Source organism: Tenrec ecaudatus, chromosome 10, assembly GCF_050624435.1.
Source record: "Tenrec ecaudatus isolate mTenEca1 chromosome 10, mTenEca1.hap1, whole genome shotgun sequence".
NCBI classification, from domain to species: domain Eukaryota; kingdom Metazoa; phylum Chordata; class Mammalia; order Afrosoricida; family Tenrecidae; genus Tenrec; species Tenrec ecaudatus.
This window is the reverse complement of record NC_134539.1, coordinates 17,261,118-17,837,833: the sequence shown is the minus strand read 5'-3', so window position 1 is coordinate 17,837,833 and position 576,716 is coordinate 17,261,118. Positions and strand designations below refer to the sequence as shown.

Below are 576,716 nucleotides of genomic sequence, written 5' to 3'. Positions count from 1 at the left end.
ATGTATTTGTATTGTGGTGCTGGACAAGACTATGGAAAGTACCATGAACTGCTTGCTAAAAGACCAAACCAATCTGTCTTCAAAGAAGTATAGCTAGCCTGCTCCTTAGAGGCCAGAATGGCAAACATACTTTGGACGTGTGGTCAGGAGGGACCAGTGTGTGGAGAAGGACATCACGTTTGGTAAAGGAGAAGGACAGTAAAAAGAGGAAGGTCCACAGGGAGATGGATGGACAGAGTGGTTGCCACAATGGGCTCAGGTCTAGGAACAATTGTGCAGATGGCGCAGGACTGGGAGGTGTTCCATTCTGTTGTGCATGAAGGTCGAGATGGTCGGAAGGGACTTGCTGAGACATAAAAACAACAACCACAACAAAGATTAGGAGTTATTTTAGTAGCAACAAGGGTCCCTGTTTCTAGCCCAGTGGTTATGCATTCTGTTGCTAACAGAAAGGTCGGCAGTTCAAACCCACCAACCACTCCATGGGAGAAAGATATGCCCCATTTACTCCCATGATGATGACAGTCTGGGAAACAGTCACACAAGATCTGTACCTGGCTAATCATGGTGACCCATGCCTCCTGGAGTTGAAAGCACACCTCGATCTGATTCTGTTCTCACATGTGTATGAATTTTATGTGGCCCCCGAGTGCTATAGAAAGGCACTTTCAAAGTTTCCATTTTGAGACCAAATGGGTCATGAAAAGAATCTTTTCCAGTTCATGTCCTATGCTACAGAATAGCAATATTTCTGAATCAGCCCTAAATTGCTCACTGGTTATATGTGCTACATAGGAATGAGAATACATATATTTACAGATATATAACCTTGGTAGTGAGTCACCCAACCTCCAGAACGCAGTGCCTAATCAAATCCATGTGTGCCCCTTCAATATCTGGGTGGGGATCGTCTCCCCAGAGTTCAAGTCTGAGGTCGCAGGGATTAAGGGGTGGGTGGTGGACAGGGTGCGCCACGGGCGTTTAGAGAGTTGGGACTGCCTCCCAGTGCCTGAGAATTTCATGTTGCAGCGGATACTACAGGGAGCGTTTTAAACAATGCACAACTCGAATTCCCAGAGATGTAGTTGTTGCTGAGCACTCGCCGCCATCCTGCATTGGAAAAGAAAGCAGGACCCCACCAGTGCATACAACTCGGAGTTTTGCCAGGGGCCCGGCAGCAGGCACGGTGCACCGGGGAACCAGCAGGGCCTACGCTGGGACGCATTAAGCAGGAGGTTACAGGACATAGAACTGGGCCGGTGAGGCTTTATGCTCTTCGTGGAGAAAGGACTGTGACATCATTCTCTCTAGGGAGCAATCACCCATTTGGGCAAGAAGTAACATACCACATCCTTCATTGAGCTAGCGAAGAGGGAGGAATGCTACTATTCCATAAAAGTGTGCAAGGAGACATCATCTTGGGGATGGCCGTTTCTCCTCTGAAATGCACACCCCCTCAATAGGGCAGAGCCCTCACTTTGTGAAAGGAACATTACCGAACGCACACCGGAGTCCCGAGGAGATATGGGGCACTGACTTTGAAATAAAGCACATGAAGGCCAGTCCCTTGCGGGCCGTGGGCAGGAGAGCGTGGCCTGGGAATGGCTTGGGAACTGCTCTGCAGGCAGGTGTGAGCCAGCTTCCCAGTAGGGAATTTCAACATCAGAGATCCCCGGCATTACACCTGGAACTAATTGGCCTCCTTTTGGGCGAATTTAATAACGAGGCCAAAGATTAAACAGGCCGTAGAGATTTTGCAACCACTTCCGTTTCTAAGTGCCTCCACCCCAGGGCAGGAAGAGGGGCTGCTGGGAGGAAGCCCAGAGAAAGGGCTGCCCCACCAGCCCGCACCTGCGGCTGCCCCGGGAACTCACAAAATATACTTCGGTTTCCAAAGCCCCCAAATAGACGTGCCTGCAGATTGTGCTGAGCGCTGCTTCCCAGCTGCAGAGTCACACTCCCTTCGGTCTGTGCTGGGAGCCCAAATGCAAAGTGATGCATCTTCAACAACGCTGCGTGCCCTGGAGAAGGCCCTTTCCTTAAAACAAGAGTTTCAATGCAACAGTTTCCACTTAGTCGGAAAATGGGCTGCTCCTAAAGATCTTAGGCCACTCGTCGTCAAAGGTTCTACTATTTCCCTTTCGATTTATGAGAATGAGAGCAATGCGTTCGTTAAAATGACCCTTCAGCGTCCTGTCAACCAACAGTTCCTCTGTGCCTGTCAAATGCTGGTCTCCCTTCGGGATTCTGAAAACATCTGAGAAGTCCTGGCCCTCAGGAGCTCGCAGGCTGAGGGCTGAGAGAGAAGAAGGAGCAATGACAGAGACGTGTGATCATGACATAGGTGTGAAGAGAAACACGGGACTCTTAGTGAATACAGATGGGAACAGGGGAGCTGGGGTAGGAAGAAGGAGAAGGAGAAGGAGGAGGAGGAGAAGGAGGAAGGAGAGAGGAGGAGGAGGAGGAGGAGGAGGAGGAGGAGGAGGAGGAGGAGGAGGAGGAGGAGGAGGAGGAGGAGAGGAGGAGGAAGGAGGAGGAGGAGAGGAGGAGAAGGAGAAGAAGGAGGAGGAGGAGGAGAGGAGGAGAAGGAGGAGGAGGAGGAGGAGGAGGAGAAGGAGGAGAAGAAGGAGGAGGAGGAGGAGGAGGAGAAGAAGAAAAGAAAGAAAGAAAGAAAGAAAGAAAGAAAGAAAGAAAGAAAGAAAGAAAGAAAGAAAGAAAGAAAGAAAGAAAGAAAGAAAGAAGAGGAGAAGGAAGAGGAGTATGTATCTGGATTCCAATCAAACTAAGATGCCCCCATCTGCTTGCGTCTTCCCCCAGCACCGTCACTACCCTTCCATGATCCGTATTCCCTCTGTCTGGAATGTTCTGATTGATGAAGTGGATGAAGGAGCTGGGCAGGTAGAGAAAGCATGGAAGGAAAGGAGGAGACTGAGCGAGAAGGGTGAAGGCTTCACTGGAGACGAACTCCGCAGGAGCTGGCCATGCCCTAGGAAGAGGCTTCAAAAGACTGATAGAAAATGGAATTGAAAATTCATGACATGTTCCCCACAAATTATTTGAAGCCCCAACAGGCAATCCACTGTGCCACCAGGGTTCCTTCAGATTGGCCTAGGAAGCCAGGATTGGAGGAGGACTTGCTTCTGAAGGGAGTCCCTGGGCCACTCAAACGGAGTTAGGCTGCTAACTGAGACACAGAAGGTTTGTATTCACCCAGAGATGCCTTGGGAAAGAGGCTTAGCAATTAACTTTCTGAAAAAACAAACAAAACAAAAACAGCCACTGAAAAGCCTACAAGCACAGTTGCCACACGGGTCACCATGAGTGGGAAGAGTTCAACGACAGCTGGCGGAGTCCAGCGCAACAAACAGGGGTGGCAGCGCTCAGTCTGGGTCTCCTGTGCATTTGCAGTCAGATGATGGGTTAGGGCTACAGCCGTCCAAAGGATGGATGACCAGGAAAGACTGGCTGGACCAACTGGGGACCAAGTGAGCATCTCTCCGACCAGACATCTCCAGCCTCTGAGAAAATGGTAAGGCTTGTTTGTAATGATTGAGGATTTCTTTCCTGCAGGTGGCACCCACCAGGTGAGGAGCCCTTGTAGCCCAATGGCTAAGCACTTGAAGGCAGGCTAACTCAAAGATCAAAGGTTCAACACCCCCAGCAGCTCCATGGAAGAAAACCGCTAGGATTTCATTTCATGGTGCCATCTATTTGTTCCCATAAAATGGTCACCTAGAACTTCCTGTGGAGAACTTCTACTAGCTTCCATCATGGGGAATCCGCCTAAGGGCACGCAATCACTGCCGCATTCAGTGACTTGGGATAATCAGCGTGATGAACATGAGTCACCTTCGAGTGGGGCGTGGGTGGGGCGCAGCCTGAGATGGCAAATGGAAGCAGTAGAGAGCAATGAGGCTTCAGAGGTAGAGACTTGGGATTCCACTGACTGCTTGGCTGCTTCCTGAGCTCATCCATGATGCGGCATTGGGGGATGTACCGTATATACTCGAGTATAAGCCGCCCCGAATATCTACCGATGCACTTAATTTTACCACAAAAATTGCATTAAAAATGTGCTGAAAAACTCGACTTATCCTCAAGTATATACGGTAGTTTCTGGAAATGCAAGGAGGTTTCACAAGATTCATGGGTGATTTCAATATTTTCTCATTCCATTTTTCCCAAGCCCCTCTGAATGCCCATGCTGCAGAATGTGAAGCCCATCAAACCAAAGCTCATTGCCATGAAGTCAATGCTGATGCCTTGGGACCCCGTGCATTTCTGAGATGACTGTTGCCATACCCCCTGTGGGTTCCAAAGCCCAATCTTACTCCGGCAGAGTCGCTGGTGGTTTCAAGGTGCTGACCATGTGGGTCACAGGCCAATGCATAACCATGACACTCCTTGTGCAGACCAAGGAAGGTAAGAAATGCTTTGGGCAATGGCTGATGTGTTTAGTGGGGGAAGGGGTGGGCAGTGAAGGGTCTGATGCCTTTGTTGTGGGGGGAAGTTTTCAAGAATCACACCCAAGGAGGAATCCTTCAACTCACTACCATCCAGGAGTCGATGCCAACTTCTAGCCAGCAACCTTATAGGACGGGATAGAATTGACCCTCGGGGTTTCTGGCACTCTAACTTTTCAAGAGAGCAGAAAACCTCATCGTTCTCCCAAGGAGTGACTGCTGCTTTTGAACCACTGACCTTGTGGTTAGCAGCCCAACGCACAACCCCTCTGCCACCAGGACTCCAAAGAACTCCTGGTGCTGAGCAAGTCGGTCACTCACAGGAGCATGGGCAGTGGCTAGAACCAAATCTTCCTTCTCTTGATTCAGTCCAATGGGGGAAAACCCACTGGGGGTAGGAAACTCACTTTGGGATATAGCTTTCTGTCTGCCTCAATTCTCTTGTGGACTGTCCCCAACAGAAGCCCAGGGCTGTGGCTTATTGTGGGGCCTTGTATGTGGGCTTTCTGTGACTGTGGTGGAAGTCCCTTTCCACTCTCTGGGGAGGGGATGCTCAGAGCAAAGCTCACTCTAAGTTGGTGTGTACTGAGCATGCCCACTGCCAGGCTTTAGTATGTCGCAGCTCTCCCATGAACCGTGAGATCTTTCAGTGACAGCTAAATACATGCTTTGTACATTTATTAAGGATCAGGCGCACCAGGCACGGCTCAGATTTCATCTCAGGGAACCACCTTCTGCATTGGTCTTTAGGGCCACCAACTCAAACACAGATTAAGTTGCTTTGACTGGAAGGACAGGACAGAGGGCCTGACTGGGGAAATGGGTTTAGGATTGAAGGGAATTGTAAAAGACCAACTGCTTGATCCACAAAGCACAGATATTAGAAATAGTTGGCTAATTTTGTTTTTTTTTTAAATCTTGGTGGAACTTTAAGACTCCAGCTGGGTAGGCAGCACCAATTTATATCTCCATCAATCGCTTCTCGGCCTTTTGGCTAAGATCAAGTGCAATTTATATCTCCATCAATATTAATACTGGACACAAGCCCTCTGCCCAAGCGACAGGAAAGCATCCAGAACTAATCTGAGTCCTGGGGCATATTAGAAAAGGATGTTGCTCAACGGGGGAGGGGGAGAAGCTCGCTGCATCGGGCCGCATCAGGACACGGTCTCTGCCCCCCACAAACAAACAGATGGTGGAGAACAGGGGTCGGGAGTGGAGGGGGCTGCTGAGGTAACTTTAGTCATGGCCACGGAGGCATTGGTCCTACTCAAGAAAGGAAGGGCTAAGCCTGGGATGGACAGAGGTCCTGAGCATCTTCGCTACTCAAGTATGCAGTTTGGTGACCACATCAGCAGGGCATGAACACAGGGGCTTCGTCCCCTGCAACCAGGCCACAGGGCTCTGGCCACTGCCAGATGCAAAGGTCACCAAGCATCTCAGAAAAACCATGGAGCAGTTCTTCTCTGTCACACGGAGTCCCTATGGTCCCATACTGACACAACCCCGTGAGAGGCAGGCAGGTTGGTACCCTACTTCTCTCAGGCTCCGTCGTTGAGTAGTCAACAGTCAGCAAGGTGGATGAGGGAAGGGAAATGACACCCACATGCTCACAGCAACGTTCAAAGTACAGCAGGATCCCGGACCTCGGCGCTCATACGCTCTAGAGGGAGCTTTGAGATGCGATGCAGTCGAATTCCGAATCCATTTTTCCCATGAGAAATAACTGGAAACGGATTCATCCGTCTCGACCACCAAGTTTTTACCGTAACCTTGCCTTTTTATACAAAACGCTACACAGAAACTTCAAAGTAAGTAGGTTCAGAGTTAAATAATACAACTTAAATAAGAAACGCATTTAGCAAGTTGTTAACAATTACAGCATGGCCCATACCTTGAGATGGATGAGGATCTGGATGTGTAGACACGATGTGGAGAGGAGGCATGGACGAGAGTCAGTGTTTGGAAGGAGAATCCACTTTCATAAAATCAACTGGCCGCTGCTTTTCAGGACTTTTCCCCTCCTTTGCCTTTTTTCACCAGGACCGGGCTGACTTTCTCTTTAGAAATATCAGGCAAGTGTGGTCTGCTCTTGGCGTTTCCGTAACTGTTTTCTAAAAGGATTTACTAAGTTATCATCAACAACATCGATAACGCCGTTAACCAGTTCTTATCATGATTCTTTTCAAAAAAAACTCTTTCTAGGACCCATGGCTTTTACCTCAAAACAGTACCAAAAGCCACAAACACTAAGAAAATGATAGCAAAACACTTGGAACACAGCTGCAAAAGGTTTAAACAATGCGTACTCACGACGCCAGCTAACGCCGCCCGGACCAAATCACGAACTGCTTTCGCTGACAGGAATCACGTGCGTCGGGTCAGATGCTGATGTTTCGTTCGGGCTCCGATGCAACATTTTCCGGCCTTTCGAGTTGAGGTCCGATTGCGTCCAGTATTGACGCGGACCGGGGTTGTGCGGCAGGGTGGGACCGGTGACATCCGGCCGTGGGTACGCGGGTGTGGCAGCTCGCATTTCGCCTGTCGTTGAATTCTTTCACTGTCTGTGTGGGCTTTGTGGGAAGAAGATACTTGGGTACGCAAGGATCTTCCTGCGAGCTGCTGCTTGTGCTGACTTGACTCCATGAGAGCGAGACAAGTGTGAAAAGACAGCTAGGAAGGAAAGCTTGTGCTCACAGTCCCGCCACAAGGTCCTGGGGGGCTGCCATAGGCAAGGCCGTTCCTCAATCCCAGGCTTGGGGCTGCGTGCGCAAAGAGAGAAGCCACCAAAGAGGCAGGGCTTGCCTACTGCTCCTCCTGCCCTCCCAGCGACCGCCCCCACCATTGGCGATGAGTCCATTAATATTCATAACAGCCCCAGAGGACCCAGGAGCCCTCTGCCCCACTGTGGGCGTCCACAGTGAGGTTGTAAGGCTGTAGAAAGCCTCATCTTTCTCCTCCTAAGGGGCTGGTGGTTGAAACTTGCCAACCTTGTCATTAGCAGATCACTCATTTCCCACCATGCCAACAAGGCTCCCTTAAACCTTAGTAAAATGAAAAGTAACTTTCCTCAGGGAGAGGCCATTGATCTGCTGAGTGGAAATTAGTCCCAGCTGGGCTACGAAGAGGCCGTGAGATAACTCAGTCCCACTGATCCTGCCAGGACACCTCCCACCCTCATTTCCATGCTCCCCTCCTGATCCCAGGCCCTGCCCCTCTCCCAATCCCTGTCTTTGTACCAGGCCCAGTCCAGTCCCCAGTCCAGGGTCTATTTTAACTGCTCTTCTTCGTCCAGTGGCCCCAAAAGCCATAGCTGAAGGAGACCTTGCACATCGTCTTTCTCCCTTGTCAGTTTATAGATGAGGACATCGAGATTCCAAGGAAAAATGCATTTTGACAAATAGTGATCCAGTCCTGATGAAGGTCCAGATCCTCAGACAACATGTGCACACACACACACACACACACATCACACCACAGTACAATATTTTTCAGAGTATGATTGATGCCCCATAAGATGTCCACTGGGGCAAAATTCCCCCTGGTGGGGATCCCTGGGTCTGGATAAGATTATTCATTCTGCTGATCTTTGTTAGTAGCCTCTACTCTTTCCTCCCACGGCTTTTTCTCGATCGTTTTTGTGTGTGTGTGTGTCTTAATTAATAGGCTTTCCACCACCACCACCCCCCTTTTTAAATAACTTTTTATTGTGAATCGGGTGAGGGCCGGCAGAGGAGCTCATCAGTGGCAACTTCACCAAGTCAGACACATTTGGCTTCAATGGCTCCGTGGCGATCCCTTCCATGGGTTTCATACTCCGACCTTCGTTGTTTCTTCTGTTTGCTTTCCATCTAGTTCATTCTCCCCCTCCTTCTACCCTAGTTCTTTAAGGTGGAAACCTTGGTTGTTAATTTTTGATCCACACAGTGATTTTTAAGACCAATCATAGTTTAGATAACTTAGAATTTAGAAAAGCACGCCTCTTTGCCAGAACTTTTAAAACATAGTAATGATACTCTTTTATATTGTAACATCATAAAATGATTTAAAATTTCTTCCACGTCTTCCATCTTCTCTTCCCTAAGCAAAATATTACTTACTAGGACCTTAGCTTGGTAACTTTCTAGAAAACTATGTTGACTAATAACCCTGCCTCCCCTCACTGACATGAGTCTCGGCCTTTTGGGGTACTGCTTTCCTTTCTCTTGCCCACACCCTGCTTTGTGGCACCTCCGTCCGTTCTCCCACTTGACCTGACTAGCCATTCCGACTGAAGATTGGTGATCCTTAAGTAAGGGAGCCCCGCCTCTTCTGGGTGCTATTAATGATGACTGGCCTGTGAAAGTGCTCAAGAAAGAGCGGCGGCTAATTCAACCCCTGCTTCATCTGATCCCGACTCCGAGTGGTCCGTGTCCAACAAAGGAAACACTGCCCGGGGCCTGCGGCAGCCCCACAGCCACTCTCACGTCCGTTGGTGCAGCCACTGGGCCAATCCATCCTGTAGAGGCCTGTCTGCTCTGTGCCGCCCATCTTCTTAGACGACGAAAGGAGTGTCGCTTGGAAAACTTAGACTTTGAGGCCCAAACTCTCCCAAATGAGGGGATGCCAACTGAGCCCAGGCTGGTGGTGGATCCCCGGGAAAGAGGGGGTGCTAAAGCTAGAATGTGGTTACCAGCAGCAGCACACAGAGATGCCTTCACACCTTCTTGGCGAGCACTAGAGCCAAACCAGGGACTCCAAATTCCATCAGTAAGCACCACGGTCAGAAGCAGAGCCCGTGACAAGAGGCTGGACAATGATGAAGGCCCAGACAGAAAGACGCGTGTCTGGGGACCAAGTCAAAGGAGCCTGCCGTCCCTGGGCAATGCAGGTGATTGCCGCACCTGGCTGCCGACGGAAAGGTTGGTGCTTTGAGGCCACACACAGGCGCCACAGAAGAGAGAGCTGAGGATGACTTCAGGGAAAATCAGCCACTGAAGCCCCTGCCACGTGCAGTTCTACTCTGACGCACGTGGAGCGGCCACGATCCTGGGTCAACTCTAGGGCATGTGGCTTGAGGTGAATGACACTTCCTGGGGTCTCCAGGCATGAAAGGTGTCAATGGTCAGCTGGCCGGAAGGGTTACAGGACAGCTGGCCATCAGCTGCTGCCGGGGATCAAGAGCTGGGCTCGGTCTCCGGGTGAGACACAAGCCTGAACGAAGGAGTTGTCAAGAGGAAGGCAACTCCACTGCACAATCCCAGCCCCGCTCCGTCTCTCCGTCTCCACCCCAGACCCAACGCCATCTTCTACATCAGCTCCTCTCCATGCCCAAGCCCGACTCCTCTCTCCATGCCCAAGCCCAGGGTCTTTCTCACATAGCACCTCGCAAGGCTCCATCTCCAGCGAAGTCCAGAGCTGTGAGCAGCATTCTTTCTCCGTCTCACATAGCCATGCATCCTTCCCATGGCAGGCCAGCCTGCTGTGTGACGCGCTGCTCTCTTTGCAGGCCCAGGACATACTCTAGCCTTGCAAAGTCACACGAGTGGGACAATCCGGAAGGTGAACGGCCAGGCTGGGGCTGAGGTGCTGTGCATACCTTCTTGGATAAGAGACATGTCCAACAGTGGGAGACAGAGGCATGAAACTGGGAGACCGTTCACGGTGGCTTTAAAGAGGGGAAGAGGGGACCTTCAAAGTGCTCCCTGTGTGTGGCAGGAAGTTTACATGTATTGTCTGGTTTATTTTTTGCAGAAATATGAAAAAGCTCTGATTTTCCTTCAACAACCCATACTAGCCGAAGTGACTGGCCACAGCAAGGATGTGGCATCTTAAGTGACTGCCCACAGCAAGGATGTGGCAGAGGCAGGATTCCAACCCATCGCTGGTTGACTCAACAATCTCTCCCTTACACCACAATGCTTCAGAAACCATGCAGTGGAGAACGTGATGGTTACCCTGGTGGCATGGTCCTTAGAGTCCATTTTCTTTTGCTCAAACCACTGTCTCTAGAGCAGAGAATTCTGGGAGGAGGGCAGTGTCCTGAATCCCTTTCCCCTTTCTCCAGTTTGGCCCGCTCCTGAGCAAACTTCCAGAGCTGTCACTGGCAACTGGGAAAGTGGAGATCGGCCATGATGTGTGCAGGACTCGGGGACACTAAGGCCAAAGATCAGTGTCCATGGATAAGTTCTCAAAGTATAGTCGGCTTGCCACCGCGGGGCACAAGACCCTTTCATCTTCTCAGCCATCAGCCTGCCTTTTCACGGCGCCCTCTCCTGACTGTCCAGTAGGGGTCTTGTTGGCATCATCGCTCTGAAGGCTAATATGATGGGTAATAGTGTTCTCTTGGGTTTCAATGTTTGCAGTTTTAATTCCTCTTCTGTCAAATACTGGTAGAACTCCTGACTATAAACTCTTGGGGTTCCTCAATAAAATGAAGCACACAAATGGCTCAGAGGGCCATGAGTTGGAAAATTACACGGTTCAATCACTGAACCATATAAACCACCAGCAGCCCCTGGTGGTGCTGGTACTTAAGCACTGAGCTGCGGTCTGAGCTCCGCAGTCACTCCAAGGGAGAATGAGGAGGTTAACTGCCCCCTTAAAGGGTAACCACCTCAGAAATGCCATTTGGGTCCCTACAACTCAGATCTGATTCAAGGAGGTAAGAACAAGTAACACAATCGGAGTGAACAATAAGCCCAAAAACTACATTGTCAAATAGACAGCATCTATGAGGGGGCTCACAAAGTTTGTACGGGAGTGGAATTATAAGATCATGGAACTTATTCCTTGAATTTTTTGAAGTCCCTCGTGTATGTTGGGACACAAAACCAATTTAAATATATTTCAAAGGCTAAAATCACATGGAGAATTTTGTTTGGTGACAATGATATTAACTCAGAGATTAATAACAAAAGGATATCTGAAAACTCTCCATATGGCTAAAGACTATTTGAAATACCTTTAAATCAAGAAGAAATAAGAAAAGAGAGTAGGACATGAAATGAAAGCATCACATATCAACAAGTGTAGAAAGCTGATGACGTTGTTTAGAGAGTCATGTATCACTCTAAATGCTTGGGTTAGAAAAGAAGACATAGTTTTAATCAACAATTGATGCTTCCCCCTTTAGAAATTAGAGAAAGAGTGGAAAATTAAATGATAAACTACAAAAACATGGGAGAGTATCAATAATGACGGGCCAGGAAACCCAGGCCATTGAGAATAAACGGACTAAATGAGAGCAGAAGAGGAAAACCTAAAGTTGGTTCTTGAAGGGAATCAATAACATTGCTAAACAGCAACTGAAAAATCACAAACAAAAGTTAACCATCTTAGGGATAACAGAAGGAACATCCCAGCAGAGTGGTTAGAGATTACACGTAAAATACATGTCAAGAACGAGTTCAATAAATTTGACACCTTAAATGAACTGGAAATAAGTTCCTTGAATGAAATTAATTACCAAAATTGCTGAAAGAAGAAACATAAAATCTGAATCGCCTTCTATATGTTAAAGAAATTTCACTCATAAACTCTGTTGTCAGATGACTTCACTGGTGAATCCTACCAAATATTTAAGAAATTAATAATACCAGAAGTATAGACATATTTTCAGAAAATGCATCCCAGTGATTTTTTCCTGAGGCCGGCATAAGTGTAACCCCCAAAGCAGACAAGAGCGACACGAGCTCGGCAATGACGCCTCAGGGCCCTCCAGTGTGTAAGCACAAAGTATTGGCAAATCAAACCAGCACGCATTGGCAAACTCACTGTGGCCGGTTGATTCTACTCCACCTCATGGTGACCTGTTAGAACAGGGTCGAACCTTCCGTGGGTTTCTGAGACGGTAATGTTTCAGAAACTCCCGGGGCGAGTTCAGCCCTGTCCTGCAGGGTTCCTGTGAGTTGGAATTGCTTGATGACTGTACATCCAATCAGGAATAGGAACTAAAAGAAAATTCAGCATAGCCCCTTTTACTTCTTTTTTTAAAAAGATTATAAAAGAAAAGGCTCCTCTGACTTTAGACCTGCTGCTTGCCCAGGAGAACAAACTTTTGCCTCTGAAGTACCGAGGCCTGGCATTCAATTCTGAAGGTTGACCTTGGTGTGAGTTCATAGCATTGACCCTGCTCCACCCAGGGGAAGGAGTAGAGCTGGGAGGCAGCATTCCTATCCCCAAGCCTCCTTTTAAAACAAGCTTTGCCAGGTTGGCTAAATTTAGCATAAACTATTTCTAGATCTACAACAGTGAAAAATTAAAACGGGGAAATTAATGAACGTGCTATAATCAGTCCAATTGCCCTGACTCTTCTGGATTCTGATCACCCACACCCTTACTCTCTGAGGTGTATTTATTGTGACTGATGCACCAGCATTCACGAGACTTGGCCTCGTGCAGCCACGTGCTTAGGTATCCATTCCCTGCAGGCCTGGCTCAGGTCTGGCAGCTCCAAGTTTTTAAGGAAATTGAGGGAATGGTATGATGGGGACGTCTGACCTCTGCCTGCACAAGGGGGAGAGAAAGTCGTCTTCAACATCAGTCCAAGGCTGATTCCTTTGAGGGGGAAGGCGGGAGGGAGGGAGGGGACCAAACATAACCTTACGCTCCATCCTTTTCACCAGTCCTGACACCACTCCACCCCATCACCTCACCCCCTTGGCACTCTGCTCTGCTGGGCTTGATTTCAGTAGCCACTCAGAATTCACAGGCCAGTCACAATGATGGGATAAACTTGGAATAATCAGGTTACAATTCATGATTAGGACTTAGGATACAGTTCTTCAGTCAGGACAGCTTTGTGCCAGGCTCACAGGGAGGCCTCTCCTTGGGGCCCTGGGGCCCTGGACCTGGTCTCTGCCCTCCAATAAGTGCCCAGAGGGACTCCACACTGCCATAAAGTCTTTTCCTCTGATAGCTCTTAGCAACCTAGCTCGCCAGCCAGCTCACTGTAGCCATCTTGCTCCAGAGGTCAGGAAGCCCCTTGTGCATCTCACACCAGCCTCCTGGGCCTGCGACTGATATTTCTTTGCCACTGCTTCTTGCTATCTTACTTGATCTCTGGTGTTACAGCTCTCTCTCTCTCTCTCTCTCTCTCTCTCTCTCTCTCTCTCTCTCTCTCTCTCTCTCTGTGTGTGTGTGTGTGTGTGTGTGTGTGTGTGTGTCTCCTGGGTCTAGGTTGTTCTTAGTCCAGGGACCCAAGACCCAAATTGCATGCCACACCTGGATCTTCTTTCTTAATGGTAGTAAGGTCCCCCTTTTGCTATAGAATTGGATTTCTTTCCAAGCCTCTCGTGTTGGCAAAACTAAGCCATCCCCTTGCTAGGGCTCCTTGCTAGGTTTCCATACGCCTATTCCCTTTGGCCCACTCCTACAGAGAGTCATTATTAGTAAGTTGTCCAGATCCCCTGGGTGGGTCACAAACACTTTATCTGCTTGGTCCCAGAGGAGCCTCGTGGGAGTTACAAGACCACATACAGCTAGAGCAGTGGTTCTCAACCTTCCTAATGCTGCGACCCTTTAATGCAGTTCCTCATGTTGTGACTGCCCCAACCATAACATTATTTTCATTGATACTTCATCACTGTCACTTTGCTACTGTTATGAATCATAATGTAAAATATTCACATGCTTACCTGAAAGCATGACCCAGGATTTCCTTGTGCTATTATTAACCCCAACCATCCCCTGTAGATTCTGACTTAACCGAGCAGAGGTGTCCCATAGAGTTTCCCCGGAAGCACACAGACACGTCGTTGTCCAGCAGAGAGGCTGCCAGGGAGTGACGCATTAACAAAGTCAATTCCGGCTCACAGCAACACTATAGGACGGAAAAGAACTAGGCCTGCAGTTTCCTAAGACTGAAAATCTTGATGGGATTAGAAAGCCGCATGCCTCTCCTGCAGAGGGGCTGGTGACGTAGAAATGCTTTCTGTGAGATAACTACTACATCACTAGGGCCACTGCAAGAAAAGATAGGCACCCATTCAACACAGTCGGAAGGTTTTACAAACGTGAAATGTCTAAGAAACACATTAAAAGATGATCTAAAACACGTTGCCATTCAACTTATAGTGACCCTATACCACAGAGTCGATCAACGCCATAGGGTTCCCAAGCTACACTCTTTAGAGAAGAAGCCTGTCACTCCTTGCTCCTGCGGAACAGCTGGTGGATTTGAACCACTGACCTTCCAGTTAGCAGCCGAGCCTTTAACCATTGTGTCATAAACACTAGCAAAAAGATGGCGCTTTATCGTGGAGAAAGACAGGAAGCCTGTCTGTGGAAATGGGCAAGCGAGCATTTGCAGCTTGTGAGTTATTCTGACCTTTAGCGGAGGGTTACCTGGAACCAGAAGGAAAGCATGAGCCTCAGATGTGGCCAGGTGAGGCTCATGGCACACAGGTGCTGAGAGGCGGCTACGGAAGTTTCGCCCTCTCTGTAGTCCTTTCCTGCTCGGTTCCACTGGGTGCACCTGTCTGCAAACGCCTCGTGTTTCTTGTGCACAAAACCACACAAAAGAAAACATGACATTTCATCCCACTCCCGTTGTTCCCTAGTGAGCATGGCAAAGGCGTCAGGGAGGAGCATGTCTTCAAAACAAGCGTTAGGTCTGCGGCGGGCAACTGAGATCTTCGATCCTTACTCTTGGCCACTCTAGCTTGACATTTCTAATTCTGTTAATCTTTTCAAATAACAAGCTATTGCCTTCATTACTCAACATCTCAATTTTTTATCTTCTTGAGTTCATTTACTGAGCTTTGTAAGGAAATCGTTATAATTCCCTTCTTCATACTGACATTGGGCTTCATTTGTTCTGATTTGTCCTAGTTCTCTAAGGTTGAGCTTTTAATCACCCATTATAAATCATGTTACTTTTCTAGTATGCATTTTAGGAGTTATAGTTTCCTAAGGGAAATCCAGCCTTACCCGAGCCCCACAGATTCTGATGGGTTGTTTGCTCAGTATCATTGAGTGCAAACTAATGTCCGTGATGTAGACACTTGTGAGGATGGACCCAGCATGCATCCCTGTCTTGTTCCCATTGCTGTTGTGTGCCCTTGAGCTGATTTCGACTCACAGTGACCCCCATCTCACATAGGGTTTCCTAGGCTACAATCTTTATGAGAGCAGATTGCCAGATCATTTGTCTCTCGTGCAACTCCTGGATGCGTTCCTACCATCAGCCTTTCCATCAGTAATGGAGGCTGGACCAGTGTTCCCTCGTAGTCCCTCTTCTTCCCATGAGCCACAGTCTAAACTCTATGACCCACAAGACAAATACAAGATGACGCTAGAAGGTGGAGAGCCGAAAATAAGTAGGCTAGGCACCCTGAACCACAGGAATGGTATGGCAAAACTAGGCCCGCGGAAGGTACGAGCAGAAGGGCCTGACTCAGGAGGCAGCATGGCCTAGTTCAATGTGGTCCTCGCACTTGGCTGGACATCAGAAAGACCTGAAAGCTTTTCCAAATACAGATTTCGTCAACCAGAAAGCATCCGGTTGTTCCCAACTATCAGCCAGGTGTGGATCGACATGGCACGATACACATACATGCTCACTGACTGCTTCAACCAGGGAGTCCGATTCCAAACATTTCTTCGACGCCTACAAAGCAGATTTAACCTAAAGTTTGCAAAGTCCATTATGAATACAGTACTCATGGACAGAATTGATTGGGAGATACATTTTGTCTGATTATCAGAGAAGCAAGCCCAGGGACAGAACTACATGTATAAAACCACTTATCTGAAAGCACAGATACTTTACGGCAGAGGGTGTTGTGGGGGTGGTGGCAGCGTTTGCTCTCTTGTTATTCTGCCCCCATTCGCTCCCACTTCCCTGTCAGTCTGGGAACTTCTAAAGTTGTGGATGGACTCACTGGCTTCTTCGTCTTTGAGTCAAGGAGGCTTTCCTGCTCACAAAGCTTTCTGCAGTACCCTGTGCCTTCTCCTTCTTGAAATACGAAGGGGTACCCCCAAAAATGGAATTAGGTTTTTCAGTTACGTATGTAAACTTTTTTTTTTTTTTTTTACAAAACAACCTTATCACCTTCCAAGTCCTCTCCTTTACACGGGATGCAGTTGTCAAAGTCGTGATTCCATTCTAGGAAACATTTTTCAAACTCCTCTGTCTGGATGGTTGGCAACACCTCCCTCATTTTTTCCGTCACCTCTTCTGTGTCATCCAATCGCTGTCCTCTCATGTCCCTCTTCGTTCAGAAACAAAAAGAAGTCGCACAGAGCAAGCTCAGGTGAGTAAGGTGTGTGGGCAAGAGAGGCATGCTGGTTTTTGCCAAAACTGGTGCACTGAGAGGGCTGCCTATGCAGGTACATTGTCATGGTGCCAAAACCAATCCCCTCTTTGCCTCAAATCAGGCCTTTTTTGTCAAACACTGTAACACAATCTTTTCAGAATCTCTAAGTATAAAGTTTGGTTCACAGTCCGACCTGGTGGAATGAACAACTCCAAATGCACCATGCCACTCACTGATGTAGGGGTGCTAAAAACAAATGCACATCATCTTGATCTTTGATTTCACTTCATGAGGTTTTTTTGGGGGCTGAGATGACAATCATGTCTGCCACTGGCTTGACTGATGTGTGCTTTGGGGCTTATAAGAACAGCACCATGTCTCATCACCAGTAATGACCGTGGAGGGGAAAGTCTGAGTCGCTTGGGAGCTGTTCTTTGAAAGCACAGCACGTTTCCACTCAACGCTTTGTCCCGGTCAGTCAGAACCCGAGGCACAAATTTCTCAGTGACCCTTCTCACTCCCAAATCTTCTGTTAAAATTCACTGAACCGAGCTCCAAGACAGTCCAGATAACTTCCTCTTCTCTTCAATAATCTGTTGTCGGTCTTCAAGCACAAGTGTCTGAATTTTGTCTACATTTTCATCTGTTTGGGAAGTTGATGGGTGTCCAGAATGAGGTTTGTCATCAATCGACATTTCACCTTTTTTGAAACAAGAAAATTACTCATTCACTTGAGTTTTTCCCGTAGTGCTGTCCTTGAAAGCTGTGTTTAACATCACAAGTTTCTGCACCATTTTTCCTGAGCAGAAAACCAGATTTCAAAACCACGTGCTGTCTCTTAAATCGGCCATCACAAAAAATGAGGTTCGAGCAAAACTGCTTTTACGAAAAAATTCATTGTGACCACAGAGAACCTTCCAAGGTAATACCACTAGGTGCACTAACTCGGAGCAAGTTGCTGGATGCACGTCTAGCTAGCAGGAAGAATGCATACTCTGAAAGCTCCCCCTAGCAGAGCTTCTTTCCCTTTTTGAGGGGGTGCCCCTTCACATGTACTCTTGCACACGCCTTCACTCTTTCTGAACACATTAAAGACCGGATATTTTTTTAACCAACTCACCCAAGTGGCCATGTATTTTTTTGGCTGTTAGGGGTTTTTTTTGCATTAAACCATAAATGGGTTTACATCTCATCAACTTTTTATCATATTTATTTATAACTTTTAGGTTTTTTAATATAAAACATTGTCTCACATTATGAAACAATATTTTGCAATGTATGCAGAACATTATTACTTTTATGAACTACAATCTTCATGAAATTATAAACTTGTAAAAATAATCAACATAATCACATTACTTTGAAAAATCAGAAGAATTAGGGCTAAGGATTTCTTCATGTCTTTTTGTGTAACGGGAGACCACTTGACCGATTTAGATGTTTTATATTTCACTGAGGTTTGATCATGATCAGTGCACAACTCCTTGCAAAACAATTCAAACACATCGTAACTATTTGATTTAACCAAACTGCATTAAAATGCTAAATAAACAAAAAGAACACGAAGACAATCGAGTTTGATACATTCACTGAGGTAAACACCTAAATAGACGAAGTAGTTAAAATATATCCAAGCAGATGGCATCTGAAGACAGTGTGTAGAAATCACGAATTATCTCGTGATCGTGATCCGTCCCTAACAGATGGCGCGCGAAACACTAGTAAACTCGGGATCCGTCCGCAATGTGTTCAGGGTGTGCTTCTGAGTTCTGAGGTTTAAAAGTGGCTAGCAAGAAGCCTCCTGATGGAGCCAGACCTTAAACAAGCGCACTCCAAGCAAGAGAGAGGCCCATGAGAGCTGGATGAACCAGGCACCAGGCCAAGTCCCAGGCAGCTCTTCGCCTGTCGGTATCTTTGCCCTCCTCGGCGCTTCATGGGACTCTTTCTGGGTCAGCTAAGCCCCTAGGACTCTTTCCACCAGATGAAAGCCCTCGCTTTATTGTAGGAGTTTAAATGTTAGAAACTTGCAAACTGAACTTCAATCACTATAATTAAGTAATCTAAATCTAATTACTTTAAAAGTAATTTATAATCATGGGGTAATTGGAAATCGCTGAAAAGCAGCTGTAGACCAAAATAATTTCCTTCCCTCTCGCACATGCTCAAATGAGTGCACCACGCTGAGATGATCTCATCCATTTGGAACCGGAAAAACTTGTCAATGAATTGACAAAGATCCTGGAACTATGGGTTTGTGGCTTGTTTGTTTGTTTGGTGGGGGGGCTATTGGGTTTTTTTGGGGGGGTGCTTTTTCTTTATGTCAACAGAGGTCCCATTCCGGGATTCTCCAGAGTTCACCCACCAAGGAGGCTCACGCCAAGACTAAGCATTTATCCAGAACTCCCTCCATTTGGTTTCCATCCACACATCCCTTGAGGCAGAGTGTGAGCCATCACACCAACATTCTAGTTTTGGGTACACTACTGCACTTGCCTGCACAAGGACAGGTGAAAGTATGTGTTGCTACGCACATCCGAGTCCATGCACGCATGGGTATGGCTGCAGACCAGGTCTCTGGGTATTCCACTTGTCTTAGTCTCATCAAACCAAATGCCCTACCATCAAATCGATTCTGACTCATAGTGACCCTACAGGACATGGTAGAACTGATGCTGAGTTTCCAAGACTGTAATTGTTTAGAAAGCCATAGCTTTCTCCTATTTCACAGCAGCTGGTAGATTCAAACTGCTGACCTTGTGGTTAGCAGCCCAACACATAGCCATGACCCCAGCAGGGCTCCTCTTTAGTCTCATTAGGACATCCTTTAGAAAACAAAAAAACATGCAATCAAAGCAGTGGCTTCTGGGGGAGCTGCTTGGTCAGTGCCCTTCAAGCAGAGAGGTCAGCTCAGAAGGTTACAGTGACTGGGGGATTCCAAAAATGTAAATTTAATACATTTTCTTAAAGGATGCAGAACAATCACAGGGCCTTATTAGGAAGAAGGAGCCCTGGTGCCATAGAGGATTACACATTGGGCCACTAACCACAAGGTCAGTAGTTCAAAACCAGTAGACACTCTGCAGAAGAAAGATGAGGCTTTCTACCCCTATCAAGATAAACAGTCCCAGAACCCCCAGGGGCAGTTCTACCCCGTTCTAGAAAGTTGCTTTGAATTGAAACTTATTTATGGCAATGAAGATTATAAACAAGCTCTAAGAAAATGGCAAACTGTGACAAGCAGCCAAGAAAGTTACACCAGAGAATTTGCTTCCCCCGCAACACTGCACCTGCTCATTCCTGGAGGGCAGGAGGGCTTTCCTGCAAGAATGTCACCGGAGCCCTTCCTTCCCATCCGCCCTGCAGCCCTGACCTGCCCTTCAGGCTACTTCCCTTCACCCAAACACAAGGGACATTTAAAAGGCACATGATCTGGGTCACCCAAGACTGTCAACACTCCCTTTGGACAAAAGCACAGATTTCTTCAACAAAGGGATGGAGAAAGGACAGCATTATCTTCAGATATTTTTAGACCCTGATGGAGACTGTGTGGATGAACAATAGCTTCACATTTCGATAATTTTCATTAATAAAGATGTCTGTGACTTTTGGTGACATTGTTTTCTGGCTGGTGCTTGGATTTCTCCTGTTTGGATCCTCATTTTCTTTCACGGGCATTTTCCTGAGGATGGTGACGATCACAGCTCAGAGCGAAACACAGCCAAACACACCATGTTCGGATCTCTTCCTTCAGTGAATCTGGAATGAATTCCTTCAGTGAATGTCATGTTCAACAGACCTGACCCCAAAGCTCTTCTCGGGCCCGTGCGCACAGTCCTTCCATCACAGGCTCCTCATGGCCTGCTTGTTCCCTCTGTGGAGGAAAGACTGAACTGGAGAGGATGATGCTCTGGTCCTGTGCGAGGCCACACGGTCTGCAGGGCCATCTGGAGGTTCAAGTCTAAGGGCGGTCTTGTGCCCTCTGAAGGCGGTTGTCAACCCTGAATCCATAGGGCTCTGGGTCAACTTTCCCAGAGATCACCGGGGCTTTTCAGAAAGGGGCATGGAGAGTCAGGTTTCAGTAGCAAAGGGTCAAGTCTTGATCCATCCATCCATTGGGTCCGTGGCTTTGTTGTTGTTGATGTGGTTGGTGGGTTTCAACGATTTCCTTACTTCCTGGTATAATAGGGCATCCATACCCTCCCAGCTTCCGACCTACATGACACTTCCTCGTCCCCCAGAGTTATGGTTCCTTATACCAGGAAGTGCTCTCAGAAAGTAGGATCCAGGTGCTTGCTCTGCGTTAGATTGCGAAGGTACAAAAATGAATAATGCATTGGTATTTCTCCTAGGTGGTTGACCATTTGGTAAGAAAAAGTGGATCGCAAACAGCAACTCCTAGTACAGCCTGGTAAGAGACCTCTGAAGGCACCAGCTGACCTTCCCCTTGGCATTCTGAGCAATGCCGCCGGGCTGCGTGCCTCGTGGGCAGGCTGCGCAGGGTTCTGTGCATTTCTGCCGTTGCTGAGCATGCTTTCCTGCGTCGGAAATGAAGAGCCTAGATCCACTTCTTTCCCAACCCCAATGCACTTCCAGCAAGTAGATTCTGAATCCCAGCTGCCCTGAAGGGACCTGCCCCATGGGGGTGTCCCAGACACTAACTCTTTATGAGCGTAGAAAGGCTCTTCTTTCTCTTGGGGAGTGGCTGGTGGTTTTGAGTGGTTTGTGATGAGCATCCCAATGTATAACAGCTACCCTACCAGCAGGGCTCACCCAGCGTTCCTCAGACCCCAAATGAGAGGGACGCAAATCCCTCTGACCCTCCTCTCTTCCCAGCGGTGGCACATCCTCCTTAGTTGCCAGAGAGGCTCTTCTGCCACATGAATGCTACTGGCCACTCGGAGGCTGCCTGTTAATTCTCTCTTAGCCTTTTATCCTTCATTTGTTTGTTTGTGTGTTTGTTTTGAAGGAGGAGTTAGGCAAGGGCCATGAGTTAGAGCTGTGGTTTAGACACTGAGCCAGGACCTGCAGGATGGGTGGTTGAGTCCAACCCACCAGCTGCTTCTCAGGAAAAAACTGAGGCTGTCTGTCTGCTCCTGTAAAGTCTGACGATCTCAAATACCCTGTCCCCCTGGATGGCAGTCCCCCTCTGAGCATGTGTGTGTGTGTGTGTCTGTTTCTTGGGGGTGTGGGGGTATTATCTAGTTTTAATAAGAAAGGCCTGCTGATCTACCTTTGAAAACTAGCCAATGACAACCCAGTAGATTACAAAGATCCAGTCCCCCACGACTCAGGGGGATGGCATAGAACCGGCAGCATTTTGATTCCTGTAAAGAGGCTCACCATGAGTTGGGGGCCTACTCACTGGCAGCTAGCCACCACTACCACCACCACCAAAACCACAATCATCATTGCCACCACCTACTCTGATACTGCGCATGCTCCCCCTACCCCTGTCTTTGCTTCTCAGCAGGCACCGAACAATAGCGACACCGTTCAAGAGTCTTAACCTAGGCAAGGGAAAGCCTGCTTGCTCATCTGTCCATCTGTCTCTCTTGGTCCTCGCCTTTTGACCTTTTCTCCCAGGAAAGCAGAACTCGTCCTTGGGCTCATGGCAGGCATCCAGGCTAGTAGCTTTCACCTGCAGATACAGGAATGAGCGGCTGATGCCAGACAAGTCCACGGCTCTGGACCAAAGTGGCATGAGAAGAAAGATGAATCCACACAGTTTTCCAAAATGTGGACAATCTTAACTCCAACCTCGTGTCACATAGACACGTCTGCTAACCCTCGAAACCTTTTAGGGGAAAGGGAAAACTTTTTCACATGCTCTCTGTTTTTTGACTCCGGAAGTCCTACTACAATATTGTAAGTTGCACGATGGCAAAGGGAAAGGGAGACATAACTGAGTGCCTTGCTCAGCATGTGTGTGAACAGGGAGGCAGAGCTCCGGCGGAGGAGTATGCAGGCCTTGGGCCACCAGGGATGCTCAGGAGAAAGGCCCGTAGAGAATCCTTGGCACACAGGCAGTCCTTGATGGACCAGAGCATCCATGATTGGCCTCTGAGTTACGTAATAGAGGCACATGAGATTTTAAACATTCCTATGTGGGAAGCTTACAAAGAGAACGGTGGGACACGGTGACACTTTTCAGCATCTTTGAGCGCAGCCCAGAAACTTCCAGGTAAAATCAGAAAGAACCCCAAAAGGAGGCAAAAGGGACCCACACAAGAACAGCAAGGGCCATTGTTACTGGGGCACCTATGTGCCTCCGGCACCCACAGAATACAGGGTGGGAGAGGGTACAAATGCAAAGGCACATTGGGGCTAGGTGGTGGAGGGCTTCCAAGATCACACTTGCTTCTGGATGGTGAGGAGTAACATTTGTGCGTGACAGACTGGTGTGACCAAATCCGTGATGGAGAAAGGTCACGGCAGGGTAAGCAACAGGGAGATTCGTTGGGAGACGTCAGAGGCAGGGACTGCCTTTAAGTGGCTCTTGTAGTTAGGTGCCCTCAGGTCGGTTCTGACCCACAATGAGCCTCTGCACCACAGAATGGAAAACAGTCCAGTCCTACACCATCCTCACAATGGTTATGTGTGAGCCCGCTGTTGAGCCGCTGCATCCATCCATCTCCCCGAGGGCCTTCCTCCTGTTGCTGCTCCTCTGCTTTACCCAGCAAGGCACCGGCCCCCGGAAACTGGTCTCTCCTGACAACATGCCCCAGGTAGGGAAGATGAAGTCTCACCATCCTTGCCTCTAAGGAGCCATACTTCTTCCAAGACAGATTTGTCTGTCCTTTTGGCAGTCCGTGGTACTGGAATATTCTTCCCCAGCACCACAATTCAAATGCATCGATTCCTCTTCCGTCTTCCGTATTCGATGTCCAACTTTCACAGGCATATAAAATGACTGGGTGGCTGGCAAATGGTTAACATATTAGCTGCTAACTGAAACTTAGTGGTTCAAATCCACCCAGAGGCCCCACTGAAAACCCTGATACCCAGTTCTGCTCTGGAAAACATGGCGCAGACATGAGACTGGGCAAGAAATGATGAGGGTAAGTCCCCAGCAGGCAGAGAAATAGAGACCGAGAAAACAGACAAGCTTTATTGTTATTATCAATTACTTTATGAATGTTATTTCCACATTGTTTGGCAGAACTTTTAGTGAAGCTTATAGATTTCAAGTCCATTAAGAAAAAGAAAGTCTAGAGTTTGTACGGGCCTTATCCTTGCCCCCAAGGGGCTAGCCCAGAATCCTAGCCTTTTGGACTTGGCTTTCGCCATCTGGTGGCAGCGCTCTGAATTACAAGACACAGGATGTTCAGCTAAGGAGATGAAATGAGGCCAAATCCAAGAAAAGAGAAACAGAGGCTACTGGGGGCCAGGGCAGGCCCCTGGTGCCTTTGTCCCAAACCAAACCAAACCAAACCAAACTGCCTGCTGTCAGTCACAGACAACAAAGGAAGCCCCCCTTCTGAGAGGCTCTGCTATTTAGCATCAAAGACCCTCACTGTGGACCACAGGTTACACAACATTGTATGTGCACCTGGATGGCAGGGCTGCAAATGAGCTTGAGAGGGATGATTCACTTGGCACCTGCTAAAACAGAATCCCCAGGAGAGAAAGGGGAATCAGGGGGCCTTGTATATGCGTGCCTCCTTTCTCTCACGCCCACTATGCAATCAACCCAACAGCAAACTTTGGCAGCTCCATCTTTCAAATAGAGCCGGATTTGACTGAGAGGTGCCCCCTTGGCTATGGCCGCATGGTCCAGTCTCCCTGCCTGGACTCCCTGCTTCCACGATTGCCCACCCATCCCACAGCAGCCACGAGGAAAGCAGATCAAGTCCCACCTCGGCTCAAAGTCCTTTCCTCCCAGCTAGCGTCCCTACTGGACGACCAGCGTGCCTCCGATCCCGATCCTCGCCCTGCCTCTTGTCTGTCCTTCCTCCTTGGCCTCTTTGAAGTGCCTCCAACATGCCGGGAATTCTCCTGCATGGCACCCATTGCACTGAGTGCCCCTTCTGTCTAAAGGGTTCTTGTCTTCATTGCCCTCACCTGCAACTGCACCCTGCTCTGCGCTAACTCTTGGGTCAGCCACCCAGGAGTCTCCACTGACAGGCAGGTGGAGGCTGGGCAGGAAGGGCCTTGACCGAAATCCCACCGAGGTCTCCTGCCCATGTGGTAGGCAAGGAGCTGCCACGGAGCCTCCACGGCCTATGTCTCATCCCATCCCCACCCCGTGCTGGGTTTTATTTTACCTGATATTTTACTGTTCATTTTCTTCCCTCGTTTGTCTCCCTGGAAGACCAGCTCCTGGAGGTCAAGGGTTTCCTTTGTTTCCTACACCGCCGGGTTCCCATGCCAAGAATGGTAGACGTGTGGCAGGTTTACAAAAGCGCCCGAAAGTCCTGATGCATGAGCAATACAGTATCCTCAGGCTCCACGAGTTGAAATTGACCCGATGGCTGAGAGTTCGGCTCGGGGTGCCCCAACCAAGAGTTAGTCTCTCTCCAGTCTAGAACAAACCCTCGTCGTTACCCTCACAACTTACTAAAGGCATCCTAAGCCAACCTGACCAAGCCGATTTCCCACAATGGGGGGCGGGGGTTAGACTGTGGTCCTGAAGCAGGTGAAAAGTCCCAGCCGTCAAGGCACCAGCTTAGGCCCCTCCAATCACTCCAGCCACCGTCAAGAACTCAACAGCTGCAGCCACTCTGCCCAAGGAGGAGAGGCTAAGGTGACCATCATGTGAGCAAGGAGCTCTGGTGCAGAGTATTTACACATTGGGCTGTTAACCTCAAGGTCAGCAGTTCAAAACCACCAGATGTTCTACATGGGGAAAATGGGCCTTTCTACTCCCATAAAGAGTTACAGTATCACAAACCCATAGGGGCAGTTCTACCCCGTCCTACAGGGTCACTGTGAGTTGGAATTAATTCAGTGGATCATGTTATCAATCCGCTTATTCAGGGGAGATATACCACCATGTGGCCTCAGAGCAGTCCAAGAAAGTGTTAGACAAAGAGAACTCACTTGGAAAGCTAAATCATGTTTTCAGTCATTGGAGCAGGAAGCCCAAAATCAGTACTTCTTTGGGGGAAAGTAAAAATACTAGCCAGCTTAATGCTGCAAGTCAAGACTACCTCTGAGGAGGCACTATCAAAGTCAGAGTGCCCTCTGCCGGCCACTAAGCCAATAAAACCATAGGAAAAATCCAGAGCAGCAGCCTTTTGAAAGTATCCCTTCAGGACCAGTGGTGCCACCGGGAGGGTGGGGTGGACAGGGGGAACTGATTACAGGGATCTACATATAACCTCCTCCCTGGGGGACGGACAACAGAAAAGTGGAAGAAGGGAGACGTCGGACAGTGTAAGACGTGACAAAATAATAATAATTTCTAAATTATCAAGGGTTCATGAAGAAGGGGGGAGAGGGGAGGGAGAGGGGAAAACAAGGAGCTGATGCCAGGGGCTTAAGTGGAGAGAAAAAAATATTTTTTTATGAAGGCAATGAATGTACAAATGTGCTTTAAACTATGGATGAATGGATTGTGATAAGAGTTGTATGAACACCCAATAAAATGATAAAAAATAAATAAAAGCATTACTGACATGTTTTAAACTATTTCAGTCTCCTCAAAGACATTAGCTGTGGGAATAAAAGGGAAATAGATTCCATGACCTTTCTCAGGGAGCTTGCACTTGAACCCTCACACGATACACAAAGATGACCTTAAAGCGACCAGAGGCCTAAATGCAACCATGAACAAGACTTAGATCGTGGTAGATGCTGCAGCCTGGGGGAACCTTAGAAGCCCTAAGAAAAAGAGGACAGAATTTTAAAACCACATATGAATGATTGCATTTAAAGTAAAAATTCAGCAGAGGTAAATCCTGGGGCCTTGGGGAGAGAGAAGGGAGGGTGGGGTGTGGCTGCTTACTGGGCAGGGCCTTCCATTCAGGCCGATGAAATGTTCTAGAACTAGAGGGTGGGGATGATTACACCACACTTCCGATCTAAAGTCACTGAACTGCAGGGTTGAACATGACCCCAGTGGTAAGTTCTACTTTATGTGTCTCCGGAAACTGAGAAGGGACTACAAACAAAACAAAGCGGTGTTCTCACAGGACAAGCGGGAGCCTCTGGTCTAGTGCGTTGTTTTTCTTGTGGGAAACACAAGCGCTATGCAGGACCTTCCACCCTTAGCTGGGTTGGCCTGAGGCACTTCTGCCAGGCCTCAGAGAACCCTGAGCAGCCAGGTCAGCTTACCCTGGCTTATTGCAGGGACCTCTTACAATAACCAGAGCGCGTGGATCCTCTGACCACCCTAGTTTTTTCAACGACCACCCTAGTTTTTTCAACGAGGTTGAAAAAGCCAACTGAAGTCCAGAGAGGTGATGTCACATTCTCAAGATGCAGAGCTGGGAGCGGGTGGGGCTCTGTGGAATAACAGATCTAGGACCTGTTGAGTCACCATCTTTGGTTGTGGAAATGGATGCAAATGGTAGAGGATGCAGGTTTCAGGTAGAGGGAATGACCCAGAACTAAGTCTCCTGATGGAAGGTCAGAATTGTACCACTGCCCGGCAGCAATGGAGGCGCTCCCCCCAGCTATGTCCAGAAAAGGGACAGCTGGACTAGGGGAAAGGTGCATCTTAGATCTCCTGGGAGGAATGTCCTCATGGGGAAAATAATTACATTAGGCTCTCAGAATGTGGGAGGAAGGGGCTGGTGGCACAGTGGGTTATGACTTAGGCTGCTGACCCCAAGTTCAGCAGTTTGAAACCACCAGCTGCTCCATGAGAAAGAGATGAGGCTTTCTACTCCTGCCCCAAGTCCCAGTCTTGGGAACTCATAAGGGCAATTCTACCTTGTCCTACAGGGCAGCTGTGAGTAGGGATCAATCCAGTAGCAGTGAGCTTGTGTTTTTGTTTTTCTTCTCCTTTTGGGGGGTGGATGTCAAAATAAGGAGCTATGGACAGGTAGTGGGGTGCAAGTGGCATTGCTAACTGCACCCACCAGCTGCTATGCAGGAGAGAGATGCATCTGCATGCTCCTGTAACGATGTAGTCACAGAAGTCCTAAGGGGAAGTTCTACTCCATCCTATAAGGTCTCTCGGACTTGAAATCAACTACAAGGCGATGAGTTTGATCAGAATATGGCGAAGCTAAACACGAAGGCCAATAGACTGACCTCTGAGGAAACACAATGAGATTAAAGCAAGCTTTCTACGGAGCTCACCTTCACAAAGAAAGCACACCGATTGGATGGTAAGACCTTCTATCCTACACCAGTTATTTCTTCCATCAACTGACATCCTAGGGCAGATATTTAACCATCAATAAACAAATCCTTGCTACAAGTCCTCCTGAAGCCTATTACATAGGGGTGTCCATGTGAGGAACAAGTTGCCTCCACAAACCAATGTTTACAACATGCAGTACCTGGTCCAGGGTGTCAGCTCAATTTCTCAGTTGGTTTAGCACAACTTCCCAATCAGGAGGGTGAAAGGCCTCCGCTTCAGCTGCGGTGAAGGATAGGGTCCTGAGAGCTTTTCAGACATACTTTCAGCCTATCTGCAAACTAGCTAGACATAACCAGAGTATCAAGCATAACCTCCAAAATTCCTGAAAACTAAGAGAACAGCTTTCTCATGGAATTAATAATAAAGTACATATGAGGGAGTATCCCACCCCCAAAATGGAATAAAGCTCCTCTGGGCAGCCCATTCGTAGTTCACATTGTTCCAACCTACGGGCATTGAGCACCTCACTCTGAGCTAATGTACCCAGTGGCATCACTAGGAAGGTTCTCTATGGTCACAGTAAATTTTTTTCGTGAGAGCAGTTTCTCAGGAGCCTCGTTTTTATGAGGGCCGATTTAAGAGGGCAGCGTGAGGCTGTGAGATTTTGTTTCCAGCTCAGGAAAAATGTTGCAGACTGTTGTGATGCTGAACACAGCTTACAAGGACAGCGCTATGGGAAAAACTCAAGTGTACAGTGGTTTTCTTTTCTTTTAATCATTTTATCGGGGGTTCGTACAACTCTTATCACAATCCATACATCCATCCATTGTGTCAAGCATATTTGTATACTTGTTGACATCATCATTTTCCAAACAGTTTCTTTCTATTTGAGCCCTTGGTATCAGCTAATGATTTTCCCCTCCCTCCTCCATCTTCCCTCTCCCATGAACCCTTGATAATTTATAAATTATTATATTTTCATGACTTACACTGACTGATGTATACCCTCACCCACTTTTCTGTTTTCCATCCCCCTGGGTGTGGGGTTATAGGTAGATCATTGCGATCTGTTCCCCCTTTATCTTTTCAAAACAGGTGAAATGTTAAATGATGACAAACCTTGTCCTGGACATCTGTCAACTTTCTGAATAGACAAAAATGTTGACAAAATCCATGCAGTTGTGCTTGAAGACTGAAGACGGACCATCTGTGGGAGTTATGCTGACTATATTGGAGCTTGGTTCAGCTAATTTTAATGGAAGAATTGGGAATGAGAAGGGTCACTGTGAAATTTGTGCCTCGGGTTCTGATGGACCAGGAAAATGGGTGTCAAATGGAAACATGCTGTGCTTTGAAAGAACAGATCCAAAGTGACCCAGACTTCTTTTTACCAACGTCATTACTGGTGATGAGGCATGGTGCTATTCATACGACCCTGAAAGCAAACATCCATCAAGCTGCTGGAAGACACCATTGTCATCTTCCCTTCAAAGTTTGTCAAGTGAAATCAAAGATCAAGATGATGCTCATTTGTATTTTTGATATGAAGGAGACAGTGCATTCGGAGTTCAATCCACCAGGTTAGACTATTAATCAAGCTTTCTATTTAGACATTCTCAAAAGATTATGTAACCATGTGTGACAAAAAAGACCTGATTTGTGGCAGATGGGGGACTGGTTTTGCAACCACGACAATGCACCTGATCATGCAGCCATCTCAGTGTGCCAGTTTCGGGCAGAAAAAAACAGCATGTCTCTCTTGCTCCACGCACCTGACCTCACTCTGTGCAACTTCTTTTTGCATCCACAAATGCAGAGGACATGCAAGGACATCAATTTGATGACTTAGAAGAAGTGAAATAAAACAAACACCAAAGAAGGTGCTGTCAGCCATCCAAACAGATGACTTTGAAAAATGTTTTTAAGAACAGCATCACAGATTTGACAAATGTATTAAATGGAATGGAGAGTACTTAAAGGTGATAAGGTTGTTTTGTAAAAATAATAATAACAACAATAATAAATACATAGCCGTGGGGAAAATCCAGTTTTGTTTTGATGCCCGCTTGCATATTATAATTTAATAACTCACTATTGTTTATTCGGGAGCCATTGTGGTGCAGTGATTGTTGGGGTGCTCATCAGAAGGACAATAGTTTGAAACCACCAGCTTGCTCCACTGGAGAAAGGTGAGGCTTTCTACTTCCATAAGGAGTCACAGTCGTGGAAACCCACAGGGGCAGTTCTACCCTCCACTTGATAGCAATGAGGTTTTTGTTTTGTTTTACGTTGTTTATTGTATTCAGAAAATAAAGTAACCACCCGACACCTAGACTGTTCTCTTTAGAGTCTCCCTGCCAAACTAGCTGGCACTCTTGGAAGAAGTGGTTGGTTAAAGTTCTAGGGCAAGAGACATCAGAAGAATCAAGTACATCTCATCTTACCAGAAACAGGGGTCTCTTGAGAAATAAGCAACGCAGTTCCAGTGATATTGCTTGAGCCCCTAGAGCCTAGTCTTGTCCAACGTGCATGATGCCTTTGAACTTCCTTCCCTACATGTACCAAGGTCATCCCTTTCCTGTTGTTTGAGTAGCATGAGGTTACTGTCGCTTGCAGCCAAGTGTTACACGGCAATCATGTTAGGGGTATGTATGGCTGACATATGTTAGGCTGGCAATCATGTTAGGGGTACGTATGGCTGACATATGTTAGGCTGACAATCATGTTAGGGGTACGTATGGCTGACGGCCTGTGGAACCCGCATTTGACTGCTGCTGCTGTTGGTGCCTTCAAGTCAGCGCTGCGCACCAAGCAACACAGCACTGCCTGAGCGGCACCTTCCTCCAAGTGGCTGTGCTCAGCCCACTATTGCAGCCACCATGTCAATCCATGTCCTCGAGGGCCTGCCTCTTCCTCACTGACCCTACTAAGCATGATGTTTTTCCCAGGGACCAGTCTCTCCAGATAGCATGCCCACAGTATGTGAGACAAAATCTTGCCATCCTCACTTCTAAGGGAAATTCTGGCTGTACTACTTCCAAGACTAATTTGTTTGTTCTTCCAGCAGTCCGTGGTACTCTGAACAGTCGTTGTCAACACCATAAATCAAATGAGTCAATTCTTCATCAGTCTGCCTTATTCATTCTCTGATTTTCATATTACTCATTATCCAATTTTCATATACACCCGAGTCCATTGAAAGTACCTTGGTGTGAGTCATGCACACTGTGGCCCTCAAAGTGGCATCCTTGCTTTTTATCACTTTAAAGTCATTGGTCTCTGAGCCGAGCACTGAACTCTGCACCTCCCAGCTCAGCCCCCTGCCCCAGGACAGGGTAACCTGGGTGAGGGGTAGGGACCCCAGCCCCACGCAGACAAAAGTCAGAAACAGGCAGGACCCAGGAATGCCAGCCGCCCCCTGGCAGGATGAGCTGACCCCCTTCTTGGGTGTGGTGGGCTTTTTGTTCTGCCACAGGTGTCCCTGGATGGCTGTAGCATCCATGCTCATGGACATGGCCGGGTCTTTGAAGACCCATTGGTTCCATATTTTCATGGTCTTACTTACTCTCTCCTGGCTTGATCGAGAAATGGACTTTCACAGAATGAATCTAAATTATTCTTTACCAGATATGATCTCCAAATAACCAAAGCCACAGCTGGCTGCTGTTTCATGTTCTAAACATTTGCTGAAAAGACATGTATAAGACATTCTGGAAAACACCACCCTTTTCCCTATCAACCGAAACACCCATTCCTAAAGTGATTCCTAGAAGGAGACTCTGGGGCAGGCATCAGATGAACTGGCTCTAGACCCACCATCTAACAACCTTTGCATTACTTTATCAAACCAGGCGCCGTGCGGATTCTGTGTCAGGCACTGTTTTACGCATTTCATGTCTATTGACTCATTAAATCCTCGACAACTGCCCACAACAATAGGGAGGCAGTCTACATTTAGTATTTAAGTCATTTACCCACATGACAGAGCTGGTAGATGGGTAAAGTCCATGTGTTTTGATTTCAGGGGCTTCTGGTCCTCAGCCACAAAATACAAGTCGCTTGAAACGTTGTTTGGTATGGGGCAAGGAGAACAAGGACTGTGAAATTGGGAAAAAATCGGATTCAAAGTGTCAGTCTTGGTTCCTTCAGGTACAAAATTAACTGCACATATTTTTCTCTGGGGGTCGTGTGGCACAGTGTGATGCTGTATTCCCAACAGCCATTGAGCTCTTTGGGAGGCAATCCCTCCATCCACGAAGCAAATGGGGTGAGCCTGCATAGAGATTTTTTAAAGTTCTTGGAATTTTGAGTCCATTTCTGCAGAAACAGGCGCTCATGCAGCAGGGACAGAGAACATGTAAGCCGTCACTCATTGGTGGAAAAGCACGCTTACTTGACTTTTATGTTTCTATAAAAGCTCAGGGAGAAACCAGCCACCAATGAGGTAGGAACGTTGCCATTAGGTGTCACTCGCCATGGGCCTCTGATTTCTTCCCGGAGGAAAAGTAATAAAATGTTTCAGAGCATATACTCCCTCCCCAGGGAATATGCACCTGCTGGCCACCTCAGAGGCCTGGTCTTGTGAGCAGACAAAACCCTTCTGTGTCCATGGTCATGACCGTGGGAGCCAGGTGGGGTGCTGGGTCAGGGGCTGCCAAGACCATTGGAAACCCTGCCTTCAGCGGGGCCTCCACTCAACAAAGACGATACCTGACTGGATAGCTTGCATGGGTGGAAGTCGGAAGGTGAGTAGAGCCCTCTGACTGGTCTCTCCTTTGGGGACCTGATCCTTCCATCTCTTTGCCACACCAATGGAGTAGGAACAGCAGCATACGCGTGGTGGCAGGAGGCGACACGTTCCCACTTCGCCTGGGCAGCAGAGAAAATCAAGATGAATGGAAACAAAGTGGGGATCCTATTCGTTTCAGTGAAACGCAGAGAGAGATGATCCTCTGGCTCCAAAACAAACCAGTCCAGAGGTTGTCCAGCTTCGCAGGTGCAGGAGCCACACAGGACAGCATGCGGCAGGTGCGCAGGGACGTTTAGTGAAGCTAGCTCCGGAGCTCAGAAGGTCCCCCCAAGAGAATAGTTCCTCTAGGCAAAGGGCTTATTACCGCGAAGAAGTAAATACTCCTTAAACATAGCATGAGCCGGAAAATCTGGGGATGGAAAGGCAGAAATAGATCGAGCAGAAGGTGCACAAGCTGGCAACATTCTCTTGGCTTCACTTCTTTTTGCAGCCAAGTGAGAATCCAAGAGCTGCCTCCCTGCTGCGTTCTGGGAACTCCCGTGAGTAGTTAGCCAAATGAAACACAGACCCGTAGGGGCCAGGGGTCAGTAGATACATGCTTTCTCCAAGAACATATTCCTCCTTGGTAGGTCATGATAGGAGCAAGCACTAATCACCAAAGCAGGTAGAAAAACCTCAATACTCTTTGGATGGGTCTATTTCTCCTTCCTTGTCCCTACTTCCTGGGGCTTAGATGACAGGTCTCAGCTATATCCAGGCTACAGCAGCGGGAAAGGAGACCCTCGGGTGGGATTCTGAAGCTGATCGCCCATTAGTCAGATGACACTGGTGAGGACGTACAGTGCTCACTGAAGGACATCATGTCACAACTACTCGCTCTACTGGTGGGGACTGAGATTAGGTGAAAACTGAACGTGAGGCGTGCCAAGCACTTGAATGATTTAGGGTGAGGCAGGCGGATGGTGTCATTGCCTGGACTTGGTCACGGTCGGGAAGAGAAGATGTAAGCCACACATCAGGCAACCATCAACCGGGAAACCCAGTGAGTCTCGTGAAGGGCTTCAGGAGACCCTGGCCTCCTGCGGCCACAGGCAGGCTGTCCTAGAACTGAGCTCAGCAGCTGTCAGGGAGGCAAGCTGGCAAGAACAAACAGATAGTCTTGACAGTTCTCAGTCAAGAAGAGGGGGGCGCAGAACACTGGTACAGTTCATCTGAACACAAGGCTGAGACTCACAACGCCCCCGGTTCCCTTGAGTCCTGCCACCTAGCTTCCTCTTCCTTGCAGACCCTTCTAAGACTCCACCTGGGGTTGGGGTTTTGCAAGACCTGCCCTGCTGCCCCTAAGGGTCTGTAGGCTGGTGACCGGGGCCATGTCTTAGTACACTGAAAGCCCAGATGCATGGTCCCTGCTCTGGGCGAAGTCATTTCTACAGCTGGAAGAGCAGAAGAGATCAAGAGGGCAGAGTGGCTCTCAGAGGAGGTGACCGGGGATAGGCAGGTGCTCTGTAAGGCAGAATGGGGAGGATTGACTGGCTTGGGTATACCCGCCTATGAGAGCCTCCTATACTCCTGGAGCTGGTGCTAAGATGCGATTGGAGTAGCTCCTTGAAGCTTGGCTCCCACGACGGCCTACAGCAAAGGAGGTGGGCACCCTGGCTCTGCCCTGCACCGAGCACTGGAAGAAGTGAGGAGAGCAAGTCCAAGTGGAATTGTTTTTTTCAGACAGGCACCCCAAGAGGCCAGTGCCAATTACAATGTAAACATTTTCTTCTCCACAGAGGCGCTGCCTCCCTTTCTGTGGTTTACCACAAAGGGTCAACAGGTGGCAGGAGTGGGCTGGGGGTGGGAAAGGAAGCTGATTGCAAATGGGCACAGGGGATCTCTGGGAGGGATGGAAATGACCTGAAAGTGGATTTCAGCGAAGGCCAGGCACTTTATACTTTAACTAAACTGAATTTAAAAGTACGTTTTCGATGGGTGCCTGCTGCAGTATGTAAGTTGTACCTCAATAAAGTAGCATTTGAAATCACTTCCCTTAAGCATATTGCTCATACTTCTTAGCTTTTATTTTTGTTTCTGGAGATGCGATTCCTTGCAGGAACAAAGTCAGGCTTCTGGCCATGGGGGGTTTCTGACCTGGAGCGTCCTCCCTCCATTCGCTTCAGGAAGCAGAGGTGCACTGGCCTTCCACTGGGAAGCCCTCACGGTAACTCCTGAGGTACAAACAGGCAGCCGTGGTGCCTGCCCATCACTTGCACCTGGGGGGCGTGTGTTTTGGAGAGCAGGAGCGCCCCATTCTTCTGCTCACACCAGGTCACTGGGTATCCGCCTGACCCTGGAGAGGCTGAATATAAGCAGGGGCATTCATTAGGGGAGTGTGGTCCTGGGGGCTGCACCAGGTGACAAAGTCAGAGGGCATGACACCATGACCACTGTTTATAAAACTATTTGGTGCCGTCTCATCAGTAACGGATGTCTTCATGTAAGTAGCCCTTTGGTTACATATAGCAACACAAACATTCTCTGTAAGCTGGGCTTACAAGTATCAATATACTTACAAGCCTACCACACCATGCCACTTACTATGTGGATCGTCTAACTCATGTGCCACACAAGCCCTGCTACGGCTGTCCCTGCTGCCTGCGTGTCTCACCCGCTGGGTGTTATGAAGTCAATTCCCCCGAATGTCCCTGCCTAAGGTTTCCAGGACTGTATGCCTTTCTAGGAGCTGACTGCATCGTCTTTCCTCCGGTGAGTTTGAACCTGGGATCCTGAGGTTAGCAGCCTGACACCTCGCCTACAGCTCCCTGAGGGCTTGGGCCGTTGCAGCTCTTGTCAGTGGGCTGCACCAGAACGTGGGGATGATTAGTATCTGAGGGTCCACATCAATACTTTAATGAGAAGGAAGTAGCGATTCACAGAAAAGGAGAAGCAGGGAAAAAAAGATTTCTGCTCACGGACTAATGATATAGTGCACTTCCATGCAGAAAGGCTTTTGTAAACACCTTTGATGTTAGCATTCATCTGATGTAAGCAAGAGTACATTTAAGCAACTGATACATAATTACAGGAGAGGAAGATGTGGCTTGGAACACAGTCAAATCCAAACAACTAGGGATCTTAGTGAGAAATTCTTTAACAATTAGAAATCGTTTTTCCTTCGGCCAGCAGAGGGCAGACTAGATCCTATAAGCTGTGGCGGGAAGGGAAGGGTAATACATTAGTCCAAATGTTGGTGATGGGGTAACTGATGGAAGTGCCGGTGCTCCCTTGCTTCCAGCACTCGAGGCAGGGCCAGCTGTCAGGAGGCTGCTGGCTCTCCCTCACGTGTATCTAGCATCAGTCGCCATGCAGCCCAGGCTCAACTTGTTAGCCAGGCAGCTGAGCTGGCCTAGATCTACTGCGCGGGCACCTCTGTTGTCCAAGACTCTCTGCAGAGGTTCCCCCACAGGCTCCAGCCTTGCAACCCCTGGAGGCGGGCCATATACTAAGATGCTGATGGCAAATACGGCTTCCTTGGCAATTGTGGTTCTGAGCAGCTGGAATGACGACCTGATCTCCGCAGGGTTCCCAGGGAGCTTTCAACCTGAAGCAAGTTCTGGAAACTCCCATTCAAACCCTGTCTGAAGCCTTCATCTGCCTGAATGTGGACCCAGAAAGGTTCTCAGAGGATGTACTCTGACCCTTCCCAAAGCCTAGTCACCGCTGCATTTGGGGAGGTGGCAGAATGATTTGTCTCATTCTCCTGTGATGGGTTACTTCAGGGAAAGAAGGGGTGACATTCGATGGATGTGGTGTTTGCCTAGGGAGCTTGAAGCAGGGTGGGGTGTAAGGGGTTGGGGGATGGGACGCATTACTGCCCTGGGTACTCTGCGAAGACCCAAGGGCTTTCAAGTGGACCACAAAGGCCTGAGTCACGCCCAACAAACTGGGACCATCATTCTTTTTTTTTTCTTTTTAACAATTTACTGGGGGTCATACAATTCTTATCACAGTTCATACATATACACACATCAATTGTATAAAGCACATCTGTACAGTCTTTGCCCTAATCATTTTTTTCTCCCCTCTTTTCTTTTTTTTACATTTTATTAGGGGGGACCATCATTCTTACAGCTTTGGCTGGGTTTCTGAATCAGCTCACCAGACCTCTTTCCAGGCTTCGTCTGGGAAGTGCTGAATTCTGCTCAGCATCCCAACAGCACACCGTGCCCCACTGAAAGAGGTGCACTGGTGGAGAACAACCCACTGACAGAGGTACACTGCTGGAGACAACCCACTGACAGAGGTGTACTGGTGGAGAACAGAATCACTGACAGAGGTGCACTGGTGGAGAACAACCCACTGACAGAGGTGCACTGGTGGAGAACAGAATCACTGATGTCCCACATAGAAGGTGAGAAGATGCTGATGGGATTGTACAATTCAGCTTCAAGTGCCATTTAACAGGCTTCGTTGTGATTGTAAAAAACATGGAACTGAAAGGTAGACAATTTCTAAGTGCACAATTTTACCATCCTACTGGGCATAAAAGGAGGGGTGATCTTACCATCATTATGAAAGCTAAGCCGGGAATTGAATGCATTCTTTAGATCCGAGGATCCTAGTGTACTGAGCCTCCTCAACATAGGGACAGAAAGCCGGGTCGTCAGAGGAGTGGGCTTCTGTCTATGGAGCAATTAAAGCTGAATACCTTCCAGCATGAGGCTCTTTTGTGGAGAGGTGCACCTCCAAGCACTTCATAGGGGAGCTTGATCTCAGTGCCTCAGGCAGAGTGGAGTCCCCCATGGGCATTTATCGGCAGCGCTGAAAGAGCTTTGTAATACTGCCCTTGCAGAGGTTATACCAAGGGGCTGAAGACAAGAGAGGTCTATAGACATGGCTAGGAATAGGCTTTCCTGAGCATTTATTTGAACCTAGATTATAAGCTGTCAGTGTCTTTAATGATCTCCATCATTGAGTTGTGTGGCCCCTGCAATGAGTTGTCAAACCCACCCAAGAAGTAGAGGGCATGGTGAGAGGGTGGTTGGTGTCAACATGTGTAAGGTTACTATGACTGACCTCCGCCTCGTAGCCACGGGCCTTAAGCAGCTGAGGCTGAAAATGATTCTCCTCCCCCATGTGAGGCTGGAGGAGGTCAGACGTGAGCTTCTACAGTTTTACACCAAGTTACCTGTTGCTTTATCTCCTATGTCTCAAATTCTTTAAAAAGTCCTTTTATGTAACCTCCAGAGAAAGATGAGGCTGTCAGTTCTCATAAAGATTTAGCCTGACAAACCCAGTCTGGAGCCACTGTGAGCCAGAATGGGAGAACAATGAGGATCTCTACCCCTATAAAAATCACCGTCTGGGAAACCCAGGGGACCCATTCTTTCCTGTTCTTCTGGGTCCCTGTGAGTCAGAGTCCGCACAATGGCAGCAGGTTTGAGTATTAATGAAAGGAGATTTCCCGTGACCAAGGAGCAGGAAGCCGCATCCAATCAGTGGATATGCTTAGGAGCAAAACCTGAGGTTTTGCAGAGGCAGAGATTTTGCCTCAAGACTCCAAAAACCAAACTCACTGCCATCAAGTCGATGCCGACTCATAGGGATCTGCTAGGACATGATAGGTGAGTTTCCAAGACTGTAACACTTTATGGGAGTAGAAAACCCTTTCTCCTAAGGAGTGGCTGGTGGTTTTGAACTGCTGACCTTGCAGTTAGCAGTCCAATGTATATCTACTATGCCACAGGGCAGGACTATAGGCAGAAATCCTGGCCGAGATTGCTGCCTGCTATCTGGTTCTTTGGGATTCAAACTCCGGACTGTAACACCAACTCTTTTGTGTGATTCCAGGCTAAATCAAGAGCTATATCTAAACAGTTGATTCACCAGGCTTCTTTCAGGCAGAAGAAATGTAGTCTTGTTCATCTGACAGTTTATCCTATTCTAGACTCTGGATAGTGTTTTACAAAACTGAAACAGTTGTATTGACAGCCGTGATTAAATGTTTCATACATGAGACATATGACACAGAAATCGTCGATAACACCTTGCCTTCCAAACAATTTCCCACGGGGCAGAGGACCTCAGGTGAGAGAGAGGCCTCCATGGATCATCTAATTCCCCTGAGAGTCAGACTGTATTCTTTATCCTCTGTGGTAGACACTTCCTTCCTCTTCTCAGGCCGGCTTCCCAGTCTTAGCCTTGGTACCTGTGGGTGGAGTCCTAACCGCAGGCTGACTACGGGCAGGCTTTCCTTGAAGAAAATGGTACTGAGATGCTGCTCGTCATTCTTGGGCTTCCAGAGCTGTCCTTTCAGGCTATCCCAGCATGGCAGCTATGCCTGCCCCAAATGGAAGGCTGCCATCTCTTTGGTCACATGTCAGTTCTGAGTGACATTCAGCAGCCCAGTCCCCCCATGGTTAGCATTTACTGGGTACCCCCAATATAGCTTTGTTCTTTCCCGCTATAGATCCTTGGACCCAGTGACTCATAACTGCCAACTGCTGGGTCTGGAAATTGTTCACCTGACCAACCCTGCACACGGCTCTAGAATCATCGACTTAATCCTCTTACAGCCAGAACACACCCCCATCAAAGACAGTTTACATCCCGACGAGCTCCTATTCTGATTGGTGAGAAGCTCTTGGAACCTGAGCCTTAGAAGTGCCCACCTGATTATGCCTAGAACACGCATTGTTGCCTTGAACAGCACTTTGGGATACTTCTGGCTTCCCACGCAGTGTATGAAGATCACATTTGGATATAGGTTCTACATCAAGTGTGTTGGGAATGTGAGGTGCTGTCAGGATATGCTGATGACGGCAACTCCATGTACAATGGATCCAACGACCTACTTCTGTGCCTTTTCACAACGGTTAGGATCGAGCCCAGTGGTGCCGTCCCTGTTATCAATTCATCTGACTGACAGGCTTCCTCTTTTCGCCACTCTTGCACTTTACCAAGCAGGCTGTCCTTCCCCCAGGACTGGTCTCTCCTGATGACAGGTCTGAAATACACGACAGACTGACCGTTCTTGCCTCTAAGGAGCCTTCTCGCTGTCCTGGCATTCCAGGGTACGTTCAATATCCCTCACCAGCACAGTTCAGGTGCAGTAATTAGCAGTGAGCTTCCTCGTTTACTGTCCTGCTTTGAAGTGAGTGCATATGAGGCGACAGAAAATACCACGGTCAGGTGCCCGTGGGCTTCTTCACGTGATATCCTTGTACTTCAATACTTAGAGAGGTCTTATGCAGACTTCCCCGATGCTACACCTAAACTCGGTACCATCGAGTGGATTCTGATTGTGACCCAGGGAGACAGGACAAATGGCTCCTGTGGGTTTCCAAGGCTGTTAACCCTTTATGGGAGTAGAAAGTCTCATTTTTCTCCTTGTGCTACACACAGTCCCTAAGAAATTTGATGTGGTGGTCCTAGACCATTCTGAATATTTGCTGGTTTACTTAGGCAAAGAGAAATTAAGGAAAATAATTTATTGGTTTTCCTTTTAAGACATATTAGAAAATTAACATGAGATAACTCCCATCACCCCAGCTTATTATTCATTTTAGCTTCGTTTAGTTCAGCTCAGTTTCTATTTCCAGTTCAATTATTTTTCTATAATTAAACTCAGATGCTAAGTATTTGTTTGGAAGTGAAACTTTCCCAGCAGTGGGCCACAGAGTTGACTGTTCTTTTCTACATTTACAACTTTGTAAAATTTTACTAAAATAGAAAATAAGGAACTCTGGCTGCCAAATCTGATTTTATTCTTTTGCTGTGAATGCTTTTCTTAAAATGGTCTCCAAAATATGAAGAGACTTCAAAGAGTGTGTGCACAATGCCCTATCCTGTATTCCTATTTCCCCCGCAGACTTTGGAAGGCCCTTCACGCTCTTAAATTCTTCCTGTTAATCCATGAGCACAGCCCTTTTTCTTCTGATGTTGACCATCGAGGCCGTCTGTGTGGTGGAGGGTGTGCAAGAAACTCCCCACCGGGGGAGCTAATGCTACACAGTCAGTCACATGTGACTGTCTAGCAGGAAGAGACATGGGACTGCTTAGGAATGATAGTGGAAGTAGTGATACCATGAAGGTAGCGGGGGAGGGTTGGGGGAATTGATCACAATGATTGATATATAAATGCTCTCCCCCACCCCCGGTTACAAACAACAGAAAAATGGGTGAAGGGAAAGAGCAGATGGTGTAAGATATGAAAATAATATAATTTATCAAGGGTTCATGAGGGTGGGGGAGGCAGGAAAAAAATGAGGAGCATACCAAGGACTCAAGTAGAAAGAAAATGTGCTTGACACAATGGATGTATGGTTTTCTATAAGAGCTCCAAGAGCCCCCAATAAGATGATTTTTTTAAATGTGGAATGCTTTATTGGTCTAAGTAAAGCTGAATACATTTATGTCTGCTTCTGGACTCTATTCTGTACAATTTATTGGTTTTTCTTGTGCATCAATATCATATTACCTTAATTATTTAATGTTTTCTACCTAGAAAGAGTAAGCTTTCTGTTTTACATGAAAAACATCTTTGCATTTTCATGTCAAATTCATAATAGGCCTGCCAATTTTCTGTTTTTCTTTCTCACACACACTTCCTGAGATTTTGGGTGAAAATACATTAAACCTTGATTGACCATGGAAGTGACATTTTTACAATACTGAGTTTTCCATTCCATGAACACAACTGATTTTCTCACAGAAGTATTTCATAAATTTCCTGGCGGCAATCTTGTATGATTACTGTTACATCTATTACTAAGTGCTAATTTTGGTGTTCCTCTTAAGTGGTACTTTTAAAATTGAAATTTTTAAATGATTGTTAAATCACATTATTATAAAATATAATTGTTGACCATTTATCTTATATTCATTAAACCCATTAAATTCATTTACTGATTCTAATCGTTTACCTCTAGCTTCTTTTGTATTTTCTATATGTGCAGTACTGTGCGTATTTTCTATATGCACAATGCCATTGGTAATATCTATTCTAAAATTGGTTTTAAGAATTGATTCACAGTATTCTAACCTCCTACAGCCAGAAAAAAAGAATAACTTTTCTTGTTAGATATAACCAAGCCAAAAGTGATTCCAACCAAACCAAGTGCCACACAGTAGACTCTAAATCATTGCGATCCCATGAGAGAGAGAGAGCAGATCTGTCTGCCCACCGTGGGGTTCTCCAAGGCCATCGATCTGCACGGAAGCACAGGCTTTCCTCCGAGAGGAGGCTGGTCAGTTCTCTCTGCAGACCTCTCAGTTAGCAGTCAAGCACTCTAACCTCAGTTATGCCTTTAACCGCTGGGATGCCTTAAGTTAGATAGAACACTTAGTGTACTAGGTAGCAATGGTTTCCATGATGTTAGAACCGCTGGACAATTTAGCTCTGGTGTCAAAGAAAACACCCCAATCCATCAAAAATGAGCTCAGGAAACACTCCTTTTCTGCCACTGTCTCTCCATCCCCCAATCCACCCCTCCCCCTCCCCAGAGCAAAGGATGCTGGCTTTTGGCAGGACTGTGCTCCCTTGTCCATTTCTCTTTTCAAATGTGAATGAACACACAAATACTTGTGGAAGTGATACATTTTATTTAGCTCTCCGAATATTACATTTTTCTGATGATAGCACCACGGACACCTCTCATTCGGCTTCTCCTAGAAGACTTCTTCCCACATTCTTATTCTCTCTCTCAAATTCTGCCGCCTGCAATTTCCAAGAAGTCGCCAGTGTCTAGGCTAACTCGCTCCTTGGCGACACAATGTCCACTGCTTTCAGGGACATCCCTGCAGGGGAGCCCAGGACTGGCTCTATCGTGTCAGAAGTCGAGGAGATGGGCACCAGCCCCGATCCACCCGTGGTCGGACCCCAAGGCTGGGTGCGAAATAAAGGAGCGGAGCCTGTGGTTCTGTCCTCAGCAATATTTATTGGACACAGCAACACTGCCCATGGTAAGAGTGTATACATTAAGCAGGGAGGTTTGCCTTTCACGCCACATGATCCACTACCGCAGGAGGCACGTCTCCAAAGCAGCACATGAAACCTCTGAGAGTCTGTACAGCTAGATAAATAAAACTCTGGGCTACCAACAGGACGCCAGGGGCTGGTACCAACGAAAACACGGAGACGGGTACGCACAGCACAGTACGCGCACTAAACTGAAGGAAGGCGGGGTGGGCGGGGGAGAGGTAAAAGTCAAGGACTGAACTGGGGGGAGAGGTTTTGCATCGGCAGCCACATGTCTTCAACTGCTAAGCACGAAAAGTCTTTTTATTTGGTCCTCATTGAGGGCAGAATATGCACAAATGATGCTCAAAGAACACAAGGTCAAAGGGGACAGGAGAAAGGGTACCGGTTCTTGGTCTGTGAACTGGGGGGGCGGCGGGGGGAGGATGGTTCCTATTATTTTTATTTTCTTCTTTCTGTGTCTCTGTTCCAAACGGATCATGACACACACAATAAATAAACGTGAGGTGAAGAGAATCGTTCCCTTTTCCTTGTACCCTTCAGATTTTCTTTCTGTAGAGAAAGAACTTTAAGCTTCGAAACCAGATCTCTTCCCAAGTCCTCCTCAGGAAGTTTTTTCTTTCCCGCGTGTTCCTCCCATAATACGCTGATACTTAGAAATGAGAAGGGGACTCCCTAAGCCCATTGACTGCAGACACAGGAAAAAGACTGGTGGCACCTCAGAAACAGGCGGACGCGAGGAGGGCACAGGGGACTGCTTTCAGAGGCGGCTTTGAGCCCGAGCTCAACACGGCCACTGGCACAGCAAGAGGCCACCAGAAGACAGTTTGCTGGTGAGGGAGACTTCCTTTGACAATGCTGTGACTCACAAGTCTGGGAGGGGACATGAGAAAGCAGGGACCTCCTCCTCTTTACATGGAGGACCTGAGACCTCAAGATGGGCCCCAGGTGATAGACAGTATCTTCAGGGGAATGGTTTCTATGATGTGGCTCACAGTTGTTTTCTAAGAAGCCACTGCCTCCTGAGAGCTGGGTGCACAGTAGTTCTGTGACTACTGGCTGGTCTCGGATGGTATTTATAAAGCACATGCCAACCCCCTCGGGCTAAGAAGATACCATCCATCACCATGACCCTTGCGGGATTGCACAAGTCAACCAGAGATACTCGGTGGGGTTTGATGACTTGGACCACTGCGACCTGCACTTGGGATGTGTTGTAAGCAGCATTACCAAAGCAGTGGTTAACTTAACTATCTGGGCCAAGGAGGAAGTGAGCCGGCCAACATGACATCCTAATGGGGCAGGGCAACCAAAATCTCCACGTAATTGATGGGGAAGAAGCCCGACTGGCCGTGCAGCATCCCCTCATACCAGTTCTCATCAATCTGGTTGGTGAGCGTGATGATATCACCCTCTTTGAAACCCAACTCCCCTTCATTTTCAGGTTCAAAGTCATACAGAGCTCGGCAGCAGGGCTGATCCATCTGGACACCTGGGAGTCAGGGGACGAGAAGAACACAGAAGGGCAGGGCTGTTTAGTGCCACAGTCAACTTCCCGCCACACCTGCCTACCCAACTGGGCCTCCTTTTTGCCCCTCCTCTTCCTGCGGCAGCTTCCCCTTGTGAGGAGAGCCCCACACCAGACACAGGACCAGAAGTCTTCAGACGCCTGCTAAGATGGCTGGAAGTTGCTCTTTCCAATTCCAGCATTAAAAATAACCACATTCACCCTCTGGCATAGAACAAGAGGAGGTTAGCAGGCTTACCACCCAGCTGACACCCAGAGCTGGGAGACCCAATCGCTACAGGAGTTTAGTGAGATCAAGGTTAAGGATTCTGAATGGCTTGAAGGCTTTCACGTCAGCACTTTAAAAGATCTCTGTGTTGACAATACCACCACTAATTACACGGATGGTGCTTCGCCACCTGATGGCTCAGTGGCCACTTTGAAAGAGATGATTATTCCAAGTTCCTGGGGCAGCTGGAACATGGTGAATGTCAGACACTGGGTTCAAGTCCTTAGTCTGAGTGACCCTGGGACAAGGCGCACCAGTCTCAGTTGCAGCTTCTTTGTCTAAAATAGGCAGTGGCAGTAGAACTTCATGCACAAGACTGCTGGGACGATGAAACAGTGCTGTGTGACAAATCAGACAACTTCCACATGGCCGGTCGGGCTGTCCGGTAAGCTCACCACAAGGCGGGTGGTTCAAAACCACCAGCCGCTCTGCAGGAGACCACTGTGGCTATCTGTTCCCATATAGACTGTCCCCATGAGTCAGATTCGACTTGACGGCAGTGGCTTTGAGTTTTGTGAAAATGCTGATCAATAAATATGAGGAGCATGCTGGATTTATGGGATAAAAGTCACCGACTCTACCTTAAGTGAACCAATGAAGGATTAACCTGTATCTTCAAAGGGATCTGCTTATCATGAGTCACCCTTGGTAACCTGATTGGCTGTTAGCCACAAGGTTGGGGGGACCAATCCATCCAGGGCACCTCAGAAGAAAGGCCTGGTGATCCATGTCAGAAAGATCAGGCCTGAAGACCCTCTGAAGCTGCTGTTTACTGACTCATGCAGGGTTACCATGAGTCTGACTTAACTGGAGGACAACAGGTCAGTTTCTTTAAATGACCACTCGTTTAACATAGCGCGCATGTGTGTCTGCATGCATGTGTGCCTGCATGCAAGGGCCTAAAGCTCTCGGGCCAGTTAAGGGTTTGAAAAGCAACAGGGTCACAGATACTCTTTAGACTTAGGGAATGTAGAAAATCAACATGTCTCCAAACGAGACATCAATATGAGCCTGGTTTCTGGGCAGGGAAAGCCCCGTTGCGGACTACATGAGTGACTCCCTTTTGAAGCCAGCACGGTCCTAAGAGCCTGCTGCTCGCATTAGCAAGGTGGGGGCTCTGGGCGGCGGGCCTCACCCCACTGTCTGAGCTGGGGTCTCTCCTGCTGGGGCTCCAAGAACAGCGCTCCAAGTGTGCCTCGGGTGAAGAGCAGCACTGGGGATGCAAGGAACCGGAGGACAACGGCCCATCTTTGAAGGTCAGAACCAAGATGAAATAGCTGCATCAAGCACATGCTAAGGTCTAGAAAGGTCTAAACACCAGCTTTGGTCTGGGTGCAGGCCTACCACAAGAATGCACTGCAGTGTATGTGTCAGTATTCCTGACAGAAACACATGTCTGTGGCAGTTACAGAATCTCCTGTCAACTTGCGCGAGGGGGCGGAGTCTAGCCTGTCAATCAGGTCATAGCCACTGAGGACTCTATATGGGCATGGCCTTCTCCTGAGAATTCCGGAAACTCCTGCCTTCTTCCCTGGAGATGGGACACCCACTCTCTGCTTCAACTTCAAGTTAACCAGCCCCATGCAGCCACGCTGATGGCAGCCAGAGCCCTGGAGAGGTGTCCACCACCATTAGACCTACAGGACTTTCCACCCAACAGCTGGTAACCTTCCTGCATTTGGCTTCATTCTATATACTGCATGAGTCTGAAGAGGAATTCATGGGCTATTATCAAACTTATGGGTTAATATCAGACTTATGGGCGCAATCTGGACTGGGCTGGGATGTTTTCTTAATATACAATTACACTTTAAAATATATATGTATGTGCGTGAGTGTATATATAATATATATAATTATTCTTTGACATAAAGCTCTCTTTACACACACGCGAGTGACCCTGGGTTTGTTTCTCTCATCTACACGGACTAACACACGTTCTTTTCTCCACCTCAGCCTCTAGCAGAGCGAGGGGTGGAGAGGAAACCTAGCAGGTGCTGAACTCTCACATCACTGTCTTGCAAACACACTCAGAAACTAGGAAGTGTGTATTCCTGGAGCTGGTGTACGGGGGCTGCACCAGAGGCCCCAGAAAGCGCACGGCCAGATCTCATTATCTTTGCAAGATTTTTCTATGAACCTGTGAAGTCCCCTTGCATGTGAGCTTACATGTGCACACGAGTGCCCAGGGCATTCCCTGTCCTGCATGCAGAGTTCATGCGAGAGAAAGGGAAGGAAAATGCACGCAAGCTCGCGGCTCCAATCTGATGGGTGAAGGTGATTTACACCCCAACAGAGAGTCCCCAAGCAAACATCAGCGTGGGCTGAGGATGACCTGCCAAAAGTTCATAATGACAAGAGGGAAAAGGGCAGAGCCCCTTAAAAGCGTGTCTAGCTGACTGTCGGTCCTGTAAGGAGTATGTTGTTGTGAAGTGCGGTCCAGCCAGTTCCCACTCACTGTGACCTTAAGCCCGACCGAACAGAATGAAACACTGCCCCATCCTCACTTGATCCTAGAGCCCCGGGGAAGTTTGCATGAGACGTGCTGCAGGTCCAGCCATGGGCTTCTTAGGCTGGAGCCACTCACCTGAGGGTCTGGGGGTGCCTGTGTTGGAGAGGCCCCCGTTGGGCTGCGCACTATCCATGGGGGGCAACTCCAGGCTCATTCGAGGCTTGGGCTGGTATTCCCTTCGAGGCTGGGAGGACGCTTGCCTTATCCTGCACGGGGAAACAGGGAGGAAAAGGGAGTCCATCAAACATTAAGGAAAAAGACAAACACTCCCGGCTCGGAAACCCTCCCAACACCCACCAATTTCCCACAAGAGACTGTGGGCAAAGCAACGGAAAAGGACCCTTCATTTCCTCGTGGGCGGCTGTGCTGGCCTCCGGTGATATCCTTTGTGATCACGCCCTCACTGTCTGCATTGTTCTCTTACTGTCTCCCTCATTCATTCACTGCTCCCTATGAGAAGATGTCACTAGGATAGGTGCCAGGTAGGCAAAAACACCTTCATGCCTACTTATGGCCTGTAGGTGAGACAGCCCATATACTGGAGCGAGCACTGTTACACAGCCATGGGCACTGTGCTGCAGGAACACAGGGTGGGGGCTCAGGGGTGGACCCCTCCCCATGGAGGAAGTTAAAGGAGGGAAAGCTGGAGGGAGTGGGTCCTGATGGACATGTGGGAGACGGCCATTCCCTGGAGAGCATAAGAAGGTATGGATTGAGGGGTGAGGGCGCCCACCATGTGCCCTGGCACAGTGAGCAGGCTGAGACACTGGGAGGGACAGGGGACAAGACAGAAGGAAGGTGGAAAGTGATGACCAGAAGTGGTTATACTACGTATGCATGTCAGTTTCTGGTATCCATCAAGCCCACTAGATGACGGGTGTGCAAGGGTAGGGAGAGTGAGTGATGGAGAAAACAGAATGATACTGACTTTGAACGTATTACAGAAGATGAAAAATAAGCTAGCTCCTGAATGCGCAACAGTCTTATCATTACATCTCTTTTGTTCTTTGAAGTGGATGGTGTTCATCCTTTCTGGGGGCTTCAGAGGGCAGCTCACACTTCCCCGACAACGACAACGTCAGGGTAGCTGGGAGAAGGGGGAAAGGCTGGTGAAGAGGCTCCCAGCGGCCCAGTATGACTGGCCTGGAGCCTTCCGTGGGCACGGGGCCATCTCAGCATGGTGAGAACAAAGCCTGCCCCAGGGGTCATGCAGTGGACAGGTGCTGATGAGAAACCCTTGGCTTAATCTAACGGGTCAATGAAGAAACGTGAGTTGTATGGCAGGGCATAATGGAACCCTGTCCCCCAAGGAAGAAACCAGAGTCTGGGCCGCATCTGTGGAGGTGGGATGTGCATCTGGGAAGCACAGGTATGAAAATGCTCAAGGCTGACTGTGAATCCCAGTGTGGTCCTGAGCTGTGTATGCAGCGACTCCGAGCCAATGTAGGTGAGGCTAAGAATACTTTGCTCACGGGGCTGCCAGAAGGCTCATGGTGGCACACAATCAGCATCAATGCAGAATATCTGCTCAGCAAATCATGTTTGTTGTCATTAGCATCCGAGTAAAGCCAAGATTCCACAGAACAAAGCATGTACAACATGACACCAAGATTCTCCACCCACCAAGTCCCTGTCTAGGATCAGCAGACGTTCCGGGCACAAGTTTGTCTCCGAGGGGAGTCTCCTGTTCCATGTCTTTGCACACTGTCGCACTGCAGCAAAATGCAAATATTAAAATAACGGCAGGGAATTGCACAATACCTTTCTTCCAGCCGAACAGTGACCTGCTGCAGAACCTGCACTGCCTGCTTGTGGTACTCCAGCTGGGCTTGCACTAGCGCAGAGAGCTGGCTGACCTGTTCAATCTGCAGATCAAGAGGGGACACACCTGAGTGACCATCCTGACACGACCACTGCTGCCCAGTATGTGCGACCGAGCAGCCTGACGCAGTCCACGGCTCGGCGGTGCCGTGGCTCGCAGTGTGGTGAGGGAGGCAGGCTGGGCCAGAGTCCTGCAGTTTCCACGCGGAGGAAGGTTAAGAGCGCTCGGAGACACCAGCAGCACGAGGAGGAGCAGCAGCTTTAGTAAGAGTCCTCGTGAAGACTGACCAACTCTCACCGACCACCTCGGGCTTGGGCTTCTAGCCCTGAGTGCTGTCTGCGCCTGCATGCAGACCTCGTACGGTCGGTGAGCGTCACTGAGCTCTCCCTGACTCCTGCCAGCCTCGTGCACAAGGGAATCCAATGGGCCAGCGGGGCCTGGGCCTGCTGCATTCGCGTGCTGGTTGTGATCCCTTGGTTTAATTTCTAGAGGGAAATCCCGGTTTCCATTACATTGCACTGTTCCTAAGAGTTGCAGATCCAAATAGACGGGGGAGGGTAATTAGTCGGATTAGGGGTAGGGGTGGGTGAGCCATAAGGTTAAACTGATTTACATCCAGATGGCCAGGCCTTTCTTCCTAATCTTAGTCTAGAAGCTCAGTTGATACGCTTTCAGCATCGGAGCAGTACTCAAACCACTGACGACAGAAGGAGGGCGGCTAAGCTATCTTCGTCCTCTAAAATAATATTGGTGCCGTCAAGAAAAACTGAATATTGATTTTACCACACAGGAGGCAGGCTGATGTGGTGGAAAGCCTGCCCCTCTCTGAGTCTAGTCTGTAACGTCAGGGGATTGGACAGCGACATTCATGGCTTCTCCCCAGCTCCGACACTCTAAGCGCCACTGCTTAGTCTTCATTCTGTGATGGTGTGGTGGTCTAGCTGAGTAGCGGCCTCAAAGTCAGCAGAAGCAATGCTGTTCAAGGAGTACTCGGTGGAGGGGCCTGGGGAGGGAAGGAGCATGGCGATGCGGGTTGCGCCCCATGCCTACAGTATTCCTGTCCAGAAGTGACAGCAGGTTGCTTCATAAATACGTACCTACACTCAAACACCTCCCTCCTAGCCGCGTCCCCAGGTAATGCAGAAACAACGCGCTTCCCCAGGGATGACCACATGGGACAGGGGAGAACTGCCCCTGCGGGTTCCCGAGACTGTAACTCCAGGAGTGGAAAACCTCCCCTTTCTCCAGCGGAGCAGTTTCAACTGCCGAACTATTCAACACGCCTCCCCTGCTACCTGTCAGGGTCAAGGCAGTGAACCAATAAATGCGCTGTGGCTGCTCTTAGGTGCCACTGAGTCCTTGCTGGCTCATAGCAACCTTATGTACCTGCGAGAAGACACTGCCCCATCCCAGACCATCCTCACAACAGTTGTTACAGCTGATCCCACTGATGAAGACGCTGTGTCTTCAATTCACCTGTGTCAGGGCCCTCGTCTTTTTCATGAACCCTCTACTTGACCGAGCACGACACTTCCTCTGGGGACCGGCCCCTCCCGATAGCATGCTCAAAGTCAGTGAACTCGAGTCTTATCCTTGTGCTTAAGGAGCATGCTGGCCGTTCACCTTCTGAGACAGACTGGTTCCCTCCTTCAGCAGTCATGGTAGACTCCGTATCCTTTGCCAGCCTCATGGCTCCAGGGCATCCATCCTCCTTCGGTCTATATGAGCACAGTGGCAGAAGCTGACAGCGACTGAGAGGGGTGGGGAGGTGGGGATGAGCAAGGGCAAGACTGCTGGTGAATGGGTCTTACTGCCTCAGTGATAAAACTAAAACAATAACTGTGGACCTGACTCAAACACCGGAGGGCTTATCATCAGAATTAATCACCAGGCCTTTCTTCCAAGTCACCTTTGGATGGACCCAAAACGTCCAACCCTTTGGCTAGAAGTCAATCACATTAGTGGTGTGTGGCTCCCATGCACTACGTGAGTGGGAGAGAAATCATCTTCATGACTTTGAAGCTTAAAGATGTCAAAGAATGTAACTTCTAAAAGTCATAATCATTTAGCACTCTGGAAATCCGACAGCAGCTTTTGAATGCTCTTAAATGATGTACAAAACATAGCTTCTGTGCTCTATCTCAATAAACCAAAGCTTTAAACTCATTGCCATACAGTCAATGTCAACTCATAGGCACCCCACAGGACAGGGTAGAACTGCCCCTGTGCATTGTCAAGGTTGTAACTCTATGGGAATTGAAAGCCTCATCTTTCTCCCTAGGAGTGGCTGGTGGTTTTGAACTGCTGACTTTGAAGTGAGCACCTGTGGTAGTTACATAATTTAATGTCAACTTGCATATATATAAAAGTATAGTGGTGGTATTCAAGCTGTCAATCAGGTCACAGCTTGACGGTGTCTTCTTGTGGGTGTGGCCTTCTCATAAGGAGGGCCCTGGAGCCTCCTCTCTCTCTGCCTTCACTTTTCTACGGGCTGACTCTGGTGGCTCCCAGAGCCCTGTCATATTACCCTCACCACTGGATCCACACAACTTTGCACACACTGGCCTGTGGTCCTCCTGCCTGCTGCTTCATTGCTTGTGACTGTGTGAGTCTGAAGAGGGAATCATGGACAAGAATCGGATTGATGGACTTGAGGTGGACTGGGCTGGGCTGTTTCCTTGTTATACAATCATACTCCTGACACAAAGCTCTTCCTTACACATGAGTGTGCCACCGGATTTGTTCCTCTAGTCACCCACGCCTGACACAGCACCCTAACAAGTCACTAGTCTACCACCAGGGTGCTCTTACATCTTGTCAGAGGTTACCTATTGAAAGATAAGGTCAACCTGACTTCAAAATACAGAACATCTTATTCCACGCTGGGTGCTCAATTCTGGATGCATTTCAGCTGATATTTGTGGACAAGCTGAAGCCATCTGTCCTGCGTTTCCCGAGTCTTTACATAGGGGACCAGGCTTTGACCCGGATCATCAGAAACCTCCTGACCTTCTCACCACTGGTAATTCTCTAAAACCCATCAGTGGGCAAACGCTCCACTCCATCCAATTACAAGCCTGCAGAAAAGGCTTGGCCATTTCTCAACCCACCTACTTTATTATCTTCATCTTAATCCTACTTCAGCCGCCTGGTTCTCACCACTTCATGCAACTGGATGAGAGGATTTTAATTACCCCGCCCTTGAACACATTCATCTGGTGTCTCAGGCGGCAGGAGTAAATGAAACACCGCAGGAGAGGCACTCACGTCCATTTCCAGGAGGTTGAACATGCTGGACTCTGCAATCTCTTTCGACTCGTCAAACTTCTCCAGGGCCTGGCGCAGCTCCTCATCCGGAATCTTGCCTTGCCGCTTCTTCTTGTAATCGAAGTCCAGGCGGCGTCCCTCTAGCTTCTTCAGGTGATGCTGAAAGAGTCAAGGACAGGAACGTGCTCTGGAAGGCCTGATGGAGAGAAGGCCCCTGCAGTGTGGCTTCCCCATGGTGCCCGCTCATTTCCAACATAACCTGGGCTCTGTTTAAGACAGGCTGTCACCGGAGAAATAAGGGCAAGCACAAAAATGGGACGCTTGCTTGCAAAGGCTGAAAGCCTTTGAAGAACGAGAATGCACCCATGTGCAAGAGCAACCCCCTGCCCTTCCTGCTCTTGCCGGGCACAAAGCAAGCTGCACTCTAACTCCCACGCCACAGCAGAAGCTGGGAAGCGTGCACGCTGCGTGCCACATGCAGAAAGGACATGTGCTGTGGGCCTGGGAGTCTCCATCTCAGGAGATGGCACCTCTGAAGAAGGCAGGGAGCCAACCCTTCTCATGAGACAAATGGAGAAAGAATGGCATTTTTGCTTTTAGAATCCTAGAATGTGGAATCTGGGAGAGCTCTCTGTGTGAGGGACACCAGTCTGCCAGAATCACCTAACTAAACCTGTTTATTCTTAATCTGGATTATTCATGATCACCTGAATCAGATCACCTAGACTGGGGGCTCAGGCATCTGTACTGGAACCCAGGGCCCGGACAGCTGATGGGGAAGCTTTGGGGAACTGTGCATTAAAGTTTCAGCCTATTCACCCCTCAGCCTAACAGCCATTTTGAAAGGAGAAAAATGAGTATGGCTTTAGAACAATAAGATGACTACTTACTTCAGCTAAAAATGGGTCCACTTCGCAGTTTAGAGAATGAATCATCCCAAAAACTAAAGGGTGATTCCAAAAACTGCATATTCTCCGGGAAAGGGTTATTACTGTCCTGAAGGGAAAATGTTTGAAAGATCTGGTGTGTGGAGAACACTGACCTAGGGGTAGTGAAAGACTGAATATGGGGCCAGAGGAGCTGCATTTGTGGCCTCTCTCAGGCTGCCTCGCTGGGCTGCTGGTGATTCATGTGCCTAGAGCTGACAACAAGGTGAGTCAAAACGGCTTCCTTGCCCTGGCCTCTCTCTGAGGCAAACCACTCAGCAATCTGAAGATTCAGTGCGGATACCTGGATTTCCCTCAGGTCTTTGTCATGCAGGTTCTGAAGGGGGTCAATGAAGTTCTGCTTCACTTCCATGTCCAATGAGTCTTTGACCTCCGAGAGCTCCCGCATGGCCTCCCCCACTTCACCCAGCGCTGGGCCTGGAGGAAGAGGAGGGCACTCGTTTAGAGTAGAAGACAAAGATGAAATGCACGCACAATGAGGGCCCTCGGCAATGAAAACCAGAGAGTCCTGGTGTCTTCTGAAGGCAACCGAGACACGAGAGTGTGCAAACAGCCTTCAGAGAACGGGGCCTCTTCTGTGTGCAGCTGTTCACAGTGGGCAACAGACCCCACCTCTCCTAAGAAGGTCCATTCCTTGCAGAAAAGAAAGGAATATCTTATTTTTTTCCCAAAAAGCAATGTGGAAGGTGACAGTTTCCCCAGGAGGGGAGTTGCTACCAGGCAGGGAGATGCGTTCAGCAGAGGCACATCCCTGGGACAGAAAGTAGAGTACCACCAGGAAGGACGGCCATGTGCTGAGACACCAAAGGACTGACTAGGGGGCTGGGATTCAGAGGTGATTCACGTGGCAGTTGAGTGCTGACTGACCAAGAGGTGAAGAATTAACCACGTCTCGCTGAGAACATTGGAAAGTGGAGCCAAGGCATTTAAAGCACCACAGTCTAGATCAGGGGTCCTCAAACTACAGCCTGCGGGCCACATGCAGCCTGCTGAAGACATTTATCCAGCCCGCCGGGTGGTTTTGCCCCGTTTAGTTTTTTACTTCAAAATAAAATGTGCAGTGTGCATAGGAATTTGTTCATAGTTTGTTTTTATAACTATAGTCCGGCCCTCCAATGATCTGAGGGACAGTGAACTGGCCCCCTGTCTAAAAAGTTTGAGGCCCCCTGAGCTAGATGAAAAGTCCTTGGGGCAGAGGTTCAGTCAGCCCATGGACTGTGCCTCCTTACGTTGTCCCAGTGTTCAGTCACTGCCAGACACACCCACCCAAGGTGAATGTGTCCCCAAGGCCCCTGTGAAAATGAGGGTCTCCTCAGGGAAAAAGCAAATGAATCCGTAAAGAATCAAATATAGAATGGTTTGCCAAACCACTCACAGAATTTCTTCAGGGTCCCAACCCCTCCACCAAGCCCACACATCGGGAGCAGAGTAAGAAAATCCTCCTCACCGAAGTTGCAGTCATCTCCAAGCTCTCTGCCAAACTTGAGCATGGCCTCTGCAAGCAGGGCTTCTGCCTGAGGGTAGCCTGGCCCCTTCTCCTGGCCCCGGATCTTGGACATGGTATTGATCATGCTGAGTTTGGCTCTGGAAGCTGGAGGCAGAGAGACAGTGTGACACAGAGAACAGAAGCAGGACTGGCTGTGGAATCAGGCCGTGAGCCAGTTCAGAGTCCCGGCACGGTGCACGTCAGCAGCCTACCCAAAGGGTAGTGAAACTCAGAGAAGCAGTTCTATTTTATCCCATAGGGTCACTATGAAGCAGAATCGACTCTATGGTTGTTATATTAGTTTGTTTGTTTGTTTTTTTTTGGAGAGCTTTCAGGATCCCAGTTTTATATTTCACGTCTTATGAGTCTACGAATTACGTTAAGAAATTAGCAGTGAATGTGTACAATGTGGGTCTTCTGCCGTGTTTCAGTGACAGCACGTCTAAAGCAGAATGTTTTCCAAAGCATTTCTTAGGTCAAAGTTCTGAAGCAAACCGTTGCACGAAGTACAGAAACAAGACGGAATCACTGCTCGGGCACACAGCAGCCTCGGAAAACGAGGGCTGTGCAAAGGGAGACTTATTTCTACTTCCTGTTTGTGTTTACCTTTATAGACGCTACCTACAAAGCATTTCCCTATTTACAGTGGAAGAAACCACTTTATCAACAAACAGTGGAAGCCCATGATTTGCTGCTAAGATACTTTTAGCAGCTCCCCAGGTTCGTTCTAGGAGTCTGGATTGTACATTAACTTAGGACCATGCCCAAGTTCCTATCGGTATGGAAATGATGACAAAATCACAGCCCAGCACCTTAAACATACTGTGGATAATATTTAATCATGAACTTTTGTTCCAAATAGGTTTTTCTTTAAACTTTGGCCCGCAAAGGTTGAGACTATAGACAAGCAGAGGTATCAGGCGGGGCAGGCTTTCCCCACTTCCCCGCCCTGGGAAATTACAGAGAGCAAGAGAGCGAAAGACCCACTGTCACAAAGTGCACAGCAAACTAAGATCACCCTGTTGCTACTTGTCCCTGAGTCCAGCCTAATTCATGGTAGGCATAGTATCATATAGACTTGTGTATGAGCCCAGTTTTTCAGCACATTTTTTTAAATGCAGTTTTTGTCGTGAAATTAGATGCCTCGGCTGACACTCGGGTCGGCTTATACTCGAGTATATACGGTATGTTGTCGTTAGGTGTCATGAAGCTGATTCCGACCCATCCTATGGTTCCTATGCTGGCCGGAGCCCCCTGCTGCAGCCACTGTCAGTCCACCTTGGGGAGGGCCTCCGGCTTTTGCGCTGCACTTCTGCTTTGCCGACCATGATGTCCTTCTGCAGGAACTGGTCTCTCCCCATCCTTGCCTCTGAGGGGCACTCTGGCCGTACGGACAGCACAGGGCACACAGAGAACAGAGGAAATGCTGGGCGGTCCAGCAGCGGCTTCCGATAGTTGGGCTGTCCGAGTCCACTGCTGTGGCTTCCAGCTCCCTCCATGTCATGGGGAATTTCTCTCATTTGCATTGGCCTCGACCTTCCCAAGCAGGATGCCCTTGTCCAATGATTGTTTTTTTTTCCTGCTGATATGCCCAAATAAAGCAAGTCTTTCTCCTAAGACTGATGATACTGCTGGTGTGGGTTCCCACTAAATAGATTTCAACTCACAGCAGCCCACGTGCCTAGAGGGGAGTTGCCCTGTGTGGTTTTCTGGGATGTATGTTTTCCAGAAGCCAATGGCCAGGTCTTTCTCCCGTGGAACTCCCAAGCAGGTTTGAACTGCCAACCTTCTGGCTAACAGCTGAACACTGGCCTTTTCGTACCAGCAAGGCCCCTTAGGTGGAGGGGACAGTCTCTTTGTAAGTCAGTGAGAGTGAAGTGTGTCTAGTCGATTCCATTACAGCATTAGCGAGAGGCACTGAACTTCAGAGCCACCCTCCCTCTGGGCTGGGGACCTCCGGAGGGAGGGCTCTTGAGGCCGAGAACCAAGCACTGGGGGGTGTCAGGCCAACAACATATGCAAAGCCTGCTGGCCACTGGACAAAACCTAGAATTTACATTTCCCTTACTTTCTCTCTCACAGAGAAGTGTAGTATAGATTTCAAAATCAAGACGTGTCCCTATCACCCATTTTTGAAAGGACGACATCATCAGAATGTACTTTCAAAACCTTCTTTATAAAAACTCATACAGAAGAACCAGGAAATACACTGCCCTGCCCTCAAGGAGCTCCCCGTGTGATGAAACGCCGTGCGAACAGAAAGAGCGGCAACCAAGCCCGTCCCCACTGCAACGGCCAACACGTGCAGGGCCCCCAGGCCCCCAGGAGGGGCGATGAAGTCCCCTGAGACAGATGCCCGGCCTGGAGAGCAGGTATGAAGATAAATGGAGATCAAAGAAAACCATGTGGGAGCTAATCCCTTCAAATCCCGCTTGGACCTCTGAAGATTACCCTTTTCATGAAAGCTGGCTATTGATTTGTGCTGATAGCTCTGTTCTTGAAGCTCTGTCTCCTGGTGAGTCATTTTAAACTGTTAGATATCCTGCGGCGGATTGTCAATTCCATCATGGGGACGCTGTACACGAGAAAGATCTTCATTCTTTCACAAGTTACCTAAGAACATCTTGGATGTGTTCCACATTTTCATGAGAAAGGAAGAGAAACCAGCCTCCCTTTATTTATCTGTTGTTTGTTGTTTCAAGTCATCTAGTCCCAGTCCCAGTTGCCTAAACTGGTTATAGACTCCCGACCAGCTGCGTGTGCCGGAGGAGACCTGTGATCCAGTTTCCAATGGCTCCTTCTTCGGAAGGGGTCCTCAAGCTAGCTTCTCAGATGCCTTTCCGGGAGGGGGTGATGGTGATCATGTGCCCCACCCAGTGCTCCCTAATAAATTAACAAGGGCATCGATGTACCAGTAAGTCAAGGATTCTGATACAGGGGTATGTGTGTGTACACAGACCAATGCTGCATTTTCAGCTGTGCTACACACACACACACACACACACACACACACGCCCCATACAGGGGCTCTAGAGGCACCGTGGGCTAACTGGTCGTCAAGAGAAAGATGAGGTTTGCGGTGCATGATTTACAACACTGGAAAACTACAGGGGCAGTTCTACTCTGTCCTACAGGGTTGCTATGATGGCAGCAGGGCGTGTGTGTGTGTGTGTGTGTGTGTGTGTGTGTGTGTGTAAGGGGTTGCTTTGTTTTTGTCTATCCTATATATAGAAGCTCTCATGTTGGGGGAAAATGAGAGAATTGGGGGAGAGTGGAAAGACCGAACATACGTAAATATTCCCACCTTCCAAAGTGGAACTCAAACAGAAACATTTAGAACTGAAAATGAAGTAGGAGCAACATGAGCCATGCTACTTCAAAACGCAGAAGGAACCCAAGAAATTGCCAAGGGAAGTGTTGTGTCTGAGGAGTGGGAATGGGGGAAGGGGATGAAGAGCAGGCTGTGGTTGTATATATTTTTTAAGTGTAAACTGATTTTGTTTTATATAATATATATACAATACTTCCAATATATAAAAACAGAATTAAAATCATTTCCCATTCTTTCACCCTCGGGAGAAAAGGGGATCTTTAGAGGAGACCCCTAGTCTCATGGCAATAAGCCAGAGAAGCAATACCCATATGCCCTGGCGATCTGGGTCCCGTTCTAGGTTCACGGGCCTCTCAGTGGGTAAGCTCTGCTGACAACGAAACCAACAAGGTTCATCAGAGGAGCACACACTCCTGGGAAGACAAAAACACAACCGCCAGTAGGTTGCCCCAAAGGGAGGGCTTCAGGAGTCCACACCGAGGTGATTTCTGGAAAGAAATCTGCCACGTGATGCCAAGCAGCAGGAAGTGACATTAGGAAGGCCAATAACGGCCGGCTTGCTCAGAAATGCCCCCCATTGCTCCGTCCTTGCTGAAAAGGGCAGTTTCTTTTCTTGGCATCCAAATGCATGTGGTGTTTTAAGGAAGACACATAGAGGCTGCAGGATCAGCTCCCGAAGATGACGCATAGTCCGCAGCAAGCGGAGGGGCTTGCTCACGCTGGAGCCAGCTGAAGGGAGGCTCACCTCAAAGCCCACGGGGCTTTCCTGACTGCCCAGTGGTGTCCCTGTCCCTGTGCCTCTCTGCCATGTCCCTCCCAAGGCTACTAATCCTGGGTGCCAACTAGCTGGGGGGTTGACGTCTTCTGTATTTCTGCTAATTCTTGGTGTTTGCCTTTATTTCTTAATCCACAAGAGTTGACAGAGAAACAAACCAGTAAATGTGTGTTTCATGGAAAGCAGCATGCTGCTGTGCTGAGGGGCCACCCCGCTGGTTGTGTCTCACAGGGACCCTGTGTACAAAGCAGGGAAGCAGGCGTCAGACCCACATCACCTCCCCTCACCGCCATGTTTGAGCCTATCAACGCAGCCAGCCTCCGTGTTACCCCAGCTCCTTAAACTAACCAATTCAGAGCCACAGAGTCAAGTCTTACTTAAAGTGACCCTACAGAACAGTATGGAACTGACCCTGTGGGTGTCCAAGGCTGTCACTCTTTACAGGTATAGAAAGCTTTGGGTTTCTCCCTCGGACTGGCTGATGATTTAGAACTACTGACCTTGCAGGTAGCAACCCCAAGCATAACCCACTATGCGACCAGGGCTCCTGTCAGTCTTTGCTCCAGCTGACCATCTACCAAGCACGATACCACTCTCCAGGGACTAGCCATAACTGTCTTGCTGAAAGTGAAGAGGAACTGAAGCATTTAATGAATAAGATCAGCAACGACAATCTTCAGTAAGGATTACACGTCAACATAAAGAAAACAACAAGCCTCACAACTGGACCAATGAGCAACATCATGATCAACGACATTGAAACACACTCTAGCTTTGACACTCAAAGGGACAGTTCTCTGTAGGACAAAAAAGCAAACCCCAGAATGACATCAGTATAAAAATGTGGGCTTCAGAGAGACTGAGGGAAAATCCTGACTCCATTTGTTGCTGAGTCACTGTGTAGCTAAATGACATCCTCTGTAAACTGGTACCTCCACCTCACTGGGCTGGGTTGATGTAAATATAAAATGAGATCATGCATCTCCCAATATAGGCACGTGATCAACAACCGCAAAAATGACGACTAATAGACATCGAGTTAACATCAACCCGCAGTGACCCTACAGGCCAGGACAGAATTGACCCTGAGTTTCTGTAATTGTTTATGGGAACAGAAAGTCCCATCTTTGTCCCAAGGCACAGCTGGCGGTTTTGAACTGCCGACCTTGAAGTCTGCAACCCAATGAGGAACCACTGTGCCACCACGGTCTTACAGGATAAACAATCACTCGATAACAGCCTATTTCAACCAGGGCCAGATTAGTGATCATTCACTGTATGATTTCATACAACTCTGAGGCTCATCCAGAAAAGGAGAAAAATGGATAATTCCTTAATCCCTTCTGTTTCCCTAAGGTCATTCTGCTTGTAAGACAGTTCTGGGGGACTTGGGATAGGGAGAGGTGGGGGTAAGGAAGTGGTGTTAACAAACCCAGGGACAATTGGTGGTGAGGGGAGAGTGGCAGCCCTGGTAGGGAATGATCAAGGGTAAGGTAACATAAGGAAGAGGTGTAACTGGAACTCAGGTGGGGACAGAGCATGCTAATGGGGCAGGAGGAAGGTCATGGGAAATAGAGGAAAGAGCTAGGAGGCAAAGGGCATTTATAGAGGTCTAGACAAAGACATGTACATGCAAATATATATATGAGGATGGGGAAATAGATCTATGTGCCTATATTTATAGGTTTAGTATTAAGGTGGCGGAGGGACCTTGGGCCTCTACTCAAACACTCCCTCAATGCATGAATACTTTCTTCTATTAAATTGGCATTCTATGATGCTCACCCTCCCGACACAACCACTGAAGCCAAAGTGGGTGAACAAGAAAATGTGGTGAAGAAAGCTGATGGTGCCCGGCTATCAAAAGATATAGCATCTGGGATCTTAAAAGCTTGAAGGTAAACAAGCGGCCATCTAACTCAGAAGCAACAAAGCCCACATAGAAGACGCACACCAGCCTGTGTAATCACGTGGTTCCAAAGGGATCAGTTATCAGGCATCAAAGAACAAAAAATCATATCATTGAGTGCACACCTCCATGATACGATTGCTGAGGACAAACGGGTGCATAAGCAAATGTGGTGAAGAAAGCTGATGGTGCCTGGCTATCAAAAGAGATAGTGCCTGGGGTCTTAAAGGCTTGAAGGTGAATAAGCAGCCATCTAGCACGGAAGCAACAAAGCCCACATGGAAGAAGCACACCAGCCTGTGCGATCACGAGGTGTCGAAGTGATCAGGTATAAGGCATCATCATCAACAACAAAAAAATCTTACCATAGTGAATGAAGGGGGAAGTGCAGAGTGAGACCCAAAGCCCATTTGTCAGCCAATGGAGATCCCCTCACAGAGGGGTCTAGAGGACGAGATGAGTCAGTCAGGGTGCGACGTAGCACCGATGAAGAATACAGCTTTCCTCCAGTTCCTAAATGCTTCCTCGCGCCCCCCGCCCCCTCACTACCATGATCCGAATTCTACCTTGCAAGTCTGGATAGAGCAGAGGTTGTACACTGGTGCAGATAGGAGCTGGAGGCACAGGGAGTCCAGGGTGGATGATACCTTCAGGACCAGGGGTGTGAGGGGCGATACTGGGAGAATGGAGGGTGAATAGGGTGGAAAGGGGGACGGACAAGAGAAAAGGGGGTGAAAGGAGATGCTGGATAGGGAAAGATATGACAAAATAATAATTTATAAATTATCAAGGGCTCATGAGGGAGGGGGGAGAGGGGAGGGAGGGGAAAAGAGGACTTGATGCAAAGGGCTTAAGTGGAGAGCAAATGCTTTGAAAATGATTAGGGCAAAGAATGTACAGATGTGCTTTATACAAGTGATGTATGTATATGTATGGATTGTGATAAGAGTTATATGAGCCCCTAATAAAAATTTTTTTTTAAAAAGAAAGAAAGAAATGTGCCCTGAGTTCTCTCAGCTTCTGGTGGCTGCCTGAAGTTGACAGGATTGTCCTTATTCCTGGAATGGCCTGCCTTCTCTCAATCTACAAACCCAGTTTCTTCCAGGAAAGACCTTTTCCAGAACACTTTTCCCAGTCCACCTCTTCCTTCTCTGACTCCCATACATACAATGAACATAGCTCAGAGAGCTTTCTTTCCTGCACGCCTGTTTGCTGCTGCCAATGGCCTCGTGCTCTACTGATGCTAGCAAAGGCCTGGAATATAATAGGTGCTGACTTTTTAATGTATGCTAAAAGACAATAAAAATGCTAATATTTTCAGTAAGACTCTCTGTCTATATCCATTTTTTTTTTAATTAATAGAAAAGACTTCTGCGTGTTCTGCTGATGGGGTGATCTGGAAGAGCTGGTCTGGGCAGGTCCGGAGGGGCTCTGCCCATGGCCTTTAGCCAGTGGTCTCAGTTCCTGCATAGGAGGAGGGCCTTCCCAGCTCAGGTGATTACCCCCTGCCCTCTCTCCAACCTGCTGTGCTCGCATTCTCTAAGATCCTGAGCTATCTGCTTTGGAGGAATTAACTCCTGTCCTCCACTGAATATAAGCTGTCCCTGCCCAGCTGGCATGCTGCACTGACTGCTTGATGTCCCTCTAAAAATAAACGCACAGCAAGGTGAGCCCTGGCCCAGCCCCAAGGAGCACGGCCTGGGGAAGCCCATGAAGACCCTGAAATGACTGTTAGGGGTGGGGGTGGGGGTCAGGAGGGATTCCGAGTAAATCTGTATTCTGCTGCTATCCTTTTGTATCTTAGGTGAACAAACTTTCCATGCAATCAACTTTAAATAAATGAATTTAAGAGCACAGCATTCATTAAAGAGCAAATCATCCATTAAATCATTTTCATTTCACATGGATTTCTGGGACTGTCTATCTTTATAAATGGAGTTCACAGGGTGTATGGTGGGCGGTGGGGAGGCAGGCCTATCTGCACCCTCTGGCTTCTCTGTTCCTGGGAGGCAGGGGGCAGACATGCCTCCAACCTCCACCCTCTTTACCTTCTCTGACACCTACTGATCCTCCCCAGGACTCCACTGATGCTGGGTTCAATCACTGATTGTCATGGCCACACAGAGCTCACAGACAATACTCATAATTAAGGGGTTTTGTGGTAGAATTAACAGATGGACACAAGTCAGGACCAGTAAGCAGAAAGGACACAATCACTGGAGCATAACAACACATCTCCTCGTCCAGCAAACAAATCTCTTTCTGGTCCCTGGCCTCTCGGGCCAGGCAATTCCCTTTCTAGAAAGGCTGACAAGTCTCTGGGAACCAGGTGCGATCGATATTTTCCAAGGGGATTTGATCTCAAGACAAAATTGGCAGAAGATGGAGCATTCCTTTTTCTAAAAGGAAGAAAGAATACTCTGTTTTTTTTTTTCCATTTCATTTAAAGTAATTCAAAATCCAAGTTTTTGGCTTATAGAAAGTTCAAGTTCCAGCAGTCTTTGGGGAAGAGCAGCCAGCACAAGCCTGTGCCAGGGGGAAATATTGGGAGGTAACATTGAGTTTTCATGGTGGGAGGGGGGCAAGGAGCAGCAAGACTGCCCTCTCCACCACAGCTCTTGCCCACCTGAAGGGAGGGGCTTGTGGCAAGAATGAAAACCCAAATAAACAGGCAAATAAACTCGGCTGAAACTGTTGTGTTGTGCCCACAGAGTGGCTTCCTTCCCTCCCAACTGTGATATTTCAAACAAGAAAACATCTAGACCGGGCATCTGTCTATCACCAGGGAGTAGTAAACCCCACGCCTGCCTTGAACTTGTGCTGATGAGCACAGCTGACACACTCAGGCAGACAGGTGGCCACATCATTCTGAGCCACGTGGGTGACTGTTCCATGGAAAGTGAGCGGAGGCCTGGCTCTGTCAGGTAGTGTTGGGCTGCTAACCCCACCAGCCCCTCAGGGGAACCAAGACAAGGCTGTCGGCTCCCACCAATACTCACAGCCACAGCTGCAGAAACCCCATACGGGGTCTCTAGGGGTCGGAACTGAATTGGCAGAGTAGGGGGTTATTTCCTTTCTTCTTTAATGAACTAGCTTCCTTGTACAAACAAGGCAGGCTTAAGACAGGGAGCCTGGTTTTCAAAGGATGCTCCTGATTCTTAAAAGTTTCAATCCATCCTCACCTCTACCTGCCTCACAAAAACAAAAGAGCCAAGAACATGAGGGGGCAAATGCTCAGTGATTTCTCTGTCCTGGTGCCCATAATCACTCCTCTCAGGTGGGGAAGGGACCTGACACTGTCCTTGAAGCACTGAGGAGCAGAACGATGATCACCTACCAGCTGTGAGTTCAGAAATCTCTACTCTGCAACTCACAGACCACCTCTTCAACCCTCCCGCTGACACCAAGGACTGGTTTCGTTCCTGGATCTTACAGATAAGGAAATGGAAGCATCGAGAAGCAGGGTCACTCTCCCAAGGACACACAACAAGAAAAGGCTGAGCCAGGACTAGAACTCGAGATGGGCCTCAAAAGTCCATCCTTTCCCAGGATTCTGTACTGGCTCTCAGTATTTTATTACCTCTCGGCTAAAATGGGTCAAATTGGGACTTGTCAGCAGCAAAAATTAGAGTTTCGGCTATATATACTCTCGTGAGGTGTTTAATAATGCAGAGACAAGGCAGTGTGATAGAGCTTGTGAGTCCGGAAGCAGAAGCAGCAGTGCACACGAGCGAGGAGAGGGACCGGGTGCTTTTAGCTGTGTGACCAGGGGCCACCTGTCCAGACTCTCTGGACCTCATCCTCTTCAGAAGACTGGCTGACCTGGTTTCTGTAATGACCTTAAACTTAAACATCTCTGATACAAATACTAGAATCCATGGAGATAAATGCACTGGGTCACCAGCGAACAAGGAGACAGTGTGTAGCCTAATGTACACGGGAACTTTGTGTCAATTTTCAAAACCAAGGGAAGTTAAACTCTTTTTGCAAAATTGCTACTGAGATTTAAAAAGAGCTGGACTAACTAATAACAAGGAAGAAGCTTCACATTATTATTTTTTAAATTTCTCTTTTTTTGGTTCTGTAGAAAGATCTACTACAGTCAGACCATACCTTACTGATCTGGTTTCTATTGGAGACAGTGAAGGAGTTGTGCCCAGTCTGAACCACTCCCCCTACCCCACCCTCCACCCCACACACAGAGTGGAGGCGAAACACAAACGAAGCACAACAGAGCAGTGAAATCAGTCAGCCATAGAAGAGTAAATATTGTATGAGACAAATATTATAACAAACTCAAAAGCCAAACTTACTGCCAATGAGTCAATTCTGATTCAGAGCAAACCTGCAGGACAGAGCAGACCTGCCCCTTTGAGTTTCTGAGACTAAGTTTTGTAGGAGCAGAAAGCCTCTCCTTTCTCCTGTGGAGCAACTGGTGGTTTTGAACTGATAACCTTGTGGTTAGTAGCCCACTGCACAACCCAATACGCCACCAAGACTCCTGAAATCCTAGACCATCACTATTACACAAAATCAGGAAAAGGTTTTCACATAAAAAGAAGTATTCTTTGACAGTTAGCAGAGGTGGAAGGAAAAGTTAAGGTAACTCATTTAACAAAAACAAAACAAAAAAAAAGAATACTATTTCACAGTAAAGTGCTTCATGTTGACGACCTGTGATGACTGCACAGGCTGGTCTTAGTTTCCTGGGTGCAACCCCAGTTTGCTGGCACGCCTGAGAGGGGCCTTCCGACAGACACTCTGCACCATCAGCAGGGTGCCCCTTGCTTTTCACCACAGCAGTTACTGACCGACTCCAATGGCTTATGTGGAAATGAGGACTTAGGTACTGGTCCCCACAGCACTGCCGCTTCCTCTGAAGCTAAATAGAGGGGATGGAGAACAGGTGAGAGGGGGACTTATCTGCTGACTTAATCAAATGTGGAACTCTAGCACCGGATCATGCTACTCTCAACCCAAATCATGCTATTTATACAACAGCTCTCCAAGGCGACAGGGCACTCTTCTGCCTCTGGGTAGAAGTAGGAGGTATTTTTGGACTCTGTGCCGTTCACATAGTCAGCAGCCTTAAGAAGCTGTGAGGGGGGCAGCAAGCACTTGCCACCTCAGGATGGAAGTGCCAGATGCCCACCCCAGTTTCCCAGCAGGCCCTGGGGAGGCAGGCAGCCACACCCCAGGGACATTAAGCTGGCCATACAACCTTCCCTAACCAGAAGACAGCGACATGGCATCACCTTTGACGACTGGATGGGTTAGAAGCAAGTCATGGGTACCACGCACGTTGTGAAGCAGGAGACAGTGAAGACATAGTAGACCTGGAAGACTGTCCTACCTGAATATGAACTCTGGCCCTTCTGCAGCAGGGCCGTGGGCAAATTATCTAGCCTCTCTCAACACGTTCCATTTTCTCACCTAAAAAGAGTAATAATTTTTGTCTAGATCTGAATAAATATGCGTGGCCTGTCAATAGCTCCAGCCCAATCCTAGTAAGATGAGACGGGCTCATGTACACTTTCAAAGAAGCAACTGTGAAATGGATGAATGGTAAATGAAACTAAGTAGCTGCTATGGAAAGAGAAACCTCTCTGGGCCTGTCCCCTATAAGGGTTCAAACCATGACTTGGAACTGAAAGGTTAGCTGCTCATGCTTAACGTGATGGGATTCATCCATTTGGAAAATTAAATATCCACTAAGCAATACACAATGTGCTACGCCCTGGATGTACATTCACAGAACAGACACGGCCTTTGTCCTGACGAGCTTGTGGTACGCAGTGGGCGAGATAAGCAACATCATCCAATAAGGTTTGCTGAGGGGCTGCAGTGCGTGAGATGCACTGGGCACTGATTGAGACATTAGGGACAGTAAGTAAAAAGCAGCATCTTTCCTATGACGGAGCCTACATTACCTGGGCAGAGGAGCGATGAGCAGACGCTGAACAAAGCGAGAGAGTAGAATGTAAGTTCAAATGGTGATGGGAAGTCATAGGATGGGGAAGCAGAGGTGTGGGGAAGAACTGACTTTGAACTCAGTGGCCAGGAGATGCCTGCCCAAGCACATGACATCTGATCGGAGGTGAGTGATGAAAAGCAGCAGCCAGTAGAGAAATGTTCCAGTCACAGGACGTCCCTGTGCGCACCCTGGGGCACGAACTTGCTGAAGGTCCAAAAGAGTCGGGGAGACTAGACAGGCAACAAGCTGGGCTCACAAAAGAGCCAGGGCCCAAATAAAATGAAAATACAAAAAACGTTATGAATCAAATAGCACTTAGGGGAGATGGAGGCAATTCTGTACACACAAATGGCGGGCCACAAAACATTACCCCAGGGGCCGCATGCGGTCCACGGGCCACCAGTTTGACACCCCTGCTTTAAACCAAAGGTGAGAATGTAAGGGAATTGGAAAACTAGACTCAAAACCACCAGAACCGGACCATTAGTGTTCACAGATTGTGAAGATGAGCTGTGCCCCTGGGTAACATGTAGAAATTACTGCGTGAGAACCTAAACCGCTGTGTAAACATTCACACACACACGACATATTATCGGTATTTAATAAATAAATCTCAAGTGCTATAAAGAAAAAAAAGGAACAGGGGAAAGCTGAGAGAGGGGTGGGGAGTGAGGTGAACATGAGGGACAGGAGGGCCAATGAGATCTGAGCGGAGACCCCAGTGCAGGCCTGAGGAGCTCTGGAGACAGCTGTCCATCCGGAGGGCTCATGGGGGCAGTGTGAGCACTGCGGAGCACAGACAGTGTGGGATGGAGGGTCGGGCTGGGAGGAAGGTAGAATGAGACAGGAGAGGGGGCTGGAGGTCAGAGCATGCAGGATCTAGGGACACAAGGAGGATTTTCAATCTGACACTAGATGGGGACACGTGGGGGAGACTTGCAGAGGGGACTCGTCCGTGGATTGGAGTGTCATGAGAATGCATGGAGAACACAGGAGTGGGCCTGACTCCGACAGGGTGCTTGGGGAATGGTTCTGAGTGGTGCTAAGGAGATGACAGTAAGGATGAGGAAGGAAGGTGCTGAAAACAGGCCAGGGAGAGGGGCCAGGACGGAGACCTGGTGCTGGAAGGAGCTTGACAGCCCGGAGAAAGAAAAGGCCAATGCAGATGGGGGGCAATGAGGGGCAAGAGTGAGAAGGAAGATAAATAGAGGGGAGAGGCAGGAGAGTGAAAAAGAGAGGGGGCATGGAGGGGATCATTAGAGGAGAGAGATGGAGAGGGAAGGCAAGAATTCCCCAGGCACCAAAAGGCCATTCTCAGGATTTAAACGCTGCATTATCTTCAGGGGGTTCAGTTCTATTAGAAACTTATGAGTCTTCAATATTCCTCGCCTGAAGAACAGCCCCCTCCAGCCTTTCAGATACACCCTCACACAGTCTACGCACTGCCACCACGGCCAGTTTCCCCTTTGTAAAGTGTGTCCTTTTACCATCTGTCTTTCCATGGTCTTGTATGGGTTTCAGAGTCAGACATCAGAAAAATCAAACCCTAGTTCCCAGGCTCGGTACCTGTCCTGAATTCTGTCCCTGCAGGGCGGCTGTGCTCAGTCATGCGTCTGTCCGGCAGACACATTGAGGGCAGCAGTGCTCAGAACCCTGAAGGACACACGGCTCCATCTGAGCCAGCTCCTGGCCTCCTGGAAAGAGAGTCAGTGCATGGTGCTTTGGGGAGAAGGATTTAAGCACGTGAATGTCAAGTCATAGCTCATTAATTTCCAGCTGCACCACCACCAAGCACCTGATCGTCCCTGTACTGACTCATCTTTGGAAAGAGATGACGAAGAAGGCAGCTTGTGGCAGAATAATTTTGATGTAAGATCTTCTTCGCAGGAACGAATGGGCTATTTTTAGATCAGTGCAGCTAACGCTTAATTTCCATGGGCAACATTCCACAAAGGAGATTTGAAATTATTATAATAAAATTTTAAATAGAGATCTAATGACTCCAATTCAATACCCTAAGTGCACAAGCTGAAGAGAGTTACACCATAGATGTTTAAGAGGAAAAAATATTTCTCTGGAAAGCCAACCCCCTGCTGTGTGCAGGACTTTTTCATACTAGCACTGCCTTTGTGCTAAGCAGCTTGGGGATTTGTACTGCAGCGTGGCATCAAGGTCAGGATAATGTATTAATGGCTCTATGCAAACTGGGAAAGTTTGCAGCTCTCATTGGTAACTAGGTTGCTGAGGCTAGAAGAGAGATGGGGCTCAACCCAGCCACCTCTATGATGCTATTCAAAGCAGGATGGGCCACTACTGTGTCAGCAGACAGATTTCAGGAATGTTTACAAAGAAAACAAAATTTGAAAGATATTCAGATCCTACATAAAATATCCACCTCTCTGTTGAAAAGCAATCACTAACAAACATGAACTAAGGTGCTGGCTATTTAACAGGGTCTAACAACTAGGTGGTAGTCTAGAGCTGTGCTGTCCCTGGTTAAGCGGGGCTAGTCAGTATATGAAAGAGGGCTAGTCTCTCCTGAGATGTGCTGTAGATGTAAAATACATACCACATGTCGAAGACAGCGGGAGACAAAAAGAACCTAAAATACCCATGTATGTTGTCAGTCTGTCTGTACTGCGCATGTAGACAGGCTTTGCCTCCAACCTCCAGGAAACCACAGAACTGCTACCAAGGAGACAGTCACATCCCCACTACATCCGCCATTCCTCTGTGATCAAGCCACGCACACAAGACACTCACACAACGCTGGCAAAGTGAAAGCCACTATTTATAGAAAGCAGATGACAAAATATGTGAGAGTAACAATGGAATCACACTCCCATAAATTACCATAGCCCATTCTTATATCTGAGGGTTTAAGAATTCTGAATATACCATCGACTACCAGAAAACTGCACCAATCTATCTTAGCAGAAGTATAGTCAGAATGTTCCTTAGAAGTGAGGATGGTGAGGACCCATCCCATGTGCTTTGAACATGTTGTTGGGATGAGCCAGCCCTTCTGATGAGAAAAGCATCATGCCTGGCCCAGTAGAGGGTAAGTGAAAAAGAGGAGCTGGTTCGGCACATTGGCGCAACAATGGACTTGAACAGAGTGAGGATAAGGATGGTGCAGGACCAGGCAGTGTTTGGTCTGTGGTCTAACGAGGTCGCTACGAGTTGGCACAGATTCAGCAGCACCTGACAACAACATCTCTATGTTGCTGGACAGACATAACGTAGTTCAGGTCAGATGCTGCGTTAAGGCCCCCTCTGCCTCCAGAAACCACCCGCAATATCAAGGGCGGGTCTGCATAGGTCCTGAGGCTTCGGCTCTGCTGCTGACTCCAGGCATGCTGTCCAAGTCCGTGAGGTTCTCCTGCTGCCACACCATATGGGTCAAGCTGCCAGAGAAGGCGGTTGTGCTGCCCCTGCACAGGGCACACAGGCTCCTGCCCTCCACAAGGAACTGTGACAGCTCTTTCAGCTCTGCTGGAAAGCCCCCTGCCCAAAGGTGATCAGCACTGTCTCCATCTTGCTGGGAGGGTCACTCACTCTTCCTCACCCTCTCACACAGTCTTCAGTGTTACAACTAGAGTCCCTGCGTCCAAAGGACCCGCCCCAATCCACACTCTTCTTGATGGAAGCGAGATCCCTGTGAACTTCTGCTGGAAGAGCCCTTATATAAGCAAACACCCTGTCAACTCCAAGGCATATCCCTGCCACCAGGAACCTCAGCTGACCACTCCCATCCTTGGTTCACAAGTCACTCAATTTGCATAACAAACTGACCAATGCCTTACAAGACTGTGGCCCATCTGATCATTTTGAGAGTTAGATAGTTGCAAGCTAGAATAGCCATAAAAACAATTTATCATACACATCTCATAAGAATCCATAAGATGAAGGGCTATTTTGGTTATATTCAGTTAAGATATGTTAATAGAATCCATTTTCAAAAATATCAGGAGAAAAAAGTGAATTTTCCTTTTTCACTTAATGAGGAACTGAGGCATTTTAATTATGGTGCTGGCAAAGAGTACTGGCTATTCCATGAACTGCCAGAAGGAACAAATGCACTACATGAAGTACAGCCAGCATGGGCCTTGCGAGGAAGGATGGCGAGACTGCCTTACTTGTTGGGCATGTTCTCAGGAGGAGCTACCCTAGAGAAGGACGCCATGCTTGGACAAATACAGGGTCAGTGAACAAGAGAGAGCCTCCAAGGGACGACTGACACACTGGCTCTAACAATGGCTCTCACTCCCTCACAAGAGGGCCAGGCCGGACAGAGGGTCCCTATGAACGGGAAACGACCCCCTGGCTCCCAACAGTAAGAATATTGTTATTGTTAGGAGCACAGAAACCAGCTCCGACTCATAGTGACCACCACAGAACAGAACAAAAGCACTGCCCAGTCTTGTGTCAGCCACACCGTCATCGTCACGTGTGAACCTCTGGGGAGAGCCTCTCTGCCTCTTCATATCACAGAGTGCGTTCCTCTCTTTTGCTGACCCCTGATGCTACCTCGTGGGATGTCCTTTTCCAGAGACTGGACGGGGAGTCGCACCACCCTTGCCTCTGAAGGGCATTCTGCTGTCCTCCCTCCAAGATTGGTGTCTCCCTCTGGCAGTCTGTGGTACTTTCAATACCGTTGGCCACCATGATGCATGTGCATCCAGGTTTCTGAAGTCTCATCTGCCACAGGGATGAAAACATTCAAAACCACACACGCGACTTCTTGTAGTGTGCTTCTATTGGACAACCTGACGCAGGATCCGCCTCTTCCCCACAAGGCAGGAGAACACTCAAAAGAGGAACCCGGTACTTTCCCCAGTCACCTTCACCATCAGGTTCCATGGGAATGGGGACTCAGGGCCCGGAGCATGTCGTTTGTGAAGAGCATGTTTCATATTTGAGTTATGATTTTTTAAATCTAAGCACTGGGTAAATTTGGGCTGGCGGATTCTGTTCCTATAAAAATAATCTTAGTCCAAACTGAAAGACTGTACCACTCTCTGATCTATCTTCTCTAAATCCCTGCCTTCCCGGAGAAGACCTTCAGGGCTGTAACCTGATTCCCCCTCCCCCACCTCATCAGTCAGAGGGAGACTTCCAGAAGGAATTGGCTATGGGTGACTCTCAAGGGTGGGTAAAATGTGGCTTGGGTTGTGAGGTCCCAACAGGTAAGAGTCCAATCTTGGTCCCTTTTTGACCCGACATCACCCTAGATTGGTGTTTGCAAGAGTAGCCATTTTTAATAATGATCAGTTGTACTGATGGATCTGGTGGTTTAGGGGAAGAAAAGGCTCCTCCTCTTCTCTTTGTGTCGTGGAAGGTGGTCATTTTATCACTGTCAACTGTGCTTCGTCATTCAGTTAGTCACGTCACCAAGTGCCACCAGCTCTGACACTGAGCTGGGTGCCAGGGGTGTGTCACGAAAGGAGACTGGCGCAGTCTTACCTCACAGGGTGGGAATGAAAGCCCAGACAATGAAGGGGAAAATGTGCAGATGGAAAAGTACCTGGAACCACAAGAGGGAAGTTTACAGGGAAGCCAGGCTTCTGAGTGATATTCACTGCTGGGCCTGGGGGAGATGTAACCAATAGTCTAGGACGGTAGATGGGAAACGGTGGGCTACAACCATGCAGGGTGGCCCTTTTAGGTCATTTTGGAGACGTGTGACTTAATCTAGAAAGCCCCCAAAATCCCTGCGGTTGCTGTATGGACAAAAATAGTCTGTTCAGATTTTTCTTCTTCAAATACCACTAGGGAGATAGGCAAGAGAAGTTATGGGGCTATTTCCCACAGTCCACATACATCAGCAATTCATCAGGGCTGCGACCTGAGTCAAAGTGTTATATTCTAACTTACTCTTATCCCAGTGAGGAGGCTTACAACCGACTGGCTCTGACTGCCGTGTGTTATGTGAGGTCCTGGAAGTTACTAGGCATTAACTGCCAAGCCACTGTGAATTCTGGCCCAGCCAAGTTGACCCAGGTACCTGGGGACTTATGATCTTTCTCTTAAAGATCAGCACTCAGCACAATAGGGCAAAGTCTAACACACATGGGGTTACCATGATTAGAACCCAATCGAACTGAACCCACTCTTCTCAGGGGTGGCACTGTCCAATGAAAAGCACATGGACTTGGGGTTCAACTCCAGCTCTCGCCTCTCCAAGGTATGTAACATGAAAACGTGGACTGCTTGCTACAAGTTGCAGGTCCCCCAGAGCTGCTGTAACAAATCCGGACCGTAATTCAAAGGCATCCATCCTACTGTGGTCTTCCTTACTCACTGCCCAGCTTTCAAAGTCTGCGAGGGGACTCAAACTACCCTGACTTGGGTCAGGCATAGCTTCACCCTCAGAGTGACAGCTTTGCCCTTTAACATTTTGAGCAGGTTTACTGTAGCAGTTTTACCACATGCAAGGTCATTTGATATCTTGGACTGCTACTTGCTTCCATGAGTGTGGATTGTTATGGCAAGAAAAATGAAATCCTTGACAACTTTAATCATTTCTCCCGTTATCAAGATGCTATCTATTGATAGAGTTGTTGAGGGTTTTGTTTTCTTCCTGTTGAGTTGAAATCCACACTGACGTCTGTACTCTCTGATCTTCATTCGTAATGGCTTCAAGTACTAGCAGCAAGCAAGGGTGTGTCACCCGCATATTGCATGTTGAGTGAGCCTCCTCTGATCCTGATGCCTCAGTGCTCAATAATGACTGTATTTCCCTGTCCCTTCCCTACATTTATCATAGTTAAACAGCAGTGAGTTACTTATACGGGTTCAATTGTAAACCCCAAGGAATCACACAGTACTTCAAGGTCAGATGCAGAGATCAAGACAAAAATGTCTCCCACTCATAGAGCCATCTGTTTGAGAAAGGAGGGTGCCCTCTTCCCAGATATGCTCGATACAAGAGCACCTTATACGTCTGTAGAGCACAAGGGCCACAAAGCAGCTCTAGGTGAACATGATAATAAGACTTGTGCCATCCTTTGTCTAATTAGCTAATGAGTTGATCATTTATGTGGTACACAAGAGATACATCCCTAGTTCTGCAGCTTACCGTAAAACTCCAGTCTTTCCGTGTCAGGATGTGGAAGTGTGCATGTAGCTATGACACTGGAAGCTATGCTACCAGTATTTCAAACAGCAGTGGGGTTAACTCCTGTGTGCGGATTTCCTGAGCATTTCCAGACTAGGCATACTATGTAACCTACTTCCAAAAACCACCAGTGAAAACCTCTGGATCACAACACAACATTGTCCCATCACTTGCTTTGGACATTTTGTCAAGAACCATAACACTGAGTATGCCGTGAACCTCAAACTAGAGGAATGCTGAAGGAAGAGGCATGGTCAGTCTTAAATGTCTGCCCAGGAGCACCTCAGAGTTCCCTTGGAGGGACACCCCACATGCACAGGAGGACCCCTTACCTGGATTAGGCTGAAGGTATTCAATTGTTTTCGTCATGATTTCCATCACAGCCCTACTGGTGACATCCACTTTCTGAAATGAGAAAATAAATATGTTTGACAAATGTGAGCTGACTAGCTTTCAACAAAACCCACTGCCATCAAGTGATTCAGACTCAGAGACACACCAAAGGACAGACAAGAAATGTTTCCAACGCTGTACATCTTCATAAGAACAGAGGGTCTCACTTCTCCCTCAGAGCAGCTGGGGATTTGAACTTCCAATCTTTCTTATTTAGCAAGCTAACGTCTACCCCACTGCACCACAAGGGCTCCTTAAGATGGGTTTTAGAACCTTAATTTTTGCTTGGGCATATCCACAAATGTTGGTGGTGTGACAGAAGAGTGGGAGTGGGGGAGGAGAAGCAGTCAAGGGGCTGTCGGGACTAGTACCAGCTTGAAAAAGATGACGACAACATATGTACAGATGTGTTGGACACAATGGATATATGTATGGATTTTGATAAGAGCTGTTCAGAGGCCCCAATAAAAGTTATATTAAAAAAAAAAGGTGGGTAAGGCATCAAGGATGGTTTCTCTGCCTAAATGTGAGGCAGGGGAAGCAGCTTCCAACTACCAACCTTCTGCTAATAGTCAAGTACTTGCCAGTCGGCCTACCACGCCTTCTTTCTTGTAAATAACCCAAGCCAATTCTGTGTCTTCATGTCGGAGGGGGAAACATTTTATTTAACTTCTGAAAACAAGCTAAATAAACCCAACTAAATTATAGTGATTCCAAGACTATAACTTTTTATGAGAGTGAAGAGTCTCATCATTTTCCAGAGGAATATCTGGGGGGTGGGCAGGAGATTGAACTGTCAACCTTGTGATTATCAGCCAATGTGGTAGTTACATAATCATTTGTCAATTTGAGGATTAAGGCTGTAGGGGTGGAGTCTAGTCTGCCAATCAGACCACAGCCAATGAGGCCTCTGTGTTGGGATGGCCTTCTTCTGAGAATTCTGGGAAGTCCTGTTTTTCTTCCTTGGAGGTGGGAGACTCTTCTCTCTCTCTGCTCACTCCTGGGAGACATTGCAGCTGACAAAACACATGGGCCTACCCTAGTGCCCTGAGCTGGAGAAGTCACTTGGACCTACCCTGATGCAAACGGAACTTCGAAGCCAGAGATGCCATGTAGAGACCCCCTGCTAGTGCTGAGATGCTTACAATGCCACTGGATCCAAAGACTTTCTACCCACTGGACTGTGGTTCTCCTGCATTCAGCGTCATTGCATGTGTTTCAGGAGTCTAAAGAGGACTTTATAGATTTGTTTCAGACTTATGGGCTAGCATTGGACTTATGGGCTGGGACTGGACTGGGTTGGGATGCTTTCTTAATGTATAATGACCCTTTATATAAAACTCTCTCTTATACACATGAGTTTCTACAGATTTGTTTCTCTAGTCTACCCGGACTCACACACCCACTGTGCTACCAGGCCTCCATGAGAACTAGGTAAGAAAATAGAAATCGCATGCAAACAGGTCTTGCCAGCCCTGGAACCTACGGCTAATCTACACAAAGTCTTGGGCTAAGAGTCCAGTGCCAGGACCAGCTGCTGCTGAATCACCACCATCTCATGGGAAGCCCACATGTGTCAAGCAGAATTGTGCTTCAGAGGCGTTTTTAATGACTGCTATTTTAGAGGCAGACGGCCACACCTTTCTTCCCAGTTACTGGAGGAGGCTCAACCCTCCCGCCTTTTGATTAGCAAGAGAGCATGTTAACAGTCTGTCTGTACCACCCAGGAGTCCACACCCTTTTCACCTACTCAATGCAGCTGGTCCTCTCTACCTTCCCCACATGAAATCATTTTCTTATCAACCTGTGTGGTTTACTCATTCATTTTACAGGGTCATGACTAATGAGCATAAACATCTAAGGCTTTTGTGCAGGGACATGCCTTTTGCTGTTCTCTAATTAACTAACCATTTGAAAATGTATCTGATAAATGCAGGTAAGTTCCTGGTTCCTGTAACTCACCATCATCCCGCGCTACCCCCACCAGTAGTCTTGTGTTTGAACCCCTGTGGCAGCCACAGCATCAATCCCTCTTATCAAGAGCCTGCTTCCTTTGTGATGCCCTGCCACTTTACCAAGCATGAGGTCTTGCTCCAGGGACTGGTCTCTCCTGAGAACATGTCCAAAGTACAAGAGGCAGTCTCACCATCCTTGCCTCTGAGGAGCATTCTGAGTTTTTTCCGAAGACAAATCTGTTTGCTATTTTGGCAGCTCACAATATCATCAATATTCTTCACCAACTTCATAGTTCAAACAAGTTGATTGTTCCTCGGTGATCCATATTCAAAGGTCCAACATCCCCATGCACATGAGGTAATGGAAGGCATCATGACTTGGTCAGGCATAGCTTGGTCCTTAAAACAGCATCCTTCCTTTTCAACCCTTAGAAAATGTCGTTTGCAGCAGATTTACCTAATGTATTGTGTCGCTGGATCTCTGGACTGCGCTTCCATGAGCATGTGGGGTTCACAGCAAACTAATAATAAAATTGCAGAGAATAGGAATTCCAAACCACTTCATTGCACTATGTACACACACAGAACCTTTACATAGACAGAGAGTCAGGATTCTAACAGAAAACTGGGATTTCTGTGTCAGGGTTCTACTCTTTCACTGTATTTGCTCACTATCTGTGCTAAAAAAGTATTTCAAGAAGCTGACCTATAAAAAAATGTGGCACCAGAATTGGAGGAAGGCTTATTAACAACACTTTGACATGCAAATGAAACAGTCCTATCTGGAGGAGGCCTTAAAAACAAACAGGAGTTGAAGCACTTGATGAAGATCAGAGCTACAGTCTTCCACATAGATTACAAATCAATGTGGAGAAAGTCAAAGTCCTCACGACTGGACCAAAAGACGAACATCACGATAAAGGGATAAAGTTTGGAACTGTCAAGGATTTCATTTTACGTGTGTCCATAATCAGGGCTCCCAAGGGCAGCAATCAAGAACTCACATGCACATTGCATTCAGCCAATCTGTTGCCAAAGATTTCTTAAAGAGGTTAGAAGGAAAGGTGTCACTCTAAGAACTAAGGTGTGCCTTACGCTCAAGTCATGGCATTTTTGATCTCCCCACATGCATGAGAGTGCTGAACAATGAATAAGAAAGGTCACTGATGTGTTTGAATTACAGTGTTGGCAGGAGTATCATGGATTGCAAGAAGAATAAATACATTTGTCTTGGAGGAAGTACCGCCTAGATGAGAAGATGGGAAGATTTTGCCTCACAGACTTTGGGCATATTATGGAGAAGGACCAGTCCCTGGAAAACGACATCCCACTTGACCAAATAGAGGGTCAGCGAAAAAACAGAGGATCCTCAATGAGATGGCTTTAAACAGTGGCTGCAACGGTGGGTGCCCATGTAGGACCAGGTAGTGGTTAGTTCTACTGGACATAGGGTCCTTATGTGAGTCAGACAATAACCAACAATGAACAGCAATAATACCCATTCTTGTGTACTTCTTAGACTGCCACTGATTTATTATAACTAATCTATCCTGGGATGGGGGTGGAGAGCCCTTTGGGAAGCTGGTTATAAGAGTTGAGATGGTAAAATAATGAGCTGGCATACCCAAACGTGGATATGTTTTTAGGAAATAAAAGTGCCCCTGTAGGGAACAGGGTTTTTGAAAAGACTAAAATGATAGCATTACAATCTTCTCGTCTTTCCCCTCTAATTTTACCAACAACACACAACACTTGGGAGTCAAGATGTTCCTTGCTCCCCATCAAATTTGTCATTTACAACCTGGGGTAGAGAGAAAAACCATTACTCGCCTCCCTTGCGCATTGTAACGTTTCTCCACCTCACGGGGAGGCCACACAACGGTTGCGTAGATTCCAACCCCAGGTGCCTTTGGGCGTGTCGAAGGAGAAATGTGCTCCACAGGGCCAAGTTGTCAAAAGGTGGTCATCAGGCCTTTCTTGCAAGGTCCCTCTGCATGGACTCTAACCTCCAACTGAAGCATATTAACTGCTAACTCAGGAAAGGCCATCACTGGCCTATTGCCCATATTCAGGTTTTTAAGTGGTGGGGAAAAATTCAAAAGAAGAATCTTATGGCACACAATAATCACATAAAATTCAAGTTCCCATGTCCTTGTATCACGTGACAGGGACATAGCGATGCTCTTAGAGTGAACTGTCAGTTGCTGCTTTCACATCTCAGTCACAGAGTTAACTGGTGTCTGCAGAACCCCGGGTGTCTGGGCCACAAAGCCTCAAACACTCAGAGGTCAAAAGCTGCCAACCCCTGTGCTACGGGGTAGTTTCACCAAGGCTTGCCATCTGACTCAGTGATGATGCTCATTGTTTCACTACCTAGTTCAGTCCTTAGAAAACGCCAAACGATCAATGAAAGGCACTCAAACGCGTAGGACGAGGCTACTGCTCCCACAAATACACACGGCCTCTCTGCCCTGGAGTAACTACAGCTTAGTCTTCTTTACTTCCATGGAGGCGTAAAGCGCTTGACCTTCCTTGTAGCGCAAGGGGAACACTGAGGGTAAGAATGTGTCCTAGGAGATAGCACACTACGGTAAGCAACCTGGAGTTACAAACAAAGTCGGACTCACACACAACTAGCACTTGACCTTTTAACACTACAGGAATTTGCCCTGAGTCTGAAAAGATTGAACACCAACTGCTATTGGCAACAGATTCTTCATCAAAACCACCTTCACTTGCTACATGTGCAGTTTTTAATCACTGAAAATCTCAAACTCACTGCCACTGAGTCAACTTCTACTCTGTGACCATACAGGACAGAGGAGTTGTCCTGTGGGTGTCTGAGACTACAAATCTCTGCAGGAGTCGAAAGCCTTTTCTTCTTACAAAGTGGCTGGTGGTTTCAAAGTGCTGATCTTGTGACTAACAGCCCAATGTGCGACCCACCATGGCTCCTTTTGCACCACAGTAAGGCTAACTAAACACGACGCAACTGTTCCACTTACCTACAAACACAACTTCATGACTCTTAGCAACTGACCCCATTTATAAAGTGGAGGCTTTCTGTGTATTGGATATTGTAATTGAGAAGCAGTAGCAGTGTTTAAGAAAATGTGTTGATGTCCAGTCAACTACAATGCATGTCAAAGCAATGTCCAATCAACTCCAGAGCACGTTAATGCAATGTATAACAGAACAAAATGTTGCCAGGTCCTGTGCCATCTATCTTCCTGATATGCTGGAAACCACTGCTGAGGTCAGTGTGTCCATCTAGCTCATTAAGGCTAGCCCTTGCTTTCACTGACCCTCTGTTATCCACCATGCTTTTTTATACTGGTTGCTCTTTCCTGATGAAGTAAGAGAGCTAAACGTTTTGCCATCCGACTTCCAATGAGGATGATGATCGTATTCCTTCTAAGCTTGATTTGTTGGTGCGTGTGGCAGTCTAGTTCAGGGCAGTGGTCACCAAAAACACATAGATTATCTAAGCATTCACTTGGATACAATGTAACTTACATGGTTATGTAAAATAATGCTAAAAATATCATAAACAACACCAAGATATTTTCAAATTCTGGATTTTTCCACCACCGAGGTCAAGAAAACATAATTATTAAGAATAATTATTAGACACCCCCTTACGGTGCAGAGAATTCCAAGCTGGAACAGCTAAGTTAACAAGGCACAGAGACACGAGCAAAGCAGCACCCAGGGAGAGTTTGCCTGGCAGTGAGATGCAGGCTAGGCTGTCGCAACCGTGTGTTGTAATAGCTCCCTGCAATCTCGGAAGAGTTGCATGCGTCGGTCTCAATCTTCCTTTCTGTAAAGCTGTTACTTTTTATACTCAGAAAGCCCGATTAATGAGCAGTGTGCTTAAAAGCAAACGCTAATAAGGCCCATAATAAGGCCCTAAGCCGAAAATGTCCCCGTGCAACTCTTTTGTTGACTCTTCTTTAATGAATAATAAGTAAGAAAACTTTTGTAAGCAAGTTTTTAAAGGAAATTTGTTTTCACAGTACTTTAGAGAAAGCAGAATTCTCATCTTATTTGGGCGCTCACACTTGTCATGATTCTACACTGTCTTGTGGCAATAATTCCCATGTTCTCTTTAACTAACCTATCCATGAAGATATTCAAGGGCATGGCAGACACTCAAAGGTGCACTTGAGGATAAGTAGCTCTGCCCTTGAGCTGCTTAACCAGGACCTCTTTGTACGGAGGACAAGTTCCTGTCCAGAGAACTCCAGGTGGAGTAGACTTACCCTTTCCATTTCTTTGAAGTCATCGTCTAACTTGGTTCCTTCAGCTCCCCCAACCTTCTCACTCACTTTCTGTTGAGAAAAATGCCAAACATAGGAGAATTATTATAAATATTCTTTGAAAAGGGTACATTAAATGTTTCGAGCATTTTCACAAGCATCCTAGAAGAGCAACCCCTGACCACTAGACAAGGACTGAAGTACACAGCCCCACATTCACAGCAGGGAGCCCTGACTCATGGTATAAACAACTCACCAAAGGTGACATAGCCGATATGTGATGAGGCGAGGAGGCAAACCTCTATCTTGCGACTTGTTCTACCCCGGGGCCCTTTCTATTATACACATCACCATATAATGTCCTAATATCATTTCCTTTTCAAAAGTTCAGCGCATCATACAATACTAATTTCACATTGATAATGGATATAAAAATGCTACCTAGGTAGAAAATTGCTACTTCTTCAACCTATTCCTCAATGGGCTATTCAACAGATAATCACTGCCATCTATCAAACTGGTTTTAAAAACCCCCAAAAAACCCAGCCAGCTACATTGTTATATAAAATGACTCAAATAATAAGTCTCATAAAGTTTCCTATAGCTATACAAACATATCCTTATACACATGAGATGAATTATAAGGAAAATCACCCAGGTGATTTCTATGAGACCAACTCATTTTCAATGATCATACATTATATATAATCATGATCTACAATAAGCAAATGGTCATTTTTCTAGATATAAAATTAATGTTCACAGAAAACTAGATATATTAGTTTTCTAATCCTAAAACAAAAAATCCAACTTTTATTTTAATAAATGTGTATGATGGGATCAGAAAACAAACACTTCTGTTTCATTAAACAGAGGAATAGAGCAAGAAAGCCAAACTCACTGTCATTGGTCCTGATCCTATAGGATAGAACAGAACAGTTCCTGTGAGTTTCCAAGACCAATTCTTTCCCGGAGTAGAAAGCTTTTATTTCTCCAGAGCAGCTGGTGGTTTCAAATTGCTGACTTTGTGGTCGGCAGCTCAACCCATATCCAACCACTACTGACAGGAATAGGAACTACCAATGGACACGGAACTTCATTCTTCCACCTAAATGTACAGATATTTAGATACTTTTCACTGTATTGAAATATGATATGCCATGTCCTTCCCTTGCTGTCTGGTTAAGGGTCCTTGCATGGGAGCCTCACCATGGCCAAAGCTGGAACTCGGTAACAGATTGATACAGCTATTGTATGAGGCTCCCCTCCTTCTGAAGCAGTGCTTGGCACCTCCCTCTGTCTCCTGACCATGGCTGAGATGTCTGTGTCTGTCTCTGTCTCTCTCTCTCCTCCCTGTTGATAGCTGCAGAAGTAATAGGATGTGCTGAAAGGACAGCAGGTGACGGCTGCCTTTACTTTTGGCTTGGCAATCAAGCACACTGAGTTGTTAAAAATGAATGAATAAATGACACAATAAATATACAGACCTGTATCTGAACCTAAAAGGCGTGCCAAAAAATCCTAGTTTTCTCTCTCCAGTAAAGTGTGTATCTGCTTACAGTATCCTAGCTTCCCCCATCTGTTAACTGCTGTTTCATACTTGGGACAAGTCCTCTTGGTGTAGTGGTCACTTGCTGGGCAGCTAACTTTAAGGTAAGCAGTTTGAAACCACCAGCCACCCCACAGAAGAAAGACGGTGCTTTTTCCTGCTATAATGAAACCCACAGGGCCAGTTCTACCCTGTCCTATAGGGCCACTGTGCGCTGGAATTGACTTGCTAGCAGGGAGTTTGGTTTTTCATATTGAGAGAGGAATCAAGTGATTTCCATTAACATAATACAAACAAAGGACAACAACTGTAAGTGAATAGGTAATAAAAACAATATGACTACTTCTAATTTAAATAGGCACATACTTTCACTTTCGATGCATCATGTGCTCTTGGTAGTCCACAGAACTACAAAGAGAAGGAGTGGAGATGGCAATACTGCAGAAGGGAAAGCATGGCACTTCTTACATTATCTGTCCACGGTAGTGGGCTGAATGTAATTTTCAGAGACTAAGCACTAAGCTTCTTGGTATTTGCACCAAGGCTTTGGAGAGCTGTCCATGGTGCTGGCCCTTTCTGCGTGGAACTCCATGAGATTCCCATGGCCAGGTTGGATGTGCAGCCTGGACTCTTGTTCCCTGACATCACTGTTTTCCCTAAACCAGGGCCCCGAGTGGTGCGAATGTCACCTTCATCAGCATCATGTGCAGGCCCAGGCTCTGTCCGACAGCAATTCCACCTTAAACAATGTCTCTCCAACTGTGAGCTGCCCCAGCAATTGAATTCCCTGACTGCATTCTTAAGGAGAGAAGGGAAAAAATAAATTGACATGCCAGAAAGAGCAGGAGGTAGAATTCTGATGAGAACTTAATGGATTTCTAAGTACCAGGGACTTGTCTGGTTGAAGTTGCAGAAAATCAGAGACGAGGGAGTCCTAAAGCTTCTTCTGGTCATGAGGCAGATCACCGAGGAGGTAAAATCCAATGCCGCACTGATGCCCTCCCACGCTGCTCAGACACCACAGGTTTAAGCTGCACGTTAGCCCTACCTATCACTGTCGGCTGACTTGACTGCATCCAATGTGAGGACTCACTACCACCCCCAAGGCCCATGGCTTTCATAAAGGATCACTACAGCTAAAGCCCTCTGATTGCTAAGTTACAGCCTTGGAAACCCAGAATAGGGTTGTTCTGAATGGGCATCAACTTGATGCCTGTGGGTGCGGTTTTTAGGGGTGCATGGGAATGAGACCCATGGCAACATTAAAGAAAACTGGTAACATTGGGTTACTCACATTTTTGGCCACATTCAGAGACTAAAACATGAATTTCTTCAAAAGCACAAGGGCTGGCCTCACATTTTCCATCCTGTGTCACTCAACTGACAGGGATTTCCATTTCCCTCCCTTCACACCCACTAACAACTCGGCACTACAGCAGCTGGCTCGCTGCACCCAACGGGCTCACTCTAGATATTAATATTAATAATTTGGAACTAGTTCAAGTAGTCCACATTAAGTCTATTGGCTCCAACTACTCATATTTGGTATACCAGCACTTGAGTGTCTGTGCATGTCTGTGCATGCGTGTGTATGTGTGTGTGTTTGAGAGAGAGAGAGATTGAGATTAATTTCTGTTTTCTATGAAAACTGATATTGGAGCTGCTGAGGAAAACATTCCATAAACATAACACATGATGCTAGCAGATGCTAGCAATGGTCTATTCAGTTGGATGATAGAAAATTCTCTTATCTAATTAGATTCCTAGAGATAAATAATATTCAAAGTGACATCTACATTGTTCTCTGGGCTATTTTTGCCAAGCCACAAAGGATCTGAATATATCAAGGCACTGCATGAACCAGAGGGACAAATAACAACTGACTCATCCCTCCGGAATTTTTCAAGTTATTTTTTCCTCCCCATCTGTAAATCATGTCCCTACTACTTTCCACAGTGCGCCACACAGAAATGAAGGGGAGGAATACAGATTCCTCAAGCCCCTCTCGCCAAGAAGGAGTTGTGGTTTCATTCTTTAAGCCCATTTATTTAAGAGTAGTTTGCCCTACAATTTTCCAGTAAGATGATTCCTTAAACTAAGGTTTCATGGAATTGAATAATTTCTTATGCAGTTTAGACTCACAAATGTGCTTGTAATTTGAAGAACTGAAGCTCTATTTAAGTAAAGACCAGCAAAGGGTATTGGAATTAAAAGCACCAGACATGTGAGTCAAAATACCCCACTATGCCCCACAGTACCACCTGAAAACTTAACCTATTTTCGGCCCAAGAGCTTCGAGGACACCCACGTAGCACAATACTGAGAGTCTGTCTCCTAACCTCATCTGCCATCACATTCTCCGAACTCATGGGACCCTGTACATGGCTGAAGAGAACTGTGCTTCGAAGGGTTTTCAATGACTGATTTCAAAAATTGGGACACTGTTCTTCTCAGGAGCCCGAGAAGACTAGCACCCCAACCTCCTGAGTAGCAGTCAAGTACAAGAACCACCCACACCCGCCAGACACCCCTCCCTGCACTCTCTGTCCTGGGTCAAACTGAAAGATTCGCTTTACCTATCTCGTTATTCTTCTCTGTTCGTCTCACAGAAAGTGCTCAGTATAGATTTCTTGAACAATACACTGTTCTGAATATCAAGGTGACGGTGATTAGTCATTGTGAAGATGGAATATACCACGGCAACGAAGGCTAATTACCCCACCTGGGGCTGATCTTTAAAGAGGGACACATTTCCAAATAAGAAAATAAAAAGATATGACCAACTCCTACTTTAAATAAAATGTTTTAATCTCTAGTCTATGGTGGTATTGCCTCAGGCTTACTATTTTTCTCTAAAGGCCAAATAATAAACACATCACAAGGAATCAGTAACAAGCAACGGCTGTAAGAAATGACCAGTGCCCACCAGAAGGCATGAGGCACTAACTTTCCACAGGGACTCATCCTGCCCCTGTGTTCGCCGTCCACTCTCGCTGCCGGACAGAGATGCTCCGTCTCTAGCTGAAAGTCCAGTTCTTCCTAGCCATCACATTTCATCTGCTAACCACTTTAACAGCCAACTACCAATCCTCCAAATACTCTTTATAAAGGTCTCCTTGAAAGTCGCCTCATCAGGGAAATTCAATCGACCTAAAATCAAAGCCACTCACTTCTTTCACCCCCAAAGCTCTTGTGCCTCCCAGCTTGTTTTTGCTTAGATTTATCACCCAAAATTCATCAGCAGCAGGCGCCCCTGTGGTGCTCTTGGCTAAGCGTTAGCCTGCTAACCCTCAGGTCCATGGCTCAGACTCTGGTCCATGGCTCACTCCTCTGGAGAGAGGCTAGGCTGTCTGTGCCTGCAAAGCTTTCAGTCACAGAAACTCTTTGTAACGCCGCCATGAGTTGAAACCAACTGGTTTGGGGATTTTACTTACCATCAAAGGAGTGTTTGCTGTGCACAGTCAAATGGATTCAAAGTAATAATGAGCCCAGGTGATAGAGCAGAACGGCCCAGCAGAGCTTTCCCAGACAAATGGCCAAGGCTTTCCTCCCATGACCATGCTGGTACATTCAAAACAATCAACCTATCTCACGTGCCACTCAGACTCCTCAGGTTTCCTAACCATCCACAAAATGTGTTGTGCACATTCTCCCTGCTTAACCTAGACCAGTGGTTCTCAACCTGTGGGTCATGACCCCTTTGGGGGTTGAGCCACCTTTTCACAGGGGTTGCCTGATTCAAAGCAGTAGCAAGATGAGAGTTATGAAGTAGCAATGAAAATAATTTTATGATTGGGGTCACGATGACATGAGGAACTCAATGGAAGGGTCGCAGCATTGTTTAGAGACACACAGTATCTCCTGGACAAGCCGTGTGTTGAGTGGGACTGCTAGAGCTCTTTCTTTACTTGCCTGAATGGTAAGATGCTAAAAGGAAGTGTCAATTGTGTTCTTCTTCCCAAACATCTGAGACTGCAATAGCTAAGATTGCCTACAGAGCAGGTATTTAAACATCAGCAAAGACATTTTACCTCAACGGTCATTCTTACGGTTCCCTCAACTCCCCAAAAATGCATGGAATGAAAACCCTGAGATGTGAGTTAGGACTGGTTCTAAATCCCCTCTGAGGCGTCTCCCTGAAAATAAAATACCTTCTTCTCGAGCAGCAGCACACAAACAGTTTTTGAAAATTCAACAAAATATATGATATTTTATATAAGATAGAAAGTTAAAGAACAGTTTATTTAACTGTAACCATTCGACTGTCATCCACCTTACTACTTTTGGTATACTTTCAATAAGCATGAATGCTATATGAGGAGGTACCAAAAAAAACCCCAAAATGATGCTGTTTTTTTGATGTGAGAGGGATGGTGCACTTGGAGTTCATTCCACCACGTCAGACTGTTAATCAATCTTTCTATTTAGAGGTTCTGAAAAGATTGCACAACAGTGCGAGACACAAAAAGGGCTAATCTGTGGCAGACAGGGGACTGGTTTTGCCACTACAACAATTCACCTACACATGCAGCCGTCTCAGTGTATCAGTTTTAGGCAAAAAACTGCATGCACCTTACTCACCTGACCTCACGGCATGCAACTTCTTTTTGTTTATGCAAATGAAGAGGGACATGAAAGGACAGGGATTGGATGATGTAGAAGAGGTAAGATAAATAAATAAATAAATGAGGGTGGTGCTGTCAGCCATCCAAACAGATGAGTTTGAATAATGTTTCCAAAAATGGAATCAGAGATTTGACAACTATATTAAGTATAATTGATAAGGTTGTTTTGTTAAAAAAAATTTTAATTAATTGCCTTGAAAAAATTTTTTGGGGGTGCGTACCCTCTCATATGTCCTTCCTTTAATCCTAGCTATATTATATATGTACATATGTATCAATTTATATGTATACATGCATGTGTGTGTGTATTAACACACACCAAAAAGAAAACAAGTCAACAAACCTATTGCCTTCAAGTTGGAACCACCCCAGGGAGTTTATAACTATCAGCACCGCATTGCATCAGTCCAAATCAGCCAACAAATACACCACTAATAAACTTCAGTCGCTAAATTTGCCTATTGCTATTTCATGTAAGTGGAATCATTTCAATATTTGTCCCTGTGTGGTTGACTTTAATGCATTATTAAACACAACATTACTTGGTGGCCGTGTTCATTAGAAAGCAGCCAGAATCACTACTCCCCGGGGGCACTCCACGCTTTTAGGAAGTCATCAACCATTGATAATAGATAAAAGAAGCCCACACTCTAACTCACCATGCCACTTCTTTAATCATTATTAATTAGCAAGGCATTAAAATGGAAAATTATAAGGGCAGATCTTGAAGACATTGAATAATACCAAGAAAGTGGGAGATTCAAAGTTAGCACAGTATTTCTCGGTATTTGGCTGAATGGAATGAAGCTTACATTTCCAGATGGTGGAGCTCCATGTTCTGAAGGCAGTGTAGACTCACTTTATGGACTATGCGTCTCACACTAGTTCTTCTCAGCTGTCATAAAGTTGGAATGCTTAAATGCCATGATATTTTGAAATGAATTTCAAAGAAAATGCATTCTCCCTATCCAGAAGTTTAAGATTTTCTTAAGAATAAAAGTAAAGGCATTTTCTTAAATCTCAACTGAGCTAGTTCTGTTTGTTACTATCGAGTTGAATTCATATACGGAAGAACAGTGGAGTAGTTCCTCTTACATAATGTAACACTTGTGATTTCCCTCCCAAGAATTCAACAGAATGCAAACCAATTTTTCTTCACTCACTAATGCTAAAAACTTTTAAATGAGTTTGAGTGAGCTAAGAACTTGGCCATTTTCCCAGTCTGCAGCCTATCTCAATTCTTGGCAGTAAGAATACTGAGTCTGCCATGGGCTGCCAGAAGAAAGGACAAGTCTGTCTTGGACGTACCACCAGGACGGCTCTTTAGAAGCACACGGCAACATCCTATTGGAGATGCAGACATTTCTCTGCAGGATGTTCTAATGGTTTCTGACGCATCTGAGGGGGTAAAAGCAATAACTTCCTGACGTTTACTTTTCCCAAAGTGGGAATCTCCTACAGAATATGGCTAATTACTTACATGCAACCCTCAAAGGGAGTTTGGGGAATCTGGGAAGCATCACACTGCACCTCCTGTGTTCATAAACCCTATTACCGAGGGCGTCAGAATTCAGGATTGATGTGTTGCCACCTAACAGCAATAGAAGTTCATTGGCAAGGGATCCTGTTTTCCTCATCTAGAACATAAAATATGTAAGACGCCCAGCTTAACAAATAGCCACGTTTATTCCTCTATTTCTCAGTTCTACCAAATAATCTAATTCTTCATCAGATACAGAGTAAGCAAGGCAGAACACATGCATGGGGGAGGAACACCATCCCATAGGTTCCCCCATCCAGGGCAATGAAACCATTTTACACATGTTCATGGTCCACGGCAATTCGTCACTGAAGGTGAACAAACTCTAAAGAAATGCTTGCTAAAAGCAGAGTCTCAGACTTGGGACCAGAATACTTTAAAATTCTACTTAAAGCCCAGTCATATATTTCCTTGAAGGCAGTGGGAGCAGGAGGGGAAAACCAGAGCTCACAAAGAGTGGCTTCTTCCCCTGGAGGGGCTGGTGGGTTTGAACTGCTGACCTTGTAGTGAACAGCCCGATGTACAGCCCATACTGCCACCAGGCTCCTTACAAACAGGAGTAGATGGCAGTAATTAATGAGCATAGTCACACCTGGCTAATCAATAGTGATGAAGAACCTAATACCAGATGACTCAGCTGATAAAGCAGGCAGCAGTCACCCTGTGCTACCCGGGTTGAAGACTGACTTTCCTGAGGTGCTCTGCTCCCCTTTCTTGCCAACTAGCCTGTGACCATCAATCCACTGCAGTTATCTCTGGGCCTCAGGGGAAATCCTATAGGGGCAGGGTGGGGCTGGATCACAGGCACTCCTGAAATCCCCGACAACCCAAAATTTGATGTGCATTTCCAAGTGCTTCAGTGCTATTTCTAGTACCCGAGGAATGGGGGGAAATGTGAAACTGTGCTGTCCTTTTCCGCCCATTGACTTTCTAGGTTAAGAGTTATTTCAATACAAATCCTCTTAAGAAAAAGACAACAGATCATCTTAAGGGTTACAAACACTAAATAGAATAAACACCAGAGAGCCTACGTTGTGCCAAGGACGGGTAGAGAATCAAATGGCTTCAGGCCAATGAGGCAAATACATGTGAGTAAACACTGAACAGAGGAGCACCACCAGAGCCCAGAATGGAGAATCAAGTCCTGAGAACAAGGGCTTGCGGCACCTGGGGCTCACTGCCTGTGAGCTTATGTAAGCCAAGAGGATAGCCGTGGCTCAGAGAGCACCTCTGCAGGAGCCGCTCAATGATGAAAAACCACCAAGCAACCAACCTCACGTGTGCAGGAAAGCATGCGATTTCAGTGTGCGGCAGCTCACAATGTGGGTAGTCAATGATAAGAAAGGACGGTGCCCAGGCAGGGAGGGACCAAATGGGAGCAGCCTTATAGGGCATGCTAAAGGTCTTTGATTTCTTTACGCCGAATGTTAGCGGTCTCATACACTGAAGCAACATCACCGCAACCCAATTTTAGAATATCCCCATCACTCCAAACGTTTCCTTTTCCTGTCCCACATCAAACCCCACTGATGCTGCTAAGCAGCCACTCTCTACCTTCTGTTTGTATATTATTACATTTTCTCGAAATGCCAAAGACATGAAATCATACTGTATATCTAGTTTTCCATATCTGGCTTCGCTCACTTAGCATAATGCATTTGAGATTCTGTCGTGTGCATCAGTAGTTCTGTTCATTTTTATAGCGGATTAGGTTTTCACTGAATGGTTATATCACATTTTATTTATCCATTTGCCAGTTGATGGGCATTTGGAATGCTTCCAGGTCTGGACAATTATGCATGCCGCTGCTGTGGAGAGTTGTGCACAAATGCATGTACGGCTATGTGGACATGTGCTTTCATTCCTTTGGGTAGCAGCCTCGCAGTGGAACTGCCGGACCGTATGAGGAGCCCTGGTGACATTGTAGGTTACAGGTTGGGCTGCTAACTACAGAGTCAGCAGTGTGAGTGAGTTGATCACCTGCTCGGGAGAGCAAGATGAGGTTTTTCTCCTCCCCCCCCCCCCCTGCAGAGATTTACAGTCTCACGGAACCCCAAGGACAGTTGTCTTCTGTCCTATAAGGTTTTTGTGAGTTGGAATCAACTCAGCTACTAAGCAAAGGGTTGGGGACTGGAGTATCCCCAGAGCGCAGTGTAAGGAAGGCCTGGTGATCTACTGAAACTCAGCCACTGAGAGAACCCTTTGAAGCATCTTCTGGGCTGACATTCATGGATTCCTATGAGTCAGAGTAGACTTGGCAGCAGCTGATTTATGATCCGAGCACACGCCCTTAGATTTTACCCTCCAGTTAATATGGGTCCATTAATCAGTTTAGGCTGATTAGAAGGGTTGGGTTTAACTCGTGAAAGATAAGGCTAGCTTGACCTTTGAACTCTGTGAGTAAGGACAGACTCAGTCAATGCCTAGCACATAAAACAACAGGGATCTGTGACTGATTTGAGATGCGAGTAAAGCAGAGCATTTTAGAATAACTCCTAGGTTTGGGGCTTTGGCAAATGTATGAATAAACACAAATGTAAAGAGCTACTGGATTTGAAGACCAAGGAAGTATGTCGCAGGGGAAACGGAATGTGTGAGCCTGAATCTCATAGAATATTCATGGCAGGAGCCCGGTAAGTGACGTCTGATGTGTGAAACCATAGACAGTGATGGAGTTGCTCAGAGACAATGTGCATTGGGAAAGCAGGAGCAGATCGAGGGGAAAAACTCAGAGGATCACCAACAGCTAAGGACTCCAAAGGGAACGAACAAGCCAAAGAGGCCAAGGAAAAGCAGTCGGAAAGTAGATGCAGCAGCTAGGAGGAGAGTGTTCACAAAGGAAAGGGAGCAGTTTCTCAAACGTGTGTTAATATGCTCGTGGGATGGACAAGGCGGTGGGGGGAAGCATTGGAAGCATCAGGATCTGATAGCCAATCTCTGTGTACATGGGGTAGGTTCTTCAATGGGCTCACAGGCAAATAAGCGTGATCTAAAGAGTGTCGGGAATCACAGCAGGGACTACATCCTCTAGATGGTGTTTCTCTCTTTCATCTCACGCTCTGTCTCTGGAAACATCAGCACTGGAATAAATGCTCATGCAAGATTGAGCAGCTGGCTGTTTCCAGGCTCCAGCTGCAGGGAAGAAGCTTAAAGGATGCCCCGTCCACACTGAAGCATGACCAGCCTTTGTCCCTACACGCATGGAGGGTCCTTTAGCTGTGCGGAAAGCAAACATCAGAGACCACGACAAGCCCACAGGTATTTGATGACTTCTGACAAACGTCCTATAAATATTTCTGAGGCCACATATTTAGCTCTCTCTACAGCATTTTATGTCACCAAATGTGCCAGCCAGGCTCTATTCTGAGGCCAATGTTCTTTTTTCCCTAAAATAAGCTAAACCACGCTCATAGGTGCAACAATACATCACAAGATTTACATTAGGTGGTAATCAGAAACGGTGACAAGGGGATTTAGAGACAGTCATGACCGTGAATGGACAACAAGCTGGCCTGCAAGGGAGCGACTCCTACCCAACTAAGTCACACCGAAAACCAGCCTCCTTCTTGTAGAGAACTTCAGATCCTCACTTCCTGATAAAGCAAGGAAATTAGGTCCACACTCATAATGACTCAAAACCCAGGAAGTTAAATCTCTGTCTGAGAAACCAAATATGACTATCAGAGCTGTAGAAGTTTTATCATCCAGACCAAAAAAAAAAAATCTTAAAGCATATCAGTGACAGAGCACACACACACACAGACACACAGGTGAGCATAAATCCATGTCATTTTCAACATCGACTCTGGGCAGAATTCGCGATCTAAGCAGCCGCTATGGCTGAGAAGGCAGCCCTGACAGATGCACGGTTCTGCTTCCCCAGAGCTACGGGGATGGCACCTGCACCGCGGCTCTCTCTCTGGGGGCCCACTACTCAAGCCAGAGGAAGGGCGGGGGGAGGCTCCCCCATCATACAAATTCGTGGTTTGATTTTTTTAGCCTCATCTCTGCAATAGAATGCGTGGGAGTCTTCTGCCTCACAGGAGATGTGTGAAACAGGGCAGCCTGCTGCAGCAGATGGAAGGTATGCTCAGAGGGCATCGCTGTATCCCCTGCCCTCTACGGTCTCATGTGAGTCTTCTTTCCCAAGACCCTTTGCAGTATGTGGAAAGAGGCTACTGTCTTTGCTATGCATCGCCCACCACAATTCACCCATACACTGAGTGACCCTTCATTCTTAAGTAATTACACACAGCCCTGTACGAGGGGGGTACCCCCTCAAAGGGAATTTTTTCCAAAGCTATTTACTTATTTACTTTTTACAAAACAACCTGATCACTTTCAAAATACTCTGCATTACACGGAATCTGTCGAATCTGTGATTCCATTCTTGGATACCTTTTTCAAACTCAACTGTATGGATGGCTGACGGCACCTCTGTTTTTTTCTTCAACTCTTCTAAGTCATCAAATCACTGCCTTTGCATTCGAGGAAACAAAAATAAGTCACAGAGCGAGGTCCAGTGAGGAAGTCGCGTGGGACAAGAGAAGCATGGTGTTTTTGACAAAAACGGGCGCACTGAGAGGGCTATGAGCAAGTGCAGTGTCATGAGGGCAAAGCCAAGTCTGCCACCAACCAGGCCTTTCTTGTCACACACTGTTATACAATCTTTTCAGAACCTCTAAATAGAAAGCTTGATTAATAGTCTGACCTGGTGGAACAAACTCCAAATGCACTACAGGTCGACATTTTTGTCTGCTCGGGAAGTTGAACAAGGTTTGTCATCAATCGACATGCCACCTTTTTGGAAAGGAGAAAACCATTCGTACACTTGAATTTTTCCCACAGAGCTGTCCTTGTAAGCTATGTTCAACTTTACCACAGTTTCTGTGCCATTTTTACCGAGCAGGAAACAAAATTTCACAGGAGCATGCTGTTCTCCTTTACTGACCATCACAAAAAAATGAGGTTTGAGTGAAACTGCTTTTATGAAAAAATTCACTGTGACTAAAGAGAACCTTCCTAGGTGATGCCACAGGGTGTGCTCACTCAGAGCGAGGTGCTTGTTGCTCCTCAAGGTGGAAAAGTGTGTACAAGAAAGCTCTGCTCTGCCCAGTGCAATTCTGGTTTTGGGGGGACACCCCTTCATATATGTAACAGGGAATTTAGGTTTTTCCACAACAAAAATGCTGCTTGGGATCATGCATAAAATCAGGGCTAGGGCCTAAATCATATTCCAGAATTCCCAGGCTGCCCTAACTTGGTTTCAAGCACTAGTTAGAGCACTAGGGAGTTAGTGTACTAACTTGGACTAGCTTGAGTTTCAAACACCCTGTGCTGCTCAAGCTACAGGGAAACTTGCTCTTGAACATGTTGAGTCATTGCAGCTCTCTGAGGAAAAAATGCAAAAACTGGAGAACTAAAAGGATTATATGTTGTGCAGTTTCAAGGAAAGCATATTTTATTATTACTGAGAAGAGAGACAGTAGAAACTTATAAAAAGCAAAAAGATCATCTCAGATCAAGATAAGCCCACAGAGGAAATAAATATGTACACAAAACCATGTTTTGCTTAATGTCAGTGAAATTCTACTAAAGCACTATCATTAAATTCAGCCTCTTCGTACACTGAGTAAGTCACACATGACCACCTGGGACATATGAAGAGAATTTAATTTCCCACTTAAAGAGTTTAAAGAAACTAACTAGGAACATATAAGAAGATACTTCAAAAATTCCTTCCACAAGTTACCCCAAATCTCCCTCCCTTTTCATATTTGAAAGATATGTGTATGTGGGTGTATACATAGAGAGATACAGATATATATGAACATTTATTCTGTAAGACACCTTGCCCCAGAGAGGTATTAATTCAAACACCCAAACTGACTGCCATCTAGCCCATTCTGCCTCACAGGGACTATATAGGACAGGGCACGACTTCCCCTGTGGGTTTCCAAGACTGTAGATCTTTATGGGATTAGAAAGTCTCATCTTTCGCCTATGGAGTGGCTGATGACACTATCTCAGTCAGGTCAACGAGGGGTTAGGACACAGCTGTAGCAGAAGCCTGATGTGCCTTGCCCACATGCACCCCCAACTGTCAGTCACAGGTGAGGTGCCCAGCACTAAGCAAGTCCTGACCGCCCAAGGGACGACAAAGCCCAAGTCAAACTCCCAAAGCAAGGGAGGTAAACACTACTAACCTCAGGCACAGAGACACTGCCCATTAAACTGGCTTCCTCTCACTGAATGGGATTTTATAAACCAAAATCCTAGGAGTCTTGTCTAGATTGATGAAGAAAGTGGAGAAGAAAGCATGGCCAATCAAAGCAGCAAGATAAAAGGCTCTGTAAGTGCATGCAAGTAAGTACACTCAGGAAAGACTTGCTCATCAACCCCGTTTTAAAAATAACAATAATAATAACTGGTTATCGTGAAAACCTGGTGAGGCGTATTTGTTATGTTGGCTTTGTGGAATTCATTAAAGATGGATATTTTACAAGTTTTGCTCTACCATGGTGGAGATATCTCCGTGTAGACGCTGGCCACAGTCTCAGGCAATGGAAGCCAAAAAGCCCCTGGTCCATCCCAGATGCACTGGATCAGAGACTGGGCCTGGGCCTCCACTTGGCCAATTCTCAAACAGGGAATCTCCTGCTCTTTACAAGGTTAACTTCTCCTTCCTGCAGATCTCAGCTTCAATGCCACCCTCCCGGAGGAATACTCTTCTTCCTCCCCTGCGTTCTCATTTTCAGCCTCCGTTTTTCCTCACAACACTAGTAACATTCCCAAATGTTCCCTTTGCTCAAACCTTCTTGTGGAGAGAGCGCGTCTGCTGCTTCAGATTGTACCCCAACACCTGCAATGTAGAAGCAGCTACGGAAACACCTGTGGAGCACTGCGACATTGAACGGGGGTCAGGAGGTGGGGTGCAGGTGGGCGCCACGGAATGAGAGTGCTGGGGAAGTACAGCTCCTAGATTAAACTCAAATAATTTTAAATATGCCTACTTAAACTACATCTGATTTCCTACAGCCAGAGGTCAGAGAGTAATATCTCTTGCTATTTTGTAAGAGCCATAGAAAAATTAAACTCTGGTTTATCACAGTATTATTACCATCAGACACACCCAAAACATCTATGAAATCATCTTACAAATTTCCATTTATGGTATAACAAGCTTGGTGGTGGTGGCCATGGCAGCAGTAAATAGTGTTAGCAGTTGTTATAGCAACAGTGCTGTGATAATATTATGGTCACATATGATCCACGTTATGGTCATCTATAATCTACTGAACCCATTTTCCATCACTAGCCATTCTTTGATCTTGAATGTTAACTTGACAAAAGAAGGGGTGCTGAACTACAACTCAACTATGTATTTTGACCTAATCAGCATGGCTCCTCTCTTCCCTGAGAGCATCCCAATTTTGGTTCTGGATGGGCCCCTCTCCCCTGTGGACAGGTGCACTCAGAGAAAGCTGACCCAGTTCTCTGCATCTAAGACTGAGTCCTGATTGACAAATATCAACAGCCAATACTGCACATTCAAGTATTTTTGGCCAACTGATTGCTTCCAGGTCAGGCAAATAACATGAAACTAGTTTAATTAGAGTGAATCCCAGACCTCTTGTTTAGAAGCTGAGTCAGGGCAACTTTCTCCCCACTTCTGAATTTTGAAGAGAAAACAACACAGGCTGAGAGCCTTGGGGCCAACATTTTGCTCCCTTGGGGAAACCAGCCCGAGGACACAGCTGCATGCAAAAGGGAAAACGAGGGCACAACATACCGTGACTCATGAAGAAACAGAGCTGGAACTCTAATCCCACTGAAACGGAAGCTGCCGCACATGCCCCACCTTGGGCTTCCAGCTCCATGAGCCAATAAACTCCCTTTATCATTCTACCCAGCTTACTTGTTTTCCTGTTATTTTCCACCAAAAGGTACCCTCACTGATAGAGCAATCTCTCTACTAAATTTTCATCTTTTTCATTCATCTGTATGTTGTCATTCTGGATGGGGAAATTTAGAAGCAAAATGGTACATCTCTGGGTACTTACGACTAATTAAAGATCAATTAGAGATTGATAATTCAGAACATAATGCTATATTGAAAGCACATTTTTCCAAAGTGATCTCTTAAGACGTTTTAAAATTAAAATCAACTCATGTTACCAGAGTTCAGTGGTAAATTGGTTCCTTGGCTTAGCAAGTAAAGGTTAAGCAGGGGGAAAAAAACAACAGATGAAAGAGTACAACTATGATCTTAGGCCGTGGAGATTTCATTTTGCGGAGAGCAAAATAAGAGATTGCTATCCTGATATGGGGTGGGAGTGGAGGTGAGAGGAAGCCAGCCACCCACCAGGAAGGACAGAATCATGCATTGGTATGTGTCTGCTTTGGGTGGATATCTGTGGGTACTGGGGTGTGGGAAAAAGAGCAGAGGTTGGAACCACTGAGGAAGTAGGAGGTGAGATGAACAGATGTGACAATGGTCAGATCTGTCCCTGGGAAGTCCCCTGGACAGGACTGCAACCTAGATCCCCTTTGCTACAGCTTTCCAGAACAGGCCTGTTCAGTATTGACTGTAATGAATATCTAGACCAGAATTTGAATATATTAATGTGCCAATGTTTTTAAAAGTATTATTAACTTGCTTCTTAGATTACTAAAAATTGCTAGTAAACACTTTCTTACAAGAACTGATTAAAAACCAGTTAGGGTTTATTATTCTTCAATAACAAATCTAGAACTTAACTTCCTTAGCCAACATGCCTCCAGAATCCCATTGCAACTCTTTCGCGAAGACCCCCAACTCTCCCCTCTGGGCTCCCCCAGCTCTTGAGCCCCCTCTTATTCAGCCAGGTCAGACTGCCATCATTCATTTGAAAGCCTCCCTAACTCCTTGGAGCTCCTCAAAAGCAATGCTTTTGATCTTGTCCATTTCCATTTCCATTCCATAAGCAGGGATCCTGGCACATGGTTGGCCAGTGATGTGTGGAACAGTCAAGAATGCAGCAGGATTGGGCAGAGAGGAAGAGAGAAATCAGCAAGATTAAGCTGGAGATGCGGGCGGGCAGGAGCTCATCTGCTGAGGTGATGCCTTTGGAATACATGTACACTTTCCTCGTAAGGGAAAAAAAATCACACTAGATATTCCTAGCACAAAGTCCTTCAGCCAAGCAAAAGCTTAGACTCACACAAGGATGCTTCTTGCTGCAAAAGGACATCTATGTTTCGCGCATGTGAGAAAAGTAGACACAGAGCAATCAAAGACTGCGAGCAGTGACTGGGGTGGAAAGAATGCGAGAAGGTCTCTAAGCTAACTCTAATGGTGGCTAGGTGATTTGGGGGAAAGGTAGCAAGGATAGCATGCCATCAAGGTCGTTGAATAGTACACATAAATGAGGGGTTTTAATATCCAAAATGACTTTGAAAAGTTCCTGGGAAAACCCCATGCATCTTTCAAATCAATTTTTATACAAACTTTTTTTTTTTCACTTCGCCGCAAGCACACATGCATGTCTTCACCACAACAAACGATGTGAGGTGAATCACAGCCCTAACTGTGAAGGGCAGCACGCTCCCGGGCAGGGGCGTCAGAGTCTGCTTCAGGCAGAGGGTTCACTCTTATCCCGGAGGTACTCAGTTTGCTTTCATTTGCAGGACCCAGGATTCCTCGCCATCATGAGGCTGGCACGCACGAGGGGACAGATGGCTCCTCTCTGAAAGCCCCCTGCATGTGGCACGACCCAGATCTGCTGATGAAAACACACTGCTCTCAGCTTAGTGAACACAGCTGCTTGTTGTTGTTGTTGTTGTCCTTTTGTAGGTTCGTTTATCCCTTTAGTGTTTTGGATTCCCTTCCTAGGCAGTACGTTCCCTGAAAATGACATTTCTCTTCAGCAGATTACCATCTACTCTTACATAATATTTCCCAGCTGAGAGCACGGGTGGCTTGTCACCGAAGGCCCAGGAGGGTGTCTTGGTAAAGCCGGAGGCTTTTTCCGACAGCACGCTGCTGCTGGAGGGAAGTTCCACTCTGCGGTGCTGAGAAATGCAGCGCTCTTCCGCCGAAGGCTCCGGCGCAGCTTGCCCTGTGCTACTTACATCCACATAGGTGCCCATCCTTTCTTCTCAAAAATGAACGCACCTCCCTCACGGAGGTACGTTGAACACAGGTTAGGGAATAAGGACACTCACGCTAATAATGTTGATTATTCTAAGCATCACAAAAAGTAGGTTCCATAAGGAAAGGTTCCACCTGAGTCATGGTAGAAGACTCGTGCCATCTGGAAATCCAACAGCAATTCCAACTCGAACGTGTCGATGCCCACTGAGCTTTGAAGAAGCTGGCATTGTGTCACAAGGGACAGCTCTTCCATAAAGTAAATGCTACAGATAGAGTGACAGCCTCCCCCCCCACCGCGCCCCTGAGACCACCTTCCTGCCTGGCCCCTCCCCCAGGGGCAAGCCTACCCTCTTACTGCCCCTGTCTTCCCAGTTTAGAGTTCCCAAAGCTGAGATGAAGGGGTGGGAAATGTGTCTGGGCAACAATCCCAGGAGCAGAGTGAAGGAGAATGGAACAGGGAAGCCAACGCCAGTCAGAACCAGTATTTACAGCTAGCTCCTGCACGAGGCAGCTTGCCGCCCACGAGGAACCTTCTGGAGTCCATGGAAGCAATCTTCCGTGGAAGAGCAGGGAGCTGCCATGATTATCAACAGATTGAGGTCCCCACTGGGAGAGGCTGACCCAGGGGCTGCTTTCACCCCTGACAATGCAGGCTGCGCCTGGGAGGGGTGGGGTGCCAAGGCTTGTGAAAGGCTCAAGACAGAAAGGCTGCAGGGGGGTGGGGGGGTTGCAGCTTTCCAAGCTCGCTCAGCTAGGGCAAGTGGCCTGAGACACATAGATGCCCTGCCGCCACAAAGGTCATCAGACTAGCTAGCAAGCCATCATGATTTTATCAGGGCTCTTACTTTTTATATGAAGGAGCAAACTTTATTGGGAATTTGGGGGTGTGATGCCATTGTGTCACAAATACTGCGTGTTTACACACTTTGGAAATGTAAATAGTATGCTCAGCTAGTGAGCTGTTCAGAACTACCTATGGGGTCGTGCTTTTGTCCACTGAGGGTTATGGAATTATAAATCATTGTTTTTAAAATGTTCATGTCATTGATTTCTAGCAAGATTAAGCCTCTTTTCCTGCTCATTAACCCTCTGTGATTCCACTGAGACAGCTGCACATCACTCTCTTGCTATCATGTTACTCCCCCACCCGTCCCCCTGTAGTATGGCTTTGCTGACTTTGGAAAAGACCATCGCTTAGGGTCACCATGAGTCAGAAGCAGCACCATGGTCTTGAAATTGGCTTGTCTTCTGTTTAGTCATGTGGAGTATTCCATAGTCCTTTTGATTTTTAAAACCCTGGCTTGGTAGAGAGTAAACATTGTCAGGCAAATAGAGTAAAATCAGGCAGAATCAGCAAATAATGAAATGATGAAAAATCTGCACTTTACAAAAGATTTTACCTAAAATGTGCCTTCTTATTACAAGTGAAATCGCGAAGTCTCCTCATGCACGTTATTTGGAAGTGTATGGGAAGTTAACAGCTCTTTCTTCTCCAAAGATTACTGAGCTGGAATTTATCAACCGGACCCCATCAGTAAATAAGTCTGTATTTCAGTTGGCATAAGAAAGCTCTCTAGGACAGCAGTTCTCAACCTGTGGATCGTGACCCCTTTGGGGATCAAACGACCCTTTCACAGGGGTCTCCTAAGACCATCGGAAAGCATACAAATATTTCACAATATATAATTACATACTGTTTTGAGATAAATCACTATGCTTTAATTTTGTTTAATTGTGTTCAATTGGTAACAATGAAAATACATCCTCCATATCCGATATTTAAATTATGATTCATCACAGTAGCAGAACTACAGTGATGAAGTAGCAGTAAAATCATGTTATGGCTGGGGCGTCACCACCACACGAGGAGCTGTATGAAAGGGTCGTGGCATTAGGAGGTTGGGAACCACTGCTCTAGGAGGACTGATTGCTCCTCAGGAAGCTGTGACAACATTATTACTGACACACAGACCACCTGGGCTATACTGGGGTCAAAATAACGTAAGCCTGCCAGAGCCTTTATTCAAAGCTTTAAAAACGCTTCACTGTGAACTGGGTAAGGGCTTGCAGAGCAGACCGCCAGATTCACATGCCACAATTCAGACGCCGTGCTTCTGAGCCCGTGAACCACAGCCTCTGTACCCCGATAGAAAGAGAAGCTTAACAGTGCCCAGCTTACCACTATCAACCATTATGAATGAGAGCAAAAAAGGTCTGGACAGACCGGGAGAAAACGATGCATCAAAATTCAAAATCGTAAGACCAGAGTTACAGGTCTGATGGAGAGCGGTCAGACTCCTGAGGCTGTGGCCCTTCTAATGTAGAACGGAAGCCAGCCGGCCCTGGGGAAGGTCTTTCAGTCCAATGTTAGCAATTCCAAGACGTAACACATGAACCAGACATCAATGGTACTGAAAGAAGTGGAAGCCTCACTGAAGGCATGAGTAAAAGCAAGGCCCTGGGAATTAGCGAAATATCAGCTGAGATGTCTCAACAAGCAAGCGCTCACTCACCAATGCCAAGAAATTTGGAGGACAGCTTCCTGGCCAACGAATTGACCATCAGATATTCTTTCTAGACTCATGCCAAAAGAAGGGGACCAAGCAGTAGGTAAAACTATCAGACAATATAATTATTACAAGTAAATACAATTTTTCTGAGTAATTCAAAAATCGTTGCAGCAGTATTTTAACAGAGAGCTGCTAGAAATGCAAGCAGACTCAGAAGACTGCATGGAAAGAGGAATATCATTACTGATGGCACATGGATCTTAGCTGCAAGCAGAGAATAACAGGAAGAGGTTTACTTGTGTTTTACTGGCTATGTGGATACCATTGAGAAGAATAAGAATTCCTGAATGTGTCACTGTGTTCTTGCAGAGCCTGTACATAGACCGAATATAAGAAGTCTTTCCAACAGAGGGTGGGGGAAATGGAGCAGTTTAAAATAAATAAAGGTGTTGTGTTCTTTCACTATACTTATACAATCTGTATGCTAAGCAAATAATCCCAAAGCTGGGCTATAGGAAGCGGAATGTGGCATCGGGATTAATTAACAGCCTACAGTAAGGAGGTGGCACAACCTTGCTTCCTGAAAATGAGGACTAAAAGCAGTTGCTGATGAAAATCAAAGATGGCAGCCCAGTATGGCTTGAAGCTCATGTTTAGAAAACCAGAATCCTCACGGTGAGACCAATAAATAACAGCACGATACATGGAGGAAAGAGCGCAGTTGTCAAGGGTTTCATTTTGCCTGGATCCACAGTCAAGGGCCATGGAAACACCTGTCAAGAAGTCAAGCACCACATTGTACTGTCTGATGCCAACGACATCTCTAAGACACTGATGCACAAGCGTGCCACTTTGAGGACTAACGTGTGTCTGATCCCAAGCCATGGTCTTTTCAATGGGACCTATGTATGAGGAAGCTGACAGTGAATCAACCATGGTGTTGATGAAGAATACTGAAATACCTTGGGTTGCCAGAGGAACAAATCTGTCTTGGAAGAAATAAAGGACGAATGCTCTTTGGAAACAAGGAGGGCAAAACTTCATCTCACTGTCTGGATATGTTATCAGAAGAGATCAGTTCTGGGGAAACAACATCATGCTTGGAAATGTAGAAATTCAACGGGAAAAAGAGGAAGGGCCTTAGTGAGAAGGGTGGCCCCAGTGGCTGCAACAATGTGCTCCAACCTAACAACTGAGGATGGCACAGGACTGGGAGGTGTCTATTCTCCTGTTCATGGACCACTCGGTCAGAACGAACTCAAATGCACCAACCACAGTCATCAATAGTAGACACTCAATAAACAAGAACAGACTCTAAGTCCAAGTGCATAAGAAAACTAGAGGGCAGGAATACAAAATTATTTTTATGACGCTATATTTTCACTAACCCAGAGCTAAGAGTGCCATTGACTATGAACCTGATCCAGATCATCACTTTGTGTGTGTGTGTGTGTGTGTGTGTGTGTGTGTGTGTGAGAGAGAGAGAGAGAGAGAGAGAGAGAGAGAGAGAGAGAGAGAGAGAGCGAGCGAGCGAGAGAGAGAGAGAGAGAGAGAGAGAGAGAGAGAGAGAGAGAGAGAGAGAGAGAGAGAGAAAGTCAGTCAGGGAATCTGGCTTTAAGCTGTCATTTAAAAATTACCATAATGACACATTAACACACCTTTAGCGCTCTCTCTGGCTGCTGCCTCTACTGTTCTGTTCTGTTGTTGGGCTCACTCCAGTCACCATTAAGGCATCAAAGACTCATTGGTGTAGAAATGTCTGTAATCTTTGGAGTACTACTCTCTGTCCCTATTTAACTGACCTTCAGTCTACATAATACAGACGTGTAAGCAGTTAACACTTGCCTTTGTCTTCTTCCCTTCCAGTTATATTCGAATATTGGCTTTGTAATTTGAAATCATCTTACATTGCTATGTTTGCGAGTCCTGCCCTCCACAGGATGGTTTTTGAGATGAAATGAGCTAATGAGAGTGAAAGTGTTTTGAACAGTGCCTGGCACTGTTATTAGTTAAACTTGTAATAATGTTATTAGTTTATTATTAACGCAAAAAGGCATAGTGATGATTCTCTGAGTCTTTTTCAGCCTACAAGGTTGACATCTCCCTTCTCTACATGTCCTATCTGGAAACACACAAGGAAGAGGCTCCATCCAGCATCACTGACAAGACATGAGTTCACTCTAGAGTGGCCTTCACCTCTCTCAGTCACCTGTGCTAGTCCCAGTAGTGGTCAAAGCCACTAAAGCAGACTGAGAAACACGTGTGTGGGTGCCTACACCCTGCATTCACTTTTGGCTAGGATGGCATTGAGAAATTTATGAGAAACTTTCCTCAGATATTAAGAACAAACTGATTGGTTAAGTAAAATATTCTACATCTGTTTAATAGAATGCATTACAGCTATTTATATAGATGGAAAAGGCCTCTATTATATATTGCAAAGTAAATAGAAATCAGCTTTAAAACCGCATGAGCCTACTATTTAAAATATAAGTGGGCTTCTAACAGTCTGTAGAAAAATGTAATTAAAAAACAATAGAATTTTTACCACAAATTTTTGACTCCCCAAGTATATATTCATAAAGAGGTTAGAAATGACTTAAGCTTTCAAAACAGCAAATCTATCCATGATGATTAAAAATTTTCTTTTTTGTTTACATTTTTCATAATGGATCTATATTATTTTTGTAACCCTGGAAATCAATGGACCATAGCCATTTCAATACTAATTTTATAAGCTGCTGAGAGATAGTAGATAAGCATGAGACATTTATAACCTTTCCTTACCAGTTTGACCACCTGGTAAGATTTCCAAGATGTATCTTACTCCATACATGACGTTCCATTTGATAAGAATGTTTCTTCTGGAAGCACTATAACAACGATGGCATGTAGGGGCCAACTAGAACTTAACACACAGGATGGTCATAGAAAGCACACGAGAGTTCTGTCATCTGTAGAAAGAGCTCTCACTTATCCAAAGAGATGTGCAATTTATAGTCAATTCTATGCAGGGGAAACATGAAATCAACTGTGAAAAGGATTCTTCACACAGGCCTTCGTGTTGATAAGCACAAAAGCACTAACACTTACAAATGTACTAATAGCATTCCTCAAAGTAGGACCCACCACTACCAGGAAACTTCTAGAGTCCAGCCCCAACCCCCCAACTACTGAATCAGAATAGATTGGGGGACACTCTGGGAACTTGCACTTTTGACCCACTCCCCAAGTCTAAGAAAACAGCCACACTACATGGCCTTCCAACATCCAACTACAGCAGTGTGGCACAACTCTATATAGCTCTTCCTCTGAATTTCATTCTTACGTTGTCGACCACAGAATGACATGCTGGACAAATCACCTCACCAGGAGAAGATCTCGGGTCACGGAAGGAGGCGCAGGCTGGCCTGGCACTACAGAGACCACAGCATCGGCTGCTGCTTTCTGCTGAATGCTGTTTTCCGTTCCTCCGAAGGGCACCTGCTGAAGCCTTGCCACGCCAACTGGCGTTGAAGAGTGCTACACGAGGGCACTACTGCAGCTCTGCACTGCCCAGGGTTGGCAGGATTTGAATTCACTAGAAAACGTGCCCTGTGCAAGTTGCCTTTTACAGGATCTGGCCCCCCGTGACTTGCCCTTGTTGCTGTGTACGGTGGAGCTGGTCTTGACTGACGCTGCCCTCTCAGCAGGGTTTCTTTACCATTGCAGCACGCCATGTCCTTCTCCCCCAGAGCTGCAGGGTGGGTTCTGCCTGCCACCCTTTCTGTTTGCAGCTGAGCGCTAAACCAGGCCTTCTGGTATCAGCAGAGGAAGAATTAATTACCCCATACAGCAAAACTAATCACTTACATGGAAACCAGAGGTTTAAACTAGAACTTTAAAATGGAAAAGGTTAGAGCCACAACAAGCATCCTGAAAACAACTGGGGTGGGTCACACTCTGGACACATCTTTGTTGACAACTGCTAATGCAAAACGCACTATAGTTTTGCAGAGTGCACAGAGTACACGTCACACGCCTTAATTAAGTTGATCCTTTCAAAATCCTGTGACGGGTTCAGGGCACTGTGAATGCCTCAAGGAGGGTCTCTATCTCTGTGCTGTGTCGTGTAGCTTCCCTTCCCTCCATTCGCCTGTGGGCTTCTGGAAGGCAGAAGCAGCCTATTCTCTATTGCAGCCTCAGCATCTGGCATGGCATCTGACTCATTAAAGAAAGTGCTCACAAATTCAGGAGGTCCTTTCTTAAGAAACGCTACATAGTAAAGTCTCAGGAACCGAGAGTCACAGCGATTAAGCTATGTTTACCATGGAGACATGGCTTGAGAGGGAAGGATGCCATTGCCTTCCACGATAAGTTGTGCTGTGTTGAGGAAAGGGCCTAGATCCATTGCACATGATTTCACTAGATAAATATAGATGGAGGCCAGGGAGAGAGACATTTGCACTTTTACAAGCGGTCTATAACCATGAGAACTGCCTGAAATAGGAAACACATCCTTCAAAAGGGAGAGATGGCCAGCATTTCAGAGCACACTAGATACTGGACGCAGAGAAAGGAACTGCGCATCAGAGGAGGCACAGGATCCACAAGGTTCCTTCCAACTAGGGGATCCTGGAGTCTGTCCACACCGCACGTCACACAGTTGGGCAGCTGTCAGAAATAGTGAGGCCTGTGGCTTCAGTGCATGCTTCCCCTCAAACCACACGGGATGCGCCGTTGAAGCATATCTATCTGACAGATTCTGATCATTCAAAAATCATCCCAACAGAATTCAGTTCCAAGGCACGGTATTATAAGAAGGACTGGATGTAGTCACTGCCAAAACAAGCACATAAACAATGTGTGTGAACGGGAAAGCCATCTGCATTGAAAGAAGCCAACAGGAGATGGTGGGGCTTGCTCTCTGGCTGTCAGGAAACCAGCAACGCCAAGTCCTAGCACTGTCTCCACTCCCTCCCAGGCCACACTGCAGGCAGGAAGATGCAATGGAGACTCCAAGATCAGGCTAGAATCTGTAGGATAGAGTACCGGGAGGAGACTGCTTCCCCAAGGCGAGAAGAGGATCTCTCTGGAGACCCCTGGGCTCTGATTTGGCACATATGGTCAGCACATGTGGGTCAGAAGATAAACCACGACCTCAGAAGGAGCCATCCATCGGCCAAGAGGAAAGATCATGGCTATTCCTACCAGACACCACAGAAAACCTCCACTGCGCCATACTAGGGAAAGTCTTGCCTCATTTGGGTGTGGGGTTCTTCTAGCCCCACCTAACACATACGGAAAGCAAGACACAGAAGGATAAACCTGTTTCCACGTAATTTAGCTGTGTCCCAGGACCAAAGTGCATCGATTTTTATTAGAATTGAAAAATACCCAAATGCAATACATTTAATTCAGAATGGCTGGCACACTGGTCGCACGGCAGTGGGCAGTTAAACAAAAGTTCGGAGGTTTGAAGCCACTCGCCTTTCTGCTGGGAACGCAGATGAGGCAGTCCGTGTCCACAAAGATCTACAGCCTCGGGAACTCTAAGAAACGGAGATACTCTGTCCCAAAGGGTTGCTATGAGTCAGAACAGACCCGATGGCAGTACAGTGCTCTTTGGCTGGTTTTCTGTTTTTATTTTCTATTTACTTAGTTTGGGTATTCCATCGGACATTACAAGATATGCAAAGAAGCCATAAATATGATCCCCGATGAGAAAAACGAACCAATTTAAACAGACCCAGAACTCACACACTAATGATACAACCAATGGACACATAGTAAAGCAGCATTCATATGTTCAAAAGGACACAGTCACGGAAGATATAAAAGAGGCAAATAAGGCAGATCCTGGAGATGGACACGGTCATGTCTGAGGTAAGAAGTACACTGGATGGCATCGCGAGAGAAGAGGCCCGTAGACTTTAAAATGTGGTAATGGGAACTGTCTAAACTGAAACCCGGACACAAACACAGCTAGGAAACTGTCAGTGAGCCGGGGTTGAGGGTGAGGGGGGTGTCAGTCCGAGGGCCCTAGAGTCTGGTAACCGGCGTCCATGAGGGGAGAAAAGTCCCAAGGGCAGAACATTTCCCAACTTGGTGGAAACCAGAAACCCACGAATCTAAGCTCAGTGAACCCCAAAGACAAGAAACATGTGGGAAATTCCAGCATGGATCATTCAAGATCAGCAATTAAAAAAAAAAATCCTTAAAGGGGTTGAGGGAAAAGGGTTTATTACACAGAAAGGAATAAATGAACATTCAGGTGCGAAGCATAAACAATACACAAGCAAAGGGGATGGGGAAACAGTGTCTGTTAATGTTAAAGGCAAAAAAAAACTTTTATCTAAGAATTCTATACCCAATAGAGTTAAAAAAAAAAAAAAACCCACAGGCCAAACCAAAAGGTTTTCTGGCATTCCAGAGCTAGCAACGCAGCAGCAGCAGCAGCAGCAGCAGCACCATTCCGAGGACACGGAGGGAGGAAGCTCCAGCTGGGCATCCACACGGAGAGAGGAACAGCACGGAAAAGGCTACACAGCGAAAGCAGAGGTGGTTCGCGACTTCCAACATCAGTGTAAAAGGCAACGTTTCCACAAAGATCGTAACTAGAAGTATGGGGTTTATCCTGTGTAAATGGCAATAAGAGCACAGACACCCAGGGCCGACAGGTACTCTTCCATTTTCAGGAGGTATTGATGGACTTGATTTTGGGACCCCCCACGTCCCTTCTACACAAAGGTTCCAAAGCGTCTTTGTGACTCTTCTGCAAACCCAAGGCTTAACCTGTATCAGAAACCTAGTCCTGCGGGCAGAATCAAAGCAGTCTGCTGTTCTCCTCGTGGAGCACTTCCACTGTGTTGCTGAATCCCCGGTCCACATTTCACAGGCGCACACCCACACTCCTACTGGCGCATGCACACACGAACACACAGCGGACTCGCTAAAACCTAACGCACCAGGCTGACTTCTACCCTCGTTAGTATCTGCCAGGGCTCCAGGGATTTTACGATGTGAAATGCAATGAGAACCCAATCCGCCAGGTTTGAAGGGAAATGTGGAGAAATACACAACTTCCCAGAACAAAACATTCGTGCAACTCGCCGTGACTCAAAAGAAAAGGCTGCATAATGCAACGCAGCATTAGCTAAGGTCAGCGTTGCTGGAGTGGCTACCAATACGACATTCCCTGGCATTCCCTCGTACAGTAAGCAAATGCGGGCCAAGCCATTAGTTACCATCCACCAGGCCGTCTCTCCCCAAATGAATCACCACGTCAGCAAATGTGGGGAAGGAACACACACACAGAGGCTATCCCATGAGGTTGGACAGGGCAACACTGACTGGTCACATTCGTGTGCCCAGTCATCCCCCAACCCTGGAATGCACTTGCCTCCTCTGCCTCTTGGTCCGTCACACCCAACTACTGAAAGTGCCTAAGCATTTCTCAACATCTGTTTTCCTCACAACTGACTGCTCTGTTGCACACTCATTCCCAACTCCTAGAATTACTTGTAAATGTCTCTTCCATGTCTCCCATGACTCCAGTATTAATCCCTCTTAACACTAGGTTTACAGACATTTCTTATATGTACCTGTCTCTACAGACACGAGTCAAATTGATATAGGAACAAATCCACACATTTTCTTTTAGTGAAACAACCACCTATTTTAAAGCAGTGCAATTGTACACTATTAACTTATAAATGAAACTGTGTGATACTACATATTTATATAAAAATTTTAATAGTTAACATTACACAACACTTGACATAACTGATTCAATGTTTTGCAAAGGTCACTTGGATTGGTGACCTTTGTCATTGTCCACTATGACAATCTCTGGGCATTGTTTGTCTTTACATTTGATGTTTACTTTCTAATAATTTTTGTACTACACTGACATTTATTACTGAAGTAATGCTTTCATGAATAAAACTGATTTACTGGGATTAATACACAATTTATGTTTGCGTCAAATTGACTAGAGATAGGTATGCCACACGGAGGGTAGAATCTCAAGATGAGAGGGCTTAGAAGGAAAAAATGAATATTTATTTGTCTCAATTAATGGACAAAACTCAGCATAAATGGTAGGAGGTAAATGTAAATAGTTTCTGTAATTTTGCTGAGGAAATAGAAATATATCAAAATGACTTTTCTCACAAACCTAGGGTTAAACTACATCCCACAGAGGGAATTTTCTAGAAGGTAAAGCTGACAAGCTTACATTTCCTTAATGGACCCCTAACTGACTTAAAACAAAATTCAGATGCCCTGACACAGCATTTAGGGGCCTCCCCAGATCAGCCCACCCATCCTCTACAGTGCTCCCTCTCGCCTTTCTCATAAAGCACCCTGTACATACTGTTCTGGCCCCATACTTTTCTCTCTTTTTAATGGTTGCTATTTTTCTTTACCTCCCTATACTCGAAGCTACTTTAGAATATAGTTCACACTTTATTCATATTTTCAATCCCAGGATTACTTCACAGTGCTAGAGCATAGTAGTAAATCAATATACATTTGATAAACAAATGCATGCTCAGCCAACTGAGACAATTACTGCCAGAATGAGAAATAAGCAAATGAATGGAGGAATCAGAATACAGGCTAGATTACACGAGGCAACTTCTCTTCTTCACATTTATAGAATTAAGATGTGACCATTCCCATTTCTAGTCCAAACCTCCTATGGTGCCTTGGGAGGGGGTGTGGAGGGGTGGGTGGGGGACCCGCTAAGCATAGTGGAAGAAATGAGGCCAATGAGAGCCAGCCAACTGGAAACAAAGCAACAGGAGGAGACTCTCTGTTGAGCAGTGGCTTCAGTGGGTGGCTCAGGGCACAGGCTTTAGGGAGATGCCACACAAGAAGCAGGTCTTCACATTCGGGACGGGAACTCTGGTGTGACGGCTTGATTAGAAGTTTGAATGAGCTTCATTTCACACGCATACGTAGACCACGGATGGCTTTGCTGCCTCCTAATAAGGCACTAGGAGAGAATCTTAACAGGCAGCCAACCTGATGAAAGGCCTTCCTATAGCAACTATTCAAACCAAAGTAAATGACAGTGTCTAACTGTGCACACCAGACTGCCATTTTTTGGTTTTTAATTCCATCAATCTTCCTGGTAAAGAAAGATGTCAAAATTTCCAAAAACAATTCTGATTTTTAAACTGCAGTACTGCAGGAATAAAAATGTCACATGGCTAAATTTACCAAAGGCAGGGGAAGGGGCAAATCTATGAGATCTACAGCCTCAACTCCCTCCATGGCCAGTAACTGTGGAGGAGTGACCTTTCCATGAAGGAAAAACAGTAACTCTTTCATGAAGGAGAAAGGCATTGTGTGGGCCCATTGAATTACCAATGGCCCCTGGGCAGGCTGTCAACCTGGACCACCAGGTGGACTGAGAGCATAGAATAGGTATGCTAAACACTCTACTTGCATTAACCCAGAAAACCAAACCCCTCACCATCAGGCCCATTCCACCTGGGCAACTCTGTATAGGGCAGAGCTGAGAGCAGCTCCACGGGGTTTCTGAGGATGTAACTCTATACAAGCAGATTACCTATTAGCTTTCTCCTGGAGAAGCTGGTGGGTTTCAGCCACTAACCTTTCAGGTAGCAGTCCATTGCTTAACCCACTGCTCCACCATGGTCCTTTCCACTTACATTACCCACTAACATGAGGCACCATTGAGTCGATTCTGATTCGAAATGACCTGATGCAGGGGTTCTGACACATGGAAACTTCACAAGAGCAGAGAGGTTCATTGTTCTCCTGCATCAAGGCTGGTGGGTGTGAACTGCCAACCTTGAAGGTGTCTCACCTAGCCAGCAAAGGCTCCCTATTCTTTAGGGGGTAAAAAATAAAACTGATAGAAAAATCAAAGCAAGAGAAAAAACAAGAGCAACCGATAACACAAAATCCATTCTAATGGAGAAATTATAATAGCCTGCTGTTTAAATAATGAAGGGTGACACACCAGTGTTGGGACTGAAAGGATTCTTTCCTGAAACCAAGAAGGTAAAATATAAAGTTGCTTTAGTTCTAGTAAACTTTAAGATTTATGGTAACAGAGAACCTCAGATGAACTTCAAATTTTCTGCAACCTGACTTTTGTCATCAGGTTGCATTTGTGCAACCTACTTTCTTAAATCAGGCCATGCCAACAGCCTTTAGAGCGACCCATTTTAAACTGGTCTCTGAGCTCGACCTCTGTCTCACAGCAGATACAGAAGCACAACAAGGCCATTATCTTACCCAGGCGAGGGTGAATGACATGGCCTACTAAGGCCTCCAGCAAGACGCCTCTGTGTCCTCACGGTGGAATAATAAGAGCAACAACAGCTTGTGAGCAGAATGAAATACAATCATATGTAATGTGCTAACTACACACACTGGAAATCCATCCTCAGATTTCACAAGTATCAAAATCTCTAGTTAGAATACTTTAGAGCCAGAATTGTTCTATTCCAGAGCTTAAATTTACTCCAAGAAAGGCTTTCTTAAGAGGGGCAAAAAATAAAACACTCATACGCCATAAAACCCAAGAATGCATAAAATGTTACTAGACAAATTCAAGGAAAACTGTCAAAAGGCAAGAAAAACCAAGACAGGCTGACAGGAGTGGCGGTGGTGCTCAGGACGATCAAGACCAACGGGGGGAGCAAAGCAGCCCGCGAAGGGAAGAGAGAAGCCAAGTAGATGCGAACAGCCTGTCATCTGAGGACAGCCCACCCCTGCTCAGCGCAGAGACATGCAGGGCGGCACTCAATTTAATATTCATAAAGGAGGTCCCCAAAGACACAGTGTCCCTGAACTACCTACGTTTGCTTTGCCTACCTCCAAGAGGACATCGTGTGTAACCTCAATGTGCTTCTAAGTAGGACAAGTGTGGACATTTTTTCCCGGTCTCTCCTGGGTTTGGGTAGAAAGGAAAGAGTAAGCACCCGTGGGTGCATGCATGTTGAGGTAGAAAATGCATCGTGATCACTTCCTTTACTACTGCTGGATGGCTCAGGGTCGCGTCTCCCAACAGTCTAAGGTCCACCAGCCTTTTGGTTCTGCCAGGTATGGCATTCCTGAAGAATACATACAGTTCCTAAAAAAATACATAATTTCTTTAATTTTCCCTTTATCTTTTTTCACCCTGATGGATTTTTATCATCACAGATCTGTCATAAAAACTGAATGAATTCCTCCCCCCCAACTACCATGATCCAAATTCTACCTTGCAGGGCTGGATAGGGCAGAGGTTGTACACTGGTGCATATGGGAGCTGGAGCTCATGAGGGAGGGGGGAGCGGGGAGGAAGGGGAAAAAAAGAGGATCTGATGCAAAGGGGTTAAGTGGAGAGCGAATGCTTTGAGAATGATTAGAGCAAGAATGTATAGATGTGCTTTATACAATTGATGTAAGTATATGTGTGGATTTTGATAAGAGTTGTATGAGCCCCTAATAAAATGTTTAAAAAAATAAATAATAAAGGGAAAGACAAAAAAGAAAGAATTGTATGAGCCCCCAATAAAATGATAACGTTTTTTAAAAATTAAAAAACTGAATGAATGCAGTACTTTTACTTTCTTATCCATTAAGATCATGTGGGATGTGTTTATGTCTAGTTTCTTTCAGGTAATACCAAGTTTCGTTTACAAAGACGTAGCAACAGGCGAGCCTCTACTGACAGATCCTTGGGGAGGCATAGAAGAATGGTTTGGCTGACAATCAAACCGGAGTCTCCCGCGTGGAAAGTGAGAATTCTACCACAATCAACCAGGCTCTCATAGACTTGAGAGATGGCCTGTGCTCTCTGTCTCTGGGATAGGACATTAAAGTTAAACTCTAATAGGGATGGAGCCAGTTCTTGGTGTCAATGACAAGTCCCATTTCCCTTCCCTGAAAAAGGTGTTTATTTTCATCAAATATTTAAATGTAACATTTAAATGAAGCATCTTCATTTTGTTTGAGCTTCTTGTCAGTAATACACATACACCAAGTTCAGAAATGTGACTGTGTTGTATGGACCCAGTATAACTCAGTAAAATATAGATAGACCGCAGCCAATGCTTTCAGGGTGTCTCCAGCTAATGAATGTTTTGTCTGCACTACTCCCTCAATTACACAGCTTTCAAATACACAAAGGGAAACCTATGGCCCTAGAGAAAGAGTTGAGATCTGAAATTAAACACCCCTAGAGAATATAATAGCTAGTGAGATTACAAACATGTTCAAAGCAAGGGATTAAAAGATTTATGTGTAAAAGACATACAAGGAGAGGAGGGCTCAAAAAGTTTTGGGGAAAAATCCATTATCTCTTCATTCCATTTTCCCATGACTTTTTGGAAGACCCTCATATTTCAGCTCAGAGCACTAAATTATCTGATGGGTTGGCTAAGAATAGTAGCTACTGCTAGCTCATTTAATTCTTGCAATAGCCAAAGGAGATTACAGTAAGAAAATCAAGAACTGAGAGTCTTGCGAAAGGTCATAGAGCACACTTAATGCAGATTAAGCTAGACTCAAAAGAAGAAAGTCTCGTAGCCTCCACTATTTTAAGACACCATTAATGAAGAATCAGATGGTGCTTGACTACCACTGCCAATTACATCACTATTGGATCCCAAATCAGGTGCTGAATAGAGTGAGAGAAAATGAACACAATTCAAAATCATAAACGAGGTCAGGCAGACTTACTGGTCTGATAGAGACTCGCAGAACCCCAGTGATCATGACACTCAGGCACCCTTTCAGATCTGGACCTCAACCGAGAGATCACCTTTCAGCCAGACCATGGACCAGCCTCAAACAAGCACCCGCACACACAAAAAAGGGCAGCATGTACATGAAAAGATGGGAAAGGTGGGCAAATGGAAACCTGCAATCCAGGTGGAAGCCTGGAAGCCTGCTGTTACATTCAGGGGGCTGCAACTAATGTTACAAAACAAAACACAAGGTGTATAAATTATCAAATGGAAAACTAATTTACCTTAGACTTTCACCCAAACCACACTAAAACAATGATGAAGGGGACAAAATGTACGAGTTCTTCCCATTTTTCTCTTCTGCTCTCACAAGTTGCTGGACTTCTAGGTTGGTGGATCCCTGGTTAGCAATGTAGGTCTTGGTATGTCAAGTAGTTATGCAAATATGTTGCTTAAAAAATGAATAAAACACTTTTTTACCCCGAGGTGCTATGAGTCTATAATCAAAGGGCACTGATGGAACGTTCCTCCGTACAGCACCTACGACTTTCCCGAGGCAACACCCTATGACAGCTTTCTCTTGGCTCTCTTCTGTGAGAAGCAGCATTTTACCCTTTAAATGTTTTTATTCATTTTAATGGCGTGGTTCCGCCACAGACATCAGAAAGAGAAGGGAAATTGAGGAAGATACTGAGCTTCCTATCACCAATGAGATGGCTAAAGTTGGGGACCAAAAACAAAAAAGGGCATACCATCTTTCATAAACAAAAATTCCCATTTATCCAAAAAATATTGGATGACATAGGTAGGACTCAAGGTGGTATAGCTAGAGACTACCCATAAAAATTAGAATGGAGGCATAAATAATATATCCCTTATGATCTAATACAAAAGAGATTAATTCTACTGCATTCATTTTATGTGGTCAGTGACCAGAAATGTTTACCAATATTAAGAAATGATAAGAGAAAAATAAGAGATACACATTTCTCAGAAGCAGCAATCACTCCTTTGTATGTGGCAGATCCAAAAGTCTGGTGCAACTAAGAAGGTGGGAAGTCCCAGACGGGGAGCTAGCATCACAGACACTATGAAGAAATGGAGCCTCAATTAAACGAAACATTAGATTACAGGCACCACACCACGGAGGCGTACTGAAAACGTGAACGTATCCGCAAAGGACAGGAAGACATAAGAAAGGATGGAATGTGTTTAATGACAGAGGCACCATCCAGGGTACGGGGAAAACTGGGATCCAAGCCCTATTCCATGCCCTTGGTGGATTCCCTTAACCACTCCACCCAAAACTCTCAGTTATTACGCTTTTAATTTTTACTTAAAACCTGATCATGAATTATTTTGATGTCATTAGTGCTAGGACTCAAAAAAGCTTTAATGAAATTATTATTGATAAAACAATTAGGGTAAAACTGCCCGGCTTCTCTGAATAAAGAGTCACGCTGATTTTAAATGTCAGACATGTGACAGTTATATCAACTCCAACCTTCATCAAACTCATGATTATTTGGAGTTAACAGCAAGCACAAAACAATCATGCCAGCTAGCTTTTGAAAAGAAAGCAAGGTGAAACGTTTACTGCCTTCCCCCCGAGCCTTAAAAATCCTTAAAATATTTCCAAACCAACAAAATATTCCTTTTCATTTGGTCTCATAGCATTACTTGCGGGATACCCTGGAGGCACCCAGCCTCCCTCCACATTTCAGGAGCTGGAGGTTCCTGCCAAAGTCGTGCACACACACCTTGGGGACTGATTAGGCCCTGGAGCCCTGCAGGATGTCTGAGGGCAGGATAAAGCAGAGGCTTCATGTGGGTCAATGAAAGACCCCGGATTAGCTTCAGGATAACCAAGTAACAGAAGCAGCTGAGAGCCAGGCGTCAACAGATTTGGAGCAGAGATCTGGAAGTAGGGTCTAAATGTCGTTTCAAAAGAATTTCTGTGACATATTTCCACTTTAAAAAAATTTATTTCATCTAATATTTCTAAAGCCATAGACTGGTCTATATAGAAAGGGCTTCAGAAAGGTCGTGGGAGAAATGAAATCACGAAATTTTTCCACAAAGTCTTCGAAACCCCTCATTCATATATGCGTGAGTGTTTTATTTATTTAGTCATTTAATGTGGCTATTATCCACCAGAAGTTATTTCACTTTTATATGCCTCTAAAGTAAGCATGGATATTATGGACTAAGTTCTCGTGCTTTACTGTGATAATGGCACTTTAATGCATAAATAAAGGAGGTATATATATGAGTATGGACATAAGCACACAACTGGTCTGTATGATAAAATTATTTAATAGCAAGAATGATATTTAAAATAAAAAATTAGCGATGAGTGTTTGATGCCTCAAATGGGGAACCTAGGAGGGTGTACTTTTTTTCTACTTTTCTCTCTGCTTAAATTTCTTTTCTATGATAAAAATGTGTTTCGTTGTTGCACATGAGTAAACACAGAGCCTCCTATTTCAGAGCTGTCAGGGCTGCCAAGATGGAGTAAACAAACCATTACACATTCTCCCCATTTCTCAACCTTTCATATTTTTCCATCACTGTCCCTCTTATACCCGTACCCTTCGTGGAATAGTGGTTTCTTAATGGACTGCAATCTCAAAGGTCAGCAGTTCTAAGCCACCAGTAGCTCTGTGGGAGAAAGATGGGTCTCTCTCTAGTCCCATAAAGAGTTATAGCCTGGGAGACTCTCAGGGCCAGTTCTACCCTGTCTTAAGGGTCACTCTGAGTTAGCATTGACTCAGTGGCAGTGAGTTGTTTTACAGGTGTGTATGTTTATATTTCTTATATAGAGTATAGCTCTGCATAATCTATGCAGACCTGTTTTCTCAATCACTAACGTCTCATAGCTGTGTCTAAACTGTTAATAAAACTGCCTGATGCCTATGTTTTTCATGCTTTAGTTAATTATTTTGTGCTTGTTAAATTTTAGTTTTCTTCCATAGGATATATAATCCCATTTTTTCTTAAGCAGCACGTTCAAATACTTAGTAAAAAGCTATATATATATATATATACTTATTACTCATTTTCACCAGGCAATCATGTCTTTCCTGAGACAAGTTGTTTCTTGTAGTCCTGTAGAGATAAGCTCTCTCTCTCTCTCAATTTACATAAATGATAATGAACACATACTCCATTCCTTGATTTTCACTCAAAAGCATATTTTAGGGGCAACCTTTCATTAATATGTAATAGGTTTTCTTTACGATATTCTTTATCATCTGCACCATTTTCCATTATATGAGTGTACTATTATTGTTTAACCTTTTACCTACTTAAAGACATTTGGGCTGTTTCCAAACTTTGACCATTATAAATACTATGAAAAATAACTCAGTGCACCATTTGTCCATCTGTCTGCCTGTGTTTGCCTATCAACCTATCTGTACATATGAGGAAGCATCACAAAGGTCCTGGGAAAAGTCCAATATCTTGTAATTCTATGTATCCATAAACTGTTCCATAAGCTTTCAGAAGCCACTTCTCACTCACACACACAGAGGATGGCCCTAGGATCAATTTCTGCAGGTGGAATGGCCAGGTCACAAGATGTGTGCAATTATAACGTCCTTAGCTCTGGCCAAACTGCCCGTTTCGGTTGTCATCCTTGTTGTTAGATGCTGTCAACTTGACCCAGTACTGTAATGGATCAATGTGCCACAGAAAGAAATACTACCTGGTGCTGCATGTCACCCCCACAATAGTTGCTAAATTTGAGCGCATCGTTGTGACCACTGTGCTGATGCATTAAGGGTCTTCGTGTTTCTTAACTCTATTTAATGAAGCATAAGGTCCCTTTTCCAGGGACTGGTCTCCTGACACGTGTCCAAAATGTGAGATGAAGTTCATCACCCTTGGCTCTGAGGAGCACTCTGACGGTCTTCCCTCCATGATCGATGACTTTGTTCTTAAAGAAGCCCATGGCACTTTTAATACTCTTCAACAACACCATGACAAAACGTATCAACTCTTCTCTTGTCTACTTATCCCTTGTCCGACTTTCACATCCATATGAGGCGAATGAAAATACCATGACCTCCCTACATCTCCTGCATCTCCCAGGATAACTGACGTCTTTAGTTCCCTCTTCATTTGTGGTTTCTGTCATACACATTAAAGCATATGGCTGGTGCAGAATTTCCGTTGTGTAACTTAAGTTTTCCAAGTTTTCAGCCTGTCTTATTCCTCCAGGAATATTCTGTGTGTTCATTCAGACACTAGAAAAATGACACTGGCTGAATTAGTGACTTCAAGTTCACTGTCTCCTTCTATGCTTCTGTGGGCCCACAGCGAGCTAAGAGGTTATAGAATGGCCAAAGGTTTCAGCTAGGTTAATCCCCAAGGCCAGAGAGAAGGGCTTTCCTTTTGCATATGAGATGCAACATTTGCATATGAGATGCAACTGAAAGTTTGGTCCAAGGTTTTAAGGCAGGCCTTTTAGATGTAACCATCTGCTACTCTGTTTGACAGGGTTCTAATATTTTTTTAAAAATTATTTGTCTAGCTTCTTTACACCATATGTTTTAAGTCCTCAGAGTTTGAGTTGAAATATCAGAACACATATTTTCTTTACTCTGCAGAACATCTAGGAAACCAGATGGCCTCACTGCTGTCAGGATTTCAACACAGGCCTTTGTAACTTCCAGAAGATCCTCAACTCAACCACAGGCATCGAGGATAGGAACACTTTTAAAGAAGAGAAAGATACAAGAAAAGAGATGTGAAAATTAGAATAGCAAGCGGGTCTGGCTGAAGAACAACAAAGATAGAGAGTAAGTGGTCATCCACTGAATAACAATACAGTTTCAAAAACTAGTGGAGAACAGGGGGAGGAGCCCTGAGGGTGCCTGGTCTACATGCTTGGACACTGACCAAAAGATTCAAACCCAACAGTTGTTCCACGGGAAAGAGATATGAGAGAGCCACCGTGCAGAGAGCTCATTCTCAGCACCCATAATTATATATAATTATACGTCGATGCCGACTCATAGCGAAGCATGGGATGTGGTAGGAAGCTCTACTCTGCCCTGAGTTGGAAGCGACTTTCAGTCCAGAAAGCAAAGGGTTAAGGGAGAGCTCTCTGCCCCACCCCCCTTTCAGTTCTGCTGGGTTTTAGAATCACTTTGAGAGATCTTGAATTTAAATTTATACTACAGGCTAAATCATACATTCGGGGAGGGGGGGTGTTTGCAAATAAAAAAGGTTAGAAACCCTCAGAAGTGAGAGAAGTTTGGCCACTCCTTCAAATATGAGCATGTTACATGAGATAACTAGCCCAGCCTCTAAATTCACATGGATTCAACGTGACCAATTGAAAGCAAATGCCAGAAGAAACCAAGAAGAACGATAATGCCTGACAGATGGATCCAATACACTGAAGAACTCTAGCTCCCAAGAGATAATTTTCCTGTTTGTGGGTGGCCATATGTTCCTCTTCTGAAGTCATGGGTAGCCAAAAAGATTTTCCTCTTTCACAGAGATTATGAGCAAGTGCCACAACAAAACAGCTCCCACATATGCACTCCAGTTAGGAATGTTAACTTAGCGGAGAGATCCTGAAATGTGAATTTGCAATAGGGGTCAAAATCTAAGTGGTACCACCATTTAATCCAGCTGCATGACTCTTGGGTATTAATTCTAAAGCAGCAATTGAAAAACCACTCAAAGTACACGTGTGCTCACATGACATTGTTAACAACAAAGACTGAAATAGTCTCCATTAGTTGAATGGTTAAATACATGGTGACACGCCCCATCAATATAGACCGAAGTAGCACATAAAATGAACAGGTCATTGATCTGGTGAAGACTTCCTTGTGCCCGGAGCCACGAGGTCTCTGCTGGACTTTAAGCTCAACCATGCACTACTGAATCAGCCAGAGACTAGCGCTCAGTAGGACAGCAGAGACGTGTGCACCAGTTCCTCCCTGCTTGAGAGCAGATCTCAGTGAAATCCTGCTTCTGGACTGTGGGAACTTAGCAGGGGTGAGAAAGAAGGCAAGTAGGGAAGAGGATACTTCCTAGGGTTTGGGGTGATAGTGAACTTCCCATAAATCTGGCATGTGAGGATTTCAGCGGGTTTCAATTTCATTTGCAGAAATATGGGATGTACCTAGTTTCCTTCGCTTTAAATGCTGTCATACAGCCATGCTGGTCTGCTGCCCAGGAGTCTCACAGCATCTTCTCCAGTGACTGATGGCTCCACGGAGAGCCATGTTTCAGGGACAGTCTGTTGGGTTCTTTTCTGTATGTCTTTCCTTATTGCTTGGCTTTCCTACAATCTGCATAAACTACAAATTTACGGGGAGAAATGAACATTAATGGAGAAGAAACAAGACTGAAAATCTAACTCCCCTGAAGGTCAGAAATATCTTCCACTGAGCTTGTGAGCCACACAGAACAGGAGCTGAAAGTACACTCTAGTCCAATGTCTTTACACACCCTGTTTCCCTGAAAAAAAGACAGAGTCTTATATTAATTTTTGCTCCCAAGATGTGCTAGGTCTTATTTTCAGGGATGTCCTATTTTTCCATGAAGATGAATACGGTACACATTTATTGTTTATTGTTTTAATAAAAGAGGCCTGGCACTTCCTGTCTGCTCCGAGTTACAGTAGCTTCAGGGGGCCTTTTTTTTCAGGGAGGACTTATTTTAGGTGGGATGCCTTATATTTCAGTGGGAGACAAAGCTGTAAGTGGTCTTATTTTCGGGGGATGTCTTATTTCTAGGGAAACACGGTATGCAGAAACCCTACGCAGGTGAAATATCTTCCCAGTGCCATTTCCGTTCTTCTCCCTTGATCTTTTATTCCATTTTCTTCTATATCACCTTAATTTTTACTCCTCAACTTGGATGATAAATTTTGTCTTACATCTATGGTTTTAACCATCCTGATCTAAGCATATTCACACATAAAATAATTAAAAATAAACAAAAGCAGTCAACTTCCCAAAGATCAACAAGTCTTCCCAAATATCCATTTCTCTCCTTCCTCCTCTTCCATGATCTGCCTCTCTTGTTCTTTCTGAATTTCCAGATTCTGAATTTCAAATTGCCCCTAATGAGAACAGGGTTTTAGACTGGGGGCGGGGGTGGACAGACATGGGCACCACAGAAGTCCTTCGCTAAGGGGATTAGGAAGCGGTGATCCGAGGAAGTCATGTGATTCGCATCTGCTTGGGGAACCAGCCCATCACTAACACAGCTGGAACCTGCCTCCTCCTGGTCTAGTGTCTTCTCCCCAGTATGTGGAAGCCCTTTGCGAAATAAGCATCAGTGCACAGGGCCTCATTTACTTACTGAGATCAGATCTGACACATCCCCCGGGAGTCCCTACAAACTGTCTCACATAAAATACCAGTTTCAGAACTGTGGTGGGTTTCTATAGCTTGTCTTTTAAATCAGCGGTTCTCAACCTGTGGGTCGTGACCCCTTTGGGAGTCAAACGACCCTTTCACAGGGGTCACCTGAGTCATAGTAGTAGCAAAATTATAGTTATGAAGTAGAAAAGAAAATAACTTTATGGTTGGGGGCTGGGGTCAACACAACATGAGGAACTGTATTAAAGGGTCACAGCATTAGGAAGGTTAAGAACCACTGTTTTCTTTTTGTGGGGGTGTTATTAAATACTTGTATTGGGGGCTCTTACATCTCATCACAATCCATACATTCCTCCAGTGTGTCAAGTACATATACTGCCATCATTATTTTCAAAACATTTTCTTCCCACTTGAGCCCCTGATATCAGCTCCCCATTTTATCCCCCTCCCTCCCCAACCCACCCCCCTCACGAACTCTTGAGATGTTATAGATCATTATTTTCATATCTTACATCATCCTCTGTCATCCCTCACTCACTTTCCCATTGTTTTTCTTCCTGAGAGGGGGTTATAGGTTGATCCTTGTGATTGATTCCCCCATTCTCCTCCATCCTCCCCTAATCCTCCTGGTATCTCTACTCTCATTGTTGGCCCTGGAGAGTTTATCTATCCTGGATTCCCTGTGTTGTGGGCTCTTATCTGTAGAAGTGTGCATGTTCTGGTTAATCTGATTTGTAAGGTAGAACTGAGGCCATGATAGTGCGGGGAAGGAAGCACCAAAGAACTAAAGGAAAGTTCTGTGTTTCATCGGTGTTATACTGCAATCTGATTGGCTTATTCATTCCCTGTAACCACCCTGTGAGGGATGTCCAATTGTCTACAGATTGGCATTGGGTCTCCACTCCATACCCCACCCCCCCCATTCACCATGGGTAAGATTTTGTTCTGGGTTTTAGATGCCTGGTACCTTATCATATCGACATGTCACGATCACAAAGACTGGTGTGCTTCTTCCATGTGGGCTTTGTTGCTCCTCAGCTAAATGGCTGCTTGTTTTTCTCCAAGCCTTTAAGACCCCAGATGTTACATCTTTCGACAGCCAGGCACCATCAGCTTTCTTCACCATATTTGTTTATGCACCCACTTTGTCTTCAGCCATCGTGTTGGATAGGTGAGCATCACAGAATGCCAGATTGTTAGAACAACGTGGAGAACTACTGTTTTAAATGGTGTTTCCACTAAAAAGAAAAGAGTCAGAGAGATTTTTCTCTGCTCCTTCCTACCATGAAGAACTCCATTCCGATCATCTCTTTGCTGATTCACCTGCCCAGCTAATGGGACTATGGTTATGTAACTGCCATTCGACCCACCACCACTGCAGAGAACAACAATACAGAAAGGGCTTTTTATAGAGAAGGTCAAGAGGCTCTGAGCAAACAGGCAGGGAGTACAGATACCTCCTGGCTGCAGAAAGTTTCCATCCACAGGAGGGCACAGGGGCCCAGCCATCATATTTGTTCCACTGCGGTTAAATGACACCCCAAACCTTGTTGACTCAGAAAACCATCTCGGTTCTCCTGTGTGCAGCATCAAGGAAGCAGGTACAGTTTCTTGCCTCTCAGAAATAAAAACCTCCAGTATTTGCTGAAGAATGTATCAAGTGGAGGAAGTGCTCCTGGGCTCCCTGAACGCCCTTTCTTCCTTCTTTTCTTCCTTTCTTCACCTTGAGCTTGTCCTCCTCAGAGGGCAGTGACTGCATCTCATTTTGAGAAAGTGAAAGCAGTCTGGTACAACTGCTCTGAGAAAGTCCTAGTTTGGGGGCGGGGCTAGGAGTCATCTAAGTGGAACCAGACTCATTACTGTGAAAGAGCCAGGCTTGTTGGTTGGACAGAGATGGGACTCTCAAGATTATGGCCCTCAGTCACCAGCCTGGAATTGAACTCCCTGCCCTTTCCCCCCACCTCCATGTCAGGACCATGTAAGAGCAAAAGGACAGCATTTACCAGAGGGCAGAGGGTCAGGAAAGAAAGGTAGAAACAGCAAACACTGGGAGGAAGTGGGAAAAGGTGATGCATTCAGGGGATGGGAATGGATGAGTTGAAATAGAATGTGTAGGAAATGTTGAAACACCGATGATCTTCTCTGGGAACCTTCACCCCCAATCACAATACAGGGTAAAAAACAAAGCAAAGCATGGTAAGATGTTGAGCAAAGTCCAGACTGCTTACCACGGAATAAAGTCATAGGAAACACCCAGGCTAAAGAATGGGGTCACACCTGTAGCCAACTCTGTTCCCGACGCACTTTCTTCTTCCTCGCTCCCTCCAGCAGTGCTCGATAATGCCTTTGTCCCCAACAGCAGGCTCTCAAAACCAACTCACTGGGGCCCAGCCAATTCTTACTGTAACTTTATGAGAAGAGAAAGTCCCGTCTCCCCTGCAAGTAGCTGGTGGGTTCCGGCTGCTCACTGGCAGCACTCTCTACACTCGTTGTTCTGTATTTACTCACATCCTTTTACAGATTTTCACTTGCTCCGAATTGCATTTTGTAGTGATTGTGTAAAATAGGAGGAGAGTTTTTGTCATCTCCACCACCATCGCTGCAAATCCATCCCCTAATCAAAACACATGAGGAGAGAGCAGTCCACACTCCTGCTCCCATACTTGAGAGAGCAGTGTGTCACTCCGCCCTTCCAAAGACATCAGCCGGCTCTTCCCAGGCTCCATGAAGCCGAAGGAGGCCTGGTGGTGCTGTCAGGGAACCCCCCTGCGGGCACAGTGGAGAAAGTGAAGGCTATCTGTTCTTGTAAAGATTCACAGCCCCCCAAAACCTGTGGCAGTTACATCATCTGTTGCCAATTTGAGACTATTACAAGTGCATGGGGTGAAGTTTAGCCTGTCAACCACATTGCAGCTTGATGACCTCATTTGGAGGTGCTAAGGAGATAAATAGCTCACTGGAGGCGGGACACCCGCTCACTCCCTGGGAGACACTCCTGTTGGCAAGACACATGGAGCTACACTAACGTCCTAGAGCTGGAGGAGCCACAGAAAGACCCACGCCAGCGCTGAGATGCTTACACCACCACTGGATCCACAACTTTCCATCCTGTGATCTTCCAGCACGCGGCATCATTGCATGTGTTTCGTGAGTCTGCAGAGGACTTTACAGATTAGTATTGGACATAAGTGCTAATACTGGACTTATGGACTTGATCTGGACTGGGCTGGGATGTTTTCTCACTATTCAGTTGCTGTTGTAGATAAAGCTCTTTCTTATACACATTAGAGTGTCTATGAATTTGTTTCTCTAGTCTCCCCGGACTCACACAAAACCCTATTGAGAGCCACCATGAGAATCGACTGGCTGGCAATGTTTAGGGTTTGGGTATGAAACTGAAGGCTGATTTTTTTAACCCAACTGTCTTAAGACCCTCAAAGCAACACTCTGCATTTTCGTGACACACAGAAACTGCGACCGCATAAAAGTTTCTCCCACTTAATCTCAAGGTAGAGATTTTCGTTCGCACCTGTCATACTCTTAACAACATCCGCACCCTCAAATGTCTGCTTTCTTCTCAAACAGCTCCGCTCTGCAATCTCAGTTGACAGAGAAAAATGACACTGTGTAAATTGAATTCTAGGGGCGAACTGGTAGTTGATACTGTCAATTTCTAGACCCATACAGAACACGCCCAGTGGTTACAATATAAAAAAAAGCAACCATTGATTTTAGGATAGAGGAGCTGAGAAATCTCCTAGGAGGGAAAGGAAAAATAACACAATTTTTAGTGTCGGTATAAAAAAAAGAAAAGAAAACCAACATCAGACTATTAGTATATTTCAAGCTCTGCTTCTGTTTACAATTTCTTTACCTGTATTTTTCCTATGAACAATATGAAAGTTTCCACCAGGCAAAACCAGAGACCCTTCACCAGTGAAACTCTTGAGACATATTAGTACATATGGAAGAAAGTAGAAAAATTAAATCTTTGAGACCTCAGATGGAAGGACCAATCAAGAACTGTGCCCAAAAGCTATACAGCCACAACTGGAACAGGGACGGGAGATGAGGAGAACAACATTCTGATGTGATTCCCCCGGCACAGGGCGGAAGAGTCCACCGCACCACTCCATCTCCAGGGAGCAGCCAAGCAATGCACAGATCCAGCCCCAAACTGCCAGACAAGCAAGGAAAGCCGCACACACCGCAGGGACGGCAAGAGTTCGTTTCACAGACTTTGGACACGCTGTCGGGAGAGATGAGTCCCAGGAGAAGGGCACCAGCTTGGTAAAGGAGAGGGGCAGTGACAAAGGCCCTTGACGAGATGACTGACACCGTGTCTCCAGCCACGTGACTCATAGGAACACCTGTGGAGAAGGCAGCGCTGGACAGGGCAGTGTTTCCTTCGGTTGTGCATCAGGTCACGGTGGATAGGAGCTGAGTGGAAGGCATCTAACAACAACAAGGAGCTCCCTGAGGTTGGCATCCACAACCGTCCCTGCCATACCGCAGTCGTTCCAGGTCGACTCCCAGAGTGAGTACCTGAATTTCTCCTGAGAACCTCAGGCTGCCCATCTCCGCGTTCTAGTCCGTCTGTCTCGATGAGGAGAGCTCTGGTGGCATAGGAGTTAAACTGTAGGCTGCTAACTAACCACAAGGTCAGCAGCTCGAAACCAACAGCCACTCCTTGGGAGAAAGCAGCTTTCTACTCCATTGAGGAGTTACAGGCTTGGAAACACACACAGGTGCAGTTCTGCACTGCCCTAGAGTGTCTCTAGAGAGTTGGAATCAACTTGCTGGCAGTGAATTTGGTTTGGTGTGGCTTCTATCAGCATTATGCCACAAGCCGCAATTACATTTCTTTATTCCGTATCAAAACTTCGGCCGTACCAGAGTCCAGTCAATGCAGACAATAAACCTGATCTGCTCATGCTAGCTGCGGTGGTAACGCGTTGGGCTGTGAACCATATGGTCAGCAGTTCGAAACCACCAGCAGCTCATGAAGAGAGAAACACTGGGCTTTCTACTCCCAGAAGCAGTTGCTGTCTTGGAAACTCACCAAGGGTTGCTATGAGTCAGCACTGACTGCATGGCATCCCGTTTGACTTGCTTTTACCAACAGTTTAAAGGCTTGTCCTTTCTACTCAAACAAGAGTTCTCTTTGTTTTTGCTTTGTTTGGGGTCTTGTTTAAAAGTTGTTCAGAGTAGATTCTAACTCCTGGTACCCCCACTGGGCCCCCAGCATGTCCCTGTGATCTTTGCAGCGAAGATCAGCAGACTTTCCTTCTAAGGCAGGGGTCCTCAACTACAGCCCACGGGCCACAGGCGGCCCACCGAAGACATTTATCTGGCCCACCGGGTGGTTTTGCCCCATTTGTTTTTTTACTTCAAAATAAGATATGTGCAGTGTGCATAGGACTTTGTTCATCGTTGTGAACTGGCCCCATTTAAAAAAATTGAGGATCCCTGCTCTAAGTAAATTTTGAATCATTAGCGTTCTGCACATTAACTACGCACTTAACAATTTGTGCCTCCCAGGGACTCCAGTTTTTCATAAACCCAAGAAAATAAAATATAAGCGCTGATTTTAAGGTGCCTAGAAAGAAATGCTGTGAGAACGGGGGCAGAAAACGCCACTCTTGACTTCCCTAGCCAAACAGCCTTCAATTTTGCTGTAAAGAAATCTATAAATAGATCTTCAGACATATTTTACCATAGGCTGCCAGAGAAGAAAATAGTCATTAACTAAATGAGAACAGAAGAAATAAGAGATGAGGCACAAGGAAATGGAGTTTTGTTTCTTTGATAAAAGACAGGAGCAGAGGGAAAAATGCCTTCTCTTAAAGGTCAAATATACCACCTCTGTGCTTTATCTAAAGGACCTGGCCAGTGAGACCTGAGAGCTGAGACTAACCTGGGAGGATGTAATCCCACAATGAAGCAATCATCTAGGAAAGAACTTAGTGGCGTCCAGAATCATCACAAGGAAAATTCAATTTTTAAAAATGCAGGGGTTTTCAACTGAAGCTGCTTTTCACAATCACGAAAAAATATTTTAAAATAACCTTGATGCCAAACAGGCATAAAGATGTTCTCATAAAACTGGAAGGACATAAATTACAATGGTCAAATAATTACTTAAGGAACTGTTGTCTGAAACTCAACCTCTGTGTCCTAAGCTTGTGGAGAACTAGTCAAGGTCACTATGGTTCTGGAAGGAAACTCCCTAGGGAAATTGCAAGGGAGAGGGGACAAGTGCAGCTCCTTGGCTTGGTCGCTCTTCCCTGAGAAAGCTCCATGAGTGCACTATCGCTTAGCTAACCTCAAGACTGGCAGCTCAAACCCACCAGCCACTCCACAAGAGAACTATGAGGCTGTCTGCTCTCATTAAATCCCATATAAGGTCCCACGAGCAGAAATTGACTCAATGGGGGAGGGGGGTCTCTAAGGTTTTTTTTTGTTTTTTATTAATCTTTTAACAGAGTTTAAGCCAAAAAAATACAAAGTTTGGATAGCAGAAAATTGTGTGTGTATCTGCTGGACAGAGCATTATTAACGTTAACTCCATCCAAATCCACAGAGTATGTGGAAAGGTCAAACGCAGAAGCCAACGATGAGATTTTGTGGTGAATGTTGGAACGCAGAGGCTCACAGACAAAGCAATGGGTAGATTCCAGGGATCACACAGCAGGTGCAGCTGTTTCTTTTCCCCAAAAAATTAAAGGGGAGGGATAAAAACCTCTTCAAAGACCAAAGACTATAAATGTGGGTTCTTTTAGGACATAAGATCTTGCTCTGTAGAAATCCCTACATACAGAGGAAGGAGGGAGGTGTGGAATGAAGGCAGGTAACCTCTTTGAATCATGTCCTTTGGGCCTGGCCTGTGGTCTCCACTGAGAAGCCCGTAGCTGCAGCCAACAGAAATTAAGAGCAGGCAGAAACAGCTTACAAGGACAGATGCCAGCAGAGAACCTATCAAAAGGCTGACCAGTAGTATGAAAAAGAGACAGAAAGATCAGAAAGCAGAATGGGGACATATCTATTTTATCTCTGATCTGCTCAGCCACAATTCTGTTAATCAATGAAAATGATCTCCTTATCTTCATGCTAGGAGGGCAAAGCCAGGTTGTAAAAATCGCATCAGACCATGTGAGAGAGTGTCTCTTTCAGAGATATGTGATTATGTGTTAAAGAAGAAAATGCAATGGTGTGTATGATTTTTACTTTTAAAATCAGTGGCTAAAAAAGTAATCTCCCCATTCTAAATGCTTCATTTTATAGTGTGGTTGGGGAGGGGGAGGAAAGAGGAGAAAGGGAGAATAAGAGAAGAAATGGTAACAGTTGGGATTTAAGTTTTTTAAAGATAACACTGAGCAAAATGAACTGAACAAAATGGTACGCTGTCCCTAAACTGGAATGTCTTTCCCTCTCTCCTTCTCCCTCTCCCAGCCCGCTTGAGCGCACACAGTTTCTTAGAGGTCATCCAGGAAGTGACTCCTATATGCAAGTCAAAGCTTTACTTTTACCAGAATTTTACTGGTAATAAATAACAGAACCCCACAAGGTATAACTACATACTTGTATTATTGGGTGCTGTCGCGCCAATCCCCACTTATAAGCCACCTATGGACAACAAATCAAAACTCTATCCAGTCCTGCGCCATCCTCACCATCGTGCCTCTGATGAATCCCATTGTTGCAGCCACGGTGTCAATCCAATGAAGGTTGAGGATCTTGCTCTTTTGCACAGAATTTCTCCTTTACACAGCATGACATCTTTCTCCGAGCTTGGTCCCTCCTGATACCATGGCCAAAGTACACGAGAGGAAATCTCACCATGCTAGCTTCTCAGGAGCAGTTTTGGATGTACTTCCATCAACACAGGTCTGTTTGCTTGTTCTTGCAGTGAATAAGATGTTCAATATTCTTCACCAACATCATAACTCAAAGGTATCCATTCTTCTTCTGTCTTCCTTATTCATCGTCCAGCGTTCACATGCAGATGATGTGATCTGAAATGTCATGGTTTGGGTCAGGAGCACCTGAGTCTTCAACATGACTTCTGTGCTTTTTAAAACATTCAAGAGATCACTAGCAGCAGATTTTCCCCTTCATCTCTGTCTCAGCTTCCATTCTCTGTGTACCAAAATGTCAAATTCTAGTGGGGGAAAGGTCCTTTGGACAGTCCATAATTTTGCAATTAATTCTTTATTTAGATCAATGCTGATATTACCCAGATGTGCTCCTACTATGCACAAGCAGGAGTGCATGCTTAAAGGCCGTTGGCAAATTCTGTCTCAACTAAATTTGCAAGGGAGGGTACTAGCTATTTCTAGATCATTCTCCCACTGAACCAAGGGGGTACATGGCTAGAAGACGCCCAAGTCAGCCAGTCCACAACAGCCGCTGAGATCTCACAAGGTAACAGAACAGGTGATGTTACTTAGAATATCCTAACAGCACCATTTCTATCTCAAGAATGTTGTTTAGCATAGTAGGTAGTTGATTATCTTCATTCTTTTCTGTATACTAAAAATATCCTTTAATTTTTATAAATCCACTCCCAAAGTATTAGTTGAAAATCTGTCACATTGAAAAATCTGGTATGTGCTCTGGGAAATGTAAATGTGAATTTTACTAGCTTTAAAAAGAAAACACTGCTGTTGAGTCCATTTCAATGTGTAGTCACTCTGCCGCACAGAGGAGAACAGCCCTGTCAGGGTTTCAGGGCTGTAATCTTTATGGGAGCATGAGGCCACATCTCCCACAGAGCAGTTGGAAGATTCAAACCACCAACCTTTCAGTTAGCAGCCAGGTGCTTATCCAGTGCACTGCCAGGGTTCCTGACTGTGGCAGTGTCCATTGTAATGCTGCTGTAGCAACAACAAAGTAGCCATCCAGTGGATTCTGACTCCTGGTGACCCAGGGCTCCTTGGGGTATTGAATGGCTGATTTTCCAGAAGTTGTTCCCCAGGTCTTTCTTCCAGGGTGATTCTGGGTTGACTAAACCTCTAAATGCTTAGTTAGCAGCTGACTGCGCTAACTGTATCATCCAGGAACTTCAATGTCATTCCAATCATTGCCATTAGGTAGATTCAGACTCAGAGCGACCCTCCCAGGGCAGAATGAAGCTGCTTTCCAGGACTTCTGAGACTGGATCCTTATGGAACAGACAGCCTTATTTTCTCCCACAGTGCATCTGGTCGATTTGAGTCACTGATCCTGGAGTAAGCAGCCTGGTGCTTGTCCCAGCAGCAGTCCTTAAGGTTAATGGTGTTCCAGAATGACATACTAAGAAGGAGAAGCTTAGGAAAAATGGAAGATATGCACACACAAAAACGCACCCATTTTTTAATAAAATATTTTTATTGCTTAGGTGTGATTTTTGTATATATTTTATTGATAATTTTATTGGGAGCTCTTACAGATATTATAATAATACATGAATCAATTACATTATAAATTGTACAGATGCTGCCATCATGATTTTCAAAACATTTTCTTTCTACTTGAGCCCCTTGTATTAGTTCTTTATTCCCTCCCTTCCCCACCTTACCTAACCTTTGTGAACCCTTAATTTTATAAATATATATGCGTATATATCTTCTCATATCTTACACCATCCAATATATCCCTTCACCCACAGTTCTGTTATTCATCCCCCTCAAAGGGGGTTATGCATCCATCATTGCGTTGCTACCAGTTCCTCCATCTTCCCCCTCCCTTCCCATACCCTCAGAATTGCTACTTCCATTACCGCTTCTGAAGGGTTTATCTCTCCTGGGGAAGATCCTGTCAAACACTTTTATCTATGACAATGTACACTGGGGGCATTATAGTGTGGGGGTAGGAAGCATTAAAGAACTAGAGGAGTGTTGTGTGTTTTGTCGGTGCTATACTGCACCCTGGATGGGTAGTCCCTTCTGTGTGTCCCCACTGGGAGGGAGTTTCAGATTATCAACAGATGGCTTTGGGTCACCACTCTGACCCCTCTCCTTCACATTGATATCATTGTTTGTTTTGATCTTCTGATACCTGATCCCATCGACACCTCATGATCACACAGGCTGGTGTGCTTCTTCCATGTGGACTTTGTTGCTTCCCAGCTAGTTGGCTGCTTGTTTAACTGCAAGTCTTTAAAACCCAAGATGCTACAGCTTTTGATAGCTGGGCACCATCATCCTTCTTCACATTTGCTTATGTACCCATTTTGTCTTTAGCGATTGTGTCGGGAAAGTGAGAGACATACAAAATTTAAAGCATGTAATATGACTAAAGATTCTCCCATACCTCTCTAGATAGGTAGGTAGGTAGGTAGGTAGGTAGGTAGGTAGGTAGGTAGGTAGGTAGATAGATAGATAGATAGATAGATAGATAGATGATAGATAGATAGATAGATAGATAGATAGATAGATAGATAGATACCTATAGATATAGATATATATATTTCCTAAAATTTGATTTTGTTGCCTCTCCCATTGCAAGGGGAGGCTAGTTGTTCAATCCCTTGGATTTGGCTGATCTGTGACATGCTCTGACAAACATTATGAGAGAGGTACCATGGTGGGGCAATGATTTATCACCTGAGACTACCATGCAGACAAGCCTGGGCCAGCTCTGTGAAGGACTGGGGGGCAGGAGGAGCAGACTAGTGTGTGAGGTCATTCTAAACCCTCCAGCCCCCATTGAACCTCCATGTGACTGAAGACACTAGTGACCCAGAGGAGACCCAAAGGAAAGCACACGGCTGAGCACAGCCCAGTCATGCGTTCATCCCTGCAGTGTGGAGAGGACATGCTGTCAGGAGGGGGCTGAGAAGCCGAGGCTCTACTGCAGCTTATCCACCTCCTGACCAGGTACGAGGCAAGGGCCCTGCATTCACTACAGCAGAGTTGGAAATCAAAATGCTTATTTAAGTGCAACTGATGTTGAAGGTCCCTGTGCATGGAGAGTTTGTACCTGAGCTCCTTTCCAGGACTATCAGTCATCTCTTCACTACCCATAAGGCCCTTGGATAATGGAGCTTAGGTTCACCTGAATATAATGGCTGGTTTGGCCTCCATTCAATCAATTAGCTATACTTTGGACATCTTAACTTTAAGCAAGTAGTGCATACTTCTGATATTATGCTTCCAGTTGCTTAGAAACCAAAATTTTTCCTTCCCTGTGCCCAAATTTAACTATTACCGCACCAGAAACTTTAATATGTACTAGTACCACCTACAAAATAAGTATATGCAACATGCACATTTTCAGGAGCATGAAGTACCTATTCACATACCAAAGTAGATTCCCTTCCAAATGAAACGTCTAGTTCCTGAGGTCAGTTTGCAGTTCTTTCCCTTCTGACATACTCAACTCTGGGGTTAATCATGGGTACAGAGGGCCGATTCTGATGAGTAATTGACCAGAATGGTTTCGCTTCCCTCAAGACATGGGCCCAATCTGTGATGAGGTAACAACTTTGAGGAGCTGTTTGAGGCAAGATAAATACCTAAAGAAATATCATTTCAACCAAAGGCCTACTAAACTCATGGCGACCAAAATGTTATTATCCATTTTAAAGGTCATTATTACATCTGTGGAATTAGATTTCAGCTCTAATTCTCAGCTCCACTACAGGAGAAGTCAATTATGTGCACAGCAGAGGCTGAGTACTGCCAGGGTCCTGAAATCAATTACATTTGTTTTTGAAATGTATAGGATCTTGGAAAATAGAAGGAACACATCTTAAATAAAATCACTCAATGTTAAATTTTTAAAAATCTGATGAATACATGAATGAGACAGTAATTGGATGACTGAGACTTGAGGCTGAACCTCTCTGTCCTTTTCAGAATTGGGATTTGAAGGTTTGTATTTTATGCCAGTATCAACTGATCTCTTCATCAGTGCAGCCACTTGTCCTGTACAGTCTCTTCAGTATTTACTACCAATAACTTCTGTTGTTGATGTTAGATGCTCTAAGATGAGCTTTGACCCATACAACCCTGTGCATGACAGAACAACACACTGTCCAGTCCTACACCATCCTCAAAAGTATTCTTATACGTGAACCCGCTGCTGCAGCCAGTGTGTCAATCCATCTTGCCAAACATCCTCTGTTTTCTACTGTCCCTCCACCTTACTGAGTATGATGTCCCCCTTCTCCAGAGACTGGTGTTTCCTGATGACATGTTCAAAGTACGTGAGAAAAAGTGTTGCCATCATTGCCTATAAGGAGAATTCTTATTTTTTCCAAGACAGATTTCTTTGCTCTTGTGGCAGTGCTTTGAATATTATTCACCAGCACCATAATTCATATGCTTCAATTCTTGTTTTATCTTCCTTATTCAATGTCCAACTTTCACATGCATACGAAGCGATTGAAAATGCCATGGCTGGGTCCGATTCACCTTAATCCTCAAAGTAACACCCTCACTTTTCAGCACTTTTTCTTGTGCAGATTTATCCAGTGCAATGAGTCCTGTAATATTTGACTGCTGCTTTCAAGAGCACAGACTGTGGCCTGAAGCTGGATGAAATTTTTGATAACTGCTCTTTCCTCAGCTTATCACGATGTTACCTGTTGATCCAGCTGTGAAGACTTTGGTTTTCTTTACATTGCGCTGAAATCCTTCATCTTCATCAGTAAGTGCTTCAAATCTTCATGTTCAAAGCTATGAAGGTTGTGTTATCTGCAAAAGGCAGTTATTCATAACCCTTCCTCCGATCCTTATGCTGCATTCTTCTTCATATAATCCAGCTTCTGATTAGGTGCTCAGCGTACAGTTTGAATAAGTATTTTAGGAGTCTACACCCCTACATACACTTTTCTGGGTTTTAAGCCTTGCATTGTTCCCTTGTTCTTTAGCAAATTAAACAAACTGATGAGAACCAAAATTGGACCTTGAGTATACACCCCTCCCCCCAAATTTTGAGAATATCTCAAGAACAGATATGATGCATCGAACACTAATGACAGAAGACATGATGATCAGTGGGAGGACATCAAGAACATCTTACATAAAAAAGAAAAGGGTCATTAAAAAGACAAGCAAGAGAGAAAATACCAAAGTCGTTGTCAAGAGACTATGAATCTTGGTCTTAATCATGGAGTAGTTAGGGCAAGTGGACTAAATGATGAAGCCAAACAGTTGAAGAGACACCTTCGAAGGGTAGCTTTAAACGTAAACAATCATAATGAACTATGCAAAGAAGAAAACAAAAGAAGAAGAGGAATTACATGCTCAGGATAGCTTACACTGAAAGAGTCAGTCATAGACCCAGAATCTTCCCTAAGATGCTCCATCAACTGTGCCCCTAATATCAACCGGAGTTTCTCAAAACGCCCACTGCCGTTAGCAGCCCAACACATAGCCCACTCCGCCACGAGGCTCCTATCATATGGCACTATAAGGTTGCAGGATGCTACATTAGAGGAAGTTGGTAGAAGAGATTTACCTAGATTGTTTCTAACAACAACACAAGGTTCTAATTTTTTTCCAAATAAAATATTTCATGAAAACACGGTTTGGGTGCACTGAGCACTGAAATAGTCTAGGAAGGCCAGAAACAGAGCTATATACATATAGAGAAATTTAGTATACGGTAAAGTTAGCATCTTAAATCACTGTGTAAAATAGACAAATTGGAGCTGGGTCCATTGGAACAGGCATTTTGCAAATATAGTAGACATAGCACAATAAAGGCAATATGAGTTTAATCACAAGGAGTTACAAAGGAATCCTGGTAAACCAGTGGGTTATATGTTGAAGAGGAGTAAGAAAAGGAGGAGGCCATCTGTTCCTGTAAGACTTAAGAGTCTTGGAAACTCTTACAGAGCAGTTCTGCTTGGCCCTTCCACTAGGGCTTATGATGGCAGTGGGCACGGTGTTTGATTCTGGAGTTACAGATACGAGAAAGGGGGAATGGCACTAGACTGAAATGAAGGTACCCACTTAAAGTCATGATTTTTAGATGCATATATTGAAAGATATATTTATGTATATGTGAGTAAGTGTTGACCTGGAACATGCATGGCCTGAAAATTACAATACCCTGAGGTAGCAATGAGTACACACAGCACTGAATTCTAAACACAATTTCCCCAGGGAATCAAGCGTCTTTGGAGAAAGTGCTGCTTCAATAGCTAGGGTAGACAAAGAGCAAGATGACCCTGGATCGTTGTGCTGTTGTTTATCTGGAAGTAAGGAAATACTTAATGTATAATAGAGATTTGTCAGAAGGTAAAGAGTCAGCTGGTGAGAGCTCTCACTGGTCAATTTGCAAACAAGTTATGCATCACAAGAAATACTTCTAACAACCCCACTGTTCCTGTCCAGTAATTGTTGGAAGGCTATGCTAAAGGTCGGCCATTCAAACCCACCGGGGTCATTCAGCAGGAGAAAGGTAAGGCTACCTGCTCCTATGAAGATCTACAGTCCCCTGAAGCCTATCTAGGCTCTCTATGAGTTGGCGTCAACTCAATGGCAGTATGTTTGGGGGACTGAGAAGGAACCCATATGCCCATAATAAAAATAAATAAGTAAATAAAGAATCCTGATGGAATTATGAAGAAACATCACACAAATCTAAGGTACAATCTACAAAACAATATGTCTATGTTAGTCCAAAAGGTCAAAGTCATAATAAAAAAGATGAGAATTGGTTCCAGATTAAGGGAAATTTTAAGGATTCAACAATATTAAATTAAGCATGCAAATGGACCATGGACTCAGTAAAGGGATTCAACACTTGAAAAACCATTAAGGGGACAAAAAAAGGAAATTTAACCTGTAGGCTGGATGCAAACTCTATGGATCTTGTCACTGTATTGAGAAAAGAAAATGTCCTGTTCTCATGAGATGTACAGTGAAATATGTAATGGTTTTTCTACAAGTGACTATCAGATGATTCAGAGGCAACAATAATATGTATAGGCAAAGTGCGCATGTAAAGACCCATGGAGCAAACAGTTAAATTTTGGCAAATCTGGTAAAGCAAATGGATGTTTGTTAATCCACTGTTCGGAACTTCTCATAAATTAGAAATACCTTCCCCTGTGTTCTTAAAGAATATGCCCAGAAAATGTCCCCATTCTTCAGCACAGTAGAGAACATAAACAAGAAAGGAGAAGAGTTGAGAGAAATTACATCATGGAAGTGGCTGGAAAGTATTTCCTGATTCCCTCTAAAGAGTCCTTCTGAACTTTCTGCACAATTACGCATGTTGCTCCTCTCCTAGGGTCCATGCCCCCCTCTTTCCTTGGTCATATAAAGGAAGCGCTCCAAAACTGGATCCTGTATTGGGGCTACTACCCACAAGGTGTGTGTTAAAACACCAGCAGCTGCTCACTCCTCAGGGGAGAGAGGAGGCTCTCCACATCTGGGAAGAGGTGCGGTCTCCGCAATACACAGAACAGTTCTACCCTGTCCTGTAGGGTTTGCCAAGAATCTGAATCAACCGGATGGCAGTGAATTGGAGTTTGCATGTTAGTGCAAAACATCCTTTTCAAATCTCTTCATGATCTTTCAGCCTTCTTAATTCAAGGTCATTTATATATTTTTTAGTTATAGAGGGAAATAAGCTAAGATAAAGAGATGAAGGTAGATGTACCCGCATGTGAGAGGACAGTGCAAATCATGACAAGAAATGAACATTCCAGATGCCTAGTCCAATCTCTACATTATGATTGCTTTGATTTGATTTTTTTTGCATGAACATATTTATGAATATTACAAATGGCAAGAGAATATTAATAGGAAGTCCACTTTGCTAGCATAGTCACGGGAATTCGTTTTTACCCAAAGGAGATTAGAGTAAAAATGAAATGCTTTAATCAGAAATGTAAATCTAATGGCCTTCCCAACAGCTGTTCTCTCAGCTGGTAGTGACTACATTTATCACACTTAATGAAAATTTGAGAGTGAGTGCAATACAGCTAGAAATAAAGATCAGTTCCAAAGCATGAGCTTTCTTAAAGGTTTTTTTTTTGTTGTTTTCTATTCTGTATTTTCCCCCTTTCATTTCAGTTGCCACTGGTGGCCAGGATGTGGTGGCTTGAAGATTGTTTCTATGCACAAAAGCAAAATCAACAAGTCTTTCATTCATATTACTCTGATATTCTTCAGTTTCATGAAAGCGGTGTGTTTTCACTTTTAACTTTGCTGATGTGCTGTTGATTATTCCAATTTCTAACTCCAGCTCTGCTAGAGATGGACTGACAGAAATTTTGCTTTAATTGCAGACCCATTAATAGGTTGGCAGTGCTGAGACATGGATTAAATCATCCCAAACCAGATTTATACTAGCCTTGCTATCCCTGTGAAAGGTAATTTCCCAGAACAACTAATAAGAATCTAACTAAAAAGCAACTATGAAATCTGAGAGTAGAGACACAACACAACAACAAATCCATTATTTCAGACCCCCAATAACTTGTGTTCTTACAATTCATAACTCATTGTTTTACTCACAGAATATATCATATATTTTTATGACTTTAGATAAGGACAAACTTCATTGAATCTCAATTTCATTAAGTATAAAATGTATTATACATTTTTTATCTAACTCCAAAGTCTATAATCCCCACTAAACCATGCTAACTAAAAAAAAACAACTTGGCCAATTTTTGGCTTTATTGATGCTTTAGCATCCTATAACTTAATTAACATGCAAGAAGAGACTCTGGTAGAATGATTACATAAACAAATAGAGATTTGAATACTTTATATAAACACAGCAAAGGCCATGTTTAACACTCAATGTCAACCTTCCATCTAAATGTTCTTTTTCTCCTGCTCTTGAAATAGTTCCTTTCTCATCTTTTCCTTATGCAGCTAGTTTATCAAACCAAGATTACAGCCCTGTACAGACCTCCCTTTGCTCAGTCAGAGACAGTCCACTGTGCCCTTCTATCAAGAGATCTCTCTGGACCGAGCCTATCACCCATCATATTCATGGTCACGCCCAGCTTAGCAGCACCTCTCAACAGCTTGTTCTAAACAAACTCTCTGGGACTAAAAGGCTTAATTCTTCAGCTAACCCGACTGGTATTTAGTAACAATTTGGAACATTTCTTGTTCAGCTATAATAACTTGTGTTCTTACAATTCATAACTCATTGTTTTACTCACAGAATATATCATAAAAGACCTTGTCAGACACAGGGCCTGATTATTTCAGCCAAGTTCACTACTTACAGTAGTAAAGTGGCTACCCCATTCACCCTAGGAAACCTCTGAGGCTCAGAGGGTTCAGTGGTTGTCTTGGGTCAACGTGAGCAACATCCCCTAACTTAATTCCTGGCTCTCTTCATGACATCATCTCTAGACAAATAGCAGAAAGAAAAGAAAGAAGGAAGGGAAAGAGGAAAGAAGGAAGGAAGGAAGGAAGGAAGGAAGGAAGGAAGGAAGGAAGGAAGGAAGGAAGGAAGGAAGGGTTGAAGGGTAGGTGGGACCTGAGCATTTTTTGTGTGAGAAAGGCAAGACTTCATATCATTTACTTTCAACACGTTAGCGGATGGGCCCAGCCTCTGGAGAAGGACACCGTGCTTGGGAAAGCAGAGGGTCCCTGAAGAAGAGAACACCCTCAATGAAACGGATGGGCAGTGAAGGCAACCGTGGGTTAAAGCATGAACGACGTGGAGGCCAACATGGAAGCTCCAGGAGTCAGAGAAGACTCCATGGCTCCTAAGAACAAGAAGCCCACACCGAGTGCACGATGTTTGAACGCAGTCCTCCACTTACATTGAGAAGATAACAGATGTTTAAAGGATCCCTTGCACAGTGACAGAGGGTGAAAAGCCGAGGTGTATGGCAGGAGGGAGCAAGGAGCAGCGAGAACTAGGGAAGTGGTCCCATCCGAAGAGGTCCCAGACTTAAAGTCTGAGGAGGGCAGCTTCCCAGAAACGCTGTTAGATCTTCTGATCTCTGGAATCCAGGCCATTCACGTGAAATCTTCCCATGTTCACAATCTGCACTGTTTCCTAACTTAACCCAACCACGGCAAAATAAACCAAGCATGAATAACAGGCCCACTTAATTCATTTAAGCTCCCAGAGTTACATTTGCTTCTTCCATTAAAATGCTATTTGTGGTTAGAATGTAATGAACGATTATGCAAAGTGCTCACGTAGCTAGTGAGTGGCAGTGTCATAATTCAAGCCTGTTGTTTTAATCGCGTTGCTGTCCTGTCCCATTTAATCTGGACAGCAGGTACCATGATCTGTAGGCACAGACGAGGAAAAGGAATCTCAGAGACTCTTACTTCTGAGTAGGTTCTGAACTGAAGTCACTACTAAGAGCCCGATTTTATAAAAATTAGAATGTGTTTTGTTTCCCAGTTATAATTGGGGATGAATCCATCCAACAGTAAGTCTTTGAGCAGAAGCACGTTCTCTCCACTCTTCCCAACGGCTTCTTGCTGAGCTGGAACGTCGGCACCAGGATTCTCATCCCTAAAAATGCTTCTTAAAATCCTTGAGTCAACTTCAGCGTTTTTCAAACGAAGCCAACAACAATGATTTTGAGCCACACCATGGTAGCATCATCATTTCTGGGTTTTACCACCAGTTTTTAACCCAGTCCCCACCACTACCACCACCAACCCCTCCACACACACCACTCACTTCAGGGGCTGCCACTCCAGGGAGAGCTTCTGGGTCACACTGTCTCCCACATGGACAGGGCTATCTGCTCCCCTTGTGCCACAGCTGCAGGACCTGCTGCAGACCGAGTGGGGATTTTCCTGGGACCCTCTAAGGCAAGCGGTGGTGATCTCAAGCTATAGGTCGGAGGACTTCAGCCACCCTTCTCCATAGTTTCTAACAGCCCTTCCACCACCAGCAAGTATCCTGGAGTGTTGACGACACAAATGCAGCATCAAGTCACGTTTGAATGAGCATCCAGTTTAAGAAAAACACTGCTAAGGGAGTAATACCTCACAGGATTCTTAAACAATTGAAATGAGGTTACATAACACAGTAATGTATTTCATATAATCTTCTATGTCAAATCAAGCAAAGCCCTCAACATGATGGAGACTGACACCCTGTGAGGATGGATGATGCAAATCATCCTGCTGTACATTCACTCCAAATCCAGACTCCATGGTACCCATCAGGGGTGGGTTATAAGGCCTAGCACTATGCCTGGCCTACATGTGCCCGGCAAAAGTGGGTTCCTCAAGTCAATTCTGACTCCTGGTGACCCCTTGTGATAAAGTAAAGTGAAGCTGCCCCCTGGGGCTTCCTAGAATGTAATTTTTATGTGAGGGAAGCACCAGGTCCCACCTCCTGCAGAGCCCCTGATGGTTTCGAACTGCCAATCTTTTCATTCAGCAGCCCACTGTTCAGCCAAGGTCCCACCTGAGCTTGTTATCTTGTTTACCACATACAGTTAAGATGAGTGGGTAATATGACTTATTGCTGATCTTATGAATCACATTATTAATCTATTTTCTTCCACACACTCAACGAAATGATCCTCAGACAGCCCAGAGGAGAAGGGGATTAAAATGTATCTTAGAGAAACCCGAGGCAGAGTCCACATGGCCTTGAAAGAGAAAGGGCATCAGAAATGGCTCATGGCTTGCTTTCATCATCCGGACAAAACAGATCTGGGTTTTACATTTTTCTGGGAAATGTATGTTCCCGGAGGAAACTGGGACCACAGGCAAGGGCCGTGCTGCCTCGATTGGGCACAGGTGCATTGGAGGGGCAGTGGCAGGCTACCCAGGTCTGAAATGAAGCATCTAGTGATGGTCCCCAAAGGGGCAGCATTTCATCGCTTTCATTAAACCAGCTTCTGCAGACACTGAAGAGTACATCCATGACCTGAATACCAGAGAGGGATGTTCCTGAAAACCCCGCCTCAAGTGGAGCTAATACAGAACAGCATCTCCCTTACATGTCCCTATCTGCGGTCAACCAGTAAGACGGTTCTGGACATGCATCGACAGGCAGTGGTCTGACATGTAGGATTTTTATAAATTCATTGCCACTACACAAGACCTCCATGTTCAGAGCGCTCACAGGTGAGTGAGTTGGAAATCTTCCACTACGGTAAAAGGCAGGTGGGGACGATGTCTTCTGCTGTAAAAAATTAATTTTTAAAACAGCCAACACTTACAGTGTGCCAGGCACTGCAAATCACGTACAGAACTTTACGCATTTTAATTTGTTTGATCCTAAGGGTAACTCCGTGACAGACATACTAGTATTATTAATCCTTCATCAGCGAGCCATATGCAGGGCCTAGAGAAGTTAAGAGCATAGCCCAAAGTCACATAGCTAGTGATGCCAAGAATGTTGTCAATTAGTTGCTTGCTGTCTATAAAGTTCATTCAGGCACATTATCCTATCTGGTCTCAAGGAACTGTCCTGAAGTTATAGATGAGGAAAACAGCTTTAGAGTGTTAAGTGGATTACATGAAGGCACAAGTAGTTTCACGGGCTAAAATCAGAAATCAAGTCAACCAGAGCAATCGACCCAAGTTTGTGGTACTATTCCACAATGCCCACTGAGACTGCAGATCCTACCTCTACAGATGTGCCACAAAGAAGACCCAGAGCATCACCTGCCCCCAAACTCCCTTTCTCTGCCTCTACCTACCAAGACCTAAATCTGACAGCTGGTCATGGGTACTGCCTTCCATCAAGCATTTCCTGCAGCATATTACAATTGCCTATTTATGTAATTCTTCCTACTACTAGACGTGTTGCTCCCCAAAGACAGGATGTTCTTCATCGCTGTATATGAAATATAAAGTGCTCAGCTATTAGTAGACATGAAAAAGGTTGAGCTGAAAGCCCAACTCAGTGTGCACCACACTCCTCCATGAAGTGTGTAACTAGACAATGTTTCATGGTCATTCCTGGTGACATCTGGTTAACCAAGTAAGAATGTGCTTAAACTTACAGCGCCAGAAATTACGTCTGTTACAAGTAGGTACATATCACCCAATGATTTTTCTCAAAGTCCCTAAATAGAATCTGTTTTTCAATCATCAAAATAAGAAACTGAAAATAAAAGGTCTCCTAACTAAAAGCCATTTATGCCTTTACCCTATTTCTCATTATCAATTGTGCACTATTTAAATTGGCAAGTAACCATATTTCAGGCAAGCAGGAGAATATCCACAGAGTCTTTTTTTAAATAAAAATAAGAGATGTTCAAACATGTTCCACAAGAGATTTGCGTGAAGGTTAAAGAGCTACCACTAGCAGACATTCCTTTCTTCTTTGCATGTATGAAAACATGCACAACTAACTCACTTCCATCGAGTCAATGCTGACTCACAGGGGTCCTTTGTGGGCTTCTGAGACCATAACTGTTTATGGGAGTAGAAAGCCCAGCTATAAAACATACTAATCATAGCCACATACTTGAACAACCTGTTATTTATTTTTGAGTCTTGCCAAGTGTGAAAAATGCAAAGGTATGGAATTAATTTCATTTTAATAATGGAATTCTCTATGCTTGCATGCAGTTAAAAAAACAAGCAAACTCAACTTTCAAGCACCTGGGAATGTATTTTACAATGTCAGTCACCCTACTGAATCCATGATATATGGATCAGTTAATCAATCTTCTGACACGGATTACATATTAAAGCATATTAAAAATCCCTCTAAATTTCTCAGACGTGAGTCCCTTTCTTAATGCAAGCCACAGATCATGAAGTCATTAAAAATTTAAAATACACCAATAGAAATTATTAATGAGATAATATCAAATACAGATTCACCAGTATAAATAACATAGAAAATACATTAGAGCATTAATTGACAAATAATTTTAGGAAGTCAAGAGGCTGAACTCTCAACGCAGCTAACAGTTCTATTCCTATAGAATCTTGCTCCTAGATAACGTAGCCATCTAATCCCTTTGGATCTTATCCATGTCCTCATCCCACGTTTCCATGTGGCTTTCTCACCTTTCAGCATCATCAGGAGCTTTAAACATATGTTCCACATTTAAACAAAGAAAGCCCAGACAGACTGAAGTCATCCGGCACTAGACTGCCAGCCCAAGTCCAACCAAACTCCTGCCACTGAGGCAATTCCGACACATAGCCGCCGCTGCAAGATGTCTGAGGCTGTAACCTTTTTACACCAGCGAAAAGTCTCGTCTCCTGTGGAACAGCTGGTGTGTTCAAACCCCTGCTCACTGCTTATGGCACAGGGCCCGGGTACCAATACTTCCGAAAATCAAACTAGGATGATGACCATGAAGTCCATGTGTGTGATGGTCAGACTGGGAGTGAGGGGTGGGCACAAGAGTTCTTTATCCGAAAAACGTGAGTCGTAAACTTCCCTTCGATGGATTTTAGAGGTTACTGGCCACTGAAACTTGGTCCTAAGTATTCTCCTATCTACAATCAGCCCATCCGCGTCATTAGCACTATTGAGGCCTTTTTGTGTTTTGTGTACTGAGCCGTTATACTTTCTCCATGAAATTAAAGTTACTTCAGAGTCAAAACAGAGTTTAAATTGTGGGTACAATATTTTTGCTGTTTCTGATATGAAGCTGAGCTTCTAACTCAATGAATATCTATACACGGTCCAAACCAAGGGGACCTTGTGTTAAGTGCACGCACTTTCTGTCATGGTCACAGAAATCAGGATATAGAGATGGGCGAGGAAAAAGCTTTCAGATACATAGCCAAACCTCATTCCAGAGAGGAATCTAGTGCCCCAAAATAGAGAATTTAAGAGATGAGTCACCTCCAGTGTAATTCTGAATTAAATGTACAGATTGGGTTTAATAATCCTTGTGTTTGGGGTAAAAAAATGCAGGCCCCTACTGAGAGCCATCTGGACTCACCCCCACCTTCCGGACATGCAGCAGGCTTGGCCGGACTTGGGGAGGAGCTTCTGGCTGAAGGTGAGTGTATGTGGTTGACCATGGCAACCCGCAGGGGTCCTCAGGTCCAAGCCACACAGGTCCAGTATGTACAACGTGGCCACAGCATGGACCGAGAGGCCATGTGAGCCTCCAACTGTGATGGCCGGTGTGGAAAATAAAGAACAAGTGCCCCAGTCTCCATTCTAAACATTCCGTTTTTAAATGACGACCCTATTTTGTGGCTTTCTTTATTTTTATTGTGTTGGTGAACAGTGTCTTTCTCGACCACTGGGACACTGGCCAGCTGTAGCGGGAGTTTGCTTCTGCCCTGGGGTACAAGCCCAGATCCAGGGTCACGGACTCGACAGCCATTCTTGCACAGCTCTCTGGGGAAGGAGGGCTGAGAGAACTCAAAAAGCCAAGGCAAAAATGCCAGGTTGTGACTTTTCTCCTCTCCTGCAGACGCTTTCCACTCTCAGACTCCGGCTTCACAGAGCCTCTTAGGTGTGTGCACAAGGAGGTGCCAGGGGCCTCCCTCCCTCAGATGCTGGGGGTTCAAAGTCCAGCCAGGAACGGTCTGGTTTGTGAGCATGGCGGAACCCGGCACCATTACTGTCTCCTGAGACCCAGCCAGCACCCCACGGAGCCCCTCCCACATCCTCAGGGAGAAGCCAGTCCGGCCACCGAAACAAGGGCTGGAGGGAAATGCTCCCCCAAGTCAGTTTCCTTTTTCCCTGTCGCCTCACTTTCTGCGTTCATGATCTTTTTAAAGAACCCTGACATCACGTTTTTGTCACACAACAAAATCCTCTCACCCTCTCCAGCTCACTCTTCCCTTGCTCAACGTAGCTTGACTCACTTTCACCTTGAACGTTATTATCATGCGTCTTTCTCTGTGCTATTTTCTCTCATCAGACTCCCAGACATGATACATGTTACCTTAAAAACAGCTCCAAATTTTTTTTGTCCTTCTGAGCTAGAAATCTATGCATGAGGATTAACCTCACTGAGCGGCTTGAGACCCACAGACAGCATACTTTTATAAAACCTCACTTGGCTAGCCAAAAGGCTAGATTCAGAGGCGGTTACGTTTTCCATCATTTGGCTCCCAGCGCTTCAGTGAACAGAGAGCAGAGGACACCCCCGCCCCTCCCCAGTGCCATCGTCGCGGGAAACTGTGGGCAGCACGGCAAAGAGATGATATGAATGATATATGAAGAGACACAGAGAAAGGGCAATTAATTTTTAAGCAGGGCAGCAGGGGTTGGAGGGTGGCAGGCGGAAGCAGCTAGAGAAGTATTAATTTTTGCATCCTAGTTTTCTGTTTCTGGCTGAGAAGAAAATTCTCATTTGACTCTGTGTGCCTTGTCCTCCCACAGCCTGCCTCCTCTCTCCCTGCCTCGGCTTGACATTGTCTAGCAACTAGCTACTAATTAGAGTTGGAATGGGGATGGGAGGCAAGACTTAAAATGCAGAATGAATAATGACAGAAACCTCTTTGCTATGCAAACATATTACACAACTACTCTGGGTTTTCTAAAAAAGAAATCTTTCTAGTTATTTCTTTTGTTATTTATTGGATATTTTCTACCTGCTTCTAAAACCCAAAGGTGTGTTGACCAGTTCATTCCAACTCCTCGGAACCGCCCGGGCCTGCACCGGACTTGCCTGTGAGGTGTTCAAGGCTACAAATGTGAAGAGCGGCAGCTTGCCAGGCCGATCTCCCATAGAGGGGCAGATGGACTCCGCCCACCAACCTGCGGCTGGTATCCAAGCACTGACCGACTGCTACCTTCTATCCACTTAAAGCTAGCTTACCTCATACCCACTGTGGTAGTTGGTTGACTAGAGAAACAAATTCATAGAAAATACTCAAATGTGTGTAACAAAGAGTTTTACATAAAGGAGCATTTGCAGATTGATAAAACATCCCCTGCCCAGTCTAGATCGAGTCCATACATCCGATATTAACCCATATGTCTGATACTGGTCCATAAATTCCTCTTTAGATTCACACAGCACATGCAACGATGCCAAATGCAGGAAGATAATAGGCCAGTGGGTAGGTCCTGTGGATCCAGTGGCAGTGGAAGCATCTCAATGCTGGCACAGGTCTCCACATGTCTCCTCCAGCTCTCTGAGTGTCTCATCATCAGGAAAGGGAAGGCAGGGAGACTGGGTCTGGCCTCCAGTGAACTATTTATCTCAGTGCCTCCACATGAGGTCCTTAAACTGCAACCTGATTGACAGGCTAGACCCCACCCTTCACTCAAGTTGACAGTTTATTAACTGCCACACCCACATATTGGCCTTTTGTGAATGTTACAATTAACATTCAACACCCCCCAAAATCACCAAGAAAATATCTGCCCTGTTTTTTATTATTGTTGTAAAGTAAAAGATAATACAGGAATTTGCAAATTCAACATTTTTGGCATGTGCAATTCCATGACACCAATTATATCAATCATATTGTCCAGCCATCACCACTATACATTGCCAAATTTTCCACTACTCTCAACAGAATCTCACTGCTGAATAACAATGATACCCACTTTTCCATTGTCCTTCCACCCTGGTCACCACTATTAATCTCCAATCGCTATATCTTTGCCTGCTTTGGGTAGTTCATATTAGTGAGATCATATACTCTTTGTCCTTTCATGACTCAGCATCATACTATGAAGGTTCATTCACGGCATGGCAAGTATCAGGACTTCATTTCTCTTTATTAAAAAAAAAAACTCCCTGCCATTGAGTCTACGCCAATTTACAAGCAGTCATAGCAGCGTATGTTTACACCCCATTTTGCTAATCCATTCACTGCTGAGGGACATATGGGGCTTTTCTCTTTTTTCCTCAGTGAAGATTGGTCTGTATGTTTCTACTTTCAAGCCTCTTGGGTATGTACCTACATGTGGAATTGTTGGGTCACAGGGTAGCTTTGAAGACCAAAGAGTGAGTGATGCATTTGAATGTGGTACTAGGGAAGAATACTGAAAATACCACGGCCTGTCAAAAGAACAAACAAATCTGTCTTGGAAAAAGTACAGCCACATAATGGGACTTCATCTCATGTCCTTTGGCCATGTTGTCGTGAGAGACCAGTAGCTGGAGGACACCCTGCTTGGTAAAGTCGAGGGACTGCAAAAAAAGAGACAGGCGTTCAAACAAGATGGGCTGACCTGACGGATGTACTAAGGGCCTCAACCCGCAGAACAATTGCGAGGAAGGAGCAGGGCCAGGCAGGGTTGCGTTCTGCTGCATGTAAGGTCGCTTTGAGCCTGAGCCAATCAAGGGACCCTAACTACAGCAACAAAGGTGTGCTTACCTGGGAGAGGACTCGTACAATTTGGCTTCCCCTAAACTGGTGTTCTTTTCACCGTCAGGCTTCGCTTTAAAAGACAGTGCTTCCGAGCAATGCAACTGCTTTCTCGGTGTCATTTCAACTCAGAGATCTTTCCTTGATGCCCCACTGGACACATCATGACACGGTGAGGACATACATGCATCACAGCTATCGGGGATTTTTCATGTTCTCTCCTTTCTGCACGATGTCATCCCAGGGAAACTAAACAAGGGACTCCTGTTCAGATTGGGATCCCCTGGTCGAAGTATTTCTCTCTAGGCTGATTTGTCGCCGACATTATCTTTGCACAAATCAGCCTCCCCCGCTGAACAAGTGCAGCATCAGAAAGATTCTCCATCGGGTCACGCGGCTCATCCTTCAGAGAGGTCTGAATTACTCACTCAGAGAAAATTAAGGGGTTCGCGATCTCAGTCACGAGTGAGAATATTCACAGAGATAGCATGGCCAGTAGAACGTCATTTTGAGCATTTTAAACAAAATTGGGGCACTGCCAAGTTTTCAGATACAATACGTGTGTATGTGGGTCCATATATATGTGTTTTGTGTGTAAGTGTATATAACAAGAAATTTCCTCTATTCTATAAAATTCAATACGAAAACAAGCAAAAGGCATTCATTTTATTTTACAAACAACATATACTAAAAATGTCAATTAACCTAACGACAATTACACAAGCTCCTGAATCAGGAAACACTAGAGCTTTAAAGGATATTGAAAAATCTGTGAGTAAACAGAGAAGGTGTTCGTGGATAAAACAAGTTAAGCATGTAAATATGCCAATTTCCCTAAAATTAATTTATAGTTCACTGTATTTTCTAGAAATCCCCATGAGGAATTTGAAAGAGCTTGATAAACTAAGTCTAAAATAGAAATGGAAAGATAAAACAAAGTTAACCATAATGACAATTTTGTTAGAAAATAAAGTAAAGGGAGAAAGGGCTTATTCTGTCAGATTTTATGAGAATGTCACAAGGTCGTAAACAGTAAAGCTTAATTTTTACCAAATCAAGAAACAATATACCGGTGTGTTCTCTCTCATGTATCATATACGATGAAGCATATGTGCACAGGCATACACGTACGCACTCACACACACAAAAAGGACAATGAGGACGTCCAAGAAAAGTCTACCTCCAAGTGACTGCACCACAAACAGAAAAGGTCTGCTGTCAGCAATACGTCAAAATGCAGGCTTAAGAGCATTCTGACGGTTCCATAACCAGCACACCAGATAACCAGTGAGAGGGTGAAAGAGAGAGAAAAACCATGTTTTCATCAGTAAAATCAAACACTTCTAATGTGATAGAGGGCAGGCTCCAGATGCCCAAAACAGAACATTATCCCAAGCATGTTCATATATTAATATATCCCAAATTGAACCAGAGTTTATAACATATGCAGACCTGCTTCCGTTATGGCATCATTTAGCTATGTTTTATTATTTTTTTTAAGAAAGGCAGACTGCCACATGCAGGGCCTCATTTGGATGTGTCTGGAGTCTTGGAAGCTTGACTACCCTACGTTCTTCTACAAATGGACCTGGAGACTTGTTTGGAGGTTCTAGCAGGGGACCGCAGCTACTCGTATACCCTTGACTGAAGGATGGTCCTCCTTCTATGGGGAAGGTCTTCTTCTTCAACTGGGCGCACAGCTTCGGGAGGGACGCTCATGGAGCGGTGAGGGAGGAAGGGGACACCAGCCTAGCCAACCAGACCAGCCGAATCAACCCTGGCGATCAATGGGGTGACAGATGTCGCTTAGCTATGTTTTAAAAACAACAACAAAAAATGTAATCATAAGAACAGCAAGAAGCTATCACTTCTAATACTCTTCCACCAAGATAGAAGACCAAGTTTATTGGTGTGTAGAACACGCAAACCATAGTTCACGTTCATCTGTGCAGTTCAAAGTGTTCTGAAGCTGTCATTTATTTCTAGCATGTCAAATGTAGGCAATAATTGATTTTAGTTATTTTTATCAAAACGCAACATGTGTAAAATGCTATCACATGACTGAGTTGGAAATCTAAATGCAAAGTTTGAAAATTTCAACAGTTGTTTTTAGTTAGCATTCGAATCAGTGTCGGTATGACATCAACTCCACTTTCCCCAGGGAAGGCACAGTTACTGGTCCATTAGAAATGCGTGGGGGAACTAAATTAAAAAGGACAGATATTACGGTTTTCTTTTAGATTCAACTGTGAGTCATGCACATTTTTGCTGGATAAAATACCACTGGGGTACAAACCTGTCAAAATCATTGGGTCTGATTTTTCTTCAGTTTCCTCTGTTACAACAGATGTACAACAAATTGGTTTGATATGTTTATCTGCCTGAAATTCAGCCACAGGAGAAGAAAGTTCCTAGATATCCCTGAGAGATTATGCATTTTTATTCAAAATAGCTAAAAGAATTCATGGTGTTCCTCAGACCTAAAGTGATGCCTTCCAAACATTTCTATTAAAAGGAGAAGAGGTTAAGTCTGTTGGAGTAACTGTACTTGTGAAAGTTAAACAGGCACGAAGAAAAATGTTATTTGAAGTAGAAAAATATTTCGGGCAGTGTCTCATTGCCCTTTTAAGTATACAGTCATCTGTATCATCCAATTATTACTTGCTTTTTCTGCTTTTTCATTTATGTCACACCAAAATCCTGAAACTGATCTAAGGTAAGTTATAGTTGAATTTTGAAATTGCACCTTTAACCATTTTAAGACTGAATTAATTGTTGCTTTTAATTTTTAAAATTGAAATCATGTTTTTGATAATGAAGGTATTTTGGATTAAGAAATTATTTTTGAGGTAATATGAATTTTGATACCATTAGTTGGACACATACAAGGTGGCATCAAAAATCATGGAACAGTTCTGTTATCTTTTCATTCCATGTCAATAACTTTCAAGCCCCCACCTATGTCTCAAGGGGTCTGGGTTTCTGGCATTGAGGCCCATTTCTTCAGAATCATGTAGTTATGAAAGTCTCCACCAGATGGCAGCACACATTAGAGGTGGGATTGAGTCTTCCCACTAAACCCTAGAGGTAAACACTGCATTGCCCATGGGTTACAAAACGACTAAGAACTTAGACTGTAGAATCCTATACATTTTTGAATCTAGACACAATGCACTGAATCCCATACTTTTCCTTTTACACCCTCACTTACCTATAGGACCACACAGAAAACACAAATGCGCTCTTATTAAAATAACCTTCTGATGGAGCCCTGCTCTTTGCAGCTATACTTCATCACTGTACTAATGATGTCATGAGTCGCCTGCAGTCCTGGGCTTCTGAATTGCCATATGTAACCCGCCCACACTGTCAGTTGTTCCCAGTGATTTCCATCATTTTCAAACTGAATGAACCAAACATTATCATGAGAAATTCATTTGAATATTTCATAATACCAAAAGACAGACTTGAGATTATATCTGAGATCTGTCAACACACTAATTTGAATCCTATGAAACTAGTTGAAGGGAGTCAATGACTCATTTTCTGGAAAGCTTTGTTTTTATCAAGTGATTAAATGTGCTTTGGAAAACAAATGTATTAAAAAGAAATAACAAGAATGCGTTCCCAGGGAACTCTTCACTAAAATATTTGAAAATTAATCCACCAATTCTAAGACCGAAAACACTCTATTTGTGACCAAGTGGCATGCTAATGTTCCAAAAGAATGATCACCAGCCCCCTTTGCCTGGCATTCGCGGTCTCGGATAATTCCTTTCCCACCCAGCTTCCTACTGTCCGACTCTGCAGACGAGGAAGTGGAGACTTCTGGTGTTGCCTGTAGAAGTTCACGCCAGATCTGTGGTTTGGACTTTAATCCCAGCTCCCCCTAACCAGATTTTCCAATGATAAAGTGTGTGTGCGTGTGCGTGTGTGTGTGTGTGTGTTGTAATGTTTTTATTTGTGAATTATATACATCCTACTACATCAGCTCAAAATGCAAAAACAACTTTAAAATAAGATTTAAAAATATAATTACATAGAAGTAATGTCCTAATTTTTACCCTAGGATGAATTTTCATACCCAACATATCTAGATTACCAACTTTTAGAAAATTAGAATTTAAGAGTTTTACTATACTCAACTATTTATTGTACTAAAATATTTAAAATAATTTACAATCAATATCATTATTCTCAAATATTTAAAAATTTTATTATACTCAAAACTTATTATAATTGTCTTTGAGAACTTAGATTAATTTAGAGCACATTTTAATCCGATTAATTTAGAGCTGAAGCACTAGAGGTCAGATTTATAAAGGAATATCCAGTCAATTCTCATCTACAGCATGAGATTGTTTAGTTTATTGTTTACCCATTAAAATCTTCTGATTGATTGCACTGATTAACACTGATAAAGGAAGACCAGGACACATCAGTAACCTCCCCACAGGCATAAAGGCATTGACAACTGAGCCAGGACTCCGCTCTCGTAAAGGTTCCCAGAAGCCGCGGATGCACACTGCCCACTTGTTCTCTCCATCTGGTTATATCTATGTGCTGAGTCACTAAGAAGGGAGACTAAGTAGTCTATGGTTATTATGAGAAGCCACGACTGGAGAAGAAATTACCCATCACCCTCCCATGCCCATGAAGCATCCCAGCCTACCAACCCCATATTCTGCCAGTAGTGAGACTGGAAGCCCTCAGTCGTCCTGGGTCCCCCAAGAGAGGCTGACAGTTATCACCTTTGGCTGGTCACCAATTGTTGGGAGGGTGGAGTCTACTCAGAAGTACCTTGGAAGACAGGCCTGAATTCCGGAAAACCAGCCACTGAAATGCTATGGAACACGGTTCTACTCTGACATGCACCAGGAGTCAGATCAAGGCAGCAACATCATTACTACTTAAGGAGACATCTGAATTCCAGATTAATTGTTGGTTAGCAGCCATTTCAGTAGGCAGTGAATCTTTAGCCTGGGGATGTTATGAAACCACCCAAACTCTTAAAACAACGAGAGCCTGTGTTGTTTTCCCTCCCACGGCATTCTGCCCTTCCCTCTCTGTCCACCTGACCCCTCTCCGAAGCCTGGAACATGTGCAAATGCAAGCTTCTAACCAAGGGAGGGGAGCAGCTGTGAATACAAGATCAACGATAGCTGTACACACTCCGGGGGGCTTTCAGAAACCTTCAGTACATATTCACCACTACTGTAATACATATTCTGGTTTTATAAGGCTATGAATTGAAAGACAGTGCAAGGAAGCTTCCAAATGTAAGTGGGAAAATTCCATCCTCTTTTCCTTTTCCATGAACTTTTTGAAGCCGTCTGCGTTTAGAATGTATGAATTCGTTTGTGAATGGAAAATAACCTCTATTACCTGGTTAGTGCCACCATTCATACATTCATTCAATACCTATTTCAGAGTTCTCCATGATAAATGGGTTGGTAAAAGTATGTCATACCTTTCTGATTCGCTACCACTAATCAAGCCATCCATGCACTGATTAATTTGCTCAAAAACATTCATTAAACTGAAATTATGTGTTAGATCCCAGGAACACGAGCAAAGGCATAAACACAACTCTTCCAGAGAGCAATTCTTAGGCAGATTTAAATGTGAAAGGCACTTGGGAAGCTTGCTAAAAATGAGAATTACTATACCTTAGCCCAACAGACCTGGATCCGATCCAAAGAGGTGTAACCCATGCATTGGCACTTTGATCGAGCGCTTCCATGTCATTCTGCCCAGGAACCACTCTCTAAATCGTGGCGTCAACCAAACCAAACACACTGCCGTCGAGTGTAGGCCAACTCATGGTGACGCTGGAGACAGGGCAAAACTGCCCCTGTGAGTTTCTGAGACTGTACCTCTCTACAGAAGTAGACAACCCAGCCTTCCTCCCACAGAGCAGATGCCGGTTTTGAACATACCTTGCAGTTAGCAACCCAAGAAGCAACCACTACACCTCTAGAAGAAGTTATAAAACAAATGGTCTTCAAAAAAAATCACGGGAAAATGGAATTAAAAGATAATGGAATTTTTCCATGAACTTTTTGAAGCTCCTTTATATAGACAGAAATATTCAAGGAAATTACCTGAAAGTCCAAATCAGGGCACAAACTGGACTACAGGACATCACTGGACTGAGACACTTGGGTTGCAGATATATATATGCAGAAGGTGGGCCTTGCAGGTGTCCATCAATAAAAAGTAATGCTTTGGTAAACGGGAGAGTAAACACTCTTTAGATACATCACACGGGGATCTCTTGAGCATGACAAGGACTTCGCTGCAGACTGCTAGAAAGCAGCGTTGTGGGCCTTACCTCTCCTGCATCCCCCTCTGTCCGTCAGGCCCACCCACACCTGCAGGCTGTAGCAGACATTAATAATAGCATCATCTAAGAGAATCTTATAAGCACTGTATTCCATTTCTATCACAAACCTGTCATAAAACCTTATTGTACTAAAACCATTGGGATTGTAAAAAAAACAAACAACCTCTTTATTTAATAAACTACAATCTAAGAGCCAGAGGGCCTCAGGACTAAATCCAGATCATTCATTTCATGAAAGGCAGAAGAGAGGCTAGAAACCAGGTCTCCTGGCTCCCGGCCATCCAAACGCCAGGCATTCCTCCGATGATTCTAAAGGTCAACGTCCCATCTCGTACCTAAGGCCTCTGCAAAGGCCACACGCTGAACTTTGATGTGATTCACACAGTGTGAGAGGCAGAAGGCATCAAGGAACAAAGGCGATTTAATTTTCAAGAAATTAATTAAAACATGGATTTTTTTTAAACATGGATTTTTATAAACAGTTCGTATTACATATCACTGTATGCGGTGCTGACGTAAGCATGGCTTCTAAAAATACCAAAGCTTCCCTGATGGAATCTTATCCCTGATCGATCCTTAGCTGGCAACCTATGCTAAAGCTTTGTTTCGCATTGAAGATCTCTAACAGGGAAGCTGGCAGGATTCATCCACTAATAGTCAGTCTTCAATATTCAAGTCTCCATTTAGCTGGACGAAATCCGCACAGAACTTTTTGTTTGAAATTAAAGTTGCCCATTAAAAAAATCAAAACAGTTGCTGATGCTTTCTGTTCCAAGTGTGTTGTTACTCTACACTCATCTTGAGCTCTTTTAATTAGACTCAAAAGTTTGAAGTCACCAAAGGAAGGTACATTTTAATGTTTCTACTCTATGTCCAGCCATTCAGCATGTTCTGATGGGTTGGAACATTCAGGGAGGTGAGGGAAGCAGGAAAGGAGAAGAGTTTCATACTTCTTGACTGAGTCCCAGTAACAATACGAGTTGCTTGATTTGTTTTGGCTCTCTTAAAATACAATCGAGTGTTCGTAATGATATAACATTGGGTGGTTGGACAGTTGAATGCACTCAACTGCTAACCAAAAGGTTGGTTGTTCCAGTCCAACCAGGGGGAGAAAGGTGTACAGTCTGCTTCTCAAAAATCAGTCCCTATAGACTCTAGAAAGTGCAGTTTTACCCTGACACACACAGGCTTTCCACAGGTTTGAAATGGCTTGGCGGCAACTGATCAATCATGTTCAAAAGCAGCAGCAGATTCAGGAGAGGCTAGGTACCTCCTTCCCTGGTCTGTGTCTCAGATTTTCAAAGATCAACCTTTTCACTCAAAGTAATACCTAGAACTTACAGCCCTTAAATCCTTGTGCATGCATCTTCAAAACCAATTGGCTAGATTGTCACAAGTCACATGGGTATTCAAAGATTATTAAAATACTGCAGAGAAACAAGCTTACAGAAAGCACTGTCCTGTCTATACTAAGACCAGAAGAACTAGATGTTACCCAACTACAACTGTTCTGATCAGGGTCACAATTGATGGAATAGAAAGAGAGGAAAATATGGAACAAAAGATAAATTCTTATAAGTGCAGCTGTGACTGGAAGACTTCCTGATACCAGTGACCTGGAATTCTCTTTGACCTATGATTCTTTGATCCAGGATCATTTTTTTAATTAAAAGATCATTTTATTGGAGACTCTTAGAACTCTTATTACAATCCATACATTGATTGCATCAGGCATATTTGTACATATGTTGCCTTCATTCATCTCTAGGCATTAACTTTCTATTGATTCCTTGGTATCAGCTCCCCCCCCTTCCTCCACTCCCTACTACCCCCTTGGCAGATTATAAATTATTATTTTCATATCTTACACCAACTGCTGTCTCCCTTCTCCTTGGAGATGGGTGTATGGCTATGTGTTGATCGTTGCGAGTGGTTCCCCCTCCTGGGTTAATTTTTAACAAGATAATAGATTAGCCACAAAATAGTAGATTTGAGTACAGGGATCCATTATAAAAAATCTATATGAGATCAAAAAGTCAACAGTTGCTCTAGAGCGGCGGTTCTCAACTTGTGGGTTATGACCCCTTTGGGAGGTTGAACAACCCTTTCACAGGGGTTGCCGAATTCATAACAGTAGCAAAATTACAGTTATGTATTAGCAACAAAAATCATTTCATGGTTGAGGGGTCTGTACAACATGAGGAACTGTATGAAAGGGCCGCAGCGTGAGGAAGGTTGAGAACCACTGCTATAGGACAAAGATGCGAAGAAAAGGGGGCAGTAAACTGCTTTGTAAACAATCGCCAGGAAAATTTTCTTTTCCACACCAGGTATGCCGAATCTGAATCTGCATTTTAACAAGATTCCCCAATGATTCCACAGATCCCCAGGTGATTCACATGTAAACTGAAAACACAGTTTCTACATGATAATATGGTGGGAGTGGAGGGGTGGGGGCTCAGCTGAAGCTTCCCAGGCCACCCTGGGACTACTGAGTCACTGCTGCATAAAAATAAACAATCCCCTTGGCTCGTGTACAGAATCGCAAGGCCACTTGGGATGACAGGTGTCTTTTCCAGGGAAAGCCATCTGGAGCCTCCATATCATTTGGTTTACCTGGGCTTATCCTTTATTTACACAGTTATCACAGAGGGACGGAGGGTCCTCGAAGGATAATAAATACCTTCTCAAGATGCCATGAGAGCACAGCTTTAGCAATTACCCCCGTTAATCTATGATAGTCAAAGCATTGCACCCAAAGTATACTTTCAGAATTAAAGCCTCAAGCTCAGAGTTTCTGTTTCATGACAATGTGACTACATTATATGTACCTTGTAATTATGAATACTTTAATTATTATTTCTAATGTTAAGAGTCAGCTAAGCGCGCACATGGGCTCTGCTAGCTGGCATTTCACTCCTGTGGTTTTTCTTTCTCAGCGTGAGTCCCTGTAGGAAGGAGGCCCACAGTTTCTGGCCTTCACTTCTAGAGGCCTCTGGTTGGTCAGTGATACCTCCAAGCTACTAGCTCAAGTTTGCTGTCCACCTCTCAGGGAAGATGAACTGGAGTCAGCCCTTTAGGACAACTGACAGCTCTGGAGGGTGAACAGCAGGGAGCAGGACTGAAGGAGGTCCTGTTGGAGGCTGCTGAGAACAATTGGCGTTTTGGTTCCTTGGGTTGGCGTTTTGGTTCCTTGAGTTGGCATTTTGGTTCCTTGGGTGCCGCGAAAGCACTGGTTGGTCTTGGAATCTGGCAGTGGGAGCTCCAGCTCCTCGGTGTGATAACTTATTTCATCTTCACCAAGCATCTAAGGCACAGAGCCACTGTCAGCAGCCTCTGAGTGAGGTTTAAACAAGGTGAGGTGCCCCAAAGGGTCTGCCACCAAGTGTATGTTGAATACAAGTCTATCCTGTCTCAGATCCCTGCTCAGAGGGATGGCTGGTCCCCAGCCATCAGAGGCTACCTCTAAAGGAAGACAGGGAAGATACTGGACAGAGAGGATGTGTTGGGAGAGCCTGCCAAAGATCTAGGAGAATCGGCTAAAGGCCATGCAGAATCTCCTTAGGAAAACACATCTAACCCCATATATAACATTTTGAATATTTTTAATTTCAAGGAATCCAGGAAATTGGTTTTATGGCTGTCAGTTTCCTGGTAAAGGCTAGATGGTGTGCCTTAAAGTAACCGCACAGGAGTGCCAATGTTTACTCTTAAAAAAAATACTACAGCCTTTAAAAAAATATCCATGAGTATGAAACCTTTAACCAAGTCAAAAAGCAAAACTGAATCAGGATGAAGACAGAGCCAACTGAGGCCTTTCTGAAGCTACACCTTAGTTCCCAAGAGCTTCTAGAAGGGGAATCCTGGGGGCTACTCAAACCTCTGAGCACCCGCTTAACATCACTTCTTCCTGCCTGCCTGCCACTTCTTGGCCTGCGGCCAATGCAGACTGAGGGTACTCACAGGGCTTGGGCGCCCCAGACACGTGAGGCAATGAAAGGGGCACGTGCCACAGAGGTTAGGGGGACTGTGAACCAGTTCATTCTGGTTCAACTCCCTTTCTACTCCAGTATACTGACTCAGAGGAGCCTTGAGGGCAGAGTGGTTACTAGTTAGGCTGCTAATTACAAAGTCAGCAGTTCAAAACCACCAGTTACACCATAGGAGAAAGTCAAGGCTTTGTACTCACGTTAAGAGGTGCAGTCTTGGAAAACCACTGGAGTAGTTCTACCCTGTCCTATAGGCTCAGGATGAGTCAGCCTCAGCTTGATGGAAGTGAGTTAGTATAATGAGTCAGAAACTCCAAATCAACCCTTCCAGGAGCCAAGGAGATTATAGTACTCAGGAACATTTCAGCCTCACAGGTTTCTTGGGTTATCCCAGTTGTAAGAAGTCCTAAAGGCATAGGGTTGTTACCTAATGGGCAGCTAATTTCAAGGTCAGCAGTTCAAAACCATGAGACAGAGAAGAGGCTCTGCTCAAAGATTTATAGCCCTGAAAACTCCAAGGGGCTGGTCTGTTCTGTCTCTTGGGGGTACTATAAATCAGAATCTACCAGATGGGAGTTGAGTTTGGAGTTCTTGATTATCCCGGTCATAGTATATGCTGTCACCTAGTGGGTGCCTTATGAATCTGAAGAACTGGGCCTTATCCCACCAATCCTACCACCAGAATCCACTTGGGACATATGTGTCCCACATAATGTTATCAAACTCCACAGTGTCTCAAAAAAATGTTTCTCTTTATTTCATCCATTACTGATGGATGCCTGGTGGTACAGTGCATTAAACATTAGACTGCTAACCACAAGGTTCACGAGCCACTCTATAAGATAAAGATGAAACAGTCTGATTCCTCAGAAATCTACAGCCTCAGAAACCTCAGCGAGCAATTCTACTTTATCCTGTAGGGTCACAATGGATCAGAGTGAACTCTACAACAGAAGGTGTTTGTTCCACTAACGAGAATACATAGTATTAACAAAAAATTCAACACAGCAATTAATTTGGTCATGGCAGAACTACCAAGATCCCCAGGGGATCTTACAGCATGTGATGTTTTGTGCTATAAGATGTACAAGAACGACGTATGGATCTCATCAAACTAGGTTCAGATTATTCAGTATCCCAACATACTGAACTCACTGCCATCAAGTCAATACTGACTCACCGCAACTCCCTGTGGACTTCAAGACTGTGACTGGTCACAGAGTAGAAAGCCCAGACTTGCTCCCTCAGAGCTGCTGCTAGTTTTGAACTGCCAACCATGCGGATTGCAGCCCAATATGTAACCACAACGCCACCAGGGATCCTACATATTCACTATTCTGAGAGTAAAAAGCAAGTTCTCATCAGGATCTTGAACCAGAATGAACCGGTTGGAAGCCCTGGTCAGAACCCATCCTAGCCTCACAACTTTCTAGGCACACACCAATATGAGCTTCCTGTGCTGTGTCCTGTGGCCACAGCCTCCCTCTGCGAACTACAGTAGAATCCAGAAGACTTCACATAAGCCCCCTTTCCTAAGAAGCAGCCCATCCCCTCATCACAGGGGGGAAAGTTAACTTACAGGACAAGGAGAGCTGCCTTACCTTTGTGTCATTGTCTCTAATTGCCTTGGGCTAGCTGGGATGGGGGAGTTAGGGCACATCCTGGGACTGGTTCTCCGTGAGGGCACAGAATGCCCTCAGATGCCCTCACACTGAAAAGCTGACCCCTTGATATTTGAAGCCCCAGAGAGGAGGTTGACTAAGAAGGAAGAAACCTATTCTGCCGCTCTCCTCCCTCCCGGACTTCCCCACCTAAACCATTTCTGCAGGGCTCACTCACGCTGGTCTTTCTCACACACACACACACACACACACACACACACACACACACACACACACACACACACACACACACACACAGCCCAAGGTGAAAGGCACATGCCCAGAGACAGAAAGGCTGGTGAAGTCCTGGGACTTGCTAGCTCGTTCCACTGGGAAAGCTCTCTCCGCCCTCTCTCTCCAATGGCCACATAGAGAGACTCTGGTGAGAAATATTTATAAAAATAACCCAAAATTGGAAAGAGAATGTCAGAAACCACTGAGGGAACATGAATGGAGCCCTGCAAGAAAGACTCTGCTCCCTGTGGATGGGAACACCCCCTTACAGGACAGTCGCAGGGAGGGAACAAGCCAGTCAAGGTGCAGCACAGCACAGTTGAAACATACACCTTTCCTATAGTTCCTTAATGCTTTCTACCCCACCCCCACCACTATCATGGTCCCAATTCTACCTTACAAATCTGGCTAAACCAGAGAATGTACACTGGTCCAGATAGGAACTGGAAACACAGGGGATCCAGGACAGATGATCCCCTCAGGACCAATAATGAGAGTAGCAATACCAGGAGGGGAAAGGAAAGGTGGGGTAGAAAGGGGGAACTGGTCACAATGATCTACAACAGAAAAGTAGGTGAAGGGAGACATCAGACGGTGTAAGACATGAGAAAATACTAATTATTTATAAATTATCAAGGGTTTGTGGAGGAGGGAGGGTGGGAGGGGGAGGGGGAAATGAGGAGCTGATTCCAAGGGCTCAAGTAGAAAGAAAATGCTTTGATGATGGCAACGATTGTACAAATGTGCTTGACACAATGGGTGTGTGTATGGAGTGTGATAAGAGCTGTATGAGCCCCCAATAAAGTGATTTTAAAAAGAAAGATAAGGACAGACTCTGTTCCCTCTGTGCAGGAGCCCCAGGTGGGCGTCCTGGAACATGATCCACTCTCCAAGAGAAGAGACTGCAGGGATGCACAGGCTTCTTCCAGCAGGAGAATGCCAGGGCAGTGTGGGTGGCTCTGTCTGTGTCTGCGCCTCGCTCTCTCTTTCAATCTCCCCACCCTGCTCCCCCTCCCACTCATGAAAACCCACTGTTAAAGGAGAGCAGCCTACAGAACTTGTGACACAAAAAGACAACTAAAACGCAAGCATGATTACACAGAGACAGGTGTAACCGAGAGTGAGACTACAGACCTTACTCATCCTTTAGAGCCCAGAACTCAGCCACCCCCTTGACTCAGCTATCAGCCAATGTCAGGCGGGGCTATAAGATGACCAGTAACACCAGAAGGGGCCAGTCTAAGAACCACCAACCCTTTGAGATCAAACGGGCAGCATTTAGCCTGGGACACAGACACAGTGCAGAGGTCAGGAAGGACTAAAGAGATACACAGACTACGGGAGTCAGGTAACAGGAGGAGGAAGTGGGGTGAGGGCTATTGCATTATGGGCAGTGCAGTCAAAGGCATCAAACAAAATTTGTATCAAATGTTGAGCTCCGTAAAACTTCACTGAAATCACAATAAACATTTGTGTCTGTGTGTATGTGTTTTACCAGAATATCCATCCATGTTCATTAACATTCAGGCCAGCCCCTTGCCCCAGTCAAAGTATGACAAGAAGAAAGGGGCACTACCGGGCATGCCAACTCTGCTGAGGCTCATCAATAAACACCAGAGCGAGCTTCAACACAAATATACACTTCATTTCACAATTTCAAATAAAATGTGCCCTTCCTCCCTAAGAAATTTACTTATTCCACAACTCAACAACCAAGAAATGAGCACAGCCCCAAAGTCTGAGTCCACCCCTTTACACAAAAGAAAGTAAAGATAAAGCTTGCTCACCACCTACAGGAGCATGGGCTCTCCAAAGAAATGGTTGGCTCTTGAACGGGGAGAGCAAGAGCCTGGAACACCTTGTTATGGCAGGATGTTAGAAAGTTCTCCAAAAAAGAAACAAGGCAGAGAGGGAGAGAGAGAAAGAGAGGGAGAGAGAGAGTGTGTTACTACAAGGACACAGAAATCAGAGAGTAGTGGATACTGTTGGCCAACTCTAGAATACTCTGAGCACCAAAATAATTGAGTATACTCTGATTCATAACCCATTGGGAAGGAGAAATTCCTGAGATGATAATAATAGTAGATGGGCCTGAAAGGAGTGCTCTTCCGTCCACACAGTAGAATGGGCTATGTCCAAGGGCTAAATAAGGAAGGGGGATATGTTCGGGTAGTGTGCATCCATCATAGATAAGGCAAGATGTGTTAATAATTGGCAATGAGTGCTAATCCAGTCCTGATTTTTATGACATGCAAGATGTCTGTGTGGGTAAAGCTTCTCCCCCAAACCAGATAGAAGAACGGGGCAACAGAAACTGTGCAGTCAAGACAGTGCACAGACCTTGAAGACCTGACTGCAATTAACATCACAGATGCCTCCAAATATGGAACACGAGACATGCACGAGAGCCCATGTGCAGGACCCCAAGCAGAATAGCCTGACCTGAGTCTGTAAGGTAGAAACATCGCAAAACTCCAACTGAAGATTTTCTCTCTTTTTAAAATCATTTTATTGGAGGCTCATACAACTCTTATCATAATCCATGCATACATCAATTGTATAAAGCACATTTGTACATTCGTTACCCTCATCATTCTCAAACACCCACTCTCCACGTAAGCCCCTGGCATCAGCTTCTCATTTTTCCCCCTCCCTCCCTGCTCCCCTCTCCCTCATGAACCCTTGATAATTTAAAAATTATTATTTTGTCATATCTTACACTGTCTGATGTCTCCCTTTACCCACGTTTCTGTTATCTGTCCCCCAGAATGGCGGTTATATGTAAATCCCTGTAATCGGTTCCCCCTCTCTACCCCACCCTCCCGGTATCGCCACTCTCACCACTGGTCCTGAAGAGATCATCTGTCCTGGGAAAGGCAGTGTATTCTTAAGTGTATTCTTAAAAACTACCAACAATATCAATGTTGTGAAAGACAAAACACAGCTGGAAGTATTACAGATCAATGAGAGCTTCCTAGATGGAAGGAGAGAATGTTATAAAAGACATCAGAACTTACTTAGCTGGGAAATTCTAAATGTTCATATTACAATTTGTATGAGCGCATCAAGGAGCCCTGGTGGTGTAGTGGTTACCACCTCTGCTGTTAGCTGAAAGACCCAAGGTGGGAAGCCACTGGCATGTCTGTGGGAGAAAGAGGTGGAAGTCTGCTTCTTCTACAAATATGAGCAGTTCGGAAACCCCATCGGGCAGTGCTACTCTGCCCTGTATCGTTGCTATGAGTCAGAATTGACTAAGTGACAATGGGTTATGACAGCACTTTATTATGGGACATCTTAGGAGACCCTCCTGCTCTTAAGGATGTCATTGAAATTACTACCCAGCAGATCTCTGACTAAGAAATGGAAGCAGTACCCCCGTTTTTCCATTGCAGATGGTTCATTTGCATATTACAATTATCCTGGTTAATGACTGTTGTGGAGGGGACAAGGGAAGAAGCAGATGGGTGAATAAACTTATTTTTTAATGTGTCACGCTGGTAAGCTACCACACTAATAAAATAATCCATAAATAAGACATTTTTTATAACAACTCAATGCAAATTCATTTAAAGGTCACATGAAAAGGTCAGTTTAATGAATGTGGGAGTTTTTTAAATTATAAATCAAGAAATAGCCTGGTTCTAGTTTTCCTGCATATATCTGGGATCAAAAGAATCCAGATCTCAAGGCTCTAGAGGTAGACTAACTAGTGGCTCCCAGAAAATGGCACAATATAGAGACATGAGCTACGGAAAAATGAAATGGAAAAACTGTAGATATTAATGGTTGTAGAAAGAAAAAAAATACTGGGCAGAGTAGAAAACTGGTACATTTATCAGCATAATCCCCTTCAAAAAGTCATCCTACTTTGGCCTCCAATAGCCACATACGTAATTTAAAGTCACATTTGTTCCTGAATTAGCCACATTATGGCTGAGTTCTCCCCACTAAGCAGCAGAGAGAGGCTAAGCGTGCACTGAGGAAAGGACCCCTTGAATTTCTGTGTCTCCACCGCCATCAGCCAATCTCCACAGAATGCACCTCAAACAGCTAACCATCTCATCGGGTGGTGCATTTCTGGATAAAATTAAGGAGCAATGGCCATGATGATCTCTTCTTTCTTCTTAAATCTGTTAAAACTCCCTGGCAATATTCTGTGTGGACAGAGCAGAGTGAAACAAGGAAAAGGTGGCAATGCTCTATCCATCTACGGATTATTCATTAAGCTAACAATCTCACCACCGCACTGTAAAGTTATCTGTGGGCATGCTTCCAGAAGGACCAAAATTCCTTTTTACATATTCTACATAGGAGCACCATGAATGGACCCCAGCTCAGGGTGACCTCAAGCACAGCAGAACCCGGCACTGCCCTCCCCCGCGTCATCTCGTGATCATCTATATGATGAGTCATCTATATGATGAGTGATTGGCAATCTCCATTGTTACGGCCATTGTGCATTTCCTGTGCCTTCTAACCTAAGGGCTCACCATCCAGCACTATTATCTAATCATTTTTCTGAGCTATCAGTTACCACAATGAATTGGTGAGCTTTAAAGCCAATGAATCCCCAAAATTTGGAAGATTAATGGCTTTATAGGTATTACCAAATGCAAATAAGAGGGTGACTTACTAATGTAACAAATCTAAACCTAAAATAATCTCCTCCGCCACAAGCAAAAAATAATTGTTCCACTAGTATTTCCTAGCCCACTACTAGGCACCACCAGGGAATAAGCTGTTGAAGCCAAAAGGCCTCGCTGTTATCCCTTGACTCTTCTTATGTCCCTCCACAAGCAGTCACCAACACTGATGAATCCCACCTAGAACGATGCTTCTGTTCATTTCTCTCCAACTGCACTGCTGGATTGTCAGTTAAAGCTACATGATCTCATGACTGTACTTGGGCACCAACCTTCTAAATGCATCTCCCTACACAGAGTAGCCTTTAAAACCAAGACTCAGGACTTTCAAGGGTTGGTATCCTGACTCTGCCACTTAGCAGAGTTACATCTACAAGGCTGCTACTTCTAGTCTGTGCTTCAGTCGCCTCAGTTAAAGGCAGACTGAAAGAGATGAAAGCAGTTATGTGTGGCCAACACATAAGAACAATACAAGTGTCTCCTATTATAGTAAAACTGTTCCTCACTAGGTACCCAAAGGTGTTTACTTGCATTTCATTGACTATGCCAAGGCAATAAACTTTGGGTATCTTAGCAAACGATGTAGAACCTTAAGGATAATGGAATTCCAGATCACTTCATTGTGACCGTGCAGAACTTAAACATGGATCAAGGGACAGCTATGTGAATGGAACAAGAGAATATTGCATGCTTTAAAATTAGGAGAGGTATGCAAAAGGGTTGTATCTTGTCGCCATACTTGTTCAATCTGTATGGTGAGGAAATCATCAAAGAAGCTGCTGGGTTTATATGAAGAAAATGGGGGTGGGGCACTAATTTTACAAGCCTTCTCATAGTAGAAAAATTCTTAAGTTATGGTGAAATAGTCTACTAAAACAAGTTACATAGTAAAGAGAAGAGGCACGAATTTTATATTGCGGTGACATGATTCTTAAAGGTGCTATCTTCTTAATTGTATTATGGAGAAAAGACTTTTTCTGAAAAACAGTGGCAGTATTGTCTTTCCTCTGGGGGTTTTGTAAAGATGGGAAACTGCCCAGCACTTCTCTTGCTTCTTCTCTGCAGACCGTCAGCCTCCTCCTTCCTCTACCAACTCCCCACCCCCCTCAGAAAAACACCTCCCCACTAAACACACAACAGCTTCTTTTATTAGTTTAGTGCATGAGGAATTGGTTTGGGCATATTCTTCCCTTTACCTATTCCTTTTCTTTTTTTTAAGTATCATTACAACCAATTAGCTACAGTTGAAATGCTACACAGCTATGATGCTGCCCACTCCCCACCCTTCCTGGAGCAAAATGCAGCTGCCACCTTCCTGAAAACTGGGTCACTGATTCATTGTGCATGTCTCACAGAGCCAGCATAGCATGCTTCACATTCTTTAAAACACACACACACACACACACACACACACACACACACACACACTTAAAGCTGCCTAGTTTATCTTTTCCCCCAGGAACCTCAGTGCTTCCCCCCAATGTGTAATATAGCAAAATAGCTTGGTGATTAAAATTTCCCAAATTCTTATGGCTGATATAACACAGCCTCTGCTACAGCACAGGGTCCAGGAGGACTCAGGGGGGTCCAGGACTCAGGGGAGTCCTGGGGAGAGCCAAGGGCTCACAGTCTCAGGAAGATTCCACAGGCACCTCCCTGGGGCCCAACCACTGAGAACCACTGCTCTTGCTCATAGATCCTCCACCTGATATGGTATAGGGAAGGTGCAGAGAGAAAATGCATGGCTTAAGACCAATTCTCTAAACATTTAGGGCAAGTATCAACTGATTTAAAAGGTATTTTGTTTTTGGTTTTAATTCCATGAGAATTTGATTGTACAACTCACAGCCGCCCAGTCGATTCTGATTCATGGCAACCGTACAAGGCAGGAAGAAATCACCTGGGTGGATTTCTAAGAGTAACATTTTCTGGATATAATGTCTCATCTTTTTCCCACAGAGCAGCTGGTGGTTTTGAACTGTTCACCTGGTGGTTTGTGGCAAAATGTATAACCCACTATGCCAACAGAGGTTCTTTGACTATACAAAGTTAATATCACATTTTTCCTACATAAAAATAATTATAGATTTCTTTAAGTGATCTCTTTGTGATGAGGTAATAATTTCCTTTCTCGTTTATCATTTAAGTCTTCATAATAAACTAGTATTAATGAGGGGTAAGGTGTTATGAGGGGTCTGATAGGTGGAAAGCTTATTATGCTTCTTGTTAAAGGCCCAGGTTGCTAATAGAACATATAGATTGTCGGGAAAATGGCTTTATTGGACAGTTACTCAAAAATCGCAAAAGGACTCCTGGTGGCACAACAGCTTAAGCACCTGACTGCTAACCAGAAGGTCAGGGGACTGAACCTACCAGAGACCCCAATGGGAGAGAGATGAGGCTGTCAAGGTTCATTATTCTGAAGCCCTTTGGGCATGTCTATCTACTCCACCACACAGGGGCCTATACATTGGAACCCACTCTACAGCAGTGGGTTTACTTGGGGTTTAAATTTTTTTAAAGTTCACTCTCACTGAGTCAATTCCAACTCATAACCACACTATGGGGCAGAGTAGAACTGCCTATGTGGGTTTCATGGACTATCATTCTTTACCTAAGTATAAAGCCGCATCTTTCTCTGGTAGAGTAGCTGTTGGTTTCAAACTGCTGACCTTGTGGTTAGCAACCAAACAGGTAACCCACTACCACATTAGGGCTCCTTAGGGGCACTCTTCAGGGTACCAGTCAAACACCCAATAAGCTTTCAACAATGCATGGCTTCCGGCCTGTGGGAACTTTTGAGCTGGTAGTACACAGCCAAAGTCTCCAGAGCAGTTGGGAGGGGTTGGAGGGGGCGAAGCGTCTTCAAGCAGGGAATATGGCCATCTTAGAAAGGCTTATCATTAGCAGCTGGGCACTGCTGTGAGTCCCTGTGGACATGCTCCTACCCTCAGAACCACCGCTGTATATCCTGGGTACCAAGAAAGGGTCAGGTAGTAGGGGCTTGCATTCTCGTCCTGTATCTGTTGGTTTCTCCATCAGTCACATCACACTTGGAACAACTGTGCCTTCAGAGTGTGAGCAGAGACAGAGAGCAAAGAAAAGTTCACTTGACAAAAGGAAATCTTGGGGACATTAGTCTCTACAGCCCACTTTGCAACTGTAGAAGATTAAGAAACTGCCTTAACATCTCTGGGCCCAGATTTCTATTGATAAAAAGTAATGGTGCTAGTAACGAAAACAATAGCACATAGCTTGCATGGTTGCTGTATTATACAGGATGTACACAGTGTTGATGGGACACTGATACATTCAGTGAGTGTCCTCATTGAAGGTGGACTGCCTGACCTATTCCCCAGAGCTTTCCCCAGGATTGAAAATAGCTGTCCTGTCCCAATTTCAGAGCCGCTTGAAGGTACTGACACAGATCCTTAGTGGGCCAGTCCATTCAGCTCCCGAAATCCAGCCAAATCAATTTCCTTGACATAAGGGCTCAATCCAGTCATTCCCATTGCCTCCAACAGAGGGATCTGGCTATCCTAGTCATGTTTACTTCCAAGTTCAAAGGGGGCAGAGCTCTTATTATTTGTTTTTGTGTTTATTTTATGTTATGGAAGCCATGAATTTCAGTATTACACAAAGGGGCTTCAAAGAGTTAATGGAAACACTTCCATGTTCAATTCATTGCATTTTCTTCCATGAACCTGTGCAGCCCACTTGTACACACACACACACACACACACACACACACACACACACTAACAACTCCGTCAGGAGCTGAGGACAAACAGAAGGCTTTCAGTTGGCTAAGAATCATCAGTACACTGCAGTACCTACAAAACAGAAATTGGGTTAAAGAAAGGGCCTTATGCCTCCAAGAAAGTGGTCACGAAAGCATGTCCCTAAATTTGGAGATGTGTGGCACTATGCCCAGTGTGTTTTCAAACCAAGTCAAATAACCGACTCTACCCACCAAAGAGGGTGAGAAGACAGGAGTGCAAAGGAAAACCTCTTAGACAGGGGCCGCACATGAGCTCCAGAATGGCCGGTGTGTATCTGACTTCCCAGGCAGTCTGCCAACAAGCCCCTGGTAAGTTAGTAGCATTAAGATGAGCTGTGGTCAGGAAAGAGGAGATCCAGAGCTTTTCACACTGCTGCAACCAAAATCAAAGACACACATGTGTCTTGGAAGAAGTACGGCCAGAATGCTCCTTAGAGGCAAGGGTGGCGAGACTTCATCTCACATACTTTGGGCATGTTGTCAGGAGAGACCAGGCCCTGGTAGAGAAAGGCTCTCTACAAGATGGATTGGCACAGTGGCTGCAACAAGGGGCTCAAAAGCAGAACGGTGAGGATGGTGCATGTTTCCCTTTGCTGTACACAGTGCATGAACTCCAGGGCACCTACAAACACCATCACCCAGATCAGAACTTCCTGGGGACCGTGGGACATCATCGGGGCAGTAAAATGCTACCATGACTCCTCTGTGGGTCTCCACGGACTTCCCTGGCCCCCTTCCCCAATCAGCACTCAGTCTCTGCATTAGGGAATGGTCACTGGGAGTCTCAAGAACCCCGTGAAGATCTGCCCTAATAGAGAAGACATTCTGCACGGTGGTTTTTCTAAGAGCTCTTTAAATATCTAGAGAAAAACAAAGAGTGTCCTTAATTTGACAAATGAAAATGCCAGCACTTAGAACAGACAGCAGCAAGACAGTCGTCTGTCTCCCTCTGGGGCACTAGGAGTTACCAAACATCCAGGATTGCAGAAACAGACTGCAGGGGGAGGAGGGACAAGCGTCAGGTTTCTTGCCAAAAATCTAGCCATTGTTATTGTTGATCTGAACACAATATTTTGTCATTTTAATTTTCAGCAACATCAGCTCGGCTGGGCAGATATTTTGTCCAGGCGAGCATAGTTCTTAGCAGAGGATGTGTAACCTATCACTGCTTTTCTGGAAATGAAGATTGAAAATTAAGTCATCCAACCTTGAAAAGCAAATGGGAAAGCATCAATGCTTTACTTTTTCAATGAATCCATTTAGCAATGCTCCAACTATCTCCCTGTCACACAGTTCTAAGACCCCAGAGCCCCGGGCAGTAGGACAACAATGGCTGCAGCAAGAAATGACTCTTGTCCACTGAGAGTCCCCCGAGCTGCCTCAATCTCCACAAAGTTAAAAATTAGCAGGCGGGGAGTCAGAGTTCCCTTGTTTCCTGCCCCAAATAAACTTGGACGGAAAGGAGTAGCTAGATGGTAAGCAATGCTGCAGATGGATCCATGCGCCAGCATGGACAACCGTCCCAGAGTGTGGAGGAAAAGTCAGCGGCAAAGACCTGCGACCACAGTTTTCCTTCACAGGAGTGTGTGAAATGCCAGAAGAGACAAACCCCACCTGTCCCACCTGTCACAGGGATGTAAGTCAGGGATTTGGGGAAGAGACTCACTCACTGTCAGTGGAGTCTATTCTGCTTCATGGGGACCCTACCCTATAGGCCAGAGCAGAGCCACCCCTATGGGTTTCTGGGACTCTATGGCTTTGTGGGAGTACGAAGCCTTGTCATTCTCCTGCTAAGGAGTGTGTGGGCTCAAACTGCTGACCTTCTGATTAACAGCCCACTACACCACCAGTGTTCTGGGTAAATGGCAAGTGATTGCTAATGGGTATAGATCTTAGGGTGGGGTGCTGATGAAAGTGTTCTAAAACTGATTGTGATGATGGCTGCACAAACGTGGGAATAGACCAAAAACCACTGACTTGCACGCTTGCACAGTTTTAATGGCTGAATTACATAGTGTGGAAATGATCTCTCAAAAAAAGCTTTTGTTAAGTAAGATGAGAATACACCCTCACACTAACAAATATGCAAGTGAAATGTATCTTTTCATCGCCTTCTCTTCGCCCACTGCTGTAGTCTCAACTTTAAAACCCCTTGTAACCTGCGTTCCAATACTGGACCAATCACACTTACTGCACATGAGAGTCACTTCTGCCTCCTTCCGTCTCAGGGGTGACAGTCCCACACCAAGAGACTGTACCACAAATATGGCTTCCTTAATACATCCCAAAGCACTGGACATTGAGGAGAGCTACTGCCACAAGTCCAGTCACATGCTACACCCAGGATTGTGCCCAGGAAGGGCTCTTCTTCCCTGCTCTCCCTGTGGGTGCCCTGGAGAAGGACTGAGGATACACCACCACCTTCAAATCCTGGACTGCCTTCTTCATAGCTAGCTGGCTCACACACTGCCAGCTCTGCTCCTTTCTTCACGATCATCTCCATCTGAGACAACTTCCTCATCTGCACACCTGGAACCAATACTCTGAGATGCTGACTTCGCAGGGCTGTTTCCATGGCGCAATAAGATGATGCATGTATTAGTGATATGTATTAATTTTCCTATCACTTCGTGGTAGGAGTGGGGGTACAAGTGTTAAGAGGTAGGTAGGAAGTGGGTATCATGATTTCCCTGATGGACAGAGTAGTTGGACAGACTGGTACCTCACGATTCCTGATGCCTCCTCCTGCTGACGCTGAAGCCAGCTGCCAAGGCGATGACCACCAGCAGGTGGTCCTCCTGCCAACAGGTGTACTAGCCAGCCCCTAAGCAAGACTTGGACAACCAAAGTGAACAGACTTGTTCTGGGAGGTAATCAAGGCTTTATCTTGTGCTTAGAGATCCACTGGCTTCCGATGGGAATGTCAATGGCAGTGTGAGAGCATGAGCTTAATAATGTCATCAGAGTGACATGGTGACTCAAGGTCTCTGATGACAGATACTGTGGCTGGATGGAACCAATGCCAATACAGTTCAAAAAGAGCTTTCCTTTCTATTGAATTTCAACCAAAAGCAAAAATGAAAAGAAAAACCAAAATATGCTTCAAGTCTATCATGAACCCAGGAAAATGAGTTACTTTTATAATCACAAAAATATTCAAGAAATCTAAAATTTAGGATGAATTTCTCTAAAGCTTAGAAGAGCTGTAAAAATCTATGCAACTAAATAATAGCAGGCTTCCAAAAGCTTGTCCATTTAAGAGAAACGGAACTTTTCCATGAACTTTTTTAAGCCCCCTAGTATTACAAAACAGTCTTTCTAGCAGATGGGAGTTATTCTATCGGTGATTTTTCTAATAGAAAAATAACTTAAATTTTATAAAAGTGAGTACTGTCCAATCTGCAAGGCTGCATTTATTGCATAATGTCTCCTTGAAGAACACTGAAACTAACAAGCTCCTTACATCTTTTATAAAGTGAAATATGTCATCTATAACTGCAGCGCCAGAGAAAATCCCATTCATTGTCAATTTAAAAAAACAGAGAACAGGGGGGAAAAGCCTTATCTAACACCCGGGGATGCTAACACCCTTTCTTTATTCTAGAACTTTCTTCACCTTATTAGCTTTAGTCTCAAGAGAGTTTAATATAAAGAAAAAGAGAACATGTATTAGCAGGGGTAGTGAATAATTTAATGTGGCTCTTCTACCCAAAGTAGCTATCTCCTGACGAGTGATCTTTTCCTGCATGAACCTGGAAAGGAGGTGAGAGGAGATGCTGATGGGATTCATGTGAATATTTATAAGCAGGGTTCCCAGGGATGAGCCCTCTGGGAAGCATGAGGGGAGGGGCCTCACCATCAGCAATACCCAGGAGTAGAGCATATTCTCTGGACCCGAGATCCCTGCAGTGAACCTCCAGGATCCAGAAGACAGCTGGGACATCAGAAGAGCAGCAGCAGCAGAACCAGAAGCCAGAGCAGAAAGCATCCCAGCCCCGGGCAAAAGGAAAGCTGAGCACTTTGGGACAGGCGGCTGACTTATTGGGGGCGTTCTCCTTGCCGACACACGAAAATGGAACTGAGTGCCTTTGGGCTGAGGCTTACTTGAGCAGGTTGTCTTTCTGAAGTCCACAAGCGGAGTTTGCTGACCCACGGCACTTGAGGTGAATGTCTTGCCTTCTGATTGAGGCTTACAGTGGATGGGTGTACCCTTTCGGCATTTATTATCAGTCCTGAAAGTACTTTGTAACATGTCCCATGAACAACTCTATTCTGAGCATTTCTCACTTACGTGACAGCCTGTTAAGTTCCTTAATAAACCCTTTAATCGGGAATGCTGTCTGTGGGTTCTGTGCAGCCACTACAATGTATCCTAGCGGTTAGATGTGAACGCAGAGAATACTGGTCAGGACGCCACAGTTACAATTTCTAAAAGTCACCCTAGAACATAAAGGACTTTATCTTGAGAGGGGCCCTGTCCTATTTTTATTGCTATTAGATCTGTGATTCAGTAAATCCGTTTATCTGAAAGAAAGGATGTAAGCTTTCACAAAATGTTTATTTCAGCTTTGGTGAGGGAGCCTGCTGCCCCTCTAGGTCAGGTGCATTTGGGTCTTGATTCTTGCAGTGCCCTGGAAGTTGAGGGAAGGTGCATCTTTGACAGGTGCTTATGCAGTTAGAATAGGGGGGACCTCAATTCACACCTGGCTGCTAAACAGAGTTCAAATGGTGGGATGCCTTGACTCCTAACTGGTGGTGTTCACAACCCCAGCCCCACCCCCTGCTCAACAAGAGAAAGCGCCATACAGATCACAGCCTAGAGAACCCTCCGGGGCAATTCAGCACTGTCATCAGGGGCCAAGAGGAAAATTTGACTCCATGACAACTAACAATAACAACAGTGCTACATGCCACCGTGCAACAGCAATGTACTATACACTTTAAAATAAATAAAAAGTCCTGCCATCCATTCCATTCTGACTCACAAGCCCATAGACAGAGCAGACCTGCCCCATTGGGTGTGTGAGGCTGTCCACCTTGAGAGGCACAGCAAGCCTCAGCTCCCTCCCTCGTGGAAGAGTTAGACCCGAGTGGGTTTAGACTTCTAACTTTGGGGTTAGCAGACCAACACATAATCCATGAAGCGCCCAGGGCTCCTTCTGTGTACTGCCCCACATATACACTCCACTGGGTAAATCTTGGGGACAAAATAAATAAAGCTCTCTAGAGTGGCAAAGAGCCAAGATGTCATTTTGAGGACTAAGATACACCTGGCCCAAGACATGGTCTTTTCATTTACCTCATATGCATGTGAAACCCCAGACCCAAGAGCCAGTGCTGTGAACTATGGGGTGGGTGAAGCACAGTAAACATCCCAGAGCATGCTAGAGAAACAAGCAAATCTGGGAGGGAAGCACAGCTGAGCTGGTCCCCTTCACTCTTTCTTCAACTTCAGCCCCAGTCCTGCTCTGCCAACCCCCAACCCCACTCCCCACCAAACTCTGCCTAAGTTAGTTGTTTAGGGCTTAGTCTGCACAACCCACACTGCCAGGGCTCCACCGGCCCCTTAGAAGCTGCATGGTTTGAGCAAGCTATTACATCTCTGCAGTTTCCATTTTCTTATCTATGAAGTGGAGAGAATGTAAGTGACTATTTCCCTGGACAAATTGTCATCCACTCTGTGCTCACTAACGGTGGCAATGACAGCCAGGCCCGATGTCCCAGCTTGACTGAGCCCACTCAGGGGCAGGATCATGCCTTCTCCCTCTGCCTCACTCATCGTCTCCATGTGTGACACCCAGCAGCAGACAGTGGGAGGAGCGAGTCGCTGTGGAGGAGGGCAGGGAAGGAAAGATCACACAATGTGTGAGGGGCCTCTAGGATAAAGGTACGCTATTTTTAAAGCCATCATGAATTGAAGAGCAACACACTGGAATCCATGCTATCTTAAGTGTCTTACATTCGATTAAAGTGAACTTCCATTGGTGTGGTATTAAAAATGATTGTCGTTCCCTCTCTCATTTCTACCTCAAATCCAGTTGACAATTTTGCCTCAGCCTTGAGAAATCATTTTCTCAGGGAAGGACCCTGGAAGTGCTTGCACCCCATACTTCAGGGCTCTGTTCCCAACCATGCTTTGAGAATGTCAAGGCAGCACAACATGTCACTGTGCTTCGGCTGTCAGCAAATTGTCACCCCACGTGTGAAGGGAGGCAACATGAAAGGACTGGTTGCTCACAGTCAGGCTGGTTGAGGAAGAACTAAACCTGCTAATGTTGCTTATCAACGTTGCCTTTGACAGGTGTCTACAATAAGACTCGAACATAAAGGGCTGTGCCTTACGTATTCCAAATCCAAACATACATATTCCTAAATAGCTAACTTCCTCATCTGTTCAAATACATGTGAATCTCTTCTAAAACACAAGAATCCCATTTTAATTTCAACAGATATGCTCAACAGAAAGAGAAAGCTTAACTTTTTTTTTCCTTCAGGGTAATAAACAAATACTGTCATGCTTCCAAAGAGTTCTGATAGCAGCATGGGTTACATTTGGGACTGCTAATCTAAAGATCTGGGGTTCAAACCCACTTACAGCTCCATAGGAGAAAGATGAGGCTGACTGCTCCCATAAAAGATCCGGCATCTTGAGAACTCTAGGGAACAGTTCTGTGTACTGTAGGGTTGCTTTGAGTTGCAATCAAGTCAACAGCAGTGGATACGGTTTTGCTCACCAAAATAAAACATGAGTATCTGAGGCAGAAAACAGTTCAATAAATGAAAAAATGAACTGAGTTTGCAAAGAAATCAAAATCCACGTATGCTCAAAATAATGTAACAAATCTGGAGATTGCTCATGAGCCAATCAAAGCCCGATGCCCTGTGTGAATCCTAATGCTACTTGGGTCAAGAGCGGGGCTGCTGATTTTAAGGATGATGGTTCAAGCCCATGCCTCGCTCCTCCAGAGAAAGATGAGAGTGTCCACTCCCACAGAGTCATAAACAGTGTCATTAACCCCGTACAGGGTTGTCATGAGTCAACATCAACCTCATGGCAGTGGGTTTCCTACACCCAGATCTGGAGGCCCTAGACATCCCACAGGAATCATGGGCGCACAGAGCACTGCTCAGCACCAGCCCCGAGCTCTCCTCACAAATGTGCTCTTTGATGGACTTATTTAACAAAAGCACTACCTAAAGAAAATACACCCCCACTCCACCCCCCAAAACAGTACAACAATGTAGGAGATACTAAAGTACTTTACACGACATTTAATCTAATTCACAATTAAAAGTAAAAAGCAAAGAAATAAAATATATTTTGTGAGCCCCATATTTGGCCCTTTTTCATTCATAACTGATGGACTTGGACTTACTTTTAGCTATGTCACAGAATCAAACCTGCCTCCAAGTGGTTACATCCCAAATGCTCAAGGCAGGCTTCAACAAGTTACCAAGTAAACGATAGTAACTGAAAGCAACCTAAAACACCACTGCTGGCTACACTTCGTCATTCCAAAGGATATGGAAATTACTGTCAACAAACTTCTCACTGGTGTCCCCTCTCTATCTTAAAAGTAGAAATATTACATTATTTTGGTGCTTTATTTTAATATATAGCTAAATATTTTCTTTAGTTCATACGGTTTATGGATTGGGGTGTGTCCATTACCCCAAGCAAATTGAAGTCCTAACCCTTGTATCAGTGAGTGAGATCGATGTCTTTGGAAGTAGGTTCTTTCCTGAAAGATGTAATCGGTTATGTTAAAGAGGGCTTATTGGAGGCGGGTAGGTTGTACTCCCTTCTGAGTGGGTTTTATAACAAGAAAATAACAAACACAAGGATAATTCTGACAGGGAAGGTACATCCACAAGCCCAAAGCACACTGGCACTCCCAGAGCTACCAGAAGCTGGAAGAGCCAAAGCCAAACCTTCCTTGGAACCCATGGAGAAAAAACAGCTTTGGAAATGCCTTGAATTCAGACCCCGATTTCTGTAGGACTGTGGGATTCTGTCATGGCAGCCCTAGGAAGCCAAGACACGTCGGAAGAAAGGTCTGACTGCTGTAATGGTGAAAAGAGACTATGGAAGGGGTAAAGAAAACTACTATTCATATAGCCATTCGCTAAAATAAATCCACTCTTGTGATTCTGAAGAACACACACACACCTACATGGAGCTGTTAAAACCAGCATCTCATACTTTAGAAAAAAAACAACCAAAAAAGGAACAAGGGGACATTAATTATACCCAACTCTTCCATGGAAAGTAGCAAGCTGCTTCCATCTCTAAAAATAAAGCTTCTGAAATTCAGCTTATGACATGTTTGTTTTCCACCTTATGCCTGCTTTGATAGATGTCCTTTGCTACCCACATCAGTTCAAGTTCAAGAATAAGGTATCACTCAAGACAATAGGAGTTTCAATCACTCAAAGAAACAAGCAGCAGCAGGAGGGGCATACCCACCCCCAGAGGGCCTCATGCAGCAACAGGGGTACACCCACCCATAGAGGGTCTGAGCTGGGCTGATGATGCCCAGCCCGGCTGTGATGCTGCAGAACCCGCAGCCAGCCTGGTGCAGCAGCCAGCCAAGGATGAGCTCTGGAGGGGCAGGTGCCCAGTGCTTGAGAACACTGTGGCACACATTCAAAGAGGAAAAGCAGTCACCAAGGCGGCCGCACACAGTGCTTAAGGAAAAACAAAATTTTACAAATAAACCTAAATTATTCAAACGCCTACTGTAGCTCTAACAGTCACTGCCATCTCTCTGCCTTAAGCTTTGAATGCCCACGGCATTTCCCACATACATAAATGATGTATCCCTTCCTGCCATTGGCTCTGCCTTCCAACAATCCCTCATTTACATCAAGTGGTAATTTCTTAAAAATCATGAGCATGTCCCCACACTGCAGACTATTAAGAACCCAATCTTTAGTCTTGTCTCCAAAATAGCAGTGCATATTCACTGAGCCAGACGGAGTGCTAAATCCTGAATGCTATCTGTAGCCCTGAAGCTAACTTAGTCCTTGTAACTGAATCACAAACACATACCTGACAATAGCTAGAAGTAGACTCTACAGATATATCATTACCAAAATGATGCAGCCAGATTACCCCTATCTGCAGAGTGTGTGGGGCTGCTACATTATTAATGCTCTATTAAACTGTTCTCTGAAGATACGACTGAGAAAAGATCAGGATCTGAACCAGCTGTGCTATTTAATACTCTCCCTCAGGGAGGAGGGATGTGTGTAGGTGGGATATTAGAAATTCTCCCTGCAGCAATAGATGCCAACCTTGACCAGATTAATTTTTGTTTGTTTTTCCCTTTGTCTGTCTTTTAAGACTGGGGAACAACACAGGCCATTTTAATTAAAAACAAGAGTGATTAAGAACCTCGATGCTTATGAGTCGGTGTTTCTATTAAACACTGGCCGGTTCATCCAGGAAGACTTTGTGCTGCAGAATAAATGTTGGCACTCATGCAATTTTAATGGAAGTGCTTCTGAGTCCACTGGCTTCTCTATGTTTGATCTGCTGTCCAGTACCCCGTCTCCACCCCCTAATGTGCAGGCTCCCAACACTGCCAAGCAGGGCAGAACCCAGCAGGAAGGCTGAACGATGGAAGAGCATTTCTATGAGCAAAATCAGTGTTACCAGAATTAAAAAGACAATCAAAGTGACTGTCAGATTAAAAATAAACCTCGGAAGGTGTACAGCCATGAATGTGCAAGCCCATTTTCTGAGTCGTTTAATTCACCTCCATCGAGGCAATTCTGACACATAGCAACCCTGTAGGACAGAGTAGAAATAGCCCCTTAAAAACAAAAAAATTAAGAAACCTTTCAAAAGCATCCATTTAGGGGTAACCCATTACCACCAAGGATGTTATCCAAGTGACCAGTCACATGCACGCACATACACAATTTTGCACCCAGGTCCATGCTAAGCATCCTTTTCTAAACACTGACCCCTGACCCAACCCAACCTGATGAAGAAAAGATTGCTAGGCAAATGCATAAAATTATATCTTCTTAAAATTTTTATTTTGGGGTTGAGAATTTACACAACAAAACACACAACCCCAGAGGCCACATGTGCCGTTTTGTGACAATGGCTGCATTCTGCAGTCCTTCTACCCTGCTCACACTCCTTTCTGAGTGCCTCCCTCGCCCATTCGTGTAGATTCACTGTCCCTAACGGTTCCCATCTCATCTTCTGATTTGTTATCAATCTGACACCATAGGGATAGTTCTTAAAAGAGTGTAGGACTCAGGCAGATTTTTCTTTACAAGTTGAACTACATTCATTTTAAGAAGACTTTAGGGGGCATTTTTGATCGAAGGTTTAAAGATTATCTCAGGACAATAGTTTGAGGAGCTCATCTAATATTCAGAGAGCTTCAGGTAGTGTGGCATCCATGTGAATTTAAATTTCTGTCATACATTTCCCCCTTTTGGTCAACATCCTTCTACGCACATTTGATTAAAAGATGTTCAGTACATTATATCACGTCTACTGGTTACATAGAACTTCATTGTGTCATTGTACCAAGAGTTCACTACCATAAACACAGTGATGGATTTTGAACACACATCTTTGCACACTTCTCCAGTGATTTTCCTTGGGCTAGATTAATCCAAGGGAAAACCCAGTTTTGACACATGTTGCCCGCATGCATCCTAGACATGAAGTACTGCAATATGTCAGGGCACCCACTGTCCCCCACACCCTTGTCAAGGCTGGGTTTTAGCCAATGTATTTTTCAGTTGTATTCTGTGAACTGTTATTTACACTAGTCATTTCAACCACATTTAGCTTTTTCTATTTACTCATTCTTCATGTTTATGTAGGAAAAATTATATTCCATAATTTCTCTACCATTTAAAGTCATTTTCAAAAAATATTTTTCCAGCTAAAGACAACACATTTTCCTCTTACTACTTTACATCTGTTTACATTTTCTAACCACCTAACACTTATTCTAGTATAAGACATGATAAAAAGAATACAGTTTTCTTTTCTTTTCTAAGGGAATAACTAACCAGTCCAAACTTCATTTCTTGAATAATCCATTTTTTTCTCCATGGATTAAGAATACTACCTTTGCCAAACAGCCAACAACCACAATAAACTTGTACTAATTACCACGCTTTCTACTCTGTTTCACTAACTCAGTAAATGAATTATTATCCGCTTCAAGCAGCAGTTCTCAACCTGTGGGTCTCAACCCCTTTGGGGGTTGAAAGAACCTTTCACTGGGGTCGCCCGATTCATAGCAGTAGCAAAATGACAGTGATGAAGTAGCAACAAAAATAATTGTATGGTTGGGCTCACCACCACATGAGGAACTGTATGAAAGGGTCGTGGCATGAAAAAGGTTGAGACCCACTGACTTAAAGTCTATTCTAGTGTCCACAAGATGAACTCGCAGTAAAATGGGTTTAACAGTACCTACTCCACAGGGTTATTGTGCATTTGAGATAAATGTATATGCACTGAGCTAAATGTACATGAACTGTATATGCATAACTGCTACTTATCATTATCATCATCCCCAAAAGTGAACAAACAGAAACACAGTCATTGCCTTCAGGAACTCAGAGATCAGGAGAGGAAATAGGCTCGTAAATCAAAGGGCCATATAAAATAATGCACCATCAAACCATGGTGAGTGCATTACGGTGAACCCAGAGGTGTCTTAAGAGGAAGGTCTATAGATCTACTTCCTAAGGTGAAGTTACTGAAAATCCCGTAAGGTAGGGTGGCCACTGGGGAGTCTATTCTAAGGAGTCAGAGAAGGTTCTCCGGAGAAGGAACATTTCCATTAAAGGCTAAAGGATGACTAGGCGTGAATAAATCTCAGGGTGAATAGATGTGGGCAGGCAAGGGGATTGAGGGCAGAGCCTTGCCACCATGGCTCAATTACAAAGCAGCACAGCTGGTTATTTCTGGGGACCTGTGCACCTTGTCCCTTCAGTCAACAAGCCTATAACAACAAGCCTATTCTCCATTTCAACTTCAAAATGCAAGTCAACTCATTAGAGAGACACTGAGTGACTGCCTGCACCTGAGAGCTAACGCCTTCACTTCTTAGAGCTTCTGTAACAGAAACATGATGAGCGGGTAGTCCTCTTGACAAATACATTGTCTCTAGCTAAGACCTTCAGGTCTGAAAGTAGGGCAGTTGCTCTAAGGAAAGGCTTTCCCTCTCCATCAACTTTGGGAAAAGATCTGTCTCTTTTCCTCCAGGGTCTTCAGAAGGCCTACCATCGATCCCCCACCCCCACCCCCATATTTGTGCTTGCTTGCTCTTGTGCCTAATTCTGCTCTTTGTAAGTCTCAAACGTGATTGGTTAGAGATGCAGCCCATGTGGATATGGCCTCATTAACATAATAGAGACTATTACCATCTCATAAATATAGGGGCTATTATTCCAACACATATGTAGAGGGGACACAATTAAATCCATGAAAGTGAGAAATAGGATCCTTGGTTAAAACCAAATAAGATACAAAACACACATACAACTGTATTTCTTCGACAGAAATAATTCCAGTTGGAAATGTTCTAAGACCCAGCTTTCAATAAACACAAGAACCTCAAGGCTACCTTTTCCAAATCCAAATGTGCACGGGCCCGTGGAACCATCCTCTGCCTTTTTCATGTACATTGCAAAGCACCTTGCTTGGACATGCACATCTGGAAGGAGCTCTGCTGGTGTTTCTCCACCACACCTGATAAAAACTCACTCTGCATGCTGAAAAGAATGCAGACGCTCCTGAAGGGGCAATGTCAGGAATACCTCATACTTATTTGTTGCACACCCTATTGTTTTGTTTTGCCATTGGTGCACTATGACTATTTCTAATTACATGTTTGCATGCGTATTTGTCCGTCTCCCACACTACACCACTGCCAGCTACAGGAAGGATCAAGGGCTTTGTTATTCACCCTCTATGCTCAGAACACAGAACAGAGCCCGACAGGTAATTGATTAAATACCTGCTCTCTGTAAGGCAGATGGAGGAGAGGAGCATGAAGGAAAACGTACTTAGTCAGGGAGGAGGGAGGCCAGGGTCACATGGGGCCTGACACATGATTCACTGTTCCAGATTCTGGTCTTTTCAAGAAGCCATGGGCAGCCTAGAGCACGGAGGTGACAGCACAGCAGAATAAGGGTTGAAAGCATCCCTCCGGCTACAATGTGAACCAACTGGGTCAGGCAGAGGGAATGCCGGGAGACCAGTCAGGAGACTCTGGAAGAAGCACACCTGAGAGACGATGACGGGTAGGATCAAAATGGGAATGGGGAGGGGTGAGAAAGGGACTCTCTGAGGCCCCTACACTGAAGTTCGAATCAAGATTAACAGTGCATGTCAGTATTTCACAAAGATCGAGTTGGAATCAGAAAAGATAAGCCCACTTTATTAGCAATCTCTGTAAAACGTTGAGATGACACAGATGTAAATAAATCTGTTTTATCTGTGAAGCAGTGAAGTGATGGTGAGTCCCCCTTAGTTGCCTTCATTCCCTGGGGCTCCCCAACAGAGAACCATAAAGGAGGTGGCTTGAAAGACCAGAGATTCATTGTCTCACCATCTGGAGCTGGAAGTTCAGAGAGCAGCACGGCCAGGCCCAGCCCTCCTTTGGGCCTCGCCCCTAGGTGCAGGTGATGACTGGCCATCCTGGGGATTCTTTGGGCTTTTACAAAGGCACCTACCTCAGTTGTCATTGCTGCCTCCCTTCCCTCTGTGACCATGTCTATACATTCAAAACTGTAAACTCACTACCATCCAGTTGATTCTGACTCATGGAGAGTACAACAGTCCCTGTGGGGTCTCATAGACTGTAAACCTTTACACAAGAAGGCCTCAAGTTTCTCCCAGTCAGTAGGTGGTGGTTTCGAACTACTGACCTTGTGGTTAGGCAGGTCCAACCTATAACCTACTGTGCCGCCAGACCTCTCCATGTCCATGCTCCCCATTATAAATCACCCCACCACACAAGGATGAGGATCAGACGCACCCTGTTCCGTTATGGCCTCCTTAGCATCACACCACTGTGGCTTACTCCTTTTAAAAGCATGTTACAGAAGCGGTGAGTTATTTCATGTGGGCCTCGTGACCAAATCTCTAACTCCTGATACACAACCTTTGCCTGCCTGGGTCTGATGAGAGAGTGAGAGAAAACACGGAAAGGATGCCCATATGACCAACGGTGCAAGATTCCCAGGAGTGGCATCCTGCTGGATGTGAAAATGAGCACTCTGAGAAGCAGGAGGGGGATCTCGCTACCAGCAAGAGCCAAGGGTAGAATGCGTCCTCTGGGCTGAGGCCCCTGCACAGTGAGCCTCCTGGATTCAGAAGACAGTTGGGACTTCAGAGAAGCCGCAGCAGCAAACCAGGAGCAAGGGCATGCGACAGGGTCACCACTTCCCAACCCACAGAGCAAGGGAAGCCAAGTGCTTCTGGACAGGAAGCTGGCTTATAAAGTGGGGGTGCCTCTGGGCTTGCAGACCCACTGAGTGTCTTCAGGTCGAGGCTTACAGCATAGCAGTCTGCCCTCTGAGCATCAGGAGCCTGAAAGAACTTTGTAACATGATGCACAACTCCATCCTGAGCACTTTCATTTGCATTGCCACCTGTTACCTTCCTAATAAACCCTTTAATCATGAATGTTGTCCATAAGTTCTGCGTAGCCATTTCAATTGATATCAGAACCTAGATGTTTAACGTGCAGAATACTGGTTAAGACAACACAAATGTTATGCAGTAAACATTTTATTACAGCTTTTATGTTTATTATATAAGATTTTCTGAAGTGATAATTATAAAAGCTTCTTTCCCACAATAGTTTTTTTTAAATCAATCTTCCAATGATTACTTCTTTAATGCCCATTCCTGGAAAAGCTGCTCTCGTATATCCCTAAAGTGCTTTCTAATCCTGGGAGGGAGTGGTGATTGTGTCTGAAAATGGCTTTTCTAGGCAGTGCTGGGCCACAGAGACCTGGACATGAGACTTAGAAGGCTTGAGGGTTAGCACTACCATCCATCCACGGAGCCCTGGCCACCTGTGCACTGTGGAAACTGCCCATCACAGACTTGGCCAAGGTCTTGCCTTGCTTCTCTCCAAGTCCATCCTGACCATGCCACCCAAGAGGACTGGTGCTCATTTTGGCCCACAGCCAACTGGTTATACACAAAGAATAACACGCAAAGTGTGGGTCAGCCTCACAGTTGCAGCTAACAGTAACTGGATTCAGCCCATTTTCCTAGATGTTAAAAGGCTTAGTATCACTCTCCTCCATCCCAGCCAGCAATGCCACCATGGTGACTAAGCACACGGACCTGGACACAAGATTTAAAAGGTCAGGGGCTGGCTCCCCATCATCAAGAAATAGAGGAGACTCATGGGGAGCTTGGTGTGAGCACTGTTATTATCTGTAGGTGCCTTTGAAGTGCATGGACTCAAGGGGACTCCAGACAGAAGCACCATACAGCCTTGGACCATCCTCACACCTGTTGGGTTGGAGCCCATTGTGCAGCCATTGGGTAAATCCATCCCACGGAGAGCCTTCCACTTAATCACTGGCGCTTAGAGAAGCAAATACCTAACCCTAACCCACTAAAAAGTCAGATCATGATCATCTACATATCGGACAATATTGAATTTTATTTGCAAGGAGGGGGAGGGAGTAATGTCTTAGTGCTCCGTTCAAATAGAAGTGAGCTCCTCACAAAGAAGTGCATATAAAAGCTCCGTTCTAAGAATGTTCTAAGCAAAACTGTCCCTTGTGTGATGATGTATAGATAGGTCTCACTCACTGCCATCAGTCAATGATGATTCATAGCAAGCCCACACAACAGCCATAGAACCGTGTCTGTGAGTTCCCAAGACCGCAAACGTTTATGCCAGTAGAAAGCCTATCTTCCTCCCGCGGAGCGGCTGGCAGTTTCAAACCACTCACCTTTCAGAGATAAGCTCCATGGGTAACCACTCTGCCATCAGGGCTCCCTGATGTATGGGTAGTCTACAATACTCCATATTTGTTAGAAAGTAAAGGATAAGGGTGAATAAAAGAGGAAAGAAAATGGAGAAAAAGAGGGAGGAGCAGGCAAGCAAGATGGTTTGGAAATCAATTAAGTCTGGAGACTGCACGGCATACCTTGCTGCAAGAATTCTTACCATAATAGGATGCTTATGCTTTGGAAAGTCCTATAGTTCAGAGAGTTGCTTATCTCTGCTTCATCCAATAGTCCCCAGACTCATGTGACTGATGTTCCCAACCCCCGTGCTACATCAAATAATAGATGACACTTTAGATAGTTGTCCCTAAAACTGCATTTTAAAAAATGGTAATGTCTGAGTCCCATTTCAGACCTCATGCAGTTTCCTGAGTGATGGAGACCCAGTCTGACACAACCCAACTCTGAGCCTTGGCTCCCACACTAAGTTCCAAGGACCTTAAAATTACACAGCACAAGATATGTAGGTAGCAAACCTCCATGATGTGACATACACATGCATCTGTTTTAAATCAATAGCATAAAATATTTTCAAATGTTACAATACAAACCATTTTAAAGGGCCAAAAGTTAAGGTCCTGGCAGAGAACAAAAGCACTGATTCGGTGTGAGAGGGCTTCAAAGTGTTCATGGAAGACTTCCATTCTCCTTCAAGGCTATTTCCCCAAGAAGTGTGTGAAGCCTTCTCACCCCTGCTTCGATGAGACTGCTATGCAGGGATCCAAATGTCTTGAGGCGGCTTCTGTAGCTCTGTTTCTAGGACTATAGAGTAAGATCGCATCCAGAAATGCAGAGACTCTGCAGAGCCTGGCACCGCAAGCTTTGCTCCAGAAATGACTTCACAGCCTGTTTGTCTCAGAGCTTGAAGCACTTTTCACTGAAGTCATTAAAGAGTGCCAGGACCCTGGGAAAGCCAGAGCGGCCATAAAGGCACACTTGTGCCCAGTAGGCAGCCTCCCCTGGTGCTCCGGTTTATCTTGCCAGACGTGTCCTCTCGGAGAGGAAGCGGAGAAGGGCCCACCCCTGTCATCACGGAGCCTGCCTCTCATGGGAATGGTTTTCTGTTTTGTTCTATTTGTATAGGCTGGAGAAAGGTTGTTTTTCTGTCCACGACCTCCTAGCTTTGCATTTTCTGTCCTCCAAAGCCCACTAGAGGACACTCGTCCCTGGATGATGCAAGTGATTAACCCAGCTCACTCCAACAAGGAAGGATGGAGGGACTGTGGGAGTGGCCTGGCAGTCTGCTTTCAAAAGTCTGCCCCTGGAAAGTCTCAGGAGCAGTCCTACCCTGACACATGTGGGGTTGCCATGAGCCAGCTACTGGTTTGGGGGAGCCTTTTCTTTTGTCAAATGTTTTGCATTAGAATTAATTTGTTATGGGGTCTCTACTCTATCCATGCCCCTTCACATCGACTTGGCTGCTTATTTTTGAACTTCTGATACTGCTTCCTGTCGACACTTCATGCCACACATGTGCATCTTCCATGTGGGCTTTGTTGCTGCCCTGCTAGACGGTTGCTTCTTCAACTATAAGCCTGTAAGACCCCAGACACTTTATCATTTTTTTTGACACTTTATCTTTTAATAGCTGGACTCCATCGGCTTTCTTCAGCACATTTGCTTATGCACCCATTTTGACTTCAGCAATCATGTTGGGCAGATGAGTACCATACAGTGCCATATTTTTAGAACAAACTATTCTTGTACATAGGTAAGATTTTAGTAAAGGCCCCAAATTCATCTGCCTCCTTATTGTCCTTTCATATATGTACATGTAAAGACAAATACACCTATGTTTACATAATCATATACCCATATAGTTTTCACTTTCTTCTTTCCTCTTGTTATTTTTTCTTTCCTCCTACCACTATCATGCTAACCCATCATTCACCTCTCAATAATCCCTCTGACACCTTTCGATTGGTCAAACATGACCAGGAATGCTACATGCTCCTCACCATCAATTTTATAACCCTTGCTGTGCCTCTTTCCCTGTCATTGATGGCTCACCTCCCCGCAATCGGATAGCCCCTCTCAGAAGTGCCAAACAGAAGAGATGAGAAATGCAGGGTTCAGTAGAGCACTGATGAAATGCATAACTATCCTCTGGTTCTTTAATATTTCCTCCCCTCACTATTAAGGTTTATGTTTTACCTCATTAATATTGTTAGACCTACATATGTACATTTGTATAATTAAGATCATTTGAGGCAGGAATGCCAGGGTGGATGGCCCTTCAGAAACTGCAAAGGGAGTAATGATTCCATGAGAGTAAGGGAAGAGAGGAGGGCTTAAGGGGGGGGGGAAGGGGAGCTGATAGCAATGATGACTGTATGACCCCACTGGAGGGGAGTGAATAACAGAATTGAAGGTGATTGGCTTCCCGCTTCTAGGAGAAATCAAACAGGCAACCAGACATCCAGAAAAACACCCCAGCAGCACGATAAAGTCAGGGCTGCTGTACCAGCCATCCTAAATTAAACCCCTGCGAGCAAACCTGCATCTAGGTTTATTTCCAGGTTTGGCCTAGAACTATGTTTTTCCCCCATCCATTCACCCATCCTTCCTGCCCCTTCCTGCCTCTCAACTTTGTTTCTGGCCATTTTGGTCTCAAATGGACAGCTGTTCTGAGGCGTACAATCCCCGTGGACATTACTGTTCAGTTTAGGCGTCTGCTGACTATCTGCTGAAAGGTGACCCCTAGGGGTGGGCTCAGTTCCAAGTTTGAAAGGCTTCTAAGGGCCACAGTCCCAGGGGCCTTTTTAATTTGGGATTTTGTTCTACTTTTTCTCCCACTCTGTCCAGGTCCTTTGATTGTGATCCTGACCCAATAATGGTAGCGGGGCACCATCTAGTTCTGATGCCCCGCTTTTATAGAGTTAGCTGCAATCATGATGGTTACCTTACAAGGGAGTACCCCCGCCCCCCGAAAAAAAAAGCTCCACTGGGAGAAGCTTTCATTGTGCGCACAGTTCTCAGAAACTGTCGTGATGTTGAACACAGCTTACAAGGACAGCACTATGGGAAAAACTCAAGTGTACGAGTGGCTTTCTCATGTCAAAATATAGATTAAATGTCAATTGATGACAAACCTCATTCTGGACGTCCATCAATTGCCTGAATGGGCAAAAAAATTCAACTCACAGTGCATTTGGAGTACACTGTACCAGGTCAGACTGTTCATCAATCTCTCTATTCAGAGGTTCTGAAAGACTGCGTAACAGTGTGCTACATACAAGGCCTGATTTGTGGCAGACAGACTGGTTTTGCACTTACTCACTCAGCCATCTCAGTGTGCCAAGTTTGGGGTAGAAAAACTACAGTCAGCATGCCTCTCCAGCCGCATGCACCTTACTCACCTGGCCTTGGTCTGTGGGACTTCCTTTTGCTTCTGTGAATGAAGAGAAGCATTAAAGGACAGCAATTGGATGACGTAGAAGAGGTGAAGGGAAAAGTGAGGGTGGGGCTGTCAGACACCCCACACAGATGAGTTTGAAAAATGTTTCCAAGAATGGAACTGCAGATTTGACAAATATATTAAATGTAATGGAGAGTACTTTGAAGGTGATATGGTTATTCTGTTTAAAAATAATTATATATGTAGCTTTGAAGCATTTTTTCATTTTGTTTGTTTTGTTTTTTCAGTACTCCACACACCGATAAATATTTGCTATAGATTAAACAGCAATATATGTTCTAGGAATTAGGCCTACTATGACCTGTTTTCCCATTTCCTGTTGAATTGTGTGCAATCCATTGGCTGCTAAGTGCAGGGTCAACCGTCAGCACCCACCGGACACTGCCAGAGAAAGATGAGGCTCCCTGTTTGTGCAAAGATTTACAGCCCTGGGAATCCAAAGAGGCAGGTCCATGCTGTCCCAAAGGATCTAACTCAGAGTAGACTCACTGGCAGTGAAGCTGGCAGCAGGAGTCCTGCTGGTATAGCCAGGGTTATGCATTAGGCTGCTGATGACACGGCTCTGCTGCCGTCAACTTGATGGGGAGACTCTGGTTTGGCGTTGTGGATTGTCTTCAATTTTTCACCCTAATAACTGATGCTGAAATATAGAGCCTGGTACACAGATTCTGCACGCTCATCCATTTATTTCTGTGACTAGATTCCTAAAGACAGAATTCCTGGGGAAGAAAACTGCTCATCCCCAGCAGTGTTACACACTGTGCACGCCCACCACCAAATAAGAAGCCACCTGTCTCCGCCCTTGAAGCTCTCAAGGGCATCCGCCTTTGAATCTCTGCTGAGCCAAAGCATGAGAAAATTCCCCACACTGATTCCATTTTCATGTTTTAAAATTACATCCTGGTCACCTTTAACTCTTTCATACATATTCTCTCTTTATGTTCCTTTAAGTCCTTTTTCCGTCCAACAGTCACCCTTTCTTACTGACTGCTGTGAATGCTGAGAGATCATTTAGTTTGGCTTTAAGGCTAAAATAGGAATTTGGGGGTTGGAAATCATTGCAGGCACCAGCAGTCAGCGCACTGAATCTCTGCGCTTCAGTTTCCGCATCTGTAACATGGGGACAATGCTACAGCCTCCCAGGGAGGCGACGGGCACGGTAGCCATCTTTAGAATCGGTGAACCTTACGTAATATTTAAAAACTTACAACTGTTATGCTCATTTTACTTATAAATAAGCTACAAAATGATGTATTACAAGCAGAAATGAACACATTAAAATGCATGCATACAATATATATAAATATGAATAAACATGAAAAGGAAGATGATACATTCATGCAGTAAATATCACTGTAGGCCAGGCACAGAAAGCAGCACTGAGCAGCCAGGCTCCCCCCCCACATATCAACCCTGAGGGATATCCACAAAGAAAGACGTGGGGCCAGGTCCTACATTGAGACGATCACAGTGGGTAATTCACTTTAAAATTTTTCACTCTCCCCAAAACGCTTTACCCCCACTAACCTTTAGCCAAAGGCTTAATGCTCCACCCTTGGTAACCATCAACGAATGTTTCTCTTAGTGTAAAATTTTTCTTAATGCTTTTTACAGAAGTGATCTTGCACAAAAGTGGGGAAAGGTACCTTGGTGGTGCTGTGGGGTATGTATTTGACTGCTAACCACAAGGTTAGTGGTTCAAACCCACCAGCAGCTCCTTGATGAAGCTGTGTGCTCTTGTAAAGATGCTGAGTCTCTGAAACCCTCTATGGGTCATTATGAGTCTGAGTCAGCCTGAGGGCAGAGGGTGGATCTCATACAATATCTGTTCTTTTTTGACTGATGAATTTGACTCAGCACGGGGTCCTCCTGGGCCCACAACAAGGCATCGAGCCCACATCAAATGAGAGAGGGTTGCCTCATCCCGAGGAAATATCAAACTAACACCTTGAAGAATAGGAATGGTGGGTCGAGTCTATGGTGGGAGGGCTCAGGGGTGTGGGTGTTTCCATGAAGAGGGAGAACATGGTGCCAAGGTGCAGAGACAGGAGAGTTTTCTGATGTGCTGCGAAAGGGAGAAAAATCATCTGTTCAGTTTTCACACCAGAAAGTGACTCGGTGTAAAGACTGTGAGACATGATACGGCACTGATTAACAGAAGCCGGTCTCAAAAGCGCCTTGGACTGCCAGAAAAACAATCAATCTGTCCTGAAAGAAGTACAGACAGAAGGGAGGTCTCTAAATTTTTTCTTTAAACGTTTAGAGCCTGTTACCAGGAAAGACCATGGAGATGGACCACCATATTGGTAAAGTAGAAGGTTAATGAAAAAGAAGACCACCCTTCATGAGAGGGACAGACTCCGGGCTGCAACCGTGAACTCAGACACCATAACCAGAAGGGTGGTGCACGGTGGGAAGTTGCAGTCTGTTGTGCATGGAGACCTATGCATTGGAAGGAACAACGGAACCTTATAACAGGCAAGATAGCAGGGGCCAGGTCACCCTCCAAACGCCTTAGCAGGTCTTCTAAGGACTTCACGCTGGGAACCACAGAGTCACAGAAACGTTTAAACAGCAAAGCAATGCAGGTGTACCTTCAGCAGGAGCCCTATGGCTACACTGGGATCATCACTCAGAGAGCAACAAGGCTGAAAACCCAGCATCCGCGCTGAGGGCATGTGGCCTGGACCATGATTTCAGGCTCTGGGGGTGGAAGGATGTGTGCCCTGTGGGGACCACGCAGGTGCTCAGACTGAGGCCATGGAGAAGTGACCCTAAAGTCTTTAGGCTTCTAATCCTGGCCTCCCAGTGACCGAGTTCCACACAGCCCAACAACGGTCTTTGCCCAGTTTCTAAACCATTTCAAGAACTCCTCTGGAAGGCCGCCTCTGCCTGCCTTCTGAACATTAAGCACAGAACAGATGAGTCAGTGTTGCCCTAAATACACGACCTTCCCATGTGCAATGCATAATCAAAGCCCCTAGCTCTTAGAGGAAGAAGAGCTCTTGGTGATCATAAAAGAGTCTACATTTATACGGTCCAGCTGGGGGGGGGGGGCTGGTGCGGGCTCAAAGAAAATAGCAACCAAATCCTTCCATGAGGGTCTCATACCCTTTGATCCTGGTTCTGATTTGGTGAAGGAGGTGGCCTCAGTGCACTGCTGGGATGTCTACCAGTTGGCCAACATTTCTTCATTCTCAGTTTCAGCAAACGCAGAATAAGCTTCACGCTCACAGATTTACTCCAGCAAGAGGACCTAGGGCTTAACCTGTTGTCCAGGGGTGATGGTTCCCTGCACCTTTGTCTGGTCAGTGCGAGCATGTTTTCCACTTATGAAAGTGAGTCAATGACTCATTTTGAAATTTAAGTTAAAAAATTGATTTAAAGATGAACTAAATGGCCCAAGTGGGAAACAGTCAAATTAGTGCACCACAAACCTCTGGACACTAAGAATTTAGATGTTATAAAAAGCAAGTTCATACATATTGCACAAACTCTGCATAAGCCACTGACTAAAGAGTGGCTTTCTCAGTAAGAGGAGTTGATAACATTCACCAAAATTAGAGATAACGTTCATGGAGAGAAAACATTCATCTAGGATAAACTTTATACCATAGGCACACCCTTTATACACACAAGGTGGTTTATGGTGGAAATTAATTCACAGGCTTTCGGTTTGTACAGCTTAAAACGCAAAGTACATGAAAGAGTTCCCTGCGCATTTCTGGTCATGATTGTAGCTGTGAGTGACCACTTGGTGAGACTTGCTACGAGTTGTGTGTGGTCATCGCAGTGGGTGAGTGAACCCAGAGGAGAAGCAGGAAGTGCTGCAGGAAGGATGACTGATATCAAATTTTAAAAAGGAGGAAAGAGAGTGGAGGCATGTTTGATGGCCATAATCATGGGAAATGACCTTGGGCTGATGATGTGTAGGATTCTGTGCCCGTCATGAGTCAGAGGAGGCCAGACACCACACGGCCACGCCACTGTCACACAACATATTATGATGAAAATCATAATGGCTGATGAACCTTCATGATAACGAATGTCATCAGAAACCATTTCCTTCATTCAATGTCAAAAGACAGAGGGAGGGTGGTCATTGCTTACGGATCCCTCTTGCCCAGAAGTCACCACTTGAGCAGTTTAATAATGAATGTTATAAACATCACCATAAAGTCACTGTATAACATATTAACTCATCATAAAAAGACACATTTGGGTCAGCTCAATGATCATTATTTGCCACCAAAAAAAAAAAAGAAATGACAAAGGAATCTGTATCCACCTTGCACTCGGTACAAGGCTCACTGTAAAGATAATTTCAAGTATCTTTACTGCACTTCACTTTAAAGATACTTCACTGCTCACTGACTTGCCAACTAGTGTCTCCCTAGAACACATGCTTCCCACTCACACGTCCCAAAACCAAGTTTCTCCAGGACATGTCAGGATTTCGGACTCATCATTCCTGTAGATGCCTGGTCTTTTCCACCAGCTGCACCCAGGCAACCATCCAGGATGAGGGCTCCCCAAGGGCAGAGACCATGGCTAACCCCTCACAGGCAATGGCCTGCATGATCCAGGGCCCATGCGAGAGCCACTCCTGACACTCACACACGGCAAAGGACAGGTGCGCATGCGGCTCAACCACTGAATGCACAGCTCTGAAGGCTGCACCGCGGTCTCCTGCGCTCCTGTCGATGTACGCTGTGTTAATGCATCTGTGGAGGGACTCTGTGTCTCCCCCACCCCCCGCCTCTCTGCATTACAAACCCTGATGTCCTTCTCCAGGGGCTGATCTCTCCCGACCAGTTTGACCAGCACTTTTGCAGGTAGTCCGACAAGAAAACTTGAGAGGGTCTCACAGTCGTCATATTTAAATGGCCACAGCTAAAGCTCCTCTCTTCATTGTTATTATTAATATATGCAACCATCCCAGAGCCCTGGTGGTGCTGGCATTAAGGCAGTAGTTCTAAACCTTCCTAATGCCACAACCCTTTAATACAGTTCCTCATGTTGTGGTGACCCCGTATGTGGGCGTATCTGCATGTGGCAGACCTACCTGGATACAGATAGAGAAGTGGTGTCTCCGTTCCTAAGACTGTCAGAAATATGGTCCTAGGCAACCCCTGTTGAAAGGTCGTTCTACCCCCGAAGGGGTCATGACCCACAGATTGAAAACCACTGAGTTAAGGCACTGGCCTGCTCACTACAAGATCAGTGGTTCAAACCCACCAGCTGATCCTCAGGAGAAAAATGAGTCTCTCTGCCTCCATGAAGACACTTGGTCTTTACAGCTATAAACTTTATAGGGTTTCTTATAGGATTACTATAAGTTGGAGTTGTCACCATAGCAATGACTTTCATTTTGAGGTAACAGACTATGTACAAGTGAATCAACACTATACATTTTGGTTCTTGATGTGATTAAGGAAGCAGAGTGGGAAGCAAAACAAACAAAGTAAAGCAAACCTGAGATGGCACAAAGGATTAAAAGGGGAACAAGGGGAGGGAAATAGGAAAGAAAGAGGAACCCACGGAAATCCTTCAACTTTCCCCCACCCAGCTCTGGCCTTTCTGACTTTACATATCAGAGGATTTCTCAGCTTTAGAGAGCGCCAAAAGACAGCATGTAAACCGGGGCCCAGGCTTAGATTCCACCCTGTTGCCCAGTTCTAAACATCCACTCATCTCCAGGTCATCCCTCCTCTCACTACCTCGTCAATCGACCCACTCAGAAGAAAGTCTGAGCTTGCCTGATGCTGGGCCCAGGTGTCCGCTCCAAGGGGCTCAGCAGAATGGAATGACTTCTGCACCTTAAAGGAGGGACATGCAACTCCTTCCAATCAATGACATTTGGCCTCAAAACAGCCAGCATTTTCCCCAACCAAGTGGCCACTTTCAAGGTCACCTCTAATTAACATTGGAGGTGCTTTTCCATATCCATTCAATTTACAACTACAAGCACTGAGGGGAGAAAGGTTTAAGAATTATCAACATCAGCTTTGATCAAAAGAATGCCCAGTCTGAAGGGAAATGATGTTCAGTTGCTACTTTCACAGGCTCTCCAGAGCCAGCAGCCAAGTGTATCAGTAGGTTCCAACTCATTAACAACTATTTGGGTTTCTTAAAACATGGTTCCCTTCCCCTTATTAAACAAGCATGGACCGGTCACCAGCATGGCCTCATTCAACCATGGCACCTCAGGAAGGGTTTTCTCATAACATTTGTTTGCTTCTAAAATTGGTTCAGAGAAGCTTACATTTTTTAATCAGATTTTCTAAAACCCAGTAACAGAAGGATTGGAGAGAGAGTTATGAAGCTAACCAATGAGCAATTTCTTGCCATGTTTGTTGACTTTCAGAGTGAGGGGGTCAAGCATCAGGAATGTATGATAATTCAAGGACCAAAAAAGGCAGCATCTAATTTGAAGGAGTCATGATTTCTCCTCAGTCAGAGAAAATCATAGCTAATTTTATATCTATATTAACCCAAATACCTTAGTAAACTTTTAAAGCTTACCAAATCAACGCGGGCATGGATTGGTTCAGGTAATTTATAAAATACTGTATTTTTAATATTATAGAAGCACAAAGAAGTTCATTACAACAGGAAAGGTATAAAAAAACCAAGGTAATTAACTTTCCTAGTTGAAGAATGTAACTGTGGCAATAATTACACACCAGACTGTATCATAATACACAGCCCTGGCAAACGTGAGTTTGGTCATTTAAAAAAAGCATAGCAGGTATATATACTAAACTCACTAAGAAGAAAGCATACCTCACTCAACACAATACCATTATATATGACCTAGAAACTGAATTGTCCCCTGAGATGATGATTCAAATATCACATTTAAAGGAAAAGTATTATAAATTATTTTATGCAGATAATGATCTAGTAAATTTTACTCTATAACAGACTTCTCATCTTAGTATAAAGTAATACAATCAAACAAAAAAATCAACCTTGCTCATTGTAATATGAAATCTCAAAGTAATTGAAATTCAATGAAGGTATAGTACTATGTTTATTTTATTCAACAGTAAAACATTGTTTTGTAATTCTAATTGCATGCAAATCATTTCCATATGAGTAGTTGTATCACGTATAATAAAATGAGATGGGCATTTTGTATTTTTAATACAGTCTCGAGTTTCAAGGATTTTCTCCTATAACAAGTTTTACTTAAAGCACTGCTTCACCACCAAGATAGAAGTGACACTGAAAATTATCAGTTAAAGCACATTCAAATTTAATAAAAGAGAATAACTTTCAATGCTGGAAATCATTAGTCTTCAGAGAGATGCCCATCAAAACAGCAAGGGATTATCTCACCAGAGCAATAACAGCAAAGTTTAAAAGCAACAAAATGCTAGAGAGGTTAGGAATAAGTTAGAACTCTCTTCTTATACTGCTGGTGGGATTGCAAAATGGTACTTGTGAAAACAGCATGTTTTTTTCCTTTAAAAGTTATAAATAAAAAGACGATATGATCCAGCAATCCTACCAATAGATACATGCATATATCCTAGAAAAATAAGAACCTGGTAGTGAGAAGCACACATATGCTCATCACAGGATATTCACAAGCAAGAAGATGGAGACAACCTGCTTGCGCGTCAGCAGGCATACGGATAAACCACCCGTGGTATGAAACGGAATGAGACCAACAGTTTCAAAATCATGAAGCATCTGCACACGCTTCATAGCATGGATGACACCTGGGAGAAATGATGCTCAGTGAAATAAATCAATCACAGAAAGGCAAATATTGTATGAGACCACTGTTGTCAAGAGTGAAGAATAGGCTTGCATGCAGAAATATTCGTTGATAGTTACTGGGCAGGGGAGAAGTAGAGAAGGGAAATCAGCACTGAGTGGACACCGAGTGCCATGGAGGGCGGGAGAAGCAGCATGCAAGATGAGTGAGGGCCACACCCCAGGATGAGGGCACGAAAAGGCAGCAGACAGTGCAAGACTAAAATCAACAAAGGCAATTTCTGTTACATACATGATCCTGCAATCATAATAAATAAATCTAAGAGTAGACGCATCGGTAGACATGCCAACTGAACAAATGTGAGCCCGTGAATGGGAGCACGTCTGCAGAGACACAGAGGGCTGGCAGTACAGGCAGGTTTACAGAGATAGACACAGATTTGTATTGCTGAAAACATATCCAAGGATGTTGTCGAGCACACAGAGGGCAAAGCTCAGGGAACTCAGTCACAACCAAACACCTTGAGAAAATGAGTCATTGGACTTGGGCACTTAGGACCACAATCACAAGAAATATTGAGGCCGAGTGGCATAACATAGTCCACAAGCATAATGTTCTACATTTTGCTTTGGTGAGGCTAGATGTATTCTATCTATCTGGAGAACACAGCATCAGGATCGAGGAAAGGCTCAGCAACAAGACATCCTGCTAACACAACCTTGCTTAGTGAAAGAGAATTGATTTGGATCAGAGACTTCAATGTGGATACAGCTTTCAGCATAGATTACACAGCAACATAGAGAAAACCAAAAATGCTCAGAACTGGACAAATAAACAGCAAGATAAACAAATAAAACATCGAAGCTGTCAAAGAGTTCACTGCACTAGCATCCACAATGAACACTAAGGACGCGGTAGTCAAGAAATCAAAGATGCGTTGCACATGACAAATTGACTGCAAAAGATCTCTTCAAAAGCAAAAATGTCAGTTTAAAGACTAAGGTACACCCGGCCCAAGCCAGGGTATTTTCAATCACCTCCTAAGTATGCAAATGCTGGACAATGAGTAAGGGATACCAGAGAGGAGTTGGTATCTTCAAGGTATGGGACTGGTGAAGACTCTTGAATATACCATGAACTACCAGAAGAATGAAAAACTCTGCCTTGGAACCAGTCGGGCCAGAAGGTGCTGAGAAAATTGAGGAATGGCGTCATCAAAGTGACTGGGATATTAATAGCTCACAAGCAGCCATTTATATGCAAATACTTGTTTCTCCATGTGCAGAGCAAAGAAGGGTGAAGAAAAGCAAAGACTGGGGAAATAATTAGTCCAAAGGCCAAGGGACCACAGAAAAACAGCCTTGATTTCCCTGAAACCAGAAGAACTAGATAGTGCCCAGCTACCACTTTGACCAGGACCAAGAGAGAAGGTCCTGGAAATTGAGGAAGGGGGGCAGGGGAGTACAGCAAAATTTCTCAAACATAAAAAGGACCAGTCTTACTGGTCTAATAGAGACTGGTGGAACTTCCAAATCTGTGACCCTCCAAGCCTGGAACTGAAACCACCCCAGCTACCAACTTTCAGCAAAACAATTTGCAGATCTAAAAAGTACATACCACCAATGGAGAAATGTACTACACTGTACCATCAACCTTTACAAACAACCAAAAGGACAGCACTTCCCCCACAAAAAACAAAGTTCAGGAGTCAGGAGGGCCCGGGAAGGAGCAGGAATAAAACAAGGCTGCGGAAGCAGTGAAAACAGCGCCGCACACTGAGGGGGCTGCAGCCGCGACACAGACGGAACCGCATGTGAGCAAGTGGTTGAATGGGAACCGATTTGTTCACTACACTCTCACACAAGTTACAATGAAAACTTAACAAAACTCAATTTTAAAAAGGAAATCCTTGTGATGTGTCTTAATCAAAGATACCAAATCAGCTTTCTCGATACCTATGATCTCCTTTTAACATAAATAAAAACTCAATTCAGTAGGAACTTGAGAGACTTGCCTAAAGAGGGCTTTCAATTTGTATGAGTCTGTCCACTTTTATCTTTAAAGATAAAAAATACTGTTCAAGACCATTTCCAGTCCTAATACTTTATTTATAGGTAAGACCCGGTTCATAGAGATATATGTAAAAAATGGCTATAAAAGTAGCAGATGCAGGGGTAGTGAATTTAATGTGGTTTTTCTAACCAAAGTCTCCTAACTCCCACCAGGTGACCTTTAAGCAGGTGGAGAAGATGCTGATAGGATTCACCTGTGAGTACTCTGAATCGCATATCCTGGAGTACTATCCTGCTGTGTATAAAATGAGCCCTGGGTCATGACCAGCAAGAGCCAGGAGTGGAGTGAGTACTCTGGACATGAGATCCCTGTGCTCCCTAAATTCAGATGGCAGCTATACAATCAGAGAAGCAGCAGCAGATCCAGGAGCCAGAGCATGGAACAGAATGGTGGACTTCCCAACCCACAGAGCAAGTGAGGATGAAAGCATTGTGCAGAAGCTGACTTGCAGAGTGGGGCACCTCTGGGCACTTAATTGGGAGTTAGACTTGTTGACCCACAGAAGTAAAGCAGACTGTCTATAGACTGAGGCTTTGTGGAGCGGAGTGTCTAGGGACATTTGATTCAGGGAGCTGGTTTGCTGACCCACGGAGCTTGAGCTGAAATGTCTTCCAGTTGAGACTTCCAGTTGAGACTTCGTTGAGCCTGAGAGTGGTTTGTCCCTTTGGAGATCTGAAACTTTGTAACATGTCCTGGTAAACAACCACCCTGAGCATTTCTCGCTGGCATGACAACTTGTTAGAATCCCTTAATAAATCCTTCTTTTAACCATGAATTGTGTCTGTGAGTTTCTGGGTAGCCATTGCAATGGATGTTAATAAGAACTCAACAGAGTAAAATAAAGGACATTAAGACAATTCACATTATCGTGTCATGTAATGTCTTGTAACACACAACCATTACACATACATGCACAGGACATAGTCACAACCCAGCACCTTGAGGAAGAGTGGTCTTCCCTGGGGTTTTCTGAGACTGTGCTGCACCAACTGAAGGCTCGAGGTCTTTGCAGTGAGCATGCACGGAGCCAGCATGGTAATGCAGAGCTGCAGCCTGCAGCTCTCTCCCATAGGCACACGCCTTCTGCCATCTAAGAAGTTCTTCTGTATAACAATTCCTTTTTGTAACTTAGAACTACATATAACCTCAGATTTACCCACAATGCCACTATCTGTTGTTTTTTCCTGTGAGGTTCGCAAAGCTAAATATCCTAGCTTCTGTAATGCCATGTCTCAAAATTGCTACTATACAATAGTATTTATATTGGTAGCTTTGCCATTAAGATTAATAGCTATCATTTAGTAACACCTTTTATGTATGCACCACCAACTCATATACCCTCACATCAGTTCTAAGAACTCTATATCCTCATTTTAGTGATAACAGATTCAGAAGTTATTAGATAACGTGCTCAAGGTCAAAGCAGCAGAGGTGGAGTTCAAACTCTGGTCTTTTTCCACTCCAAAGCTAAGACTCTTGGTTGCCTTCTAAGGGCACCAAGCTACACAGAGGAAGTCTTCAGAAGGTTTGTTTGGAAAGGCCTGGTGTGGGCAAATGCCATGGTGAGGCGTGTTTTAGGGTTGTGACAAGTGCCAAGACTAGAAAGGGTTGTGATATCAATGACATTCTGCCTGCTGGCTTATGGGCCACATGTACCCTGGATCCGTACATAAACTTGAACGAACTTGAAGCATAAAGTTGTAAGAACCCTTCCCTCCCCAGACTACAACAATGCACTGAATTAAGTAGGTTCCATTTCTGAAAAGTTACAGTAAACTCGTTTTAAAGGCAAAAGTAATTATGTGAATGTGTTTTCTCCAGTTCCCACACTGACCAATAAATCTAATTCTACACAGCACCTTCTGTATTGTCACAGCCAGCACACACTTTCACACGCGCAACACCTCCCTTGCACCCATCGCCCGAATTCAAGGAATCCTGAAGGAGCCTTTAAGAGCCCTGGTGATGCAGTGGTCAGCAGTTCGAAACCACTAGCCCCTCTGCTAGACAAAGATAAGGCTTTCTACGCTGGTAAAGAGTCACAGCCTCAGAAACCAACAAGGGCAGTTGTAGCCTGCCTACAGGGTGTTCACGGTGGCGCTGAATAAACTCGATGACAATTGGTCTGGGCTGAAGCAGCCCTAGGAGAGCAGTGAGTTACGGGTTGGACTACAAACCACAAACAGCAACTTCGGTGGACACGCCTGCCAGCAGCTCCTAAGGAGAAAGGGGAGGCTTTCTGCTCCCCTAAAGCTGGACAGCCTTGGACACCCTATGGGGCAGTTCAACCCTGTCCCTAGGAGGTCACTGTAAGTCGGAAGGGGCTCAATGGCAGTGCCTTTGGGATCAGGGTTTTCCATGGCACAGTGTGTTGAGTGTAGGGTTGCATTTCAGGCCCACGGGCGTTTTGTGGAAGAAAGAGGTCGGCGTCTCCTCCTGTACTGCTCACAGCCTTGGACACCCTCTGGGGTAGTGCAGTCTATCTGACAAACACACTAGGAGCTCCAATGGACTCTATGGCCACAGGCTTGGGTTGTCTTTTTTTTGGGGGGGGGGATTATTTTAATTTAACCCATTTGACCAGTTATTCTAGATTATTCTATTTGAACCAAAATTCTGCAAAACCTGTCTCTTCCTGGATGTGGTAATGTCACAGTGATTTTATTATGATAGCCTGGGAAAAATCTCACTCCGTTTGAAAATTTATGGAAAAGGTCAGTACTAAAATTAAGGCTAGCCCATAAAAAAAGATTTAGGGCTAAACTCTGGAAACTGTTTAAAGGTAAGTCAATAGAGTTCTTAGCTAAAGAGCCCTTAGATTAAAACCTGTTTCCGAATGATTGAAAAAAAGAAAAAGAAAGGTATACACATTATATAATAGGTCACATTGTACGTATTCACTTACTGCCCCCTATGTAAAATTCTTCAATTTGGTCTAATGAAGTTTGCAATATTGGAATCTGGATCAAACACATTCCAGATAAATTCTCTCCAGGAGAGAAAAAGGCTTACTAAAAATACCACTTTGAAATCCGTGTCATTTCCAGTCTCCAACTATTTGGTTATCTTAAGATAGCAAGACCCAGGGGGACTGGGCAAAGGCATGCGGACTGCTTGTGGGTCAAGCCTGATCTCCCAGGAGTTTGGGGACCGGTTCTCCAGGAAGAAGTTCCTGCAGGAGCTTCCCTAGCAGGACCCCGCTTGTCCCCTCCCAGTCCTCAGGGTGGGGTGAGGGACGACGTCGTGGGGGCAGGGAGTCGGCGGCCCACGGGAAAGCGCGGGGGGCGGCACCTCCTCGGCCACCCCCAGTGCGGGCCACCACGGCTGCAAGCACATCCCCGGACAGACAGCGCACCGACGCCGCAAGGTCACCAGAGAAGAGGCGACTTTACATAATCCCCTGCGCGCCGCCCCGCTCCTGCGCGCCGCAGCGCCGGTGCAGCCGCGGCCGCCCTCCTGCCTCGCCGGAGCCGGCTGTGCGGGGGCGGCGCGCGGGGCCGCCGGGCGGACGTCGCCGGGGACCGGAGGGCGCCCGCAGAGCCAGCGCGAGCCCGAGGTGGGATGCCCGGCGGCGCGGCCACGTCGGGCCGGGGTCTCCACGCTCCCGCTGGGGCCGAACTCGCCCCGCGCGGCTCCGTCCGGGACCGCCCCGGGGCACACCTGTCACGCGCCACACCTGTCACGCGCCTCACCTGAGTGGCTTTGTGGAACTGCTTCTTGAGCCCGGCCACCGACATGGTGCAGGCGGGCGCGGGCACGCGGGCTGCGGCGCGGGCAGGAGGGCCGAGGCGGGCGGCGCGTTCGCCGGGGCGCCGCTGCTGGTGCCGCCACCGGGGCTGTGGGCGCGGGGGCGCGGAACGGGCGCGGGACGCGGGCTCCTGCGGAGAGACACCCTGACGTCAGGGCGGGTGATGCGGCCTCTTAAAGGGGACGCGGGAAGCCCCGCCCCGGCGCCGGCCGGCCCGCAGGTGCTGCGCCTCGCCTCTGCGGCCCTGACGGGGCAGCCAGCTGGCTGGGCACCGGCCAAGAGCGCAGCTTCCCAAGCCCGCCGGGCGGCGCGGTCGGTGGCCCTGCGACTGCGGGCCGGTCACAGCTCCTGGGCAGCCCAGGCACTGGCACCACTCAGGTGACTGCTCGGCTTCCAGGTAGCCGCAGCGCCCGCAGCCTGGCCGCTTACCCTTTGACCCTACTCAGCTTGGCCAGCAAAGGAGGTGTGGCGTTCCCTAGGGGCCCTGAATAAGTCACTGCTCCTCCTCTGCTGGGCCTGCCCTGGGCTGGTCACAGATGACGCTGGCTCCTGGTTTCCCCTTTGGAAAGCCACCAACGCCCCTGGCTGACCCTATGCAATGCAAGGACTCAAAAAGAATAAGAAAAACCCAAAATCCGGTCAGATCGATGGGACTGAAGGAGCACCAGCAGGACAGTAACCACATTTAATCCTCTGTGCACAGAAATGAAATATGAACTAGGCGCTCCACAATAGAGGTGGTGGAGTTAAGGCTTTCGGTCTCAGATAAGCGTTATGTAATATGCAAATGCACACTTTTGCTCGTGTGTGTGTGTGTGTGTGTGTGTGTGTGTGTGTGTGTAACAGTCTGTATGGCTGGGCGGAAGCAAAGCTCAGATGGAGTCCATGAACATGAACTAGGAGCAGAGTCACACTGGGTACTCCCTGCAATGTGGTGATCAGCCACTCCCGGTGCTTGCTCCTGGACTGAGTAGCTCCTGGGGAAATCCTGAACAATGGTGTCTTCTCTTAGAATTCAAAGGCATACCAAGGAAAAGCCAGAGGGATCTCTGATAAAATTTTCCAAGGATGAATAAAGATCCAGTACAGGAGGGCACACGGGAGAAAGACACGGCTTTCTCCTCCCACACAGATTCACAGGCTTGGAAAATCACAGGGACAGATCTACCCTGCCCGATTAATTAGGAATCCACATGGACTCTGTAGCAGTGAATTTCGTGGGATTATATTTATTTATTTACACCACATAACAAACTCTAGTAGTTCCACTTTACTGTGTACCAAAGGGCTTCTTGAATATTTGAACTAACGCACCTAAAAGCAGAGTCAAGCAGACAGTGCATGCTAGCACAGTAAGGCACACGGACTTGCGTCCCAGTCTGCAGAGAGGAGCCGCGCAGTGTTACCCACCTCCGTGTGAGTCCCCGTGTAGGTACATCGTAAAATTGCATGTTGCAACCTCCTTGTCGTTAGGTGGAGTATTGAGATCAGTTTTAATTACTGGGTTAGGACCAAAAATGATTATTTTTTCGGCAAAGAATTTTAAGTGTTGGTGTGAGACGCTTCCAAGTTTTTTCCAAGGAAAAACCGTGTAGGACCCCATTTGTGTGAAATATCTAGAATAGACTGGGTGTACAGCAAAGTTTATCAGTGGATACCAGGGGCAGAGGGCAGTGGAGAGAGGGAGTGCGCATTTAGGAACAGTGACTAATGTTTTGTTGTTGGCTGCCGTCAGGTCCATTCCAGCTCAAAGCGGCCTTGTGTAGAATAGAATGAAACACTGCTTGGTGGTGTGCTGGCCGCAAAGTTGTTACGTTTAAGCCTGTCCTTGCAGACACTGTGTTGACACCTCTTGTTGAAGGTCTTCCTCTTTTCCATTAAGCCGCTACTTTAACAATATGATGCCCTTCTCTAGGGACTGGTCTCTTGATAATGTGCCCAACGTATGTGAGACAAAGTCTTGGTTTCAGCTTCCACGTAGCCTTCTGGCCGTACTGCCTTCAAGACAGATTTGTTTGTTCTTCTAGAATTCCACGGTACTTTCAATATTCCTTACAAACACCATAATTCAATACATCAGTCTGTTAATGGTGATGGAAATTTTGCCAATGTATAGAGGTGATTTTAGGAGTTTGGTAGTGTGGTGGTTACACATTGGGCTGCCAGCCACAAGATCAACAGTTCAAGACCACCAGCCAGTCCTCTGAACTAAGACAGGGCTTTCTGCTTGCATAAAGAGTTACCGTGTCTCCGGAAAACCCACAGGGGAAGTTCTACACCACCCTCTAGGTTAGCTATGAGCGGGCATTGACTTTATGGCAGTGAGTCTTCATTTATATATGACAGCTCCATACCAGGATGAATTGAGTGTCATTGAATCATACACATAAAAGACAGCGAATTGTCAAATGCCGTCTTTTATTTATTTACCACCCAAAAATGCCAAACTGACTAACAAAAACATTATTTTCCTTCTACAACAAAAAATTAGGTAGTGTGTGATGTGTCCGCTGGGATCCAGAGTGAGGATAAAATGATATCAGACATTTGTTACAGTTCAAAGTTCATCGACCCTCACGGGGACACCTGGAGCGAAGGCATGCCGAGGAAGATGGCGATGTGGCACTTCCTCCGTGGCCCAGGTATGTTCTGTTCTGCTGGTGTGCTGGTTACATACTCAGCTGCTACGTGGGCAAAGGTGGTTGCTGTGAAGAGACTCTGAAACTTGCTCTTGAACGTGGAGTAGCTAAAGCAAATGTAAGAAATCATGAAAGAGCAGGGATGAACACGACATTTCCAAAGGCAGCTGGGAAAAAAGCATTAAAATGAAACCTGCAAATATCTAGTTAAACACCCTAAGGGAAGAACAGGCTCTGTTCAACATGTCTCCAACGAAAAGAAATTGAAAGCAAATTCAAGCCTCCGCTTTCAATACGGAAGGAGAAAGAACTCCGGGGGTGGAGAGGGTTACCAGTCAGGCTGCTAACTTCAAGGTCAGCAATGTGAACCCACTAGCAGCTCTTCAGGCTGCTAACTTCAAGGTCAGCAATGTGAACCCACTAGCAGCTCTGCAAGAGATATAACTTTTCGGGTCGGGGGAGAACCCTGTACAACGATGGGTCTCAACCTGTGGGTCGTGACCCTTTCACAGGGGTTACCTGATTCATAAGAGTACCAAAATGACAGTGATGAAGTAGCAATGAAAATAATTTTATGGTTGGGGGCGGGCACCACCACATGAGGAACTGTATGAGAGGGTGGCGGCATTAGGAAGGTCGGGAGTCACTGCTCTACACGTTCACTAAGAGTCAGAATGGGCTCAGTGGCGGTGGGGTTGGTGTTCTACTTTGGGAAACATATGTTCTAAAAGAAGACCCTCCCACAGATGGATTGATCCTCAAACATCACAACGGTAAAGACTCGGGCAGAGGGCCTCATTCCTTCTGTTTTTCATAGGATTCCCTAGGAGTCCGAGCTACCTTGATGATACCCCACTACACCTGCAGACTCTGATGAAGAGACCTGGGATCTGTTCCAGGCAGGAAAATAGCCAAGAAAATCCCTTGAGGCTGTGCTATCCCCCCGGGGGGGTGGGGGGGGGGCTCTAAGTGAAAATTCAGAGAATGGAATCAATGTCATTGAATCATAGCGGTAAAAGACATTGACTTGTCAAGTGCGGTAATACATGTTATTAAATAATACATAATATGTAAATAAATATATGCTGATACATATATATATATATATATATATATATATATATATATATACCTTTTCTTTTTCACACACAAACCCCACAAAAACATTCTTTTCCTTCGACAGCAGAAACCTAGGTGGGTGGTGACCTGTCAGCCTGGATCAGAGAGAGGCTACGGCTGAGTGAACCAAACGTCTGTTAGGGGGCCACCGTACAAGTACAACTACCCCTGTCAGCCGTCTCTGAGAGACCAGATTCCTTCTAACAGAAACCTTCACTGAAATTGGGGGAGGGGGTGCGACCTTCCTTATACCAGCAACACCCTCACTGAAGCAGCGCAAGACCCACCCCAACGTCTGTGTGTCGTGCACAGTTTACTGTGGGGACATGGATTCACCACACCCCGATCCCGACCCCACATTGCCCTTAGCAGTCGCAGAAGCAGATGGTAAACTCTTGCCATCCATGCTGAATTATAAAGAAATGGCAGGACGAGGGACCATCTGTGTGCCCAGGAATCACCAGACCAAGAAACCTGAAGGTCCTGGCCGTAGATGGATGGGGCTTCTGATCCACAGGCTTGAGGACAAACCTTTTTTAAAAAACTTTTTATTGTGGGTTAAATACAGGTTTATGGCGTGTATCTGTTTTCTATTCAACAATCCATGCACTTAGTCTTGTATGTCATGGATTGCAATACCCACAATGGAACATCACCTGTCATTCCTGTGTTTTCCGTTTCCATTCCCCCTTGTTTCTTAACTCTTCTGAATCCTGACATGTTTATGAAAACAATCATAATTTATCATTTATCAAGGGGTTACAAGGAGGGGAGAGGAGGAGGAAGAGAAAAAAGAGGAGCTGATACCAAGGGCTCAAATAGAAAGTAAATGTTTCATAAATTATAATGGCAACCTATGTACAAATAGGCTTGACACAATTGATCCGTGGAATGTTGTAAGAGCTGTAAGAGCACCCAATAAAAATTATTTCAAAATAAAAAATAAAAGCTGCATGTTTGCTGCATGTCAAGCCAGTGAAGCTAATGGTGATGAACTTTTTGTTGCAAGTAGGAATTGGTCCAGTGAACTCATAGTGAGCAGACCTCTGTCTGACACTAATGGGCAAGCTTGAGATTAGGAGAAACGTGGTTGTGAGGACCGGCAGTGTGTTGTCCCCTTGTCCACAGGGCCACTCTACCTTGGAGCTGGCTCAGTGGCACCTCACACCCCCAGCAACCAGAGATAAAATGGTCTTTTTCTAGAGACTGTTGGCAGTGCTCAAACTCCAGGACCTATGAACAGAACCACCTGGAAGGATTGTGAAAGCACTCATTTCCGAGCCCCATTCTTAAATATTTTGATTAATTCAATAGGCCTGGGGAGAATCTCAATCATTAACTTTTCCAGCACGTGTGAGGATGGCACCACAGAACCATACAGTGTTGTGCAGAGGGTCACTGTGGGTCAGAGCCCACTCCATTGCCTACTCCTCACCACCACCACCACCACCACCACCGAGTGCCCAGCTCATATGAAGGCTCAGTTCTGGAAACCACACTTGGAGAACCACTTGGCTGAAGTTGATATTTTAGACTTTCTCTACTGTCCAAATGTTCTCCCATACTTGTATAATAGAAAAAGTGTTTTGTCTTTTTTTAACAGGTAATTTTTTTTCCCTGCCTGAGCCTCGCTCTAAGCAATAGAATTTTGTCATAACATTGGTTAAGAGTCCAAACAAGGAAACTGCAAATTGGGGGAGTTGGGTGGGTGAGACTTTGTCTCTAAGCCTGAACTGTGTGAGGAGAGAACTTGAAGAGTCTCTTTGAGACTGCACGATGTGCTGAAATCTAAATTCTGCAAAAGCGGGTCTCTGTCTTTTCCTCTTTCTTCCTCTACAAACTTACAAGGCTTTCCCAGTTAGATGTTAATGGCTCTACCCTGGGAGAAAGAATTAAGGACTTAAAATCCTTTCCAAGCCATTGCATCCAAACCCAGTATTGTTAGAACAACTACAATTGAAATATATCCAGACCTTTGGAATATTGTCTGTGAAAGAGGTTTACTGAGCTCGTCCCATTGACAGGTGTGGGGACATTATAGTGGGTGAGACACCAAGATGTGTCTGGAGGGGACCTTGCTCTGCAAGGGGCTTCCAGGTCAATAATTCGGAAACCCCTTCTTAGGGACATGCACACAGAATGCACCAGACACTAAAAAGTTCCAAACAAGGGTTTCCTTGGTTGCAACTGACATGAAACAAAATGTGAATGGAAAACTAATGGGCGCTGTAAACTTTGACCCAGATAATTTAAGGGAGCCAGGAAAGGCTCTTTGGTTCCTTGGTTTCAAAGAATCTATAACAGGATCTGCTGTGAAATTCAGAAGCACAAGGCAGGGAAAGGGAAAGCAAAGGTCGCGAGGAAGAGCTTGGTTTGATAAAGGTTGTTGTAATCAGCATTCTGAGACAAGGAACGTGAGGTTAAGAGCAGCTTTATTAGGGAAGAGAAAGAGCTCCTGGGAGGGAAAGGAGAGCAGAGAAAGGACAGAAGCATTGTGAACTCCTGGGAAGATTCTGACACCCCACAAGTTAGGTAATGGAAATTGCACCTGGCAGTAAGGTAGTGGGACTTATATAGGGTCTGAGCAAAGGACATACATACTGATAAGGGGAAAGAGGCTTTTAATGCTGCAGCTGCAAGGCCTTGAACCTGAGCGAGGGGGCTGTGTGGACCCTGCCTGGAATGATAAGCTCCTTGAAATGCTGGAGACAGGACTGCAAAGTCCAGTAGATCATCTGCCCTTCCGAGAGGCTGGGGGAAGGGGCTGCGTGGTCTGGGCCTGGCCCAAACACTTACCTTCCCTATCGCTGAAGACAAAATGGGTGCATAAGCAAATGTGGTGAAGATAACTGATGGTGCCCGGCTATCAAAAGATACAGCATCTGGGGTCTTAAAGTCTTGAAGATAAACAAGCAGCCATCTAGCTGAGAAGCATCAAAGTTCACAAGGAAGAAACACACAAGCCTGTGTGATCATGAGGTGTTGGTGTTGATAGGATCAGGTATCAGGCATCAAAACCCCAGAACAACAACCAAAAAAAAAATCATATCATTGTGATTCTTATATATAAAAGAATCTTGTTAAGACATAAGTTCTCATTCAATATACCTGAGATAGAAATGCAAATTCTCTGAGTGGGGTCAACCCAGAATGTACCAACTTGACAAGTCTATCTATGGTGGGTCACTACATTGATAATTTTTCCTTTCTGCCTAATTAAAGAATGACCCATACCAGTCCTTTTCGGCTCACTAATTCCTAGGATACCAATCTTCATGCATTCCATTTCACTTTTTAACCACTTCTAATTTTCCCAAATTAATAGTTCACGCATTCCAAGTTCCATTCATTAGAAGATCTTTGCAACGGTTTCTCTTTACCTTGAGTCGTGTCCCATCAGCAAATGAAGATCCCAAAGGCTCCACTCTCCCTAACTCTCCCTGACTCATGTCACTCTCCAAGAAATAATTTCCTCTTCAGTCACATTTCACCCATCCTCTGGCAGTATCTCCGACAATGCTCTGCTTCCTTTGTTTAGGCTTTTCAGTATTTGACACTGTTTCAAAGCTGTGCATATGGTTTTCTGGAGATTCTTCCTCCAAAGTGGGAAGCCAAGTCCCTTTCATTATCTGTTCCTAGTCTGGAAGCTCTTCTGAGACCTGTTTACTTTGGGTGACCCGGTTGGCATTTGAAATACCACTGACATGGCTTCCAGCATCACAGCAACACACAAGCCAATTCAGCAGAAATGGACAAACAGACAGAGAAGTTGGCAGTTATTAGTGATTGGAAGGCAAAAGTTGGAAACAAAGAGGAAGGAAGAGTTGTTGGAAAATGTGGGCTTGGTAACAGAAATGAAGTTGGAGAGCTCATGCTAGATCTTTGTAGAACCATCGACGTGTTCATTCCAAATGCTTTTTTTCAACAACATAAAAGGTGTCCATACACATGAACTTCTCCAAGTGGAATACACAGAAATCAAATGACTACATCTGTGAGAAGACATGATGGAGAATCTCAATATCAGCAGCTAAAACCAGATTGGAGTCAACTGTGGAACAGACCATCAGTTGCACATATGTAATTTAAGGACAAAGCTGATAAAAATTAAAACAAGTCCCCAAGGGCCAAAATGTGACTTTGATGCTATCCCATCTGATTTTCAAGAACATATTTGGCACATTGAACACTAATGACACAAGACCTGATGAGCTGAGGGAGGACACCAAGACCATCATTCACGAAGAAAGATTAACAAGACAGGAAAGAAAGAAAAGATCCAAGTGGATGACAGCAGAGACTCTAAAATTGGTCTTAATCATAGAGTAGCTAAAGCAAATAGAAGAAAGGATGAAGTCGAGGAGCTGAACAAAAAACCTCAAAAGTCAGCTGGAGAAGGCAAAGCCAAATATTATAATGAAATGTGCAAGGACTTGAAATGAGAACACCAAAAGGGAAGAACACACGCAGTACACCTGGAACTGAAAGAACCCACGAAAAATTCCAGCCTCGAGTTGTTATCCTGAAAAGTTTGATTGGCAAAATATCGGATAATACAGGAAGCATCAAGAGATGATGGAAAAAATACACAGTCACTGTGTGTTAGACAGGGTTCTCTAGAGAAACAAAACCAGAATGATAATAATTATATATATATATATAGATATATATACATAAGAAATAAACCGTTAATTAAATTATAAAGCAGTACAAATGGCTCAGGGCAACTCACTCCTATGAGACAGTTGTGAGACACTGGCAGTCCTTCAAGTCTTGAGGGCCACCAGGAAGTCCTCTGTAGAGCAATTCAGGCTATCTGGGCACAGGCAGCAAACAGCAAGGCAATGTCACCAACAGTCAGGCAGATGACAGGATCCAATAGTCCCCAGCTCAAGCGATGTAAATTCCAATAGTGTGGCTCGAAGGAACCTCAAATTATAGTGACACAGTCCACAGGTTAGGTGTCCCACAGGTAGTGTAGCTTGCAAATTGAGGCACAGAACAAGCAAGGCAGCCGCACACTGGTCTGATGATCAAAGAGCAAGAGACAAGAGAGGTGAGGCTCACCGAGCCATTTATCTCTCTGCCCTTCAATTAATCCCACATGTGTTCATTGGCCATGTTGGCACAATAAACGTTAACTATCTCACACTGTATCAGAGAGAACTAGTCAACAGTCCACCATTTCAGGAGGTAGCATATGAGCAAGAGCCAATGGTGCTGAAGGAGGAAGTTCCAACAGCACTGAATGCATTAGCCAAAAATAAGGCTCCGGGAATCAATGGACTATCTATTGAAAGGTTTCAGAAAGTTGAAGAAGCCCTGAAAGTACTCATCGGTCTGTGCCAACAAATTTGGAAGACAGCTTTTGGTCAACAGATTGGAAGAGATACTGTGTCCATTCCAATGAAAGGGATCCAACAGAATGCACAAACTATGGGATGATACCAATATCACCCACGAGTAAAATTTTGCTTAAGATCATCCATCAACAGTTACAGCAGCATGTTGACAGGGACCTGCCAGAAGTTCAGGCCAGATTCAGAGAGGAGGTGGAACAAGGGATATCATTGCTGATGTCAGATGAATCTTGTCTCAAAGCAGAGAATACCTGAAAGATGCAAAGGCATTTGACTGTGTGGACCATAATAAACTCTGGATAACCTTGAGAAAAAAAAAAAAAAACAGAATTCCAGAACACTTAATTGTGTTCATGGGAAACTTGTACATGGATCAATTTTGCAAACAAAACAAGGGAATATTGCATGCTGTATAATCAGGAGTGGTGTGTGTTGAGGTTGTATCCTCTCACCATACTTATTCGATCCGTATGCTACACAAGTAAATCATCAGAGAAGCTCGGCTATGTGAAGGAGGTGCAAATAGCGCAACCTTGCTCGCTGAAAGTGAGGAAGAATGGAAGCACTTGCTGATGACGCTCAAGGATTGCAGCCTTCAGTCTGTATTACAATTTACAGGTAAAGAAGACCAAAATCCTCCCAACTGGACCAGTAGATACAGCAAGATAAACGAGGAAAAGTTGAAGCTGTCAAGGATTTTGTCTAAGATTCATAGTCAATGCTCAAGGGAAGCAGCAGTGAAGAGATCATTAGGAAATTGCATTAGGACAATCTGCTGCATGAGATCTCGTTAGAGTACTGAAGGGCAAGGATGCTAGCTTGAGGATTCAGGTGCGACGGACTCAAGGCATGGTACTCTCCGTTGGATCATCTGCACGTGAAAGCTGCCCACTGTATAAGGAAAACCGTAGACGAATCGGTGCATTTGAATTGTGGTGCTGGAGAAGAATATTGGGCTGCTAAAAGAACAAACAGATCTGTACTGGAAGGAACAAGACCAGAGTGCTCTTTAGAGACAAGGATGGTGTGTTAGTGTGGGTACTTTAGAGGAACAAATCCACAGAAACTCGTGTATAAGAGAGAGCTTTATATAAAGGGTAAGTGCACATTAAGAAAACATCCCAACCCAGTGCTGCCCAAGCCCACAAGGCCAACATTACCCCATATGTCCAACACCAATCCACAAAGACCTCCCCCATCTCACAAAACAGACACAATGACACTGACTGCAGGAGGAAAGTTGAGTCAGTGAATGTGTAAGCATCTCAGCGCTGGCAGGGGTCTACACACGGCTGCTCCAGCACCCAGCTCTGCATTGGGTAGGTCCATGTGGCTTCACCTTAGGGATGTCTTGCAGGAAGTGAGCCTTGCCAGCTGAAGCAGGGAACTGATTGAGGCAGCTGCACCCTGGTCCGGCCATGAGAAAGCAAGAGACCCAAGAATTCGAAAGACGAGGTTCACTGAGTCATTTATCCCTCCGCCCTTCAATTAACTCCACATGTGTTTATTGGCCAGGTTGGCACAATAAACTAACTACCTCAGATGGCAATACTTCATCCTACAAACTTCAGGCATGTTGTCAGGAGAGACCAGTTCCTGAAGCAGGACGTTAAGTGGAAGGGCAGCGACAAAGAGGCAGGCCCTCAAGAGAAGGATGGACACCGTGGCTGCATCAATGGGCTCCAGCCAAGGGACAATCGTGAGGATGGTGCAGGACTGTGCAGTGTTTCGTTCTGTTGTGCACAGGATCGAAATGGGTCAGAACAAACTTGATGATCCCCAACAACAACAACAACAACAGTGCTTACTAAGTAGGACTTAGCAAAGCAAAGAGGACCTTTCTTCAAGGAGAGTCCCTTATGTTTTGGAGGCAGGACAGCTCTGTAAGGACAGGTAGAGAGGAAGCGCCCTGGGAAAGACCCGCACATCCACCTGCAGCAGTCCAACAGCTGTGCTTGTGTTTGGGCCATCGCAGGAGATTGAGTGGCTGGTGACAAATATGGAAGAAAGAAAACGAAGGTGGTCTTTGCCTTGATTTTTGCCTCTTTAGGCAAGGGCGCTTTGACCCTGCCCGTCTCGTTGGTGGCCAAATGCTACTGGCAGCATTCACAGGCAGGCAGATCTTCCTCGCCTAGAACAATCTATGTATTATACACTCCATTTATACAGGGCTATTTGGAAAACATTGTTGAACATCAAACCTAATGTAGCAGCAACGTGGCATCAATGACAGTGAAATGTGCTTCATGCATTAATGCATTAATTTCGATCTGTGACGATGAATGGTACCTGGAAGCTCTGTGCTGGAGGCTGGAGTAGAAAAGGAGCCATGATTGAGTCACTTCCTCTTATAGACCCTGTTTTCTCATATGGAAAAGAGGAGGCTGGGATTGACGCCCCTTGCTTTGCTATCTTCTTGCCCCTGACCCAAAGTCAGGAGCCATTTGCCTTGTGGGTCAAAGCTGCAGTTAAAGGGACTGAAGGACAGATGATCGAGACTGCTTTCCTCTGTCCCCATAGAACTCTGCCCCCAACTCCTCCCAGAAGGCACGACCCTGTGCAAACAAGAGGCCTACCATTTTCCTGAAGCTTTGACATAATGCAAGGAAAAGCAGTGGCTGAAAGAGATGATGGAATGAGTGCCGACAATGAACTCACTGCCCCATCACTGAGGTGCTGCTGGCACATGTGTCACTGACTTGGAACTTGACTGTAGGGATCAAGCCTTTTTCACCATTTCCCTTTGATTTTTATCTCAGCATCGGTATCTCAGTTTTTACCTCTCAGTGAGCAGATCATTGTGAATGAGGGGGAGTGCGGAGAGGAGACCCAAAGCCCATCTGTAGACAATTGGATATCCCCTTACAGAAGGGTTGTGAGGAGGAGAAGAGCCCGTCAGGATGCATCATAGCACTGATGAAGCATACAACTTTCCTCCAGGTCTTTTATGCTTCCTCCCCGCCACTATCATGATCCCAGTTCTAACTTACAAATCCAGCTAGACCAGAGCATGTACAAGGGTACAGATCAGAGCTGGAAACAAGGAATCCAGGACAGATAAACTCCTCAGGACCAATATTGAGAGTAGTAAGTTCTCCACAGGGGGACAAAGAGGAGTGAACTGGCTTGAAGGCCTGCCATAGATTTTTTTATCTGGGCCCCTATGCAGTAGTTTCTGCCTGGCTTCAAATGTTCCCACTTCCCTAGGAAAAACCCTATTATTGCTAGTGTCCATATTCTCCCAACCCAGTGTTCTCTCTCTCTCTCTCCTTGGAAATCCAGCTCCGGCTGCTCTCTCCTGCTGTGACACTGTGTAACATATCATTGAGACATTCTTTTACGGTCTTACATTCCTACCTCCTTGAATTCCATGTCTTATCTCTGTATTTTTCTTTTTGTCACTTTGTAGCTTGTAGTTTCACAACTCTTAGCAGATAACAAACATACCCACTTGGTTTTCTGGGCCCTCATCTTGACCCTGCCTCAAAGTGACGCTCTGTACAATCAAATGGCACGCTGCCTAGCTGGGCACTGTCCTCATCATTGCTATGTGTGACCCCATGGTGACAGCCACAGGGTCAAATCCGTTTCACTGAGCGTCTTCCTCTGGTCCTGACTCTCCACCAAGCATGATGTCCCTTTCCAGGAACTGGTCTCTCCTGACAAAGAGCCTGAAGTACACGAAGCAAAATCTCACCACCCTGCCTTCTCAGGAGGGTTCTGACCATACTTCTTCTAAAACAGAGTTGTTTGTTCTTCTGGCAGACTGGTGCTTTGAATATTCTTCCCCAGCAGCATCATTCAAACACACACTAGATATTGACTAATGGAAATTTCAGAGGCCAAGGTGCTACTTCCCACTAAGGCCTTAGGAATTTTGCCTTTGAGTCAGTCAGTGAGTGAGGTGATCAAGGCAGAGCGTCAGGTGTGGACTCAGTGGGCCTGTGGGAAACAGAATAATGTGCCCACCCCCAAACACTGACATTTTGGTATTCACATAACAGTTGTATTTTTATGATCTAGGGTCATGCTTTTTCTGGCCTAAATTGCAGCATTTAATCTATAATATAATTCTGTGATTTCGCAACTCTATGTTTAATGTATTCTGTTTACTGTTCCAGGTTCATGCTCCTGTACCCTGATTTCTGATGTTTCAGATTGACTCAATGTTTATAATTCCCCATTTCTTACTGTGAGCTTTAAAGCTACGCATTGTTTAATCTTCATTTAATGGTTATCCTTCAGGTGACAGCATTGACTGTGGACTTGTTAGAAAACAAAGTTGATTAGCCCTCTGACCCTTCTCTTAGACAATGCAGGCTCCAGAACATTTCAACTCCATTCCCCTGCCTCTGGGCTCATGCCTGTGAGATACTTTTACTATTGTTTTATGAAGCCGCAATATCCATTTAGATTTAATGACTATTTTTTCCTACTGCTCTTCTTCCTGCTTCTCCCAACCTCCAGCTGGGAATAATTTTATTTTTCCTTAAAACAAACAAGCAAACAATTTTATTCTTCCTTAAAAAAAAACTCTTTGGTATTTCCGTAAGAAAAGATGCACTTGCAAGGAATCATTTTATTTTATTTTCTAACCAATCTGCAAACTTCATTTCACTCTAATTCTTCATGGATGAAAATAAAATTTTACTTGGACAGTTGTTTGCTTTCAGTGTTTTACAGGTATGTTTCCATTTCCAGCTTCTATTATTTATCACCCCAAATCAGAAGTGGTGTTGTTTGTTACTCATTGGGCTGTAAACCACAAGGGCAGCAGTTCAACACCACCAGCCACTCAGAGGGAGAAATATTAGTCGGTCGGCTCCTGTAAACACTTACAGCCTCGGAAATCCACAGGGCTGGTTCTAATCTGTTCTCGAGGGTCACTCAGAGTCAGAATTGACTTGATATTTGTGAATTTGGCTTGGGGTTTTGGAAGGTCCATCCTCCTTACCTCCAGAGCCACTGGTTGCTTTTAAGGATTCTCGGTCATTTGTTTTCAGCAGTTTAACATTGGTGTGCATAAGCTATTCTTTCCTGATGCTTGTCTCTTTGTAGGACTTCATCTGTGTTCTGCAGTTTTTAACCAGATTTAGTAATTTTTAAGATAGTCTCTCTTTGGGCACGTTCTCTGAGACTCCGATTATTCATATATTAGATCTGTTCATGATATATCTGGATTCTTTTTCTTATTATATTTTGCTCTCCCTGCTAAAATCTGTTTAGGAATCATGTTTATGTTCATTGGTCACATTCTAAGGCATTTTTAACTATTTAAAAATATTATAGTTCATATAGATTTTTGTTTTCTGAGCTTGAATTAAATGGCCTTATTAAATCCACTTATTGGTTTACCTAAAGACACTTTCTGAGTTTTTTGGAAGTCAAACAAATGGCATACATACCTGTAATATGTAATTACTGCCTCTTTAAGGTTTTTCTTTTCCTTGATCACTGCACTGGTAAGAGGGTTGGGTGAGATGATGACTACTTATGGTCCTAGGAGACATCCTTTGTTTTTTGTATTCAGGGGGGTGTTTGAAACATTTCGTCATATATTACCATAGTTGCTGCAGGTATTGTAGGTGCTTTTCATTTAAGAAATTCCCACTAGTTATTTGAGTTTATTATGAACATGGTTGCATTTCATACTGCTTTTTCTGTATTGAGATAATCATATTAGCAGATTTCAAAAAGTTTATGGAAAAATTGAATAAAAGATCATTCAATTTGATGAATGATGGCATTTCCCACAAGCTTTAAAATCCCCTTCTGTATTGTTTAATCTTCTGTTAATGTAATGGATTACATATATTCCTGCCTCTCTCCCCACCCCACCCCAGCATCTAAATAGCCTTCCCCTTCTGGGATAAGTTATGCTATTAACCATATTGTGTACTTTAAATTCGTGGTTCTCAACCTTTGGGTCATGACCTGTTTGGGATCTAATGACCCTTTCACAGGGATTGCCCGATTTATAACAGTAGCAAAATTACAGTTATGAAGTAGCAATCAAAATAATTTTATGGTTTACCACAACATGAGGAACTGTATTAAAGCATCATGACATTAGGAAGGTTGAGAACCCTGTTTTAGATATTAGACTTGCTGATAACTGCTCTGGACATCATACCCATGGTTATAATAATTAGCCTGTTCCTTTCACTTCTTGAAACACTTTTTCAGAATTTAATGTGATTCTTTCATATCTGAGGGCACAAGCATTCTACAATCCCTTTAATGATTTTAGGAATTGAGATGATTCCAAGTGGGGGTTGTTAAGGGGCCAGTCTAGTTCTTATTTGCTCTTGTGTGTAAAGGGAGCCTCCTTTCTGCCATTGGTGATATGTTATCGTTAAATAAAATGCTAAGATTCTGCCCTCCCCCCGGAAGTCCCTGAATAAAACCTAGCTCAAAGGCCAATTTATTCATAGCTGAAGAGAAATCAAGATGCATATTTATCATACCTAGTTATAGTCTTGAATCTCTGGTCTTCAAAAAAAGAGACACTTATGTTGCATATATATACATATATGAGTGATTGGAAACTGTGAGCAATTTAATTAGTACCATTAATATCATTAAAATAATCAAGCACTTATTCCACGGTCAAACCCCACAAATGTCCACACTGGACTGTGGGTAATGGTTCTCAACCCATTATTTTATAAATAGTAGCTCAATAAACAGCTCTATTATTTCTCCAGGAAAAATCAGAAAGTGGAAACAGAAAATGACCATTTTCAACAAAATAACCTTTTATTTATATTTAGTTTGATTTATATGGAGTTGGAGTGGATTCATATGGTCCTTACAGCTGTAATTCCTTAGGAGCTATGAGTCTAAGTCTAGACTCTATGCCTGTAGCTGTAATCACATTTTGGAGTGTGTTCTCTACTCTATGAATGGACAGGAAAAAAATATATATATAATATAAAACAGAACTCACTGCCATCAAGTTGATGCCAACTAGTCAGCAACCATTTAGGACAGGGTAGAATTTCCCTTGTGGATTTCCTAAACTAACTCTCTAGACTCTAGAGAATAGAAAGCTTCATCTTCTTCCACAGAGCAGCTGATGGTTTCAAGATGCTGACTGTGTGGTTGGCAACCCAAAGTATAATCATGATGCCACACGGACTCCTGGCTTCTTGGGACTAGTCTGACAGTAGTTCTCCTAAAATAAATTATTGCCATGGACATTATCAATCAGCTGGTTCCTTTTAACAGACCTTATCTAAAAAGAGAAGACAAGCAATCTAGGCCACGTTAAACTAAGCTTTAAGTAAATCACTTGGGAAGACTCCCTGCCAGAAGATCTGTGCCGCCTGCCTGCTACATTGCCTTCCTTCCCCCGGAGGAGCAGATGTGAGGCTTGCTGAGTCATAAACAAAACCACAGAGAGCACTACCAAATCCTTAGCATTCATGAAAAGTAGAAAATGAGGCTTTAAAACAGCCTTTTGAACAACACAAAAGATACCCAAGGAAGGTAAATTGTATCTTCGAAGAAGAAAATTGTATCTTAGAAGAAGAAAATGAATTTCCATTATGACAGCATGTTGTTAAAAGAAAAATATTTTTATCACCCCAGAGCTCTAATACTACGGGATACAAGGCTCTGTTCCAAACCGTGACTATAGACGTTGTACAATTTCATATCAATTTGAAGTGTAGGGGTGGAGTCTAGCCTGCCCATTAGGCCACAGCCTGTTGGGGCATCCTTGTGGGCATGACCTCCTCATAAAGAGAGTCAGGGAACTCCCCTCGCTTGCTGCTTCACCTGTCTGCTGGCAGAGCCACTCGGAGCCCTGGGGGAGCCCTGGAGATGCTTCTACCCCCGCCATTGAATCCCCAAAACTTTCCACCCACCTGTCTGTGATCTTCCTGCATTTAGCAGCACCTCTGGTGCTTGTGTGAGTCTGCAGAGAGGTTTATGGACTAGCGTCAGACCTATGGACTAGTAGTGGACTTGCGGACTTGATTTGGACTGGGCTGGGATGTTTTTACTGTAATTTTAGATCACGGAGTAATTACAGCCTTCATGAGGAGGTAGACAACTTACTTTCTGAGTGCTCCTGTAACAGGAATGCCACAAGTGGGAGGATTTAAAGAACAGATGTTCGTTGTTTTTTTTTTTTCAGTGCTGGATTCTAGAGGCTAATAGTGCAAATCAGGGCCTGAGCAGCTGTGCTGATTGCTTTGGGACCTTCTCCCCCTTGTTCTAGTGCCTGCCGGCAGTCCTTGGCATTCCTTTGCTTGTAGATGATTTTCTAATGTGTTCTGTCTACTCTGTGTGTGTGTGGCTCTGTCGGTTGGCCTTTTGATAACTTGGAAGTGATTAGGTTTAGGACCCACCCTAATCTCATTAACATAAAAGAAGAAAAGCCCTATTTCCACACAGGATTACATCCTTGTGTGCGTGCATGTATGTATACATGTATAGATAATATATATAGTATCTATATTGTATATGTTATCATTTCATCTTTCATTGTATAGACCTGAGTTCAGACAAAGAGTTCTCTATCTAGATGCACACACACACACACACACATATAACAGAAATACACATTTAACTGTTACATTTACAGCACCTTTAGCCAGTTTGCTATTTTTCACATTCAAAATGTTTGGTTTTTTTTTTTTTAGCAAAGATCGTATGGCTGAAACGGAGTTTTCTGATGGCACGGGTAGAAGCACCAGGTTGGACAGTAGAGTTAAGGAAATCTTGTCTCTAGGTGCCCCGAGCTGATCTTACTGGTGGCCATCCCATGTGTTACCGAGTAGAAATACTCCACGGAGCTTCTTAGGTGTCATCCTGATGGATGCAGATCACTAGGCCATTTGTTCCTGAGGACGTCTGTCTGGTGGACTCAAACTTCCAACCTTAGGTCTATGGTCAGTGTAAGCCACCTGTACCCCACAGACATGGAGTGGAAGTTTGCTGCAGTATCTTGTGGGGTTCACTCAGACTCAGAACACCCCCTAGGACAGAAGTCCTAGTAAGCTGGATCATTTTGGTGGGTAAAACTGGAAGCCAATGGAGCACCATCTCTTTGGTTGGTGCAGGTGGTTATACTGGGGTCGAGGTGGGGTTTCAAAAAGGCTTCTGGAATCACACATTGTTTGTGGGGTACAACTTTATCCATACTGGTGGGGAAATATTCCAATTATAAGGGATCATCCACTGTAGCACAGAAGAAACTGCAAAATGGCCTGCATTGGTTTACTGATGAGCCTGGCCGCCTTCGTGTCTCCTGTCGCCCAGACCTGTGAGGTCAAAGAAACCATTCTCTGTTTGAAGACTGTCTGTGGCCAACCTCAAGAATGACCGCCAACACTTGACCTCAATGTTAGGGGCTTATTGGGGAGCCAAGTGGCACGGCCAAATCCAGATGCTGTGGGGCCTAAACTTAGACACATTTGCAGGCTTCTTTAAGAAGACAAAGTAGAATGACAAGCATAAAACTGGAAGAGGGCCCTGAGACTTTTACACGTTGAGCTGCTCTCCACAGGGTCCGCAGTTGGAGAACACCCACCACTCCCTGGGAGAAAGACCAGGCTTTCTTCTCCTGTCGAGAGTTCGACTCAGAAGCTAGCAGTGGGCAGTTCTAAGCCGCCCCATGAGGTCGCTATGAGGCTGCCTGGACTCGAGGCAGTGAGTTTGTTTGGTTGGTTTTGCACCCTGGCTACGAGGGCAAGACCCTTCATGGGTACTGCTTTCATTTTACATATGGGTAAGCGATTCAATGTCAACAGGAGAGGAGTGGCCATGTGAGAACCAGCCGTCAGACACCACACTGTGCTCTCTGGCAAGATAAGCCATGCCAAGCAGTGAGGTCCAAGGGCAAATCGTGCACCCTGTAGTTGGATTCGCTGGAAGCGGATTTCATTGACGCGCAGCCCAGGCCCTGGTGGGAGATGCCTGGAGCCTAGACAATGATTCTGGGCGAGGAGCTAGAGGGAAAGGGTACAAACACAAAGGAAATGTCAGAGTCCTGCAGCAGAAGGCGAGGACAGATTGAGTGTGGGAGGAGAAGACTCCTTCCAGACCCCTTCCTCGGAAATAGATTCCATCACGGCCCCTCCCACGGTGATCAGGGAGCTGGGCCCCAGCAGACTCTGCAGGCAGCAGTTCTGCAAACATGGTCCACGTGCCACCAGGGCACTGGAAGACCTGCTGGGGGGGGGGCGGGGGTGCAAAACATGCGGGTACCCGGGCCCAACCCAAACCTAGAACGATGCCTCTGTGAATGAGACCCAGAGTCAGCATTTCAGGATGACGGTTGAAATCAAATCGAGAGCCACCCTCGCGATCCGGGGACTGAGTGTGTTTGAGTGTGTTTGCATGCTGCCAGCTAGCTGAATTGCTGGTGGTAGAAGGCATTCCTCTTTGGGGTTCCCAATCATATCTTGCCTTCTTTCTGTCCCGCATGTGTATAGTTCTGGGCCTGACGGGCTCTTGCCATTGCCAAAGAAATTGAGCCCGTTTGACCCCTTTCAGTAGTCCACCTGAGCAACACAGGCCAAGCCCCAGCAGCCTTGACCCTCCGAGTTCCTCCTGAACATCCTCGCTGGCACGCCTGCTACTTCAGCTGTAGTTTGCTGACACTTGGTGGAGAACGTGTCCTGAAAACCCAAGGTTTGCTTTTTATAAACACAAGAGACTTCCCAGGACAATACTCACACCTGAGCAGTCTTCTGAACGGAGTGTTGTCTAGGCTGACTTTGCTCAAAGTCTTGTGTAAAAGACTACATCGTCACTTGCATAAAGTAAAAATCTTAGATTTGATAGCCCAAGTCTTAAACCTTTTACTGGAAGTTACTAGCCAATTAAGAAGGCAATATGAAGAAGCAAAAGGGGAAAGAATTAGAGGGCAGGGAGATGGGGAACTGAGGGGGGGCGATGAACAAGTTATACATAATATCATTGTTCTGAATTGAATTATGTGCCACCCTTCCCACTAATATGTGGACTTGGCTGAACCATGAGTCTCAGTGCCTTGGCATGATGTTATTTGGCAGTTCTGTTATGATGTGATCCAATGTGATCAGTCAAGTATAAGAAGATTCAGGTGGGAATGCCACCGCCCTGATTAGATGGAAGGAGTTTCCTTAGCATGTGGCATTTGTCCGAGGAGATAAGGAGGAGAGAAGCCCTCAGAGATGGAGGGGCAGCCACATGAACAAAGCAGCTCGGGGAGAGTGGAGCATCTGCTTCGTGTCTATAGTCCTTGTCCGGATCACCGCTTACACCCAGCGGGGAGACGGGTGTGAGATACATACAAATTTCAGAGGAACCCGGGAGATCGCCAAGCAATCTGAAGCTGTTGAAAAGAGACAAGGACGTCTTTCCCCCGTCCCCCCACCCAAGCCAACAGAGAACGTTCTCTTAAAGCTGGATTTGGACCTCTAGCCATCAAACTGAGGATAAATGTGTTACTCATTCACTCCAGTATTCGTTACAGCAGCACTAGCTAGCTACAACACTTCTCTACTTAGAAAATAAAAAAAGTTTTAAACTTTAAATAGTTGAACTAAGTACATGGATACACATGGATAGTAGCAAGTTAATATAAACATTCTTTTAATATACCAGGTGTTGTAGACCAGAATTAAAATTCTAAGAAGAGCCACATGACTCCATAACATCAAAAACCATCAAACATGCCAGAAGAAGCGCAAAGACTGGTCCAGAAAGCCTCCCCAGGAAAGCTCTGAGGATTGTTGAGAGAAGCAGAAGTCTTTCATAGATACAGAGATCTAACGTGCTGAGTAAGAGAAACCATTAGCAGAAAAAGTAGCTACAAAACGCTATCATCCTGCCAGTTCACATGCACAAAGAAGATCAGCAGAAAGCACATGACTTCTAAACAAAAGGACACTAAGGTATTTCTTTTCGTGGGTGAAATACTTAAATGAACGCATCAACTATGAAGATGTACAAATGATTGTAAGCTTTGAAGAAATCATTTTGTCAAATACTTAAGTGTCCTTGACCCTTTCTGAGAAACCAGTCGTGAGATTAGTTGCATTCACCATGCTGTATAACCATGCCACCACTTCCAAAAGCTTTCCCACACTCCATCTAGAAGCTAAGTTTCTCCTGAGCACTTACCCTTTCCACCTGTTCGTGATCACCTCTAATAAATTTGTATCTCTATGCATTTGCCTATTCCAGAGAGTTCTTACACGTCGGATCCTATACTGTTTATGCTTCTACATCAGAATGATTTCACTCCATGGGCCGTCTGCCAGGGTTCAAGCCTGTATCTGAATTCCCCTTGTTATGACGGCATAATCTTCCCCTGTAGACACTGCTGGCTGCATCTTATCCGTCTGTCGGAGGGCACTTGGCTAATGGGGCTGCTGTGGACAGCCCTGCAGTGGACAGTGGTGCACGTGTCCGTGACCTGCTTTCAAGTTTCTGGGGCTACGCTCGGGAGTATGGAGCTGCAGGGCCATACTTTAAGTCTGTGTTGAACTTTCTAAGGAACTGCCAAACTCTCCCACCATGGTTTCACCACTCTACATTTCCACCAACAACGGAGGAGGGTTTCCACGTCGCCACATCCTAGCGACCACGTGTTTCTCTCAGTCGGCCTGCTGCTAATCCTTCTAGTGGGTACGAAGCAGCATCTCGCTGTGGCTTTGATCGCCGCTTTCCTGACAAATTGTGACTTTGAGGGGAGACAACAGACCTTGTAAGACACGAAATAACAATAATATATAATTGATCAAGGATTCATGAGGGCGGGAGGGTGGCAGAGGGAGTGGAAAAAGGCGGAGTCGATACCAAGGGCTTAAGTAGAAAATGGTTTGTCAATGTTGATGGCATCCAAATGAATTACCTGGTAAAGCTCATAGAATTATCTCGATAGCAACCAATCAACCACCCACTTACTGTCAAGTGGATTCCGCCTCATGGCGTCCCTCCTGGGTGTCAGAACTGTGTCCACTGACTGTTGGAGGGAGATCACCAGTTACCAGGTGATTCTCCTGATGCTACATTTCTGGGTAAACTTGAACCTTTCAGTCAGTAGCCTAGTCTACTAACCATTTATACCAGCCAGCGCCTGTATAATTCAATGTAGTTAACGTGTGTGTGTGTGTGTGTGTGTGTGTGTGTGTGAGAGAGAGCAATCTCCCCAGCCAATCTGATGGCACAGGTGTTCAGTGCTTGATATGAACAGGTACTTTGAGTCTGCTGCTGGCGATGCTTGATTGTAGGACATAAAAGCCACACAAATGGACACGAAGCACAATGGACCCGTGCAAGGTCTTTAGCTCAATCTCTGCCTCCTGGGAATGAAAACGAGGTCACTCAGCCCCACCTACGGGACTTCCTGAAAGACGGTGCATTGTCATCAAAGCGAGCAGCTCATTCGCAAACGCACGTGGTGACTGAGATTTATCTCCCAGAAGTGGAATTCAGAAATTTCGAATGATGAGAGACAACCAAGACCAAGCATCTGGGATTGCACACCGTGGCCAGAGAGGAGGGCTGCTTTTGGCAGAAGGGGGAAAGGGCCCACATTTCTGGGGATGGGGTGGGGATGAGAGCTCCAGAGCTTAGGGGAGACTGACCTTGGGACGCTGGCAAGAGTGACGGAAAAGCACACCGAAGCAGAGATCCCTCCTCCGAGTGCCCTCCTGCATTCCTGCTGCTGTTCACAAGGTGGCTTGTCTTGGGTCCAGAGAGGACAATTGTGAGGATGGAGCAGGACTGGGCCGTGTTGTGGGTTTTTTGCTTTGTTTTGTTTTGTTGGCTGCTATCAGTCAGAAAATTCCTTCACCTTTCCATCAATCAATCGACCCTCACTGAGCTTCTCCTGGGAGTGCCCCTTACTGGGCTAGTTCTGGGGGAAGAGAAATCAGGGAAGGACACAGCTCTGACCGTTGGAGAGTCACAGCTTCCTGTTCCCGCAGGCCCTGGCTCTGGATAGATGAAGAGAAGCCAACTGCATCTAGTCAACACGGCACCTGCTGGGAGACCGCAGTGCTTCCTGGGGCATTCTACAAGGCTGACTCAGAGCCAGGAAATGGCCACTGACCCGCGTGGTTGGGTATCAGCGAGTCGGTTCCAACCCACGGTGACCTTAGGTGCAACAGAAGGAAACGCCGCCCGGCCTGCGCCAGTCTCCCATCGTCCCTGCACTTGACTCCCTTGTTGCAGCCATGCTGCCACTCCGCCTTCTAGAGGGGCTTCCTCTTGTTCTCTGCCCTCTGCTGGACTGACTGTCATGGCCGTCTCCACCCTGTGCAGATTGGCAAGGGGGGGAGGGGGCAGGGGGATCAACCATGATACAAAAATGCCTACAACCTCCCGCTACAGAATACTCATTGTGAACCACTTAAAAGCGGTAGCATTGGGCAGCTGGAACCTGGGAGAGGCTGTCAGTGGGGTTCACTGGCAACCAGGTGGACAGATACACTTGACAATTCAGCGTATCTGACCCAATAGGCACCCTGGAGGTACCTGACCTGCTGCTCTGCAGAGACAGCTAGCTGGCTGGGAGTCTGCCCCTGAATAAGAAATGGTTGGGCAGACACCAGTCCTGGATTGGTCCACTCTCTTCATGCCTCCTCCCTCGCTTTGTTCTGGCCACTGGTATGTACATGGGCATCTGTTACGGGTTCTTAAGAGCGATTTTGGATGCCAGAGGCAAGTGCTGCCTCTTCCTCCCCTGAGTCTTACAACCAGGCGTTACAGAAGCATTGTTCCCCCCCCCCCACCACATCACAGAACCACTGCTGCCTCCACACTTCCGTTTCCCGAAGGAAATACACTATTGTCTTCAGATACCACAGACCAATACTGTAACCGTAAAAAAAAAAACCTTCCTTGATGGATGCAACGAGTAATGGAATTGCATGAGTTCTGGAGATGGTGAGAGTATTGAGGTGGCAGTTTTACGTACTTTCTGGTCTAACTTCACAAGGAGGGATGGAAACCCTTATCAGCATCAGTAACTCCAGGCTCTGAAGAAGCGGCCAGGCATCTCTTCAACTTAAAAAATGTGTTAACCACTTATGACACCAGCCATCCCCCACCAACACTCTTCTGGTCTGCTGGGCTCAAGAATTTGTTGTGATGGTTGCATGGAACTCAGACAAGGCTCTCCACCAGCGGGGTTCTTACAGAACTCACGGTTACAGTGCAGGGTCAGAAATGACTGACTCGGGATACGGTTCTCTGTAGCCGGGACAGCTATACCCATATGCCAGGGTCTTTACTGCCCTCAGCCCCGTCAGCCTCTTGTCTGTGGCTACCTCTGATGTGAAAAATCTTTATTTCAAAAGCTTCACAGAGAGACCAGAGCCTTTCAAATGATCTCTGGTAAAGTTGTGGCAGTTGGAGTGTGCAAATCAGCATAGACAAATGTGGCGAAGGTCTTTAGCTCTGCCAGTAAGTGCCTGGTGACATCCCACTCCACCAGCAAACCATCTGCCTGATGGCCCAACTGCGCCATCTGCTGTTTGGACTGCGCTCCTTCTGCCATCGTCCTCCTACTGCTTCCCTTTCTTGCCCTCTCTGACATTACAGCTCTTTGTCCTGCGTCCAGAAATTCCTTGTGCAGCGATTCCGCGCCCAAAAGACGTGCTCCAAAAGGCCCCAAAGAGCTCTTCCTTCTGCTCCCCACTACCATTCTCTTTAACTCGCTGCTCTTGGGCCTTCTGACTCAGCCTTCCAAATTGCCGTTATCAACTTGATCTCAAATAAAAATTTTAAAGAGCACACTGCTCAAAACAAATTTTGAAAAGGGCTTACACACTTTACTCATTAAGATGATATGGGTGGGGGTCAAAGATGGCAGGGTGTAATTTTGGCCTAAAGTTTCTCTCAGTGCCAGTCGTTTCAGCAGTTAATCCAGTCTCCGTGACTCCAGATGTCAGGAGTCCAGAGAGAAGTTGAAAGTTGGTTTCTTAAGATGTCAATGATTTTTGTAAAATATGTGAATGATTAAGATACAGCTTGGCTTATAAATGCTTCCATCCTTTTTAGAAATTCAATATATATACATATTTTTCTATTCATATGTTTCATAACAGATTATGTCTCATAGATATATCTTTCATTCCTAATATTTGTTGAGGCAGGATTGTGTTTAAGCAGCTAACAAGGAATTCTTTTTTTACCCCCTCCAGTTCTTAATAACATTCCATACATCAATTGTATCAAGCATATTTTTACATATGTTGCCATCATCATTTTCTAAACATTTACTTTCTACTTGAGCCCTTGGTATCAGCTCCTCTTTTTCCCTCCCTCCCCCCACCCCAACTCCCATCCTCATGACCCCTTGATAAGTTGTATATTATTATTGTTCATATCTTACACTGATCACTGTCTCCCTTTACCCACGTTTCTGTTGCTCATCCTCGGGGGGTAGGTTGTGGGGGGTTATGTGTCTCATGTGTTGATCATTGCAATAGGTTTCTATTTCCTCCCCTCCTCCCCCCACCTTCCCCTAGCCTCCTGGTATCACTACTCCCATTTCTGCTCCTGAGATGTTTATCTGGCCTGGGTTCCGTGTGGCATGAGCTCTTATCTGTACCAGTGTACACACTCTGTGCACACTGTGAGTTCCCTGTTAATCACGATACTAGCCAGGACAGGGCTCATGATAGTGGGGGGTGGGGAGGTGGGGTAGTAAGGAAGTCTAAGAACCAGAGGAATAGTGTGTGTTTCATCGGTTTATACTGCGCCCTGGTTGACTCATTGTGACCCTTCTGTGAGGCGATGTCCTATGTAACAAGGATTTTTTGAACAGGTATGAGTAGTATTCTGAATGTTAAGAAAAATGAAGAAAAAGTGTGATTCTTTCCCCAAGTAGCATATTTGTCATCAAGGGGAATTTAAAAAAGGGGGGGAAAGTAATAGGAAAATTATATTGTACCTTTCAAGTAAGAATTACGTCATTTAGTATTAAAACAGAATTTTCCCATTCAGATTGTGTATAATGGATACAGTCCAGTCACCTAACTCTCCCCAGTTACTGAAATGCAACATGAAAGCTTGCCCTTTTAGTTGCAGAAGAAAACTTTGCATCAGACATTTCAAGGCTGTTCCAGAATGACGACGAAGTGGACCAGACTTCTTGTGAATGACACTCTCATCCACTCCTGGCCACGTGCTACGTACGTTACGTAGGACAGGCGGGAACACTGCCCAGTTCTGCCCAGTGTCCATGATCCTTGGCATGTTTCAGTCCATTGCTGTGGCCATTGCATTAACATGTCTCACGGAGGGCTCCCTTTGTTTGGGCTGACCCTCTTGTAATAAACATAGATAGCGCTGATACTCATGTATCTTGAACAAGGAGGCATTTAATATCCCTGCCTCCTCCGGGCTCTTTAGCATGGGAATACGAAACAGCCTCCCTCGAGGTCGCCAAAAGGCTTAAATGGGTTATTTGGACATTGCCTGGCCTATAACCAGTACTTTCTAAGTACTAGCTACGATCATTTCAGTATTTTTCAAGAGAAAATCCTAGTGGATACTTAGCTCCAAATCAACAGTACCTGATTGATTTTATTCTGTGCTCTGGGAACGTTTGGCCCATAGCTGCTGAAAGGGTGCAGCCTTCATGATCCTGTTTGTGGCTGTCTTTGGGGATCTTCCCTGCTTCCAGTCCATCCAGGGATGAAGCTGCCCAGGGTACCTGAGAAAATAACAATGTTGCACGTGTGGTCTTTGACTGACCTCTGGTGTCCACTTCCATTCTTGACTCGTGTGTTTTGGAAAACATGGACACTCTCGTTCTTGCTTTGCTTCTACTGGGTGCTGACTGTGCCAGATTCTGTGCTGTGCTCAGTGACGTCTCAAGGTCTTCCCTAAACTGCACATGTGATGTTCAGAAGAACGAGCCTACAAAGCAGGACAAACCAGGGAACGAGGACTGGGTACCTCTTGCTTGTTTTTCGTTTTCTTCAAAAGAGGTTTGTGAGTTCCCTGTCAATCACGATACTTGATGACAGTCTTTAAATTAATTGTGTTAAGGCACTCAAATTAATACTCTCTTAAGAGATGAGGAAACTCCCCTAATTTCCAGTGAAAACCTTCTCTGGTAACTTTCTGTAACAAAGAACTGACTGATGTTCTCCTTCTGACTTGACTCAGAGATTTCCATTTCTGGGGGCTTCTGCCCTGGAAAACTAGAGACATTGGACCACCTGCCTCCTCATTGGCCACTGGTAGGGGCATTGAATCCTCCAAGATTTCAAGTGAGTGTAAGGGGGAGAGAATAACCACTGCTGTAAGAGGTCATGTTCACACATGCACGGGCGTCTTCCAGACAAAATTGTTACCGTGCATCTCAATGGTCAGTGGACAGCTGCAGACCGTGCCCAGGAATATCCGTGCCTTGGTCTAAATAGGGAACCTTCAAAATATGTAAGGATACTTTGGGTACTGTGAATAAGAACAATGTTGACATCAGGGACTAGCGTCAATTTTTTTTAACAAAACTGAAATGGACATCTTCCCAAATCACTGAAGCTTTCTGCAACCATTTTGCAGGAATGCTGCCCAATGTAAGGGAAGTCATTAGATGGACCAGGCATTCTAGGGAAGAGGACGACCAGCAAGACCTTAAGGATGAGATAAGAGGGAAGACTCTCAAACCCCCCAAAGGGCGAAAGTGTGGTCCCATCCAGAAATGGGGGAAGAAGACCACAGACTAGCCACGGACGGGTTATGAGGCCTGGTTTTCCATTATCAATGTTAAGAGAACACCATGGTCTTAGGAAGCTTTGAGTCTCATGGGCGCCGAAAACATTGAACAAAGATTAATTAGCTCAAAGAACAGCCTTGTAAGCAAGACTGAAGCTAATGAAGATGATTTGATGGGATGAAGTAGTAACTGACTATGACCCTTAGAATTATCAATATGATCTACCAAGAAGTCCATCCAAACAGTGGTTACTGAAGGGATCTACTGGGCAGTCAAGTTTAGGTGGTGAGGTCGAATCTCAGAGGCAATGGTGACTCTCTCTTGTGACTCCAAAGGGGTAATCTTGACTGATGCTTGGTCAAGGGCACAGGATAGCCTGAGGGGCTTATTATGAAGAATACAATAAAACTGAAAATTGCATGGGTGAGAAAAAGGACACCGATTTTTTTCCCACCGGAACACCTGAGCTGCATTCTTCAGGGTAGCACGGGCTGTGCTCCGTGAGTGGGGCTTTCAGTGGGAACCCTTACCCCATCCACTCTCCATCCCTGATCTTGCCCCCAGGACTTGTTTTGTTTCCCAAACACCAAGAATAAAGAAAAGGAATACAGTTAAAGTCCCTGGAGGATGCCAACACTGTCGTTTTGACATGGTGTGAATCAAAGAGCACAGAATACCTCAGGGAAGGGATAGAGAGAAACCATGATAGACACACACAGAGACTAGACGGAGACACAACAGCTTCACCCATTTGTGTTTTTGTTACATTACAGCTGTCTATGATTTTTTGTAGCCATACTTTCCCCCGTAAGCCTCTTATAGCACATTTGTCTCAAAGGGATTTGGGTGTACCATTAGATTCCTGTGACACTTAGGAAGACTTTGTGTTCCCAGGTGTGGCCCTGGGGTCTGGTTCCAGGTCAAGAGTACATCACTGTTCTGTGCATGTCCCATTGGCTAGGTGGAATCAGCAGGTACGCTGAGAAAGCCATCTCTTTCCTAAGCTCGTCAACCCAAGGCTGTTGAATGTTATAAAAATCCATCAGTAAGCACATAGGAGTATGAATTTTACATTATGTATGATGGGGTACCCCCTCCCCGAAAAAACGAATTTTTTTCAAAGCTATGTATTTAAATTATTTTAACAAAACAACTTTATCACCTTCAAAATGCACTCTCCATTACACTTAATACATTTTTCAAATCTGCGATTCCATTCTTGGAAACATTTTTCAAACTCATCCGTTTAGATGGCTGATAGCACCTCCCTTGTTTTTGTTTTCCTCCCCTCTTCTGCTTCTTCAAATCACTGTCCTTTCACGTCCCTCTGCATTTTCAGAAACAAAAAGAACTTGCACAAAACTAGGTCAGGTGAGTGAGCCATGGGCCAAGAGAAGCATGCTGGGTTGTTTTTGTTGTTGTTGTTGTTGTTGTTGTTTTTTGACAAAAACTGGCACACTGAGATGGCTGCCTAAACAGGTGCAGTGTCTTGGTGGCAAAACCAGTCCCCTGTCTGCCACAAATCAGGTCATCAATAAAATTTGCTGAACCAAGCCCCAAGATAATCCAGGTAACTTCCCCATCTCTTCAATGGTACACAAATTTTGTCAACATTTTTCTCTGTTCAGGAAGTTGACAGACATCCAGCACGTGGTTGGTCATCAATCGACATTTCGTCTTTTTGAAATGAGAAAAAAACATTTGTAACCCTGAGTTTTTCCCACAGTGCCGTCCTTATAAGCTGTGTTCAACATCAACAGTTTCTGAGCATTTTTCCTGAGCAAGAGACTAAACTTCACAGCCGCACGTTGTTCTCTTAAATTGAGCATCACCAAAAACGAGGTTCGAGTGAAACTGCTTCTATGAAAAAAGTCACTGTGACCAGAGAGAACCTTCCCAGGCAATGCCACTGGGTGCACTAAGTTAGAGAGAATTGCTAGATGTTCGCCTAGTGGGAAAAATGTGTACTGCAAGGCTCTCCCCCCAGGGAGCTTTTTTCCTGTTTTTCGATTTTGCTTTTAGGTACCCCCTTGTATAAATACAATGAATTCTCCATTATGTGTCAATTCTATATCCTAATGTTTTCTATTATCTAAGCTACATGGGCACTCTCCCCCTCATTTAAAGAAGCCCTGGCCACATAATGTTGGCTGCTAACCACAAGGTCAGCAGTTGAAAACCACCAACCTCTCCACAGAATCATGTGGCTTTCTGTTTCTATAGAGAGTTGGTCTCAGAAACCTACAAGGGATTGCGTTCCTGCCATTTACAGACAAGCTGCTGCACAGAATGGGAACATTCCCAGCTCAGAGTCCGCAAAATGGGCTCAAGGCTTTTGCAGACGTGATAAGATAAAACTACTGTAAATAATGTGAGGCTTCCATTTTACAGTACACCTAACTGTGTGAGCCCCGAGTGGGGAACTAAACAAGGATTTCCACTGGGGTTTCAACAGCCTGGTCCCCACTCTGGCCCCAGAATTGTCTGAGCATCTGAGCAGCTCCTGTAGAACAGCACTTTCATGACGTGCCTCCTGGTGTCGGATCCACACGCATGCTCAGGGATGGACAGGAAACTGAGTCATTGGATAATTTCCCTCCATTTCACAGAAAATCATTAGGGAGAGGCATTTTTTAAACCCGGGGTGTTACCTGCTCTCCATCAAGGTTCACATATCAGTATTTTTTTTTCATTCCTCTTTTGAGAACTGAAACTCTACATTCACACTGTGTTTCCTGACAACGCCACACTCCCCCCCCCCCCGTCCCCCCAAATAGTCATTCATCACCGGGCGGGTCTAAATGCTTTCCATGCACCATCTGGCTGCATCCTCACTTCAGCACTGTGCCTCATGACATTCTTCCCGTTTGACAGGTGAGGTGGATAGAGGTTAAGCAGGGTGCCCAAGGTCACACAATTAGGATGGAGGATGCAGATCTGAACTCGAGCTGATCTACCTTGCAGAGCTGTCTGTGTACACATACCTGCCGTGCTATGTTGCCTTTTTCATAACATTACAAAGTGGTCAATAACATATGATCTACTTTTAAAAAAAATTCAAACAGGCTGTTATCAAGTTGAGGCTGACTTACAGCGACCCAGTAGGACAAGGCAGAACTGCCGCTGTGGGGTCCCGTGACCGGAACTCTTTCTGGGAGCAGAAAGCCTCCTCTTTCTCCTGTGGAGCAGCGGGTGGTTTCCTCGTGCTGACCCGGCGGACTGTTGGCAGCCCAGCGTAGAACCTGCTATGCCACCCTGGCGAGCTCCTTTCAGGAGCCTAAACAAAACATTCTTTTGCATACTTTGGATGAAGATTTTTTTTAAAGGAGGTAAAGCTATACAAGGGGCCTTAAAAATGAATGCAAAATAAGGAATGAAAAGATAATGAATTTTCCCACAAACATCTTGACTCCTTGCCCCTGCCCCATGTCCACCCCCACGTAACTAAGGGGTTGCCATGCAGACAGTCTTCGCATAGACAGTAAGGTTAGCGCTCCTCTGTTGTCCGACCAGCCCCACATCTGTTCCCTGTGAGGGTCTTTGAGACCCGATGCTGTAACAGCGATGGTGGCGCTCCCACATTAGGGTTGCCTATTATTTACTGGCATAGAGTAGTAGATAAATTCATCCTCCCCAAAAATCAAATATAAAATTATTGTAAATGCATGATAGTAGCTTCAAACTAATAGGGTAAGGCTTCATGCAAGTAAGGTTTTGCTGTACTTGTGATTCCTGCGGCACGGTGTGGAGATGCCCATCATTGCTCCCACGTGGGCGTAGCATCTGCTGTCAGGGGTACCTCAGCACCACAGGTCTCCAGCATCTCAGGACTGACTGTGGGATCCTAGAAAAATAAGAGCAAAACCTGATGGCCATACAGGAACAGGAAATAAGAAGGCAAGCTGATGTAGAATGTTTATAGGAGCCTTACAGACCCCTTGCGTCCATTCTGACACAGAGCTGCCTACAGGACAGGGTAGACTTGCCATGAGGTTTCTGGGGCACTAAATCTGTACAGGCACAGCCTGCCCAGTTTTTCTCCTGTGGAAAGGCTGGCAGGTTCAAATGTGCAACCCACTGCTCCACCAGGGCCCCATTAGAAGGAACGTGTAAAAAGCCTTCTGAAATTGGCACTTCCAAAAGGACTTGGGGAGAGTTCAGAATTTAAAAATGAAAATGTCTTTTGCTACAACCCTGCCCTCGTGAGGTCAATTAGAGAACTACTTCATTTTCTCGGGGAATTGCAGGCACGCAAGAACAAATGGGATGATTTGGACTGACAACAACCCCCAACCACAACCCCCGCAATTATAAGTGAAAAATGCGACTTCTCCCCAGGAAAAAAAAATGTTAAGATTGTCATGATCGACACGGGAAAGGCCATTGCTGATCGATTGAATCTTGGTTTGGTCAATGGTCTGGGACTGTCGACTCAGCCTTGGTGCTGTGTGCCACTGGTTTGTCACCTGGAGCCTTGTCTTTGCCATCCCCATCAAACAATTTCACAGAGTAGCAGCCTCAGGCCACTCTGAGACCACTGGGATCAAGACACAAGACAAAACATCGAACCACGCTCACCACACCTAAAGATGTGCAAAACACAGCTCAGACTCTAAAAATAAGCAGGCACTTCCCATGCAGACGAACATGAGTGGCCAAGTGGTTCTCAACCTGTGGGTCACGACCCCTTTGGGGGTCGAATGACCCTTTCACAGGGGTCGCCGGATTCATAACAGTAGCAAAATGACAGTTATGAAGTAGCAACAAAAATAACTTTTGGTTGGGGGGATCACCACAACACAAGGACCTGGACTAAAGGGTCGTGGCGTTAGGAAAGTTGAGAACCTCTGGGCTACAGCTTCTGACCGGAGAGTGACACTCAGTGACAGGTGTTTCCTGGTGAGCTCTGGCTGGAGTAACGTTGACCAAACCAAGATTCAATTGATCAGCAATGGCCTTTCCAGTGTCCGGGGAAGCGCTTGCCTTTCTCAAGCCCCATGTAACCATGGGCAACAGGCTTTCAACATGGTGAGCGTTTGCTGGAGTGGGGTGGTGAAATGATTTACGGCACTCTATCCATGGCTTCATAACTCCCACCCAATGACTGAGTTGTTGTTCTTATCGGGTGGCATTCAGTCGGTTCAGATCACAGTGAGCCTCTGGCACAACAGCCCCATACTGCTCGGCCCTGTGCCATCTTCAGAATTGTTCCTAAGCTTGAGCACACTGTCACAGCCACGATCTCAATCCATCTAATCAAGGGCCTTCCTCTTTTTCTGCTGCCCCTCCCCCCTTTACCAAGCCTGACGTCCTTCTCCAGGGACTGGTCTCTCCTGACAACAGTCCAAAGTATGCAAGACAAAGTCTCGCCATCCTCACCTCTAAGGAGCCGTCTGTTGTACTGCTTCCGAGACAGATCGGGCTGTCCTTTGATGAGCAGTCCATGGGATGTCTCCATATTCTCCCTCACGATCATTCAAATGCGTTGATTCCTTTCTGGTCTTCCTTATTCTGTGTCCGACTCTCATATGCATAGGAGGCGATGGAAAATGCCATGACTTGGGTTCTCTGGTTCTCAAAGTCATGGAAGTTGCCACTCCCACCAAACAACCTTTGTTTTCCAGATGGGGCTGGGTAAGAAGATGGGGGGAAATGCTTATTGAATTACATCACTCACCTGTGAGGGATCCTTAACAGGGATCATGGTGATTGCCGATTGAGCCATTTCAGAAGCAGGCCAGGGATGGTGGCTGTGGAACTCTGCATCAGAAAGGGAGACAAGCCAGGAGTGGAGCACATCCTTTGGAACCCAAGATCCCTGAGACTGCTTGATCCAGGAGATAACTAGGACCCAGGAAAAGGGCAGGAGAGCAGTCATAGCAGAATTGGGAGCCAGAGTATGAGAAAGCATGGTAGACTTCTCAACCCACAGAACAAATACAGCTGAGTGCTTTGGGGAAGGAAGTTGGCTTGTGAAGTGGAGCACCTCGTGGCACTTAATTGGGGGAGGGGGGCTAGGTTTTGGTGAAGAAAGGAACTGTAGTTTTGAATGCCTTCCAGTGAAGTGGCATGCTCATTGGGTGTTTACTGGAATGTGACTGAACAGGGCAGAGACCTGGCCAAGAAACTGAGGGCCAGAGAGAGGCCTGCCTGGGGGGCGCAGCAGAGAAGAAACTTCCCAGACTGAACAACTGTATCCTGAGCATTTCTCAACTGAATTGTAACCCCTTGACTCCCCAAATAAACCCCGGAGTCACAAGCATTGTCTGTAAGTTCTGTTTGGCCATTGCAATATATCATTGACCACAGCTGAGATGCAGAGGACTGTGGAATGAATGAATTCTAACAAAACTCTCTGTTGGCATCATTTATACATGGTAAAGTAATTTTGTAAAACTTTTTTTGTAAAAAATTTATAAAAATTATGGACGGGATTCCTTTTTTTAATCATGAAAAGTAAACTCTTCAGAGATATATCTATGAAAACAAAACTTACTGTGCAAATATACTTTCCAGTTCTCACAAGAAAAGAAACACCCTTTGACCTGGACTGAATATTCCAGATGTGCATGAGAAATTAATTGCTCGGTGAGTTTTTTGATCAGTTAATCCTGACACTGTTAGGAGAGGAACAAAAGAAATAAAATCGAGCAAAATAAGAGGCGAAGTGATCACTGTCAGAGGCAAATTGCATGCTTGCTGCAAGGAGCGGGAAGAACGCTTAGGTGTCGGGGGAAAAACAGTTTGATAGACATACAAGAAATGGAGTGGCAGGCCACTGATGTAGGTGCAACTTGAGTTATGTCAGAGCTGTGAGGGAGTTTTTACTAGTCCGATATTAATCCCTGAAGTATATAAATAAGAGGAACTCTCCCGTGTGAAATGCTGTCTGAGACAAACACGGCAGTTTCTCCATGAGTTCTGTTTTGGTTTTTTTTATTTGAAGTCACTCTTGAAGAGTCTAGCTAGATTCAAGAGTCTAGCTAGATTACAATTGACCAATGTAATCTCAGGTTGTCCCAGTTCACGGTGTGCCAGCTGGCGTCCAGGTGAGAAACCAGAGGCAGGAAGTGTGTGCGAGTCTGGAAGAAGTGCTGCTGTACCTGAGAAAGTGCCATGAGGAGGTGGTGTGACTGGGTCGCCATGAGCCCATGAAGCACTTCTCAGGAACACTGGGGACAGAACAGAGTCCTTATAAGGTTTGGCATTGATGACAATTTTCCTTTGTCTTAGGAAATCGTCTCGGTACCCAGGGATGGAGTGAGGATATGTCCATCCTCTTCTTGGGGACTTTTCCTCTTGGCACAACTCAAGACATTGGGCGAGTAGATAAACCATGAGCTGTGATGTTCTAAGATGAGAAAACAATCCCACCAAGGAGTGAGACGAACTCAAAAAAGTGGCCCAATGTTCCCAAGTTACCTTATTCTTGGGAATAAAATAGAAACACATCCTTGAAAGGCATCTGTGAAATAATCGGCGCTCCATTCAGCACGAATGTATTATTCAACCAAGGGCAGGTAGCACCTCAAACAAGAAGGAAGGGAGGGCCGGGGGAGGTCTCCCAGGGTGCTGGTCCAAAGCTATGAGGACTCTGGCTGAACTTCACTGACCCCCCATTTTCAACCGTGTCCTTCAGTCAAGGAACAATCTGGATGTGGTATCGGATGTATGGGTTAATATCAGATTTATGGGCTTGATCTGGACCAGGATACGTTCTTCATATACAATTACTTACTCTTTATATAAAGCTCTCTCTTATACACATCTGAGTGTCTAGGAATTTGATTCTCTAATCCACCCAGACCGACACACTGCATTATCAGTCACTGTGGTGAGAAAGCAAGCACACCACTGGGAACTGCGGGCATCTGGGTCGGAGGAGACAGGAAGGACTTCTGATAGAATCGAAGAAAGTCGAGTTTTGTTCTGGGTTGAGTGCTCAGAAAATGGATTGCCCAAGATTCTCCTACTCCCTCTTTTCTAGAAAGAGGGAAGGCCAGAGCCAAGCTAAAGGGAAATTGGTGGGTTTGTATGAGCCAGGATGGGGGCGCTTGGTCATTTTATTTGGCTTGGGGCTATGTTTGCTTTTTTTGTCTTGTTCAGATAAGATTGCAGACAGGACAGGTTGTGGTCTTTAAGCATCACAGTTACCAAGGGGCTTTGTCTGTGAAGTTATTTAATAGGAAAATACCAAAGCCAGGCATCATTGTAGAACTACTGGGCACCTGAATGCCGGGGCCTGCTGGTCTCTTTGTAGAGGTCTAGAACCAAACCTGGAAGCAGGAAGATATACTTCCAAGGGTTGGTCTTGAAGAAGGTGCCCAAAGCATGCTCTGAGGACGTCTGGAGAAAGCTCCTCCTTCCTGATCAGCAACAGAGTTCTCAGATTTGTAACAAAGAGTTGTGTTTTCATGAGCCTTAGTAGAAATGGAAACCCAGATTTAATAATCAGGAAACGTTCTCAGGGATGGGGTATCAAGTTGTTAGCTGGCCTGAGTCACATTCATAAAAAGGTCATGTTCAAATAAGCAAGTACATTCTGAATGTGTCCTATGTAAAGAAACCGGGCATTCAGTTGAAATCAGAGTAAATGAATCTTTCCTGGAGGAAAAGTCAAGACCTTATTAGGAAAGCATTCCTCATGCTCTCGGATCACAGAGATGTCTTACCTCCACAGGGGTCAGCCGGTAATGGTGGGAGAGGTACGGCATGTTCAATTGATGAGTGGGCCTTAATGGAAGCTTTAATGGATGCCTCTGTTACACGTCCAAGGCTACTTATGAGATCCCTCTTAAAAGAGAAAAACAAAACAAATTCACCACCGTCGAATCGATGAGGCACCAGATAATTGAATCCCTGAGATGTAAGTGTAAATGACCAGAAAGTCTCAGGGACATTGGAGGGAAGCCCCCAACAGGAGGGGGCTTGTAGTGGTTGTTGTTGTTAAGGGCCGTCAAGTTGGTTCCAACCCAGAGCGACCCTATCTATACACAAGGGAATCAACCACCACCCCGTCCTGCACCATCCTTGCAATTATTCCTTTCCGTGGGCCTCAGGTGACAGCAACTGTGTCTGCCCATCTTGTCCAGGACCTGTCTCTTTTTTTGCCGCCCCTCTACTTGGCCAAGCATGATGTCCCTCTCCAGGGACTGGTCTCTCCTGACAACATGTCCGGAGTCGATAAGACGAAGTAGCACTACCCCGGCCCCTAAGAAGCAAGCTGGCTGCACAACTTCCAAGACAGACCAGCGAGGCCCTTTCATGGTCTATGGTACTTTCCACATCCTTCCCCAGCACCGCAATTCAAATGGATCTTCTTCGGGCTTCTCGATTCGGTGCCCAACTTTCACATGCCCATGAGGCTAGGTGCCTAAGGCTCTTGATGGCTTAGGAAAAAATGGCGTAGTGGGCTAGACACTGAGTTGCTAGCTGCCAGATTGGCAGTTCAAACCCAGTGACCCTGTAAGAGAAAGAAGAGGCCATGTGCTCCTGTAAAAAGCTGTAGAAACCCAAGGGGGCAGCTTCACTCTATCCTCATGGGACACTGAGAGTCAGAGCGGATGAGATGGCCATGAGTTTAGTTTGGGGTTTTTCAGGGAAAAGCAAACCTATGCCAGTTTCCTGGCAGCCAAAGCTGCTCCTCAGAGTGTGTCTTAACCACCAGGGCCCAATCATGTTCTCAGTGTCAAAAAAGAAAATGTGTCAGAGCCACACGAGTCTTTTCCCATAGGAATTTAGTCCCATACATGGCTTAAAGGCTGCGTGAATTTCCTAGTTGGGTGGAAGGGTCAAATTCAACATGGTATCCGAGTAAAGGACTCAAAGTCCAGGTTTGGGTTGAGTCTCTAACTTAGACTACATGCTGACTGGGAATATCATAAGCATGTTAGTAGCTCAGCCTCAGTTTCTTTATTGGGCTATTTTAGGGATAAAATCCCCCAAACAATCCTACTACAGTGCCTGGTATGTACAATTCCTAACCACCTTGATTACTAGAAACCAAAGGCAGCTGCCATCCGTCAGCTCTGCTTCATGAGATCCCACGTGTGTCAGAGAAGAGTGCCGCTCCCTGTGCTTCCAGTGAAGCAGATCTCCAAGCCCCTCCTTCGTTCTCGGCACCTGTGTCGACCAACACCTGTGTTGGACCAACAATCATGGTTAGCACTGAGCATGTGCAACGATCTTACCAGCCGGGGTCTCTTGTCCGTTTCCACCACTGACATCTACATACTGCAGACGGAGGGAAGGGAGCTGACATGTACAAGGCATCTGTTACATGACAGCTGCTCCAATAGCCATGTAGTTGGGTCAAGCCTTTAACCCTAACAGTTTTTGTGAGAGAATCTTTCCCTTTCACCCATACGGAGATGGGCACTGAGATTGCAAGGCTGCAAAATGTCATAGGAAGTGTGCTGCCCTGGCCGGGATTGGGGGTTGGGGGCGTGTCTCACTGGAACCTGACAGTTGGTAATTCCTCTTTCAGCCAACCGGTCATGATCCTGTGGCCCAACATGCTACAGACACTTAAAAAGGAGAGTGTTCTAGTCACCTTTCTCAATATTTCCAGGGGCTCTAAGGGGAGAAGTAAAACCCTTATTTAAAAAAAAACCACAAGGGGGCTTCCAAAAGCCTGTGGGGCACTAAAATGAAAAAAAGGAAATTTTTGTACACATTTTCCAAAACTCCCTCGTACAATGATAAGGAAATCCACACTAGCACTTTTTCTAGAGCCACCTTTGGAAGCTGGAAACTGCATTTTCTAGTCGTCTATCTTTCTGGGCTTCCCAGCTCACACTCTGAACTCCACGTTGCTCTGGAAGCAGCAGCTGATGGCACCCAGGACTGTCATGTGGCCGGGCTGTCGGGCGCTCTGGCTTGCCTCGTTGTGCTGTGAATTGCCACTGGGCGATAGCGGCGTCCCAGGTCCTCCTGGAGGAGAAAGACACCCATGCTGATTGATTGCTGTCCAAGGAGTAGATTTCTCTAGTAAAATGTGGGGAAAGCAAGGTTAGTGAACCAGTTTTCTCTACCACAGACACAGTCAGCAATGAGTTACGGGAGGGAGGGAAAAAAAAAAGATTTGGGAAATGGAGCAGGTCTTTAGCTAGTAATCTTCTGTCTCTGTAGAACTGCCCCCACGGGGCTTCCAAGACTCTGGCATTGATGCTAGATCCCTGCTGGTCCTGTGGGTTAAACATTGGACTGTTAATGCTAGGTCAGAGGTTCAAACTCACCAGCCAGTCTGAAGGAGAAAGCTGAGGCTGTACATCTTCCATAAAGATGTATAGGCTCACGAACCCCAAGGAGTATCTCTACTCTGTCCAGGGTCACTATGAGTCAGAACTGGCTCAGTGGCAGTTGGGTGGGTGGGGTGATTTTTCTGTTAGCAGATCACCACATTGTGCTTCTGCAGAACAGCTGGGGCTTTGAACTTCTGACCTTTGCTTAGCAGCTGAGCACTGCACTCACCAGAGCTCTTTTTTTTCCTTCCTAACCAACGAAACACCCACAGCCACGGAGTCCATCCTGACTCTACAGGAGTTCCCAAGACGGAGTTTTTATGGGGATTGACAGCCTCCTCATCTATGTCCTCAAGTGGCTAGTGTGTTTGAACTGACAGCCTTGTGCTTAGCAGCCCAGCTTGTCACCTACCACACCGCCAGGACGCCTTCCCTTCACGCCTCTCACTCACTGCCACTGCGCCCAAGCAGCTGAGTCGCCTTTCTGTCCTCCTCGGTTACAGAACCTGGCTGTAAGGTTGCGCTCACAGCTCACTTAGGGCTTCCGTGACTCCATTTGCCTTTGCAGGTCTCCCAACCACAAGAGCTGGACGCCAGCATTCTTCGCATTTCCCCCCGCTCCCCCAAGCCCCCTTCCTTTTACCTGATCTCTAAGTCTTTGCTAAACCACTAAACAAAACAAAAAACTACCCACTGTCATGGGAGTTGATTCTGCTTCACCCAGACCCGTGGTCAGATTCCTGCAGCTGTAAATCTTTATCTATCAGAGCTGATAGCCTCTTCTTTCTCACAAGGAACAGGTGATGGATTTGAACTGTGGACCTTGTAGTTAGTTGGTTGCCCGACTGGGTAACCCATTGTGCCACAAGGGCTCTACTTCTCTGTCTTTAAGGAATGACAACTGTGAAGTCTTTCATTAACACTGGTAATAGTTTGCTTCTGTTGAACAATTTTCTTTTCCTGTTGGCATTTCCTTATCTAGTTTGCTCCTTTTGTGTCACAAAAGGAAGTGAGCTTCAGACACACACCCCTTGTGGATAGGGCCTCTCTGATATAGTGAAACCCATATTCTGCTTGGGATGGCGGCCAGGGGTGAGGGATAGGAGTCCAGCACATATTTGCAGGCGACACAATGCCATCCTCAATGCCACGTTGCCCCTAGTGGCCCTCCTTGTATGTCTCAGAGTGTGGATTTTGCCAGTGAGAGGAATGTGGGTGGGATTTGGAAAGCAAAGCGCAGTCATTCCAGGACAGGATGATGGCCTCTGGACTCAAACCAGCGCCCCTACCTGCTTCCCAGGCTCCTCAGGCGGCCCTGTCCTGGGCTGTGTCTGAGCCCTCTGGTTGCAGACTTCCTGCCCTCTCCTACTCCTCTCTGCCCCTCCCTCATTCTGCTGGGAAGCCTATCCACTCCCTGCGGCGGGCAGGGGCAGTGGCTCTGCTTCTGGAAAGAACCCACTTCCAGTCCTGCAAACCGTGTTGTTTGTGGCAGGGTGGGGGTGGGGGTGGGAGTGGGGGTGTGTGACTCCACGTGACAGAGTTGGGCTATGGATGGCCAGGACTTTCTCCCGCAGAGCCGCTCCAATTAGCCTTCCAGCGAGCAACTGATGAACCAGTGGGCCCCAAGTGGTGAACCTTTTAGCAGATGGGACCAGGTAAACCTTTCACGCTGTTGTACTGAAGTTCATTCCCTGAAAGCCGGCAGATGCTAGTCGTTAGTGGAGCGAGGGGGTGAATTTTCTACCTTTGCTCATATGGGGGCTGAATTCATGGCGACGGGAATCCTTCTGGGACGTGGGTGGAGCTCCAAGCGGAGCAAAAGCCGGGTCCTTCCTGGTGAAGACTGGGTCCTCAGCTGCTTCCTCTCTAGCACGTTGAGATGCCTGGGTGCCCCCTCCCAGCTCCCCAAGGCTACGTAGCCAGCTCAGCCAGGGCAGCAGCGTCCTGCCTGGTTGTGGACAGGCGAGACCCCACTCACCCATGACACAGCCCGCTGACACTGCTAGCCAGCGCCTGCTCTCTGCATGTTAAATCATGGCGGGAATGGCTGGTGGAAAGTTTGGGGCCTTGACACGGTGGGAGGAAGAGGTCATGCACATCCGCTCAGCACGCAGAGCCCCTTCATTGGCGAGGAGGAAGGAGCCAGCGCCCGGCTGTCTTCCAGGGCGGGGAGGCTGAGGGCAAGCCCTCCCCAAGCCCCCGCAGCCCGGCCCACGCAGTTTGCATGAAAGCCCTAGCTCACGAGCCAGCAGCCAACCTTTCTGTGTTTTAAGTTTTCATAAATAATGACAATTTTTTTAAAGTTGAGTTTGAAAATTTTAAACGTGGTTGGTTTTTCTTTCTCCTGAGGACTCTGTGAAGTTAAAATGGGAAGATGAGATCATTGTGTACAATTTCCCATGGCCCCCCGGCAGCCAGGTGGCACTCTGTCTGTAAGGATGGGCTAGGTTTGTCTGTGGTAACAAACACCCCTCACGCCTAGGCAACCTTTCTGCGCCAACATCTGCCTCTCACTCACAGGCAGGGTCGCTGGGGGCCAGCAGGGAAGCTCTGCTCCTCGCTGTCACTCAAGGGCCCTGGCTTCTGGCTGTTCCTTCATCCCATATTGGGCTTCCAGGGAATGAGACTGAGGAGGCAGGGGCAAGCGCTGAGCACTGGCTCCTAAAAGTTCCCATCACCTGGCCCTCCCGCCACAGGCCACTGCCTAAGCAGGCCACCCTGGCCTTGCTGTACTTCAAAGTGGGTGAAGTGACATCCTGTCAGGAGCCAGGGGTGAACGCAGAGTGCACTTGGGTGAGAAACAAACGTGCTGCTCAGATGACAGAGATCAGGGTTCCGGTGAGTTCCATGGTCAGACTCATCACAATCTGGAGCATCCTTTCCCAGTGGGGGCAATATTGCCCCAGGCAACAAGACTGTTCTCGGCCCCAGAATTGTTGGCTATTGCAAAGAGCTCCGTGCCAGACCAGACAGACCGTGCACTGGTGATATGAAAAATGTCGTGTGTGTGTGGAGGATGACGGGGGCAAGCAGCCTGAAACTCTGAGAGATGAAGGCAGGATTCAAGTACAGTTGGGAAACACCGGTCTAAGGTGAGGAAGCGGGAGACAAGCAGTTCCAATTCTGGCACTGAATTGGGCAAGTCGATATAGCACCCACCAGAGTTCAGTTCTTCTCACCCTTTGATTCCACAGCCCTAGGAATGTGTGATTTTTGTGGTGCCCACGGCCTTTAGGCTGTGTGTTTGAAATCTAAAAAGTCCTTTCTTCCATTCATGCTTATTTCGCCCAGTCTAAGTGCTCATCGGGGAGCCCTGGTGGCACAGTGGTTAAGCACTCAGCTGTGCCCCGACAGGCAGGTGGCTTGCACCCACCAGTGCTCATCTGCTGCCACCAAGGGAAACACCCTGGGCACCCGTGGGCCACTGCAACTCTCTCCTGGTAGGTCACAATGAGTTAGAATCAAGTCAATGCCAACAGAAACCTGCCAGGCCCATTCTAGGCATCGGGCCTTATTTTCATAAGGCTTACGATCACTGCAAGAGTAGGATAAGCAGGTCAATTCAATATGAGGGGGTCCCCCCACCCCAAAACCGGCATTGCACTGGGTGGCATGGAGCTTTTGCAGTACATATTTTTCCCATTGGATGAGCATCGAGCAACCTCTCTCTGAGGTAGTCGTGTCTCCTGGGAAGGTTCTCTCCAGTCACAGTGAATTTTTTTCATGAAAGCGGTTTCACTTGAACGTCGTTTTTTTGTGATGACTGATTTAAGAGAACAGTGTGCAGTTGAGACATTTTGTTTCCTGCTCAGAAGGGAAAGTGCCACAGAAACTGTTGTGATGTTGAATACAGCTAACAAGGACAGTGCTATGGGAGAAACCACAAGGGTACGAGCGGTTCTCTCATTTCTAAAAAGGTGAAATGTTGATTGAGGACACACCTCATTCTGGATGTCCATCAACTTCCCATATGGTCAAAAATGTTTACTTGTAGTGAATTTGGAGTTCATTCCACCAGGTCAGACTGTTAATCAAGCTTCCTATTTAAAGGTTCTGAAATGATTGCGTAACAATGTGTGACACAAAGGCATGGTTTATGGTAAATGGGGGACTGTTTTTGGCCACCTGCACACACAGCCTTCTCAGTGACCCCATCTTCTTATTCCACACACCTTACTCACCTGACCTTGCTCCATGCAATTTCTTTTTGTTTCTGCGAATGAACAGCGATTTGACAACTGAGAAGAGGTGAAGAAAAAAATAAGGGAGAAAAAAAATTTTTTAAATAAGAGAGGTGCTGTCAGCCTTCTAAACAGAAGAGTTTGAAAAATGGTTTCCAAGAATGGAATCGCAGATTAGACACATGTATTAAATATAATGACGAGTGTTCTGTAGGTGATATTTTTTTTTAATAAAAAAAAAATTAAAAGCATAGCTTGGGGGGGACCTCATTTTTTGGTGGGGGGGGGTACCCCCTTATATATATTAACACTATGGAGAAGGGAAGGCAGGCGAAGATGGCAGTGGCAACAGTGGTGTGCCACGAAGGAGGGAGAAGGCTCTTTAAGGAGGTGGATGGAATCAAGGCTTGACAGAAGAGAAGGCAAGGTGACTGCCGAGAGGGCAGACAGAACTGCAGTGCCAAGGGCCTGAGCGGCCCCAGGGTTGGGAGGGCAGAAGGAGCATTCTTACACAGCCCGCGGGACTGTGCCATTGGACAGTCACCCTGGGCCGTGTCTTAAAATGGAATGAGCACATAATCCATCGATCCTCACCCTTGATCCTTTTTCCCAGCAGAATGAAATTTACATTTACACAAGGGCCGAGACACATGCTTACAGAAACTCTATTTGTTGTTGTCAAAACTTGTCAGCCACGATTTTTTCATCTGACGAGCCATTTCACATGTGCAGTACACACATGCCATCATGGAATCTTAACTTGGCAACGGAAAAGAGCCAGTGCCGCACCAGTGGGAAAACAGCGGATTAGAAAGCTTATGTTCTGGTTCCATTTATGTTTCTGAAAGGGCACCTTTTAGAAAGGATTAGTGCTTGCCAGGAATTAGAGGTGGAGTTTGGCAGGTAGGCGAGCATGACCATAAAATGTCAGCGCGAGGGACCCCTGTGATGATGGATTTGCTGCGTACTCTGAGTCCGGTGGTGGATCTTGGACCTGCAATGTGATGGCATTGCTTAGAACTAACTACAGTTTAGTTAGCACCCCCCCCCCACACACACAAGCACAGGGAAAACTGGGGAAATATTAATAAAATCAATGAATTGTATTAATAGCAATATCCTAGATTTTGATATTAGGATTTTATAAAATTTGGCAAAGTGTATTGAAATAGGTTTACAACTAGATGCAAATTTATAATCATCTCAAATTTTTTTAATTAAAAATGGTTCTGGAAGGCTCTGGAGGCCAGTGAAAGCCCCCGGTCCATTTGCAGAGTCCCCTGGGGAAGAAGCCTGCAGTGACTGCCTGGGCCCATTGACAGAGATGCGAACAGTCTTGTCCTGAGAGAGTGAAACAATGCGGATATCTCAAACACGAGAAACAAAACCGAAAAACTTACTCAAGAGATCAAAGAATCATCATCTTTATGCATTTCTGAGAGTGTAACTCTTGATGGGAGCAGAAAGCCTTCTCTTTCTCCTGCGGGGCGGCTGGTTTCAAACTTCTGATGTTGCAATTAGCCGTCCAATGGGTCCCCACCAACCACCACAGTCCGTCCAGGCAAATACAGTTAGGGGAAAGCTTGTCATCATTTGTTTTCCCTTTTGACCCATTTTTCATTCTAGTTTTTTCATTTCCTACTTTCTCTGAGATTTAGGCTTCTCGGTGTTTTCATTCTTGTCTTGGGCTGTGGGGCTTGGGGGCACGGTTCTGTATGAATGGAAGTGCCCCCACAGGATTTCCAAGGTTGTAGACCTTTAGAGAAACGAACGGACACATCCTCCTCCCACTTGCTGGAGAAAATACCCACAATGACAAACAAAACAGCTACAAAAGAATAGCACTGAGGATATATTTTATTAGAAATAAAGACTAACACAGTCATAATAATTAAGCAATGTGCTAGTAACACAGGAAGTCAATGGTATATAGTAGAGAACCCATAAGTATATTTATAGTTGAACAAATGTATCTCAAGAGGGCAATATTTCATACCATTGGATAAAGAAAAGCCAAGGCATGGAAAAATCAACTAACTGGGAAAAATAATGGATCCTACATCACACTACACATTAAAAAATTCAAGATGGATGAAAATCAGCATATGAAGGAGAAAGTAGAACATCTATACAGTACCAGATGGAAGGCAGATTTTTTTTTTAATTTAAAGAGGTTTCCGAGAAACACAAAGATAACAGGAAATGAAAAACAATTGTTTTCAGGGATTTGTTTACATACATTTAATACCTAAAACAATTTCTGTTTGCCAAAGTGAACATCAGAGGATCCTATTTATGAAACCCCATTGGCAGTTACTTTGTGCTTTTGTGATGCACAGAAAGCTCAAACGTGCTCAGATAGATGGATTGATGTGCCTTCATAAACAGACAGTCATGTGAGAGCGCATGCCACCGCCAGGTAACTTGGTGGGACTGACAACACCCTGCCAGCGGCAGGCTCTGTGGTGGTCCCATGGTCGGGCCCTCTAGGATTTGAATGGGGGACTGTGTTCTGCAGACTGGAAGTCTGCACCGTCGTGCTCTTTGGAGGGCTTATCTGAGCTTCGCACACCTCTCTGTTTGCTATGGGCAGTGAGAAGGACGACAGAAAATTGATGGCGTCCAAATGGCTGGCAAGGAATACTGACTGTGTAGACAGAAGAACAGACAAATCAGATGCAGGAGAAAGACGAGAAGCATTTGGCTCACATGGTTTGACCACATCGTTAGGCAAAACCAGAGGGTACAAATGGAGAAAGCGGCCGGTAGAGGGTCAGCAAGGACCAGGGAAACCGTAACAAGCAGGATTGACACACAGTAGCAAAAACAGTGGACACGAGACATCAGTGATCACAGAGGTGGCACGTGCTGTTAAACATAAATGTCACCATGAGTTGGAGCCAGACGTGACGCTATCTAGTAACCTCTCGCACCATGGGAAACATGGGATTCTGGATTCAGCTGATGGGACACCTGCTTCAACCACGGGCTGAACCAGCTGCAGAGCCCCGTGTGGTTCTGAGTCTTCGCATCACTGAGTGAAGGGACAGAAGTATTCCCCAGGAGAGAGAGACTGTGTCTGAAACCTACAGCTAGCTACTATGGAAGGTCTACATGCTAAGAGGGGGGTAGAACAAGGGTCAAAGAAAGTCCAGTGATCTCAAACCGCATCTCTGGCTTCCTTGTGCCAGGGTCTAATCAAAGGCAAGCTTATTTATTTTTCCTCCCATAAATCTTAAACACAGAAGACAGAGGCATCTTCTTGCTCAGTCTCAAAGATACCCTAGAACAGTGGTCCTCAACCTTTCCTACAGTTCCTCATGTGGTGGTGACCCCCAGCCATACACTTATTTTCATTGCTACTTCATCACTGTCATTTTGCTACTGTTATGAATCGGGCCACCCCTAAAGGGGTCTCGGCCCCCAGGTTGAGAACCGGTGTCCTAGAAGCAAAGGAAACAGATGTGGCAGAGTGTCTGACAAGTGCTGGTGATGAGGCTGTGGCTTTGTGGACCATGTTTAAGCGGCCGGGGGGGGGGGGGGCACTTAAGGGCTGGACTGAGGAGGGCGGAGCTGGGCAGGACCTGCCGTTTCCTGCTGAGTAGAAAAAAATCAACATTTAAAAACAAAACATGTGTTTGTATCCCGTTAAAGGAAAAGCTAACCCAGTTCTTTGTGTTAAAAAGGAAACCATGGATTTGATGAAAGCTTTTATGTCACAGGCAAGAAAATTATTACTCTTCATTCGATTGTGTTCTGGGAAATTTTTCACATACATTGTGTGCTCGTACCAAAGGCAGTTTTAATTCTGTGCAGGGATTTAAAATAGCAACTTTGTCTGCTCATCTCACAAGCCCTCCTGAACGTGGGCTCTCAACCAGGTGAAGGGCTTCCTTGATGTTCTCGGGTACTTGTCTCATCTGTCGGGCTTTGCAGCTACTGGCGGAGCCCAGAGGCTTTCCTTCGGAGGCTACAAAGACCCGCAGAGTAATAGTCAAGGACCATTTGGTGTATCGTGCCAAGGACTATTTGGTCTATCGTGACCGAGCTGAAAGTGCGGCCACGCCTGTCAGTTTGTGGGGCTGCGACGGCTCCTTGCTGTGGTGATTAAGCACGAAGCCACCAGATTTCAAATCGTGAGCCCAGCAGGGCCTCCTGTGGCGGTCAGGTTTTAGTAGAAGCCCTAGATTCAGACAGACTTGGAAGAGAGGCCTACTGGTCTACTTCTGGAAATTCCTCAACATGAAGATCATAGGGAGCACAGAAGGTCCACCTTGCTTGCTTTGGACTGGTCACCAGTGTGGGTGGGCCTGCAGGAGAACATGGTATGGTGTCACATCTGTGTGCATGTCTGCTGCTTGGTGCCACATGCCTTCTGTGTACCCCCTCCAGTCCTCCTCTCACATGCGTCCATTGGCTGACGGGAGTCCCACGGGAGGGGTCAGTACCATCGCCCCTAACTACAGTCTTTGGTTTCATCCTATTCCCAGAGTTCCCTTTGACATGCAACGTGTTGATGGGTCCCACGCACCAGGGCTTGGATAGCTTGGTGTGGGAGGGGACATTATTTGGTCTACCGTGCATTCTTTTTTGTACTATCCTTGGTTTGGGTATCAGTATGATATTGTGCAGTTCCATTACAGTTACATGTCATTCCTCCCCTGTCACTTGAGAACGTGATGAGTTCTCAGTCAGGCAATGATGGTGCTCCCTTATTCTTTTGTGCGCGGCTGTGGGGCCACTGCACACGCTCAACCCAATGCCAGTCAATCCAGGAGCCAAGTGATCCCAACAGCCCTGGCCTCAAGGATGTGGGATGGCCTTCTTCTTCTTGGTTGGTTGAGGTGGGATGAGAATGCACAGCAAGGCTTTTGAGGCCGAATGGAGACACGGTGGCAGCACCCAGCATGTTTGCAACTGTGCCACCGTCGCTGGCACAGCGGTGGTGAGGGCACCTCCAAGGGCCGGGTGTCTCCGTCGCACCAACAGACTGCCCCATAGCAACACGCAATAAACAAGCCTGGCTTGTTCCATAACGGAGTTTATTTATGGACACTGAAATCCGAATTTCATAAAAACCTCACAAGCCACAAGGTCATACTTTTCTGAACGGTTTCAACCACTTAATACTGTAAACCACCTAATACTGTAAAAACATGCTTATCTTGTGGTCTGTGTTGGTCCTGTGGGTTTCTCTGAGTCAAATTGATTTGATGGCAGCAGGTATTTTATGTCTGGCTTGTCTTCATCTTAGAGCCTTCTATAAGTTGGGCAGGGAGAGAAAATACACACATAAGCAAGTAAGTGAACAGCACAGTCATCTAGAAAGCTGTATTTCACAAAGGAAAGTCAGGTGGTCAGGGAGTGCATCGCTGAAGGGAACGTGTGAGCTGACCCTGAGTGAGGTGGAATCATCATCTCTGGGGGAAGTTGACGGCAGAGCATTCTAGACAGAGGGTTCTGGAAAGGACAAAGACTGGAGGCGGGAATAAGCTTGATGAATTGGACTGAAAAGGCGGCAGATGGGGCAGGAACATCGTGAAGGGGACAAGGGAGGCGTGAAGGTGGAAGAGCATGTCCCAGGTGTGTGACCCTACTTGGTCTACGTGAGCTCCAGCTGACCAGGTAGGAGTGCATTTAGTTCAAACTGACCCTTCCACTCTGGGCTAATAGCCCCTCACTAATTCACATGGCCGCACAAAGTATTGAGAATCAAAGAGAGAAAATGCTTTTATTTTTATTGAATAGTTGTAGGAAAATAATCCAGTATACCAATGGGAACAGATAAATTGGACCACAGTTTTATTCAGTGCTCTGCCTTAAATTACGATGCTTCATTTTACGTTTTTTGTTTTTTCATGTGAATATGCCTTTTGAGGGTCATTCCAGGTGACTGCATGTAAAACGTGTAGTGTCTTGGTAAAAGGTACAACATTGAACCCTAAGTTTTGCTGGGTTTCCTTCTCCCTTAGTCAGACTCCGACCAGTCTGGGCACCAAGCTTGTCCGAGCATCGTCTAATGGCCCGGAAGGAAAATAATTTTTAAGTTTGCATTGATTTGTGGCGGTATTTGTATTTGACAATCAAATGCTACACTCTTTCCTTTTAAGTGGCTCTACACTTAATTAGTTTCACTTGTTCAGCAATTAATTAGTTTCAGAGCCTCCTTATTTTGGTATTGAACCTGCCTATTGATGGCCGGAGCAAACACTGTATTGGAATTACAATGCTTGCTTCTCCGGTCACGTGATGTTAAAAAGTCTGCACATTTTTAAAAGTTCTCGCATTTGGGAAAAATTAAAAAGTCCTGTTGTAATATCATCTAGATTCTTTCATAATTGTGAAATACTCTTCAATCAGCTCCCTCTTCCTGTTTATTTTCTCCAGCACGGCTTCTAGTAAATATGAGGCAAAGGGCAGCTGTAAGAAAACATAGAAAGAAAACAATCATCAAAACTCGCTCCTCTTCATTCAAAAGCAGCATCATTAAACATCAGAATGCGGCGGTCTGCAGCCGTGCGCCTGTGATGGCCGCCCACTTGATCTCTTTTCAGACTGATCTTGCTGGTTAGTGTGGGCAATTTTGTCCTTTATAATAAAAATGATAAAAGAGCAGAAGTCAAATGAAAAAGATAAACGCCTTATTGAACAATTCATGGTTTACTGACCATGTTAATGATGTAATCTGCAATACAAGCGGCTCAGCCATTTATCTTCAATCAGCTGATCAATAGCAGGTTACAGTCCTCTCTGGGGTGCACCGGCCCCCAGAAGTAGAACCGAATGTTCATCGCTCACAAAAGAATGAGAACTATCAATATACTTGTCTGTTTTGGGGCTGAATATCTCAAGAGCTGCATGGTAAAATTTCAGAGGAAAAAAATGGTCAAAGTATGCCTATTGATTAAGTGGTTAGAGAAAGTTTGTTTGGCATATCAAAGTATAATACACATGTTGCAAACTGCTGAGTATATGAAATGCAGAGTACATTTTAAAATTTCATAATTTATATAAGTCTGCCGGTCAACTTTGTTTGTTCCCTCTGCCTCAATGGATGCCTGCGGCGCCCCTGCCCATCAGGTATCACGAGGAGCTGCAGGGAGAGGAGAACTGGACATGTTTCTGAGTCGCCCCAGCACCATCCCAGCTTCCCTTCCGTTCTATTTCCCAACTCGCTGGTCTCTCATTCAAGAGGTAGCTCATAATTTCTAGGAATCATGTGATTTCTTGCCCCCTTGATTGATTCAGAAACAGTGACTCTTGATGTCTGACTCTTAAGCGTGCCTGTCACGCTGCTCCGACAGGGAAGGGGCACCAGGCCCTTCTTGTGTGAACATGGACACAACAAGTATCACTGGCCAGCTCCTGGTTCACACCACAGCCCGGGCCCTGGCTGTGACTTGCTGACTATTATCAGCCAGCCTCCAAGAATGGTTCTGTTCTCAGTTACACTGGGCAAGACGGAGAAGCCCTGGCGGTGGTGAATGGTCAGGGCAGAGAACACAGCTCATTTGGACCAGGAGATGGAGAGAGAGAGAGAGAGAGAGAGAGAGAGAGAGAGAGAGAGAGAGAGAGAGAGAGAGAGAGAGAGAGAGAGAGAGAGAGAGAGAGAGAGACCTAAGCTGGTCCACAGGAAGTGCCTCAGATCTTTAAAGAGCTTCCTGTATTCAGTTACTTCTTCCCCTTCAGGCAGTCTGAGGTCATGTCTACTCCCCCAAAGCACAGAGCTTCACTTAATTTGTCTTCCCACCAAAGAAAGCATATCCCCACCAACATACTAATTTCTTCAACCCTAAGAGGCCTGATCCTGCTGTTGAGTGAGCGTTGAACTGTTAACGACAAGGTCAGCGGTTTGAACCCAGCAGCAGCTCCTTGGGACAAAGATGAGGCTTCCGCTCCCAGAAAGATTTACATACAGCCTCAGAACCCAATTCAGGGAGGGGCCGGGCTCTATGAGTCCAACTCAACTCCATGGGAGCGACACAGTTGAATATAAGACACACACATTAACTAAAAAATAGCTTTCGGGCGGTAGACAGGGACCCTGACCAGATTGAGTAAACACATCAACTGCAAATACATTCCAATTTCGAAAATATGGAAGAAACACACCTGAGACTCAAAGGAAAAGGATGTCAGTCTCTGTGCTTGGAAACAATGACCCTGAGTGAACCCTTACCTGATGGTCAGACCAGTGTGCGGACGCACCAAGTTCAGAGCTCCTTCATTTTAGAGTCTCCGAGAGACTTCAGGGCGCCAACAGGCTCTCTGCGGACAATGTAAGATCCCATGTTTCTCATCTCACTTGTCCACCCTGTTCTTCTGCATTTAACTAGGAGCCCATGGGGCTGCTGGCATATATGTCATATAGTTAATAATTAATACAAGAAATGTACAACTTAATATATAATAGGTGACCAGGCCACAATGAACTGACAATGATTTCTTTTTTTTTTTTTTGCAAATCATCTTTTCAAGTTAAAATTGGAAGCTGCCCTGACTATCTTCTCATCTGAATGATTTCGGCATGTTCCCTCTAGATCAGTGGTTCTCAACCTGTGAGTCGAGACCCCTTGGGGGGGGAGGTCAAACGACCCTTTCACAGGGGCTGCCTGATTCATAGCAGTAGCAAAATGACAGTTGTGAAGTAGCCACAAAAATAATTTTATGATTGGGGGGAAGTCACCACCACACGAGGCGTTAGGAAGGTTGAGAACAGCTGTGGTGGAGGATGCTGCCTCAAGGATGTGGAAAAAGTGGCCCATCCTTTCACCACACCACAGCAGCGCCCTCTTTTGTTCTTCCATGAGCAGTTGAAGACGATCCCATGACCCCTTTCATTTTAAACCAGCATTCCCATATCCTGCAGGTTAGTCTGATTCCTTAATTTTAATTCAACTTTTCTATGTGTTTCTTTCTTATAAATGTTTAGGTTTTTCTATAAATCTGGCACTTCACAAAACTACTTGTTAACATTTAAGGATTAATTATATTTAAGGAATTTTGTAACAGAAAACTGATATAATTTTATAACAAAATAATGACATGAATGGAGAGGAAGACCAAGCAAAAACCAGAATGTACAAACTCTTGAATAAAGATATTGTTCTATGCTTTCAGACAAATACAATAACATAAACTAATTGCTCACTAAAATATTTTAGATAAATAAAATATTTTATAAATTTTTCCTGCTTTAGGATAAATGCAATACACATTCAAGTAATGAATGCACTAATAGCCGTAGTTTAGAAAATGGCCTCATTTACCAAGTTCATACTACTCAGTTAGTAAGCACTGTTCACCGATTGTATGCATGTAATTTTGTGCACATTCTAGGGTGAATTAAACAAAAATTTATCTTTCTGCTAAGGGTGGAGGATACGATTTTCAAGCTAAGCATTTTGGCGTTAAGAGTTATTACTGAGATCACTTACAGATGACTCCTGAGTCTTATGAACTGTAGCTAACTTGAAGGCTTAAGGGCACATAGCGTAATCTTTGAAGAGTGGCGGGAGAGCTTCAAAATCACATACCACCACGTGACAGCAACTCTGCATACTGCTGTGGGCTGGATGGAGTAAGGATGGCAATGACTTCAAATGGGATGTACTTTCATCCCTTAAAAAATTCACACGATCTCATTATTCACTGCATTTTTTTTTTACTGAAAGATAGTAGAAAGACCAGATGCTGTGAACTTGTTGCGACTTTGCAGTCTACAATGGGCTCATGTTTAGGTAACAGGGCCGTTTAGAGACCACTGCATTCTCAGTAGGTGCATTCACGGAATGAACTTTAAACACGTGCGGTGGAAAATCAAAAGGATGGCTGTGAGTCCACCCAGAGGCCCATGAATGAAAGATCTGATGACGTGCTTGTGAAATCACAGTTCTAGTCTGATACACATTGATTGGCTCACCATGACTTGGAATCCAATGGCAGGTGACTACAGACATCCTAGGAGCTAGCGCTGAACTCTTCTCCAGAAGACCCTGATAGAAAGCATACAGCTGCCTATTTCTGAAGCTGAACTGAATGACAACCTGCTAGGCAAAGCAGAGGTGCATTCTTTTTTTAAAAATTTTATTGGGGGCTCGTACAATTCTTATCACAATCTATACATCCATCCACTATGTCAAGCACATTTGTACATTTGTTGCCATCATCATTCTCAAAATATTTGCTTTCTACTTGAACCCTTAATATCAACTCCTCACTTTTCCCCCTCCCTCATGAACCCTTCATAATTAATAAATTATTATTTTGTCATGTCTTACACTGTCTGATGCCCACTTTTCTGTTGTCCATCCCCCAGGGAGGAGGTTATATGTCGATCCTTGTCATTGGTTCCCCCTCTCTACCCCACCTTCCCTCCACCTTCCAGGTCTCACCATTCTCACCACTGGTCCTGAAGGGGTCATCCACCCTGGATTCCCTGTGTTTCCAGTTGCTATCTGTACCAACATACATCCTCTGGTCTAGCCAGATTTGTAAGGTAGAATTGGTATTATGATAGTGGGGGAGGAAGCATTTAAGAACTAGAGGAAAGTTGTATGTTTCATTGTTGCTAACCTGCACCCTGACTGGCTCTTCTCCTCCTCGCAACCTTTCAATAAGGGGGTGTCCAGTTGCCTACAGATGGGCTTTGGGTCTCCACTCTGTACTCACCCTCATTTACAATGATATAATTTTTTTGTTCTTTGATGCCTGATACCAGATCCCTTCGACACCTCAGGTCACACAGGCTGGTGTGCTTCTTCCATGTGGGCTTTGTTGCTTCTGAGCTAGATGGTTGCTTGTTTACCTGCAAGCCTTTAAGACCCTTTTGATAGCTGGGAACCATCAGCTTTCTTTACCACATTTGCTTACACACACATTTGTCTTCAGTGAGCATATTGGGAAGGTGGGCACCCACTAATATGATTATTTGTTATTTGATGTCTGATACCTGGTCCCTTCTAAACCACGTGGTCACAAAGACTGGTATGTTTCTCCCATGTGGGCTTTGATGCTTCTGAGCTAGATGGCTGCTTGTTTACCTGCAAACCTTTAAGACCCCAGATGCTATATCTTTTGATGGCCGGTCACCATCAGCTTTCTTCACTATATTTTCTTATGCACCCATTTTTCTTCAGCAATCATGTTGGGAAGATATACATCATGGGATGCCAGTTCAATAGAACAAAGTGTTCTTGTATTGAGTAAGTACTTGAGTGGAGGCCCAATGTCCAAAAGATACATTCTTACTTGATCCCTGAAGAGGTTCCATTCTACTGACTTTTAACTGAAACACTGATCTGGTTAAAATAATCTGGAATGCTTTCAGAAGAGTTAATTTATTAATACTTTGAAATTCAAACTAGATTTTAAGTAGTTAAACCATGCTGTACACCTGAACCCACAAGCCCAGCAATTCTGCAGCCTCAGGGCCGAATTGATTCCATGTTGTCATTAGGTGCCATCCAGCCCGCTCCAACCCAGAGCGCACTGAGGCACACCGAGTGGAGCCTGCCCGGCCGGCACCATCCGCACCATCATTGCTCGGCTGGAGCCCATGGTGGCAGCCACTGCGCCCAGCCATCTTCTCTCTTTCACTGCTCCTCTCTTGTACCAGATAGACTGTCCTCTAGGCCTCCCCTGATAACTTGTCCAACGTCTGTAAGACAAACTCTCACCATCCTTGCCTCTAAGGAGCACTCTGGTCAACCTTTTTCCGAGACAGATTGGTTGGTCCTTTTCTGAGCCCATGGTCCTTTCAATAGTCTTCTCTAGCACCGCAATTCAAATGCATTGATTCTTCTTCGCTCTTCTATATCCAATGCCCAACCTTCACATGCCTTGGAGGCAATGGGGCATGCCATAGCTTGAGTCAGACCCACCTTTGTCCTCAAAGTAACATCCTTGCTCTGCAACCCTTGTGCTGAGACTGTGCAGAGGTCTTGTGCAGCAGACTGACCCGGAGCAGTGCATCTTTTGTTCTCTTGACTCCGACTTCCATGAGCATCGATTGGGGATCCAAGCAAGATGAAATCCACGCCAACGCCAACCCTTTCTCCACTGACTGTGATGTTATCCGTGGGTCCAGTTGTGGGAATTACTTTCTACTCCCGAGAAGAGTTCCCGTCTTGGAAACCCACAAGGACAGTTCCACCCTGTCACTGTGAGTCGGCACTGATGCGATGCCGATGGGTTTTCTAGATGTTCTAGCCTGTTGATAAAGCTCTCCAGGTGGAAGGGGTCTTGAGATGTGCACAGACATGGTTAGCCCTTTCTCTGAACCTGACCGGGGCTCCAGGCTGGTGCAGCGCTTCTCGCTGGCTTTTCCATCAGCACTCACATTCTTTGCCCTGGTGACTTGCGAAATAGGCCAAACCAGTGTCACTGGCTGCTCAGCAGCCCTCTACCCTCTTCATTCCCCATCCTGGCAACTTAAGAACTAACCTAAGGGTCTGTGCTTTGACCCCCACCCACAGCTCCATGGGAGGAAGCTGTGGCAACCTGCCCTTTGTTTGTTTGTTTGTTTGTTTGTAGAGCTCATTGCTCATCGAGTGGATTCTGACTCATAGTGACCCTATAGAACTGCCTCTGAGGTTGGCGCTCTTTACTGGAGCAGAGAGCTTCATCTTTGTTCAGGAGTGGCTGGCGGGTTCTCAACTGCTGACCTTGCTGCTAGCACCCCAACTCAAGACCCACTCCACCACCAGGGCTCTTTTCGCAGGGCCTCTACAACAGTGCGTTCCACTCTGGCTTGTAAAGCGGGTAAGAGTGGGAATCAACTCAATGGCAAAGCGTTCGGTTCTTTAACTGCTGTTGCTAGTTACCATTGTTCTCATTGAACAGAGGCAAAGGCTGAACCCTCACCTTTCAAACGATGCCTTCTGGGACACCCACCCATTAAGGAGCCAATGTTGGGCCCATCAACTTTCTTTGACAATGGCCTCTCTGTGAAGCTTGACCCATTCCATCTTCCTCTTCTACGTCCCTAGCCCCTGCATGGCCTTTTAATGTCCCAGCATGCTTCTAGGTCAGCGGTTCTCAACCTGTGGGTAGAGACCCCTTTGGGGGTAGAATGACCCTTTCACAGGGGTCAACCTATTCATAATCATGGCAAAATGACAGTTACAATGAGAATAATTTTATGGGGGGGGGGGGCTCACCACAACATGAGGAATTGTATGAAAGGGTGCGGCATTAGGAAGGTTGAGAACCACTGTTCTCGGTGAATCTGGCACCCAGGATGACAAGCACATGGTGGTTAGTCCATCCTCATGTGATCACGTTCCTGTTAAAATGCCAGGGTGTCTGTGCAGTATCTATGTACATACATCTTCAAGAGGTTCAGTCTATCCTCCATGTTGCTCCATGACTGAGTTTGACATACACAACACAAAGAACCTTTAAGAGCTTGTAACAACTCGGAGTCTCCCTCACGGGTGTGCACCTGGCTCAGGGGCCTGGTATGACGGCCAATGATGAATGTGGAATCTGAATTCAGGAAACAGACAACTGATATAAAAAGCATTTAGAAGGTGGGTCCTCAATGGTCAAGGAAGAAAAAGTTATTAGGAATTTTTTTTAAGAGTTTGAATTGGTCACTGTTTTGTTTACTCTGAGTCAGCATCGACTCAATAGCAGTGAGAGTTTTTTTGAGTTGTTTATTTCTGTTACCAAGTGTCAATTTAAATATAACTTCCCTCAGAATCTGGGTAAATGTAGGTGATGGCTTTGTACAGGCTCATTGAGAACATCGTATTCATTCACTTATTCAGCAAATAGTATTATTACAAGCATATGATAGGTCAAGCAATGATTAGTACCCAGTCTTACAAAACTACAAGCTTTTAAAGAGAAATTAGCAAAAGATTAATAGTTAAACATAGATCATCAGATACCAAGTCTGCATTCTTTTCATTTTTGCCCCCTCCTTGGTCTAAACAATCTTTTTAAGTGTGATAACACTGTTGTAGATAAGAAAACATCTGTACATGCAATATTGTGCTTCTCTGGGATGTGGCATTTTCCTCTGTTATAGTTGAAGATAACACGACAGGGAGACTGGGGTGGCACGCTAGAGTGGGGCAGGATGCAAACCCACGTCTCATGACAGTAAGGCCTGGCACGCACTACAGGGGGACCATTCTGGGCAAGGTAGGGAAACCTGAAGGAGGCTCAGCCATGTAGTCTGGGATTCCCCACTATCGCATGAAGCAGATTCCACGCTCTGGAAGAACAGTTCGCTTCCGTGTGAAGACTGGGAGTGTTGTGCTTCCGTTCCTGTACCTGCAGGCTAGGGCAACAGCCTGAGGAGGAAGAGTCTTACTTTAATGAAAGGAGAGGAAAGACACTTGCAAAGGCTAGGCTTGAAGAGAACACCAGGAAGATGTTTGCTTGGGTTTCATTGACTCTGCAAAGGCATTCCACTGTGTGGACAGGAATAAGCTGCGGATCACCTTGAGAAGAATGGATCAAGAGGCAGCTGTGCAAACAGACCACGGAATTCTGCAGGGCTTCAAACCGGGAAAGGTGAGTGAGGGGTTGTATCTTGTCGCCATACTTATTCAGTCTATATGCTGAGCAATTCATCAGAGATGCTGGATTACATGAAGAAAGTGCAGCACCAGGACTGAAAGAAGGCTTGCTAACAACGAGCGGCATGCTGATGACACGATCTTATTTGCCGAAAGAGAGGAGGAATTGAAGCACCAACTGATGAGGATCAAGGATTGCAGCCTTCAGTGTGGATTACAATTCAATGTAAGGAAGACCAAAATCCTCACAGCTGGACCAATAGGGAACATCATGACAAATGGAGAAAAAAGGTTAAAGTTGCCACAGAGTTCGTCTCACTTGGATCCACACTCATGGAAGCAACAGTCAAGAGATCAAAACAAATATTGCATTAGGTGAGTCTGCTGCACAGACCGCTTGAGAGCACTGAAGATGTTTCTCTGAGGACTAAGGTGTGCCAGACCCAAGCCAGGGCATTCTCCGTCTCATCATCTGCATGGGAAAGGTGGACATTGAACAAGGAAGGCCGTAGAAGAATCCGTGCATCTGATTTGTGGGGCTGGAGAATACTCAAAGCACCATGGACTGCTAAAAGGACAGACCAGTCTGTGTTGGAAGAAGGCCAGAGTGCTGCTTGGAGGCCAGGATGACAAGACTTTATCTTACGTATTTTGACCATACTGTCAGGAGAGACCAGTCCCTGGGGAAGGTCATCTTGCTTGGTTAAGAGGAGGGGTGGGGAAAAGAGGAACACCCGGGACGCGATGGATGGACGCAGTGGCTGCGTCACTGGGCTCAGGCACGGGGAGAATTGAGAATGCCCGGGAGTGAGCAGTGTTTGGTCCATTGAGATTGGGTCGCTGTGGGTTGGAACGGACTTAATGGTGCCTGACAGCAGCAGCAGCAGCATGCTTCAAGGTGGAAGAATCGGAATACATCCATTCTATATCAGTCTTCTCAGCAAACCATAATGTTGGGGCACAATTAACCAACTGTCTGCATTCCCTTCATCAAATAATAAAGATTACTACTGACCTGTATCCTTCAGAAATGTGTCTATCTAGAAGGCAGGAGTTGGCTACACTCTTTAGGAGCCTCTCAATGTTTGGCAGTCAGGGAATAAGCTGAACTCCTGTGAACCAAACCAACTGAGTCACAATGGAAGGAGATACTCCCTGCGGTGCTCAGATAAGCACAAACCCCGCTCACACCACAGAGCAGATTCTGAGTCACAGTGCCTCCATGAGACACAGAAGAACTCTGCCCCCTTTCTGTCTCTGAGCTTTCAAGCCTTGACAGGAGCAGACAGCCTCAGCATTCTGTGGGAGGGCTTCTGAGACTTCCTAAACTTAAAGGAGCAGAGACCCTTTCTCCCACAGAGGGACTGGTGGGTGCAAACTGCTGACTTTGCTGTGAGTAGTTCAATATTCACCCAATGGTGCCACCAAGGTGCAGAGAAAACTACTCCAAGAAAAATACTAAAATGAAAATGAAGAAAAGTAGATCTATAAGAAAGAACTGATAACACAGTGATTTTATTTCAAAGCTACTATAGGATTGGTCAATGAGCCTGATATTACTTTGAAGACTAAAGTGTGCCTGACCCAAGCCATGTACTTTCCATCAGTCCAGAGACCTGTGAAAGTCGGTCAAGAATAAGAAGACTGGAGAAGATTCGGTGCATTTAAATTAAGGAGCTGAGCAAGAATATCGAAAATACGATGGGTTGGAAAAGAACCAACAAATTTCACTTGGAAGATGTACAGTCAGAATGCTCCCTGAAGGCTGGCCAGACTTTGTCGTTCGTACTCTTTGGACTTGTTATCAGAAGTGACCAGTCCCGGGAGAAGAGACATTATGTTTCATAGTGCCAAGGGTCAGTGGAAAAGTTCGAAGACCCCGAATGAGATGGATTGACACAGTGGCCGAAACTATGGGCCCCGGGTAACGACAATTCTGAGGATGGCTCAGGGCGGAGCCTCTGTTGTACACAGAGTCACGATGAGCCAGAACCTATTGCTGGCCCCTAGCAATAAGAGAACTGGTGCTAGATTTTCATTGTCATTTCTTTACTGTACTGCTGCTATTTATTTCAAGAGTACTGTAGCTCTGGTGCCATTGCTGGATAAGCATTTGACTGCTAACTTCCAGGGCAGGGGTTCAAGCCCACCAGCAGCTCCTTACGAGAAAGATGAGGCTACTTGCTCCCGTAAACATTTATTCTCGGGAACCCTATGTAGGTTGCTAGCAATCCGGATGGTCTCCTCATACTGGGCCTTAGAGGACCAGGCTGTGCTTCCTTCTGTCGTACTCAGGGCTGCTAGGAGCCAGAACTGACTGGGAAGCCCAAACAACAGCACAACAAAAAAAGGAGCTCTGTTGTGCAGGGGATTGAGCAAGGGGCTTCTAACTGCAAGGTTGGTGGCTTGAACCCATGAGTGACTCCACAGGAGAAGATGAAACAGTTTGCCTGTGCTGAGATGTTCAGCCCGTGAAGCCCCACGGGGCACTTCTGCTGTGCCCCACAGCGGCACTGTGAGTCGGGGTCAGTGCCGTGCCAGTGGGCACAGCACGGTAACCTGTCCCAGGAATTTATGGTTTGTGATAAAGGAGTTCTGGGGATTTGGGGGACACCACCGTTTGCTCCAGGGCCTCCTGGGCTGTACCAACGGCTAAATGTTCCGACGACAGGCTGAAGGTTGGCAGCTTGAGCCTGACCAGAAGTGCTTGGAAGGCAGGGTCGGACATCAGCTTCCCAGCTGCCCCAGCTTTGAGGCTGGGGAGCAGTCCTACTCGGGACCCTGGGGTCGGGACCAGTGGGAATGGAATGGAGGGCAGCTCAGCACTGTGGCGGTCCTGTCCTGGTGCCTGGCTCTCGGGGACAGTCAAGCAGGTTTAGAACGGTTCCTTGAAAACACCCTCGCAAGGCTCTGAATGGAGGATGTTTAAAAGTCTAGCCCCTTCAACTAGGAGGTGAGGAAAGGAGATGGGGATGCCAGGGTGTGCGAGCTTCTGAGTGTGACAGTGTGTGTGTGCCTATCAATTCCATGTGAGTAGCTTCATAAATTTCATAATTTACATATGTAAACTATTTCTTCATTGCCATCCACCCCTGCGTGGTACCCTCCGTGAAGTCGGTGGCTTTTCTCTGGAGGTGCCCGCTGTACCCGAGCCCGCAGCAGGACTGGCGTGCGAACGGACCTCAGGGCATAGGCTTTGTGGATGAATTCCATAGCACAGGTTCACTTTTGTATCTACTCACTCTTTTGACTGCTTTTATCAAGTCCCCGGAACCCAAGACTGTGTCAGGCACTAAGGCCTGACAGCACAACTCAATGAGTGTCATTCGAATGATAACTTTGAACATCAGAATGGGAAGACCAAATTCGCCGTGGCCCCTCGTGAGGAGAGCGTGAAAAAGGGACTCCTAATGTGGATGTGGAGCGGGGTCCAGGGGGTGTTGAAGAGGAACACGTGCTCCGGCCAGCGGGAAGGACATGCGGAAGCATGGAGGAAAAGAGCCCGCTCTCTGCTGTCACGGTGCTGGACCGCAGACAGAAGCCCCCACGCCACTGCTTTGTACTGGGATGGTCGGAGGCACAGTGTGTGACCTAGAACCTCAGTAAGGTGACTTTCCGAATATGCAGCTGTTTTCCACACGCCCCACGTGAAGGAGCTCCACTTTGAAACTGAGGGATCACGGTACCCGCAGCCATAAGATGCCCCCCTTGAGAGGGGCAGGTCAGCGGTGGCCAGTAGATGCACCCCACTGTGCAGGACTCGCCACCCTGTCCTCTCGGCATCTTCCTGTGGTCTTCCCCAGAGGGCTGCCTGCCGCCAGCAGTAACTCCCTGTTGGTTCTCCACCCCGGTTTGGCCAACTTCTGTCTCTCTGGGCTGGACTGGCCATCCTGGACATTTCATACATGAAATGCATTCATACTGAATGGGGTCTCCTGTGTCTGGCTTCTTTCACTCAGCAACATACCCTCAAGTATCACCCATGCGTCAGCACTTGCTCCTGCTCACAGCTAACACAGTTCCACCCTAGGAAGAGGCCGCGCTCGCTTTGCTGATCGGTGGAGGGACGTGTGGGTGGTCGCCACGCTGGTGCTGCTGTGGACACTTACCGGCCAGCTTTTGCATGCACGCGTACGTCCATTTCTCGGGGGCCTCAGGAAGGGCAGAACTGTGGGCCACATGGCTGTCCCCGGGTCACTCTCTGTGTGCATAGCAGTCTCCCATTTGACAATCCACCAGCAGCCATGTGAGGGCTCTGCTTTCTGCACAGCCTTGGCCAACCCTTGCTACTGCCATGCTAGGAGGTGTGAGGTAATCATATCTCAGTATGATTTTGATCTGCATGTCCCTAATGGCTAATGGTGATGAGGGTGTGTGTGTGTGTGTGTGTGTGTGTGTGTGTGTGTGTGTGTGTGTAAAATGCATACTGGTGCATCTTGTGGAATAAATGTCTATGTAAATCCTGTGCTCATTTTTCATCGCAATTTAATCTCTTTATTGTTCAACAGTAAGCATTTGAAATGGGTTTTAAATGGTGAAATTGTACCGAGAATAAAACTCGCTGGTGTAGAGTCATTCTGTCTCACAGCAACCCTACCAGACGGCACCAAACTGCTCCCTGGGGTTTCTGAGACTGTAAATCTTCACAGGTGCAGACAGCCTCATCCTTCTCCCATTGGGAAACTGGTGGATTTGAACCACTGACCTTGAAGTTAGCAGTCTAATATTTAAATCACTGTGCCATCAAGATCCCTGCACTGAGAACAACAACCAACTTCCATCAAGTCCTTTCTGACCATTCTGATTCACAGCTACGTTCTGGGGTAGAGTAGAACTGGACCTTCCGGGTTCTGAGGCTGGAAGTCCTCATGGGAGGAGACAGCCTCATCTTTTTCCTTTGGAGAAGCTGCCGGGTTCAAACTGCTGACCTTGCGTTTAGCAGCCACACTCGTCACGCACTAAGCTACCAGGGTCCCTGCACTGAGCATAGATGGACACAGAGCAGCTGTAATTGCTATCTATCTTCTCCCAACTGCAACGGCTCCACTCTAAAACTCCTCTTGAAAACCATTTTATTGTGACGTAATCCACACAGATCACACAATTCAGCAGTTCCATCATATCAAGAAGAGTGGTGCAATCATTACCACAATCAATTGTAGAACACGTTCTTCTTGTACTCCTGTTACTAACTCCCCATTTTCCCCAAACCTCTCTGCCATGCTCTCAAGAAACCAGGCATCCAGTTACACCATCCTGGATTTCATCTACCAAAGAAAACAAACAAAAGAGCTGACAAAACAGAGAAAACCTCCATTGAAAAGAAAGCAGAAAATATTTAAAAACTGGAGCAACAAGAACATGGGTCAAAGAAGGAGATCAAATGATATTAAGTTCAAATCCAACTGCATCTGCCCTGATGCCCTCTGCAGGACAGCAAGGCTGCTCACACGCATCCTGGGAAAGCTCAGGGGGTGCTCAGTGGAGGTTAAACACGTGCACTTCCCCTCGGGGTTTAAAAAACCCGAAGCAACCTTTAAATAGGTCAAATGGTAGATAAAATATTACATTTTAACCTAACTTATTCACTGTGATCATCTTTACATTGTTCTCTCTGTCTCACAACAAGCCAATTCACCTCCCTCAACCATGGTTGGAAGGGACCCACCAGCGGACCCTGCAGACGGGTTCTGAGCGTCCATGCTCATCCGTACAAAGCCTTCTGCAGACCAGGTCTTCTCATGCAGAGTATGAGACTCACTCACCTTGAGTGTCTGCTTTTGTTTAAAAAAATCATTTTATAGTGAGCTCTTACAGATATTATAACAATCCATAATTCAAATAGATCAAGCATAATTGTGCAATTGCTGCCACCATCATTTTCAAACATTTTCTTTCTTCTTGAATTCTTTGATATCAGGTTTCTGCTTTCTAACCACCTTTATCTCCTATTCTGTCAAGGATTTGTCATCAAGTAAGGGACCATAGCCCTTCCCTTCCCTCTATCCCTATGGCCTCAGAGGGACCTGATAGGACAGGGCAGAGCTGGCTCTGCCGGTTTGAGACCACCAATCTTTAGGGAGAAGAAAGCCTCCTTTTTCTCTGACACGGTGGATGGTGGGTTCAAACTGCTGATCTTGCAGGTAGTAGCTCAACAGGTAACCCACAATGCCACCGGGCTCCGAGGTGAAATAGGCTGAATGGCAGCGAGTTTACTCCCATGGCCTGGGTAGCACTGGCTCCCATTGCCCCTCTTCTCTTGTCTCCCTGCTGTGTGCTGACCCCAGAGTATCTCTCCCAGGTCCCAACACAGCATCCCTGAACACACACCTTGCCTGATTCAATGATGCTGGAGCGGGCTCCCCGTCCAGCTTCCCTCTCTTGGTATATCTCCAAACTACAGGAAAACTCGTTGGCGGTTTGGGGTTCTCTTAGTAGAATCATTAAATTCCTAGTTTGTTTCTCCCATAAAATAGGAGGAAGATGTTAAAGGGGAGAGAGGGAATCGTACAGGTGAAAGGGTTCACAGCCATGAAAGGGCAGCTGTGCCGCAGAACAATGAAAGCGAACGTTGGGAAGATGTGAGTGGGTGAGTGTCACGCTGACCAGTAGAGACTGTTGGGGACAAAGACTGGGTACAGACAGGTATCCAAACACAAGGTTGCCCACAGCGTGGTGCCTCCAGGCAAGGAAGGACACTTCCATCTGTGTTGAACATCTATGGGTTACACATGTGGAGCTGTGAGGCCTCGTGCTCTTCTGGTGAGGTGCAGCGGTGGGTACCCTCTTGTTAGGTGACTCTACACTGCCGAAGAGCCGAGCAGGATTTTATGTTGCAATGAATATTTTATCACTGTACGGCTTCTGCAAACTGTACGTGAAGATAAGTCTTTAGCAATTCTGTGGCCCAATCCTTGAACGAAGGGCAAGTCCTGGGGGTCAGATTCGCTTCTATCGTCTCAGTTATTACACGTAGCACCCAACTCTGAGGATGCACACCAAAGAAAAGCATGCCCACAATGCCACCAGTTCTAACCATCAACATCAGCAGCACATTAATCATTGTTTTGAGGACGAATGAGCTCGAGGCGTCCAGCTTACTCGTGTAAAAATCACAGGAATCGGCTCCGAGGAGCAAGAAAGGCCTGCCGCCTGGACCTTGTTACACTGCTGCCCAGACGATCCTGTGAGCGTCACGCAGACTTAGGAGAAGGAGGAGAAGGGAACAGAAGCCACAACAATAAGACAACTAGTAGGCAAAGGAAACCTTTGCTAAAATTCAGGACAAATGTAATTTCTGGAATGGTAAAAGAAGAAATCTAGGCTGACAAAAAAGTGTTTCCCATTGTATAGGTTTCTCGCTTGGGCATAATTATAAAGTGACATTCAAGTGCGACCAATGAAGTCCCTATTTTTTCCCCCTCTCACAAAATTCAGAGACATCAGCAAAACCACCTGTCAGCAATAAAAATAAAAAAGTCTTTGACTTTTTAAATGTTATCCTACTGTCACAGTGGAATAAAATTAGCTTGAAAAATGAACTGCAGGCCCGGGACGCAGTTCATTATGGAGCCTGGCGGCGGCGGCAGCAGTTTCCCCGTGTTCATAAAGGCGCTCCATTAAATTTCCCTCCAGTCAATAATTAGGAGTCCACAAATAAACCTGAGCAATTAAATCAATACTGCCAGGCAATTATATTCCAGAGGCCAGGCTCAGTGGCACAAAAAGACACTACATCAAGCTGCAGCATTAGCGGTCTGATGTCATCTGCAACAGGGCTTTTTCGGCCCGAGCTGGAGCGCAGAAGCATCTATTTGGACGGTGTTAGGCTGGGTCAGGGCCTTCCGCTGCGTCACCGTCATTGGGGCCCCGTGTCCGGGCAGCGTTAGTACATTTCATGAGGATGTGCCCTAGGCACTCACCGTCTTTTTCGGTCATGAATGATGAAATCGACGGTCGATCGAACAGACAAGGTCGTTTGGACTTACAAGCCGAGCAATGCGACATTCCTTAAAAGGTCATCATTCTTGAAAATAACTCTCCAGCTGAGCAAAACTCCCAACTCCATCAGGCGTGAGCGCCCCTGGGGTGTGCCAGCCCCTGGCTGGTGTCTGGGCCCTCACCTGGTGAAGAAGTGGCCTTTCTTGGAAAGCCAGCGGTCCCTGGGAAAGGCAGCTCCTGCTGCCCCCACCCTGGGCCTGAACGGCTCTGAGCACACAAGGCGACTCTCCCTGGGGAGGGTTCCAGAAGCGATCGCGCAGACAGGGCGAGAATGAGGATCTTTTCATCGGAGGCTCTGGGAAGGACGACTGGGTTTTATGAAGTGCAGGGAGACCTCCTGGGTCAGCGTGCATGTAAGCGAGTGACCGCTGAGCACCGGCTTCTGGGTCCAGTGCTCACACGGATGTGCGGTTTGCAGGGACTCTGGAGAAGGCGCGGGCCCGGGATGACTTAGTGGCTGTCGTGCTGACAGACACTTCGCTTTTTAAAATTCCACTTCATTTAAAGAAATCAACAATGAGGACGAGCCAAAAAGAAAGGTAACGACCGAGCCGTGGACTGCCTTGCGTGCTGTCAGTGATGTGCAAACAAGAGCGGGCCTGGACTAGAAAGCAGGGCTCTCACCTGCCAATAAACTGCCCTTGATCACTTCCAATAGGGGCGCATCCCAGCAGACCCTCTGTGTATTAAAAAACGACTTGAAAGGGAAGGGAAGGCATCACACAGGTCACAGCAGCAGTCTCAATGGACCCCGCAGCGAGCTCGGCTCGGCTCGGCCTTGTCATCCGCCGCGCAGCTTCCCACTCGGCCCGGAAAACGTCGATAGGAAAATGTTTGAGGGGCCTCTGGTGGAAATTTTTTCATTCTTTCTGCATTGACAGGATGCCAAATCAATATTTACTTCCCACTAACAAGCTGCTCGGGGTCTCAGTAGAAAATATTGTAGAGAATGTGGGAAGACACAGTAATAAACAGCTGTCTGGCTGTGAGGAAAACATGAATTGACTGGAAACAGGTCCATAGTAAAAGGTCACAGAAACCCATGAACTCCTCAGGTGTTCATATCAACTACTAACTTTAAAGGCACACAGTGAAGACTCTCTCCTCCTCGGAGGGCAGAGAGAACGGACCTGTTTCCGTCTAGCAAGCATAGCGGCTGACTGGATAATTCAATTAATGCATTTGCTCAGACCCTTGTTGACTCTTTCCCAGGGCCTTCGCTCCATCTGTGAAGCCCAAAAGAACAACTAGAGGGCTGACTTCTCTGTTTCCTTGTCGGATGGCGTCTGTACCTACTAGGAGTAAGTAAGTAATGTGCTAAGTGCTTACACATCGTGAACCTGGGAAGGCTCGGGCCTCATATCTGAGAAGTTTTAATATGGGAACGAGAAAAGCAATGTACCTGTCCTTCGAGAAGTTTCTGAATGTACAGCAGCCACTCCTTATCATTCTCGGCATCGGTCTTTGCTCTCTCAATTTCCTGGAGGGGAAAGAAATTAAAACACTTATGTCAACTGCACTTTTATCAATTTGACCCGACTGTGAGAGATTCCGTAAATCTAGGGGGAGATTCATGGCACAGCATGCCACGAAGCCGAGCCTGTCCCCTCACAGTAGGAGTCACTCCACCCGGGCTTCTTCATACTTCGAAATACTCGAGTACACGTGGAAGATAAAGCACCATCTCTATGATTCACCAGGTACTGCAGGAATAGTTTGTGTTGGCTTTCACAGTGTGGTGTCGGTCCAGAGGCAGAATGAAAACCATCTCTACAGGAATTTTGGGATTCTGAGTCTAAGAATTCGTGGGCGTTTAGCCCCTTTGCAAGTTGTCGATTTGTTCTGCTCCAGAACAACCCTGGGAAGGCTGGCACAGCTAGAGCATAATTCCATCACTTTATCCACAATCAATGCTCATGGAAGAAGCAGTCAAGAGATCAAAAGGTGCACTGCATTGGGCAAATCTGCTGCACAAGACCTCCCTCGATTAAAGAAAAGCAAAGGTGTTACTTTGAACACTGAGGCGGGCCTGACTTAAGCCATGGCATTTTAAATTGTCCCGCATGCATGTGAAAGTTGGACACTGAATACGGAAGACCAAAGGAGAAGCGATGCATTTGAATGACGGTGCTGGCAAAGACTATTGAGAGTGTCACGGACTGCGACAAGGGTCAACAGGAAGAGGGACAGCAGGAGTGCCCCTCAGAGGAGAGGATGGTGAGACTTTGTCTTGGATACTTTGGACACATTGTCAGGAGAGACCAGTCCCTGGAGAAGGAGGTCATGCTTGGTCAAGTGGAGGGGCAGTGAAGAGGAAGGGAGGCCCTCAAGAAGGACAGACACCGTGGCTGCAACAATGGGCTCAGGCCCAGGGCAAATGGTGGGGACGGTGCAAACCCACCTTGTGTGTGCTTAGTGCTCTCCCGCACAAGGGCAAGATGGGCCGGCACCCACCCCATGGCACCCAACATAACAGCAAATGTAGTCATTCTGCAAATAGCTTATTGAAAACTAATCCACCTTCGTTTTTTTTAAACCTTTAAGCCCTTTAATCTTTCCAAACAAACAACATCTAACATTTCTACATTGTGTGTCAACCACCCCTGATTGATCTGAGGGGTCTTAGAAGACTGCAGAGGCCCTGAAGTGGGTGCTCCTGAAACAGTCACTGTGTCACATCAGGGTCCTCCCCAGGAGGTGCTGAAAGAATTGCTGAGGACGGGCATGTAAAGCCACAATAGCAATGTCTCCTTTTATCTGTAAAGTGATTAACAACCTGAGTTAAAGAAGTCAACAGATTCACTACAATTTAAAATCTGACCCAGGAGGAAAAAGGTCTCCAATGATGACTCAGCTTAATAAGAGCCATTCCAGTGAGTTTAATTTAAAGGGATGGTTTGCAAGCCACAGAATGCAATGCACTAAATTAAAGAGAAGGGAGGAGGCAACGGTTCAAGGTCTTGACCAAGACACAGTTTTCTAGGTGGTGAGCACTGGTTTACTTCTCCATGGAAAACGTGAGAGGGGGCTAGTACTTCTCATTGGTCCATTAAGAGTCTTACCTCCATGAAAATGATGAGGGCAAAGAATGTGCGGATATGCTTTATACAATTGATGTATGTATATGTGTGGACTGTGATAAGAGTTGTATGAGCCCCTAATAAAATGTTAAAAACAAAAAAAGAGTCTTACCTCCATGAACTGTTTCTGAGGGATGCAAGTCTGAGGATCACATAGGAGACGTGGGCACCTTAATTCAATATGCACACAGCCCTTTATTGCTCGACATCTGGTTGATCTTACCATGTCATCCCCCGTGTCCAGTATTTCCTCTAGGTCTGACCGTGAGATGTTTAGGATGGAAGCCGCCAGGGTCTGTGCTCTGTGGGTTGAGGTTTTGGATGCAGCCCTGGATTTCTGCCTTTTCTTAAGCTCTCGGATCTGCCGCCGTAACACCAGGACATCGTTCTGTATCTCTTTCGCCAGTGCCTGCAGCATAACGGAGAGAGTGTGGTGTCTCTGGTGCCAAGGCAAGGGCAAGGCACTCGCGGCACAAGCGCGCAGAAACTAACTAGAGTGGCACTTTGCATTGAAGTTGACGCCCTGTGCAGTATACGGGGCTGCCCTATACTCTGCCAGCGTGTGGCACATGCTCTGTTACGTGACCTCCATTGTGGTGACTTGGAGGGTTACCCAGAGCCCCCCACTTCCTCTTTCAGATCAAACAGCCGTTACCTGAGGCACAGGGAGAGCCTGACCCAGGGAGGCTCCCCTCGCCCACGCCCTCACGAAACCACTCCAACCAAGCGAGCTGATGCCAGCCGTCCGAAGCTCCCATGTACTAAACAGCTACACAGTTTATTTCATTACAACACCGTTCATGAAATATGAATGCAGAGAGTCATTTCTATTTTATTAAAACCCAGAAATCCATGGGAAGGTCTCGATAAAAATAAGTTGAGTAAAAATGCAATGAAGTTCTGCACCGGCGAGGAAGCTATCGAGAATGGGGAGAAGAAGAAACAAAGTGAAGGCGCCTCACATTGACTCGCAGGTGGTTCTGGGCTCACGCTTCTGAGAAGTCAAGAAGTGCTGGCCCACACCTCGTCTGTGTGCAGCCCAGAAAGTTGCTCGGTACTCTGGGTAGACGGAGCTCAGTGCCTGGGAGAGCGGTTGGATGAGTAATCTAGTCTGGATAGACGCGGGCTGCTTTCCATCTTCTGCTAGCTCAAGCAACGTTGTTATAAATAATGGGTGAGAGTGCTCATGTCCACTTAGCATCTCTAAGATAGAACCCTAGAAGTGGAGCTTCTGAATCCAAGGTGTGTATGCCTGTAATTTTGAGAGCTGGTGCTTAATCCTATCCCTCTCTTCAAAATAGTACCAATCTATACCTTCACAAATTATGTACCTGTTTCTTGACATTTTAAAAACCACTAATGTGCTATTTTAGTGTAGTTTGTTTTTTCATTGTATTTTAAAGTTTTATTTCTCTTATTGTAAGTGAGGCTGAACATCAACTTTATATTTGCCCATTTCTTTCAGTGGTTTATAGAAGTTCTTCCCACATTTAGGAGATATTCACAATATTTATACCATTTTTTTCACAACTTGTTTTCCTTTTGCCAGTAATAGAATTTATGGAAAGCCAAAACAATTTTGTGTTTACACTCAAATTAATCAATCATTCCCTTTCTACCTTTTCCTTTTTTACATTTTATTGGGAGCGCTTACAGATATTATAGCAATCCATAATTCAATTAGGTCTAGCATAATTGTACAATTGCTGCCAGCATCATTTTCAAAACATTTAAAAAATTCTTTGATATCAGCTCTCATTTACCCCCTTCCTCCCCCAGGAACCCTTATAATTATATATTATTATTATTTATTCTACTTTTTCAAAGTAATGTGATCCTTAAAAAAATTCTCTACCTGTAAAAGGATTTTCTACATCATGATTTTTTCTTCTAATACATTGTCTTTATTTCTCACTTTAAAATTTTTGTCCATTTGTAGTTGTTCAGAAAGTTATTACATAAAATCATAAATGTCCCAATACCACCTATTAAATAATCCATATTTCCCCCACAGAAATACATTTAGATTAATTCCTGGACTTGCTTTTTCATTCCCTATTTGTCCTTTTACAAGTGAAGCTTTATGCTATGTTTTAACTAGTCGGGGGTTTAGAATTTATTTTAATGTGTGTTAGGGCTGTCTCCTTACTACCTGTCTTTTTCTTGTTTCTCCTAGTACCTTCCAGTGTTGCACATGTACCGACACTTGTGAAGCTATCATGATATGTCCACACATTTCCACGTCATTTAACTCACATTTTTAGTTGTACTCGTTCTCTTTCAGGACGCTGCTCATTCCTGCTTTCGGTTATGGAGTTTTCTCAGGTAGCTTGAGTTGCCTGTCTCTGTTTCACCTGCCAGCTTCGTTTCACTTGCTCCTTTTGCCTCACTGTCTCCTTTTTAGATTGCGCCTGCCTTGTGGACGTGCTTCTTAGAAGGAAATGTTTTATTGATGTGAATTGTTTTCGTTCATATATTAACACGTAGTATTTTCATCTGCTCTATGGCAACTCCACTCTAGTGAAACCTCTTTTCCTGCTCCCGTTCGTTCCTTCCCTGCCCTGATGCTAATACACCTGGAGAGCGATTGTGTTGGTTGTTCCTTCAGGACTCATTTCCGGAGTTTTTTCCTTCTGGTTTGATTACTAACCTTTCCATTCCTACAGTAATCTGCATTTCAAAATGATGTTAAATCCTTTTCAGATGCATCTGGATTTATATTATTGTGCTGTTGAAGATCACTGCATTTACGTTCATGAAACACAGACGGTAACATTCCTTTCGTGTGTCCTGCCTTTCAGGTTTCACCTGCAGGGCTGTTCTCTCAGTGTGGTAGAGTCACAGTTCTGGCTCTTCGTGACTGCATAGGGCAGGCTGGAACGGCCCTCTGGGTTTCAGAACTGTGAATCTGTGGAAATAGAAAGCCCTTTCTTTCTCCAGAGGAGCAGCTGGTGGTTTCGAACTGTTGACCTTGCTGTTAGCAGCCACACCACCAGCGCTGTGATCTTCACACAGTGATTTGGGGAATGCTTTTCCTCCTTCTTAAGAAAAAGCTTGTAAAAGACTGTTGTTCATTTATTACCTTAAGCATTTGAAAGCATGTGTCAGTGGAGCCAGCTGGGCTTGAAGAGTGTGCACTTGTGACAACAATGCAGTGTCTTTAGGAATATGGAGCAATTCAGAGGCTCAGTGTCCCCCTCTGTTAATGATGAGAACCCAACCTGGGCCAGAGTGGATGCTCAGGGAGCCGAGGTGTGCAGTCTGGGTAGACTAGGGAAACAAATCCACAGAAACTCATATGGAGATAACAGAGTTTTACACCAAGGGTAAGTGCTTTAGTATAAGAAAGCATCCCAACCCATTGCTGCCCAAGCCCACAAGTCCAACATTAGCCCTTATGTCCGACACCAATCCACAAAGTCCTCCTCCACCTCACAAAACACACACAATGACGTCAATTGCAGGAGGAATGCCAAATCAGTGAACGTGTAAGCAGCTCAGCGCTGGCAGGGGTCTCCACACCCAGGGCTGCATCAGGGTAGGACCATGCGGTTTCTCCTCAGGGATGTCTTGCAGGAAGTGAGCCTTGCCAGCTGAAGAAGGGAACTGGCTAAGGCAGCTGCACCCTGGTCCGACCATCAGAGAGCAAGAGACCCAAGAATTCGAAAGGCGAGGCTCACCGAGTCATTTATCTCTTCGCCCTTCAATTAATCGCACATGCGTTTATTGGCCAGGTTGGCACAATAAACCTTACCTATCTTACAAGGCAATGACACTGAGTTAGTCCAAGGAAAGCGTCAGGTGCTGTCAGTGTTCTGGCAGGCAACACGCAACCTCGACCCCCATATGCAAACAGTGTGGCGGGATGCGGCTCCTCTCTCGGACAGCTCTCTGTCACAGCCAGCTTCGGTGGTTCAGGAAGGCCCCTCTCTGTAGGAAGTTCGGCCAGGGTGCATATCCCATAGGTACACCCAGGCTCCCCTAAGGAATCCAGGGAGTTCTAAGGATGCATGCCATCTAGTTCAAGTTCTCTGCCCATCTGTTTTCCCTCAGTGAGACTATGACATCCCCACATGACAGGAACCACGCCCCTCTCAAGGAATTTGTCTGAGTCATCTAAATGATTGCATTTCTTGATACAAAATGATTCATGCAATTACCTTCATGTGCCTGTAGGTGATCTTTTCAAAGAACCACTCTGTGGGCATTTTAAATGATGAAAACTGCAGGCAGCTCCCATGAGAAGCAATAAGAGTGTTTCCATTTATCCCGTCCATTTGTATTTCAAAATCTTTAATGGTCTTAGAGTTTTTCAGTCTGATATCAACTAGCCAAGAAATTACATTTAATTTTTTACTTTGACTATTCAGATCCCTAGTAAGGTTGAGAATGCTTTCCACATTTCTTAGTTACCTGTATTTCTTTAGTGAATTATTTTTGTTATTAGTATTTTATTATCTGTCCCTATTTTTATTGGGTGCTTTGTCTTCTACTGATCTGCAGGAATCCGAGACCTACTCTGGATAATAAATAGACTGTACGTGGGGGTACATATTCTCACAGGTGGGTGCTAGCTTTCCACTTTCTCACATGGCTTAGATGTTTTACATCATCGTGGCTTCCAGTTATGTCCTATGGATTGCAGGCTTTATGTTTTAATTGTGGCTTTTCTTTTTCTAGAACAAGACTATATACTTTTTAAATATTTTGATCCTTTGGTTTGTGGTTTCTGTGAAGGATTATGAAACCATAATATTGCTTTTTGAACGAAGAGACATTTCCCTAAGTCCTCATTGCTTTTCCTTACACTCATTCTGAAATACAAAATATAATCTTTATGTTCAAAGTTCCCTGTCAGACTTACACCATTCAAATGTTCCATTGATCTACTTACCAGTCATGCTGCTTTATGCACTATAGCTTTACAGCATGCTTTAATGTTTATTTGTGGAAATCTTCCACTTTATCACCTGTCATGACCCTTCCTTCTCCTATTTTCATACATTTTCTCCAATTAATTTTAGAATCAGTTTGCCAGGATCTGAGACTGAACTTATAATACAGATGAATGTTGGAATAAATCCTATCTACAATATAGATTCTTTTCAGGAAAACAGCATACCTGAATTTATCCATGGCTGTCTTATGTCTGTCAGTGCTGTTTATAGTGTGCTTTGTAGTTTGAAACATTCTTGGGAGGCTTATTTCTGGTAGTTATTTTCATTACAGAAATTTAAAAATAGTATTTTCTAATATGTTATTACTCATAAATGCTGTTTATTTTGTATGGTGGCCTTACGTTGAACTCCTTGCTTATTAATTATCTGATTAGTTCTGATACTTTATAATTCGATGCCTTTTGCTTTTCTACTTGACTGTCGTGTCGCTGACAAATTACCCATGTATTGTGTAATTTCCACAAGTAGCTATTTCTACTGCTTATTTGCATTTCCTGCACCCGTGAGCACCTCTGCTCCCATCTCACTGGGAAGTAAAGAGAAATCACTAGATTCCAATCTACCCCCAAACAAGCATGTGAAGAGGCACATTACCCACTTAAAAGCTCAAGTAGTATGCAATACCAAGATGAATATGGACAGTGGGGATGGCTGGCAGTCCCTGCCACATCAAAGTTTTTATTTATCCTTCATAATGTCAAAAATATGGGTTTAATCTCATCTTTTTAATTTTTTCCTGCATCTAGTTAGAAAAGTTTTTATTTCTTTTTAACTATCAACCCTGCTGACTCCAGTTATGGCTGTTCCGAAATTCCTGTGTCCCTGGGATCAAAGTAAGGGTTTCACAAAGCGTGGAGGTACATCCGATTTCCCAGACATTTAATTCAGAACAATTCATCTGTGCTCCTGAGTGAGGTTACCCCAGGCTTTGCTTTTTGTGTAAGCTCTCCTGTTGTGGTGCTGGTCTTAGGGTTAATGCAAACTGAGTCTAGCACCCACAAAACACACAACACTCCTCTAGTTCTGTAATCCTTCCTCTCCACAGTATTATGATCTCAGTCCTACCTCACAAATCCTGCTAGACAGGTGGACATACTTCAGTACAGATGAGAGCTTTCAATGTACAGAATTCAGGATAGACAAACCCCTCAGGAACAGTAATGTGAGTAATGATTCCGGGAGGGTAGGGAAGGGAAAAGGGGAAGGAGGAACAGATGGCAATCATAGTGGAATAACCAAGCTAGAGGGGGATGAACACCAGGATAGAAGGTTTAGGGATAGAATGGGCGGTACAAGATATGTATACATAACAACAATACATAATATATTAGGGTTGGTGAGGGTGGCAGAGTGGGGGAGGACGGAATAAAGAGGAGCTAATAACAAAGGGCTCAAGAAGAAAAACAATGCTTTGAAATTGTTGATGGCAACATTTGTACATGGCCGCTTGCTATAATGGATGTATGGATTGTTATAATATATGTAAGAGTGCCCAATAAAATGATTTATTAAAATAAGAAGTTGTGTCAGAACCTCTGATCTTTTCGAAAGCCTTAAAACAGATTTTCTATCACAAGAACTACCTGCTTCATGAATGTTTAGAGAATTCACTGGTAAGACTGTGCGAGACGGATGCATATCTTTGTATTATCTAATATTTAAAAGCAACCCAAACTTCAGAGAATAACATAAACATCCCCTCCACCCTGTGGTTCAAAGACTAGTTCTTTGCTATTTACGTTTCAGATTTAATTTTAGAAATTATAAAAAAGGCATGATGCACAGATGTGAAGATTCCTGTGTGCGGCTCTAAAAGCCCTATAATGAGTTGTATGTTGGGCTGCTTACCACAAAGGCAGCAGTGCAAGCGCCCCACAGCTGCTCTGCAAGAGGAAGATGTGGTTTCTGATCCTGTGAGATTTATAGACTCTGAAGCCCCCAGAGGCAGTTCTGTCCTTCTCTCTAGAGTCCGCTTGAGCCAGAGCTGACTCGGTGGCAGTGAGAGTTTGATAGTGCTGCTCCCTGAGCTTGTTCCTTTGCCTGCCCCACTGCCCAGAATTGGGCGTTCACCATTCCCAAACCTGTACACCACCTACCACGATATACGCACAAGCCCGCCACTAACACATAGCATGGTTATATGGCATGGCACCATACTCTACAGATGATGCTGCAGCTTGTCTTTCCTTCATTCACATGTTTCACAGATTAAGTTTCAATTGGTAACAGCAAGGTTAGTGGTTCAAAGCCACCAGCCACTCCATAGAGATTGACAGCCTTGGAAACCCACATAGGATCCCCATGAGTCAAAACCCACTGGACAGTAGTGGGTTTGTTCTTCTGGATATCTATGTAGCTCTGGTCCATTCACCAGGCAGTCCGTTGGAAACATGTTCATTACATGCATTTTATTAAACAACCCTGCTACGGCATCTTGCGTAAAACATCCTCCCATCAGGGTGTTTAGGTGGTTTCACTTGAAATCTGATCATTTATGTTACTCACACCATCTTTGAGTCGGTTTGGGTAGTATTTTCTTAGCTTTATCAATCACTCTGTTGAGGGTTTTCAACATACTGGCAGTTATACACACTCTTTGCTTATCATTTTAAAAGAGAATACAGAGGCCTTAAAGATGCTAAGCAAGTATTTCTAAATCGCCAGATTGGGTGGTGTCAAGCCTCCCACCATGGTCTATTCCAGCGGTTCTCAACCTGTGGGTCGAACGACCCTTTCATAGGGGTCGCCCAATTCATCACAGTAGCAAAATGACAGTAATGAAGTAGCAACAGAAATCATTTTATGGCAGCAGGTCACCACAACACGAGGACCTGTATGAAAGGGTGGTGGCGTTAGGAAGGTTGAGGACCACTGGCCTCTATCCCGAGCAAGCAATGTGAACACAGCTGGGGAGAAACACACAAGCTCAGTGCTCGAGGGCTGGTCCTGGGACACCAGATTCCCCAGTCGAGCAGTCTTACAGCCTTCAGCCCTGTGTTTGAGGGGGGTGTGTCTGTGTGTGAGTGTTTCCCACAAACACATTTCAACACTATTCCCTCTGCCGTGTTACTGGTATGTTCACATTCATTCTAGGATGTCACCACGCTGGTTTGCTGCTTTCTCCCCCCAGGCCTGCCTTCACGGCATGTGTTGGACTAATGGAGTGATCTGTATTCTTTTTCTTTAGTATTTTGAGGCCTAAATATTTCCCTTCTTCTTGGGCTCGCCTTTAAAGTCCCCAAGTGGTGCAAATTTATGAGTTTTAAAGCATATATTTAACACAAGTTCAATCGGTATCTAAAGTTCTCACCCTCTCTACTATTCCACCAAAGCAAAGGATAAGCGGAACTCTTTCTTACCAACTCGCTGCCTCGCGTCTAAAGCGGTGGTATGAAAGGCAATGGTTACTTAGAGTTCTTAACCCGTTACGCTAGCTCTTCCGTTCTCATTCCCATTGTGTTCTATGAATTGAGGCAGAGATAACTGAAGAAGTGAAAATAACAAAATCTTTTAAATACATGGAGGAAGAATGCTTTTCTCTATCTAGAATAATCTACCTTCTTTCCGCAGTTCGAACTGGTTCAATTCCTGTCTGGCCAACCCTGAAAGCCCTCAAAGTGAAACCAAACTGTTAATACAACACGTACTAGAAGCTTCAAGAAGTGTTTGCGCTCACTGAACCATGGTCCCTGGCCAGCGGCTATTTCCATGGTAAAAAGAAACACTGAATGGAGCAAAGGAACATTCTACAAATGTTCACTGACTTTCTGAAAAATCCCTAACCGCTGCCCAGCAATTCTTGAAACACAGTGGGCTAGGGATTGTCTGAATATTGAAGGCCCTCTCAAAATAAGAATACTTCAATGTATGTCTCAACTTGGGCACTCTATTCTGCAAGTATTACTAGCAATAGTTATGGAGAGAGATAGTTAGCTATGTTATGCCACTCCTACTACAGCAAAATTTCCAGTCTGCTATCGCCAGCTAACGTCATGTTTGGTTTCATTATAGATAGAGTAGGTTTCTATCAGCACGGTCAGATCATTGAGACAAAGGTAAAACTGACTGTGCAAATACTTGAGAGTCACTATACTTCACAGGCTTCTTGGGAAGTATTTTTTTTAAAGCTTTATTGAGATAAAGTTCATCCAGTTAAAGTTATTTGTACTCAGAACTGTTGGCTAAAACCAGCAGCTGTCATTTACCTTTTTCAGTATAATAGTCTGATAAAAAGAGTTAATTCAATTAATTGCACTCTATCATGGAACTCTTTAAAAGCTCAGTGAAAAATTATTAATAAATGATCTGTGAGAGCCAGACCTGGACTGCCTTGCTTCTGGGTCTTCCAACTTTTCTGCCCTCAATAGGCTGTGGTCGTCCCTGCTCCTCTCGCTCTCTTTGGTGGGAAATGAATGGAAGTGCTTGCTGTGTAATACCTACTGGTAATGAAGCCAGGGCAGCGTCCAGATAAACGGTGCTCTGTCACCGCTATTGGTTTCAGCACTAAGAAAACGCCTTCGAGGAGATGGGGCTTGGCATATGACTTTCCTGTACAAGCACATTAACAAGGCTACATCAGAGCTGAGTCAAACTGAGCAAATACTTCTGGAAATTTCCCTTGTGTGATTGATTCCGTTATTAGGAGCATTCAAAGCCTCAGCTCTGCCACATATATCCAGCCCAGATGCTCAGAGCACTTGATTTTACCCCAGGGCAAAATTTCATATTCAAGCCTAGATCTAGAACAGATGGCCACTCCACCTCTTCTATAATCTGATTGTACCCCATGAATAAATGAAAAGACTACAGGGAGCACAGATTCCACAACGGGGCCAGAAGAGCATTATTACTATTAATACTACTGCTAATACTTGTTAAGTATGTTTGTGTGCATGATCCTCTAATAATGAGCATGGGTGGTCCTGCTGTGGAAATTAGGCAGGGGTCCTTAGCTGCGCTCCTTAAGGAATGTACACAGCTCTTGCCTTCACTGAGCTTGCAGTCCGAGTAGTGATGTGTCTTCAGGACCCTTCTTGAAGCAGAGGGGAAACCAGCTGCTCAGGAATTGAATGAGCCTAATTAGGTGTACCTTGACTCTGGAGACAATGCTTGACAAGATCTCTGTCATTAAGATCGCTATCATCTAGTTGAAATAAACATGCACATTTGCAAATAGGTATGAATTCCTGGAGCACACAGACTAACTGTGCAGAAGGTCACTGAGAACTATGTGACTTAGTAAGTGACATCTGGATGCACTGCTCTGAGGTTGATCTAGGGGAACTTTTTAAAGCCCTCACCTCAGGTAGGTTCCAACCTCATTCTCTAGATGGGGAAACCGAGGCACCGAACAATGAGGATACTTGACTTCAATCCGATCCCACAGCTAGTAACTGGAGGGACCCTGGCGCTAAGCTCCCCCACCTCCCAGTTAAAGGCAGGAGCTGGATAAAGCACAGAGCTAACTGCTGAAAGCACCGGGCTGTGGGCCACTTCCAGTGAAAACAACTGGAGAGGAGGTATGAATGAGCACAGTGGGGCGGGAGACAGATCTATTAAGGAAGGTCTTACAGACCAGGTGGCAGGTGAGCTGGACTTGCAGAGAGTTAGTTGAAGACCTCACTGCTGGTATGCTGGCTTACCATCCTATATGCAAAGAAGGGGAGATGACAAGCTTGCCATGATGTAAACACTGAGCCTCTGCCAGTGTTTCTGCTTTTGGCATCAATTCACTGATGACTTTTTCTTTGGGAAAAAAAAATTGGCATAAGCCATGAAAGTGGCGTCAGCTCCCAGTGAGATTAATGGGGTGGAGAAAGTCGCCAAGTCTCCAGTGCTCATGGAGGTACCTCTCAATCCAGTGCTTTTTCTTTCCCTGCCATTAGCCCAGAGCAGGGAAGGGAGAACTAGGAACCTAGTGCGCTAGCTGTTTGAGCCCCACATCGAGCCATCATTCTGTTTCCATGGTTCAGTGTAGAGTTAATTCCTGAACTTTTTCTTTGGGAGGGTGGGTGTTCCTGCTGCAGGCACTTTGGTTTTATTCCCTTGCTTCTAGAAGTGAAGTCACTTGCTCTTCTAACCTTTTGGTCTTGCTAATTTGTGGATGTGATTGCAATGTTGGCTAACTTCATTCAACAAGGAGTTAAGTTTCTAGATCTTGCTTGAATGATTTTGAAAAGAAAAGTCTAGCAGTAATATCTTAAGTCCATTCTAATCATAGCGACCAGAAAGATACAACAGAAATTATCCCTAGGGATTCTGAGCCTGGACATCTTGGAACAGCTTGCCTGGTGGGTTTGACCTCTGGACCTTGGGGTCAGCAGCCCAAGGTGTAACCCACCATACCAGCTGGGCTACTTACATTAGTTTTGCTATGTTTGGCGATCCCAAACCCACTGCCATGAAATTGATTTCAACTTACAGTGACCTTACACACAGAGTAGCATTGCCCATGCGGGTTTCCAAGGCTGCACATCTTTTGTGGAACAGCTGCGGGGTTTGAACCACCAACCTTGTGGTCAGCAGCCCAATTTGTATCCCACTGTGCCACCACTGCACTTGCCATTGACATTAAGAAAGAAATGTTCACAATAGAGTGGCAGGTTTTAAAGTCCTGAACAAGTTCCAAGACTAGTTATTTTATAGAGAGATTGAGTCGTGGGGCAAGGAAGGAAGGAAAAGGTGCTTGTGATTTGAGAAAGAAGAGAGAAACCTCAGAGTATTTCCCAAATCGTCGGAGGTAGGCACTGCCTGCTTCTCCTAAAGAGAACTGCTGGTCAGTAATCAAAGTGAATAATGCAAACCTTCACAAAGATGGTGAATTCTTCCACTTTCTCATTGGCCAACAGCAACCTCTTCTGAGCCCCTTCCAGGACCTGCTCACTTTGCAATGCTAATCCTTCCAGCTGCTTAGATGCTACTGATTCTATTTTTGCCATTGCAGATTCAGTCTCATTGACTTTCGATGCTAGGTGTGTAAGCTTGAGATCCTGCAAAAGGTCAGTGGTCAATGAATCAAAACCATTCCGTAAAGCATTGTGCATGTCAGATTAGTAGAGGGTTGTGATTCTCCTTCTATTTGTAATGTACCTCTTTTTGAGTAAATAGAGACATTGACACTATTTCAGACCAAATGATCCCATGCAGCAAATAAACACATTTAATTAGGCTAAGCGTTTATGCACCTACTGGTATAAATGCCCGTTTCCAACAACAGACATATCATACCCACTGCCTTTCTAAATGTGAAACAAAGTTTCGTATTTCATGTAGAAAAAAAGTGACAGCGTAAAAATGGAGAAGACATCACTGTATTTCATTTCTAGGTTGCTGTTCTGCAAACGTACCTTTTTCTCTAACTCGTCTTTCGTTTTCTGATACATCTGTTCATATTGTGACTTTTCCTTCACTGCAACACTGAGCCTTTGCTTCAGTGAATCAATTGATACCTTCTTGTTGGAACACTCTTCAGTTAATGTCTTCACCTATAGCAAATGCACAGACGACTGTTAATGGTAAAGGCATGCAAGGGGTAGACTGCATTTATTTCAATAGAGCCAAATGACTGCTTAAGAACTCATATTCTAAATAAGACAAACAAGCTTAAGGCTTCACCCTGTGGCATCGCCTTTCAGACAAGAAGTGCCAGTGGTGCAGCAACTAAGCATCAGCCGCTAACGGAAAGGTTGGTGCATCAACATCCCAGCCACCTGGGTGGAAAAGACATGGCAGTGGCTTCCGAGTGGAAGTCCTACTCTGCCCTGGAAGAGTACTGTACATGGAAATTTACTTGATGACAATGAAGTTTGGCTCCTTTAAAACTAAACTACACTTCCTTAGACAGGACACAGTTGTTTTTGATGCTTAAACAAGCCAAGCCACAGATAACTTTTGGTTGTGATGTGTAATTTTGAGGACAAAATTAAATATGCATTTTAAAGAATAAGAGAAGAGATGGTTTATCTTTTAAAACTTAATGCCACTAAAGATATAATTGCCCACATGAAGGTTATAAGACTCTCTGAAATGGTTATTGCTGTAAAAAATAAGCAACATTAAAGGCTAATATTTAAAAGCAGCTGCAGGAATAATTATATGTGGAGAAGAACATGCATGTATCTCCTTTCATTAGAAATCCTTTGTCCCCAGCAAGGGGACTCTTTAGAGTAGACAGCATGGAAGGACAGCTAAAGCACAGGATGGCATAGTGGTTAGGCATCGGACCGCTTACCACAAGGTCAGCAGTTCAAAATCACCAGCTGCTCCTTGGGAGAAAGATGAGGCTTTCTACTTCCATAAAGGGTTGCAGTCTCAGAAAGTCACAGGGGCAGTCCTATCCTGCCCTGCAGAGTCATTATGAATTGGCATAGATTTGATAGCAATAAGATTGTTTTTTGGTGAAGGCTGGACATGACAGTGGGACGAGAGGAAAGTACAAAGAAATAGAGGAAATAACTAGAAAGCAAAGGGTAGTTATAGAGATCTAAATACAGGCATATACAGATGCAAATATATTTATATACAACGAGGGGGAAACAGATCTATGTACATATACTTATAGGTTTAGTATTAAGGAAACAGATGGACAGTGGGCCTATGCTCAAATACTCCCTCAACACAAGAATACTTGGTTCTAACAATCTAGCAGTCTGAGATACTCACCTTCCTGGCACAATTGCTGAAGACAACAGGTGCACAAACAAACATGGTGAAGAAAGCTGATAGTGCCCTGCTACCAAAAGATATAGCATCTGAAGTCTTAAAGGCCTGGAGATAAACAAGTGGCCATCTAGCTGAGAAACAATAAAACACACCTGGAAAAAGTACACTAGCCTGTCCTAACTTGATCGCTGAGGACAAAGCAGGTACATAAGCAAGAATGGTGAAGACAGTTGATGGTGTTGGGCTATCAAAAGATATAGTGTCTAGGGTCTTAAAGGCTTGATGATAAACAGGCGGCCATCTAGCTCAGAAACAACAAAGTCCACATGGAAGAAGTATATCAGCCTACCCCGACATGATCGCTGAAGACAAAGCGGGAACATAAGCAAATGAGGTGAAGAAAGCTGATGGTGCCTGGCTGTCAAAAGATATAGAATCTGGGTGCTATAGGCTGGAAGATAAACAAGGAGCCATCTAACTTAGAAACAACAAAGCCCACATGGAAGAAGCACACCAGCCTGTGAGACACAGGCATAGAAGGGATCGCATGAGGCATCAAAGACAAAAAAAAAAAAAAAATCATAGCATCATGAATGAGGGGAGTGCGGAGTGGGGACCCAGGGCCCATCTGTGGGAAATTGGACATCCCCTTGCAGAAGAGCTGCAAGGAGATGAGCCAGTCAGGGTACAGTGTAGCAATGATGAAACATACAATTTCCCTATAGTTCATGGATGCTTCCTCCCCCCATTATCATGATCCCAATTCTACCTTACAAATCCGGCTGGACCGGAAGATGTACACTGGTATAGATAGGAACTGGAAACACAAGGAATCCAGGACAGATGAACCCCTCAGGACCAGTGGTGAGACTGGTGATACCAGGAGAGTGGAGGGAGTGTGAGGTGGAAAAGGGAAACAGATTACAAGGATCTACATATAACCTCCTCCCTAGGGGATGGACAGTAGAGAAATGGGTGAAGGGAGAGGTTGCATGGTGTAAGATATGACAAAATAATAATACTTTATAAATTATCAAGGGATCGTGGGGGAGGGGGAGCGGGAAGAGAGAGGTAAAAATGAGGAGCTGATACCAAGGGCTCAAGTAGAAAGCAAATGTTTTGAGAATTATGATGGCAATGTATGTACAAATGTGATTGACACAATGGATGTACGTATGGATTGTGGTAAGAGTTGTATGAGCCCCCAATAAAATGACTTAAAAAAATTGGTTTTTGGTTTGAAGCACAAGGGGCCTCACGAGTTGCGTAAACAACTCCTTTGCGCCAACCCCCCAAAAATTCTCAGTAAGCAAACGCCTAGTTCCTCACTTGTAGTCAAGTATTATCAAAGCAGTCACAGCCATGGAGTCAACGCTGTCTCACAGCAACCGGGCAGGCGAGCACAGAACTGCGCCTGCCAGTAAACGAGGCTGTAACTCTTCCTGGGAGTAGGAGGAACCCCCTTTGTCTAGTGAAGCTGGTGCTTTCAAACTGCCGACTTTGCAGTTGGCAGCGTGATACACAACTACCAGGCCACCAGAATGCCTTCAGGTTATTCCAGAACTCTCTGAAAAGCAACTCCCTTCCCACGTCCACTTCAGTACACGTGCGTGTGGTAGTTACATGACCTGGTGTCAATTTGAGGATGAAGAGTGTAGGAGTGGAGTCTAGGCTGTCAATCAGGATATAGGTAATGAAGCCTCTGTGGGGCATGGCCTTCTCCTGAGGGTTCTGGGAAAACCCTGGGATTTTCTCCTTAGAAGCAGAAGACACATTCTCTCTGGACTCTTGGAGACTCTCTACTGACAAGGCTGACTCCCTGCGAGACATCCCTGAGGAGAAGTCACAGGGAACTACCCTGGTGCAGCCCAGAGAAGCCACGTGGAGATGTCTGCCAGCGCTGAGATGTTTACACTGCCACTGGATCCAAAGATTTTCTCCCCACTGACCTGTGAACCTCCTGCATTGTGTCATTGCATGTGTTTCGTGAGCCTGAAGAGGACTTGATAGATTGGTATCAAACATATGGGCTAATAGTGGACTTTACAGTCTTGGACTGGACTGAGTTGGGATGCTTTTTTAATGTACCATTACCCTTTATATCAAACTCTCTCCCTGGATTTGTTTCTCTAGTCTGCCCACACTAACGCTTTCATGGCACTTTCCAGCCAGGTGAGCAGCTGGCGACTCCATCTGAGTGACCGCCACCCGGGGCGTCGGGCTGCGAAGGACCTCTCTGGTCAGAGTGAATTTCTTCGTGAAAGCAGTTTCCTTCGCACCTCGTTTTTTGTTTTTGAGATAGTAGATTTAAAAGAATGTCGTGCAGCTGAGAAACTTTGTATCCTCCTTGGGAAAAAATGCCACAGACAGTGTTGTGATGTGGAGCTCAGCTCACAAGGACAGCGCTGTGGGGAAAACTCAAGTGCACGAGTGGTTTTCTCATTTCAAAAAAGGTGAAATGTCGATTGATGACAAATCTCCTTCTGGATGTCTCTTAACTTCCCAAACAGTCAAAATATGTTGACTCATAGTACATTTGGAGTTCGTCCCACCGGGTCAGACGCTTAATCAAGCGGTCTATTTAGAGGCTCTGAAAAGACTGTGTAACAGTTTGCGACAAAAAGGGCCTGAGTTGTGGCAGAGGTGGGGCTGGTTTTGCCACCACGACAATGCACCTGCTCACGCAGCCCTCTCACTGCACCAGGTTTTGGCAAAAAACAGCATGCCTCTCTTGCCCCACACACCTTATTCACCTGACCTCACTCCATGAGACTTCTTTTTGTTGCCAAGAAGGAAGAGGGACATGAGAGACAGCCATTTGATGACATAGAAGAGGCGAAGAAAAAAAATGAGGGAGGCGCTGTCAGGCATCCAATGATGAGTTTGAAAAATGTTTCCAAGAATGGAATCGTGGATTTGACAAATGCATTAAGTGTAATGGTGAGTACATTGAAGGGGCAAGGCTGTTTGTAAAAATTTAAATATATAGCTTTGATAAAAAAAAAACCTCTGTTTTTTTTGGGGGGGGATTATCCCCTTGTACACAACATAGAGAAACATACTTTTGTAAAGAAGTCTTGATTGATATTAGTTGTTGGTATTCATTTATATCTATAAATTATTGCTAACACTGAAATAAGTGAGATTTAAAAAATAAATTTTATTATAAACAATGTACTTTTAAAGCAAATGTAATTATGTAATAGTACATATAGTCTAAATTAATTAGGATTGAACATTCAAGTCAAGCCAGTGAATACTTGTGGGAATTGACTTTTTTTTCTTCAATCCGTGCATCCATCATTGTGTCAAGCACATGTGTACATATTTGGCCATCATCATTTTCGAAACATTTTCTTTCTTCTTGCGCTCTTGGTATCAGCTCATTTTCTCCCTCCCTCATGAACCCTGGATAATTTATAACGTTTTTTTTTCCATGTGTGGAAGTGGCTTATTTTAGGGTCAACAAACTTACTTTTTTTTCAAGGTTTTCTACCATTTCATTAACACTCTCATCACTCTCCAGGTGTATTTTCTGTCGGAATTTCAAGTCCTCTATCAAACGTCTTTTCATGGTCACATCTCTCTCCATTCGAGATATTCTGAAATGGAAAGTAAGAAGTATTTTATCAAGATTCGTGGATATCATAGCTTTTATAATGTTTTCTAACATTCAATATGATACCGGTTCTTTAATAATACAATGGTAAATTTGTAAATTATATAAGGTTTTCAATTTATTATTGTATATTACAACACTGCTCTATTAATTGAGTATAAGATCTATAAACTTGTGATTTCATTGTATTATAATGTTAAATTTTTAAAAATTAAGGTCAAGCAAGTTTTTAAGAACTTAAAATTCTACTTAAGTCACATTCGTTTAGAGAAAATCAGCAAGCATGATACAAACAAACCATCCTGCACTTAACAGTAACTCTTTGTAAGGCGTCAGGCACTCTCCTCTGCTCGCTTCCCTTTCTTAAAGCCGGCACTCCCTGGTGTGAGCACAACTGGGGCACAGGGCGTGTTCTAGAGCCCTGACAGGAGCCGAAAAGCAACAAGGCCTGGTTAGAACCTATGCTTCAAAATACTCGGTTTTAGAAATTCACCAGACTTTTCATCTATTACTCTTAATTAATTTTCACTTTGAATTCTATTTGAACATGTTTATCAAACTCTAGTTCAACTGTGAAAAAAGACACAGAAGGATGTTATTTTGTTTCAAGGATCGTTTTTTTAAAGTTTTTTCTAAATAAAAAGCACACACTTTTATGACCTCTTGTTTATTTACACACAAGTCCCCTTTTTTCTCTTTAACTTTCTAAGCGTCGTCATTAACTCCAGTTTAAGTCTCAATCTACACATATCTTTTTGGTCAATTAATTGTCACATTAAATTTTTTTTTCACAGTCTTGAGGCCAATAATTTGGTGTTTATTCAAAAGTAAATATGCTTGCTCTAAGGAATACAAAGCATTCTTTCTCCAATAAAAACGAGCAATTAGATCTTATCATTAATCACTTTGCCTCTAACCCAGCTGAAATTTCCGTCTTCCACAGACTCACAGAAACTCCGGGTGCTAAACCGTTTTTGTTGGGAGATGTGCCACTGGGTGGCACCAAACACAACAGAGAAGAGCGCGAAGCCCTACTTTTCTTGCATTTCCTTGATGTGTTCCTCTTTCGATAGAAGGTCAATTTTCAGAGACTTCATATTTGATGATTGTTTTGTGAGTTCATTAGTTGCATTCTAGATTTAAAAAATAACACAAATTAAAGCACACCTTTCAATCTCTGCCTAAGACAGCATAAAAATAAATGACATTCAAAAGGAGCAATCATTATGGTTGTAGTTAAATGAAATTTTCATACTTTAAATACTCTATTTTCGATACAGATATAGTAATACTAAAAGGCTTATGTAACATCAACACCCCAACGGGCAGCATAATGACAAGAATTGCACAGAGCACACTCCCTAAGTACAATCATAGGAAATAGACATTTTCTTTATGAAACACGTGTACATATAGTTAATTATCTTAATAGCTTGGCAAGCTCATTTGAAATTAATGGTGGATTTAATATCAGCTCTATCCACCAAGAGACAGGCTTCATTTCCCTGCCCTTTGAGATTTGCTTTGACTAAAAGCATATGGTATAGGAATGACACTGTAATTCTCAAGCTCCTGACCTTACGGCCTTGTACCTTTCACCTTTGCCCTCTTGGAATGCTGTGTTGAGATAGCCTTGAAAGACCAATGAGAGGCCATGTGGAAAGGGACCAAGGTACCCCACCATCTGACAGTCAGCAGGCCATGGGCCAGGCCCGAGAGCCCTGGACAATCTTTGGTTCAGAAGAAGGCAGGCATATGAGAAAAAACAGACGAGACCAGCAAAAGACGTGCCCAGTCAAACCACGGACTCGTGAGACAAAAAATAAAGTGCTGTTGTGTTAAGCCACTACATTATGGGACTGTTTGCTGAGAGTAATAGATAACAGATAGGAAACCTTACGAAAACGAAGGATTTCTTAACCGTATTAAACGTGCTACGTGTTGCAGTATTTGTCCGCCATCATTAGTTCTGCCAAGCAGGGCAGTTTTGCGGTGGGTGGTGCGGTATAACCGTCTGGACGGCCAGAAGCAGCGGTGGTAACTATAGTATTTGGGAACACACTGCCAGTTTTACTTATACTCCAAGTCTGTACGTGAGCTGAAACGTCACTGAGCGTTTCTGGTATTTTGGATTTGGCATTTTAGCTATTATATAATGTAACACAGTAGACCTATTAACTAGTGCTGACATACTAACATTTTATCTTTATTAACTTTGAAAGATATTAAAATAGTACAAATGGAAACAACATAGTTTTTAAACATTTGGGGAAACCCTGAAGAGCTAAGTTATAGTATGAGCAGGTGATCTGTCCTGCACAGCCGCGTTACTGCAGCGAAACACACAACAGCGAGACATGTGGGTGAAGACTGGATCAACAGTGCCCCACGTACACAGTGGGACACGGAACTCGGAACTTCACTGCGAACCAGGCAGCTGGACGAAGGCCACTGTTACAAACAGCAGGCTGTCACCCAACAACACGGGCTTTGGTTCCCAAGGGCGGGAGGGAAACTGGGCTCGAGTTAAGATGAACAGGCGTTCGCTTTGGAGAATTGGAAGAAATCAGTCACAGGAAGGTGACGGTGGGTGGGTGAATGATGGCAACATCATCATAGGTGAAAAAAATATTTGGGGCAATTGTTTTGCATATTTTTCTAGTAACGTCTATCAACTGTTTCCATGAGAACTATTCTCAGACTTGACTGTTCGACTTAAACTCTGAGAGACAAACCCATTGCTCATACAACATAAATCAGGAGTCAATTCACCAGCTAGACTTTAAATATCGCATCAGCAAAGCCACCACTTAAAAACGCACTGCTGTGGAACGAACTCCGGCATATCATGCCCCTACCGAGCGGAACTGCTCCACACGGCTTCCAAGGATGGCCTCTTTTGGGAACCAGATCACCACATCTTTCGCCCAAGGACCAGCTGGTATTTGAACCGCTGACCTTACTGTTACCAACTAAGCGTATAGCCACTGCACCACCGGGGCTCTTAAATGTCTCCTAGGACACATTTACAACTTTAAGGTTTTAATGTCTGTGAAATGCAATGTACATTTTCTTAAAAGTACAAGCAAAGTCTGGATGGTAACTACTAAATACCAATGTGCATGCAATGCAGCGTAAGTTTCAATGATACTTTGAAGGTCTGCCTTGATGTGTGGTGTATTTTCTATCAGTGTTGGAATAAGATGTTTCACACTGTTGAGTTTATACATGATTTTTGCTGAAGCTTTTCCTTTAGTCATTAATCCTAAATTATTTCTGGGATGATAATATGAGGGTCTTCAAAAATTTGTGGAAAAATTCCCTTATCTTCTCCTCCTGCTTTTCCATAAACACTCGAAGCATCCTTGAATTTCTTATGTAACTGTTAAGTGCATTATATGATAATACACTAATGTGCTTTCAATAAAGTATTCTACACATCATTTACTTCCACTAATTCAGTTACAAATGAGTATCTATGGTTATGCTAAGCTAATAAAGATGCTTTTATTTTAGTGATACTATGTTATATAATACTTAATTAAATTCAAGGGGGCTTTGGAAAGTTGGTGGGAAAATGTAATGAAACGATCATAGAATTTTTCCAGAAACTTTTTGAAGCTTCCTAGTGTGTTGTATTAATATATATATTACATGACAGTCTCTAGGGGCTACCGGAATAGAAATTAATTCTGCCTTGTTCCCAGAGGATGTGTCTGTGTAAGTAATGTGCATGGGCATCACAAGTCACGCATGGGGGCTTAAGTGAGAGCTGGCTGCACGTTTTAGAAACGAACGTACCAAGCACTTGTGATGGGCATCAAAGGCTACTTGTCCGACCCTAAAGAGTTTCAGACTGCCATTTCTCAATTGTGCATTTACACTTTCGTTTCTTTCCTCTCATCAATCTCTTGGCTGTAATTTCGTGCATCTGTCAATATTCCTACCTAAAACAATCAACCTGTCCCTGACTTTGCATACTTCTCATTTGTGGCATTTAAGGAGTTTTCTGCTGATTCGTTAAGTACCTATTGTGGCTGTGTTTAAGGACAGCAGGCAGTGAAGGATGCGTGGTGACAGTACCTTCACGGGAGGGAATCAGCTAGTTCAAGTCTTTCTGTGCTTAAGCTCGGGCTGTCTAAAGATGCTGTCACTAACTTGGGGATAAACAGAGGATTGCTCAATTATAAGCAAGGCCAGCTCTCTATGTAACTGGAAATTTTTCACATTTTCAGGGTCTCACAAAAAATTAGTGGCTGAGAAATATCGAAACTTGGGTCTCGTGACCCTTTTCCCATTCCTTGCAGAACAGTACTTATAATTCGTAATTTACACATCTATTTACACATCTATTTACATGAAGCTGGACAACTTGGGGAAGCAGGTCTAATGTGGGCAACATGAAGATGGAGAAAGTGCATTAACAGTACTCTGATGAGTACATTCGCGATTAGAAGACTCCTTCCAAGGGAGGATGATGGGAGGGAGAGCTGAGGAGTTTGGTCATGTGATTTAGGATCAGTGAACAAGAAGTCCCTCAGTGAGAGGGGGGGGGCACAGGGGCTGCAACAATGGACTCAGGCGCAGGGATGGCTGTGGGGCGGCACCATGTTGGGCAGGCTTTTGCTCTGTTGTGCACATTGGGTCACTGCTTCAGAACCAGTGGGACTGCTCCTTACAACACCCTGATGATACTGAGCAACCCAGGGACATCTGGAAAACACACACATGTGACACAGAACAATCTAGTAATTGGATAAAATTTAAAAGATGTACACTAAAAGGTCCAAATCTAACCAATTTCCCCCATGGAACGAGAAAATAAATTGTTTCTTAGAAAATCATTAGGTTTCAGTATGATATTGAAACAGAAACATGCAGGAGCAGAAAGGATTCTGTATTTAAAGGGACTTGGTCTTCTAGGAAATATCCGTACTAAAATGTGACATAAGACAAACACAAAGATATGTCCTTTTTGGCGTTATATAAACATGCCTTGTCTTTGTGGTCAATGCCAGGCTTGATATGGACAATGTCTATCCCACTGACAGCAAGTAGGGGTGAAGTGGCATTAGGTAACCTGAAGTCTCACCTTCCTGACTGCACACTTTACCCTCAGAGCCAAAGACAGATTGTAAGTGGGTCATTCATTTATACCCTGTAAGCATATAATTTAAATAATATTGCTACGGCTTGGTAGTATCAAAAAAAATTTCAGACCCTCTGATGTAAGTAAATTCACTTAAGTTCATCAACTTAAAACGATGAACAATTCACCAAAGCAGGAGTAGGCAATGGTGGGCATAACATTCCATTTCATCGTGGTGAGAAAGTGATGTTAGGATCACAGAGACTCCAATACAAGGCTCCAGAGCTACGAATTCTGTCCTGGCAGTAGATAAGATCAAAGGCCATCTCCGTGATGTCCACCTGTGTAGGGTGCTCAAACACTGAAATGTTCAAGTTACATGGATTTACTTATACATCCATCTAGCTACACTTGTCTTCGGACAGAAATACATTTTAAGAGAAGATACATGTTCCCAAACTTGCACAACTTCCCCCACCCCCACCTTTTTCTTATCTAAGGTATTTGCATTTAGAGGATATTGTGGTTGAAGGCATTTCAATCAATCCCTACACGTACAAGTATATGTGATTAGTTATAAAGGCAACATAGTCTGCAAGTTCTGACTTACTAATTTACCATTTTATACTAATAGTAATCCTTCCTCAATAGTTGTTGGAGAGGGCACGTATCATTTCAATATTCCAGCCCTCTCTTTCAGTCGGGGTTATTCCAACCCTAATGCGCTGTGTGAGTTTACACCAGCCGGTTTCTCCCAGAGCCGCTCCCTGTCGCTGCGGCCGCACATGCAGTTTCCGTTAGCTCCCAGTGGACGAGCGGCACTGGGGGAGGAGGGGCAGGGAGAGTCCATGCGTTTTAAGCAGCCTGACGAACTGTCTAGAACTCAAATCCTGCTTCTTTTCATGCTAAAGCCGCACTTCAAAGTGGCTGAAATCATCGGGCCTTAGATACTATTCCTTATAAACAAGAGGAGGAGTGTTTTTTCGTCTCATCTGCCTCAGTTTGAACTTGCTGCCAGCTTTTCAACCAGTGCACGGTCGCTCTCTGCTGCTAGTTGGCCCTTCCATGCACACAATGAAAATGGTGGGAGAGACGCTGCTGATGTTAATGTATGAATGTGTGAGAGGAATGCTCTATGTGGAAGGCAGAACGACACCCTCCAGATGCCAACAGCTCCTTACTTGTCAATGAAGTCCTGCTACTTTTTGGGAGGGGAGGCGGGGTCAGAGAATACTGTATGAGCTACCAGGTAAGACGCTGCTACCACATTAAAGGTGAACAAAGTAGTCCAAGGTACTACTTATAGTTTTTGGATTTTATCATAACGTGTCTTTCACCTGGAATTAGAATAGGCATAAACATATCCTTGAGGACTCGGTAATTTCCCACGACCTTTCGGAAGCCCCTTGCATGCATTCGTGTGGAGCAAGGCCGGTAGTCACCTTTAGTTTACACTGCAGTTGCTTCATTTCCAGCTCCATGCTCCTCGAAGGCCCAATGGTTGTAACTTGTATCCGGGGGACTGTCACCCTGGAGACTTCTTCTGCCAAACTTGTGATTTCAGAGGAGGACTCTAACTTCTTTAGTAAATCTTCTTTTTCTTTCCGAAGATCAGCCAAATCCACGTTTAGCCTCTGTTTTAAAGAAAGCGAAGGTATGTGTAGTAGAGTCATGTGTAATCTAACAATCAGCAGCATAAAATACCGAGTGTAGGAAAAAGCTAAAGAAAATATTAAAATGTATTATTAAAATATATTATACAGTCTATTGGCCATTGCTTAAGGTCGTTGAGCTTATAGAGATTAAAACCAAGTGGACCAGCTGTACTCGATAGCTTTCGGTTGGCTGGTCTTTACTCCTCGTGTGCTGCTTATTTGCCTTCACATACACACGGCAAGCCAGAGATTCACGTATTATTTGATAACCTTGACTTCAGGGCTGATGTACTTAACTGGTAAAGCGAAGCTGGAGCAGGACAGGATAACAGATGTTAGTTGTTTATTCCACTGGGTAGGTCTTACCACCCTACATAGCAGCCAAAATGCTTCTCATTTAGCAGCATAAATGTTAAGTCCAATTAGCAGACGAGGCTTGTTAGGGATTTAGTTCAAATAAATAGCCCGCAAACAAAGTCACTCAGTCTTAAGCGCTTGATTGATAGTTGACAAATCCTGTTTGTAATATCGAGGTAGATTCACATTAAACTACTTACATTTGACTTTTTAATAACAAACATTTTACTAAATGGCAGGCAGGGTCATGTTTTCATCCTAGTGTAAAGGAAACCGTTTGTTAGCCAGCTCCTCTGGTTCACGAATCTGAGGCCGGTAGTCTGACGGCCTAACCACGCAGAGGGTCTCACAAGAGCGGAGGAAATGCACTACTATTTTATTACCTCAAAGAAGCTGATCATATGGTAGCTCAGCATAAGGAACAATTAGACAAAATGGTACTGAAACCTCTGTGGGGGAAATAATTGTTACGAATTCCAATTAGAAACAGCACAAGATGTGGCTAACGTGTATGGTAACGCACACATGGCATGTGATAAATTCACGCACAACTTCCAAGAACTTTGCCAGTTGGTTTGTAGCTACAGTGTATTTATAACTGCATGCTCACATTACCCAATATGAATATTTCAGATAATAGACTTAAAACTAGGGCTTGATCTATTTGGAGCTAAATTATACTTGGTGAATTATGATTTAAGAATGTGATTCTACAGATTTTTCTAAGCTAATTCATTCATAAATTGTCCCAAAGGTATCTCAATATCAAAAGCCAAATCCATAATGTCTTTAAACCTGGCAATCTTCCTACATATCCAAGCTTGAGATCATCTTAATTTTCTATGTGCAAACAATTGTCAAGCTCTAGAAACTATGAAGTAGTTCACATATTCGTCCCAGAGGGAACAGTAGGCCACCCTCGTTTGCCTCCTGCAGAGCAGCTAGTGGATTTGAACTACTGACATTGAGATTAGAAACCCAACACTTAGCCCACTCCACCACCAGGGCGCTTTCCTGCGAACACGCTAAGAAAACTTCCTGCCCTCAATGTTTCTCTCCCTCCAAACCCTCCTTCACACTTCAAACAAGGGTGACTTATTTCCTTCTTTAAAACCCTGCAGGACTTGCTGATTTAAGGAGGCTCAAGCTCCGATGATGGGAGTGGCAGGGGAAGGTTTAGCTTCCACAGTGTACATCAGCTAGACTCCACCTGGTCAAGATCACCTGCCATTTCCACCCCAAGAACGCCACTTGGCGGGGCGCCTTCTGCTGAATCTTCTCATCCTTGAAGGGAAGCTTAGCGTCTCCTCCTGCGGGAAGCCTGCTGTGTTCCTCCCCTTTTTCCTGAGCAAAGTGCATACTCCGTCCTCTTAGCTCCCGTCCACTGTGGCTTTTCTTCAACCATAACCTCTCACATTGCTCCAGTCACCTCGAACTCCCAGAAACCAACAGGGCAGAGTGAAACTGACCCCCCATGGCCTGCTGGGGGCTGTACGCTTTTAACCCATCATTTCATTGGCATATGCCTCACATAGACAATAAACACGATGACTTTCTCAACCTTTTTCTCTCCTACTTGTTGCTAGTTCCCTGTTTCCCCGTCCCTCTGAGTCGGCACTGCCTGGATGACAGTGAGTTTGCTATTTTTCCGTCACACCTGTAGGCATTTGTCAATCCAGTTACTGCCGCTCGCTATCCTAGATTTCATCTACAGAAAGTCAAACAACACTATTCGCAATTTAAACTCTTGTACTATGCCCTCCTTTGGACTTGGATTTTATTATTTATCATATTTAGATCACATGGGCTGGTGTGATTCTTCCCTGTGGACACAGCTGACACCTCGCTTAAGCGGCTGTTTACTTTAAAGAGGGGCCTTTTCAGCGCTCCGAGAGCCAGGCAGGCGCCATGTTTTCATCCCCACGCTTTGCGATGGCCTCTGCATCTTCAGTGATGCCTTCGTCAGGGCCGTGGCCTAAGGACTAGTTTGTCTGCCACTGGGGCTTAGACTTGTGTGGAGGCAGAACATCTTCAAGGGAGCAACGTCTCGTCTTTCTCCTGAGGAGCTGATAGTGGATCTGAACCTCCGACTTCAGAATGTTTTACATCCTTAAGATGAGACTCTGCCTGTGCTCACCTGCCTGTATATAAACCACGTTTTATGCCAAGAGGCAGAAGAGAGGCTTCCAAAAGTCACTCTATTTGTAACGCATCTACTTCAAATTTTATTTACAATCTAATAGTTTAACGCCACATAAATTAAACTGAAATTCTTACGAACAGTTCTGTGTGGCTTTTCACTTGTATGCCACTAGATTTCCACCTGTTTATTCTCACTGACAAATCCTGACAATACAAATGTATCTTCCACTGATAGGAAAACAAGTCGGCAGTAAGTATATTCCTCGAGGAAATATATGTAAATCTCAACTTCAATATAGCACTAAAACTTATTAGATCAGGAAAACACTGAAGTTATGGGGATAGTAATAAAATGACTTGTACTTTACTAAATTATTTTGAGGAAATATTCTAAATCTACAAGCTTGAAATCAATAACTCCACAGAGCAGGTATGGAATTGCTATAGAGCAACTAGTTTTGAGATGGAGAAATAAGGAAATCCATCTTATCTGTATGCTTGCCCAAGCTAGCTTCGTTTCTAAATGCTTGTCCTGATGGAGACTCCGTGAGGAGCTGCTGCTGTTAGTCCGTAGACAAATCCTTAAGAATCTATTACTAACGTCTCCCAGCTCAGGAGTTCTATTTCTTAGTTGAGAACGGCTCTACAGATAGAACAAACAGAGTAAATCGTTTTCTTCGCTTCCTCTCCATTTGGTCTGAGAGACTGCTTTGGGTGGAGGTCTTTGGGAAACAGAGATTATGCTACCAAATCTACCAATAGAGCCTCAAGTGTTGTTTCTCTTTAAATGTATCACCTCCTCCTGTCTAATAAAATATATGGAGGTAATTAAGCCACATTGCATTATAAACAGAATATCATCATAAAGCACGCCCAGAAGAAGAGTGGTCATTTCCGGCGTCTGCTGCTTACCAGCTGCATGACGTGGGGAACAAGTTCCTTCAAGAATATAAATAATGCTTATCAGATATTATTTTCTATTGGAAACGATTTTGTGAAACTGACAAGACTTGGTAAATCTTGCGTGTGGAATATTATCTGTTCTAAATGCTACCACATACAGTCTGAGAACTGTCTTAAAGGTGGAGACCCTGGATTCACAGGAAGCTTGGCTTTAAAATAAGGGCCGCTTCAAGAAGTTGGTGGGAAAATGGAGGTAACAGAATATGTTCACGACCTTTTTGAAGCCCCTTGTACATGCATACGTTCCTACTGTCACTGCTCCCAGGTCAGAGTCATCGCTGTGCATGCAGAGTCCAGGTGAGGCTCCAAGCTCCGTGAGCGCAGGGTTGAACCTGGCACCTTCTATCTCCGCAGTGCCAGCCCCTCTCAGGCTTCTGAAAGCCCCTTTCAGTTTGGAAACTGACTTCAGCGAGAGTACTGATATGCATTGACTCAGGTGTAGTCAATTATTCTAACCAAAGTTTACAAAATAGAACTTAACACTATAAAATATTAAAACCAGATACCGGCACAAGCAGCGAAGGAGCACAAGTCTCTGAAAGCACCCCGATGTTAAGAAGGACTCCTTATCGTTTAGTGGGCGCCGAGGGCAGGAGAGCTAAGAGCTGCCATGACCAGTGGCCGCCCAGGCATGCGTGCTTGTACATAATACCTCCCCTCTGGGACCCTAGTGGGCAACATATGACTCTTAGTTTACTAGTCATGATGCCTATTTACATGACAAAAGGCATTTGCATATGGATTTAGGTCCCCTCAGCAGAGGAAACGGAATGGTCCTGACTTGATGGGGCAAGTCTGTTAAAATAAGGCCTGCACCCATTTCTGAGGTCAAACGCAGGAATGGGCTTCAAAAAGTGTGTTGGAAAAGATTCCATTACATTTAATTAAATTCCATTTTTCCCATGGAGATTCCACGAACCCACCTCCCCTTACTCTCCTGCTGGTCTGAAGAAGTGAGCTGTCATAGTAAGAAAGCTTGGGGTGGGGGGGGCGAGTACAAGACTCCATGGGAGGCTTCCGGAGAGCAGAGCAGTCCTTGGCTAGCAGTCAGCCTAGACGTGGGAAGCCCGGTCCTGCAACCACAGGGAAATATAAGCCCGGCAGAGCAGCTCCAGATCCAGATGCGTGATCATTCGTTTCGCAGCATACAAAACATATGCATACTCTCAATTAAAAAACAAAAAAATGAACCTCTGTTCAGCCTGCTGCCTTACTGCCAGTTGGAGCCAAGTATGTGCTTCATGGTGTGGAACTTACATGGTATCCTAACCTGCTCTAGTTGTTTTCCTTATCTATAATTTTATATTAACTTGACCTCTCCAACTGCTGAAAAAAATAACAAAACTTGCTCCATTTCTATGCTAACATGAAAATTGGCTTGACCAGATCTTTGTTTCGTAACTTATTCACCAAAGAGCGCCTGTGAATGTGTAATCCCGTGAACAAAGTTATTAAGTCCCTGCCCTACTCCCTCCCCCTTGTTCTCTGACTTAGGACTTCATCCACAAATCACTTTCATCCTGGGCAGCAACAATACCTGGAGTATTTCGTGAAAGTATCTCGGTTCAGAACATAACTATCCTTTACTCCTTTCACACGTACTGTGTATGAGGCGCTGTTCTAGCTCTGTGCATTCAGTGACCTATAGCCTGTAAATACGGAATAACTGAAGTGAGTACTACGGATAAATCAGGAGTTATGGGAATTCCTGCTGCCTTCTAATTCTGCCCTGGAAATGCTGGGCAGAGCCAGTTTCTTTCCATGAATCCTCCTGATTTATCTTGACAAATATGTCCTGGGAGAGAGGTACACTTTAATGTCTTAAGCTCGTTATACTTGAGTAAAGGAAGCAATTTAAGATCTTATGCTATGGTTTTAAGCATCACAACATAATAATTTGTTGCCAGATTTACAATAAAAATGCTGGATAAAAAATTTTATATTTTGCAAGCAAGAACCTTCTGGAAAGTCATCCATATCTTCAAGATACCTTTGGTTCAAAGTAAAATAAAATTGTGCCCCCTATAAGACTCAAAATGCTGTCATTTAAAAAATGAGTTACAAATAAAATTAGATATCCTGTACCACCACTAACTGAAATATTTCCCATGCAAGTATTCACTTACAAAGATAAATTATTTAGGTTAATAGTTCAAGTTTAGTAACATGCATTTTCCTTTGTTATACTACTTGAGATCTTCAAGAAAATTAAAAATTAAAAACCAACAGCCCTTCGCCCTTAAACAGGAACAAAGATCTTAGAGATGGAATTATTTATGTAACGATTTCTTAGGAAAAAACTACTGGTACTACATCACTCACTTATAAACTATTTTCTGACAAATGCAGTTATTAAAGGCCTACAGTATGTTTCATAAAATGTCAAGTAAATGAAGATAATGTAGAGGACTTTTTACCAATGCATTTGCTAGTAGTTAGACTTCAGTAGCCTTTAGAGACCATTAAGTACCCTTTGGCTAATTGGCCAATGGTAGATGAATCCTCTTTTAATGCCAGCAGCACTATTTTAACACCCTTTACACTCTGTCAGTGTAGTGTCTGAATGACAAAATAATATTGTGCATGAATAATAAGCAGAAAAGTTAAATTAACATTTCATGTTTCACATGCCATACCTAGGTGTCAGAAGAACTTTTCCTTTTAAGTCACTGACATTCAACTTTTTTTAAACAATCTCATGTTGACATCTTATTGAGGTGAATCGTCCTAATTACTGCTAATTGCCTATCAAGGAAAAAATTCTTTTTGTGAAGTGCAGTTGTCTAGTACAGATGAACCCAGCTCCAGGATGCACATTAAAGACAAAGCATGACACTTGAGGTGCTACTTCATTATAAGGTCATACTAAATATGGTGTGCAATTAACAAGGCCTTTTTTCTGGTATTATAAATGCCAATCTGTCCTGATGTGTTCAAATTTGATTCTATCAGGGAAATATGGATATCTGCATTTGCGTAACAGATATAACATTCTCTGTAACTTCCACAAGGAATCAAAGTAATTCCATACTCCTTTAACTTTGTGCTGTAAGTTCTTCCTGTCCAGCTGAAAAAAATTGGTAAAAAAGTTTTCATACGATGTCTGAAAATGAAAATCAACATGATTCCAAATAGATAAATGCTTAAAATGGTTTGCCAAGTATTTCAGCTCTCAAAAGAGCACTTCAAAAGAAGCCATTCTACATGTATCTTTTCATTGGCATTAATAAATTTGAGATTAATAGGCATTTGTAATAAATTTTAATCTAAGTGCTAACAGTCACATATTGGGTTTCAAAATCATCTAAATTATGAATCCAATGAACTTTCAGGTTAAAGGTAAACCATGCATCTCAAACCTCTATTCTCCAGACCACGGTCAATGCCACCGAGTCGGATCTGACCTGTAGCAACCCTACAGACAAAAGAAAAAACACTGCCCAGTCCTGCGCCACCTCACAGCTGTCCCCATGCCAGAGCCCGTTGTTAAGCCTTTATGTCAGTCCATCTTGCCGAGAGCCTGCCTCGTTTGCTGCCTCTCCACTGGACCAAGCATGATGTCCTTCTACCGGGACCGGGCTAGTAAAGAAACATGCTAGACTAAGAAAACGAACACCCTACTCCAGTTTCCAGAAGCAAAGCCCCTGAGAAAGCTACTCTCCGAACGCTAAACAGAGACGGAAAGTCGAACCGTCATCACTACTAAAAGAATTTCTCCATGTTCCTAAGGTATTAGAGCAGGAGTTGAGTACCCGGCCTCCAGGAGACAGACACTCAACTTACACAGCGAGGCTTTCTTCCTGCAGCAGCCATGAGGGTGCACTGCTTGCCCACCTTGTCTACCCTTTCCAGGAGACTTGGGAGGGTGGCAGTGCCATCTGAGGTCCCGAATCAGAAAGGGCCTGCCTCTAGACTCCACCTTTGCTGCCTGCTGCTACAGCCCAGTGGGTTACCCCAGGGACACGATGCTCCCTCACATGTGCTGCATCAAGCTGAGTAGGACTGTCCCTTGGGATTTTCCTGGCCAGCATCTTTCCAGAAGCGTCACCAGGCTTTTCCATGACACTACTGGGTGGGTTCAACTTTTCGGTTACGTAAGTCATGTAGGGGAAAAGAGGAGGCTAAAGGGTCCACAACAATAGATGGCTTATTACGGCAAACCCCAATGTGCTGCCCTGGAGTCTGTTCCAGCGTACACACAACAGAGCAGAACTGCTCCACAGGGCTACCTCAGATGTATCCTGGGAGCGGCTGGGGGATTCAAACCACCAGCCTTTTGGTTAACAGTCTGACAATTTACTGCAACTGTATTTGTGAAAGAACAGTCACAATATTTTATGCCAATAAATTTCCTAAGCTATTTGTTGCTGCTGTTGTTATTTAGAATGCACACAGAACACACACCAACATTCAGCTGTTCCTGTCAGCTTGGTGACACTGATGATGCTCTTCAAGCTGAGCAGCCATTCCTCCCTCCTTTCTGAATCGTTCCCACCCTGTCAACATCAGCGCATGATTCCTACCTTTCCCAGCTCATCTTGGGAGGTGCCATTGCCGATGCCATGCCATGATGTACATCCATACACTTCCGAGTGATGTGACAGTGATTCTCCTGCGAGCTGATCCTAAGAGAATCGCTGCAGATCTCAGGAAGACTGCCTCCTTCCCCAGCAGCCGGTTTTCCTAAGCAATGCTCTTGTTCGTTTTTGTCTGTTCTAGTGGGATATTACAATACTATCATTTCTTAATCTATTTATTGCTCAAAAAGACTTTTACAGACTGACGTGAAGAAACTCACGGACATGATTTTACTCAAGGATAGTGATATCTAGACAATTAAAAGTTGCTCACAACAAATGACTAATATTTTTCAAAGAAAGGCATCAGTACTCCTGAAAGTGAGTTTTAGACTTCTAAAAACTTCTTAGACCATAATATTTTTGTAAAATTAGCATTTTGAAATAGAAAGCCTTTCAATACCTAAAAAGCATTCATATGATTGCTAAATTTATTTAAATTATATGTGCATCATTCACAGGAATAGTGAAGTGTCACACTAATTTCAACTGAATATCATCTACTTTTTGGATAATAAACCCCAAGGCTAAGAACCATCTCTTGTAGTTTTGGTTTAATATATATCCATATAGCAAAATACCATTCATTTCCCAAATATATAAACAATAGGAACAGCATTTAAAGACTTAGGAATTTAAATAAAATATTTTAATGAGAGGATCAATAGCATTAACAATGCATGTTCACTCGGTTCAAATAAGTTCTACAACAATTGGATATCCCCTTACAGAAAGGTCACAAGGAAGAGACGAGCCAGTCAGGGTGCAGGATAGCACCGATGAAACAGAGAACTTTCTTCCAGCTCTTTTTTTTAAAATCATTTTATTGGGGGCTCATACAATTCTTATCACAATCCACACATACATCTATTGTGTCAAGAATATATGTATATTTGTTGCCATCATTTTCAAAACATTTGTCTTCTACTTGAGCCCTTAATATCTGCTGCTCATTTTCCCCCTCGCTCCCCACTCCCCCTACCTCATGAACCCTTCATCATTTATAAATTATTATTATTTTGTCATATGTTACACTGTCCGATGTCCCCCCCCCCCACCTTCTTCTCTGCTGTCCATCCCCCAGGTAGGAGGCTATACGTGGATCCTTCTAACCACTTCCCCCTTTTTAACCTACATTCTCTCTACCCTCCAGGCATCGCCACTCTCACCACTGGTCCTGAAGAAGTCATCTGTCCTGGATTCCCTGTGTTTCCAGTTGCTATCTGTAGCTATGTACATCCTCTGGTCTAGCCAGATTTTTCAGGTAGAATTGTGATCATGATAGTGGGGGGAAGGAAGCATTTAAGAACTAGAGGAAAGTTATATGTTTCATCATTACTACCCTGTATCCTGACTGGCTCATCTCCTCCCTACAACCCTTCAGTAAGGGGGTATCCAGTTGGCTACCAATGGGCTTTAAGTCTCCACTCTGCACTCACCCACATTGACAATGATATGATTTTTTGTTCCTTGATGCATGATACCTGATCCCTTCAACAGCTCATGGTCACACAGGCTGATGTGTTTATTCCATGTGGGCTTTGTTGCTTCTGAACTAGATGGCCACTTGTTTATCTTTTAGCCTTTTAAGACCCCAGACGCTATATCTTTTGATAGCCGGGCACCATCAGCTTTCTTCACCACATTTGCTTATGCACACATTTTTCTTCAGCAATCATGTCGGGAAGGTGTGCATCCTGGAATGCCAATTTAATAGAACTACGTGTTCTTGCATTGAGTAAGTGCTTGAGTTTTCCTCCAGTTCTTTAATGCTTTCTCTGCCCCACTATCATGACCCCAATTCTACCTTACAAATCCGGCTAGACCAGAGCATGTACACAGGTACAGATAAGAGCCAGAAACACAGGGAATCCAGGACAGATAAACCCCTCAGGACCAATAATGAGAGTAGTGATACCAGGAGGGTAAGGAGAAGGTAGGGGGAGAAAGGGAGAACTGATCACAATGATCTACATATAACCCCTCCCAAGAGGATGGACAACAGAAAAGTGAGTGATGGGAGACATTGGTCAGTGTAATACATGAAAAAAATAATAACAATTTAAAAATTATCAAGGGTTCATGAAGGAAGGAAGGGAAAAAATGAGAGGCTGATACCAAGGGCTCAAGGGGAAAAAATAATGTTTTGAAAATGGTGATGGGAACAAATATACAAATGTGCTTGACACAATGGATGTACGTATAAATTTCGATAAGAGCTGTATGAGCCCTCAATAAAATTATTGTTTTAATTAAAAGAGGAAAAGTGGGCAGGGGGAAAATTTAAAAAAAAAGCTCTACAAGAAAAAATACTTGGAATAAAGCCTGTTGTGAAAGTTCAGAAACACTACAACCCAGTATTATGCTATAAAATTTGAATTAAGTATTCATATTATTTGATTACATTTATTAACATCCCAAACTAAAATTGTCAAGGGCAACAATGTTTTTATTTCTTGTACAAGTGCTAAGAGAATAAAAAATGGGCATCTTTTAAAAAATATATTTTAGAATCTTTAAAATCAATCAAATCATGACTAATATCTTTTAAAGGGAGATTTAAATAAAACTATGTAAAAAATCCCCGAGGAAATGTCTTTCCTAGGAACCCTAATGACATGGAGTGGCGCCTCATGGGGCTGCGAACTGCAAGATCCGCATTTTGAAACCACCAGCTGCTCCCCGGGCGAAAGACAAGCTTTTCTATTCCAGTACAGAGCGACAGTCTCAGAAACCCAGCGAGGCAATTCCACCTTGTCCTACCTATGGAGAGTCACAAAGAGTTGGAAGCAACTCAATGGCAGGGGGCAGAGATTTAGAAAGATTTCATAAAAAACGTCTATCACCCTTCATTTTAAATTTAGGGTTATCTTCCACTTAAATTGTGAGACTCCTGGTCGGCTATCCCAGGTACATGTAAGCAAGTGTCTACTGACGTGCTCACAAGTATAATTCTTTTACCCACCGACTTTCTAGTCACTTCCGATGGAGACTTGAGAAGCTACTTTTAAATACCTCCCTTTTCTTTACTGACCCATGTGCAACTGGTCATCAACATCTGTGTTATTATCATCACAAAATCTGTCTTCCTTTTTCTATTCTTAATGAATTTATCTAGATTATTTCCTTATAATCTGTCCCTTGATATTAAAATAACCTCTGACATAACCTTGCATTCAATCTCTATTTGATTAGCCGTTGGTCCAGCAGTTCTTAGTAAGTGTATTGAATCACCTAAGAGCTTTTAGAAACTACCCAGAGCCTGGACTCCAGACCGAATATTCTGATTTAACTCATGTGCATAGGGCCTGGGCACAGACATTGGCAAAGCGCTCAAGCAGGAACTCTGCAGGTAGGCTGTGACCCACAGCTCTCGGCATGATCACCGAAACCTCGGCAATATACAGTCTCACCTTGATGCCATTCCAGACTTTCTTCCCTATAGTGGGTCCATGCACACAACTTTCAAAACCATCCCAAGCGTCTAAGATCTAGTCCGTATACAACCTGCTTCAAATGCCTGACCAAATAATGATAAATAATTCCTTCAAATGCCTGACTAAATAATTCCCTCCAAACCATGAATACATGTCTATAGGCTAGAATCTACAATAAATGAGTATATGTGTATGTGTATGCATACAGTTTACATGTCTGAGGCGCACGGCACTAAACAGAATTGTAAGAAAAAAAATCCATCCATATGCAAACCAATATTATTGGATTTTATAATAATCACATAATAAAATGGGTTATACTATTTAATATTGATCCTATTCAGTGAGAAATATACTCACACATCACCTTCAGGTACATTTTAATAACACATACCTACTTTAACGCATACTGAAAATAATGGAAGCTATATAAGGAATATAAGGCTATGTATTGGTCTTACAGTATTGGCACTGGTTTATTATAAATAAGAGAAATGCCTAACTAATGCTGTCCAGGTCATTTTTTCTTAATATGTGCTGGGGTATGGTCACCAGTCAATGTAAAATCAAATTATACTAGTATTGCTATAAAGAACATAGTGTTCCAAGTGACAATAACAGTTCTTTACAAAGACTAATATAAGACACAGACATTCTGTTAATAAATATCACTTGGTTCATCTAGAAGATAGGACCCAGGGATAAGACAGTCACGTCCAAATCCACATGGATTCTCAGCTCAGATCCTGGTTTTTGCACAGTTTACCTTGAGAACATGATCCGAGTGACATTTCACAAATTCCTGGATAAATGTTGCTACACTCTGCTAAGAGACAGACAGGCTGTGTCATGCACAGATCAATAACAGCACTGTGTTTCATCAGCCTCAAAATCAAAAGTGCTTCATCTGGCAAAAGCCATGGCCCCAGAGAATCCGACATATATAAACTGAATACCCTACAAGGAAAGTCTACTACACAAGCTTCTGGGGTACAGTGGAAGAAAACCCTGGAGATTAGCAATGAAATACAATAAGAGAGTAGTTTTCTACTTCGGTATTACTCAAGGTGCGCACACAGATCACATCGGAGCTACTGAATAATGGAAATGAGCGCATTTAGAACTCTATAGTTCCTGGCAGGGAGAAGGGAAAAAAAGTTTTAGTATAATTTAACACCTTAACACCGTCAATCTTTTGAAGAACAGCTACATAAATAAATATAAACCAAAGATGAATGCAAGTTTACGATATAATACCAATCACATAAAAGCAATGTCTGTGGTAATGTTTTAAGCAGATCCATTGTTTGAAAAGGTCCTTATAGAATTAAAACATTTGTTGAAGAACTCTTCAGATGTGCACATCTGTATGTTCAATGTTTATATTCTAGATTAACCTTGCAGCCCAAGATATTTGTTGGCTGGGTTATTTTTAATTCCAGATTCTGACACTTGCCCCACGTTCTTTCTTTGAGGCTTGGGTCAAAGAAAGGAGTCCTGATGGCGTAGTAACTCAGCGTTCAGCTGCTTAACTGCAGGGTCAGCGGTTTGAAACCACCAGCCACTCTTCGGCAGAAAGATGGGGCTTTCTACTCCCGAAAAGAGTCATCTCAGAAACCCACAGAGGCAATCCTAGCCTGTCTTATAAGGTTGCTATGAGTTGACAGCCATCGATGGCCGTGAGCCGGGTTAACTTATTTCAGACAAATTGGTTACTGTCATCGGATAACAGAGGAAACAAACTTGAAATCTCAAAGACTAAACATGAGTTTGCTTTCAGACAGTCACTGACCTCGTGCCTGTGTCTCAAAGCTGTGTTTCCAGAGTCTGACCATATTTGATTCAAGCAGTGCAGACATTAAGAATTACTCATCAAGAAATCAGAAGATCATTATCAGCTGTTTACACAGCAGTGTCTATTTAGGACATATAAGTTTAATGATTTTATTTAATTGCTAGTTCATTTAACCAAACCCATGGTCATCGACGCGATGCTGACTCATAAGCCATCCGATAGGACAGAGTAGAACTGCCCCTGTGGGTGTCTGTGGCCTGGAAGCCCACGTCTCTCCGTGGAGAGGCTGGTGGCATCGCACTGCTGACTCGATAGTTAGTAGCCCTGTGAGCACTACACTGGTGTCGTGTAGGCATGCTACAATTTCAGAGGAAAGGTAGAAGGCAAAGGCTATGAGGCAGCAATGGTGTGATGCTAACGGGGTCCCTAAAGGCCATGCTTTGTAAAGGAGTTCTCTTCACGCTAGAAATACTGTCATACTTCCTGCTGTAAACATAGCCACTCAGCTTATTTGGACACTAATGGTTTTAATACGAACACATGGTCTGTTTTGGAGATCAACAGGAATGCCCTGCAACACACATATGGCCATTGTACAAGCCAGGGTTCAGAACATTAAATGACCACAGAAAGTGGGGAGGAAACAGAAATGAGGTAAGTGAGCCTGGGAAGACCTGTGACAAACCAGAGGTAGTGCCTTCACTTTCCCTGAAAGTCACGTTCACTGACACTGTACCCCACATGTCAGAGCCAGGCCACTCAACACTCTCATGACACTACCTATTGGGTGGTTTCTCAACTTTTTAGTCGACTCTCTCAATGCCTTCATTCCTCACCATGAATGAACAGTTGATCTGAACTGATGGCTATCTGCTCTTCATTTCTAATTCTCAAATTGGTCCTCCAGTTCCTAAGCACAAAGTCTCTGTGATACTTGCACTTATGTGTCGTTACCGCCTGAAACTTAATATATTAAATCAAAAAAAGGCTTCTTTCATTGGGTGCTTCCCTAGAAGAGTTCTGGAAAATGTTGCAGGAGCAAGTGGCTTATTTCCCAGGCTTTGAGTCATATGCTAGATTTAGAACGATGTAAAGAAGAGGGGAAGGCTCTGGATGTAAAAGCAACATCTTCATCTTAATAAAGTGTTTATGATTATATCAGTATCTTAAAGTAACTTAAAATCAGCCAATAAACAAATCTCCATCCATTTATTGAAAATGTACTATATTCCAATTATGTTAGATGAGGTAGAAGTTAACGTAACATAAGAAGAAATATAAGGTTTATGCCAAGAGAACTAACAAATATCAAATTTCGAAAGTTGAAGTTTGCAGAATTTAACTATAACTTAATAAGAGAATAAAAGAATTACTAAGTATTCACCAAGAAACCAGAGAACCTAATGAGCTATATTACCAGGCATATACACAGCAGGGCATATTAAGTACATCTAAGTTTAAAAATGCTACTGTATATTTTATTTATAACTCTGCATGTGTGCTACATGATATAAAATAATTACCAATATGAAGATGTATAAAGAATGGCAGGACTATAGGAACAGTTACAATTCTTCCATGCTACTGAAGTGACATTGGTATCAACTGAAATTGAATTTTAAATTTAGGATGTCAAGTGTAGTTGCCATGATAACCAAACAGAGAATGTCTAATAAATTTAAGCAAAAAAAGTGAAAAGAGAACCAAAAAGGATGACTGAACAAAAGAAGGCAGGACGAACGGGAGAGAACGAAGGGCAAAGACGGTGTAAGACACAGAGAAAGCAACATACGGCAAAAGAGAAGACAGCTTCTTTTTAGTACATTCTACATACAACGGTAAAGATGCTACTCAAAAATAACTATGTGCCAATCACAGAAGTAAAAAACAGTAAACGAAATGAAAACTTCACTGGATAGCAGAATTCAGAAATGTGTTATAAAAACCCATTGTCGTGAAGTTGGTTCCAATTCATAGGAATTCTCTAGAGGATTTCTGGAGTCTTGAGAATATTTACAGGAGCAGCCGGGGCAGCTAGAGGGTTGACCTTAGAGGGTAGCAGTCCCACGGGCAGCACCACTCAGGCTGCTTTGTGGCTGTTACAGTTGCTGTCAACTTGATTCTGACGCATGGTGTCTCCACACCTGCACAGTCCTGCTTCCCGGGGCTTTATGGCTGTGACCTGCAGAAGCACATCTTTCTAAGTGTCCCTGGGTGAGTTCAACCCACCCAATTTTCAGCTATTAGTCTAGCGTGCACCCACAGACTCCTAATGGACTGTCCACTATCACTTATCCAATCAGAGCAACACAGAACAAACCTACCCTTGCCCCATCCCTGCAAGCCACAGGGCTTCAGGCACCTGTACTAAAATAACCAATGAGCTAACATTGTGCCATCTCATCGGAGATCCAGAAGGAAAGGAGAGAAAAGATCGATAGTATTTAGAGAAAAAAAAAAAGGCTGAGACGTCTCCAAATTTGGCAAAAGGCATCTACATAGAGGTTCATGAATTGAGCAAACTCAAGTAGAACCCATCCAAAGGAGTCCTGGCCCCAAGACCCATCATATGTGAACTTGTGCAAACTTTAGACAAACACTTGAGAGGAGCCACAGAGAAAGAATACTGCACTCTAAGAAGACGCCAATTATATGACCGCGGATTTCTCATCTGAAACCACAGAGGCCAAAAAAACAACACAACGTGGACAAGTATCGAGCGAAACGCACTGACAACCACAAATTCCACGTCCTTCGACAATTAAGGGAAATAAACATACTAACTGGAGGGAAACCAAGGTAGCCCGTGGCTATTCTAAAGAGCTGCTAAAATTCAGTTCTTTGGAACAGAAAGGGCAACTGGAATGTGGCCTCAAACTTCAGAAAGAAAAGGACATCAGGATATCTAAACATGTCGCTGTTAAGGCCATTGCGCCAGCTCTCACCCACGGCGACACTGTGCAAAGCAGATGGGAAACACACCGCCCAGTCGCTGCCATCCGCACAACGGTTGCTCTGCCGGAGCCCACTGTGGCGGCCACTGGGGCAATCCATCTCCTCTCTTTCACTGCTCCTCTACTTTACCCAGCAGGATGTCCCTCCTTCCTTCTCCAGGGACCCTTCTCTCCTGACATGTCGAAAGTAATTGGGATCCAGATAATAAGCTATCCTACTTGCCATGAGTTTCTTAAATTGTGTTATAAGGTTGCTTCCACCGTGAAATGCCTTGTGATATGGTTTAAAATGTACATAGACAAATACATACAATTTTTGCTTCATGACATTTAAAAGATGGGGAAAGTATGGCACATAAACAAAAGGTGGTTCCAATACTTCACTTGAAGCTGTGAAATGTCAATACTAGTAAATGATAATATTTTATATGGATATTATAATACCTAGAATCAGCACTCCATTATTGATATAATTACTAACACAGCATCAGCAATAATAGGAAAATCTAGGCATTAAAACAAGAGTCTCTAAATGGAATACACAGAATACTCCAGCTAACAATAGCAGAATATCTTTTTCTCAAGTACCCACAAAAGTCAAGATAGATCTTATGTGGAGCATAAATCAAATCATGCCAATGTTAAAACAAGTGAAATCACACAGAGTATGTTCTCTGACATACTTGAAACCACCAGGAAGATCTCCATACATTGAAAACTAAACAAACCTTTTCAGTAAGTTATAGGCCCAAAAGGAAATGTCCAAGGAAAAATGTTAAATATATAGAACTGAATGGAAACAGAAATACAACATACCAAAATATGTGGAATGCAAACTGAAAAAGAGAAAAATCAATGAAACAAAATGCTAAAACCTCAAAAAAATCCATAATATTGATAAACCTCTAGCAAAGCTGGCAAAAATAAAAAGACAACACAAATCACTAGCATTAGTAATGAAACTATGAGTACAGGACTGGCAGTCACTAGAAAGATACGGGGCTGCTACTACATACTACCAGTTACTCTCGCTCCCATAGCTCGTGCCAAGTGGGGCTAATCCCAGTAACATACCGTATATACGCCGACCCGAGTCTAAGCCGAGGTACCCAATTATTACCTGGGAAACTAGAAAAACTGACTGACTCAAGTATAAGCCTAGGGTGGGAAATGCAGGATGTGAATTAACACAGAGACCAGAGGGGAGAGACGGAGCACAGCCACAGACACATCCTTACCAGTTCAGCTGCCGGTGTAAGTGAATCACTATAGGTGTGTCTGCGAATTGGAGCCGTCCACATCATAGGATGGCTCTGATTGGTTAGATGTGAGCAAACAAACATTCAAAGCCCTGCAGTGTCAGCGGGGCTTTGAATGAACAGCAGAGGAACAGCAATCACCCGTGAGATGCTACACCTCGCTGGGGTACCACTGTTTTTGTGCTGAAAAACTCGGCTTATATACGAGTATATACAGTAAGAATGAATCAATGTCAGAAAATCTAGTAATATCATTCACTATATAACATATGAAATTAGAAAAAACAGTCATCTTTCAAGTGGATGCCAAAGAATCATTTAACTCAATGTAACTTATTCATAATTAAAAACATATACCTAGTTAAGGATTAAAGGAAACTTTCTTAACTTGATATGTTGTACATCAAACTGTACAATAAGCTTTAAAGATGTACCTTAGGTGGACTACCAAAAAGACAGCAACTGCCAAGCCATTATAAATTTTATAATCCAACATATTTGTCACTTGTTTTTTTCAGCTCTCTAACGTCTCTACCCCATTTTACCTCCTTTCCTTTAGGAACCATGACTCCTGTTCCTTTATCATTAGATCCATCATGACTCATGAAATTCCTTCTATACATCCATTTCTTTGTCTCATTATACTATATTCTGGATGAATTCCTCTGATCTACCTTTCAGTTAACGGATTCCCTCTTCAGTTGTGTCTAACAATAGTTCACTGCATTTTAAATATTACTCCATTTTTCCATTTCTGAAAGATCTAGTTAGTTCTTTCCAAATGTTCTAGGCTACTTTTATAAATTTTGTCCTTTATCAATTTATATACATATACATATATATATATAGTACACACACACATAGATACCATACATACTTGTGTATAAGCTGAGTTTTTCAGCACATTTTTAATGCGTTTTTGTGGTAAAATTAGGCGCCTTGGCTGATATTCGGGCCAGCTTATACTCGTGTACATACGGCATATGGAATTCTGTGCATTAAGATTTGAAAGTATATAAAAACGCTTTTCATATTCTAAGTGCAATAAAATGTTACAGTCATTTTATAAGTTCCTTAAATTTAATTTGATATGAAATTGAATTATAAGCTCATTTTATTTATATCTTGCAATGTCTGATATCTCGTTCAGAAGATGAGTAATTGTTAATGGATCCCTTGTTCTGAAGATGAATAAGAATATTTATTCATCTTGTTCTGAATGATATATATAGTCATCTTTAGAATAAGGTAGCATGTCAGCTATCAGTTTAACTATGTTTCTTGATAAATTTTCTCCTTAATCTTCCAAATTCTATTTCACTCTGATTTGTCTTATATAGATGTAGTTTGTTTCCCAAACACTGAATATTTTTAATTAAAAATATATATTCTATAATGAGATTCTCTTTGTCTTCACACTAAACAGAGTAAAATGGAAATTAAAAGGCAGTAATCCTGTGATAAGAGACGTAAGAGCCACCAATGAAAGTATTAAAAAAAAGGCAGTAATCCTACCATTTACTCAGCTGGAGACAATGAGCGCGTTCTTCAGAGGGACGTCAGTACACAGAAAATGGTTTCAATCGTATGTTTTATAGTTTTCATGTGAAACATTTTTATTTGAGCTTTTTAAAGATTAGAAATACATGGCTTAAGAACCTTGTGACTTCCTGACATCTTACGACTAGCAAATTATAAACAAAACCTAATATTCTAAGGATTAATTATAACAATTCGAGGACTAGAATTTGGAAAGTATCTGTATAAAGGGTGTTACAGAATACTAAAGGGATCTCAATTAATAAGATGATTGGCCAAGATAATTGATATTAGTGATATTAAATGACATTACTGAGAGATAACAGTTGAAAAGACCTATTTTTTTTTACAAAAGTTTTAAAGCAATTACAGTTACCTAGACTGGACTGACAATATTACTTCTGAAGAACCTATAGAGTCTTTAGAAGACAAAACTGCAAAATGAAGTGACAATTTCTCTGTATTGGGTACATTTAACAGCTGCAGCACGAGACCAGAGAATAGAGCTTAAATATACAAATACTGATGGCAACAAATACATATGCTATTCAGATAGAATCTGCTAAATTTTCCAAGTGGGTATTTATAGTTTTTGCATATAAAAACCACAAATGCCGAGTGCTAACTTGAAAATGTTTGTTAAATACTTGCGCAAATGAAACTGGTCAGGAATGTTAATATTGCTTCGCTTGGCTAACCAAAACTACATCGGAACGTTTTAAGTAAAAAATGATCATATCTTAACTTTGAAAAACAAAAAAACTAACATATTTAAGAGCAGAAAGTCAGTATTATTAAATTTCCTAAAACTCCAAGCAGGATGATGAGAGGCATGACTCTCTCGTCACAATACAGAGTTCAAGATTACACTCACCACTTACCAACCAGGAGCCTTAGAAAAGCCACATAACCAGACGAACTCTGTTTACATATAAAAACCGGGAAATGCTTCCAAATTAATTTATGGGACTGCCTGTGTATTGGATTTTAAAGGCATGTGAAGTGCTTTTCCAATTCTAAAGTGCCATAAAATGTTCTATACATTTTTATAAGCATCTTAAATTTAATTTAATATAAATGGAATTATGAACTCAAATATATTATCGATATAGTCCAGTGTCTGATATCCCTTGTTCTGAAGATAAATAATTGAATAATCTCCCACGTGCCCTTTAGGCTACAGTTACAGCTATAGCTAATACACTGGTATGACTGTTACTAGGTTGTACGCAAAGTTATCCTTAATCCTCAGAGAACTTCCCCAAGGGGACCTTCTCTTGCAGCTAAAGTAGTTTTACATGCGAGCATGGCTGCAAAAGGAGTTCACGGCAAATGAAGAAGATGTAGTCACAGATCCTGTTCTGTATATTTTTGTCACAGTTGACTCATTGATCAAGCGTAAAATATTTCTATTTATTCATATAAAATGTATTTTTATTTAAAAGATAAAGAACATATAAACACCAAGCGTGAGGTAAAAGTAAAAGGCCAATCGTGAGGATATTTCTAGAGCATTTTCAAATAAAATGTAATCTATAAAAACAATCCATGACAATAAACAATTGCCTTAAACCTTTCATGGCAGGTAGCAAGAATAAAAGCAATAAGTAAAAAGTAACAGATGTCACTGAACAATTGAAATTTTTAATTAATTTAACCTAAACATTACTTTGATTTTAGAATACTCTAACTGCCCTTTCTTTCCTGGGACTACGATTGTGTATGTTTCTGTCCACGAGACGCATTTACCTAGACCACACACCGCAGAGCACAAAGAACACAACACTTACCAGAAAACCAGAGTTCGAACAACTGGTCTAGAATTTGACTTGAGTTGTGAACAGTGGACACATCGAGTCTTCTGGATTATCAACTTCATTATGAAATCATTTTGTAAATGTTTCCACTATTCAAACATAAGCTAATCTTGATGAAAAAGTTTAAATGACATTATAAAAAAATAAAATAAATGTTGAGAAAATATGTAGCGTTGGGTTGGAAATGTGAGTCCCTGAGGTGCCTACCGACAGATTTCAGAGCTGGTCGTTGGGCACCCTGTGCAGCGCGGTGCTCTACACACACACACACACACACACACGCTGCACGGAGTAGGTGTCCACTAGGTGACACCTGTTTACAGCTACTGAACCATTCACTCAGTCTATCAACTTGTGCCAGTTGTTTTCTGTACAACAAAGGCAGTAACAGTAACTTCCCTCACAGGGTGACTGCAGAAATTAATACATGTGCATTCTGTCAACAGTAACTCTCGTTCGTACATTCTTCGCAGTGAAAGGCAGCACACTCCGAGTGGTTTCCGAGCATACGAGAACACCTACAGCACCCAGAGGGATGGCGCTATCTTTTTATGCCAATGTTTGTCCTTGAGGCCTTGATTTCAGGATCATCTTTCAAAAATGTAATCAACCGACCCTCACCTACATTTCCTGTTATTCCTGATTATAATTCACTTTCTATCATAATTTTGCTTACTAAGGTGCATGTTTACTTGTTTTTTGACTCTTAATCAGAAATTAAGGAGCCCCGGTATATAAGAGACTTAGGCCATATCTGTGTGTGGCTCACGGCGGTATCCTCATTATCTTTGGGCAGATACACTATATAAGTACTCAATAAACGCACCAATGGTGTAAGACGGAGTTACCAGGGGGCAGAATGTAGCCAGGTGAGTCATGAGGAACGGGAACTGCCGTGATACTTCCGTCACTGTGAGCCCCATGAGGGCAATGAGCCTTCAATGATTGGCCCTTCTACCCTGGGAGTCTTCTTTGGCTTAGCCTCCAAAAAGAGTCAAAATGAAGAATGGTGAAGTAGAGAAAAATTATTTAGAGGGGAAATGAATTGCACTTCTATTGGTACACCATGGCTACATACATCAGTGTGATTTTTATTGGTTCTTTTAATAGCTCACTGAGGAAAAGAGGGAAGTGGCAGCTAGAACGTTCGTCTAGAGACTTGTAGCCTTTAATAGACCCCTTATACTCTTCACCAAAGCACATATTAAATATCTCCTTCAATTCTGGATAAGACGTTTTACAGGTAATACGGACAAAACTTTGGAATCATGATTTATTACGATGTTAAGACTAGCCATCTGGCAGATCTCTAACTTGACAATGCTCCCATTCACACGCAAATTCTCAATAAAATCTAGTACCAAATATTCTTTTACATGAATAGCTGGAAGTATAAGAAAGGAAAGGGCTTAGGATCTAGAAACCTAGAGGTGACAGAGCTATATTAACACCCCAGGTGGGGTCACCAGGTCAGAAGCATTAGGACTTAAGGGAGATGATCACATTTTTAACTCTGGACCCATAGAGCCCGCAAGTGGAAGGTTCTTTGTAGTGGTACAAGCTCAGTTAAAGGGTAAACTCAAAACAAAACAAAAAAAGGCGTCTCCACGGGATTGCTTCTGTATGAACATGATGATTTTTAGTTCTAAGTTCCTATTTGGTGCATAATCTGATGGGCTTAAAATGGAAGGCACGTTTTCTCCAGAGTAGATTTACACCCATTTCTGCCCGGCACCAGGGCAATTCGTGGGCCTGCTCCAGCCCTTGAATGGTCGGATCTACTGTCTGGGCATCTCTGCTCCTGGTGCTCACTGCTTTCGGATCCTAACTTATGCTTTGTTCTCGGTGGGCTGAGACGGGGTAAGTGCATCCTTGGAGATATCGTTTCCTTTCTGAAAGCTCAGAAATACAGAACTTGGACTCTACAGCTCTGTACCAGATACTTTTCATACTAGAGACTGCAAGGTGGTCCTATTAGTTACTCCCTCCTAGACATCTTCCTGGGCATCCCAGGGATACAGAGCAGCGTCAACGAAGCGCTGCTGACCACTTCGGTTGTTTCCTAAGGTTATAAGGATAAGTAACATCCCGCGAACATTCTGAGCATCGCTGTGAACCGAGGTGATTCAACAACGGGCTTAAAGGCATGTATATGCATGTGGATATATATACAAGCCCACGGTTAACAGTTGAACGTATCTTACGTTCTCATACTGAAAATAGTCGCGGTTATATTGCATGGTTGGTGCCGCACACAAACGCATCAGCGCTGCACCGCTGTCTTTCCAAATCAAACTACAGTTCACTGTCCACTGTGTTTGCACATTTCGGGCACCATGCGCACGAGTTATTTTATTACTTCATTTATGATAACGCGCCATATGATGAGAAAAACTTTAATACATGCAACAAAGCACCAATGAATTAATTGTTCCCTCAGCAAGAAAACACCCTTAAGAAAGAAAATTGAGGAATAAACAAGTCTATATTTTTCATTTGCTTTAAGATTAAATTATGATAGCAGAGCTAAAACCTTGTTGAGAACAATCTAAAATATGTTAAAATGTTCACGTTTTAAACTAGTATTTGCAAAGAGAAATGGAGACAAAATGGGTAGTTACAAATATTTCGGACATCAGCAAGTAAATGGATACACCAATAGCATCTATGAAACTTGTTTATGAAAAACTAAGATATAACTTTTAATAAAGAAAACACCAAAGAAGTAAAGAGAAGGAGAAAAGTCCATTTCCTTATATTGTATTTGTCTTCTTTGGTTTGGAGTTCTGTCCCTCATGCATGCTGACCTAGAGACGTCAGGGGCCTTCAGATGGTTGATGGGAAAATCCCCTGACCTGTTCCGTTTCCATGACATTTTGAAGTTCCCTTGTGTGTCCACCACTAAATAACACAGTTGCGATGCAAACTACATTAGTTAACAACTACTAGAAAAGAAAGTTTAAAATTCATAGGCATGTTTAAAGAATACAAATATGAGTTACACAGCACATGGGAAACAAATGATAATGCTGAGTTCTCTTTACCTTGATTGTCTGCCGGCTTGTCTGAAATCTTTGGTCTGATATTTGCTGCTGCTGACTGAGCTTGGCGTTGATTTCTTTGTATTCCTTAACTGACAATTCCGCAGTTTTCTTGGCGTTCTGAAGTATGTTATTTTGCTGTTGCAAAGATACGATCCGTTCTCGTAATAAAATAATGTTGCTAGATGACTTCTGGGCAGTTATACATTTCCATTTTTCTCTGTTAACTATATAAAATAATGTGCATACTATTTTAGAAATCATATTACATTAAAAAAAGATCTACTCCTATTGCTAATTTCTGACGCACCCTTACCTCTGCCAGGGGCTACTGTGTGTGCGCTCCTTTGCGGATTGCTCTTCTTTTGCAAAGTTGTTTTTTTGGCATTCTTATAATGAAGAACCTCCTAGAGTTGGAAAGTTTCACAAAAACTGTATTACTTCACCCGAACCAACATGTTTTCTCTCTTCAAATATATTTACTTATGCAAAATTTAAGAATGCCTAGGCCACACAATTCTTTAGTTGATCCCCCACAGTTACAAACAAACCTAATTTGTATGCACAAAAGTTGACCTAGAGGCAGATGGAACAGAAACAAAAGCAAACCAAATGAAACAACCCAGAGATGGATAAAAAAAAAAGAAGTAAATACAGCAACAGACATAAATATGAACACTACTAATTTACTATCTGTGACTCTAGTCTACTTCTGCTGTATGCAGACAGTACACGCCTTCTGACAATGAAGCTAACATAACGTGCTCTGTTAGTTAACCTTGCTCACAGGGCTACAGCGATGAACCAGGCATTTCAGTTCGTTGGACACATTCGTTATACTATTATACATAAGGCGCAGCACTAACGTAGGAGAGCAACTTATTGTCAATGACATCAGAAACTCTATGTCTGAGGGATTTCCTTCAAATTAGCTTTCAAAATTATACAATCCTGACAATCAAGTCTCAAAGTGTTTCTGAAATGTCTACTCTGAACTTAGCTGCAGAAGTAGCAAAGACGATCCCGGAGAAGAAGTCAGTCAGGAGGCAGACAAGCACCAGCCACTGTGAAAGGACCAAGACAGAACCGACTGAGTCACCAGTGCGAGGTGCCAGACTCGGTCAGATGAACAGGACCAAACATGGAGAACTGGATAATTTTTCCAGAGCAGCACCACGGACTCGGACGTCTGAGAAGCCCTCCCATTTCAGTTCGGTCAGCTTTTGGGCCCTGACTCCCCCAAATGTGCATCTTGTTAGCTGCTGGGGAGTCAGTCCCCAACCATGGTAACCTCAGGCCCATCCAACAAAATGCTGCCTCGTCCTCTAGCAACCCCATGTTCTGTTGAAAACAGAACCACACGACCCATCTGCCTGGATGATTTCACAAAGTGAAATGCAAGATCTGTCCCTGGACTCTGACTTACTCTGGAGGCACCACTGAAATCCATCCATCTAGCAACGCAGCAGCAGATCTCCACTGATGCTGGGAAGGAGGTGTGCGTGAGGGGCAGTGGTCAGACACTGAAGGGAAGTTTCCCACAAGGAAGAGAAAAACGCTAGCAAAACCATGTGCATCTGTGACTGGGGGACCCTGAGTCAGCTTCCACGCACTATGTACGACAGAATGAAACCCTGCCCTAAGTGAAAGCATTTTTGCAGCACTGTGTCAACCCATCTTGTTGAGGGACCTTATTCTCGCTGACACTTCACCAGACTATGAACATAATACAAACTTAATCAAAGTGGGTTATGATGCACTCTCTCATTACATCAATAAGCTATGAGCATGAGTGGAATTATAAACTCACTAAGTCGCACCTAGATGACTGTAATTAAAGAAGATTATGAACCAAATAATGTGGGCAAATGGATTTCTATAGAAACTGTTTCTTAATTCAATCAACAGATGCAATATGTAATTCTTCGTCTGAACTTTACATTTCTTTTTGGTCTTAAAATAATCATATCAATTATATCAAAGACACGATTGTTCTTTAGAGTCAACTAAAGTATATTTCCTTCAATTTTTCACTTATTTTAAGCTGAGTAAGTAAAGCTCTTAGTGCCATGATATTATTAATGGTGAAAATAACTGAGTATATTGTACCGCAATTTCAACTTTTAAAATATGTTGCAGTTAGGAGGAAAGATGGTAAAGTTGTAGACTAACTTTATAATGTTTTTAAAAGTGAATACAAAAGCAGAGACGCTTCTTCTCTTAGTGTGTTTCATACACTTAAAAACACTGAGTTTCTGGGCACATTTAATTTTGCTGAGATTAAGCACTTTGAGATGTATATTTGTATAACATCTATTTCCATTGTGTGAAAAATTATAACACGTTGATATGTCAACATTACTAGTAGGTGAATACTTATTTTCACTCTGTATACTTAACAGGAGTTAAATTTTAAAGATTCAAATGAAATTGTTTGCAAGATCTATGAAGTTATATAAAGTATAAGATAAAATTAAGAAAACAGATTACAATTCAGCAAAACAGTGTCCTATACCTTTGGCTTCTTGCCATTTCTATTTGAGTATATTTGTATTATTTCTTTCCCATCAGTTTCATTGTCTTCTCCTGGATCACATTGTTTCTGGTCTCTTCCTTCTTCTGTAGGACTTATTTTCTGAGACGTTTCCACAATGATGGTTCCCAAATTTTGAGTGGCATGTGTTTCCAAATCACTACTATAAGGAAAAAGCGAGAGGATATAAAACTCAAGAACATGGGTTGTTAAATATATATTTGAAGCTCAATGTCAAATAATTCTATAGCATATATTATAAATAAAGCTGGAAGTTTATTTTGGCATGTATTCCTCCACATTAAGAGGAGAGTTTAAATACACTTTCCAAGCAGGGGTGGGGTGGGGTGGGAATCACATCACCATGAATGAGGAGGAGTGCATGATGGGGACCCAATGCCCATCTGTAGACAGCTGGACATCCCTTGCAGAGGGGTAGTGGGGAGGAGATGAGTCACTCAGGGTTCAGTGTAGCAACAATGAAACTCAAAACCTTCCTCTAGTTCCTGAACGCTTCCTCCCCTCCCATTTATCATGACCCCAATTCTACCTTGCATACCTGGTTATACCAGAGGATGTACAGCGGTGCAGTAGGGATCTGGAAACACAGGGAATCTAGGACGGATGAACCCCTCAACACCAGCGATGGGAGTGGCAACACCGGGAGGGAAGTGGGTGTAGAAAGGGAGAAACGATCTTGGAGATCTATGTGTGACCTCCTCTCTGGGAGATGGGCAATGAGGAGGTGGGTGAGGGGAGATGCTGGGCAGTGTAAGATAAGATAAAATAATTATTTATAAACTATTAAGGGGCCAGGGGGAAGGGGGGAGCGGGAGAGAGGGGGTGGGGAAAAAAAGAAACCGTGCTGATTCCAGGAACCCAAGTGGAAGGGGAATTTTGAGAATGACGAGGGCAACGAATGTATAAGGGTGCTTTGCTCAACTGATGTATGTATGGATTGTGATAAGAGTTGTATGAGCCCTAATAAAAAGATTTATTAATTTAAAAAATCAAAATAAAATTTCCCATTAAAAAAAGAAAATATAGGGTTAATACTAAATATATATATTTTTCCAAAATGACAGAACCCATGAAGAGATCAAACAGATATAATTCAGTATTAAATGCCCTCTAGCATCACTGTATGCCACCACCCACCCTGTGTTCACTCAGGAAGCCCGTGGTCACACATTGCCAGGGATGGAGCGCTCCCCACTTCCTGAGCCATGCCAACAAGGATTTCCCTAGTCTGGGACAAAATCTGCAACTCTGAGGCTTTGACCCAATTCTGTCTCTGTTGTCACTGGCTATCTAATAAAATACTTGTAATTACCAAAAATATGTCAGACACAGTGGACAAAGCAATGAGTGACTAGAGAGTATGAAAATCCCTTCCATGCTGTAGATAAGAAGAAAAGCAATTAAAATAAATAGTATACAGTACACTAGGAGAGAAAATCTAAAGCAATAAGGGGGGGGGCTATATAGTCCTATAAAATCCTTAGAGGCCCAGGGGTGAAATGCTGGGTGCTAACCGACAGACTGTGGCTCGTTTCCAGCTGCTCCAAAGGAGCAAGACGGGGTGTTCTGCGTCCATAGAGTTACAAGCATGGAAATCCTTTAGGGAAATGCCTGTCTTTTATGGACCATGTGTTGGAATGGACGCAAAGGCTTATACTTTCTGGGGTTTTTTAAAAATAGAGATGGCAGCCCAATTCCTCTTTCAAATGACGAGTCTTTGGACGATTTGGACATAGCGAGTCTGGGAACTTCCCTGAGGCACGTCTCCAAGATTGTGTGGGCGGCCCAGGATGCATGCAGTTAGCCTTGCTCCCAGCTTATTTCAGCTTCTTCTCAGAGGGTCATGTCCATAACTGAATTTCACAGTCCACGTATACTTGGAGAAATACTTAGCATTTCTAGACGCAAACTAAGATGAATACATAGTTTAATCCTCTAGAGTATTTGGATCAACACAACGCAAAGTTACTTAATTTCTATTTTATTTTGTAAAAATAATTTTAAAATTCTGTCAGTTTTAATGTCACGGCATCTTTCCAGATTAAGGTGTCCCGGGTTTGCTTTCGCGAATAAATAAATGTCCACAAACCATTGCTTTATGTTGTCCCAGAATCTTTCTTTGAATGGGTTTTAAGCTCGTCAGCTAAACCATCAACAAATACATGGCTACACAAAGTGAAACATAAAAGAGCTATCCTATGGTCTGATTTATATGGAATATATGTAGAACAGGCAAATGCATTGAGACAAATGTTTATTAGTGGTTAGCAGGGTCTGAGAGGAGGAGAGAAAAGGAGTTATTGCTGAATGGGCATTAAGTATCTATGTAGGGTGATAGCACCACGTGATGAATGTAATTAATGCTATTGAACTGAACACTTAAAGAAGGTCATTGTGTTATAGCTTACTGAATAGGGGACAGAACTAACAGCTCTAGAATTACTCTCCTTTATCCTGGATATGTGCCTTACAGAAGCTTCTCAGATTGTCTATCTGTGTCCACACTGTTGAAAGACGCATAGTTTGGAAAAGGAATTGGACTGACATCTCTATGTAAACATCTATATGCAAAACTTCATTATCCTCAGATTTTTGTACCACTTATGTTCTCCTTCAGAAATCAAGAGCATCTGACCACATGTACAAGTTGTTCCAGAGTCTGGAATCTCGATGATGTGGAGCAGAATACCAGAATCGACTTGCTTAGGGTTCTTATTATCATGTTCTACACTCTAAGCTCCTTTTCTGTTTGTCTAAAACTTTACACATTTGAATTCATTTTCTTTGTGGAACACTGACGTTAAACAGAGAGCCTTTTTATGAATGTAAAAGAACAGGGCAATGTCCCAGAAAAACATAAATGGCTAAAAGTGACCCAAGACATAGCGTTATATTGAATGCCAAAAATAATAGCAAGCCAACCATGATAAAGATAGCACAGTACAAACATGAGGAAATTGAGACACAGGCAGGTCAAAGAATAAGCAGATGGCCACACAGCCAGGAAATGTTAGAGGCAGAAGTCTGAACAGAGGCAGCTTGGTTGAAGATCCCATGTGATGGTTACCCATTGGCTGCGATCTGCATGGTTGGCAGTTTGAAACTATCAGCCGCTCCTGGGAGAAAGACTGGGCTCTCTACTCCTGCAACAGGTAAAGTCTGGGAAACTCACAGGGGGTCACTACGAGGCTGCACTGACTTGAAAGCAGCAAGAGCCTCTGTGACTCATACACATGGGTGGCTTTACAAGTGAACAGAAGATGGGGGAAAGGCTTGGGCTAAAGTGGTCAGATTTTTTAAAAAAATCAATCAATCAGAATAGCATGATATCCCGGAAACAAGAATAAGAGGAAAGGTGAAGGTGCATCCATGTCTTTTCAAAGGTTTCCAAGAGAAGAAATGCCTTGGTGGGAGAGGCAGAGAGGTTTCCTGAGTGAGCTGAAATACAGGGACGTGTGGATGTGTACGCTGCTTGCGAAACTGACCAGGTACACTGAAAGAACTTGATGAAGCAAGGGAATGGAATATAAATGATAACCTATTTAATAAATAGTTCCCAATTTCTATGCTTTTCCCTATAAATTTCATTTCTCTTTAAATTTGCTAGAAATGCTATAGTCTTCGGACTCACCCCCCCCCCTACAGTATAAACAACTTTTTTCTGATTTACCCTCAAGTGAAAATGCATGCTTTCCAGAATATCATTCAAAAATTAGGGAAGTATCAATCAGGTAATACCACCACATTAGATCCAGAACCAGGCTCCACGTTTCCAAATGTCCAAGTAACTTTCTTACCCTGTGGGCTACAGAAAGCTAACAGAAATAGGATGTTCTGAAACCTGTCCCTGAAGCTCCACTCTGGGACCTCTCGTTGTTCAGGAATTCTTTGCAGCTGAGTGGTTCTGAGAGTGCCTGTCAGGCAGGAGATGGAACACTCAATCCTCATCGGTGTACAACCCAGTTTCCCTGCTAAGCAACTTGAATGACATCCCCGTAGGTTAGGAGATAATGTATGATACGTTTTCCTAAATATGTGAGCCTGTGCACATGCACTAATGTGATGAAATCAGAGTACAGTGTGTCGCCTTTCAGAGTCAGAGGGTGGGAGCGCCAGGTGACTGAAACGGCAATATCCTTGTAGATGTCAAGGACTGCTTGCTGAGTTTTAACTTAAATAGGATTGTAGCATTAAGGGTTTGAAGGGGCAGGGGAAAGGACACTGGGAAGAGGTAAGAAGGAGTTACAGGTGCAGAAGTTGCTCTTCTTAATTAAGCAGTCTGAGGATAGGGGGCTGGATACCTGACCAAATCCCCCTCCTCCAGGGTCAGTAGTTTAATTGATTTAGGAGGTGACTTGACCTTTAGGATTTTCCCAAAAATCATAACCCAAGCAGCCACTCCCACACCCCCAAAAAAATTTCCATTAAGTCAATTACAGCTCACAGTGACCCTACAGGACAGAGTCAAACTGCCCCACAGGATTTCCAAGGTTGCCAATGTTCACCCAAGTTCACGGAGCGACTGGAGGGTTTGAACTGGCAAGCTTTAGGTTAGCAACAGAGCACTTCCCCACTGCCGGCACTCGGGTGCCTTTATAAAATCACAAAACCATTCTAATGCACACACGCTCGAGAATCATGTTTTCATCTGATTTTTGGCTCTATATGATTAAGAAAACTATACAGAGCTATCTCAAATGTAGAACAGATGCATTACTGGGGATTAAAAACTAACCAACCAACCAGCCTAGAGAAAATAAAATGAAAAACCTCGCATTAAAAACAAACAAGCAAAACATCATTTTCTCTAAAGTACGGAAAAGTGGACAATTTGTGTGCCGTCGATTCTGGCAACACTGAATTTCCCGGCTACCTCGGATTCAAAAGAGGGGCGCTACCTCCACCCCCCTTTGAGCTCGAGCTGCAGTTTCAGGTGCTTACAAAAACGGGCAGCAGGGAGAAGGGAAAGCAGCAGGGCAGATTTTTAGTAGTCTCCGGTTGCTATGCACTGGGGGTGATATAACTTAGGACCAGAAATCTGCTGCGCTATATAACTTTTAAAGAAACTAATTTTAACCACCATTCAATTAAAGTTAGTACAATGACTTTGCATAAGACATACATTAAATAATTAGTGAAGATGGTTCTTAATTTAAAGGATGTTAAACAGCTTGTAGACATCTGGTAACAAGCTGAAATGGGTCATTCAAAATTTACCCAACTAAATTAAGGGGGGAAAATGTTTCTCCTCCCAGGTCGGCATGTCACAAGATAACTAAACCGACTTAGCAGGCTTGCCTGGGAAGCCTTCGCTGTCAGTGGTGAATATGCAAAGGGCCAGCAAATTAAATCAACCTGCCAAACTGTCAATTTCAAGCCTCATGACGGCATGAAAATAGCATCACTGGAAGAAATCAAGCATTGCTTCTTTTGGGTTTCCTGGCACCTATTCAAATACTCATGCAGTCGTGGCTAATTTTGCATGCAAATTTCAGTCAATAAGCTCAGAACAAGACCTCCCAAGATATTTCAAAGGATCTGACAGTATTTTTTCTGAATACCAAATCGACAGTAGTTGAAATTCAACCTCCATTTGCCAGTGCTTTACATATGCACAGTGTCCCCGCCACGGAGAGGAGGTAATGAGAGTCTCACCTGCTTTCACTCACGTCCTCCCAGCCGTCCTTACTGAGGTTCTCAAACACGTTGCTCATGACCTTGATGGAGTGATTGAGGACGGTGTGGTGGCGACCCACAGAGCACTTTTTCTTGGCGGCCTTAAATTTAACCTTGGTGGTGGTGGTCTTGCAACTGCCTTGTCCAGCTCCCATGTCTGTCCTCGCCATCTCGGCTCTACCTCTGTCTGCCGTTCGCTGCAGTTTCTCCATTGAATTTAACACCTCTTCATTTTCATTTCTCAATCCATTAGCTTCTGCCACTTGGGCCCTCAGGGAAGTGACTTCACTCCTGAGCTCACTGATTTTCACTTGAAGTTCAGTCTTCTCCTTTTCAAAATCCCGGCTTCCCTTCAGCAGCTGCTGTTCCAGCTCCTTTTCTCGGCTTTCTGCATCTTCGTCGTGCTGCTTTAAGAGGGACTTTAGGAAATCGTTATCTTTCACTAATTTCCTATTCCCTTCTTTTAATTTTCTGGATCTTTTCTCAAAAGATTGGAGCCGATTTTCCAGTTCAATTACCTAGATAGGAGAGTGGAATTTATTAGCCTGAAAATCCAAAGCCATAATTGATTGTTGCCTTTTCATTTCTTGTATTTCTAGCTCAGGGAAAATAAAGTTACGCAAAACAAAATGGAAAAAGATTTAATTTGTAAGTAATTCCAAGGTAGAATACACTCAAAAATGCATTAATGCACCTGTTGAATAAATGGAAAATGGTATAAGGAGGAACAATTCTACACAAGGCAACAAAAATTCTTGGAATGCTAATAAACTTTGCAGAATTTTCTGATATTGTGCTTTAGCTATGAGTCTATTCACTGAGAAATGTCTAAAAATAAGATAAACTCTTTTCATAAAGTAGCATTTTCTTTACTGTTCAATAATCATATAAAACTATATATAGGGACAAATTTCTGAGGCTATTTTTTAAAATTAGAAAAAACAGCATTTTGATAAGTAGGTGGGCCTTAGTTGAAAAAAATAAAGGTACTCCCATCTGCAACAATGTTTGCCAATTATTTAATTATGACGATCTCAAGGTTTCCTATACATGAGCATGTTTGTAACTCAAGCAGTGTCCTACACTCTGTGTTAGGTCATAGAAATTATAGCATACAATCCTTGATATTAAGAAATTTCAAAAACAATTTGAAGAACACACATCTCCATAAAACTGCTATTTTTGAAGTGTACCTTACCATTTATCAAACGGATAGGACCTCTTTCCGTCATCTTAAAGACGCATGCAGTGAGCAAACAAGGATCTCAATGCAGGAGCAAGTGGAAGCTCCGCACACTTGACTACCACACAGACATGAACCTTTCCTGGCTTAAGCTGGGATTCAAATTTAGGAATTTGTCCCCTCCAACTATTCCTCAGGCCTTCCATAGAAAAATAAATGTTGAATGATGCGGGGGGGGGAAAGGGGATTTTTTTCTTCTGGTTAATGGATTTACAAAAGATATGTAAATGAAGCATCGAAAGAGTAGCTTCACCTTAAATTTAATTTCAAGCTCCCCAATACAGTTAAGTATAATCTAAAGATAATTTGGCGATGAAGAACAATGTCCTTAATAAAAATATTTTCAAATAAATGAAGAAAATATATATCAAGAAAGATAAAAAATAATGCATCTAGCTCTACAGGACTGTGAAATTATGAACTTAAATATTTACTTTTGAAACAGAATTCTTAAAATGAGGAAACATTTTTGATATAACAACCAATGCTTTAAAATAATATTCTGGACATATACAAGATACAATTTCTGCATCCTCTTACACTTCATATTTTATAGTGAGGATCATTTACAACAACAACGGTCCAAGCTGTTTGCAAAACTTAACTTTACGTTACCTCCAATTTATCTCTCCATCTATACCCCTACTTTTTGTGAGAGTGCACACCCCTCAATTTAGTCCACCAGTTATTTCCTGATGGCGGTCCTGAGGACCTGGATGTTCCCAACACTCTATGAAGAACTGCATCTAATTTTAATCATGCATGTCTCACATTATGACATCCATGTAAAGGGACTTATCATCTCAGAGGGGCTCCTCTTAGCCTGGGGTAGAGGCAATACAAGATGTCCATACATGCATGACTATGGGTGAGAATCTGCTACTTCTTCCCCGTGAGAGTACTGCAGTGGAGCGCTAGTTGAGTGATAAAAATAGGGTGCTCCAGAACACATGGGCTCTGGCTGATTCTGCTTTGCCGGTCCCTCTATAGCCAAAAGCTAGGTCTCTTCAGGAAAAAACACTACAAATAAATAAGCAGTATCACCTTGTCACTCTCTCTTCAGTTCGACTCAGTGAGCTTTTAATTTTAATCATCAAGATCCAAAATTGTGTACTTCTCATAAACAGACTTTAAAATATTTTAGCAGGTTGGATTCCAGAATGAAGTATTCAGGGTTGGCTGTATGATTGTAGGACATCTTGTGCAAACCAATTATGACCTTTTAAAAATTCTAGTAGGGAGCCTCGTGGCCAGGGAAGTAGACTTGTAAGTGGGGGATGGATCTCACAGAGACCCTAGTGGGCAGGACCTGGGTTTCCTGGACTGTAATCTGGACAAGAAGAGATCGCCAGGTCACTTGATCTGCAGAGTGTCTAGTAGGTACGAACCGCCAACCTCTACTCGTGGCCAAGTGTTTAAGCACGTGCCACCGGGGCTCCTTAACAATGGCATTTGTTTAAAATAAAAGGAATGATGAATCCGTAGGCTAATATGACATGAGGTCCAATGAAAGGCACTCTTGTTGGTCACGGAAATAAATTTCTGGATACATTGTATGAGTAGACATTTGCAGCAGTCAGAATTAAATAATGGATTTTTTTTTCATTTCTACCTTAAGGCAGTAAGTAGTAGCCTATTGTTATATATACCCCGAGAGATAATGATTCCATAAAACTTGAGGAGCAAAAATACTATTATTAAACAGAGATAAGGTAGCATAAACTGCATGAGATTCTACATGGCGGTGCACAGATTATTTTAATGGCTCGTTTTACCTTAAGCTGAAAGGCGATGAGCATTTCTTGTGCTGTTACTATGTTAACCTGATGTATGCCATTCGGCACTAATGAGATGACAACCTGCCTTATCTGACCATATGGCAAGTGCTAGAACACAGGGACTCACATCTGCTGTAAATCACCACACTTCCTACAAATCAATTCACAGATGCAAGAAACATAAGTAGTTATGTTAAGATTTTTTATCTACAGATTTGCTTATTTTCAGCTTGATTTAACCTACTTAAGTAGTGTTTGCCTTTAGACGATAACAAAAACTGGTAAAAGGCAATGAACCTCAAATAATTGAACTTGATAATGGGTTTGTATACAACGAGGCGCACCAAGTTTAAAAGCACTAAGATGAAATGTTAAGATTGTTGACACCACACTGTCCCAGGGCCGCTGCCCAGTTGACATGAGTGTTCTTATTACCATTTGGAACTCTGTAGATTAGATTTAGATTAATTGTCATCTAAAATGAGATGAGATGTGCATTTTCAACTTTAAAATTAAAATCCTATGCATATTACCATTTTCCTATATGGGAAATGAAAAACTGCATGTGGTGCTTGTTTGTTTCTGAATTCAATGATTGCAGATCTGCACGCGTGGGGAACTGCAGCATAGCGAATCTCATCACCAAACTGTGTTAAAAACAAGCCCTTCTCTGTAAGTAATCAGCACATAAAGTCTAAATTTTGATAATTTCTATTGCTTTCCATTCTCTTCATTTCGTCTTTGAAAATATTTTCAATATCTGTCAACAGAAGCATAAGTGCTTCCACATTTATTTCACTAACATTGATTTTTTTAACCCATTTTGGCAAGCCAATGGTTTTGAATTCTGAATTTAAATGAAGGATTCACACAGGGTTTAAATTCATGAACCTTCGTTTTAAAATATAATCCTTTATGTTAAAATTCAGATTTAACTTGCTCAGCTCGATATCATAAAGATTGGATTACCTTCTGTAATGTCTGTTCTGACATTTCTTTCCCATTCTTCTCTCGAGTACTCTTCTTGACCCCATCATCTTCGCTGTGTCTAAAAAGTTGTTCTGGTAGAGAATAAATAATAGATGATTATGGTACCTCATGTTCTGCTGACCCGCGGTCCTGTCGTTTTAAGAAAAAGAGTCCCCCGGTTTCTCAACTATGAATAATATAGTCTATTTTCTCGTCAAGGATTTGGTCAGTATCCGAATGGGGACCTCTTTCAAGATTTCCAGTCGCACAATTATGTATATCTTTGTAGTGTCATGCTTTCTTTTTCTCCCCTGCAGCGTAAGATTTTCAAAGGTACAATAGATCTGCAGGTTCACCAGGCTGTACTTTCATTGCTATCTTCATTCTTTTGTAGGCTAGTCCCCCCTTTGCCTGAAAAGCAGAATTCACTGCCCTTTAATCTACACAGTCCCCACTAGCTGGATTCTCTGGACCGTGCTCCCTGCCAGGAGGAGCACAGAGACCGCAGAACAAAGCAAACGGGAACCGAATCAGGGAGGACGGAGACTTTTAACAGCCCCCACTTTAAAAGTAAAAGATCATGTCCTGGGCAGGCGAAAGCACAGAAATTACTTCTCCAGGAAAAACAACAACTTTGACTTCATAACAAACAGGCTCCCAGGTAAACAGGTGAAGAAGCTGTGCCTCCACCTCATTCCTCCGCTGGCGATGGATCTGACAACACTGAAGCCTTTCCAAAGGGGAAAACACAGCCAAACGGAAATAAAGTGTAAATCTCCAAATACTTCTTTTTACTCGCCAGATAAATTATTGTAATCCATTTAATTGACATTTTTTACTGATCATTTTTAGAATACAACGTTTCTCAAAGAATAAAAACAGGGATAAAACAGAACAACACACTAAGCTCAAAGGAAGGAGATCTGTCTTTGCTTCCAATGATTTTGCTTTAAGGATATTTGGCTGCTGTAAAAACTTTGGTTTATCAACAAAGGAAAAAGAAGACAATATTATTCTCTGCACAGTAGGAAATCCTCTTGGTATAAGCAGTGACTAACAAGTTTGTTAGAGTGAATTAGGCATTTCTTTTGTCTTTGGAACATGACATGCCCAATTAAAACTTCTGAACTCACGAAAGAACTAGAACATTACCGAAATGATAATAAAAGCTAGGAGAGGTAGACTTCCCCACCTGGGGAATATGTACCTTTACCTTGATAATGATCCATCAGTTTCCCTGTTTCCTTTTCTAGTCCCTGAACACTGTGGTGCTGAATTCATTTACTATATTCTTTCAGCAATATAGAGATAATATGTAAATAAAATTCATCTGTTCTAGTCATTTGAATATCTTCACTAGTCTGACTGAAATATTTACTCTGTATCCTAAAAACAAGAGATCAGTGCTGTAGAGTACTTATAATAGCTAAATAACTGCAATATGGCAGATGCTGAGGACTGGTTTAAATGCCAATGTGCTTTTCTTGGGGGTACGAAAGCCCACTGGTGGCCAGGCCAACTGCGTTTACCTCTGGTCCCCAGTGGGGAACTGTGTTTCTCACCGTGAAGGTTGCAGTACATTTGGAAAGCACCTGCGGCCAGCGACTCTCTTTCCCCTCGTGACGTCAACCCAGGAGGAGCGGGCCAGGAAGGCCCGGCCAGCATGAAGAGTTGTCCTGTGCTAACTATGTGGCACTACCTTTGCCTTACTAGAGATTTATTATTACCATTTTAATTTTTAAAGCCTCACTTTCGTTTTATCATCATACAATTTAAGCCCAATTTATACTTTCCATCCAGAGTTTCTTCCTTATGCCTTGTTGTTGGTGGTCTTTTTAACCTACTAGCTTTGCTCAGTCACAGCTGTTTATTATCTCACTTAGTCTTCTGCAGTTCCTTTCACTTAATTCTCTTTGCTTAACTCCAACACCACTGGGAAGCCTGGGTCAGCCAAAGGGACACTTCACCTGACTCACCTCAGCCAGCGTCGTGTCCTTTACACACAGTGTGACTTCCAGAAAGAACTGTGTCCTTTATGCACAAAATAGTCGGGCACATGTTTTACTACTGACATAAATATCAAATGTCAGATAATGAGATGAATAATGAGGAGGCAGTTGTAGAGTAAATACACTTGTGTTGATTTTACCAGAACAATCCCTATTCCTCAATAGTGTCAGTCCGGTGGCGAGAGAGACAGCAGACTGGAAGATCCCTAAAGTTTCCTTCTAACTTCAGGCTTCTGCTTCTCAGCAATAGATGTGAATGAAATTATTTCCAGAAAAAAAGTACTGTCAAGACTGTGCACACATATACGCTATGAGTAATCAATGATAAAAATGAGTATGCTGTCTCATTACTGAGCATAATTTCATAATTAAGTACGAATCTGAATTCTAGGGATTCTATTTTCATTTTCTCACAATAGGCAGAAACGTAAAGGAGTTATTCAGTGAGGGATAGGGTGGGGGAAGGAGGAACCGAGTAAGGTTCTTGGAGAAAATGGAAGCTAAGGCGTCAAGAGCCTGATGATTTTAAAAAGTCTGCGTTAAGTATTTAATTGACCAAAGAAGTTACCTTCTCTTTCCTTTTCCAGGCATGCATTTAATTCTCGTATCGTTGCTTTATCAATAGATACATGTACTTTAAGCTTATCCAATTCTTCTTGAAGATCCATTCTAGGAAAATTCATATAACAAATAATAATTTGATATGTATAAGAAATAATGTAGAACCAAGTAAAAGCATAGAGGGCATTTAAAAAATGTAAAACACAGAATGGAAAGGCAAAAATCTATCAATAATATTAACTAATCCACAAAGTTACCATCTTAATGTGGTTTTAATGAAAATAAAGTGTTTTAAACAAGTGATTTTTGTTAATACATAGATTCTACTGTTAAAATAAAAGTCATATGTTAGGTTGCCCAATTACTTTCTAGGACATGGTTAGACTAGGTAAAACACTACTTTTAAAAAGGTGAATTCATGCAATGGAAAGCAAAGACAGTAAATCTTCAGATGCCAAGGAAAGAGGGGCCTTTCCCATTACCCTGGAATGGGTCACGATGGAGAGACACGGATCACGGATTGCACACACTGGCCTCAAACTTTGGGAGAAGGATGCTTGGGCCCAAGGGTAGGCCTACATGGCTGACAGACAGCAATGTATTAACCAACCATAGGCTCCTGGAAGTCAAGGATCTGCTGAGTGGAGAAATGAACGTTGGGAGTATCTGTTTGGAGTTTCATCAAAAAAGACTTCCTGCCTGGAGTCTGAGGGCAGGCGGGGAAGAATAAATCAACTACATAGAATCAGAATCTTAAGCTTACTAGCCTCAGAGTTGAACCATGTGTGAGAAAGCTTCAAAAAGTTCATGGAAAGGGGGAATTAAAAGACAGGGAATTTCCCCCTTGTAAATAGTGGAGCGTCCAGACACACCCAGTTATCCTCTGTAGAGATACCTCTACAACCGACATCCCGAGGAGAAGCACTTCAGAAAACAACCCTCCAGTAACTGCAGCTTGTGGGTCAGCATTATTAAAGATATACAGAAGTGCAGGGCCGGGAATGACGGTCCACTTATCACTCAATCCCAAATGGGAAAATTCGCAGAATAAATCTAAAATTTTAAAACTCTTTAAAAATTTGTTCTGTGTTAAGTATGTTTAAATGTTAAAGATGGAGCAGTGACAAACACACAAACAAAGAACAGGAGTTGATAAAACTTTTAGAACCAGAGACTATAGAGCAATTCTAAGTAAAATAAAATAATTGGTGAAAATGAAAAGGTCAATGAATGGGTTAAGTAACAAGCCAAAAATTGTTAAAATGGGAAGATATATATATATATATATATATATATATATATATAGAAAGGAAAAATTAGGGATACAAATAGACATTATATGTGGCCAAAGGAATGACCAATCAGAAAGATAGGACAATTCTAAATTTCTTTGCACTCAACTATGATAAAGTTTACATTAGGTTCTTAATTTGTTTTGCCCAGAACTTAAGAACATACTAGAAGCAAGAGGGTCCCACCAAGCAGAAGTGGATGTACCGTCTCATCCTACCACACACTGCAAATGTTAGAAAGGCTATTTCTTGGTTCTTTACAGGTGTGCTACACTTGCACTTTTGTTCCTTTCAGGAAGAACTCGCACAGACCCTGCTTTTCATAGAGTATTTGCAGATGTCAGGAACCGCTCTGTCCTCCGGTCCCTACTAACATCAGCAAACCTAGGCGAGGAGTTATAGGAGGTGGACACAGTGCCCTGGGCACAACTGAGCAAGGTGAACACTGGGCTGCCTGCTGACTGATTGATTCCCCACTTATTCTGATGGTTCTGATACTTGGTTTTCTAGGAGGGGCTACAAATTAAAATCTATTCCCACTGTTTTTCAGACACCGGCCAGTAACAGTACACACCTGTGATCTGCAAGATAAAAGAAACAAACAAAATGAGCCCTGAAGTTAGCCTCAGATCTCTGCCTGAAGTCACCTTTGTGAGGATCACCCAGAGGATGTGAATGTCACTCCATTGACAGGAACAGACTGAAGTCTGTGAAAGCTGGACTAGCTGGAATTTGTGAGGCACGGGACTCAGAGCTGAGGAATCCTCAAGGGTTCTGAGAAATATGCCTAAGACTTCCTTTGAGTTTGTTGCTGAATATTTGGTTGCTTATACATCTTACGGAACTCCTGCAGGCCAGACAAAACCAGGGGGAGTTGGTGCTGGGACTATAAACATAACCACTGCCACAGGTCACTCACTTGGGACTGGAGGGCATTTAAATTATGACCAGTATCTTCACTGAACACAGCGACATTCGGTAGCGAAAAGGATTTAACTCATGCAGGATTTTCTCTTTGACCACAAGAGAAATTGAACACCAAGACTGAAAGGATGCCAGGAGTTTCCCCAAATGTTTGAAATTAAGCAACCAATTGTAAGTACTACTTCTTTCCTGGAGGCATTCCCAGAATACCATATATACTTGAGCGTAAGCCGACCCAAACATCAGCCAAGGCACCTAATTTTACTACAAAACTCCATTAACAATGGGCCAAGAAGCTCAGCTTATACTTGAGTATATATGGTAATTAGGAGATACTCTTTAAGATCCAGAGAAAAAAACAACACATCAAAATCTGTGAGGTGCAGCTAATGCTCAGCTTAAATGAGTTTCCGTGCACACAGTATAGAGTAAGGAAGCTCTATAATGATGTACGCTTCTAATTCAAGAGCTAGAGAAAGAAGATATGTGTACTGGTCATGTGGATGCCATTCTGTGTGAAATATCATTTTTCTGTTCAGTTAAATGTCTCCTGTGTGTATTTGTGAATACTGGGTTTGCAGTGAGAAGGTGATACCGCAAGTTAGGTGTCTGGGCAGCGATTCCTGCCCTGTTTGTGATGGGGCATAGTGCGTCTGCTCTCTCAGCATTCCCACCCTGCTTCCATCCATTCTGGCTCCCGGCCACTCTGCCTGCTCATGTTTGCTTTGGGGCAAGTGTCCACCATTTAGTCATGTCACTAATTGTTTAAAGGTGTGCACTCATGAAAGCTGTTACCGTTAGTTTATAGGCCGACCTATTCTTTGGGAGGAAGGAGCTGTCCGGGAAGTAGCTTTAGTTTCAGGTTAAAAGGATATCTTTGTGTGGCGATCTTAGTGGTCTCTCTCTCATCCCAGTAAGTCTGATCTTCTTTACAATTGGAATGTTGGTCTACAGATCTCCCCCTATTCGAACTATGGCCTTCTATTGTGTCTCTGGTTGGAAAAGGTGGGGGTGGTATGCATGTACTATAGAAAAGGGGGCTTCCAGTATCATTGATTCAATTTTCCCCAAGAATTTCTGAAGTCCCTTCACAGTGCTTGTGTTTACAGAGTAAATAAATTCAAGTTGAGGGGGGACCATTCGTCATATAGACTAGTTTCCTTGCTCTTGTTTGTTGCGGACGAGGATGTATACATTTAAGCTAGTTTTCTCTTCGATGGTCATTTTTGAGATTCCAGATGCTACTCATCAAACTAGAATGGAGAGCATTACCTTGATGAACGAAGTTATACCAACTGATCTTGTCATTTCTCTTTCATATTTATTTGTAGGAATCCCTCATTTATCTGAGTTCTTTGTTGGCTATACATACTCGAGAGCCTGACTGAATGAACAAATGGACAAAGGCCAGACCATATATCATAATAAAACTCTGACCCACTATCTATCGCATCCAGTCGAATCACTCTCAGCACTTACAGTACAGGCAGCCAAACTACGCTCTTTGTAAAAACTGTTTAAAAAACAGGCCCTGTGTGGCCAGGATGCAATATGACCACTTCCTCAATTTTTGTCCCTACTTGCTACTTAGGACCAACCAAAGAAAACCGTATCCACCTCCATCTCCCACAACCAACCATATAAAACGCCCTGCTTTGCTCTAGCCTGTCTTCCCCCATGCCAAGAGCTTCCAATTGGAGTCTCCCTGAAGTCTTCTCTATTTTTCTCTATAAAGCTTCCTAAGTACCCTGCTTGCTTCTGAGGCTCTGCCAAATCAAAGGTAGCTGATTCCCCTGTTAAGCAAGCTTTGAATTAAACAGCCTTTGTTCATTCTTATTTCCCCAGACTGCAAAGTTTTCCACTTTGAGAACTGCTCTTTTACCCACTTAAAAGTATCTTTCAATGAAGAGAGTTCTCAATTTTTAAGATAGTTCAGATTATTCTATTTATATTTAGGGTTTTTTAATGTCTGGTCTATATGTTCCTTTAAGAGCTTTCATATTTTATCATCCATATTAGATCTGCAGTGTTTTACTTCAAAGAAAATATAAAAATAATCATTAACTAAAAGCATATAAATGTCTTCATCCTATGAAATGATTTTTAAAATACCATATGTAGTGCTTCGAAGTGTGTAAAATCAAGTTAAAGTAGCAAACAAATTTAAAATAATGCTTGTGTAGCCTCCAAAATGAGCCCTGGTGGCCTAGTGGATTGTACATTGAGCTCCCTAACCTCAAGGTCAGCAGCTCAACCCCTACTGCAGCTCTGCAGAAGAAAGATGACACTTTCTACCCTTGTGAAGACTTACAGCCACAGAAAACCCAAGGAGCATTTCTGTTTAGCCCACTCTGTCTCCATGAGTCAGAACTGACACCATGGCAGAGAGAACAGCCTCAGAATTGAAATACACCTGGTGCCAAATGTGGGATGTCCTTAAAGACCAACACCAAAGTTCACTAGACTAGAAAAGAAAGTTGCAAGTTTAACAGACATTTACTCCAAGGAAATTCTGCAAATAATCTCTTAACCTACAATTCTGTTTACTGTACCAAAAATACAACAGAAGTATACTTAAACCCACAACTTAAGCTGATAACACAGACAGAGCAGTGTATATTTTAGACAAATGGGGAGGTCAGGAACAGGAGGGATGTAAGAGTAGAATAATCAGGAGGGAAAGGGTAAAGGTGGAAGAGCACAGAAGAACTGTGTGTGCTTATTTGACTTGTCACTTGGGTCCCTCAATGCTCCTTAAGTCCTAGAGCCATGTGTATTTTCCTCAATGTTTTTTCCAGGTCCCAGATTACATACTGAATTAATTGTAGAACAAGCAACGACAGGGTGGCACCGATTCAGTAATATGTAATTAAGGCCATGAAACATGGTAATTTGACAAGCACCGCTCTCCTACATTCGTTTGGCTACAGGGATTACGGACTCAGAGCTCTCACATTACATGTGGTTGCTTTCAGGTAACATCCATCCATCGACCTCCTTTTGCATCAAATATTGAAATACCCTACTGGTAGAAGCAGAAGTCTGCATTACGCCCTGATGGACTGTATTCTCAGGACATATTTAAATATGTGTCTTCTTACCCCTTAAGTGTCTTCTACCCCTACTTTTAAATCTTTGGTGTTTAACTGACTTGGTGAGTCTCCTTGGCCCACTCCTGCTCGCTTATATCATGCTCCCTTTTTAGCAGTACCTGAGCTCTAACAGCTCTGGTAATGTGAAAGGAGGCAGAAATAATTAATGGCCTGCTTGACATGCCTAATCATTAATTTTTTACATGTGAGCAGCAGAGCCTGTTATTCACACCTATTAAAACATATACATTCAAACTGATATGTTGGATGGATGACTGGGTAGTCACATATGGAAAAGAAAATGTAGCTGGACCCCTAGTTCACACTACATTAAAAAAATCAGTACAAAATAGATACACAACTTAAGTATCAGAGTTAAATCACAAAAATTTTACAAGAAATCACAGGGGCAAATCTTTACGATGGCAGATTTGCTAAAGGACTCTCAGATACCAAAAGAACAAGTAACAAGTGAAAACTACGAAAGTTGGATTCATCAAAAGTGAAAGTTGACGCATCAAAAAGAAAACATAACTCACAAGATAGATAAAATCTTTGCAATTTATGTAAGTATGAGGGGAAGGGTCGGTGTTGCTGGGTTGGGTCTGACTCACAGTGCCCTGATGTGCAAAGTGAAACACTGCCCAGCAGTGTGCGGTCCTGAGTTTGATCCACTGCAGCAGATTTGCCCAACAAGATAGATCATTCCACGTCCTGACTGCTGCTTCCATGGGTACTGATTGTTCAAGATCACTTTAAAGGTTTGTCCAGGTAAACCATTACTGTACATACTCGAGTATAAGCCAGCCCAAATATCAGCCGAGGCACCTAATTTTACTACGAAAACTGCAATAAAAATGTGCTGAAAAACTCGGCTTATACACGAATCTATACGGTACCATATGGCCTCATAATTCCCCTCCTACCTACATACTCAAATGTATCTAAAACATCATTTAAAATATTTATGCATGCATATTCACCTCAGCACTGTCTACAACAGCTGCCAAAAGGTGGAAACCAACCAAAATGTCCATCAGTGGACATTTTTATCTGCTTCTCAATGGAAAAGCAAAATGAAATATTATGCAGCCATGAAAACAATGAAGTAGAGATACATGCTCTAACATGGATGAACAATGATACACGTTATATTGAGTAAAAGCAGACAGACACCAAAGGTGATGTTTTTATGAAATACCTAAACCCAAACCAAATGAGTTACCATTTAGTTGATTCAGTCACAGTAACCCTATCAGACAGAGCAGAACGATTTCTTAGGGTTTCCAAAACTACAAATCTTCAGGAGAACAGATTGCCCATCTTTCTTGTGTGGAGTGGATAGTGGTCAGCCCATTGAACTTGCAGTTAGCAAGCCAACACTTAACCCACAGTCCCCGTCCCCACCCCCCACGGTCGCTAGGGGATATCCAGAAACGGTCAATCCAGAAGCAGGAAACAATGAGTGGTTATCGAGAGCTCCGCTGGAGGGGGTGGGGTGAGGAGTCATTGCTTACCGGGTCCGGAGATGAGGACGATTCTTTGACACTGCACCGAAAAGACGGTTGTGCAACTCCGTGCATGTACTTAATGTCACTGAATTTTATCATTTAAAATGGTTCATTTTACTTTGAAATTTACCACAGGGAGAGAAAGGCCTAATATGTCATTAGGATACTGATGATAATAGCGATCTAAAAATACATGTGTATTTTTATTATCAGACAATTTGTATAAGAATTTGATGTCTACCTTAAATTAGAGAAATGTACTTCCTATGTTGCTTGGCAAGGTGGAATCTTGCTTTGCAGAGAAAAATGAGCTGAATCGTATATTGAATATTCTTCCTTTTAACTCCTTTAGAATTTATTATTGAAATTTATAAAATGTTTTCTGGAACCACAGCCTAAGTATATTTAACACTTAATCCAAGAAAGAGGCAGTATCTACTTCAACCTGAACTCCATGCCATTCATGTTTAGCTTGTGGCTATTTTAACTCTAAAGAAAAGTGATCAACACATTACTAGAATAAAGATGACTACATGTAATTATGTAGAATTATGAGTATTGTCATCGAGTTGATTCCGGAGCACAGCAACCGGCCAGGATGGCTGCGTGGTGTTTCCACCTGTAGGAATCTCTTTAGAAGGAGACAGTCTCACTTCTGGCGAGTAGCAGGCGGGTCCGGACTGTCTCCCTTTTAGATGGCAGTCAACACTTAATCCACTGCACCATCAGGGATCCAGAATGGCAAAGGGCTACACGCCTTGTCCCAAAGGGCTCTAACTCCACACACACACACACACACACACACACACACACACACACGCACACACACACACACACACGCGCGCGCGCGAGGCAGGAGTGGTAAGAAAGGGCCTGATGTTCAAGTACGTGCCATAACGAAAAAGTTTAGAAGCAATGAAAACAAACTAAAGATTTTTAAAAGGAACTGACACCATCAGATTTGCATTTTTAAAGGTTCACTCTATAACTTAAAAAAAGAGAGACTACTTACGTCTTTGTTTATTCTTGTGATTTGGATAAAGGAGCAGGTGGAGAGGGTGAGGAAAAACAGGTGTATTCTGGAGATACATGTGATGTCGAAATCAACAGAACTTGAAATAGACTGATATCATGAGGGCAGAGATGGGTAAATCTATCTGACCCCGTAGGTGTCTTGTTTGAGCAGATTGATGCACAGACTTGAGTAAGGAGTGGACCTGAAGGAGAAGATCATGATCTGGTTTCAGACATGTTTACTCTGACTAAGAAATTTAGGGTGAGATGTGTAGACACTTGATACACTGAGTTTCCATAAGCAGCGGGATCTAACACCAGGCCGATGTTTGGAATTCAAACAGCCCGAGATGATAACTGAAAGCATAGGAGAAAAAATAAGATCTATTACAAGGTCCAAAACGACCACAGCAGAAAGTTGCTGATTCGAGTGGGATGAATTGTTGAAGAGAAAAGTGACCAGAGATACAGAAACAAAACCACAAGAGATAGCGTCCGACTTTAAAAAGGAAAAACTGAAAGAGTGTGATCGACTTGGTTGAATACTGATCCAGCACCAATGGGAGTATCCTTTGGCCACCCACCAGTGATCCTTGAATTGCCTGGATATTTCTGCCCTTGTTTTCAATTCAGTTTAATGGATCAGAATCTACACTATTGATAAATTTATAGTTCTCATTTTATATATAACAATATTCTTGAATTTCTGACTTTTGCTATTCTATGGTTGATAATTATAAGAAGCACTACACTTTCATTTATTTCAAGTAATAATTATCACCCTCAAACAGGTGATTGTTACATGTAGAGTACTACAGAGATTCATAAAACACTGTAATTAATATTTAACAAAGTTACAAAGCCATTTCATTAGAGAAAGGATAGCCTTGTCAATAAATGATGTTGATACAATTGGATATCCATTTGCAAAGATAAATATAAAAATTCCAATCTAACCTCACCATCTAAAAAATTAGCTCAGAATGAATCTAAAGATAAATTTTAAGTATCTAAAATTTCTAAAAGAAAATAAAGTAAAGTAATTATGCCCTTAGATCAGATCAAAAGTTTCTAGATAGGATAGTAAACCATGGTTTGCATGATGGTGCTGGCAAAGAATACTGGAAGTACCACGGGCTGCCAACAGAACAAACAGACCTGGCTTGGAAGAGGTACAGCCAGAATGTTCTTCAGAGGCAAGGATGGTGAGACTCCATCTCTCCTATTTTGTACCTGCTGTCCAGAGAGACCAGTATTTGGAAAAGGTCTTCATGCTTGGTAGAGAGGCAGCAAAAAAAAAAAAAAAAACCCACAAAGAATCCCCCTCCCCAACAAGATGGGGCTGACAGTGGCTGTAACCATGACGCAACCATACGAACAGCTGAGCACATGAGGCAGGACCAGGCCGTGTTTTGCTGTGTTGTACACATCTCTGCTGTGAGAAATCTATTAAGTTTAAAGGCTATGCGCTGGGAGGAAGACCAGCTGCAAGAGGTAGGAAAACTAGTGGGATCATGGGACTTTGGGGAGATTGAGTAAAATGAGGGTTATTCAGACTAGATGTGTTAAATAAAATCCATTAAAATATTATAATGCATACACATATAAACAAAGTTTCTGTCCTCATCAGTAAAGAAATTTCAGTGAAGCAAGACGGTGCAGTTGACATTCATTTTCTTTCTAACCTCACATTTCGTGAAGAACATTTAATACGGACTATGTTTGTGGGTAAGCTCCCTGCTGGAAAGCTACCTGATGCTCCCATCTCACCCACTGAGGAGCGCTGGTCTGTCACGCAGCAGGAACTCAAATGTGTATTTCTTAACTGAACGAATGTTTCGCAAAGTATCTCACACACCCCCAAAGCCTCTTATGAAAGATATAAAGTTTATATGAATTCTTTAGCATCTTTTATGAAGGCACTCAATCAAATGCTCATTATCTTTTACTAGCTCGGACTGATCTGAAAACGATTTTACAATTAGCTACTACATTGCTCTTGTGCACCATCAAGTAGCTTCCGACTCAGAGTGATCCTTGTACAGGGTGCCTGAGGCCGTGAGTCTGTATGTCTCATCTTTTCTCCAGAGGAGCAGCTGGTAGGTTTGAACAGCTGACCTCAACAGTCCAGTGTTTACCCTAGAGAGTCAAGCAACCCATTATAAGGGGGGAGGAGTGTTAGGCTGCAAACCTTTATGGGAGCAGACAACCTGCTACATCAATGACTGTAAACAAGTCAAAGGAAATACAGCCTACTTATTAAGCATACTTTAATAATGATTCCTACAAGATATATATTCCTTTGGTTACTTTTCCACTTTATTTTGTTCTTTTCCTAGCATGTAGGTGGTTTCTGTACCTTACAAACACTGCGGAGTGAATAGGACAGGGTTTCTTAGTATTCTCAAAACTTTAATTAACACCTTAATACTTTTTTCTTAAGTTCTTTCCACTAATGCATGTTCTGGTACAGATTAGTATCACATTTAATTATATTACCTATCTCACCTAAATGACTTTTTCCAATGTTAACCATTTTGGGGAATAAAATAGATCAATAAAAATTATCAGGGAACGTAATGTTCCATGGTATACACTATGGATGAGTAATAGAAACAGTGAAAGAATCCAGTCACTAAGGACCACCTGTTAGATGATCTCAGAAACATATGATTTGTCCAGAATAGGCCAATGTATAGCCACGGAAAGAGGGTGACTGTATTTTTGCACAAATCATTCACTTGCAATACAGTGTGGGGAGAACCGTGCACACTCTTGAGTGTTGACTTCCTACGAGGACGGGCCTGCTATCGAGGGGCCGACTCCATTTGCAACAGTAGAGCAGTGGACGCCTCGGCCCGCAGGCGCTGTGCGGTTGGCAGGTGACAGGTGCGGAGTTAGGCCTTCGCTTTGAGGTGACGCTTTGTTCTGAAACTGGGCTCGTGGAAAGCCAACTCTGGAGATGCCAGTAAGTCCAAAGGCACTCGACAAAATTCACAGAAGCCCTCATTAAACAAAGGAATCAAAACATGCCGCTATTTCCCCCACTGGATACTCCACGTTTATGCGCTTCAGAGGCAATGCTTCTGCCCCCTGACTCTCCCCAGAAGAATTCTGCGTTGTTCAATCTACACCAGCAGGGGCTGGAATTATGATTGTTTTCTGATGATGAGTTTGGAGATCAAAAAGACGGCTGAAGGGGAGGCCGAGGGCTGTAGGGTGGATGGAGTGAGATTCCCATGGAAATTCCCGGAGGAAGCCCTTGTTGCCCTCGAAGACGAAGCAGGTGCATTGTCTGGTGAAAACCTATCCCCGGGCACAACTTTGCTGCTCTTTCTCTAACCAATGCGGTTTCCTATTTTCAGAAAACCTCTTCCTAGTAAGCCCCCGTGACCGTGCTCTGTCCTTTGAGAAAATCTATCAAGATAACACCTTTGAGATCCCCCACAAATCGTGGCCATGACCTTAGGAGTTGAACTCTGCGTTTTGAACTGGCTCAGCCGACCCCCTCAGGTACCATTGGGAGTGTCTTTTTTCATTAAGGCACCCTAACTACACAAAGACAAGTGTATCAGTGAGGGGGTTGTCTGTAGCCATCCGGCTCACAGAGAGCTGCCTTACACCTGTCGTTTTGTTTTGTTCTTAACGCGCTCTTGTGTGGAAGCGCTGGAACCCTGGTGGTGATACTTCCTGACTCAGCCTCGAACACTCAAAGTCACTACTGTGTTTCTTCCCATGTGTATCGTGTGTGAATTATATGTACATATAGCTGTTTACAAATTACCTGGAAAATTTCCATGACAATTCTGTCATTAAAAAACGATTTTCAATATAAAACCCAAATCCAGGGCCACTGAATTCAATTTGACTCATAGCGATTCAAGACTCATTGTCCACCTTAAACGTTTAGGCCCAATAGGATGCATGGCACTCTCTAGACAAGGGAGCTGGAACGCACGTCGAAAGTAGCAATGTCCATGGCCTCAAAGGTTGATCATTATATGGAAAAGGAGGCACTGAAAGTTATACGTGCTATCACACAAAAAGACCACTTTCCAGCTGAGTAGATGGAGTGATATGCAACTGCTTCATGCCATGTGTTGTTAAATTCTAGTAACCTAAAAGACATCTAGATTTGACACTCAGCTTGTGTGTCAAAAATTAAGTCTCCAAAAAATATGTATTTTTTTAAGTCTCAATAAAGAAGCAGGTACGAAGCCAAAGAGCCTAATTATGTGGGTCTAATCCCTTTCCTGTTTTCCAAAAAACAAAAAAAGATAAAGTTCTTTCTTAGCCAGGCTGAATATAATAGCCTGTGAATTATAAGATCAAGAAAGCAAACTGTGTATTTTCTAAAACGTGAGCATCCTTCATCAAGTTTTAGACTTTGGGCAGTGAAAAGACCTATGTGAAGGGATCAGCATTAAGCCCAAAGGACAGGCCGCGCACAGCAAGAAAGAAAGCAATTCCCTCGTGTCTTTTGCAGGTCACTACCAAGGACCATGTTAGCAGATCCACACCAGACCCTTAACAGGCAGTTCTGCTGCTACCAGTAATTAGCTTGGACAGCTCCGGCTCCAAGTGCAGCAGCAAGGCTACACCATAATGAGCTCAGCTGGGATTAGCAGGACAGGGCAGGGAACCAAGAGAGCTCAGGCATTCTGCATCGCGGATGTAGCTAGGAGATCAAACAAGGAGGGCTGGCTAGGTTATCCCCACTCCACCTCATTCCAAAAATGAAGCACGGCAGTGTCTAAAATACAGGCTAATGAAGAACGACACCTCCAACAGATGAGAGCCACATTAATTAACACAATCCCTGGATCATATTATACACTTTCAGTTAGCATGAGCAAATGCGCAACTTGTCATTGCTACACACACACGCACACATGCGGGTGTTCGTGCCGTACATACATTCGATATGTACTTAGGCTGCACACGCATACACATGCTAGTCTTAAAACCCCGATTATTTCATTTTCCTATTTTATAAGGTGTGTCTCTCATGGTCTTTAAGCACAAATCTCTCTCGAATCTATAGCTAAGCCTATCGTGTTAAAAAATGGAAGAAAAAAACTTACTTTTCTGTCATGAGTTCCTCGTTCTCCCTTTTGTAATAGGCCAATTCATTCCATACGGCAGCAGAATCTTCTTGCCGAAGTTGGTGGGGATATGCTCTCTTGGCTTTTCTGAAATCGGCCCTGTTTTCAAAGTGAAATTGTTTCCTTTCATAGCATGTCAAAAACATACAATGGAAATTAGCGTTCTCTAAAATCTGAACTTATTTTCAGGTCAGAAATTCTACTTCCACGCAACTTTTTAGAGGCATTTCCTAAAGTTTAAGTTGCAGAAATGAAAAATCCAGTACCATCATTTCCTAAAGGTAGACTGTAAAACTATAAACTGACACCTGGTCTGCTGAAGTCGCTGCCTCTCATTCACTCTACCAGTAATAACACACTGTACAATTGTCACCATCTCAAAAAAAAGGCTGAGAAGTCAACTCATCTGGAATTTTCGGGCAGCCACTCTGAATGGGGAATAGATGCTCCAGCTTAAAACATGCTCTTCTCAATGACTTTGCCGGGAAATGACCCTCTCACTTCTGACGGCTACCGAAAAGTTACACGGGCTGCAGGCCAAAAGGCTCTGCCACTGTGTGAGTGACAAGCAACCTGAAGCACTCTCCATTCATCCAAGGCGGAAAAACATGCGATGTCAATTAGCTATGTACAAGTCGAGGCAAAAATGCTCTTTACATTTCCATTCTCTGTACATAAAACAAACTCTTCGTTTTTATTTTGTAAAAGTGCTGTACTGGCCAATTTAGAGACGGTATTTCTCTACAGAATAGACCAATGTGTATCATCAACACTGCCCTCAAGGATCTATCTCAAAAGATGAGAGGGTAGTAGATTTTCTCTTCTCATTCCGTCCTATGCCCTCTGTTGATACTGTTAACAGGGGAGCCACTTACGACTAACCAAAATCTGAACACCTGTTCAGAGCAATTGAACTGAGACCGCCAATTCATTCAGATAAGCTGCAGAACAAACTGGTGGATAGTAAAGATTTTTAAATTGCTACTAGGTTGAAGTAGTTTTAAGATAGTTAACTATGTGTGTGAACTTCTTGTCTTTCATTTGCGACTTAAGTACTTTTTGAATTATAAACCTTTTAGGACCGATATTTTATTTACTTCAGAGGCATTTTCCATGGTTGTGCATGATTTTTGCTTTAAAGGATACATTTTTATTAAGCTACTCCGGTGACACTACAAAAGGTAGAGCCATCCATAACCCTCCACGGCTGATGTCTGCAGAGGAGAGGGGGATCTATCATTATTGCCAGCATCTTCCTGCTTTCATTTTTTATACTCTCTCTTTAGAATTTCACAATAAAGGCTTGACTACTACCAAATAATTTCTTTAAGCAAAGCAAAAGCCATTATAGCACCTATGGAGTGCCCCTCCGTCCCATTTAATATTGGGGAGGTGCCTTTACGAGCCACGTAACTCACATGCTGCTGCCTTCCTCCCACCGCTCTAACTGCTCTCTCACTGCTCTGTAGTTGGTCTGCAACATCTGCAGCCTCTCCTTGAGTTTTTCATGGGCATCTCTTAGCTCATCGTTTTCTTGGCTCTGCAAAGCACAGAAAAGCAAGAACACAGTTTTGAAGAAAGCGTGTGTAGGTGCATTCACATACAAGGCTACCCAGCTAAGTGGAGAGTCAAAGGAGAGCGCCTGTAAACATGAATCAGTGTGTAAAGCATTTAAGCAGAAGGGAGCAAACAGTCCCTAAAGCCACAGGGACTGTGCTTTGAATAAATCTGACCCACTTGCTGTATTTCTTTTTTCAAGCTGCTTAAGCTATTTCAGAATTTTGCTATCAAATTCGCTCTGCTCTTTTCCCTGTGGGTGATCAGTATAAACACAAACACTTCATGAGCTGAGCTGAGAAGGTTCCCCTTCTTTTTCCTTTTCAAATCGAGGATCTGTCAGCATAGGATTACTTTGTTAGGTACAAGCGCACGTATGACTGGTGTCATCGCACTAAGCCTGCTAAGACCACTTCTTCAGACGTGGACTCATAATTGGGTTATAACACAGCCCCAGGCTCACAAAGGACAGGGGACCTGGCCCTGTCAGAAGTGGCCCAGGCCTTGCGGGTGGGCCTCAGATAACGGGCACTTGCCTGGTCACCGATGTTCAACACTGACAGTCAATAACTTCTAAACGTTTTAAAGACACCTTTTTAGATATAACCCAAAACAAAAAAAGGGTCAGTCCACGTGCTCGTAGCTGGGTGGCTGATGAACCATGTTTCTCAGAGTTCAATTGATAACTTGGTTTTCCCTGATTGAGAGAACCAGTGTGCCTTTGAACCTTGCACATGCTTCCACTTGGAGAAGCTTGCACTGTCCCCGCGGGGCCACAGGTTCTCTCCAGCAGTCATGAGAGAGAAGATGAGCAGGAACACTCTCATCGGGAAGGAATGCTTTCCACTCTCTGACCCTTTCCACGCACTTAATGACCCTATTTAAATTCCTTCCATTTCCGCTACTGTAAAGTATGGACACACGGACACGCGCACAGAGGTTGAAGACGCAGTGGTTGCATTAGATGAGCTAACACAGGCTAAAGGAGTTTGGGTGACCTAGGGGTGAAGTGGCTGGTAACGGGAAGGTTGGTGGTTCAACCCACCAGCCGCTCTATTGGAGAAACACAGGGTTGTTTGCTCCTATGAAAGATCTAGTCTGTTACAAACCACATCCATCACTGTTTTCCTGAATATCTACCTCTCCACTCAGCAGTGAGAGAAGATTTGGAGAGTTTCCATTATTTTAGTACCATTCTACACATCTCAGCAGTAAGAATAATTTGCTTTGATAGTATTGCAGAAAGATAACTTCAATAATTCTCTTACACACGTACTAGGAAGTATCTGGGTCTTTTGTACACCAAGAATGCTTTATATCCCGCAAGGAAATGGAAGTACTTGATGAAGTAGCATGAAAATAGCATGCAGAGTAAATGTTATCATGACTATATTTAGAAGACATGGATATCATACCTAATGGAAATTTATTAAAAGTGCTATGGGCTCAAGAGATGGAATATAAGTCATAAGTTGAGGAATATAAACAATTCATATTGTTCAGTTCCATGCAAGAACCACAAATAATGGCATAAGGATACTCAGCTCCACTGCTGTCATTGATCAGTGTTACACTGAAGTTTCCACTGGAGCAATTAGGCAAGAAAAGAAATGAAAGGTGTCTAAACCAAAAAAGAAGTGAAATTATATTTTATTCAACATGATTCTCTATGTAGAAAAATCCCAAAGATTTCTAAAGGAAACAATTAGATGCACATAAAGCTAATAAATGGACTCAACAAAGCGGACCAACACAGAAGTCAAAGTGCGTCTGCGTCAGCAACGACCAAGGTGAACAAGAAACTAAGAAAGCAACGATTTCTATAATGACATCTAACACACAAATACCTATTAGTAAGTTTAAACACAGGGAAAAAAACGTATGCAATGAAAGCTTAGGAAACCTTCTTGTAAAAACCGAATGAGATGTAAATAAATGAAAACGCACCCATGTTGAAAGCCTCAAAATATAATACTGTCAAAATCAATACTACACAAAACAATGCAAAGATTCCATGCAATCTTTGTCAAAATTCTGATACAGTAATAGAAAAGCCAATCTTTAAATTTATATGGAATTTGCAGAAGCATCAAAGAGCTGAAACAACTCCGCAAAAAGAAACATCAAAGTGAACGCAACGTTTCCCAACTTTGAAACCACCAAGGGACAGTCACTAAAACATCATGGTGCTGCTCGCAAGAGTGAAAACGCAGACCTGGATTAGGGGTAAGAGCCCAAAACTAATCCACAAATTTAATCTATTCACAATAGGAGTATCAACTCGATTCTATAAAGAATAGACATCTTTTCAACAGGTTGTACAGGTAGAACTGGATTTCTACATATGCATTCATCTCACAATGAAACAACACTTTAAATGTAAATGCTAAAACATAAAGGTGAATCTTCAGGAACTTGTACTTGGCAGCGGATTCTTAGATATGACAATGGAAGCATGAACTACAAAGAAAAAATAGGTAAATTGGGCCTCATCAAAATAAATGTTGTGCATTGAAGAACATTATCAACTAAGATAAGGAAAAATCTACATCATGGAGAAAATATCTGAGAACCATATACTTGATAAGTTATTAATATTACAATATTTTCAAAACTCCTACAACTCGATAACAAAAAAGATTATCCCCCCGAAAGAGCAAACTGCATGAAAAATTTCTTCAAAGGGATAAGCAAACAGCAGAAGTATATGAAAAATATGTAACATTGTTAGTATAGAATTAGAAATCTGAATCACAAGATAACACTACACATCCATTAGGATGGCTACTATCAAGAAAACAGAAAACAGCACGTGGGATGTGGGTGTGGGGCGACGGGAGTCCTCACCCATCGCCAGTGGTGCTGTAAATAGGGCAGCTGCCATGACCAACACTGCGCCACGTCCACACAAAGTCAAAGTGAAAATTCGTCTCTCTCGGAGCAATTCCACCCCTGGGTAATCACCCAAAGACCTGAAGGCAGAGCCCCAAAGCAGAAAACTGTACACCCATGTTCACTGCAGGATTCTACTCAAAAGGGAAATTGGAAACAATCCAAGAATCCATCAACCGTTAAACAGGGAACACAAAATGCGGCACATCGTTCACGATTATTCAGTCACAAATGGAGTGGATGAACTTTGAAAATATGATGCTAACTAAAACAAGCCAGATATAAAAGAATATTGTAAGATTACATGTGAAATATCTATAATAGGCAAAGAGTTATAATGGCAAGTTTTACATAATTATATAAATTGTCATCTTAATCACTAACTGTATGCGTTAGTGACATTAATTCTATTCACAACCTGGTGTAACCATTATGACTATGCATTTCCAAGATGTTTACACGCCATAAGCATCAACTTCCCACCACCCCTCCCCCATCACGTATCCATGGCCTCCAGCCCCGTGGACTCAGGAGAGCCTTCTGGGGCAGAAGTGAGCTGCTCTGGACGCTGAAAATCTTTACAGAGACAGACTGCCTTGTCTTTCTTCAGAAGAGCAACTGGTGGGGCTGAACTACTGATTTTGCAATTAGCAGTTCAGTGCTTAGCTCACTATATCCCCTTGGCTGCCACTCACCACGCAGTAGCCACTAATCTACCTGCTGAAAATATTGCCATTAGTTGAACGTTTTAAAGTTTGGCCTTATTAATCACTGTGGTAGTTAGATAATCTGATGTCAATTTGAGGATTCAGAGTGAAGGGGTGGAGGCTAGCCTGTCAATCAGGTCATAGTTCGATGACCTCATTTGGAAGCATGAAGGAGTTAAAAGCTGGTTGGAGGTAGGACACATTGGTCACTTCCTGGGAGACATTGCAGCTGACAAGACACATGGAACTACGCTAGTGCTCTGAGCTAGAGAAGCCACATGGAGACCCCTGCCAGTGCTAAGATGCTTACAACACCACTGGGTCCACAAGACTTAGCACCTACTAGCCTGTGATCTTCCTGCATTCAGCATCATTCATTGTATGTGTTGTATGAGTCTGAAGACGGCTTTAAAGATTGGTATCAGACATATGGGCTAATACTGAACTTATGGACTTGATCTGGGCTAGGCTGGGATGTTTTCTCACTATTCAATAGCTCATGTACATAAATCTCTTTCTTATACACATATGAGTGTCTATGAATGTTTCAATGAATTTGTTTCACTAATCTACTCAGACTAACACAATCACTTAATTTATTATTAAAATTTCTATTATTCAATGTCTCACTCATTCTCAAATAAAAACTATTTTAAGTCCTTAAAACTAACATTGAGACTCAAAAATTACTGTCTCCTATTACTATCTGTGAGGTTCTGTACTAGACATACTTACGAATGCAGTAAGCACTCAATACTACCGCCTCTAACTCCTAAAACTTGAGTGTAATAGATTTCAGGATTAGGAAACCGTCTGTTCACCTACAGGAGTCCACATAAGTGACTCCTTCCATTCAGTGGTTATCAGAGGAATAAGGCATTACAAATGAGGTTTCTGCTTTAATATTATGTGTTAGTAACTGAGTATAGCAAAGACTAGAGTGCTTACAACATGATTATGACGTTATTAAAGTCTAAATTACAGATCAATAACAGACTTAATATTTGACAAGTCAATTTGAAATGATTTATAATCATTCATTTAAATTCTCTTTTGACCACTTTTAAAGTAACGCTATCCATACAGTCATGCTTGGGGGATGCTCCCTTCAAATGGTAATTCACGGGTAAATCCATCCTGCAAACTAGTGTTCCTTATTCCGAGTTCAAGAACAGTTTGTAAGCGCCATCAGGCCCATTGTGACTCACGGGTACGACAGACAAAACACAGCCCCGTCCTGGGCATCGTGCACTTGCTGTTATTGTTAGCACACTGGTAGCGTCATGAGGGTCTATCTATCTTCTTGAGACGCTTTCTCTTTGACCCTGACCCACTCACAGTACCAACATAATGTCCTTTTCCAGGGACTGATCTCTGCTGATAACAGATCGAAAGGGCAAGAAACGACGTCTTGCCATCTTTGAGTCAGAGGAGCATTCTAGCTTTCCTAAGATAAGTTTGCTCCTCTGGCATCCCACGGGGCTGTGCATATTGTTCATCAACACAATCATTCAAATGCATGGGTGGTTCTCCAGTATTCCTTATTCACTGTCCAGCATTCACATGCACATAAAGGGGATGAAAATACCATGGCTTGGGTCAGGCACATGCTGGTACTCAGAGTGACAGCTTTGTCCTTTAAGGCTTCAGAGTGGTCTTGTGTCGCCAGATTTGCTCAATGGAATATGTCAATAGATTCTTGACTGCTTCTCTGAGTGTTGATTGTGGATCTATGTAAAATGAAATCCTTGACACTTTGATAATTTCTGTCAATCGCGCTGTTGTCTGTAGGTCCCCTCGTGATGATTTCAGTTTTCTGTAGTTAGCTGTAATCCACACTGAAAGCTGCAGTCTGTGATCTTGAATAGCGAGTGCCTCAAGTCCTCTTTGTTTTAGCAAGCAGGCGTCTGCCAGCTGCACATCACTGGTTGCTACTAAGCCTTCCTCCAATCTCAATGCTGTGTTGCTCATCTAGTCTAGCTTCTTGAATTATTTATTCTGCATACAGATTGAGTAAGTATGGTAAAAGGATGCAAGCTGACAAACACCTTTCCTGATTTTAAACCAAGTCATATTCTCTTGTTCTCTTTGACTAACTGCCTCCTGGACCATGTACAGGTTCCATTTGAGCACCATTCTGTGTTCTGGATTTCCAAATCTTGGCAATGTGATAGTTTGTTATAAGCTATACAATTGTGTTCTCTTGTATAGTAAATAAATCACAAATATCTTTCTGATAATCTCTACTTTTAGTGAAGATCTACTTGATGTCAAAACAAACAAACAAACAACCCTCAAACTCGCTGCCAGCTAGTCAATTCTGACTCATAGCAGCCCTCTAAGGCAGACTAGCCGTGCCCTGTGGGCTTCTGACACTAGAACTCTTCACAGGCCCCAGCTTCCCTCCAAGAGCAGTTCTTGGCACAGTGACTGTGTGTGCCCTTCCATCTTCTTGGGGTGCTTCCTGCATCATTCCATATTTTGCCCACAGTCTTTTAATATTACAACTTGAGCCTAGAATTTTTCTTCAGTTAGTTTAGTTTAAAGATATACTTAGTGCGTTCTTCTGTCTTGGTGTTCTGATTCAAAGACTTTACGCATTTCATTATACTGTTTTACAATGTCTTCTTCAGCTTCCCTTTGGAATTTTCTGTTCAGTTTTTTAACTTGAACTTTTCTCCCATTAACTCCAGCTGCTCTACACTCAAGAGCAAGGTATCCAAGTGTCTTCTGCTATGCACGTTCCTTTCTTTCTTGTCTCTTGAGGATCTTTTGCTGTCTTCATGGATGACGCTCCTGATGTCATCCCACAGCTGCGCTGGTGGACCTTCAGTCATTAGTGGTCATTGCACAAGTTTGTTTTTGAGATGCTCTTTAATTCAGGTGGGATCTTCTCAGAGTTGTAATGAAACATTTTAAGATAATAATAAATTATTAAAAGCTTGCATGATTGGTTCTGGGACTTCAACTACCTGCTCACATAGTGTTCGAAGTATGATGGGACTAAAGGAAGGTGATTTAAGTTCCTAGGATAGCAAAACTGCTTAGATGCGATACGATGTCTTCAAAAGTATATGGGGCAATGCAGGGCATGCCAAGAAACCATAGATTCGCTGTTTGACAATTCTTTAAAATAAAGCTTTCTAAGACTTTATAGCAATCCTTTTTTTTTTGCTTACCCAAGTATATTACATATATGCACATATAATAATTTAAATTTATATATGAGCTTGTGGTCAAATAGTCAACTATTACCTTAAAGATGAGAAGGTAAGAGGACAGGGAACCTCATTACTGCAAATGAAACAACAAGCTGGAATTCATGAGAATGCTAAGACACTGTGAAAGACGTAAGCACTAAATAATATAAGCAGAAATTTAAAAATAGGAACCCAACTGGTTGTGTAAGCTCTCATCAAAAACAAGTTTTTAAGACAAATAGCACTGTTTCGGTGCTATTAATAAATAGCCCTAAGATGTAAAAATACAATCAGGTGTTCAAATACATTGAAAGTGAGCAGGGCATCATTCTTGACAAGGTGGAGGGTCAGTGGACAGGTGGGAGACCCTCACTGAGATGGATTAACACAGCGCTGCCAATGATGCACTCAGACACAGCAGTGGTTCTGAGGACTACACAGATGGGCCAGTGTTTGGTGCTCTTGTACCCAGAGTTGCTGTGATTAGAAACTGATTTAATGGTACTTAGCAGCAGCAGCTAAAAAACTGGAAGATACCCAAGGCCGCATCTCTCCTTGGATCACTTTGCTACAAGATTTTATCTGCCCATTTCGTTTGTTCAATATTCCTGGTTATAGCAGTCTTGATTTCAAGCACTTTGTTCTTTTAAAATAAGAAATACTTGCCTACTAAAAGATATAATTCGAGAGAAAAGCATGGCTCCTGTTTGATCTCATCTAACAAATTTGTTTTTAAAAAGTCATTTTAATATCAGTTGATCTGAAATAGGAATACAGAAAAAAACTATCATAAAAAGGAAATGCTGTGAAGGGGGAAACGGGTAAAGGAAATAATTGCCACAATGCTGAGAAGACTCTTTCTAAATCAAGAAATCCAGGTAGAAGAGATCCGAACATATCCTTGGATTGCTCTACTTTTCTATAAAAAAATAAAAGATGGCACAGTTGTCTGGCAGCAAATGGGTGATGATCCTCTACTCTTGAACGAGACTGAAGCGATGATATGGAAAATGAAGATGACAGACTGATTTCTAACCATGTCCATAATCTTGTGCTTAACCCATCTTTAAGGCGCTTCGTATTCAGCTGCTCACTGAAAGATCAGCTTTATAGAGCAAACTCACCAGCAGCCCCAAGGAGGAAGAAAAGAACCGGAGGTCTGGCCCCATGAGGATTACAGTCTAAGAAGCCCAAGCTACGCTCTAGGACGCAGGGGTCAGTGTGAGCTGGGATCAAATTGACGGCGACAACCACCCACGTTTCCACTTCCCACAGTGGATTTGCACTGTTTTTACTGTGTGCTGGCAAGTCATCTCTGACTCATAATGCCTCTATATGACCGAGTAGAACATGTCTCTTAGTCCGTTATCTTTATGGAAGCAGATAACGGAGCAGCTCTCTGAGACACTGCAGGGTGGGCTGAAACCAAGGAAGGACCTTTCAAGTTAGCAGCGGAACACTTCATCATGGCACCACTAGGGACCCAGGGACTGCAATGTCTCACTCTCTTCTTAGTCAGAGAAAGGGTCCTAAAGGATGGAAACATGTCTTGTCCTCTAGCACAGAGCAAGTGATGAGCAGTGCCTGGTTAACTATAATGCATGGTAAATGGTCATTGAGTCAAGAACTAAATGAGCAAAAAAACCAGATGTGTATCTAAGTTCCATGATTTCAAGCGGGAGAAATGCTTTCCAGCGGAGGTCATCTATCCATGAGATTTCTGGTAAAGCGCTGGGTTTGTAGAATGTCATTTAAATATGTCACATTCAGTAAGATGACTGAATCTTGGAAAAGGCAGGGCTTCAGTAGCTGTGAAAGAAAAATGTGAAACGCAGGGATATTAAAGTCAGGGGGAAAAGCAAAGGCCTCAATCTGTGTATAAGACAATTGCTATCAGGTTGATTCCAATGTAGAAGAACTGAATAGGGAAGACTGAATCTGCTCTAGAGGTTTCTCCAAACTGTCAATCTTTAAGAGCAACGAGGCTCGCCTTTCTCCGACAGAGCAGCTGGTGGGCTTGAACCACTCACCTGTGGTTATCAGCCCAATGCTTACCCCACTGCACCACTGTAAGCACACACAATTGGTTGAGCACACATACACAGTTAGCTCTGTGCACGCAAAACCACACAGTGAGATTCAGGAAGCACTAGCTCAGAGACTAGCCGCTCAATTGCATGCTCCTGGAAGCTGCCGAGGAACTGGCCCACAGGCTCTGGGGTAAAGTCAATGGGACTGGAAAACCAATCTTTACTTTTGCCATTTTGATGAGAGAATTTGTCTATAAACAATAATTATAAATGAGCTATTTAGATAGTTTAATGTAGTTTTAACTTTTAATGTATATTTTTTCACTTACAAAGAACCACAAAAATTCCCTTTTCACTTAGATTTTTTTTGGGGGGGTCGGGTAGGATGGGAATGGGGGACTGTGAAGCTACAAAAAATGTACTCCTAATTATAAACTATTTCCACAGCAATGTTCCAGTGGTGTATAAGAAGCATTCCATTTGCAGGTAGCAAATGCTTTTTATCTCTTCGTGTGCCTCAGAAATCTTAAAAGCAAGACCAACTGATTAGCTCCTTCTACCCAGGTAATTCAAGTCACTCATGATAAATGAAACACAGTCTCCTGTGAAAGCATGTTTGCTTGGTAAACCTCTCTCTTTGCAAGGAGACTGCGAGAGCAGTTTCTTAGCGTTCACCTTTAGCAGTAGTGTCTTCTCTAAGTTCTCGATCTTTCTCTCAGCTGTCCTCAGCTTCCTGAGAACCTCCGCATCTGGGAGAGAGCTCTTTGGGGACAGAGACCTTGAGCGTTTCCCAGGTGGCTCCTGGAGAATAAAGCAAGGACATGGTTGAACTAGTGCAACACTGGATTATGAAAGACATGCAAAATTAAAGAACAAGTAATTTTGAATACTAATAATGAATTATAAAAAAAAAACCCTGCATGGAATACCAGAGAAATAGCAAGCAGAATTACCACAGTGCTACCGCTAAAGGTTTCTCTGTGACTCGTTAATGAGAATATTCATTTACATTTACATTGTTTCTTTCAGAATAATGATGTCCCATTAGGGGAGACTAAAGGGTTATAGACTCAGAAATGCAAGAAACCTCATTACAAAGGAGGGGATAGAGGCTGGTCTAATTGCTCTATAAGGGTCCAAGGTTACACTTGATAGGACAACCAGAAACAAGAGGGAAAGGTTTTTTTTCCCCTTTGAAATAGTTTAGCACACTGTGAAGTTGGAGGAACAATATGCTTGAGGAATATAAATACAACAGACAGTAGATCTTATACCACAATGACCATATGGTCATTAACTATAATGTGGCTAACCAGAGACAAGAATGTGTGTTTATATTATGTACAGCTTCATATACCAATCTGGTGAAGAATATGTGAAAGCAACTATTAAACTAGGCAACATATTGCTCATACTTACTGCATGTCCTTATGAAAAGGAAATAAAAATTTGGTTCAGAATATTCTCTCATTTGCTTGACTTTTATTAAAAGCAATGAAACATCAAAAGCACTACCATTTTTAAGCTTGTGCAATGCAGCAAGCAAGAAAATACAGAAGGTCCCATAATATTGTATCTCAATTCTAGGAATGTTTTCCTTTATTTAAATAAAGCTGAATGGTTCTGAAATTGCACCGAAATGGCAAGAAGCAAATAATGCACTTAGGTTTTTTTTTCAAAAGGTTAAAAAAGTTTTTAATTTTTAAAAAGTCTCTTTTCTTTGAAGATTACTGATAATGTTAAAAGGAGTAATTGAGAATACCACAGAAATATGGATCTCATTGCAGATACTTCTGTTCATAGGAAAAAGTGACACGGACTGAAAACAATTATCCTTAAAATATGGTTTTCTACTTCAAAGTATTACTCTATTGCTGATATAACAAGTGTGAGAAAAATAGGTATAAAACTCCTTATTGTTAGAAATATGTTGTACTTAAAATGTGATGTGAAATTTTTATATTAGTCAACCTTCCATAGAATATTTTATAGCATAATACAAATAGTAATGAATACTACAAATAGAAAAATGGAAAACAATGTTACTATATGACAAATACGTTGCGCAAAAGTTACTTAGTTTTCTCTACTGCTATCCCTTAAAATCTATGAAAGTTTGTAATATGTGCACATATTAATGTTAAAATGTACTCTGCTATATACTGCATTATTTTAGATATCTGACCTAAACAAAATAGAATACAGAAGGGCACATTTTGCTTTTAATTAAAATAGATATTGATCTATTGACTAATAGCATTTCAAAAAGAGTTTTATGAGCAATGCAAGTGAGACTTCCTGAAACATTTTTACATGAGAGCTGTTGGTTTCCAGCATGATAGGCAAACATTGCTAGAAATAATTCAATTAATTACATTAGGGCAAGAGTGTCCAGTCTCTCCAGGACAAACCTTCCTCCTCCCCCCAGTTGTTCTACAAGTATTTGCTTTCTAAGAAGCTTCTAGAATTATCCGCAGAGAAGTAAATTTCGCTGTTTGTGTTCCTCCCACTCTCCCCAGGGCTTGACGTGCTGCCCTCACTGTGACCCATCTGCAGAAGGAACGAAAGTGTTTCTACCTTACGGTTTCCGTCAGTACTTGCCAAGATGTTGCCCGAGAAGCCTGCGTGGGCAGCTCTGTGTTCCGAGAGCTTTGCATTTGCCATTTTCAGTTTCTCCTGTAAGTACTCAATTTCAGACTTCTGTGACACCATTAAGGTTTCTAAGCTTGATAAAGATGGCTGTTGAGAAGCCTATAAAAGAGAGTATATGAATACATATGTGTGTTTGTCTCTCATACCACTCATGTCTGTGCAAATATGTAAGATAGGACATCCCTTTTAAATGGTCAAAAAAATCTCACTCTCACAATTAACCATAAGCCAGCCATAACTAGACATCTATAATTTTAACAGAATGTTTTTCAATAAAATTGTGTATATTTTCATATAAAACACTGCTATATAAATTTACAGGAGAAAAAATGAAAGGCATGATACATGCTACTCATCAAGAATCATTTCCAATGTATAATTAAACACACATATATATTTCTTCATGTAATAATTAATCAAGAGTCATTCAATATGACAGACTATGAGTCCATGGAGAGTAACCAATAGCACAATAGGTCTAATAACTTTTAATTTTTCCTAATTTAATAATATTTGCAAGACATCAGACATATACAAAGACAAAGTCAACACTGTTCACAGAATTCTCTTCTGAAATCTGTCCTCTGACAAAAAGCTCACAAGAAGTCCCACATTATCAGAAATCACAGGAATATCAAGGTTGGGGAAAAAACAGTTCATGACAATGATGGTGGTGGCTGTTTGTTGCTGTTGAGTTTATTCTGACTGGTGATAACTTCAATCCTGCAAAATTGTTATTACCATTAACACTGAGACCATAAAACCCACACATATTTACTACTTTCAAGTTAACTACTCCATGAACTAACGATTAAAAGGAGAGATCTGGTAACCCTGAACATATTTTCACTTAAAGTTGTGGAGAGCCCCTTTATCCCTAGACCATACTTCTGAGAACTCTGAGAAATGAGTGTGAAAGGTCATCAAAATGTTTGTGGAAAAATGGAATTATAAGATAAGGGAATTTTTCTATGAACTTTCATCATATTTAAGTCACTTGACATGCTTCCTAAACTTTATTCCACTCCAACTACAAGGTTTTTTCCACAGAATGTAATTCCTACCATACTGTTACCTGCCTTTGAAAGTGCTTTCACCATTTCTCTTCCAGAAACTCTGAATTACTTTGTTCTATGGCTTTTCCCTTCTTTTATAAGTATAGCTTTCCTCCCCTTTTATAAGCAAATGTATGGTCTTTATTTGTTATTTACCTGTCAAGATAAGTAACTTTCAGAAGCTACCTGCTCTTATACAGCTTACAGTTATTAAAATAAGGATAGACAATTCCATCATTTACCAAGGAAATATTTAAGATAGAAGAAAATCTAATAAAACAGGGGATAAAACTTTAGTTTATTGCTATATCCCATAAGTCATCTTGTGTTCTTTAATAAATGAGTTTTTCAAGCTATCATACTTTAAAATTAATATTGCCAAGAGGCTTTCATTTAAAATAACACAAATATTCATGAAGAGATTTAGAATTATCCAATTTTATATATCCTCCCTATGATAATATAGACTTTCATATTTAAGTATTATTTCTTCAAAATTCCTTCTAAGGTGACACCAGAACTACAAAAGCAGCATACTGTTAAAAAACATAATTCTACAGGGAAACATGTGGAATCACCATGAGTCAAATTATCTCAATGGCTACTAGTTTGGAGAGAAGTCATGTTTCTCCTAATAGGACTATTTCCAGAATTGCAAACAAAATAGAATCTATTGATGAATAAGTGCCAAGTAATCAGAAAATCTGAGTCATACATCCTCATTTTAAAATATTATTGGATATAGTTTGGCAGAAATAAGTGTAACCGAGAGGAATTACTGAGAGCCAAATGAAGGTTGAACATGATAGTGGGACAGGAAGAAAGTAAAAAAGACATAGAGGAAAGAACTAAGAGGCAAAAGACATTTATAGAGGTATAAACATAGGCATGTACACATGTAAATATATTAATATAGAATGATAGGGATATAGGTCTATGTACATATATTTATAGGTTAAGTTTTAAGGTGTCAGGTAGACATTGGGCCTCTGCTCAAATCCTCCCTCAGCGCAAGAACACTTTGTTCTAATAACCTGGCATTCTGTGATGCTCACCTTCATGACATGATTGCTGAAGAGAAACTGGGTACATAAGCTAATGTGGTGAAGAAAGCTGATGGTGCTCGGGTATTACAAGATATAGCGTCTGGGGTCTTAAAGGTTTGAAGTTAAACAAGCAGCCATCTAGCAGGAAAGCAACAATACTCACATGAAGAAGCACACCAACCCATGTGATCACGAGGTGTCAACAGGATCAGAAGACCCAAAACAAACAACCATTTCTATGCTAACAAGGGGGGTTTAGAATGGAAACCCAAAGCCCATCTGTAGATAATTAATTGGACATCCCTTCACAGAAGGGTCACAAAGAAGGGATGAGACATCCAGGGTGCTGTATAGCAACGATGAAACACAACATTCCTCTAGTTCTTTAATGCTTCCTCCGCCCCACCCTCCACTATCATGACCCCAGTTCTATCTCACGAATCTGGCTAGACCAGAGTGTGTACACTGATACAGATAAGAGCTCTCCGCACACAGAATTCAGGACAGATAAACCCCTCAGGAACAATACCATGAGGGAAGGGGAAAGATGGGGGGAGAAGAAGGAAAAAGGGGAAATGGATTGCAATGATCAACATACAATCCTCCGCTCAGGGGGACAAACAATAGAAACGTGGGTGAAGGGAGACAGCAGACAATGTAAAATATGAAAATAAAAATAATTTCTAAATTATCAAGGGTTCATGAGGGTGGGAGGGTCAGGGAAGGAGGGAGGGATAAAGGAGCTGATACCAAGAGCACCAGTGAAAGAAAAAGTTTCGGAAATGATGAAGGCAACATATGTACACATGTGCTTGACACAATTGATGTATGGATTGTTATAAGAGCTGTAAGAGCCCCCAATAGAATGATTAAAATTAAAAAGTTGTTTTCAAAAGAAAGAAAACAAAAACAACCATGACTGTTGAGAAGTGAGTATACAAACTGCTACAAAATTTGAAAGCTACATCAAAGGTCACAAGCTTAGTACCCTCAGACACAGTTCTCTTCCACGCATCTGGGCCCCACAGGTCTGGAATCAATTCAATAGCAACTAACAACATGACATTAAGATATACCTGCAGAACTTTAAAAAAGAAGAAGGTGGGGAACCATCATAATTCTGTCCTTTAACCTGCCTTTGAAAAGATGAACTTTTACAAAGAAGAGTACTGGATTCACAGAATGAACGGGCCAGATATTACAGGGTTCCAGGTATACCCACTCAGTTTCCCTTAAAATTAACATCCTACTGCAGTGCATTTAAGAAGCCCTTAGGGGCTGTGCTTTAGGCATTGGAGGTTAAGCACAAGGTAGATAGTTGAAACCCACCAGCCACTTGATGAGCCAAGGAGGAGGTTTTCGGTTCCTGTACAGATTTATTAGTTGAAGAAACCTATAGGGTCATTCTGAGTCAGAACTGACTTGATGGCAGTGTTTTGTTGTGGCGCAGTGGGTTTAGTAATGGGCTGCAAACTGAAAGGCTCCCAGTTCAAATCCACCAACCTCTCATCTGGAGAAAAATGAGAAGTATGTTGAGTAAAGATTGACAGCCTTGGAAACCCAGGGAGAAGTTCTACTATGTTCTGTAGAGTAAATAAGGAGGAATTCACTCAAAAGCAGAGGGTTTAGTATAGTATATATACTAGTAAAACAGCACAGTTAGTATTAATGATACCAATATGGACTGATATTAACTGAAATCCATAGTGTGTGTGTGTGTGTGTGTGTGTGTCCTCTTATATAGCTTTATCCTTTTAGAAAGGCTGCTTCCTACTCCATACATGAGGAGCAAAATAGAGGTAACCATTTTGTTTATAATAGTCTACTCATCCAAAAAAAAATAGTCTACTCATCCTATTACCTTTAAAAATTAGTTTTTCTCTCCAAAAATTTCTTTAAACTCATTGACATCATGTTAATTATAACTCACAGTGACCCTGTATTATTAGAATATCATAAATATGATTTTGATATTTAAAAATTTGTGCTGCATTTCCCAATCTTGGAAGGTAATGGTCTAGGGTTAGACCACAGTTAATCTGACAAGAAATGATCAGTGGAATTTGTGTCCAAAAGAACCCCAACTGGAATGAATCTATTCAAAGTTCCCATTAAAAATTTTCCCCCCACATTTATCCACAGAGTTGATTTTAAACTGAAAGTTCTGTTAGAAGATACAGAGTAGGTAGAGGGTCGGGAGTCTGTCTGTAACTGTCATATATATGTGCATTAAGTATCTAGTATGTTTCATAAAATCATAATGCACTGAAGTTTGAGCAAAGGCTGCCTGAAACCTTTTTTTTCAAATTACTTCAAAGGCATGATTAGTGCAATTAATTGTAAATTAAATTTTGTCTTGGCAACTTAATTAAACAAAATTGTTTTCTACGATTTTAAAATAATAACAATTAGATTAGCTATAAAGTACTAAGTGCCTGGCTCTATAGTATTTTACATACATTATTTCATTTAAGAAATTTCTAAAATACAATTTTATTAATACAGATTTTGTGTGAAATCTATAATATGTGTGTGTATATATAAATAAGAGATATATGAGGGGATCCACCGAGTTAATGAAAAAAGTATTCTCTTTTAGTCTCATTTGTCCATCAACTTTTGAATTCCCCTTTTACATATATATCAGAGAAACAAAGTCACATCTTGAATGGCTATTTTAATAACAATCCCAAATCCTCTTTGAAAAAGTACAGAAAAAAAAGGAAACTTGTCTTTTCGCCCTGCACACAAATGCTCATATCCACTTACTTAGAAAAGACTTTCTTCTCGCATATTGAATTTCTCTAGGAAATTGGCATTCTCTTTAAAATTCATTGCCAACTCAAAAAGCAGACACTGTTAGCTAAATCTTTGATCACCCCCAAATTAATGCCTTACATGAGAAGACTTTAAGAAGCCACCCTCATAGGATAAATCAAAGGGAAAAAATTAAATCAACATGTCATCATGAATCAAAACAGCCTTATCACAAAAATTTGAAAATGGAAAAGTTTCTAAGTTCAAATCTACACCTCTATACCTCCCTGTACAAACAACGAACAAATTGGACAAATGCCTATTTATCAACAAAATTCCCTAGCACCCTCTTTAAAGTCCTCCCTCTCTATTGACATGCATAAATGTGTGTGTTCACCACTCCTTCTTAGCTCAAAGATCGTCATCATGCTTTCAGACACAGTAAAGGGCACTCACAGAAAATTTCAACTATTGTTATATCCTATCATAAGTAGTGTCCTAGTGCAGATTAATTTTTCTATAGTGTCGCCATGTGTGAAAAATACCCACTAAACATGTTAAATAAACAGCACAATGAAAAGGTAAAAAATTGACTCTCTTACTCTACATCCTTCCATTTATCATATAAAATTTAACACATAATGAGTATTAAATGGATATTTTTATTGGCTTACAGTCATAGCAAATAATTCTCTTTTTTTGCTACAGAAATAGAGCAACCAGTAAACTAAATACTTCTGGGATATATAAATATCTATCTGACAAAAATTATGATATCTAAGATTACAGAAAACTGTGTAGCATGTTAACTTTATAATATACATTGTCCATGATTCTAACTCCAAAAGTAAACTAATCCTCAATTTAACAGCACCAAAAACAAGGGGAAAAGACTATGTTCCACCGAATCACTTTCCACCATGAGTAGCAACAATAAACACATCAATACTTTTCCAAGAGCAGTTATATATGCCTCACATTTTTCTCAGATTTCAGAAATCTGAACGGCGAAAGTGCATGTTGATGATGTGCTAGGATGAATTTCTGACTTCAAGGAATTACGTCTTCTCTGGGGCACGGCATTACATACCTAACATTTGGGTGCAATCGATTACTTCCTGTGATGTGTACGTTAAGCTTTAGAACACTGAACACTGCCACCAGTGAACACAACGCGGGACCGTGCTTGTTATACATTATCATCTCTATACATTAAAACCTCAATCATACTGAAGTGTGGTTTTCAATCTGCTAAGTATGCATTCCATAATAGCCTGTAATTATTAAAAACTGACAAGAAAGCTACGCCACCTGTGTTTATGCGAAGCCAGGTAATGAAAAAAACAACACCGCTGTCATCGCCTCTCAATTCCTGATTGCATTATCAAAACTGTAGCCGAGTTTGGCATCTGGGTGTGACCTTGTTAACTGCTAGGGTAATTAAATTTATTCTATTGGGAAAAAGGATGATAAATTATTAGCAAGAAGATTTTGTTCACATTTTATTAAATTGGCCTGTCAAAGGGTTGGCCAAATTATCAAGGGCCTCATTTATTGGAGGCCAGCCATATTGCCACATCTGTTACAATTATTTATAATTTCAGCCGTCGAAAACCAACTGAGTTAGGCATCCGCCATGTAAAGTAATTTACAAATTATCTGATGAGGGAGTGTTTTAGCTTCTCCCTCATTCTAGCCAGCAGAAAGCGCGCTGTAATTACAGAACGCGATTAGGTTCTTTGGGGAACTTATCTTGCACTCATCGCCATAGTAAGCTGCGGCAAGAACATATGGAGGGAGCTCGTGCTTCTACTCCCTGAAGCTCGTGACCCGCCTGCCGCTGAGCCCTTGAGTTGAATTTGAATGAGAGTGCCATGGCTAATGTTCTACACATGCACCATTTATGCCGCAAAACAAATCGGATCACTGTTAATTATGAAGCTGCTGTAATCAGGCCTTCACATCTGTGTAATGTGAAGCGCAGTCGGCTGGATTCCAATAATGTACGACTACCTTCGGGTCGCAAATTGCGAGCCATATTGCCTCAGTCGTAGTTACTAAATTCAAAGTAACTCCTTTGATAAAAGCCCATCACAGGATATTTTTATCCAGCTTTATATGGAGGGGGGGGCAGGGGACCACCACCACCACCAACCCCGAGCCCTTCTTCATCAGCTATTGACCAGAACAGTTCAAGCATATGGCGCAAGGTCATTAATGAACAACACGGAGTGCTCTAATTTAATGAAACCACTTGAGCCATAAAAATCAGATTTAGTTAAATCCCTCTTTCCTGGTTTTTTTTCACATCTTGTCTAAACCTAGGATTCTACTTAATGTAACAAGTTATCCAGACACAAATCTACTTTCACAAGTGTATAAAGATTATCTTAAGAGCTGGTAGCGTACTATTAATCACATTTTAAAAGAAAGGTAACAATAGATCAAGTTTTTGTTTTAAAAATGGAATTTCATCACAAATCTCATGTAAGAAATGTGAAGCCTAACAGCTGTCTTCTAAGAAAAAAAAATAATACTCTTTATTCCATGAGAAATCTTCCTGTGGAAAGGCAGCGAAAAAAGATGCGCCCAGATGGTGAGCCAGCTACAGTTTAATTAATCCACTAAAAGGCATTCTGATTTCAGTAAGGGGAATATTCAATAATCATAAGAAACAGGATCAGTAAAACACTGGTAAGTTTTATTACAGTAGCAAGAAAAACGCCATCAGAGAGTAGCTACCTTGGTGCTGCGGTCTCTATTACAAATGCTCAACTTCCAGATTTTAATATCTTGGCCTATTTCATTCTGCCCAGAACTGAAAGTTGCCTTAAAACATCTGAATATCTACTGACAGCTGTTTCTTTGGTTCTAGCAGAAGTCAAGTTTTGAGAATGTAATGCAAAACTGCTTTAGGAAAAAAGTTTATTGTTAAGGCTTATATAAAACATAGACTTCAAATTTTTCTTTTTAATTGAAGTTCAGTCATTTTCAGGGTTGATAATCATGCCATGACATACTTTACTAAGTTGTTTTTTCCTGAAGAGTGATTCAATGTGAGACTGTCATGAGATGATTTCACATTTCACCTTTGTGGAAATTTCTACACATACAACTAGATTAAAAATCTAAACAAGTTGAATATGATAAAAGCAAGCAAATAAGAGTTTCCATTTAAAACAGCAGTACAAAATCTATCAAACTTTTCAGAATGAATTTACATAGATAAACTCAAAGTTAGTTCCATCTCATAAAAAAGACAAACACATACATACACACACTTATATCTTTTTTTTTTTTGCATGATGCCTTATACCTGGTCCCTTGGGCACCTCGTGATCGCACTGGCCGGTGTGCTTCTTCCATGTGGGCTTTTTTGCTTCTGAGGTAGATGGCCGCTTGTTCACCTTCAAGCCTTTAAGACCCCAGACACTATCTCTTTTGATAGCCGGGCACCATCAGCTTTCTTCACCACATTTGCTTATGCACCCATTTGTCTTCAGCGATCCTATCATGGAGGTGTGCAGTCAATGATATGATTTTTTGTTCTTTGATGCCTGGTAACTGATCCCTTTGGGACCACTTGATCACACAGGCTGGTGTGTTCTTCCATGAAGGGGGAAGTGCAGAGTGGAGACCCAAGGCCCAAGTGTCGGCCAATGGAGATCCCCTCATAGAGGGGTTTAGGAGAGGAGATGGGTTAATTAGGGTGTGAGGTAGTATCAATGAAGAACACAGCTTTCCCCCAGATCCTGGATGCTTCCTCCCCCCAACTACCATGATCCGAATTCTACCTTGCAGGGCTGGATAGGACAGAGGCTGTACACTGGTACATATGAGGGTTGGAGGTACAGGGAATCCAGGGTGGATGATACCTTCAGGACCAAGGGTGTGAGGGACGATGCTGGGAGAGTGGAGGGTGAGTGGGTTGGAAAGGGGGAACTGATTACAAGGATCCACATGTGACCTCTTCCCTGGGAGAGGGACAGCAAAGAAGGGGTGGAAGGGAGACTCTGGATAGGGCAAGATATGACAAAATAACAATGTATAAATTACCAAGGGCATATGAGGGAGGGGGGAATGGGGAGGGAGGGGGAAAAAAAAGAGGACCTGATGCAAGGGGCTTAAGTGGAGAGCAAATGCCTTGAGAATGATTGGGGCAGGGAATATATGGATGTGTTTTATACAATTGATGTATGTATGTGTATGGATTGTGGTAAGAGTTGTTTGAGTCCCTAATAAAATGTAAAAGAAGAAAAGAGAAAAAAATGATTAGGGCAAAGACTGTACAGATGTGCTTTATACAATTGATGTATGTATATGTATGAACTGTGAAAAGAATTGTATCAGCCCCAATAAATTGTTAAAATAAAATAAAAATAAATTTTAAAAAAAAGACAAACATACTTCAAAGTTATTTTAAACGAGTCTTGGTGGGTTGGGAGGTTACAAGTTGGGTTGCTAACCAGAAGGTCAGCAGTTCAAAGTCACCAGCCAGTCTGAAGAAGAAAGATGAGGCATTCTGTGCCATCATGATTCACAGCTTTAGAAATCCAGATGGGCAGGTTGAGTTTTGCTTTTGTTTTCTATATTAATTGTCCTAATGCATAGCCCGGATAGTGTAGTGGTTACAAGATGCCATCAGAGCATTGAGATCAGAAGAAACAAACACACAAACAACCATAAGAACAACAAAAACTGTCTTAAATTAAACATCCACGAGGCAGACACGTGAGCAGTTGAGACTGTTAATCACAAGGTCACCAGTTCAAAGCCCCGAGCTTCCGCCAGTGGGGCAAGATTAGACTTTTTGCTTCTGCAAAGAGGACTGGGTCACTACGAGTCAGAATCAACTTGAAGGTAATGGCTCTGAGGGTTTTTTGGGATTTTTTTTTCTGTTTTTTAATTAATGTGAGAATATCTTTAGTCACATAAAACGTCTACTAACAACTGTTCAAAATGGAATGTTTTACAAGCAAGATCCAAAATTTATGTCCTTATGATTCTGCTTACATAAACTGTATGTTTCATCATTGCTACACTGCACCGATTGGTTTGTTTCCTCCCCGTGGCCCTTCTGCAAGGGGATGTCCAAATTCCCATAGATGGGCCCTGGCTCCCCACTCCACACTCACGCTCATTCACAATGCTATCATTTTTTTTTCTTTGATGGCTGATCCCTGATCCCTTCGACACCTTGTGATCTCACAGGCTGGTGTGAGTCTTCCATGTGGGCTTTGTTGTTTCGCAGCTAGAGGGCCACCTGTTTATCTTCAAGCTGTTAAGACCCCAGATACAGTATTTCTTGATAGCCAGGCACCATCAGCTTTCTTAACTACATTTGCTTGTGCACCCATTGTCTTCAGCGATTGTGCCAGGAAGGTGAGCATCTCAGACTGCAAACTGTTAGAACAAAGTGTTCTTGTGTTGAGGGAGTACTTGAGTCAGGGCCCATTGTCCATCTGTTTCCTTAATACTAAAGCTATAAATATATGTACATAGATCTATTTCCCCATTGTATATAAATATATTTACATCTATATATGCCTGTATTTAGATCTCTATAACTGTCCTTTGCCTCCTAGTTCTTTCCTCTATTTCTTTTTACTTTCTGCTTGTCCCACTATCATGTTCAGCCTACATTTGAGTTTCAGGAATTCCTCTCAGTTACATTGGCCTTGATCCAGCCCCTGCCAGACTTCCCACATCCTCCTTGCCACTGATTTTGGATCACTTATTGTTCCCTTGTCCCTGAGTTTGTTAACACCCACTTCCTCCCCACCCACCCACCCCCGCCTCACTTCCCTCTCTCCCATGTCCCCCCGAACTGTCATCCCGTTGTTGTATCTTCCAGCTTGTTTATCCCACCTATCCTATCCAGATAGACATGCAGCGACAACAATATGCACCATCAAAAGACCGAGTACAATGAAGCAACAACCGAAAATAAAACGATATCTACAACAACAACAAACTCGATAAATAGTTCAAGGTCTATTTGTTGTCCTTTAGGAATGCTTTCCAGTCGAGTCTGATGGGGTCCCCTGGCTCCACATCTGCCATGCCCTGGCTCCACATCTATCCCTGGGAACTTTATTGCTCTGCTCCCCCCCCCCCCCACTGCTCTGCTGCACGCCCCCAGTGGCTGTAGTGGGCTCAGGGTGGGCACAATTCCCACCGTGTGTCTCTAGTGTTGTTCCCCATGGTGCTATGGGTCAGTGAGGAATGCTGTGTCCCCATGGTGAGGCCTACCCTGTGTTCATCTCTGTGCATTGCTGTTCTGAGCAGAAACATTGTCCTCAGGGCTTTGTGAGCCAGGATGTGCTTCACTCTTTTTTCCCCCTCCTCCCCTCGTTGGTTCCTGTGTGCTCTGATCAGACAAGTCCTTCTTGTGCTATCCTCTGAAGTGAATTCTTCTGGGGGGGGCAGGAAGGGTGGTGCTGTCCACTTAGTTGGTAATGGGGCCAGCCCATCAGGCCTCTGTCAGTTCCCTGCTTCGTGTCAGTGTGTTGTGTTCTTGACTAGGAGGTACAGCATTTTTATACCTGATGTATAATACTTGCAATAAGCCTGGTTGAGAAGTGCCACGCAGAGATTTAGTGCAACAAGACGATGACAGAAGCCAACATCACTAAATCACTGTTGTGAAGGTGACATCAAGTCAATTCTTACTCATTGCAGCCTTATGTGCAACAGACCGTAACACTACCACATCAAATCACTGTTGGAACCTGTAATTCAAATAATACCCAGACTCAACAGTTATGTAAGTAAGAAATGCATGGTTGTCAGACACCAGGGAAGAGGTTTGCCTATTACAGAAGCTAGTGTGATGTTAACTAAAATAATTACCAACAGAAATTGCTGTTGATGTTGTACATTGGTTCCAACACTATATAATCCAGAATGAACCACTGCCTGGGCCCGTGATATCCTCCATTGCTGTTTGAGCCTGTTTTACAGTGAGGGTCAATATCCTTACTGAGCGGACCTTCCTCTGCTCCATTGACACGCTACCACATCTGGTGTCCATCTCCAGGACTGGAGACGATAACATATCTAAAGTCAGTGAGGTAAAGTCTCACCCTCCCTGCTTCTGGCTGTACTTATTCCAAGACGTTCTGTTTTTTCTCAAAGTCCACGGTATATTCAACACTCTTGGCCAAAACCATAATTCTAAGGCCTCGATTCTTCTTTCTCACTTCTGTAGTCATGGTGATGACTTGCTGCAGGACAGGAAAGAACTGCCCCTGTGGGTTTGGGAAACAGTCCCTCTTTCTGGGAGTAGAAAGCCTCACCTTTCTCCCATGGAGCGACTGGTGGTTTCCCAATGCTGACCTTGCGGTTAGCAGTCAAATGAGAGATCACTATGCCATCGGGGGTTCTTGCTAAGTCGTCCTTATTAAATGTCCAGCTGTCATAAGTATATGTGATGACTGACAACACCAGGGACTGGGTCAGCTGCCCGTTAGTCCTCACAATGAAACCTTTGCTTTTGTACACCTCAAAGAGACATTTGGCAGCACATCTGCCCAAAATAAAATACATCATTTGATTTCTTCCATGCTGCTCCCTCGGCACTGATTGTGGATACAAGTAAAATAAAATCCTCACCAACTTCAATCTTTTCTGTATTTACCATGATGTTAATGATTGGTCGGATTGTGACCAGCGTTAATTACTTAACATTGAACTGCAATCTTTGATCTTCATTGGTGTTTCAAATCCTCCTTACATAATACCTGCATGTTAAAGGGTGATGAGTCTTCTTCTAATTCTGATGGACAGTTGTCTCAAATTACTGTTTATACACGTGCATAAGCTTTTTCAGCACATTTTTAAGGCAGTTTTTGTGGTAAAATTAGGTGTCTCATCTGATATGCTGGTCGGCTTATATTCGAGTATATACGGTATTTGCTCAGCATACAGAATGAGTAAATATGGTAAAGAGATATAACTCGGGCACATCTTTCCTGATTGTAAACCACAGTATCCCTTTGTTCTGTTTTTGTGATTGCTCTTGGTATGAGTGCAGGTTGTTCAAAAGTAAATATTCTAGAATTTCCATTCTTTTCAATGTTATCCATAATTTGGTATGACTCCCTAGGTTGAATGCCTTTCCATAGTCAACGGAACACAGGTAAACATCTATGCTCTTAGACAATATCCAACTGACATCAGTCATGTATTTCTCATTCCATTTATATCGCTCCTGAATTGAGTTTAATAGCCTGGCAGTGAGTGTCCTTTTGATGCACTGCTGTAAGCGTTTAAAATTTACCTTCCCAGTGCTTTACTTGAATGTGGTAGTACTGATATTGTTCAAGAATTTCTTCATTCTGTCAGGCCACCGTTCTGTGGGATGGGTACAAATATGGATCTCTTCTAGTCCACTGACCAGGTAGCTGTCTTCCAAATTTCCTGGCACAGAAGAGTGAGCGTTCCAGGTGCTTCATCTGCGTGGCGAAACATTTCCCATGATGTTCCATCACATCCTGGAGCCTTGCTCTTCACGAATGCCTTCAGAGCAGTCCAGGCTTCTTACTTCTTGATCACGTGCTACTTTGTGAAATGTCAGCCAATTCTTCATGGTACAGCGACTGTGTATTCCTTCCATCTTCTTTCTATGCTTCCTACATTGCTCGTTTTTCACCCATAGAAGTCTTCCATATGACAACTTGAGGCCTGAATTCTTTTGTCGTGTCTTTTGGCTTGCTGCATGCTGACCATGTTCTGGTTTGTTTTCAAACTCCAGGCCTTTGCATATTTAACTGTAATATTTTAAAGTATCTTATCTTCTTGAGCCACCTTTGGAAATACTCTGTTCATCTATTTTAATTCATTAATTATTCAGTTCACTATAGGGAGTCTACATTCAAGAACAAGTTTCAGAGTCTCTTGTGACATCCATTTCGGTCTTCCTTTTTAATGACCTTTTTGCTTTCTTCATGTATGATATCCTGGATATCATCCAACAACAAGTCTGATCTTCAGTCATTAATGTCAAATGTGTCAAACCTATGCTTGAGATGGCCTCTAGATTCAAGTGGGATGTACTCACAAGGTTGTCTGTCATACTGGGCCGAGAGAGGTTGGAAGCTACACGACTAATATTTTAATTATGAATAGGATTATTCATGGTGGCCAAGTTTCAGCAGAGTTTCCAAGATAAGACAGACTAGGAAGAAGAATCTGGTAAGCTACATCATGGAGGAAAAGGCCAGCAAAAATATTATGAAAGGCCATGGAACATTATTCGATATAGTAGAACCTAACCTAGCAAGGTGGATGTAGCAAAATTTTAATGATCGTCATTTGCCAATGTGGAATGATTCAGAATTAGAATAAAAAGCAGTAAACACACATTCATCATTGAAACATAGAACATACAAAGTATGAATTTAGGAAAAATGACATGGAATGCACAAAGATTAATATGTGGGGCATTGAGTCGAAAAGGGCTAGTACTGACCATTTTGAATCAGACAGTCATGTGATCTACAGTTCTTCAAACGACAAATAAAAGAGGAACTGTATGGCATTCTTTGTCAGTAAGGAACACGTCAAGGTCTACACTGTGAAGTACGGCTCTGAACTAGCAGGATAATACTTGTATGCCTACAAGGAAAACGATTTAATAGAGACTATTAATGCAGCAACCATTAATGCAAAAGATAAAATAATGGCAGATGTTTATCAACTCCTTCAGTCTAAATTTGATCAAACAACCAGTGATAGTTACTTGATATTGAAATGCAAAAATTTGGAAATCAAGAAGGATTGGTACTTGGAAAATATGGCCTTGGTGTTAGAACCGATGCTAGATATTGCATGACATTATTTTGCAAAACTAATTATTGATTCACTATAAACTCCCTTCTTCAACAACATAAATGGCAACTATACACCTAAACCTGACCAGACGGAAATCAAATACATCTGTGTAGAGAGATGATGAAGAAACTCAGTATCATCAGTCAGAACAAGGCTAAGAGCAAACTGTGGAGCAGATCATCAATTGCTCATATGGGAATGCAAACTGAAGCTGAAGAAAGGAACTTCAGCTTAACATAAAGCTAAGCTGTTCAAGCTGATTGGAACGCAGAGACAAATTAAGACCACGTGAGATATCATTTTATCTTTTTTAAGAGTGTAACTGTGAAATCTATAATTTGGTAAAGCTACTTTGAAACAATTGGGTATTTTCTTGTAAGCCTAGACATTTGCCTATCTAACATTTGCCAAGCAATGTTACACCTAGCACTATACCGTATGAGACAGGACTTGCACGGCTGTTTCCGGAGCCATGACATCACATTTCTAAACAGTAGAGTAAAAATTCATAAGGCTTAAAACATCCATGTTAATTGACAAAGCAGCAGACTGGTAAGCTGCCGTTTACTCACGAAATAGTCAGTTTACCTGGCCTGGTAAAAGAATGACAACTACATTCAACAAACCTAAATTATCTGAAAAACATGATGCTCCGCAGTGTGTAACGTATATAGAAGATATTTAAGGAAAAACAAAACAAAACACCTCAGTCCCTGGATAGTGAAGATCTTCAGGGAAAGGGGACCATCAAGAAACTGGTATTACATACTGGTATTTGCATAACTTACCGATACCACATTGACTCTCTTTCCTTTCAAAAAGTTCATTACAAATTTCTTTTCAAATGCAAGAAGAAAGAAAGGGACAGGACAATGAAAATTCTCTACGACGTAAGGAAAGGACAGAACAAACAAGCCTGTGGTTAAAATTCGCCACTCCGTGCTAAATGGAGTGCATCCAGTTCGGAAACATCATAAGTTTAAAGTTTGTCCTGGACAGCAAGCTATTCCTCCCAGGCCAAAACAAAAACTCTGCATACTACTGCACGAAAAAGATAAAGAGAACCAGAGAACCATCACTCTAGGACTAGGCAGTCATTCGGAATTCAGCTACTTAAGAGCAGGATGTTAAAAAAAAAATCAAAGGTCACAGGTTTCAATCCCATATGAACCAATTAACTGTGCCCTTTTCTGTGGCAGAGTCTGTCCGCTAGCTCCCCAATAATTCTGATTAGAAATGGAATCAGAAAAAGAAGAGATAAATAACCGATACAAGGAAGAAACACCCAAGTTCACTAACATGAGGTATTAAGTATCTTTTTATATGATAATATTGGAAATTAATATTTAAAACTATAAATGCTTTCCATGCCTTCACTCAAAATCTTTGTAACACTCCTTTGAGATAACATGATTGTAGTACCCATTATAAAAATGAAAAATTGATATTTGAAGATACTTGCCCAAAGTCATAAGGATAAGTAATATGTCTGTGATCCAACCCACAGAGCCAGACTAAAAAATGTATGTTTTGCATTACTCTTTAAAAATCTCTAGAACACACACAAAAAAGAACCGCCCCCATGCTCCTTATAAGGGAGGGAAAAATTAATCAGAGATAGGGAACATGAAAAAAAAAAAGACTAAACTGGTCCTACCATTGCCGCTGCAGGGCATAGTTCCTGGGCCACAGTCTCCGGTTGCATGGCTGTGTGGGCCCACTGTGATGCTGGAACCAGCTGCAAGAGATCCCTGGGAGCCTGACAAGCGCTGAGGTTAAGGCCCCTCTCCAGAGCTACAGTTGTGCAAGGAGCCCTCTGTTCCACAGATAACTTGGGTGTACATTAAAAATTGAGAAGCATTATTTTCGCTATCTAGAACACACTGCACATTTTCATACTTCCTGAACTTTGTTAATGCTCTTTCAACAAGATGCTACTCAACAATTTTCAAACAAGCATGTTACTTTCTCCTATGGAAGCTTCGACAATGCTCCATAGACGCACTCCATGGAAACGTTGCTTCTCAAAGTTCCTGCTTTGCTCAGATTCCCATGAAAGCAGATTGTATAACAACGATTCTCCCATCTGCAAGATTGGTAAGGCTTGATACTTTCTTATTCATCTTTGTATCAATTCCCACTAACTAGAGGACCTAGATCACCTTCTTGTTGGGTGCCACAAGGTCTGTACTGACGCACAGCACCTCAATGTTCAACACCACCAAAGACTGCTCTGGACTGGGGCCCCATTGTGAGCGACACTGTTTTAGCTCATTGTCAACCTCCTTCACTAAGCATAATGTCCTGCACCAGAGACTGGTTCCTCCGGATAATGTATCCAAAGTAAGTGAGACAACGTCTTGTCATCCGTGCTTCTGAGGATTATTCTGGCTGTTCATTTTTCGGGCAGTCCATGGTATAGTCCATATTCTCTCCCAACACCATAATTCAATAGCACCAATTCTTCGTTGGAAGGAAAACAGTGACTTTATAACTACATGCATATACAAAGGGCCACCCATCAAAAAAAAAACGGGAAAAAGATCCACAGGGCGGAACTTTTATAGTACACATTTTTCCTGCATATTTCCTCACTAGGTGAGCATCCAGCAACAATCTCTGAGTTAGTGCACCCAGTGGCATTGCCTGGGAAGGTTCTCTCTAGTCACAACAAATATTTCCGTAAAAGCAGTTTCACTCAAACCTCGTTTTTTTGTGATGGCCAATTTAAGAGAATAGCATGCAGCTGTGAAATTTTGTTTCCTGCTCAGGGAAAATGCCACAGGGGGCGCACTATGGGAAAAACTCAAGTGTACGAGCATTTTTCTTGTTTCAAAAAAGGTGAAATGTAGATTGATGACAAACCTCGTTCGGGATGTCCATCAACTTCCCAGACAAAAGTGTCTACAAAATTCGTGCACTTGTGCTCAAAACTGACAACAGACCACTGCAGAGATGGGGAAGTTAACTAAACAATCTTGGGAAGATATGGGAATGAGAGGGTCACTTCAAAATGTGTCGCTCTGGTTCTGGCTGGCCAGGGAAAAGTGTCTAGTGGAAACATGTCGTGTTTTGAAAGAACAACTGCAAAACCCAGACTTTTTTTTCAAGGTCATTACTGGTGATGAGACATGGTGCTATTCTTTTGAGCCCGAAAGCAAACAACAATCAAGTCAGTGGATGACACCATCATCACTTTGCCCCCCAAAAGCTCGACACGTGAAATCAAAGATAATGATTTTTCTTTTATGTGAGGGGGATAATGCATTTGGAGTCCATTCCACCAGGTCAGACTGTTAATCAAGATTTCTATTAAGAGGTTCTGAAAAGAGTACATAACAGTGTGCAGCAAAAAGGCCTGATTTGTGGCAGATGGGGGACTGGTTTTGCCACCATGACAATGCACCTGCTCATACAGCCATCTCAGTGTGGAGTTTTGGGCAAAAAAAACCCCCAAACAAACAAAAAACAGCATGCCTCTCTTGCCCCAGGCACCTAAATCACCTGAACTCATTCTGTGTGACCTCTTTTTGTTTCTGCAAATGAAGAGGGACATGAAAGGACAACAATTTGACGACAAAACGAGGGAGGTGCTGTCAGTCGTTCCCTTGTCCCTAGGTTGGTGCTGATCTAAAATGGACGGTGTGGAGGGTGTAGAATGCCTGGTGGGGTTTGATCAGGAGGCAAAAGACATTTACAGAGGTAAAAACTCAGCTGTAAATATATTTATATGTTAAGTATTAAGGTAGCAGACAGACGTTGGGCCACTCAAGTCTTCCTTCAACGCAAGAACCCTTTGTTCTAATAACTGGCATTCTGTGGTACTCACCTTCCTGACACGATCACTGGAGACAAAATGGGTGTATAAGCAAATGTGGTGAAGAAAGTTGATGGTTCCTGGCTATTAAAAGATACAGTGTCTGGGGCCTTCACGGCTTGAAGTTAAACAAGCAGCCATCTAGCAGGGAAGCAACAAAGCCCACATGGAAGCACACCAGCAGGTGTCGACAGGATCAGGTATCAGGCATCATAAGACCAAAAAAACCCACACCCATGCGAACAACAGAGGCTGTAGCGAAGACCCAAAGCCCACCTGTACAAATTGGACATCTCCTCAGAGGGCCACAAGGAAGGGACAAGTTGGCTAGGGTACAATATAGCACAGATGAAACATACAACATTCCTCTAGTTCTTTAATGCTTCCAGAGCATGTACACTGGTACAGATAAGAGCTCTTGAAACATGGAATCCAGGCCAGATGACCCTCAGGAACAGGAAGGGGAATGGCAATACCATGAGAGTAGAGGGAAGAGGAGGGAGAATGGGAAGGACCCCCAGGGGGAAAAACAATAGAAACGTGGGTAAAGGAAGACAGTGGATGGTTTAAGATATGAAAATATAATAATAATTTATAATTTATCGAGGGTTCACAAGGGTGGGAGGATGGGGGAGGGAAGGAAAAAAGAGGAGCTGATACCAAGGGCTCGAGTAGAAAGAAAATGTTTTGAAAATGATAGCAACATATGTATAAATGTGCTTGATATAATTGATGTATGGACTGTTATAAGAGCTGTAAGAGCCCCCTATATATATATATATATATATATATATATATATATATATATATATATATACTGCTGAGAACAACTTTTTCTCACCATCACATGCTCTTCTGTCTCACATGATTTGTCTTCATCGTGTGTCTTCAAGACAGTTTCCCATACAGCACATGCACCACGCTTTTGCTACCCAATATTTACCCACTCCCAAGGACAGTGCCACACACATAATAAGACCCAAACCAGCCACCATCAGTCAGTGCTGAATCTCGGAGATCCTGAGTCTGCCGGAGTAGAACTGTGCTCCACAAGGTTTGCGATGGCTAATTAATTGTGTCACAGAAGTAGACCAACAAGCCTTTCTTCCAATAACACATAGCAGGGGTTCAATGAAATCTTTACAAAACTGAATTATTTCCAAAAGAAACAAAAAACGTCTTATCATTCTGTGTAAGACTCTTTGAAAGTGCTCTTTTAAATTAGAATACATACATATTTCTTAATGTCAGTCTAAAGCCCTGTTTTCCTGCTGACGTCACCCTTGGCCTCCCTGCCACACCACGTGCACAGTCACGATGGCAGCAGGTTAGTGAATGCCTTCAGTTCTTCCTAGTTGCCATGTGCTTTCCTGCCTTTGGGAGTGTGTACACCCTGTCGCCTGGCCTGTGACAGTTTTCCTCACCCTACTTTGACTCATTAACTTTTCACACATTTGTCTGGTCTCAATGTCAATGTCTTTTTCTCTACATCTCAGAGTCTCAAGTCAACTTCTACTCGTATTTTTCCATGAGTTTTTTGAAGGCCCCTCATACATGTCAATACTTACACACAAGAGAAAACTCCAGCAAGAGAGGTAAGAAATTTGATCAAGTTTACAAAGCCCATGGGCAAAACTTTAATCCGGTGTAAAGTTTATCTCAAGATAAAACTCACATATTTACATTTGTTTATATTATGTAATAGTACCAAAACTAGTTTTGAAGGTCAAATAACCTGTCCCGAATCACATATCAATATTGACAAAATGAGAACAGATATCAAGTATCATATACCAGGCACTGAGGCAAGTACTGTACGAATCTCCCTATTCAATATTCTTTCCATTCCATTACCTCATTCCATTAAGAAATCTCGATAAGGGCACAATCTATTAATCTGCTCTAAAATAATAATACATCAGCCAAATAATTCATCCTAAGCTAGTATATTACACGCACCCTAACGTCTCCATGCATCGCTACATGTATTACTTCCAAAAAAGGTATAAAACAGGACGCAAAATTATCCGCCATAATTTGTTATAATATTCGAACATTTATTTATATATTTTTCAAGTTTTTACCAAAAATGTTATAGGAGATAATTTTATATTACATGTTAGATACTTTATATTATGGAAAGCAGATGAATGGGGATGCAGTGGTTAAAGCACTCCCAATCAGAAGGTCTATGGCTGGAACTCCCCAGCCACTGTCGGAGAAAGACACAGCTGCAGCTCTAAAGGATGACCGCCTGGTGCACCCTGGGAGCAGCTCTACTTTGTCTCAGGGGGTCCCACAGAGTCAGACTCTAGTTGAGAGCAACATATTGGGGCTGTAACCTTTTTCAGAATTAGTCTTACCTCTTTTGGGGGGTCTGAATCGCTTTCCTGAGGTACAGGATGGCACGTGGCTCCTTGGAGTACCTGAAGCTTTTCTTTTAATTTAGCATTCTCTTGTTCCACTTGAAATAGCTGATCCTGAAGAGTAACAACACTTTGCCGGAGATTAGCTTCACTTGATTTTGTGGTTTCAAAACAAATATGTAATTCATTATACAGCTGTTCAAAAAATATATTTAAATTGTGTTAATAATAAAATGGTTTTTGTCCGCATGTATATATATATATAATTTATAAAGCAATCATTTGTCTTTAATTTATTAATAGCCTAATAAGGGAAACAAGCTATAAATATATGGAAAACTAAATGACACTGTTAAATATCAAAATAAAACCACTCAACCTCAAACTTTCTCTCATGGAGTTGATTCCAACTCATTGCAACCCTACAGGATAGAGTAGAATTGCCTTGTGAGGTTTCTGAGATTGTAAATCATCACGGGAGTAGAACCTCGACTTTGTTCCTGTGGAATTGCTGATGGTGTGTTTGAACTGCTAACCTTGAAGTTAGGACTCTAACATGTAACCCACTACACCATCAGAGAAACACACACACACACATATTCATGTGTGTGTGTGTATTACAACTGATGTGAAAAAAACTGATTGGCCAAAACAGTATCAGAAAAATGTGTTGAGTTTCTCAGGAGGATGAGAACACTTTAAGCTATCTAAATTAATCTTGAGTGCTTCATGAAGGAGGGACATGACTTTAGCCTCATGCCACTAGTATAGACATTAAACAGTAGCAAATAAAATCATTCGAAGGATAACAGAAGTATGAAAAAACTCATACTCCATTGAAGGAAAGGACAGAAGGGGAGAATGATGTCAATCAGACTAGTTGAACTTGATCTAATCTATCCACTTGAAAGGAAAGGTAACATCCAAGCCCTTCATTGCGAGCTCATTAAGATTTACTGATACAGTAAGTCCCTGAGTTATGAATGACCAACTGTGGGACTTACGGACCTCCCACACTTGCCCTTTCATAGGATATAATCTCCCTCAATTGGAAACTGCAGAACCAACGCCTAATTAAACAAAGTGCCAGTACTCATCATAACCACTTTGTAGCATGTGCAGCTTTTAATTCACTGAGTTTTCCAGCCTGGGGTTTCACTCACCCAAACCAAACCATTTAAGTCCAGTCCATTCTAGTTGAAGGCAAGCCTATCGGGAAGAGTACAGGTACTCTGTAGATGTCCCAGGGATATAGACCTTTGTGGAAGCAGACTGTCACATCTTTCCGTCCACCACAATACTACTTACTGGTGGGTTGGAATTGCCGATCTTCCAGTTAACAGCTGAGCACATTAACAACTGCACAATCAACTAAGACTCCTTTCTGGCACCCAGTCTCAATATGAATTGCATTGACCTATTCCAACTTACCAACCAAGTCGCCGTAAAGACAGGAAGAACAGATCTCATTCATAACTCAGGGACTGACAATAAATTCCTATTTAGGATAAACTAGTTTCTGCCCGTGAACTAGGAGAGGCAAAGCAGAGAGAGAATGAGAGGACAGGGCGTTGGAGTAACACTGTAGACAGAATGTAATGACACTTTTCAGGGCCAGATTGCAGAAGATGGACTTGCTCGGACAGACAACAGGGAGTTTTGGAAGGCCCGTAGACAACAGGGAATAGCAGAGGTAATGTCCTGGGGGTGGAAATGATACTTTTAATTTTCTATCCAATGCCTTGTGCTTTAAGTAAAATTTTAAAAAGGGAGAATTTAGTATTTGTGCCGCCTCCTGGTATCTGAGTGGTGCCACACGGATAGTAATAGACGACTAACGATGCTATTACCCCCACATTCGTTAACGTGCTGGGTGAACAGCCTATGGTGGTGAAGAGATGAGGCGAACTTCCGTCCACGGTAGCTTTCCATGCATTTGCTGTTGGCACGCGGAACAGTTACTCCAGAGCTTACCCGTGTCTTTGTTTGCTTTCAAAAGAAGATTAATAGCAAGATTTTACAAGAGATCTTAAAACTCCAAAGTGAAGATTCTCAATATTTGCTAGCTGGCATTGATAGTTTTAGGTTTTATCATCCAGCCCAGCTATGGAAGGAAATCTCTTTCCTCAGGATTGTCAGCCTTGTCTCGCGGGAAGAAATGTTAATCGTACAAAGGATAGGAAAGCTTTAGTTCATCTATACACTTGGGATTGAGTATTTTTGTATGTATGCTACACTTTTATAAACAAAGAGTTTATAAAAAATATTAAAGGCTATGAAACCTTTCTCTAATGCTTGTCCTGGGAGAGGTAATTTCTCACAAAAACACAGCACTCTGATATATAATTAAGCTCAATCTACTTTTCTCCTCCATAATGGATCACATGTCTATATCATTGAGGAAATACTTTCAATAATTCAAGTACTGCTAACGCAATCTTTATACAGGAAGGGTTGCCTATATAATTGATAAGGAGTTTGTACTTCCCCTCCCATTACCTTTACGATGAGGGAGTGTGTCCACATCCTTTCCACAGCTGATGGCTTACATGGTCTTGGTGGAAGAGGAGTACATGGGAGCCCGACAGCTTTAAAGGACAGTGAAGGGAGCAGAGTGGACTCTGCAAGGACCTACCGGTACTTTGTTTCTGCTGGCGCGATTGAGTTGCTCAAAGTGGAAAAGGAAAAAAGCCAATTCCGGAGGCAATAGCTAAGCTGATCAGGAGTTAAAAGTAGGGCAATGTGAAAAAACGGCCCCGAAGCATAGACAATCAGTAATTCAGTGAATGGATTATTCAATCTCTTTCACTTGGCTTCATACTTTATCAAATTAAACATATACTTCTGGAAAAAATAGAAAATACTAAAGAATTCACAGGTTTCAAATCTTTGAGAAACTCACAGACATTGATAAAAGTTGACAAGAAAAACTCATAGCCTGCCTCCCAATTTCCAAGGTGTGAGCATGGTGCTGGTGTGTACTCCAGACTGAGGAGTGATCGACTGACTGGCTAGTCTCTTTCTTTGGGGTGTCATGCCTGTCCCTGGGGCTGCCTTGACAGACATTCACGAAAGGATAAGCACCGATTCACTTGCAGAAGAACTCACCAGCCTAATGTCTCTTCCCTCCTTTCCTGTCTTTTCTCCCTTGCGTCCTCTATTTGCCTTGCTCTCTCTGGCAACCAGTTGACACAGTAGCACTCTGAGTCAGGAGTTGCCTTGGACTGATCTGTTTCAACTGGATGAGCCGCCTACACACTAGGGGCAAGCTCTCTGCCTTTCTCTGAGCATCCATCCTGCCAAGCAGCTGGTGAGAGATCACCGAGAAAACACGGAGCAAATTACTTACATCGGCACTGCTACTGGTACTGGGACAAGCCCTCTCTCATTCCTCAATCTTCCTCCAAATACACATCTCCTGCTTGACTGTTTTCCATGACGGCTCACCAACATCACTAATTTAATAGCTCAAAGACCACTTGGTGTGCACTTACAGGAAAAGCAGCAAAGAAATCCCTCCAGCCATTTGAATTCTAGGCCCCTGCCCACCAGTCGACTGGACTCCGGGAGTCTTCCAATAGGCCAGGCCTATCTTTAGTTTAAAGAATTCTCGGTTACAAAGCCCTAGGGCAATACAACGCTTCTCTGGTGGTTCTTGGAGGAGGCAAAGGTCTCCGATACCTTAGTGGTTTGCCTACATGCCATCTTATTCTCATCTTACCAGAGTGGGGAAAAAATAAATGAGTAATTCAGGAACTATAACAAGTACATCCAGTTACATTGGTTTAGGCATCCTGAGTTAGTAGTGACGTTTTGCCTATTAACAATCAGAATTCCCTACAGTAGGTTTTCTATAGATTCTTCTATAAGAAATGTTCTGTTCTTGGAGATTTTGGAGTGCATTAGTGTTACCGAATTTTGCAGGATTCTGACTTTTAAAAATATACAACCACTTAGTCTGTTATATACTTTAAAAGTTTCTCTTGAAGAAACTGAAGGAAAGCAAGAGAATGTACAGGGGCAGGAAACATACAGGGCGAGTTTTCTTCAGGAATGAGACCCGATAATCAAAGTCATTGATTTTCATGGCGTAGACTGATTCCTTGAGAGAAAGATGCGGCTTCCTGCTCCCATAAAGAGTTACCCTCTGGGAAACCTGAAGGGGCATTTCTAGCCCTTCCTACAGCATCAATGAGTCAGATTTGACTCGAGGGCCGTGAGTTTGGTAGAATGAGCACACCTCTTCCCATGTTGTTTATTAATGTAGGGAAATGAGGTGATATTTTAGTGGCCTGAATGGTTCTGAAAAGAGCTATCAGGCATTCATTTGCTTAAGAACTATATATAGTACATGCTACTCTCACGGAGGCAATGGTACTACAAGTGAAAACTACATCTGTTTATAGCAAAATCATTAAAAGAAAAAACACTATGATTTAACATGTGCCTCAGACTAAAATACGCATAAGCTAACATCTATCTTATTGGGTGGTTAGGGATTTGTATCAGATAATTACCATCAAGTTGAAAAGTTGATAAAATTCATATTTAGAGTATCAAAACATGTTCATCAGGGAATCATGCTGGTGAAATGATTACCTCTATTTAATCCACACACACATAGAAGTGATGTCCACATCCCCTCAAGAAGAGAACACCCCACACCAGAGGACTTCCCCTCATTAACAGCCGTTCCCTCCACGAGCACCTCCACGCTCCCCAGGGGGCAGGTTTGTTCCAGATTAGTGAGCTCTCTGGTAAAGCAGGACTCCTTTCTTTCCTGTGCTCAAAACGCTCAGTTTTGTTTCACCTTCTATTTTCCTCTTCATTCCTTGCGCGCCATTTTGGGCAACTGTTCTCATCATTTTGGACAATGAAATGATTATCAGAAACAGATTCCCCACTTAATAAATGATGGGATATGAAAATAAGGGGGGGATGGAAGAATTAAAAGGAGAGCATTATTAGACACGGTGAATTAAGACCTCTTTAGAAGTACACTTAGAAAAATTGTTGCTAAGACGCCTATTTTTCTAATCCAATTCACATAAGTCTTAAAACTGAACCCCAAATATTATTTAGAAATTCTAAAAATTAACCTGATTGTATGAAAATAAAATCTTACACAAGTAACTTTCATCTCACTGTTGCATAGATTTTTGAATGATCCCATGTTTTAAAAGCAAAATTCTAAAATAGACACGGGAGAAAGCAGAAAGGTGGGTATTAAATAAAATGTTCTAAAATTAGAATGAGTGCTTTGATGTGAGTGAACTCTGGATGCCCATACAGTATTTACATGATAAAACAGTGTGATTCGTCCCAAGCTAACAACTCCTCAACTCCATAACTAATGTATATGCCAGGGAAAAAAATAAATCAAATGGGTTTTATAAAAAGCCCGCGGAAGATCAAGAAGTTAAACTGCACGATATTACAGAAAAATAACGTGAAGGGATTGTGTGCAAGCAGCAGGGGTCCTGGCTGGAGGATCACGTCTCAGGACCTTTCCCAGAAGACGGCCGCCTGGGGCACATCCTCTTCTCCAAAAGGAGGGAAGGTGCGTCTTTGGGACAGAGTTCAACTTTGCTGTGAAGCACTACAAGAATTCTGAAATGAGGATAGTTAATAAAGTTTGTACAATCTGTTTACAGAGTGCTTTAAGGAAAAGACCAGGGCACTCTACTCAGGATGGAACAATCCTGAGGGTTTTATAAAGAAACTTAAGGGTGTAGGTTCTGGGCAGAAATTACTTAATTTCGAATTTTACCACCTAGGGATTATTTGCCTTTTGGTAATCTGTAAAACAAGTCTAAGAAGACCACATAGGTTTGTTGTGAGTCTTAAAAAAGATAATGTGAGTTTTTGTAAAAAGCCCTTTCCCAGCTCTTGATTCACAGTAAATTCAATGAAATTAACTCTTAGAATTATATGGTTGTTTTAAACAAGTTACACATGTACCTCAGTTCACGCAACATATTTCTAAAATTATAGGTGTAAATGGTAACACAGATTCCCCTAACTTCTATTTCTACTTTACGTTCATTACTGATGACTATGCTCCCATTGGATGGCCTTCTACCTTGTTTCTTTCTTTGCTTTGTTTTTAGTTTTACAGCTCTCTAGAATGATTTACCCACCAAAATTGTTAAAAATCAAAGACTCGAATACATTTACTATAACACAGCAAAAACACTAAATAAAGAGTTAAAAATCTCTTGCAATTCAAATAAGCAGCTACAATTTTAAAATGGTATTATCCAAATAGGGATATTATAGCATGCGCCTCCTGTTCAGTAACTGAACATTTAATGGTCATCTCCTATGCGATAGGTCCTCTTCAAACTCCATATTCTAATGAGAATTTTCATTCTTTAGTAACTGATAGCAAGATTATCTCGACGTAAGAGTCTGGGCTAAAGGGTCTGGCCTAAATAAACGATGGTGAATTGAACCTACAGCAGCTTTTCAGGAGACAGGTCTGACAGATGGCTTCCACAGAGGTTGCAGCCTTGCAAACCTGTGGGCTAGGTCTACCTGTCCTATGGTGATTAGGGCTCACAATCAACCTGACGGTAAGAGTTAGCTTGGTTCCTGGCATCTCGTGTAGCAATGTCTATTCACTCTACACCGTTATTCTGGTGCAGCCGGCCTTTCACAAAACAATCTCTCTCCTGGGACTATACTGCCAATATTTTCCAAATATGATTAATACCCTAAACTGACAACAAAAACATGTTTATTGCAGTTTTGTTTACAATAGTTAGACACCATATATGATCAATACTTGGAAATGGTTAATTTAACTATATTCTTATTTATAAAGTATTTCTATTTGAAATTATTTTAATAGTTGTATAATGTGAAATGAAAATGTATAGAAAAACTGAAAGAAGCATTCTAAATGCTCATGTATTAGTTCTTGAAAGATGAAATTATAATTTTTATACATTCTTATGGGTAACTACATACATACAAACCACCAAAGGGGGGAAAGATCTGCAATATCTACTGAATTGAGTCCGGTTGATAAGAGTTAATTATCTTACAAACCATAGGGATCTAAAAAAGCTTCAACATTGAAATATTACATAGGAATTACAATTTCAGAATGAAATTGGTAACGTTTTCTATTTCCCATGGTAACATCTAAGAAATAAGTAAACAGGAAAATTCGACTTAGAGGAAAAAAGCAACAAAACAGACTAATGACAGGAAAAGTAGAGCCAGTTATTTTTAAAAAAACAGCAGATCTTGATTACTTTTATTGTTGAGTTTGGGGGTTTAGTTTATTCCCTCTTTTGGCTCCACACTATTGAGAAACACAACATATTCTCATTTACAATGATTCTTGGACGTGATCATCATAATTTTAAGAAAAAGGTATATGAGGTTTCAGAATGTACCCCAGGTCAAAGTTTTAGTGAAGGCAAAGTCCTCTAAATGTGTGTGTGTGTGGGGGGGCTATAACTCTACGTCTCCAAGCTGAGTGAAGGCAGTAACTAGAGAACTGGTGGCTTGGGCTTCAGGTCATTTAGAAGAGTAACGAGGCACTAATTTGTCTCCTTGACGTCATCCTATCTTCTAGATTAAACTTCACTGATGCCACTACATCAATGAAAGCCTGATTTGTCTAAAAGCCTGGGATAGGTCCCAGAGTTTTATTCCCATTCCACCCTCCATTTTCATTCCAACTTACTTCAGACTTACTGCTACCACTTAGTGTCTGCTATCAAAATAGATTTTAAGCTCCAATCGGTAAAGAATGAAGGAAGCAGAGCAAGTTATTGTCATCGTGTTGGGGGATGATCATGCAGGTGGAGGAAACAAGTACAAAGACCTTGAAGTTGAAAAATACCTGGTAAGTGCAAGGAGCAGACACCAAGTTAGTGTGTCTGATGTGGCGCGGAGGCGGTGGAGAAAAGAGGACGAGATCAAGAGGCCATGCCCCAAGTGTGTGGGCCTCGGAGGCTGCAGCAGTAAGAACTTCGATGCTTACTTTTCAATGGTCTGGGGAGCCTGCGTCCTAGTTGGGTAAGCTTTGGACCCAAAGCCACAAAGTCAGTGATTCAAAGTCAACAGCCACTACTGAGGAGAAAAGTGAGGCTACCTGCAACCATGAAGACTTAACGACCTTGGAAACCCAATCCGGGGTCACTGCGAGTAAGAATAAACATTAAGAGCAGTTAGTTTGGGTTTGGGAACCCAGTGGAGGGTTTTGAAAAGGGAAGTGATGGGATTGGGGTAAGGTTTAGTAGGAACACAGTGCATACATGCCGAGTCAAACAACAAAGGAGGAGTCTACCAGACTAATTCCGGCCCTCCAGGACAGCAATTTGGACAGGAGCCTGGAAGGCGATAGTAGTGAGAAGATCTGAATTGTGGACAAGCACAGGACGAGAGTGACAACACCGTTGTGAGCCTCTCCATTTTCGAGGAGGGCCGGAGAAGTGCGCATGGCTCAAGCAGATGGCTGCCCACCATGGAGTCAGAGACGGGGCTGCACACCACAGGCCCCTCAAAGAAGAGCCTGGTAATCTCCTTCCCCAAAACCAGCCCCTGGGACGATGACATGATGTCACCACGAGTCATTTCTGACCCCATGACAACAACTGGGTTGTTCTGTTTGTTTTTCTTTTAAAGTTTGGGATAAGCGGTAGGCAGCCCGGTGAAAAGAAAGCAATCACATGTCCTCTTTCCTGGACTTCAGTCAGGTGTCTCAAGGGAAACTGTGAGTCATCAGTCCAAGGACTGTAGAATCCAAGTGATTGGTTAGCATCACTAGGGTGTGCACTTAAACAGAGAAAAGATCTTAGGATTGACTCCCGGGGCATTTCAATATTTGGTGGACAAGGCGTCTAAGACAAACCAGCCAGAGACCAAAACTGAACGCTAGAAAATGAAGGAAGTACACAGAAAAGAAGCCTGGGCACTTTCTATGATAATATATACCTGTGTGTCATATTTGAGTGACTGCCTCAGGGAGGAGGAATGAAACTAAATGGGGTGGAGGGAGAAGCTCAAATTAGATTATCACCACTGGTGTTTCTGTGTCATTTTAATTCTTCGTAATAACGTACTCATGTGATTTTTGCATACTTAAAAAGAGAAAATTATTTTAAAGTATTCTGTTATTGGTAAATAGAAAAAAATTCTAGAAGGATACGTTTCCAAACAGTACTAGCCATGACTTCTGGAGAGAGGGATTCGGGTCGAAGGCAGAGGATTTTCTCTTTTGGCTCACAGGCTCCCGCGCCGTTTGAAGTTTTAACATAAGCCTGGCTGACGCTGATAAAACCATTTGTAATCAACATGTGCTAAGTATGTCGCTGTATGAGGCAATCCAGAAGTGCCTAACAGTCCTCAGTAGGACAGAGAGAGGATGGCTGCTCTCTGCAGAGGGTGCGCAGGCGAGCCAACCATGATGCTGAAAGCAAGGCTGACACCTTTGAAGGAAAACCGGTAGTCTTTTTCAAGTGATGGGATGAAATGCTTTCTAAGAATCGTGTTCTAAAAAAAGAATTACTTGGTTCAGCAAGAAAAAAAGGAAATCTCAGAAAATACAAGTTGAGTGGAAGGGGCAATGAAACACTGCTTTCATTCTTCCTTACCGTGTTTCCCTTGTTAACTGAGAGGGGAAACAGGTCTTAGCAAGTGGTAGGAGAGGTTTACAAATTTCAACAATGAGAAAACTTAAAGAACTGCAAAGAGCAGAGGCCCTTTACACAGTAAGAGAGGGGGAGAAATGTTGTGAGTCAAGTTGATAAGTGAAAAAGAAAAAGTGAAAATTAGTAATCAGGTAAAATTTTTCATACTATTTTTTTTAGCAAGGGAGCATGGTTTGAAGGGGAAAAACATAATGGAAAATCTCAACATATGAAACTGCATACTACAAAAAATGTAAAGAACTTAATTCAGGTGTTTCTTTTCTTTTTTAATTACTAGCTATAATTATTGCCGCGGAGCCAGTCAGCCACCTCAGTAGTTGGTCAACCTTCTTGAGGGGCTGGCAAAACAACTGTGAAGCCGAATGACTACTTAGAAGAAACATATAGAATAAAGAAAGAAATATCCTTGAAATATATTGATCCTAAAGTCCCCAACGGCATACTGATTTGTGTTTGTGTAGATTTTCCAATACAGTAATACACAAATTCTATATGGAGAATCTTCCTCAGATCATAAACTAGTATCATAATTGATGAAATATTTTCCTCGTAACAGAAGCCTAAGTTAATTCCATTATCAAAATCCTTTCCCCATCTGTGGGCTATAGCCCTAGTAAATTTCACAGAAGATGTAAAAAATGCCAACTTATAAAATCAGTACCCTATGGAATTAATTGTACAGAGATTTTAAAAATGATTTAGCTCTAACGGCCAAAAAAACCCCAAACCAACCTCCAAACAATTTAAATATTACCAAGTTGAAGCACCCTTTCATGTACAGTTCTGAAGAGCCATATGTAAAGCGGGGGTAAGAAGGACATGCTAAAATGTGGAGGTTTTGAAACTCTATATATTTGCATAAGCCTGTACACACACGATCACATTTTCATGACAGAATAGAAGCATACTTTCTGGTACGATATGCTTTCAGCTGTGTGGACGTCTTCCTGGTTTCTCAGGACTTTCTGGGTGTCCATGTTGAGCACCTGCAGCTGCTGGATGAGCTCTGCTTGCTGGGCTGTGTGCGCGCTGTTCTGTTTGTAGAGATTCTGCAGCTCCTGCAGCTCCTTCCTGAGCAAAGCAAGCAATAGACGGAGGGAGGCAGCGAAAAGAGCATCTCGGTTAAATCACTGTGTCCACCAAGGATTATAGACCAGCTTCCCCCTTTTCATCTATTTTTACTGCGGGCACACTTATTAATAAAGCATAATGTATACAGTATTTAATATTTATCACATGTACCTAGAAAGTATTGATAGAACTACTCTGAGCTTCAAAGCTGAACGCATATCAATTTTCTTTTATAGCACGATAGTAATAAAACCCTGGATCTGCAGGCACAGAACCGCCATCTTTCGGAAATTAAGTTAATGCTTCAGTTCCAAGAATTCATGAGTACTGATGCCAACAATAGCTGTCTATGGCGGTTTTGAATACAGAGTAAGTCAGGTCTTCGTTACATATCAGACAGAATTTTAAGTGTATTAAAAAGAATCTCAACAGGCAAATTAAGTTTTCAACCCAAAGTTCCTATCAGAAAGCACCGCAGCCAATTCCAGTCTGCAGCCTCAAGAGTCTGAAGGAAATGATGAAGCAGCGAGTGGAAGGAAGAGAAGCAACATAGGGCAGATCATCCTTCAACCCACCCAGGGGAAGCTGACAAGAATGAAGACGCAACTCACACAGAAGACAACAGTAGCGTTAACACGTTACCCGCCAAACCGTAGCACATCAAGAACTACCATCAATAAAGAGAAAGGTGTTCGGTACCTGTGATTGTTTGGCTGTATGTCAACTTGGCTGAACCAAGAGTCTCAAAATGCTTTGGCAGTTCGGGTCTAATAATCCGCAATGATGTGACCTAACACAATGCCATCAACTCCATAATGGGACCTTCTGTGAGTAAGCAATCAGTTGTTAAAAACATTAGGGTGGAATACACCGCATTACTTAGGTCACAGCCCCGAAACAATTAAAAGGAAATTCCCTAAGGTAATGGGCCTACTTTCTCTATAAGTGGACATATAAGTGACGTGTTCATTTTCTGCTGCACCTGGATCCCACATCTGGCTCGTTTACCTCCCCAGGTGGACTTGAGCCAATGGCATGCCAAATCCTGGGAAGGGTCGGTGACCTGCCATCTGCCCTGCTGACCACTCACCTCTCTGCCTCTCCAGTCACAAACTTAATCTGCTTACCTTGGGTCCCTCCCCTTCTGCAGCCATAAGCCTGTGTGTGCCTGCCAAGCCTGGGCTCATCAGCCCCCCAAAGCCACACATATCAGTTGAGTCTCCACTTTAACATCTGGCCCCTGGGCTTAGAATTGGACTGGACTTTTCACTTTCTATTGCTGGGTAAGCCATTTTCTTTATGTAAATTTCTGTATGTGTGTGTGTGTTTATCACTGGTTTTGCTTCTCTCTTCAGAGAACCTGGTTTAAGATAATACCTCTCTGAGAAGGTGCGATCACATTTTAAAAAGCAACAAAGAGCATGAAAGAACGGAAATAAACTTAACAAAAAACATCCAAAACTCCTCCAAGGAGCAACTGGGAACACTTAAACAATGGTAGATGGAACCAAGTAGAACGGTGCTCCATACTCTGGGACAGGATGACGGGATACCCTAAAGACACAATTGTCTTTACGTTTATTTATAAACGCGACGCTGTAACAGAAATACTCAACCATTCATTCTACCTTAACATTCACATGGGAAGATCAACAAGCAATAATCAGAAGGAGAGCTCTGAACAAGACCAGAAAGGAGCATGTAGCCTGTGTTATTCACTCTTCATCAACTCCGTTCTACCTTCTCCCCAACACTACAGACTGCACTGCACCGGCTCCCCGTCCTCCGATGGTGAATGCATTTGACGAGTGGGAGGCGGTGTGGCAAAGCGATGGGAGGGTCAAGGAGACAAGAGGCCAGGTACTTACTTCCCCAGCTCTCTCTCCTGAACCTCATCTAGCAATGGCTTCTGTTCCACAGCTCTTGTTAAGGCAGCCTCTTTCCCAGGCTCCACTTCTCCCTGAGAAGTGGTACCGCATCCCCTCCGTGCCCCTTGTGGGCTAGAGGAGGCAATGGATTCTCATTGTTGTTAATCTTTGGTTGGGATTAGACTGGCTTAACGTGTCTTATTGGGAAGCCACTATGCATCAAGTGTTCAGTGGCTCGTTCCTCCAAAGCGGGGAGCCGAGCCCTTCCCTGAAGGGGAGGAAAGGCCGCAAAGAGATGGATTGACTCCGCCATGGCTGCAGCAATAAGCCGGAGCAGGACCTGGCCCTGTTTCCTTCTCCTGCAACGGGCTGCTGTGAGTTAGAACACACTTGATGGCACCTACCAACAACCACAATTTAGAAACAAGCGACATGAAACTATGCTGCGTCCTCCAAACATCAGACATGCTATGTTGATCTTACCTGCCCTCGCTATCATACTCTGCATAGTTTAGTGATATATTCTGTGACCAAAACGATGGCTGCTTTGTACACATTAAAAATTGACTTAAAACAACAACAACACCAAACAGACCAAAAGCAAAATACTCAAATCATGTGACAAGAGGGGCAGAGGATACAGTTAACCTTCTCTATAATTACAGCATCATTGCCTTTCCAGGCAAAAGTTTTGGTTAGGCACTTGAAGTTGTTAGTTCTTTTTACGTACCTTTTGATTCTCGGTAAGTATTACAAAGATTATATGTGCATTCATCTATATATTTATTTACACTCTAGCTCAGAAAACCATTTGAGCTAAGTTAAAAATATATATCCCATAGCACAATGGTTGACATGGCATAGATATTGAGGAGTATTTTAAATGATTTAATAAATTCCAAACGCATAAGCCCACAGAGGAATAAAGTGGGTCAATCCCATAATCTATCAATGAGCAAACGTGTATACAAACAAGAGCTTAGACCACTGTTGTAACAAGCACAGTTTTTGTGGCTTGTATCCAATATCCAGTTTCCAGAAGTAAGACTGTGGCTCACACGCTCTAGCCTCCGCAAGAAGGTGTCATGACGGAAGCGAGACACGTGCAACAGACAGTCCCTGTTCAGGCAGCTCAAGAGACGCACTTCAGGCATCTCGACCACCCCTGACCCTGCTGTGGTTGTTGGTCACCAGCAAGTCAATCCTGACTTGGGCCGGAGTCATCTGTTAAAGAACTTTGTTTACCTGGCAATCGGCTTCCAAAAGGTTGCAGCCTGGACAAACGGAGAGATCGGGTCTCTGCTGTCATTGGAAGGCCACCACGAGTCAGAATGGGATCAAAGACAACGGAGGCGTTTCCTCTGCTCCACATTTCCAGCGCTACACGACTGCCCTACTCCCCTGTGAGTTCTTATTAGCAACTTTGGCAAATCCATATGCTCTCTGACCAATTATTCTTTCATCACAGCGCATGAAAATGCCCATCGGTGAGTGCTTTAGCACTAGTTATGGCACCTCATAAAACACAATGCTTTAACTATAGCAGAAATGTAGGCACTCTCATTAATGGCAGATAAAATTATTCTGATTCCATACATTGAAGACTGCGCTGCATCCTTCAATGAATCCACATACCCTAACATCAAAATACTCTAAAATAAAAAGTTAGTTGTTAGAATATTTCCTACTATTCCAGGTGGTGTTTAACACCCAGCTGCTAACCGAGAGGTCAGCAGTTCTAGCCGGACAACTGCATCACCGACAAAAGATGTGGCAAAAGTTCATGGAAAAAGGGAAATAAAGGAGAATGGAATTTTCCCTGTTGTGTATGTATGTATGAGATATAGATATATAAAATCAGGAACCATAGTAGTTATGCTCTGGGATGATCACTACAAGGCCAGCAGTTCAAAACCACCAGGCCCTCTTCAGAGAACGATGAGGCTTTCTACTCCTGTAAAAAATTCCACTCCTGGGAACACACAGGGGCAGTGCTACTCTGTCCTAACAGGGTGCCTATAAGTCAGAATCAACTCGATGACAGTGAGCTTGGTTACACACACACACATGCACGCACACCCACCCACACACAATGAGTCCAAATCACCTCAATAACACAAATTTCTTTAAATGTTATATTACATATGTTATATGTATATATAATGCAAGGGCTCCAAAGTTTGTGAAAAAATGGAATTAAAAAATAATACTTCTTCCATGAACTTTTTATAGTTCACACACAAACACACACACACACCAAGCAAGCATTCTACAGTGCTTTATTCTCCTTGTCTGGTGAAGGACATCATAAAATAAATGAATAGCTGATAACTATAAAATACTTGAATATACTTAAGAACGTAAGAATGTCATCCTTACCCCTTCAAGCTATCTCATTCTAAGAATAAAGTTGAAAAGCTGCTTCCAATGAGCAGATTCAAGCTCACGGAGACACAGCTATAGAACACAGTAGAACTGCCCCTTAGGTTTTCCAAAGCGGAAATCTCCCGGAAGCATATTGCCCTATCTTTCTCCCACGGAGTGGCCTACGGGTTCAAAGTGCGAACTTTTGGGTTAGCAGGCAAGCACTTCGTATTCACAAGATGCCATTAGGAAGCTGTATTTTATGAATAAAAAACCAAAGCCCACCCTACTTTCTCTGAGTCAGGCCAGACTCACAGTGGCACCGTAGCACAGAGCACACCTTCTCCATGGGCTCCCAAGGCTGGACGCCCATCTGTACAGGAGCAGCCAGCCTCACCTTTCTCACACGCCATGGCTGGTGAGTTGGAAGCACCGGCCTTGAGATGTGCAGTCTGCAGCTTCACGCACTGCACCTCTAGAGATAGTTATGTTTAAAACAGTATGAGGAAATTAATCATGTTGATTCAGAAAGCCCAATTAACAAACCAAAAATGCACAGAATAAAGTAAGAAGTAAAAATTGCATTTCATAGTTTGCTGCAGACCTTATACGACTAGAGTGAGCAATATCGACCATACTGTTAGGGACTGTTAGGATGCAACAATGAATGAACGCACGGTCCTGGTTAAAAATGGAAACAAAAGAGCAGCCTTTGATCACACTCTATCCAATCCTATCGACCGACCCCTGATTCTGTCAGGTTCTAAATTTGGGGGATATAATCCCAAATACTTTCAATGTATAATAAATGCATGCTCTCCTAGCACACATATTGGAATCATGTGTCTAATGACACTTACAGAAGGCTAACTAAAAACGGAGTATACTTACCTGACTAGGGTGATATCGATATCTTTCTGGATAAGTTCAGTTTGCTTGTTATTCAGCTGTAATGACAGGGCATTATATTTGCTCTGTGACACTTCAATTTCATTCCTTGCTTCAGTCAAACTGTCTTCGAAGGCCTGAAATTAGAGTATGTATAAGCACTTACGTCACAAACAAAATAAAGATCAAATGTAGTAAGAAAGAGCCTTGTATATGTAACTGTTCTGCGAATGACATAGAATTATTGAGTTTTCACTGTTCACTTTATAGTGCTGCTATTTTCACTGATAAAAACGGTGCACAATTCATATTTGGGGGTTTGTAACACATTTAAATCAAACATGTAAAAGAATATTTACACAACAAATATAAAAGAGGCACAGAGCTCTAAGCAGTAACATTTCTGTAAATCAAAACACCCAATTAGTTGTTGCCAAGCAGATTCCACGGTGAGTGCGCGGCGGCCGAGCCAGGCTGTGCTTCGCCGGCTTCAGGAGGACAAGGCTGCTGGGCCTGTCCCGGGTCCCTCTGGGGGGGCTGGCATAGGCAGCCCTTGGATTCGTATCACATGCTGAATTCTTAGTGCCGCTCATGGATTCCTGACATCTCCACGCCTTATGAGAACTGAAGGAGGGCACGTCTGATGAGAAACTGGCAATTTGCGTTTGGTGGTAAATACCACCAACACCAAAAGTGAATTCCTACCAGTTCTTCTCATCCTTTTCCACAATACAGAGGATCCTGGAACACTTCCCAAGTCATTTTCCAAACATATCTTTACCCAGATAGCAAACCAGTCAGAAACATCATAGAAAAACTGCAGACCAATATTTTTAATGAGTATAAGATTGAAAAAATGATCAACAAAGACTAGCAAACAAATCCTGCAGTAATACAAAAAGGCTAATGAAGCATAACTCAGTGGGCTATATCCCAGCGATGTAAGGCTGGTTTAACAGTCACAAAGCAAGTAATACAACATACCATGTCAATAGAATTTAAAAAAAAAACATGCCATAGAGTGATCGATATCACGAGATGCAGAAAAAGCGTTGGCCAAATTCCAACACCCCTCATAATAGAATACTGAATAAGCCAGGAAAAGAGACTTTCTCCAATCCCACAAAGGACATTTACCAACACCCGACAAATAACTCAATACTCCATGGCTGCAGGAGCCCTGGTGGTGCTGTCACTAAGCGCTGAATGCGCGTCCACACGGTCAGTGGTTTAAACCCAGCAGCTCCTCCTCGGGAGAAGGAGGTCCCCCTTGGGATATGACCATCCGCTCCCACGAAGATGTACAGCCTCAGAAGCCCCTCGGTGTCTGTCTGATTCGGAACATTTTCAGAAACAGTGCCAGACCGGGGGAGGGGGGGATGGGCTGGGGCTGCAGGACCCTTGATCGAACTGTGGTTGGGAAGGAGCTGCTTTCTCATAAGGAAGTTGACAACGGTGATGTGAGTCGGGTAAATAAAGCCTGTGGGAGTGGAATCTTCGAGATCTTCCATTTGCTGATGGGGCACGACTCAAGCAAGGTAACGAGAAAGAGCTACAAAAACCTAATGATCAGAGCCTGGAATGTGTGAAGCATGAATCTAGGAAAACTGCAATTCATCATGAAACGGTTCCCCTAAAATGGAACACATAAAGATCGATGTCCTAAGCACTAATGAGCTGAAATGGACTGGTATTGGCCATTTTGAATCCGAAAATCATATAACTTAGTGTGCCTTAGATGACACAATCAAGAGAAATAGGGTGGCATTCACAGACAAAAAGGACATTTCAATGTCAATCTTGAAGTCTAGTGCTATCTGTGATAGGAACATATCTATCTGTCTTCAAGGAAATCCAATCATTGCACCTATTATTCAAATTGATGCACCAACCACAAAACCGACGATGAAGAAATTGAAGAATTCTACCAATGTGCTCAGTCTGAAATTGATAAAACTTGCGATCAAGATGCATTGATAATTATTGGCGAGTGGAATGCAAAAGTTTGAAACAAAGAAAAAAGTACTATGGTCGGGCTTCTCCAGATGGAATACACAAAATCAAATTGACGGTAGGATAGATGATAGAGAAGCTCAATATCAGTAGCTAAAACCAGGCCATGGCTGACTTTGAAACAGTCCATCAATTGTTCATATGCAAGTTCAGGATGAAGGGGAAGAAAATTGAAACAATTATATGAAAGCCAAAAGATGACCTTGCATCTATCCGACCTGGATTCCGAGAGCTTCTCAGGAACAGATTTGACATACGGAGCACTAATGACAAGAGGCCCGGTGAGCCAGCCGTGGGAGGCCATTAAGAACACCATTCATTCATTCAGGAAGGAAGCAAAAGGCTATTCAAAAGACAGGAGAGAAAGAAAAGATCGGGAGATATCAGAAGAGACCCTGAGCCTTGCTCTTAATCAGAGTAACTGAGGTTCATGGAAGAAATAATGCAATCAAAGAGCTGAAGAAAATTTCAAAAGGCAGCTCAGGAAGATAAAGCAAAATACGATCGGGAAATGTGCAAAGACCTAGAACTAAAAAACCAGAAAGGAAGAACATGGTCAACATATCTTAAACAGAAAGAACTCGAGGACACACTCAAGCCTCGGGCATAATATTGAAAGATTCTATGGGAAAATCCTGAATGATGCAGGAAGCAACCAAAGAAGATGGGAAGAACACAGTCACCGCACCAGAAAGAACCACTGGAGGCAGCCTAGGGGCGAGAACCAGAGGTGCTAAGGGAAGAATGCCAAGCTGTGATGAAAGTGCTAGCCAAACACAAGGCTCTGAAGTCCCCAGGGAATGCCAAGGATAGATGCAGGGCCTGGGAAAGGCACTGCCTAGAGAACACTTGTAGGGGACTACAAATAAACCTGGAACTATTTATAGGGTTTGTTTGTTTTGCTTTTTGTTGTTGTTGTTACCTTTTTGTTGTTGTTGTTGTGGGATTGTTTTGTTTTATATTGTTGCTTCCTCGTGCTCTGTCTTGTGTGGGTGCATAAGTTGACACTGCATGACTATCTGGAAGGGATAGGCGGGATGGACAACAGGAAGAGAGAACAACGGGATAACATGGGAGAGGTTGAGGCAGGGAAAAGGAAGTGGGTGTTAACAAACCCAGGGATAAGGGAACAATAAGTGACTGAAAATTGATGGTAAGGAGAGTGTAGGAGGTCTGGCAGGGCTAGATCAAGGACAATGTAGCCGAGAGACATACCTGAAACCCAAATGAAGGCTGAACATGATAGTGGGACAAAAGGAAAGTAAAAAGAAATAGTGGAAAGAATGAGGAGACAAAGGGCACTTTCAGAGATCCAAATACAGATATATACATACATAAATATATTTATATACGATGAGGGGAAAATAGACTAAGGAACATATATTTATAGGTTTAGTATTGAGGAAACAGATGGACAGTGGGCCCCCACTCAAGTACTCCTTCAATGCAAGAACACTTTGTGTTCCCCTTCCCAACAAGATCACTGAAGACAAAGTAGGTGCATAAGCAAATGTGGTGAAGAAAGCTGATGGTGCCCGGCTATCAAAAGATATAGCATCTGGGGTCTTAAAAGCTTGAAGAATATAAAGGCAGTCATCTAGCTGAGAAACAACAAAGCAAGCCCACATGGAAGAAGCACATCAGCCTGTGTGATCACAAGGTGTCGAAGGGACCAGGTATCAGGGATCAAAGAACAAAAAATCGTATCGGTGGGTGCCCACATTTCTAATATGATCGCTGAAGACAAATGTGTGCATAAGCAAATGGGTGTGCATAAGCAAATGTGGTGAAGAAAGCTGATGGTGCCCGGCTATCAAAAGATATATTGTCTGAAGATAAAAAGGCAGCCATCTAGCTGAGAAACAACAAAACCCACATGGAAGAAGTACACCAGCTTGTCCTGACACGATTGCTGAAGACAAAGCGGGTACAAAAGCAAATGCAGTGAAGAAAGCTGAAGGTGCCCAGCTATCAAAAGATATAGAATCTGGGGTCGGAAAAACTTGAAGATGAACAGGCAGCCATCTAGTTGAGAAAAAACAAAGTCCACATGGAAGAAGCACACCAGCTGGCATGATCATGGGGTGTTGAAGGGATCAGGCATCAAAGAAAATAAAATCATATCATTGTGACTGAGGGGGCAGTACGGAGTGGAGACCCAAAGTCCGCCTGTAGGCAAGTGAACAACCTCTTACAGAGGGGTTGCAGTGTAGCAATGATGGAAACATACAACTTTCCTCTAGATCTGCATGTGACCTCCTCCCTGGGGTGGATGGACAACAGAAGGGGGATGTCGGACATTGTAAGATATGACAAAATAATAATAATTTATAAATTATCAAGGGTCCATGGGGGAGGAGGGAGTGAGGAAGGAAGGGAAAAAATGAGAAGCGATACCAGGGCTCAAGTGGAACGCAAATTCTTTTAGAATGATGAGGGAAGCAAACGTACAGCAGTGCTTGACACAATGGATGTATGTGTGGATTGTGATAAGAGTTGCACCAGGCCCAATAAAATGATTGAATAAAAGAAAAAAAATAAGAGGTATAGTCTCAGAAACTCACAGGAAGAGTTCCACCCTACCCTCCATGGTCACTATGAGTGAGAACCAACGTGGTGGCAGTGTGAGAGTGACAGCACAGGGTAGAAGTGCTCACGTGGTGCTAGGACTTAGATCTTTATGGGAGTAGAAATATGCATCTTCCGCCTGTGGAGCCGTTGCTGGTTTCAAATCTGTGACCTTGCAGTTAGCAGCCCAACAAGTAACCCATGACATGCCACCAGCACTTCTTATTAATGGCAACTGTCAGACACGAGACACAAAGGAACATTGTGCGATACGTGGACCATAGTGTGCAATCAGGAAAACCTAGCCCATGGGCATTTAATGGGCTCAAATGTCCTGGATGATTCCAAAGATAAATTGTTTGGCCAACAAAGGAATAAGATGGAAGGGCAAGAATCTGTAGATTAAAAGAGTTTAAGGGGGAAGAAATGGGGAGCTGATATCAAGGGCACAAGTGGGAAGACAATGCTTTGAAAATGATGATGGCAGCGTATGTGCAAATGTGCTTGACACATTGGAGGAATGTATCGAATGTGATAAGAGATGTAAGAGACCCCAATAAATTTTTTTAAAACTTCCAATTATTGCTGTGTCTTTGAGATAAGGATACACCTCACTGGAATAAAGTCATAAAACTGATTATTTGAATGAGAAATAAAATAATAAAATTCATTATCTAATATTGATGTAGCTATGAATTAGTGGATGGAAGCACCACTCATTCTTTTCACACTATCAAAACTATTTAAAATTTATAGTGGAACAAACATTAAATAAAAATTAAGACAGTAAATGTTCCAGAATTCAATATTCTCCTGGTCTGAGTCAAAGCTTGGTACACTGAAAATTTCTCATGTATTTCCTTATATCCCTCAAAGGGACTGATTCACAGATTCCAAAAAACACATGTCTTGGCTCTTAACTTAAGCTACCCTACGGACAGCAGAGCAAAAACACTACCGGGTCCGTGCCATCCTCACAATGTCCGTGTGTCTACACCGTCGCTGCAGCCACTGTCATAATCCATCGGGGGGGGGGGTTGCTCTTTTGCACTCACCCTCAACCAAGGACAAGGTCCTTCAACAGGGACTAGTCTCTCCTGACAACAAGTCCAAAGTTCTACAGAGCTCCAGACTAAGGAGCACTCTGGGTGCGCTGCTCTCAAGAGAGAGTTGTTGATTCTTCTGGTAATCTGCCGACGGTATTCAAAGCTTTTCTATGACACCAACATTCATAGGTATTGACTCTTTGGACTGTCCAGCATGCAAGCATATCTGTGCACTTACATAGACAAACTCATAATACGCTTAGATCCACGCATAACTAAGGAGCTTATATTTACACAATGTACTTGTATATTCGCTGAATACTTGTAAATGTGTGTCTATGTTATATATTCTTTCATAGTGCATACAAAACAACTGCCATTTACTAGTACTAGATTTTATTTCTGGCCTTCCAATAAAATCAATTATAAAGAGAAATAAATATTCTTCAGATACTGAAAAATCCACAAAAGTCTTTTTGAAAAAAAAATACTAATCAAAAACAATGCAAGAATATTATAAAAACAGATTCTAGTTGGTGGTGTAGTGGTTACATGTTGGGCTGCGATTCACATGGTCAGCAGTTCAAAACCACCAGCAGCTCCGAGGGAAAAAGACTGGGCTTTCTACACCGTAAACAGTCTCAGAAACCCACAGGGCTCACTGTGAGTCAGAATTAACTTGATAGCAGTGTGTGAGTTGAGTGAGTGTAATCTTTATCTTAAAATAAAATTTTATTATGAACAAAGAAAGTCCCAAGAGGTCAGAAAAGAGCACAGTATCTAAACACCTATGAGTATGTAAGCACTTGTGCTTTCATGTCTTAAAGGAACCGGGTAAAGACTCTTCAAATTTACTGCAATGAATTCTCATTATATTTATAAATTCCAGCTCTAATTTTCAAACCTATGGTTTTCAAAACCTATGATTCCAAATATATATATATATCTATGTTTCCAAATCATATTTTATTTCAAAACGCAATCTGCTTTATTTTTTAATGATTGCATTTTAGGAAACTATCTGAAGTCAGTTTCCTGCTTTGCAACATCAATTTTTAAAAAGCTGCGGGTCTTAAGTGAAGGAATGTAAATTAATGCCAGTCCCACTGGTAGATATGAATATCTAACTTGTTATGTAAGGAAAATGCCATGTACTAAACATCTTGTCAGAAGAGAAGCCTAAGAGAGGAGCCGGGCTCGGTGCTCACTGCCTACCTTAATCTTGGCATCGATGCTGTATTTTTCTTTTCTCCAGTGCGCTTCCTCCTTCCTCAGTTTCTCCAGGTCATTTAGCAGGTCAGCGCAGTGTGCACTTAATTTCTCATTTTCCTCCTCCAGGTTTTTTATCACCAGCCTGTTTTGTTCTCCCTCATTCAGCACACACTCCTTCGTGTCCTGCAGCACAGCACCACCGGGCCGATAAGCCAAAAAAAAAAAAAAAAAAAAGTGGGGGGGGGGGAGGGTGAGAAGTAATCAGCAAACATAAACTAAGCAGATTTACCTTCACCGCAACAGCTTCTCCTTTGATAGCCAAGGTCACCTGTGTACTTTTATGCAGGTGGACGGGTCATATTTTCCACTGGCTGACAGCTTTGATGAGCACACATTTGCAAAGAGCCCATTAATTGATCAAGCTGCCTTTGATGCTGTCCCCAGCTATTTTTGAGACCCACACAGACATATCCTCCCAGACCTGGGTTTTATCAATTAATAATGCCAGTCCCATCAGAACCTAATTACGAGAAGCCACATATTCACACTCCTACTTTCTTAGCTCCATTTCCATCATTAACTATTTATCTGAAAGTTAGAAAGCTCGGAGTCTTGGCTTTAAAGCATCTTCCTCAGCCTTTTCACGGGTGAGAACACTGCGGCACAGCAGGGCCTAAGGCGATCTTCCCTCCGCGCATGTCACTCTTGTACCACAGAGGCTGAGGACGCTTAAAGCAGGGCTTCCAAGCAGCAGGCCAGTGTGACTATGTACAAGTCAACACACCTTAAGTTCATGACTTTTATCTTTAAATTTCTTCTGCAAGTCACTGAAGTCATTCCTCAGGAGCGCGTGTTCTTCATCTGCTACAGTCTTCTGTTGGGCAAGGTCATGCATTTCCTGTTGCAGTTCTGATTCTCTCTGTGGAAACAGCTAAAATTGTCGGTGAGCTGCTCTAAGGAGCAAACATATATATTCTAAAGGTTTCAGATTTGTACTAGAAGTGAAGATTCATTGGCATCACCACTTTCACGCCATAAATGTTGTAGAGCAACGCAGAAGGATGGCACTTACTCGTTTAAAGTAAAACACGACGCACACGTTCACAATTAAGTTGTATGAAGGAAGATGAAGGCAATTTTACAAATCTAATTAAAGAAAACACACAGCTAAAATAAAGAGTATTTGACCTCCCATTTGAGTGCCTTTTGAAAAAAATCATTCCTTTAAAGAAACAATTACACTTTCACGAAGGCATGATTTTTAAAAGATGAAACATGCCAAGTTTGTTTGGTACTAAAAGCATTTTGCTCTGTGAACACATTTCAGCTTATTAAGGCCAGTAAAATTTTAAACAAATATTCTTCCTGACTGCAAGGGCTACACCTAAATGAATCCCCAATTGGTATATATATATATCCCTTTCTCTCCCCGCCACCGTGAAAAAAAAACACTCATTCCCTTGGCTTTAAGTGTGACCTGTTTAAAAAAAAAAAAGAAACAAAAAACAAACCCATTGCTGTCGGTCAATTCCAACTCTTAGTGATGCTGTAGAAAGGAGCAGAGTTGCCTACTACTAGTGCTTATCTGCTCCTGAAATTTACTTTGTACCCCGTGTTTGCTTTTTATGAAAGCCCCCCCAAAAGACTAGGAACAAAGTGAACAGTGGGGTAAGATTCAGGAACAGGATAAAAGTTGGAAGGGATTTTAAGTGTTATGTTTAATTCAAGTTTTGAAATTTAAACACTGAATACTTACAAAAATAACTTGTAGTAAGTGTGTGAATTATAAGGACCATAAGAGGCAGACCTGTATCCAGCACTGTGCAGATAAGAATCCCAACGTCAGCTCTGTCTTTGAAGTCTGTGGTTTACCCACAGACCGCCTCACACCTCCTAACCCTGCCAGGGGTCACCACGATGGTGAAATATTGATGATGATGAGATGTTGTCCCATCCTCCATTCTCTTTCCTTTAAATGTTGACATACAGATATTTTTTTAATATACACAGAACTCTGCCCACTTTTGAACTTTACATAATTAAGATAATATTATGCACATTCTATAACTGGCCATGTGTGCTCAATGTTATCTTCCCAAATAGGCCCATATTGATGGATGCAGCTGCCTTTTAGCTGCCTTAGCTGGGAGTAATAGTCAAGCCTATAACTATACCACAGTTGCTCATCTGGTGATGATATGTATTTCTTCTGTGTTCCAACTCTGAGGAGGGGAGCAGTACGCAAATGAATGCCCTTAAACATTTCTCTACACACAGGAGTAAAATTTTGTCCTGGGTAGTCTCCAGCAAGCTATAGATTAGATTATTAATGAATCTTAAATTTAATGATCACAATGAGTACTTCTTAACAGTGGCACAAAATACAATAGCTAATACAACATGTTAGGCACAAATTCCTAGCAAGAACAATGCTCAAAAGAATGAACTCACATTAGATTTCCTAAGTGTTTGTATTGTTTGAGACTGTTCTGATATGAAAAGAGAAGCAAATATACACTTGACAAAAACTTCATTTTGTTTTTCCTTTATTATGCACAGTATGGACAACTATTGGTACATGAAGCTTTTATTTCATGTGCATGTACACTGGATCACGAGATATAAATGTATTCCCTTCTGTGTGGGGATCAAAGGGAAAAAATTCTGAAAAATACTGTTCTAGCTGACTTATATGTAGAAGTGAAATGGCTTATATCACAGGCTACAAGCGCTTCAAGAGTTCCCAATATTCATGTTCGTAACAGCAATTAACTCCCAGACTTGGTAAAATTCCATCATAAATCCATTAAGTATAAATGCTATGTCAATGTAGTTCTAATTTTTGTTTCCTCTTTTGATTATTCGGTTATGCCAAAATGTGTCTGATTTCAGTGGAACAGCTTAAGAATATATGCTTTAAAATGGTACGTTTACTAATACAGATAGATCATTTTTCTTTCTTCATCTATGTCTTATCCTTCTGTCATGATTCAATTTACACCTTCTCAATTAAAGTTCCTCAACTATCTGAATAATTTGTCATTTCAGTCATTTCTAAATGTCTCTATTTCTTATGTTATTACAAATTTGACATATAACCTGGTGAATTATCTATTTATTCATCCTGTCTCTGTAACTAGATTAGCAAGTGGTGCAAGCAATATCAATGAAATTGAATGATAAATTCAATCATGTGACTATTAAGAATGTTATAAAATACCCACCGGCCTACACTCTGAAAGTAATATTAACAAAACTTTAGAAACTCTCACTTCTTCTTAAGGATTAGATTCAGAGCAACGCATTCAAGCTTTGGCCGTGTCTGTCCACAACTATGCACTCAATTTAGCAGCACTGGCAATGTGAAAGGCAAAAAAAGCAAGACTTTTTGGGAAAATTAGTTCATAATCTAAATTTGGCATCAGAGTAAATGTAATAATCTTCAAAGGCAAATATAGATCTAATTTGTAAACTAAAAATGAGGAGGGATTGGTTAACCAAAGCTATATTATGATCATTTGATAATATATGGTATAATCAGTAAAGCAATAAACTACACGATGTACTCCCAACAGAAGAGAATCCATAAATTAAGCCTTTAAAATAATCTAATGTAAAAAATAAGCTAATTGTATACAATTTCAAATATTTCCAACTAAATGCATATTCGATGATGTGCTTTAAATAATGGTAGCATGGGTATACATCGTTATAAGTTTAAATATTAACTATAAGACTCTTTCTCCACAAACTTCTCAGGAGAGAGTACATTCTTAATGGTCTGGTTTGAGCTAATATTAAAATAAGCAAATGAAACTCTAAGGAACCATAAAGCAAAAAGGGTGACAAGAAAAGTTATATCTGGAACAAATTATTTATTATGGATAAGACATGAAATGAATAATTCAGACGATGGTCAAGGGATGTCTGTAGAATAAGGAGAGAGTGATAGCATGAAGCAGGGGAGCAAAAAGGAACAGCGACATAAAACTAAAACTATCAGACAACACTTGAGAATAGTTAATTTATAATTTATGTCCACCCACTTTCAAAATGGACTTAAAAGTTTTCATTAAAAAAAAACACACACAAAGAAGGAAGGAAACCACAACAACTAAAAGAAAGATAAATGAAAACTGAAGACAGGGGAAGGTAAGAGAGCTAATTGCAACTGAGAGCCAAAACTTAATCCTGGAGTTGATTAGAAAATAAGGAAAGTGTATCGTGTTACAGAGAGCGCTCCTCTAATCAAAGCGACGTATTAGGTTGTAAGAGAAGTCATAGAACCCAGTGAAATACATGGAGAACAACTTATTTCCTGCATCAACTACCACATAATCTTTCCTAATTAAGCCAGCTGTACACAAGTCTTTATACTAACTACTATCAATAGATTAAGTCATACTGTTAGATCACATTTCCATGGAATTTTTCCACAGCCAGCTTACAAAAGGAGAACCCCGAACGACTTCTGTGAACTTTCTAGTCATCTCCTTGGGTGCACAGATAATATTTCAATATTTTAAAGGAATTGTCATCATTATCTGTTAATTTACTTCTCAGCCTATAAACAATTGAGAAAAGCAACTGCTGTTTAATATTACTCAGTGGAGCAAGAAAAGTTCAACGGGAATTCTACCGCTAGTATGAAGGAGTAAGCTCCCTAAAGCTGACCCACCTACATGTACCAATTATGAATTATGGACAAAATTCAAAACCGCCGACTTAGGCTCTGGAGAAAGGAGCACGTGGAGCAGTGTTGACGCAGAGGTGAAACTTGGGAGACAAGCAAGCCTGGGCGACCTTTCTGGTTTTGTGCTGGAAACACTTGCAGGCATGAGAGATGGCACCCAAGACTCCGACAGAGACAACCGCCAACTTTTTCTGCTGAAGAAACCAGCCTGCTGCAGGTAAGACTTTGCCCACCATTTCCCGACTGTGTTTCAGAATTGCTAAAGACCAGGTGAAGCCTTTGACTGTTCCTCTTTCTCCTGTTGCACTCAGCTATCCATGCCTGTCCCACCATTGCATGTTGGGTGTGTAGAGGGGGATAGCTTACTTCTTTAATGTCACATGTGCAGAACTACACTGAAGAGCCGCGTCTAAGGAACTGCACCCACAGGCCCAGAACTGACTCGACAGCAGTGGTCTGGTTTGGTAAATGTGAGCAAAGGAGCTAGCGTGGCCCCGGGGTTACAGCACCAGCCACTCCGGGGTTAGAATCACCAGCCACTCCGGGGGGAAATGCGGGATGTGGAGGGCTGCTTCCAGAGGTCCACAGCCTCGGGATCCCACACGGCAGTTCTCTAACCTGTAAGGCCGCTATGAGTTTGAATCAACTCGGTGGCAGCAGGTTTTAGTCGGGGTTAACGGTAACCTCTCGGAGCCACCCTTAGCAGGGAACAGACGAAAAAAGTCATCCGAGATAATATTAAAAATGCTAACACAAGTCAAATATTTAATAATTTCAAATCTTTTTGAGAACTGCTAGAAATAAAATGTTACATGCAGCAAAGCAATACACAGCTGCACTAGAGCTCGCATCAAAGAGGGACGTCCCTTCAAAGGGAGGCGCGCAACGTAGTCTCCTGTGCTCTGGACCTGTCCTCAAGAGGAGTCCGTTCCTGCATGGGGTCACCATGCTGCTAACGCAGAGGGCCAGTGAAAAGAGAGCGCGGTCTTCCGTGAGGCTGACTGACATAGAGGCTGCAGCACTGGGCTCACGCACAGGAAGGGTGGGCTATCGATGGTACGGAACCGATGACTGTTTGCTCAGTGATATACAGGGTCACTGTGAGGGGGGATTGACTTGATGACATTGAACACCCAGAAGACTATAATGCCACCAAAGTTCAAATTGTTTTAAAGTATAGATAGCACTGCCTAGAATTCAGAAAACAAATGTGCTACACAGAAAAGGAAAAAATGAAGAATGATACTGACTTCAGTGATTTCGAAACAGCAGTACTTTAACATAACGACACTGATATTCTTATAAACATTACTACAAATAATTAAAAATAATTTTATGGATGCTGGACGGAGAGGGTTCCATCGAGTTTTCCGTGGAGTCACTGAGTTGGAGCCCACTGGAAGGATCCTAACAGCAGCATGTACCGTAAACCAGGTAATACTTCCACTGTGTTTCGGTTATAACACCAACCTGCTCCAGTTCGTGTATTTTGGCATCCTTGACTTGCAAAATTTCAAGAACCTTTCTATCTTTAGCTTCAGCTTTCTCTTTTTCTCTAGAAACAAAAATGTACATGTTGAGAGTTTGTTAGTTATACTTGTTAGCTAATCCTTTAAATTTTCACATCCTGATTATGAGTGTCACTGTACAAGTTAGAAAATTAAATTATCTGGGGTTGACAGGCCTTTCAGAATTAATCAGGAGCCATATGGCAAGTGACAGCAAGATCTAACTGTTGACAAGACAACTTTATACTGAACGAAACATTTTCATTTCCAGATTAAATCTTTAGAACATCATTTCAGTTGTGATTACAAAATTGTCCATGCAAAATTGTATAAAGAATGAGATATTTAATGTTTTTAACTAAGATTGTCAAAAGATAGAGGACCAAGAATTACTAATTACCAACATCCCAAACTAGAATTTTTAGATTCCTGACAGCTACTTACATGCCTGGTCTCCGAGAATGCTACGATCACATCTAAATAGTAACTATAATCAAGGAATGGTTCTCTAGCAATCAGGGTTTAGTCCCATACAACAAGAAAAATGAAAATACTGCTAATAATGCTTATCGTTAAGAACTAAGTACAGCTTTAAAAAGGAAAAGGAAGGGGGGGAACTAATGCTTAAAGACATTGCACAACAAGGCTGATTCATTTACATAATCAATGAGGGAATTATTGTTTGCATGTTTAAAATATGGGGAAAATAAAGAATCTGTACCTTAATCTCCTCTGGATTAAAAGTACAATGAAACAAATAAAAGCTAAGCCAAACCAAACTCACTGCCATTCAGCGACCCTGTTGGTCAGGGTAAACTGCCCCTGTGGGTTTCTGAATTCAGAGACTGAAGTTGTTTGTGGGCATAGAAAACCCAGCTGTCCCCAGGGATGTACGGGGAGTTTCCAACTGCCGACCTTGGGTACCGCAGCCCAGTACAGAACCACTAGAGGCCAGGTTCAAAAATGAAACAGAGGGCTTATTACAGAAACCTGAGAAGGTAGAAGGAAAAACAGAAAGAGGAGACAACAATTGGAATGCAGAAAAGGAATAAATTGGGTAAAGACAAAAGTACATAAAAAAACCGAAACACTTAAATAAGACTTCCAATGAGTTAACAAGCTCTCATTTTGAGGTTCTTTCTTCTCTAAATTGACAGTAGTGACAGAAAGATATAAAGGAGATCACTACAAACCAAAATACAAAGCTCTGAGCGGAGACCCGGCTCCTGTCTGCCGCCCTGCAGCACCAGGTACCCGCTGAGGCTGAAAGGGGTGTGTTCCCGGGCTATCAAAGGGCACGGCCCACTGTGGAGGGCTAGAGCCCGACACCTTCTTAAAACTCACATGGGGTAAGTCTCCCAGCTCCTGAAGGGGCACTGAAAGATGCTCCTGTGAACCTTTTGCTGGCACTATTGATTACATGAAAGTCTCAAAAGAAGACAATTAAAAATAGATAGCTAATTAATCAGGAACTGAGCAAAGACACTGTATGGAGCAGACACTAAGTAGGGGATCTACCCTACATCACTGTCAGGTAAGAGTCCCGCACTATCACTATGGAAACTATTTCAGCGTGAAACAACTTCTCAAGAAAGAGAGAGGAGGAGAGCGAGGGAAGTTAGTGGAAAAGAGGAAGAGAACATGCCACTGGCCACAACCCTCCCGCTCAAGATGAGATTACAAAGAAAACTCCCCCAAAGTACAAGCCTGCAACACATCCAAACTGAGTAACCAAAAGAAGACGTCATTCTAGAGACATGAAATTAACTGCACACATTGAAAAAACCCTTTAAAGTCTGGGGCCTTAAAATCATAAAACAATGACAAATATTCTTTTAAAAAGAAAATCATAGCAGAGAGGTCTGAAAGCCTTTAAAGCAAAATTTGTAATCACTTAACCCGAAACAATCAACTAAATGGCATAAACTCACTGAAAGGGGGGATAAAAATGAGGGATTCATTAATGTGAATGAAGAACACGGTATGGAGAAAAATAATGAGAGAAAATATCGACATACAATTGAGACATGCAGGATACTGGAAAACTCCATAACATTCCTAATGAATTCCAGAGCAGATTGTGATTAGATAAGAGAAGGCAGTATTTTCAGGAAACAACTGCTTAGAAAATTTTATAATCACATAAAGGTATCAGATTCGAAAGCGCACCAGATTAAATAAAAACAGCCACCTCTAATATCCATTCAGTCACCAAGTATTTATTGAGCATTTACTTTATGAATATATGTTCTAGGATCTAAGTATATCACAGTCAACAAAATAAGCCAGTGTGCAAATTAACATTAGTTCATGGATAATGAAGATTAGTAATATATAAGGAAATGCATTCACTAAAATATACCAAATGGTTATAAATACGACACCAACAATATGCTGGGGGAGAAGAATGAACTGTTTTGGTAGGCGGGAAAATGAAAGGTGAATTGATGCTATTTTGCATAAGATAGTTTGCAAATACCTCTTACAAGTTGAACAAAGACCTGAAGGGAGCAAAGGAGAGGGCCGGATGGGTCAGGGGAGAGGATTCCAGGTCGAAGGGCTAACAAATGCACAATTGAGACTGAAGCACACTCGGTGCGGACAGTAATTCTGTGTTAGACAAGTAGCCAGTATGTTTTTCTCCAGTCATTCTCAACTCTCTGAATGTAGGCACTTGATAATGCATAATGAGTTGAGATAAGGCACGTTTGAAACTTCACAAATGTGCACATATGACTACTGGCATGTAGTTTTGTTGTCCTCTTACTTTGTTGTATTCTATTTACCATTCATTAATAGTAGAATTAATGTCCAATCCCAGTTCACTGATGTCAGCTGGGCTTTCTTTATATTATTTTTAAATTTTATTTATTTAAATAAATTTTCAGAAACTTAGGTAGGTTCCTTTTATTTCCTACTTTGTTGTTGTTATCAGTCATAAATCTGCTGTTTTCTATTTTAGTTTTATATTGATTTAGAAGGCTATTTCATATATTAAAGTGGATGGCCATTGCCACCAGTTGGAAATATAGAGCCTCAAGTGATCGATTGACTTATTTTATTTGTGCACACAAACAAAACCTGTCTAATAGCAATGAAGAACTAATGCCAGGGGCAAAGAGAAGCATTACATAGTGACAGGAGAATAAAGATTCTCAAACCACATAACAACCCTAAATATGTATATACCTAAAACACTTGAAAAGTGTCAAATCAGGCAAGCAAAAATTCAGGAAGTTTACAGGTGACCTTAAAAGTACTATCAATCACCTTGATCTACTATGAATGTATAAAAAAATTCCATCCGATAACAGAATATATATTCTTCACTAGCTCACATGGAGCATTCATTCCTAAGATCCACGTTTTGTAAAGTTTTTCTCCTAAAAGGTTTTGTAAAGTTTTTCTCCTAAAAGACCCATGAACGACTTGTATCAAGAACACAAAGACTTCTTAGAGAGGTGTGGTTTTCCGTGTAGATAGCTTCTATTTGACACCCATCATTCTCTTTATAATCTTTTGATGTGGACCCTCCAGACAAATGTAAATTCCTCTGCAGTCCCCATTTACAATGCTAGGAAATAATTTACATAATGGCTACACATAATAAGATGTCTGTCCTCTGATCCATTTGAATGCAGGTAGAACTTGGCGCCATCACAGGATTGTGAGTCTTAGAAAAGGGTCTTATGTGCATTCAAGTTCTACAGCAAAGGCTGCCCCACCCTCAGGTCAGGGCAGGATAGCGTCCCCCCCACACACACAATGTGGTGATTAGATGCTATCGAGGCGGCTCCAGCTCATGCTGGTCCAGAGACACAGACCAGGTTTTAGGAGTGGAAGCTTTAACTCCTACCAAAAAAAAGCTTTTCCCTGTTAAATTCCTTCTACAAACCCTTTTTGTGTTTAACATTCCAGGACTGCTTCATTCACAGAGTTAGCATCTCTCTAGACCACTCTCCTGTATCTCGACCACTCTTCTGTATTAAGCCCGTGAGCTCCACTGATGTCAACAATCTTCAAATGAGACAGGAATGGATCCCAGACCAGTGGTTCCCAAAGTGAGGGATCCTGCCCCCTGGGGCTGCTGGAGGGGGCAGGGGCTGCAAAAAGCAGATACTTATACTTTATCCTGGATTGCTAGGAGTGGACTAGGATTTTTTTTTTCTGGAAAGGGGTGGTGGGCCAAGTAAGTTTGCTGTTGTCAGGTGTCATCGATGAGCTGGCACTGACCCACAGCAACCCTGCGCAGCAGAAGGGAACACTGTATGGTCCTGCACCATCCTGGTCCTCCTGTGCCTGGGCCCATTGCTGCAGCCACTGTGCCAATCCAATCAATAGATTGGGGAACCCATAATTGGGACAACCGAAACAAACATGAAGCACGTTGCACCGAGGCGATTCCAAAGCAGCGTGCCCCTGCGGAACACAGTAGAACTACCTCACAGGACTGCAAGCTGGTGCTCTTTCTGGAAGCCGACTGCCGCTGCATGCTGCTGCAGAGCAGCTGGTGGGTTCAAACTGCCAACCCTCTGCGTTAGCAGCTGGGTACGTAATCACTGCTCTACCCGGACCCCTTACAACTAGGCTAAGTACCACAAAACTTGAACAAGACCGTTACTGCAGCGTTTAAGTGCGTTTGGTCATTAGGTGATTTCCTATGTCTCTAGTTGTTGAGAAACCGACTCACTGGCAGCATCAAAGACCTGAATCCTGCAGCCCACCCCGACTGAATTCAAAGCCCTGAAGGAGCCCAGCAATCTGTGAACAAGGCCGTAAGTGCTTATGATGCACATTAAAGTCTAAAAGCCACTGAGAAACAGTAAGTGACACCCTCCTCACCAGATAAGTCATGTAGTAATACTCCAAATGGGGATCTAAAGTGAAACATAAGTCATTAGAGAGAACGTGCACTTCAAATTGATACTTTCAAAAATAAACTTCAATATAAGCTTCAAAAAAGTATGATATAGGTTATAACCAAAAAGCTCCATGTGATTACAATAAATAATTTATCTGTATAAATATGTTACATAATTCTGAAATTAGAAAAAACATTGAAATTCTAAAGCTAATGTGGACGCTTGTCCAGCAGCTCCTCCTGGTGGTGTGGGATGCCCAATATTCTAATGGCAGGAAAGCACTTCCAGGAGGACCCACTGCTAACCATGTAATACAGTAGTTCTTACTTAGAATAATAAGATGCGAAAAACAAGTCACTGCAAGTCTGAAGCATCACCAGTTGGCCTGGCCAATTTAATTAATATATATTCTATGTATTCACAAGACATAAAAAAGGGTTATTAAAAAAAGGCACTGTCAAGAAGTTGATGATGATCAATGACTGAGACAAACTCCTGTTTAGCTAATTAGAACCACTGATGTGCAATGATGATGTGAGCTCACAATATTTGCAGACTTCTTTAGGATGAAAAATGAAGTGAAGAGACGCTGTCAAAGCTGGGCAAGTTTAAAGCTCCAGTCACTTTTCCCAAGAGCACTGCCCACTGAATCATTCAGCCCTGCTGCACTCAGCCACAGGAATTAACACGCTGACTTCCTGCCATTTCCTAAACTCTAAAATATGAGAAATTATTCTAAATCATTAAGAAACAAAAAATGTTTGTGTGTTCTAGACCATGCCGTCTATTATACACTACAACGGGATATTTTCTGGGTTTGAGCCCATTTTTAATGAGATGTCAAAAATGAAATATTAGAGTGTAAGAGAAACATTTAACTATAAATGAGGAAATTATATTGGTCTGAATTAGAAAACAAAGAAAATAAAAAAGCAAAACTTACTGAGATTAATTAGTCTTCACAGATAATACACAAAATGAAGCTAGTTCAATGTTCCTTTCTTTTGAATAGGGAATCTATTAATATACAGATTTTATACTTATTACTGACTTTCAATTTAAACACCATCCTGGATTTCTAGTAGACATTAAGATTCTAAAACCATAAGATTGATAAAAATGGAAGTCTGGGGACCTGAGAGCCCTGCCGCCCCATTATTTACCCTTTTATTCATGAGATGTTTTCAACACTGCTATTTTCCTCTTCTCAACATGTATAATAAATCACTAGAATGCTACCTATTGACAACAAATTTTTTTCAAAAAAAGAAAACTTGCAACAGAGACATGCAAATATTTTAAAATCAGCTTTTTTCACTTCACAGTATACGCAACTATTAAAAAATCTAATATTCTGAATAAAAATATATCAACAGATAATACAAAATACAGAAAGTAGTTCCAAAGTAGTTCTGAAAATCTGTTTTTCCTTTAGGCAGAACTTAATTTTAATATGTAATCTGGAATTTATAACTATTCAATTTTTTAATACAAAAATATTTATTTAGAACTATTTATGAAAGACAAAAAATTGTGTTAGAGGAGGCAGCCTTGGGCATGAAAATGTATGGCTTTTTGTTCCCCCTTTTCAAGCTATGATACATAAAAGAATCAGGCCACAAGCTCTAAACTTGAGCCTGTTCATTATGGCATACAATGATACGGCATTATCAGTGAAATATTTAAAACAAGAAGCAGCAACTTAATAGAACATGACTTTTGATTTAATAAAGTACTAAATCGTGTGCCTTTATAAAATATGGTTATTCATTCAACACCATTTCTAAATATGCAGAGTTGAAACGCAAAAGAAGAAAACCCTTTCTTGTTTAATAATTGCAGATTAAATGCTTCCATTTAGTTTCTGGTTTTCTTATGTTTCTTCCCTTTACAACGCATGTCCAGATATTTCTGCATAGACGCATTACCCAAAACCATAAAGTATAAAATATTGTGTATTATATGCCTTTAATAATTCTGCAAATATTTTTCATCCAGAATCTAGACGTCTCTTACGGTGTTCAAAAATATCAGCACTTCAGAACAGACTGTTTTAACATCTGCACATCACCAGGGCTGCCCCTGAGGACTTCTAAATGATGCCTGCCTGTGCTGAATAAAGTGCTAACTTGCACCTTGCAGTTCAAACTGTGTCCTGAGCAGCCATCCGGTTGGTACAACACCAGCTGAATTCCCACAGGCCACTGTTCACTCAGGCTTGACTGCAATTATCATGTCAATATTTTGTGCTCCGATATGCAGATATGCACACATGCAAGCTGCATAATACTTTTCTTCTCCATGGAATGTTGACTTATGTTCAATGTTCTGGGAATTTTTAATGAAACCAGAATTAAACTTTCATTAAATGAGGGCAATCACAATTATTTCACCCTAAACACAAAAGTATGTTCCTGCATTACCTTCTGCCATGCATATAAAAGCTAAACTTTTAAGTAACCTGCACTACAATTTCATAATTCTTTCATGTAAGGGTTTTAAGAAACGTGAAGAGACTATTTGGCAAGCTCCTTGCATCTGTAGTAAAATGTTCAAGTGAGTGTCTTCACACTTTATTGGACTCTCTCTCACCTTGAACATTAGGGTGGGTCTACGGAAACACCTTCCCATTCGCCCCTTTGATGATCATCCCATCCATGCACATTTCTGCCTAGGCCTCCTGGCTGCTACAACAGGAGATGCACTCAGCAAAAGTGTATTTATGCCCTGTGTGGGGCTGCCTAGCAGTGCTGCTGCCAGATGGCAGAATTCTGGCAGCTACACTTCTGAGGTCTCCAACCAGCCATGCTACCACCATGCTCCAAAATGCAACCTCTTTGCAGGCAGTGTTGGCCGAACACACATGGGACCGTGTACAAGCATGGAGCAGCTGTGCAACCCATGTGTTAGGAGGAGAAGGGGATCGAGGAGGGTGGGAGGGAGGTTTTCCCAGGGGTGCACGCATGTAATATAACCTTATAACAACAGCCTGCTTATTAAGCATCTGAACTTTAAGTGCAAACATAAATATGAGAAAATCTATCATCCTCTGTGAGGTGAAGTCTTTAAATATAAGTATCTCGTATCAAAAGGATACAGCGAGCATAACCTGTATAAACCCACCAATAAATATTAAACATTATCTTGCTGCTCTTAGTCCCTGTTTTGGTTTTCATTTTTCAGGACTGAGTTTCCGTTTCCAGGCCAAGAGAGGAAAAAGAAAACTAACGGTGGGAGAGTAAAAACAGGAAGAAGGCATTGAGACTCCTGCCAAATCATAAATATACAATGTTACAAATAAAGCAAAGCATAGCTGCCACGTGAGAGTCAACATCTAGAAAAACCAAGGCTAGGCTTCACTTGAAACATGCAGGAACGAGAAAACAAGCATTATTATGGATGGGCCCTGAACATGTCCAACTTGACATTTAGATCCATATCTGAATTTGAGTTTTCAAATTTAACTAAAACATAATCGTTTAAAGATCAGTACACTGTAGCATTAAAGAATAATAATACCAACAGGATGGACGTTACTCTTAGAAGCCTATTAAATAAGATACTAATTGGCTTTTTTCCCTATCTTCAAAAGAACAAAGAGAACGGAAGTAAAATTACAACCAAAATATGGCAAGAGCCACCTTACAATTTCCTACGCACTATTAGAATCACTTTACATGAGTTAACTCAGAACCACTTATTTCTATTTTGCGGAAAAGAACACTCAGGCATAAAAAAGTGAATAATAGGCCCAAGTCACAAAACGAACCCAGCAGAGGAGCTTGGATTCCAAATCAGCAGCCAAGCTCCAAAGCCTATGTTCTTACCCACTAATCATTAAAAATAACTTCTTTGTGGACACTGAAGAGAAACATGCAACAGGTTCCAATCAAAGATGTGCAGATTTTTTCTTAATAGTCTTTAAAAGTGACATTCATTAGTCTAATTTAGATTCTCTTGTGAGAACTGCCTATACATCATGGTAAATAAGAACTGTGTAGAGGTCAGGGGTGAATAAAAATTATGAATCTACAATTCAGTAAAGGAACCATTCATACAAATTATTGAATAAGCCAATCATTCTTCCATTGACTATAAACTCTTCCACACTATATTGTCCACTACAACATCTTAATAAGTCCATCGCCTCCTTTAGAAAACAACTTATATGTGAAAAACATTAACTTTAATGTTGCTAAGTGGGGACAAAACCGTCATTAATTTTGGGGGAAAGGATGTAAGATCCCTTTGGAAGTCATTAAGATGGTACAGGGGTTCAGCACTTGTTGCTGGCAGATGGGTTGGCCATCGGACCCACCATGAAGGAGAACAAGCTCCCACATCTACTTATGGATTTGGAAACTCTACAAGGTAGTTCTACCCGATGAGTCACTATGAGGCAGAATCAGTTCGATGGCAATGGTTTATGAGAATATGTAATAGACAATGTTCAGGTGAACATGGATATAGGAAATTTCCAATTTTTCCACACTCTAGGAATCCCAATATTAAATATCTTCTGATACCTGTTCCAGAAACAGAAAGCTTCTTAGAGACATTCACCAATACTTGAAATTCCAAAATAAGCCTGTCCTTGTCTTACTTAAACCTCAAGTGTCAAGGAAAATCCGAAGTAAATGTAGACTATGAGTTTTCTTTTCAAATCCTACCAAACTCCCTAGGAAATGCCAACAATGTCATACTTTTTAAAAATGAATAGTCATCTTTGTTTTAAGCTCCATATGAAATGTAGGCTTTGTGTGCCCTCATTACAGAATTGGATTCATCTTTCAAATTTCTAATAGAAGCACAAACAATAGATCCACACCTGTAATCATTTTCTTCTGCCTATTCCTCCATGACAAATTCTCATCAGACTTTGTTTGGCTTTGATTTGATTTCATTTGTCCTGTGCTGCTGCACCAAGAGTGCTTTCTCATAAAAGGAAACAGAGCAAAGAACTAGGAGGCAAAGGGCATTTATAGAGGTCTAAATACAGGCATGCACATGTAATTATATTTATATAGGATGATGGGGAAATAGATCTACGTGCATATATTTATAGGTTTAGTATTAAGGCAGCAGATGGACATTGGACCTCCACGCAAGTAATTACTCAATGCAAGAACACTTTGTTCTATTAAATTGGCATTCCATGATTCACACCTTCCTGACACTATTGCTGAAGACAAATGTATGTATAAGCAAATGTGGGAAAGAAAGCTGATGGTGCCTGGCTATCAAAAGATAAAGCATCTGGGGTCTTAAAGGCTTGCAGGTAAACAAGCAGCCATCTAGCTCAGAAGCAACAAAGCCCACATGGAAGAAGCACACAAGCCTGTGTCACCATGAGGTATAGAAGGGACCAGGTATCAGGAATCAAAGAACATCATTGTGTGCACACCTTCCTGATATGATCACTGAAGACAAATGTGTGCATAAGCAAATGTGGTGAATAAAGCTGAGAGTGTCCTGCTATAGAAGATATAGAGTCGGGGTCTTAAAGGCTTGAAGATAAACAAGTGACCATCTAACTCAGAAGCAACAAAGCCCACATGGAAGAAGCACACCAGCCTGTATGACCATGAGGTGTCGAAGGGATCAGGTATCAGGCATCAAAGAACAAAAAAATCATATCATTGTAAGTGACAGAGAGTGCAGAGTGGAGACCCAAGGCCTATCTGTAGGCAACAGGACACCCCTTACAGTGGGGTCGTGGGAGGAGACCAGCCAGTCAGCGTGCAGTGTAGCAGCAATGAAACATACAACTTTCCTGTAATTCTTAAATGCTTCTTCACCCCCCACTATCATGATCCCAATTCTACCTTACAAATCCAGCTAGACCAGAGGATATACATTGGTACAGATAGGAATCGGAAACACAGGGAATCCAGGGTGGATGATCCCTTCAGGACCAGTGGTGAGAGTGGCAATACCAGAGGGTGGAGGGAAGGGGGGGGAGAAAGGGGAAACTGATTATAAGGATGTACATATAACTTCCTCTCTAGGAGACAGACAACAGAAAAGTGGGTGAAGGGATATGTCGGACAGCATAAGGAATGACAAAATAATAATAATTTTTAAAGTATTGGGGGTTCACATAGAAGAAACATCAGCCTGTGTGACCACAAGCTGTCGAAGGGACCAGGTATCAAGCATCAAGGAACAAAAAATCATATCATTGTAAATGTGTGAGTGCAGAGTGGAGACTCAAAGCCCAATCGGCAGCCAACCAGACATCCCTTTACTGAAGGGTTGTGGGGAGGAGATGAGCCAGTCAGGGTGCAGGTTAGCAATGAAGAAACATATAACTTTCCTCTAGTTCTTAAATACTTCTTCCTCCCCCACTATCATGATCCTAATTCTACCTTACAAATCTGGCTAGACCAGAGGATGTACATTGGTACAGATAGCAACTGGAAACACAGGGAACCCAGGACATATGACTCCTCCAGGACAAGTGGTGAGAGTGGTGATGCCTGGAGGGTGGAGGGAAAGTGGGGCAGAAAGGAGGAACTGATTACAAGAATCTACGTATAGCCTCCTCCATGGGGGGAATGGACAGCAGCCAAGAGGGAAGGGGCAGACGTCAGACAATGTAACATATGACAAAATAATAACAATTTATGAATGATGTAGGGTTCATGAGGTAGAGGGGAGTGGGAAGGGAGGGGGGAAATGAGGAGCTGATTCCAAGGGCTCAAGTGGAAGGCAAATGTTTTGAGAATGATGATGGCAACAAATGTACATATGCGCTTGACACAGTGGGTGTATGTATGGATAGTGATAAGAATTGTATGAGCCCCCAATAAAATTATTTTTTTTAAATTACTGGGGGTTCATGAGGGAGGGGGAAGAGAGGGGGAGAAAAAATGAGGAGCTGATACCAAGGGCTTAAGTGGAGAGCAAATATTTTGAGAAAGGTGTGGGCAACGAATGTAAAAATGTGCTTGACACATTGATGTATGTATGGATTGTGATAAGAGTTGTATGAGGCCTGAGTAAAATTATTTTTAAAAATAGAGTGCTTTTTTCTAGTATGTCCCTTCTTCAGAAACTTTGTTAACATAAGCAATTTGCCAAACTCCTTGTAAAGAGAGAGATCACGTATAATTGGGCCTGCACCTGGGTAAGGGCAGTACTCTGACTTCTTTGGAGGTACAGAGCTTGCAGGGGAGGGCGGCACTTGAGACTGGGAAAGAATACAAAGAGGATGGCAGTATGTATCAGAGTACAGGAGTAGTCATTTGATTTTTCTTGATATACGCTTTATACCTGAATTATTTTAGGATCAAAAACACACATTCAGAAACTTATATTAAACACACAATACAAAAACTCATAAAATTCAAATCTTGGGCACAAGGAGTTCAAGCAAAACTTTGTGTTCTGATATATTTATCACTAAAAAAGTCCTGAAAGTGACAAAACTGGAAACAACCTATGACTATAAAACAATAGATGGGTAGTTAAATGAAATAAGATACATTCGTGAAATAGGCTATAAATTATACATGCATTAAATTTAAAATTTCCAAATAAGGAAAAAACTGTTAGAGAGTTCTATTGTTACAGCAGAGTACACATCGAAACAAAACAAAATGTCCTATCAACATAGGAAAAATACTAGGAGAAAATAAGACACATATTATATTGCCTTTCTTTAGGTAGTAAGTCTATCATAATTTTTTTAATATATATCTTACTTTTTGTTGTTGAGAATATACAAAGCAGAACATATAGCAAACCAACAATTTCTACAGGTGCATTGCTTAGTCTGTAAGCTCCATTGAAACCTGTTCGCTCTGGGTGACCCTGCCAGCACGTGAAACACTGGTGTCATTACTTCTAGCATCACAGCACGCCAGCCACCACACTTTGAAGTCACACTGGAAGAAAAGCGATGGGGCGCCTGACCCACCCAGGGTCTTTTCACTCGCCTCATGTGCATGTGACAGCTGCACACTGAAGAAGGAAGCCCAAGAAGAATCGATGCATTTTAATGAAATACCAAGGGCTGCCAAAAGAATAAACAGATCTTTGATGGAAGAAGTACAATCAAGATGTTCCTGAGAGGTAAAGATGGCTAGACTTTGTGTCACGTGGGCTTTCTACTCCCACAAAGAGTGACAGCCTTGGAAACCCAAACGGGCAGTTCTACCCTGTCCTACAGGGCCTACGAGTCAGCACCAACTTGATGGCAGTGAGTTTGATTGTCAGAGGGTGGAGAATGTAGGACACTCAAGGTCATCTAGGTAGGATAGCAATTTTTACATTCAATATACATGATAAAATGAACTACATACTCATCACAACTATCTATACATGAAGAACCGAATGATGTTTCGACACATTTTAGTCAATAAGCGCCTACTTAAATTAATTAATATCGCCCCTGGGAGCAGTAATACTTGGACTATAAACCAAAAATCACAGAACGAAAGAAAGAAAAGTAAGAGCTGTAATCCTGAGCACCTACTACTCAACTACACTTGCCCAGGGCCCCAGCCAAGAACGTCTTACCCAACACTAAATATAACAGATATGCAAGAATGAGTATGACCAAAAGATTGTAAACATTACACTCAAAAAGCTTCAATTGGGAAAACCAAAGCTACTTTTACTGTAAGGTCCCACTAACTCCTACAAACGGCCAGCATCCATCCTGTTTGTTTGCTGTGAAACGATGCCAGCATTACCCAGTCCATAAACAAACAAGCTGAAAGCAACTCTCTGGAGAAACTCTGCAGGATGTGCTGAGCATTACGGTGATTCAAAGAGTTTACTCAAGGAGTTTCCAGCCTACAAAGTGAGCACGTGTGTAACCAAGGGTAATATGGAAACTCCACTAGGACCACCTCCGCCAGCGTCCAAGATGAGAGAAGTCGCCCTCTGCCGCGGATATGGGAGAGTTACGCTGGTTCTGGGAACAATGGGAGACTTTTCAAGTTAGGTACATATTTTAACCAGGAGGTATCTGCCCTATCGATCGACATGCTCCTCGGGATTTAAAAAAGAAAAAGGAACATAAAGGCGAAAGGTACATTTTGTTGTCACCCTCCAGTTTCGAGCACTAGTATAAGTGAATACACAAAGTAACTGACTTTCAATTTTCCTCTGCCTGACTCACGTTCTAGACGCTTTACCCACAATAAAACACACTTCACCTTGAAAGACCAAAAGGAAAGATCAAACAAAACTCACTGCCATCAAGCAAAAGCTTTTGAACTTTTCACAAGACAGATATCAATATAAAATTCCATTCGATCAGCACCATTATCCCTAGTATCCCGAACATCATTCCATATCCCCAACGAAAGGATAGTGCTAGAATATTCCACACTGGCGTCAAAAGTATGTACATTTCCACTTATTTGGTCAAAGCTTTCAAAAAGTCCTCAGAATTAACTAGAAGATACAGAAGACAATTATACTGCAAGCTTGACATTAATACCAGGTGTGTTAACATATTAATTCACTAAAACTTGCAATCTTCTGAAAAAGAATGACAGTCCTTTCTTCCACCTTTTCCGACTCTTACCAGAGAGGTCCTCGTGTATCCTGCCATGTGCTCCAGAAAGGTGTACTGTTTCTTGGGAGTTCTCTGAGGTACGCCAGGTGGGTGTGTTTTACCAGTGTCTTAATGGCTACATCTTGCAGTAGCAACTGCCATGCGCGGCATTGCTTCATGTGGCTCTTCTACCTATAGTGCTGTCAGCCGTTGTGTCAGTCTCCGACCTATAGTCGTTATGCCATCAACTCGGTTCCAACCCATAGCAACCGTAGGCACAACAGACCGAAATACGCCCCTGTGGGTCCTGAGCCATCCTCATAATTGGTCCAACAGTTTTTGTAGCTCCCACCAAATGTCTCTTTCCCGATGGGACTGGGTAAGAGAAATCTGAGTCCGCTGTAATTGTTAGCAAGGTTGATTGTGATTGAGAAAACCTGGAACTCTTGACGGGTGGCTGGCCGATTTTGCCAGCCTGCTGGGTATAAAATGAGCCATCTCTGAAGCAGGAAGAGAAAAGAGCCGGTACTGGAACACAAATCCTCTGGACTCCAGGCGGCCTATGCACCCAAGTCCCTTGATCCAGGAGCCGAAAGCTGTGACAGCAGAGAAATGGCCGGGGGGTGGCAGCTGCAGAATCAAGAGCTGAAGCGTAGGTTTCCCAGCCCGTGCAGCAGACAGAACTGAGGGCCTCTGTGTGGGAGACTGGCTTGTAGCGAAGAGCGCCTCTAAAAACTTAATTGGGGAGCTCGGTTTGTTGACCCTCAAACCTAGAGCTGAGTGCCTTTGGGCCAAGGCTTCCAGATGAGTAGAGGGCACTTTGCCGTATGGCTGCAGCCCGTACTAAACCCAATAATCCTGAATGAGGTTTGAGAATTCTGTGCGGCCGCTGCAATACACTGCCCAAGCTACCGGTGAGTTTACATTAGAGAGTGCTGGGAGAGAGGTGGCCAGTGTCAGCACTGGTGAGAAGGGTGGAGGTGAGAGGCATGGCTGACCCTGGTCTCACCGGAACTGGCCTTGCCGATGTCGTGAGGCCTGAATTCGGGGCCAGTGACTATTTATTGCGGTTCTTGTAGTTAAAGTCTCCAGCCCCCACCAAAGGATCATTTCCTGCATGGGTCTTGTAGGATGGTGGGGGACGATACTGATAGGATTCACCTGTGACCAGGATTCCCTGGCAGGCCATCCAGCTGCAGATAAAATAAGCCCTCTGAGAAACAAAGGAGGGACCTCCTTGCCAGCAAGAGCCTCTGGACCTAAGATCCCTGCACAGTAAAGCTCCTGGATCCAAGAGGCAGCTGTGACATCAGAGAATAACCGCAGCAGAGCCAGAAGCCAGAGCGCGAGACAGATGGTGGACTTCCCAACCCACAGAGCAAGTGGAACAGATTGCTTTGGCGGCAGGAGGCTGCCTTATGAAGAGGGGTTCCTTCAGCCACTTAACTGGGGAAACTGCTTGCTGACCCACAGAGTGGAGCTCAGGGCCTTGGGACTGAGCCTTACAGAAAGGGGGTGCCGCGGGGCGCTCCATTCAGGGAGCTGGGTTTGCTGGTCCACAGAGCTTGCGTTGAACGCCTTGAGGGTTAAACCTTACCACTGGGCGGAGTGGTATGCCCCTTTGGGCATTTATGAGCAGACCTAAAATAATTTTTAGCACGTCCTGATAAACAACTGTACCCTGAGCATTTCTCACTGACATTACAACCTGTCAAGTTTCTGAATAAATCCTTTCATCATGAACATTGTCTGAGAGTTGTGTGTAGTCATTGCTGTAACTATTAGAATCTAGGGTGATAAGTAGAGAATACACATTAAGACAACACTCTGAAGAGGTCTCATGACACACCTCCATGCCCTTTTCACAGCAAATAGGACCTCTGGTCGTGTGGTGATTCAAAGCTGAGCTGCTAACCACGAGGTCAGCAGTTCAAAACCACCAGTCACTCTGCAGAAGAAAGACACAAAGAAAGTTGCAGTCTCTGAAACTCAGGGGTAGTTCTACCCGGTCCCACAGCGTTGCTGTGAGTCAGAATGCACTCAAGGGCAGTGAATTTGATTTAGGAATTCTGCAGAAATGGCTGGATCCCATGAAACCAGCCCTGGAAGGAAATACATCGCACTTTTCTCCAATATCATTCACTTCCACCCTCACATGCATCCACATTCAGAAGCAGGAGAATATCTAATTTTACCTTTTCAGAGCATTTCTTTCATCCATTATGCCCATCCTTTAAAACTGACTTATCTTATTCATAAACTTAAATGTTGAACGCAATAGTCATCATAAGTTTTTAAATACCGATGCTTCTGTATTCTAACTACTAAAATAAAAATGTTTAGAATTTGCAAATATGATAATGTACACACAGCTTTTAGCTAGTCTATAATAAATATTCTCTTTATCTAACTACTTCATGCCTGGTAATTGTTCAAATAATAAAATGCATTTCAGATTTCCAGAAGTCATTTTGTTGATGGATTGAAAGTAACATTTCATTAAAATCTATTTCTCAAAATTAGTCATCAAACTGATGTCCAGGAAAACTCAGTGTCCTCTTTAGAGAGATCAGAGAAAAAGAATCACTGGCTGACTCTCCCACACTGTCACAGTGAGATTCTCTCCTGACCTCAATGTGCGACTTCAAAAAGTTTGCGATTTTTCTATTTCAATCAGAGGTTACTTACTTTACACCTGACTGGTTCTTAAACACAAATTTAAATGCTGGCTTTCACATGTTAGGCACATTTCTTTATCTGGTGGAATAACCATATCTGAATATTAAAGGAAAATATAAATAACATTATCTTTGCTATGCAAATTAGAAATGCCTTTGGGATGAGAAGAGGCCTCCAGGTATTTTCAAATAAGTGGATGCAGAAGTGTACTTCACTTTTAGCTCACTTGCCAACTGCTTTAAATACTATTGATCTCAGCATTGTTTATATATAATTATATCTAGCTCCTTTTCCTTTGAAACATTTATTTTTGATGGTAGCATGAACAATTCCCAAAGGCAGGGAAAGGGATAGGTGAGCCTTTCCTTTCACGGGATGTCCAAAGATCACTGTGAGGGCATCAGGTCAATATCGTCAAGTTGCCATAATGGTTTATTTTACTGCTTGTGAGGCTATTTAAATATTTATACACCGTTCTCAAATTTGTCACAATAGACACATTTGTACACAAAGTCAGAATGCTGGAAGACAACTGTTGGAAGTCCATAGAAGAGCACCCCAATCCCATTCAAGCTGCTTTGTGGTCACCCTGTCCTTTCCAGTGTATCTTTTCCTGAAAAAACATACTACATGAAAAAAGTGTTGAATGAATGATGATGCTCTGTGATGTAGCCAGGTGATGCAGTGACTGAGTCTGCCAACTAGAAGATGATCCAGTTTAGAGTTACAGATAGTATTAAAAAATGCTTGATGTGTTTATTAATTATAACTCTATCCACCCCCTCACCCTGACGAAAGAAGTTAGTAATAATTTCTGGCAGGAGACTCTGAAGGCTATCCTCAGCTACCAGAGTCAACATGGACTGTAGATTCCCAAGTACAACTGTCCGTGCAAACATGTAGGTTCAGATTCTGTGTAGACACAGACCCTCCAGTCACAACTAATGTCCAATTTCACTTGGTTCCAGGAGTGATCGTTTCAATTTTATAATCTCAGCTGGGGCTTTTCCAATTATCATTCATATCACTGATTATGTCCAAGTGAACAAAGTTCTAGAGCAATATGGTAAATAGGTTTTCTCTTCTATGAAAAATCCTAGCCACGGTGTAGGCTGCAAAGGCTACTGTTCTGAAGTTCATTCTGGGCTCCACGTGAAAGAGTTGTGAGTGATCGGTGCAGACTGCTATCCACATGAAGGAAGGGGGATGGCACAACCACCGGTCGGTCACCTGCCACTCTTCTTCACGGGGAGACATGCCCTCCTTTCCCTCGTCTCAGCAGTGGGCTCCAACACTATCAAATTACTCACTGAATTTTAACAAAATAGCTTAAAAAACAAGTATACCATATATACTTGTGTATAAGCCGATTTCTCAGCATAAAAATGTGTTGAAAAACTAAGGTTGGGTTTATACACAGTAGTACCCCTCACTGCCCCCCACCCCCAGTAACGGGATGAGCGCCCATTATCTCGCGGGTGATTGCTGTTTCTCCACTTTTCATTCAAAGCCCCGCTGACACTGCAGTTTGTTTGTTTACTCACATCTAACCAATCATAGCCGTCCTATGACGTGTATCTCTGAATAAGCCTTTTAGAGACCGTGTGCGAAGGATGTGGCATGAATGGATGTCATCTGGTCAAGCCCGACTAACAAAAGGAGGAAATCTCATGAAGCCTGACATAGAGTTAATAGCAAAGTGGATTCGAGATGCATGGGAAGACATTCCAGAAGACATGGTGCCACATGCCTTCCAGAAATGTAGTATTAGTAATGCTATGGATGGCAGTGAAGACTGCGCTTTGTATGAAAATGACAGCAGCGATGGTGATGACGGCGATCTCAGTGAGGACAGCGTCTATGATGACCTCACACCAGCTGAAGCTCTGCATTGGGATATGGATGATGATGATGATGAATCCAGTTTTGAAGGATTTTAACTCTTTTCATTTTAGTTTGGTTGCTGATTGAGCTCAGGGAATAGTAATCTTTTTTCTTTTTTTTTTTTAGGGGAATAGTAATCTTACGGTATCATTGTTGATACCTTATTGTTTTTGTTGACCCTATTTTCCACTTACTGTGGTGATTTACTAATGTTAAATGACTTGTCCTTTTATTTATGTTTTTTATTTAAAATAAATATTTAAATACATTACCCGACTGATGTCTCAATTTTTAGTAATTTCATTTTCATTTGTTTTGATTATTGAAACTCACCAATAGCTTCTGCATTTTCCACCCTAGGTTTATACTCGAGTCAATCAGTTTTTCTGGTTTCCCAGGTAATAATTAGGTACCTCCACTTATACTCGGGTCGGCTTATATTCGAGTATATATGGTACTCAAAATGTAGGGCTGTGAACTTGGGGGTAAGCTCACAAAATTCATTCATTCAATTTTTGTAATAAATAATAGCACTTTCTGTTAGTTTAAACTCAAAACTTTTATATTTCTAAATTATCACGGGTTAATGGGGGAAGAGGGAGTGGGGAAGGAGAAGAAAAATGAGGGGTATGTGCAAAGGCTCAAGTGGAAAGCAAATGTTTTGAGAATGATGAGGGAGACAAATGTACAAAAGTGCGTGACACAATGGATGAATGTACGGATTGTGATAAGAGTTATACAAGGTCCCAATGAAATGATTTAAAAACAAACAAACAAACTTTTTAAAGGGTAGAAAAACAAGGATGTTATTTTCAGGGTGAGGATTAGCCTTGTCGAAGCCATGGTGTTTGCAATCTCCTCATATACACGTGAGAGTTGAGCAATCAATCGGACAGACCAAAAAAAAAAATTGCACTCTAACTATGGTGTTAGTGAAGAATATTTAAAGAATCATGGACTGCCAAATGAACAAACAGATCAGTCTTGGAAGAAGTACAACCAGAAAGCTCCTCAGAGCAAGGATATGAGAGACTTCGTCTCATGTCTCATGCACTTAAGAAATGTTATTTAGAAAGACCAGTCCCTGGAGAAGGACATCGTTTTTAAAAGTAGAGGGCAGTGAAAAAGAGGAAGGGCATCGAAAAGATGGACTGAGACCATGCCTTCAACCTTGGATTCAATCAATGAGAGCAGTGGTGAGGATGCTGCAGGGCCGGGCAGTGTTTCACTCTCTCGTACACAGGTGGCTGTGAGTCAAAAGTGGCTCTACGGCACCCCACAATGGCAGCACAGGCCAAACAATGTGTTACTCAATTTTAAAAGTTGTAGTTTTTATCTAAAACAGAGACTGGACTCTGGCTAACACACAGGTTAAGTTATCCAGATGAAAGATGAATAAGTCAAGCTCCTATGATTCCTGATCTATGGAGAGTCCATGAAACTCCGGGTTACTGCTTCTTCGATGTTTATCACTCTTGCCTAGAGAAGTTGTAATGTTGCCTTCCGCAACTCAAGGATAAAACACAGTGGTTATACTCTTATGACACTAAAAATGTACTGAAATCAGAGTTTATACATAACAGCAGGGAAATGGGATTTGTAGGGCTAATAAACAAGCAATATACCTAAAATGAGCTTCTGACAGCAGCAATTCATAATGAACTCATAAAAGGGCAGGTAATGTAATATCTTTAAATAATAGGAAATAGTACTTCCTACCAAGAAGTTCATAACAAAAATGTAGTATCTACAAAATGCTTTTCATTTGTGTGATATTGCTTAATCCAGGGGGAAAAAAAGGATGTTTTCAACATCAACTAATTATTTAAAATGGAATTAGATAAAACATCTTTTTCACAACTTTCCCCAGAAGTCAAAGAAAGATAATTATATCAATATGAAAATACTTTTTAATATATCATCCTTTTTCTTTAACACTGTATTTAGCAAACTCCATCTCATACTTTCCTTTGCTATAAACGTCTTTTCCACTAGACAGGACTCCTCCATAGGCCTGCACAGGATGCTCATTTCCTCTCAGCCCACTGTCAGGCACTCAGTACTCAGTGTTGGTTGAATAAGGACGGGCAGCAGAGGCATCTGTTTTAGTGATGGGCACACCTACCCGTCTCACAGTCTGGTTTCCACATGCCATTTGGTCTCCCCAAGGCATCATAGAGCAGCCTTGGTTGTTAATTGAAAGGTAATGGTTCAATTCCACCTAGTCACTCTCTGGGAGAAAGATCTGGTGATCTACTTCCATCTACCAGTTAAAACCAGGAAAACTCTATGGAGTAGCTCTACTCTGTCACTCTGTTGGACTGAACTTGATGGCGTCCAGCAAGAACAAAAGGCTTCCATGCCTGAAGGTAACAAGTTTATTCTATCCTTTCAGATGTTCCTAGAATATTCAATGAATACATTTCCCTAAATTTCACTAAGTATCTTCTTTGGAGTCTTATATCTTCCTTTGTCTCAATGTGAAAGATATAAAACAGAACTGACGTTTAGGAAAGAAATCAATAAGATGTTCAGAACTCAGACACTAAGTGCTGAGGTAGAGGCTTTGGAAGTTAAGGAAACAGAGGAATTACCGGATTTGAGTGACACTGCTAAAGAGAAAGTGACTGAACTTGGAAATTGATTTTTTGTTCAAAAAGAGACCAAGCAGTATCAAAGTTAACCCTCAAGATGTGAAATTTAAAGACAGAAAATGACATGCCTGTGGTTGAGAAAGTTAGGTGTGGAAAAAAAACCTCAAAAGCAGCGCAGCCTGTAAGTTCTATAGATAATATACTGAATTTGAAGGGCACCAGAGAACCTGAATTAGAAATGCCACAGGCAGAGTACATGAAGAAACGGTCCACAGGAAAAGCATATAAAATAGCTCTTAGACATCACTCAGACAAAAGAAGGGAGGCTATTTCAATATGTCCTTTCTGACCTTTCAGATAAGCTCACACACAAAGGTTGAAGACGTCGTGATGGTCTGAATGTGGGGGAAACAGACAGTTTCTCACAATGCTACTGAAAATATAAATTGGTACCACAGAGTCAGTGACTGGAGAGTAGCTTTGACATTGCAAATGTGAATCTTTAGATCCGGCATATGAGTTATCCATAAGAATGCATAATAAATGACTCCAAAACTGAGCAGTGTAATGACGTTCATTATCACACAAATTATTTAAGTCAAGAATCAGGGCATGACTCTGAATGGCCTTAGGAGGTTTCCGTCAAGATGTATGACAAGCCATTAAAAAAAACTATTGCAGCAGGACAGCAACAAGTAACTGCCAGAAAAGCAAACCATATTCAAAAGAAGACAGAAGAGCAGGGGGTATCACTGATGGTGACTGATGGATGTGGTGGGCAACAGAGAATCCCAGAAAAACACTGACGACACAAAGGCATTCAACTGTGTGGACAGCTAAAACTGTGAAGAACGGGAATTTCAGAACACTTATGTTCATGCAAAACCTGTGCACCAACCTTGGGTACAGTCCTGCTCTCTTCCCGCCTCCATATGCTTGTCAAAGTATCTATCATGATTGCTGGGTTATGTATGTCGCTGCTGCTAAGTGCCATAGAGTCGGTTGTGACTCGCACCATCCGCACAATTCTTCTTATGCTTGAGTCCCTTGTGGTAGCCTCCGTGTTAGTCCATCTTTTGGTGGACCTGCCTCTTTGCTGCGGCCCCTCTCCTTTACCACCATGATGCCCTTCTCCGGGGAAGGACCTCGCCTGACAACATGCCGCAGGTACTGCGAGAAAGCCTCGCCATCTTCCGCTAAGGAGCATCTGGGCTGTACTTCTTCTGAGGCCCATCTGCCTGTTCTTTGGGGACACAATAGGACGAGCAGTGGAACCCTGGTGGTAGTGGGAATGTGTTGGGCTGCAAGCCACATGGTCAGCAGTTGGAGACCAGCAGCAGCTCTGGGGGAGAAACTCCCATAGCGGTTACAGTCCTGGAAACCCACCGGGGATTGCTCTGAGTCAGGATTGACCCGAAGGCAGTAAGTGGTTGTTTGGCTTGGTTTGGGGAGTCCTTGAAGTATTCTTTGGCAAGCCCACACTTCTAATGCGTCAATGTTTCTTTGGTCTTCCTTATTCGATGCAGAATTTTCACATGCATACAAGGCAAAGAAAAATGCCAGGGCTTGGGTCAGGTCTACCTTCATCCTCAAAGCAGTATCCTTGATTTCCAAGACTTTAAAGAGGTCCTGTGCAGCAGACCAGCCTAATGCAATCCATGTGTCGTTTGATCTCTTGACTGCTGCTTCCATGAGCACTGATTGTGGATCCAAGCAAGAAGAAATCCTTGACCATGTCCATCTTTTCTCTGTACCATGTTACGGTGGAGTCAGAATGTGCCTTAAAGGGAAGGTGGTGTGACTCTGTCTTACATATACGGGGCAAGTTATCATGGGAAACCTGTTACTAGAGAAGGACATCATACATCGTATTTGGTACGGTAGAAGGGCAGCAAATAAAAAGGAAGGCCATCAACGAGATGGGTTGACCCAGTGGCTGCAGCAAAGTACTGAAACAGCGATAATTGTGAGGATCGAACAAACAGGGCAGCATTTCACTCCACTGTGCTTAGGGTCACTTTGAGTTGTAACCAGTCCAAGGGTACACAACCACCTTTATACTGCTCGCATGAAAATTATAAATAGGAAAAATAGGAAACAAATTATGGAAAAATTATCATATTATATATTCTATCTCAACCAAGATAAGAGAAAAATTGAGGGTAATTTTTAGTTAATAATTAAAGTGAGAGATGGAGAAAGAATCACAGAAATAGCCACTGAAGACCCAAGAACATGACTTCTAAAAGACCAGAATGAGCCTGTGTGATCATATTACACATATCATACATGTTCAGAATGACTGAGTATAGAGTACTTCTCCAAGACTCAATTTTCATCATCAAACGGAAAAGTCTGACTGAAGAATTAGACATACCAACAGTATGAGGAGACATGCATTATATTAAGCTTCCACAATACAGAAAGAAAAAAAATTGGCCAAAAGTCAGGGATTTATTATAGATTATTTAAATTCAAATTCCAGACAATAGTGAATGATTCCAGGGCTAGAGAATTCAAAAAGCACTGTAGTTCAAATTCTCAAAAATGATATTCAGATCATATAATCATGATTCCAATAAAGAAATAAAAGTATCCATATGCTTAGCTTCTCATTTAGGAAACGTAATGAAATCCCTTTAATAGGAAAGCAAGTGCTTTAACGGCCATGCTCAGTATCAGGGGACTGCCAGATACTGAGTGGTGGATAAGGGGTACTAGGCATCACTCCACTGTTTCTAATGACCGAGGGGAGGCCCAATAATCGACCGTAAATGACTGTGCCTCCCCTGCAGACTAATACAGAATGCTAAGAGACATCCCTCCACCTATTCCGGGACACTTTCTCCACTTTGGCAAGGTCATTCCAGACTCTCAAGTACACTCTGCAATTATCTTAGGACAAAACTGAGCACATCGTGTCTATGAAGTTATGTTCCCTACAGGAGCAGTCTATTGATTTAACAAGTCAAACAACTGGGACTTCACCGTTTTTTAAAGCTGAGCTGAAACTGCTCAAGAAAAGCGGTGGCATGCACAAGTGCGTGCCACACACATGCATACACACCCCACAGAAGTCACGATTTTCCAGATTATTCATACAGGACATAGTTGACCAGTACTAACTTAGCAAACTATCACCTCTTGGTATAAATATTTCTATTGCCCTCCACAAAAAAATTCTTAGTTGGAAATCAAATTAATCTAAGATTATTGATAGAGTCTTACATACTCAAGTGCAACAAAAATTAATTATTTGTGAATAAATAATTTATGAGCTCACCTTTCCACAACCAAACTGACTGCTTGTGTGAGATCTGGGTTGGTCACCTGGAGACGTTTCCACAAAGACCAAACAAATTCTTTATCAGCCTGAAAGGAACAGAAGATATTATAAATGCATCACTGTGTCCTGTGGGTTCATCAGACAATACAGAATCCTACATTAACAATAACAACAATGACTTGACCCCTAGTTCTATCACTATTATTATGCAAAGGATTCTTGAAAGGTGTAACAGGGATTTTTGTGTTGTTGTTAAAAGATCTCAGACTAGGAATCTCCGTTCACTTACACTATTTCTAACACCCATATATGGGGATGCACGTATTTGATGTCCTGCCCTTAAAAGACATTTTCCTCCATCCATTCATCCATTTTTCAGGTACACTTTTCTGCAAAATTTCTGGAAAGTGTTGCACACGATCACTCTTTCCACGTCGTCTCCCATCACTCTAAAAGTCCCTCCAGTCACATGTTCTTACCCACCACTCGGCTAAAACCATTTGCCAAGGTCCTCTGTGCTGCCATACCCAACAGACGATGGACGGTGCTGGTCTTTGCTCCCTAGGCCTTGTGTTATAAACCATGGTTGACGGATAAGAATAATTGGTGGGGGGGGGGACCTTTTAAAACATGTTGATGCTCTAGAGATCCTGATTCCATTGCTCTCAGAAAGGTCCAAGCAGCAGTATTTTTTTTAAGTCCCCCCACATGATTCTATATCATTTATGGCTGAGAACCATTGCCCTAATTGATCCCAGGCAGCCCCATAGTTTTAAATGTATATACCAACTCTGCACGGATGACTCCCAGGTCTGTGACTTCATAAGGACACACCAAACTGTCTACTAGACAATTCCACTAGGCAAGCTGTTGTAGGTTGTGTCGTGCCACCAAGTCAGCTCCCACCCCTAACATCTTTGTGGTGTTCTTTGCTTTCAGTCAAGGTCCGGGCAGTGTCAAAGGTGATATTCCTTTACATCCTCTTCTCAAACTGGCTTGGATATCTGGCAATCCCATATTGATCTGCTGTAACAGGTTTTAATTTAACTGCAGCAAAATTTTACTTGTGTGTGACACAAGGCCACTATGAGTCAGAACTGACTTGATGACAGTGTGGTCATTTCCAGATCATTCTTGGTATTGTTCAGTCATTCTCATAGTCGGTTGCTCACGGTTCTTTGGAATGGCACACATACAGCCTTCCAGTTGGATGGCCAGGGAGTAGTCTGCTAAGGGCTCGGCATAGATGAATGAAGGCGGCCAGCTTTGCATGCGTTGGTTTGTTCAAGCATTTCAATGGCATTCCACCAGTTCTAGGAGCCAGGGTTGCCCAATGCCTTTGGTGCAGATTGGACTTCTTCTGTAAATATCATCAATTCTCAATCATATGCTAATGGCTGAAGTAGTTGAATGGCAACCAATTCTTTGGGGTGCAATAACAATGCACCTTATTTTGAGGCTTCCTGCATCAGTCAGTATCTGGCCCAAAGAATCCTTAAACATGGCAACACAGGGCATCGGGTTTGTCTTCAGCTCAGCTTGAGAGCTGCTGAGCATGTTCTTTCTTCCCTTTTGGTTTTCAGACTACAGATCTGTGCACATTTCATGATTTGTCTTCAGCAACCCTTTGAAATCAGATCGCTTACTTCATCGTTCCATTTGCTTTAGCGACTCTAAGTTCAAGAACAAATGTCAGAGTCTCTTCTGATATCCAATTTTATCTCTTCTTTCTTTCCTATCTTTTTAATGACCCTTTGTTTTCTTCATGGATAATAGCCTTGCCATTAGCCCTTAGTGCTCAATGCCTCAAATCAATCTATTCTTCGGATGGTCTAGAAATTCAGGAGGGATATCCTCGGGGTAAGGAGTCCTGGTGTCACTGTTGGTTAAGCATTGGGCTGCTAGCCACAGTACCAGGGGTTTAAATCCACAGGGAGTTCAAACTCACAGCCGCTCTGCTGAGAAAGACGACACTACCTGCTCCAGGAAGGATTTACAGTCTCAGAAGCCCTGTAAGGCACCCCCTGCTAGGAGTCGTAATCAACTCAAGGGCAGTGGATTTGGTTTGGGGTTTAGTTACACTCAAAGTCACTCCTAAGAGGTAACTTAAATTCAACTCATCCAAAATAAAATTCTTCATCCACCTACCCTCCCATAAGCCTGGTCTTTGCTTCAAAACAAATAACACCCACTTCGCTGATTAAAGTTCTAAAATCTAGCAACCTTGGCCTCACTGATCTTGTGCACAAAATAAAATAATATACCAATTTGTACTACTTCTTCTCTACACCTCCACTAATATTATCCTGGTCCACATCCCCACCCACCTCTCTCTCTCTCTCTCTCTCTCTCTCTCTCTCTCTCTCTCTCTCTCTCTCTCTCTCTCTCTCTCCCTCTTTAATAATCTCCTAGCCTATTTAAAGTTCAAAACCCTCCAGTAAGTTCCCATCAGACTTGGTTCTTGTTTACTTCTCCATCCTCATCTATCCCTCTCCCTTCCTTTGATCACAATGACCTTCTTGCTCTACTTGCATCAGGGCCATTGGAATATACCATCCACCAAAGCTTCCTAGAGCTATCGCCTCCCTTTCATTCAAGTCTTTGCTTACATAACACTTCCTGAGGGGAGACTTCCCCGCAGCTCTCTTCACTAGTCACCAATTACTGTTTCATCTTTTATCGCAGTGCAGGCCTTTTCTAACTATTGTTGATTCAATTTTATTTATGATAGGAAGCTTTTATTTTATAAAAGGTAATTATTAAAATTTTATATACCCAAATTAATGTCTTCTCCATATAGCTTATGGATTTCATAACCCTATTAAAATGCCTTCCCTAGGGTTATGAAAGTATTTACCCCCATTCCCATAATTAATTTACCCCTACCTAATCTTTGATCTGTTTTGAATTTTGAAAGACGGCTTTTGACAACCTAAGTACTGGACAGTACTAACTTATCCCTTTAGAAGCAAAAGCTCAGCATTTAAGTGTGTAAACGACATAAGGGTAAGAAGTGTCAGTATATAAATCAAATATCACAACCTGCACAAAAAGCGAGGAAGGTTGAAAAAGGCAAGTTATGCAACATTATACATTCTCACACCTCTCTCTTTGTGCGACAGGCTGGCAAGATTTCAAAATCTCTTTAAATCAATGCTATCTAACACCTTCTCTACCAAAATATTATGCAAGAAAGGTTAATACGACTAAAAGGTAAACACAAATTTAATTTAAAAGATTTTCTTTATAAAAGAACTAAATGAATAAAGACGAGGGTCTAGCTCTTACGTGGTGAGAAGGGTTTAGTGAGAAATCAGTAACTATCTGATGAAAACATGTTTTTGTCTGCTCTTTTTTCTTGTTATTGCACATACCATTTCCAACCTTCAAAGAGAAATCGACAGTTTTCTCCTCTTTGGAAATGTATTCGTGTATTTTAAAGCACAGAAGCCAGAGAGAAAGGAACCTTGAAGAACACACTCCTCGAGAAGATTGCCACTACTCTGGGTCATTCCAATTTACACCCAAACGCCATGTAGGGAAGGCCTGAGGGCCACATTTCTCTAATTTTACTTATTTTCTGTTATGGTCAGCTATTCAGACCTTGTCACATACAATACTCATATCGTGCCTGAAAAACACCCAAGTCCAGAGAGAGCATGTACATACACATGTGGTATACAACGCTCATAGGAAATGAATGCTTGAGATGGTGGGAGGTTTGCAAAAACGTACGCTGCAATGTTATTTGGTAAAATATGGTACGTGTTAACTGGCGATTTGAAATGGAGTAAGTTATTTATGGGCAATACAGTGCTATGGGTGGACTGTGAACTTTATTAAGTAGGTTTCTGAATTCTTAAGTTATGAATGCTACATTATCTGCAGTGTGAATCAAATTGCTAATTATTAAGAAAACCAAATACCAGATAAAAAATAAGCCATAAATCTAGGTACCAAACTGTTTGACATAATTCAAGAATATTAACTACCACCCATCTTCTCTGCATGTTTTTCTATATTTAGTCATTTCCTTTGTGTTTTTCAAAATATCAAAAACAAAGTCATTTTGAATTACAAATTTAACACATTAACTACAAAATCCTTTTCACTATAGAACGTTCTTATTGCAGAAAAGAAATAGTTGAACAATAGAATTCCTACCCCTTCTCATGAAGTTAATATCACATTCAGCTTTAGAAATAGCTCACTAAATGATAGGTAACTGGGGTCTTCGTTATCTGAGCATAAGGAGCTCTGGTGGTGTAGTGGTTATGTGTTGGGCAAGCAGCCTGCATGGTCGGCAGTTTGAAACCACCAGCAGCTTCATGGGAGAAAGACTAAGCTTTCTATTCCTGTAAAGTTACAGTCACCGAAACCCAACCGAGGGTCACGATGAGTCAACATTGACTCCATGGCAGTAAGGTATTTAGTTTTGTTTTGAATCACCTGAACAGTGAATTGGCTGTGTCTTTCATTGGAATACCTGGCATGGAAACAGGTACTAATAAAAACTCCCCAAACTGTCTCCATCACCAGCTCCTGATTTAGGTCTCAGTAACAAACTTGGTTCCCAGGGGACCCCAACAAACCTACCAAATGACTTCCTGCACTGAAGCATATGATTTCCCTATCCAAACCCAGGAACAGCCATGGAAGAACTTTTATGACATAGTGTCGCAGTCACTCAATAAATTCTGACGAAAAAGAATGCCCACAAGTATACAATGTATCTCATAGAGCACAGCTACCTGAAAGGGGAGGCTCTAATTACCATATACTTGTGTGTAAGCCAAGTGTTTCAGCATTTTTGTGCCGTTTTATGGTAAAATTAAGTGCCTCAGCGGATATTCAGGTTAGCTTCTACTAGAGTACCTACATTTCTACCACAAAATATAGCCGAGTTCTCTGGTTACATGAGAGGGCTTCAAACGTGCATGGGAAAATGGAATCAGATGATGAAGGAAATTTTCCACCATCTGTTTGAAGCTCTTTTCTATGGTTTCAAGACCAGCATCCAAGGTTAAGGTTGCAATCGGCAAAACCAAACCCACTGCCATCAAGTCGAGTGACTCATAGTGACTTCAGTGCTGATAAACCTTGACAGGAGCAGGCAGCCTTACCTATCTCCCTCTTAGTGCCGGTAGGTTTGTACCTCTGACCCTTAACCCACAGCACCACTAATGCTCCTTAAGAATATCACTTAAATGCCCTAAATAACCTACTGCCTGAAATTGGTTTATAAATTTAGTAATTACTTTTGGCTTCTACCAGAAAAAAAAAGAAGCTGATGCTATACTATGTGAATATAATGTTACTCTTTCTCATCTGGTATTCTATGAACATTCAACATTAACATGCATCAATTCACACCATATATCCCCATATTCAGCATCATGTAGCACAAATACAATACATTTGACAAACAGCAAAATTAAGAGTTTGCTAGGTTTAGGGTGTAAAATCAATTCTTAAGGTAAAAACGTCACATTCAAAATCATCATTTAAAGTACCCTTGTTAATTTCACAGTGAAAAGTTCTATTTGGAAACTGACATACTATAAGCTCTTACACTAAAATTAATGCTTTAACAAAGCCCTGTGTAATTTGCTTACTGACCTTAGGGCCCCTCTTGGAAGAAAAAAATAATAATATTGCAATCAAATACTGATTCATATTCAGAGTAATACTTGGGAAGGGAGGATTAGCAGATTGTTCTCTATTGCACGATCGTTCAGAAGCACATACAGTGAAGACCACCAAGGAAAGTGTATCAAAAGACAAATAACCAAAATGAAGCTACTGCCGTGACTAGCAATGAGTTATATTTTATTTTTCCAAAACTGTAGTATATAATCCATTGCTGGGATATAAAATATTCTAGCAGATGAGTTTTGGTTTGGGTTTGTTTTTTTTTTCAAGGTTTCTTTTTAGAATTGAAAATATCAAAGTTCATAACAACCTGTTAGAATAATCTTTCTGAAATTACTAATCTACATGTACTTAGTAAACTGAGATGTGTAACTCATGTGGGTTGCAGTTTAATTGTTTGAAATCACAGCATTACTGTAGTTGACTCGGTTATGGGTTGAGCTACTAACCGCAAGGTCAACAGTTCAAATCCAGCAGTTACTCCACAGGTTTTCTACTCCCATAGTTAGTGTTTCAGAAACTCACAAGGGTGATTCTATTCTACCCTAGAGGGCTGCTATCATTTGGAATCCACTCGATGGCAGCGAGTTTTCTTGAGTTATTTTGCGACGGTGATTTTTAGCAGAATGAGAACACAAAATATAAAATTCGATGTTTGGTTATTTAAATGTCTTTTTAGGAAACCCTTGGGAATTCTGTTATTGCTTCTCTCAAGCTTCCTTCACAGAAAAATGGCGTGACACAGGTTTTAAGGGATGGATGGCCACAACCAATCTCATCTCTTTACAGGATTGCCTAAGATCACCTAAGTACCAATTACAAAAACCTAGAGGAACTTTATCAATATCCTTACATCTGACCATATTATGTCAATCATCTTCCTAGTCTAGATATATAAGGTTACCAAAGCCAAATGTGTTTATTGCTACACTTGTTAAGCATGTAACAGGGAAGGGATTTAAGGAAGGTGAATTGTTTCCAAGACAGACTGCTTTAACCAATGCATTTCAAAGTGGGACCACCCACTAGGGGGCTGGAGGGCTTCTAAAAGTTCCCGAACAAATGGAATTCAAAGATAATGGAATTTCTCCATCAACACTTTGAAGTCCCTGAAACCCCCTTGTATGTGCAAACTCTGGGAAGTATAAGCCCAGGGCAATGTAGAAGATGCCAATACCTTGGGATGTGTGATAAATGCCGTTTATCCAGCATGCACCTCTTCCTTACATGTCTAGGGTGTGGTCCTGATTAAATGTTTTCATTCATTGGTCTCTTATTTCTCCCTTTGCTCAACCAACGAGCAAAAAATGGTCAAGCACCACGTTTACGCCAAGAATGTTCTTCATCTAAACTGGTGCTAGTGTTCAAAAAGTTACCCAGTATCACAGCAGTTCCTAACGGGCGGTTTATCTGGAAAACGGTGGTTCAACTATCTTGATTGCTGAGTGAGGGCCAACGTTTGCCGCCCACACCTGACTTTACAGGTGCGGATGAAAGCAGGGCAGAGGTGGCAAAGATGTAAAACTAAAGGAAAATGAAATCTACGAGTGGGTGGACAGATACACATCCTACCCCACCAGTCCTCAATTGCAGGCGGGTTGGTTAACTGCACTGTTTTCCACCGGCAAATTCTACTGGACACGGGATGTCTCACTTAAGGACGAAGGAGTTATTCTAGTAACCTGATCGATATTTAAGCATCATTTATTACGTGTGAAGTTCCCAGCATTGGGGACGCCCTGGAAATCTCGCATTGGTGTTTCCAACTTAAAAGTTTGTTTGATTGTGAAAGCATACGGGCCAAGTGTAGAGTTGGGAAATTAAGAACAGGCTGCTCCATCGATGGATTTTATTTCAACCAGTGTTGCCACTTCCCTGGTCCACATTGCCAACTCATGGGCTGCATTCCACTCGGGCGACACACCAGGTCCCCCAGAAACGTGGGCTTTGGGGCTAGGGGCCGCCGGTGGCCGCGTCCCTGGGCCCCGGGCTCAGCCGACGGCCCGCCGGGGAGCCGGCACCGGGCGCGGCCGGCGGGTCCCGCATCACCGGCGCAGCGGCCCGGGCAGCAGGGAGAGGGGCGCGCTTCGGCCGCAGAGGAGGGACAGGCCTGCGGCGAGGCCCCTCGATACCTGACACAGGGCCAGCTCCTCCTTTAGGCTGCTCAGCTCGTCCTCCAGCAGCTGCGTCCGGGTCGCCATCGTCTCCTCTAGCGAGATGCCCTCGAGCCGCCCGGACGCCATGGGCGCGCTGGGGAGGGGAGCCTGAGCCGCCGCCGCCGCCGCCTCGACCCCGTGCCGGGCCCCCGGCCCCTCGTCGCCCCGCCGGGACCTATCGCTCCTGCCGGTGATGACCATCCATGCAGCGCCGGCAAGACCCGAAGCCTCGCTGTGCACCGCGCGGACTTCAGCTCCCGGCGCCACATGCGGGGACCAGGGCCCCGGCTGTCGAGCCTGGGGCGGAGGACGCGGCGAGGGCGACCGACGCGCCGCCATGGCCGCGGCTGCTAACGGGTCAAGTTCCCTCTTGGAAACTCCACCTCCCCATCCCCATCCTGGAGAGCCCGAAGCGCAGGGCGGCGCATGCGCGGGCCTTTTCCCGCCTCGCTCGCGGCGCGGGGGCGCGCGCGCCCCCGCCCAGGCGGGCTTCCCGCGGGTCTCGCGCGCCGCGCTGCGCATGCGCCCTGGCCGGACCCCGGCGGGCGGGCCAGTGCCCCGTGGACGCGCGCCAGGCCAACGCGCCTGGAGGGAGTCCGCGGCCACAGACCCCGCCCTCTCCTGGCTCCCTCCGGATCTGGGCACCCATCCTTTCACATTCCGCCTCTGAAAATCTTCCTGGAAGAGTCCCCAGCCCCAAGCGGTCCCCAACTGTCACTCCTGGCATCCCGACGCCCTGCCAACTCATTCGTCGCATCTCCTGGGCTACCCTGAGTGTTAGGTAACGCAGCTAAGCAATCGCAGGGAGGGGTAAGCTTCTCGAGTAGGAGGGAGTAGGGTGCACACCTGGTGGGTAACTCTCTAAAGTGTGGAGAAACCGGTACTGCGGACTGATGCCAGCCAAGGAGATGTGCAGAGCCAGGTGCTGAGCGGGTTACCTGTTGCAGTTAGGATCCTGATGCTCTGGTTTAGCCAGTGTCCTGATCCCTTTGAGTCTCTAGGCCAGCTCCTTTGGTTGGCTGCTGCATAACTGAGTGAACCCACAGCAGGCCTCCTGTTCCCACAGTGAAGGTCTTTGGGCCAAACTGGAATTCGTGATTTGGATCATGATTTAAAAGTAAGACTCGCTTTCGTAATCCCTCCTTTCTTCGCCCTCTCCCTACCCCACCCTTTTTTTAAAAAACGTGATAAAGTTCTCCAGCTACCTTTCATTGGCCCCTAAAACACTTCGTCACTATTGATAAATGTAGTAAAGAGTTGCAAGCTGAGCTGGCCTCAGCGGTCAGCCAAAAACTGTATCTTGCCTCTTCTGCAGACAGCGCCCCCAGAATACAGGAATGACAGCTGAGCAGGAGAAAAGGGGCTGTGGAAGCTGGAGGGGGTGGTGACTCTTTAATTCATAAACTCGTCATTGAATCATTGAGTCCTTCCATTTAAATCCCTCCAAGGGAAGAAGATAAACGAGTTGCCCATAGAATGTGAATACCTCAGAACATTAATGGATTTTATATATATATATATGTGTGTGTATATATATATATATATATATATATTACACATTAACTATAGGTGGAATGCTAAGTAGTTCTAATACTCCATCAAATCTTTCAACATAGTGAAATAGATGTTATTTTCCAATACTCTTGTGGGGAAACAGACTTGAGAGATTACTATAGCTTGCCTGAAGTCCTGCATTTGATTATAGAAAAACTAGGATTTGAATCCACTTAACACCATTCAACTCCAAAACCTATGCCTACTATAACCCCTACCTTTAATCTATAACCCCTACCCTTAATCCATACCTGTCATTTAAACTGTATAATTAGTGTTGATAACATAAAAAATTTCACTGAGCTTAACTGAGAATGCTCACAAAATACACATGTGTGGTATGCAAGCAGCATGAATAAACATTTTAATAGTTATTTCTTATTAACTCAAGCGGCATCATTCTACCTGATCATAGATAGATGGTTTGGAAAAGAAGTGAAATCTCATAATCTGTACATTGGATGTATACTTAATTTTTCTAAATTCTTAAAATAATTTTTAATAGAAATGATACACTTTCAGTTGTGCACATAGGGAGTTCACTATAAATTATTGAAATGACAAAAGTTTATGAAACATTGAATATTAACATCGGCTACTCTAGAGAGATAAAGATCTGTATTGCTCTCTAAATAAAAATACCCAATCAACTAATGTTTCTCCTGTTCCATTCTCTACTCATACACAGAGAAGTAATGAAGTCTGTTCTGCAGAAATACATAATCAAGTCTGCTGAGGATGACAGTATATTAAAACGCAGAAATGTAATTCTCCCAATATCACCACTGTATAGTTGAACTATGGGGAGATTGTACAAATTAATATGATCTCTAAATTTCACATCTCACTTTAATTTTTAAGAATTACTTTTGACTTCTGTGAAAAGGAGGAAAGTGACCATACAAGAGTACGTGTGGTGCGGGAACGAGAGCACCAGCAGTTTCGTACCCTCGGCGTGTCTCTGTTTTCCGGAAGAGGCCGGACGGTAGCGCATCCTCATCGCTCAGCACTCTGCCCACTTGCTGTGGTCTTTATCAGAATTCCATCATCAAAGTTTGAGCCCATGTTTTAGATTTTAGTAAGATCGCAATATGATCACATTCTTTTTCATAGCATTCAGCAACTTTTCCACTGTTCGTGTTTTGTCACAACCTAGGAGCCATTTCAAAAAGAGGCTTTTTCCCCATCAAAAGTGCAGCCCACAAGGTAGAGGGATGAAGGTGGAACGTCATTCAGCTTTAGACTGTAGTGTTCTCATCTACAGACAAATCTGCTGCAAGCAGTTACTGGGAGTACGCCAAGAGTGTTGTTTTGTTAGTACAATGACTGTCGTTTTGCTTGAGCAGTTCCTGGCAACTATTGCTCTGAGACTGCTCTAGGTCAAGACCATAGGTATCCAAGGATGACACCATCAACTCCATTTGTCTGCCGTGATTCTCTCCCCCTTCAGACATACCGACAGCACAAGTAGTTTGCCATTCTCGTTGCAAAAGGTTACCCAGCAGCACCTTGTCCTCCAAAGCTGTTTAAATATTAGCCCCTGCCCCAACGTACAACATTTTCTAAAATTTTACCTTTTGAACCTTAACTCTCAGTATAGAGGTGGCTCTGGGAACAGAATAACCTTTATGCTCTCGGTTTACCAGCACCCTCAACTCAGCACAGTTGGGAACAGCATCCCAGGTTCTCGGGGCTCAGTTGATTGTACAATCTACAGGCTTGCAGCGCTTCTGCTGTTTAACACACGGCCACAGTGAGGCAATACCCAACTCTTTCATTCACTTCATACATGTTTCTGTTTTCTGATAGACAGGATGGCAGGCCCATATTCCTGGGTATTTGATCTAAACACCCCTTACCCACAAGCCATGATTTCAAATCCATCTATATGACTCTTAGGTCCTCCTAAACATCAAGATCCTCTTCTTCCACTGCCACCAACCTGTCTTCACACCTCTATGTAACCGTGCTTAAACGGAAAGACACTGTCTAATCTTCCAAAAGATCTTTTGACTTGGAGCATGGTAACTACAAACAATACCCTCCAGATATCAAGTTGGGTCCTGGAATGCAGGCTATGTTTCTCTTTACTTCCCTATTCCCAGATAGAGTGGCCTAAGCCACCAACTGCCATTAAGTTGGTTCCAACTCATAAACTCGCTGTCACTGGGTTGACTCTAACTCATAGCCACCCTATAGGACAGAGAAGAATTACCCCGTGGATTTCTGAGACTGTAAACTTCTCAGAAACTTCATCTTTCACCTGTTGAGTGGCTAGTGGTTTTGAAGTGTTACCTTGAAGTTAGAAGCCCATTGAATAACCCACTACCAATCACCAGGGCTGCTGCGGCCACTACGGCTCCTACAATGCCATCAAGTTGATGCCAACTCACAGGAGCCACCCAATGACAGTTATGAAGTAGCAATGAAAATAATTTTATGGTTGGGGGTCATCACCACATGAGGAACTGTATTAAAGGGTTGCAGCATTAGGAAGGTTGAGAACCACTGATATATAGGGTCACGATGAGTCAGAAACTACCTAGAAGAAGGAGTCATTCAGTAGTAAAAAGAAATGCCTTCTACTTTTCCTTGTATCCATCACTACCTGACAAAAGCAGCACCTGATGAGTGCCTTTCAACGTCCTCCCTTGAGCCAGTGACCCTCAGGTTGATTCCAGCCCATGACATCTCCATTTGTTTCAGAGAATTGTGCCTTACAGAATTCTCAATGTCTAAGATCTTTCAGAAGATGGCCAGGCCTTTCTTCTGAGGTACCTCGGGTAGATTTGAACTACCAACATTTCATTTGTAGCCGAGCCAAGTTTATGCCACCCAAAGACTCTAGTTGCCTATAAATCACAGAAGTTTCCTTCAGCAATTGCCAGGCATCTGATGATCATTAAATAATGCTCACTTTACTTGGCACTGTTTTGCTATGAGCAGTGCACGGTTTTATAAGTATCAAAGTTAACATTTGCGGTAAATGGATCACATTGTATGCTAGCTACTGTTGTTATTCTTAGGTTCTGTTGATACGATTCCTACTCAGTAACCCCATGTGACGGATAGCATTATTGGGGTGAAATAGCTAGGTTCTTGACAAAATGATTCCTGGTGTTACTGGTTTGTTTACTAAAGGATATTTTCTTGGTATAGCAAACATACACTGAAAACCCTTGGGCAAAATAAGGCAGAAAATATTATCAATTTGGGGATCACCGTCCCACAGCTCTGCTCATTCAATCCCTCATGCTGCCACCAATATTTATTTAACTCTGCTAGGAAGACAGCTGTGAGCCACATAGCCTCAATGCCAGCCTTCATGGCGTTTGTGGTCTAGAAGAAGATGTACCTGAGCAAGCATCTTTGCTAATGAGTGATTAGTGACATACGAAGCAAAAGGAAGGGAAGGAGTACTGAGTGATGACAGAGGGCGTGTCATGTTAGGCAGAGAGGCCAAGGAGAGTCTGTTGAATGACAGCTGGAGAAGACCGCAATGCCTTGTGGGTAATAAAGGATATGGAATTCACACAATATAATTCCCAGGGAATATTGAGCCATCATTCACTCTCCTGTGACTGCTGTGAGAAGAATGGGTTGTGAGACTGCAAGAGACACGGAAGCAAGAAAGGCAGTTCAGAGATGATCATGGTGAGGTGTTTGCAGGAGAGAGGAAGTGACAGAGTGCTCAGTCGTCAGGAAGTGACAGAGTGCTCAGTCGTCAGGAAGTGCTGTACAGGTGAAGGAACTGAATTGCTGGATTAGACCTGGGAAAGGAGGGCAAAAGAGACATTGACCTTGAGACCCTGGGCTTCTTCCCTAATCATCTAAATAACTGAAGGTGCCCTTTAATGAGCTGCCAAACACTGTTAGGTCAACATGTTTAGAAATAGGAAACCAGAAAGTTCCACTAAAGATCTAATACAAATGGAAAAGCCCAGGAGATACACATGGTCATGATGAGTCAGAATTGACCCCATAGTGGCTGGTTTTTTGAGGACTCTTGCTTCTGACAATACAAGTATGACCATAACTAATTTCTGTTCACTAATAGAGCAGCCAGAAGAACAAACAGACAAAACAATATATCTCTACAATTTCCAGTTATTAAAACTAAAAAACAAGACAAAACAGAGCCAATGCACAACCTGAGCGAAGGGTTGTTCATTAGAAAGTTCTAGAAGCAAGAGCAACAAGCTTTCAGAAACAAGGTGCAAATTCCTAACCCTGATTCTTGTTAAATTAAAAGATAGTAGAGCTAGATAGATGATAGATAGATAGATAGATAGATAGATAGATAGATAGATAGATAGAAGCCAACACCTCCCGCCAACTCTCATAAACCCACAATTAAAGACACTTTAGGATTAACAAAGACCACTGTTAAAAATTCAAAGCTAATTCTCTACTTAAATTTCTTAAGCATCCATTGCCAATTACTTTACTGACATAGTAAAATCACCTTCCCCTTAAGGAAGAACTGTGGCTTCCGGTGGATGTACCTTGAACACTGAAAGTTCCTTTCATGATTATCTTTTCTTTCATGCATCCACGCTTTAACCTAAGCAGTTCCTATCTCCCTAGAAGACTTTTTCTAACACCCTGTTATCCGATAAATGGCTATCTATCCCTAAAGACCCGATTTAAATGTCACTGTCTCCTTAGACCCTTTGCTAACTTGGGCAGGACTTAAGAAATTGTACTGAATTTATACGGTAGGATATCTGCTGCCGGTACACCACGAGGCTTTCCGCTTCTGGAAAGTAAAGCCCTCCCCATAGTCACCAACACACATACAAAACCAAGAACAATCATTGCCACTGAGTTCAGACTCACAGTGTCCCCAATGAGGTTCCCAACGCTGTCAATCTTTGCCGGGACAAACTACCTCATCTTTCTCCCTGCAAGTAGCTAATGGGTTTGAAGGGCTGATCTTGAAGTTAGCAGTCCAGTGTCACCACCGCTGCAAAGTGACGCTTTCTCTTCTATATACACTTCTTGCTTTTTGCTGGCAGTAGTGACTAGTCTATTCATTTTACCTAGAAAGTGACAATCATAAAACTGTGGAACCATCAGTGTCTCTCTTTGTGAGGAAGCAAGCCTATCTGAGCATGATTTTGGGTGATGGTGGTAAACACTGGACTGCTTCTGGGAAGGTCAGAGGCTTAACCCCAGCAGCAGGTCCGAGGAAGAAAGAGTAGCTATCTGCTCCCATAAAGATGTGCAACCTTACAGATCCGAGATCAGGTCACTGTGAGTCAGAGCGGATCCGATGGTGGTAGGTTTGGTATCTCGTTTTTTCCTAAAAGTTAACTGCTGGTTTTTCTACTGATCACAAAGTTTCCATGGCCTTATAGAGATCTTTACCATCAGAGAATGCTTCCGTTGTATCATTAAAAACTTCTACCATAGCCAAGTTTTCCAATTTCAGATAGGGGGGGATGGTGTTTTGGAAAAAAATATTTAAAAATGTCGTTAGGTCAATGTACCATATGAAGAAGTGAGGAAAGGGCGAGCCACGTGTTAAATGTTCCTCTGAGGACACTGGTGTCTGAAGTCCCAGCCTCACTAGTTGTGTTGTCATGTTGTTGACTTCTTAGGGAATAATCATCAACATTCTATTATTACGGCCCTTTAGCCAGAAAACATTAAGTAAATTTCATGCAAAGGCTTTATTTACATAGAAACTGTTCATTGATGAAATGAGAAAGACTTTCTAATGTACTACTTCTGTTGAACGCCACATAATTATTCCCATTAAGTCTGACTACTACTCATCTAATTATATTAGTGCCCTCTGCTGGACATGCTCAAAATTACAGAAAACTAGGTGACATTTTAAGATCAGTGTAGACATTCTTGGCTTTGACATTCTTCAGAAACAGATTTTTAATAACGTCTTGATTTAATTTTAGCTGGACAGATTTCTACCAGGTCGGCTAAATTTTGCCTCCCCATAATTATTAGTCAACCCAAACAGAATATACTCTCCTCTCTGCATTTATGGACATGGTCAGATTTCAAAGACCAACTCTTCTCATGAAAATTAGTGTTACGCAAACATGGACGATGATCACATCGTTACGTAATTGCCCAACCCCTGCAAAGTATGGCCCAGAGAAGTGGACACATCACCTTACCCATCGCAGTCAGTATTATTCTCATCCCGGACCTCAGAGTTCAGTATGGCCAATCACACACCGCTAAAGTGTAAAACAATCGGGGAGCAGGGCTTTCACATTTGTTGTAAATGTGAAAAGTCCAGAGAACAAGAGAGTCAATAAGTGAGGCGATCGTAGGAAATAGTATGGAAGAAGAAGAATTCTTTGAGGATACTTGTGGTTGTTGTTAGGTGCCTTCAAGTTGGTTCCGACCCATAGCGACCTCATGCACAACGAAGCACTGCCTGGTCAGTCCTGGGCCATCGTCACCATTCTTCCTGTGTTTGAGCCCACGGTGGCCGCCACAGTGTCAACCCAGGCCTCTTGTTATATGAAGAAAAATAGTAGTGTTTATAAGTTAAATGAAATTTTCTCAAGGAGTTATTTCAAAGCCTGCCTTTATATAGATATATAAAATGCACTGCTCACTGATGATGTTCCTCTTAACCTACTCTTTCTATATGCGCCTGTGTTTATTTCAGTCAGCATCTGTTCAGATCTCTGAACTCTGCTAGCTTCTGGCATTCAATCATTGTTTTCTACCGTGTTTGCTTTGACCCATTTGATTTGTTTCTTTGTCCTAAATGAAACAATTCTGCTTCCGTCTCAATGTTTATTAACCGAAATAGTATTAGTAGACCAAGGCCATAACTCTAAGCGGTCCCCTGTCAGCCACTCATCTTTTTGTTCATCTCTCATTCTAGGTTAGGGCGGTTGGAGGGTGTCCGTTTCCTTTAAATAATCGTTCCACGTCTCGAAAGCAGCATACTCCGCTCAGATTCACATGCTGTATCTTAATTTCATCTATTTCCTCTGTATAAAGAAATATTTTAAATAGTCTAATTTAAAATGGAAACGAGGATGTGTTTGTCTATGTGGATTTGCATATTACTCTTCAATTCTGAGAAATAAGTGTTTTGAAGGTATTACTCACCATCTTAAATAGAATGTTCCTGTCTTCGGATCTCTATATTAGTTTATGTTTGCTTCTAGCGGGCTTAGCTACTGAATAAATCTGTGCTATTAACCATGTATTTTTCTTTATATTTTAGCATTGTTTTTTATGTTTAAGATTTACAAAGATAAGTCAAAAAGTCTTGCTGCTGGGGGGTTCCAGTGCAGGTGTGCACTGGATTTATTCCAAACAAGGCCTGCGTAAGCACGTCTCTGGGAGCAGTGGTTGGCTGCAGACCCTTCTCAAGCCCAGTGGCTTCCCCAGGAACCTGCTGGACAGAGGCCAGCTCCAAAGATTATGGTGACTTGGTTTGGGTAGTTTTTCTCAAAGGACATAGGTTGATCACAGGGACTTAGGACGTTTTCAGAAACTTGAAAACTGCACTGCTGAGAACAAGGCCAGGAACGTTACATCAAGATTTTTTTTCTATCACAGGAATGCGCCGACTCCTTCCTGAGGGGAGCACACGGGCTGCCCGACGAGAATGAGTTGGAAACCTTATTCCCATCCACCTGATAACCGTGAGCTTGCACTTTCAGATTTGTGCTTCTTGTTCTCCAAACCCAAGAAGCACAATTTGAGCCCCTCGATGATGCCAAAACGACTTTTATAATGTGGTATAAACCGCAGACTTTTCCTGGATAGGACCAGAGAAATGGAAACGCCACATACAAAACATGTGCAGACCAAGACGGAGGGCATATCTGGAAACAATAGCTCCACATTTTTCTTAGTTTTGTGTTTAATGAATGTTTAAGATTTTATAGCAATACTTTTTGATAAACCCTTATATATCTTAGGAGAGAATTTCTGGAGATCTGATCATTTTCTACGGAAAAGACTGACGTATTTTCAAGCCTGGGAGATACATTTAAAAACCATGTGGTTTTTGAAATGCACAAATTGAACACATTGGATTTAGTTTGACAGTAAGAAACACACACACACACACACACACACACGTGTGAGTTGCACTGTGGCTGAGGTGAGAGGTCCCATAACAAATTAGGTTCTGCTTGCAGAATGTGTCTAAGCTGCTCCATGACTCTGGTTGCATTTTTCAGAAGGTGTCCACATTGTCATTATTTCCATTCTGTGGTGTGCTGGTCTGGGGAGACTAGAGAAACAAATCCATGGACACACACATGTGTAGAAGAAAGAGATGTATATACAAGAACAGTTGAACATTGATAAAACATCCCAGCCCAGTCCAGATCAGGTCCATAAGTCTGACATTAGCCCATATGCCCGATACCAATCTATAAAGTCCTCTTCAGAATCACAAAACACACACGATGATGCTGAATGCAGGCCGATCACAGGCCAGTGAGTCGAAAGTCTTTGGGTCCAGTGGCGTTATAAGCATCTCAGCGCTGGCAGGGGTCTCTCTGTGGCTTCTCCAGCTTCAGAGGTCTGGTTGCATCCATGTGCCTGGTCTTCTGCAATGTCTCCCAGGGAGTCACAGAGAGAGAGAGAGAGAGAGAGAGAGAGAGAGAGAGAGAGAGAGAGAGAGAGAGAGAGAGAGAGAGAGAGAGAGAAGTGTCTTCGACTTCCAAAGAGGAAGTACCAAAATTCTCAGAAGAAGGTCATGCCCTCACAGAAGTCTCATGACCACACAGAAGTCTCGTTGGCTATCTCCAGATTGACAGTCTAGACTCCACCCTGACACTATTAATCCTTAAATTGACACCAGATTAGGTGACTACCACATGTGGGTTCTGTGTCCCGTGATCTAGCTTTCCTTCCCCTCTTTACTTTTGGATGACTATTACTATTTGGTCTCATCTACTTGATGACTATTGGGCGATCATGTTTATTTTTAAGCCAACGTCTTAGTTGGCTGAAAGGTAACCTCCAGGAGTAACTGTAGGATGAAGTTCAAAGACTATCTTAAGATGAATGTCCGAGGTTCCTCCAGGGTCTATCAGTCTAGTAGGAGGATACACCCTGGTGGTATAGTGGGTTACACTTTGGGCTGCTAACCCCTCGGTCATCAGTTCAAAACCACCAGCCACTTCGCCAGATAAAGTGAGTGTTCTACTCCCATTAAGAGTTACCACATTGGGAGCCCACAGAGGCAGCTCTGCATTGACTTATTGACTCACTATGAGTCAGAATCAACTTAGTAGCAGCTTTTTTGTTTGCTGATATTGTTGTCGTATTAAATAATTATTTCTATAATTGAGTATCTATAAATATATTAGTTGGTTGCTATTTTCATCAGAGGAAATGAGAGTATGGCTAACAAACAACCTGCATGGCCTGACCATTGACTCGGGGGGTGTCACACAGCGTCCCTACCCCACCACCCCCAGAGGATGCTCTCTCCCCAGAGGATGCTTCTCACACTCTATGTCTGTGATAAAAGTGTGTCCCTGAACTCTGGGGCTGCTTTACACCTCACAGGAAGGGACCTTAGATGGCCCAATTCCTTGATTGGTTTTGAAGAAAACTGGACCCTTAAAACAGAAACAGCCTAACTATTGCTAAAAGCAAAAAAAAAAAAAAAACGCTAAGAAATTTGAAACAGGAAACTACTTGGACAAAGTCAGCTTATATTTTTAAAATCAAAGACAAAATCAACTCTTTTATACTTCCTAGAAGTTATATGTGCTGTCAAATACATGTGTGCATGTGTGTATGTATGAATATGCATTCTACATATTTCACATATATCAAATATCAAATAAGAAAAATAATATTAAGAAGCCCATGGAGACATTAAAGGGAGATATGGTTGCACCTTGGGCAGCTAACTGCAAGATTAGCACTTTGAACCCACTAGTTGCTCTGAGAGACAAAGACGGGGTGCTTTCTACTCATGTGAAGAGTTGTGGCCCCTCAGAAACCGACAGGACCAGTTCTGCCCTGTCCTACAGAGTCCCTTTGAGTCGGCATTGACTCGGTGGCAGTGAGGGAGGGAGTAGACATTTTATCTAATGACGTCAATGAAATCTTTCATTAGCATAGGAGGGAATCACTGACTATATACGCAGGTGGATATAGTGACAGGTACCAAAAAAATAACTGCCATCAAGTCAATGCCAACTCATAAAGACCACCTGGTGGGTTTCTAAGACCGTAACAGTTTACAGAAGCAGAAAGCCCAGCCTTTCTCCCAGGGAGCAGCTGGTGGTCTGAACTGCCGACCTTGAGGATCACAGCGCAATATGTAACCACTACAGCACCGGTCCTTACCAGTCCCAGAGGTAACGACTCAGTCAGAGATGGCTAGTTGCTTATGCAAACACCCAGTCTCACTCCATTTAGGAATAAATCCGAGGTGTGTATGAATATGTGTTTATGTACGTGTGTATATGGGAGACACTGTGTGCAGGCAAGATGTCCATCTATAAAACTATAAATATTGACTTCTGGGTGGACACTGGGCCTCTACTCAAGTACTCCCTCAATGCAAGAATACTATTTTCTATTAAACTAGCATTCCATGATGCTCACCTTCCTGACATGATCACTGAAGACAAAGCAGGTGCATAAGGAGATGTGGTGAAGAAAGCTAATGGAGCCCCACTATCAAAAGATATGGCAGCTGAGGTCTTAAAGGCTTGAAAGTAAACAAGCACCCATCTAGCTCAGAATCAACAAAGCCCACATGCAAGAAGCACATCAGCCTGTGTGACCACAAGATATAGAAGGGATCAGTTATCAGGCATCAATGAACAAAAAAATCAAATCACTGTGAATGAGGGGGAGTGCTGATTTGAGACCCAAGACCCATCTGTTGGCAACTGGACATCCCCTTATAGACGGGTCGTGGGGAGGAGACAAGCCAGTCAGGGTGCAGTGTAGCAACAATGAAACATACAACTTTCCTCTAGTTCTTAAATGCTTCCTCTCCCTGCCCCCTCCCTCTATCATGATCCCAATTCTACCTTACAAATCTGGCTAGACCAGAGGATGTACATTGGTACAAATAGGAACTGGAAATACAATGAATCCAGGATCGATGATCCCTTCAGGACCAGTGCTGAGAGTGGTGGTACCAGGAGGGTGGAGGGAAGGTGGGGTGGAAAGGGGGAGCCGATTACAAGGATCTACATATAACCTCCTCCCTGGGAGATGGACAACAGAAAGTGAAGGGAGCCATCAGATAATGCAAAACATGACAAAATAATAATAATTTATAAATTATCAATGGTGCATGAGGGAGGGGGAACAGGGAGGGAGGGGAAAAATGAGGAGCTGATACCAAGGACTCAAGCAGAAAGCAAATGTTTTTAGAATGATGATGGCAACAAATGTACAAATATGCTTGACACAATGGATGTATGTATGGATTATGATAACAGCTGTACAAGCCCCAATAAAATGATTAAAAAACAAATAACCAAAAAAAGAAGAATTATTGACTGCTGAAAATACTCAAGTAAATGAAAAGAAAAGAAACTGGAATTAATACACAGAGGACAAACAAAAATGAAATAATAAAGTGATAAATCTAAATTGAATCATATTAATGATAACATTAAATAGGCTAAACCCACCGATTAACAGCTTGCCTGACCTGAATTTTAAAAAGCAACGCTTAACATATGCTATCTATAGGAATGACATCTTAAAACATACACACACATGTAAGCTAAAAGTTAAATTACTTAAAAAGTTATAGTTTGTAAACACTGACCAAAAAAGAGAGCTGGAAAGGTCAGAAAAGGCAAAATTCTAAAGAAAAAAATTACCAAAAGAAGGACATTGCATAATTATCAAAGGGTCACTCCACTGAGCGGACACGTCTATATGAAATGCATAACCTAACAGAGATCTTCAAAAGACACAAAGCAGTGGTTGAGAGAACTGAAGTGGAAACAAAAAAAATCAACCCCTATCATTGGAGGTTAACACTCTTAGCAAGCATTCGAATGGATAGACATGAGCCAGACGACAATACCTGAAAATGTCATCAACTAACTGGACACAGTTGTCATTTATAGAGCACTTAACCCCATAATAGGCACCCTTAGTTAAGTACCCACGAAACATTCATTAACAATAGACCACATCTTAGGTCATAAAACCAACCTTAACAAATTTACAGGAAATAAAGATGAACAGTATGTTCTCCGACCTTAGTGGAATGAAACTAAAAAAGCAATAAAAGGAAGATAATTGGGAAATCCTCCAAATCTTTGTAAATTAAACAACAGACATTTTTAAAAATCCATTGGTTAAAGAGGAAATCTCAGGGAAAATGAGAGATTTCATACTAAAGTAAATGAAAATTTAAACTATGTATCAAAATTTGTGAGATGCCCTAGAGCAGTATTTTAAAGGAAATTAATTCCATTAAATACATATACAGGAATGAAAATCTTGAATCAAAAATCTAAGCGTCCATCCTAGGAAAGAGGAACAAAAAGAGGCATTTAAAACCAAAGCCAGCAGGAAGAAGGAGTGACTAGAGGTAAGAACAGAAATCAATGAAATTGAAAATATATATACATATGCATAAAAATCAATAGAACCAAAAGCTAGTCCTTTGAAAATATCAATAAAATTGATGTACTTCCAGCAAGAATGACCGAGAAGATAAGGGACATAAATTAGCCGTGACAGGAATGAAAACCAGACCTCCATCACCGATGCTGCACTCTGGAAGGTTAGTCACGGGATCACCTAAACCGCGCTCCACAACTTGACGTCCAGTTTGTCATTCTGCGGTGAATTGCATGTTGCTGTGATGTTGGAAGTTATACCATCAGTATTTCAAGTACCAACTGAGATGCTCATGGTGGAAGGGACTTCAAACTAAGGGTCCACATTTGTTAAATAATCGGCCAGTGAAAACCTTATGAACTTCAGAGGGACATTACCTGATGTGATGCCTCATAATGAGCCCCGCAGCTTGGAAGGCACTCAAACTGTAACTGGAGGAGCTGCCTCCGTAAAGTCAATGGACCTTCGTGCAATGGATGGAGGATAGCTGTGGGCACCTTCACTGACTCACCCGACAAGGACCCAAAGGAGGAGAAAGAGCTGGAAGCAACCATTAATGATAGGCATGCCGATGGCTACAAGGCAGCTAACCACAATGCAGAATGGAACAAGTGGGACTCTAGGAAAATGAGAGGTTTTCAAAAAGGAAATGAAACATGAAGATCGGTCTGCTAGGCATTGTTGTTGGTGCTGTTAGTCAATTTCAGCTCATGTCAACCCCATGTCCTCCGAAGGAAACACTGTCTGGATCTGCGTCCCCTTAACAATCATTGCGGTGTGGATCCATTGTTGCAGCCGCCGTGCCAATCTGTCTCACCAACTGTCTTCCTCTTCTTCATGGACTTTCCACCTTCCCGAGCAGAATGTCTTTTTCCAGGGACTGATCTCTCCTGAGACACTGTCCAAACTATGTGAGACAAAGTTTTGCCACTGTCCCTTCTAAAAAGCATGTTGGCTGTACCTCTTCCAATAAAAATCTGTCCTTCTGGCAGTCCACAGTACTTTCAGTGTTCTTTGCCAACACCATTATTCAAACACACCAGTTCCTTCCTCGGTGTTCCTTATTCACTGCCCAACTCTCATCTGATGAGCTGACATAGACTGATTTGGGCCATTTCGAATCACACAATTATATGATGTACTATACCGAAAAGGAAAAATTGCAAGGGAATTGTATTGCATTCACCGGCCAAAAGACCATTTCAAGATTTGTTGTGAAATACAATAATATTAGTGATATCATCAAATTCATGCATGAACCACTAAATTTATGAAGAAATGGTAGATTGATACATGTAAAATCTGTGTTGCACCGATAAATCTGCTGTGCAAGAACTCTTTAGAGTATTGAAAATCAATATTGTTACTTTGAGACCTAATGTGCTCCTGTCCCAAGCTATGTTATTTTCAACTGCCTCTTGTGCATGTGAAAGTGGAATTGATGTATGTATATGTATGGACTGTGATAAGAGTTGTATGAGCCCCTAATAAAATGTCAAAAAAAATTATCAAGGGTTCATGAGGAGGGGGGAGTGGGTAGGGAGGGGAACAGTGAGGACCTAATGCCAGGAGCTTAAGTGGAGAGCAAATGTTTTGAGAATGATGAGGGCAATGAATGTATAAATGTGCTTTACACAATTGATGTATGTATGGATTTTGAAAAGAGTTATATGAGCCCCCAATAAAATGATCTAAAATATTTTTTTAAAAAGAAAAGAAAGTGGAACATTGAATAAGGAAGACCCAAAGAGAATCGATAACTTTGAGTTGTGGTGCTGGAGAAGAATATTGAACATGCCAAGGACTGCTAAAAGGACAAACTGACCTGTCTTGGAAGAACAGCATGCTCCTTAGAGGCAATGATGGCAAGAAGTCATCTTATATAACTTGGACATATTGTCAGGCGAGCTCAGTCCCTGGAAAAGGATGTCCTCTTTGGTAAAGTGGGGGCAGTGACAAAGAGGAAGCCCTCAGGGAGCTAGATTGACAGAGTGCCTATAATCATGAACTCAAGCCCAGGAACAACTGTGAGGACGGCACAGGACTGGACAGTGCTTCATTCTGTTGTTCCTATGGTTGCTATGGGTTGGAACTGACTCAATGGCACCTAATAACTAACAATAACCTCTGTCTGCATTCTGAAATCAATCAAACATGCAATCAAGATGCACTGGTGATCGGAGTACAAAGTTGGAAAGAAAGAAAAGGGGTCAGTAGTTGGGAGAGTGGGGAGCCTTAAGAATAGAAACATCACCAATATTAGCATGAAGAACTTTAGCAAGACCAACAGTCCATTTATTAGAAATGCCCTCTTTCAAAAACAAATACTATCCTGTGGGCCTCACCAGATGGAATGCACAGGAATCAAATAAACTACCTCTGTGGAAAGAAGCAACAACAAGCACAATATCATCAGTCAGAACATGGCCAGGTGCAAACTGCAGAACAGACTATCAATTGCTTACCTTCAAGTTCAAGTTAAATCGGAAGAAAATTAAAACAAGTCCATAAGAGCCAAAATACACCTTTGAATATATTCCAACTAAATTTAGAGAGCGTCTCAAGAACAGATTTGACTTTGGACACATCACTGAGCCATCAGAGTCTGTTGGCGTGAGGGGTGACGAGTTGGGGTACTAACCATAAGGTCAGCAGTTTGAAACCACCAGCCACTGCTTCTCGGAAGACAGACTGGACTTTGTACTCCTGTAAAAAGTTACCATTCTCAGAAACTCAAAAGAGCAGCTCTACCCTGTCCTAAAAGGTTGCTGTGGGTCAGAATTGTCCCAATGGCCGTCAGAATGACCAAACCCACCAGCTGCTCTGTGGGAGGAAGGTGAGACTGTCTGTTCCTGTAAAATTTAAATCTTGGAAGCCAAAAGAGGTACTTCTACTCTGTCCTATAGGGTCAAGGTTGTGTGGAATCCAATCAATGGCAGGGAACGTGTTATTGGTGTGAGGTCCCCCTTATTCTGTTCTAATGACTACCTCCTGGTTTGTCGATAAGTTCCACCTGAGGAAAATGAAGTGTTCTGGAATTCCCACTGTTTGTAATCCTTGTTATCCATGGTTGATAATCCACATAGTTGAATCATTTGCATAATCCATAAAACACATGTGGACATCTTGCTGATATTCTCTGCATATCCCACGTGTGTGTGTGCATGCATGCACAGTATAGCACAATATCAAATTTTGGGAAAGGAAACTCCATGCAATGCTGATTGTAATCTTTAGATTTTATTGTTGTAGAAAATTCTTCTTGATATAAAGTTCTTTCTTACACATACATGAGTGTCACTGGTTTTGTTTCTCTAGAAAACTCTACACAGCTTAACACACTGATAAATTGATAAAAATCACTTTGGACAACTGGGCATAAACTTGAAAATTGGAACCAGGTGCATACATACCATTATCTAGGTCCATAGCTAGAGAAACTCTTGTTTATTAATACCAGAAAATGCACTCATATCGAGCTTTCTTCATAATAGCATAAACTGAAACCATCATCAATGGTGTTAAATTGATTGGTAGGATGAGCAATTGTGATATACTCATTTGGTGATGTACAGAATGAGCTATAAACATCCTCACATATGACACTTAAGAAGATCATGAACAAGATAGCCAAGTTGCAGAGTACAGTTTACAGTAAGTAGTAACTCCCAGTTCTTTGAAATTCAAAGGCAGGAGCGTAACTAGAAACTGGAAAGAATAATCTAAATGTCTCGTGTAGTTCCCTCCAAGCAGAGACAGAAGAGAACAAAATTTGGCGGGAAAACCAGAAGGAATTGATGGTGTTCTGCTTCTTAAAGTGAGAGGGAAATTATATTTTAGTATTTTATAAATCTACTTGTATTTATGTTTGAGGTAGTTTATTGTGCCAGTCTGGCCGATAAACACGTGGGATTAATTGAAGGGCAGAGGGATAAATGGCTCAGTGAGCCTCACCTTTCGAGTTCTCAGGTCTCTTGCTTGCTGATGGTTGGACCAGGGTGCAGCTGCCTTAGCCAATTCCCTGTTTTAACTGGCAAGGCTCACTTCCTGCAAGACATCCCTGAGGAGAAGCCGCATGGACCTACCCCGATGCAGCCCTGGGTGATGGAGCACCCGTGTGGAGACCCCTGCCAGCGCTGAGATGCTTACATGTTCACTGATTTCGGCTTTCCTCCTACAGTCAGCATCATAGTATGTGTTTTGTAAGATGGAGGAGGACTTTGTGGATTGGTGTTGGACATATGGGTTAATGTTGGACCTGTGGGCTTGGGCAGCACTGGATTGGGATGTTTTCTTTATGTGCACTTAACCTTTATATAAAACTCTCTCTTACACATGAGTTTCTGTGGATTTGTTTCTCTAAAGTACCCAGATGAACACAATGTTCTATCTGATAATAAAATGCACTTTAAGAATAAAAGAATATGATAAAGCGTTAATTCAGCTTTGTGAACTAAATAAAGAGAGTAGTAGCCAATTATAATTAGTAGCCAATTCAAATTTCTATCAACATCAAAAGAAACAAAGGGAACAGAATGCCGGAGGTTAAATCTTGCTCAGACCTAAGTTTTTGTTTCCCAAATGTGAGCATCTAAACTTGGGGATGACTTAAAATCCTTGTGGGCGTAACTTTATAATTCTGAATCACCCTTGGCTCAGCTCCACAAACAACTTTTGTAAGCAATCATGCCATAATATTATCAAATTATAGATCTCTCAAGGGACAACATTTAGGCTTATTGATGTAGCTTCTATTTTCCAAGTTTTATTATAATTCCCTTGTCTGCTAAACCACCAAGTCCATTTCTGGGGCTAATAAACAGAGAGCCAAAGCAAAGGACAACTGAAACTGATGACAGACCAAATGTCATGAAGATACTCTTTCAGAGACTCTACCTTCTACAAGTCTCATCTCACAGGCGCCACGATTGCCTAGTGGCCATTTCATTGATGCTGACATCCAAAACAGAATTCTGTGTAAGATCTGTTCCGGATTTAAACAAGGCCAGCACTGTTTTACAATCTGCTCATTGATTACTGGGTGTTAACGAAATGATAAATTAACGGTGGGCTCTGGAATAAATTAGAATGCTGGAGCAGATCGCCTGGAAACACACGATTGCCTTGGTAGACCTGTGAAGTGGCTTGGTGCTGGGCAGGAGCTTCTCCGTTGACGCTGACTAGAACAGCAGAGCTCTGAGACCTGGGCCGCAGAAGCCTCCCTCATTAAAAGAAGCCCAGATGGCTCCCCAACCCATCCAAGACCCCCAACTACGGGCTTTCTTCAGCCTCATATCTTTAATCAACACAGATGCTGAGATTTTAGTCAAGGTGCTTGCCCTGCATCTGAATAAACCGTTCCTGCAGTTAATTAACCCCGACCAAGCAGATTTTGTGCTGGTCACAGATCCTCAGCAAGCATAGGAGCCCCCTCATCCATCATCCCCCTATTGATATCCCAGTCTCAGACTCCGAGGAGGCCATCTGAGGAAGGAGTGAGCCTCTTTGTGCTTCAAGTGTGCACTAGGTTTGGTAAAGCGAGTTTTTCTTCTTTGTTTCTACAAGGTTCCTGCTCTTCCTAGTAAAACAAGACAAAAAACAGACAAGCTTCATTTTGTAAACAAGCAACCCAAAGTGTCATCGATTTACTGTTCTGTATCTTCAAATATTTTCTAGAGGTATACCTCCACCTTGTTATAGATTAACAACAAAACGTTTGTTTCCTAACATAATGTAACCAGAACAGGCGAATGGATTCAATTACTAATCCACTTAGCACAATGGTGGGGTCTCCTTGCAAGCAGTTTTGAATCTAATCCCCATTAACAGTGTTGAAGTTTAAAAGAAAACATTTCAGTAATTCTTCCTCTGGGGTTTGATATTATTGCCCCAGACACAGAGTGATGAGGAGGCAGAACCAGAAAGCATGCATATCATTCCATAGTATGTTAAGAGCAGCAAACATGTTTCCCCACGAACAAAGACGGAAGAAAGTGTGCATGAATGCTCTCAGCAGGGCAACACACGCACAGTGAGGAGTGGTTGGGACGCAAAACCTAAGCTCTTCTGGAGTTCTCTGTCCATAAGGGAGTGGTGCTTCTTTTTGTCCTGCGCCACCAAGTCAGTCCCCGTTCATAATGACCCTACGTCCAACAGAACGAAACACCGCCAGGTCCTATGTCAAAGCCACAGTCAGTACTACGTCTGAGGTCATGGCTGCAGCCACCATGTCTACCCATACCACTTCTGGTCTTCCTCCTCTTTGCTGACCCTCTACCTGACCACACATGAGGCCGTTCTCGCAGGATTGGTCCTTCCTGATACTGTGTGCAAAGTCCGTGAGTCGAAGTCCACATTATTCCCACACTGATCATCTTGAGTTCTCAGCCACCAACTTGTACAGTCTAATTATTCAGATTTTTCAGTCTTTGTGGTTTTAGTAAATATCTTTATCAAATGCATGATCAATAAATGTTCATTTCTCTTAAGTTTATTCATTTCTAACTGCTTAAGTTTTCAGGGTTTTTATGTGTTTTTCTTTTATATTGGAACTAGAATATATTTCAAAGACAGAGATCCTTAAACAAATGATAGAAAATATATTGAGAAAAGCATCATCAGGTTCATGTGATTTAAAAACAATATTTTCTGGGGGCGGTTTGGCAGCAAATGGGAAGCAAATAATGAATACAGTAGGGGGAGAATGCACGAGCACTGATTGTGGTAATGTAGCTACAACCCTTCTTAAGTACAACTGAGCTATGGAAGTAGAGAGAGAGATTATAGCTCCATTTTAAAAAGGCTGGGGGAAGGGACAAGACTCATCTCTTTCAGCTCAAAAATTTTTTCAAATGTATTTAATACAAATATTTAACATGGGAAACTTCCATAGGAAGTGGCCAGCCATTATTCACTTAGATAAATAAATCACAATATTTTTGTTGCAAGTAAGACTTCTATTCTCATATGTTTCATGCCAAGTGTTCTTTGCACAAGACCACATCTTTCCAGAGCAATTTTGATATTATAGAAGTCTAAGATATCTCATTTCTAACTAATAGCCTTTTAACTTGATTCCTTCAAATAAATTATATGAAATTTTGTTTCAAAACCCATCAGGAAGTCATCTAAAACTAACACACATTCACATTTTAACAAATGAAATGTAAATTCTACCCCGTCCTCTAGGGCCGCTGTGAGTAGGAATCGATTGATGGCAGTGACTATTATTTCAGCCTAAGAAATAGGATAACCTAATTCACTAAACTGTATGCCACTTTTATAGTATATTGGATCCAAATCCCTCTCTTAGTTAAAAGAGAAATTTTATTTTAAAATTTGGTTTCAACTTCCAAAATTTGGCAAATTATAAAACCAACCATTGTGTTTTCATAGTTTTGAAACATTGGTATCAATAATTACATGAGAATTGTACTTGTCTTATATTTAAACATATCAAGATTTATAACATCCCTAGAAAATCATCATCAATATTTTAGATGTGTTCAAACTAGCCAAAAGGGTAGGATGAAGACTGCACTAGGTCTAATTTTGCACTAGGTTTAATTTGAATTCGATTACAGTGATCAGAACAATGCTCTTCAAAGATGACCAGAAAACTGCATTGAAACAATAAACCCGAGACGTTTAATGAGAAAGTGCATCAATCATAGAAACTGAGTTGAAAAGTGAACACCGGAAGGACAATTGTTTCGGTATCTAGAACCGCAAGGAAAAAATCTTTTTACCAGAAAAATTATGAAATAACAGCATGGAAAGACTTCCAGGTTTCAAGCCTATTTCAGAAACATATGGAAAAAATTGTTTTCAATAAACTGGTTGTTAAAACCCTCATTTCCTAGAGTGAAATCTATCTAAATTCAATCTGTCTTCACGAAGTAGCAAAACGAAAGCCATCATTTACACTCTAAAAGAACGCCGAGCGAAAGAGACATTGCAAGCCTCAAGCTACAATTACTCCAGAGTTCACACTCATTCCGCGGTGTGCGTGTACACACGTGCAGACGTGTAAAAAGTACTTACAGGCCAGTTGCTCAGGGCAGAATGAAAGGAGACCTTGTTATTTCATCCTTAAATTACTAGCTAGGAAATAATTTTCTAGGCTCAACTGTTTGTAATTAACACAATCCTCCTACCCCCAGTTAGGTTTACACTAGTAATTGCAGTATTGTATTATAGTAATAATATACAATTAGCATTTCTTATCATTTCACAGAGATCTTTGTGGAACAACCATGGGGCCTCCAGATGGGAAAGATCAGCTAATAATGAGATTCTTATGACATGTTTGCAGCTTAACCCCATTAAATGTCATCTAAGCGGGACATACTTTTATTGAAATTTGTTCTTTAGCAAATGAGGTTATACTGAGGTTTATGTCACTTATACTTTTATTGTGGGTAGCAGCCAGGCAAATGTGTTCTACATCTTACACATGCAAAATAAAATCTGAAGCACACTGGCCATTAGTTTGAGAAATAAATGTAAGAGGCTTATACTATTATATAGTGAGACCCCAAAAAGAGGTTGGTTTATAGATATTGCCTGGAAAAAATATCATTATACTTCAGAAAATGAACACAAAAGTTACTTGGAAGCAGAACCAACAGGGGGAAAAATTAAAGACACAGTTGATCTCAATTATTGGCAATGGCAGTATTCTCGCCGAGTAAGATGGCGCAGGCTTTGTTTTCCTAGTAGGAATGCTTAGACGTCAGAGTATGATGGGAAACTATGAAGCGTTAACTCAAGAGCCTGTGCAACGAGCACACTCTCCAGGAATCAGTTGTGCGATCATATAGAGGCCTATCTATTCGAGGGGCTGATCTTTCAGAATTTCACTTTAACAGCCGGGACCTCCCTCCTACCTGATGTTTGCTTCACTTCCCACATCCACAGGGGGCTCACCAAAGGGAAATGATAGGCGTGAAGGAGAGCCATTTACACGTACACGATCAATTTCAAACATGGAAAGTGATCATATACAAAAAAAAAGACCAATGGCATGTGTGGGGGAGTATATATTTAATGTCACCATCATCTTCTAGGAATTATTAAAAGTCATTTGAAACATACCCTTCCAATAAAAAACATTTTAATTGAGAAGATAGCTTGTACCATACAGTCTAAAACATACCGTTTTATCAAGTTATTGAATGGAAATGCTTACCTCCTCAGCAAACACATGACTCATGTAGCCCCTGGTGTGACCAGTGAGGATAGAAAGATAAGCAAGTACCCATCTTACACAGCATGTTCTAGTGTTCTAGGGGAGAGAGAGAGAGAGATTGTGTGTGTGTGTGTGTGTGTGTGTGTGTGTGTGTGTGTGTGTGTGTGTGTGTGTACCCTGGCCCCCATGAGCTTCACCTCCTGGTGCTATATATTTGATATGTTATCTTACGATGAAAAATGGAACTAAAGCTATACATTGAATGGAGGTTGCGAAGTAGCTGACCTTAACAGGGGAGGGCTTTCTGGGTTCTGCACCTTGGCCCAGTGTTGTCACAGGGCCCCGAGAGAGGAAGGAGAGGCGACTGAGAGAGGGGGGCAGTGGCAGCAATTTGCTGTGGAAAGGGACCAGACCCTGGGCTGGTCCGAAGGTGGAAGCGATGGCCATGAGTCAAGGGAGGAGGATGGCTCTGGAAGCTCAGAACAGCCCTTTGCCGCCGCCCCGCAAGACAAGGGGGCTTCAGTACGACAACTGCAAGTACCGGCACCCTGCTAGGCCCCGGCAGGAGCAAGGACACATACTCTCTCCGGGAGCATTTACAGAGGAGCAGGATGTAGTCAACACCCAGAGCTTAGCCTCAGGAAACCTGTATGGGTCTGTGACCTCCAGGTATTTGGTTTTTTTAATGGTCTTGGCTAGGTGAGGGAGCCACGTGGGACACTGAGAAATGACGGTTAGCCATAGGCTGGCAAGGAAAATGAACGGGTTGGCTGAAGAACTAGCTGGTTGCTGAATCAGTAGCTAAGGAAACCCAAAGTGAATATATACATAATTTCTCAAAAATAAATAAAAGCAAGAATCGTGTTTAAAGTATTTAACACCACTAGGAAGGATCAAAAATACAAGCCAAAACAAAGCATGTTAATTGAAGAATCCAGCAAATATTCTCATAGATTACATCTAGTGTACACTAACTGGAATCAGAGGAAAGGCAACTCACACAAAGCCGAAAAGAGCACAAAACCTTCCACAGAGACACCTTGGCAGCGTGTCACAAGTGATGCTTGTTGGTGGCAGTTGGTGGTGGTTGTGAGGGCCATGGCGTCTGTTCTGACCCCTGGAGACCCCATGCAAAACAACACAAGCCTGCCTGGTCCCATGCCCACCCACAATTGTCCCTAAGCCTGAGTCCATTGTTACAGCCTGTGTGTCAGTCTATCTCCTTGGAGACCTTCCTCCTTTCCGCTGTCCCTCTGTCTCACCCAACATGATGCTCTTCTCCAGAGACCTGCCTCTTCTGACAACAAATCCGAAGTATGGAAGATAAAGCCTTGACCTCTTTGCCTCTCAGGAGCAGATCAGGTTGTCCTTAGGCAGTCAGCGGCATTTTCTAAATTCTTCCCCAGCACCACAATTCAAATGCATCCATTCTTGTTTGTCCATTGGCAACTTCCACGAGCTATGAAGCAATGGCAAATCCCTTGGCTTGGGTCAGGCGCAGCTGAGTCCTCAAAATCATGCCCTTGCTCTTCAATACTCCCAAGAGGTCTTGTGCTGCAGGTTTACCGTCTGCAGCATATCATTTGATCTCTTGAGCCTGCTGCTGCCATGAGCCTGGATTGTGGAGCCAAGCACGACAAAAGCCTTGACAACTTCCACCTTTTTCTCCATTGTTCATGAATGATCCAGTTGTAAGAATTTATTCCTCTTGACAATTAGTCACAATCCATACTGAGGGCGGCAATCCTTGCTCTTCATTAGCAAGTGCTTCCAGGGCTCCTTGTTTTCAGCAAGCATGGTTGTGTCATCTGCATATCACAGGCTGTTAGTAAGCCTTCTTCCAATCCTCATATCGCATTCTTCTTCACATTGTCCAGATTATCTGGTGATTTGCTCAGCATACAGCTTGAATAAATGTGGTGAGAGAATACAACCCTGATGCACAACTTTCTTGATTTCTAAGATGCCTGTCCTAATATCCAACAATGTAACTTCAAGGTATTCTTCTAAAGAAATTATTAAGGAGATATTCAAAATGGAAATATTTAAAATTTAGTAGAATTAGATAACTATGTATTCAAATTTATAAATTTCTTGGGGGGGGGGGTTTGTACTAGTACGTATTGTTTCTATAATGTTATAGTGAGATATGCTTAATTATTGCTATTGTTAAGTTCCACCAAGTCAGTGCTGACTCAAGGAACTGCAATGTAAAACGACAGGACATACCACCCCATCTGGACCAACCTCACAATTGCTGCTATGCTTGAGTCCCTAGCAGCCTCCGTGTCACTCCATCTATCTGAGAACATTTTCTATTTTCTCCAGCATGATGTCCTTTTCCAGGGTCTGGTCGCTCCTGATTACATGATCAAGTATATGAGACCCTTGCTGCTGAGGAGCATTTTGGTCGTATTTCTACCAAGAGAGATTTGCTTGTTCTGTAGTTTCTAGTAGTTTCCATGTTTTTCATTAGCACCTCACAGTTCAAATAAATCAATTCTTCTGTGGCATTCTTCCCACGCATATGTTGAAAATACAATGCCTCCAGCCAGGTGTTCCTTAGTCCCCAAAGAGACACCTTGGCTCTTTAAACACTGGAAAGAGGTCTGATGCGGTAGAGTTGACCAATGCAATTTAGCCTTTGATTTCCTGCTTGCTGCTTCTACGAGGAGCATTGATTGCAGACCCAGTAAAATGAAATCTTTGACAACGTCAATCATTTTTCCACATAGTATGAGATCTATGGGCCTATTTGTAAAGTATATACACCTTGATATAACAAGGAACTTGTAGGGATATATTCCAAGAAATTAATTACAAAAGAATGCCAGACTTCCCTGTTGAATTGTTGAAAGTACCTAAATCTGCTGTAATAGTGGTTTCATACAGTATATGATATAATGGAATACCGTGCAATCATTAAAAATGATGTTGTAGAGTCTACTTATTAACATGAAAAGAGTTGGAATATATAACAAACAAAAGAAATAAACATGTAAAATATGGAAGTTAAAAAGAAAGTGTATCTAGTATGTGGGGTCTTAAAAAAGCTTCTGAAAAAGTTAATTTAAAAGACAATAGAAATAAATATGATATATGTAATATAAACATAACAAAGAGTTGAAAAGCAGTTATGTTTGTACATCAGTGTGTAGAATTATGTATGATATTTATTTCCTTATTGCTTTTCTCTTTAACATATTTTAAGATTAATCATGTATTGTCATTTTTTAATGTTTTACAAGAAACCAAAAAATATAGGTAATGTGAAGAATCGCACAACTCAGGTTCTGAAAACAAAAATGACTCTGGTGTAATAGATTTATAATTTATAGAAGCTTCCTTTCCTTTATTCTAAAATCATCTATTCTAATAGACTCCAAGATTATACTCTGTCCCAGACCTTTTAATACATTGCTCCTAGCATTCTCACTAGCTTCCAGCTAGAGGGAACAAGAAAATCAAACTAATTCCATAAAATATAGTCCTGCTTTTCAGAAAATGCTGCCTATGAACATGTGACCTAAGAGTCTATATAACTAACTATTGACCATGTGTCACAACTTTTTGTCCCTTCTTTTAGAGGAATTGGAAAAGGTATCCAATTACTCCTGTAGGTTTGGAAGAGATAGCCAGTTATTAGTAGTAGATTCAGCTTCATCGTGACCCCATAGGGCAGAGAAGAACTGCTCCCTATGTTTGCCGGGCTGAGATGTTGTATCTTTCTCCCTCACAGCCGCTGGTGGTGAATGCCACCAGCCTTCTGGTTAGCAACTTACTGCTCTAACAGCTGTGCCACCAGCACACCTCTGGAAGAGTTATCAATAAATAAAATCAGGAACCCAAGATTTTAACCTCCGATTAAATTTGTAATTTAAGGGAGCCTTGGTGCGCAGTTGTGCATTGGGCTGCTAACCACAAAGTCAGCAGTTTGAAAGCACCAGCCGCTCTTCGGGGGAAAGACGAAACTTCCTACGCCCATTGAGTTACAGTCTCGGACACCCACACGGGTGGCTCCACCCTGTCCTACGAGTCACGATGAGCAGGAATCGACATGGGGAAGGCAAATGGGCCAATAGATGACCCAAACCTTCTTATGAAGAACTTAATTCAGTCAAGATGCGGGACGTGTTCTTTTTGCACTTCTAACTGAACACGATTGTGGTCGACGTGTGTGATATCCAAGTACAAGACCTTTCAAATATTCCACGTCTGGGTGGAGTATGGACAAGGTGAAGTCCCATCGGAATAAAGAGGACAATCACTATGGAGCTGTCTGGGTGGCTTTTCTTCGTAACTCCCACATTAGCCCGGGTGGCAGTGGGGTATGGAGAAAAAGGACACCCGGGACCCAGATATCAGTGTCTGTAAATTAGGAAACATTCGTGGGAGAAAGGTAGAAAGAGCCTATGTTGGTAGAAGCTACAAAAGTGGGGGAGTTTTTGCACCTCATGAAAGCGCATGAGATTGGTGGAGACAGCCTGTGGCTGTTGATCCCACCTCAAATCACATAGACTAGACTTGAAAGAGTTATGTTGCTTCCATGGGAGTTGTCCTCAGAGATCCAAGTGCCAGTTGATGTGGAGAGTAAGGACATGACAAAGCTAAGGAAGCTGGGGGGTTCTTAAAGAACAGGGTTCCAGTGAGTGCTTACTATTTGCTTCATTTCATCTTCACAGTAACCCTAAAGGGGTTGCTACTGTAGCTGGTAGGTGCCAGAGAGTCGGTCATTAGTGTCCCCATTTTCCAGCTAAGGAGACAGGCAAGAGAGATTAAGGGACATGCTCAGTATTACAGTTTGTCAGTGACATGTGGTAATTACATAATCTGCTGTCAATTTAAAACTTATGAGTGAAGGGGTGGAGTTTAGCCTGTCAATCAGGGCACAGCTTGATGAGCTCATTTGGAAGCACTAAGGAGATAAATAGCTCACTGGAGGTGGGACACATGCTCAGTCCCTGTAAGATACGCTTGTTGACAAGCCACATGGAGGCAGGCTGATGGCAGCCAGAGCCTCAGAGCTAGAGAAGTCACGTGGAGGCCCCTGCCAGTGCTGAGATGCTTCCACTACCACTGGATCCACAAGACTTCCCACCCACTAGCCTGTGATAGTCCTGCATTCAGCATCATTGCATGTGTTTTATGAGTCTGAAGAGGACTTTATAAATTGTTACTTGACATATGAGCTAATACCGGACTTATGGACTTGATCTGACTGGGCTAGGGTGTTTTCTTACACACATGTGAGTGTCTCTGGATTTGTTTCGTTACCCAGACTAACCTATGGCACGTCTATGATTCAAAAATAAAAGGAAATAAAATCAGTTACTACGTCACCTGCAAATAATGCACTCTTCTCCATCCAAAAGGCTTGGGGAAGGTGGAAGGATAGCCAAAGGGAGACAGAGCAAGGACGTGGCACGAGTCTCTGAAGCAAGGCCTGGCAGCAGCATTAGGAGCACTTCACAGGGATCATTTCAAAATAAAATGGTAAGTAACTACTAATTGCACTGTACACATACTTCACACACATTCACACACACAGCTGATGGCTTAGTAGACTTAGTCTTGGTAGATACATTTTATGATATATTTCTGAGATTTAGAAAAATATCCCATATATGTATCAAAAATATTCCAAAAATGTATGCCATATATGAATCCATATATGTATGCCCTGCGAGTTAGATGTGGGCTACTAACCACAAGGTCAGCAGTTCAAACCTCCGAGCCACTTTGAGGAGGAATTATGAGGCTATGTACCCTAAAGATTTGTAGTCTCAGAAGTCTATCTATGTAGGGTTGACGCGTCAGAATCAACTTGATGGCAGGGGGTTGGTTTTGGTATGTGTGTCTATGCTAAGTAGACACACAGGCATAAAAATGTCGTTATCATTTAATTCCATTCTCCATGAACTTGTGGAAGTCTGTGTGCGCACACACTTGCGTATTTGTGTGCGTGTGTGTACACATGCATAACATACGCACACTTACATGTGTTAGACCTTTGGAAATTACTATGACATTTGGTGGAACCCATATTTTTAAAAAAGTAAAACTACAAGTGGGAGCCAAGAGGTAATCAGCTCCCAAAATATAAATGATTAGATTTCATTCCTAAATCGAAAGGAAACTTATGTATTTCCTTTATAACTTATCCAAGGTAGGATAAGTCAAACATACCACAAGTTCTTTAACCAATTATGAATTTACATTGTATTCTCAGGACTGTCCCACATCATTTTGACCTTATTCCCCGTATCATGTAGGAATCCCAAAGCGATTCTTCCTGCCATCATACGCTAAGCACAATGAGGAATGAGTCTGTGTACTTATTTAAAAAATGAGGATAGAGGTTTTCCTCGGAAACCACAGGCAGCTCCCCGAATTGTTTCAGGTTTGAATTCTGCAGATGCAGCCGCTCTCTCTCTCCCCACGTTCCTTGCGGAGAGCCGACCTCTGACAAGAGCTGGAGCTAACGAGCCCATCCGACACTTCAGCTGTTTAGCCTGCCTTCAATCTGACCGTTTTGGAGCGCCTTCAAATGAGCCAGATGAGAAACTACTTAATTAGGATTTTAATTATTTTCTTGCATTCTGATGGTATCTGGGAGTCACTTGGAAGCAGCTTGCTTCTGCAGTTTCTCAGCTGCTCACGCCGGCCCCCAGGCGGTGTTTGTGGTAAATTCCCAGCTCTGGGGAGCCGGCTGAGAAGCCTCTCAGGGCAGGGCGGGAGGTACCATCACCACAGCTGCCTGAACTCCATCGTCTCAGTGGGGACACCACGGGCTCCTTTCAGGAGGATGGAGTTAGTGTATCTTGGCTTCAGAACCATGTTGTACCTTTGAACTTCTGGTGTTCCTGCAGGGCCGGGGCTCTGCGCGGTCAAGTGGGAGTTGGCCATCGATTCTAGCTTTGAAGTGTGAATGGAGTTCACATGCTTAAAAATATGTTCAGCTCAGAAACCACTTTCAAAAGGGCGAGAGAATTAACTGGATTACAAAAGGGATAGGTTTTGACATTATACCTTAGATACTATGCTATTGAAAGTGTTATTTCTAAAAGAAATTCATTTATGTATTGCTGCCAGTTGGCATCGACTCGATGGCAGTGAGTTTGTTTTTTTGTTTTGGAATGTATCTATAAAAATTAAATAGGTTCGTGCCTGCACATGTATCGTGGTTGGGAATTCATCTAGAGCCTTACTATTGTACCCTAAACCCAACCAAACCAAACTCCACTCACTGCCGCCAAGTTGACTCCAACCCATCCCTTGCCCACTGCCATGAGGTCTGGAACTGACCCTGCAGGACAGAGTAGAATTGCTCCTTTGGTTTCCCAGTTTTCACATCTTTCCCGGAGTAGAAAAGCTCATCTTTCCTATGCTTATGGGTTTGAACCACTGACTTTCTGGTTAGCAGTCCAACAGGAACCTATCAAACCACTGCCATCGGGTTCATTTGAACACAAAGTGACCCTACAGGTCCGCGCAGAACTGTCCCATAGGTTTCAGGCTATAATCCCCATGAAAGCATTTTCCCCATCTTTCTTCCACTCAGTGGCTTAGTGGTTCCATACACAGACCTTTAGATGAGCTGCTGGGTCGTAACAATGTGCCGTCTGGTTTCTTCGTCTATCCCACAAAGGTAATCCGATACCTCCTTTTTTATTTTAACAGTTCCATTAGCATATCTTACAAATCATACAATTCAATAGTTGTACAACATATCCAGCAGAGTACAATCATCAACACCATCAGTGTCATAACTTAAAAACAACAACAACATTGCCATCGGGTCCAGTCTTACTCACAGCAACCCCTACAAGGGAAAACTGCCCCTGTGGGTTTCTGAGACTGTAACGCTTTGCGGTGTAGAAAGCCCCGTCTTCAAACTCCTAACCTCACAGTCAGCAGCCCAGCAGTGCCCCACTACACCATCGCAGCTCCTGCCATCGCCCTAAGAAAAGACTAATCCCGTTATTGTCTCTATAGATTTACCTATCCTGGATGTCTACAAAGAAAAACATACCCCCCGAAATACCCCAACCACATTAACAAAATAAAACACAGAAAAATCTCAGTCTAAAGAAAACAGCCGCTCCGCCCCATCCAAAAGCACAATGAAAGGCCAGCTGAGGGGAAGGAATCCTTAGCTTGTAAACAAATAAAGTCATTTTATCCCTTGAGTCTATTTTAATAGAATGAAACATGAAAAGTAACCCTGGACAATAAATAGAAGAAAGAAGAAAATAATAAAAGCTAGAACAAATTTAAAACGGGTCAAAAGGGAGAGCAGATGAGAAAGTGTTACATTGTCACCTCCCTCCATCTGCATGAGTCCGCTGTCCCCTGTGCTTGGACAGGAAGGCTACTGACATCCCTGGCCCATGGTCAGAAGATAGTCACCGGAGGCTTAGTCCACATGAGGCTCTGCCAATGGATATTGGGCTGTCGCTGTCATTCATAGTAAGATCCACTTTTATTGTGATCCAGCTTGACTAATGAAAGCTGTCGGGTACACCGTTACAACCCTCTGAGTTCAAGTGTGACCTCTGAGGGCTGTTGTGACAGGCAACCTTCTCAGGGTGACCCACCAAGATTCCCAGCCCTGGGCTTGGCATCTCACATGAACCCAGATACTGTTGTGTAGAGGGTTGCAGATGCAACATAGGGAAATTATCCAGGCAACCCTGTTCCAATCACACAAATCCTTTCAAAGAGAATGCTTCTTCTAATGGATGGCAGAAGGAGACATCTGAGAAACTCCTAGCCCATGAAGGATTCATGTGCCGCTGCCAGCATTGCAGATGAAGGGAGTCATGTGCGGGGAACAGAGAGAGGACTCTCAGAGTGGAAGGCAACCCTTCAGCTGACGGCGAGCAGAACAAACAGTGAAGAATGAAGTTCTGGGAAGACCAAGAATTGAATCTAAGCCAATTCTTCCCCAGAGCATCAGAGATGAGCCCAGCCCAGAAGTCACCTGGGAGACCAGCAGAGAACCCTGCTGACTCATTTCCGACTTCTGGATTATGGAACAATGGAGTTTATAAATGGGTGTGTTTTAATCACTAAATCGATCGTAATTTTTTATGAAGCCACAGAAAACTAACAATAGTGCTTCAGTAAGGAGATTGCTCTGTCAATTCAGATTTACTCATTTTTCCCCCCCAATTCCGCCTTAGCTCAGTGAAGTCATTCATCCCAGCTTGCTTGTACCAACCACACCTTTTGTTTGGCCTTCCCTGTTCCATCAGCAGTCTTGTTGGCAGATGTTGGGTTTCCCAAACTGGAAGCTGTAAACTTCCGGTAGCATCTGACATCATTTCACACACTTCCCAGATGGAGTCGTAACGCGGTCTCAACTCCCTCCTCTATTCCTTCTGGCTCAAGGGACACATCGCAGGACAGTGCTGGTGTGCTTGAACAGCTATCTGACACTGACTAAGGAAGGCCAAAGACGACTCCATGCATCTGAATTACAGTGCTGGCAAAGAATATGGAAAGTACCCTGGATGGCCAGAAGAACACACAGCTCTGTCCTGGAAGATTCACAGGCAGAACGCTCCTGAGAGGCAAAGACGGTGAGATCTTGTCTCACCTACTTGGGACGTGTTGTGAGAAGAGACCAGTCCCTGGAGAAGGACATCGTGCTTGGTAAAGGAGAGGGGCGGTGACAAAGAGGAAGGCCCTTGACCAGCTAGATGGATCGATGCAGTGGCTGCTGCAATGGGCTCGCCTATGGGAACAGTTGTGAGGCTGGCGCCGGACTGGGCAGTGTGTCCTTTGTGCTGTGCTCCTGGGCTGCTTGATGACACCCAACAATAATCACTACAACACTGGCATCGAGGGTAGGTCAGCTGGCAAGCCCTCCACCGTCAGTTTCTAGCTAGAGTTTTATATCATAGACTTTATGGTAGTGTTTCATATTTCTCTTTCTGGAAAGTTAGATTGACTTTCTAGTTTGATGACAACATAATGTCTTGTAATGAAGTACTGTGTCTGAGTTACATATTTCTTCCTACATTTTCGTCTCTCTAAAATCATACGTGTCATCCTTAAAAATACCTTTGCTGCTTCTGCCTACCCTCATGCCCCAAACACTTCTAAGATCCCACCCGTCCTCCCCAGCCCACTCTAGGGGTCTCTGCGGGAGAGACCCCTTCGCATACTTGTCAGCGAGAGAAGCTGACCCAAGAGAGTCTCCTCTTTAAGTTGGGTAGCAAATACTCAGGAAACTGAAAGACTGAAAGAAAGGCTGAGAAGCACTTTCAGTAACTTAAAAATAAAAATTCTAAGAAGGTGTTGGGCCATAATTGATTTGAGACTTTTTCTTTCTTAGTGATACAAAAATAATGGTGTATTTTCTATTGATGATGCCAGAGATGTGATGACATACAGTAAATATGCTTAAGTAAAATGATCAAGTATAATCATAGCATAATATTTAAACTATGTAGATACACGGATGACTGAAGTTGGGAAAACATATGCTTCTGGCACAAAAGCAGGGGGTGAGGGGTGGGGTGCAGTGCAACCCAGGTCAGGTGTTAGAGTAACACAGAATCTCTAGTCTCGAGCTGAAAGTAAAGAAGCTCCCGGCCCTGGGTCTGGAATTTCTGGGTGTAGAGTTACAACCCTGGCATATTTTCAGAACAGTGATTCCCAGACTCACTGCCACCAAGTAGACGCTGACTCATAGTGACCCTACAGGACAGGCTATAACTATGCCTGGGAATTTCCAAGACTAACTTTTTTTTGGAGGGTGGAGGACGAAGCACAGAGAGCAAGTCGACCTGGTGATCGCTGCTGGCAAGCATTATGCAAGAAAGACAAGATGGGAGAGGTGCTGTGAGAGTGAGGAGGCCTTTGGGACTACATGCAGTCAGTCGCACTCGGGAAAGGCACAGGGCTCTGGTTACTTGCGAAGGGCTGTCCTCAGCCACTATGCCCATCCGGACGAGCTCTTCCTAGCTGATACACCCATGGCTGTCCCCGGGACTGCCACCAGCATCTCTACTTCTTCCTCTGTCATCTTCTCACCCAAGGTGACAAGGACATGCTGGATTTTAGTTCTCATGATGGAGTCACCCTTCCTCATCAGACACTCAAAGGTCTTCAACTTGAATATAGGCCTCCCAGGTGCCCTGGTCCTTGTGCTTGGCCACAGTCTGCAGCATGGGCAGGAAGGGCTCAAAATCCAGCACCCTCACATGAACTCTTGGGGTTCCCCAGGACCTTGCGCACCTCGGCATTGGTGGGGTTCGGGTCCAGGGCCCTCATCCTGTCCCCACACCAGCTGGACAACATCTTGTTGTCACCTGTTCGGTCAAACAGCTGGAAAGCCTCCTTGAACTCTGCAGTCTGCCCCATGGTGAAGTCAAACGCCTTGACTGCTCAGGCTCCCTCAGTGCACCTGGAACGGCAAAGAGGAAGACGCAAAGCGAGTGGGTTCATTAGCGTTCCAACAGGGAAGCAGGACCCCTGGGAGTGCTCTGGAACTGAGGATTATAACCCAATGCCATTGAGTGGAGTCTGACTCATCGGAAGCCTGCAGGACAGAGTAGAACTGCTCCTTAGGGTTCTGGAGACCGCACACCTTTACATCCCAGCTTTCTTCCTGGGAGATGCTAGTGGCTTCGAATTGCCAAATGTTTCATTAGGAACCCTGAACTTAACCCACTGGAGCCACCGGACCTCCTTATGTCAGGGTTAGCATTGTGGAATCTATGAAAGATCCAACCTCTGTGTTTGTCTGGATTGAATAGAGCCAGCAGTCAGGAAGGGCCCTGGATGGGATCTAGGGGAGAGAGTTCAAACTGAGACCCAAGAGGCCAAACAGGCCAGCAGCCAGGTGCGTCTCCGGCTTCCTTGCAGGAACCTTCTAAGCCTCATAGCCTGGTCCTCCCTTCTGCCCTAAGATTAACCACATTTCACATCGCCCACTCTAACCCAGCACCACACCAGCAAGGAGACGCTGAGAACTACCATTCTAATTTTTGATAAGGTACAAAACTAGCCCTTCAAAGTAGGATCGAGGCCCTGTCAAGGTTCATATGGTGAAGGTAAGCCTAGAGGGGGGCCCAAGGACACACAATGACCTTCGCTGCTATGGTCTCCTACTCCCTTTAGATCCTAAGAGAATCAATCCTACGGCAGTTTACAACTTCCAACAAGCATTTTCAACCCAACAGCCAGGCCTCACTCCCAGACTGCATGTAGAGGGTCTGAGCTGCCCTGAGGCTCGGGCGCTGAGCAGTCCCTCCCCGAGCCCGGGCTCCCCATGCTCATGGCAAACCAGTGTCCTGCCTGCGGCATGCAGAGAAAAGACCATGAAAGCAGTGACCGAACTGAAGTTTGGTTTAAAAACAACGTCTGGGAAGGCGAACAGAAGCGACCGTTTATGAAGAATGTCAGAAAGGGTGATTTCAGAAACGATTGGGAGAAGCAATCAAAATAGCTCATCCTCCTTCAGCTTGTTCAGATGGCAAGCACCTGGAAGTCCAGGATGTTCTTTGCGACATATCATGAAATGCTGATATCTTTAATTTCATATGAATGGAGAACAATTTCTCTGGAAGTAAATGCAGCCGTATAAAGTCCCTCGACAGGGACAAATGCCCACTGGTTCTCAAATCTGCTCAGGTAGGAAGTACCTGAAGTCATGGGATTGTTTTCAAACACCATAAAATCTTGACATATTTTAATGACATGTGAAATGAGAATGGTTTTGTTTCAACACAATAAAACTACACAGGTACCAACTAAAATCTGTATCATGAGGAGCACACAGAGTCTCAAAAATAAAACAGCCAGTTGTTTCCAGATAATCCAAAGGAGGATCCCTTATTACTACTTTATTTTTTCCATCTGCTAAGCAAAATAAATTAATTAAATGTATGGATAAAAAGCCTTGAGGGAAAATGTTTATTCAGTGTATTATTATTATTGAGAACTGGGAAAATCAAGTCATGAGCCCTGTTCAATGTCTATCAGCCCGAGAGTCACATAGTCCAGAGGGGCCAGAGCCCATGTTCCCAGGCTTCATTCTACCCCAACCCCGACAGACAAATAACAGACATACACACATGAGGAACCTTACCTAGGTTCTGAGTTGCCTGTTGAGCATATAATTCAAGAGCTAGAAATTATGTCTCAATGTCCAGTTCTATGATTTCATAGTTAGGCTAGGTCTCATTCAACGCCCCCCCCCCACCCCCCAGCAATCCAGTGGCTTCTTTCACACAGGGGCTGGAGGAAAGTGAAGAACGAAAGATCTGTGGCAGATCTGGACAGACTGCTAGCTGCTAGCTGCGTCCCCAGTCTTAACCCCAGTGAAGGCGTCAGATGCCACATTTAGCATGGCGGTTCAATGGCCCTCAAATCACATAGAAGTCGTTGAAGCTGTCTGAGCATAAGAAAGTGTCTCTGGTATCGTCTGTTGTAGAACGCAGGGCTGGCATCATCTACATGACCGAACACATAGGAAACTATCCATAAGAAACACGGGGAGAAAGAGGGGCTTTTACAAAGAGTTGGTTCGGGACAGGGGACAGAAAAGTTTCCTTGGAAGAAAAGGAGAGCGGAGTGAAATTCTATTCACACCTGTTGTCTAGAAGGACCTGCTAGCACCGTGGTTAAACCAAACCAGTTTTTAACAGAAAAGTCAGTGGTTTGAACCCATCAGGAGCCCCTCCCAGAGCGGAAGCTGTGGCAGTCTGCTTCCATAATGAGGTCCAGCCAATGAAATCCCATTCCACAGGCTTGCTAGGAGTTGGAATTCACCTGCTAGCGAGGTTTGCTTTTGTCCTGAACATGCCCCTACCCCCGTACAGAAAAATGTTGGCCAGTCTCTGCCCTAATCACCTGAAATGTTATACTGTGCTCTGAAAGATCAACAACCCTCATGTCATGCTCCATTTCTGATCCCTTGAGAATGGCTCCCAGACAAACTTTGTGGAAGATTCTGGAACAGCTCAGACCTGGAAACTCTGCTTTGTCGACGAGATAGCTTTACCATGGGTCTAGGAAAGGTCCTCTCTGACACATACATTGTGTATGCAACCAGACTGTGCATCATCAGGAAAGACTGCACTTACAGACAACATTTCCTAAATTCTCCTCTCTGCACACATCCCCCAAATGCTTCCTCCCCGCAGACACGAAGGGCCATCACATATGTCCATGCAGCGCCCTTTCCATGTGCCTCAGTTGTCAGTAATTATCACTGGCAAATAATCGATCACACTTCTACTTTACTTACTACCCATCCTAATAGTTGTATAATTTGGGGTGAGTGACCTGGCCTTGATGAGCCTCCTCAGAGATAAAATGTGCTTCTTCCTAGAGAAAATGTCCTAGAAGGATCTACACATTAAATGACCTAAAGTGTTGCTTATAGAAGTGGCTTTCGACAGCAGGCAATAAATGTCCCCCATTTCTTTAGCACTGTTGTTCCTTTCCTCACAGTGATGAGGATCAGGAGAGGATCGAATTTGCCCAAGGCCACAGTGATCCTAAACGACAGGATTGGCATCTGGGCCCCACATGGGACACTGTGCATACTGGGTGGGGAATATGAAGGTGGTTTTATTTCTTTGTGCTACTTCTTTTCCCAGTTTTTATAAAGTGGACTTGTCGCCATCCTGGACTAGGTGTTTTATAAATGGTGTTTTAAAAAGGAAATAAAGAAAGTCACGTGAGGACTCCTTCATTTTCTGAAGCATTTATTATCCTGTCTCTCTCCTGATGTCTCTCTCACATCCCAGATTTTTTTCCCCTAATGACTCATCACTTCACGGTACTTCCCTTCAATTATGTAGTAGGAAGCTTTCATTGGTGATTGAAAATTTGGAAGGACTGTCAAAAGCATTTTCTCATTTAACCCTCGCAGCAATGAGGGGGCTGCTGAATGTTCAAGGAAAATGGACTGAAAAGATCATGGAATTTTCCCACGAACTTTGTGAAGCCACAAGTACTTGGGGTTTGTTTTCTTTTTAAAAAATGTATTAGGGACTCATACAACTCTTATCACAATCCATACATACATCAATTGTGCAAAGCACATCTGTACATTCTTTGCCCTCATCATTTTCAAAGCATTTGCTCTCCATTTAAGCCCTTTGCATCAGGTCCTCTTTTTTCTCCCCTCTCTCCCTGCTCCCCCCTCCCTCATGAGCCCTTGATAATTTATAAAATATTAGTTTGTCATATCATGCCCTGTCTGACGTCTCCCTTCACCCCCTTTTCTGTTGTCTGTCCCCCAGGGAGGTCACATGTAGATCCTTGTAATCGGTTCCCTCTTTCCAACCACTCTCCCTCTACCCCTGGTCCTGAAGATAGCATCTGCCCTTGATTCCCTATGCCTCCAGCTCCTTTCTGCACCAGTGTACATCCTCTGCTCTATCCAGACTTGCAAGGTAGAATTCGGATCATGATAGTTGGTGGGGAGGAAGCATTTAGGAACTGGAGGAAAGCTGTATTCTTCATCGGTGCTACATCAGTGCTACATCGAGATGAGTCATTACTTGGGGTTTTTATGATGGTCCTGGCGATGCTGCCCAGTTTATACATTGGGAAGGTTAGGCTTAAAGAAACCTTTGGTCACTGAACAAGGTAAATTGCTAAATAAGGACCCAAGTGTGCATGTTCCAACTCCAGGATTCTAGGATCTGGTTCAGAAAGAGCCAGTTCTTGACCACCATTTGCTTTTTGCTTTCTATACCCCCAACTCCTGTTGATTCTGATTTCTGCTGAACTGCCTGGGTTACGTAGCTCTGCATCCCTCGGTCTTTTGCCTGGTGTGTGCTCCTGGTTGGAGTGGTCGGCCTGATTGGTAAACCAGACCTTTGCTTTCTCTGCTGGAGCGTGCTGTTCCTGGGCCTTGCTCTTAGTTCACATTTGCAACTCTCTCACTGCACAGATGCACAGACTGTTTGCGAGGAGAGACATTGCCTTTATTGAAATATTGTTCTTTCATGTATAAACACTACCTAGCCTGAGGTGATTAGCTGTGATAGATGATATACTTTGCCCTAGATGCTTATTAGGAGAACATTTTAAAATATTTTGAAAAAGGTAAATACTAAACAAACATAAAACATTGTCATTAAGGCATTTGTGTATAAAGATATCCTTACTTTGAAGTCATCCAGGCAATGGTGGAAGCAAATAGGCATTTTATGCACTGGTACATTTTTATGGAAGGGATATTGGGAATGCATATTAAATGCTATAGAAAGCATTAATGCTCTTTGATCCAGCAGTTCAGCTCCTAGGAATTATATGATACCCTTTAGATTGTAATAAATTAGGTGAATAAACGTTTATGTGCAAGCATGTTTGTCACTGTGACTTATAACAGCTACAAGTTATAAGCAACTCATAATCAAAGCAAATGCGATTAAATCAAATATGACACAGCATGTGATGAAACACAATGTAGCCATTACAAGCATGCAACCAGAAGCATTTGAAAGCATGAGAATTCTTCATCATTTATTATGAAAAGAAAAAAAGCCTACAAGGCAATATTTGAAATGGCGTTCCCAATTTAATTTTGTTTGTGTGAACATAGAAAATACATCAATTGGGAGAAGAAACTCTAGAAAGCTTATTCTGGGTGGTCCTTAGTGACATGATGAGTAATTTAAATAACTTTATTTTTGCCTTTGTTTATTCTATCATTTTTATAATAAATATTACTTTGTAATCAGAAAAAAAGATAAGCATAAAAAGAAAGATGGAGCAAAGATGAGGAAAAGCTGTCTTTTTAGCTTCTACTCTGAGATTCATATTAAATGAAACAGATTTTTTTAAAGTACTTGTATGAATAATTCCTCATGTATATATTTATGTATAGCTAATAGTGGACCGCTTTGATAATCTTCCAGTGGATGCACACAGCTGCCTAAAATGCTAGAAGAGGAGGAAAAGCTGTCATTCCTAATATTCAGTCAATGGTATTTTATTTTCATTTCAGAGTAGCACAGTGATGATATACAATGACAGCTTTGGGGCAAGTTTTCAAAGACTTGGAAACCGCTAGTTAGTCTAGCTGCTATGGTGCGATCTGGTCATTGTTTATTATCAACATGCTGCATCGCCCTGTAACGCTCCCAAGGACCCCGAGGCAGAAAGACGTATTACTGTTCTAGAAAACGTTGCTGTTGTTAGGGGCCGTCAAGTACGTTCCAGCTCTTCCCGACGCCAAGGGCAGCAATACGTCCCTGCTCAGCCGGGCTATGTCAGAACCCGCGGCTGTGGACACCATGTCAACCCCCTCATTGAGGGGCTCCCTCTTCCTAGAAAGCATCTTGTCCTTCTCCACGTATTGGTCCCTCCTGATCGCAGATGCCAAGTAAAGAAGATGTAGCTTGCCATCTTCACGCCAGAATCATTCTGGCTCTCCTTCTTCCAGGATGAATTTGGAGAAATCGCTCATTGTAATGTGTTCGCCTTGGTTTGGTTATAGCTTGTAACAAAATAAAGTTAATTCAATGCCTATAGACGCTCCATACCTCTTTTACCCTTGCAGCTTTTCAGCAAAGGTTTTGGTGTTGTTTGGGTTTTGGGTGGGTTGGTTTTTTGTTTTTTTCTTGTTGGTAAGTACTGTCACCTTGGCCCCTGGCTCAGCCACCCATGCCCAAGGGATCAGACCTTTGTGGTCTATCAGGTTTTCATGGGCAGACTTTTGAAAGCAAATAGCCAGACCTGTTCCCTAGCCATTATATTTGTGCATGTGCATTTTAATTTATTACCCATGCATATATTCATCTTCCAAATATAATTTATCCTCATCCATTTGTGCTATTCCTTTAATCTTTCTTATGTATCATCTGCTAAATTATTCTTTTCGCTCATTAATAATATCGCTCAAGAGAGGCTTGTCTTTCTAATGGTCACACCTTTCAACAGTGCCCTCTCCCTAATAATTGTCACTTATCATTACATTCCGGGCGCCAGTATTTTATACCTGTGAGAGTCATCATATTCCAGCCAATCTGAATTAGTTTTATTGTTGGATGTCATTTCATTAGACAGTATCAAAATATAGAAGCACAATGTCTTCCCATTACTGAATGTCCTGTGTTCTCCATTTCCCCTTGATGCTCTTTTTCTCTCTCTCTCAAAATGGTTTAATTTAAGCCAACACAAACATCCACAAGCCTAAAACCAAATGCATTACCTTCCCCCACCCCCGACCCCACCCAAATCTTTTAGGCCATCCTCTTTCCAGATTCCCTATTTGGAAATCACCAGTTGCCTAATTGTGTGGGGCCTTATCTTTGATTCTTCTCTTTTTGACCCTCATCCTCCCAGGCAGGAGCTCTGGGGACACCGTTGGTAAGCAGTGGACAGTTAACCACAAGGTCGGTGTTTCAAATCTACCAGCAACTCAGCAGGAGAGCTACGAGGCAGTCTGCTCCGGGACAAATGAACAGCCTTGGGAGCCAACAGGAGCAGTTCTTCTGTCTGGTAGGCTTGCTCGGAGTTGGAATTGACTCGATGGCAGTGTGTTTGGTTTTGTACAGGTCCTATCAGTCACTACATCTTGTCACCACCTTGTAGCATGATTGGCTAATGTTGGTCTCTTTAGTAATGAATGCCCTGCTTCCATTCATTTACCAATCACATCAGACTTACTCCAGAAAGGTCCTTCCTTCCTTGCGCACCCAAGGAAGCCTTCACAAATCATCCCCCAGTCTTATTCTGCTGCCTGCGCCCCATCTTTGTACCCTACACTCATCACTTTCTCTGAGTTTCTCAGCCCCGAGTATTGTAAAGTCTCCAAATAAAACGGGGCCAATTTGCAGAATTTGAAATGACAGACGATGTCCAGGTCATCGACGTTTGACTTACTTCTCAATCAAAATACTTCAAGCATCTCATCCCGAGCCATCCTCACAATTGCACTTATGTTTGAGCCCCTTGTTGCAGCCACTGTGTGCATCCATATTGTCAAAGACCTTCCTCTTCTTTCATTGCCCCTCTCCTTGACCAAGCAAGTCCTTCTCCAGGGATGGGTCCCGCCTATGCCCTACATAATTCAGAAGAAGGCTTGCCAAGCTTGCCTCTAATGAGGCTGACATGCTTCCTTCAAGACAGGTCTGTTCGTTCCTGTGGCATCCCATGGTGCCTTCACTGTCCTTTATCAACACCACAATTCAAACGCATCAACTTTCCAGCAGTCTTCCTTATTGAATGCACAACATTCACGTGCACATGAGGCAAGTGAAACACCCTGGCTTGGGTTAGGTGCACATTAGTCCTCAAAGAAACATCCTTGCTTTTCAACACATTAAAAAGGTCTTGTGCTGCAGGTTTATCTAAGGTAATTGTCCTTGGATCTTGACTGCTGCTTCCATGGAGCCAAAGAAGAAGAAATCCTTGCCAATTCCCATCTTTTCTCCATTTATCCTGATAGTACCTGCTGGATCAGACATAAGGATTTTTTGTTTCTACACTGAGTTGTAAAACATACAGACGGCTGTAATCCTTGATCTTCATCAGCAAGTGCTTCAAATCCTCACTTTCAGCAAGCAAATTTGTGTCCTTCGCATATCACAGGTTGTTAATAACACTTCCTTCAATCCTGAAGTAATGTTCTTCTTCATATAAACCAGATTTTCTGTGGATTTGCTCAGCATACAGATTGAATACGTATGGTAAGAGGATATAATCACGATGCACATCTTTCCTGATTTTAAACCATGCAGTATGCCCTTGTTCTAGTCGTACAACTGCCTCTTAACCCATGTACAGGTTCTGCATGAGCACGATTGTTTCAGAATTCCCATTCTTCTCAAGACTATCCATAACAGTCAAATCATTGGCATAGTCAATGAAACACAAGTTCACATCTGTCTGGGCTTCTCCCTGCTTTCAGCCCAGGTCCACTGGAGGCCAGCGATGCTATCCCTTGTTGCATGGCCTCTTCTGAATCCCACCTGAGCCCTTCAATGTACCGCTGCGCCCACTGTTGGATGATCTTCAGCAAATCTCACTTGCATGTGTTATCAATGATATTGTTCTATAATTTGTGCATGTTGGGTAACCTGTCTTTGTGATGTGTCTAGATATGGATCTTTCAGTCAGTTAGCCAAATAGTTGTCTTCTGAATTTCCTGTCATAGACAAGTGAGGGCTTCCAGTGCTTCATCAGCCAGTTGAGACATTTCAATTGGTTTCCATCAATCCCTGGATCCTTGTTTTTAATTGTGCTTGAACAGGTCCTTGCACGTATCCTGCCTCTTGAAATAGCTGTATGTCCACAAGTTCTTTTTGATGTAGTGACTGCGTATCTGTCCATCTTCTCTTGATGCTTCCTGTATCATTCAATATTTTGCCCATGGAATCTTTCAAGATTGTAACTTGAGGCTTGGATTTTTTTCTTGAGTTCTTTCAGTTGAAAATATGCTGACTGTCTCCTTCGCTTCTGGTTTTCTAACTCTAGGTCTTTGCACATCTCGTTATAATATTTGACTTTGTCTTCTCGAACTTCCCTTTGAAATTTTCTATTCAGCTTTGATTTTGTTTCTTCCGTGCACCTTAGCTACTCTATGATTAAGAGCAAGTTTCAGAGTCTTTGACTTTTTGCTTTCTTCATGTATGATGTCCTTGACGTCATCCCACAGCTCAGGTTTTCTGTCGTTAATTTTAATGCATTAAATCTGCTTCTGAGATGTTCTTGCAATTTTGGTGGGATATATTCAAGTATTTTGGCTCTCGTAGACTTATTTTCATTTTCTTTAACATCAACTGAAGAGATCATTAATTGCACATATGTAAGCTCAGGTTGAAGTCCTATGGCTTATATCATGTACTATAATAAAACACGAGCCCCCGGCCATCAGTAGCTTAGCCAGTTCACACCTGCTCTACATCTCAGCATGCATTTCCTCCCCTTATTCAGGCGCAGCTCCTGTGAATTCCCACAGCATTCTTGGGTGGTCACTACTTGCTTGGTGTTCTCATGTCCCTTCTGATTGTTAAGGAGCTGGGACAGTGTAATTGGTGCGTGATCAACAGCTAGCCTAACAGGTGGTGGTTCAAAGTGGACTAGTGGTCCTGTGGAAGGAAGGCCTGGTGAACTGCTTCCATAAAGATTACAGCCAAGAACACCTTACAGAGCTGTTCCACCGTGTGGTAAAGGGAATCATCATGAGTGAGGGTCAATTCCCACCATCGCCACGATTGTGGCCTCTCTGAACACCAAGGGGGAACCCGTTCAGTTCACTTGCACCATCTCAGGCTCTAGCTGAGGCTCAGCGAGTCATCACTTCATAAAATAACAGCTGAACAAATCTATCCAAAATGACCGCTTCATTTTAGAAAGTTACATGCTGTTTTACATTTCAACATCGCTCCCATGTCACACATGGTGTGATGCAGCGGTGCCCATAGAGCAGCGCCATGGAAGCAAAGGCCTGCCAATGTGCTCTCCTTAGGGTGACAGCCAAGAAAACCCGACGAAGCAGCTGTCCCCTGTGAGACATGAGTGTCCAGGCGTCACCACTGACTCGAAGGCAGTTAAACACCCCAACCCCCACTCCACCCCCACCCTAACCCTTGAGTTAATCTTGGGTCATGAAGGATTTTCATTCTTTGTTAATTTGTATTATCTGAAACTTTTCAACATTGAAACATATCATTTAAACAATTTGCATCAGTTAGGGTGGAAGAAAGTCTGACCCAAATCCAGTTAACAGGGACATCTTGCCCTTGCTCCCCAGGAAAATCTTTTGGAAAAGGTAGACCCCGCTCTTAGGCACGTCTCCCCTCCTTCCCGTGGAGGCTGTCCAAATGACATTAAATCATTCTTCAATCTGAGAAGCGTGATCATCTCCCATCATAACCATTGATTTGTCTCCTCCCTGAGCAAGAGAGGGATGATTGGGAAGTAAATTCAAAGAGTGCTCATTAAAAATTGCCATAAAACTCCAAAATAGCAATACTTAAAAAATAAGTCAAATGAAACAATTTAATAGAGCAATAGTGAAAATAAAACAACAGGTATATATTTCACGTTTTACAAAGGTGATTTTCTTTCAAACCTCTCTCTGTGTGTGTGTGTGTGTGTGTGTGTGTTTCAAAATTCCTTTTGAGAAGCAAAGGTAAACTTTACAGGGAAATACATGTGTCCGTCCAAACATTCAGACCCAAGTCTGCCAGTCCTCCCCGGGCGGGGTCTGAACCCAGCCCTGGATGCTAGAATAAGGCCCTGTGCTTTACCATTTACATGGTGTCGTTCGCATACATAATCTCACTTGATCCATACAAACTTCCTATGGCCAGGTCAAGGTAGCTATTACAATTACAGAGGAAGCCAGGCATGCAAAGCAATCGAAAGTGACTTGGCCCCCATCACACAGCTGGATGCAGAACCCGAACTAGATTACAGGTTTATCTTTTCATTTCATACTTTCCCCACCCCTCTTGAGGGATTTGATTCTAATTCATGTAAACAAAATGTTGATAAAGTAGCCCAGATAAAGCCATATTTTGAGGGAATGTCATTCTTCCCTTTCCCAAATGCAAAGACAATGAAGTGGTCGGAGTTCATCATCATTAGGCAATTCCTTGTTGAGGTTGATCATGTGCACGAGGACTGTTCTCCAGGCCTCTGCCAGCTTGGCTAACTAGAGCAGGCGCGCAAACTGCAGGCCCACCACATGGCAGGCCGGCATCCTCTCCCCAGGCCAGCAGGCCATTCTGCTAATGCACTTTCGTATTTTGTAATTAAATAAAGAAGTCATGTAATTCACGCTTATCTCTTCGCTTGATGGAATTCTAGTCTCTTGAGCTACCCAAGGTATGTCATAAATAAGTTTTCAGACATGTTCAAATGCTTGTAGATTTGGGGGGCAGGGAGTTTATTTCCCTTTCGGGAAAATCCAGGAAATTTGAAGACAGGCAGTTAATAGTTGAGATTTTTAAAGAAGGCGTACCATGTGCAACGCTGTGGCCTCCCGTGACCTGTGCTGTGGCAGTTCCCGATGCAGACGACCGACATCACTACATCATTATGACTGATGACCATTTGTGGAGTAAACAAAAGCGGCATCCCAGGACACACTGCTTCCCGAAGATCTTCGGTCTCCGGAGCCGGTTGCCACATTGCAGACATGACAACAATGAATTGATGGTAGCATCTGCCTAATCTGGCTTTTGTCCACATGTCACAACTGTAATGTCGGTAATTGAGACTTTTTTTCATTAGCTCTCATCTAGTTTTTGCATTTCCCATTCTCAAAACTGAGTTTAATTTAATCAATGGTGACTGAAAAGCTGTCAGTTTTAATAGTGTTACATCTTTTTATCTTTGATGTCGAAGAAAAATACACACCAAATGTCTTCATCTTAAAATAGTTGGATTCCCGGACCTCACATTACTAGACCTAGATAGTTCTGCTCAGTATTAAAAAAAAATAAGAAGTGGCACTCGGTGAGATTTTTCAAAGTATTCAGAAGGTGCTTAATAAGCATTATAACCGATATTCCTAACATACCTTTTTATGCCAATGGACAAGGTTCATAAAGTACCATAATTACGTATTTATCCTGAGTGACTTCAGTGCTCATTCCACTTATGTAAAGGGTAGTTAATTGATATTCCATTGAAATTTAAAAACAATGCTTCATCCTGGAAAGCAATGTAAGGATGTTCTCTAATCTTGTCACTAGTACACAGAGAACAAATTATGGGTCTATGAAAGATAAGATGCTCTACCTTCACTAGGAGAAAAAAATCATTGAGCTATTTGTTTTAAAACAAAAAGAATAAAATATCTTTAAGTTGGGTGATCCCAGGATCAAAGACAAACAGATAGTCCACCTCTAGTACTCATAGCCAACAGACTTCCGAATGGATTCCATATGACTATGAGGCCCTTGCAGCGAGAATTTATACCTCTGTTTGCTGCTATCAAGACTCAGGTGGCCTATAACCTATCACTAGGCATTGAAACACAATGTGGAATCAGGCTCATGTTTCTTTCACAAGAGATGTGAGATTACCTTCTGTTCTTTATGAGTATGTACACCCCACAGGTGAGAATGAGGCTTTATCCAAGTGCCTGCACAGCACTGATCCTAGTATTCAAGCACCTTCCATTTGGTGATGAACAAAAATTATGTGACTGCAGGTAAAGAGGTCTACTCTCAGGCTACGCAGTTCTCCACGGGCAAGGAAGCACTCCCAAGTGTATGGCCAATAGTGCCCTCTAGTGGTTAAGAGCCTCACTGGGGCCTGCTGGTCCTCCTTCAGGGTCCACCCTGAAGACTTAGGGATAACTAAGAGCTGCACTGTAGAAGTTGACGGTATTAATACCACTAGAAGACCCCTTCCTGGAAGTTGTCTATGACAGATATTGGCTTGAGTAGTTTATGACAGACATTAGATTGCTGGGAATGTTGTTTGTTTGGTTTCTTTGTTTGACAAGGTAATATCCTCCTAACACTGTAGCGGAAACCTAAGTAAAGTATGTGGTACAAGATTCGAGGGAAATAAAGGAGTTATATATTGGCAATCACATGGTTTAAGATGCCCTTTGCCAGTAATTTTCTTATTTTGTTCAAAAGACTTTAATCAGACTGAACCGATGTGGTTAAAAAGAGCTTTTGAGGTGTGTGGTGGGGGTACTTAAAAAAAATAAGCTATTGTGGTTATTAAAATCTATCATATATTTTTAACACAGGCTTTACTTACCTGGCTCACAAATTGACTTTGTCATTAAGAGCAGCTCAGTTCTTCCTTTTCTTTCTTTCTGTTCATAGTGTCAAGGAGAGAAGACCACATATTCTCACTCAAAACTAGCAACTGGGATGCCGCAGTGGCCATTGTTCTTCTGCACAACCCCCACTGAAGAGTCGCAAGATGTTTCAGGAACAGGGACCAGGGATGAACGGAGATAATGCCAACCATCCACCAAAATACTAAATTCACGGCCATCGAGATGATTCTGAAGGACTCATTAGCAGAAATAGCAAGTCCCGTCCGTTTCCCACAGAGGCTGGCTGGTGGCTTCCAACCACCGACCTTGCAGTTGGCTGCTCAGCACATAACCCACTGCGCTACCAAGGCTCCTTCAGCAGCACAAGTCCTGGGACATGTAGAAATAAGAGCGTCTTGCCTCTCTTGATGAACAACCAGGCATTTACCTCCCTTCTTCACTTGGCCCCAAAGGAAGCAAACCTCCGTGAAATGACACTGCAGTGATTGGTACGAGCAGGTCCCATTGGCTTGTTGGGAGAAAGGGCTGCATGCATGCTTTTCAATTTAGGTTTTGCTTTCTGAACAGTTGGGGATGAAACCTAGGCTATTCCCTATTCAAAAATTAAAGGGTGAGAGAGAGGGCAAAAGCATAGTATTATCATTAATAAAGCTAAGAGTGCTCGCACACATACAGAGAACAATACTATTAACAACGCTGGCAAGAATTTGGCAGGGAGACATGTCCCTGGCAACTATCTTGTGCCCTCCAGCTGCACTAGGCCTAACTCAGGAGAATCTAATTTGCATTACTCAGCATTAGACCTGGAAAGACCTGGCTCATCCATCACTGGTCCAGACACCAGCAGCATTTGAGGTATAATTTGAAGTTGATGAACATTTGTTGTCTAGGACTATCAGGCTATTTTCTCTGTATACAGAAGAGGCTGCACCTGTCTACTCTGGCCTGGGCCAATAGGGGGTGGGGGCAGGGGGAGGAGGGAGAAACTCTAGTCTTATTTACTCTCTAGACTTCTAGAACAGTAACTTGGATTATTCTTTGACCTCCACAGTGAGAGGCTTTCTGGTCATCCTGGCCTGCTGATGAGGCCACATGCTCATGTAAGACTTTCTACATGCATTTGAATCCTCTTCGCTTTCTCATGGCTTCCTGGCTCCTGGAAGCATTTCCGTCACAAACAGTCTTCCATAAAAGCATGTGATCCATTATTTTCAAGATCCAGTATCTGGTGAGATGTAATGGAGAGGAGTTCAGCAGATTAAACACGCTCAGTGATTTCTTATGTAACTTCTACAGTCTGTCTCATCCTTTAACCCAGGTAAGAGGCCCACAGTGCTAGCCAACCCTTAAAGGAGCCAAACCAACATGGATATTTTAGAGACAACCTCATGGAGTAGAATGCTGTTCAGCACATAAACAGGTTATGCCTCTCATGTCATGCCTCGTTTTACCCCCACTCAAGCACAGCACAGAAAGCTATGACCAACTTAAAATGACCTGCTGTTCTTGGTTTCACTGTAAACAAAACAAAACAAAAAACCTCACTGCCACTGAGTTGATGCCAACTCATAACAGCCAACAGGACAGGGTAGAACTGTCCCTGTGGGTTTCCGAAGCTGGAACTTTTTCAGGGAGTAGAAAGTGCTTTTTCCCAAAGAGCGACTTGTGGATCACAGCCCCAACATTCAACCACCCTGCCGCCAGGGCTCCGTGGTTTCGATGTAAGCTGTATGAAAATCAAAACCAAAATGCGGCATCACCATGCGGCCGGAAGCTTCAAATTTTTACAGTTCAGAAAGTACCACTTGAAGAAGGTGTGGGAAATTGGGATCTCACCCACACTGGCTTGTGACTCAGAATCACCACTTTGCTTGGCAGCATCTACTGAAGCAGAACACTGCATACCTCACTCACAATTTTACGCTTAGATACTTAAAAGTACACTCATCGGTCCACCCAAAAGATTCACTAGAATATTTAAGAGCACAAATTATAATATTCAAACCAGAATTTGCTTAAATGCCCATCAACATAGAAGAAACAAAGTGTGAATCATCCACAGAGCAGAATTCTGTATAATATTTAGAGTGGGTGAACAATAACAACCCATTATCATTTGGATGAAGGAGAAAGGATGTCAGATTCAACAGGATACTCGATGAGACTACATCAGAGTACCAAACCAGCCAAGATTAAAGGATGCTGTACAAAAGCAGGACAGTGGGGACCGGGATCCGGGAGAATGCAGCCCGAGGAACATCTGTGGGGCTGACACTGACTTGGTTTCTTGATCTGTGAAAACTGACCAACTTTGGATAATAAGGACCCCACACTCTGTAGATTACCATTCCATTAGAATGCTTTGAAAGTGTAAGCCATGTATTTTGAATCTTCAGAAAAGATTAAGGCTATGACCCCCAAAATGAAGAGTTTCATTTGATTTCAATATATACCTGCCACTTGTGGACTTTTCTAGAGTCATTTTGACATTTTAGAACAACCAGTAGCCTGCTCAGCAGGATTTGCAGAAAGAATCCTAATTTTCAATATTTTTTCTTAGTCACAGGCCAATTTGGGACTCAGAAATATAGTCGTCGTGCTAAGTAGTACTCCTGGAGCTGTCAAAAATAGAACTCACTGTCATCGAGCTGGTTCCAAAGCACAGCGACCCTGTAGGACAAGGTAGAATTAACTGCCCCTGTGGGTTTCCAGGACTGTAACTTTTTATGAGGGTGGAAAGCCCTATCTTTCCTCTGAGGAGCTGCTGGTGGTTTCAAACCACTGACCCTGTGGCTAGCAGCCCCGCTCGTAACCACTACACCACCAGGGCTCCTCTGAGCATATCAGGTGATCGTCTGGCAAGTTAGACTCTTTCTGGCCTATTTTTAAGTCAACGCCCACATGGAGCGTGTACTTTGTTTCCACAAAACCGAATTATCCCCATGCTTCTTTCTCTTGTGCTATGCTCTAGTCAGTGATGCGATGATTTAGTCAAAGGAAGCATATAAAATGACTAAGAAATGTCTTAAGAAGAAATGAAAAATGTTTCTGGGTCGATGCTACTCGCAGTCAAAGTGGTGACATCAAGCGCCTTGCCAAAGCATGTAAGAGCTGATCATGTGTGGTGATCCGTGAGTTGTCAGCAGGAGTTAAGAAAGTGATGAATAAAAGTGACGGATGAGGACCAAAGCCAGTAGACCAGTGTGGGAAAGAGAGCCTTGATTTTATCCTCACACCTGGTCAGGTGGAAGCCCTTCCAGTCAAATTAACCCATTACCTTATCACTTCACCCTTTTGACCATCTTTATTTGGGTTTTTCTGTCCAGACATACACAACCATTGCAGCTCACAACACAACTTCTTTGGAACTTACTGGCTTCGGAAAGCATTGTCTTAGCAAAACGCTGAAGTTTCTACATGAAAAAGTTGGAGAAAGACCCATATTCTTTGTGTTTTTGTACTACCTCTGCATTCGGAAGAGCAAGCTCTGTAGTCATTTGCTCCAGTCCTTCCGTGAACTGCTAACGGAGAGGTTCTCATCCTTCCAGAACACCTCAAAAGAAAGGTCTGGCAATCTTCCCCCAAACCGGCCTTTGACCCCCTGGGGAGTCCAGCTCTAACAGGCGGGGTGACCACAAGGCAGTGTCAACACCATGGCACTGAAGCCAGTTGTTAGGAGTAACGCTTCCCAAAGGTAGTCCAGCATGTGTCCCCAGCACTTCCCACCCGGGAGGGCTGTCTGGACAGGGCCCAAGGGTCTGTGTCCTGGCTGCTGGTAGCCAAGTGAGCAGCAAGATGCCAGCGCGCAGGAAGGAACTACTCCCATCCAGGGTACCCGCAGCCAGTGAGTTGATGCTGACTCAGTAAACCCAGTACGGTAGAACCCCGGGACTCGACCGCACCAGTGCCCGACATCAGCGCATTTCGATTTCGACGCAAAAAGTGGAGAAAATGTTGCATGGAAGCGTGAACAAAACATCGGAAACCGATGCGACGCACATGACCTTTTCCCCTTCCATTATCCAAAGGCTTTATTTTGTAGGTCCGTGTGTTTTGGGAGGAGGCAGGACGTCAATCCTACTGCTTCCAACCCGGAATACGAGCGGCGCACAGGACTGGCAGTGCCAACGGGCCCAGGGGCATGGGACCTGCTTTGTCCACCTCTTCCTCGCGGATCCAGTCACAGCGCAAGGCTGGCAGTCCACCAATTGCTCCGCTTAATTCTTTCTTGGCGCTCTTGACCGAATCGCTGCCCTGAAAGATGCTCCTGCCAACGTGAACACGAAAGTCCCCTCGGAGGGTGGCTGGCTTAGCACCCAGTGGTTGGTCTCCCCCAGCCTCACCGGCCCGGCTTCACCACGTTCAGCCGCTCCCACACCTTGGGCACAATAGGTCCCGAGTTCTTGTCCTTCCCCTGCCCTGGGAAGAGCAGGCGGTCTTGCAGGTGTTCCCCGGAGGTCTTAAGGAACTTCATGGCCACCGGATTCCGGAATCCCTTCAGCTAAAAGCGCTCCATGAGGTCGCCCACCTGGCTGCCTGCTGTCTGGCTGGATGGCGGGGAAGGTGTGCTCATTGTTGGCCAGGGGACGCACGTGATATTTGTAAAGAAACACGGTTCCCATTTCAGTCATTTGATGTTAGTTGGTGTACCTTTTGCGGCTGTGTTCCAAGCGTTTTGCTATAATTTCTTAGTTTTTGTGGCTTTTTGTACTGTTTGTAGATCAAAAACATAGGTTTTAAGAAAGAGGATTTTTTAAAAAAAAGAATCACGATAAGGAACTGGTTAACCATATTATCAATACTATTGATGATAATTTAGTCAACCCTTTTAGAAACAGTTAAGGAAATGCCAACAGCAGACCACATTAGACAGATATATATATATATATATATATATATATATTTTTTTTTAGAGAAAGCCAGCCAGGACCTAATGAAAAAAGGCAAAGAAGGGAGGGGGAGAAAAAATCTCCTGAAAAGCAGCTACCAGTTGATTTGATGGAAGGGGATGCCCCTTCCAAACACTGACTCTCCATCGCTCTTCTCCACATCCCGCCCACAGATCCAGATCCTCATCAGTCTCAAGGTACTGGCCATACTGTGTAGTTGTTAAAAACTTTTTAATGTTGCGTTTCTTATTCAAATGTTATTATTTAACTCTGAACTTATTTACTTGGAAATTTCTGCATAATGTTTTGTGCAAAAAGGCAAGGTTAGGGTAAAAACTTGGTGGCTGAGAACAGATTACTCTGTTTTCAGTTACTTTTTATGGGAAAAACTGATTCAGAACTTGACTGTATCGTATCTTGGCGCTCCTTCTAGAACGGATCAGGGCTCTTCTAATCTTCATCTTCCCGGGAGCAGACAGTCTCATCTTTCTCCCTGGAACAGCTGGCGGGTCAGAAGCCCCACCTTGCAGTTAGCCACCAGAGCGCCTCAGCCTAGCGGTAGAAGGCATACCATACATACTCGTGTATAAGCCAAGTTTTTCAGCACATTTTTAATGCAGTTTGTGTGGTAAAATTAGGTGCCTCGGCTGATAGTCGGGTCAGCTTATACTCAAGTATATACGGTACCTCGTAGACAGGATTCCAGAAGTGTAGCATAGTATTCCACAGGAGAACTGGCAAACCACCACATCATGTCCCGCAGAGCGTCCAGGTCCAAGTGTCACGTGGGTGACAGTCCATTGATTTCATTTTTAGGAGGTCACCCCTCTGCCGAAACACTGGGAAGGGCGTTCTGAGCCACCCAGCCATCCCTGGGCCACAAGAACCTATCCCAAGGGTTTGTGCTCCCTGTTAAGTTTGGACCTGAACATGAAAGCAGAGATAGAGACGCTAAAAAGATAGGCTTGAATAATGAGAAAGATTTAGTGTGCCTGCATCCCAGACTAAATCAATAACTGGCAACCTAACTGGCCCAGATACTGAGAGCACGTGATGTGCTTTTCCGTTTCCTTGCTGGCTCCGTCCAGCCTTCCTGATCGTATTTACAAGATCCCAAGACAAACGTCCATTTAAGCAGATAACGTGTCTGTTGAAAAACCATGATGCCTTACACGTAAAGCCACTTATTTTGGCCCACAATGAAAGCAGTTTTTAAAAATCTATTTCTCATTGGTTACTCTAACCAAGTATCCTGCTGGATGATAAATAGCGTCTGAATCAGCTGGGCCTGACTGCTATCAGCGATGGCGTGTGCAGGGCGGCTACTTGGAAAAGGCCATGAGAAGACGTCAGTTCAAAGAGCAAGCAAGCCACAGGGGACGCCAGGAAACGCTGACAAAGTGCCCACGTCATCGCCTCCTCTCATCGCATCGGCGGAACGTCCACTTTTTAACCTTTCATTTTATTGCTACGACATTTCTAAATAAATAAGTGATGCCAAATAATATATAAATTCTGTAACTACGCCACACCTCTACTGGGCCTGGCCACTTGTTTTGTTGTAAACATCCCGCCACTTGATGGATAATGTTTATCTTCACCTCTGTCTGGGTTCTCATTTTTTTCTCTCTCCCTGCCCCCACCCCAGCCCCCTCCCCGCTCTCAAACTGCCAGGCGAGCAAATGCCTTCAGATTGTACCAGGAAAACACGGAAGCCAAAGCTTCTCTTCAAAAAGGGCAAGCTACAGAGTTATCAAAACAAGCCAATCATATATGGATCCATTTATGATATTTTCCTTTTAGCTTCTCAGCGCCCATTGCGAGTCAGGGGCTAAAACAGCAGAAGCTGATCTAGACTATCCCAGCGGAAGCCGCAGGTGCCGCAGTGCAGGTCAGAAGGTTGTTTTCTGCATGACATGAGACTGTCGTCTTTTCCGTAAACATCATTTCTTTATACCAGCACCAGCTACAGCATGCTGGGTGAGAATACTAGAGCTCGTGGGTTCAAGACTCAGCTCTGCCATCTATCTATAAGTTGACTTTGGGCAAGCAGCCTGGTGAGCCAAGCACTCAGCTGCTAACCGAAAGTTGGCAGTTCAAACCCACCAGCTGCTCCTTGGGAAAATGTCTGCTTCCACAAAGACAACAGTCTTGGCAACTGTGTGGTGCATTTGTCGTCTGTCCTATAGGGTCACTATGAGTCGGAATCACCTCAACAGCCGTGGGTCTGGGTTTGGGGTTTTGACTCTGGGCACGCTCCTTTGTGCTGGTCAACCATCAGGCTTAAATGAGTGACCAGATTTACAGCTTCTAGAATGGTGCTGACCATTGAAGAGGTGCTGACCACTTTTAGGTTCCAATTCAAAGGTCATTTAAAATCAAAGTATCAGGCCGCTAATGGTAAGGTCAGCGGTTCAAGCCCACCAGCTGCTGCAGGGGAGAAAGATGCGACAGTCTCAGAAACCCCGGAGCAGTCCTCCTCTGTCTCAGAAGTCCCCTAGGAGTGGGAACCGACCTCACAGCAGTGCATTTGGGGGTATATTTTAGTAATATTATTCAACCAAGAGGAATCATAGTTCTTGTTTGTAAAGAAAATGCTCAGTAAACTGGTAAGGAGAGAAGTTGGAAAACTGGTCTGGACCTGAGAAGGGAGAAAACTGGGAGCTCCTTGCTGTTTCTTGGGAGATAAGGAAGGAGAAATGAACAAGAATAATGTCTTGTTAGCCTCACCTGGGCCACCATGTTCTTCTGTCTCAGGGGCAACAATCTAGTGTGAAGAGCAGTTGTCTAATCCTCCGAATTCAAAGCCACAAGTTGATGATCCAGTGGTGCATCCGGGGAAAACTCTGGACAAGCGTCGGAGATAGGTCATTTACAGTCACAAGTACAACACAGTACCCTAGGGTCTAGGACTGCTCTAGAAGGTGTCCTGGTGGCATAATGGTTGTGTGTGTGTGTGTGTGTGTGTGTGTGTGTGTGTGTGTGTGTGTGTGGTGGGGGAGAGAACATGGCCATTTGCTCCCATAGCCTGTGACTCGAATAGGGCAGTTCTGCCTGTGACACGGGGCTGTGATGAGTCAAAATTGGCAGCACCAAACATCAACATGATTGGAAGCAGTGACTGATTCGGCTTACAGCATCACTGAAGTTCGCGTCAATTCTTTTCCATGGTCTATGCTGATCCCCAGTCCCTTTAGTAAGTATACACTGCGAGCTCTACTTTATTTACTCTTCCATGCATCCTTCGAGGGTGTATTTTTGTTTTCCTCATCCTAAGTACTGAGAAATATTAAGTTTGTTGTTGTTATAAATGTAATTTTGCCCCACCCCCTCCAGGAGTACGTGTTGAAAACCCCGAGCTCTATACTGGGTATCTTGGTGGCACTGGGCAAACCGCAGGAACCCTATATAAGATTGCCACACGTCAGAATTGGTTTGACGGCTATGGATTTGGTTTGGGGCTTTATGCCCGTGGATGGAATCCCATTTGAGAAGGTGTTCTTGGTTAAGTTACTGTCACTGTAGGGTGTGCCTTATGCCTTTCATATTTCATTTTGAAACATGGAAGAGTCAATTAGGCACAAAAATAAGGCAGACTCAGTGGAAGCTCAACCCTAGTCTGCAGATGCTGGAGGTGGAGCAGACTAATGCCCACTCCAAGGAAGGCTGGCTACAGAGGTTCAGAGAGGTGGTCCCCTGCCCAGAGGGGATGAGAGAACCTTCCTCTAGACCCAGCGACCTGAATTCGGACTTCTAGCCTCACAAAGTGACAAATGTTAATGTGTATTGGTTACAGCTTTTCACTTACAGTATTTGTTGTAGCTGCACCGAGAAACTAAGGCAGATGCCAACACCACACAGGATACAGAATCGAGATTTGAGACCCCTATCCAGACAGAAACCCATACCTATTCACACACTAAGTGACAAACCCATCAGGTGTAGAGAAAACGTGTTCCCAGGGAAGTGCAAGGGCAGGGCTATCACGTGGCTCTTCTAGCCCAAGTCTCGAACTCCCACCAAACTGCAGGGGTCTGGGCAAGAATGTGGAGGAAGATACTGCTAGGGTTCACCTGTGAGTAATTGTTAAGAGGAGACATTTTGATGGGCATCCTGCTAGGCATGCAATGAGCTGTCTGAGAAGCAGGAGTGGGGGTGTCACTACCAACAAGAGCCAGGAGCGGAGTGCGTCCAGACCCAGAGAGCTCTGTGTAGCGAAGCTCCTGGGTCCAGAAGACACCTGAGGCACCAGAGCAGCAGCCGAACCAGGAGCCAGAGCAGGATAAAGAGTGACGGACATCCCAGCCATCAGAGCAAGCAAACCTGAGTGCTTCGGGGCAGGTGGCTGGCTTACGGAGTAAGTTGCCTTTGGACACTTAACTGGAGGGCTGGGCACTGACCCACGAGTGCCTTCAGTTGAGGCTTACTGGAGTGGGAAGCTTCTGAACACACCATTTGGAGGTCTGGATTTTCTGCCCCACAGAGTTTAAGCCGAGTGCCTTTGAGCTGAGGCTCCCAGAGGTGTTGCATGTTCTTTAGACATTTACGAGCTGCTGAAGGACTTCATGATATGTCCTGACTGAATTCTACATACTGGGTACTTCTCACCTACATTGTGACCTATTAGCTTCCTTAATAAACCTTTCCATCATGAATACTGACTGAGAGTTCTCTGTGACCACTGCAATGGATGATTGACCTCAATGTGGAAAAGCAGAGTGGTGTGGATAAGAAAACATTTGATTGTTTGGGGTTGCTTTTGGGTTTTTTGTTTGTTTTGCTTGGTTTTGTATGATTTTTACTCAATGCTTTAAACATTAAAAAGGTTCAGTAACTTGAACACATTTTAAAAATGACCCAGGGAAGGAAAAGCGATGCTTATTTCTGTAACCATTTTATACAGCTGAATCGTCCCTCCTGTCTGTCTAGACTTCTACAGGGATGGAGAGGAAGGAGATGTAATTGCCACGAATGAATAAAATGTGTGTCAAAGTGGAGGTGGTGTTCTCTAAAGGATAAGAATTTGGACTCCAGGGTCAATAGCGGTTCGAATCCCAGCTCTGCCTTTAATGAGATGTGCACTTTGGGGAAAGACTTAACTTTTCAACTTCATCTGACTGACACACCACCACCTCCATCACCACCACCACCCCTGACTGCCATTGAGTCAATTCCAAGTCATAGCGACCCTATGGGGCAAGACAGAATTTCCCCTTTGGGGATGATAAATTAAAAATACCTGTATTTGATAGTAACTATGAAGAATAAAGCTAATGTATGTGAAGTACACAAGCTGGCTGGGGTCTCTTGCCCCTTGAGACCTAGAGAATATTGGTTTGAGGGCTGCTCAAAAATTCTAAGATTGTTACACAATGGCACAGGGTAATCTTCTCCCTTCCATCGATGCCCTTCCTCTCCTGTGAGTGAAGAGCCCAGGCACAAAGCAGTGGGTGGTTGGGAATTGGGGAGCCAGTCTGGCTGTTAACTCACAAAGGGGCTCATATGTATTGGTGGGTGTGGGGGCATCGGAGCCCTCTAAGAGGGTAAGGGAAGCATAATTACTTACTCCTCTCCCTATTCACATAACTCACTGCCATCAAGTCAATTCAAACTTATACAGGGCAGAATCGAATAGAAACCTTACAGGACAGAACGGAACTTCCATGGTGTCCAAGATTGTAAATCATACAGTCGCAGAAAGCCTCATCTTTGTCCCCCATAATGGCCAGTGAGTTTGAACTGCCATCCTTGTGTTTAGGAACTCAACACATGTCCCACTACTCCACAAGAGCTTCCTCTATGCTCACAGGTGATCTCAAAGTTTGGTTCTTCCAAGTGTCTACAGAGGCATGAAAGCCAGGGTGGCAGCCCATAGTTGAGTGGTGATTTCCCCAATCACCATGGCCCCAGAGGGATGACAGGGAGGCTGTGTCCACAGCTGCCTCCTTCCCACCAAGCCTCTGAAGGCAGTCGTGTGACTACCAGGCTGCAGGGCTGAGGCCGTTGGGAAATACACTCACAGCATTTCAGAGTGTATACGGTTCTGCAGCCTGGGAAGGGAATTCCTCTTCCTAACATGTAAGGCTAGCTTTACGCTTTTGGAAATTACCTATCTTGAAACACATTTTGTAAATATACATTTTTATGAATGTAGAGGGTTTCTTGAATGCTGGCTTTTTTTAAAAAAACAGTGTTAACTCGGTGGCGCTCATATTTATTCAAATGGCAAGACACCTGGAAGTCCAGGTGCTCGGTCTAACCCACCAGAAAACTATGATTTATTTAATTCAAAATAAATGTATAATTGAGAACCAATGCAGATACCACTTAGCATTCAATTCTAATATAAATAAGTGGTATGAGGTGCCAAAGGTTTAATAAACTTAAAATTGAGAACATTATATCCATTAGCTTAATTTGTTGTAACCTCAAATGGAAAAAAGATTGCCATTACTCAGCTGGAGGGAGCAACTAGGGCTGGCTGCTAGAACAGTGGCCTCGGGAGTGCTTTCCCTGAGACTGGAATTGAAAGCTAAATCAGTACAAGATTGACATAGGTTACTCCATGACAAAAAAAGATGTACCTGCACAGTGCTGGACTAGGGACAGTGTGAACAGATGAGAGCTCCCTGGTCTTCAGGAGTCCACAGCCTAGTAGTGCAAAGGCAGGGTGGTTTGGGAACTACTCATATGTGATAAGAGTAGGCACAGGGGCCAAGAGAGCCAGAGGACACACATCTGACACACATTGGTGATGGAAGAAGAGGTCAGAAGATCTTTCTGCAAGAGATGGCAACTGATGCCTTGCAGAATGCCCTGGGACTCATCACTCGAGAAATGGACACACAAAAGGTGCTGCGTCCATACAAAGAATCACCATTCCTCCGCCCACTGCCATCAAGTCCATTCCCACTCACAGCATCCCTGCAAGGCCGGGGAGAACTGCTCCCAAGGGGTTCCAGGACGGTAAAACATGACGGGAATGGGCAGTGTCATCTTTCTCCAGTAGAGGGGTTGCTGAGTTTTCACCAACAGCTTTGGGGTGAACCAGCCCCATATGAGGGTATACCCCACCCCACCCCCAAAAAAACCCTGAAAAAATTCACTGTGACCAGAGAGAATCTTCCCAGGTGATGCCACTGGGTGCACTAACTCATAGTGAGTTGCTCCATGCTTGCCTAGTGGGAAAAATGCATACTATGAAAGCTCTACCCAGTAGAGCTTTTTCCTTTTTAAAAATATTTTAATATAGATATATAATCAGAGTTCAAGAAGAAAGAAAATTCTTTGAAACTGCTGGTGGCAGCAATTGTACAATTATGTTTGATCTGTGGATTGTGGTTGTGATCATGTCACCGAGAGCTCCTTGTAGGTAGCCCACTGCACTTCCAAGGCTCCTTCTGCACCATGCAGGGACTGATAAAATAGTAACGCACATTCGCAGTTCGCTACACTGGCATTTGTTATATTATTCCTGACATTATACAATAAAAAGCAACCTTTCCTAATTTCGGGGATAGTCTCCCCGAAATCAATGTAGCAAACAGGGATGTGGTCTACGTTACTTTTGACTGCTGGCACATGCGTTCAGTTTATTTAAGTACTGTATATACTCGTGCTGGAAAACTGGGGTTGGGCTTATACACGGGTCAGTGGTACCCCAGCGAGGTGTAACATCTTGCTGCCACCCCCCACCCCCCACCCCAGGTAACGGGACGAGCGCCCGTTATCTCGCGGGTGATTGCCGTTTCTCCGCTGTTGATTCAAAGCCCCGCTGACACTGCAGGGCTTTGAATGTTTGTTTACTCACATCTAACCAATCAGAGCTGTCCTATGACATGTATCTTTGAATAATCCTTTTAGAGGCCATGTGCAAAGGATGTGGCATGAACGGATGTAATCTGGTCAAGCCCCACTAACAAAAGGAGGAAATCTCATGAAGCCTGACATAGAGTTAATAGCAAAGTGGGTTCGAGATGCATGGGAAGACATTCCAGAAGACATGGTGCGACGTGCCTTCCAGAAATGTAGTATTAGCAATGCTATGGATGGCAGTGAAGACTGCGCTTTGTATGAAAATGACAGCAGTGATGGTGATGACAGTGATCTCAGTGAGGACAGTGTCTATGATGACCTCACACCAGCTGAAATTCTGCATTCAGATATGGATGATGATGAGGAATCCAGTTTTGAAGGATTTTAACTCTACATTTTAGCTTGGTTGCTGATTGAGCTCAGGGAATAGTACTCTTAAGGTATCATTGTTCATACCTTCTTGTTTTTGTTGAGCCTATTTTCCACTTACTGTGCTGGTTTACTAATGTTAAATGACTTGTCCTTTTATGTTTTTTTATTTAAAATAAATATTGAAATACATTACCCGACTGATGTCTCAATTTTTAGTAATTTTATTTTAATTTGTTTTGATTATTGAAACTCACCAATAGCTTCTGCATTTTCCACCCTAGGCTTATACTCGAGTCAATCAGCTTTTCTGGTTTCCCAGGTAATCATTAGGTACCTCGGCTTATATTCATGTCGGCTTATATTCAAGTATATTCGGTAATCTAACTTATCATACTTCTATTGACTGACCCCTAAGCAGCAGTCCCCAAACTAAACAACGGAAGTCCATCTGGCTGGAGCACCCATACAACCATCTGAAATAACTCCAACCAACAAAACCAACTCCCTGCCACTGAGTCGACGGTGACTCGTAATGACCCTGTAAGAGGGTAGAACTGCTTCTGTGGGTTTCTGAGACGGTAGCCTTTACAGAAGTAGAAAGCCCTGCTGTTCTGCAGAGGACCTGGTGGTTTTGAACTACTGACCTTGTAGATTAGTAGCTCAAGGCTGAACACCTTCACCACTATACCTAGCAGAATTTTTGTTTAATTGTAGATAGCAACAAAGTGTCATTATACATGCTGGTTTGAAAGACAGGAAGGACTCCATGAACATCTGCTTCAGCAACAGGGAAATGTGATGCTTGATGTCTGAACATCGATGGATATCTAAAAATGTATTTGTATAGAGGGAAATCATACAGGAAAACTGTTGATGCAAATATTCCTCACCACACACCGCAAGGTTAAACAACCTACATGAAACTAGAATTGAAAAGTGGAAGGAAAACAGTAACTTCGTATTAAAAAGCTAGACCAGTGGCAGTTGAACAATATCAACCCTGATGAAACACCCTTTATGAAATTGGTAGGGATTCCTGATCTCTCAGGGTGGACGCCAAATTACAGCATCTCCGCCAGATTTATTAGTAAAATATTGGTCGGCACCAATTCCGAATTTGCTAATATCCATTTAGGACGGCCAAATGAGAAGCGCTGAGTCCAACCCACCTCACTCCCATCATGAAAGAAATGTTCCCTTACTTTGACATTCCAGCTCTCAGTCCCTACTCCAGAGTGAGGAGATGCCAATATCATTTCAGAGGCCCGAGACCCTCTGGAACTCAAACCGTCCAGGCCATGGGCAAAACGTCCTCGGTCGCTCCTCCATCACTGTCTCCACTAAGACGTCCACTGTCTAAGCCAGCCAGTGCACTGTAAACAAAGACGGCTCCTCCCAGGCCCCCAGACTCCTATGCTGCTGTGGGCAGCCAAGTCTGTTTGTGTCAGCCGCCATTGAAAGCCTTCGAGGCCCAGCCCTACTTCCCCAACTTCCACTTCCATGGCTCACCTTGGAAAGCTTCTTACAAGTGTATCCTCCTCTCCACCACTCAGTGCAAGCATTACACAGGATCTTATTGCAAGAAGCAGAAGTCCCCTCATGTTACCTTTAGAAATGACCATTTTAGTGCTCATTGACCAAGTCAGGACTACCCAGGAATGGCGGACAGCCAGCCGCAGGAAAAGCCGACCCTGGAGGAATGGCTGGCATCCTGGACAGGTGGTGGCTTAACTAGGAGAGCATGGAATTTGACTCAGGTGCTCAAGAGTCAGGTGCCGTGTGTCTGCCTGCACCCTACTTTCCCCAGCGCCCACAAGTCTTTCCAGGCTCTCCTTTAGTCGCTTTTTCATAATTGAAGCTCCCTGGTCGCCCAAACCTTGGCTTTAATAAATATTTATTTTCTAGAAATTTAGGAAGCAAGAAGTCCAAGGGACCTAGCTCCAAAGGAAGACAAGCTTTGGGGGAAAGGTCCTTGTTATCAATATTCCCTTGGGGAAACCCCCCCAAAATTTCTTGTCATCAAACCCATCCTGACTCAGGGTGACCCTCTAGGACCGGGTAGAATTGCCCCGGTGGGCTTCTGAGATTATAACTCTTTATAGGAGTAAAGAGCTGTATCTTTCTCCCAAGGAGCCGATTAAGGTTTTGAACTCCTGACCTTACAGTTAGCAGCCCAATGTGTAACCATTATGCTATCAGGACTCTTACTCTAATTCTGTAGGCCTGGGAATTTCCTGGCTCATTTTCCCGTGTGTAAGGCGGTCCCACTCTCTCTGCTGCTTCCCTTTCTTTGTATCTCTTGTAAGATAAAAGATTATGTAGGCCACACCCAAAGAGAAGTTCCCTGACTTCAAATCAGGGCTCTGACCTGAGTGAGGGTATTGCAGTTCACCCTAGCTCCCTGACAGTTGACAGGATGATCACATCTGATCATATCATTAAGGATGATTAGATCATCCCCAAACTGACAAGTCACTGAGAATCATGGCTTCCCCAAGTCGACAAATATCAAGTTGATTCTGACTCACGGTGACCCTGTAGGACAGAGTAGAAACAAACCGGAGCTGTAGGTTTCTGAAGCTGTAATCACTACAGGAATTGAAAGCCTCATCTTTGTCACACGGAGTGACTGGTGGATTCGAAGCTCAAAATTGGGGGTAGCAGCCCAATTTTTAACCCAGTGTACTGCCAGAATTCCTTGATGTATTTTCTTGGGTGAGGGGGCATAATTCAATCTATGACAGCCACTAACTATCAACATCTGAAAAGCATAGCCTTCCTCACAGAAATCTAATTTCTGATACTGCTTCAAGTGCCCTAGCTCCAGGGTCTCTGTAGAACAGAACATTGAAGCCCAATCAGCTTATAAATGTTTTAGTGATTTTTAAAAAATTCTTTTTGTGACTATAAAAATAATAAATATTATTCGGTATTAAAATTTGAATAATAAAAAGTATACGAAAGTAAAATCTATACTGGGACAAACCAAGAGGGGAGTGCAACAGACTAGCAATGGGAGCAAAGCCACGGAGTCCCAGAGGAATCCCGATTGTAGATTTCTGACTGGGGGGCAGCACTTGGCACCTCTTGTGGACTGGTTGGGTTATTCATGAGGGGCCACACTGAAAGTCTAAAGGTGTATGGGATAGGGGTGGGGCATGAGACCACTCCATCGTTGACTGCAGGAAGAACAATGGGGTCTTGTAGAAGGCATGCCCCTTGGTCATGAATGCTGAGGACTAACAGCAGTGTATAAGTGCTGATAGGTAAGTGGGTCCTGAGATATGGATCCCTGAAAGAAAAGGAGATTGATGGGTGGATTACAACAGGACCTGCTCATTGCTCAACGGAGAGATATTCATCTACTCTGGGCCAGGACAACAGTTAGACTTGGAACTATGTGTATGGTCTTTTTTGGTTTTGTTTGTTCTCTTAGCATCTATCTGTATAAGATAAGCAGGATAAGTAACCCCAGGAAGACAGCAACGGGACAGATGGTTGGGGTGCGGGGTGGTTACTAATGGGAGGGGAGGAGGTGGGCGCTGGTGGGGGGAAGTGGTGAACCAATAACAACAAGGGCAGGGGAAAATCAAGGGATCTAAAACTGATGGTGAGGAGGGCGTAGCGTTCCTGGTCATGTGTGATCAATTGAACCATATCTGAGAGAAACTACTGAGAGGTGAAGGATGGGTAAACTTGATAGTGGGGCAAGAGGAAAGAAGAAGTAGTAGAAATTATATATAGGTATAAATATAGATATATAAATACTTAAAAATATAAAGATAGGGGTATTTGTCTATGTATATGAGGGTAGCCCGCCCCAAAAAGTTTGTTTTCAAAGTTATGTATTTAATTGTTTTTTATAAAACAACCTTATCACCTTCAAAGTACTCTCCATTACCCTTCATACATTGGTCAAATCTGCGATTCCATCCTTGGAAACATTTTTCAAACTTATCTGTTTGGATGGCTGACAGCACCTCCCTCATTTTTTTTCTCTTCACCTCTTCTATGTCATCAAATCACTGCCCTTTCATGTTCTTCTGCATTTGCAGAAACAAAAAGAAGCCTGACAGAGCAAGGTCAGGTGAATCAGGTGCATGGGGAAAGAGAGGCATGCTGGTTTTTGCCAAAATCTGGCGCACTGAGATGGCTGCGTGAGCAGGTGCATTGTCATGATGGCAAAACCCCGTCTGTCACAAATTATGCCTTTTTTGTTACACTTTCTTTTCAGAATCTCTAAATAGAAATCTTGATCAACAGTCTGACCTGGTGGAATGAACTCCAAATGCATTATCCCCCTCACATGAAAATAAAAAGAGTATCATCTTGATCTTTGATTTCACCTGACGCGTTTGTGTGGAGCAAGGTGATGATGTTGTCTTCCACTGGCTTGATTGATGTTTGCTTTCAGGTTATAGCACCGTGGTTCTCAACCTTCCTAATGCTGCAACCCTTTCATACAGTTACTCGTGTTGGGGTGAGTAACCATAACCATAAATTCTTTTCATTGCTACTTCATAATTGCAATTTTGCTACTCTCATGGACCAGGCGATCCCTGTGAAAGAGTTGTTTGATCCCCCAAAGGGATCGCAACCCACAGGTTGAGAACGGCTGGTATAGCAGCATGTCTGGCCACCAGTAATGACCTTGGAAAAAAAATGTGTGGTCACTTTGTAACTCTTCTATCAAAGCCCAGCATGTTTCCAGTCTACCTCCTTTTTGCTGTTCAGTCAGAACCAGAGGTACAAATTTCTTGGCGACGCTTTGCATTCCTAAATCTTCCATTAAAATTCACCGAACCAAGCTCCAAGATAGCCAGTCTTCGAGCACAAGTGCATGAATTTTGTTGACATTTCATCTGTTCAGGAAGTTGACAGATTCCCAGAACGAGGTTTGTCATCAGTCGACATTTCACCTTTTTTGAAATGAGAAAACCACTCGCACATTTGAGTTTTTCTCATAGCGCTGTCCTTCTAAGCTGTGTTCAACATCACAACAGTGTCTGTGGCATTTTTCCTGAGCAGGAAACAAAATCCACAGCTTCTATGCTGTCTCTTAATTCGGCCATCACAAAATAATGAGGTTCAAATGAAATTACTTCTATGAAAAATTCACTATGGCCAGAGAGAACTTTCCCAGGCAATGCTACTGGGTGCACTAACTCAGAGCAAAATGCTCAATGCTTTCCTAGTAAGAAAAATCCATACTCTGAAGGAGTCACCCAGCTGATCTAGGCTTTTTTCTAATTTTTACTTTTGTTTCTTTGTACTCCTTTGTGTGTGTGTGTGTGTGTGTGTGTGTGTGTGTGTGTGTGTGTACATCAAGGAGGCAGATGGACTTTGGGCCTCTACATAAATCCTACCTCAGTAAAAGAACAGTTTGTTCTAATAGTGTGGCAATGTAGGATATTGACCTTCCCAACACAATCGCTGAAGACAAAATGGGTGCGTAAGTAAATGTGGTGAATAAAACTGATGGTGCCAAGCTATTAAAAGATACAGCATCTGGGGTCTGAAAGGTTTAAAGTTAAATAAGCTGGGAAGCAACAAAACCCACATGGAAGAAGCACACTAGCCTGTGTGATCATGAGGTGCTGACAGAAATAGGTATCAGAAGTTCAAAACAAGAAATCAAATTGATGTGAAGGAGTACGGACAAAGTAGAGACCCAAAACCCACTTATAAGATAATTGGACAGTCCCTCACAGAAGGGATGATATATCCAGGGTGAGCTATATAGCACTGAAACAATACATAACCATCCTCCAGTTCTTTAATATTCCTTCCTTGACTATATGGTCTTTGTTTTACTTCATTAATCTTGTTAGACCTGCATATATTCATTTGTATAATTAAGATTGTTCCATGCAAAAAAGATGTGTTAGTCTGGATAGACTACAGAAACAAATTCATAACCACTCAAATGTATATAAGAAAAAGTGTTGTTATTGTTTTGTTGGTTTTGACTTCCTTTGTTGTTTTATTTGGCTTTGCCTGGTTTTTCCATCTATTAATGTATCTGCATGTCTATCTAGATAAGACAAGTGGGATAAATAATTCGGAGATGAAAAGAACAGGACCATATGGGAGGAGACAGGAAAAGGGGAGGTGGGAGAAAGGAAGGGGAAAGAAAGCAACCCTGGGACAAAGGAACAAGTAAACTAAAATCAATGGAAAGAAGAGCATAGGATGCCTAGTGGGGCTCAATCAAGGGCAATGTAGCAGCGAGGAATTACTAAACCTGAATGAAGGCCAAACATGATGGTGGGACAAGAGGGAAGTAAAAGGAAATAGAGGAAAGAACTAGGAGGCAAAGGACATTTATAGAGGTCTAAATACAGGTATGTACATATGTAAATATATATGTATGTATATATATATAATGAGAGGGAATAGAACTATGTACTCATATCTATATGTTAACAATTAAGGTTGCAAATTGACATTGGGCCTCAACTCAAGTACTCCCTCAACACAAGAACACTTTGTTCTAACAATCTGAAATTCTGTGATGCTCACCTTCCCCACGTGATCGCTGAAGACAAAATGGGTGCATAAAGCAAATGTGGTGAAGAAAACTGATGGTGCCCAGCTATCAAAAGATATAGTATCTGGGGTCTTAAAGGCTTGAAGATAAACAAGCAGCCATCTAGCTCAGAAGCAGCAAAGCTCACATGGAAGAAGCATACCAGCCTGTGTGATCATGAGGTGTCAATGGGATCAGGCATCTAAGACCCAGAACAACTCCAATGTGAGGGTGGTGGTGGTGGAGTGAAGACCCAATGCCTATATGTAGACAATTAGATATCCCCTCAAAGAGGGGTCACAGGGAAGAGATGAACCATTCAGGGTGCAATATAGCACTAATGAAACACACAACTTTCCTCTATTTTTTGGTGTTTTCTTCACCCCACTATCATGACCTCAATTCTACCTTACAAATCAGATTAGACCAGAACATGCACACTGCTACAGATAAGAGCCCACAACACAGGGAATCCAGGATAGATAAACCTCTCATGGCCAACAATGAGAGCAGAGATACCAGGAGGATTAGGAGAGGGCGGGGGAAGAAAGAGGGAATTGAGCACAAGGATCAATCTATAACCCCCTCCCAGGGGGACAACTGATGGAAAAGTGGGTGAGGGGTGACAGAGGAAAATGTAAGATATGAAAATAATAATCTATAACTTATGAAGGGTTTGTGAGGATGGGTGGCAAGGGAGGGAAGGAGAAGAAATGGGGAGCTGAAATCAGGGGCTCAAGTGGGAAGAGAATGCTTTGACAATGATGATGGCGGCATGTGTGCAAATGTGCTTCCCACTCTGGTTGAATATATGACTTGTGATAATAGATGTAAGAGCCCCCAGTAAAAATAAGGAGAAAAAAAAGAAAGAAAATGATGATGTCAACATATGTACAAATGTGCTTGTTTCAATTGATGTATGGATTGTTATAAGAGCCCCCAATAAAATGATTTATTTTTTAAAAAAAGAAAGAAAATGTTTTGAAAATTATGATGGCAACAAATGTACAAATGTGCTTGACACAATGGATATACATTTGGATTGTGATAAGAGCTGTATGAGCCCCCAATAAAATGATTTTTAAATAGAAAAAGCTTTATATACAAGAGCAATTGAATATTAAGAAAACATCTCAGCCAGGTCCAGATCAAGTCCATAAGATTGATATTAGCCCATGTGTCTGATACCAATCTATAAAGTCCTCTTCAGACTCACACAGCACATGCAATGACCCCAAATGCAGGAAAAACACAGAGTAGTGGATGGGAAGTCTTGTGGGTCCAGTGGCAGCAGAAGCATCTCAGCACTGGCAGGGGTCTCCAAGTGGCTCTTTCAGCTCCAGGGTTCTCCCATAGCTCCATGGGTCTTCTCAATAGGAATGTCTCACAGGAAGTACACAAGTATCTCATCTCCCCAGAGCTATTTATCTCCATAGTGCCTGCAGATGCGTCATAAAGCTGAGACCTGCTTCACGGGCTAAACTCCACCCCTTCACTCTTAAGTCTCAAATTGACAACAGATGTAACTACCACAAAAACCAAAGTAGATCGCCCTTCAGAAACCGTAATGGGAGTAATGATTCCCTGAGAGTATGGAAAGAGTGGGGAGTGAAGGCAGGGGGAGCTGATAGCAATGATGACTGTGTAACCTCACTCAAGGGGATCAAGTAAAAATATTGTGGGTGAATGGATACATCGGGTGGTATGTGATGCAGTGAATAATAAAGTAATATAGAATATAATGACAATGGTTCCTGAACGATAGGGTGGGAGAGGGAAGGGACAAAAGGGAGCTGATATCAAAGAGTTCAAAAAGAAATGTTTTGAAACTGATGGTGGCAGCAATTTTACAATTATACTGGATCTAATTGAATTATGGACTGTTATAATATCTATAAGCGCTCCCAATAAAATGATTAATAAAAAAAGAAAGAAAGAAAAGGAAAATATATATCACACAAAATCATCTGTGTTAGGCTGGGTTCCTCAGAGAAGCAACAGCAGTGATACATATATAAAGAAGTATACCATATATACTTGTGTATAAGCTGAGTTTTTCAGCACAACTGGGCTTCGGCGTATACATGGGTCAGTGGTACCCCAACGAGGTGTAACATCTCTCTGGGGCCCCCCTAGGTAACGGGATGAGTGCCCGTTATCTCGCGGGTGATTGCCGTTTCTCTGCTGTTCATTCAAAGCCCCGCTGACACTGCAGGACTTTGAATGTTTGTTTACTCACATCTGACCAATCAGAGCCATCCTATGACGTGTATCTTTGAATAAGCCTTTTGAAAACCATGAAGGATGTGGCATGAATGGATGTCATGTGGTCAAGCCCGACTAACAAAAGGAGGAAATCTCATGAAGCCTGACATAGAGTTAATAGCAAAGTGGGTTCGAAATGCATGACGGCGATCTCAGTGAGGACAGCATCTATGACGACCTCACACCAGCTGAAGCTCTGCATTGGGATGCAGATGATGATGAGGAATCTAGTTTTGAAGGATTTTAACTCTTTACATTTTGGCTTGGTTGCTGATTGAGCTCAGGGGATAGTACTCTTAAGGTATCATTGTTGATACCTTATTATTTTTGTTGAACCTATTTTCCACTTATTGTGCTGGTTTACTAATGTTAAATGACTTGTTCTTTTATTTATGTTTTTATTTAAAACAAATATTTAAATACATTACCCCACTGATGTCTCAATTTTTAGTAATTTTATTTTCATTTGTTTTGATTATTGAAACTCACCAATAGCTTCTGCATTTTCCACCCTAGGCTTATACTCAAGTCAATCAGCTTTTCTGGTTTCCCAGGTAATAATTAGGTACCTCGGCTTATACTCGGGTCGGCTTATATTCGAGTATATATGGTATATCAAGGAATTGGCTCACATAGTGATAGAAGTAGGTCAGTTTAGTTCCGTTCAAGTCCATAGGTCAAATGTTAAGACGGAGGATTTTCCTGACTCCAGTTACTGCCAAGGCTGAGGAAGCACGAAGACCAAGACTGGTGAATACAGAGGCAGCTGAATCCACAGTCAGTCAGTCACATGGTTCCAGCATCAGCAGTCAACACAGCAGGCTGTTGACTCAAGTCTAAAAATCCGTCAGTCGACGAGCCAGATGCAGGATCTAAGCCAGCAAGAAGCACTCCACAGCATCATCTTGTATACAAAGTTGTTCACACATCCAAGGAGGCATCATTAAAACTGTGACTTGAGTAAGGGATTGTCCTCTATCCTAATCTTCCAACAACTGCTGATATGCTCATAGCAGATCCTATCATGATATTTATCACATGGTGATATTTATCACATGATGGGGAAAGCCTAATCTGCCAAACTACCAAGAATCTTAGTCCATCCAAGTTGACATTAAAACTACCAAACTCACCCTACAATAAACCACTGTGAAGATACAGGTAGGTATCTACATAGAAATACATAATGTTATACAGGTATATAGATATATGTGGATGTATATATACAAGGGTGAGGCAAAGGGTATCCTTGCTTCTAAAGAATATTCTTGCTTTACTTCTTCTAAGACAGATTTGTATGTTCTTCTGGTAGTCCGCTGCAATTTCGGTATTCCCTATTCATCGTTCACCTTTCACATGCAAGTGAAAAAGCCCAAATCAAACTCACTCATGGAGACTCGATAGGACAGGGTGGAACTGGCCCTGGGGGTGTCCAACACTGAAACTCCTTATGGGAGTGGAAAGCTTGCCTTTCTCCCTCGGAGCTGCTGGTGGTTTCAAGTTTCTGCCCTTGTGGATCACAGCCAAATGCATAACCGCAGTGCCACCGGGCCCTTTCCCAGGCACAAGAAGCCTTTGAAAGAACTACGGCTTCTGTCAGGCACGCCTTGGGCCTGACGGTGACATCTTTCCTCTTTATCACTTTGAATATCTCTTGTGCAACACATGTATCCGATGCAACACGCCTTTTTATTTCTAGACTGTTGGTTCCATGCGCGTTGATTGTCAAATGAAGTGAACTTAAATCCTTGACCCCTTCACAATTTCTCCACGTCATGATGTTGTCTCTCGCGCTGGTGGTGAAGATTTTGGTTTCCTTTACATTCATGGTTTTGGTTTTCTTTCATTCGTACTAAAGACTGCATTTATTTTTAATCTCAGTTAGTGTCAAATCCTCTTCACTTTCAGTAAACAAGGTGTGCTACACAGCACAGGTGTGAAGAAGGCGCCCAGTCTGGAGGTCATGTCCTTCTCCAGATAGTCCAGCGTCTCTGATTAATTGCTCAGCATACAGATAGGATGATGAGGATGAAGTGATGTGGCCTGACACACGCCCTTTCTAGGCTTACGCCCTTTGTTATCCCCTTGCTCTGTTTGAACACGTCTTGTGGTCTACATAGAGGTTTCCACGTGAACACAATTTCGTTTCTGAAATTCCCTTTCTTCAAAATGTTATCCATAGTTTGTTATGATCCACGCAGTCAATGGCTTTGTATATTCAATACAAAAGAAGTAAAATTCTTTCTGTAATTGTCTCCTTTCAGCCAAGATTCATTTGATGTCGGCAAAGATATTCATTGTTTCATGTCCTCCTCTGAATCTAGTTTGGATATCTGGCAGCTTCCTGTCAATGTATTGTCATACTGGGTTTTTTTTTGGGGGGGGGCATGGTTTGTTTGTTTTTAATTAGCTTTAGTGGGATATGACTTGCATGTGATATTATACATATTCATATATGTGTAAACATGCCTCTGTTTGGCTGTAGACATGTTCAATCAGTAATGTGCACATCTTCGTACAGTGAGCGAGCCTTCAAAACTAAGGTCCAATCAAAACAGTGAGTCTGAGGGGATCTGCAGGCCCGTCCAATCCAAGGCAAAGACGTCAGCTCAAAAGCTCATGTTGATTTTTGCAGTGTGGGGGGTGGAGTGGATTCCAAGGTTTTTTGTATTTTCTTAAAAGACACAGGGTGATCGTGAGGGCATATTGGGAAGAAGTCGGAAGAAAACAGAAAACTGCATTTGAAGAAAAGGTCAGAAAGGTTACACCTGAGAAATGTTTCCCATCATGGAAAGCACCGACTTACTCTTTGAGATAGCAGCAGGGTCCTACGAGAATGTCACTGAGAAACCTGACTCCATTCACCATACAACCCGAATCTTGCCCCTTTGAGACTTCTTTCTGCCCCTCAAACTCAAAGAAAGGAACATGAGGTGAACCCCTCAGACGTGGCAGAACTGCCAGGCTGACGTGATATACATCATCGAGGAAGGGTGTGGGTGTGTGTGTGTGGGGGGGGGGGTGTGTGAGAGAGAGAGAGAGAGAGAGAGAAACACCAACTTCAGGAGTTTACTGACCAGGATCAAAGTTGTGTCAAAAAACAATAGCTTCACATTTTGATATTTTTGCTTAAGAAAGGTGTTCTGATTTTACAGTAAGACTTTTTTACACATACCCATATAGATAGGATTTCGAACTAAAATATAATTATAGTCATATAATATATGCTTATTGCACCAATATCATGAGCATGCACCTATGACCTTGCCTTTTCTTTAGCCACAAGCTCTCTGTGGTGGTGGTGTAGCATCCCCGTGATATGGGGATATGAATCTATCTGTTCGCATGTGTCAGGCACTTGGGCTCTTTCTACTTTCCTCTCTTACAGATAAAGCTTTACGAACCTCTTTGTACACAAATCATTGTGATTATTTCCTTAGAATAAATTCCTCCAACAACAATAACTAGATAAAGAGCTTAAACATCTTTAAAAACTATTCATACACATTCCCAAATCACCCTACTGGAGAGTTGACACTCTTTCAGCGTGGGATTCTGGCCAACAATGGATCTTATCCAAGTTTTCTTAAATGCCTTGTCATTTTGATGGGCAAAATGTCGTATCATAATCATTAACTTTGTACTGCTTTCATTCCTAATGAAGCCGAGCGTATTATATTGGCCATGTAGAGTTCATTTGGTGATCTGCCTAGTCATACTTATTGCTAGCTTTTCTATTGGGGTACTCTTTCAGATTGATATGTGAGAACTCATTTAAAGTTAAGAAATAAAACTATCTCTTTACAGATGGCATGATAATAAACCCATTGCCATCGAGTCAATGCTGACTCAGAACGATCCCCTGTGGGTTTCTGAGACTGTAACTGTTTACAGGAGTAGAAAACCCAGTCATTGTCCCATGGAGCTGCTGGTGGTTTCGAACTGCCCACCATGCAAATCACAGCCCAACACAAAACCCTAAACCACCAGGACATGAAAACGTATATAGAGAAACCCTAAAGAATCCACTAAACACCTAGTTAAGCTAATAAAGTAGTTCAGTAAGTTTGAAGAATAAAGGAGCAATAGATAGGCAACCCACAGTTATCAACAATTCCATTCCTAAGGAGTCTTTCAGTCATATTTGTAGGTAGGCAGGACAGATGCAAACAGTTCTGATTTAGCCTTGGTTTGGTGCAAGAAAAGGCTCAGAGCCACTTCAATGATTTAAAAACTGCATGTGCAACAAGTGAGAGTGTTGGTGAGGAAGAATGCATCGCAAGTGGGGGGTTGTTTTAGTAATTTACATAATGGTAAGGGAAAGTATGAATTGGCCAATAGGTTCTTAGATATGACACCAAAAACACAGGAGAAAAGAAAATAGAAAATTAGATTTAGTCAACATTAAAAAAATCTTCCGTGCTTCAAAGCACACCATCTAGAAAAATGAAAAGACAAGCCATGCAACGGGAGAAAATATTGCAAATCATATATCTGATAAGAAGCTTGCATCAAGAATACATAAAGAACTCATGCAGCTCAACAGTAAAAAGACAAATAATCCAATTGCAAAATGAGCAAAGGATTGGGATATATATTTCTTCAAAGAAGACACAAATAGCAAAAAATAAATTAAAAAGTGAGTGATAAAATGCTCAACATATGAGCCATTACGAAAATGCAAATCTAAACCACAATGAGATACGTAGGCTCACTATAATTTAAAAGAGAATTCATAACAAGTGTTGGCAAGAGGGTTGGCAAGAAATAGAAAAACGTATACTTTACTGATAGGAATGTAAGAAGATAGTCAATTTGGTAAACAATCTGGCCATTCCTCAAAGGTTAAAGATAGAATTACCACATGGCAGAATAATTTCACTCCTACCTATACACCCAAGAGAAGCGAAAATATACTTTACACCAAAAAAAAACTTGTACAGGAATGTTCATGACATCTGAAAAGTGGAAACAACTCAAATAGCTATCAGATGACAAATGAATAAATAAAATGTGGTATATCCATATGATAGAATATTACAGAGCAAGAAAAAGGAACAAAATACTGCTTTGTGCTATAATATGCATGAATCCTAAAAATATTACACCAGACAAAAAAGGCCAGATGTTACATTTCCCTCCTCCTCCACAATCTGAGCCCTAGGTAACCACTAACAGTAACTATCCACTGATATGAAATATCCAGAATTGACAAACCGAGAAAGACAGAAATCAGAACCATGGTTGCCAGGGGCTGGAGGAAGAAAATGGGGACAACTGCTAATGGTAATGCAATCTGTGAGTTTTTGTTTAACTTTTATTTATTCATCTTCTTGTTGTTTTAAACAGTTTTATTGGGACATCATGCACATATCATACAATTCAATAATTCAATCATGTCAAGAGAAGTTGTACAATCATTACTCCAATCAGCTTTAGAACATTTTATCCTTTCTTGTACTTTTGGTTATTCGCTCTCCATTCCTGCCTAACCTTACCTGCGATGCCTTCAAGAAACCATTAATTAATCTAGTTACTGTCTCCACAGATCCACCCATCCTGGATTTCATATACTGAAAAACATCCAAAAATGAAACAAAAAAAGTAGCAACACTCACAAAATAAAAAGGAAGAACCTCAAACAAAAATAAAAAATATTCAAAACTAGAACAACTTTGCAATGGGTCAAAAGGGAGATCAATTAATAGGGTGTTAAGATTTGACCAAGTTACATCCGTCATAATCTACTTTCCAATGCATTCTGCATGATAGTAAGGTCATTCACATCCCTCGTCTATGTTCAGAGGAATTCACCCCATTTAATTGAGTCAAAAGGGAGATAAAAATGATGTTAGATTTATAACCTAACCACATTGATTATTATGATCTCTACAGAGCTCTGTCTGATAACAAGGCCATTCACATCCCTGCCGATGGTCAGCGGGCGTTCATGGTGGTTTCACTCTGTGTGGACCCTGCACATGTTCTCCATAGCCTTCGGAAAGCCAGGTGTTTACAATTTAAACTCTGACATGAGTCCCTCCTTTGGATTTGAATTATATTGTTTAGAATCCTTGGATCACACAACCGGGTATGCTTGCTCCGTATGAACTTAGTTGATGCCTCACTTAGATGGTTGTTTAACGACAAGTCTTTATGATTCCAGATGCTGTTCTTTCTGATAGCTGGGCACCATCTGGTTTCTTCACCAAACTTTGTTCTCGTCCCTTATCTTTGTGATCTCTTCATGAGGGCACCATGCAGGTCTTGTCAGAAGAATGAATTAATTTTAGATTGGGGCTAGAATTAAGGCACGCCCAAGATCCATTCATATATCTGTGGTTTATGCATAGCCCTTGTCATTTTATGTTAAAGAGGCACTAGATAAATCTATTGATAGTATCATTAAGTTAGCCAATAGTATAGAATAGAAAGTACCGTTGAGAAAGTGGTTTAAACAAGTATAAATTGGCTACGAACTGCACAACATGAATTATTGACTTGTACAGATTTAACTCTTAAGAGACTAGACACTATTTACACAAACAATGGGAGTGGCATTAAGGCAACACTGTGGATCACATTCATTTCCAATGGCAGAACCAGGCCAACCAGATTAATGCATATATCAATAATGCAAGGAGGGTATTATTGTTGTTAAATCATTATTTGACATTTCCTATTTATGACAGTAGTTACAAAAAAAACCTACCTAGTTTGTACATGTTTCATGTAGGTCTGTCAGTAACGAACAACAGGGTACACGGAGTGCTTAAAGCTTTCTGTGACAGTTGGCATCAACATGGTGGGGCCAGGATTCCCAGTCATGTGGTGGCTTTCTAATGATGGAGTTTGACAGTCATCAAATGGTGTAATTTGACAATTAAGTAACCATGTAGTCATCCTCCATTTGTTGATCTGATGTCCTTATCCTCCATTTTCATATTATACCAACTTTCATAGAATCATCCACTCTTTGGAACCTGGCCATGTCCATAAGTGAAGAAAGGGTACATATTAAACTCATTGAACTGTAAGCTTTAAAGGGGTAAGTTTTGTGGGACATCAATTATATCTTACATATTTAAAAACGTTGATACATGCTACGATATGGTGGAACCTTGATAACATTATGCTGAGTGAAAGAAATCATCAGACAGAAGAAAGCATTTTATGATTCTGTTTATATGAGAGGCAAATAGAGAGAGACAGAGAGTAGATTAGTGGTTACCTAGAGCTCAGGGTATGGAAGTGGAAGGAAATGAGCAGTGACTGCTAATGGGTACAGGTTTCGTTCTGAAGTGAAAAAAATGTTCTAAAATTGATTGTGGTGATTGGTACCCAACTCTGTGAGGAAACCGAAAAACCATTACTTGTAATACTTTAAAGAGATGGATTATACAATATGGAAATCATATCCCAAACTATTAAAAATAAAGGACATAAACCATTTGACTGTATCATATTTGTTCTAAATATTTTGTTTTTCATTCGTCTTGGGATTTGATTTTGTTTTTGAAATACAAAAATTCAGGATCCATGTAGTAAATTCTCTTAATTTCTCTTTTTATGTTTTTCCATGCCATGCTAAGAAAGACCACCATACCATCATATTCAGGTAAATATTTATCTATCCATTCTTCTTGTTCTTTGGGGTTTTTTCTCACATTGAACTGTGATTTAACTCCTCTGGAGTGTGTTTTGAATATTCTAGAAGTATTTTGAGGACCTTTACCCCTTTAAGATTCCTTAACCCCAAATTGTTTGCTTGTGTGATATCAGGAAAGCCTGGTCTTCAGTAGTTACCATGTCCTCAGTCTGGCTGGAGTTCCCCTTCTGTCTGCTTTGTATTCAGACTGGAATACAGCTTTAGTTGTGGTGATAAATCAGGAACCTCTCCCGCCTCCTCAACCTCCGAATTATACTTGGCAGATTAGATTGTTGGATATATTACTTGTTGAGTTGACTTCAGAGCTACAATCTGGAAGTTTGTCTAATTGGACTGATTAGTTTTGGTCTTGTGGTCATGAAAGACCCAGGAAAGAAGTCTGAAATCTCAGCTCCATCCATCGGCCAAGATAGGGAGGTGTTGATGACTTCCCTTTCATGTACATCCAAATGGCTGTGGCATGTTTGGCTCATATTCTTTTGATTTGTGATTTAATTTTTACAAACTGTAGGAAGAAAACTGCTGCCAATGTTATGGTTTGAAGAGCTGGCTTTTCGATCCAAAGGCACAGAAAATATAGCATAATGACTGAGATCAGATAATGAGGCTAGAGCTGGGGAAGATGGTTGGCTACAGAATGTGTCCCTTTCTGCCATTTTGTGGGAAATCGGAAATGGCACAGAATGGGAATGAAAATCTGCTCATTATTCTTGCCTCCTAAGATCCCCTCAGTCTCTGGCACCCTCGGCTGCTTTTCAGTCCTCCTTTGATGGTATTTCCCCTCAGGACCCCATCTGAGGGGCCTTTTCTGCACTTGAGAATGCTGCAGCAACTCGGCTTAGTAACGTTCGACCCTGCCGATCCCTTCTCTTTCTTTAGATCCTCAGTGCCTCTCTTCTACACGGGACACGCTGAGCAGCACCACTGAGATGGTGCCGGAGTACGAACCAGAAGGCTAGCAGTTCAAACCCACACAGAGGTTCTGAGAAAGAACGGTTTCCTCTTGAAAACCTTTTGAAGCACAACACGCAGATTCTATCACAACTGGCATCTATGTCTGTTTGGGGGTGTTTATTTTCTACCATGAAATTAGGACAGGGGGGTGTTACCCTAACTCATTCACTCGCTAGCAAATGTTTATGAGTCATGTTGTACGGGACGGAACCAAAAGCCCATCTTAAAAACAATGCTCACTCTCAGTGAAGCGAGGTGCTGGCGTCAGGAGAGACCTTGGAGACCTGAGACTACGAAGGGAAGGGAGGGGGACACCCTCCCAGCAGCCCCTCACTGGCGGCCTGTGTGCATGTGCTCAGGAGAAAAGGAGGAAAAACAGAGTGTTCCGGGTAGAGTCTTCTCTCTCGACGCTCGCACGTTTCCCAGCGTCTTAGTTGAACTGGGGTGAGGAAAATGCCCATGTGATGGGTCTTTAGGTTGCTCCCAGGCCCACGGATGGTGCCTGCATGCTTGATTCGCCCCCTGGCTCTCGAGTGGAAGATTGTACGGTTTGAGCAAGTCACTCTACCCCCGCCCTAACTGAATTGCTTTGATGCATAAAATTGTGTGATCACCCTAAGACATTTGCTCTGCCCACTTGCACTCACAATGAGTAGAAATCCTGGCCATTGAAGGGCCTATTGACTTAGTGGGCATGTGCTGGGCTCCTAACTGCAAGGACAGCAGTTTGCAAAACTCCAGCCGCTCCACAGGAGAGACATGGGGCTCTCTATTCCTGGAAAGGGGTACAGTTTCAGAAACCCACACAGGCAGGTCCACCCTGTCCCACTGGGTCGCTATGAGTTGGCATCGCCTCGTGGCAGTGAGTTTGCTTCCATTTGGCTTCTTGGAGAGATAATCATGTGTACAATGGATTGCGGCGGCGATTGATCAACACTGTTTAAACCACTGCACTGTATGGTATGTGGATTAAATGGCAAATGCTCAAATTAAAGATGATGCTACTACTGGAAGGAGCCCTGGTTGAATGATGGTTTCCCAGTTCCACTGCCATCCACATGGTCTGCAGTTTGAAACCACTAGCAGCTCCGAGAGAGAAAGGTGAGGCTTTCTACTCCTGTCACCAGCTACAGTCTCTCTGAGACCCACAGGGGTGGCTATGAGCCAGCAGTGACTTGGTGGCAATGAGTTTGGTTTATTACCTATTGTGCCAGAGCCCAGCATAAGATGCCTTCGTGAATTGCTTATCATGTTCACAGTAGCCCGCTGAAGCAGCTACAAAGCTCTTATAATTATGGACAGATACCACAGGGGTATTGTTCATATTTTCTTGTTCATAAAGCCAGAAGAGCGCGTTGATGGGGGTCCATTCCTCGTGTCGTTTGGTGTTGGCTCGGTGGTAACAGACTTTAGCTCTAATGGATAGGTTTGCGGTGATATATCACAATTTGCTCAACCTAAGACAACTTTAACGCATCAGTATCTTAGGAATAAGAAGCAAGAAAGATTTTCAATTAGACACCAGAGCGCCATCATGTCCATACTTTCCAGGATGGTGCGTTAGTGATGCTGTTGTTTCCTCCCAGCATCGATGCAACAACTAAACCATCACCCTAACCGACAACAAGGTTCAGATTTAGACAAGGGTTTGTAGCCTACGCCCCTCTTCTGTACACAGAAGGCAAGTACAAGCAATAAACTGGTACACGGGTTCCCAAACCTGTGGCGCTTTCAGAGGCTGGGTTTTCGGAATCCGCTTCCCCATGCCCACTTGTCTCTGTCCGTAGTTTTCAACACGGCACTGTCCGCTACACATCAACAACATTCATGACAGGTCATTTCTGCGAAGATTCCATAAATAATTAAGCCCTCAGTCCTGGGCTCTTACATCTGCTTTGCAATTCTGTAGAACTAGGTAGCTTTTGACCAGCTCTGGCGGTATTCCTACACAGGTGTGATGCATGGCCTGCTCACCCCTCCTTTTCACCCTATCATTCCTGCAGGTTGAAAAGGGTTATCTACACTGGGCGTGTTCTTCCCGTTCATGGCCAGTCGACAGTGCCCAGGCTGGCATGTGTTTTGATGTTCTCACAAGCAGGCAATGTGATTACGTTGAGCCAATGGCTACTTTCAGTTGCTCCTGGTAACAACCTTTCAGTTGCTCCTGGTAACGAGGAGCCTGGCAGCACTGTGCGTTGTTGGGCTGGCAACTAACGGCACGAGGGACCGTTCGTTCGAACTTCCCGGACAAAGTTCCAGGTGCTCCGCAGGGGGAAGATGAGCTGTCTGCCCCTGTAAAGATGTACAGTCCTGCTGTCCAGGGCCATTCTGTGTCGGAATCGGCTCTATGGCAGTGGGCTGGGTTTGGATTGGACACTGTGTATAAGTGGCAACCCTATTTCATCAATTATATATATATATATATATATATATATATATATATATATATATATATATATATATATATATATATATATTTATTTAAGTTATCAAGCTCCTAATCTGAACAATACGTGCTATTTACAAAGAGAAGCTGGCTCAGGAAGATCCTTCGTTTGCTCCGTGTTCCATCATTCTGTGTGAGTCCCTAGGACATGCTGTTACATTACACTGCCTATCCTTAGACACCCCCCACTCCCAACCACACTGGTGTCCAGGTTGGTTTGAACCTGAAAACAGCTCCCCATTCCCTTGTCCTTGTACCCTCCAGTGGACCTATGGAGAGCAGCTCTCACCGTGGGGTAACTCAGGGTGGCATCATTCTGGGCCTGCCCCCACCCTCCCCACGTCTTTGCTGGCTCCTTCATTTGTGAGTAGAATGAACATGAGCCCTCCAGTCTCCAAAAAACCAGACGAGACAAGGAACATCGCAATGAGCAAATCAAGACATTTTCACCAGAGAAGGATGAAGCATGACAGTTTCGATTGACCAGAGATTTGGCAGCCCGTTCTATGAATTGTGTGGTGCCGCATTCGAATTGTTGGCAGCTAATGAGACCAAAGTGAAAAATTCCAACGATTGCCTCATTTCTACCTAAAGTGTGTGTTTTTCTCTGGTTTCCCCTTAATTGCACTCCATCTATTATACATCTGAAAATGTGGTCCAGATTAAAGTGTTTCCAGTTAACATAGCCGGCCTTTCTGTTAACTTGCTGTATGGCTGTAGAGCTTTTGCTCATGGCTGACAAATGTGAGGTGTTAATTGTCCTAGCGCTGGTGCAATGACCAGCTATGACTCTTTGCCCATCATCTGGGTAACATCCAGTGAAGTTGACTGGGAGGGAGCATGTAAATCAAATACCTGCTACTCACAGGTGGGGATTCGTCCAGGTGGCCAGCCCACTGAATATAACGCAAGCCGTCTCCGAAGCAGAAACAGAGATGCTGGTGACCACCAAAGAGCAGAGCCAGGAGCGAAGCACATTCCAGATCCCCACTTGACAGCGCTTTCCCCCTCCCTGGATATCTCGGTGGCTGCTCTTGAGTGGGGGCCGTCCCTCACCTAAGACGGGAAGTTGGTGGCGGCCAGGGAGACAAGAAAGTCCCCGGAGTCGATCAACTCTAGACTCCAACTCGTTATGAAAAGTGGAAAATACATCCTAGACAAGCAGACACGAAAGATGATCAGGCAAGCTAAAGCGAAACTGGCCATCCTCGCCAACAATCGCCGGGCCTGGAGGGACTCTGAAATCCAGAACTCCGCCATGCTGGCCAAACTCATGGCCATCACTACTGTGGCCATAACATCGGATTGGGCACCGCGTGCGCAGAGTACTACAGAGCATGCACCCCGGCTACCACTGATCCAGGTGATTCTGACACCCTTAGAAACATGCCAGAAGACACTGGTGAAAAACAAATCCTGAAATGCTTTTCTTTCTTTCTTTTTAAAACATTTTATTAGGGGCTCATACAACTCCTATCACAATCCATACATACATCAATTGTGTAAAGCACATCTGTACATTCATTGCCCTCATCATTCTCAAAACATTTGCTCTCCACTTAAGCCCTTGGCATCAGCTCCTCATTCTTCCCCTCCCTCCCCGCTCCGCCCTCCCTCATGAGCCCTAGATAATTTATAAATTATTAATTTGTCTGACATCTCCCTTCACCCCCTTTTCTATTGCCCGTCCCCCAGGTCATATGTAGATCCTTGTAATTGTTTCCCTTTTCCAACCCACTCTCCCTCTACCCTTCCAGTATTGCCCCTCACACCCCTGGTCCTGAAGGTATCATCCGCCCTGGATTCCCTGTGCCTCCAGCTCCTATCTGCACCAGTGTACATCCTCTGCTCTGTCCAGACTTGCAAGGTAGAGCTCGGACCATGGTAGTGGGTGGGGGGGAAGCATTTAGGAACTAGAGGAAAGCTGTATTCTTCATTGAAATATTTTTCTTTAATAAATCTGACCAGAGCTTGTTTAAAAGGAGAACGAGAGACAGATAGCAGTGGAGCAGCACCGAGTCTGTGAGACAGAGCAGCAGGCTTTCCGGGCCGTGGAACAAGTCAAGGCAGATGCCTGTAGGCTGGCTTGTAGGGTGAGATGCTCTCTAGGCATTTATCAGCACTCAAAGGCATTTGCAACACTTGCCCAAGCAAAGCACAGGCCAAAGAACCACATGACTGAGGCCAAGGACTCAAGAGAGACATTCCTGTGGCTGAGAAGTGGTGCTGCAGACAAAAGAACTGTAGCCTTAATATTTCTGACCCTGACTTAGAGCCTGGTAACTTCCTTACTAAACTGCCTAGTCATGAGCACTGCCCATGCCACGGATCGGTGACTCTAGGAGAGACGTAGAGTGCCACAGGAAGGATTATTGGTGTCAAGAAAGGGTGAAAGAAGTTGGAAGATAAAGGCATCTCGGACCTCAACCTAACAGACATTAGCCTTGGGCTGATGAGGAGTGAGATTTGCAATTCTACCTGGTGAAGTTGGAGGGATCCTGGGAATTGTAGTCCCCTGCCACTTCCTCAGAAGATCATTGAAAGAAACTTTGAGCCTCCTCTGCTCTCTTCCCTTCTCTTCTTTTTCCCTTTCTTTCCTCTCGGACTCATTCCCAGATTTCCTAATACAAAAAGTATGAAAGCATGTGTTTTAATACTAGACCCCAAACCACCACTCTCTCCCCTTCCAAGCACACCTGAACCTGCAATAAGAGTTATCTTTGAAACTGCGACTCAGAGCTGGGACATACAGGGCTGGAAACTTGATAGAGCACTCATCCTTGGGAAGAGGTGGAGTTGGATTCTCCTTCCCCCTTGGGTAACAGGCTGATGTCAGAGGTGGCCCCCCACACCATTTCTCACTTGGTTTATGCATTGTCTACTACCTTTAAGAGCCCTGGTGGTGGCGTGGTTATGAATTGGGCTGCAGTCCACATGATTTGCAGTTCGAAACCACCATCAGCTCCTCGGGAGAAAGACCGGGCTTTTCTGTGTGCAAGAAGGGAACAGGCTTTGTTGTTCAGCCTGCCCTAAGGCTTGGACCTCAGTTTGAACAATTGCAGCATTAGTAAGAGCTACAAAACTGAAACGACAGAAGCAAGCCCGGCATAAATGTACAAGGGGGAGGATTTCAAACCACCGCAGGATGAAAACCTCAGAACAGCAGCTCTCAACCTGTGGGTCGTGACCCCTTTGGAGGTCAAACAACCCTTTCTCAGGGGTCGCCCGATTCATAACAGTAGCAACATGACAATGATGAAGTAGCAACGAAAATGATTTTATGGTTGGGGGAGTCCCACCACATGTGGGTATTAAAGGGTCATGGCCTTAGGAAGGTTGAGGAGCCCTGCTCCAAAAGGAGACCGAAGAGGAGGAGCACTTTGCACGGGTCATCGTTTTACAAAATACTATAAAAGAGCTAACACAAACTGCTAGGCCAAAGCTCAAATCTGTCTTGGAGTCAGTACCACCTCATGGAGACCCCAAGGGTGTCCACGTGAAACTGTGCTCCGAAGGGGTTTTAATGGCTGATCATTCGGAAGACAGCTAGGAGTTTCTTCCAACTTACCTGGGAATGGACACAAACCTCCAACCTTGGGGTTAGCAGCTGAGTACATGAGTCATTTTCACAACCAGGGATTTTGTTAGGAAGACAAAGCAACTGACTCCTAGACCAGCGGGCCTTAAAGAAGAGAACGATGTCATACAAGTGCTTAGGAAGCTCTACTGATTACTGTTGTCAGTCTTCGATGCCATCACCTCAGCTCCCACTGACAGTGGCCCTGGGGAGAAAAGGAGGTGACAGCGTCTGCTCGGACACCATCCACACAGCTTTTGCCCTGTTCCAGCCCAGCGGTGTAGCCACTATGTCAGTCCATCGCACGAGGGAGTCCCCTCTTTTCCTGGACTCTCCACTTCATCATTCATGACGCTCTTCTCCACCGACTGGCCCTTGCTGTTAGCATGTCCAATGTGTGCGGCACAAATCTTCCTATCGTCCCTTCAAAAGCATGCCAGCTCACTTCCCCCAAGGCATGTCTGTGAGTTCTTCAGGCACTCAGTGGTACAGTCAACCGTCTTCACCAACACTATGTTCAAAGGAATCAGGTCTTCTTCAGTCTGCCTTATTCATTACCTAGTATCAGGGGCAGCTTTGTTCTCAAAATGACACCTTAATTTGTTAACAATTCAGATCATTTTGCAGAAAGTATGTGGGGACATATAATTCCTTCTCTTTGCTGACTCTTTAAACATTCCTTAGGATCCACATTCCTTTCCAAGGCTTTGGGGATTCAGAATTTTATGCCAATTGGAAAGGGTGCCTTGCTAACAGAATCAACAACCACCACGCACTTCAGGACAAAAAGTCTTTATTGATCTTCCCAGCATATGCATAGGGGTCCCCGGTGCCATGCATGTTAAGTGATTGACGGCTAACCTAAGGATTGGCAGTTCAAATATGCCCAGAGGACACTGGAAGAAAGATCTGGTGATAGATCTAATCCCAAGAGATGATTGTCATTGACAACTCTGTGGAACACAGTTCTAGCTGGAAACACCTGGGTTGACCATGACTTTGATTTGACAACTGGTTTGGTTCTGAAAGCCCCATGTAAACGCGGGTGGGCTCAAACAGAACCATGGCGAGGATGGCCCGGGACAGGCCGGTGTTTCCCTCTGCTGTGCACAGGCTCACTGCACCGAACAACAACTGCCTCAGGATTCATCCATCCCGTTTCTGATGTCATAATGACTGTCATACTCAATCTCTGACTTCCAAGACCGGGAGAATTACTCCCTACTCTTGGATTAATAAACCTACGGGATAATAGCGGGCTACACCTGTGTTTGCATAAAAGAGAAACATATGAAATAATCTCTGTGTAGCATCTTCTAAACTATCCAGAGACAAGGGTAGTGGCCCTTTCCTGGCTTGAGCGACCCCTTTCGCTAAAGTTCCAGCCGAGGGGAGACTGCCTGGAGCTCGTGTGCGTTCCGTAAGTTGTAGAAAAATAGAAGCTCACATGGACCTCCTATTACAAATAGTGCACACGCCAAACATATTAACAATAAAATCCTCAAATATTTTGCCAACCCCATTTTTTCCAGAGGTTAGTTTAACACTCCTCTCTCCTCCCCTCTGATATTATTGTAAGTGCTAAGTAACACTTTATTATATAAATATGGCCTGCCAGGTCTAATTGCTATGTGCAGAACTGGCTAAATCACAAAGCAAGGGTACATATGAAGCTGCTTATAGAAAATTGCAAAGTATTTAAGTGATGGGGAGAGAATGTTATGATTGGAGGGAAATATACATTTACTCTACCTAAAATTGTGTAGGCTATGTAAACAAAGTCGAGTTTCCATACACAAATGATCTCCCCCCCACCCAAATTTTGTAAGTAACACCAAAAATGAAAACGAATTGTCATGGAAAAGGATCCCTGTGAGACAAAGTATGACATTGGCATAATGCAACATTTAAATATCATTTTTGTTTGTTACGACCATGGAAAAACAAAACCCTAAAAATGTCTGATTTTGAACTCCATTTTCCATTTACCACCATAAGGTTTACACTAAAACTTATTAACAGTGAATCAAGCATGGAAATAATTAAGTTTAAAGGAACAAATCATTACCACTTTCAAAGAGCTAAATTCTCCTTCCGAAGGCTTAAACATGCCCATTTTCCTCAGACATCCAAAGATATGGAGGCACCCAAACCATGGCGTCAGTTCCAAACGTGCCAGGCACACATGAGGAAGAGTGGCGGACACAGAACTCTCCTGTAAGCACTGGAGTGGAATTTTGGACGGAGGACCAAAGTGTTCGCGAGGCATGGCGTCAACATCCAGGGTTGTGCCCTTCAGGATTTACCCTAAATTCACCCCAGAGGTCTTATTTGCTGCTAAGATACCTCGTTGTATCTTCACCCACAGAACAATTATACTCATGGGCACGTAGCCGCCAGATTCCTATTATGCTCAGATTTGCACACGCCCCAGCGAACCACCACTTGGAAGGTTTGGTTCTGCCCAATGTCCCCCCGTCCTTGAGAAACCACCACTTCGTGGTCTCTACTACTCAGGAAAGCAAACCATCCTTCGAGACTTCCTGGAAAGGGTTGTTCCTTCATACTGGGTCAATTAAGTGTGCATCGCTTCCGAGAGCCATCTCTCCCCTTGTAAGACAATTGCTTCTCAAGCAGTAGCCCAACAATTTGGGGAACACGGGAGACTGATTTCCTGCCCTTGGATTGGGTAGGTAGTGCTGTCAACACTGTCTTGGCTCTGCCCGTTGATGTAAGAAGTAACCCAGTTAACTCATTGCTGGGCCTGAGCCTGGTGGGGAGAATTTATACAGAATGGCAAGGGGAAGTCCGTCACTTCACACAGGATCACAAACTGTAGCACAGTGAGGTTTGATGGATGCGATTACAGTTGGCATTCACCACAATTGGCTATTAGAATTTGAGGTGAAGAAAAGCTAAGTTACTTGCATAAAGATACATGTCCCGTAATGGACCCAAAATTTGAACACAAATCGGTTTCAGTAGGGGAAAATTATATGTATGGGTGGATATATTAAACACACATAAACTCAATCCACAAATTACATTTTCATATAACAAGTGACTGTAATAGTTCCCTTTTTGAGGTATCAAGTAGGTTAAAATTCCTACTTAGTTGAGAACATAGACCATCCCATATGTTTTCACTATAATTCTTCCCGTCTTTTCTAAAAAGTCAGAGTTGACATGTAAATCATCATTATCTGTGACACCAGTGGGAAGCAGATTTTTTTTCCTGATGTATAAAAAAAACGAAATAGTATATATTACGCCCCGGGTAATCTTATACTAAGCTTTTCCTGAATTGATCCTTCACACATAAGTCTCAGATTGGTGTCATTTGTTCTTCAGCATGCTCTGGTTGTTTTTTGTTCTATTCCAGACACTAACAGGAATATTTGTAGTGGAGTTGCCTGGTTCTAGGAATCTCATCTTAACTAGACTAAAGATGGCATCTCATGCGTTGTGAATAGAATACTACTTTAACAAATAGTCCTGGTAATTGGCTACCCAGCTAGAAGGAAAGAAGCTTAAATTCCTACTTCATTGTATGTACACACACCAAAAAATTCAAATTAATTACACATGTAAATGTAAGCAAAACTATAAGATATTAGAAGAAAATGTAGGCTAGTATTTTATATGCTACAGAAGCGGAGGAGAACTGTTTAAGCAACTCAAAGAATTTAAGAGGTATAAAAGAGATAAATCAATAGACTTGCCTGCATAGAAATTAAAATAATTCAAATGAAAAAACCTGTCAGGCACAACTTCAAAGATAAGTGATAAACTTGTGTGATCTGCATGACAAAAATTGAGTTCATTATATCCATTTTTTAAAAAGACACTTAAATTTGTAAGAAAAAAATGTAATAGAAACCTAAGAGGAGAAAAATAGAATGTTTACAAAAGAGGGAATGGAAGCAGGTAAAATCATATGATAAGAATCTCCATTGGACCAAGAGTAAATAACATCCTTAGAAGCCTAACTGGGAAAAATCATGACTAATGGATGGCTCCAGCTGTGTGTGTGTGTGTGTGTGTGTGTGTTATGAATCACTATGCTTTAATTATGTTTAATTTGTAACAATGAAAATACATCCTGCATATCAGATATTTACATTATGATTCATAACAGTAGCAAAGTGACAGTGATGAAGTAGCAATGGATATAATTTTATGGTTGGGGGTCACCAAACATGAGAAACTCCAGCTTTTGACCACTGGATTTACCAAGGCCAAATTTCCCATACTGCTCCCAGCCGATGACCGAGCACATTGGCACTGACTTGAGCTCATTTCCAGACATGAAGGACTCTGGAGTGAAACTGACTGGAGAGTTCCCCATCAGATTGGCTGAAGGTACCGGATAGCTCTGCTGAACTCGGAGCCTCTTCCAATCCAGGCACCTGCCCTGCCCACTCTCCACAAGTGTCAAACCCACAGGTCTTTATCCAAGACGTATCTTTAACTCACAACCCTGTCCTAACATCTGTATCTGAGAAGCCCTGAACTAGCATAAAAATAACAAGGAGAGATGTGGGGAAATAGCCAAACTCTTATGCTGACAGTTGGAGTATATAGTGGTAAGACTACCAGTAAAGTACTAACACTGCCTCAAGTTGAACAGCTGGAGAGGGATATGACATACCGTGGAATATAGTCCATTGCTACAAAGTGACTCTTGAGAAGTGACTCTTAAAGTGTGTTCCCGGGTACTGTATGGGTTTCAAAGTAATGTCTGAGGTCTGTAAAACCAAAAATGTTTTACGACAGTGCTGCGATTTTCATTGGCATTATCTCAGGGGGTACAGAGGTGTTCTTGGGAGTCCCGTGCTCTGGGAGGATGTCACTGTTGTGATGGTCAGTGGGATATGCTGCTATGTTCATATGCTTTCTAAGATTTTCTAATGTAGCCAGTGCACAGTATACAAATGTTCACTTTGGGAGATTAATTCAATTTCTTCTTGGTACCTAAAGGGTGTTCTTACTAGTTATCTCTAGTTACATCTGTTTTAAGCTCCCAAAACTTGTTATGCTTCATTATCCAGTACATCATTATTTTGAAATTCCAAAGTTTTCCCAGCAGCCAGGTAGACAGACATACAAGAAAAATGCTATTTTCTTGTCTTATTTATAAAAACACAAAGTTATTTTTGAAACCATTCCTACATGTTCAGATTTCATGTGAAATACTTGTTTCTACATGCTACATTTTATTCTAAAATAAAGGGAAATGTATTCATCCTAGATTATCAGCTTTACGATATGATTAATTATTTTACCTCGCCTTTCGAACCGCGGGCCTCCATTTTGTGCTAGAGTGTAAATTCTAGTTCTCTACACCTACTCCCACTTTGGAGTGAGACCGGATTCGGATGGAATCTATTTTGAGTCTCCATTGTCTCGCATGGCTGGATCAAGCCACCACCCTTGGTGTCCTTGTGGCTGCAGATCTGCTATAAGTTAGAAGGCAAAACCCACAACTCCATCAAAGCCCGGACATGGGCAAACAACCATTATTGGTATGCTCGCCAGCGTACCTGACAATAATAAATTACATATAACGAACACGAATGTTCTTTGGGTAGCCAACAACCTTGGAGACTGCAAAAGGGGGCAGAAACCAAACTACTGCAGTAGAAAATCTCTTACACGTGTGCATCAGGAAACGGGGTATTATTTGTGTAAACATCCCAACGTCCACTGATTGGACAAAGGAGAACTACATTGTGGTTTACTCATGTGTAATAGAATAAAACGGTGAAAATCAATGAAGTGTACTTACACACATCAACATGAATGAAAATCACAAACATAACATGGAGTAGAATAAGCATAGGAGAGTATCCATGTCTATAAAATACAAACCGAAACAAAATACTGTGCATGGATTCATAAACATGCGGTCCAATTATGAAGAAGGGTAAGCCATGAGCAGCACTGCCTCTACTGGACAAGATGGGACTGGTACTGAGCCACATTGTCAATTTTTAGATGAATGAACTATTTAAAATAATGAACTATTTTTCCAGTTGGGTACTGAACATCCTAATTGTTTGTTTTTAATTCGCTTAACCACACCGATGCCTCATGAATTCTCTCTTGAATGAATGCTGTAGTTCAAACATTTAACAATAAACAACAAGCTATCCTTCATTAACATGTTAGTGATCAGCAGCACTTTTATGAATTGCGATGGGCATGTGGCTAAGCCTCTGGGGAGTGCTGTGGAACCAGGAAACCTTTCCCCAGAAAGAGTACCCCCAGAACGCACCTGTGAAGCCAGGAGGGTGAGACTCCCTCTTACAGACTGTGGCCGTGTTAACAGAGCAGGCCAGTTTGAGGGAAGGACACAGTGCTGGCAGCACAGGAAGACCATCAAGGAGAGAGCGCCACACCACAGCTGCAACAATAGGCTCCAACATCACCACGACCGGGCGACCGTGCAGGGCCAGCAGGTGTCATTCTGTTGTGCCCAGGGTCCTTATGCACTGGCACGGATTCTACAGCACCTGACAACAACATAGGGACTTTAAAAATCTTTTTGCAAAAGAATCCGCCATCGTCTCTTAAGCTCAAAGTGTACCTAACACTGATCACCACAATCAATTTTAGAACATTTTCTTTGGCCCTGTACTCATTGTTATTCAAATCTTTTTTTTCAATTTTGACAAAAATAGACACAACAAAACATTCGCCAACTCAACAACTTCTACGTGTATAATTCATTGCCATTGATTGTACCCTTCACACTGTACAACCCTTACTGATGTCCCTCTCCAAATCGTTCCACCGCCATTGACCCGGGCTCCTCCTTCACCCATAGTCACCATTAGGTCAAGTTCATTCTTGTGTGTGTGTTTGCTCTTTTTTTCACTAGTTTTCTCAATATAATGTTCACATATCATACACTTCTATATTGAAATTGCTTCTAAAAAGTGTTCTACAGAACATGATAGCAGACTCCTTGCTCCTGCATCCACTGATCGTTCCCCGATCCCCCTCCCCTGTCCCCATCCCACCCTCTCATGTTCTTAAAAGGTAGGAAAGTTTATATGTATTTAATGAAGAATTTCCTATGTGCACAGAAGATACATACAGCAAACAGGCTAATTGTGTGTATCTCACAAACCCATTGACACTGAGATCCTGTAGGACCGCGTTGAACTAACTACCTCATCTTTTTCCCACTGAGCCCCAGGGGGATTTGAAACTATTTTTCAAGTTGGATGCTGGACACACTAGTTGTGTTTGCATTTTATTCTTTTCACAATACATATGTCTCATGAGTTCTCTTAGGAACATATGGTATATTTCAAATTTTAGTTACCAGCCAAGTTCTTTAACTATTTAGCTTCCAGGGTTCCTCCAGTATTTATCGCAGGTGAGGTAGAATGAGAGGAATGTGAAAGACATAATTAAAATTTCTTGACCCACCTTCTGAAGTATTTGAATTATCTTCAATAAACATATAGTAGGCTCTCCACTTATGCTGTGAGAATTTTCTCTCTTTTTTGCCATAAGAGTTAAGTCAGCAAATTTAAAGGGATGTCATTACTTTGAACTAAATTTTTGCATATTTCTAAAAAATAATTCACCTTTCAAAATTAAATGAGAATTGAGGACAGACCAGAGGAGGAGGATGGTCATACGTAAGCTGATGATGTTGGAAAACTGGTCCTATCTGGGCATCAGAAATCATTTCATGATCATGTTGTTGTTGTTGTTGTTAGGTGCCTTCTAGTCAGTGATGACTCAAAGCAACTCTGTGCATGACAAAGCGTTGTGTGGTCCTGCACCAATCCTTCCAGTTGTTTCTATGCCTGAGCCCATCACGGCTTCCTCTCTTTCACTGCTTCTCCATTCTACCAAGCAGGATGCCCTTCTCCGGAATGGGGCTCTCCTGACGACATGTCCAAAGTACATGAGGCAAAGTCTCGCCATCCTCACCTCTAAGGGGTACTCTGGCCTTGGTCCTTCCAAGAAAAAATGTGTTTGTTCTTTTGGAAGTTCATGGTACTTTCGATCTGCTTCTCCGGCACCACAATTCAAATGCATCAATTCTTTGTCGGTCTTCCTTATTCAATGTCCAAACTTCGCAAGCATATGAGGCAGTTGAAAATTACCGTGGCTTAAGTTAGCAAAACCTTAGTCCTCCAGATAAAGTTCCTTGCTTTTCCATACTCTAACGAGCGCTTGTGCAGACTTAACTGATGCAACATATCTTTTGATCTCTTGGCTGTTGCTTCCGTGGGCATTGATTGCTGATCCAAGCAAGATGAAATCCTGGACATTGTCACACTTTGCTCCCTTTAGCATGATGCTACCTATTGGTTCAGTTGTGGGGATTTTGGTATCTTTGGCTTTGAACTGTAATCTCTGTTGAAGGCTGCGATCCTAGATTTTCATCAGCAAGTTCTTCCGGCCCTCCTCACTTTCAGGAAGCAAGGTTGTGTCATACTCCAGGCAGTTAATATGCCTTCCTCCGATCCTGATGCCACATTCTTCTTCATATAAGCCAGCTTCTCTGATGACTGGCTCAGCACACAGAGTGAACGAGGATGCTGAGAAGATTAAACGGTGTGACACATCTTTCTTTTCAACCAGGCGGCATTCATTATAATCGATCATATATGTATATATATATATATATATATATATATAAAGTCAAACACAAGAAATCCTGGATTACACAAAGTATCTCAAAATGCCGGTGATTTAGACATCCTAGCCGGGACAGAAAACCCTTTTCTTTTAGTCCTTGTTCAGAAAATCCTTCCCGGTGCCTGCCTGAAATTTTCTGGTGTGTTCTGAGCAGCCTCTCTTAGCAGGTCCCTGCCCCCATGCTCACCTCAAGGGACCATTCTGGGTGAAGCCATCAAGTCCTGAGCTGTCCTCTATGGTGACTCAGGGTCACCCTTGGTGGATTGCTACACATCAAGTCTCTCGTTTCTATCACTGAGTAAAAATCAGCAAATGAAGAAAGTCCCACATCTGTGAACCATTTGAAGGAATTTGCTTGGGTTTATGTTTTTCTTTCTATAATTAAAGCCCCACACCGATAAATCAATCTTAGTAACTCAAGATCCTCATTGTTTTGGTTTTATGTTAGTAGTTGATTAATTTTCAGGCATGTGTTGTTTCAGATTTGTGGCCCAATGATTCAAGTTTGTAGGCTCATCCAGGTATACATGATATTATTTCAATACTTATAATGTTTTAAGATCAGTTCTAAACACTGCTGATACAATAACTAGCAATTGGGCACTGCCCCTCCCTCTTGATGTTTTCAGCTAAGAAAATGAGAATTAACTTGAAAATGAAAAAGTTCTCTGGAAGGTAACACAGTTGTCACCCAGCACAAATGATGGAAGATGGAACCTCAGGAAGCCTTAAAAAGCCCTCTAAGAGTCTCAGGGCTGGCTTGATCAAGTGCAATGTAGCCGAGGGGAATTACTGGGAGTTGAATGAAGGTTGAACATGATAGTGGGACAGGAGGAAAGTAAAAGAAAATCGAGGAAAGAACTAGGAAGCAAAGGACATTTATAGAGGTCTAAATACAGGCATGTACATATATAAACATATTAATATGTAATGATATATATAGGCCTATGTGCATATATTTAAATGTCAAGTATTAAGGTAGCAGACGAGCATTGGGTCTCGATGCAAATCCTCCTCAACGCAAGAACACTTTATTCTAGTAACCTGTGATGCTCACCTTCCTGACACGATCGCTGAAGTGAAAATGGGTGCATAAGCAAATGCGGTGAAGAAAGCTGATGGTGCCAGGCTATCAAAAAATGTTGCATCTGGGGACTTAAAGGCTTGAAGGTAAACAAGCGACCCTCTAGCTGGGAAGCAACAAAGCCCACATGGAAGAAGCACACCAGTCTGTATGATCATGAGGTATCCATGGGATCAGGTATCAGGCATCAGAAGACCCAGAACAAACAATCATATTGATGCGAACAAAGGAGGTGGGGTGGAGTAGAGACCCAAAGCCCATCTATAGACAATTGAACATCCTCTCACAGAAGGGTCACAAGGAAGGGATGAGCCAGCCAAGGTGCAGTATATCACTGATGAAACATACAACATTCATCTAGTTCTTTAATGCTTCCTACCCCACCCAACTCCCACTATCATGACCCAATCCTACCTTACAAATCTGGCTAGATTAGAGCATGTACACTGGTACAGATAAGAGCTCTAGACACAGGGAATCCAGGACAGACAAAACCCTCAGGAACAGTAAGGGGAGTAGCGGTACCATAAGGGTAAGGGGAAGGTGGGGAGAGAAAGAGGGGACTGGTCACAATGATCAAGGGTTCAAGAGGGAGGGAGGGTGGGAGAGGGAGGGGAAAATGAAGAGCTGGTACGAAGGGCTCAAATAGAAAAAAATGCTTTGAAAAGGATGGTGGAAACATATGTACAAATGTGCTTGACACAATGGATGGATGGATTGTTATAAGAGCTGTAAGAGCCCCCAGTAAAATGATTTTTAAAAAGAAAAGAAAAAAAGAACCTCAGGTCTAGTGTGAAAGCATAATGCTACATTTCCGACTTCTGGGAATAGATAGAAGTATTTGAAGAGATCTTAGCTAGTTCTGTTAGTTAAGAGTTCTAAATTGAGTACCAGTGTTGATGAAGGGCCAAGTACTGGTTTGAATTTCCTGGCCTAATACTGGTGGTTGGTGATTGAATTTTCAGACCTAATTTTAGATATAAATCAAACCCAGGATCAACCTGTGTATAGATGAGATATAGCATTAAGACAACATTATATACTATATAATATATACATATTATATACTAGGTTATATACTAGAGTAGAATACCTAACAGAAGGCAAAAAATTTAAGTGCTATTAATAAATTTAAAAGTTACACTATGAAATTTTAAAAAAGAAGCAAACATGCCTCATTTCATACAAGGATAAGTGAACTAATTCCTTCCATCTTGAGGTGTGAGCATTGTATTACTGACCCTTATAAAATAAAGAATTCATGCCTTACATAATTGAAACCTGATCATTTTTCTCCTCCTCGAGCACTTTACCTACTTACAGATGTCCTTCACAGCAATAATATTTATATTATGGGGCCTACACCACGGTTTTCAAATGAATTTTCTTTTGGCTTTGGGAGTTGTTCATGTTGTTTTTTTCTGAGAAACTTCCTAGTTTGAAGGTCAAGAAATTATGAAGCCAAATAAAAATACCGGATGGTTTTCTGTGTTAGTGTAATTATTTTTATCTTGGGTCCACTGACATTATAAGATAATATTATCAGTTGGTCTTTCCAAGAGTTAACGATACTAATGACAACACCTGACATTTATTGAATTCAAAGCATGTGCCCAGCACCGTTCCACAGGCTGCGTGTGCATGCTCATATTTCTCCTCCCAAGGGTTGGTGAGGAAGGCAATAGTATAATCTCCATTTTACAAATGAGTAACCAGAGACAAAGAAAGGTTAAACAACTTTGCTAACGACCTGGACTAATAAGGAGCAAAGCTATCATAATAAGAAACTGGACGCTCGAAATCAGAGTTCATGGCCTCTCTCCCCTTTCTAGAGAACTTGGTATCGTGGTGTCATGTGGAACAGACCATACGAAGCATCCATGTGCAGCTCAATGAATAGTATTTTGGTGTGTACACACACACATTACAATGATCATCTCTCACTCTGTTTGCGTTTCACTCTTGGCAATGGTGCCATTTAATGAATAGATGTGTATACTCTTAACCACAACATAATGCTTCAATCCGGATAATAATAGAAAACATTGATTTCATCATTGTGCTGAATATTTTTAAAAGCCCACTCTTACTGACATTTCAAAGTTGTATTTCTCCAATGTAGTCTAGTCAACCACATTGCTTCTGCAGTAAGTAATTGAATCCCCCAAAAACAAACTCAAGAAAAAATTTCAAGCCTCAAGTTGCAATCTTGAAAGATTCTATGGGAAAAATATTGAATGATGCAGGAAGCATCAGAAGAAGATGGAAAAAATACACAGTCACTGTAGCAAAAGGGCTAGGTGAAAGTCCACGACTTCGGATGAGCAAGCAAGAACCAATGGTGCTCAAGGAAGCATTAGCCAAAGACAAAGCTCTAGGAAGTGATGGAACACCAACTGAAATGTTTCAACAAGCTGATGAAGCACTGGAAGCACTCATTCCTCTGTGCCGGGAAATTTGGAAGAAAACTACTTGGCCATGTGACTAGAAGAGATCCACATTTGTGCTCATTCCAAAGACAGACAACCCAACAGGATGCTCAAATGATATAGCATTGATACCACAAGCAAGTAAAATGTTGCTGAAGATCATCCAGCAACAGTGGCAGCAGTATATTGACAGGAAGCTGCCAAAGGTCCAGTCACATTCAGAAGAGGATGTGGAACAAGGATGTCTTTTCTGATGTGGGAGGTATCTTGGCTGAAAGTAGAGAATACCAGAAAGATGTCGGCTTGTGTTTTATTGGTTATACAAAGGCATTTGACTCTGTGGATTGTAACACACTATGTAGAATTTCGAGAAGAATGAGAGCTCGAGAACACTTCATTGTGTTCCTACGGAACTTGTACATGGATCAAAAGGCAGAACAAGGGAATTACTACATGTGAATGTGTCTTCTCGGTGTTTATATTTAATCTGTATGCTGAGCAAACCATCAGAGAAGAAGAATGTGGCATCAGGATCGGAGGAAGGCTTATTAGCAACCTGGGGTATGACACAACCTTGCTTCCTGACAGTGGGGAGGGCTGGAAGCACTTGCTGATGAAGATCAAGGTTTGCAGCCTTCGGTGTGGATCTCAACTCAGTGCTAAGGAGACTGAGATCCTCACAACTGGACCAATAGGGGACATCTGACAAATGGAGAAAAGGTTGACGATGTCAAGGGTTTCATCTTGCTTGGATCCACAATCAATGCTCATGGAAACAGCAGTCAAGAGATCAAAAATATGTTGCATTAGGTAAATCTTCTGCACAAGTCTATTTAGAGTATTGAAAGCAAGGATGGTATTTGGATGTGCCTGACTCATGCCATGATATTTTTCATCTGCCTCATATGCATATGAAAGTTGGACATTGAATAAGGAAGACAGAGAAGAGTCGATGAATTTAGTTGGGAGTCTAGAGAAGTCTAGTGAAAGTACCATGGACTGCCAAAAGGACAAACAAATCTCTCTTGGAAGAAGTGACAGCTTAGAGGCAAGGGTGTTGACACTTCATCTTACATACTTTGGACGTGTCAGAAGAGCCCAATCCATGGAAAAGGGCTTTAGTTTGGTAAAGTAGAGGGGCAGGAAAGAAAAATAAAAAAGGAAGCTTTTCAAGGAGGTGGATGGACACCCTGACTGCACCAATGGGCTCAAGCACAGGAACAATTGCATATTTGTGTATGGTACCCAAGAAGCCCTGGTGTTGAAGTGGGTTAAGCGTTAGGCCTCTAGCCACAAGATCATCTATTAAAGCCACCAACTGCTCCATGGGGGAAAAAAGATGGGGCTTTCTGCTCCCATAAAGATGCACCATCTCAGAACCCCTTGTAGGAACAGTTCTCTGTTCTACACTGTTGCTGTAAGTCAGAATCAATTTGATGGCAATAGGTTTGGATTTAATATGACACCCATTTACATAGAAATTCTGAGATCATACATACTATTATATAACTTCCAATTAGGGGTGGGAAGTAGAGATTATCTTTAAGTAGCTAATGACTGCTTATCCTATGTTGATGTTTAGAGTCACAGAGCCCAGTCTGACTCATAGTGAACCACAGAACATTACAGAACTGCCCTGTAGGATATTCTAGGTTGTCTTCTTGAAAGGACGATGGACTACTGGAAGAAGTAACATCAGGGTGCCCCTCAGAGGCAAGGACAGTGTGACTTTGTCCTACATGTGTTGAACATGTTGCCAGGAGAGATCAGGCCCTGGAGAAGGACATCGTGTTTGGGAAGGTGGAGGAGCAGCGACAAAGAGGTAGGCCCTCAATGAGAAGGACGGACCCAGTGGGTGCCGCACTGGGCTCAAGCACAGCGATTGTGAGGATGGCGCAGGAGAGGGCGGCGCTTACTTCCGTGGGGCATAGGGCCTCAATGGGTTGGAACAGACTCGATGGCACCTAACAACAACAATAACAATAACAAATCTTTATATATTTGTAGCTGTCCTGGTGGTACGGTGGTTTATGTGCTTGGCTGAAATCCATATACTCGGCAGTTTGAAATTATCCACAGCTCCAAACCACCAGCAACACCTATCAAAAAAGACCAGGCTTTCTACTCCTATAAACAGTTATGATCTCAGAAACCCCGAGGGGCCCACCATGAGTCAGCATTGACTCGATGGCATTGAGTTTGGTTTTGGAGTTTTTATTATTTTATGCTCTATTTTGGATTGAGGTCTTTCTGTATTTATTTAGTTGTGGTGGGTGGTTTGGTTTGTCTTATATGATTTTATTTATGAAATCCAGGATATATAAATCTGTAGAGACAGTAACTAGAGTAGTTTCTTAGAGTTATCGTAGGGGAGGTTGTGGGAAATGGGGAGCTAAGAACAATGAGTACCCAAAATCAAGAAACTGTTTTAAAACTGATTGGGGTGATGACTGTACAACTCTTTTTAATACAGTTAAACCATAATATTGTATGGCATATACATTATGTGTCAATAAAACTGTCACAAATAAAACACAAGAACCCTGGTGGTGCTTCCCAGTAAGTGTTAGACTAACCATAACATCAGCCGTTCAAACCTACCAGCCTCTCTGCAGGAGAATGAGGCTGTGTGCTCCGGTACAAATGTATAGCCTTGGAAACCTCTATAGGGAGCGATGGGTCAGAATTAGCTCAATGGCAGTGGGCCTGCGCTTGGGCTAAAGCACAGTCATACACAGGAGGATGACCAGCTTTGCTTTGCCCGAGCATAAAGCCCCACAGCAGCATTGATGGGAGGCGGGCAGCAGAGGCGGGCAGGGCGTGGCCATGATAAAAACAGCCTTACAACTTCATAGGAAGAAGCATGACCTTGCCCCTACAGATCAGGGATTCTCAATGCATTTACTGCCAGGGTTAAAATATTCGTAGAAGAAAAACAAAGAAAGAGAATACTAGAGAAGGAGGGGAGAGAGAGAGAGACCATGGTTAAAATGTTTGGGCTCTCTCTTCCGGTCCCCGGCGCTCCGGGAGCTGCAGGCGTTGGTGTAGACACGGCCAAGCCCAAGAACCACACCACACACAACCAGTCCCGGAAATGGCACGGGAATGGCATAAAAAAAAAAACCCGATCACAGCGATACGAATCTCTTAAGGGGGTGGACCCCAAGTTCCTGAGGAACATGAGCCTCGCCAAGAAGCACACAAGAAGGGCCTGAAGAAAATGCAGGCCAACAATCCCAAGGCCGTGGCTGCTCGTGCTGAGATCATGAAGGATCTTGTGAAGCCCACAGAGGTCAAGGCCAAGATCCCAATGGGCGTCAACTGCAAGCTCAGGCGACTGGCCTACATCGCCCATCCCAAGCTGGGCAAGAGGCTCGGGCACATATTGCTAAGGGTCTAAGGCTCTGCCGGCCCAAGGCCAAGGCACAAAGTAAGGCTGACGCTCCAGGCAATACCTCAACTCTAGCAAAAGCTCCCAAAGGCGCCCAGACTCCAGCTCCCAAAGCCACCCCAGGCCCAGCTCAAGCTCCCAAAGGCGCCCAGGCTCCCACAAAGTACAGTTCCCCCTGTGAGGGCCAGAGGGACTGGTGTGAGACCAGGGCTGCCGCCTACATGGCGCTGGTGTCTTCTTGTGCTGTTTGTTGTACAAATAAACCCAGGCGGTACTGTTTAGAAAACAAAAGTTTGGGAAGTATAGGATTAATCAATATCCAACTAATTGGTGCAGACCTTCTCTGAGTCTTTAAAATGCTTTTCCCCATCGGAAACCTCAGGGCCATCTGTCCTATAACCTGCAGAGTTCTCCATTTATTTGACAACTGTCCTCTTGGCCGCAGACCGCAATGCACTAGTGCTCTTTAGAAGGGCTGTTGACCCGGACACTTTGCGAAGGCCTGCCTGAGCGACAGGTGACTGTGTGCCGATTTAGGCTGGAAAGAAACGTGGGCATGCCTGTGGTGTAGGAGACTGGCTTTGGCAGCTGCAGGAGGAATGGGTTTTCTGGAAGGAGAACCAAACGCAGGAAGACAAGAGAAGAACCCTGGTGCAACCGTCCAGGTGAGAGGCATCATTTATTTGTGTGGCAGCACTATAAAAAACATATTCATCTTATCGAGCATATGTGGTTTACTGGCAGGGGGCAAAAGACGCCTCCAGATCGAGCACTTCCTGTGGCCAGAAACCACCCAAGTTCGCCTGTGGGGAGTCTCCTTGCTGCAGGGCAGCCTCGGCCACTCCCTAGATCCAGATCGGACACCTGGTTCTGGCTTCCAGTTCTTGCAGATTATCTGGTTTCTCGCCGCTCGGAGGGTCTTTGTGTCCTGGTTTTTCTGACAACATCTGTCGCTTCCTGCTGTCTGTGTGCCTTGTGTGACTGCCTCACCTTGCCCTTGAGTAGCCAAGGTTTCCAGCAATCTTGCAGAGGCACTTTGCCTGAGGCTGGTCCTTCCAAACTTGCTTTCACACACCTCCCAGCTCTACCTGACAATTCCAGCAAGCTCTCCCCACCTGGGGCTTCCTTCCCAATGTCCTGGCCCCAGCTCATCCGGAGGCCGACCGGCTTGCCTTTTTCTACCCGCACACAGCGGTTTGCCTACTGCAGCAGAAAAAAAGACAGTTTCTCCTCACCTGCTGCCACTTTCTTCCCGGAACTTCTCAAGAGGCCGGAACTGACTGAGCCAAAATTTTGACAACAAAGACAACATCCAACCCTCCTGTCACTCTGTGTCCAGGGGGTTTCCACGACTTCTTTATTCTTCCTCAAGCTTCCTTGGGCTGAACAGCTTGGGTTTTCTGGAAATATTTGCCCAGAGATAGAGATAAACTACCGAACTTCAAAGATGACTGCGCACCCACCCCCATCCAGCCTCAGCTTTCTTCTCTCTTCCCCTTTGCTACGTTTCAGGGATGCTATTCTATATGGCAGAAGCCCGCATGGTGCTGTGGGTTAGGCATGGGGCCGCTAACCTCAAGGTAGCCGGTTCAAACCCACCCATCATTCCAAAAGAGAAAGCTGCGGCTATCTGCTCCCATTAAAATGTCCAGACTCAGAAGTCCTATATAGGGTCGCTACGAATCAGACACTTGGAGCCCTGGTGGTGGAGCCGTTAATCATTGGGCTACGATCAGAAAGGTCAGCAGTTCGAAACCACCAGGCACTCTGCGTGAAAAAGATGGGGCTTTAGACCCATAAAGAATTAGTCTCGTGTAAGAAATGACAAAATAATAATGATTTATAAATTATCAAGGATACATGCGGGGAGAGAAGGGGGGAAATGAGGAGCTGATATCAAGGGCTCAAGTAGAAAGCAAATGTTTTGGAATGATGATGGCAACAAATGTGCTTGACACAATGGACGGATGGATGGATTGTGATAAGAGTTGTACAAGCCCCCAATTAAAAAAAAAAAGAAGTACAGTCTCTGAAACTCACCGGGGCAGTTCTACCTGGTGCTACAGGATCACTGTGAATCGGCATCGACTGATGGCAGTGAGCGAGAGATAAATCCGATTGGCCTCTCCGGCAGGAAGCTTGTTGGTCGTTTATATGCCGTATCTCTGGATGGTTCAGGTTCATACACGCCAAGGCACACCCAAAGGTGCGAGGCGTCTGGGGGCAAGGGTGGTGATCTCTTTCCCAAAGAAGCAAACCAGCCACTTAAACCCAGTGGAGCACAGTTTTACTTGGACACGCATGGGGTGGCCACGAGTTGGGGTGAACTCAATGGCCGCTGGTTTGGGGCTACACCTCTACCGTCACAAGGAGCAAAAGGCTGGTTCGAGACCTCTCTGAGAAGCAGGGCAGAACTGGCAGTGCCGAGAAGATTCGATTCTCCTCTAGTGGTGGCCGGTCTGCCTCGGGTTTCACTCCTGTCATGTGGCTTGAAGGCACTCCTGTCTTAGGGCTCGTCAAGCTTGTCCGGCTAACCTTGTTATTTCATGCATAGCACAGGCTGTCCCAGGAGTGGTCCAGCGGGGAGGGGCCGGAGAGGTGCTAAGCCAAGAGATTCCAGGGAGGGCCGGGCAGCTCAACAAGGAGGGGTGTTAAGCGCCTGGGTCAGAAGCGGGCTGGCCCCGAGGAGCGTGGAGGGGTTTGGCTGGAACGGAATGCACCCTCTTGATCCTGCAGAAGCCTGGCAGACCGGGCGCCAAGCTCCGCAGAGATGGAGCTGGGGGTGTTTCCGCCACATGCCCTCCGCAGGACCCCTCCGGTCCCTGGCTGTGGTCTGCTCCCTTGCTGGGCCCAAGTATGTGATCTCTTTTGGTAAGCTGGCAGCTCCACGCCGTGAGCTGGACTGAACAGTGTATGTCCCTGTTCCCTTGCCTAGTGATTTTACAACTAAACAATCAGCATATTTCTGTGAGAGCCCGTCTCCTTTTCTGGTTCTCTTCATTCAGGAACACATTTTCAGCTCTCGTGTCCTTATGAATGTCAGAGACATGAGAGGGAGACAAAAAGGGATGAGTCTGTAAAGGGCCGGTTACCTCTAAGTGATAAAAGATGTGGATGTGCTCTCAAAGTACTTGCTCCTAATTATTCCGCTTCTGAGAGATTTATTTGACTGCAAGACCCAAGCCAGCTCAAGAAACATTTGAAGCCTCATGTTTCTGTCTGGCCTGGAGGACGCTGAGCTTACAGAATTCTTAGCCAACTCAGAGACTTTCCTTTCTAATTGAGTTTTGAGGAGAACCAGCCCCCGCCCCAACTCCTTCTTCCCCCTCCAGACATATATTTCAGAAAAGCAACAACAATCACTGTCAGGCAATTCATTTCAGGGACTGTGGCTTACTGTTTAGTTTATGTTTTTAAAACTTCAGGTAAGAAGAGTAGGCTAATCTCTACAACGGAAATCAAAGTTGATAGAAACCATGTTGCAGGGAGGGGGGGGGCTAGCCTGTTCTTCGGAGTCGTCCCCACGGATGTCAGTGGCCGTGGAGATGCAGGCATAGCAGACATGGTGTCGATGCTGTGACATAGGACGTAGGACCTTCTGTTGAGAGTCCTGCCCAAACTGGAAAACAATATCTTCCTCATTTCACAAAAGCATCTCATTCTGTGGGAGAACAGTGGAACAAAACTAAACTCAAGTCATTTTGAGTTTGAAATGTCTGGGCGTGGGTTTTATAAATTTCAAAGTCCTGAAGTCTAAAGTTTTAGGCAGCACTGGAATCAGAATTTCAAAAGCCAAGCTTCAAAAAATACTCCGAGAATGAAGTGCACTTTAATTCTCTAACATTCGCTAGGCGGGTGACACAACCTTGCTTGCTGAAAGTGGGGAAGACCTGAAGCACTGGCTGATGGAGATCACGGATTGCAGCCTTCAGTATGGATTTTACTTCGATATAAAAAAGGCCAGCATCTTCACCACTGGACCATTAGGTTACATCGTGGTAAATGGGGAAATGATTGAAGCTGTCAAGGATTTCGTCCTTCTTGGATCCACAAGCAATGCTCACTCCTTGAAGCAGCAGTCAAGACATCAAATGGCACATTGCAGTGGGTACACATGCTGCTCAAGACCTCGTTAAAGTGTTGCAAACAAGCAGGTTACTTTGAGGACTAAGGTGCGCCCGATTCAAGCCAGAGAATTTTCGATTGTGACATATCCATGTGAAAGTTGGACATTAAAGAAGAAAACCAAACCAAACCAAAAATTGATGCAAAGAATATGGAAAGAGTCCCGTCCTGCCAAAATAACGAACAAATCCCTATTGGAGTGAGTATAGCCAGAATGCTCCTAAGAGGAGAGTAATTCTTACTTTACTGATCACGCCGCCCCTCTCCGCGCCGCCCCTCTCCGCGCCTGTCTTCTAAGCTACCCGGGCTCCTTTTCCTTCATCCTCCATTGCGACAAGCAAGCCCACCCACGGTGTGCAGCCGTGGAAGCTTTTCAATCGTGCGAGTACTGATTCATAAATTCCACGTGCATCTCACTCATCTTGAAAAGGTGCCTAGCCATAAAAGGGTGCTGAGTCCTCCCCGCACCTTTTCTAAATCCAAATTTTCGTAGGCCTAGACCCAAGATAGTGTGGTTACTTGCTGATCTTATCTGACTTTTTATTGAAATATTTCCTTCCAATGAACACTAGACAATTGCAATGATGCTAATCACTTGGGAAACGTGATGCACCCACACCGCAGGCCTGATTTAATGTGATGTCATCAGTGGAGGGTACAAACAACATGGCACGCAATGATGGAGTGGGCTAGACAAGAAGTAAATACTGGAATTAGAGGGAATATTGGGCCGATTTGTCATTGCAATTTCCCACTGGATACTCAAAAGGCTCGGTGGGATTAGAAAATTGATACTCTTGGACACTGCCCGATGAAATCTAGCAGCATCTTTCAGTGGAACTAGATCATCAAAGTGTAAAATTCATCTTAGAAGGTTTCATCCATATTATTATTATTTACAAACACTCCTGGTTGAGCAGAAAAATAATCATCCACACTATCTTTCCAAAGTTAAAGCCTTAACAAATATGTTATTTTATTTTTCCTTCATCAATCTATAATACTCGATCAGATTACAGAGCCATGTTTTACAACACAGCCAATGCTTCACAACAGCCAAAAAGGTGGAAATTGCCCCAACTGCCCAACCCTAGGTAGCTGGATAGACAACATGTCATATTTATGTATAAAGGAATACTTACCATTCATACGGAAAAATTAAGGTCTGCTACTTGTCATCACACAGACAAACCTAGAAAGCAGTGTGTTTAATGAAATAAGGCAAGCACAAAAGAAGAAATACTGGGGGGGGTGGTATTTTGAAAAAAAAAAGAATAAATACTGCTTGATCTCACTTATATCAAATAAGCAAATAAACAGCAACCGAAGACTATTGGTGGTTATTGGGGATGAAGAGAGAGAGGAAAGAGGGGAATCTTGCTTAGGAGGCATTGAGTTTATGTTAATGGTGGTAGAATGATCTGAAAAGAGATAGTGAGGGGATTTGAACAGCACTGAGAATTTAATCAAGGTTTATGCATGTAGAAACTGTTGAGTAGCTAACTACACTAATTTTGTTTTAATGTTAAATTAAAAACAAGAACACTCAGTGTCAGACAGACTCCACAGATCAAAATGGTTGATTTCTCCTATTCTAGGCAGAAAACCACCTGCGCAGAAAGCCTATGACTGACTGGTCACAGCTGATTCCTCCTCCTCCTTGTTCAAAAGAACCAAACAAAAATTTATATGAGCGCTTCCCTCTTAGTTCCTGGTAAAATCCGACTCCTTATATCCACACATGAAAGATGACTCGCCACCGTTGTTAACATACACTGTGTGTGTTAGATTCTGTCCGGCAGATGCTGACTCATTGTGACCATGTGCACCAAACTCTGCATGGTCCCACACCAGCCTCCAAATTGCCATTAAGCTTGGGCCTATTGTCACTGCCACTGTGTCAACCTGCCTTTTAGAGGACTTTCTATTTTTCACTGACCTCCTTTACCAAGCCTGGTGTCCTTTCCATGGGACTGGTCTCTTCTGATAATATGCGCCAGGGACGCGAGACCAAGTCTCCCAGCCTCACTTCTAAGGAGCATTCTTGTCCTTAGAATAGGAGGCGATTGAAATGACCATGACTTGGCTCAGGTCCACTTTAGTCCCCAGTATGACATCGCTGCTGTTCAACACTTTCAAGGGGTCTTGCGGAGCATAATTTCCCAGTGAAAGACATTGTTTGATTTCTTCGCCATTGCCTCCATGGGCATTGATTATGGAAACAAGGAAAATGAAATCCTTGACAACTTCCATCCTTTCTCCATTCCTCATGACATTACCTATTGGTCCAGTTGTGAGAATTTCTGTTTTCTTTACACAGAGTCATTCATTTCAAGTACAATCAGAAAGCTTTGGATAGATGATGTGTTTAGACAACCCCACCAAAACAATTCTTAAAAAGAATAGTCATACTATATACCAGAATTCCCTGGACTCTCAAATAGGCCAAAAATGAAACTATATCCTTGTAGTGTGCACAAATATTAGATTTGTTCATCTGCAAAGCTCATTTGGGGAATGTTTGAAAGCCTAGCCGTTCTATAAAATGAAAAGGTGGGCGGTACCCATTCTAATAGACCACAGTGATAGCTCTTCCCGTGGTTAAAGAACTTTCATAAACATTAACTGAGTAATCTTCATAACAATTCTGTAGGAGGGAGAGATTATTGATGGTTTCATTTCACTGATGGGGAATCTGAGTCCAAAAAAGATTAAGTGACATTCTAAAGACCACAAGAAGACAAACTGTTAAAGAGGATGAGGACACAGAAGAGTCTGAATTTCAGTCCTCCTTATAAATCACAGAAGTAGGCAAAATTCATGATACAGAGTTTTTTTGACAAATAGCATCTCACGGACTCGAAACTTTTAATGTAAGCAATTTTGTAATTGCTAATAATAAATGTCTATTTAAATAATTACATCATATATTCCAGCTCTGTGAAAATAAATCTTCGAGTAAAAAATGTGATTCAAATATTAGCAATTAACATATTTTTGAAATAAACATCTCTCACTTGGGGTATAGAAATAGCCCTACATAGTGTCCTATGCTATAATCTCATATACATTTCAGGGATCAGAGTCTGTCAGGTCATATCTGCCAGAGAACAGCATCATGAGATGACTTCCAACTCCCAATTTTCGTCTGGCCTCGTAAATTTCCCTTCACTTGTTCCCATGCCTGGCCGGAGTCAGCGGACTTCAGCTGCTCAAAGGAGGACGTGGAGCAAATTGAGGAGGAAATGGACGCCTACAAAGAAAGGCAGAAAGGCCTTTGGGGTGATGGTAGCTGGATAACATTTGGAGGTATTAGTCTATTCGTCTCTCTCCCAATTCCCCTCTTCCCTCCCTCCTTCATCCTTTTCAGACAGTATTAGGCACCGAAAGAAAGGTTGAATTCTACAAATAGGTAGAGCCCTAGCAACAGAAGACTGTGTCTCGTTTCCCAATTCGAATCTGGGGAGAGTACCTGCCTGCCAACATTCAGCATTCCCAGCGCACAGAACAATCAAATATCTCCTAGGCTTGCTTTTCCTTCGTTCCTTCAACTTCAAGAGGTCAGCAAAAGATAGACCTGGGGAATCCCAAGCCACCTAGTAGTCTTGCAAGAATGAACCCAGAGGAGAACAAGGCCATCTCCAGACTAACAACAGGAATAAAGCCTGATGACCAAAGGCCAATCCTGCCTCTTCAGGGACACTCTGGTGTGCTTTCAAGTCCCAGAACGCAGAACTAAGACAGGGGAGAAAAGAACGTGGGGGGGGGGGGATCAGAACTGCCTGAATAAATGACTGACTGACGTTAGCATGAGTTGAATACGATTTAAATCAAGTTAGAGGAAAATCAAGCCACATGTTTCTCTTGCACAGCTGATTTTGCAGCCTGAGCCTTGTACCTACCAGGCTATAAAGAAATAAAACTTGTTTATCTTTGCGACCAGTACACTCTCTCTGAAGGCCAAAGGAAAAGCTTCAAAAATGTTTGGAGAAATAACATCATTATTGGACTAAGTATACGGCTTCCCAAAGGGATTATTTTGTAGGGCAACACTCCTTTCTAGAAGTACTTCTTCTGCTATTTCTGTACAGCATTCGTCTCAGGGCTGCAGACCTGTACTCACAGCGCCGACCTAGCACTCACCATGATTGAACGTGGTGGTGGAATGCTTGGTCCATGAATTCAGGTAACGCTTCTCAATTTAAGAGTAAGGTGGAAAAGATTTATGACGTTGTGACGTTAAGATAGATTTCAGTTTTGAGTTTGGCTAATACTCAAGGCAAGGCTTTGAAGCTTTTGACACGGTGAAAATAAACATTGTGATGTAGGATCGAAGGGTACAATTTCAATGCAAATTAGGGTCGGTCCATACATTTTAAAGGTAGTAATGACTTATACAACACGGTGTGCAAGATGAAGTCACAAAAGCTGAGGTGGTGGTTTCACAAAGCTGACAGGGCAGTAGAGTGATGGACGCTTTGATCCCAAATAGCCATGCTTGCCACAGGGTCATTGTGATCGGGGGAGAAGAATGGCAGAACTACTATGACCAAATCCGTCTTCCAAAAATCACCAACTGATCTTAGGTCACCCCCAAATATCTTCAGAGGCTCGATCTTTACTCTTCCAGTATTGTAAATAGTGGGGGCAGGCATTCTCCTCAGCTAGCATTCAGGAAATGAGTACAAACCCTCCGTTTATGATAATCTTCACAAGGAATTTTTTTCCTCTCCAATCTTAAGCTCTCATTAAATATTTCCTTAAACTTTGATTTGTTAAATGTAGCTTGATGAAAAGGCTTGACTCATGAGCGATCGTTTTTATGAGAAGTCGGGCTTTCAATCAAGCTATAGTTTAGAGGGAACATTGTCAAACCAGCCCTCCTCTGTGAGAATGCCACACTGTGGTGGCTTGCGTGTTGTGTTGCCATGATGCCGGAAGCTTGGCCACCAGTATTTGAATACCAGCAGGGTTGCCGATGATAACCAAGTTTCAGAAAAAACTGTGAAACTAAGGCAGACTTGAAAAAAGGACCTGATAGTCTACATCGGGGGAAAAAATTGCCCAGTGAAAGCCACATGAATCGGGACATGATCTATTAGAGTGCTAGACAATCAGGCCCTCACACTGGAAGGCACCAGCGTGTATCTGGGGAAGCGCACCACCTCACAGCCGAGTCAGCCTTAAAGCCACGGACAGAGCAAACCTCCCAGGACTTTCATAGACTGATGCGGCACAACTCGAAGTGAGGAACAGCTGCAAGGATCCATTCATAATTAAAATGCTGCATGTGGGGCTCCTGTGCAAAACACGCATCGAGGAAAATCACTAGTTGTCAAAAATAAATTGGCACGCTTAAAGAGCTGAGAGGAGCTGCTGCTGACAATCTTGAATTGTCGTATGATCTACTTTGTTGAAAAAGACAAATGAAAAAGGAACAGCATCACCTCGTGACCAACATTTCATGATCTATCCTGAATTACAGTGATAAGCTAATAAGAAGACCAGTTGATACAACTATTATTCCAAATTACTCACCAACCACTAATGGCGAACGCGAAAACATTGAAGGTTTTAACCAACCTCTTCAGCTTGAATTGATTAAATATGCAATTATGAGACACTGATAATTACTGATGATTGGAATGCAAAAACAGGAAACAAGGAAGGATCCGTAATTGGAACATGTGACTTGGTGATAGAAACTACGCCAAGGATAGGATAGAATTTAGTGAGACAGAGTGACTTAGTCACTGCAAATGCCTTTTTCAACAATATAACCATGCCTTTCCCGTGAATTCACCATATGGGATACACAGGATTCATATCAACTCTATCTGTGGAAAGAGATAATGAAGAAGCTCAGTACCATTAGTCAGAACAAGGCCAGGTGCTGAATAAGAAAGAGACCATTAATTGTTCATATGCAAGTTCAAGCTGAAGCTGAAGGAAATTAAAACAAGTCCACAAGAACCAATGTATGAAATTGAGTATCTCCCACCTGAATTGAGGCATCATTTCAAGAACAGGTTTAACACGTTGAACGATAATGCCTAGTGAGGGATGGCATCAAGGACATGAGGCAGAAGGTCACTAAAAATATAAGGAAGAGAAAACATATCAAAATAGCTAACAGAGAGACTCTGAAACTTGCTTATGAATGTAGAGTAGCTAAAACCAAGGAAAGAAATGATGAATTAAAAATGTCTTCTGGGTGGCTCCAGAACAGAAAGGAAAGTATTATAAAGATTGTGCACAGGTCTGGAGGTTAGAAACCTGAGAGGGAAGAGAGCTCAGCATTTCTCAACCTTAAACAAATGAAGACAAAAGGCAAGCCTCATGTTGCGATATTTAAGAATTCTTTGGGAAAAAATATTGAGATATGCAAGAAGCATCAGATAAAGATGGAAGAAAGACTGTTTCAAAAATAATCTGTTGACATTCAACCATTTCAGGATGTAGCATATGATCAAGAACTGATGAATATATATATATAAAGTCCATGCTTCCATGAAGGCATTAAGAAACACAAAGTTTCAGAAATTGATAGAATATTAACTGAGATGTTTCAACAAACAAATGCAACCACTCATCTATGCCAAGAAATTTGGAAGACAGCTACCAACCAACCTATTGGAAAAAAGAATCCATCTAGCTGCTCATCTCGAAGAAAGATAATTCAATAAAATGCAGCAATTATCAAATAAATATCTTTATAAGAAATTAATTCAAAAACAGTGGCAGTGGTACAGCAATAGGAACTATCAGAAATGCAAGCTGAAATCAGAAGAAGACATAGAAAGAGGGATATCATTGCAGGTATTAGATGGATCTTGGCTGGAGGGAGCGAATACCAGAAAGATGTGGAGAAGAAAACAACGGGACCAATAGTTCTGGGGGGACATGGGAGAGGGGGAGGTGGGGGAAAGGAAGTGGTGTTAACCAACCCAGGGACAAGGGAACAACAAGTGACTCAAAACCAGTGGCAAAGAAGGTGTGAGAGGCCTGGTAGGGCTTGATCAAGGGCACTGTAACTGAGAGGAATTACTGAAACCCAAATGAAGGCTGAGCATGGTAGTGGGGCAAGAGGAAAGTGAAAGGGAAATAGAGGAAAGAACTAGGAGGCAAAGGGCATTTATAGAGGCCTAAATAAAGGCATGTATATATGGAAATATATTTATATATGATGATGGGGAAATAGATCTATGTGCATATATTTATAGGTTTAGTATTAAGGTAGCAGATGGACATTGGACCTCTACTCAAGTACTCCCTCAATACAAGAACACTTTGTTCTATTAAACTGACATTCCATGATGCTCACCTTCCTGACACAATCCCTGAAGACAAATGGGTGCATAAGCAAGTGTAAGTGTGGCGAAGAAAGCTGATGGTGTCCTGCTATCAGATATATCCCCTGGGGTCTTAAAGACTTAAAGGTACACCAGCGGCCATCTAGCTCAGAAGCAACAAAGCCCACACGGAAGAAGCATACTAGCCTGTGTGATCACAAGGTGTCAAACGGATCAGGTATCAAGCACCAAAGAACAAAAAATCATATATCATGAATGAGGGGGAGTGCTGAGTGGGGACCCAAGGTCCATCTGTAGTAGGCAACTGGCCATCCCTTTTGGGTTGCAGGGTAGGAGACGAGTCAGTCAGGGTGCAGTGTAGAATCAATGAAACACACAACTTTCCTCTAGTTCTTAAATGCTTCCTCCCCCTGCCACCGGGCCTCCCTCATCATGACTCGAGGATGTACACTGGTACAGATAGGAACTGGAAACACAGGGAATCCAGGATAGAAGATCCCTTCAGGACCAGTCATGAGAGTGATGATACTGGGAGGATAGAGGGAAGGAAGATAGAATGGGGGAACCGATTACAAGGATCTACATATAATCTTCTTCCTGGTGGGTGGACAACAGAAAAGTAGATGAAGGGAGACATCGGACAGTGTAATATATGATAAAATAATAATAATTTATAAATTATCAAGGTTTCATGACAGAGAGGGCAATGGGGAGGGAGGGGAAAAATGAGGAGATGATACCAAGGGCTAAAGTGGAAGGCAAGTGTTTTAAGAATGATGAGGGCAACAAATGTGCACATGTGCTTGACACAACAGATTTATATGTGTTGTGATAAGCGTTTTATGAGCCCCCAATAAAATAATTTAAATAAAATTTAAAAAGAAAAATGCTTACTTGCATTTTATTGAGTATATATATACACCCAATTGTGTGGATTATAACAATTATGAATAACATTGCAAACAATGGAAATTCCAGAAACTTAAATTGTGCTTATGTAGAACCTGTATATAAACCAATAAGCAGTCATTAAAACAGAAAAAAGGGGGGGACATTGCTGGTTTAAAATCAGAAAAGGCATTGTTAGATTTGTTTATTATTTAATCCTTATGTTGAGCCAATACCTGTGAAACTGGACGATATGAAGAACAGAGCATCTGGATTAGAAGGAGACTCACTAACATCGTGCAATAGGAAGCTGATACAACCTTGCTTGTATCAAAGCAAAAAGGTCTTAACGATCTTACTGAAGAAGACTTAAGTGTAGATTATGACTCACCTAAAAATTTTTAAAAACCTTTACAACTAGGCCAGTAAGCAACATCATGATGAATACAATAAAGATTGAAATTGCCAGGGATTTCATTTTACTTGGGCCACAATCAACACCCATTTAAGTAGCAGTCACAAAAATCAAAGAATGCATTACATTGGGGAAATGTGCTTCCAAGGACATTTTTAAGGTGTTAAAAAACAAAGATGTATTTTCAGTCACTTCATATGGACAATAAATAAAAAAAGACTGAAGACAAATTGATGCCTTTGAATTATAGCATCAGAAAATAATATTAAAAGTACCCTGGACATTGGGCCTTGACTCAAGTACTCCCTCAACACAAGAACACTTTGCTCTAACAATCTGGCATTCTGTGATGCTCACCTTCCCGGCAGGATCACTGAAGACAAAATGGGTGTATAAGTAAATGTGGTGAAGAAAGTTGATGGTGCCTGGCTATCAAAAAAATATAGCGTCTGGGATCTTAAAGGCTTGAAGATAAACAAGTGGCTATCTCTCTCAGAAGCAACAAAGCCCACATAGAATAAGCATAACAGCCTGTGTGATCACTAGGTGTCGATGGGATCCGGTATCAGGCATCTAAGTGGGACATGGAGTGGAGACCCAATGCCTATCTGTAGACAATTGGACATCCCCTCACAGAGGGGTCACAAGGAAGAGATGAAACAGTCAGGGTGCAGTATAACAGCGATGAAACACACAAATTTCCTCTTGTTCTTTGGTGCTTCCTTCACCCCACTCTCATGACCTCAATTCTACCTTACAAATTGGATTAGTCCAGAACAGGCACACTGCTACAGATAAGAGCCCACAACACAGGAATCCAGGATAAATAAATCCCTCAGGGCCAACAAGAAGAGAAGAGATACCAGGGGGATTAGGGGAGAGTAGGGGGAGAAAGGTGGAACTGATCATAAGGATCATCTATAACCCATTCCCAAGGGGAGGAATAATGGAAAATTGGGTGAGGGGCAATGAAGGATGATGTAAGATAGGAAAATAAAAATCTATAACTTATCAAAGGTTTGTGAGGAAGGGTGGGTGTGGCAGGGAGGGGGAAGAAATGGGGAGCTGCTATCAGGGGCTCAAGTGGGAAGAGAATGCTTTGAAAATGATGGTGGCGGCATATGTGCAAATGTGCTTGACACACTGGATGAATGTATGGATTGTGATAAGAGATCTAAGAGCCTCCAATAAAAGTAGGAGGGGAAAATAGTACCCTGGAATGCCAGGAATACAAACAACCACTGGAAGGAGCACAGCCAGAACATTCCTTATAAGCCAGGATGACAAAACTACATGTCACATACTTTAGACATGCTATTGAGAGTCCAGTCCCTGGAAAGGGACCTAAGTGCTTTGTAAAGTGTGTTTTGCTAGGTAGTTGTTGAGAATGTACTAAATAAAACAAAACTAAACAAAAGAAACTAAACTTCAGGTTCTCAACCCATGTAACAAGCAACTATCTATGATTTCAATATGAAGATGAAACCACATCCCATCAAAATCCACGTTTCCACAGGATCTGTAGCAGAGGTATAATGGTAAGAAACATGATGTGAGTGTGTGGGAGGCCATCATTAAAGAATCCCGCTAATAGAAACAAACATTTTCAGGCAAACAGGGACAGAAATTAGACATGAAATAGGAATTGTCAAACAAATGTTACCACAGTCAATATTTAAAATCCTGAGAATTTAGTGGACTTGCTTTGGAAAGTTTAGTATCTTCAATATAATTTTGAACAGATTTATGAAATTCTGGGACTCTGTCTTGAATAGTTCCCCTATTATGCTTTTCCTAAGACATATCTATATGAGTCACAGGAGGTCTCTCTGACTTCAAGCTGATTTTACTAACATCTGTTGCTTCAAATCAGACCTTTCACATTTGTTAAGCGTGTTTTTTCCCATTTAATATTCAAAATGAAAGGACATATACATTGAACTACAGATAGAAACATATTTCATTCCACTATGAAGCATGCCTTATAACATGTTTATTAAACTTGTTCGATCTGATGTTGGATAAATTCTAGCCTTGACATTAAGATGTGAGCATGACACATGTATCATGTTTAGGATTCCGTCATGTTTCATAAACTCTTCCATCTAGGAACTGCTAAGAGATCTCTCATGAAGTAGAAATGCACCAAGTAGCTAAATATTTCTCTCAAATATGAGTGACACCCAGACTGCTACATAGAATGCTTTGAGTGGTCTCAGCTCCATTCCGAGGAGAAAGTGGTTGTACAAAGGAAAAAAAAAAAAAACCACCCCACGTAGTTTGGCACATGCTCATCCTGCGCCTGGGGAGCTGGAATGACCTCTTATAAGAAGCGGTGTTGGTTCTCTCAGGTGAGGCTGAGGTTGTAAACTAAGGGGGAATCAGACTGCAGCTGGTAACTCCCTTTTGACTTGGAAAGGTGGAGGTTTGGGGGGCTGAACTGTCTGTCCACTACTTCACAGATATGGAACCAGTTATTTAAACCAAAGTCTATATGAGGGGGTACCCCCAAAAGACCAGAATTTGTTTTCAGAACATGCATGCAAATTCTTTACAAATAACCTTATCACCTTCAAAGTACTCTCCGGTACACTTAATACATTTGTCAAATCTGCTCCCTTGTTTTTTTCTTCACCTCTTCATCAAATCCCTGTCCTTCCATATCCCTCTGCATCTGTGGAAATAAAAGAAGGAGCAAAGAGCGAGATCAAGTGAGTCAGCTGCATGGGGCAAGAGAGGCATGCTGTTTTTTGCCAAAAACTGGTGCACTGAGATGGTTGCATGAGCAGGCACATTGTCCTGATGGCAAAACTAGGCTCCTGTCTGCCACACATCAGGCCTTTTTTGTCGTACACTGTTACGCAATCTTTTCAGAACCTCGACATAGAAAGCCTGCTTAACAGTCTGACCTGGTGGAACAAACTCCACATGCACTATCGCCCCTCATATCAAAAAAAGAGAGCATCGTCTTGATCTTTGATTTCACTTGATGAACTCTTTTGGGGTGAGGTGACAAAGGCGTCCACTGGCTTGATTGATGTTTGCTTTGGGGGTCATAGGAATAGCACCATGTCTCGTCACCAGGAATGACCTTGTTAAAAAACATCTGGGTCGCTTCAGAGCTGTTCTTTCAAAGGATGACATGTGTCCACTTGAACCTGAGGCACAAATTTCACAGCGACCCTTCTCATTCCCAAATCTTTCCCAAAATTCACTGAACCGAGCTCCAAGATAGTTCAGGTAACTCTGCCACCTCTTCAATTGTCCCTCATCATCAGTCTTCAAGCACAAGTGCGTGAATTTTGTCAACATTTTCTTCTGTTCAGGAAGTGGACAGGCATCCAGAACGAGCTTTGTCATCAATTCACCTCTTGAAATCAGAAAGCCACTCGTACACTTGAGTTTTCCCCATAGCGCTGTCCTTGTAAGCTGAGCTCCACATCACAACAGTTTCTGCGATATTTTTCCCCAGCAGGAAACAGAATTCCACAGCTGCACACTGCTCTCTTAAATCGGCCAACACAACAAATGAGTTTTGAGCAAAACTGCTTTCATGAAAAAAAATGCACTGTGACCAAGGAGAACCTTCTCAGGAATGCCACTGGGTGCGCTAACTCAGAGCAAGATGCTCGATGCTCACCTAGCAGGAAAAGTGCTGCCGGGAAAGCTAGGGCAAGCAGAGCCTTTTTTCCGTTTTTGCTTTTGTTTGGTGTGTGTGCGGGGAAGGGGGGTACCCCTTGTATACTAAATGGTGTTTTCTGAGTACAGTGCAATGCAGTCCATCATTTAGTGGAACCGTAAATGCCAAATTCCATTTCTATTTAGGTAACATAAGAGACTAGAACTCATACTCTTGTTATCTAAATAGAAGGACAAATCTGTCTGTACAGTGAGGAAGCTCCTGAGGAGCGATGATGCAAAACTTTGCCTCACATACTTTGGACATGTTATCAGGAGAAAAGCCCTCCTTAGGAAAAAAACATCATGCTTCCTAAAGAAGAGAGTCATTGAAAAGAGGATGATGCTTGACATGATGGGTGGACAACTGGCAGTAACAGGGGCTCCGACATAACAAGGTGAGGATGGCATAGGACCTGGCAGGGCTGCCTTCCATTGCACAAAGGTTCACTATGCGTGTGAACCCACTTGCCAGCTTCTTACAAGAACTAGTCCCCTGTTATCTAAACAGAAGGAGAACCCGCCCCTATGTAACCTAACTAGAAATGAAGTTCACTCATGCTGTAGCCCACAAATGAGCTGGAACACAGTACAACGAGAGTACCAATAAACACACAACTATCACTTACGTTCCACCTACGCCCACAGAGGTCTTGAGCTTATTTATCAAGCACACACTGGCTTCATTTTAATAAAATGAAGAGCTAGGTAATTGCCGTAGAGGAGTGAAAGCGTTTTCACCCAAGATTATTAATCAGAAAAAGATTTTCTACTGAGAGATTGGTCAGAAAAGCAAGACCACATGCCTTGAGATCAGTCAGACTTGGGATTAAACCCCAGGCCTTGGATCTTTGGGCCTCCATTCCTCAGCTCTGACATGGGGCTGAAGTTCAGCCCAGCTCAGTGAGTTGTTGAGAGAGGTCCTGAGGGAACGCACATACCTGAACACGGGGAAAACCACCTCAGCATTGGCTCCATTTTCTACCTTAGGGTTAGCACTCAGGGCATACTGAATCTGGACAGAGATGATATGACATCTTTATTTCCACGAACCTCTAAATGAAATGTAGCATTTCTTAAATAATGTATGTGAGCCAAATTAGCATATACAGTACCTGTGATGCTGACACTAATAGAAATCACAGATATTTTCATAACACAGTACCGCTACTGCAGATATTTCAAAATAGTGTTTACACTCATCACTACTGTGAAATGATGATAGCTATTCAGCCTGCCGTTAGACCTGGTTATTTAGTGCATTAATAAGAAAGCACATTTATTACTATCTCACAAAATTGCCTTTAATGTTTGGATAAGACATATTTCAGTAATTGATTTCCTTTGTAGTATTATTTGTTGTGTTTTATATGAATGCTTTAAACTTGCCTCGGGTGAAGATTTAAAACATGATTCTGAAAAAGGCCCCGAGGCTTCGAGCAAACTGACCAAGGGCTTCACTGTCTATTAGCAGTGTTACCCTCAGCCACCATGAAACAGACAACGGTTCTGTTGACTGGGTTGGGTTTGTGATTAGATGTGACATCTTTCGGATAGATCTAACTTGGCCCGTTTCCTACAGGAATGACCAGGTTTTAGAATTCCAGGGCATTGGGGTTGATGCTCAGCTGTTGCCCATTTGATGGGATGTTTACTTGGCATGCCATGTGGAAACCCATCTTTCCAGTCTCTCTTTTCTTAATCTCACTAGCAAAGTGAGAAACAAGAATATCCATGCAGGTCCCTGAGAGTCATTTTCATATGCACATGTCCCAAGAATCTTAGAGAGTCATTAGGATCTTATGGCACCAAAGTTATTGGCTTTATTTATAACAAAGGTACTGTGAAATAAGATGAGAATTAGTGACTTGTAAATCTTGTCTCCATAAGAAAGGTTTCAACCATCAGCTGGTTAATATTTCCTTCCAGCTCACTAGTTCTGAAGCATGCCAAAATATGCCCACTGGTAACAGCTGGAAAATTATATTGCAACTAAAGTTATATTTCTTTACTTCCCATGGAATGTTTTTGCTCCAAGAGCTCAGGGATAGTGGAACCAGAATTTCCTTTTTCTTTCTTTCTTTTATTTTTTTAAACTGTATGCTAATAATCCAACCAGAAATGTCACCAGTTTTAATTATAGGATGAAATAGGATTTATAATACTACTTTACTTCTATTTAGTGCATACTGACAGCATATTTCTAATATGTGGGTAAAGCACATAAAAGACATCAGCATGCTGATTGATGATGTGGCATATGTAAATCTGAGAGTATTCTTTTCTTGGTTTGCTATTTTAAAATAGACTTCTCCGCCTTTATCACATGTGAAGTCTTCAAAATGAATCAAATGGTACCATCGTTGTTAGTAGCTTTCTTCTGTGGGAGGTGCAGTGAGAACCCCACACCGCCGGCCCTGCACCATCCTTACAACTGACAGGTTGGTGCCCACTGTGGCTGCCATGCTTTCGATCCATCTCATTGAGGGTCTCCCTCTTTTTATCACTGACCTCCTACTAGAGGTTAAGTTTATAGCAAAGTGTGTTCCTTATCCTAACTTCCAGTGTCACCTTTATTTTCGCTGGGCTGAAAACAACAAGGTCAGCGACTCGAAACCACCAGAGAGATGAGGCTTTCTACTCCCATAAAGGGTTACCGTCTCAGAAGCCCACGTGGACAGTTCTACTCTGCCCTACGGGATGGCAATGAGTGAGAATCTACTTGGGGGCAGTGAGATTTGTTTTGTTTTGCTTTGCTGTGCTTGTTTGTTTGAGTTTTATAGGAGAAGGCCTGTCATGTGTTTAAAAAATTTTTTGTGTGTGTGTGTGATAGTTTAGGTTGACTGTGTTCTTTCTGGAATTCACAAAATAGAGGTCGGGAATTTTTTGCTTTCTATCTCACTCTAATGTTCTGATTACTCCCTCAAAGCCTTAAAGTTGATTCCTACCCCAAGCAACCTTACAGGCAGGGTAGGACCACCCTGTGCATTTCCAAGGCTGTATCTCTTCGTGGGAATAGAAAGCCTCATCTTTCTCCCTGGGACTGTCTGGTGGTTTTGAACTGCTGGCCTTACAGTTAGCAGCTCAATACGTGATCACAACGCCAGGGCTCCTATTAAAGAATAAAAAGCGGTCATCTTCTACAACAACTGGATCCTTGTCTTCTGAATAAAGCATTTACGTCAGACCATCGGTAGAGCCCAGTTGCTCCTATGTGTTGTGTGCATTCATTGGTTCATTCCTCGATGTCTTTAATGAACATCTGATAGGCACTTTCTGCACCTCCCCTAGATGAATAAATCCACTGATCGTAGCTCTACCCAATGGGAACACCTTCTTTCTCTACTATCTTTCAGGGACACCGCTCATTTTCAACTTACATACTGAGCCAAACGTAGGCTTTTTCCTGCTCCTTTGGCAGGAAAAAGACCCTTACACCCAAAACAGTCTTAGGTGTGAGTAGGGGAGCAGGGTGGCTATAACTATTGGGCATGGCTGGGGGATTTGAGTTACCTGCCCATGCAACTTGTCTAGGCCACACCATTTCCGTTTTAAGATGGACTACAGCTATTGGATCCATCTTACTTCATGACTTTGGGGGGGAGGGGTGTCTCACAGAATATCGTCAATAACAAGCAGTTCTGAATGCATACTTTGGTGCCCAATAGTCATGTGTTTTGCCTCTACTACTAGGGCCCAGTAACATGGCAGGGCCTGTTTACTGTAGTTCTCATTCCAATGCAGATGTCATAGTCTTGCTCCAGAATCCCAGAGGCCTGCACTGACTCTCCCACTGGGCCCTGACACCACTGCACGTCTACTGACACACGCATCTTGCTCATCAGCCCATTCCAAATGGTCTGGGCGAATGCTGTGTCTTCTGGGCCACCTCACAGACTGTAATGCTCTAGAACAGTGGTTCTCAACCTGTGAGTCGCAGCCCCTTTGGAGGTCAAACGACCCTTTCACAAGAGTCGCCTGATTTATAACAGTAGCAAAATTATACTTATGAAGTAGCAATTAAAATAAATTTATGGTTGGGGGGGGGGTGTCACCACAACATAAGGAACTGTATGAAAGGGATGCGGCTTTAGGAAGGTTGAGAACCACTGCTCGAGAACGACATCATTCATCCCTTCTAGAATGGCCAATCGCCCAGTGTCTTCTTTCCTGCCTATTCCATCTGCCTGGAAAACTCGGGCATTTCCCTTTTGCTCACTATTGCCCATACCTTCCTCACTGCTTTGAAGAGGCGCCTTAGCAATGAGCTTATCTCCCCGGGTTCCTGACAGCATGTTGAATCCTGCGCCCTGAGAAAATGCCCTGGAGACAACAAATCCCCCACTAGCTGATATGCATCTGAACGCACTGAGTGTGTGTGCTGATCCCTTTCTTTCCAGCTTCTAACACAGTACCTGGCACATAGTGATTCGCGAATATTTCTTTCATGAATGTTGATATGAGACATGCTATGTCAAAATGCACCTTCGGGTACTTGCTTAAAAAAACAAGGATGAAGACATTCAGCTGCCCTAAATAGAGGGCGTGGCACCACCAGCACAGTGCACAGCTTGGGCCTAAGAACCTGACCAAGGTGCTTGTCCACTTCCAAGCCAACTATGAAGGTGCCGCTTGTATCCAGAACCTATAGTCTGGAGTCCCCATGGGCAGCATCCCCATCCCCTCTCTTACACACCATTCTCACACGCATTCCCAGTGAAACTCTACTCTGAAAACTAAGAGATACCTGACTTATAGCTAAGTGCAAATTAAAAATCATGAGCAATCGGAACGAAACCTCTACAACTGAATTTCCTGGCATGGTGGGGGTATAGGGATAAGAACAAATATGTACTAGGAGAAAGAGAAAAGATTTTACACCCTACCCATGCCTACTTTACTTGTGATGGGGACATGTGTTCCCATAGTGGGTGGCTAGCTCAGCTGTCCGAGCACATATTCCCTTCTAAGACACGGACTTTTGCAGAGCACAGGGATCCTGTGGAATACGTAGACGGTATTAGCAAGGAATAAGGGCCTGCATTTTTTTCAATGCTGGTGGCAAGGAAGTACAACCAAGAGCGACGGATATCATTCTGATGTCACTGGGCAAACCCGGGCTTAAACAAGTTCTGTGCCCCGGCTGGTCTAACCTCTGCTCCGTGCCCGGCAGCAGCCGCCATAGTCTATGTCATTTATTACACAGTTTAGAATACACGTGCAGGTCAAGACAGAGATTATTTTTACGCCTCTTTCAGGGCACACAATAGAGTACATTGTCATTACTTATTTCTTGCTCTCTTTCTCTCAAACTCAGGGACCCGTCAAGGGCCAGGCCCCTGTCTTATTCATCCTGACTCGGATGTCTGCCTCCAGGGTCTAGGTTACTGCATGGCACACAAGAAGTGATCAGTGCATATTTGCTGATGAATGAATGATTGATTATTGGGGAGATAAAGAGAGACAGAGTGAGAGAGATCTCAGACTAAGTCCTCACAGTCTGAATTACAGGGAGCCAAGGCAGCAAAACTATATAAAGAGTCGATTCAGATTCTTCCCAGGCCTTGCCAAGCTGTACAATCCATCACCCCCTCTCCCCTTCATTTTCTACTGGGTAGGACCAGCGTTGGTGCTGGGTAACACATATGTAATAAAAACTCTAATTAGCAGTTAGACTCATCTGCTTATTATGATACTAGTCTTTTATTAAAACTAGATTTTACTCCACCATGCTCTTGGCTATAAAATAGAGCTCTTTTACTTTCTACCAATTCTATTGGCACTCCTTTTTAATTCAAATACTGCTCTGGGATCAACAATGCAATAAGACATAATTATGTTTTAAGATCCATGAATTGGTTGTGAAAATGCAGGTATTTTCTCTCTAGGTAGTTGGCTCCAGGAAATGCTCTGCGAAGTATATTTTTATCCTGATGTATGGGGATCACATAGGAGCATACCCCCTAGAGGTGGAAGCAGTATTTTGTAGAAAGGCTGGAACAAATGCCACCTATCACCACTTCATTATGTTCACAATGTACTCCATTATCATCAGTATGTGAGCATAAATCCTCATAAGAAAGCTCCCAGTATTAAAAACCATAATTATAACATGTATTTATTCCAAACATATGTACCACCGTTTCAAACTACCCACCAGCTGAATATATTTTGCAGCTTTCAAAATTTGACTGGTGCGAAGATGGCTTTTATAAATGTGATTTATGACAATTTAGGTGCCGAAAACCATCGTAATTACAAGTACTGTAAATGTTTTCTCTCTGCTTAAGTAGCCTCGCTGAGGAGGACAGCGTTCATTTCCTGTGGGCTGGGCCTTTTGGCTCCAGCCTTCCCCGCAGCCAACAGGCTGCTGTGTTCCCAGCTCTGTTTCACCAGTAAAAGATTAACAAAAACTTTTCAGCGCTCGGTTTTCTTTTCCCTCTGGAGCGATCCATTTTCCCATCTCCAAAGAGGGCAGCCTCTCCTAACATATGTTGGAAATTGTTGTTCAACTTCACAGAGTATACAAACACAAGACTTTTCTCCGTTCGCGATGCCAAAGCAGACGTTTCAATGGAATCGTTCATTGTAGTGCAGAGCCCATGTGCCAAAAAAGAGGCTTTGTGAATGCAATGCGTGGTTCTTTTTCTTTCTTCTCCCCACCATGCGGTATGCGAGGGTTTCCATCAAGCGCAAGAGACTTGACTTTTGGTATAAAAAGTTTAACGTTTGACCTACCTGGATTTGAACGGGATAATAAATTGTCAAGGCATGACGCTTTGCCAAATGTTCATAATCTTCCTGAAAAGTAAGACCAGAGCGTCGTTGGGAGGGCGCGGCTCTCCGCCCTCGTTGTTGGAAAGGTCTCTCTGAGTGCACCCAGGGGCGCCAAGCCAGGCAGAAGGGCAATGACTCGCCCAAGGTTACAAAAAGGAGTCTCTGGCAAGGCCAATGAGAGAACCCAGGATCCCGAATTCCCAGCTCAGTGCCGCAGTTTGAAAGGCCCCCCAGCACCGCTCTTGTGAATTACACGGCCATCAGCACTTCCTGTATTACTCTTTGTTTGCAGTACTTATAAACTCGGTAGTTTAAAAAATGGCTTTGGGACAAAATTTAGCCAACAAGATCTCCAGCTTGCAGTCAATTATTTCCAAAAGATAATTTAAAAATCTGTAGTTCAGCTACTTTGGGGGGTACAGACAGGCCAAAATCCAAAGTTCACCCTCTCAGAAGGTCTTTGAATCTGAAGCGAAAGTATGGGGTGGGGGTGGGGGGTGGCTGGGTTTATTCAAGTCTTATGTTAATGGTGACGTTTGGGTTGTATTGTCAAACCAACAGAAACTGAGCAACTGTATCCATATGTAAAAATATATGTGCGTGTATCCTAATTGATAGAGGAATAATAATAATTTTAACTTCAGGTGCATCCGTTTTCCTCCAAAATGACCGTATAAGCTACCATGCAGACCTTTTCAGAGAGATTTCCCCCGGACACTCTCTGGTTCACACTTCTGGTAACCTGACACATAGGCATATGCCTTCGGTTGCACATCAATTTATTGCCCCTAACAGATTCTGCATCCTTTAACAAATGAAAGGTTTATGGCAAGCCTGCACCGAGTAAGCACCCTTTTCCAACAGCCTGTGCCCTCTGTGTCTCTGGGTCACATTGCGGTCATTCTCACAAAAAGAGGGGAGGTCAAAAAGTATTGCTCCGAGGGTCCCAGTTCCTACATACACAGGTTTATTCCGAGCACAACATGTTTAGACATGTCTCTGCAACCAGGGTATGGCTGCAGACGCGTCTTCCAGGAATACCCTTGTCTCGGTCGGAAACAAGTGCCTGAAAAAGGGAGAAAGGGGTACTTTTGTGCAAGGAGTCCTGGTGGCACTGTGAATAAGCATTGGACTGTTAACCACAAGGTTGGTAGTTCAAACCTACCAACCGCTCCTTGGGAGAAAGATGAGACCGTCTGCTCCCATACAGATTTACATCCTGAGAAACTTTAACCTTGAAACGAAAGGAGTTTGAGGTCAGGAATAGTACCAAATTTTTAACAAAACTCAAGTGGACATCTGGCCTAGCCATTGAAGATTTGAAGCAAATGTATGGGAATGCACTACCTGAACCAACAGTTTTTAGATTTAAAGAAAAGTGATTTAAAGAAAATTTGAACACCTCTAAGATGAGCCCAAAAGAAGGAAGACAGTCAACTCCAATGAATGAAGAAACTGTGGCGGAAGTCTAGAGATTGGTGGGAGAAGAGGAGAAGTACCATTGATGCAATATCTCCTGAAGCTGGGGTCTCACAAGGTCGGGTAAGTTCCAATGTAGATGAACACCTTGGCTCCAGAAAGCCAACAGCTCACTGGGTGCCAAAAGTGCTATGTGAATATCAGCTAGCTCAAAAGAAAATCTTTCTTTAAGCAAAATCAAAACTAATGAGGATGATTTTATGGAACAAATTGTAACTGAGGACAAGTCTGGGATCTACCAGTGTGACGTAGAGAGCAAGTATGGATCAAAACAGTGGCTTCCAAGGGGATGTAATGGGCCAGTTAAATTCCACCCAGGGAGGTCAGGTAAGAAGCTTATGGACACTTTTTGGGTTTTTCCAATTCCAAAAGGTTACTCTTGATAGATTTTCAAAATGAACATAGAGGCTTATTAGGAAGAACACTTTGTTCTAATAATCCAGTATCCTGTGATGCTGACCTTTCTGACAAGATCACTGAAGACAAAATGGGTGCATAAGCAAATGTGGTGAAGAAAGTTGATGGTGCCCAGCTATCAAAAGATATAGCAGCTGGGGTCTTAAAGGCTTGAAGATAAACAAGCGGCCATCTAGCTCAGAAGCAACAAAGCCCACGTGGAAGAAGCACTCCAGCCTGTGTGATTATGAGGTGTCAATGGGATCAGATGTCAGGCATCTAAGACCCAGAATAAAACCATACCCAAGATGAATGGGGGGGAGGGCATGGAGTGGAGACTCAATGCCTATCTGTAGACAATTGGACATCCCCTCACAGAGGAGTCACAGGGAAGAGATGAGCCAGTCAGGGTGCCGTATAGCACCGATGAAACGCAACTTTCATCTAGCTCTTTGGTGCTTCCTTCACCTCACTATTGTGACCTTAATTCTACTTTACGAATCAGATTAGACCAGAGCATGCACACTGCTTCAGATAACAGCCCACAACACAGGGAATCCAGTGTAGATCAACCCCCTCAGGACCAACAAGGAGAGTAGAGATACCAAGAGGATTAGGGAGGGTGGGGGGAGAAAGGGGGAATTCATCAGAAGGATCAACCTAGAATAACAGGGGCATGAATAACAGAAAAATGGGTGAGGGGCGAGGAGGACAATGTAAGATATGGGGAAAATAATCTATAACTTATCAAGGGTTCGTGAGGGAGGTTGGGTGGGTCAGGGAGGGGGAAGAAATGGGGAGCTGATATCAGGGTTCAAGTGGAAAGAGAATGCTTTGAAAATGTTGATGGCGGCATATGTGCAAATGTGCTTGACACACTGGATGAATGTATGGATTGTGATAAGAGATGTAAGAGTCCTCAATTCAAGTATAAAAAAAAGAAAGAAAATTGAAAATCACATTGGTGAAAAATAGTCCAGAAAATTGTGTCAGGGAACTGTTTTCTATCACTACAATGAACCTGCTTGTTCTCTGAGGTAACAAGAGGTGCTCTATGAGAATTTCATTGATCTTATCCCATCTACCTGATATTGCCTCTTTAGACTTTCTTCTCTTTTCCAAACTCAAAGAGAATATAAAAGGAACATGATATGAACTCTTCGAGGAAGCCAAAGCTGATATTTTGATGTGGGGTCAATTGAAAAATACAGAATTCACTAACACTTTTTGGGGGAAGTGTCAGTACAGCGGTAGGGACGATCCAACTAACATCACATGCCTCACCAAAGAGAAGTAGGACCGCCATCACAGTAGAGGTGAGTTAATTAAATGTTTGACCAGCATGACCCAGGAATGATGTTACAAATATCCAAATGACCCTTGGCAGGAAAAGTTTTTCCCACCCTTGGGTTAGCTAGATGGAAACATTACAGTCAGTATTGCATAGACTTAAATGGAGGATATGCTGTGAAACAATAGCTTCACATTTTTATATTTTTTGCTTAATAAAGGTGTCTATTCTTTTAGAGCATTACTTTTTAACTTATCCTTATATTCCAAACTTGTTCACAATGCTATTGCAAACACTGTAGAGTACAGTATAGCATAAACATACCTTTGTATGCACTGGGAAACAAAAAATAATTCATGTGATTCTGTTGCAATATTTAGTGCCGTGATCTGGAGCCAAGAGAATGTCTTTATCAAAGAACAAAACATCGCCTGGTCCTGTGCCATCTTCATGGTTGGTCATATGTATGGGAGTCCCTGGGTGGTACAAATAATTAGCATGCTCTGCTATTTACCAAAATAGTGAGAGTTCTGTTCTAGCCAAAGATGCCTGCAAAGAAATGGCTGGCATTCTACTTCCAAAAACCAAACACCCCTGTGGAGCACCTGGGTTTCCGCTGGATTGGGATCCACTTAGTGGAAACCTGGGGTTCGGACACACCTGGGGTTCCGCTGGATTGGGATCCACTCAGTGGCAACCAGTTGATACTAGAGGACTTCAAAAAGTTCATGAAAAATGAAATGAAAAGATAAACATATAAAATATAAACTTCACTTCTCAACATACACCCCATCAAGTTCAAGACACTTTTGTAAGTAATTCTGCTGGCCATTTAGTCCCTCCCTAGAGAACTGAGGGTCTTGGGATTTTAACAATGTCAATGTGGTCAACTTTACTTTGATTTACATTACATTTCTTTACACCCTTGATTAAAGAAAAGTGGATTCTTTTTAGAGCATTTTGTAAGACTGGGAAAGAAAAAGAATTCAAATCAGCACTCTCGCGTGAATCCCTAATGCTTTGCCATCAAGACCCTCACAAAATGACCCTTACTTGATGGAAGGAGCCCTGGTGATGAGATGGGCAGGTTCAAACTGTTTGCCTCACCTCTCGGGAGAAAGATGAGATTTCCTACTCTTGTGGAGGTTTAGAGCCTTGGAAACCCGCAGCGGTAATGCTAGTCTGTCCTATCAGTTGCTATGAGTCAGAATTGTCGATTCAATGGCAATAAGTTTGTTTTGCTCTTTGTTTGGATGTTTTCCTTTTTGATGAGAGGAATGAGCAGCTACATTGCCATAGTGCAGAAAGACTTTCTGGTGAAACTTTCCCAGATATATTTTCTGCATTGGCTAATTTTTTCAAAACACTTGCATAACAAGCAGATGTTATCATTCTTTGCCCCTACAGAACGTTGATGAGCAAAATGCCTTGGGTGTCCAAAAAAACGTTGGCCAGTCCATTTTTGCCTTGACTGGGCCATGTCGCTGTTCTGATTGTACTGTGTCTTCAGGATCATGAGGATAAAGTTATCTTTCATCTTCTCTTATATTTATCCCAAGAAATGCTTTACGATCTTGATCCCACTTGCCTTGAGTTTTCACTGTGTGGTCTGCTATTGTCTGCAGCTGACATGGGCACAAAATTTTGATACCCATCCAGTTGAAAGTTTACTCAACTTTAATTTTTCAATCAGAATTGTGTACACCAAAAAATTGAGGTGTCTATGGCGTTAACTCTTATTTCTTTTGTTAATAGTTGGTCCTCTTTAATTAGGGCCCGCCATGGGTTTTGATGTGGAAAGGTCACTGGTAGAAGCTTCAGCTTCAGCACTGTCTTGTCCCTTCGGAAAATGAGTTATCCATGTGTAAACTGCAGATTGTTTGAGGCACGGTCCCCATAAACTTTTCATGAAGCATAGATGATTCAAAATTCTTCTGCACCACCCCCAAAACAACCAAACTAATTGCCATGGGTTGGTTCCAACTCATAGCAACCATATAGGACAGAATCTAACTGCCCCCTGTCAGTTTCTGAGCCTCATCTTTCTCCCTCTGACAGCTTGTGGTTTCAAACCGCTAACCATGTAGTTAGCACCGCAATGTGTAACCACTACACGACCAGGGCTTCATCCTAAATTTGAGGATTGTTCGTGCATCAGTTTTAGTAGACTACGTGTTGTTCTGAGACGGACTCTTTTCAAACTGACGTCTGAATTTTCTTAGTTTCTCAAACGGGATCTTGTTCAGACACATTACAACAAGTTCTATAAGCTTATTTTGGTGGGGGAAAACTTGAACCCATGCATAACTTTTTCATCATATGCATTTTCCATGCACTTTTGGAACATAACTTGTCTGTTCATTGTTATGGCTATTGTGTCAATCTGTCTGTCTCACGGAGCACCTGTCTTGTTTTCATTGGCTCTCTGCTTTACAAATCAGAGCATCCTTTCCTAGCAGTTGTTTCTTCCCGATGATATGCCCAAAGTAAGGGAATTCAAGTTTTGCCATCCACACTTCTAAGGAACATTTGGGTTTTATTTTGTCTAAGACTGGTTTGTTCATTCATTTGACAATCTACTTTATGCTAAAACCTGGTCACCAATACGATAGTTGAAACACATCAATCGTTCGTTGGTCTGCCTTTTCCAGGATGAACTTTCTGTACACGTAGCAGCACGTCGTTTTTCTCCTCAGCCAGTGTGCACAGCTCTGACTGGCAGCCCAGACACTTTTATGGATTAAATCATGACCACCAGTGAGGAAGGCCAAAGTGTTTCTTTTTCATTTGTTTATCATTAGGGGTAATTTTTTTTGGTTTGGTAGGTTTGTTGTTGTTGTTGTTGCTATTTGTAAACGTGTTTCCCTAGATCCTAATATGCTATAGCATTGTACTCTGCAAACAGTCTACTGTGTGCTAGACGATAGGATTACTATGAGTCATCACTGATTCAGGAGCAAGGGGTGGGTTAGTTAGTTAGTTAGTTTGTTGGTACTTTCTCTCCAGTGACTGGTCCAGTTCTATTCTTGAGTGTTAAGCTATTCATATTAGCTTCTCATATATTCTGCACATGAATTCTATTTATCCTACTAATTTATAACAAAGACATGAAAAATTCTGAATGTCTTAAAAAATCTAATTTTCTCCCTGTACACTTAAAAGAGTAATCCGCCTTAGCCAGGTACAACTTTAACATTTTCCAAAGAATCTTAGAGTTTCTAGGAAAAGGGTTAGGTATAAAGATGAGAAAAGATGCAAATAATCTTGACAGGTTTTATATGAATGAGTAAAAATTTAGAAGTAATATGTAGTCACTTAAAGAACCTTCTCTGAAAAATCTAGAGGGACAGGAATAGCAAGGGAAATCACAGCCACTAAAAAATAGCTAGAAGCAAGCAAGTTTTCATATAAAAAAATCAAAACCAGATGCATTCTGATCATAATCCGTAATATGCGATTTTCAGAAGTACATAATCGCATTTATACTGATATTCACACACACACATCGGAAAACATTCTTCTGTGAAATCATTACTAAAATGAAAATGCTCAAATATAGGCACTCTACCTAAAAACAAACAACAAAAGACTCAGAGCATGAGAGGCGATTCCGACTCACAGAGATCCCACAGACGGGAGTGAGAGTGTCCCAATGCTATAAACCTTGTGAGAGCAGAGTGCCACTTCATTGTCCCTCACAGTCTCAAGGTCTCCCTGTTGTTCAGCATCCAACTTACCACGGAGCAAGAAACCGAGAGGAAAGCCTGGAGAGTTTCTTCAGTGCCTCCTTTCCTCATCCCCACCCTAATCCTCCGCACCGCAGACTCCTTCCTTGCAGTCCCCCAGATCGCACGCAGCATGGGTGGTGGTGCTGGTTGGTTCCCAGCTAGTGAGTTCCACCCTGTGCACGACAGGACGAAGCACTGCCCAGTTCCACACCAGCCTCGCAAATGTTCCCAGACCTGAGCCCATTGCTGCAGCCACATGCCAGTCTATCTCACTGAGAGCCTTTCTCTTTTACACAGCCCCTCCATGTTACCCAGCATGCTCTCCTTCTCCGGGGACTGGTCTCTCCAGACAGCACGTCCAACACATGTAAGATGAAGTCTTGCCATTCTTGCCTCTAAAGAGAACTCTGGCCGTACTGTTTCCAAGACAGGTCAGTTTGTCCTTTTGCCAGTCCATGGTAGCTTCCGTATTCTTTGCCAGCACCAAAATTCAAATGCATCCATTCTTCTGTGTTCTTCCTTACTCAGTGTCCAATTTTCACATGCAGGTGAAGCAATTGATGATCCCATGGCTTCGGTCAGACACACGTTAGTCCCCAAAGTAATTTCCTTGCTTCTCACTACTCTAAAGATGCCTTTTGCGGCAGTTACCCAGTGCAAGGTGGCATTTGATCTCTTGAACTGCTGCTTCCATAAGCATTGATTCTGGAGCCAACCAAATTACAGTCCTTGACAATTTCAATCATTTCTCCATTTATCGTGATGTCATCTACTGGTCTAGTTGTGAGGTGTTTGGTCTCCTTGACAGTGTGTCGCAATCCACACTGAAGGCTGCAGTCCTTGATGTTCATCAGCAAGCGCTTCACTTTCAGCAAACTAGGTCGTGTCGCCTGCATATCCCAGGTGGCTAATAAGCCTTCCCCCAATCCTGATGGCACGTTCTTCTTCACGTGACCCGGCTTCTTTGATGATTCGCTCACATACAGAACGAATGACTCAAAACCATTAGTATCCTCCTGTTCTATTTGCACAGCCGCCCCTTGGTCCATGTGTAAGTTTCACAATGAGCACAATGACGTGTTCTGGGATGCGCCTTCGGCTCAAGGTTATCCATCGTTTATTATGGTCCACGCAGTCAGATGTCTTTGCTAGTCAATAAAACAAAAGTAAACATCTTTCTGGTTGTCTCTGCTTTGTGCCAAGATCCATCTGTCATCAGCAATGATATCCCTTTGTCCCACGTCCATTTCCGAATCCAGCCTGGACTTTAGCAGTTCCCTGTCAATGTACTGCTGCCACTGTTGTTGACTGGCCTTCAGCAAAATAATACTTGTATGAGATATCAATGGTATTGTTCTATAATTTGAGCATTCTGTTGGGCTACCTTTCTGTTCTCCAAATTTCCCGGCAGAGACGAGTGAGTGCTTTCTGTGCTTCCTCGGCATGTGGAAACCTTCCACTCCATTCACAACTCTAATTCACTGCCATGTGGCCCCTGCAGGCCTTCGAGTCCGTAACTGCGTACTGGAGTAGAAAGCCCCATCTTTCTCCTGCCGAGCGGCTGGTGGGTTGCCAAGTTCCAAACTTGTGGATCACAGCCCAACTCAAAACCACTCTGCTACCCGGGCTCCTTCACTACATTGGGACACTTCAGCCCCAGCCGGCCCCACCCACTCCCTCAGGATCATCCCAACACAACTCAAAAGACAGAGCCTACAAATTAACCAAGACCCATCTTGTTAAGCAGTAGCCCCTCCCTGACTTCCTCTTGGGTTCCGTGGAATTTGTGGGTTTCTTAGTCAGCAATCCCTGCCGCCTCTTTGGTCTGCACCTATTGTATGGCTGCTTAGTTGTCTTCACTTCATCTCTTCCACCACCCTCCTAGAAACTCCAGCTCTATCCCAGGTAACTGTATTGTGATGTTTGTGCTCCCATGGACCACAGCTGGACAGCAGGTAGACTCAGATTAGAGGCAGACCCCAGACTCAAGCGGAGCTAGCCAAATGACCTTCTCTTGGAAGATGGGCCAAGGAGAGGTTGGAATAAGTCTCTTCTCATGTGGTTGGCCCTCTTCCACAGTGCTTGAGGGTTGTGCTGTGCTGTGTCTCCGTTGCTCAGAGAGAAGCTGGGACTCCTGGAGAAAGCAGTTCTTCTGGCAGTCTTGCTAGGTGTTGGGTGCATAATCTTCCTCTCGGGCCTAGCGGCTTTTGGCTTCTACAAACCACCTCCATAGTTTTTTTCAAACAAATCCCTCCCTTTTTGCTTCAGCTAGCTCAAGATAATTTACAGGTACTTTCTAACCACCCACAGACTAAAGCACACTCCCATCCTGCGAGAGTGGAGGCTTTATCTACTCTTTGATGATCAACATCTGGTTTCAATGCTACTGGTTTCTGGAATGCCCAGCTTTCCAAACTCTGAACGTTGGGCCAATGGTGGAAATGCAACAATATTCATAATTCTATGCATTTCCTGTGGACTATCAGACATTAGCTTGATGGAAGACTGTTAAAAGTCCCAGAGTACATTCTAAGAAGGGTCAGTATGTCTCAGTTAAGTAAGCAGTTTCTTTGATGTACTCTTATTATCTGCTTGGCAAAAAGCAAAACTTTAATAAATGTCTGTAGAATACATGACTGGATAAATAGATTTCTCCAGACTTTTAGGGATTACTAGATAAAGTTGAGCAAAAGAGAATGTAAAAAAAATATGTTACAGGAAAATGTTGAGAATTACTTTGGTTTAAAGCAGCATGTGGCCAGATACTTTGAGATTAATGAAAAAAGTAGACCAACCTGATAGAAGATCGCAAATCCTCTATGCATGCACATTTGAGTGAAAATACATTATTGGGTGTTTTTCATCTTTTGTAGTCTTATTTTTATTTAAACATTTTTTTAATTATTCATATTTCAGTATCACTCATAATATTACATAGTATGGTGTTTCTAGCGAATCCTATCTATCATTTTTAGTAGAAATCAAAGAGAGGTGGCATTGTTTCATAAAAAGTCACCTTAATGCCACCATTGCAGACAGGCACACATTCCTTACTATTGAATAAGGACCCCTGATGGCCTAGTGGCTTACACATTGGGTTTCTAATCACAAGGTCAGAGGTTCATAACCATCAGCCTCTCCACATGAGAAAGCTAAGACTTTCTACTCCTGTAAAAGAGTTACCGTCTCAGAAACCCACAGGGACAATTCTATCGTGTCCTGTAGAGTCACATGAGTTGTGGTGGACATGTTTTTAAATGAGCAATGACATGTTTTTAAATGAGCAGTCTTTCTTACACTTTGAATCGCCACGATTTCTTTGGTCACCTGCCCAGTAAAAAGATCTCCCTGCCTTTAATGATCATTTCTCTGAACTGGATCCAACATGGACAATTATTAGATGGTACCTAGACACGAGGAACCCTGGCTGCACAGTGAATTAACCTCAGCCGCCATTCAATGGGAGAAAGAGCTGGCTGCCTGCTCTTGGAAGGATGACTGCATTTTGCTCTCCCTTGCAGGGTTCTAAAGTCAGACTGGACTCGATGGCGGGTGTTTTGTTTAGTTTGGTAATACCTAGGAACAACATGCTAGATCTTCTGAATTTCAACCATGAAGAGAACACTGGGAAAGCTTCCTACTTGAGAATTTAAATGATGCCAGTAGGAATTTTTTTCTCATTTTTCAGGATTATAATACCTTTCATCAGTTAAAACCTAAAAGAAATGTTTAGGAACTAGGTCATTTTGTTTTGAAACAAAACATAGCTGAAGTTCAGCAGCTCCTTTCTATTCTTCCTTCCTTCCTTTCTGCTAAAGTCGAACAAATTCAGGTTTCATTTTTAAACTTGATGGTGACTTTGAAATGAATACAGTGTGAAGAGCCATAAGTAACGAGTGGAGCAAACAGAGAGGGTAAGAAAGAGAGTAATGAGGAAAGCTGGTTTCTCTGTATGATTTGAGAAAGGTACGGATCTCTGAGCTCGCCCAGGATCAGATCCACCAAGAAGGGAACTCACTAAGCATCATTAATTCCTTTGTGTTAACCATCACCAATTCTCGTTGTTACAGGCCTTTTGGATTGCCAAAGTAAATCCTTCACACTTTAGTATGAGGGTCCTCGACAGCTTAAAAAACTGTCCCCCAGCCCCATTAAACATCAGAATCATCATGACAGCTTTTTAAAATAGATCCAACATCACAGGCCTTGCCTGCATCAGGTGTTTGGAAGATCAGGTGTCACGGTGAAGTTCCTGGGCTGTGAAAGTCTTGGGTTGAAGTTATCCTTCCGGTACTCATTGGGCGAACTCACTTAAGTTTCTTGAGTCTTAGTTTTGTTTTCTTATAAAAGAGGAAGAATAGTACGACTTTTCAGAAATTCAGAGGACTCAATGAACTAAAGAGATGTCCAGTAGTTCACATTGATAGTTAGCTAATGACAGTGAACTCTATTCATTTCATCAGGGGCCGGATCTGAAGACTTTAAGAGCACCTATTCTTTATAATATCTTCTGCATAACATATTTTAAGTATTCATTCAAGATCCACTGAATAGTGTTATCGATCTTGCTAGTCCCTTCTTCAATTGCATTAATCGCTAATTCTTACTCTTCCAAAAGTTGTCACTGCCTGCGGTGCTAAATTTCTTTGTTCCAAGGTGTCATGGTTACGAAGTATTATTACCGCAGGCTGAGAGCCTGATCCTTTTGAAGTTCCTCCAGAGAAAGAAAGCCACACCCAGGGAAGAGTGTTCCAATTTCGTCGGCCCTGGGGATAAACCAGCTACATCTCAGGGACGCCCGGACTGGAAGAAGACATTCCACATCGACATAATGAACAGGCATTAAGTGTAAAGTAACCCCAGACCTCACGGGCCTTTATTTGGTCACATATTCCTCCACCCATTTGAAAATTTGCCCACTGAGACTTTTTGTTACTCTTAGGCAAATGTCACGACCCAACTTGATGAGCTGATTGAAACAGTTCCTTGGAAGGATATTGAAAATGAGGTGTCAAAAAATTCCATTTCACATTATATTTTCTCCATCAATATAATATCTTCTGTATTCGTACTTTGCCCTTCTGACTTCCCATTTATCTTTGTGGGCATTTCATGTATTCCAGGATGCATGTGTGACTTTTTTTAATGTCCATACATTATTCTTTTAAATAGCTCTACACTCTTATTAGGCTGTCTCCTACTAATTCTTGTGTTGCGTGTAAGATCTTAGCAGGTTTTTAAGTGGCCTTTTCCACCGTATGTTGTTTTGTCTACTTTAGTAAGAGCAATAATTTTGGATGACAACTTATTTTCTTCATAGAAATATCTTTTTCTATCTTCTACTGAGTGGTATAATTTTATTATAAAAAAGATGAGCTCATTTTATGTATCTTTTCCTTTTAAAATTCCATAAATGCAACAATGACTACATATAGGATTTGGTGAATGTTTTCCAGAAAAATAGCTTCTTAGACAGTCTTAAAAACTCCAAGCGAGCAGTTCTAATCCGTCCTAGAGGGTCGCTGAGTCAGCATGGGCTTGCCGCCAGGGAGTGAGATCCAAGGGTTAGATATGCAAAAGATGTAACTGAAGAATGGAAAAGGCTTAGTTCCAAAGGCTGCTTCCAGTCAAGATGCAGTAAGAGAGGCCACCCCTCAATGAAAACTAGACCAAAAATACGCGTCAGAAACAAAACTGTGCAAGACATGGAACTCAGAGGGGTAAGAGGTGGGAGCCCAACGTGCTGGTAAGCGAACAAGGTGACTGCCCAAGCTTAGTGTCCGAAGAGATGATCTAGGGGTCATGGTCAACACATGGCAACCTGGAGAGAGCACAGAGTCCTCTTTGATTTTTAAGGGGTGGAGGTGAGAGTCAGGGGTGACCAAGGCAGCAAGCATTTACAGGAAGGCGTGCTGGAGAGGAGAAAGGCACACACAGGGAGACCTCTGGAGGGCTGGTGAGGGTCCCCTCCGGATTTAGCAGAGGACAGGGCAGTGCCTGCATGTGGGAAACCAAGTCAAGACAGCAAACACGGAATCGAGGCCATGGTGCCAGGCGCTCGCACAGGCTGGGAATAGTACCCGTTCCCTTCAGCAATGGTGGGAAGCTTGAAAATCCATGAGTCCGGAGCAAAGTACACATGAGAATCTCATCTCAAGAGTGAAAAATAATTAGTTCTACACTGAGGATTGCTGAAGTTGCA

The 576,716-nt window shown here is 43.5% G+C and overlaps 2 protein-coding genes and 2 pseudogenes across 7 annotated transcripts; 1 reads left to right on the top strand and 3 right to left on the bottom strand.

Moving 5' to 3' along the window:
- Positions 1 to 43,959: 43,959 nt before the first annotated feature.
- Positions 43,960 to 80,297, bottom strand: SH3GL2 (SH3 domain containing GRB2 like 2, endophilin A1). Its single transcript, XM_075558923.1, has 8 exons — positions 80,217 to 80,297; positions 73,939 to 74,011; positions 54,459 to 54,602; positions 53,295 to 53,428; positions 52,065 to 52,223; positions 48,737 to 48,840; positions 47,051 to 47,181; positions 43,960 to 44,159 (listed from the first exon to the last, which is right to left on the bottom strand). Exons 1-8 carry the CDS (start codon positions 80,223 to 80,225, stop codon positions 43,960 to 43,962), a joined length of 954 nt encoding a protein of 317 aa, XP_075415038.1. The 5' UTR covers positions 80,226 to 80,297.
- Positions 80,298 to 248,751: 168,454 nt separating this feature from the next.
- On the bottom strand, positions 248,752 to 542,988 carry CNTLN (centlein). Of its 6 annotated transcripts, none has more exons than XM_075559962.1 (26): positions 440,264 to 440,694; positions 432,477 to 432,565; positions 407,626 to 407,710; positions 402,247 to 402,393; positions 401,466 to 401,645; positions 394,627 to 394,760; positions 389,341 to 389,503; positions 378,762 to 378,959; positions 357,815 to 357,988; positions 355,913 to 356,038; positions 346,270 to 346,391; positions 344,831 to 344,950; positions 331,921 to 332,021; positions 329,344 to 329,435; positions 325,333 to 325,871; positions 319,639 to 319,816; positions 317,440 to 317,530; positions 317,127 to 317,350; positions 293,030 to 293,221; positions 287,534 to 287,631; positions 286,355 to 286,481; positions 281,565 to 281,702; positions 281,022 to 281,207; positions 269,484 to 269,669; positions 267,583 to 267,660; positions 248,752 to 250,068 (listed from the first exon to the last, which is right to left on the bottom strand). In XM_075559962.1, exons 1-26 carry the CDS (start codon positions 440,624 to 440,626, stop codon positions 249,967 to 249,969), a joined length of 4,233 nt encoding a protein of 1,410 aa, XP_075416077.1. In that variant the 5' UTR covers positions 440,627 to 440,694; the 3' UTR covers positions 248,752 to 249,966. The 6 variants fall into 6 exon arrangements, with proteins under 6 accessions (XP_075416077.1, XP_075416076.1, XP_075416079.1 ...); XM_075559961.1 differs by having other exon boundaries at positions 248,753 to 250,068; positions 319,639 to 319,819; XM_075559964.1 differs by having other exon boundaries at positions 248,753 to 250,068; positions 402,247 to 402,381.
- Positions 468,304 to 492,811, bottom strand: LOC142460167 (myosin light polypeptide 6-like; annotated as a pseudogene).
- On the top strand, positions 522,052 to 522,734 carry LOC142460166 (large ribosomal subunit protein eL30 pseudogene; annotated as a pseudogene).
- Positions 542,989 to 576,716: the final 33,728 nt, after the last annotated feature.

Bases quoted from the DNA above. Each gene is read 5' to 3' on its own strand.
- SH3GL2 (XM_075558923.1), bottom strand. The intron at 54,603-73,938 runs GTAAGGGGTCCT...CTCTGCCTCCAG, and splicing joins ATACCTTCAGCCTAATCCAG to CTTCCAGAGCCAAACTCAGC. The intron at 52,224-53,294 runs GTATCCGCACTG...TGACTCTTTCAG, and splicing joins AAGACCTGAGGGAAATCCAG to CATCACCTGAAGAAGCTAGA.
- CNTLN (XM_075559961.1), bottom strand. From the start codon at position 440,626: ATGGCGGCGCGTCGGTCGCCCTCGCCGCGTCCTCCGCCCCAGGCTCGA. The intron at 401,646-402,246 runs GTGTGTTGACTT...GCTGTGCTGCAG, and splicing joins ATAAAAGTCATGAACTTAAG to GACACGAAGGAGTGTGTGCT. The intron at 329,436-331,920 runs GTAACTTCTTTG...ATTCTCTACCAG, and splicing joins CCTGGAAAAGGAAAGAGAAG to AACAACTTTTTAGACACAGC.